Genomic DNA, 492,772 nt, shown 5'->3' on the forward strand with positions numbered 1-492,772 from the left:
CAGAGAACTTATTTTATCATACATATGGTTTCAATCCCAACACACACATGCTGCCAAGGAAAAAAGTCAAATGCGGAGGGGATTGGTGTTGGAAAGTAGGTAGGAGGCTCTGTTTTCTACATCCAGTTTGAAAATATGATTTGTTGTTCATATTGAAAGTGAGTTGGGGGTGTGGAGGAGCTGACAATATTTTCTGGTATTGTCGAGGTGTAGGCTGCGAGATATGTCAGAAAAGTGACAGTGTGTGGACCTGAGCTGCGCTCTAAAGTAGGGATAAAGTGGTGTGATGGACAGAAGATTGGCTGGGAATTAAAAAGACCATGAGCCCTCTCCAAGCACCATGGGACAGCTGACAGGCAGCCAGTAGAACTCTCTTCCAGGTTCACAGGGAAAAGGCTCTGTGTGGAAGACCACTGCTGAATGCTGACAAACACCACACTCATCACTTTTATTCATCGGGGGTCTTTGAATGCCAAAGTTTCTTCACAGAACTTCACTGTTACATTGTTATTTTGCTGTGGCTTTTGTTAGGACCATGGAAAGAAGACATTTCCAGGGATTGTTACACTGTTACAAAGTCTTATGAAGTGTTATTTTTGGTACCTCTGTCCATAATTTATTATAGCAATGGACCCAGGGTTGTTTAATTTGTCAGGGAGTAAATGTGTTCTGATGGTTTTAGGATTTCTATTGGAATCCATTTACAGGTGTTAAAGAGCAGGCTTATGATGAATATTATTTCACAAATTATAGCAAGGTCTGATCTCTGCTGTTAACCTTCTGCTCAAAACCTTTATTGAAGCCCACTCTCCTGTGTGCCAGTATCAAATGCAGGAACTGTGTTACCTCATAAGACTTTGCTGTTACACTATCTCTTACCGTACACTACTAAATCTCCATTTGCACTATTTGCCTATTTTGCACCACTATGCCTTCTTACTTGAATATTGTATATTGTATATTGCATAGCTTTTTTTTGTTATACGTAAAATTGTATTGTATTTATTTAAATTTTTACTTTTTAATTATTTTATTTGCATTTTTCTAATCACTAGGGTTTGAGAGTAACGCAATTTCTATTCTGTGTATGTCCTGTACATGTGGCAGAATTGACAAATAAAGTTGACTTGACTTGACTTCCAAATAAGAAGAGAATATCGGACCGGTGAATTAATCATTTTTAACTACCGCACCCAAAAATGTAATTTAATTTTAATTGGCAGATATGTATTGTAGTCACTGTTTCAATTATTAAGAATAAACACTGTGAAAATGTTGAAGTGTATGCAGGGAAGCTGATGTCCCCAACAGAACTTTGAAGAATATACAGTGGGGCAAAAAAGTATTTAGTCAGCCACCGATTGTGCAAGTCCCCCCACCTAAAATGATGACAGAGGTCAGTAATTTGCACCAGAGGTACACTTCAACTGTGAGAGACAGAATGTGAAAAAAAAATCCATGAATTCACATGGTAGGATTTGTAAAGAATTTATTCGTAAATCAGGGTGGAAAATAAGTATTTGGTCAATAACAAAAATACAACTCAATACTTTGTAACATAACCTTTGTTGGCAATAACAGAGGTCAAACGTTTACTATAGGTCTTTACCAGGTTTGCACACACAGTAGCTGGTATTTTGGCCCATTCCTCCATGCAGATCTTCTCGAGAGCAGTGATGTTTTGGGGCTGTCGCCGAGCAACACGGACTTTCAACTCCCGCCACAGATTTTCTATGGGGTTGAGGTCTGGAGACTGGCTAGGCCACTCCAGGACTTTCAAATGCTTCTTACGGAGCCACTCCTTTGTTGCCCGGGCGGTGTGTTTTGGATCATTGTCATGTTGGAAGACCCAGCCTCGTTTCATCTTCAAAGTTCTCACTGATGGAAGGAGGTTTTGGCTCAAAATCTCACGATACATGGCCCCATTCATTCTGTCCTTAACACGGATCAGTCGTCCTGTCCCCTTGGCAGAAAAACAGCCCCATAGCATGATGTTTCCACCCCCATGCTTCACAGTAGGTATGGTGTTCTTGGGATGCAACTCAGTATTCTTCTTCCTCCAAACACGACGAGTTGAGTTTATACCAAAAAGTTCTACTTTGGTTTCATCTGACCACATGACATTCTCCCAATCCTCTGCTGTATCATCCATGTGCTCTCTGGCAAACTTCAGACGGGCCTGGACATGCACTGGCTTCAGCAGCGGAACACGTCTGGCACTGCGGGATTTGATTCCCTGCCGTTGTAGTGTGTTACTGATGGTGACCTTTGTTACTTTGGTCCCAGCTCTCTGCAGGTCATTCACCAGGTCCCCCCGTGTGGTTCTGGGATCTTTGCTCACCGTTCTCATGATCATTTTGACCCCACGGGATGAGATCTTGCGTGGAGCCCCAGATCGAGGGAGATTATCAGTGGTCTTGTATGTCTTCCATTTTCTGATGATTGCTCCCACAGTTGATTTTTTCACACCAAGCTGCTTGCCTATTGTAGATTCACTCTTCCCAGTCTGGTGCAGGTCTACAATACTTTTCCTGGTGTCCTTCGAAAGCTCTTTGGTCTTGGCCATGGCGGAGTTTGGAGTCTGACTGTTTGAGGCTGTGGACAGGTGTCTTTTATACAGATGATGAGTTCAAACAGATGCCATTCATACAGGTAACGAGTGGGGGACAGAAAAGCTTCTTACAGAAGACGTTACAGGTCTGTGAGAGCCAGAGATTTTCCTTGTTTGAGGTGACCAAATACTTATTTTCCACCCTAATTTACGAATAAATTCTTTACAAATCCTACCATGTGGATTCATGGATTTTTTTTCACATTCTGTCTCTCACAGTTGAAGTGTACCTCTGGTGCAAATTACTGACCTCTGTCATCATTTTAAAGTGGGGGAACTTGCACAATCGGTGGCTGACTAAATACTTTTTTGCCCCACTGTATAATCATTTCTAATTTAACCATTGGTTGCTGTTTTGCCGTCTGAGCAAAATTACCTGAAACTATCTAAGTAGAAGACATAATGAGAGCTGGACCAACTGTAAATGCTAACAAAATGTATCTTGGCCCGTTCTCTTTTTCTTTAAATTTCAACACACTGGACCATTGTTTATGAAATGGAAAGGAGATAATGCTGTCCCAAAATTAAAAGTAACACGCAACCCAGCCATTCATAGCACAGCATTTTCTATATATGCAACTACTGCATAACTTTCAGTAAGAGCTCAAACCCACTGTGGATGTAATGCTGCCATGGCGAATGTTACTTATGAAGTTAATGCCTTGTGTGAAGCACCTTTTACCATGGGTTTAGAAAATAAATGTTAAAGCTGTTAGTTGTGTTATGTTGATAAAAATAATAATTTGATGTTAATGATGCAGTATAACTCAGTTTGCATTATAGTATAGTCACATTAAGCAAAAGAGTGGTTTGAGAGTTTGACCAAAATTGGTTGCAGGAAACAGGACTGCAACCAGTCACAGTCAGTTGCTTTGTTCAAAGTGACATTAAAATGTCAACAAAGCAGCAATAAGATAGAGTCAGCCTGCTATCAGAGATGGGAATGAATTAGTCAAGCTGGCTATTACATATAATCTGTTAGAGATAAAACAAAAACTGACTGTCATAAATAAACCTGCCGTTGCAAATCTGTTGCTGTTCATGCGTCCACCCAGGTTCTTTTGTTTCTCTGCATTTATACACTCAGACTCTCCTCTGCCCAACAACCTCCTTCAGCTTGTCCGAAGGGGACCAAGGCGTTAATCTCTCTAACATCATCTAGGTCTGCCCTGAGGCCTTCCCTCAGTAGGACATAGACTATATTTGCTTGTCTGCCTTCACATGCATATGAGCCTGAGTGACATCCCATTCTTAATCCATAGTTATTAATATGATCCTGGCCCAGCCTTTGCAGCTATAACAGCTTCAAATCTTCCAGAAATTCATCCAAATTCATGCCTTTATGGACCTTGCTCCACTGGTGCACAGTGGTGTTGGAACAGGATGGAGCCATCCCGAAACTGATTCCACAAAGTTGGGAGCATAAAATTGTCCAAAATGCCTTGGTATACTGAAGCATCAAGACTTCCTGGCACTGGAACTAAGCAGCTGAGCCCAACTCCTGACGAAAAAATCCTTATCATTATAGAACTGTTCTCGTGGCAACTGCCAAACCCAGACCTATTCATCGTATTGCCAGGTGGAGAAGTTTGGAGGTCTGCAGCGATTGACTCTGCAGAAAGCTGGCATCCTCTCTGCACTATGTGCCTCAGCATCCGCTGATCCAGCTCTGTGATTTTACGCGATCTACTAATTAGTGGCTGTCACTTTTATAATACCACTATTGAATATTTAGTAGAGATGAAATTTCACAACTGGTCTGTGCACATGCGGCATCCAATCACAGTACCACACAGGAATTCACTGAGCTCCTGAGAGAAACCCATTCTTTCACAAATGGTTGTGAAAGAAGTCTGCATGCCATGCATTAACAAGAGGTCAAAGGTCATATGGGCATAGGTGATGGTAGGAACATAAATTGACCAGTAAACTGGCAGCTTTGCTTTCATGCTCAGCTCCCTCTGCACAACAGGCTAGTTGGAGAGATTCAGACGCCATGCCAACAAGACTGTTGTCTGTCTATCAATCACCTGATCCACATTCCCCTCACTCGTGAACAAGACCATGAGACACTTAAACTCACTTTGGTCAACAACTGGTCCCTAATCTGGAATGTGAACTGCACCTTTTTTGCACATGGTCTCATATTTAGAGGTGCTGATTCTCCTCTCAGCCGCTTCACACTCAGCTGCAAACTGCCCTATTGACTCAGTCAAAAACGTATAAAAACAGCACAGCAACTGGCTGTTGCTGTGCTGCCAGGCTTAATGAGGGTGATTTATTAATCTGACTTTAGTCTTTAGATTCTGGAACCTTAAATAATGAAGGGTTAAACTGAATCATCTCTTCAGGCGCAAGGGAAAATATGATTGGCCTAAAAAGGCAATGAACCATTTTCAGAACAGTTTCTTTTCACTGTTTTTACTCTGACTGTTATGACCTTTTTTCTACCATTCTTAATGACGGGATCATTTTTGTTGAGTCATCCAGGGCCTGCTGAAACAGCACAGTGGGAAAGGATAGTGTCATTTTTTTTTACATGTTTTTTTTTAGATCATTTTTAAAAGATTGTAGTGTCCCCAACAAACCATCTTCTTCTTGGTCTTTTTTAGCAAAACATAAAGAAATCAAATTGAATTGGAACTGACTTTTTTATTACACTTTCATGAACTTTGACACTTTTTTGTAGTTTCTGAGATTTCTGAGATAATTCTTTTGCTACACTGCGCTGTGCAGGTACAGCTTTTGAAATGAATGTGTTAGCTATGACCGTGCTGTCATGACACTTTTTCGTTCAGCTACAGTCCCAGGTAATTTGGTTATAAGATCAGGCATTATTAGCAAATTGGCAACTTTATTCACAGAGAACACAATTTTAAGAGCATTAAAATAACATTTTTGCAGCTTTAGACAATATGTAAAATAGTTGTTGAGATATGTCATAGAATACATTCAAAGCTTGACTGCTTTTAGGGTGAGATGAAAGCTCAAGCTAATCTTTTTGGAGTAAGGGTTTGTGTATAGTATAGGTACATATGGGACTTGTACAATAAACATAATCATAAAGTTTCATTTTTTAATTTACTTCCAAAGAATGACAATATTCAGGTTCATAACACACATAGTTCTCACCATAACAGTTAAACCACTCTGATGATACAAATTAAAAACGTCCAGCATATTCATAACTAAGCCATTAACAGCAGCTAAATCAGTTAAAATCTGCACAAGCTATTTCCCTTTTTATTAGATTTGAGAGAACGGCCGCCTTGTTTTAAAAACCTATTGGACTGATTTGTTGTCAGTGTTGGGGTGATTACTAGTAATATATTACTATTATTTGTTTTTTATGTTACTTAACATGACCTGAAATGCACAACCACAGTCTCACAAGTTAACAAAATTTATTTTATGTTACAGTCCCACACACTGACACAAATCCCTATCCAGCTGAGGAAACTGCATATGATCTTTCTTTAAGTGTTTAAGGTTGAACACAAAGTCAAAAACTCAGAGGAAAGTTGAAAAACAACCCAAAGAGCCTTCAAAGCAGTCTCCCCTGCTATTACACTGTAGAAATGGAGGCTACAGTCCTTATTAACATTATTCTGCATTTTTGGACAGCTTTGTGTTTGCATGCTACCTGTGCAGATATTTCTAAAAACCTAATGTTGTATTAACAGTTGTTTCTTTCCAGGATGCCGCTTGCACTTTACCATTATATATTTCTCCCTTTGTGCAATTAATACAAAAGCACTGCTCATATCTTCACTTCTCAAAAGCTGTAGACTGCACCAGCATGCTCCCCCTCGCTGCACATGAACTGAAATTAGCTGATTGCTTTGTAAGTATATAGAAAGGAAAATACATTTTTTTATGTTTTGCTTTGCTTGCCATCCTCCTATCAAACAGATAATTGGAGAATCTCTGTAACGCAGGTAACAACATAATTGTAACTATGTGAGGGTGGAATTTAGTACTGAAATGTGTTACATTACTGTGTTACAGAAAAACAACATGATTACAATAATATGTACTGCTTGATGCCACAGCCTTGACTAGAGGTTTTTTCATTCCCAGAGCAGCAGTACCTGCAGCTTTGTCTAAGTACCTGGAGTATAAGAAGCATGCACGAGAGAAACCTTTAACATCAGTGTCAGGGCCAAAGGTTATAGCAATAGTAGAACAACTCACTCCCATCTCACCGCTAATGCAGACCTGTTCAGGTCACTTAAAAGCAACTGCTGTGAAGGGGAATATTCAGTGGCTAAAACTAACAAGCCTCCATGGTGGCCAAACCTAACCAAACAGTGAAGCTGAGATTGGCAAAAAAATCCCTGTCTGTCTCTCCTCTCCTCGCTCTCTACTTTGCCTTTCCACTATCCCAGTGTGTGTGCATGTGGGTGTATACTTTTTAGCCAGTTTTTGTGCAATAGGGGGATTCAGGCCAGGTTCCTGCCTTTTGGACTTTGTGCACCTCCTTATGTTTACACACCATTACCTGATACCTCCTTGAAGCAACTACTTAAGGGCGTGGCTGAGCTTCAGTCTTCGCTGCATCGTTAAGCAACAGTCAGAGTAACCCAAGCTCCAACGCTCGTTGTCTTTGTTCTTAACCTATGCGGAAATCTTTCCATGGGAGCAGTGAGCAAAGTGTGCCTGAGAGTGTTTCTGTGGAGAAACTAGCAAGGACGATCGTGAGCACTTTGGGAGCGGGATTGTCACTACTGTAGACTTTGTGTTGGACAATTGTTGGACAATTGTTGCAATTTTCACAAATAAATTTACTCTATTGTTTAAGAAAGTCTGTGTCTGAGTGCAGACTTTTGACTCTTGGTTCCATTACACAGTGTGGCACCCCTGCTTTGATAGCTAACCCAGCTAGCATTCTTTAACTTCGGGCTCACTGCCAAAACGACTTTTGGCACAGGGCATACTGAGCTGAAAAAACGTAATGACGAACAGTCTATCGCAGGGCTAACACATTGAAACAGACAATCATTTTTCACAACGGCCAAAAGCTAAATGGCCTACAGCCAAATTAGAATTGGTAGTTAATCATACCCATGCATGTCTGTAGCATTCCTCACTTCCTGTGTGAGGAAGTGAGTTCGTGAACCCTGAAAGCAAGCATGGTGAGAGCATGCAAACTCCACACAGAAAGGTTCCAGCTGGCTGGTGGGTTCAAACCTGTGAGGCAGCAGATCACCAACAAACCACCTCCCCACTTCATAAAGCGACTGTCATGTCTAGTGCTGCGCGGCAGGCAAGATAAAAGACCCAAAATGCAGCACTCAGAAACAGGGAGTTACCTCAGGGTGCAGCTTTATTGCTGGAGAACTCTTCAAAGCAATGAATTTTACAAAAACGAACCAAAACCTCAAATGCAGAACTACAACCAAAACTGGGAACAGGAACCTAACTAAGACGCTCATGCTAGGAAAAACCAACCGGGACACGACGAGAGACACACAGCAAAATGAGGGTACACCGAGCAGGGGGAGACTAAGACACTAAATACAAGAAGAGGTGAACAGGGCAAGAGGAAACAGCTGGGAGACACAGCTGACACCAGTTACACAGACAAGACCTGGACCATCAAAGTACAACAGGAAATACACCAGGCACAGGGGCAAGAGTGACATGAGGAGTACAGGAACTAGAAATACAAAACAGAAACCAAAACACTAGTAGACATTAGCCAAGATAAAACCACAGAATGATAATAATAATAATAATGATATAAGATCAAAACACTGGGTGGCTGACCCATGACCATGACAGTGACGTTGGAGTCACTTTTATAAGTTATTTTTGGACCTCCACTTTTGGTCCACTGAATTGGTTGTTTTGTAACTCCAGGCAACATCTTTTTCAATGTGGTCATGTGGATGTCTTTTAAAAGTCATACTTAGAGATCTTCTTTATAATGCTTCTACATGTACAGAAACAGTTATGTGTAATGGACTGATTCTTATATAGCGCTTTTCTTCTCTCGTACTCAAAGCGCTCTGTTATGCCCCCAGAAATGTGTTCTTTGTGTTCTCTTTATCTCGCTATCGTAGCTTAGAGCGGTGTGTGTATTTTCGTAACCATGACAACACGAGAGCAGTTTACGCTGAGAGTCAGGAAGTGAATCTACTGTGTGACTCGGGATATTAGCGTCTGGGCTCATTCAACCGCCAGCTCCGCCGTTACAGGATTAATCCTTTTCTCTTCGCTAAGGCATAGTCTGTGAGTATAACTCATTTTGTACAATTAAGCGGTGAAGCGTTTTGAACCGTTGTCTGTTATTCGGTTAGCTTTATTGTGTCTCATATAAGCTATGCGGCTAGGCTGTCAAGCTGTGATAATTAGCCAGATGCTTTGAGCTTATTGCATCTATAATACATTTCATATATTTCATTGTATTGTGTTTACAGTATATTTCATTGTATTGTGTTTACAGTTTCACAAAAAAGTGCCCAGTAAAAACTTCTGGAATCCAATCGTCTGAGTCCTGGAGATTTTCTTGGGAGTGTTTAAGCTGAATGGAAACTTAGCCCATTACAGTGAAAAGACTGCAATGCAGCTAATAGGGATACGAGGATCGCCGCTGTACGGAGCTACTCATTATCGAGAGATAAGCAGCCTCCAATATAGCCTTGGAAAACTTCGCCGCAGCCCACATCTCCCGATACCGGAGACCCAACGGCACGCAATGTCACAACGTAGCAATGCTGACAAAGGAATTGGAGACAGCCAGTCAGAATGTGTGCGCTCAGGGAGCAGTCGCTCATCCGGCACGTCGTCTGTCTCAAAAATTAGCATAGCCATCGCCATGGCAAAAGCAAAGGCTGAAGCCGCGCAAGCTAGAGCGGCACATTCAAAGAGGGAAATCGAGCTTAAAGTGGAGCAAGCACGTATTCAAGCCAGCCTCGACGCATTAATCGATGAAAAAGAAAGGGATGCTGCCGTTGCTGAGGCGAACTCCCTAGTAGCTGGTCTGCAGGATATGGGTCTCGAAGTACGCAGCGAAGTTAACAGCCTGGTCCGCCAGTCTGTCAAAGACCAGCGCGTAGCCGCCTTTGTCTCCGAACAGGCCAGCCTGAGCGCCAAGGGTCTATCGGCTACAGAAAATAACCTTCCCCCTTCTCAGCCAGTCACTCACCCGCATAACGCGGCTCAGACCCAAGCTGCCGCTCCTGCTGCTATTACGCCACACCAAGCTCTTCAGGGCCCTTGGAGAAGCGACGCACCAACACGACAGAGCTCCAAGTCACCCTTCTACCCCCCTCCAACTCCACTCCTACAGCAGAACCCCAAACGAGATTCTACGCTTCCCACGCATCAGCCCGTCCACGGGACACTCTACCGAGGTGATTACGACCATTCTACAACCACTGACCTCATCAAATATCTCGCTCGTAACCACTTGGTGACTTCAGGTCTCACCGCATATGACGACCAGCCAATAAACTATTGGGCCTGGAAAACATCATTCCAGAACGCCATTGCCAATCTAGACCTGTCTGCTGCAGAAGAACTCGACCTCCTGACCAGACACCTGGGAAAGGAGTCAACAGAGCAGGTAAGAAGAATAAAAACGGTCAACATCAGGAATCCAACTATTGGACTGTGCTCAGCATGGGGGCGCCTCGACGAACTATATGGCTCCCCAGAAGCCGTCGAACAAGCTCTGTTCAGCAAACTAGAAAGCTTCCCAAAGCTCACGACAAAAGATCCACGGAGACTCCGGGATCTAGCCGACCTGTTGTCAGAGCTACAAGCCGCTAAAGAAGATGGCTACCTCGCGGGCATGTCGTACTTGGATACCTCCAGAGGAATTAAGCCCATCATCGAGAAACTTCCATACAGCATACAAGAAAAGTGGCTATACCACGGGACGAGATACAAACAAGAACATTTCGTCAGCTTCCCACCTTTCTCCGTGTTGGTGAACTTCATCCGCACCGAGGCGAAAGCACGTACGGACCCAAGTTTCAACCTCTTCACGCCAAGCCCCCCAACCGAGAGAATGAATAAATGGGAGAGGCCCACGAAGACGTCCGTTCACACCCACAAAACAAAGTCTCAGGCACTGCCAAGTTCGAGTCTAAGGAAAGCAGGGAACGTATTGACCCGAATAAACATTGCCCCCTGCACAAAAAACCCCATCCTCTGAGGAAATGCAGAGGTTTCCGCGAGAAGAGCTTAGACGATCGCAAACAGCTTCTGAAAGAACACTACGTCTGCTTTCGCTGTTGCTCGTCAACAGAACACTTTGCAAAGAACTGTACAGCCAAGATAACATGCACCGAGTGTGGTAGCACTGCCCACGTGACAGCCCTCCACCCTCACCCACCTACCTGGAAATCTAAATCGTTCCCCTCCATCTCAGAGGATAGCGGGGAGGAGGACAAAGCTGATAACCAGGAGGTCAACGCAACGTGCACACAGGTATGTGGGGAAGGTCTGAGTGCTAGAGCGTGTGCTAAGATCTGTCTCGTCAGGGTGTTCCCAAACAGACGAAGAGAGGAGGCCAAGAGAATGTACGCTATATTGGATGAGCAGAGTAATCGCTCCCTCGCGCGGTCAGAGTTCTTCGAAGCCTTCAAGATCTCCGGGCGCTCGTACTCATACACACTAAAGACCTGCGCGGGACGTACGGAGACATCAGGAAGGAGAGCCAGCGGCTACACCGTAGAGCCGTTGGACGAGAAACTGAGTATCTCTCTGCCTACACTCCTCGAGTGTAACCAAATTCCCAACGTCCACGCGGAGATTCCCACCCCCGGTGCGGCCTATCATCATACCCACCTAAAACGCATCGCTGACAAGATACCACCTCCGGACCCAGACGCCAGCATTCTTCTCTTACTGGGCAGAGATATCTTACGGGTCCACAAGGTCCGAGAGCAAATAAGCGGCCCAGGAGATGCTCCCTTCGCCCAAAGGCTTGACCTGGGATGGGTCATCGTCGGAGACGTGTGCCTCGGAGGTGCTCACAGACCACCGGAGGTGAGAAGCTACAAAACAGCCGTTCTAGGGAACGGTCGTACAAGCCATCTCCAGCCATGTAACAACCAGATCAAAGTGACAGAGGTGTTTGAACAAGCACGTGACTATCAACAACATCCAGCGCGAACCCCGACGACGCTAATCGGAGACAATTTGGGGCAAACCGTCTTCGCTCGCACTCCCAACGACCACAAACTTGCTCCATCCAGGGAAGATTTGGAGTTTCTAAGGATAATGGAAGCCGAGTGTTGCCAAGACAGCTCCAACAGTTGGGTCGCACCTTTGCCGTTTAGGTCACCGAGGCAGCGACTCCCTAACAACAGGAAACAGGCTCTCGAACGCCTCGTCTCACTTCGGCGCTCACTGGAAAAACGACCACGGATGAAAGCCGACTTCCTAGAGTTTATGGAGAAGACGCTCAAGAAGGCGCACGCAGAAGCTGCCCCTCCCTTGCAACCCGGTCAGGAGCGTTGGTACTTGCCCCTGTTCGGCGTGTACCACCCCCGGAAGCCGGACAAGATCCGCGTGGTCTTCGACAGCAGTGCATCCTATGAGGGAGTATCGCTCAACGATGTCTTACTCATTGGTCCCGATCTTAATAACAGCCTACTAAGTGTTCTTATGAGGTTTAGGAAGGAACAGGCTGCAATCACCGCCGACATCGAGCACATGTTCCACTGCTTCATCGTGAAAGAAGACCACCGGGATTTTCTCCGCTTCCTGTGGTATAGAGACAATGACCCTACCTCTGACGTCGTGGATTACAGGATGTGGGTGCATCTCTTTGGTAACAGCCCCTCGCCTGCCGTCGCAGTGTATTGCCTGCGGCGGGCGGCTAAGGCAGCAGAGGCCGACTACGGCAGCGATGCTAGGAGATTCGTCGACCGCGATTTCTATGTCGACGATGCCTTAAAGTCTTTCAGTACAGAGGAAGAAGGCATCGCAGTTCTCCAGCGAGCGCAGAAGATGCTCGCGGCTTCCAACCTCAGGCTGCACAAGGTTGCATCAAATCGTTCCGCGGTCATCAGAGCATTCCCCTCCCAGGATCGCTCTCAGGATTTCAATGGCCTGGATCTCTCCATCGATGATCTGCCTATCCAGCGTAGCCTGGGACTGTTCTGGAACATGCGCACGGACACTTTCACGTTCCAGATCGAGATCGATCAGAAGCCGTTCACCCGCAGAGGGGTACTCTCGACCGTGAACAGTCTATACGACCCCCCTAGGGTTTCTAGCACCCATCACAGTTGATGGAAGACGGATCCTAAGAGAACTCACCTTGCAAGCGGAAGATTGGGACGCACCCCTTCCCAAAGACATGGAGACCGAGTGGACTAGATGGAAACAGTCTCTTCAAGACCTGGAGGGGCTCCAAATACCACGGCATTATACGTCCCTCTCCACCACAGGCGCCCTAAGGAGAGAACTCTGCGTCTTCGCCGACGCATCGGTCAGAGCAATAGCGGCCGTAGCCTACATCAGGGTAACTGGCAAGCAGGGACAAACTGAGATTGGGTTTGTCTTTGGGAAATCGAAGTTGGCTCCCCAACCTAGCCTAACTGTCCCTAGACTTGAACTTTGTGCTGCTGTGCTCGCCGTCGAGATCGCCGAGATGATAGTCGCAGAGATGGACACAACGTACGACAACATCACCTACTACACAGACAGTAAGGTCGTACTGGGATACATCCATAACCAGTCAAGGAGATTTTATGTCTACGTACACAATAGGGTCCAACGTATCCTTCAGTCACCCTGTCCCGGCCAGTGGAAGTACGTTCCAACGCATCTTAACCCAGCTGACGTTGGGTCAAGAGCTGTAGCATCAGCCCTGCTCAGCAGTACACCATGGCTCAAAGGACCAGCCTTTCTTTGCGACGCATCAGGGCATCCATCCGAGCTTCAAGAGACGTACAATCTTGTCGACCCCGACATCGACGCCGAAGTGCGTCCACAGGTGATGACGAAACTCACCCATGTCGCTAAAGGCGTGGTACGCCCTCAACGCTTTGAACGCTTCTCCAAGTTCAGCACACTCCATGCAGCCATTGCACATTTGATCCACGTAGCTAGCTCCTTCGCTCGCTCGACGCAGGGCGAATGTCGAGGCTGGCACATCTGTCGTCCTACAGAAGAGGAGCTGCTGAAAGCCAAAGTGTGCATCGTAAAGAGTGTCCAGGGTGAGTGCTACGCGGAAGAGCTCAAGTGTATCGGCTCTGGAGTCGACATACCATCTTCCAGCAGCTTGTGGAGATTGCATCCCATTATGGACCAGGATCGACTACTCAGGGTAGGAGGTTGGATCGAGCAGTCAGGCTTAGGCATGAACAAGACTCATCCCATCATCATTCCTGGCCGGCATCACCTCGCAACTCTGCTTGTGTCCCACTATCACAAAGCAGTAAAACACCAGGGGAGACATCTTACTGAGGGTGCCGTTCGGGCCGCAGGTTTTTGGCTCGTGGGAGCCAAACGCTGTATCAGCAGTCTGCTCTACGGATGCATCACTTGTAAGAAGCTGCGAGGGAAGGCCGAACATCAACGGATGGCAGCCCTGCCGGCAGAACGGTTACAAGTAGCACCTCCCTTCACCTACATAGGTGTCGATGTCTTTGGACCGTGGGGCATCGTTTCACGCCGCACAAGAGGAGGAGTTTCGAACTCCAAGCGATGGGCGGTGATGTTCTCGTGTATGTGTTCCAGGGCAGTGCACATTGAGGTGATCGAAGCCATGAGTGCCAGCAGCTTTATTAACGCCTTGAGGAGATTCTTTGCGGTCAGGGGCCCCGCGAAGCAGATACGCTCGGACTGCGGAACTAACTTCGTCGGCGCTTCCCGTGAGCTGGGGATGGACAAGGAAAACTCAGGGTTCGACAGGGTGGAGAAGTACCTCAGTAAACAGAGCTGCACCTGGGTGTTTAACCCACCCCATGCATCCCATATGGGTGGCGCATGGGAGAGGATGATCGGCATTGCCCGCCGTATCTTGGACTGCATGCTGCTTGAACAGAGAAAGTCTCGCCTGACGCACGAGGTTCTGACCACGCTTATGGCCGAGGTAGCAGCAATTATGAACGCAAGGCCGATCATTCCAGTGTCATCCGACCCCGAGTCGCCCTGCATCCTCACACCAGCCATGCTCCTGACTCTCAAAACAGGCTCCGCGCCTCCTTTGCCGTCAGGCAAGTTCGAGGAAGCAGATCTCTTCAGGGAGGAGTGGAAACAAGTTCTTCAGGGCCTGGCAGACATGTTTTGGAACAGATGGAGGCGTGAATACCTCAAAACACTGCAACTTCGACACAAGTGGCAAGGGAAACAGCCGAATCTTCAAGAAGGGGACGTAGTTCTCTTAAAGGATGATCGGGCAGAGAGAAATGAGTGGCCCATGGGCATCATCACGAAAGCCTTTCCAGGTAAGGACGGTCTGGTCCGGAGAGTCGAAGTGGAGGTCGTTAAAGATGGAAATAGAAGAGGATTCTCTCGTCCCATTACAGAAGTAGTTCTGCTTCTTTCTCCAAAGTCTGACTCTGCCAATTGATGTGGGCTTTTAAAGACCCCAAGCGGGGAGTGTTATGCCCCCAGAAATGTGTTCTTTGTGTTCTCTTTATCTCGCTATCGTAGCTTAGAGCGGTGTGTGTATTTTCGTAACCATGACAACACGAGAGCAGTTTACGCTGAGAGTCAGGAAGTGAATCTACTGTGTGACTCGGGATATTAGCGTCTGGGCTCATTCAACCGCCAGCTCCGCCGTTACAGGATTAATCCTTTTCTCTTCGCTAAGGCATAGTCTGTGAGTATAACTCATTTTGTACAATTAAGCGGTGAAGCGTTTTGAACCGTTGTCTGTTATTCGGTTAGCTTTATTGTGTCTCATATAAGCTATGCGGCTAGGCTGTCAAGCTGTGATAATTAGCCAGATGCTTTGAGCTTATTGCATCTATAATACATTTCATATATTTCATTGTATTGTGTTTACAGTATATTTCATTGTATTGTGTTTACAGTTTCACAAAAAAGTGCCCAGTAAAAACTTCTGGAATCCAATCGTCTGAGTCCTGGAGATTTTCTTGGGAGTGTTTAAGCTGAATGGAAACTTAGCCCATTACACGCTCTATACAACACACCGCATTCATCCATATGCACAAGCACTGTTTATCTATACTTTCAGTGCTTTCTAACTATCATTCATACATCGGAGAGCAAGTCGGGGTTAGTATCTTGCTCAAGGATGTTTGGCATTCAAACTGGGGGATCAAACCACCAACCTTCCAATAAGCAGCTGACCTGCTTTACCTCCTGAGCTACAGCCTTCACATTGTGCAAGAAAGCAGAGTGATCAGTGGACATCTCCTGTACTTTCTCAGAGCAGGCTACTGATGACAACACCATTCACTTCCTCTTACAAAGCTTTTCACAATAAAACAGGATACTTGTAAAAATGAACCATATATAATGCAAATGCTTTTTTAAGGAATTTCCCATTTTTTTCTAAACACTTTAACCATTATTGTTTTACATGTTAACATGGATTTCAATGTTTTTAACATTTCAACACAATTTAATAAATGACATGACCATGACCTGGTTACAAACAAATAAGTCAATTAACTAAAATAAATAAGCCAGTTAAAGAAAACAAGAAAATGTAAAATAATGACGTCAAAGTTCGGTCATGGTTGGACGTCCAAATTGTGGAACTAGTTTGGACGTCGTATAGATGTCCAGAGTTGGTCATGGACCAACAGACCCAGTATAGACATGATCTGCATGTCTATACCAATGATTAGTGGTTCCCACCACCAAATAGATACAAATGTTAATATTAACCAGAGCTTTGGACTTTCTTGCCAAACATCTTAACACATGGAATGGTATTTCTCCATATTAACTCCTTAGCTGTTGGATGTCCTTCTTGAACTTAGTGGCGATGGTAAGATTGTGTAATATTTTTTTTGTTGTTTGTTTTATCAAACATTGCAAAATAAAAAGAAATTTAAACTCACCATAAGGGTGCTATTTAGGGTGCCCCACAGAGTTTCACTAGACAGGCAGATCCACAGGTACTAATGAGAACAGGCATGAGAACTGAGAAAGGGTGAGGGTGAGGGGAGGGAATGAAAATGAAAGAAAGGTCTTCCAAACAATGTTGACAATGAACAGCTGAGAAATTATGGCTTTGATCACCAAAAAAAGTAAGTACCAGGAAACAAACAATTTATGCGTTAACGAAGTTTCAGTAAGTTACATAAATATGTTGTTTTTCTTAAATAAATGAAAAAAAAGTTGTGCCAATCAGAGCATGTTAGTGTACATTGTGTGGCTCCAACCATGTAAAAACTACACAAGTTCTCAATCAATTGTCTCTGTATGCAACAAAAAAAAAAAAAGTCATGCATTTGGTTTCCTCTTTGCACAAATGGGATTAATATATATCGAGCTGCATATCTGAATGAACCACTATTGTCAATGAAAACCTTTAACAGCTTTCCACCCAACCAGTTTTAAGACTGGGGAAAATAAAGGCAGTCTTTCAAACATAGTTGCTGGGTGTATCATTTCAATTAAGCTATATTTCATTATTTTTATTTACAGTTTAACAACGGTGATCTCAAAGGGTGATGTGAGCAAGCACTTGGCAAAGGTGGGGGAGAAGTCCCAATTAAAAGGAAGACACCACCACCAGACACAGGCTCAGAGAGGGGCAACCAACTGCTGTGACCAGTTGGGGAGTGGAGAGAACAGCAAGACGGTAAAGAGGAGCACAGGGAGACAGTTAATTACAGGACAACAAAACCAACTAGATGAGAGATTAAACAAAAAGTTAATGACATAGTGTGTCAACATTATCGTAGGGTCGTTACCTTACAAAATAAAGCACCTTGAGGCAGCTGTTGTTGTAATTTGGATTATATGAATAAAATTTAATAAAACTTAATTAAACTGACACAGAATAGTGGTGTTGGCAGCCACTAATGTATGTATGCAGTATGTATGAATCAATACAGTATTATATTGCACAGAATTATATACAATACTGTATAAATGGAGTATTGTGCTTAACAAATTAATGTAAGGTTTATCCCACAGCTGCGTTAAAGTAACAGCATTGGTCTCATAATGGATGATCCCCATTAATTAAAGCTTTTTAACTGAAGTTTTGTTTTGTTTTTTGCTAAAATAAAATTATTATTGTTACCCCTGACATTTCAAATTAAAATTTAAAAAGCGAGTTATCATTATAAATTTTTCATTAGGTTGCAAAATGATAGTTATTTACTCCTGAATTGCATTCGTCAATTTATACAGTGACAGGTGGTCTTATAAATTTGTTCAGCACTGTATGTGTGCAGTGACAATAAAATGTTTTCTGTGTGGAGTCCTGAGAACACTTTCCTTTTCACATGACTGCATTATAAAGTGTCACAAAGTCTTAGACTGAGGCCACTGTTTTAACTCTGTTAATATTTGGTTGTGCAAGGATTTCCTCCGTCCTGAAGGACAGCAACACTGAGGATTAAAGTGGATATATTGACTGATATCTGTGAAGAAACCTCAAATCACATCAGCAGTGGAGGGCAGAGACCAAAACCAGAATGTGTTCAAAACCAGCTGCAGAAATGTGACATCTTTTGTTACTGTCACTCTTCACACAGATCTTTTCAATGTGTCTGTCAGTTCATATTGGTGTCAGATATTGGTTGGAGCCAGAAATAGATATAAAGAGAAATGTAATAGAAAAAGAAAATCAGATATAAGGAGCAATTGAGAGCTAAACACTGAAGAGGCCTACTTTACACCGCAAAAATGATGTTACTAACAACACTGATGCGATTATAATTCTTTACCTCTCAATGTTTGCGTCTACATCTAATCTGCAGTCAAATGCTACAGGATGTGGTCTCTATAGGCTGGTGAGCCTTTCATTATTGATTACCTACTGTAGGCGTCATCCCATAAATCCACCATCAAAACAGCAGGTTGGACTTGTTTTGCACAATGCTACGATTGCTCTGTCATTCACTACAGAACAATGAGATCTCCCTGTCTCTTATACACTACCAAAGACCTGCAGCATTTCAGGGCATTACTGCATGTATGCCATTGATCTTTCAAATACCCTGGGGTGTGTATGCTAGCGTGCTGATCATTCCTTTGTAAATTATTGATCAGTGACACGTGGGTTTGTGTCTCATTATGTGCTGCCTGCACGTCATCTCGCTTGTACAGGACCTCTAAATGCACAGTGGTTCATATTTATCATTGATATTTCTTCCTATTTGGCTGTCCTAAACACAGTAGATGTGTGGATACTCTCTATAGTTATGCAAATTGATTCTAGTCCTGTATGTCTTTGAAATATGTAAATACCTTTTCCTGTCTTCTGTGGTCTCTAGGTGATAAACACAAACATACAGCACATTTGATCTGTGTAAATATGAGACTGATGATATATTTGACGAGATAACACTGCACTGTACTGATGCAGTGTAATGCATGGCATTCGAAACAGGACTCGACAAGCTTTTGAAATATTTTAGTTTTGCTAATGCATGTTTAAAATCTCAATAACAGCATGATTATCAGAAATAATGAGTATAAATGATTTCCAAAAAGTCATTCTCAAAACTTGACACTTGGGTAAATTGGTTTTAATTGACAGTATTCCCGGCAGAGAGAAGGAAGCCACGTCTGAAAATGTCTGCCACTGAAAGCTGCTGGAAACCTTTCAGCTTTACTGCAGCGTTCGCCTCAGCCCCATGCTGCTGCCATCCCCTACTCTCACTGAGAGTCTTACAGATATGGCGATGGGCAGAATTTATCATGAAATGATTTCAAATGGGCCTGTTCTAGAGAAGTTTCATTTTGTGTTCATTTTTCAAACAGATATAGCCTTGAAATGGGTATATTTCTCATCTCGTGACCACTGATTATTATGGTAACTTTGTGCTCCGCATCTATGAATTCAAAACTTTTACTTTGATCATTCAACTGAAAAACCCCCAAAAAGCCACTTCAGAGAGGAATATGCCGATACTATATTTCTGTGTGTCTACCTACCTTTTAATCTAAAAGCTCCTTAATTTTGTCGCAAGTTTACACAGGTTTTGGCAGTATTGTGGGATGACCGTGGTTCAGGGGGTTGGGAAACTCATCTGTAACCGGAAGGTTGCCGGTTTGATCCCCCAGCTCTCTCTGTCCTGGTCGTTGTGTCCTTGGGCAAGACACTTTACCCTACCGCCTACTGGTGTTGGCCAGCCTCGCTTCTGTCAGTCTGCCTCAGGGCAGCTGTGGCTACAGCTGTGGTTTGCCTGCACCAGTGTGTGAATGCGAGAGTGAATGAATAGTGGAATTGTGAAGTGCTTTGGGTGGCTAGAAAAGCGCTATATAAATGCAATCCATTATTATTGTGTTCTCCAAAGGAAACCTGGGAACCCATTTGCTAGTCTGCTGAGTAAACCTCTGTCTGCGTTGGCGTTTTCAGGACCCTAAGTGGATATTCAGAAAGATTTCCATGTATCATCACTGCTTATAAATGTAGATACAGCTTTTAAAAAGCTAATGAGAAGCTAATACACGATAATAGGAAAATGTAAATGTTAAAAATTGAGAGATGTATCCAGTGTTATGCAAATTTTAAAATACTGCGAATAATAATAATAGTAACTGTGCCACCACTGCTTGACCTCCTTCTGGTTAAGGTTTCAGATTTGCTGCATAAATCTTTTTGTAAATCAGACAGTGTCTCTTAAGAGGGGATTTCAACATTTTCTTGGTCAGGGTGGAGTCATTTGATGTCATCTGATTCTCTCTGCTCTGTTCTCTGCACATAATTGGACGTATTTATCTATGCAAAGGATTTTAACTTGTTTTCTTGCGGCTTAAAGAGCACCACAGATCCTCTGAGACAGCCTCCTCTGACACATATGTTTGCTGATTAGAGCTTTTGGTTCTTTATTTAGACAATTTAGTATTTGTGATAAAGCTCTCTCGCTCTCTCCTGCTCCCCCATCCCTCTCTTCTCTCAGTGAACAAATCTTCCGATGTTGTCCTCACTTTCGGTCTGCCTGATTGTGTTTTGGACACAACTGATAAAGCTTAAACAAAGGGTTTTAGAGTGTCATGCACCACCCACTTTGAAAACCTTCAGTCTAGATTCTGTGAAAACCCCTATTTTGCTTAAAATAACAATCTGACTTCTGACACTTCCACTTAGTTCTGATGCCAGGTTTCCTGCTATCACAGTGCTCCTTAGAAAGCAATGTTCTGTTGGAAATCAGAGGCACAGGTGGCCAATGGGTTCAAGTTGATTTACTTGAAACAAGCCTCTGATAAGTAGTAACAATTGGCCTGGCTGTTATCGTAATGCTGCTGCAACTGAAGGGATACTACTCAAGAAAACCAGACTTTGCACGAAGCAGCAAATATGGTCAATGCGCAGATTTGCTTTGGGTTGGTTGCTAAACCAAAAAAACATATCCTGAAATATTTTTTCATATTGGAGGTCATAAGTTCTTTTAAATGATTTAAACTTTTATATTTATGACAAGTTTTATATATATTTATCAGACTTTTTCGAGCACACCAGTCCTGTACACAGTGGACTGAGCCCTGCATGTGACTGAGCCACATGCAGGGCCGTACACTGTTATTCAATTCTGTTCAATTCAATTCATTTTCATTTATATAGCACCAACTCACAACAACAGTTGCCCCAAGACACTTTACATATCTCTGTATTATATATAAGAAACCTCCGACAGACCAGTTAGAGGTGATGGGAGGAAGACAGGACAAAAGAGAGCAAGAGATTACACAGTAAACCTGAGAGTGGAGTACACGCACACGCACACACACACACACACACACACACGCACACACACACACACACACACACACACACGCACGCACACACACACACACACACGCACGCACGCACGCACACACACACACATTTTACTATTGAATTGTATTATTTTATTACATTTTCTTGCTGAATTCTTTACTTTTGTTAAACAACAACAAAAAACCCAAACAGCTGCCTTATAAGATTACAACCTACATGCTGTATGTAGATATTATGGAACAGATGTACTAAACTTAAACTAATGAGCTTCTCGCCTCACTTCAGCAAATCTCTACTGCCACCTGTTTCTTATATTAGTGAGGGAGATTTCAGGAGAACAACCAACTTTTGCACATGAGTCTAGGTCAAAGTCAACGCTATATTCAAAGTATTCATTGTATAAGTGACACTTCTACTGTTCTACTGCTTATGAATTCAACTTTTCATATACAAAGAGGGAAAGCGTTGTTCCTTCTTTCAAAAGTTACATTGTCCTGATAATGATAGCAAAAACAAACAACTTCAGCTTGAGGCAATTTAGGACTGTGTCCCTGTTTTGCCCGTAATTTGTTGCCATTTCACACAGCAACAAATATAAATCAGATACTGGAACACTACTGAGCAGCAGTTGTAATGCTTTCTTTGCAGATCAAAAAAGCAAGCAACCAATTTGTAAAGAAACTGATATACTTCTTCTTTGTTTGCCGTATTTCACAGACAGCTGAAAGAGTTCAAATAACAAGCAAGTGTTGAACACTGAGTTCTTTCAGCACAAGGGTAATTGCATCCTTTTTTTATAATATTTGCTATCCTCTTGAACCTGAAGTTTTTCAGGTTAAAATTTAATTCATTTCTGGTTTCCTTCCAGTCGCTGTGGCCCAGAGTCCGGTACAGCGTCACGAAACAGGTCTATAATGACACCTCTGCAACTAAATTAACCACCTGCGTGAAAAGTAATTTACATAGTACATGGCAGATAGTCATGTTTGTAATTTGGTTCATGAACGTTTCTTAAATTGTGGCTAACATTTAGACCGCTGCTGAATTGGTTAAGAGTCTGTATTATATTAGATGTGTGTGTGTTCAGCTTGTTTTGAATGTGCTGCACAGGGATGGATAAAACATTCTGCCCTGACTGCGACAAGGCTACACTGATACCTCATCTGCACTGCTATCAATACAGCTTTCATTCCTTCATCTGTCAGCGGAGAGGCTATACTGCCTTAATCATCCCGTCCCAGCTTCGACTGCACACTTTTAATTACCAATCTGAGGATTGGCATTTGCGCTTTCTGTGAAGCAGTTGTCTTCAAAGATGCAATTACTGAGACAACCAGCTTCTTCAACATCATTAAGATGCATAGATGCTGCAGAGACAACTAAGCTTGTTAGCTCTATCACCAGACTCCCATTTGTTAACATTATAGACATGAAATGAACTTTGAAATGCTGGTTAGCAAACTTGTCAACAGTTCAAACAAAAGTAGCTGAAACTTTTTCTTTTTTTTCCTAAAGAGGAATTGTGCAGTTATCCTGAAACTTCCCGTCCTCAGTATCTGACTCGTTTCTCCCATTCTTCTTCAGCTCTGATGTGAGCTGGATTGTGGAGGGATTTATTTTCATTGCCAACTTTGTCTCAAGCGATCAGTCTGAAAACTGTGCTGACATCTGGACACTCAGCACTCTCTGTGTTTGCAGGAGACCACAGACAATATGTCTCTTTGCTGCATTTTGCTGGAGACTGAGTGTACATTGCCACAGATTACTGGCATTACATCCATTTTGCAGCATTTTCCAAAAACTGCTGCAAGGCTGTGGAAAATGTAAACAAAGACATTTAAATGTTAAACTTAGTTGAAAATACTAACTGCACGACATTAACATATTGAAGCTTGGAAATATTGTGGAAAAACAGCATCCCTTTTTTTGTAATTCAAATCAGAAGCACATTTCACATGTTTACGACTATGTTGCATCACCTTTTCTTTTAAAAGCGAGGTGTTTTCGAGCTGAGGGCACCACTTTCGGCAGTTTTGCAAGTAAAAATGTTTTCTCATTTATGCCTGATGTTGGATTTCAGAAGCTCAGCAATGTTTTCAATGTCTGGCCAGTCAGCCAGATTAGCAGCCAGACTCTCTTACTGTGGAAACATGTGCCTGTCATATGTCCAGAATAGAACTTGGCATTTTCTTGCTGAAAAGAGCAAGGCTTTCCCTGAAAAAGAAGCTGTCTGCATGGCCACATATATTGCTCCAAAACCTTTATTTACAATATATTCAAAAGTGTATTTGTGAACACCTGTTTCTCTTTGAATTCGTCTGTTTTCAGTCTTATTGACAGAGATGTATGAAATCAAACCAAATAAAACAGAGCCATGCAGTCTGCCTTTATGAATATTTGGTTTTTTTTTTTAAAACGGGTCTTCTAAAGAGTTCACTGAATTCCAGGTTCAGTTACAGGATGTCATTGTTATAACAAGTTATTTTATAAAATTCCTTTTCTCCTAGATAAATCATTGCAAAGTGAAACCATCCAAGTGGCAGAACACCTACAGTTACAGAGTGAGGCTCAGCAAGTGCTCAGGCACATGCTGAGTTCAAGTTGACTCAATAATTGCGGACAAACCTCTTCTGGCATTAACATCAGTAGAAAAACTGTACAGCAGGAGCTTCGTGGCATGGGTTTCCAAGGCCAAGCAGCTGCTGAAGGCATGATGTGCAGGTGACCCAGTACTTTTGGCCTCTCCTCTTTAAGGTAAAGAGAGAGAGAATAAAGGAATTCCAATTCTGAATGGAAAACTGTCCTATGGTTTACCTCAAGCTATCTGAAATGACTCAGACCCCTGAGAAGGTGATGGCATCAGTTTTATTTTAGATCATATTTGATATGATCTCTATACTCTACTGTAAATGAGTTTTACTTGCATGTTATAGTGTCCAAGCTTTTTGAGAAACAATGTTTAAAAGACATACTTCTTTATATCAAAAACAGACCTGCTCACAATGCCCACAAAGTCACCTAAATAAGCCTTATTGAAAGTTTAGACTGGCTATTTGGGAGCTCTGTTGAAGGTAACCTCATTCCCAGGTCCCCACTGAAAAGTTGCACCAACCATATGGTGAATATAAACAAGCGAAATATCTTTTGTAATCATTGGGGAGCATGCAGCTCATCCGAGCTACGTTCATTAGCCCCACACGACCCCTGAAGGTGAATTGGAACAGCGAGGAAGACACAAAGAGAAGGTGCAATTTGTGTGTTGCATTGTTGCATCCGTGATTATTACAGAATTTAATAATTGTTTCTCTAATTATAGACGTTGTGAAACCACAGTTAAGGCCACAGTCTGTTCCTCTCTCCTTGGAGAAAACGGAGTAATTGAGTGTAGCTCACAACAGATTAATGACATGGTGTTTGCAACTTGGCATCCAGTACTTATTATTATTGGCAAAGGAGGGCTGCTACGTATTGTTTGTAAACACAGATATGATTTGATAAAATGATCCCAGTTTTCCCACTTCACCGCTCAGGATCTGGAGAAAAGTTGGCTCGTTTGAAACAGTTTCTTGCTTATCCTGTGGGCTAATCATCCTAAGAAAATTACATTGATAAGGCAGGCTGTCCCACAGAAGTGACCCCAATTAACGTTGTCATCATCTGTGTCTGAAGAGTGCTCGACCTTCGGTGACCACACACGTCCCAAAATCTGCCGCGTCTCCTGTTCTTTCTTCCTTCAAGGGACTGCCTCTGATTTACCTGCTACGGTCTTTCTGTCAGCGCTTCTGTCAGCTTTTCGTTGCATTGATATTTCAACTCATCTAGGACCATCCAGGTGAGCAGCCCAGACACGTTTATATATTTTCTGCTAAATAGACAGCTTAACTCACAGTTCTTTGTTTTTAGATCAGGCTGCCATTGATTAGCCTTGAAAAGCGCTCAGAAAAAATGGTGGTAGAATAAACTGCTGCTCCTCTACCACTCTGAGGAAGCCTGCCATCTTTGAGCTGTCACTCCATCCTACACAAGATGTTTGTTTTTTGCCTTTTAGACTCCCCCACTCTTTTCAGGAGACATACACAAACACACACACACACAGGTGCCTGTATCTAGAATTAATGTTAACACTCTTTGCTCCTCTAGGAGACTTGTTTTCCCACATTGGCTCAGAGCTGTGTTTTTAACAAGGTTCACACAGGAAACACATCTGTAACCGGCATGTGAAAATCTTTATTTGGATAACCGGAATGTCAGAGATAGACGGAAGTAATTGCACAGTAGTGACTAACCGTGAGTGTGCACTGTTTTCCAAGCATGCATGCATGCATGCACCCATCTCCAGTATGCTCTCATGCCTGCACAGGCATCAGGACAAGCCTTAGAGGCAGATTCATGAGTTTCGTTTGGTTGATTGAAGATGGAAACGCAGCCCAGCTTCCACAAGCTCCTGATTGACAGATGTTCCTCTGAGGCATCAGTCTCCCGAGTGCTGCTGCTCAGTGGCCAGGGGAGCCCAGTAGCTCCCCTGGCCACTTGATGATGATAGATGATGCCAGTGGGACACGCCCACCTCATGGATCAAACATAAAGGAATGTGACATTGAAAAATAGCCTGACTGAAAAGTTTCATTTGATTGAATGGTCCTGGATTAGTCTCATCATCTCTCTCACGGGGAGGAGGCCTGAATTTTTCTACATGACCGAGCTCGGCAGCTTCACAGAAAATAGCAAGGCAAAGATCTGGGATGCAAAAAGGCTGGAAATAACTCCTCGTGTCTTATTAACCTGAGGAGAGTGTCCACAGGCTATCATTTTTAGCTTAAAATTTCAGCGTTCTGAGTCCTATCTTGTTCATATTTGCCAGGGCTGGTGAAATAAATATGCTCCTCTCCCCGAGATATTTGTAATACTAACACAACTGAAGCCAGCTCACTGGTTTACAGTTAAAAGCAGCTCAGACTTGACTGTATTCCTCCAGGCTATAGGAGAGCAGCCATCTGCAAGGGTAGTAAATGCTATTGAAGCACCACTGAGCAAATACATCCATGTCGGGGCTATTTTATTCAAGGAAATAGAGTCCGTGCTCCACCGACTATCCACCGATATACATGGTGGATTTGTGAAAGCAAAACCAGATAAAGTAACAATGAAGTGTGCTTTGTTCATGCTGTTCTGTGTGTTTACTCTGAAATTTTAGTCAACTCTTTCAGATCTGTGACATTTCTGTTAGACTTGGTTATAATAATAGTGGTGCCTTTCAAAACATACAAGGTTGCTATATAACACAAAATTAACAACAAGATCAGGATTAATAGTACAACAGGTAGAAAATTTAAAATACAGGATTAAATAGAAAACATGAGGCTTATAAAACCAGTCTGATATAATCAGGTGGGTTTTGAGCTGTGATTTAAACCATGTATTAGAGTCTGGTTGACAGAGGTGAACTGGTAATGAGATCCAGAGATGAGGTAGAGAGCAGCTGAAAGTGTGACACCCGTGGCACCAAGTCTGAAACAAGGAGCTGTCAGGAAAGCGTGCACAGAGCATGAAGATCTGAGAGATATAGGAGGGGGCAAGTCATGATTATGTTATATACTATATATACTAGGTAGCTGTGATCTTCTTGCCCTCGGGCAGCACTGCAATGAAAAACAGGCACTGTTTTTCACTGCGTGGTCTCAGGAGCAGTGTCTCTGAGCACAGCTCACCGTGCCATCCACAAACACAGGATGAAGTTTTATCATGCAAAGAAGCAGCAATAAATGAGCATTAAACACAGAAATACAGTATGGTATGGGAGTGCATCTGTGTCACAACTAGAATGTGCACAACTAGAAAAGGCAGTATCAATGCTGAAAGGTAAATACAGGTTTTAGAGCAACATGTGCTCCCATCCAGATACTGTCATTTTCAGGGAAGGCCTTGCATATTTCAACAAGACAGTGTTAAAACCAGGGGCGATTTTAGCCCATTTTTGGGGGGCTAAAAATGGGCTAAAATCAGCACCCCCAAAAATGAATCAAAGCACCCCCAAAGATTTCTTACTTTTTTTGACAATATTTTCTTTTTGTGTGACACACTGCTAAAAATATAAAAAGCATACAGAACTTGGTTGAGACCAGGGGCGGAGCGTGGGGGTGGCTTACTGGGCTTTGTCAGAAGCCCGGGGTCTTTTGGAGTGTAATTTTTTCATAGTTAGATGCCTGGCTAACAACTGTATAAAACAAAAAGTACACACAATATTCAAAGCACATAGTGCACACTGTGGGAATTTACGACTGTGCGTGAATCCCCCCTGATATTGGTATGATCCGAGCTCAGGCACTAAGCGACTGAGCGAGGGGGCGGGGCAGCTGCTGCCTGTGAGTGCGCTGTTGGAGAAACGGAGCCAGCCATACTAAGGAGAGCTTAAGTTTGACCAGGTACCAAAGCAAATCATTCGTACCCTTTTGGGCTAAGCCCCGGGTGTTTCAAATGTCTGGCTCAGCCTCTGGTTGAGACATAACATTTCAACAACAAAAGTATAGATCCCCCCTCCTTCCCAAAATGGTTTGTTCCAGCTCGCCGTTCCCCTACTCTGGCTAGAGCAGTTGCTGCCAGAGCGATGGTGGCTGAGACGGTGCGGAGCGGAGGTGTTAGTGCCTGGCTTAAAACAGGACATGTTAGCTGCATTTAACCTTCAGTTACTCTTTATATAGTTAGGTAGGAGTCAGACCATGTTTCTTTTTACTGAAAAACATTACACCAGGTAACCTGGGTGTAAAAAAAACTTGTTTTCCGGTGATGTTTGCTACCCTACAATCCGTTCTATATGTTGCCCTGTTGCTCCCATTGAAATGTATACAGCCTATTTAAAACTTAAAACTTAAAATTCTCCGTAGCCTATTGTTGTTACTACTGTCCTGTTTTAAATGGATATTAACTAGCTAACTGACCGAATGCCCAACTCCTGTTGTGTGCGTGTGTGTTTTGTACAGAGAGACAGCCAGGTTCATAATGGATATGAGGAAGTTTTTTTTTTTTTTTTTTTTTTTTTTTAAAAGGAGCCACATTCAGGTAAAATTAGATTTTAAAAGTGTAAAATCAAATGATCCGTCAATCAAGAATAATGTTGGATCAGTGTTTCAATATTTATATATTTTATTAGATGTTCATGTGGTTTGGTTATTTGCCTTTTGGTTGAAAGTACACTGAGAGAGAACTTTTTGTTAGTGATCTTAATTATATTTTTTCATATTAATGTAATTTTTCATCTAATTGAATACAATCTATTTGTGTATGATTGTCAGTCCAAAGAGGGAGAGAAGAAAGAGGGGAACGTGAGGAGAAAGTACAAGGTCAGGAAGAACCAGGTAAGAAAACAGACAGGGAACAGTGACAGGCACAACAGAACTGACAAAGAGAAAAAACCTGGAAGTTGTGTCCTCCCTATATTAAAGCTGCTGTACAGAATCTGCAAAACAAACTGGGTTGAAACATTTGACCCTCTTTAACAAAATTCCAACATAACATTATAATTGATTGGGGAGATTAAAATTAATAATATATTTTTATGTGGTTCAGCCACAACTCTACTAAAACCTCAGCCAGTAATAGGTAGGCCAACTGTCTGTATGACTGCTGCAATACATGCACCACATTTGCACACTATCAGAAAGAGCCAAACAGCCCTGGTGGAGTGAGGAGCTGTAAAGAGAAGCAGATGCTCTGTTTATATTCTAAAAATGTTTTAAGCTTATTTCAAAGATTCTGTACAGCAGCTTTAAATGTTTTCCAAAAGCACACATACACTTATCAGTGTTTCTCAAACTTTTTACAGTACACCTGAAAAGATGTCAAGCTCTCCCAAGTACCACTATGAAAGCATGAAACTCCTAAATCTTACAACACAAAATTAGTATCTGCAGTAAAGATTTTTATTTGTAATAATTTATTCTGTTTTGGGAGTTTTTTTTTAATGTATTTGTATTATATTATACATACACATTAAAAGTGAATCTCTGTCCAAAAAATGCACTCAGTTTACTTTTTACTAAGAGCATCATTCATTATTCTCCCCCAGTAATTAAGGTTAGGATATGTATTTTTTTTATTCCAATCCATTCTTCTTTTGCAGCATTTAAATAACCTTTATCAGATTTGATGGTTTTGTTACAGACTTTTCAAAAAAGTGTTCTGCTTTTCTTTCACAAATGTGGTATTAAATTGTGTTAAAATGTACAAAACAGTGATGTCATGTTTTGAGACGAGGACCAGGCACAGAGAGACTTTATGAATTTAAGAATCATATGATTTATCTTGCCTGGCTGGGCAGCTCTCTGGGTGCTCAGCACCTCCAAAGCTCTAATCCTAGAATCGCCCCTGGTTAAAACACATATTGTATCTACTACAACAGCATTGTGGGGAAAAGTCCAGGTGCTGAACTTCTCCAGTACCAACATTTCACCAGTTAAAACATTTGGAGCATCATGAGATTAAAAAATACAACAAAGCAGACATTGTTGAGCAGCTAGAATCCACTATCAGGTGAGAACAGCGAAACATCCCTCTCCCAAAAGTCCAGCAGCTGCTCTCCTCAGTTCCTTAGATGTTTATGGCCTGTTGTTAAAAATAGAGGAGATGCTCAAGGTGGTAAACAAGAGCCTATCCCAATATTTTTTTTGAGATTTCTTGTTGCTATATTTTTCGTCTCAGTTTAAACAAGTGTTCTCTATGTTCTATGGTGGATATAATATGGGTTTGTCATATTTGCATATTATTGGATTCTGTTTTTTAATTATATACAGTTTCCATCCATCCATCAACAGTTTCCCAACATTTTTTGGTGTTGGGGCTCTACTTTTGCTGATCAGGTGCTTGCTTGCCTTTCAGTGTGACCAGCTTTGGTCATTGGTGAGCATAACAGAGCTGCGCCCTCGATTGTCCAGTTGAGTTTGAACAAACAGGTCAATGGGACAGAAGTGCAGCAACTCATACAACTTAAATTACTCCAACCACCAACTTCTCCTGAAAATGGCAGTTATAATGCTTTACTTATAACATTTGTCTTACTAGTACATAAAATGTCTTACTTCATTGATAATTTAGTGAGCCTGTGGCTAGTTAGAATGATGTTACCAATATTATCCTAAAGAAACATGATGAAGACATTTACGTTGTGTTGTGTGTGACAGCTCCATGATAGCTATGTGCCTGACCTGAAGCTGAAACAACGGTAAATGAAGCTGGTAAAAGCAAAAGTGAGATGATGGACCAAAAGCTTGCAACACAGAACTCACACAAAGCTTGAACTGCTATTCCACCCCAAGTAAGAGGGAGCCCTTTAGCAATAAGTCCATCGTGCTTCAGAGGCTCAATAACTCCACACATGAACTCACTCGTGGTGTAATGTCTCTTTCTAAACAACAACTATTAGTGAATTTACACCGGAATACAGGAACGGTCATAAGAGTTACGTAGCCAAAACTAATGTAAATACACAGTTTAATCATCTTAATTGCCAACACATGTTCCCGAGGCATGATGGGAGATAACTAGCTGCTCCCAACATGCCACAATGTTTTGTATGTATGAGGGTTTTTTTCAATTTAAATTAATTTTTTTCACTTCCATTCTTTCCACATCCAGAAAGTAAAGTCTTTGATTCTTCAGAGAATATAACTATGAAAATTATGAAAATGTGGATTCGTTGTGTAAAGTGTAAATAAAGCTCGAGATTATGATGGTATTAGCAATGATTGTTAAAGACACCTATCAATCCCATTGACTGATTACCTTACAATATAAAGCGTCTTGATGCAACTGTTGTCGTGATTTGGTGCCATATAAATAAAAGTGAATTGAGAAGTTATCATGATTGTAGATTCTTATTGATTTGTCTACTTTGTATGTTTCACTCCTTAACTGAGTTTGGCTCTGAGAGAAATTTGATTTCCTAATCAAATAAAGGCAAAGAAGTAGGAATTTTATCTTTTCCTGTTCAGTATTTCTCTGTGAATAGCATTGTCTTAAAAAAGTAAATGTTGGAAATGCTAAAGCTTTAATGTAAATGCAATCTGAACGTGTCAGTGAATGTCAACCACCTTGTTACACAAAACTTCACATCGCAGTGCCGCTTAATCATAAGACTCTTTCATGTTGTCATCAACATTTTTCAAGGCAGCATATTTACTTTTAAAGCCTTCTCTTCAATTAGCTCTCTGTCCTGTTCAGACTTGGTTAGCACACAACAAATGAAGCTGTAACACTGAGAAACATCTCTTGCCTGCTGATTGAAACCCCCTAGTTTACTCACATCACCCCAAATGTAGCTTTTGAGCATAGACTCTGAAAGAAAAGGTTCTCATTGCAGAATGATGCTCAGTGTTCCTGCACATCCAGCAGCAGAAACTGATGAAGCTCTGATGACATTCGGAACATATCAAACTTTAGAATATTGGACAATAACTACATCAGCTTTACCTTTGTTGGGACACCTGGAGTGTGTTTAATGTCCTACCAAGCTGAGTTAATATCGATTTGCATGATATTTCAATGCATTTATACGCTTGTTTATTTATTCATTTATCCAATTTTGATCGTTAATCATGCACAAAATGCACCAACTTCCCTGTCAAGGTTTATGTTCTTCAAATGACTTGCCATGCTTAACTTCAGTATACAGGGAGTCCAGAATTATTAGGCAAGTTGTATTTTTGAGGAATAATTTTATTATTGAACAACAACCATGTTCTCAATGAACCCAAAACACTCATTAATATCAAAGCTGAATGTTTTTGGAAGTAGTTTTTAGTTTTAGCTATTTTAGGGGGATATCTGTGTGTGCAGGTGACTATTACTGTGCATAATTATTAGGCAACTTAACAAAAAACAAATATATACCCATTTCAATTATTTATTTTTACCAGTGAAACCAATATAACATCTCCACATTCACAAATATACATTTCTGACATTCAAAAACAAATCAGCGACCAATATAGCCACCTTTCTTTGCAAGGACACTCAAAAGCCTGCCATCCATGGATTCTGTCAGTGTTTTGATCTGTTCACCATCAACATTGCGTGCAGCAGCAACCACAGCCTCCCAGACACTGTTCAGAGAGGTGTACTGTTTTCCCTCCTCGTAAATCTCACATTTGATGATGGACCACAGGTTCTCAATGGGGTTCAGATCAGGTGAACAAGGAGGCCATGTCATTAGTTTTTCTTCTTTTATACCCTTTCTTGCCAGCCACGCTGTGGAGTACTTGGACGCGTGTGATGGAGCATTGTCCTGCATGAAAATCATGTTTTTCTTGAAGGATGCAGACTTCTTCCTGTACCACTGCTTGAAGAAGGTGTCTTCCAGAAACTGGCAGTAGGACTGGGAGTTGAGCTTGACTCCATCCTCAACCCGAAAAGGCCCCACAAGCTCATCTTTGATGATACCAGCCCAAACCAGTACTCCACCTCCACCTTGCTGGCGTCTGAGTGGGACTGGAGCTCTCTGCCCTTTACCAATCCAGCCACGGGCCCATCCATCTGGCCCATCAAGACTCACTCTCATTTCATCAGTCCATAAAACCTTAGAAAAACCAGTCTTGAGATATTTCTTGGCCCAGTCTTGACGTTTCAGCTTGTGTGTCTTGTTCAGTGGTGGTCGTCTTTCAGCCTTTCTTACCTTGGCCATGTCTCTGAGTATTGCACACCTTGTGCTTTTGGGCACTCCAGTGATGTTGCAGCTCTGAAATATGGCCAAACTGGTGGCAAGTGGCATCTTGGCAGCTGCACGCTTGACTTTTCTCAGTTCATGGGCAGTTATTTTGCACCTTGGTTTTTCCACACGCTTCTTGCGACCCTGTTGACTATTTTGAATGAAACGCTTGATTGTTCGATGATCACGCTTCAGAAGCTTTGCAATTTTGAGACTGCTGCATCCCTCTGCAAGATATCTCACTATTTTTGACTTTTCTGAGCCTGTCAAGTCCTCCTTTTGACCCATTTTGCCAAAGGAAAGGACGTTGCCTAATAATTATGCACACCTGATATAGGGTGTTGATGTCATTAGACCACACCCCTTCTCATTACAGAGATGCACATCACCTAATATGCTTAATTGGTAGTAGGCTTTAGAGCCTATACAGCTTGGAGTAAGACAACATGCATGAAGAGGATGATGTGGACAAAATACTCATTTGCCTAATAATTCTGCACTCCCTGTATTTTCAGAGACTCAAAAACGTGTCTGGCAGTTGAGGCCAAAACAATTTATAGATGGCCCTTCAGTACAAGAACACTCAAGCTGCAATGGGATCTGCCTATATCATATCCAGATTGTCTATTTTCTCAAAACTGCTTATACAGCAGTTTTATTTTAACAGGCTGGAACACTCAACTGTTGTAAAGTTAAACTTATGTAATATAAGGTTCTCTAAATACAAAATACATACTGTGAATGTGTATAGGTATTAACCTTTTAACTCTGTGAAGCTTAAGCACAGATTGTTTTAAGTCTCTTTCATAGTTGTTTTCATGTTTATGGTTTTTAATTTTTTTGGGGTGTGATGTGTGTGTGTGTGTAATGAAGGATGTAAATAGATTAAAACAACTGCAATAGTCAGTCAAGGTTACAAATATTAAAAGTCCATAAACTGTTAATTTTGAAGTCTCAAAAATAAATTTTATTGACCTGAAACTGACAATAAATAACAATTTCCATCTTTTTTATTCTTCCAGTTTAGGGTCCTGGTTTGGTTGGAACTTATCTCAGCTATCATAGGGTGTGAGCTGGAGTTAACCCAGGATGGGACACCAATGTCACACAGAGTCAGTCAGCCATTTATACTTGCATCCACACCTACAGTCAACTTACAGTCTGCAGCGAACCTAACATCAATGTCTTTGGACTGTGGGAGGAAGCCACACAAACAGGTGCCAGTAGATCTGAACCCTTTTTGGTGTTGGTGTGTGCCAACAGTACTAAGAACTGATTTTTTTTAATATGTAAAAAAAAAAAAAAAGTGTTAACCATGTTTGATATTGTGTTTTGGTTTTTTGCTTATATCATCTAGAGGTGCATTCACGGTTTCTACTTTCTGACAGAGTTTAGAAAATCTATGATAGCTGATATTTAACTGAGTACACTCTTCAATATGACCGTTGTCCATCTGCATGGTGGAAAAGCCAGACGATTCTGACTGATAAAACTTGGCTGTAAAACTATAAAATAGTATGGGACGAATAAAGTTCTATAAATCTGGGCCATGGAGGCTGCACTAATGTGAGTGCTCTACTTGAAAAAAAAAAACCCAATCAGATTAGTGACAAGTGCTTTAATTTCTGTGACCACTCAAACAAGTGCAAAGGCCTCTATAAAATAAATAAACAAATAAAATTAAAAAGTAAGGATTTTTTACCTTTATTTTCCTCACACATACATAACTGTAACATAAAACTTTCTTACAAACATGAATATCAGGATACACTCTTTGGCCAGATAAGACCAAGTCAAATGTGTTCTGTCCAAATGGGGTCCAGCAGAGTTATGTGAGCCTGTCCAGCTTGACCACAGTGAATTCATAGACCCCACACTGAAGCACACAGGTGGGAGTGTGATCATAAAGGGCTGTGTGATTGCAAAAGGAGTTGGGGAGATGACAGTTATAGATGGCACCATATATTCTATGATTACATTCCATAGCACACTGGTGAAGATTATTTAATATTTTCAACAACAAAAAAAAGAAAAGGAAAAAAAGAAAGAAAGAAAAGAAAGAACAATAACTATGTCCTAGAAAAGTGTCACCTGACTTGAATCTAATAAAATAATTTGAGCCTATTTCAAAGAAAAAGGTGCACAAAAATACCTCAAGTAAAGAGCAACTGAAAAAAATGAATTTGGAAATATGAATGGCAGTGTGTCAACCACGCTGTTATTTTACACAAGTATTGAACCAAAGGTAGTTGTTTTACATACAGCAGGGTTTACTGCTGATTCATGGTTGCGCCTGAAGTGTGACCCTGTTGCCCACAGTGTTTTACACCATTTCATGAAAACCTGTTGTTCAACCTGGAACTCATAGCAAAACCTCCTTACAGCAGATTTCTGACTGAACATGCCATACACCTGGTATGACAAAACACATGACTCGCCAACGTTTCCTTTGGAAGTAGATTAGGCTCCTGCATTGTTTTCTTTGAGGAGGTGCAGGGGTGCAACTACATTTGAATCCACTGAACAATCAGGGTCCAAAGGTGCTTTCCACATGAATAACAAACCTGGTACCCCCATGCTTAAAGTTTATTTAAATATTACTATGTTATGCTACTTTCCATTTCTACCCGATAAAATTTATGATGAAGATATTACACTTTGTATTCAGCGTCATTTATTTCAAAGGTTTTGCTTACTTTGCATATTTTTGAATCTAAATCTAATATTAAATGATGTCATTATATGAGGGCAATCCCAAAAGTAAGACCTCCTATATGTTTAGAAATACAAACAACCATTTCTTTTCTATAGTATTTACATCACTTTAAAGGCACGAACTTCACACTTGGCGGTAGCGTTCAACGGGAGCTCAATTTTCATAGGGCTGCCAAGCCAAGATTGAGCATCCCAGTGAAGCTGCACATACTTGTTTGGGAGTGGAGGAAGCACCAGTCACAACAATGTGGCCAACAGCCGTAAGAACAGTTTCCCTACGTCACCATAGATTTGGAGACCTTACTTTTGGGATCGCCCACGTAGATAAAGACAGAAACCCTAATGTATTTCATTAATGTAAAAGCAACCATCCCCACCTGCAACATTGCAGTGATATACACATTAATGAATCAGTAAATATGATCCAGTAATAGGATCCTAATGAGAAACCTTACTTTAGTTACATTGAATAAATGTAAATGTAAGCAAAGGGTCAAAATAGTCAAACAGGCGTTTCGCTGCTTTTGCAAAACAGTTTCTCAGAATAGAAACATGTTCAGATTTATCATGTGACGGCACGTAAGCCCAAAATTTGTGCTTTCTATGCAAATTTTCTACACTGTAGTTAATTCTGATCAAATATTCTGATTTCATAATAATATTCTGAAAAGTTGTTAATTTACATTTTATGTAATCAGTCAAGCCAGAACGGTATCACTCAGCCCAGCTTTAACTGATACTGGACAGGCTTTTAGTCACATTTGTTGGAAACTATATTGCTTAAATTAATTTACCTAAATCCATAACCTTAAACCTTAACTATTAGAACCATATTACTGCATGTGGTACATACACTGTACATAGAGCACTAAATAAAGAAAAAATACACCTCTGATAGTTACTTGGAAATCTGACTGAATTAGTCCAGAAGGGCTCCAACAAGAGAAAGATGTTGTTTGAACTTTGAAAGTGATATGTCTTACATAATTAATATCTTCCCACCAACAATATTGCAGAAATATAGTTTAGAGTCTGGGCTGGTGGGTTATGTAGTGTTTCCCGACACTGACTCAGGAACACTTACGACTAATATGTTTGACATAGTTGAAATTTCACAATCTTGAGCCGAGGAGGGATAAAGTGCAGTAGTTATAATGCCACAAGAGCTTTTTCTTCAATAGCAATACTTAAGCTTGCAATATATCAAAGCGACCATTCTTAAGATGTAAGCCATCTAATCAGCTATTCACTTTTAATGTATTTGTTCAGTGACGTCTTATTTATTGCACAGCATATATCCGATGCAGAAGCAAACAGTGTGAAGGTTAAGCACGAGGAAAGAAAGGGAACTAACTTTGTACTAATTGAACTCACTCTGCTCTACTTTTGTTAGACTTACGGGGGTGACCGTGGTTCAAGTGGTTGGGAAGCTCATGTGTAACCGGAAGGTTGCTGGTTTGATCCCCAAGCTCTCTCTCTTCTGGTCATTGTGTCCTTGGGCAAGACACTTTACCCTACCGCCTACCAGAGATGGGCAGTAACGCGTTACTGTAATCCGATTATGTTTTTTGAAGTAACGAGTAAAGTAAGGGATTACTATTGCAAAAACGGTAATTACATTACCGTTACTTTCCCGTAAGAACGCTGCGTTACTAAAACCGTGATGTTTTTGCGAGAATGTCTCATGACAATGACGTAAGCGAGTGCGACGTTCGTGGCAACAGCTGTGTGCAGATCAACAATGGATCATATATCGAATGCGGGAGAGAGTATGAGCGTGCAGCGTTTAAAGCGTGGAAGTACTGACCTTACTTTGAGTTTGATTCCGTAAAAAGTGACAAAAACATTAGTGTCCGCTGTTCACTGCGTGGGAAGAAAACTTCTTTTTACAGCGAAAAAAACCCCCTAAACTTCCAAGCAAGCACCGAGTGCGCTACCACGTAATGGGAAAGAGAGACTCGCGGATCCTTCAACTGACCGCTGCGGCACACCTGCACCAGGGCAAACCTCTGCCTACCCCCACTCCTGCTATACAGGTGAAAATAGAGCAACAGGATCGCTGAGTCTTTGACTTTATTTATTTTCTGCTGTGTTTTACTTGCATCTATTTGAAAGAGTGAGTGTAAACACAAAAAATATTTTATTTTATGTGCTGGAATGTGCAGAAAATAGGTTTAAATGTTAAACAAATTTCTTCCAGTCAGAGAATGTTGCATATAATTAAATTTTTGCTTGATGCATAAAGTTAAAAGATTAAAACTAATAAAACAAGTTAAAAAAAGAGACTTTTCCATTTGATTACATTTTGTATGATGGATTATGCAGAAAAAGTAAAATTGGGCTGAAGATCTATCACTTTATCACCTATTCAGGTTGTAAATCGTGTTTTTAAAAAGTAACTAACTAACTAAGTAATTAATTAATTTTGAAAATAAGTAATCAGTAAAGTAATGGGGTTACTTTTTTGGGGGAAGTAATCAGTAATTAGTTACTGATTACTTTTTTCAAGTAACTTGAACAACACTGGTGTTGGCCAGAGGGGCCGATGGCGCGATATGGCAGCCTCGCTTCTGTCAGTCTGCCCCTGGGCAGCTGTGGCTACAACTGTGGTTTGCCTGCACCAGTGTGTGAATGTGAGAGTGAATGAATGGTGGAATTGTGAAGCGCTTTGGGTGCCTAGAAAAGCGCTATATAAATGCAATCCATTATTATTATTCTTGTACAGTCGTTCTGGTGACCTAGTTAGGGCAACTGAGGCTCATGCTTGCTTCCACATTAATGTTATGACATGGCAACCAACTTGGATTAGGACAAAACATAATGGATCACGTTACCGTTGGGTGTATTGACGTTAATGTGAGATTAAAATATACTTCATTTATACAATCTACTGTGTACACAGTTACTCCTGATATAGGAATTCAGAGGGTAAGGATGGTGCCTCTGATCAAGGGGGACTGATTAACTGAGCATCCGCAAGCGTGGCTATAAAGGCACAAACGTTTTGATAGTCTGCAGGTCTGGAGTGTTCAGTGATTCAGTTGTGTGTTAACATGATACTATGAGGGGCCGTACAAGCCAAAATTCATTCTTTCACTCTCACACACATACATTCTTCTTTCACATACATATACTTTCACTCACACACATAGATTTATTTTAATTTTTATAGATATTTTTATTCTCATGTTTACACATATTTAACATACACATTGCAATATTGTGCTCTCTTATACATGTATTTTAATGTACATATTTACACATTTGCACTCTAACATACATGCATTTTCATTTATGCATTCCTACATTTTGCTCCCATTTACATGCATTCAATATGCATTTAATCTCACAAATAATATATGCATGTAAGAAGAGAATGCATACATGTCTGAAGAAAATATATGTATGCAAGAGAATAATGTATGTGAATGAAAGAGTATAGTGGAAACGGAAGTTTAATGGAAACGGAAGGCTGGGTGTCTCTACCGCTGTGATTGGCTGAGAAGCACGCGCGGGTCACTTTCAAGGGTCTGATAGCATGGAGGGGGGAGAAGAAACTCGAATTCTTCAGCAAGCTGTCGGGGTGTTAAGAAATATTTTATCATCTCCTGAAACGGTCACATCGTTGTCCTCGTTACTTGATCGAGAAATAAACTCTCCGAAAACGTTAGAGCACTTATGGAAATATGTGATATTTTGATGAATTGAGCAGGTACTAAAAGACGTCAGCATTGGAACAGACAGAAAAGTGCATCACACTAAGTGAAAGCCAAAGTGTATCAGCACAATATTAAGACATATCCGATGGAAGACTGTTCATTTGGGCTTATTTTGCAGCTACATGACTTGGAGATCTTGCAGTGACTGAATAAACCAGGAACTTCTCTGTATACCGAAGTATACTACAGTCAAACATGAGGCCATTTGTCTGAGAGCTAAAGCTGGGCAGAAACTGTGCCATGCAACAGGACAAAGATCTGAAGAAAAACAGCAAAATCGAGGTATTTCAATGAGCCAGTCAAAGGCCTTTCTAGTGTGTTGGCACCTTAAACGAGGTATGCATAAAAAAAATCTCAATAAACTGGAACAACATTGTAAAGCAGTGTGGGGCTAAATTCCTCCAAGACTATGTGAGAGACTGATACAGTCATATAGAAAACTATCGCTTCAGATTATTGCTGCTACAGGTTTTTCTACAAGCTACTGAATCAAAGGGTGCACTTTACTTTTTATAGAACTGCACAGTCCACTATACTCTGCTGCTACTGTTATCATGCATGTTCTTGTTATACTTTAAGATGTAGACCGATTTATCCTAAGTTCTTAAGGCAGCATAAATCTTAAAGGTTTACCAAAAGAGAGAGAGAGATGGGCATCCTCCACCTGTCCATTTTTCATCGAGGCCTGTGGAAACATTATTATTAGACACAGAAAGAAGCAGCAAAACAACTTTGGTTGCAAAGGTATAAAACGGCACCACTGAGAATAGCAGGGTTCATAAAAGTACAATTCATATTAGCCTAACAAGATCCTCTGTGATGACCACCACTGTGCAATACATCTTTACTTCAGTCTCACACACTCGCATGGTTGCTGTTATTCTTCTCGCATAAAGTGAAACAGCAAATTAATAGGAAATGCATGCAACTGCCCTCATTATGTCATTAAAATCCCACACTCTGAGTGTTCCTCTGGCATTCTCCGGGGTATCTATCTGTTTTATGGGGGCTTCTCTCTATCTTGCCTTCCTGCACAGGGAACCATCACCGTGGTTTGTGAGTTACATAGTCTATTGTCTGACGTACAGCCAGGGAGCCATCACGCCCTCCCAGCCTTGCCTCGTGCGGTATGAGAGGCAAATACTGGGCCGAGGGAGCAGGGGGGGTAATCTCTGGAATGTGGATCTGGAAGAATTACACACTTCTAAAATCACAGGATGTAGCGAGACATTTTCATTCACCTTAACACCTCACAGAGCTTCGAAGCTCTATGTTGCTGAGGCATGTGTTTCTTTGCCCAGTGATTGCATTAAGTGCCGTCGTGAGCCGTGTTTACCCTTTGCCTTTGAGAACGCCTCGTAGGTGGTGTCTTCATCTCTCATGCCAATAGACGAGTGGTGGATGGAGGGTGTGGTAGAGCCTCTGCCTGAATGAAAGAACAAGCCAGGGAGGTTTATAAATAAAATTGACAGCAGGCACCTTAGCAAACCATGACTTGAATGTTTAAAAAGTGGCAGCATTTTTGTGAGAGGCTAGGGAAATCTCTCGCTCAAAAGCGCAGCAAAGTACACCTCGCTCTTCACTAGGTATAAATATGAAATAGGCTGCTCCCTTTGAAAGGGAACTCTGTGGAATTACGTGATGTTGCTGTAGTTTGTGCCAAAGGTGCAGTGGGTGCTGAAGGAAAAAGGTTGTGTACATTTGAAGGTAAACAAACTGCAGAAGATATGATGACTTTGAGATTAATTTCATTAGCTTAAATGACAAACAGAGCGTCAGCGGAGAGGCTCTCAGGAGAATAGTGGCTGCTGTGACTGAAAAAAAGGAGGAAACTGCATAAAAAAATCAAAGCTTAATGAATCCTCAGCTGCAGTGTTTTCTCCAGTCTTTTCAGCTTTCATTTTTTCTTCTGTGCCGTGATAGATCGCCTTATTTCAAACAGATAGCACCGATGTCAGAGACTTTTGATGCACAGTATGTAGGATGGCCTCAAATTACTCGTGTAAATCAATACTTATAAAATCCTGTTATCACCTCGAGACCCCGTGTGCAATGTTTGTGCGGACGTGCGCGTGTGTTTTATTAAAAGGCGGCGTGAGTCTGCTGCTGGGGCACATTGGAACACAGGGATTTATTTTGGAGATGACAGACCGGGCCGCTTCTTTTCATCACCAACAACGCCCGAGGTCACCGGGTGAGCGTGGCTGGGGGACCATCTTATAACCACAGATTTTTTAGAATTATGGCGAGAATTTCCAGGGTCGTTTTTATGTCGAACACGTGTGCTTCTGCTAGGCTGTGACACCTGCAAAGCAATAAAATCTCCTGCAGTGGAATGTTCCTCTCCGGAGACGGCTTAGCGTTAGGTGCTTAGATATGATTGCAGTTGGGAAAATTGTAGAGTAGGTGTAAAACATAACAGATACTAGATCCTGGTCTATTAATTCACTTTATTGATTTTAGGAATAAAAGTCACCCCAGCCATAAACTGTTCAGACTGCTTCCATCAGGAAGGAGGTTCTGCAGCATCCGGTCCCGTACCAGCAGACTGAGAGACAGCTTTTTCCATCAGGCCATCAGACTGCTGAACACGTCATAGACACCTCAGCTTCACTACTGGAACTTCAACATTATGCACTCCACACTGTATATAAATGCCACTTGTTTTGCACATATTCAACTCTGTATATTTTATATATTTTATTATTATTATTATTATTTTATTTTATTTTTTTTACTATTTAATTTGTAAAAATGTGTATACACACACACACACACACACACACACACACACACACGTAGGAAAATATTTAGTATACACATCCAGAAATGCATACACTATTATATATTGTACATATATTTATTAGTTTCAGGTTGGCCATTCTTGTATTTTGCTCGTTTGTGTTGTTGTGTTTGCACATCTCTGTTGCTTGTGGGGCTCGCACACAAGAATTTCACTCGCATGTGCTGTGCCAGTGTGCCTGCACATGTGATGTGACAATAAAAAGTGATTTGATTTTGATTTGATTTGATTTTGAATAGTATAATTACATTTCACATCAAGATAAAAATTACTATTGTCAACTTTAAAAGTATTTATTGCAAAGTAATGCTTCTCTTATACCACTCCTAATCAGTGTTGTATATGGTTTTTCCACAGTCTTAATCTACAGTGTCTTGAAATTCTCAAATCCAGGTGTAAGTAGAATCATAAGAATGTAGTACAAGCTTATATATGCATACACAAAAATAGTGCAGTGATTAACACGGCCATGTCACAACAAAAAAGGTCCTTGGTAAAAATCCGCTGGTCAGCTAAGGCCTTTGTTCCCCTTGTGTGGCGTTCTCACCCTGTGCAGAGATAAGCACAGGGTGGTTATTTGGTTATTGGGTGATTCTTAATTGGCCATATGTGTGAATAGTTGTCTCTCACTATCCCACTAGATGTTGCACACCTTACCCACCTTCCCCGTGACCTTAAACAGAAGAAAATGGGAGAATTGATACCGAGTGTATTACACTCTGTATATAGACTGTTCCGCATATATCCCAGTATGAGAGAAAGGTAGACTGGCTCAGGCTAATTTCCATGGAAAATGCCCTTGGGTTTTTACATCTAGAATGATAACATCATATTATGTGAAGTAAAGTGCGTCAGATTTCACTCTTTAAAGAAACAATGTACAGAGCTTGTGTCCGAGCAAAATGTAGAATATTTATCTCTCGAATGCAGTAAAGTAAAAGTACACAGTTCCCAAAGTGAGGAAAATAAAAAAGCCTACGTTTGCATGTTGCAAACTGCCGTCTTATCTTCCAAGAAAGTTCAAGTATAGCTGTGAATAATAGCTGTAAACAAAACAGCAAAGAAACAGAAAGAGGAAGAAGTCAGAAATACATTTTTTTTTGTCTTAATCCTGCGGGGGCTAACTATATCAGCTATATACATTCCTCTGCATATAGCTGATAAGTTAAGTTAGCTTTTGTGCTTTAAGGTAATAACTGAAGAAGTTTCTGATGAGCACAGTTTGAGTCATTCAGATCTTCGTCGTCTGAATGGTGATAGATGGACAGGCAGAGAAGAAAGTTTGCCGAGCAGCTGGAAGGAACATTAATCCCCTTTACTGTGATTGGGATCAAATAAAGAACTGATGAACGGATGATGTTAACACTGCAGGATGTGTACATTGATACCCTGGGGAAAAAAAGTTGACATTATGTACTATTGCTATTAGAGGCAAAGCACCTTGGAATCCAAACCCACAGCAGAAATAAAAGCTTTACATTGAGCGGCATCCCCAAGTTTGTCGACTATCAGGGTTCATACGCCTTTTTCAGGGTCAAATTCAAGCACTTTTTAAGCACTTTCAACGTCCCTTTTCAAGCTTTTCCAGCACATGCGCCCCCCCAAAAGAATGCATGTTTCAATTCGCATCACCTCAGTAAGACCATGTGAAAATTAAAACAAACCATCCTAGGTGAACTTAAACACCTTTGCTCACCTTTTGTCAAGAAATAGAAAAATGAACCACACAAAAATACTGCAAAAGGAAATGGTTGCCTTATATACATAGTGTAAAAACTCAAAATGCACATTTCACTTAACATTTAAGATGTGACAATGTGAACAAATCAACCTGTTAGAGATATTCTTCTCCTGTTGACCCCCCCCCCAAAAAAAGAAAAAGAAATAAATAAGTCTTCTCATCAGATATTGATGCTTCTTTCCTGTGTGACAAAAAATAGGAGACAGATGTTTGTTTGTTTTTTAAGTTAATTCCCAATAAAACTGTTTTATTGCTAACTACATTGCTGCCTGTATTATTGCTGAAGTCCTAAATGATCACTTTTAAAATGTTTGTGCTAATAACATCATGTACAGTCAGACTGCAGAACAGCACTGACTGGGAGGCTTTGAACAGATCACATAGTTCAATTCAACATATAAGACTAAGAATGCACAAGCATCTACTTAAAATCTATTGAATTTATCATCTGTGATATTATTATGTACAAATCCAATGTATTTTGTTCATCTCCCTTAAATAAACAGGCAGCCTTAAAGTGTGAAATATTCATATATAAACACATATAAATGTGTGAACTGTCTCTGTGGCTGATAGTGCTCCACAGGCCTCAGTGTGAGCTTGAAGACATTTATGAGTTTTGTTTTGTTTTTTGGGTTTTTCTTTAGAAGTTTATTTATTTATTTATTTATTTATGCGTTTTAAGTAGTTTAATTTGCAGGTGCTGACGATAAACACATTTTGAATGAAAGCCGGGGAACTTTGGTAGCACAGAAACAAGTGGCTATTCTTTGTGACCATATGGATCGCTCCCTCATATTACCATTATTTCAAATACTCCAAAAAGCTGGTGTCCAGGTTATAATTGGCCGTTTTTGGCTACTTTTGATTTGGCCTCTATATTTCACCTTTAAAAACTGTTTATCTTGCTGTGGCGTGAATAAGGCACGGCGGGACCACGGAGCAACGTTCAGAGTCATCTTTATTTAATTCACGTCACACCACAACACCCCAAACCCCTGAGTCCCCGTGTTTTTAACTAGGCGGGCGTGATTAAGGATGCCGTGTAGGTGCGTCCGCCCTCCCTGCACGGCACCGCAAACCACGCCCCACCACACTTGCCAATCTGTTATTTTCTCATTTTGACAAACTGTATCAGCACAATTTATCTAAATTGAGACAAAATTTAAATCATGAGTAGAAAGTGATATTTTTGACTGTAAAAAGCACAAGCATGTTTAACGAATCATTTTCATAACTTGAAATGCAAATAGAAATTGTACATTTTTAAAAATTCAAATTCAAATTCAAATTTTATTTGTCACACACACACACACCCATAAACAGTATGACATGGGGGTGAAATGCTTGTAGCTGTACAATGCCCGACCATTAAATGACAGAAGAAAAGTTTTACAATATTTACAATTTACAGTTTACTACAAAATTTACAAATTAACTTAGGAATTTACAGTAAAGAATGTGCAAATAGCAGAAGAGATTATAAAGATTATAAAGATTAGAAATTATAGGAATAGGAATATAGGATTATAGGAAATGTGTGGTGGTGCGTGTGGTGATGTGTGTGAGAGTCCAGTCCTACACCTGGTTCAGGGCCCGAATAGCCTGGGGAAGAAGCTCCTCCTCATTCTCTCTGTTTTGGCCTTAAGGGAGCGGAAGCGCTTCCCAGACCTCAACAGTGAGAAGAGTCCATTGTTGAGATGGGAGAGGTCAATCATCATAATCTTCCTAGCTTTGGACTTGCACCGCTTGGTGTAGATGGACAGCAGGTCAGGGCGCTCTGATTGAATGATGCGTTCGGCTGAGCGCACCACTCTTTGCAGATCTCGTCTGTCCTGCTTGGTGCTGTTCCCAAACCAGGTGCAGATGTTTGCCGTCAGGACGCTCTCGATGGTGCAGGAGTAAAAGTTCTTGAGCACCTTCAGCGGCAGATGGAAGTCTCTAAGTCTTCTGAGGAAGAAGAGACGCTGACGGGCTGTCTTAACCAAAAATATGCACAAGTTTCGCAAACAACAAAGTTATATGGTACTATTTACCTAAAAATGCAGCCAAGGCTCAGACGTTTTTCATATAACCGTTTAAAACTATTTACAGAACAATCAGGTGCTCTGCATCAAATAAGAAGGCACAAAAATTTTTTATGCAACTCCAAAAAATAGTTTGTGTCCACTATAACACAGATGAGAACAGCACAGGGATAAACCTGCAGATCTGACAGCATCTGTGTCACTCAGCGTTTACACTGCAATCTGCCTTTGGTGGCTTTTTTGCAGCAACTGTCACATTCACTAGTAGAACTGACACACAACACAAAACAACAACTACACTACACACTAACTACACAAAACAACACACTAACTTGAGACTCCAAACACGGTAAACGTCACAAATTTCTCATGCATCAAAACTGTCTCTCTCTCTCTCTTTCGCTCACTCCTAAAACTTCCCTCTCTTCCCAAACAACCAAATGCCACATGTTGCCATATCATTTTTTTGATTGGTCGACATGGTACATTTTTCCACCAATAGGGAAGGAGTGTTTTTTCTTTTTTTCACCAATGACTGTTGTTTTTCACTCACAAGCATAGCGTGTTTGCTAGCGCTCTCCTTAGAAAACGCCGTTTTTGCCGTTTCTTCCCGGAGGAAACGCCACTGTTTTATTAAAAACAAAAAACACCGGTTTTACGTGGCCTATCAACACAATTTAAACACTGGTATATAGTTTGAAGTCCGCACGTTCGACCCAAGTTGAAATGGAGACTCTGGGTCCGTCGACCCCAGAGGGTTAACCAGAAAGCCTTAAGTTAGCTAGTTATGTATCGGGCTAATGTTTAAAGCTTTCACTTGAGTAAATTAACTCATATCACTGCTAAGTAATGTTAGCTAAGTTCACAGCATATTCCATAATAGCGCTGCCATACTGCATCACACTCAGTGCATTTCAATCATTTCTCCAGCGAGTTTGATAGCAAAATAATAATCATAATTTTTTAAAAATAGCATGTGTAACGTACACATACTGGAAAATTATTTACTAGGACTCACCTATAATGCGACTGGAGAGCGCAAACTCCGCCATTGTTGTTTCCCATCAAACACTCATTAAAACAACAACCTAAAGGTATGTTAGCGCACTCATCCCCGACTGTCCGAGGGAGGGGCGGGGTCACACGTTGAAACAGACAGAGGCGCAAGGAAGCCAGGCGGGGAAATTTTGCCTCTACATTTTGCGACTCATTTTATTTCTCTATCTGATAAGAAAACTGTTCAATCAGATAGTGATTTGTGGTGAATGAAATACAGTTACACTTTCAAGCACTTTTAAGCACCACATCTGAAATTCAAGCACTTTTCAAACCTTGAAAAGACAACATTAAAATCCAAGCATTTTCAAGGATTTCAAGCACACATACGAACCCTGGACTATGATTAAATAAAAAGTTTTGCATCACTGAAAAAAAATCAGGATAATTAAAATGAAAATAACTGAACAAGTGAAATAAATTCTCAGTCGAGCCGCTGCTTATTAGGTTAATACAGGACACTTATAATTACTTCTAAAAATAATTAGTTCAAGAGAAGCAACTTCAAACATGTACATGTTATTCTCTGAAGATATTAAATAATATAACATATATAAATGAAAACTCTTTGTGAGACTCTGTGTCTATACAAATCTGTACTGTGATATTTTATTTAATTATCAGGGATTTGAGAGCAACATCCAAAACTGACCTGACATGCAAAACTCTCACATTTCTCACTTCCAGAATGCAGAGGAGGAAGGAGGCTTAGAAATCCAGCCAGGCAATAGCAATGGTGTTCATTCTCTCTGTTGAAGACACTTCAGTATTACTCTCAGACCTACATCCCACTTGTTCTCCTCGGAAACCAGAGGTCAAAACAGTCTTCCATTTACATTTTTCTTTGCCTTTTGTTACCACCAAATGATTGGTACATAGTGTCTCAGCCCACTTAACATACTTCTAGCCAGAGGGACATGCTCCAATAATTTTTCAGTAGGAAATGGGTGAATCTTGTGCATTCCAGCCACCTCTGCTTTGCTTTTTTAGGGAGCCTTTCTGTGTTAAAAAAAAAAAGGGACACGCTAATTTAGAAATGCGAGCTAAGTGCATCCACTTTGGGATTACACTTAAAGGCAATTGAAAACCTAAAAATGCGTGGGCGACTTTGGGTCATTTATTTGATTGACGCGAAATAGCGACGTATGCCGTGTAGTCTTTCAGGAAAAATGAAATTCCATCCATGTTTGCAAGTTTGAGAATATAGTTTTAGGGGACGTAACAGCGGAAGAAAGCACTTCAGTTAAACAGAGTCAATAACTTGCACAACTGCTATGGCACCTTAGGGTAATATCACACCACCTGAAAAAACATAAGTGGATATTTATTGAGTAGCTGTCGCCAGCTCCTATTTCCATTGAAAGTATAATGGAAAGCGCATTAAAAAAACATCAAAATACCCTGAAGATATTGTCCAAAACTGCCTGCCTGTTACAAATAAAAAGCTTCTACTGAACATTAAAGTCACTTTTTTTGTAATGGATTTGACCTTAATGACTGAAAAAAATAAAAATCTGAATGTCATGCGCACAACAGCGTCATCTCCGCAGAAACCCGATCTCTCCGGGGAGGTGATTAGGTGAGAGTTGAGAGAAGAGTCGCTCACCTGGTTCCCAGTTGGAGGAAAACTTACACTGGCCATAATGAATAGAGCTGGACGGGATATTTGAATGTCATCTCTCCCTCCTGAGACACATCCAATTTGGCACTGCGTAATAATAATGTCAGGAAAGAGCCATGAACTTGGGCTGTGTTATCACAAGGAAAGCAGCACAGGGTTATTACACATCTCTGGAGCAAAAAAAAAAGAACAGAAAAGAAAAGAATGAGTTAAAAGATGAAAGACTTTTTCTAACTGCCCAGAAAGCTGTTTCAAAAGCTTCAGTTTTTCCTCTTGTTTTCAACATTATCTTTAAATAATCACGTGGACGCTGTTTTGAGAGTCCATAAAAATGTGAGAAAACATCATTTCCTTGCAGGGAGGCACTTTGTGCACCTCTGTGGCTTCTTATTTGGCTCAGCTCACTGTCAGGCAGGGGCTCATTGGCAGTCAGGAATTCTGTTGTCAAAGATATCATTATGAATCCGCTTTTGAGTCCTGACAAGTCCTCCATTATGGATTGCAACCCCCTGCTGCTGAGAAGTATCTGGCCCTGTCACCTGAGGCCAATCTCCAATCCAGTTGACTTTCTAGTCTGTGTCGCAGTGCAGCTTTGACCTGTTAGTGGCTTTTCTACACATATACCGCATGTACAGAATGAGGGAAGGCTCTCTAGCAATATGACAACTTGATGGAGGTTTTTTTTTCCCGCTGAATACAAAAACACAATTATATGTGTCTGCTTCTGGATTTTGGACAAGAGGATTATACTGACTTTAAAAATACACTTATGATGTAGCTGTATCATCTGGGAGTAAATGCATTAAAAGCTCTAAAGCATGGACTTGAGATATGAAGCTGCACATGGATGAAGTTATTTCATCTTTTAACAAGCTGCAAAAAAGAGCGAGGGGGCAGCAGTGATTTCCTGAGTCTCTTACTGTACATTTGTTGGGCTTGCTGGCAGGTCAGAGCAGCATGATCTATAGCCTGGCTGCCTCAAAGAGGGTGTTATTGCACTTATCCTGCAAAGGATCCTTTTTTCTAAAGGAAGAACTTAAATAATCAACCCCTCTGTTATGCTGTGAGGGTGATGAAGACCTGCAAATGAATTGTCAGATCATGTTCCTATAGGCAGACACACAGTGTCTTATATAGCTGTCACTCTGGGACTTTAACACAGAGATCCGAGCCGATGCATTCACATTCACACTTGTCTTCCAACTGTGAAAATAATCTTGTTTTTTTACAGATGTGTAGCAGTGTCAGCACCAGGCCAGTGTAAATTAATACGCTGGATACAGTCGAACAAATACAAATCTTTTCAAGTTCAAACTATAAACATTAAATATTATAGACAAAGAGCAATGTCAGAGATTCCTCGTTTTCTCTTTTGTTATGGATTCTTATTCTGGCAACCTACACACCAGTCAAATCAAATCTTTCTTCTATAACAGACTAAATGTGGAGGTTGCTTGCAAACAGTGTTGGGTAAGTTACTTTAAATTAGTAACTTAGTTACATTACTAGTTACTTCTATCAAAAGTAACTCAGTTACTTCAAGTTAATCGTTACTTTCAAAGTAGCAAGTTACTAGGGAAAGTAACTTTGGTTTTACTCAGAATTCTCTTGTTAATGTGTTGCTTCCGTAACTGGATATCCAGCGAGAGTGCCAGTCTTCTAGCTTGCTTACTTGCCACAAGTGCACTGCGCCACCTACCAATAGAAAGGAAAAGATATTTACACAAGAGAAATCCCACGCCTGGACCGTTGTTGACCACCGCCATGATTCTAGCCTACGTCACAGTGTCATGTGCGCTTTTTACATCCAACATGAAAACTGCAGTCGTGGTGCTTTCGATTGTACTCAGAACTCGGAAATTCTGCCTTCCGAATAGGAAAGATGTAGGTAACACCAGACTGCAGATGAGCTGCATACAGGGCTGGACTGGGACAAAAATTCGTCCCGGGCGTTTTGACTAGAGGCCGGCCCACCATTATTGGAAAAATCATAAAGCCTTTGAATGAAAACAAATGCTGTTGTGACAGTGATGTACACCGTTTTCATATGTATCAATCTATCAATCGTTTGTTGTAAGATTCAGATAATTATTTTTTAAAAGCGAGACATTTTAAATGAGAAAGAAAAGTATTTCTTTGTGCCCCCCTCTCCCTGTTAATGCCCTACCTGTCATGGTTGGCTGTGTGGCAGGCAGGCAAGCAGGAGTGGTGGATCCAAAATGCAGGACTCAGACACAGAAGTTCAACTTAAAGCGCAGCTTTATTGCTGGGAAAACCTCTTACTAAACTAAACTCACCAAAGGACAAACAGAAACGCTGGTGGACAAAACACTGAAGCAGAAATACTGAACTGGAGCTAGAGCTGGAAACAAAAAACTGGTAACACAGAGGCAAAACACACACAGCTTGTTGAGGGTACGACGCAACACTGACTCAGAGAAACACAGGGACTAAATACACTGGGAAGTAACGAGGAGAATGAGACACAGGAGGGCACAGCTGGGGGAAATTAGAACTGATGAGACAAGCAAAACAGGACACATTCACATAAGACACGGACCTACAAAGTAAAACAGGAAGGATCACACAGAGACGCGAACTTGACACAGTGGAGACAGCAACTAAGAAACACAGAGACATAAACCATAAGGCAGAGGACTCTAAGAACCGAGAGACACAGAGGGGAACTCAAACATGCAGACACAGACTTACACAGAACAGAGGGGACATAGAGAAACATGAAGGGCAAGGGATCGAAACTAGAAACCATAGAAACTCACACCAAGTACAATAATACAAAAATCACAATGAACTAAAACGCTGGGTCAGGAGACCCAGGACCCTGACAGTACCCTCCCCCCAAGGGCTGGCTCCCGACAGCCCAACACAAGAAAACGAAAAAAAAACCAAAAACCGCCCAAAACAGAAAACAACCCGACCAGGGCGGGCGGCGGGGGCCCAGGAAGGAGGGCACGAAACAAAAACACCGAAGCACAAGAAAAATGGAGTCCAAAACAGAAGAGTTCAGGGGGCCGGCCCGGGGGCCGACAGCACAGGAGTCCAAAACAGAAGAGCTCAGGGGGCCGGCCCGGGGGCCGACAGCACAGGAGTCCAAACAGTTCAGGGGGCCGACCGCGCGGAAGGCAGCGGCGGCGACGAAGGAGACAACGGAGCAGTTCAGGGGGCCGGCCGCGCGGAAGGCAGCGGCGGCGCTCCAGTGCCAAGCGTACTGGCTGAGGCCCGGTGGGCACAGGACCAGACGAGGCAGGACCAGGCGATGACAGGGCCGGACCAGGCGATGACAGGGCCGGACCATGCGATGACGAGGCAGGAACAGACGGACCAGGCGAAGCACAGGCGGAGGCTGGGCCAGGCGAGGCTGAAGACACGGAGGCTGGGCCAGGCGAGGCTGATGATGGAGCTGCAGCAGGCGAGGATGATGATGGAGCTGCAGCAGGCGGCTGGACGGGCTCCTCGGGCCCCCCAGCCGACGAGGCAAGAAGCTGGACGGGCTCCCCGGGCCCTCCAGCTGACGAAGCATGAGGCCGGACGGGCTCCTCGGGCCCTCCAGCTGACGAGGCATGAGGTCGGACGGGCTCCTCGGGCCCTCCAGCAGAAACAGGAGACGAAGGCCGGAGCAGTCCCTCGGACCCTCCAGCAGAAACAGGAGACGAAGGCCGGAGCGGTCCCTCGGGTGGCTGCTTAAACTCCAGGGGTCCAGAATCAGCTGAGGACTGGGACCTAGCCTCTGGGGAAGCCCTGGAGCGGCAAACTGTGCCAAAGGCGGCTGAACTACGAAAAGCACCTTGAGGTAAAATTATACTTTCTCCCTGCGTGTGTGAGTGAGTGTGTGAGACCACTATTACGGTGTGTTCACACCGAACGCGATGGACGCGAATAAAACGCCCAAAACGCCCCTAATTTGACGCGTGTACATTCGCGTCTCAACGCGTGTCCAAGAAAAATCCATCGCGCGTCAAAATATGATATTTTGACGCGCGTAAACCGGAAATGTGGGAGGAATGTGGAAGGGAGTTGTGCCAGACCGGTATCTTTGCAAGATGGCAGCTATCGAGCTAGCGCTTGAAGAGAGAGTCTCCCTTCTCTATGTACTGTGGAGAGCAGAGCAGCGGCGTAAAAGACGTCCTCGCCGTACCTGGGTCCATCAGGTCCTCCAGAGGCATGAGCAGTTTGGTGAGTTTCACCACTTGCTCCAGGAGCTGCGCCTGGATGACGGCCGATTCCAGCGCTATCACCGTCGGCCAGTTTGAGGACCTGCTTTCCCTCGTCGGTCCCAGCATCGCCCGCCTAGACACCAACTACAGACGCTCAATCCCACCTGCAGAGCGCCTGTCCGTCTGCCTGAGGTTAGTAAAACTATTTAATACGGTAGTCCTTTATTGATACCTGTGCTAATATGCTAATCCATCCAGTTATACACTGCTAACATGGATGTGCTATGCTAACAGTGAATGCTGTCGGTGTTTACTGAAAGCAAACTGTGGTACAGAGATGACTCTTTATAATATTTCTAGTGATACTCAGAAGGTCTCATCAAGTCCCGATTTAATTCGATTTATGCTGTTATCAGTGTTTGCATGATAGCATGGCTGTGGTGTCACATCAATGTATGCGCTCGGTGTTTGCTGATATCAAACTGTAGCATTAGGACCACTGAGTTAACCTTTGTAGTGATACTCACTCCTTTTTATTTAGACCTGGTTTAATTCTGGGATAGTTGAATATTTGTATATAATCCCTGCAGCTGTCAGACTCTATAGCAGGGGTCACCAGCCTTTATTAAAACAGAGTTAGATAAAACTGTGAACAGTTTGGTTCATCTTTAGTTACATGGTTCTATCTTGATAAGCTGTCTTATCACAGATTAATTTTTCAAAAATATTAATGATTTAAGCAAGGAAAGGGCTACATGTCCACATACAACTCTTTATTTCTATTAATGTCTTACTTCATTCCTACCTGATTGACATGTTTAGGAATTATGAGTGATTGGCTCACTGTAGTTGTGAAAGTTGCTACCAATCAAATTATGATATGTTAAAGTTAAAACAAAACACAACTGTTTTAGATATTATCTAATATACATTTTGTAATTATCCTTATAATTACAAAATGTTTTATGTAAGATTTAAGTTTTGTGATTTATATCTGACATCACAAAAGTATTTTGGAATTTGAATAATGTATTTTGTAACTGCAGTACACATAATACTGATTTTGAACAATTTTGTCCAGGTTCCTTGTCACCGGGGACTCCTTCAGGACCATCGCGTTCAGTTTCAGAGTCGGTGTGTCCACGGTGAGCCAGATCACCCCCCAGGCAGCGACGTCCATCTGGGACTGTCTAGTGGACGACTTCATGGCTGTGCCTTCACCTGGAGACTGGCGGTCCATCACAGAGGGATTCCAGGAGCGCTGGAACTTTCCTCTGTGCTGTGCAGCTCTGGATGGGAAGCACGTCCAGACAAAGGCACCCCATATATCATATAGGAGACACACACATTGATATACACTAAATATTTATTTCATTTCTTTTTTGTGGTGCCCAAATTGATGCACCTGCTTGATTTTGTTTAAACAATTATTGCACACTTTCTGTAAATCCAGTAAACTTCTTTTCACTTCTCAAATATCACTGTGTGTGTCTCCTGTATGATATTTAACTGAAATTTTTTATTGTAACAACCAACGATTTATACAGGAAAATAATGTCTATTAACAAGGTTGCCCAAACTTCTGCATCCCACTGTATCAGTATATTTTGTCATTAGTATAATATGAAATAAATTCTACATGTGTCAAGTCGTGTGCCAACATTTGCTGTGTAGTAGAACTGAGACATTAGTCATTATAAACATTTATTTGAAATAATATTAAAAGTCTCAAACAGAAAAACATTAAACATAAATATATAAAATATAAGAATTTACAGAGAGACAGGAATAAAAAGGACCAGCTGCTCTCCAGAGCAGGAACAAGGCTGAGGAGGAAATGCTCCATTGGAGACTGGTGTGGCCTCTTCAGGGACTCCAGGATGGCCAGCTCCACCGCCGATGGACCGTCCTGGGACCCGTCCCTCATCTGCCTCGGAGCCGTCCTCCTCTGTGGGCCTGTAAAACAGCACAAAACACAAAGAAATGAGAAGGCTGCTACTAGATTTTAATTTCAACATTGAAAAAAAAAAAAAAAAACAATAACAGGATATAATCAGATTGGTTGTAGATATTTAGTAAAAGGGAATCCCACCGACTAAAAAGGTATCAGTGCTTGCTGTACATATCTGTGGGTGCAGCAGCAGGAGCTCAGGGACTGGGGATGCTCTGCTGCAGAATCAGTTGGTTCTATCAATACAGTATTAAATGTTAACAGGTTGGATATAATAATCGTAGAGTAGACAGTGGTCCCTCATTTATTGCAGGGGTTCTCAGAATAACTAGCCCCTGGTCACAGTTCTCACAATTGATTCTCAAAGTGCAAACCTTTGTAGATTGCAAAACATAAAAGTATTATTATGCCGCGGTTTGTCTTCATCTGCCCGCCACTTTCGTGCGCCTTTTTCCCTCACGGTGCAGGTGTCTATTTCCGAATGAGGCTCATAGTTATGGGTGTTTTTGTGCTGTTTTTTCTATTGGACGCGATGGTTATCAAAACCAAACGTGATAAATTTGGCAAGCGCAGGAGATTTGTCAATCAGGCTGCAGAATGCAATGCTGTACTGTGCAATAAAAAATCTGCGGGGCAGCTAACCGAGCTGAGGGAGGCTGCGGGTCAGGTGACACTGGGAGCTGAGCTGCTGGAGACACAGGTGACGCTGGTGTACTGGGGTGAAGGCAACGAGGATGCAGTCCCTCTCTTAAGGGAGGATGGAATGATTTAGTGATAAGGCTTGATGGGAACAGATGCTGATGCTGAGAATACCAGGCAGCGAGGGCTTCCAGGAGGGTAGCTGACTCTACCGTGCCTGGACCGCCCATGCCAAACAGTTCGAAGCAAATCCTGGCTCTCAGAGCTGTTATTAGTTGTTTTAATCTGTTAATGTCCAAAAAACCAGCTGTGCAGAGGGTGGAAGACAAAAAGTTGTCAAAAAAGACCACCTGAAGGAGTCTCTTGGGGGTGTCCTCAGCGTGGATTACTTCCCGGCAGTAATTCCACAACTGCGCGAGATACTGAGACCGTGAGTCCGCAGGATCCATTTGATGGTTGCGTCGTTCTGTCATGGTTGGCTGTGTGGCAGGCAGGCAAGCAGGAGTAGAGATGGCACGATACCACTTTTTTATGTCCGATACCGATACCGATATCATAAATTTGGATATCTGCCGATACCGATATGAATCCGATATAGTGTTTTTTAATCAACAAAACTGTTTTTAAAATATCTTTCTGCATTTTGTATAAGTTCATACTCAAGTTTAAAACAACAACTACACTAAAGCTATTCTGTTATACCTGTATGCAAAAAAAAAATATTTCATAGTTCAGCAATACTGATCAATCTAATAAACTTAAACCTACACCATCCTCCCTATTCTGGTATTTTAAAGAGTACTTAGCATAAATATTAAGCAACCTAACTAATAGGGTTCCAACTCCCAGCAACAACAAAAATAAATAAATAAAAAATAGGGACCCACCCCTCACGCTCCACCTCATGATGCTTAATCGACGTAATCAACCTTAATTTGATGCAGTGTGAAAAAAAATACACAGAAATCAATTCTTTTTCAAGAAATATTAAATAGATTCAACATCTTTCTTCAACAAAATTGCAGACTGCACAGATGGTACCTTCCCAAAGGAAAAAGTACTGTAGCTTACTAGGGTATATTAGACTTAACAGTTACTATATACAATAATGGACTTCTATACATTTTACATCAGATTAAAACTTTGGGTGTAAGATTCAGATAAATATTAAATAATTAAAAGCTCGACATTTTAAATGAGAATAAGAAAGAAAAGTATGTCTTTGTGCCCCCTTTTCCCTGTTAATGCCCTATCGGCCCCCCTGGCTAAACTTTCCTAGATCCGCCCCTGCACAGTTACCAGCCGTCAGCTACGTAGAAAAAGATCCTGGAGTAGAAAGTAATATTAAATACATTCTAACAACAGCTGATCAAGCTTAAACGTGCTGCTGTTGTTTATCCACTGGTTTCCTCTTTCTGGTGCAAAGTGGGCCAAAAGCAAACCAGAGACACGGACTCGCGACAGAAAAGCCGATCAGCTGATCATTAAGCAGTTTCATGATTGAAGTAGCAGCAGGAGAGGCAGTCGGTTAAGCTTAACGCAGGAATGCTTTACAAACATTCAGAGATGGACTTACACACTTGCTTTACTTCTCTCGGGGATAACTTTGTCGGAGATGAAATGCCGGGTTGCTAGCGAAGCTCCACATGCTATCCAGACCACCGACAGGTCCTGCATGCCACAGCCGCTCTATCACGTGATGCATACTGCTCCGGTGCTAACGTTCTGAGGTGAGTTACGGCGTGTTGCAAGTTTTGTGAGGTGCTTTCGTGATATTTAATGGATCGGATTACATTTTTTATTTTTCTCCGATATCCGATCCAGTAATTTAGGTCAGTATCGGACCGATACCGATACGTAATATCGGATCGGTCCATCTCTAAGCAGGAGTGGTGGATCCAAAATGCAGGACTCAGACACAGAAGTTCAACTTAAAGCGCAGCTTTATTGCTGGGAAAACCTCTTACTAAACTAAACTCACCAAAGGACAAACAGAAACGCTGGTGGACAAAACACTGAAGCAGAAATACTGAACTGGAGCTAGAGCTGGAAACAAAACACTGGTAACACAGAGGCAAAACACACACAGCTTGTTGAGGGTACGACGCAACACTGACTCAGAGAAACACAGGGACTAAATACACTGGGAAGTAACGAGGAGAATGAGACACAGGAGGGCACAGCTGGGGGAAATTAGAACTGATGAGACAAGCAAAGCAGGACACATTCACATAAGACACGGACCTACAAAGTAAAACAGGAAGGATCACACAGAGACGCGAACTTGACACAGTGGAGACAGCAACTAAGAAACACAGAGACATAAACCATAAGGCAGAGGACTCTAAGAACCGAGAGACACAGAGGGGAACTCAAACATGCAGACACAGACTTACACAGAACAGAGGGGACATAGAGAAACATGAAGGGCAAGGGATCGAAACTAGAAACCATAGAAACTCACAGAAGAAGGCGCGGTCAATGTATTTTACAGCGCTTGAGGCCGAAATTCTGATGGCAGCATATGCCGATAACATGCAAATTCCGCGGAAAAAAAGTAACACAGCCTCAGCTGCAAAAGAAAGGGAGCATGCATGGCAAAACATAGCCGACAGAGTCAATGCGTGAGTGTTAATTTAAACATTGATCTAGGGATTTCCACCCATTTAACACGTTATTTTATTATATTTTATTTTTTATTTCATACATTTTATTTTGTGATGTGATTTGAGCGCAGGTGCAACCCAACAGGCCCCAAACGTTCCTGGCAGCAAGTAAAAATGAAATATAAAAATATAGTCCAAACAGGTAAGGTGTAATTGTATTATGAGCCATAGTGCTTGGTCTGTTTGTCCGATGTAAATCAATTGCAGTTAGAGGCTACATTAATTTCCCCTCTGTAAGCACTTATTGAAATTATCTGAGCATTACAAGTACGTATTTGCTTACTCTGTATGCTCATATGCGACCCGTTATAGCCAACAGAAAAAAAAGCAGAGGCCCGAAAAACAGGTGGGGGTCCTCCACCACCACCACTCACAGAGGCTGAGCAGTTGGCTTCCACATTTGTGATAATGTTGGCAGCATCACATATGATCTTCACAGTGCAGAGAACACAAATTAGCATCCATTACTATGATGACATAATTTATTAGTTTGAAATGCTACAGGGAACTATGTACCTGTACATTAATGCTGTGGAAAGACTTCCTGTTCACATAGTCTCCTTCATTTACTGAAGGAGCAATGATTGGAATGTGAGTGCCATCTATACAGCCAATCACGCCTGGGAACCGTGAGAATAAATGTAAAATTTACGTAGTAGTTCAAGTATCACCACATCATGAATTAAGTTTCGTTCATCCTGATACCTGCAATTTTGTGGCATCCCTCTTTGATAAATCTTGTGGGTCTATGACCGGGGAACACCACAAACGAGTACAGGAGACGTTTCAGTGCAACTGTAACATTCCTGACTGCCCGACAGACGGTAGCCTTGGAAACATGCTCAGCGTCACCAATATTATACAGAAAGCTCCCGTTTGCAAAAAACCGAAGTGCAATACAAATAATATGTACAGAACTGAGAGAATGTCCGCGATGTGTCACATGAGCAATATTAGGCCTGAGGATGTTATTCAAATAAATTATAGATTGTGCTGAAAAACGGTAACGTTCACACAGGAAATCATCAGGAAATGATAAAATGTCCGAACGCGCTCTAATCACTCTCTCCCGGCGGAGAGCTCTGCGGAGAATTTGGGCTTCACGATCTACTGGCTCTTCAAGGAAGGGGCAGGCCATGTCTGACACTTCCTACAGTCAGGTTTCCGACAAAGAGGCGGAGAAAGTCAGGGTTAGTTGAAGTAAACCTGCTAGGGGGCAGGTTAGCTTCACGGAGTGTGTCGTCATAGTAACTCACTCAGAATTAATCTAAACTCGCTTTGTGAAACCGAAAACCCAGAGTTTTCATTAACTCAGGGTATACTTACTCAGAGTTTGCACTAAACCGGCTTCCTGAAATAGGGCCCAGGTCATAACTTCTTCCTGAAGTTCAGTTCACCTGACACTCGGACCGGCGGCCACCTCGGGTCTCTGCTCCTCCTGCCTCCCTTTTCCCTCATCCACCTGCTGGCCTCCACCACTTGCTAATGTTACTGGCATAATACCTAGTTACCGTGCTCGTTACCACAATAATAACGTAGTTACTGTAATGCGTTACTAAATAATGCATTATTCCCAACACTGCTTGCAAACAGTAGTGGATTAGTTTTGTTATGACTACCAACTGATCTATTCGTGCTGCAAATACATTTGGCTAATTGGACAAACATGGCCTCCGATTAGGCACTGGCTTTCAGCTTGAGTTTGCATTTCTCCCCCTGACATGTCAGCGCCACCCATATGGGAAAAGAAACAGTAAAAACTTATATGATTTACTCATGAAAGTGGCCACTTTCTCATTACTTTCATATATTGTTTTAGTAAGTATCCAAAACATACAAGTTTCATTATATAATTTTTCAAGGGATCTTATATCTGTTTTCACTCTTGTATGCTTTTCATACAAGTTTAACACAAGACAGATACAAACTTGATAAGATTTATATATATCTTTTCCATATGGGCAATGCTGCCCTGCATCACTTCTTGCTGTTTCAGCCGCTCCATGACAGTGTATCTACCTCTGGATGCTCCATGTGGATGAATTAATTTTTGTGTAGCATATTTGTAGGGAGTGATGATCTTGTAGCCTACACGCCAAACTCTAACAGAATTCTGCTCCTATGATAAATTAATCGTTTCAAACTTGAAACATTTGAATTTCTGTAACCGTGTTTGCTTTTCTCAGTTAGCAAGCTCAGGCGAAAATAAAATTAATGTTTGTAGCTGGAATTTAATAGATAACCATGCTTTTGGAAATGGAGTATTGGTAAAGCTTTAAACGTGACACAAAAACATACAACACTGATCCCATTGTATTTACAAAGGTGGTGATGGAGATGCTAATAAAAGTTTTGCATGTGTTCATGTTATCATTCTGTTTGTGGACATGATAGCTGGAAAAGTTTTGACTGAACCCTTGTAGGGATGTAGAGTGTGGTCATGTTAACGATCCATTACATTTTGGCTTACATTCACCAAGGTCTTGAAGGTCAACTTCATGAATAATCTATGGAAAATTGACAAAAAGCCTTATAACTTAAAAACTTTGAGTCCTGCAAGTGTAGTATGTATTATCATGGTGCAGAAAGTACTGCATTCAAATATCATATCACATTTGACCTCTTACCCCATCTTTATCATCTCATCTGTCTTTCCTTAAAGTTGATCCCAAAATATGTTATATGTTTACATCTGCCTAGTTAGTTAGAGATGCAGTGGTCCCACGTTTATCCCGGGAGTTACGTTCTCAAAAGAACCCCTCATAGGTGAAATCAGCAAAGTAGCCAGCTTTATTTTTTACAATTATTATAGATGTTTTAAGGCTGTAAAACCCCTCACTACACTTTATGCACTTTTCTCAGACAGGCATGAACATTTTCACACTTTTCTCTCTCTTTAAACGCTCTCTAAGTTCAAACCTTTGTAGAAAAATAAATATGGAATGAAACCAAAGATCAAACTCTGCTTTCAGGTCCAGAACATGGAAATAGAGCAGCTGCCAGAGAATTCAATATTAATGATTCAATGGTACGGAAGTAGAGGAAGCAAGAAGAATGAGTTGAGTTATCTGACTGTTTTGTTTTGCTTAATGCGCCTGATAATCCAGAAAATATGGTAACTTCTATTGTCCTTTAGCATGTCCATACAGACATACAGTAGAGCACTTCAGAGTCACACTGCTAGCGTTCAAATGTTTATGTAAATTTGAAAAGCTGGATGCATTCTGTACTGTACAGGAGATTGATTGACAATAGTCTACAGCCGATCAGGACGCAGAACACAATGCGCTGTTAAAAAAAAAAATAAAGAAACAAAAAGACAGCTGTGCTAGGCAGTGAGAAAGGTGAACCGCGTTATAGCGAGGGACCACTGTATATCGGTTATTTGTAAGTCAATACTAATTATTCCTACATAATGTTCATGTAATCAAAGTAAACATCTGTCATGGTACCTTTTCAAACTTCTTTAACTACATTTGAAAAAAAAACAAAGAAAACAAAATGAATATCTAGGAAATACAGTGCTATTCCTTTAAAAGTAAACACTGCCTATGGCCCAAGCTGCCTTGACGAAGTTTTGCACACTTGGAGTGCTTCTTCTTCTTCTTTTGTTTTTTTTTAACAGTCACTTTTTGGGCATTTTTATGTCATGTTATGCCATTGTTAGATAGTTGACTAGTGAAGACCAGAGATGGGCAGTAACTCAAAGTAAGGTCAGTACTTCCACGCTTTAAACGCTGCACGCTCATACTCTCTCCCGCATTCGATATATTATCCATTGTTGATCTGCACACAGCTGTTGTCACGAACGTCGCACTCGCTTACGTCATTGTCATGAGACATTCTCGCAAAAAAATCACGGTTTTAGTAACACAGCGTTCCTATGGGAAAGTAACGGTAATGTAATTACCGTTTTTGCAATAGTAATCCCTTACTTTACTTGTTACAGTAACGCGTTACTGCCCCTCTCTGTTTCCAACTGAATTCAACTCAATTTTGCCTCAGTCAGAAATATTATAATTATGGTCATTTATCTTAGTTATCTACTGTCAAGGAACCCTCGAAACCTTGTAAATATTTAATTCCTAATTATTTGACTATTGACTCTTGGCCTGGTCTATTGAACAGCAGAAATTAGGCTTTCTTGTCGGAGGTTATTTTCTTGTGGGAAACTGGTCTTGAAGTACACTGAGGAAGAGCTGTGCAGGAAATGTGATTTTATCGTGGTGGAAGCAAAACTGCCAAAGTAAGAGGGCACAGTTTTGACCATCTTTTGCTGCAGGTTCAGGTTCAATTATTTTTTAATTAATCGTTAAGATTCTTGTCCACCCTGCAACCCCACCATTGTTGCACCTTCATTTTTCAGCATGACAATGATCTCAAAGTATGGCTGTTTCATGATGATTTTTCCCAGTGAATCCTGAAAGACTTAAACAACACAGATTAATCCAGTAACCCTACATTGTCCATCCATCCGATTATTTTATTTTATTTTATTTTTTGGAACGATATAAACAATGAAAGGTGGCGGATTGGCCAGATGCCGGCCGATGTGTAAAAATAACTCAGTTGTTTGGTCGTGGCTATGGCGGAGCTTCCACAGAGGCAACAGGTGGATGAGGGAAGGGGGGGCAGGAGGAGGAGAGACCCGAGGCGGACGCCGGTCCGAGTGTCAGGTGAACTGAACTTCAGGTGAGAAGTTATGATCTGCAGTCTGAGTCAGATATAAACCAAGTTTAGGTGGAGTTTATTTTCGTTGTGCTACTCATACTGCGTACTAGCTAGCTTGATGGAGTTTCGGTACAGCTGGGTGGGTGCTATGATGTTACTGATAGTGAACTTTATGTTATTCATAAGGTTAGTTAGTAGAGTTGCCAACCGTCCCGTAAAAAAGGGCATCGTCCCGCGTTCAGAGAAAATATTACGTGTTTCGTATTGAGCTGAAAAGAAACACAGTTTGTCCTGTACTTCAGCTAGAATGAAAAAAGACACAAAGCTGGAGTTATTCTGTGTCTTTACGCTGTCAGCTGTCACTTCTCCTCTCATTCTCTCCCCTTCCTCTCCTGTTGCTACTTCAATCATGAAACTGATCAATGATCAGCTGATCGGCTTTTCTCTCTCGTTTGTTTATCGCCCACTTTGCGCCAGAAAGAGGAAACCAGTGGAGGTCACGTTAAACAACAGCAGCACGTTTAAGCTTGATCAGCTGTTGTTAGAATTTATTTAATATTAATTTCTAGTATCAGCTGATGTTTGCTGGAGCCACAGCTGTAAAGCTGCTGGTCATGATGTCAGTTTGGTTATCTGGTGAGAGGGAAACATGAAGATGAAACCAGGAGATGTCCTTACTGAATCATCAGAGCTGAACAGGTGATGGAGAAACAGGTTTAGCTTTTAGGTGACATGAATGAGTTGAAGGGAAGTTATGAACTGTTTCTGAGAGACAAATAACACCAGGATCCTTTTTTACGTAGCTGACAGCTGGTAACTGTGCAGGGGCGGGTCTAGCAAAGTTTTCCCAGGGGGCCAGGTAGGGCATTAACAGGGAAAGGGGGACACAAAGAAATACTTTTGTTTCTTATTCTCATTTAAAATATCTAGTTTTTATTAAATAATTATCTGAATCTTACAATCAAAGTTTTTATCTGACGTAAAATGTATAGAAATCACACATATACCAACAAGACAGTGTACATCACTGTCACCACAGTGTTTGTTTTCATTCAAAGGCTTTATGGCTTTAATACCTGTTGGGCTGGTCTCTAGTTAAAATGCCCGGGCCGATTTTTTGGCCCAGTCCAGCCCTGATGCCATCACATCAAATCCAGGTTACAGACCATACTACTCCCTGTCAACATATTCAATATATGATCAGATCTTTCCCCAACAGATACACAGGTAATTTAGCCTACAAGGAGGAATCTAAGAGGGATTTCTTATTTACTGGCTCATTGAAGTGGAAAAAATGTTGACTGTGTGTTTATTCCTCCTTTCAATTTGGGCATATTCTGCATGTTTTCAAATATCTCCACAATAGTCAAAGCATCTATTAGTGGGACTTATCCAACACAGTCACAGCCTGACCTTAAGATATGCATTTACTCAGCACTGACTCACTGCTTTTAGTATTGCAATACTTTGAGGGAAGTGCAAATGAAAACCACGCAGGGTTCAACTGAACCCATTGTTTGGCTCTGTAAGCTTAAAATCAGTGCAGCCTTTGTCTGATTCTAGCTTGTTTGATATCACACTTTCAGCAATGTGTTATAGGATTTAATGTATTACTGAGTAAATATACAGAATCATCATGCCAAAGCCTGAGTGTGAGGATGTAAACTTGGGCAAAAGTCACAGCAAATCACAAACACTAAATATTATAGAAAGATATTGACAATCATTCTGGTCTGTCATTAATTTGTAGTTGGTATAAGCTTTGACATATTTTCTTTGGGTTACGAGAAATTGTCTACTCTCAAAAGTAAAAACAGTACTTTATTCCAAGGTAAATCTGAGCTCACATCAATTGAAATACCTCACTGTGCAGATATACACATTAACATACATGAACATGAAAACAGTATGATAGGTAGCAGTTAAAGCTGGATGTTAAGTTTGTTTGAATTTCAAGGTGGACAATATTTTTCCCTATTTTCACATTCAGAGAGGATATGATGATTAATTTGGTCAGTGCAATTTTTGTTCCAGAAAGAAATAATGACCAAGAGCACGACTGTTGGGTCTAAACTCAGACCCCGCTGTATCCAGGACTTATTCCCATGAAAGAAAAACAAGGCAACGGTGTTCGATCGATTTCTTGCGCAAGGGAGGCCCTTCCATCTGTGACCAGCACGTCGAAATGACCACACTGGTGGCCCTCCTCTCGCTGCCTTTTATTGACAAACTTCAAACAATAGTTTACAAAACACCTCCCCCTGCAACCCCGTTTGGTTACGTGTGTGTGTGTGTGTGTGTGTGTGTGTGTGTGTGTGTGTGTGTGTGTGTGTGTGTGTGACCTCCTGCTGACCAAAGGGTCGTAAACCCAGGAAGCTTACATCAAAAGAAACAGATCTTTCAGATAGGATGTATCTACAATAAAACCTCCCCCAGCACAGAGTGGCTGGAGAGGTGGTCAGGATCAAAGGGATGGCTTTGATCCTACTGCTTAAACTAAGACTATACAAATTTAAGAAACACAATGGCAACATTCAACAATTAGACTTAACATTTCCCTCCTTTTTGTCATTGTATACTTAAATTTCAACTTATGCACCCTTTGTTTGGACAGTGTCAGTATAGATTTCATTCATACACAGTAAACTACATCCTATACATAAGCAAATCAGTATCAACAGTTCAAAAACAGGAATTAATATTTTCAAAAGAAGATGCCACCAAGGACCAGACGGTAACCAAGCTATCCAGCCTTGTGGCGGATCTACTCCTGTCGTGCAATTCATTATGTATTTCTTCAAGTAAACAACTGAATGTCAAAGGTCAAACAAGAAGAATCATCATTCTCAAAAATCATGTCACTACAATCCAACTGTATACAGACATAGGTATTTAAACGCATCAGTTGACTTTATTGTTTGTCCATGTGGCTCTCAGCTAACTTCAAAGCTGCAGCCTAGTCAACACCCTTCTTTATGACTCCTATCAACCCCCCAAATCTTCTCACTGTAGGCATCCTGTGGGGGTTAGAGTCAACTGGTGAATTATCTGCATTTACGACTCTTCTCCTATCCTGTTGTCACCACAGAAAAAGCTTTGTTAAGGAAATTGGATCAAGGTGTTTTGATCTTCTTGGCTCAAAACCTCAAGCGTTCATGATGTAAATGTAGACAAAAGGCTTCTCTGTTTACATCCTTCTTGCAGAAGACAAAAGAATAGGTGATGTTGCCATGTTCCATGGTTAATCTCCAACTTGGGCTAATCCATTGTCCTTCATACACATAGGCAATTGGCCTGTTTCCAGTTCGTTTAACTGTATAATGTCCTGCAGCAAGTCATATTCTTTGAGTCAGACGAGCAGGTCTGTCTTACCAGAACAGTTCACCTTCCCAGCTACTGGTGAATCAACCTTCCATTCAGGTTCAGAGCAGTTGAAAAGTTGGCAGTGTTCCTGGATGTGTTGCTAAAGCAACCAAACAAACTGTCTCGCTCTCAGTGATGCTATAGGGCCACAGTCCAGAAGAATGTGTAGCCAGTGGCATCACAAGCATAACCATTGGTCTCGTTGTTTATGTGAGCGGTTGTGTTCTTAAACTGCCACCAGTAGTTGTTGAAAACCCATGCGGCACTTGGTGTGGTTTGCTCTGTTCCAGTGCGTTCCCTGTCATCCCACTCAGGGTCCACAGGCACAAGAAGATGCACAGCACATTCCCAGCCATTCTGATGAGTACCTGTGGCTCAGTTGGTTTCTTCACCGGATTGAGACGAGGGGCCCTGGAGGCTTTCCCCCCCCTTTGTTCCCGGTCTTCCTGCCACTTACTCCGAGCTGGCCTGGATGTGTGCCACCTTCTTGCAGTGCGCTTGATATATCCAAGTGTTCCTTTCCAGCAATCTTCACTGCTGTGGTCGTCGTCAGCAGCATCCGATATGGACCTTCCCACCATGGACTGGACCAGCACTTCCTCTCCATGGCCTTATCATCATCCAATCTCCAGACTTCAGGCTCTGCTCCTGCGAAGAAACAGAATCATCTGGCAGATCATTTGTTCTCATAACTACTTTACTTTTAAACATTTCAAGCATCTAATATGCTAATATGCTCTCTCTTCTGCTTTTCTATCATCACTACAGAAGACTAGAACTCTAAATGCTCTAACATATGCAATCTCAAAGAGTCAGACCATTCTCTGCTGGAGTAATCCTCATGTACTTATTCTATACAGTCTAACCATGTCCTGCCTGTCTTCCTAAATCTTAACTTTACTGCCTACAAAAGTTTTTTTTTTTTTTAAGTATTTAATAATCCTAGAGTGAGTATAACGACTGCTCATCTCCCTCCTGTTTGAGACATGGTATAGCCAATGGCTCAAAATAGCAGCAGTCTTATACAAATTATTAGGCAGTACTGGTTTATCACACAGATAAAAACATCATCCTGCAAGCTTGCTCCCTCTGTAAGTCACAACTGTTTTCCTGCTGTAGGTGAGTGGGCCTGCATGTCTGCTGATGTTGTACTGATAAAAGGTTAACACCATGTTTAACTACAGCTGCTTCTCTTGTGATCTTATCTGCAAAAACTTTCCCTAATGCAACTGGATCTTTCCCTCACATGTGTGCTGCACATTTACAAACGGCAATTCCACTGGTTAATAACGCTGCCTCCAGCAGATTTTGCAAGAGTTTGGTGTGTTCTGCAGGTTTCCCTGTAGAGGTTGTCACACCTCGTCTCACTCACTGCACTACAAAGAAATGTACAGTAGCAAATGCATACTGCCTACCAGTGTATATTGTCTCTCTACAGCTTTACACGTTTCCGTTAAGGCTAGCATCTCTGCTGCTCAAGCAAATATGAAACATGCTAGTTGTCCTGCATAGATAACTCTCTCTCACTGTCGGCTACAGTAAAACCCGTTCTAGTCTGTCCCTCTGCTGTTGTAAAACTCAAATCATCAACAAACCAAACCTTTCCCTCAACGAGTGGCACATCTATTAAGTCATTCCTCAGCTTACACTTCTTCTCCTCGCGCTCTCTACACTCATGAGAAGTGCCCTCCTCCGTTGGCAAAAAGGGTTGGACAGATTCAGAATTGTGCACCACTTTATGGTAATATGTGTGGTTGTGAGAGTAACAGTAACATGAAAGACAAGTGTCTTGTAGGTGACAGAAATGTAAGTTTAGTCTGCAGTAGTAAACATCTACCTCGTGTGGAACTAACAATGTCAAAAGGTGAAATAAACTATTTCCTGAAACATTGTACAGCTTAAGCTGCTGCACATACTGATCTCACGCATGGAGGTAAAGCACGAGCAACTAGAGCTAATCTTTTAGGATAGTAAGCTACTGGCTTCACTTGTGGAAAAAGTGCTGTTAGTTATTTTACAGTCACCTTGCATTTGTGCTGTTCACTCCTCCTCCTCTGCACTGTCACTTTTTGGAGCTTGGCACGCTCCCTCAGGTTCCATTTTGTGGGCGATCCTCTCAGCCACTCCTTCTCGTCATGGCACCTCACGACATCTACAAATTGAAAAAATGACACTCCTCTCGCCACACGGCTTTCGCCATGTGTCAACTCCCCAATGAGACATGTACAAGAGTGTCGCACTGTCTCCCTAAAACAATCTCCAGGGTTTGTCCCTTGGAGCAGCTTCACTCCAAGCTGTAACCCTGTGTAAAACATTAATCAGCACTTAAATGTTCAGCTTGTTTAACTCCCAGCTCCTGTATCACAGAAGACAAAGTCTTAAATTTAAAACAACTTCACATTTGCAACCAACTATAGATCATAAGAGTAATAAAGTATTCAGCATCACAGAGACAAGTATCATTGCAGGTTTATTCTAAACTCATTAAACTCCTATTTTTCCCCATAATTTGTTCCAAATTATTTAACATCTCAACGTTATTCCACATTGTAATCAGTGAACTTCACTTATAGGCCATCAAAGCCTCATCTGAACATGGATGCACCACTTGCATAGGTTTAATACTTGTAAATAAACAGCTAATCACACAAATCACTGCAACAATAATAGAAAACATTGTTTAATGTTACTTCTGGACCCCACCTCTTGACGCATGGACACTCTCATGCGTCAACTCACCAAACCTGGATCCCTGCCTTAAAAACTGGCTCCACCAGGAGCCTGCATACTCAAGATCTGGAAATAAAATCAAACTTCACACGTATAAACAAGTATATCACAAGGGTAACAAGCATTCAGCATCAGCAAGACAAGTGTCATGTGCAGGTTTTCTCAAATCATTAAATCACTATTATTACCATAATTCGCCTCAAACATGGAGCATCCCATGTGCTCAGTTAACATTAATGTAATCGGTGACTTCTCTTAAGCAAAGCCACTCCACTCATATATTACTATGGGTCCAAAAGTGGCCAGCAAATGAGCCCATAATAAACTATTCCATAAACACCGTAATCTCTTATTTGTTTTACTCATGTCACTTGTCCGCTTCTGCCGAATCCTCCACAGCATTCGCAGAGAAACAAACATTAGCAATACACATTGACTGTGGTCAGACGGAGGTCAGACACAGGTCAACAGGTTCCAGAGGTGCCATAAAAACACCATAAAGTTAGCCAACCCTAGCCGTGGAAAGAATGTCATTCACATATAAACCCAGAAATCCTGTAGTGGGAAAGAACATCAACCAGTTGTCCTGGTATAAATCGCATCATCAATTCACATGAAGAACTGGCATGCTGTAAAAAAAGAAAATGCAAATATTAGCGCTTGTGCAGGCATATGCATACTTTGTCACAGTTATCTCTGTGAGCAACACAAGCCTATGAATAACACACACATGGTAAATTCACAGACAGAGAATTTAAACTAAAAAGGTTAAATTTTCAGTTCACATAGTCATGTGACCCACAGGAGGAATCCTGTGGTCTCCTTCTGCTCCTGCAACAGAGACACACACAGAGATACATCCACACCTTTGTCAGGTGGGGGTTGACTTCACACAATGGTGTTAAGTCAGTCAGTCTTGTCAGCTTTTGTCAGTCAGTCAGTTCCCCATTTATTTTAAAATTCTCACTCATTCACTCAGTGATTCCTTCTTTTGCTAATTGTGGAAATTATCGTCGCATTCGTTTCCACGCTCAGCAAAACAACGTCATTTCAAAAAGAAAAATAATTTAGACTGGATTTCCTCGTTGAATCCTTTTGGACAGGAACTTGTTTCCTGATTGTCCCAAATAAGAGCCCATTTTAATTTTGGAGAAGCTCACTTTGCAACAGTTTTCTCGACGACGCTTCGATTCTAATCGTGCAGATCTGCTCAACAGAGATCATCAAACAAAACTTTCAGTGCACCATGAAAGTAACAAAATAAAAGAAAGAAAATAAAGGAAATCAAAGAAAAGAAAGGCCTTGTTTAAGTCATGACACGTGTTCTTCATGCCAGGGGGATAAATCGTAACAACCCAATTGGCAGGTTCAACTTTAATAATAAAAGACAAATCAATAGCCAGTTTAATCTCAAACATTCATCCAATCAGCCATATACACAACATACAGCTTAACCCTGTTGTCTTAGCACATAATAAGTTTCTTCTCGTGTAACTAAATGTGTGCCATGGTAAAACTTCTTCACACCCCAGAAACTCACAATCAGCTCACTCATTTAAGACCTCTCATCAGCATTCTGTTTTCTCCTCTATGATGCAACCATCTGTCCTCCTATAATATTCAGTCCACTAGTCTATGTATCACTTTCATCTCACTAGTGACTTGGACAAGATGACAAACAGAATCTCATGCTTAAGATGCTGTCTGGTCTTCATGAGTATCATTTATGTGTATATGCATGTAGGGTTAGTATGGTTAATGCATTTTCAGTATGTTTTTGTGTTCATCTCTCATCACACTTCCATTATTCTCATCACTGCTTAAAACAACACACTTCTCTCTCTGTTTTTTTTCTTTAACTGTACTTTTCTCCAAAACAGAAAATAGCATTACAGCTGTTTCAGACTGAGAAACACCAAACACTCTTCGTGCTATCATTCATCCACACAACTATTTTATTTCTTTTTGTCCACTGGGCAGGTGACCTACAGAATCACGTCTGCCCCAGCTGGATACCTTTCACACACACCATGACGTCAGACACTCTCACACTCGCTGAATTGATCAGGAGAAAAACTTTCTTCATCTTCACACTCTGTTACAGAAACACCATATGTTGTTTTTTTTTTTTTTTGTGTTGTGTTGTGTCAGGGATGGATATGTAGTTGTAACGTTGTAGTTGTAAGATTCTAAAAGTAACTAGAAAAATTTGCATTTCCTGCGAAAATGCAGTGTGGATGCTTTAAAGCTGAAGCTGTATGCAAAAACTAGCTGAAAAGTTGCAGAAATTGTAAAAACTTTGCAGAAGCAAAGGAACTTTGCTAAAATGGAATAACTTAGCAGAACTGCAACATCTTAGAGGAAACATAATACTTGGCAGAAATACAATAGCATAGCAGAACTTAGCAGAAATATTGTAACTTACCAGAAACATGATAACTTCTCAAAAATACAAGAATTTAGGAAAAATAGTATAAGATAACAGAAAGAATATATTTAGCCAAAAATACTTAAACATTACGGAAACACTATGATTTAGAAAAATAGTACAACATAGCAGAAATACTGTGATTTACCAGAGACACTGTGATGAACTATGAATATTGTCATTTTAAATTAATACTATGGTTTAGCACAAATACTATCATTTGACAGAAATACTATCATTTGGCAGAAATACTATCATTTGGCAGAAATACTGTGTTTCAGCACAAATACTCTGGTTTAGCACAAAGGAGATTAAGGAGATATGACAATTCGAAAAATCCTCTCATTACAGAAATCAAGCGGTGATTTTGAACAAACTCTCCATTGACTTTCTATGGAGAGTTTTCCGACTTTCTGTTGGTCTGAGGAGATTTGCCAAAATTCTATAAATTCCACAACAATGATAGTGACATTTTCAGAAAGCCAGCAAAAATACCTACGTTTTGATGTATAATTTGTGGAAGTTGAGTGAAATTTGAGCAAGTAGCAAGAAGTTGTTCGGACATGAAGAGAAGACTGCGAAACCTTCAGTGGCAACAATAACAACGCATGTATTTTGTGAGAAATCACAATTTTGCAACTCAAAACTTTAAGAAGCATAAAAGTAAAACGGTAAAAGATTTGAAAAAGCTGATTTATACCTGAATAGCCCAATAATTTGAGAACATTTTAAAGTTTGAATGGTTGTTCTACGTGAAAATATGAGGAAGTAGTTAAGTTTCAAAAACAAGCTAATTTTAGCAGAATTGCAAAGTTTCCCATTCATTTCAAATTAAAGGAAAAAAGCTTAATATTTTAAAAAGTATAATAGTGAAAAATACCAAAAGACATAGCCGTTATTAGCAGAAATAGCAGAATAGTTTAAAATTTGAACGGTGAAAATCGGCTGAAAATTGTGGAAGTAGATCCACGGCGAAAAGTGTACGGAAACACCAAGAAGGAACTCAATAAATGCTTAAAGCATCCACACAATTAGTTACTTGAAAAGTAACTATTGTGTGAAGTGTTTAACCCTCTGGGGTCCAGGGTATAATTGGCCATTTTTCACTACTTTTGATGTTTCCTCTACATTTAACCTTTAAAATCGATTTACTTTGCCTTGTTTGGTATCATCCTTTTCAGCACAACCTCACGTGCCTGAATTTGCAGTTATGTTTTCATTTTGACATACTGTATTAACACAATTCATCTAAAATCAGACAAAAAACATAAAATCCAAGTAGAAAAAGTTATTTCTGTAACAACCACAAACATGTTTATTGAATCATATTTCATATTTCATAACTTTCATAACTTTAAATGCAGTTAAATGCAATTGTCAATTTTAAAATCCAATGCACAAGTTTTGCAAACAACAAAGTTATTTACAGCCATTTACCTTTTTTAGAAATAACCATTTCAAACTATTTACAGAACAATCAGCTGTTCTGCATTCAGTAAGATGCCACACAAATTATTTGTGCCACTCCAAAAAAATAATTTCTGTCCACTATAAAGGAAACATCACAGCCTGATACCTGCAGGTCTGACAGCAGCAGGTGTATCACTCCTGTTTCTACCTGGAGACAGCAGTAGCCTCATTGTTCTGACACACAACACAAAACTATCCACAACACTACACACTAACAACACAAGACAACACATTAACTACACACTCCAAACACGCTAAACGTCACAAATCTCTCACATCTCAAAACTCGCTCTCTCTCTTTTTCTGCTGTCTTTCTTTCTCTGTCTCTCTCGAGGTCACGCCTAAAACTGCCACCTCTTCCTAAACAACCAAATGTCATGTTGGCTTATCATTTTTGATTGGTCGACATGGTGCATTTTTCCACCAACATGAAAGGGCTGTTTTTTGTTTGGTCATAAGCAGAGAGTGCTTGCTAGCGCTGTCATTAGACAGTAAACGTGACGAAAAACTGGTATATATCACATTGTTGCTTTGTCATCTTAAAGTGGTCATGTGATTGGCTTACCACGCTGTAAGAATGCCATGGGGTGTACTTGTTTTCTTATTCTAAAAAATCAGTCAGACAACTACAGCTCATTCAGAACTCTGCTGCTCGAGTCCTCACTAAGACCAAAAAAGTGGACCACATCAGTCCAGCTCTGAGGTCCTTACACTGGCTGCCTGTCCGTCAGAGGATAGACTTTAAAGTTCTGATGCTGGCCTATAAAGCTCTGAATGGTTTAGGACCAAAATACATCAGTGACCTCCTGACCCAGTATGAACCTGCCAGATCCCTCAGGTCATCTGGATCCGGTCTTTTATCAGTTCCCAGAGTCAGAACCAGACACGGAGAAGCTGCATTCAGCTTTTATGCTCCTTATATCTGGAACAAACTCCCAGAAAGCCTCAGATCAGCTGAAACACTCAGTTTATTTAAATCCAGGTTGAAGACTCACCTGTTCTCAGCTGCATTTGAATAAAGCACCAAATCCACACTTTAAGCTTAAATTTCAAAACTTACATTTAACTACTGATTTTATCTACTGTTCTGATTTTATCTGTTTTGATTTTATATACTGTTTTGTTTGTTTGTTTGTTTGTTTGTTAATTAGTTAGTTAGTTTATTTGCTTGTTTTAATCAATTTTAAATCATGCTTTTTATTTGTTCTTGTTTCTAATGTCTCTGTAAAGCACTTTGAATCACCTTGTTGTTGAATTGTGCTATACAAATAAACTTGCCTTGCCTTGCCTTATTACTAAGCAGTTAACCTTGTGTTGTAACTCTAAGCAATGCTATGCTTCAGCACATGAAAAAATTAAATCATGCAACAGTAATTTGTATTAACCAGCCTATCAGATTTAATTACTCATCAACCAAATGTGCTGGAGCACTATTCCAGATCATTCCAGCCCTCTCTAACCCTTGGCTATGAGGTATGGATTTTATTAACAAAACTAAGTTAAGTTACTCTTTGTTTCTCATTTTTGAAACTTATTTTTGCCATATTTAACCCTTTTTCCAAGCTGAACCTTCTGCACTATAAAATTTTATAGAATAACTGATAGGTTTGTAGCTTGTACCTATCCGCTGGAACGTTGAAGACAATATAATTACACTGCAAAGCAAGACACAAGCAGGCTGGTTTACTCATGCATGAGGGAAATCTGGCTGGAGCCAAGTGTCGTCCCACCACCTAGCCTCCATCAGACTCTCAGCCAGGCTCCCCATAGCACTCCTTTTATTGTGGTTACATGAATATGCATATGGTCATTAACATATGGCATCTTACATAGGTATACATGTGAACAAAGAATACTGTGTGTGTGTGTGTGTGTGTGTGTGTGTGTGTGTGTGTGTGTGTGTGTGTGTGAGGTCCAGATGTGACCCTGTGAAGACTCCCCAAAGCTGGTGCCAGGAGTCTAGCGGTCCATCTGAACAAAAGGCTCTTATACTTAAACAGATATACGTGTGTTTGCTATACCATATATCAGCAAGAGAAGATACGGCCTTTCCTAGGAGGTGTGTAATCTATGCCGGAACACTCTGTAGAGGGAGTGAACGCACTCCCCCTTCATGCTACACAGAGCTGTTACTTTAGGATGAAACATCCTTTCAATCCACCAATGATTATATACACTTCTAAGCATATATGAGTAAATATTTCTAAGCATAAATGACAATCAACAATACAAATCTAACATTTCCCCCCTTTTTGACCTTTATGCTTGAAAAGTTCCCAGTTATGAATACCTCATGTCTGACAGTTTCAATGCAAACATTGTTATACTCAGCATATGTCAAATCACCCTAAATTACTGAAAAAATACACAGTTTAACAAATGTATTAGCAGTTATCTCATTCCTCATTGATCTCATCTCATGGCAAACTGCATCCTACAAGCAAACAAAGAAATTGTTAATTTAATAGTGAAAATAAGAAAGTAACATTTTCAAAAACATCTCAGCTTGGTGATGCTTCCTGCGGGTGTGCAAATCACATGTCTCTCTGCAGGGTGGTTTGAGCTCTGCAGGGCGTCATGAATGTCTCTTCCAGATGTTTCCATCATTGTCCATAGGACCAGAGTCCAAATGTATGTAGAATAAACATTCAAACATACCAGTTGGTTTTGTTGTTTGTCAACATGGGTCTCAGCTATTTCCAGAGCTGCAGACCTCTCAGCACTCTAGTTTTATGGCCTCCCATTACCTCACTTCAGGCCTTCGTCCTGTGAGGGGGATATTTATGACTCCTTCATTGTCCACGCTCTGCAGAGAAACACCTCTGTGAAAACGGTGCAGGGTTCAGTTGTCTTACTGCTGTTATGATCCCAGCAGCCTTCAGAGTGTCATCGTATGTACAGTATAGTGGCACCGCATTAGGTGATGTTCATAGGAAACTGCTGTCATCACCACCATAGCTTCTGGTTCCTGTGCTTTCACAGAATCATGATGTCATCCTCGATCTCCTTCTGCGCTGTCGATGGAGCTTGGCATGCTCCTCATCCCTCGAGTTTTCATGTTCCAACGCTGCTGAAGGTTTAAGGCAGAGCACGTCGTACACCTTAGCTGTCTTCCTCAGCGTCAATATTGAATCTTTCATTTTATTTAAAATCTCCTGGAAGCTCAGTAGCACAGCTCTCTGTGTCATGTCTGCTGTGCTGAAGATGATCTCTGATCCTCCTGAAGCCTCTCTCCTGGCCTCAGCTCCCATCTTGTGGACGATCCTCTCAGGCACTCCTTTTCGTCACGCATAGTCCTGATTTTGGGCCTGCTGGATCTGTCTCAAAACACTCAGCTTCTCCGCCTTCCTCCTGGTTCAGCTGATTCAGCTGTCACGCCTCGCACTTGGTTGCCTTAGAGTTGATCAGAGGCTGGAGGTTGAAGTGCGAGCTTACCCTACGGGGGCTCAATCAGCACTCCCCCCTCACCACTGAAACAACCAAGTGTGAGATTTCTCTATTGTGCTGTCTTGGGGGTGCTGGGGTTTCCTGGGACCTCGACCTCTTTGCAGTGGCTCCAAGGTCTGATCTCATGATGGGCCCCAACCAGCTTGAACTTTGACCTCAACCACTGCCTGGGCTATGCCTGGAATGTTTCTTGCTTCTCACTGCTGCACCTGTATTTCAGAAAAACTTCTATTTGGAGAGCATGTCAACAATCATCAAACCACATTCTTTAGTTCAGTGAACTTCACTTATAGGCCATCAAAGCCTCATCTGAACATGGATGCACCACTTGCATAGGTTTAATACTTGTAAATAAACGGCTAATCACACAAATCACTGCAACAATAATAGTAAACATTGTTTAATGTTAATTCTGGACCCCACCTCTTGACGCATGGACACTCTCATGCGTCAACTCACCAAACCTGGATCCCTGTCTTAAAAACTGGCTCCACCAGGAGCCTGCATACACAAGATCTGGAAATAAAATCAAACTTCACACGTATAAACAATTATATCAAAAGAGTAATAAGCATTCAGCACGGGCAAGACAAGTGTCATGTGCAGGTTTTCTCAAATCATTAAATCACTATTGTTACCATAATTCGCCTCAAACATGGATCATCCCATGTGCTCAGTTAACATTAATGTAATCGGTGACTTCTCTTAAGCAAAGTCACTCCACTCACATATTATTATTATGGGCTCAAAGTGGCCAGCAAAGAGCCCATAATAAACTATTCCATAAATACCGTAATCTCTTATTTGTTTTACTCATGTCACTTGTCCGTTTCAGCTGAATCTTCCACAGCATTCTCAAAGAAACAAACATTAGCAATACACATTGACTGTGGTCAGATGGAGGTCAGACACAGGTCAACAGGTTCCAGAGGTGCCATAAAAACACCATAAAATCAACCATCAAAGTAACGTCACATTTTCCCAAAACACAGTGTAACAGCATCACCACTCATAACCTGTAAACACAGTTTTCCTCACACATAAACCCAAAAATCCTGTAGTAGGAAAAACATCAACCAGGTGTCCTGGTATAAATCATGTGAGCAAACCACATGAAGAACTGTAATGCTCGCTGAATCCTTTTTTTTTAGGCTGGGACATAATTGTCCCAAATAAGTGGCTTTCTCGATCGGTCGTATAGCACTTTCAATTCCCGACGTGCAGATCTGCTTAAAGAAAAGAAATAAACAAACAAAATCAGTGCCTGTTCAAAAGATAAAAAATGAAAAATAACAAATTATCAAACCAAACTTTCAGTGCACTGTGAAAGTATCAAAATAAAAAGGCCTTGTTAAGTCATGACACAAGCTCCTCATCAACTTCACAACAGGAGAAGAATCATCAGCTAGATTCACTCCAAACCAACCATCAGCTGCACAACACACAACAGTCTAATGTCTTATTAACTTATGAGTTTAATCACCAGGTCTGTGCTCTTCACTCATTTAGGCCACAGATCTATTTTATTCAATTTTCCTTTTTCCCTTCATCATAAAACATGTGACATGCTGTCATGCACTTCACAAAAGACGTTTGTTCTGACGTATTCAGAGTTGTATATCTAGATACAGAATTCACTCGCACATCAAAGCAGGGAACTCAGTGTTTTAGAGTTTCCACTCAAACACATCTCATCCACTCGTGCTAGAATTCAGTCACCTTTCATTAATCTAAAACCGATCAACTAATTTGCATATCAGCCATAACCCACTAAGTTGACAGGACAACAGGAAAGCATGTTCAAAATAGTATCACAAAAGACAATTTCCCTCATACAGTAAATTACTTGCTGCATCAATCAAGCAGGAAGCTTCTCCCAATTTACCATTTTAACACTAAATTTATTGCCTGATCACTGATTCATCAAACCAGGATTTTTTTTTTTTTTCCCACAAAGGTTAAATTGTTGTCCTGCAACTTGGAGAGTCAATTTTTTTTAGGATAAATTCAGTATTTGATAACAAGTGTCTGCTAAATTGACACTATTTTAACACTGATGAAAGATAACAAACTAATTTTCATTGCAGGTTTGTGTAATTAGACAGGTCTAATGCATGTCTGTGGAGCTGCATATCCAGCAGAGCATGTTCTTAAAGCTGCCTTTCCTACACACTTCTCTGCTATTATTTGATCATTTCTTAACTAATGTGCTATGAGTCTTCATGAGTCATTTTGTGTTTGGAATTGTTAGTAAAGTTAATTCATGTTCTGCTTGTTTGTGTGATTTTGTATGTTTCTATTTGTTTCAGACTCCTTCACAATTTTCCAACTTAAGCAGTCAGTTTTCTTTTCCCCAGATTTGCTAACCCAAATTTTGATTTCCCACATTTAATAACAGCATTCCTCTGTGTTTCCACTTACTCTCACTCTGTTGTCATCTCACTCTGTTGTCCTCTCCCACTTGCAACAGTCCCCAGCCGGCAGTTCTCCTTCAGCTTTGTCCTGTGTTCCACTGTCTCTTCTTGCCATTTTACTCCACAGGTGGCAAATCTCAAACTCCAACAGTCTCCTCAGTTCTCCTCAAAAGTTTTCTTCACATGCATAGTGAAGTTGCAGCTTGTTGTAAACACAGTGCCATTCATCCGATCAGTCAGGATGATGGGTTTGCTCTTCTCTGATGCTGTTTGTCCACATTGCTGCTGCTTGCTGAGACTTTTTGCTCAGGACTTGATGCTGTCTCTTTATCTGCCATGTTATTGCTTTGGAGCTGCATTCTTCAGGGAGGAGTGAGCTTGCTTGTGAGTTTGTGAGGTTGAGAAACACATTGCGCTGTATATAAGTCAGCCAGAACTTGGCCTGCATGTTTCCAATGATGTTTAACTATAAATTTCTTCCGTCCGACCGCTGCATGTGGAAAATTGATACAGGTCTGCTTTTCACCTGAAAGTGACAAAGTAAGACATGTTCATTATCATCACTGCTTAATCAACACACATCTCTCTCTCTCTCTCTCTCTGTCCGTGTTTGTGTGAACAATCCTTTCTTAAAGCAGAAAATGACATTGTAGTTGTTTTTTGGCTGATCAACACAAAACCTTTTTCCTATGATTATTTTTCTTCGTCTACAATGTAATTTGTCTCTTTTTCACTCTTTTTTTTTTTCCTTTACAATAGCTTGTGATCCGCAAAATCACTGCTCTCACTCACAATCAAAGGCAATTACTTTTGCACAGTGCACAAAAACACTGTGATGTCAGACACATTCACACTCACTTTTTCATCTGCATAAATAAATCATATGGCTGGAGATATGTGCCATGGTGATCCATAGGCATGATCACCAGTTTATTTAATTATTTTTAATCCAACAAAACAAATAAACAAAAACATGATGCTGATGCTACACACACACTAGTCAAGGTGCAGAAAAACTGCTCATGGAAACGCTGCACACTCTCTGTTTCCCCTCTCTTTGAGTAGTTCTCAGACAGCTCTTGATCTGATAATGTGTAGCTTGCTCATCAGCTCAAAAAACAAAAACAAAACTGCAACACTACATCACACAGTAGTTGCAGCATATTAATTGTTTTCACAGATGTGCTCTATATCTCAACAATGGCTCATAATAAGACGACAGTCTTCCACACAGGTCAAGTGCCTCTATGCACTTCATGAGTTTAAATATTTACCTATATCACTTCACCTCACATGTCATTGTACTGAATTTGAGCAACCACAAGCTTAATGTAGGTTACTTTTAACAACTATCCACCTCAATGGTTTGGCACACAGGCTGTTGTCGAACAGGGCAAGCTAAAGAGTTAACATTTTGTGTCAGCAAGGGGTGGGGGGAAAGCCACCCACCAGAGCACAGCTGCTGATGTGGGCTGGCCTTTTCCACACACTCCTGGCTGCTTAGGAAACCATGATAACAACAACAGTCGGTGTCGCAGACCACGTGTTCTACTCCGCACACACTCACACAACAACAACAACAACAAATATCCTCACTCACAACCAACAAAAATTAGGCCTATTGTCTCAACGCAGTCTCACACAGTGACCACGTGCTCTGCCGCACACAGTGGCAAAGACTTACATAGCAGTGATCACGCGCTTTATCGCACACAGTGATAAAGACTTTCAACGCAACCTCACACAGTGGATGCGTGCTTTGCTGCACACAGCGGCAAAGACTTACAACGCAACCTCACACAGTGACCGCGTGCTTTGCTGCACACAGCGGCAAAGACTTAAACTTACTCGGTGTTGCTTAGCGTGTAATGTAGCCTCGAATCCCGCCGATCGTCATTCATCGAGGAGAAAGGACAGACAGCGAATCCACAGGAACTTCCTGGCTGACGTCAGTCTTTCAGCGTGCCTCTCCCCCCCCTCGGTGAATGCAATCCCAGGGCTCCGGCATCGAAGGACCAATTAATGATAGGTTTGTAGCTTGTACCTATCCGCTGGAACGTTGAAGACAATATAATTACACTATAAAGCAAGACACAAGCAGGCTGGTTTACTCATGCATGAGGGAAATCTGGCTGGAGCCAAGTGTCGTCCCACCACCTAGCCTCCATCAGACTCTCAGCCAGGCTCCCCATAGCACTCCTTTTATTGTGGTTACATGAATATGCATAGGGTCATTAACATATGACATCTTACATAGGTATACATTTGAACAAAGAATATTGTGTGTGTGTGTGTGTGTGTGTGTGTGTGTGTGTGTGTGTGTGTGTGTGTGTGTGTGTGTGTGAGGTCCAGATGTGACCCTGTGAAGACTCCCCAAAGCTGGTGCCAGGAGTCTAGCGGTCCATCTGAACAAAAGGCTCTTATACTTAAACAGATATATGTGTGTTTGCTATACCATATATCAGCAAGAGAAGATACGGCCTTTCCTAGGAGGTGTGTAATCTATGCCGGAACACTCTGTAGAGGGAGTGAACGCACTCCCCCTTCATGCTACACAGAGCTGTTACTTTAGGATGAAACATCCTTTCAATCCACCAATGATTATATACACTTCTAAGCATATATGAGTAAATATTTCTAAGCATAAATGACAATCAACAATACAAATCTAACAATAACCTGTTTGGCTAACATCTGGTATCACCAGCAAATATTTTGACATGTAGGTGTCTTTATAATTCTCACATTTTTTTTACTTGTTTTTTTTTTTTAATGGAGCTTTGCTTCAAATCACAAGCATACTTTGTTTCTTCACTGTGATGCTTTTAATATCAGCAGTATATCATACACACTCACCGCACATTTGTTCGGTACACCCTGTTAATACAAGGTTGGACTTGAATTTAGAGCTTCTTTAGCTCTTCATGTCATAGATTCAGTAAGGTGTTGGAAACATTCCTTGCAGATTTTGTTGTCTGCACATGTGAATCTCTCATTTCACCACATCTCAAAGATGCTCTATTGAGCATCTGAGCTTTGTGACATGGCACCTCATCAGTAGATGGGCACATTATCATAATAAAGGGATGGACATAATCAGAAACTTTTCCCTACAGTATTTCATCACCAGCAGCAGCCAGACCCGTGGCTGCAACATAGGCTGGATCCATCCTCTCATGTTGTTTATGGCATGGTCTGGCCCTGTAATCTGAATGACTATCAGCCTTTAGTTGTCCAGTTTTAGCACGCCTGTGTGTCTTTCCTGTTCTTTGCCAGCAGCAGTGGCAGCCAGTGTGGTCTTCTGCTGTAGCCCATCTGCTTCACAGTTGAGTGTGCTGTGCATTAAGAGATACTCTTATGCTTAACGTGCTTGTAACAGGTTTATGGGGATACTGTTTCCATCCAATTAGATCAATGCAGTCTTACCATTCTCCTCTGACCTCTGACATCAGCAGAGCACTTTTGCCCAAAGAACTGCTGTCACTGGATACTCTCTCTTTTTCAGGCCATTCTCTGTAAACCCCAGAGATGGTTGTGCCTGAAAATCCCAGCAGATCAGCAGTTTCTCAGAAACAGTATTTAGTATTTATTTATTTATTGTCATTGTCAAGAACAATGAAATTGCGTTTGGGGCTTCCATACAACCCCAAAAAAAAGAAGAAAATAATAAATACCCCTTAAAACCCAAGTGTACATATTTAACCCAGTGTGACTCCAATGCAATAAGACAATCCTTAGCAATAATGTTCGTAGAAATTCAGACAAAGACCTGAGAAACATGACAAAATACAACAATGCAACCCATTCAATATTATTGTACTGTGAGATATGATATCAGATATGATAGTTATCTATTTAAGAAAGAGGGGGGGGGCAGGAGGGGGAAGAGAATAAAGATATGATGCACCAATGCAGACCAGTTCATTGCTATTAAGAAGTTGGATATGGTTATTGTCCGTGAGAGGGGGGCAGAGAGTTCAGGAGCCTCACAGCCTGTGGATACAGGCTGTTGGCCAGTCTGGATGTTCTGGCCTGTATAGACCTGTACCTTCTCCCTGAGGGCAGCAGATGGAAAAGGTGGCGCGCAGGGTGATGTTGGTCCCGCAGGATACTGTGCACCCTCCTCAGACAGCGAGTGGGGAAGATATTACTGATCTCTGGCAGACTTGTTCCAATAATTCTGCCAGCTTCTTTCACCACCCGCTGGAGTGCTTGCTGATCGGCCTTGGTGCAGCTGGGGAACCACACTAGAAATCCATACGTCAGAACGCTGCTGATGGCACAGTTGTAGAAGTTCAACATCAGAGATCTGGGAATGTGTGCGCTCCGCAGTCTCCTCAGGTAGTAGAGGCGCTGTTGGGCCTTCCGTACAACTGAGGTGATATGGTTGCCCCAGGACAGGTCCTCGGTCACAGTTACCCCCAAGAATTTAAAACTGCTCACCCTCTCCACCGCCTCACTGCCAATGAAGAGAGGCAGATGGTTGTTATGACCCCTCTTCCGGAAATCTACAATGATCTCCTTGGTCTTTTTGGTGTTTAAGACCAAGTTATTGTCGTGGCACCATGACTCTAGTTGTTGCACCTCTGTCCTATAGTTTGTCTCATCATTGTTGGATATAAGTCCGAGCATCTGCAAACTTAACAATGAGATTGGACGCGCAGGAGGAAATACAGTCATGGGTGAAGAGAGTGTATAGCAGAGGGCTCAGAACACACCCCTGAGGGGCACCGGTGTTGACCACAAGGGTGGAAGAGGTGTTCTTACCCACTCTGACACTCTGTCTACGGTTAGTGAGGAAGTCCACAATCCAGTTGCACAGAGAGGAGTTAAGTCCCAGTTGGTGGAGTTTGGGACGGAGTTTGTATGGCCGGATGGTATTAAAAGCCGAGCTGTAGTCTACAAAGAGGAGCCGTGCATAGGTGTTCCTGTGTTCCAAGTGCTTCAGTAATGTGTGCAGCACTGTGGCGATCGCATCCTCGGTTGACCGGTTCTCCCTGTATGCAAACTGGTGCGAGTCCAGGGATGGTGGAAAAGCAGCTCTGATGTGTTTAATGACCAGTCTCTCCAGGCATTTGGCGGGAATGGGGGTGAGTGCCACAGGTCTGAAATCGTTCAGACATGTGACATTTGACTGTTTTGGGATGGGAACGATGGTTGCTGCTTTGAAACAGGATGGTACCAGTGAACAGGACAACGAGGTGTTATATATAGAGGTGAAGACGTCCGCCAGGTCCGCAGCACAGTCTTTTAGCACCCGGCCCAGCACTCCATCCGGCCCGGCCGCCTTCCTGGTGTTAATGCTCCGGAACACACGCCTCAGCTCATGAGTGCTCAGGACCGGAGCAGGGTCGGTTGAGGGGAGAGGGGACAGGACAGGGTCGGTGTTCTCCCTGTCAAAACGGGCATAAAAGAGATTTAGATCCTCAGCCAGAGTAGAACTGTCGGCTGAGGGTGATGGTGTTCTTCTTTTGTAGTCCGTGATAGCCCTGATGCCCTCCCAGACCTGCCTTGGGTTTGTGTTGTTCTCAAACCTGGCCTCGATACGCCTCCTGTGCTGCTGCTTGGCAGTCTTGATGCCTCTTCTCAGGTTGGCCCTGGCAGCACTGTATGCCTCCTGGTCCCCGGATTTGAAAGCGTTGTTCCTTGTTCGAATAAGTTGTTGAACTCCGTGTGTCATCCAGGGTGGATTATTAGGGAACACACGGAATCGTTTCCAAGTTGTTACATTGTCCACACAGAAACAGATGTAGTCCAAGACAGTGGAGGTGTAACTGTCCAATGCGACACGATTGTCAGTGTCCTGCACCTTGAATACATCCCAGTCTGTGCAGTGGAAACAGTCCTGAAGCATCGGAATAGCGTCCTGCGGCCATGTTCTCACGGTTTTGGTTGTAATCCCAGTGCTCTTGATCTTTTGTGTGTATATTGGGTGTAGCAGAAGGGAGAGATGGTCTGACAGACCCAGGTGGGGATAAGCCTGGGCTCTGTACGCATTCGCCATGTTGGTGTACACCTGGTCCAACGTTCTATCTCCTCTGGTAGCACACTTCACATTACGGTGGAAATTGTGAAGTACAGATTTCAGGTCCGCGTGGTTAAAATCCCCAGCCGCAATAAAGACACTGTCCGGGTGTGCTACCAGGCTGTTATTGATGCTGCTGCTCAATTGTGCTAACGCTAGCTTAGCATTAGCATCTGGTGGAATGTAAACAGCGCAGATGTAAACGGCAGAAAATTCCCGAGGGAGATAGAATGGACGGCACTTTAACACCAACAGTTCTACCTCTGTACTGCACAGTTTTTCCGTTACCGTGACATTCGTGCACCAAAGGTTGTTAATATAGATGCACAGCCCCCCGCCAGTCTTCTTACCCGAGTCCGCAGACCTGTCGGCTCGATAGGCGGTGCGGCCTGCTAGATCGATAGCCGCATCGGGAATGGCGCTGTCCAGCCAGGTTTCAGTGAAAATCATGCACGAACAGTTATTAAAAGTCCGTCGAGTGGCGATCTGCAGTCGTATTTCATCCAGTTTGTAACGGATTGAACGGGCGTTGGAGAGGAATATGATCGGGAGTGGTGGTTTAAACGGACTAGTCTTTAGACCAGTCCATCTAGCACAGATGCCATGTTCAGAATAACTTAAATCATCTTTTTATATCAGTAAATATCTGCATTAAGAAGCAGATAAACAGGTTGAAAACGATTTCAGTTGCTTGTTGTTTTCTATATTAAAAAAGAAAGTTAAAACCCACTACATACCACCAGAAGCAAATGGCTGCAGGGAGGTAAGGGTCTTGGTGATCAGCAGGGTGGAGATGTTAAATCATATGAAGGTTAATGTTAATCACAGTGTCATTGCTTTAATTGCAGCAATGTATAGAACAATGCAAGTTACGGCTTCCTTGAGCAACAGTGATTCAGTACTGCAAGGCCTGTAATAAGCTGATGTTTGAGATTCAGCTTCTATAATGTTGTTTCAGTATATATCGGCCTGCTCTAGTTTACCTGCAGAAACTACTGTTTGTGGAGACTTTATCCCTGCAACCAAACTGAAAACTGGGGGGGGGGGGGGGGGGGGTCATTTGCACTGTGCAGCTTCTGTGGTCATTTGCACTGTGTTACCAACTTTCAACAAACATTTCAGTGAAAGATCCAGAAAAACATTTACTTTGCCAGTCTGTGCCTCATCACTTATTTTTATAAAGCTTTCCATTTGCCTTCAAGTTAAGTTCAGAGAGGAAGTTACCATAGTAACCTAGAGTCACCGAGCTTCCACACATTGCAATATTTGTTTCTGAAAGTTAAATTTGGCAGTGAAGTTAAGTTGCACTACAATGTGTGGACTTGTTTATCTGGCTAAAATAATCATAACTTTTATCACCAGATTTCTCCTGCAGAACGTTTAAGGATTAATAGAATCGAGTTGCATTCCCTTTTCTGCCTTAATTTTTTATGGCACAGATTCAAAAAGGCGCTGGAAACACTTTTCCAAAATTTCAGTCCATACTGACATGACAGCATCACACAGCTGCTGCAGATTTGTCAGCTGCACATGCATGATGCAAATCTCCCATTCCACCACATCCCAACGCTGCTCTAAGTGACATGTGCTCTATCCTGCTGGAAGTAGCCATGAGAAGACAAGTACACTGTAATCAAAGGGATAGACGTGATTGTTTTGTTTTCTGAATGTTTCGAGCATGCCACAAATTTTTGCTTAAACTTGTCTGATTAATTATAAAGGCAAGCTGCTTGACCTTCTCAGCCTCAGAACTGAAAATAACAAAAGAAAGGGAGGGTTACCTAAATTCATACATATCTCATGAGCATAATAAATGCTAAAAACAAATAAATCCTTAAGAAAAATGCATCACATTAAGCTATTTTTTGTTTTACCTATGTGGACAAATGGACAGAAAAGGCGATACGTATTACATATTACATACATGTTGGCTTGTGTTATTTTTAGTTTAGCACAATTTGTGTACAGGTGACGTCCCCACAAATCATCAGGCACTCCTACAATTCCTGCTGGACCCTTTTGTTTTGACTTCTTTACTTTCTGCAAAAATAGAAAGGAAACTATAGCTCATATGCAGATTTTAGACCACAACAATCACATAAAATAAAAGAGACATTTTTGTCACAGGGGTACAGGAAGGTGCACATCTGTCCACATGTGTGAGGAAGCGCCATCATTCCTATCTTTTTTCTTTTTTTTTCCCGATCCCCTAAACAGAAACATGATAACTGCTATCACTGTGACATGCACATCACATGCGGCAATGTTAAAATGCCATCCGGGAGAAGGAGCTGAATTATGGCTTTAACAGCTTTCCATAAACAGCAGCTTCTTTAGTGCGTACACAAAGCCAGAAATCTAACAGAAATTGATTTTTATCTCAAATAACGTGCAGCTTATTCAGTGATCGTTGCAATCTTTCACTCATCTCCTCGCAGTGCATATTTGGTTATTTCCACTCCACCATTTGTCAGCAATCTGCAATCTACTTGAGTTTATTAAAACTCAGTCGCTGGTGGTGTCTGTATTTAGACATCAAATGGTTGAGGATGCATCCTTGATGCTTTGTTGTTAAGTTGCTGCTGTTTGGAGTAAATGACAAACATGTTTTATCACATTTTTATTATCTTTTCATCTTCATTTGTGCAGTGCTTTTATTGTATGCAATTGTTCTCTCTGCAAACTGTTTTAAAGCCTGTGCGTATTTCTATTTTAGCATCAGTGAAGTTTAATTTTCTGTTTGTTGATGGCTCTGTCCTTCATGAAATCCAGGAAATTATTATCGTTTGTGCAGAATGGACTTTTTTTTATTGCATCATTCATGTTGAAGTCCGGGGTTTTTTTGTCCTTTTGAATGTTCTTTGATAATTGAGTTACATGGTGCGTGATGATTGTTAAGCTTTTGGCTTTTGCCAAAATTACTGACTGTGTCCCTGATAACTGCATACCACGTGCAAAAAACACAGCTCACATATACTGAACCCTCTACTCCATATGTTTGGTTTTCACTTGAGTTGTCTAATAATTGCAGGCTATCTAATAAAATAACTTTTTGAAAGGTTTTTCATTTTTCCAAATGCTCAGCTCAATCCAAAAGCATAAAGCTCCTCTGGGACGAAGTATTTGAAAATCTGCTTTTGCGCACAACTTTTGAATAAATCAATGCAATTCAATTCAATTCAGTTTTGTTTATATAGCACCAAATAACAACAACAACAGTCGCTTCAAGGCGCTTTATATTGTAAGGGAGACCCCACAATGATACATACAGAGAAAAACCCAATAATCATATGACCCCCTATGAGCAAGCACTTTGGCGACAGTGGGAAGGAAAAACTCCCTTTTAACAGGAAGAAACCTCCAGCAGAACCAGGCTCAGGGAGGGGCGGGGCCATCTGCCAACACTGGCATATAGTTACTCTTTCAGAAAATATTGTTTTTTTTAATACAAATACTAATAGAACTTTGGTTTTTAAAAAATATTTATAAAACACCATATAAACTAAATACAGCCAACCCACAACAAAGACACAGCACACCTGCAGTATGTGCTGCCCTGTTCTGCATACAGGATGACTGGGATAAAGAAAACCTGATAAAAAAAAAATAATGATGATAATAAAACGTGATGGGACTGTGTGTATGTGTGTGAGAGAGAGAGTGTGTGAACCAGAGAAAAGCAGAAGTGAATAAATATTAAAAAGGGATGTAGGTGAACTGGTCCTTTCAGAGATGTGCAAAACTGTGTTGACACAACAGCAGAGTGCAGGTAATAAACAGAGGGTGGTTTAATAACACAAAAATTCTTTCATGACTAAATTCAGTTTTACTATATTTTCCATCTCCGCCTAAGCAAAATCTGTCCCTTTTTTCACATGTTCCAAAGAACACAACATAAATAAATGAGCCGTCTGGTAAGTGACTGAGTGTAGAAAAGCTGCAGGGACTTGAAATTGTATAAATAAGAATGGGAAAGCACTTTGCGACATGTCATGTTGCCTTGACAATGCCAAAGCATGTTTTAGTAGCCCATGATTATGGGATTGGATAAATGCATTTCTGAATCCATCATCACACCCTCAGAAGACACTCAGCTCTGGCAATGATAAGTGATAAGTGACCTACAGATAGAATTACAGGTTCAAGGAAAGAAAACAAAGCGTCTCAGTGGAACATGGATGCGTCTTTAAGTGACAGGATGGCATTCTTGCAAAATATGTTTCCTTGTTTTGTGTTTTGATGATGGCAATGGAGAGTGCACAGGTATATGTTGTTTGAGGATGGTTCACATCATTTTTAGCTTCACCAACCTCAAACACACATTTTAATCTAGAACAAAGAACCACGCACAGGTTTTGGTTCGGGTACCTTAACGACCCGCATGTTGTATATGGCTGTAAGAGTTTGCTAATCTGAGTAGGCATTTGACAATGCAGAGCTCTGTAAGTTATCACCAAGATGTTGAAAAAAGGGAACTCCTGAGCGGTGCTGGGCAAGTTACTTTGAAAAAGTAAATAGTTATAGTTACTAGTTACTTATTCAAAAAGTAACTGTGTAATGTTATGTGCATGTTGAGAATTTTAGCATCTCCTAGTGGTCCTAGTGGTGAGCCTGCGGGCAAGTGATTTTTTTCTGTGGTTTGGCTTGTATTCCTTCCTATTGGATGTTTAGGGTCACATGAGTGGGGTAATACAGGAAGCTGTTTCCTATTGGATGATTAGAGTCACTTCATTGAGCATATTTAGTTTTTGTATTTTTGTAGTTTCACAAGTTCTGGGAAAGCACTGTAAGATGTACATTGATGAAGACAAACAAGTAAACAGCCCTCAACTTTACTTTCACGTCTGACTCATCATTCAACGCTTTCAGTGCCTACGGCATATGTTTAGCTATCTGTCACTTCGTGTACCAGAACCACGCACGCAGTGGACAGAATAGTGAAAAAACAGCATCACACCTGGGATAACACAGCAAGTCTGGATAGCAGAGACTGCTACCACCCATTAATCTACCCGTGTCGTTTAGTTGTACCTTACATGCCAAATAGTCAATATGGACAATAAGCCAGATACAGAAGATCAACAGAAGACTAGATCTAAAGCACGCGCAAGAGCTGAAGCAGTGCGTGCTCGTTCCACCTTTGTCAAAAAAGAAACTGAACTCATGGTGGAAAAAGCCCAGTTTAGAGTAGAAGAGGCACGCATGGAGGCTGCTCTGGCCACACTGAAGCAAGAGAATGAAGTTGCAGCGGCTTTAGCTGAGGCAGAGGTTTTGGAATCAGCTGCAGCAGAACTCGGCTCTAAACAAGATCTCAGGGCAGTGGACATCATAGGAATTGCCCCTGACTCCACAGAAAAAAGAACAAATGATTATGTTGGGTGTCACTCCAGGATGCACTCTAGTCAGCTGTCGTTGCCCGGCCTTGAGTCCCACATCACTTCCAGTCGGCCACGCGATTTCTCTCATGCTCCACCACTCCAGGACAACAAACTGAATCCCATTCATACAGCTATTGATAGACTGAGCTCCACTCCAGCTCGTGTCGAGAGCCATACTACCTCTGAAGAAAATGGTATGAAAAATCCACCTGCCCAGAATTACCCTGGGATTTATCCATGTAGTGTCACCCCCCTGCAGGAACCTCAACCACACACACATCCTCTTAGAATGCAAGCAGCGCAGCCCTCTGCTCTGAACCATACCGGTATTAATGACTTTGCTGTCTACATGGCTCGCCGGGATGACAAAGTTTGATGATCGTCCAGAGAATTATTGGGGCTGGAAGTCTACCTTCATGAACATCATCGAGGGGCTGAAACTCACCTGCAATGAAGAGCTCGACCTTCTCACTAGATGGTTAGGTCCTCAATTATCTGAGCATGTCAGGAGAATCAGAGCTGTTCATGTCAATTACCCCGCTGCAGGGCTCAGGATGGCATGGATGCGACTTGAAGAGAACTATGGGTCTCCTGAAATAATTGAGAAAGCTCTGCTGGACAAACTTGAGAGATTTCCTAAGATCAGCAACAGGGACCCTCTCAACCTGAGAGAGCTTGGTGACTTGTTAAGGGAGTTGGAGTCAGCAAAGTTAGAAGGTTGTTTGCCTGGGCTCACCTATCTGGATACTAGGGGTGCAACGATACACAAAATTCACGGTTCGGTTCGGTTCGATACTTTGGTGTCACGGTTCGATATTTTTTCGATACAAAAAAAATGTTCATGCCTTTTTAATTTGTCATTTATTTAAATTATAAATTTATATTTCAACTCAAAAGTACAGTTTTTAAATTTAATGGTACTGAAACAAAAAAGTAATAAAAAAAATAAATATATCTCAGGGCTCGCAAAATTTCAAAATCCCTGGTAGCCCTTCAGGCAGGGACTCTTCAGTTTTTGGTAGCCCAAAATAAATTTAAGTAGCCCGAATAAAAAAGAGAGCAATTTTTTGATTGATGTTTTGTTTCCTGTTTTGTTTCCTTTACAATATTATACATTAAAGTATAATATTGTAAAGGAAACAAAACATTAATCAAAAAAATGTTGAAAAACAAATTACAACATTGTATAAAAATTACAATCATCATCTCAAATACTTGGTTCTAATTGAACAGAAATTTCTATGAACTTGTAAGAACTGTGTAGAACATGAATCAGTCTGTGCCATATCCTGAATTTGAAATTTCCACTGAAGTCACGGGTAAGAGGCAAGTGGAACCAAGATCTAGGCCATTTGCTTTTTGAAGTTTGCAAAGACTGCTAAATTTTGCCAGTGGTAGTTCACTCTTTGCAACATAGCACGCTGTTCTAAACAGATTTTTCAGGTTTATTTTTAATATGTTATTTGCAATTGGTGTTTGTTCTGGGAAAGATATTGCAGACTGAGCAATAATGCATTTCTTGCATTTCTCATGGGTTCTAATGGGGGCTTTTCTTAAAATGACTGGTCCCAGTAACAAAGGCGCTTCCCTCAGAAATCAAGGGAAAACCAACAACACACCCGGCAGAACATTATGTTATTTACACGGGTGCACATAAGTGGTCCGCATTCGCTGTCAAAATAAAAGACGCGCACCAGATAAGAAGTTGCAACGCGCGTTTGCGTCCATATAAACAGCACTGTTTTTGTCCGCTGGATTGGGATTTTCACGGCACATTCTGCACCACCTATCTGTGCGTTCATCATTTGTTTGAAGCCAGCTCACCTCCTGCAACCACTTTTCTGAGAATACATGCTTCTTTTGTGGTTCGGACTCCTTCTGACATTTCTTTGGAGGTGGAGGAACACCAAAGTAATTGCTTAAAGGAGCTTCTTCGACATCTTTAAGAGTTTTAAACAAATGTCTGTCCTCCTCCAGAAAATCTTATGTACGCAAACACGCGTTGCAACTTCTTATCTTGTGCGCGTTTTTTATTTTGACAGCGAATGCGCACCCGCGGACCACTTATGTGCACCCCTGGTTATATAGCTCGTCATAATGCAGCTGAAGAAATTCTTTTGTCCATGAAACCATAAAACTGCACTTTCTTTTTGCCTTATAGTCTGATTTGTCATAACTTTTCCGTTTTGTGGTAAGCCTTTCTTTGGATGTCACTTCTTCACTCTGACCTGTCTTATTTGGCTCAGCAGAACTAAAATATATATTCTGCTGCTTTTACACACGCACTCACATAACGCTCAGCGATTCTCTGCGCGATCAACCTCTCACATGTTTAAGCTTGCTGCAGGAGATTTCACTTGTCATGTTTGCATAGTAAGCTAACGATTGATAAGACGATGTCAGAGGAATTGGTGCGCAAATTATCATCACTCACCAATCAGTGCTGTCGCTCTCTATACACAGTTCGCGCGATTGCAAAGTGAAAGCAAAAAACAAGCGCAAATTCAAACACGATTTCAATATGTCACATATTGACAGTGGCTCACCGATGCCAATGACATAATTACCCAGCTACATTTCCGAAAGAATGCAAAACCATTGACATATATTTTTCCTTCCTACGATAGCCCGACGGGCAGGGCAGAGAGAGATTTTGGTAGTCCGACTGGAAAAATCGCTAGCCCCAGGACGTCGGGCTAGCGATTTTGCGAGCCCTGTATCTGATTGAGGAATCACTCATCTTTGGAAAAGAGAGTTTATTACAGAGAAATGGCTCTTTCCAAAATAAAAGCTATACTATACGCTTCTTCTGGGCTATATTCTCAGCAGCATATTAAACATATCAGGTCCCCATAAGGAGAATCATGTGCTAACGGCTGTCTAAATGACTCGGGTAAAGTTTGTAGCATGCGTGCTTGTTGTTTTTGTCTGCTTCCACTTGTCTTTGCACTAGGATGATGTCAGCGTAAATGTGCAGTCATATTCGTTGTGTTCCCACTAGTGCTGTCAGGTTAATCTCGTTGAAATGACCTTAACGCCACAACACGGCAAATCTCCGTTAACGAGCCACCGCCGATCGCCCCGTGCATGGGGCTAGACGGCCAACACGTTAACGAGCTAACTGCGCTAACACACTAGTTCCCACCCATGTAATTGAGCATTGTGTGGCACATCCAACATACTGTTTTACTTTAGTCCATGACGCGCTTACCTTCAGGGTCATACTTCACATGAAAACCAAAATAGTTCCAAACGCCACATCTGAATGAGGGTGGGGGAGGTTCAATTTGCCATGTTGCAAGGAGAGCTTAACTTCTGTCTCGCTAGCTTGCCCTGCGCTCAGTGAATCTGCGTTCGACTACTCCGCCTAGGCTGCACTGTCGAGCGCAGATCCACTGAGCGCTCAACACAGACAGCATCGTCAGAAGGAAACTTGATAAAATAAATTAAACATTTTGTATTGTTCGATACATATGCGTACTGAACCGAAAGCACTGTATCGAACGGTTCAATATCGATACGAGTATCGTTGCACCCCTACTGGATACCTCTCGTGGCATTAACCCAATAGTGGAGAAACTGCCGTATGGCCTTCAAGAAAAATAGATGACACAAGGCAGTGCGTTCAAGCTGCAAAACCAAGGCCAGTTTCCACCATTCTCATTCTTCACTGACTTTGTCTGCAAAGAAGCCCGCACTCGTAATGATCCAAGTTTTGCATTTAGCTCATTTGGGATGACAACAGTGAAACCAGAAAACTCACCTAAAAGGTACACACATTCAAGGAGCCAGGTCTCATCCAAAAAAACAGAGATTACATCAACATCTGCCATCAAGCCCACAGAGTCAGCTAGCAGTAAGTTGGATGTGGACAGACAGTGTACAATTCACAAAAACCCCACCCTCTCAAGCGGTGTAGGGGCTTCCGAGCTAAGACACTAGATGAACGCAAAACGTTTCTGCGAGATAGTAGAGTTTGTTTCAGATGCTGCTCCTCAACTGAACACGTTGCTAAAGACTGCAAAACAATCATTCACTGTAAAGAGTGTAACAGTGACAAGCACGTCACAGCGCTTTATCCAGGACCAGCTCCATGGGCTGTCAAAGACCCTAAGGATGAGCATGGCGGGGAGGAAAATGAAGCGGCTTCTCCAGGCATAATCTCCAAATGCACAGAAGTGTGTGGAATTGCCAATAACTCCCGCTCTTGCTCTAAAATCTGCCTCATAAAAGTGCATCCTAGAGGACAACCAGAAAGATCTTTAAAAGTCTATGCCATACTTGATGACCAGAGCAATAGGTCTCTTGCTCGGTCCAAATTCTTTGACCTGTTTGGCCTCAAGGGTACTGGTTCTCCCTACACGCTGCGCACATGTGCTGGAGTCACTGAGTTATCTGGCCGAAGAGGAGTTGGATTTGTGGCTTAGCCATTGGATGGACATCTCAGCATTCCTCTTCCCACACTTACTGAGTGTAGTCATATCCAAGATGATAGGTCGGAGATACCTACTCCTGATGTTGTCAACCACCACCCACACCTAAAGTCTATCACTCATCTCATCCCTGAACTTGATCCAAATGCACAAATTCTCGGTTCATTCGGTTGATGGATAATGAGATGTTCATAGATGATGCTAACAGTTGGGTAGCTCCCCTGCCCTTTCGCATGCCAAGACCACGGCTGCCTAACAACAGAGAAAAAGCTCTGACTCGTTTCACCAGTCTCTGCAAAACTCTAGAAAGGAAGCCTGAGATGAGGAGACATTTTCTGGCTTTCATGCAGAATATCTTTGAGCGAGATCATGCTGAACCAGCTTCAGCACTCAACGATGGAGATAACTGCTGGTACCTTCCCAGTTTTGGCGTCTATCATCCACGCAAGCCTGGCCAGATCCAAGTTGTGTTTGATTTAAGCGCTCCTTATCTTGGCATCTCTTTGAACGATGTGCTGTTGACAGGGCCAGACTTAAATAATAGTCTGCTGGGAGTACTAATGCGGTTTAGGCATGAACAGGTAGCCATCACAGCAGATATTGAGCAGATGTTTCACAGCTTTGTTGTCAGGGAAGACCAAAGAAAGGTGGTTCGCTAACTGACTTTACCGGGGATTAAATTTATTACGACGTTACTGTGTGGAAGTGATCGACAAGTATGCTTATGAAAGTGAGTAGTAGGTGTTAGTGGGACTTTACCCTTGATTAGTTTCCCCACTGGAAGAATGCGACGTGCTTGCCAGAACATTCCCAAATAATTGACCAGGTTTATTAACAAATCTATTTTCTCCACAGTTTTAGGGTGAGCTAGAATAGATATATGGTTTCAGTAATACGAATAAGAGCGCTACAGCATCATCCAGTGTTGGGTCTGCGTCACAGCAGGCCCGCTAGTTCAGACTTAATCCCATGAAGAAAGCAAGACAGAACAGCAATCAATGGGTTTTACTTGCTAGCAAAGGAAGGATCTCAGAGCAGCTCTTCCGCCCTCGATCTCAGACCACTGCGAAGAACCAACACCCCACTTCAGCCTAGTAGTAGCAGCATGTTCTCTATTTGGCCAAATGCCATCTCCAACATACACAAAGCCTAATTACACAATGGTTGCCTGAACCTATTCTTGTTAAATGATGAAAAACTCAAAGGCACGTTTCAGCAGTGGATGAAAATATGGGCTATTGATTCTAAAAACAGAAATCGCAAAAAGGTTCAACATTTACTAAAACCACAATTCAATCATCTGAGAATCTTTACTCATTAAATTATAACAGTTAGATGAATTTATATGCAGTGATTTGCTGATCAATGATCAAAGGGGAGATTTATGCCACAAAGAAGATTGACATGAAAAGTAGGTGGCATTGGATCTCCTATAACCTGTTGAGCTAAGCTGTCTTTCCAGCTCCAAACTTATTTGATTGCAAATGTATTTTGGAAATCTCGCCATACATTTTTCAATGTCAGCAGTGCGAAAACCTGCACTGATCTGACCTAATTTCTTCCTCATCCTGATTCCTGACCTTGGAAGGGAGAGAAAAATATTTTTGTCTTGTTTTTGTTTGTCTTCTTGTTTTATTTAATTCCTTGTAGGATATGGATCCAACAAGTAAAGTATGCATATTATGCACACACACAAACACACATGCAGCTATTACCCATTACTTGTATTCTTGAATAAAGCCATTGATCTGACACATTTAAAATGCAGCCAATTGTTTTTATTGTTATATTATTAAGAAAAAAGAAGGGGGGGGGGGGGTGTTGAAAGGAGTAAAGGGATAGAGGAGAGAAAACCCCAACAATCCCCTCTGAGCAAGCACTAGGCGACAGTGGATAGGAAAAACTCCCTTTAAAGGAAGAAACCTATGACAGAACCAGGCTCTAGAGGGGGCAGTCAACTGTCGGGACTGGTTGGGGGGTGACTGTGAAAAGGGGGGAGGGAGATGGGAGAGGTGTTAGTAGTTAAAGGGAGAGGGGGGAGGATTAAGCTGGAACAGAGGTGGGGGAAGAAGAGGTGACATTGGCAGTAGTGAAAGAAGGAGTGTTCTTCCTCCAGAAGAAGCGGAAGCGTTTTTTCTTTTTTTCCAGCTGCTTTTCCACAAGCACCTTTTTCTCGAGGATGAGGATTTTCAGCTCCTCGATTGTCACTGTGTTTTGCTTCTCCAGCTTATTGCATTTTTTCTCCACTTCTTCTATTTCGGCTTGTTTTTCTTCCAACCTTTCTTTCAGCACTTTAGATGTTGCCTCCTGATTTTGCAGTTTTTCATTTTCTCCTTCCAGCTCAGATGCTTTGAACTTCATTTTGTTGTAAAGTTCTTGCAGATTTTGGTTTTTCTTCTCAAACTCCTGGAGAAGAAGTTTTTCTTCTCTCTGCTTAATGACCAGCTGCTCTTTCTCTTGGAGGATTTCTTTATTTTGTCGCATGGCTTCATCAAGCTTTCCTTGCAAGCTTTCATTTTGTTGCTTGATGCTCTGAAGATTGGAATCCATTTCTTTTTGTTTGATTTCTTGTTCCCTTTTCTCTTGGAGAAGCTTCTCATTTGCTTGCTCTGTGCGATCAAGCCTTTTTTTGTCAACACTGTACATGAGCTCCATGTCTCTGAGATTGCTGTGCAGCCCTCTCTTCTTCATGCCATCTTGTATCTTTTCTTGGACAAGTTTTTTATTTCGTCGCATGGCTTCATCAAGCTTACCTTGCAAGCTTTCATTGTGTTGCTCGATGCTCTGAAGCTTGCGATCCATTTGTTTTTGTTTGAACTTTTGTTCCCTTTTCTCTTGAAGAAGCTTCTCATTTGCTTGCAGTGTGCGATCAAGCCTTTTTTTGTCAACACTGTACATTAGCTCCATGTCTCGGAGATTGCTCTGCAGCCCTCTCTTCTTCATGCCATCTTGTATCTTTTCTTGGACGAGTTTTTTATTTTGTCGCAGGGCTTCATCAAGCTTTCCTTGGAGCTCCTGGTTCTTTTTGTCCATGTCTTGGAGATCTTGTTGTTTCTCCTCAATAATAGCTTCCTTTTTTTGAAGCTGGTATGACAACTTTTTTAGTTGAGCGCTCTTTCTCTCATTTTCCTCCATCAAGAATTTCATCTTCTCTGTGTTTGTGAGCGCTTCATCCTCCATTTCTTCCAAACGTTTTTCCTCTAGTTCTACTTGGTCACACCAAGGAAGAGAGGAAATGGAAGAGTCTAGTGGCTCATCCCAGGGAAGAGCGTAGGGGTCAACTTCTTGTCCCTTTGGATCTTTTGTTTGAGACATGTTGGGTCTGGATACAGTTACTATTGCAAAGGATCCAAATATTTCAAAAGGCTTTTCTGGCGAACGGTTCAATGCTGCACACATCAAGGCTGCGAGAAACGGACTAAAAGTCATTGCTCTTCAACTCTATTTATAGGTTTTAAGGATCAAAGGATCAAAGGAAAGAATGGTGGTAAGATTCTACATGTGTGTGACGTCATAATTCTGTAAGGCAATGAGGTTGTCACATGACATTTGTGAAGGAGGGCATTTTTCAACTTGGACAAATTATCAGTAAAGTTTCAATCTCTTTTATTTTCCCCCAAAAACGTGTTGTCGCAATAATGTTTTCTACAGTCATTGGTGTCAACAGATCAGTTTAAAGTTGGCTGTTACTCTGCCCAGGCTGCTACCATAGAAGAAAAATGTGGACCAATAGTACTTTAATGATTTCCCCGGATCATTTCCGTGTAAATCTTAGCATTGCGCTAGCTATCAAGCGAAAAGTTTAGCACCGTACAGCCATATTAAAAAGGTTTAAACTGACTCAGATCATGGTGAGTATTTGAAAAAAACATTTATTTACTTTGAAACCTATGATGTGGAAAAGTTAGCAAGCGTAATTTTTCCCATTTTGTTATACACGTGTGCTTACATCCGGGAAATGTTAATCTTTTCTAAGATCCATGGGTTTATCCAACAAGCAGCTAAGTCACCATTATATCTCGGATTCTGTGCGCAACATCTTAATGCAAGAAAACCTAAAACAAAGCAAAGGAAACAAAAACAAAACAAAAAACACAGATGCACTTTTAAGCTCTCTCTGCGTTCACTGCCTCTCAAGTGTCAGACTTCCTAACTTTAGCTGATGCTAACCAACATTTGCGCTTACGGTTGGTATATAAACAAAAATTCAAATTCAAATTCAAATTCAAATTTTATTTGTCACGTACACAGTCATACACAGTACGATATGTAGTGAAATGCTTGGACAACTGATCGTGACCTAAAGAAAACAAAAAAGGAAAGGCTATGAATAAGATAGGAAATAAATATGCAAAATTAAAAAGGGTAAATTTAACTAGGAAGGAATAAAATATAAATTGAGGTTAAAAATGAAATAACTGTACAACACAAATTAGAATGAAGGGTAAATTTAACTGGGAGAATAAGATAAAATATATAAATTAAAGTTGAAAATAAAATAACTGTACAACAAAATACACAATATAGAACTATATAAGAATGTATGAAGAAATATAAATAAATATATACACAATAACAGCAGCATATACACAATAACAGCAGCGTGATTTAAGTAATGAAGTGAAAACAATGTCCAGAAAGTCCAGTGTGTGTGTAAGAACTGTATGTGTGGGTCAGTACTGTGTGGTGGTGTGATTGAGAGACCGTATCGCCTGCGGGAAGAAGCTCCTCCTCAGTCTCTCTGTGTTGGTCTTCAGGGAGCGGAATCGCTTTCCTGACCTCAACAGAGAGAACAGTCTGTTGTTGGGATGGCTGAGGTCCTTCACGATCTTCCTGGCCTTGGTCCAGCACCGCCTGCTGTAGATTGAGTGCAGGTCAGGGAGCTCGGAGCGGATGGTGCGCTCAGCTGATCGCACAACCCTCTGTAGAGCTCGTCTGTCCTGCATGGTGCTGTTCCCGAACCAGGTTAAGATGTTTCCCGTCAGGATGCTCTCTATGGTGCAGGAGTAAAAGTTCCTGAGCACCTTGGAGGGCAGTTGGAAGTCTCTCAAGCGTCTGAGGTGGTAGAGACGCTGACGGGCCTTTTTCACCACGGTGTTGATGTGACAGGACCATGACAGGTCCTGCGTGATGTGAACTCCGAGGTATTTGAAGCTGTCCACTCTCTCCACTGGGCACTCGTTGATGACGGGGGTCTGGTAGTTCCTCTCCTGCTTAGTGCTGAAGTCCACTATCAGCTCCTTTGTCTTACTGACGTTTAGAAGGAGGTTGTTCCTCTGGCACCAGTTCTCCAGATTCCTAATCTCCTTCAGGTAGGCCGTCTCGTTGTTATCAGAGATCAGGCCCACCACGACGGTGTCGTCAGCAAACTTGATGATGGTGGTGGAGCTGGTAGTGGCCACACAGTCATATGTGTACAAAGAGTACAGCAGGGGGCTCAGGACACACCCCTGGGGGGCTCCAGTGCTGAGAGTGGTGGAGGCTGAGACATGTCCGCCCATCCTTACTGCCTGTGGTCTGCCAGTTAGGAAGTTGGAGATCCACTGACACATAGATGAGCTGAGTCCCAGATGCTCCAGCTTGGTGGTGAGTGTGGAGGGAATTATGGTGTTAAATGCAGAGCTGTAGTCTATGAAGAGCATTTTAACATAATTCCCCCTTCTAGTGTCCAAGTGAGTGAGTGATGTGTGGAGGAGATGAGAGATGGCATCGTCTGTGGAACGATTTGGACGGTAAGCGAACTGTAGTGGGTCCAGTGTGTCTGGTAGTGAAGAAATGATGAAGTCTCTGACCAGGCGTTCAAAGCACTTCATCACTACTGAGGTGAGGGCTACAGGGCGATAGTCATTGAGAGAAGCAGGGTGGGGTTTCTTCGGGACAGGAACAATGATGGACTCCTTGAAGCATGTGGGGATCACCGACTGAGATAAAGAGATGTTGAATATCTCAGTGAACACAGGAGCTAGCTGGTATGCGCAGTCTCTTAGGATACGACCTGGGATGCCGTCTGGTCCTGCTGCTTTCCTGGTGTTCACTCTCTTGAAGGCTCTCCTTACTTCATGCTCGGAGATGACGAGCACGTTTCCGGTGCTGGCAGTATCTTCTTGTCTGCAGCCGTTAGCGCCGCTAACACTAGCATCGTTGGAGTCCTTAGCTGCAGCCTCGAAGCGAGCATAGAAAGTGTTCAGCTCGTCTGCCAGAGTCACGGCCGCGTTCGTCATACCGGTTGTTGGTGCTTTATAGTCCGTTAACTGTCAGCCCTTCACTTTTGGTGCCGACAACATTTTGAGCATTTTCGACAGTGTGTGAAATGGTTGTCATTGGCATTACATGCCAGTAGTGTTCGCTAACTGACTTTACCGGGGATTATATTTATTACGACGTTACTGTGTGGAAGTGATCGACAAGTATGCTTATGAGTGGTAAAGTGAGTGGTAGGTGTTAGTGGGACTTTACCCTTGATTAGTTTCCCCACTGGAAGAATGCGACGTGCTTGCCAGAACATTCCCAAATAATTGACCAGGTTTATTAACAGATCAATTTACTCCACAGTTTTAGGGTGAGCTAGAATAGATATATGGTTTCAGTAATACGAATAAGAGCGCTACAGCATCACCCAGTGTTGGGTCTGCATCACAGCAGGCCCGCTAGTTCAGACTTAATCCCATGAAGAAAGCAAGACAGAACAGCAATCGATGGGTTTTACTTGCTAGCAAAGGAAGGATCTCAGAGCAGCTCTTCCGCCCTCGATCTCAGACCACTGCGAAGAACCAACACCCCACTTCAGCCTAGTAGTAGCAGCATGTTCTCTATTTGGCCAAATGCCATCTCCAACATACACAAAGCCTAATTACACAATGGTTGCCTGAACCTATTCTTGTTAAATGATGAAAAACTCAAAGGCACGTTTCAGCAGTGGATGAAAATATGGGCTATTGATTCTAAAAACAGAAATCGCAAAAAGGTTCAACATTTACTAAAACCGCAATTCAATCATCTGAGAATCTTTACTCATTAAATTATAACAGTTAGATGAATTTATATGCAGTGATTTGCTGATCAATGATCAAAGGGGAGATTTATGCCACAAAGAAGATTGACATGAAAAGTAGGTGGCATTGGACCTCCTATAACCTGTTGAGCTAAGCTGTCTTTCCAGCTCCAAACTTATTTGATTGCAAATGTATTTTGGAAATCTCGCCATACATTTTTCAATGTCAGCAGTGCGAAAACCTGCACTGATCTGACCTAATTTCTTCCTCATCCTGATTCCTGACCTTGGAAGGGAGAGAAAAATATTTTTGTCTTGTTTTTGTTTGTCTTCTTGTTTTATTTAATTCCTTGTAGGATATGGATCCAACAAGTAAAGTATGCATATTATGCACACACACAAACACACATGCAGCTATTACCCATTACTTGTATTCTTGAATAAAGCCATTGATCTGACACATTTAAAATGCAGCCAATTGTTTTTATTGTTATATTATTAAGAAAAAAGAAGGGGGGGGGGGGGGTGTTGAAAGGAGTAAAGGGATAGAGGAGAGAAAACCCCAACAATCCCCTCTGAGCAAGCACTAGGCGACAGTGGATAGGAAAAACTCCCTTTAAAGGAAGAAACCTATGACAGAACCAGGCTCTAGAGGGGGCAGTCAACTGTCGGGACTGGTTGGGGGGTGACTGTGAAAAGGGGGGAGGGAGATGGGAGAGGTGTTAGTAGTTAAAGGGAGAGGGGGGAGGATTAAGCTGGAACAGAGGTGGGGGAAGAAGAGGTGACATTGGCAGTAGTGAAAGAAGGAGTGTTCTTCCTCCAGAAGAAGCGGAAGCGTTTTTTCTTTTTTTCCAGCTGCTTTTCCACAAGCACCTTTTTCTCGAGGATGAGGATTTTCAGCTCCTCGATTGTCACTGTGTTTTGCTTCTCCAGCTTATTGCATTTTTTCTCCACTTCTTCTATTTCGGCTTGTTTTTCTTCCAACCTTTCTTTCAGCACTTTAGATGTTGCCTCCTGATTTTGCAGTTTTTCATTTTCTCCTTCCAGCTCAGATGCTTTGAACTTCATTTTGTTGTAAAGTTCTTGCAGATTTTGGTTTTTCTTCTCAAACTCCTGGAGAAGAAGTGGCAACACATGGAGAAACAGCTGACACATGAACATAACGACGTCACAGTGGGAGAGTAAAACTGAACATGAACACAGAAACACCAGACCTCTTCACAATAAAACAGGAAACATAATGACTGAATTCTAAAACACGCAAACTTAACAGCAACTGGGGGGACAGAACATAGGAACCTGAAACATGGTACAAAACATCACAGTGGACATAACATGGAACACAGGGAAGCCATAAAACAAAGCCAAAGAGCTAAACCTAAGATAACCATAACTGAGATCTAGGGAAACAAGAAACAGTACATCAAAGGACTCAAAACATAACCTATAATATAAAAGCACAGGATCTCTTCCAAATAAAATAGGAAACATAATGAGACGCAGACATGACAACCAGAACTTGACAACGTAAGACACAGACATGAAACGCATGAAGAGCAGGGGAGATTTAACATAGTAGGAAACACGAGGGGGAAATAATAAGAACTAGAAACACTTAGGCATGATAACAAATGAACTAGAAAACCTGAAGGGCTTAAACATAAACTATAAAACATCAAAATGAACTAAAACTCAAAACACTGGGTCATAAGACCCAGGATCGTGACAATTTTGACATACTGTATTAACACAATTGATCTCAAAACAGACATAAAACATAAAATCTGAGTAGAAAAAAACTTTTATTTTTTACTGTAACAACCACAAACATGTTTAGCAAATCATTTTCTCAAGTTGAAATTTAAACAGAAATTATGCACAGGTTTTGCAAACAACAAGTTATATGCAGCTTTTTACCCGAAAATGCAGCCAAGGTGGGGTTTTTATACTACCCCACCTTAAACTATTTACAGAACGATCAAATAAGATGCCACACAAATTATTTGTGCCACTCCGAAACATAATTTCTGTTCAGTATAAGATAAACGAGAACATCACAATGATACCTGCAGGCGTGACATCAGGAGGTGTATCACTCCTCCTGTTTTCCACCTGGAGACAGTGTTTACACTGCAGTCTGCCTTTTTGGCAGCACCAGTGACATTCAGCAGTCGCCTCATTGTTCTGACAAACAAAACGGCACACGACTACTTTATTCTTCCTCAGCCAATCAGCAGTGCTCGTGCGATTGTCACTAAGTCAGCTTCAGTCGTATGTGTGTTGAAAAATTGTAACATGGCCTTTTCTTGTTAGTAACGGTAACTGCGTTGTAACGATAGTAATAGTAATTAGTTAAAGTACTTGTTACTGAAAAAAGTACCACTGTTATTTTTAACGCTGTTATTCCAATCACCACTCATGACTATTTACAGGACCTAGTAAGCATCCTTGTAGCCACATTTTTGATCATTTATAGGGTCCAAAAATTGCCTCTACAGGACAATGCAATTGTTAATTACACTGTAAATGTTAATTACAGGCAGAAATATTCTGACTTCGAGACTGAACGAGGCAGACTGTATTTCATAGATGGGTCAGATCAGAGACAGTACTCTCTGTTTTAGTTGCCAGTCAACCAGAAAAGCACCTTTCCCAACCAGCTAAGTGGAGGGTATACAAGATGACTAGCCTCTCTATAACAGGACATTATTGTACAGTAACAATACAAGCGTTACTGCTGATGCTGTGAGAGGATAGTTTGATTTATCACAACAAAAAACAGCTAATGTGTAACTTAAAACAGTATTTATTCCTGTAATTAATATCAATGTGTGACACATTGTTTCTATGTGGCCATATCATTTTCTCAAATAGATTTTTGTGTTTGTTTGTGTTACATATCATTTGAGTTTGGCCATGTAGTCAGTGCAATTATATTCTTGAGCTGAAGACAATACCATTGGGAGGAAGATGCGCGTGTACCTTTTTTCAAACTCGGATGTGTGTCGATGAGCCTATGCTGACGATCGACCGCAGACAGTTTTTCAGTCAGGCCAAATCCGGCAATATCGCTCACAGTTTTATACGTTTAATTTGGCCGTAAAGTCGCGCTGCTGACCAGCAAGTGCTCTTGTAGAAAGCTAAGATCTTTGCTGGGATTATAAACGCCTGTCAGACTGTTTATAAACCTCGTGTGGCCACTAAGATCATCACTGTTAGCACTGAGACCCACAGCCTGGCTGTGTAAAGGTTAACTGGGACATAAAGGGCAAAGGCATACACTCACAAAATCTTTATATGAAAATACAAGTTTCAGCTTGTGCTGGAGTTTGACAAAACATTCTGTCCTACACAAAGACAGTCTCAGTCAGTCTTGTGGTATAGCTCTTGGCTAGAGAGACATGAATTTTTGATTTGGAAGTTATTGACCTGGAATTTCTATATTATTGAGTACTTTTGGGCAGACTCACATTTTTTTTTTCCTGCTGCTCTGAAAGTCCTCTTGATATATAGAGACAGCTTGAATCCATGTTGATGTTCGAGCATCTATTAACTATGAATGTTGTTTTGATTGCTTTAAATCATCCTTGTTAATATTATTTTATTTGAATCAAGACTATCAATGAATAAATGCTGACAGAAATGCAAATACAGGTGTTATATTTAGGTATTATTTCTGAGCTGCTTTAAACGTCTGTCCCCACTTCTCCATTATAAAACACATCAAATCAAAAGTGGCTGCTTTCCTGTTTCCATCATTGTGATCAAAGTGAGGGTATAGTAGGAGAACATTCTGTGATATGCAAATGATTAGTAGTACACCTAACCAAATGGGCTAGCTTAATATTGGTTTAGTAAACAAAGGCCTCTGCAAACACTGGCTAATGAGGCAGCGCTGTTTGTCCAAGGCTTGCCAATCCAGCCATATACGGGTCTATTTTATTGTCTCTTCTTCCTCTTTCCTTTTCCTCTATACATTTCCATATTATGCACTTCAATAAATTGATTGGGATGTGGCAAGAGCTCAGGTCAATTCTATTTGCTCTTGGTTTCTGGCTTGTGCTTAATGGACCATGATAACAGTCACTCATCATCCTTAGCAGACACTCGTGTTATATTTAAAATAGGGATCCAATGATCTAGAGAGTTTGTGTCTTATGAAAAAGAATATTCAAGTAAAAACAAAGTGTCACTACTATTTGTTGTACCGTTACTTTCATGAAATGTAAGTGTGGCATGGTTGGATGCTTTGTTCTGCTACATTTCAAAATTTTACATTGCATTTACAAAGCAGGAGAGAAAATATATTCTTGTTAACATACGTGGAGAAAAAGAGATTTCCGAGACAATAAAAGAAATACAACAATAACAAAATAAAATGCATGCTTTGTGTAAAGGGGATGATTTAAAATCAAAAGCCACAGACATCAGTTCAACATTTTGGCGAGTAGGAAAATGTGGTTCAGTGTATTTACGAAAGTAGTGTGATCTAATAATAATTTTCAAGACAAAATTATTGGATAATTTTGGCGTTTGAAATTAATTTAGCATCATCAACTGTATTATTTCAATTAGAATCCACGTTTATTAGAATCCTGATTACATGAAGTCATGCTTTACTTTTTATTTGTAACCTCTATCTAAGATAGTTTAGGATTGTCTGCCTTGCTTTTATCACATATCTGTATCGCAAACTCACTTTATTGCTTAGAATGATGTCTGAGGCAGTTTGGTAAAAGTATCTAAAATATTAAAACCAATGGTCTAAAAGAAAATAAACTGACTTACTTATCATATTAAAGCCAAAAAAACAAACAAACAATTCAAGATTGCCAAAACTGATGATCCTCTGGGTAAACCTTGAGACTCCTCACAAAAGGTAGCCAATCACCACTGAGTACCGTGTTAAAATAAACAACTATACAGAATTAATATACATGTTTACACATTTTTACCTGTGTGGAAAGTTTCCCACTTCATATAACAACAGTGGGGTGAATTCTTTTATAGCTCATCTATCTGGGCACCGGAGTTACGGGCAGTGCCCAAATGCATGGGGCATGGCTGCTTTGATTGGCAAATGTCCTGACACAGGCTGTTAGATCTGATTGGCATGTGCTAGGCCTCACCCTTGCTGCTGGAGCTCTTCACTCTGAGTGTGCTATTGGTGCCTTGTGAGCCACTTCATTGTTTGCTATGAGAAACAGACTAACCAAGAAGTTTGCGGCTAAGTTGTGGTGAATGAAATGCTTGCATTCGATTAGTCTGTTACCTTATCGCTAACTGGCAGATACATCATCCAACTATGGCTACTTCTGAATCCAACAAATAGCATGTTTGCTAACACTGAGGTTTCAAAGTGCAGCATCCAAAACTTATGGGTAACGTGACAGTAATCATAAACTGCTGTGTCCATGTTCTATGCTGGATTTTAAGCTACTGGACAATTTCTTTTAAACAATGAATTTTGCTAACAGAATTCATGTTTCAACTATAAGTAATTTAATTACAATACAATCTGTTCCCCTCAAATATTTGTTTTCTTTTTTAAATACAATAGATACAATAGTACACACACCCAAACACATGCTTAAATAAAATAAAAAAAAAAAAAGAAAAAAGAAAAGAAAGAAACCCAAAAAAAAAAAGCCAAAGCAAAACAACACAAAAACCCCCCAAAAAAGGGTGGGGGGGGGGGGGGGGGGGGGGATAAAGTTAATCAGCTGGTAAAATGTTTAATGACTTGCAATAGTTTACAAAAGAGCCCCAGATATGATAAAACTCCATATTTGGCCGTTCCCGCTAGGCCTATCTTTTGCAATTTAAGAAATGACTTCACATCTCGAAACCAAAAAGAAACTGAAGGTGGTCTTGAAGATTTCCAAAGGAGTAAAATACAACATCTAGCCAAAAGTGATTCAAAGGCTAATATTTTCAAGTGTGTAGGGTTAGTTAGACCAGTATTAACTGGAAGCCCGAAAATAGCTAAAAAAAAAAAAAGGGTCCATGCAGACCTGGGGTCCAAGAGCCAAGAAAAGATTACTCCTAACTCCCGCTCCCAAGCCCTCCCAATTTTAACCACTGAGTGGACATCTAAATCCATAAGTTATTTATATTAAAGATGTAATTGATTTCTTATTGGGTTTAAGGGACGTTTCCTCCCACGGTTGGACATTTGGAGGAAGATGGTAGAAGGGGAAGAGAGCAGAAGTGCAATGCCGTGCCTGAAAATAACGAAATAGATGGGTAGCCAGAAGATTTGCTTCTAAACAGAGGTCTGAAAAACTTAAGACAGTGCCATATTTATAAACAAAAGTTGCATTACAATCCCACCCCTTCCCCATTGGACCATCGACAGGATCTGTGTTGGTGTCATCTTTTTTCTTGGATGGGGGCGTTTGGCTCCTCTAGGTCAACCTTATTATGCTGCATTCTGTAGATGCTCGATTGGATTGGGACCTGGGGAGTTTGGAGGCTGGGTTAACACCTTAGTCTCTTTGTTGTGCTCCTTAGCAGTTTTTTTTGCGGCATGGCAGCGTGTATTGTCTTGCGGTCATTGGGGACCGCCCTTGTGACGGGGCTGTGTGCTGGTCTGCAAGTAACATTCAGAGGAACGCCAGGAACCAAGATTCCCCGGCACAGCAGTGTATTGCAGTGAGATGATCAATTTTCTTCACTTCACCAGTGGTTTTAATGTCAGTCATCGACCATAGCATATAAAGCTAGCTGAGGTGGGGAAGGTGTTTTCTTCAGATTTGATTTAAATCCATAAAACACTTACAAGCACAGATGATAGCATCAGCACAAGTGTAAATGTATTTCCTAAAAAATTTTACACCCCACTGTACAATGGTTGCTCTACGCTAAGCTGCTATATAAAAATGACTTTTTTTCTGCATCTCACATATCCATTTAAAGTCTCTTCCTTTAACTTCAGAGTGTGTAATTCTAAGAGACCTGCACTGTTTTATCAGTGTCAAATTTCATCTCTCTCAGCAAAGCCAACAAAGGGTTTCTCTTTTCCTTGTTATGTATTTCTGCGTCACTCATCTTCTCTTTCTACAGACTTGTGCAAACTCTTCATGGAGTTGAAAGGATAAAGTACTCAACGTAAAACTTTTTCCCTCTAACCCAGTTCCCATTAGACCTAGAGAGATATGGCATGAAATTTCTCATTAACACTTTCTTCCAAAAGGGATTTCTCTTGCCCAGGCCTGTAGGGGTGTGCCTCGAACATACTGAGTGAAGGTGCATAAAAGCCCAGTGATCAACCGTCACATAAGAAATTGATCTAGTTTTAGAGAACCAAATGGTAGAGCACTGAACTAGAAGGGTTGGATGTCGCTTACGGGATGAGATTGTTATTGTCTTCTTTAAATGGTGACTTGCAAGGGGTTATTATGTTCTGCACTTCACTGTGTCAAATCCAATCTTGACTCAAACGGACAAATATGCAAACTTAAGTAAAAATAATCTCTTTATTGCTGATTTGTTGAGTTAGCCTGTTAAGGATGCATAATTGCTAAGAAAATGTTCTATCCTCAGTGCCATGAAAAGTAAAAACATGACTACAGATTTAATACTGTTAGTTGGCAGTGTAAACACATGTCCAGGTCACATGTCCAAGGGTGCATTTCTCAATGCGAATAGGATCTCCGCATTCATCTACACTTCCCTTTGAGAAATTGAGACATTTGAGCTTAAAAAATGAATAGCAATAGCATAATTAATTAAAATTATTCATTATCAAGTAATTGAAAACTCAAACAATGGGCCACCTCCTCAGGCTATAAACCACTTAAAAGACAAGCAACCTGTTTTAAACTACATAACAAACATCATACATGCGCTCATGGAGAAATGCCACGGTGAGAGAAATGCAGGATGTCCTCGACACAATTCCATTTGTTTAGCAATTTTAAATTGAGGTCATCCTTGAAAGCCAGCTGTATATTTTTTTTAGTTCCAAAGAGACATCAGGGGTGTTTCTCAATACCTTATTTGCCTAACAGCTAAAGAATCATCAGGTTAAATGTTCTCCTGAGTCACGTTGGTTACTTTTATTTTGTAAATGCACTAAGCTAACATTAGAGAAATCATTTGCATCATTAGTTTGATTGATACTGCCATGAATTGTTGTTGATGTGATTGTTTAACGCTTTCATTACCAAACTGTATGACTTAACTTTGCTTATTGTTGTAAAACTACAGACATAGTTAGCCTGAAGGAGCACAATGACCACAATGATCAGACAATCAGATGATTCTAGCATTAATTATTTTATGAACATTAAGATATAATAATAACCCATAAACAACTTGGCTGTAGAAAGATGTGATTTAATCAGTCAACGACAAATCACTGCAGACTTTTGACGAACTTTTGCAACTTTTGCCCTTAAAGTATAATTAAATTTTTTTTTTTAAATGAAGCCTTTTTTCACAGTTTGTGCTTCCATTATCCATTTGACACTCTTCAGTCCAACATATGAAGAGTACAAAAATCAATACCCTTGAGGAGTGGTTGGAGGGCCTTTATCTTTTGCGGCGGATGATTTGGCTGTGTGAATTATTCATCAGCAGAAAGCTATGGCTTGTGCTGGTGAGCACAGAGGATAGGAATAACAGCTTTTCCTTATCACTCTTAATCTTAGAAGCTGCAGTAATGCAATTCCTAACATTTAGCACTTAATGGTGTGTCAGAGAGGGAACATGATCTAAGACCATTAGGGATGTTTTGTGCTGAGGTTCAAAACAGGCTTTTTGCCTCTTATCTCTTCCACTGAGCTGACTAACCATGAAAGGTGTGAGGAAAGTCAAGTTTTAGGATACCATCAGTCAATCAAACTGATTAGATTTCTCTGGCTTTTTCCCTTCACACTGCCTGCAATCCTCGCTTTCAACATTTCAATATGTTTTATATTATATAGACTTTTCTTACTCCTCCATAGTGTTTGAAACATGATTGTGTATAAGCTCTGTAAATACTCTTAATGCAGTTGTCAACATATCATTGACAGGTTTGATGGAGTTACTGAGGGACATCAAATTGATTAAATTGATTGGTTCTTTTGTCAAATGAAAATCTTTGACTAAATTCAACTTTGATGGTAAAATTGTTAACACGTGATTGCAGCCCCACACAGTCTGCCCCTCAGTGTGCATTGGAATGATGACAATACTTTTATCAGGATAATGAATGCACATTGAGATATCCACAATATGGATCGAGGTTTCTACAGAATGAGAAAAATGAAAATAACAAAAAGACATTTCTTACCAAACCATTAATGTTTTTTTTTTACTTTCAGAGCCTGCTTGTTTTACAGACTGAATGTCAAGATGAAATCCCCGACTCAGCCTTTCTGACATTATCGGTTCCTCAACAATAGAGGATGGTGCTACAAGTGTGCGACTGGCAAAGAGAAACATTTCATTGTCAGACAAAGAGAACAAAGGACAAAGATAAATCGTCTGAGTGTTCAACACAGTTCCCAACCCATATATACCGCTGTTGGGTCTCTCATTCAATTCGCTTAGCTTAATTGAATGTTTGCACTGCAGTGCATTTGTTGTGTATAGCAATATGTTTATTAGCATGCTAAAGGATGTCTGAAGGTTTCCGTTCCTACAGCCGTTGACAGAAACACACATTAGAGAAGAATGAATAAGGATGCGCTCCAAGAACTGCACATTGTGTGGCTACAAAATATCTTTGTGCTCATATATGATTCATGTTGCTGAATATATCCAAGAACTGTCTTCTCCTGACCCTGTAAAGCCTGACACATCACACAAGGCGCAGGAATTGTATTTTTCCTGAAACTATTGTTAGCTGGACTTTTTCTTGTTGTACATACAACAATTACAACGAAAATAAAATTTCTAATGATTTACAAATACACTTTAGAAACACTTTGAAACCTTTGAACACTTTGAAACCTGTGTTTTGCTATATATATATATATATATATATATATATATATATATATATATATATATATTTATATATATATATATATATAAATATATATATATATATATATATATATATATATATATTTATATATATATATATTTATATATAAATATATATATATATATATATATATATATATATTTATATATATATATATATATATATATATATATATATATAAATATATTTATATATATATATATATAAATATATATATATATATATTTATATATATATATATATATATATATATATATATATACATATATGTGTGTGTGTGTGTGTGTGTGTGTGTGTGTGTGTGTGTGTGTGTGTGTGTTTGGCGGGGGGTGCAGAGCCATTGACATTTTTATGAATAAAAAAAAGAATGGTTGGACACTGCTAGCATAATGAACACGCCAAGCCAAAGACTAGAAAGTATGATATCTTGCCTTTGGCTTCACCTGCACAACGGTGGTGCCAAGGTAGGTATCCTCGACAGAATTTGTTTCCCCTGCATCGGGAGCACGCGCTGGGCTGTCCAAATCACCGAAAAACAGTATCCCACAGTTGTTTTTGTTTTGAAACCCATTTTGCACAGAGAGGCATTTTTTGAAAAATGTCTTGATAGCAGTGTTGAATATTCTTACACAATAAAAACAAACAAACAAACAAAAACAACTACATGTAAAACAATTACAGATGGTTTGTTTTTCTGTTATTTAGAAGAGGTAGTAGTTTATTTTAGCAAAAAAAGTTTGGGAACCACTGACATATACTATCTTTTAATACAGCCAAATTCCCAATTAAGCCATTCTTTGTTCATTTGTTTTGTCAGAAATTGGAACAACTGTGAAATAGAGACACAAACTCAGCACATTAAGACTAATGTAAAGCAGTCATTACTTTTAAACCATTTTTCAACATAATAGTCTACACCCCTAAAGTCCTGAATCAGTAGCAGCAAAGCTGTCTAAGAGAATCACCATACATTTAAAATAGAGACGACAATTTTTAATGACATCCTTCTGGCATGTGATTCTGGTAACCATGTTGTTCTTGTCTTGCTTGACCTAACTGCTGCCTTTGACACAGTAGACCACAATATTTTAATTTCTCGATTACATGATGTAGTGGGTATTGGTGGCACTGCACTCAATTGGTTTAGGTCTTATTTGTCAGATAGAACTTTCTCTGTCAGCCTTCTCGGTTACGAATCGTCTTCTGCTCCTCTGTCATGTGGTGTCCCACAGGGCTCAATTTTAGGGCCACTGCTCTTTTCTCTGTATCTACTGCCTCTGGGTTCTATCCTTAGAAGGCATGGGATCTCATTTCACTGTTATGCCGATGACTGCCAAATTTATTTGACACTAAAACGCAAGGATGCCATCTCCATAAAACCTCTCTTGACATGTCTAGATGACATTAAAGCTTGGTTGGCTCGAAACTTTTTAAATTTTAATAAAAAGAAAACAGAAGTGTTGGTGTTTGGACCCAGTGGTCCCTGTGAGTCCTCCTCTGTTGTTTTAGGATCCCTGGAAGTCTATTTTAAATCTGTTGTTACTGACCTTGGTTTTAAGTTGGACAGTGATTTTAAATTGGACAACCAAATCAGAGCAGTGGTGAAGTCCAGTTTTTATCATTTAAGGCGACTGGCAAGACTAAAATCTTTTCTTTTGAGACAGCACCTTGAAACAGTGATCCATGCTTTTATTTCTTCCCGCCTGGACTACTGTAACTCACTTTATGTGGGGGTCAGTCAGTCATTGCTCTCACGTCTGCAGCTGGTTCAAAATGCGGCTGCACGACTCCTAACAGGAACTCGAAAAAGAGAGCATATAACCCCCGTGCTGGCCTCTCTGCACTGGCTGCCTGTGTCTTTTAGAGTTAATTTTAAAATTCTTATGTTTGTTTTTAAATGTCTACACAGTCTTGCCCCGCCTTACCTCTCTGAGCTTCTTCATCCCCACATACCCTGTCGGTCTCTCAGGTCAGCTGACCAGCTGCTCCTGGAGGTACCGAGATCCAGGAGGAAGCTCAGAGGGGACAGGGCCTTCTCTATTGTGGCTCCAAAATTATGGAATAATTTGCCCATGCATGTTAGAGAGGCCCCTTCACTGTCCACTTTTAAATCACGTCTTAAAACCCACTTTTATTCCTTGGCTTTTAACCTCAGTGAGACTTAGTTTCTTTTTTAATGCAGTAGTTATTTAATTAATGATTTCACTCTTCTTTTATTTGTTTTTTATTTATATCTCATGTAATTTTATTTTACAGTTCCAATGTACAGCACTTTGTGTCAGCTGTGGTTGTTTTAAAGTGCTTTATAAATAAAGTTGATGATGATGATGATGATGATGAATTGTGTTGCAGTTTCAGTGGTATTTACATGAACTGGTCCTTCAGAGAAAGAAAAAAAGTATTACAACAATTCTACATTTGTAGCAATGACAGCAGTAGCTGCAGCCGCTTTAGTGAATGTCTCATACTTAGCAGTGTCTAGAAACACAGGAATGTCAAGGAGATTCAAATAGACTTGTTAAAAGGATATTGGTAGTTTGTGTTAGCCTCGCTAGAATACAAAATAAAACCACAGAAAAGGTTTAGTCACTAAAAATGCTTACAAAAATGTTTTAATTAAAACTTAAGAAAACACTTTTATTTTGGAATTTGCTAATCTACCTTTGCATGTCCTCCTTCTATAAACCTCTGAGGTCCTTCTCTTTCCTTCCCATCATATTCAACATCCTTTGTTTGGTATATCCACTTTGGCCACTACTCAAAGGTCAATTGTGAGCTTCCAGATTTAGTTTACCCAAACAATTAAATTCATTTTACCAGTGAGTTGCAGAAACCATGACAAATACATTACTCCGTGTTTTATATAATATCAGTCTATGCTTTGGGAGGGTAAAACAACACCAAGTATAAATGGCAAACTTGGCATTTACTAATATTATTGCACTCCATAAAGAGCTAAATCCTGATTTTGCGCAAAGAAAGATTGTTAAAAGAAGTTGGGTGTTGGTGGAGGTGTGAGAGTTGTGCGAGATCATCCATTGGTAACTTGCAGTGCCATGCCCTCCCAGGTAGTTTCACACCTCTAACTGATAACACTCACCCTGACATCAATGAAGACCCTATGATTTAAATCCAACTAAAGAGATTTCATTGCATTATTATTTCCCACCTGCCAAGTGAACCGATCACGCCTCCTGAAGGAGCTGCCATGTGTCTCCAGGTCTAAAATGGCAAATCCAGTTGCTGTTGGCTTCACAGATGTCTACAGCTGTGAAAATGGAAGATGGTCTGAAATTGTATATCTCTATAAAACCACATTTTGTTCATCAACCTGTAAAAACCTGCACAGCAAATTCAAAAGTGTTAAATTTTTTGGTGTTAATAGTCTCCTTGCAAAAGTAGAGTTAATTTTACTCTAAGCAGAGTCACATTCTTTTAATGTAACTCTGAGGTGTAAAATGATAGTAGTTAAAATCGAGTGTTAAAAATGAGTGTTTCTATTTCAAATCTGGAGGTGTTACAATGGAAACATTAACTCTTGACCTCTTAACTCTGAACTCCTAGAGGGGCTATGACACCAACAGAGTAAATTCACAGACTCCGCCCCCAGCACGGCTCCAATCGAAGCTGAAGTGAAGCCGTTTCAGAACATTTTGCTCTACATATTTGAGTTGTTTGCCATGCTTGGTAAGTCATTTTTTCAAAGATTGTTTCAATTGTTATTAGCTTTTACTTCTGTGGCTCTTTGGAGTTGAGACAAAGCTGTGTGAAAGGCATTAGCCATGTTGCTCGCTGATAGCATAATATTCTGTTTTAGCTAGCTGAAAGGTATTGTTTGCGGGCAAATACCACAGCCTTGAAAAAAAGCTTGCATGTGAATTTTCAGTCACATTTTTGGTCAAATACACCTAAAACAATGTCTAGAATGTGAAATGTTGGTATAATGGTGCTACTTGAAGCCTGAAAACGATCGCCCATAAAAAAAAAATAAAAAAACGAGCAAACAGCAGTAGCAGACGTCCTGACTGGATTCTACGTTAGCATAGATCCCTCCAGAGTTTTGTGCACACGGTTTAGGTAAAAATGAAAAAGGTTGAGGTTTTACATTTAGTTCAGTATACCTGTTGCCTGTGTCCTTGTCTTTTGGGAAAATACTTTACACAAGTAATGGCTCAAAGAGGATTCCTTTTTTTTTTACTGTGCTGCAATTGTTTACTGGATTATTTGTGCCATTAATTAGTGTCAACTAATTTTTATTCAATCTCCACACAGGATATGCTTGTGAAGATGGAATATGGGGGACAGCAGAAGTGCGTTGAAGTTCCACAAAGGGATGAATGAAGGACATGCATATTGTATTGAAGAAATAAGTGATGAGAATGCTGTTATTTGCATTTACCATGTCAGACCTTTTGATAAACAAAATTCTAATGAAAGTGAGAACATGTACACTGTTACATCTTTCAGAAAATGTTTTGAAATTGTGGTGCACAGTTCAGAATAGCTGTTTTTCAAAAACCATTGCATCTTTTTAGTAAATGTTTATTTCCAAAAGAAATTTCTAGAAGTTCAGAACAGTAAAATTCCCGCTTTTTAGAATGAATTAGAAGATAACTCTTACGTAGTTAAACTAAAATACTCTTTGAGAGTTAATATATAAACTCTTAACACCAAGTGTTAAATTATCAACTCCAGACAGATTTGGTGTTTAACACTAAATCAGAGTTAACGTACCAACTCTCCAAAAAGAGTTAAATTAACACTCTCTGGTGTGGACCCATATAGACACTTTAATAGTGTTGAAATCAAATCCGACAGTGTTAATTTGGACATGCTGGATTTGCTGTGTGTTAATTACTTTCAACTGTATTATTTTTGTTTAACAGTGTGAATTATGTATAACTTTTGTAAATTAGACAGAAATAGGATTTAAAGTACTGATGTGGAAAATACATTTCTTATATTTCAACAATTATCAGCCAGTTGCTTTCATCTTTGTTTTAAAGATCAACACCAGTTTGCTACTGAGCAAACAGATGGTCAGATCGTGACCATAGCAGCTACATCACGATGCTCTTCATGCTCCTCAGCTCAGCATTTGATACCATCATTCTATATAAAATGACGAACAAACTTTATGCACCAGGACTGACCACCTTCAAACATGACTGTATACTGGATACTAGCTTTTCTCACCAACCACCTTCACTCAGGCTGGGCAAGCACATCCTCACTCTGAGCATGATAGTTCCCCAAGGCTGTGTGCTGACTCCCTTCCTGTGTGCTCTGTTCACATTTTACTCTCAATACACAACTCAAATGTCATTTTTAAGTTTGCAAATGACGCAACAGTCATCAGGCACATAACTGATAACAATGAGGATGGATTCGGAGAGGATGTTCACAATCTGACATGGCAAACAGTAACTCGATCCTAAACATCCCAAAGACCAAAGAGATCATTGTAGGCTTCAGGACTACAAAGAGAATCAAACAGTGCTACACACCAATACAGAGACTGCAGAGAGCTTCAGGCTTTCTATCAAGTACACCACCACAGAGCAACTTTCTAGGAGGAGAACAGTAGTTGTGGGTAAGGCATGACGGGGCCTTTCCTAAGGAGATGCACAATAGAAAGTATCCTCACAACCTGCAACACAGCCTGGTGTGGTAGCTGCATCAAAGCTGACAAATAAAGCCCACAATGTGCTGTGAAAACGGCACAAAACATTGCTGGCACCAGAGTTTTCAAAGTTTTCTATTATCTCATTGGTTTTTATTTTTATTTCCATCCATCCATTCGCTTCCGCTTATCCTTTTCAGGGTCGTGGGGGGCGCTGGAGCCTATCCCAGCTGTCATAGGGCGAGAGGCAGGGTACACCCTGGACAGGTCGCCAGTCTGTCGCAGGGCCAACACACAGGGACAGACAACCATTCGCACTCACACATTCACACCTAGTGACAATTTGGATTATCCAATTAACCTATCCCCACAAGCTGCATGTCTTTGGACGGTGGGAGGAAGCCGGAGTACCCGGAGAGAACCCACACAAACACGGGGAGAACATGCAAACTCCACACAGAAAGACCCCGGCCTGATGGTGGAATTGAACTCAGGACCTTCTTGCTGTGCGGCAACAGTGCTAACCACCGTGCCACCGTGCTGCCCTTTTTTTTTTCCTTTTTGGTTAAAAGGAAAAATTCCATTTCTGTTCATTTCCTGAGTGGGTTTGCTCGTTTCAGTTTAATTTTTACTGATTATAAATGTTTGGTTTTAGTGTAGTTTTGATAAGTTTCAGTCTGAGCTTATTCTTTTTAATAATAATAATAATAATAATGGATACTTTATTGATCCCCATGGGGAAATTACTTGTTTTTCTCTGCATTTGACCCATTCACTCAGTGAAGCAGTGGGCAGCCCACTAAGCAGGCGCCCGGGGAGCAGTGTGTAGGGACGGTACCTTGCTCAGGGGTACCTCAGGGTAGCCGTTAAGTGGATTCGAACCGCCGACCTTCCGATCATGGGGCGACCACTTTACCTACTGAGCTATCCCTGCCCCATAATTATTCCATTACTGAAGGAATACGGAGCACAATTTAGGAAAACCAGTCCAGTTATTACAATAAAAACAGAACTATTTTTGGAAGCAGCTTACTCACACTCTTTTTTTTTTTTTCTTTTTTTTTTTTCTTCTGCTTGTCCCGTTTGGCTCTTTTGCCATCAGAATTGTTGTCTAAAGGCAAAGAAAGATGCCCAACGGATTTACTTTACCAAACTGACCATCCCAGCCTTGCCGTAATGGTCCATTTGATTCACCTTTTATTGTTTATTTTATTTTCACTTGCTGAATACGGGACAGACTTGACTGGGGGAAAGAAGGGGAGAAAGAAAGAGGGAAAGAGAAACAGCTGAGAAGAGGGACGGGGGAGAAGGGCAAAAAACAAAAACCAACAGAACGGGCAGGAAAGAAATAAAAAATGCATATATCGATCACCTGGATCACCTGTTGAGAAAGAAAAAAGAAAACAAGCAGAAGAGAACAAGAGTAATAGAATAAACAACATCACAATGATATATGGGAATATGACAGTAAATACTAAATATTAAACATTATTGTGCAGCACATAAGATCAACAGAACACAGTGTGCTTTGAGGTAGGAGCCAAAAAGGGTGTAGTTTGTGGGTGTGATCACCCGTGTGTACACCTGTGAGCATGGACGCGCTTGTTTTTAAAAGGTTCCTTCATGTAATGATCTGCTAGAGGGTGTGGGGGGGCCACAGCCCCGTCCTCCAGGGCATGAAGCAGGTATGGAGGAGATCAAAACTCCAGACATCCAGAGGCCCCCAGAACACAAGAGACCAAGGAAGACCAACAGAGGGGCAGCCGCGCCACTGTCCCAGAAAGAGCTGAGGAGAGTCCCAGATGAGGGGTCACTCAGCAGCCGCGGAGCAAATTCAAATTCAAATTCAAATTTTTATTTGTCACGTACACAGTCATACACAGTACGATATGTAGTGAAATGCTTGGACAACTGCTCGTGACCTAAAGAAAACAAAAAAGGAAAAGGCTATGAATAAGAAAGGAAATAAATATGAAAAATTAAAAAGGGTAAATTTAACTAGGAAGGAATAAAATATAAATTAAGGTTAAAAATGAAATAACTGTACAACACAAATTAGAGCATAAGCCAGGGGGAGTTGCAGTGACGTGCCCGTGAGCTCCGCCGGCAGTCAGCTGTGCCTGAGTGACCGAGCCCCAGGCCGAGAGGCCGGGGGCACCCCACCTCCGAAGTGGCCCGAGCGAGCCCCAGGCTCCAGGCCCCGATAAGCGGCCGCCAAGGAGTGAGCCGGTGTGTACCTGGACGCCCATCCCCAGACACAAAGAACCACCAACGCACCGATGTCTGAGGGAGTCCGCCACTGGCAGGGGAAGTGGTGGTAGGGGGAGATAGGCCTCCAAACCTTGGAGGGCCTGAGATGTCCCCAGAGAGGTGACGCCTGACACCCAACCTGACATATAGACACAGACATACAGGCACACACAGATACAAACATCCATTCCCACCCTCATGCTCTCATATGCACTTACTCCACACTCAACCAACGTGGAGACAGACATAAAGAGACACTGTACACACGATCACACTCCCCAAGCGTACTCTACAAACCGGGTCTAGGTACCCTTGCCCCTGGAGGGGAGAACTGCACCCAGACACAGGTGGTGTTACCCTTTTCCCTGCGGTGGGGGGAGGCAGACCGCCCCGACTCCGCAGACTCCACACTCTTAAAGAAATACAAAAATCTCAATAAACATGTCCATCAAAGTTTAAAAAAAGAAAAAAGAAAAAAAAAGACCAAAGCTAAGGATAGTTAGTATTTCAAGTTCCCAAATTCATGTCAGTTAGTTTTCATGTTTTCTCAAGTCTATTTTTTTTTTACATCTAATTTTATTTTTTACTTTAGTTTTAGTTAAGTATGGTTGGCACCGAGTTGCTGTCTCTGCTTCCTTGTTACACCACTCGCTGTGTGAACAGGCGAATCCACAAAGACTCCACAAACCCTGGACACCATTTGCTCAAGCTTCTGTCATGAGTCAGGTGATTCAGAGCTATGCCCTCATACACAAACAGACTCAAAAAGCTTCTTCCTAAAAGCTGCTGAAGTCAGTTTTCTTCTGTTCAGTTCTACCTGTTTACATATTCAGTTGTCATGTCAATCATTTTCAATCATATTTTGACATTCTTCAAATGCACACATATTTTGTCAACTTCTAAAAGTGCACATCATTTTACACTCTGTCCATTACCATACTACTGCTAACGCTCTCCCTTTTTAGTGATTTTATACTTGTTCTCTTATTCACTCTCATGCACTATGTGAGGTTAGTATAACTGTAATATGATTATGATTGCTTAAGGGAAATAAAGATTGTGACTCCTCAGTCTTGAATCTGTTTTATTTATAGCTCAAAAAAAGTTAATTTGAAAAAGTTACTTTTTCTTAATTTAATTCAAAAATGTAAGCTTTCATATAAAAAACATTTTTAAACCTTTTTTGCTTGTCTTAATTTTGATAATTAAGGCTTATAGTTTTATAGAAATCCAGTATCTCAAATTATTAGAACCTTTCATTTCAATTTTGAGTAAATAACTGCAGCCTAGCAGTCAAATATTCCAGGAGGGTGGTGTTTTACACAACACGGTATAACAAAGCAGATGGTATTATGCGTCCTTTATTGACCTACTAAAGCTTTTTTTCCTCTAATGCAGTATAGTCAAGTAAATATAGTTGTAGAAGGATGTTTCGTGACACCAATATTACAGATTTTCCAATAGCCTCTGGAACTGGTCAGAAAGTGCAAAAGCCCAGCTTGCCAGTCATGGGCCTGAGGTTCCTAATAATCCCTTTATAGGCCAAAACTAAGTTGAATATAAAATCCTTCTTCTCAAATAAATCCCTGAATGATCAGGCCCAATCAGATCTTAAATATCTTACCTTTTGGTATCATTGTAACAATCCTGCTCATAGGAGATCATCTGATTCTTTGTTTTTCTCTCTCTAATGTTGTAGGGTTTTACCTTAATTTAATAAACAATTTAAGCGACTGCTGTTGTGAAGTGGCTTGTGGTTAGACAAGAGGGTGGAGTAAGTTATAAGCTTAAACCAGTATGTTCTAACTCCCAGTCACTGGTGCACTGAAAAGGCTAATTATCTTAACAAGATAATCTGGATGGAATTAGAGAACAGGAAAGTTCACAAAGACCCATCAAAGATCCAAGCTGCTAATCATGTAAATTTTACAGTTTTAATCACTCTGTTCTTCTAATTAGATGCGTAGATCAAATTGCTTTTACTTTAAACATGCTTTCTGGTGTAAAGTTGACTGCTTTAATATAGAAGTGGCCCCACAGTGTAATGGTTTATACATTTGCCTAACACATGATTTAATCCCCCAGTTTCAGACCAGGAAGAGACAAATTCCCATGGGGAATATATGATAAAGGGCATGCGGTTGGAAAATCTCCCACATATCAGATTTAGAGTCATCGATTGTGTGGATCAGGCAGCTGCCAAAAGAAACTTTAGTCAGTGGAAATGACTTTCTTTTAAATGGCTCGGACTTTGCCACTTGGATAAAATGAATAATTGGACAATATAGCTAACACTACATTTCATTCAGGAGTTAGTGGAGCCCAGAACAGAATTGGAGGGACTAATAATGTTGGACTTACCTTCATCACAGAATCAGAAATATAACAAATGTAAGATGTTGTTGTTCAACATCTGCTGAATGTGTCAAGTATATGCCTATATTGAGTTTACAGCTTATTGTGTTATATTATATTACAAATAACATACTTATAGTAGTTATAGTTAACTTTTACCAGAATGGATGCATTAAGTATCGTCGATTTCTAGAGATTTGCTTTACTTTAAGCAGATCAAAAAGTTTGCTAAAATCATTTCAAACATAAAAGATAACAACTTTGTCTTTCTTCTCTGGTGGCTTTTTTTCTCAGAAAATATATAATATTCAATGCTTACTTGAAACAATAAAAAACTGTTTGCAGTACAGCAAGAATAGCAGTCTGTTTATATCTTTTATAGAATACCCATGCACATCGTCAGAAAATCACTGAAACGCTGTGGGTTAGTCAATCTAGAGCAACAGTACGCTATGGGTGACCTGTGCTGTATGTGACTGTGCTTAACTCGATCTTAAATCTAACTAGGACCTACATTATCACATGTCTGCACTGTGTGCTGTGAGAACAGAGTACCCTCCACATATCCTTGTTAGCATGTCCTCTAGGAGCTCAGCAGGCCCAGCTGACACCAGGGAATGGGGAAAAAAAAAAGGCTGCACCTGGAAAGGCATGATGAGATGAGATGTGGTACAGTGAGCAGGGAAATGAAGATCAGCACGTCACTAGTGGGTGACGGGATGGTATCCCTTAAAACACTACCCTTCTCCCACTGCCTTCTTACACTCGGCTTCTGTTTATGATCTTTTTCAGAATGGTAAGGAAAGGAAAGAAATCTCTATAGTCGCTGAGAAACACAGTTGTACCTGGGGTATATGCTGCTGTCATTTTCTTCAGCTCTGCATTCAAAAGTGTTAATCTTAAGATCGTGTTTCTGTTTGCCTCGAAATAGCTAAGGAGAAAATTACGCAGCATGCATTGATTCCTTATGTGTGTACGTTCTTCTTTAACTCCCATTTGCATGTGACAGAAGTAATTAATCAACTGCACTTTGACCTGCGCTACCTCCGAATGAGTGCCTTTCTAATTGTGGGTAATATCTCTGCTCGTTCTCTCACTGTTCATTAACAGTCAATTAACAATGACCTGGGATTTCACAGGTGGTCATGTTCTCTCAATACTTAATACTTTTTTAATTTAAAGATAAAATGCTCTTTCATTTGGAAAAATACATGACACTGCACACAGATCTTGTTCCATCTGTGCCTTTTATTCTCCAAGACGTTAAATGGCTTTTACGTTTTTTTCTTACATGCAGCTCATGTTCAGTTTATGCAGCAAACTACAATAACTTTTACGGCTTGTTTTCCAGCAGTGTTCTGCAGTTCCTGTTTTACCCAGGGGTGTCAGTACTTCTGAAGGTGTCATGTGTTCATTGACTTCATGTTTTCTTATTTTGACAAAACAACTCCCTGTCTGGATCTTAAAGAGATATGCTGGCATTTTGAGTTTTTCAGGTAGCTTTTTTTCCTTGTTGCTGTTGTTGTTTTTTCTTATTGTTTTTCTTGCAGGAACATGCCTTCTGACAACAGGTTATTTTACTAGTGTGATCTAGAAAGTCACAATTTTTAATACTTCAAGAGGCAGAAACTCTAGAAATTAGTTTTATATCAGAAGCTACTTTAAAACACAATATTACAGGAAATAGACTATGAAGAGTAGAATACACATTAGCTTCTGACGTGTGCAGTTTAAAATATTTTTTGTGCCATTATATTCAGCTTGCATATTTATCAATTAATTGCACTTTGAAATCAGTCAGATAATTTCAATTTAAAATATTTTCAGTAAAAGCAACTTTTACATTTTGAATGCAGTCCACCTGAAGTGCTTTATTTCTTAATGCAGCTTTAATTCAAATCTCCTATGATTAGGAGACATCATTTTTAACATAATTTTTCAAGAAGCACACTAACACATTTCATTATCATTAGTACTGTGATATACTGACATTAGTCAGATCTTATCTCACATGTACATATAGGTTAAGCAATGACTCACTCTTCACAAGCATGAGAGAACCAGCTGGAGATTAGCTTCACAGGTTTTATTTTAGCATTGAGTAGAGCATCACTTGGCACACTTCTGTCTGTGCTCATACTGTGATACCTCTCGGCCAGAAACCCACTGCACCCATGGTGTCACTACCTCACTAACAAAAAAATAAATTAATTAAACAACCACCATAGCAACTGCACAGTTAACATAGGGGAACAAAAATTGCTCATTAGGAAATATTTTGTAGTTAACATGTATGGTTCTCTAACCAGGACAAAACAATGTTAATGCATTAACAGACAATGGCACACAAACTGGTGTTGATTGGCATTTATCCTTTTCGTCCCACATTTATTGATCATAAAAAAGCCCCTCACCGGTCTCTTCGTTAGATACACTTGTAAAACTGCATGTTATAAGTCAATCACAAAGCAGCAATTTGTGTAGAACTGCACATAGACACGGTAAAGATGACCGCCTGATGTTCAAACCGAGTATCAGAATGGCGAAGAAAGGTGATTTGTTGCTGGTCTAAGTATTCTACATGACCATCTCTGGTGTTTACAGAGAAAGAGAAAATATCTGGTGAGCAGCCGTTCTGTGGATGAAAGTGATGCTAGAGGAGAATAGACAGCTTTGAGTTGATGGAAAGGTAACAGTAGGTCAAATAGTAGCTAACGTGCTACAATGAACTCACAAGTGTCGTTTACTTAATAAAAAAGGTAGTTTAGTTAACTAGAAAAGGAAGAAAAGATCACAGAAACTAAAACCTTGATATGCTCTTTATGCTATTCCTGTGTATTAGTGACACTGACCTGTTAGCATACTTGGTACTTTGTTAATGGTCCTATAATATTTATAATATTTATGTTTTATTTTCTGTCTTATGTGAAGCACTTTGGTATATTTGGTTTTTAAAGGTGCTCTATAAATAAAGTTGTATTGTATTGTAAAAAGGCTTAATGAATTTTAATTGTGGTGCAGCTAAATTATTTACTTAAATGAATAATTGTGTCCCATAAGTTATCAAAATATAATCTTTTGCTTTTGTTGTTATTATTTTTCATCAATTCTCACTGGGTAGGTTTGTACTAATATACATTATTGTTAATAACAGTATTAATTGCATATTGGAGATCGTTATCTTCTCTTACATATAGTGAACATACTGATGTCAGTATCAGCAGTTTCAATTCTACACGCTATCATTTCTGTAGTCTATAAAATCAATCTTTTCTCTTTTATGTACAATAGCAGCATATTTGTGTTTAACTACATGCTTACAGTAAATAATTTCACAGACCAGTGCCAAGCTAATTTACCATATGTCTGTAAGTATTTTCCACTCACAGCTTTCTCGTGTGTTCAAGTATATGACAAGAAAAACGCTTCTACAATGAAAAATGCACAGTACTGGTCACAAGAGGGCATGTCACCCTATAAAACAAGCAAGTTGCTAATGACTTTTTCAAGAACTAATTTTCTGCTTTGTGGCACAGCCCATAAAACAAGGTTATTCTGCACCATCAAGGGATGAATAGAGATTTAACTGTCTTTTCTGTTTATTGTCTCACAGCAACATTTACACGTTGCTTATGCCACAAATTGAAGAGAGAGTCTCTGGTGACTTTGTCACTTCTGTCTCATGCTTTTTTTTTTCTTTTTTTTTTCACATCCATTAAGAGCAAGGCCAAAAGTGCTGATCCATTTTGCATTTTACCACAAGTACTCATACCACATAACAGGAATCTGTGTGTCCTATTGTTTTGCCTCCTCAGTTTTGCATGTACGCATGTTGTGTATATTAAACAGTCAAAACACAAGGCTGTAGACTCAGAAATCAACTTGACAGTAATGCTGAAATTAGCTTTAAAATGCTGAGCCCTCACTATAATAGAAGCCAACCCGTGCACTCTAATTCTCCCACCTGCTAGCACTCCCATAACTCTGATGCAAACCCCTGGGGTTGGAGACATGATGACTCGGGTCTACCAGATGACAGCTTGATTTTAATATATGTGGAAGTTTTGTCAACATGTATGCCAGGGTTTCACAAATCACACAACCGTGTGTTACTATGCTAATACATATGCCTGCGTGTAGACTAGTCAATTAGCACCAAGTCCACTGACAAAGCATCATAAAAAAGACAAAGAGGCTCCACTGATCTTGTAAATCTGCAAAATGCAATTGAGAAGAGCTTGCCACAAGGGTGTTTACAGCTTTCAGTCAAACTATTCGCTTACTGACGAATGACTGCGGCGCTATGACTTAATTATGACTGCACAGGAAATACTGTCCATCCCTAGTAATGACCCCTATGGCCATCGATAAAAAGGCCTGATAAACGCAGACTTCCTGAGCACGGATGGATAAATATGCCCTGAGTAATGAGACCCAGGCCGCCGAGGATGACAGCTCTGCTCTATATCATGTGCTGCTCTGTGGTTCTTGGGTGCCAGAGGAGGGAGGGGAGACATGGAGGGAGGTGTCTTTGAAACCTCTGTGTCAGTTCTCTCATTCACAGCTAGCTCTCACACACAATAGTTGTGTTCTCTGAGAGAAAATAACCTGAGATATCAGAGAGCCGGTAAAGAGAAATTCCATTTTCAGTCATCTGGTTCCATCTACGTGACTCTAGGCTGTCAAGTGAAAAGCAATTGCATCAATCTTAAGAATACAGCATAGTGGGATGAATCATTAGAGTGCGAGTCACAGTGTTCTTAAACATGCAAAGGAAAAAATAAAATTACAATATTTGTTTCACATGAAGTCAATCATTCAGTACTGAAAAATAAGTGATTAATCCAATATTAGATTTTTGTTCTGAAGCTAACGGGTGTTTGATAACCTGGGCGTTTACATCGTGGGAGGAAAAAGTCCATTCATTATTGAGTAAACAAACGTGGCTTGGTTCAGAGGCTTTGCTGTCCTTTAGAGAGAAGACAGATCTTACAGAAGGGAAAAAAGCCGTCATTAGCAGGCTCGGCTAAGAGCTCAATCCAATACTGCCACAATGCCTCTTTTCTCCCAGCAAGGAAACAGTGTAAGACATTTTCTTAATAGCTCTTCTGCTTCGTGGCGCTCGCCGAAAAGGTGGAATAGGAGATGATGTGAAGCAAATATCCAGGGTAAGGTTCAAATCTGTGATGCTTTCAGGGCACAGTAGGAGGTGAGTTTTTAGTCTGCTGACCAACCAGAGTGTGAGTGGGTTTCATTCACTGCTTATTGACTTCAGCATGCTGGGAGATTTCTCTGGTTAAAACTGCATTTCTTTTCAACCACCAAATCAGCTCACTCTTTTCCTTACAGTACCAATTACCACTGTTCCAGCACATGAATTGATTTTTTTAAAGAAGTATTTTCTTAAATCCCTCTTATTATAATTAAGGATTATAACAGGATATGAGAAATGGTGACTCAACAGCTGAATTAACTGTATCAGGTAATATAGACAGGTCAGAGTCTTCTCTCGGATAGACACAAGCTGCTTAAACGCGTGTATGCATTTTTTAATATCTATACATATATTAAAAAGTCTATGTATTCCATTGTTTGCCACCTAGTGGTGTCACACACGGAGCCCTAAACTAAACATTTACATTTTTTTCTTTTCATTTTCAATACCATGTTGCTCCAATTAACATTGCATAATTTAAGTGTTTTCATATTTACAGACACCAACATAACAAAAGCATAAAAACAGTAATTCTATAATTAAGACAGTCTTTTGCCAGTACAATTAACCCTGGGATACCGCACAGCGTGGCTCAGTCTTAATCAGTTATCTCTCGTAATCTGATTAAAGCAGCTTCGTGCATTCTCAGATGGTATTATTGATGTCAAATATACGGTTATGAGAAAAGTTTTTTCACAGGACTCTATGATTACTGCTTCCAGAGGACTTTAAGAATTAGGGTTCATGAAAGAAGGCAATCAAATGCACTGATCATCAACATGAAGTCATTCAGGTATGTGTTAGCACAATGTGACGATTCCTTTACTTCCTTTACTAAGTTATAAAGGGCCAAAATTCCTCGAAAATGATGTGCGAGACTCATAAAGTTGTACAGAAAACAACAGATTTAGGTTAATCCTGCTAACGGTGGATCTACAAACCACTGAATCATTCTAAAATTCAAATGAGCAAATATTTAAATAGTTCAGTCTAATCATTCGTTCAACACTTAAGTGTTAAAGAATAAGCACAGGAAATACAGTCCTATCGATGCAACTGTACTAACGAAGCATGAAAGGTAAATGGATCCTGGAGTGAAGGTCACGTTGGCCTCCCATGGGAAAACCATCATAGATCTGTGCACTGTTAAACACTTTAAGGATTACAAAATGCTGCACACATAGCGATTGTTAATATTGTATTGATTCATCAATATTTTTCCGTGTTGCAGGCTTCCAGCTTAGTGCAGCAGATAACTGTGAAAATCTGTCAAAAGTGTGTACGAGCAGCAGAATTTGTGTTTGTCCCTCTGGAGCCATTTATGTGAAAAGTTCCATCAGCAATTGGAATTTTCTGTTTCTTTTTTCTATATGTTTTTGACCACGAGGAAGTCAAATTTATATCTTAAAGACTTCTTCAAAGCCTTCATCATTGTGTTTAATGATGTATGATCACCAAAAGGACTCTGGCAACGAGTCAGCTCCTTTAACTCCATTAGTTTTGCCACTGCTCCAATAACTAGCTGTGGTGAAAGCTTCTCCTGGGAAAACACACAGATTAGTTTGGCAGGTTTGGTTATGCCAATAGGAAATAATTGTAATTGTGCAACCTCTGAAGTGATTTACTGGAAGATTTGTGTTCAGATTCAGGTTAATTCAAACGCACGGTTTGATGAGTTTCTTAATGTTCCCTTTCTCATTTCCCAAATTGCTCTCCTTGCACTTTCGTTTTGCCCTCCCACTGGAGGCGAGGGAGAGGCACGAGGAAGAGTCGAGGCAAAAGATATTTAAACATCCTCGCATTTTACAATTATGTCAATTAAATATGACATTTGTCCCAGTCGCATCATAATTTGTTTCGTTTTAAACCAACTACTGCTGTGTTTTTGACACCAGATAATACAGAAATTGTTGTATTGTTGTTTTTTCCATATTTAGAGACACTTAATTCAATTCAGAACACAGTACAGTGCGGCAATATCAGCCTTTTTTTTTTAAATTACACACGCAGTAATAGGGAAGGAGTTTAATCATCTCAAATAAGTGAAACAACATGTAAACAAAAAGTTATTTAATGTGTCATCTCCCCACCATGGTTTATGTATTCCAGCTGTGTCTCTTTTATATATTGCAGGTGATTAAAACTCCAACAAGCTCTCTCCTCTGTCTGCTGACCTTCAGATGCATTTTAGGAACCACACGATTGCTCAGTGCAGCATACCGGGTCACAGGCAGGATGCAGGACTCTAGGAGGCACAATTTAGAAAATTGGGATTATCCCTTGGTCAACACACTGGTTAACACTGTTGCCTCAGAGCACGATGATCCTGAGTTCAACCCCATCATTTGGCCTTTCTTTGTGCCGTTTGCACGGGTTCTCTCTAGGAACTCTGGTTTCTTCCCAAAGCTTCCCTCCCCCCCGATAAGGATAAGAGGATGGACAGAGAAAAGGCCTTGTGTGATTCTTGTTGAAATATTCAGACCAAAATATCCTAGTAACATGTGGCACCCAATCATAATTAAAGATGGAATGAATATCTATTCCTTGTTTACTAAATCAAAGTTAGTTGAGTCACATTGACTCTATGTTTTGTGTTGTGTTTCATTGCTGGTGATCAAACATCTTCTCTGCCAGGAGACTCCCCCTTTAATGCAGCCACCACTGGACCTTCTAACAGAACTTTAAATCCTATTAGGAAACAATTGTAATTCCAGAGATTTAGAATTGTGGGCAGAGAGCCTCACTGGCCTGTAGCCATGTGATTCAATAAATGGTCACACATTTTATCACTTTTGTGGAAACTAAGATATTTCTAGAATATAACAGCTGTTATGAATTGCCCTGAAACATGCGGAGCTACCCACTGTGGTGAGCCTTTGTGAATGAGGGAGCAGCCGAAAGTAGCTTCTTTTATTTATGACATCCAGATCCTGAGTGAAATGTTTCAAAAAGGACTGATTCCAGTGAAAGTGTATTCATATTGCCGATCTCTTGCCCCAATCCTTGTTTGTCCAATAATTTGTTTTAAGACCAACAAAATAAAACACCTTTTTCCAACAGTTTAACTGCACTCAGTGTCTTGTGCTGGCTAGCAAATGTCGGCATGCTTAAACCCATGATGGGTGGATGAAGATGGGTGATTGACCTCTGTAATGAGCTCATTATGCACCAGGGAAGCTGGAGGGCAGAAAATAACCAACTTTTCTGGACGAGTGGTGAGAACCGCAAGTGCAGTGAGCCATTTTTCCCTAGTGGTCGCAAAGAAACAGCAATGAACCTATTCCACACATATACGTTTTGGAAATATATGTGTCTGACAAAGTCTTAAATACAAAAAAGAGGGTGGTAGGCATGAGCAACATCTTTCTGATCATGATACAAAGAGATAATGTTTTTTGTTTTTTAATTTGTTTTTTGTCTTTGTTGCAGTGCCCTGCAGAGTCCTGGGATGTCGTGCATTGCTTTCATTTTTTGTACATTTGCAAATCTTCTCGGATAAATGCACAATCTTTAAAACCCCAAACTGTTAGCAGAATGTGATGTGGCACTATGTGGTGCCTAAAAACCCAGGGAGCCATAAATATATTTATTACGGGCCTAGTAAATGAGGAAGGAGAAATCGTTATAAATGCGCTTTCCTTGGGGAATAAATTATGGCACAGTGAGACAACGTCCCTACAAAGTCACACCTCTGAAATAAGCATGGAGCTGCCAGATGAGGTTTGTGTGGTTTTTTATTGCTTTTTTTTTTTTTTTAGCTCATGTGCATTTGTAATTTTGTGCATGGACTGTGTTGTGATGCATTTTGGGACCAGTTTAAACAACAACTTCTCTTGTATTATTTCTGTGCTGAGGGATGGTCAGAGCTTCACTCTGAACCACATTTAAGGCAGAAATGATGCGGTGTGGGACGACCTGTCAAAGATGCTGGGTATCATCCTTTAAAGCTTTTGACACATCTTAAGCTAAACCTCAGTGAGACTTTCCTTCAGCAACACTTAGATATCCTGCTGATACACTGCACTTCTTTAGCTCTGACAGGCTGTGTGATTATGTAAATGTCTGTGGTTCAGTTGGCACACACTGCACCTTTGTGACACTCTGTGTGTGTATAGAATAGAAATAGTGACTACCACCAGATTTACAGGTGTACATAGAACCAGTTTATTGATTAAGATGGGGAATGCAGAAGGGGTTATGGAACCACTTGACCTCGTACTCCCTGCACTGGTTATCAATATCAGTGGCAAATATTGATCATTTTAAGGCAATTCAGCTTAATTGAAGAAAGCTTTTTTTTTTCCTTTTTCCTGTGAATTGTCAGAGGAAAACATAAATGATGGGGGAGGAATTTCTTGAGGGGGAGTAATAACTGATTGGCAGGGGGAATGTGTGAAAAAACTGCACTTCCTGCATGTTCTTCAATCACTGTAATGGGATCAGTGGGTGGTTTAAAGTTATTACTTTGCAGATTTATTGTACCTGTGGCACCTAAGATTGAGGTTATATCAGCCTCTATATACTTTGTACAGTCATAATATATATATATATATATATATATATATATATATATATATATATATATATATATATATATATATATGTGACAGCAACATCATGAAGAAGAAACACGAGAAGCTGGAGAAGTGCCAAGGACTCAGAGAAGCGCTCAAAAGTATGTGGAAGGTAAAGGTAACAGTGGTCCCAGTGGTAATCCCAAGCTAGCTATATATAGAGATATATAGATATACATATATATGACAGACACTGTGTGTGTGTGTGCGTGTGCGTGTGTGTGTGTGTGTGTGTGTGTGTGTGTGTGTGTGTGTGTGTGTGTGTGTGTGTGTGTGTGTGTGTGTGTGTGTGTGTGTGAAGGGAATGGGTTCCCAGTAGTTAATTTCTCTGGAACTGCTGGTCTGCTTGCCTATTGATCCTGCTTATCAGTTCCACTTGCACTTCAGTCAGCTGACTTCAGTTCATGTGCTGGAGGAGGAAATTAGTGGCACAGTCTGCAGCATGGATATTGATAATTTTTTATTCTTATTCATGTGCAAATTGCATTCATGACAGAAACAACTGCATATGCTGCTAACACAACTGTAGCTCTTTGCAAGCATCTGCACAGACAGCATGCTAACGCCAACCTAAACAAGGATACAGACAGATTTTAATGCTCAGCAAATGCAAACCCAGCCCTGAAGCCACACTCTGATCTTCAACAGGTAACAAACAGCTGAGCAGTCAGGCTGCAGCCTCTGTCTCTACCTGTTAATGTTTTTAAAGTAGCTTTGCTTTGTGTTGTCAGCTTATTTTTTATAAATAAATACAAAGAGAAAAATCATATGTGCGTCCTCATTAGGATAGGGACTTGTGTTTATGTGGAATTGTAGCCTATAGGTAGCTTGGTAGCACAGTGTTTCACATTGATATTTCACAGCAAGAAGGTCCACAAAAGAAGATGGCCACAAATGACCATGTGCTAGGTGAATGCCTCAGGCAGCAAACACCTGAAAACAAAGAGCACTAAGAAGACAGACCCCTGTCCATGTCACCATGTCCACAGGCAGATAGAAGCTATGGCTGATATCTGCCCTACCAATGGCTGGACAAAGCTGGACTGACAGACTGCACATAGGCACTGGTCATGGCTGCACAGGAGCAAGCTCTAAGCACAAGATCAGCAGAGCCATAGCAGGCAAAATGCCCCTCAGAAAGCCCAACACATAAAAACAAGGAGCAAGATGCCAGCAGGCGGTCATACATGGAATGCCATAGCAATGCCCTAAGTGCTCCGATTACCACAGAGACCACTGTTGCCTTCACCTTCCACACCCTCTGGAGCACCTCTTTCATCCCTTCGTAATTCTTGAGCTGCTCGGGTTCCCTCTTCTGTCAAGGTCTGAGTGAACGGCTGAGGTGGAGTCCTGGCCATCTCCACTCACTTGTCCGTCAGCTACCTATGGTGGTGACCAGGCCTCAAGCTCCTTGTGTACTCTCGGACTCGATTGTGTACTTCCCTCATTTCCTTTGCCAACACCTCTGTCACGGTCCCCGTGTCTCTCTGGTTGGCCCACGCTGGCTACAGGTTTTGTTGTTGTTAGTTTTAGTTTTTTGTCTCTCCTCCTCCTCTCTGCCTGGGTGGAGCTCATTACGGGCTCTCACTCTTGGCCCACGCACCCCTGTGGATGGTGTCCACCTGCGGCTGATCTGGCTGATTTCCCCAGCTGCTATTTAAGGCAGTGGCACAGAGCAGCTCACCGCTGGAACGTCGAACCACCTGGATTCTGGACCGAATCACCGGACCTGTCCAAGTGGGGCAGTGTGTGGAGTGTTGGAGCGAGTGCGGCTGAAGAGGAGTGCGTGTGTGCGGAGGAGCGGTGGCGGTGACTGAGTGGAAGAGGAAGCGTGTGTGTGGATTCCCCCCCCCTTCTCTCCCTGGAGCCCTGGACCCCCTCCCAACTCACTGTACATATATTTTGCACTAAGGTGATCCCTATTGTAAATAAATCCCCTTTTGTTTCCTTGAAAGAACTGTCTGCGCGTGGGTCCGTTCAGTAGCCATGACAACCTCTCACCATGTCACCATTCAACTTTGTGAGTCGTGTGTGTTTGTGTCCATATCTAATGTATCATCAAATGCATGAATTTGTGTAGGTCTGCCACTAAAAGCAGTTGTGTTCAAGCATAGTTCTTGAGATCACAGTGAAAACTGTTGGGTCTGTGCATGGTAGTGAAATTCTAACAATTTGATTTAAGTTTAAGAAAATGTGTTTTTAAAGTTTATTAACATAAATAAATGGAACCAAAACAAACAACACTTTCAAACTATCAAACCAATTCAAAACATCAAAATGAAAAAATTAGCTGCTATTAAGACTTTGCACGTCTCATCTCCATCCAAGATCTGATTATTTTCAGGATGCTGTCCAAAGTCAATGTTGTCAGCCCTCACTTTTCTCTGTTCCTTAGCAATTTCACTTTGAACCCCACTGTGCAGGCTGTGAAATTCCTGCCACAGAAGCCACAGTATGTTGAAAAGAACCTGAAGTCAAAAATTGAAGAGTTGAAAGAAGTTTTGTTGTCGCTGGTATTGCGTGGCTCCTTTAGGTTGAAAGTTCCAAGTCATCTCCGAGTTCTCTAAAATCTCATGCCGTACCTTCACTATGCAGCAATAACTGCTGCAATATCAAGGCCAAAAATGAGACGTGCGTTGGTAGCAATAAAGTGCCTATTGTGAATGTTAGTAAATCTGTTTGTGCGCTTGATTTAAATATTCCCCTCCTATATTTCCCTATATTGAGAAAATACATTAATACCCCATTAGTTATTATTATTATTATCTCTTTTCCAGCGGGCAACAAGCTTTCCTCTCACTGAAGCCAGCAGTTATTCAAATGACCACTCAATAGAGTCAAGGTATACAGAAGAGCATCTCTGACTGCACCAGCAAAAACTACACTGATTGCCACTCATGTCAGCTAAGAACAAGAAACTGGAGCTACAATTCACATAAGCTCATCAAAGAATAGTGCGCTGTGTGTTCAGGGATGCTCTTCTGGATACTTTCGTTGGCTTCCTATCAAGTCTAGGCAGTCTGGCCTGACCTCTGGCATCAGCACACTTTCACCCAGATAACTGCTGTTCACTGGATATTTTCTCCTTTTCAGAACAGTCTCTGCAAACCCCAGAGATGTTTGTGCAAGAAATTCCCAGTAGATAAGCAGTTTCTGAAATACTCAGAGTTTGAATTTCAGCAGGTTTTCTTGAACATGTATAAATACCTAAATCGTTGTCCGGCTGTGTTTCAACTAATGAACAGCAAGTGTTCCTAATAAAGTGAACATTTCACAAGAAATTGTCCTAAAACTCTTACTAGTGATAGATGCTGAAGATTTGTGTGTAAAAGATCATGACTATAGTTCAGATTAAAGTCCATAATAGAGCATGATAGTATAATACATAATAATAATAATATGCTACATGGGTTATGAAGTCTTGGCTTCATTTTTGTGATTGATAAGACAGAATCAGGAAGCAAATGAGGTGGAATATGTTATCATTTCTTTCGTCATCAAGTCTGTGTTTCTGCTCTTTCAGACTAAAACACCATCCCGGATAGAATCTAAGCAGGCTCAGTAGTCTGGCCTCCCATAAAAGCAGTCAAATGCACATGTTTCAAGACAAAATTGTTTTAGTGTTGATCAGTGTGTTAGTGTTAGTCTAGCCTGAGTGACTCTAGACTGTGGGAAGATGTAATAATATGTTCTGGGTTTTTATTTTAAATATATAATGCAAAAAGCAATAAATCTCCATTTTCAGGTGTATGTGGGAATGTATTTATTGAATTATTGTATTTATTGAATGTTGCAACATGGATGAGTAATGTCACTGCATGGTCATACACATGAACACTAATGTAACCTTTAACCTGAAAAAACGTCAATAAAGTCTGAAAAGATCACTTCTTTCACGCCATTACACCATTAGCTCTGTGCCATTGTTTTCCCTCAACCCTGCAGACTCAAATGACATCACTTGCAGCAAATGTAGGATTTAATGAGACCACCACACACGAACACACACCAAAAAATAACATTTATGAACATTTAGACAATACTTTAAAGAAAGTTACAAAAACTTCGTGGTTTACTGCTTCTAACAAATATTACACGGGCTGTTTGCCAGAGTATAACAAGCGATTAACAAACATCCCTTTTTGATGTATTTAGCCAGACTCCTTAGACATCCCAGCAGGAGGAAGAGAGCGGGAGAAGGTGAGGAAAAAAGTAGTAGTAGTAAGGGGAGGAGGAGGAAGAGGACGGTCGGTGTCTGTTCCACTTGAATGGCCGAAGCAGCGAGGAGGCTGGTCGGTAGGGGAGACAGACAAGACAGCGCTCTCTCTCTCCCTCTCGGTCTCTCTCTCTTTCCTCTTCCTTCTCTGGCTTTCCACTCCGCCGCGTGTGCGTGCGTCCCGCTCCGCTCCAGCACGGTTCGAGTACAGGCAGGGAGGGAGGGGAGACTTGACGCATCGGAGTGAGCGAGCAGCACACAGAGGCTTTCCACTTTCCAATATGCAACCCGCGAGACGCCACACCGTCAGCTACTCGTGCTACTGACACTCAGAGACACAGGGAGACAGAGAGAGAGGGGCAGGGAGGCAGGGATGGAGACACAGTAGTGCCGCACAGACGAGAAGAGCGCAGTGATAACACAAAAGAAGGGAGCAGCGTCTTTTGCGCACAACTCAGACGGGGAGGCTATCTATTTTTGGCCGGGAGCGTCGCCGAGACTTGACAGTGATGTGTGTACGCACAGTTTTGTTTAGTGACAAAATACGGATTAATCTGCGGCCGTGAATTATTGGAGATATCACTTCTGCGAGGAAAGGTAAGTGTGCGGTTAATAAGAGTGGGAGCAGTTGTAGTAGTAGTACAAGTAGTAGTGTGTTCTTTTTTACTTGGTTACTTCAGCATTTGTCAAGTTAAACCTCCAGCAGCCCAGCTGCTGAGCTCCCGAGCTGTGAGTGGGAGCTCAGAAACAAACAGATCCCGCTCCGCATCCCAACTTTTCCCAGATTACATTAAAGCCCTGACGCTGTGTTACGGGATGCGGCGGGGCGGGATTGCCTTCTCTGAATTTCACCCTCTGCTGATCTCATTTGCCTGTCTACTTTGTTGTGGGACTATCATGGTGGAAGTGAAAGTAATCTGCGCGCGTGTGTGTGTGAGCGTCTCTCTGATCGGTGCAGTTGTTTAGTAATCCTCCAGTGTTGACCCGCCCTTCAATAATCCCTGCGGATTTGGGGCTGATTACGCCGCCGCCTCCGTTGCCGTTGCTGCTGCTGACCACCTACGGAGGCCCCCAGGAATCCGTCTAAGTCCTGTACACAGCGAAATTAAGGAAAAGGAGACGTTTTCTTAGAATCACCTTTGAATACCACAGGTATTTTAGGGGGCGGGAACACCCACTTTAATTTACGCACCTTTTGAGGATTTCCACTGAAGTGACCAGGAACAAAGATGTTTTCATTCTAGTCCCTGTCATGTGGTCACTTTGTTGTCTCATCATGTAGTGAATCAGCCTTTATGTCACTGTATCTCTAATGGTTTCAATCAGTGCATCTGCCAGTCACTACATAAGCTGTATGTGGGCAGCCTGTGCAGGGCCTGGAGTCTACAATGGCCAGTAAATGCCATATAAACCCAGTTTAATATGTTTAATAGATGTGGACATCTGTGCGTTTTCAGCACATCTGACATGCCAAACCAAAACTGCTCTTCCAAATGATAACTGAACTGGATTCTGTTAGTTTTCCATCCTCAGAAAAAGAACCTGAAATTAATGCAGGCACCAGGAGGAGGAAATGTGTCAATATAATGTTAACACCAGGCAGGGCAAGACAATGTGCTGCACACGAGCATCAATCCGCTGGCGTGCCTACCTACATTGTTCATTCAGCATTAGGTTTTTATGTCTGACTGAGCAGCTCCAGTGACTCTCTGTGTGTAATCTGTTGCACAGGCTTGTCATCCACCTTGACAAGCGCTGAACTTATTCTAAAGGTCAGCAGCGAGAAAAAGGAGAAATACTTCTCTTTCAAAAGGGTTGAGGACTGGGGATTATTCCTCAGCTCAGTCTTATTTCTTGAACAGCATTGCACGGTATCGCCTCGGAACCTCAAAACGGAGAACAGAGACCCTCCTGAGAATCCAAGCATAAATATTTAAGAGTGTTAAAAAAGATTGTGCGTGTAATTTAACTACCAAATGGCCTAAAACTTTTCATACAAAGACGCATAATTATACAGAGGCAAACTGAAGCACAATTAGCAGCCCGTTGGCTTCAGCTCATGACACACAAACGTTAATGATAATTGCTGCGCTTGACTGATATTTCCCTGCCTGCCTGATGCGGCCAAGGCGGTCCAGATGCAGGCCCGCACTGAAAAAAGAAAAAACAGCACTTTAATGGTTGGCGGCGGCATGAAAACCAACAAGCCTGTCAGAACTGCCAAGGCGCAGAAGTGACATTAAAAATACCCCGGGATAGGTGCATTTAGAGGCCTGGCATAAAAATTTCATTGCATGGTTTCCTCGAGAAAGTATCGCAGAAATGTGTCATCAAGGTCATTTTTATTTCATGCCTCTTCGGGAAAGCTAGCCGAAGGAACGGAACCGAAGATAAAGAGAATGCGTGAGTCTGAATGTGTGCAGATATGTCACAGGACATCCTGAAAGTCCAAACATTACAGCTGTAGTCTCTGTGAGAGGCAGAAGCTGGGTGGGAGTTGGTGAGGCTGCGCATAATGAGACTTGTTGCTCGCTCCTACAGTTTGCTGTGTAATCTGCAGTGACGTATGGCTGTTAATGACCGTGAAGTTCTGCAGATGTATTTTCCAAGCCACTTCTTCTCCTGGCCACGGGATGCTTGCCTTCCTTTATGTTTCGAGGTGTTTGATGGGCTAAAACACAGAGAAGAGGGAGTTAGTTGTACTGTTATTATAGTTTTTTTAAGTTCTTCTTAGTTTTTGTTTCATTTTGAATTTTTGTTGTTAATTATTTGTCATTTCAGTTAATTTCCAGAGTTGGTTTGCTCGTTTCTGATTAGTTTTTATAGTTTTAGTTTAGTTTGTACAAGTTAAGTAAGTAAGTATTGATTATTATTACTTATTATTTAATTTATGGCAAATGTCAGAGGCAAAAGTTGGAAAATCAGTACAGATATTAAAACATTAACAGAACCTTTTTTAAGCAGTTGATTTACAAGTGCAATAAAAACATCCATCAAACCCTCATCAGGCAGTTTTTGATAACTAATTTAACTCAATTAACAAATACCAAGGCTTCAGATATTTTCTTTATTATTTTATTTTAGCCTGTTTTCCAAGTTAATTTTTTCTCCAAGGTCCAGTTTTTATTTTTTATTTTGGTTCACTAAAATAAATCTAGTTTTACTATTTAGTTTAGCTTTAACTATGACAACTAATGGTAATTATTACCATATATATGTAAAAATGCAGAAAATTCTCAGGTTTCCACGTCTCCAGTGTGGAGAGTATACACTTTCATTTATTGCAAAGTCAGTTTAATTTGTTTGTATGTTTTTGTTTGTATTGCAGGTGTTGAATCATTTTTTTTGAAGTAATATGAAAACAGACAAAAGGAAGGAAAAAAAACCGTCGCATTTTCAGGCTGAATCGGATATTTTTAGTTGTTTTGTTCTCCCAACAATCCAACGTGAAAATATAATCAATTTACTGAATATAAGAAAAGAAATCTAAGAAGTCAGAAATTCTGAATGATACAATTTTTTTTTGCAATGAGAAAAATTTGCTTCTGTTTCACTTCTTTCTTACATTTCATAGAGTAGATTTTAATATATTTCCTAATTGTCAGCTGAAGCTGTAAACCTTACGGGGTCCTGACGTTTCCATATTGAGAATCACGGCTGTTTAGTATCTGCCGTTTGATCTCTCTTGTCCCTTTTTATAAGCTTTCTAATACACGCTGTAATATTTGTCATAGCTATTTGCACCCACCCCGCTGATCACACGTATGCTCAGTAACAAACAGTAAATAAAAACACGCCTGGTGTCAGTTGTTTAGCATGGCTGCTTTTCAGCTTCACTCTGCTGGATTTTCAAAGCAAACAGCACCGTGAGATTTTTTTCCACAGCACCATAATGGATGAGGAAGCTGCAGGCCCCTGATACTACTTTACCAGAGTGTGGTGCGGTTTTATGTATGCCATGCATTACTTGTTTGGAATAATAGAGTTGTTTGACAAAGGTGCTGCGAGTGTTGGGGAAAAATAATAATAAAAAATCTCGCCTGCCAAGCAGCATCCTGGAAAATTACATGTTTATTCCTCAGCCAAACTCTTAAAAAGGTACGATAGTTGTGATTAGGCTGTATTCCAGGAATGTCAGCGCACCATCGGGCAGATACTGAAAAGATGAATTCTGTTTTCAGTGTATGAAAGTGAAAGCGCTTTATGGAGTCAGCACAGAATGAAAGGGAAAGCGATGCAAGGACCTCACAGTGAGGCTAGCATACAGTTTTGTGCATTTTGTTCTCGCTGTTTGGAACAGCTGCTGAAAAATACAATTACTGCCAAAACAAAAAGGCACCTCAAAAGCAGCGTCTCCAAATGAGTTGCCTTCAGTTTGATGTTTTCCTGCACACCACAAGCTGGTTTCATTGAAACAAATCTTTCATCTGCGTGGACTTACATATAAAATCATCCATCTGCTGCTGATAAAAAATTGTTGCATAATTTAGCCAAAGCAAGTTCATGAATAAGTCTGATTTACACAACAAAATACGTCCCCTTTGTACAACTGCGCGCACACTTCTGTGCATTGTCAGGACTAAGTACAATTGACTATATAGCAGAGCTCTTCATTAACGTTAGGCATCCCGTCTCTGTGTTCACTTTCATTTTACAAAATCTTGAAAGAAGGCTAAGTGACACAGCTTATGCTCCAGCTCTATTTATTCGGTCTCATTGGTTCTGTAAAATGCCCTATTTGTAATCCAATCATATTAGAATAATTTCCCTGGTTTGGCTATGCTTTATGATGATCTGTCACTTCAAGGCCTCCGGTTTCAAGGCACCGCACTCCTCTGGGGTGACTCTTCACAGACTGTCTGCGCCAGCAATGTTTCCTAGTTCAAACATTGTTGCGCACTGCCTCTCCTTGGGAATGGCTTTAATTGAGTGCTTAATAAGAGCAACGCCACACAGCAACCAACTTCGGTGGGGGGGTGGGGGAGATCTGAGCGCTGGGAATGTTGCATTATTAAACATACTTATATAAGGCCCGCAAACATTTCCTTTCCAAGTATTCTTGGGATGAGGCCAGATTTGCGATTCTTCTTGATGCTACACCCCGTTTGAACGTGCGTGTGCTTTTCAGTAAAGAGCCGCACAAGCACATTCTCAGAGGTAATATTGTGCTCCTCTGGGTGTGGCTGTTGTGTGAGAGACAGCGGTGCTCGCTGATTTAGTATAAGCGCTTGATAAGAACTGTGCTCCCCACGGGGTGTTGTTATTTTGTTTGAATCGACATTAAAGGATTGAATAGAGCGGCTGGTACGACTCAAAAGAATGCAACAAATATACCCGAAACAATGTGTCCCTTTTTATCGATCGATTGATTTTTTTTCACAGCTTTGTGGACAGAAACACACTGACAGAAAACAAGTGGCATATCTTAAACTGCAGGACTTACATGTAGCGTTTTTGTAAACATTCTCATATATTTTTTTAACATCCCTTTAAAATTTATGCAAGGAAACCTGGTCTCTTAGCTCAATCTCTCCCCTGTGAAAAAGTGCATTTTCATGTGTTATTATACCACGGTTTGAGTTACACAAGATCTTTCAAATAGCAGTTATACACAGTAACATAAATTCATATAATTTACATAAAATGCCATATAAGACAAATAAGCCATTAGAATTGTTTATAATCTCCATTATAAACCATCACACTCTGCAACATCTCAGCATCTCTTGATTAAATCAAAAGAATAACAGCTTTTTGAGATAAAAATGGGATAAAAGTTCTTAATGAGAGAAAAATATCAAGGCTCTGTTATTCACTGTGAGTAAGGTGTCTTAGCTTGGAACTTCTCATTTATTTAAAATGATCTTTTATTTATTTATTTCTTATTTAAAAAAAAAACAGTAGCACAGAACACAGTGAAATTCTGAAATCCACAGCTTGGTTTGGAAATTCTGGCATCAAACTTCGACATTTTCACTAAATAGGTAAACATCTGTTGTGTATATTCAAACAGTCTGAAGGTTTGAGATGAAGCGTACAAATCTGACACAAAGCTGACACAAAGCTGAGTTTTATTATTATGAGCCGTGCTGTTGTTGAGCACCGTTGCAGAATTTGGAGCTCTGGATTAACCTTGAATGGGTCTGAACTTGAGCTCAACACTTAAGATGGTTTAACAGACTCTATAACAAACTTTGGATGGAGTTTGATACCAGATGGAGATGGATACAGCTGGAGTTTATCAGAAAGTCCTTTGTGTGTTTGCTGCGTGTCCATTTTGGAGACTAAACATCAGTCTTATCATTTCTAGTCAGTTTTAACTATCATCTAACCTGCTACTGAATTTAAACTTCAGAAAGTGTAACAGGAAATTGCTTAAAGTATTTCATAATTTTGGTGGATTTTCACTCTTATTCTAGTTCAATGCTGGGAAACTAGTTTGAAACCAGGAGCAAAAGTGTGGAGGGTTATGTCCCCCCATTTGGACAATTCGAACTCACTGAGAATAAGAGAAGAAGTATAAATATATTTAAAATATATTAAGATATAGTGATAACATTGTTACGTTTGATTAAAACCTTCCAAGCACCAGACATCAATGGACACTGTTTTCTAGGCTAAATCTGTTCGGGCCTTTAAAAACACGTCCTGTTATGGCCAAAAAGTTAAAAGTGAAAAAGCTTCTTTTAAGGATGTAACAAAGGCTTGAATTCAGCCTTATTTCAACCATTTACTAATTTCTGTTAATCCATTGAGAAGTTTTCTTTTGATTAGAGCTCTAAAAGATGTCTAAATGATGCCCAACCATCAAGGCTAGAATATGTTTGAATGTGGTTCCAAAGTAAAGCCAAGCCTTTGTGTGACAGTTTTTGGTTATGAATGGTTACCAGACGGCTGAATACTTATGAGATGTTTGGGAAGAACTGTGTCTTTTCTCTTCTTAACCTTAAAATTAGACACAAAGGACGCTTTAGACATCTTCTCAAGCACTCAAGATGATGGCTTTTCACCTTCTACTTATTAACCAAATATCGATGCTGTTTATACGTCTGGTGAAGTCATCCTTTTTTCAATGTCTTTTCAATACCATGTTGCACAGTTGGAACAGCTTAATGATTCTCATACAGGTGCACTTATTAGTTGTGCCTTTCATATATTTCACATTGAGATTTTTTAGTGGTCACATACTGTATACATACTATAACACAGTGGTCCCCAACCCCCGGGCCACGGACCGGTACCGGTCCATGAGTCGTTTAGTACCAGGCCGCAAGAGTTGAGGCTCGGGTGTGAAATTTATGGTTTTCAGGGTTTTTATGGTTATTTTTTATTTTTTGCGTTTTTATCGTTAACTCGGTTTCCCCGGGTCTTTTCCCATGAATAAATCTTTTTTTTTTCTTTGCACCAGTACTGATTTTATTTTGTTGTATTTATCTGCGACACCTTAAAGGCCGGTCCGACATAAACTGGTCCGTGGTGCAAAAAAGGTTGGGGACCACTGCTATAACATACAATACTAACAGAAAATATAAATATGTATTGTGTGTCTGCTAGTAAGATAATACAACTTACTCCAAATACAAACCCAAGGACACCCTGCTTGTGTTATTCAGTTAAATGTTAATTATGTAGCGACAAATTACAACACAGTCATGTCAAGGCTCTTTGTATTGTAAGCTGAAGATCCTGGAAACATAATGGTGCCAAAAAGCTACTGAAGAATGCTTACAAAGAAAAACATTTTGGTGCCAGAATCCATTGTTTGTTTGGTTTGACATGAATATAAATGTTTCTGAATTAACCTAATCAGTCAGGGTTTCACAACAACACTCTTTCACCCGCACGCACAGAGAAGTATTTCAATTTCTTGCAACAAAACAGATACTGAACATAATGTTAATGTGCCAACTATTACATAGATATAAGTTGAAGTTGGTCAGTGGATGTTTTCCAATTGTTAAATAATGAAACTGTGACGTGTCATCTTAATTCATTATCATCACTTTCATTAATTTAAGTTTCTTAAGTAATTTTCCAAACTTGTAAGAGGAAACAGTGTCCTAATGAGCACTCGCACTTCTAAGAAAAACAAAATGTCATTTTCGTTTGGAGCAGCTAAATTTGGAGAGAACTGCAGATGCTGCAAAGTGCAGGTATTCAAAATCTCATCTACCTCTCAAATGAAATAATTAGGCATTCCAGAAAAGCACTGTTTGTTTATCAGACCAGATGTCTGTGATTCAGATAAATTAGATTATTTAGTCACTGTATCAAAGTGCTATCAGCTGCGTCATTTATATATACCAAGGACATTAAGGGGGAAGAAAGACAAAGAAAGAAAGTAAGTAAGAAAAAGAATATTTTGACGTATTCATATTCTCTCTAAATTCTTTGAGACATGATTTTAGATATATCTTTCGCCCTAACCAGTCACATTGTTTTTTAGCTTTTGCTGCACTGTACAGATTAGAGTTGGCACTATATTCAGTGCTACTTTTGATACCACAGGCAGCGTGAGGCTTTTTTGCGCTTTTTTTTACAGGTCTGTTCAAATGTATTCTCTATTTACTCTCCATGCTTCTCGAGGCTTGGCACCCTTTGTAGCTGCTGGCACTTTTTATGTCTAGTTTACTTTTTTAGAAACAAAAAATTATGTTATCCTGAAAAGATGAACACTGCCTATAAACATTACAGATGGGCAGGACTGGTTACCTTTGCTGCCTAGCTTCAGTAATGTTATTGTTTTATTGTTAGCCATAGCTGCTAGCTGCTACGTTTAAGGAGAACGGATGACTAATGAGGGTAAATACTAATAGTGTTTTATATTTTAATGTTATTGAAACAGAAGTGTTACTGACCTCTTAGAATTCTTCATGAAGACGGAGTGTGAGTCTTTAAAATGTTTCACCAAGTTTGTTCGGCTGCTAGTGAGGGGAGGGGCTGTGTGATGGCCTGTCTGCAGAGGTGCTGTGTGAGGATCTGTGTCAGCTGGAGGAGGTGGAGATCGTACTGTTGGTATCAGTACAGCTGCAAATCTAGTATTAATATATATTTTTAGCATCCATTAGTATATGAGTATTAATTCTTTTATAACCCTGCTTAATATCTTGTATGAAATACTATGAAAGCTATGATATATTAAAGCACAAATGTTACTAAGATCCATAATTTCCATGTTTTATTGGAGCTATACATTCAGTGAGATTGGATTTAGATCATATTAGAAAATGTGTTGTAGGCAACGTTGCTGTGTTTAGTAAGGAGTAACAGTGTGATTTTAATGTAAGTGGAAGGTTTTTATGTCGTTCTTTCAGAGAACCTTTCACATATTTTGATGAGGGTTTTTTAGGTTTTTTGTTTTTTCTAATGTTGATGATTTGTCCGATAATATGTCCAGAGGTTATCCTGAGTGATAATGAAAAAATAAAATAAAATAATAGTTTTAGACATTTTATATATTTTATTTCACACTTCTTAAAATAAATGTTTCGTTTTCTCCTAGATGATTTCTCAATAGCAAGCGAGTACTTGGTCAGTTCCAAACTGTCCGAATTTACCACCCACACCAGCAGTGATGTGAATACACAGCAGCGAGCTGCTTTGTAGCGCTGTCACGGTTTAGCTTCATCACCACCAGACCTGCACCCAGACTTCACAGAACCACATCAAGCAAGTACTCTGTAAAAATTAGGACTCATCAAGCCTGTGGCATATGTACATTATTTCCACAACAAAGTTGCTGGTGCCCATTTTATGATTACTCTACAAGAACCTCTATGACCTACTGTTAAGCCATGTCTGTGAGTTGTAAATGTTTTGTTTGTTTATTTATTTATTTTCATTTTTGCCAAAGTTCGTTTACAGGAAAAAAGAAACAGGGAATCACACAGAACTGTTCGTCCTGCTGACGTACAGTACGGTGATCTAACCGAGAGCGTCCTGCTGTGGTCTGTGTGCACAGCTGTTCACTTTATTAATTTACACTTTATATTATCCTGTCATACCATAACATTACCATAAAGACACTCAGACCCAATACTAAAACACTTTTCTTCAATTTTAACTCTACTTCAAATCATTCGAGCTGAGCAAATCTTTCAAAGCAATGACAAAAAACAGCCGGTGTAAAGAAATACCACATCCGATGGTTAAAAGCTCTAAAACAGAAATGAAAAGTAAATGACAATTATCAGCGTAAACCAGCATCCTCTGAGCAAGCACATTACTATTCCTGTTCACTCATATGGCCCTATTTTGGCACTCATTTGTCAAAAACACTCATGTGCCTTTAGTCCTCCTTTAATGAACTGCAAACCTTCTGCTTTTTGATTAAAACAATTTCAGTGAATGCGTCATACATCCTGACATTGTGGCGGCTTTACTCTTCTTCGTTCTTGCTCGTTTACTGGTTTTCATTCAAACACATCCTTGTATGTTTTCCTTCGTGTTTTGTGGCTGAGTGCAGGAAAGAATCTGGGCTGCAATAACTTAAAAATGTCTAAATAAATGTGTCTCCTTTGGTGGTCAAGCACTAATATAGGAAACTGCTTATTTTCAAGAAATATGAAAAACATATGTGAATATATTTTTAAAAAACTGATTTATTAATGTAAATAAATCTGACGTGCTGTCTGTTTTTGTCATTCTGCCTTTGGGCAACCACATTCTCTATGAAAGCTTCAACTCAATAAATTTCCCAGTCTGATATCATTAAGTAAAAATTGAAATATTAGCTGAAAGAGTCACAATGTTTAGTTATTTATTGTTTTCCTGTTAGGTGTTAATGGGTGCTTTAAGCTACCTCTGGTAAAATGCATAAAATGATAACATTTATATTAATATTGTACATGATCCCATTTTAAATAAAATCCATTTAAAATCTAAAATAAAACAAATGAATTGCAGTTGGTCTGTGCATTATTAAGTAAAATTTGGGTGATGCTTCAACTTAAATATTAAATAGCTTCATTAATTTTGTACTATTTTGTTGAATTAATTTGCATTTTAGATATATTGTAACTAAATAAGCTATTTAAGATCTTTAAAGCTACCTCTAAAGATATAAGTAAAATATTAGTCATCTCTAAGAGCTTTACACATTTATGGAATCAACAGCCTTCCTTTCATGATGCTGCACTGTAGTCGGTGACAGTACAGTCTGTGTTTTCAGAAGAGGTCAAAACTCTCAATGCTTTGTGCTATTTGCACAGCATGCAAGCATGAGAAGACTTTTCATAAAAGCTTGTGTATCCTGTTTGACTTCAAATAGCTTATATTTATGCTCTAGCTGTGTCGGGATTGTCACAAAAGCAGCATCCGCCTATTGCGTGCCACAACACATGAGCGCCTAATAAATGTAGCTGCCTTCTCGACTGGTGTTACAAACTGAGTTGTAGATAGACCTGTATTGGAGCAGAGCTGCTCCTTTGATCACCTCTGGTTCTGTTTGGCTCTCCGCCCTGATATCACTGGACGATGGATCTCCTGGGACCTGTGCAGTACATTAACCAAACATGTTATCTCCTCCCAAAGCTAATTTAATCCAAGGTAGGATTCTGCACTGCCTGCACAAAGACATCAGTTGCCTTTTGGAACAAGCATTTGCAGTAGACTGATTTTGGACTGCTCTCTACATCGCCAAACTTTGGAGTGGAAACCAGTGTGGTGAGGGGAAGAAGATTTAAAGATCTGTGCCCCTGCTGCACTCATACAGCCACAATAATAACTGAGTGGTACTCTGAGTGGACAGAGTCCAATCCAAAACAAATGTATCATTCATTTGCTTGCAGATTTCTAGCTGCAGGTTGCTAATGCTGTTTATAATTACTACTGTGTATTTGCGAAAAGGTGCTGGTGCAGGCTTACTATTATAAACAAACACCAGCGTGTCACGTTGTTACAAACACTTTGAATTTTAATACGCTGTTAACTCCATGAGGGGTGAAAATCTTTCAATTTTCTGGTCATTTGTTACTGACTGAATACATTGATTGTCTCCTCCTCTAATTCCCCAAAGCATCATCAGTCATTTCCCTTTATCAAAAGCAGCTGCAGTACATTACATCTATGAAATCTGATGCTTGAGTGGTTATAGAGCCCAACTGCAAATTATGGCAGGGAGTCAGGGAATATCAGCATTACCAAACGATTGATATATGCAAATTATAATTACTTTTTAATTCGTAGCACCCACAGTATTAGTAACAGGAGGAGTGGTAGCAGTAATGGTGACAGGAATCTTAGAGTAGATACTGGTAGCAGTCCTGTATTTGCTAATACAGTTGCCATTTTGGCTCAGGGAAGAAATGGATGGATTAAAAAAAACAATCTGTCAACCTTTTTCCATTTCCTTCCTCCATTATTGCTTTTGCTTGTTAGATGCTTTGAATTTAGAGCAAAAGACAGAGAGTCACATTTGTAATATGACAAGCACTGGTTAATCTCTGCAAGCCTAACCAGAGCCTTTGTTAATCACAGCTCAGTACGCTCTGTGTAGCCAGATCATTTATCAACTTCCTTTTCCTTGGTATCAAGAATAGATTACAGCAACAATAGGCAGGGGCAAGTTTGTGAAGCGCTCAGTAGTGTTATCTTTAGCTGCTGGGGTGCTTTATCAGGTCAAGCTGAAAAGAGTGGAGAGAGCCAAACCTGCATGCTGATACTGTAACAACAGCCTTTAATAAACTGGAGGAAAACTAAGTTACTGAGAGTAACGACAGCTCTGTGAGTACGAGTATGCTCTGTGAACTGCAACAGAACTTTTGAAGCACTCCACAAAGATGCACATCACGATAATCACTATCAAAAAGCAAACAAATTAAAAAAGACCTACAAATGAGTAAGGAGAAATACTCGAATTCCTTTCAAGCATACCGAAAGTGAGAAGTACAGGCTTGTGCAATAGGCTTGCTCCACCACTAACTTCTTTATATCTTGCTAGTAAAATGTGAAATAGGTGCATTCATTTATAGAAAAGTGCATTTATGGAAATACAGAATATAAGGGGGAAAAAAGTTTGTACAATTCTTACAATCTGGAAAGTTAACATTTGGTATGACAACATTTATCCTTCAACGCAGCCTCAACTCTTTCAGGCAAGCTTGTCATTTCTTTAGTTAGTCTTCAGGAATTGTTCATCAGGATTCATGAATGATATTACACAACTTTTTTTGTTTTGTTAATGTTGCGATCAGGCTTCAGAGAATTCCAGTCTGTAGCTCTATTTGTGTTTTTCAGTCAAAGCCTGACGGTACTTTTCTGTGTTTGTGACATGTTCGTCAATTTTGTCGAGATTCCCAGCACCACTGACCGAGTCCTTAACCATGGCTGAATCTCCACCATGTTTTGGTGTTGTTCCCAGATCATCATACTAAATGTTGTTCCAGGATCAACATTGCAAGTGACCAATCAGAACGTCATACTTTTGCAACTTCAGAAAAAACTGCGGTAAAACAAAAAACTGTACTTAAGCTGCGAGAAACCGCCTCTGTCCGCCGCTCAACGGACCCTGACCCTAACCCTAACTCTAACCCTTTAATAAACGGTAAGCAGAATTGATATTGTCCTTGCAACATTGGAATTTCATAAATGCACGAATGGCTTGGCAGCCAAAAGAATAACGTCACAACAATGTGATTGGCCACTTGCAATGTTGAAATGCTCACTGTTGTACCTCTCTCCTGATCCTTGCAAACATATTGATGAGAATTTGGTCCATAAAACCTGCTGTGTAATCTGGTGTACTTCAGCTTTTTTCTTCATGTTTCTCTTACTTAATGGCTTCTTGACAGCCACCCTTCCAATCAGGCTTTAGTGAATAGTAGATCAACTGAAGGACCATATATGTCATCATTATTTTATGTCTTCTACTGTAGATGATTTTTAGGGCAGCTACTTATCTAGTTTCCTCAAACTTTTAAAGGACACACTGGACAACATGCCGAGATATTACAAGGTTGTGGCTGGTAGCTCCTTGGAAATCACTTTGTTGCACAAAGTACTGTTTATACCTGTCAAACATAATGGTATGTGTTTTTGTGACAGGTTGATATTAAAATGCCTAAACATCCAATGTAAATGTTGCTTTTCTACTACATGGATGAAATACTGGTTTATCCATTGAGTTGCGGCCTTCTTTTTTTCTTTTAATCACTTGTGCATGTTTAAAAGACCTTCTGATTTCTACATTTAGAAATCTGACATGTTCATTCTGCCATTCAGTATGTACAGGATGCAGTGTGTGTCCTGGATTTGTCTTTTTCCGTATATTTTACATTCTTTGAGTCTCCTTTTGAGTGATTGGTCTGATATGTCTAAATTGTCGTTGTCTGCTGCCTAAGGCACAGTCTCAGACCAAACTACCAAGTATTAATGGGACAATGGAGGAAATATTGTATTAAATAAACCGGTAATACAGTTCCAAAGCCTTTATCTACTCAGCTAACTCCTAACACGTTATATAACACTGCTTGGTCATACCCCGAAAATGTGACTTGAGAGGGTCCAGGGCAGGTATCAGGTCATAACAAGTTGCAAGCAAAACTGGATTCTTACTGTGATGATAAACCTACAGGACACACTTCTACATCACTGTGTCTGGATTTAATCACACTGGAACACAACAACTGGTCCCATTTACCACTAGAAATAACAACAATGGCCTTTTTTCAGTTTTCATCCATCGTTCTGTAATTCATATCAGAACATTACCACGTGCCTGAATGCTTAACTGAAAAAAAAGAGACTGTGTGCCACAAACAACCACAGTTGTGCATTTAATGACCAACAAATTTTCAACAGAAAATATATTTTCACTGAAGCTATTTTTTTACCTTCACAATAAGCAAATGTTAGTAAATGTACTTTTTAGATCCAAACAATTTTTAGACTTGGGAAAAAACAACTGATCGTAACCAAAGGGCTTCTAATCCACAGAGATGACCCAGCATGTGACTCTTTTGCACAGCCCTACATTTGTACACTGTCTCTCCTGCAGCTGTGGTTCTTCATCCGTTATAGCTGTTTATGATGCAGGAACACAACGCTGCAGTTGTCTGTTGTTCTTTAAAGTGACCTTAACACACACCCTTTACTGTTTGGTTGATTGTTGTGGTGTTCCCACGGTGTTCACCAGTGAAAGCTGCTGTTTGTTTAGTTGTGTTGCTGAACTGCACTTTTATATGTCGTCATGCTAAATGTTTTGCGCTTGCAAATTAAGGCTGGTGTAAAACTTTTTGAGGAAAGCATCACCACAAATAAATGCATTGGCTTAATAGACACATGTCTTGGTGGTTTTATAAGAGAGCATATTAATATGCAAAAAAAAATTTCTCTAGGATGAGGCACAGCCTTATACCACTGATGTACCCAAGACACATCCTGACAACCCTCTATATGATGTATGGAGATAAAAGACCTCTTTTCTGTAGGTGGAGACAGGAGACAGAGCTGGAAGGTAGAAAATCTGAGATTAATGAGAGCGTGGCCTACTCAAACAGTTTCCTGTGCCTGTTTTGGTTTTTTTAGTGGTTTTGTCTCACTTTTTCTGACTATGTTTTAAAACTTTGTGCTGTCTATATTGAATCACAGCAGGGGTGGCAAAACAGAGTTCTTCTGTGCTCCTTTGTAATGGCAAAATTACACAAATAGTTGTAATTTTGGAGAGGTTTGTGCCAAACATGCCTCAGTTCTAAATATATTTTACCCAGGAGACAAAAGATTAATGCCTTTTTTTTTTCCTGGAGGAGCTCTGCAAAAGGTAGATTTCACTTCTTAACCGGCTGTGTTGCTTTAATTCTTACAAAAGTAGAGCTTTTCCACAGGCAGCCTCTGACATTTCTTGCAAAACTTATTCTGTATTCTTTCCTCGGAGTTGCAAGCAAACAGGATAAATCTGTCTCCCTTCGCTGTGCCCTATTTACATTGTGCTTTATTCAACAACCCCTTTAAACCAAATGCCTATCATTTTGGCTGCAAAGTTTAAAAAGCATTTTAATGCGCATCCCAGAAACAGAGAATTGTAGTTTGTAAAGCCGGTGGTCCTGAAAATCAGTGTTTTGAAGAACCTGTATTTTTTTAATTGAAAAAATAAAAACAGTAATACATTTGTGTTTCATGTTCACTAGTGCAACAAGATGTGTCTGCATGCTATGAGCACACAGGTGCAGGATAGACATTGCTTGCAGCTTCAAAGGGTGTTAATGCATATTGGCAGGTTGAGGGTGCAGAAGCCAGGAAATTAGTGTGAACAAAGACTAACAACAAATTCTCCAACACAATCAATATACATTGCTTTGGTGAACAGTACTGTTTCAAGCCACTTTACCTAATGAATCCTGTCCTTTTGGGGTTTTTTAAAATTATTAATTTCCTTTTGACGAGCCCAAATTCATACAGCATTTATTGACTTGGTCCCCACGGGAAGTTATATTGTTACTACCTTCATAACCAACATATTTAGATGAATTTTATTTTTTAAGTACAGATTTCACTGTGAATCACACCAATTACAATGTTTTTTAAGATCCTTAAACGTTACTGTAAGGATGAAGGATGGGCATCACAAAACCCAACGAGGCAATAATACAGAGTAAAATTTATTTTACCTCCGTTCCATGAAGTGAATTCATTTAAAATAAATCAAGTTATTTATTTTAACTTACATTTAAGTTCTTTTGGACCCTAATCAGAAGCAGCATCATAGAGATAGTAACTGGACCCCTTGGAGTCTGTCAGAGTAAGCAGATGGTTGATGGAGATCTTGGCTGAGACACCCTGGATTAGGTGGAGGAGAGGGGGGAGCATGACAGACAGCCTGGAAGCCAGAAAATTAACAGAAAAGAATGATTTTTTTAAAAAGCAGGTGCTACAATAGGTGCAGGTAAGAAGGTAACAGGAACTTTTGAGGCATGTAAATGTTACATGATGGGAAAACAAAGGTGATAAATAAAATTAAGCATTACAAATCACACAAAGATAAGTGGAGATGAGAAAGCAGATATAGCTTATTCCTTACTAAATATACAACTTCATGATGTAAGTAAATGTGACATCGCTTGTCATAGCCATAGTAATGAGCTTACATCAAGAAAAATACTCTTCAGGATTTTGAAAGGAACAGCCATCTATCCACGCAGACCTCCGCACTTTTCAGATTTGTTGCATTCCCCTTTGCTCCCTAATGGCACAGTAACAGAAAACAGTGTTAGTTTAAAAAAAATCTGCCTTTTGTAGTAATTGTACTAAGTGTTAGTGCCCATCAGTGTCTTTTATTATAAGTAACAATGATACGCATGTGTATGCATACAAATGTTTTCTGCACAATGAAACTCTTTGAATATAGAGGCTGTAAACAGCAATCTTTACAATACATTCACATGCTAGAAGATTTTTAGTGTATTCAGTGAGAGACAGCTGCACAGTTATCAAAACAGCTCAGAATAGTTTCAGATTGGGTGTAACTTAGAGAAACAAAGTGATTTGTGCAGCAAAAGTCTTTAGTGACTTAAGCCAGCATAAGTAGTGACAGTGTTTTCATTCATAAATCTCGACCACCACCACCACTCCTTCACCATCACCACCACCACTTTACTGTGGTTTGAATTGCCGAGTGCTGTCTTGCTGACACTCTCCAAACGGTCCAGTTTTAATTCTCACTCCGGAGAGATATTGTCTCTGTTGAGGAAAAAGCACATAACTGTGAAATTCTTCAGCGTTTTCCAGCATTTCAGCATTTTCTGTCTTTCGGCTCGGCACTGGGGTTTTTGAGCATGAAAGCTGTGCGGCTTCAAAGAAGAACAATACTATGAAAAGTTTTAGCGGTGGCTTTGCGTTTAAACTGTCTTGGAAGTAGATGTCACGCTGGAGATACGGAAATACATACACAAGCGCGCGCACACACACACTGAACTGAAAACTAGATGCTTTGTTTTTTTCTGCTGCTCAACTTCCATGAAATTTGAACCAGGAGTTTACTGTGAACTTTAAACACACAGTGAAAGATTTGGGTTTACTTGATAAACTATAACGTAGCTCATAATTAGTGTGTAATATGTTCTTTCAGTTGTACGTTCCTGCATGTAGTTCCAAAACTTGTGAAATGAGTATGCTGAGTGGGGAAAGGCTACTTGCTAACGAAAACTTTACTTTCAACTAATCTCACCTATGCCTTCTTCTACAGATTGGAAAACCAGAAAGGTGCAAATCGGATTCCATACATTTGTGATTGGATGTGAGACTACTTTGACCCTACAAAATTGAAGATGATGTTGCTATGGAAACTGCTGCTGCTGCAGTCACTTATGGGGTGCCTTGCAGGTAAAGTATCTTATTAAGAACTTTTGATGCATGCCAAAGCTGCCTTTGTGAAGTCTGAGTCTTATTCATATGTATTTGGGGCAAGCGCCAGTATGAAAGCTGTAGTTTAGAAAGGCATAGCTTCAAGTAGATTAGCCATAAGCAAACATAATTTCTCTCACAGATCTAAAATAATATCTCTGTAGAATCCATTCAACGAGGACATTATTTTCAAGGTAAGCCCTGGTCCGCTAAAGACCTCCAATCACTGGCAATATTGCGTTTCAGCCTTTTCTCAGTATTGTATCTGGCACTCACAAAAGGTTAGCAATATCACGCTGAATTTGAAAGAGTGGAGTGTACCGCATTAAAGTGGAAATGAAAATGTTCAGTTTAACTTGGCTTCACAGGTCACAAAGAAGGGTGAAATTATCAAAAGTGTAAAACTGCCACAAATCTAAAGTTTTGCTAAACCCCCACCTCGAAACAGCCAATATAAAAAACATGTCAAGGCAAACAAATAAAGAAGCCATGCAGTGAGGAATATGTGATGTCAGCATAAGGCTTTCTAAATCTGTTCGATTATATCAGACCTCAGAATTTAATTATTGAATATTGTCGCTAAATTGCATAATTAATATAACTATATGCAAAAAAAACAGACAGATAAACAAACATAAAGAACATTTAGCTGATAAATTCGAATTTTAAAAAAACTAACAAAGAGGTGGGGGAAACACCCTTCAACCGTGGTTGATGTTGCATAGTTTGTCCACCAGTTTGTCCACCAGTGGACAGAAACACCGATGGACAAACTGGTGTTTCTGTTTGGAACACTACAAACACACAATAACACAACAAGGTTTTGACCACTAGTTGTGGAGCATCTGTTCTATGATATCTGCTGTAGTAAAAGAAACATTTACTAACACATTTCTATTTTATTTCATTATGAAATGAGATGCGAGCAGGATATTGCTTTTCCCAAACGCATAATTGTTCGTTTTCCAGTAGTAAAAAATAAAAGTCAAGTGTGAGATCTGTTTCAGTTAGCTTCTTATGATCTAATTTGCTTTGTCAAGTATTACAGAGTTACCCGGATTAATCTGAGAGCATGAAATTGATCTAACATTTTACAGTAATTCAGCACTCAATCACGAATTCAGTGAACAAGTGAATTAATCACTCAACACATATATATATAAAAAAATCCTTGAAATGTTGTAGCACCAGTAATTATTTTGTAAAAGAAGTGCTGCGAAAGAATATTGAAATTAGGTTAATTTCTCATGTTGACATGTAAAAGAGGCTATGAGGAAATCCTTCCTCGGTACTCTCAGATGTCCATCACTCATTTAGAATGCACTAAAGTTGAGTTATAGCTTCATTACACCGTGGTGCCCATTTCACCCAGAGGCTCTCTGGCATTGATCACATTTTGATGGAGGACTTTAATTTGTCTCCTTTACAAATAGCAGGGGTCACCAGAGAGCACCAGAGGAATCACTCAGAGTGTTTAATCAACAGGTATTACAGGAATAAAGATGAAGAAAAGGCCCCAGTGATGAGGTCTGTGCTCTGTGAAACTCGCCTTCTCATTACTCAACACACATTAAGCCTGTTGTGAACTCCTTACCTTACACATGTGATTATGAACCTTGAGCTACATTGCATTTGCCCTTGCAGGGCTAACACGTGTCACTGCTCATCTTATTGTAGGTCTAACAACCCCGCATGATCTCGCTGCAGACAGCTGGTGATTACTGACAAGTGTGCAGCAGAATCCTCGTGGAGCTCATACCTCAAAGGCGCCCACATAACGTTATTTTGTTATGCACTTACAAGAATCAAATTTCCCCCATGAATCCCATCATAAAGTCCCACATGTGTTCCACAGGTCCTGTTAACCGTACTGTCCTAACAGTTATAGTCTCATATAGCATATAGCAGAAACATACCGGTAAGATAAGCTGTAGCTCTGTCTACCTATGGACAAAGATACTAGACTGACAGAATAACCTTGTGTTCGTTGACATAAGTACCAGCACATAGTCATACTAGACCAAATTCCACTCATCACTGCATCATTTTTCCTTTCTTTGTGTCAAAGCTAAAGTGTGTCACAAAAGTTAGCACGCCCCACAAAATGATATTCTGCTGCTAATCTATGAGCTACTAATGGACTAACCTTCCATATGAACAACTCTGCCATTGTCTTTTTTTCTATTTCTTTTTTTCACAATAATTTGTCTGCATCTGCAGACTTATAATTAGTGTCGCTAACTCAATGAAGCTAGTGGGACTTCACCTTCCATCACTGCAGTTGCACAATGATTAACTGAATTAGCTGATATTAAAGGCTTTCCCAGCATGTTCCAACAAGTTGACGCCACACAGCCGACCTATGAACTCAAGCCTGTTTTTAGCACATTAACTAATGCCAGTAGATGTGAAATTCAACTTACTTCACATCAAACAGGAGTTATTGATGTAAACTGTGTGTTATAGAGCTATTCAACATTTAAATGTATTTCTCTGAGACACTGAGCAGTAATTCTAGGTCTGCATGAAAACTGTAGGGGTGTTACAACAGCTCAATTTTCTAGCTTTTTGAAACAGAAAAAAAACAGTGCACTCTTCTACATCTGATTATTTGTCCTGTATTCAGATAATTTTGTTTGCATATTGTCTCAGTGGTTAGCACTGTTGCCTCGCAGCAGAACATGAGGCAGAACATGCAAACTCCACAGAGAAATGCCCCGGCAGGTAGTTTCAAACTCAAACACACACATTCATGTTAGGTTAACTGACGGCTCTAAATTGGCCATGAATGGGAGGTAAACTAAGTGCTTCAGGTGTAGAGAATAAAGTGTGCTAGGATCAGATGCAGCTTATAGCCTACAGTGCTTCAAGTGGTCAGTAGGACTACAAAAGTGCTATATAGCTACCAGTCCAATTGCATTCTGCAAGATCTCAGTTGAAGCTTTGCGCCATGGGAGAAGCAGTGTTAATGTGGTCCTAGCTTTAAAACTGTAGAGTGGGCTGTGGCGTGTAAGGACAAAACCCCCTCAGAGAATAACTGTGAAAGAAGCACCCGGTGACTAAAACTGGTTTATCTTCTTTCCAAAATTCTCAAAAACTGAGACATTTGCTTTAATCAATCTTTCAGGGATACGCCAAGGAAGACCCCTGAGCAGTTAATATGTTTCCAGCTCTGCTGAAAAGCCTCAGAAAGCATTTTTTTAGAAGCCAAAGCTTGGACACAGCAACTCTCCTGGTTATCATTTTGGAACAAAACTCATGGAGGACAAGAATGATGCACAATATGCCGACCTAAAGACGCTGGCTTTCATGTGCTGCAGAGTGGATTTGTGAATAGAGAGAACCTCGTGGAGACTTGAGGAAAGAAATTATAAAGATGTTTATTGCAGCTTTAGGTACACTCCTCAGCCCGGGGAGTTACAAGTAGATTTGCTTTTCATGCACAAATGGATAAAAAGCTTGATAATAAGACACGCTATGTGCCAGTCGAAACTAAAAATCCAATTACGTTTTAAAATTAGTCACCTGCCTTTACGATGCAGTAGCAGACAGCAGACTGGGTGTTGTTTTTATTCGTGCATAATGCTTCAGTGTTTTCTATCACATTTATCCCATTATCACCATTGGTCATTGTCGCATTTTGCTCTCCACTTCTGTTGTAGGTATTTAGGAAATGCAGCACAGCAGTGAGAAAAATGCAGATCAGGAAGGGTAAAGCAGACTTTCCTGAAATGTAATAACAAAAGAACACATTCCTGGTGAATGAGGCTGAACACATAACATGGACTGGAGAAGGTGTAGATTCACCACACTGGAGCAAATTCTTCTCCTAATAATATTTTCTATGACTGATAAAAATTCTCAGTGGACAGAAGGCATTATGCAAATCTGTTTTTGTGAGTTAGTAATGCCACCAAACACAGTCGTGCAGTAAAGTTATGTTACTGCAGGAGTTTGCGCTCAGCTGCTAATGCAGAAAATTTAGAAATATGCCTTAATGCGCAGTCCTCATTTTCTGCAAAGTCTTTCTCACAATGCTGGATTTTCAGATGGTCTCAGATGTTGAGCACACGTTAGACATTAGTATTGGATTTGTGTTTATTTATCAAAGAGAATATCAAGAGGATTCACTTCTCTTTGATTCTGCCATAAATCAAAGTGATTTAGTTATTTTTCACTTTGAAATTTCTGACTGTCGGTCCCGTCTTCTGCCTTAACTATGGGATGTACATACTCGCTGGACATTTTTTTAGGTATACATGTTCAGCTGCTCATTAAGGTAAATCTTGTCATCAATATTTTGTTGATATCAAAACTCACGGCAGCGTTATCGTCTGGGTGTGCGGCTGGAATTTCCCATCAGGCTCTTGAGTCTACCTGGTATCCGCCCCTGGGCAGGGCCTGCTTATCCTCCGCAGTTCCACATACCTGGAGCTGATTCCAGGCAATCAAGCCAGAGTGATTTAAGCCTCAGCCTTCAGCACCAGTTCATCATCAACTCACTTCCTGGACTCACCTTGACTTAAACCTCAAGCTTAAGCTTCTCTCTTGGACTCCGGATACCTTACCCCCATCTTGGAAATCACTCTGTGCCTCACCTGCCCCCGCACAACATCAGGAACTCAGCCAATCCACATTCAGCTCACTGCTGATTCACGTCAACCCTTCCACACTGCTTACTCTCTCCAGCTGCAAGTTAGAAAAGTTATACAGCATACTCAACATCTACAGAGTTCCTCTCCACTACCTCCCTAACTCAGTTGTCCTCTCTCCTCGGTGTGACTGCTTAACTGCCACAATCCATTCTGCATCACTGGCCCACTTCCCCCTCTCAATCAACATGCACCACATTAACTAGGCCTCACCACTTCACGTTCTATGATTTGTTGCCTTTGTCCTTATCACACTTTGAGTCCAGTGCTTGCACCGACCTTTCGGTCTTGTGACAGGCAGAATGGCTAGATTGTTTGAAGCTGATAGCAAGGCAACTACGCATTACAAAGGTATGCAGAAGAAGATCTGAACACAAAACACATTGAACCTTGAAGCAGATGTGCTACAGCAGTGACCACACTGTGTGCCCGTCCTGTCAGCTAAGAACTGGAAATTGAGGTTAAGTTTGCACAGGCTCATTTTCTTGAAACCTCAATTCCAACTGAGCATCGTTTAAACGCTGCAGCCTATCTGCATATTGTAGCTGACCATGGCTATGCCCTTTCTGACCAGTGCATCCATCTTCTAACGACTGATTTAAACAGGATGAAACCATGTCACAATATTTAAATAATCTTAGACTGGTTCCTTGAACAAGACGGTGACTTCACTGCACTCAAATGGCCTCCATCACCAGATCTCAGTCCAACAGATCTCAAACTGTTAGGGTTTGGTGGAGATTTGCATTCATGAAAGGGCAGCCAACAAATCTGCAGCACATGGTCAGATGTGGCCATCTCCCTGCTGCACTCATGGATCTTTGTTGTTTCATCCTGGATTGTAGTTCTGACACTCACTAGTCCTCAGCCTCTTTCCTTCCAATTAGCATACAGCATCAGGGTGCTGGACCTGGGACAAAGCCCTCGATGCATGGTAAAGAGCTTTGTCTTGAATAGGTGACTATTATTGGGCTTATCTTCAGACTCAAAAACAGAGGTTTATATTGTTAAACATCTTTGTTCCTGTTATTTTACTGAAACATGTTTATGTCCTGTCATGTAAGGCTGTATGAATAATCTAAACATAGTAGTGGTATTATTCTATTAGCAAGTCTGTGCTGCAAACGCCTGATACACTGCATCTTATTAACACACTGGTAAAGCAAACTGTTGCACTGGGTGGCTTTTCGTTTTTTTAAATTATAAACTTGGGCACTGTGTTTTTGTTTATTTATTCTGAGAAACATACAGTGTAGTAAATGTTCACCAGAGAGCCAACTGTGGCTAATCCGTGGATGAAAATAGTCCCCACTAAATGCACTGTTTATTCCTGTTTGATTAATGTTTGCTAAAAGCTGTCGTCCACAGTTGGTTGGGGAAATTTAATATTTGTGACCTAGCTGATTGTACAAATTTACAACTAATGGGACTGAAAAAGTGTGTGTGTGTGTGTATCTGATAGTGGGACTTATTATTCAGAAATTTGGTTAATATTAAAATGGCATGGCCTTTGCAAATAAAAGCATGAAATGGGGGATTTTAAATGTGATTGCAACGCTCTCTTTGTTTGCTTTAGAGTGATTGAAGAAGTGGGTTTGGCAAAGAACTGGATGTTATAAAACCTGAAGTATTTTATCTTTAAACTCCAAGAAGCCAATAACCAAATGCAGCTTTGCTTTTCTGTTGTTGGCCAACTTATTAAATCCACTGTGATAATGTGGAGTTTGTGTAAATGGAACAGGGATTGGGAGGGCTGTTACGATAGGAGGGTGTGTTTGGTGTATGTACACATTGTTGGCTGTTCAGCTTGTTTTTCTCTGTTCGTCCCTGTTAGCGTCTGATTTCTCCCCACCGTAGTCCTGCTGCGCCGTGCATCCAGAATCTTAATTCTCTACTCGTTGCCTGAGCTTATTCTACCATGATGATAGCAGCAAGCGCCCTTTACTTCTGCACATGCACTCTTGCACATTTTTCATCAAGCTGCTTTTTTTGTGCATGTGTGATTTTGGGGTCCTGTTTCAGAAACACTTGATTTCTTCACCCTGAGAGTCGCTGCAGAGCAGATTAAAGGCACTGTCTTTCCAAGCAGGCTCAGTATTTTACACAGAGCGACACACATACCAATACATGCACACCCTTACGCATTTTGGACACAAGCCTATTTTTGCTTTGTGAGTGAAAGAGGCTTGTTTCCAGATACCTTTCTTCTTCTTCTTTTTCTTTTTAAATGGGCACAATGTTGTAAAATGCAAATATGGGCCTAATGCATGAAAAGCAAGAAATGTTTTCCTACAACAAAAAAGTGAAAGCAAATTGACACAGAAATAGCACCAGGAAGCTCCGGCTGATGCTCCGGCGTACCAAACCATAACAAGACGTTTTCGACTTTGAGTACTCAAAGTTTCCGAGTTTCCATAACCTCATCTTAATAGAGCAGTTCAACAGTTTGGAAAATAAAGTAATGTGAAAAACAAAACATATCCTATTATAATTCTAATACACACAAGGTCTGCCAATGGAGACCTTGTGTGTATTTCTAACGTGGCAGCGACTTTGACAAACCAGCAGTATTTGACCTCACGAACTCACCTGTTTCCTAGCAGGTACTAAAATGTTTAAAATTCAGAATTCATAATGCCTTTGATGAACAACAAATGACACATTACACGGTGTCATTCATTTAACAGAAACTAAGCCAACTAATGCAATGCATGTACTCCATGGTTCAACAACTTTTTAAAACACCTGTAACTGTTTTCTGTGCGACTCCGTCTTGTGTGTTCTCACTGTAGTCTGATGGACTTGTTGCTTGGAAATGACCCCAAAACTCTCCCCAGACTAATAGGTAACAACAGAAACTTCTTTAAGATAATCGCTCATTGCCGAAACAGCATGATTGACCATCTTTTATAGAGGTGCTCACACTTGCTGATGATCAGTTAATCAAGTGTGTTTGATTAGCAGCACCAGGCTCCTCCTTGTACTCGTAATTCCAACGGAAGCAGCAACGGTGTGCTTGCTTTTTTACACGCTGCTTCTGCATTTTGTCTTTAGTGCTTCTTTAATAACTAATGATGCAGTGTCATATGTCCTGTATTACTGTTCATCTTAGCTTCCATTTACATTTTAAAACCTGGAAAGGAACAGATGACTTTTGTTATGGTTTTACATGTAAAACCTTAGAAATGTAAGGTGACTCTATGCTTATTAGCTTTGTCGCTGGAAGTCTCACTCAGATTGGGTTCAAATGTACGCTTTTATTTCCTGTTGTAAAAAGTTGTGAGACCCGTTTCAGTATTGCCATCATATGATGGTTGAGGATTGCCAATGGAGACCTTGTGTGTATTTCTAACGTGGCAGCGACTTTGACAAACCAGCAGTATTTGACCTCACGAACTCAAAGAGTTCTGGCATCTTCTAAATGTACTCTGCAATAATAACTTGTGACAGTCAGCGACTGAGACAAGGTAAAATTGCATCACTGAAGGAGCATGAGCTCAGTAAACATTTTCCTGATTAGTTTATGGTCCCAATTCAGTCACTACTTTCAAATAATATTTGTAAACCATGGCCCACATTAGTGTTCAGAGGGACATAAAGCAGGATACGCTTTACTGTGTTTCCTGTGAGCTCGCAGTAGATCTCAGTAAGATCCACCCTCACTGGTGATGTCTGCAGCCAAAATATTCAGTTTGAGGCAGTCGTCTATAATATGACTTAAGTTGCCAGTGCTTGATGTCATAGTGAACAAGTCCATCTTTTATGTACAGTCTGCAATTATAAGACTTTTGTTTGGTCTCAACTATTCATAGACGGTGCACGTCACCCATATCCTATTCAGTCGGTCAGTGTTAACCATAAAAGAAACACAGCACTGTTGTCACCAGTGAGGCTTGCAGACTTTAGATTCATGGTGTCAAAGCAAAACAAGGCAAGACAGAAGTGAGCTGAAGGAAGCAACCCACGCAGCCTGTCACACATCCAGTTCTGCTGACCATCTTCATGGATTAATTGGATTTACTTGTGACAAAGACATGTACAGTAGATGCACTGAACCAAATGCACAGCATCAACTGTGCAATTGCATCGCACACATCCAAAGAAGTGAAGGATTTCTTCATTTCATATTTTAATTTTTTATTAATTTATCTTTTTTTGCAGGCCGATTGCATCTCTTCAATTTCTTTATCGTTTAAAATTATTTTTAAAAAAGTAAAACATTACAAGTAATTACAGTATTTTTTAACCTTCCTGCCTTCTTGGGACCTTTTTGTGCCACTGCTATGTGTTAAATGGCTGCCATTTCCACTGTGTTCAGTGGAATATAACCAAACTTGCCACAGGATAGTTTTTACCTGTCAATGTTAATATTCCAGTGTGAATTCCTTAAATCAGCCTAAAATGGCTGAGCAGCAGAAATCCCCACACCCATCACCCTGGGGACCATTTTCTGCCCATTGACTTCCATTATAAACGCTATTTTTCAACCCCAAATTATCATCATATGATTTTATTTTTTCTTCTTTTCTTGGATGTCAATGAAGACTCAGGGCCTTGAAGTTTTAATTTTTAAATTGCAAAAAAAATGCAAAAAAAATAATGGCAGGTCAAAATGTATGTTGGTGCCAATCTTTGGTCCATCTAAAGGCCTACTTATAATGACAATCACATATTACTTCAACTGGTTTTTTGTGGAAATATTTAGTTTCGTTTTTTGGTTTTTGGGGCTTATAACACAGGGCGCTCATGTAATAACACTGGGATTTGAAGGGTTAAAACAACGAAAATATAATTAAAACTTTACATGAATATTTCAGGGAGAAGTAGTTTTACAAGGTTGGCTAATTTAAAGTGGAATAAAATATGGATATATGGTCTTTTTATGGCGTGGCTGAGAATGGTCCCTAGGGTGATGGGTGTGAGTTTTTTAAAGGATGGCAGGAGGGTTAAATAGTGACTCATGAAAGACAGTATAAATTTATTCATTCATATATATATATGAAGATCTGAAAAGGAGCCAGATGACAGCAGCAGCTGAGCACAGTAAAGGTTTTGTCCCTTTTGAGGTAAATTTCCTTAAAAAGAAAAAGAATGTCGTTTTAATTTGAAGGAGTAAACAATCCTATTTAATGATCACAATTACTGTGTGAATCACAATGTTTAGTCTGTGCATATTTACTAGAAATCCAAGTACACCAGTATCAACTTGCAGACTCCTATATTCTCATAGTAATTAACCACCCTATATGTTACAGTGTAGTGCAATTGTGAAAATGTCCAGCATCTTGGAGAATTTGCCACAGTTTGTTTGTGGATTTGTGCCGTCTAAGTGGCTTCTGTCTCTTCATGTAATCCCAGACTGAATCCATGATGTTGACTTCAGTAGCCTATGGGGTCTTTGCCATCTGCTGCAGGACTCCTTTAGTGCCTGATGACTCCAATGGTGGCTTTGAGTCACAGACTACTGTACTAAGACTGCACACAGGGTGAAATAAAATCCAGTCCACTCAATGAAAGCTGTTTATTTCTATTAGTAAATGACCATCAGGTTAGAGTGAAAATGCAAATCATGCAACTGATTAAAAACCAAAACACTTTATGTGTGATGCCTGTAATTTTTGCTTCCTTTGTATCTGAGGAGCACGATCTACATTACATTATAGGGAAAATATTTTCAACTGAAATGAGGAATGACCTCAGAAGCTGACAAGACATTGCTGTTTCCAACACGTCGGGCTATCTAAAGGACAACCTGTTGTGAATTCTTTCGGGTAGTTGGCCCGCTAATTCACTGTCATGGCTTTTTCTTTTCAGCTAAAAGCATGCCTGGCATCTCTAATCAGCAGCACAGGACTCATGTGTTGGCCTTGATACAGCTCCCCGGTGTATCCTTGTACTTCAGCTGACCCTTTTTAGCCACTGCAGTAGATTTTCTCCTACTTGAAATGATAAAGTGATAAAGTTTCGTTTTCTGCTTTGCCTAATTTTGGCTTAAACACTGAACATTTTGATGAGGTATGCTCTTAGACACTGGCCTGAAAAAAAAATCCCCGCAGCAGATGGCAGACAGAATGCAGTCGTAACCACAAGTGACACATTTGTTTTTTATATTCTTTATTTCATCTATTATTCACCACTGTACTGTCTGCACATTAATGTGTATGGCAAACAATGCTTTTGTCACCCTCTTGTAATCAACAGTATAGTGAGCTACTGTTTTCTTCCTCTATCAGATGTCTTTGTTCGGCCTGTGGGTTTCACAAAATGTAGGAAGCCTGTAAGACAAGAATGTGTCACCTCAATTTATAACTTTTGGCATCACGACCTTTGGAGAAAGCTGCCTGAGGACATTTGGGTGGATGATCGTTCTAATTTAAGCTTCAAAACTCTTGCTTTCTATATAATGTGCTTCACTTCCTGACTCAACTTTTTCATTGATTTTAGGGTGTTTTCACCACTGTTTGTTACTGTTATATCAATTTCAATATAAGCACCAAAAACAGTACGTGAGGAAATCTTATCTAGCATCTTGAAGACAATTTTCTCATGCGGCGATAACAATGGGCTGCTAATCATACTTGCATTGCTACCTTTACTTCTAGAATAAAAAGGTCATCCAAGGGAGGAGCAGACGTATCATCTGTCTTCCAGCCCACAGAGTTTGGAAATCATAAACTAAATTTGTCAGCTAAGTGGAAACAGGTCTGAAGTTTGCTCTTCTCTGGTCTCTTCTATTAAGGTTTCACATTTACAAGTTTTTCATTAAAATTATTCCTTGTGTTTTATTATTGGTTTGATCGGGAAATTACATCATACTGAGGTAAGAAGAATAACTATTTTGTCATCATTCATGTCTATTGTCATGTTATGTCAAGTATAATATAATAGTTTTCTAGTTTGTGTAATTTTGCTCTGCGCTCGTTTGTCCTTCACCCTGTGAAGTGGTCCAAGCTGTCCATCTAGCCTAGTATTAGTGCTAAGCTAGCGTTAGTGCTCTTTCGATGACCTCTGTTTCTCACCTTGAAAATTGGCTTACCCCCCCAAAAATTCTCCCTTCTGTGTTTATTTAATTAGAAGTTAAAATAAGATTGTTTTTGTGTGTGTATTGTTATAGTGAAGGTTGATCAACAAACCTCATCCAGGATCATAATCTATTGTACGCAATCAAACCACATCATAACCTGTGATATACTTTCCTCTTCTGGCAAACCTGTGCCCGCTTGTTTTTTGTCTAGCAGACGCCAGAAATGTAAAGATCACATATACTTCCAGCTTATTTACTCATTTCCATGCTGCATGGATAATACATGGATATCCAACATATAATAAAGCATGTACCCACAGAAATGTGTACATTTTATTCATTTTATAATATTTTGTTACACTCGAGAAAAAATTAGTAGTTGTTCAGCTGTTCAGGCATTAAATGTTAAGAATCAGACATAATTATACAAAGGTGTGAACAAATAGATGAGCTGGGCAGATCATATCTACATTAGTTACAATAAATGATTCACAGAGTCAGCCTCGTTAATATTTCAAATGTAAAGATAACTGCCTCAAGCTAACTGCTGATGTGAATAACAGTGATAATCTAACAAAGCATCCTCTGTGTTATACTTTGGTAAATGTTTATTTGAATGTTATATTTATCTGAATCCACAATGAAGAGGATGATATAATGGTAGGGCCTATGTATCTTTTATTTTTTTCCACCTGAGGATTGATTGCTAAGTACTCTGTGATGTATACCCATACTCACACTCTCTCTAGGGAACAGCCCAGTATGATCAAATTTGTCCGTGCTGTTAGCCATTAAGCTGCTGCTTTGCTCGAGAGTAGCTGCTGAGGTTGGTGTGAATGTGTTTTTGTGGTTGCGTGTGCAGATTGAATCAGTTCAATCGTCTTACTTCCACTGAAGTGAAAGAGTATCTACTGATATACATCTTCTATCTGTGATATTCAGTGCTTCGCGAGCTTTGTTTTACAGCGCCCATGGAGAATATTGTAGCTGGAATCACAACAAAATAAATACTAGGCAGTCTTCCATACATCCAGTCCACCGAAAGAAAAGAAAGACACAAGAGACAGTTTATAAAAAACACTTTGAATAGCAAATCAAATAGTAACAAGCATGTTGCTAAGAAGATTTAAAATCTTACAGATTTGGTTTTATTAAGTTTGAAAAAAATAACAAAAATAACAATAACTCTGTTTATAAAGTGCTTTCAAAAAGTGCTGAACAGCAATTTGAAGATAAAAAAGATTTTAAAAAAATTAAAAGCAAAACAGTTTAAAAACTGCTGAAACAAAAGGGAACAACAATAAAAAACAGTAAAAACTTTAGGCTTAGAATTAAGAGGATTGGGTGAACAAGTGGGTCTTTACCTGAGCTCCACAGAGCATGCCTGCCTAATATCTTGAGGGAGGTTGTTCCACAAAGATGGGGCATGAAAAGAAAAAGCATACTCCCCAATAGCTTTTCTGCTGTCTTTAGAAACTTTTAGAAGGCCAGTATCGTGAGTTTGGTGAGCACACGATGGAACGTAGAGGTGCAAAAGCTCAGAGAGATGTGAACTTTGTAGGTGAGCAACAGGACCTTGAAATCTGCTCAAACCTGACAAGGCAACCAGATAAGAGATTTCAGTTCTGGATCTTTGGTTAAAATGCAAGCAGCTGCATTTTGTACCATCTGTAAACCTCTAAAACCTTTCTTCGGTGACCCGGAAAGGACAGTGTTACAATAATCACTGCGTGAAGACAAGAACCTCTGCAGTGTCAAGTGATTAAACCTGTCTGGTTTTAAGCTTTGAAGCATCTACCTCTAAAACTTCCACCAGGGTCAAATCATTTTTAAGCTTCAGGGTTTGCTTTTTTTTTTTTTTTTTTTTTTTCCACCTGTCCCATTTGGTTCTTTAGCCATCAGAATTGTTGTCTGAAGACCAACAAGGATACCCAATGGATTTACTTTGCCAAATGGATCATCGTGGCATTGCCGTATTGGTCCATTTGGTCGATCTTTGTTTTTATTATTTATTATATTTTATTTTCAGATGTTACAGACGGGACAGACATGAGTGAGAGATAGGAAAGGGAGAAAGAAAGAGGAAGGAAAGGAAAAACAGAAGGGGAGAGGGACAGTGAGAAAGGGGGGGAGAAAAAAAATATCTCCTGGATCACCTGTTGAGAGAAGAATAGAAAACAAGCAAAAAAAGACAAAAAAAAACAAAAAACAAAGCAACATACTAAACACAACACCATCGCATTAATCTAGCTAAGTGTAAACAGCAGTAAATACTAAATATTCAATGTTGTTGTGCAGCACGCAGGACAGATGTGCTTCGAAGTAGCAGCCAAGAAAGGTGTAATTTGGGTCTACGAGCAGTGAACACCCGTGTGCATACCTGTGTGGATCAGCGCGCTTGTATTCCAAAGGTTTCTCCATGTAACGATCTGCTAGGGAGTGTGGGGGGGCCACAGCCCCGTCCTCCAGGGTGTGAAGCAGGTATGGAGGAGATCAAAACTCCAGACATCCAGAGGCCCCAAGAACACAAGAAACCATGGAAGACCAACAGAGGGGCAGCCGCGCCACTGTTCCAGTAAGAGCTGAGGAGAGTTCCAGATGAGTTTGCTTTTTTAATGTGTGGCTCACTTAGTGCTTTATTTGAAATTAAACATAGGTTTTAAAACTGTAGCCCATGTGCATGTTTGTGTGTTTTAATTAGTTTTATTTATATAGCACCAAATCACAACAGCAGTCAAATGATGCTCTATGAGCAAGCATGTAACCAAAGTGGAAAGAAAAAACTCCCTTTTAAGAGGAAGAAACTTCTGAACAGAACCAGGCTTAGGGAGACGCAGGACTCTCCTGAACCATTAACTAATCTCTTTGTAATCAAAAGTTGTTGCCTAAAGGTTGAGAATGTTGCATGCTCAGCTTCTGGGTGATCAACTGGTTGCCTTGCAATCAGTCACCAAATGCAAAAAAATCTGTGCACCCACTAGGAGATTGCCATTACTCTGCTGTGCCTGAGGCATTAGTTAGTTAGCTTAATCCACACACCTCATCTTCAACTACTCACAGACAGGTCTGTGAATAGAAAGAAATGCATTTGTTTAGACTTCTGTTTTCCTCCATAGTATAGTCAGCACCATTAGCATTCGGACAATATCAGTTAATTGTGAGTCTCTAAAGATGGAGATCTGTGTATATAAGCAGTTACAGTTCCTAAACAGTTAATACAATACTTTTGCTTGACACCTTGAATTAAACCTAAAACCTTGCACTCCGATTTCATCGTGAGAAAACTACAGAAATTGTCATCGTTCCAAATTCTTACAGAGCCGACTGTATGCAGCCGCAATCAGACAGAGAGCTCATAACAAACGGCATTTGATTTTTCTCTTTCTTTGCCTTTGTGAGTATCTGTAATCCTCCACCTGCCGCAGTCTCTGGTGGCTGTTTAGAAGAAAACTGTAAACACCAAATGACTCCAATCGATAGAAATTCGAATAATTCCATTATGTATAGCCCTAAGTGATGACATCAGTTTATACCATATGCCCCAGTGTGGCTCTGCAGAACAACAATCTGCTCACAGGTACCTGAAAAACAGAAAGAGCAAAGCAGATGACAATGTGCGTTTAATCAGAAGCCTTTGAGGAGTGCCTGAATAAGAAGGTGCATAAAACTGTTTACAGGAATTTTAATCCATTATAGTGATAAGCCAAAGTAGGTCAGGGAGACTGGCAATTAAAAAAATATTAACCATCACGCTGGAATGGAGATTATATTTATAACACGACATTTGCATATTAGACAGAAATTGTTGTTGGAGTGACAATGTTGACAGAAAGGTGGCAGAAAGAACAGCAATAACAGTACTGCTAATGACAAATATATCATCATCCTGTTAAAGTTTGGATTTCATTCAGTGCTTTACTAGCTCGGCGCGTGTGAAATGGAGTCTTTGCTGTTAAAACATATGCAATACATCAGTGTCCTGACTCTACAAAATGATTTTATCCAGCTCAGTGAGCTACTTATGCACTGTGACAGAGCTATCTATTCTAACAGTCACAGGGATGCATGAAAGATACATGCAGATATTCTTTAGTCTCGTCACTTTGAACCCACTTATGAAGTCTTTTGCATTCTCGCAGCCTTGCCCGGGCATTCAGCTCGGCACGCCCACCAGCAGAGAAAACACGCTTTCTTCAAGGGTGACGTGTCACAGCTGTATCTGTTCCATTTGCAGACCCTTGAGTATTATCTCGAACAATCACAGAGGACGCTATCTTTAATGAACTCGTCACAGAGGCTCTGTAAAAAAACACACACACACATGCGCACACATCTGCACAACATGTTTGATGTGCCTCTTCAGATGATGTGCTATCTTTTGCTCTGCGATTGAAGGCAGATTGTTAGAGTGTTGGTGTGAGCCGATGAGAAGCTTATTTTACAAAGTGGACTCGCTTAGATGCTTCTAAACCCAGTTTTTAAAAATTTATTTATGCCACGCCATGGTCTATAAACTCATATACTGTTACTTGTCAGAATGGAAATTGGTCTTTGACAGAACAAAGCAATTCTACTGTGAATGGCAGTCAGAGATGAATAGGAGGCTGATATCCTCTTATTTGTAACCCCTGCCTGTCAGTTTAGCCGCATTTATTATGACTGCATACGATTATTTTTAGCAGATTTCCTGACAAAACCACAAAAAAACCAGATAACGATAACATAGTAATATATAGCAATCAACCTGATTTAACATCCTACACTGGGAGGTAAACGGTAAGAGTAGGGTTTTTAAACAGTAGGGTTTTTTGGGCTTTTCTTTTTTTCTCCAGACATGAATATAGAGAAGAAACTGCAGCTTAAAGAGTGACAGTTTAATTACTGTCATCTCCCCACATACAAAGCAGACAGATCTAAAATTAAGAGCTAAATTGAGATCAAGTCGCTTATAAACTGTTTATCAGTCGCAGAGTGACCAGTATGTCGAACTTTGGAAAGCTTCGGAAAATGCGCAGCTTCAACAAAGGCACTGACTGAAACTCTGTCCCGAGACAAGAAAACATAAATAGCTTTGCTGCTATCAGCTCTGCGATCATTATGATTATGATCAAGATGAATTTGGTTATTGTTGTCATTAGCAGATCATCATCAACGGAATGATTGAAGTGAAGTAGATGTGATAGCACCAAACAGTCAGAGTGGTTTGATGAAGTTCTGTGAATATATTATCCGGATAGTGTAAAAAGTACAATATAGAAGCATAGCTTCTTAATTGGCTTAATGTTAGTAGTTCTTTAACCCTCCAATTCTGTGCACCCCCACCCCCCTGACTTTAGTGTTCCAGTCAATATTGGCTGGTCAGTTTTAAGACATCACAAACATCAGTTCTGCACCAGCTCAACATGATTCTTCGCATTGTTCTCGTCCCTGTCAGCTCGTCAGCCGTGTTTCAGCATTTCACAGCATTTTGTGTCAGAAGTGCAACCAATGCAAGTCTTCATCAGAAACGCTCAGCGAGCACGGTCACAGACTGGGAGAGTGCTAATGCTGAGACAGACACATAGCTGGGGGAACTGTGCAGCCATTTAGCCATGTGTCACCTCAAGACTAGATTCACAGAGTGAGTCATAGCCCGCCCCGAGCAGGACACTGTATGTTCTTGACCACTGTGAGTCTACTGTCATCACAAACGGGGGAAAATAGGACAAGTTGCTGAAGTCATGACAAAGGGCTGTGAATGCTGATGCTGAAAAACAAGGCTGACACAGTATTTTATTACCCTTGTTATGCTGAAAATAAACAAGAATCCTGCTCGTGCAATTCTGTTACCTGAAGACCGTTAATGCTTTTATCATGAAAATTATTTAGGGAGCCCCATAGGTTTAGATTTATGGATTTAATTCTTTTCAGATAAAATGTATTTGTCCCCGAGAGCCACTTAAGAATTGCATAATGAAGAATCGGTACAATATAACAGAAAACATACTCCACAGAGCAAATGTACTGTGTATATATATATATGATGCAGTTGTACCACTTTATAGACTGTACTGTGATTTTATTTTATTTTTGCACACACATGCAGTTCAGCATAAAATGTACAACTGTTCCACATACTATAACCTATGACTGCCTATATTCATACATGGTGTGGTCTTGCATGCAAACACACATTAATTACAGAGCTATATTTAGTTTGCAGGGCTCCAAGCAGAAACCACAAACTGCTACAAATTCAAATTTAAAATTCAAATTTTATTTGTCACGTACACAGTCATACACAGTACGATATGTAGTGAAATGCTTGGACAACTGCAACACAGCAAGTTGATGTCACGTGTACAAATCTTTGCCCATAAGTCCGTTTAATCAGCCTTGTTTATCAGAGCTGTCATAATAATAAACATTTGCAGTCCGTTACTCTCAGAAACGTGAGTGAACCTCCACAATTAAAGAACTAAATCAGGGCTGTTTCTCTTTTAGTGAAACTGGTGAAAAGGCTGGTCACGAGTATACTTGCGCGTTTTCCCAAACTGACTCCATGCAGTTGCTCCAGAAGATTGCTATTGATGCTAATGGGAAAAATTGATATAGTGAGTTACCAGGACAGACCGATAGATGATTTGTAGGCCTAATTATGACATTTCATTAAAGAGATCCCAGTGGAGGTGTTATGGCAATTTTTGATCAAGCACGCAGTGCGAACGCTGCTTCATTTATCATGGAAGTAAATTATGAAGCATCTGCACATCCAATAAGATAAACTCCAGGGCTGAGTTGTCGCACGGCACTGTGATTCCACGTTTGCCGTGTACCTGCAGAAGCGATAGCGATCTGACGCGATATCAAAAACGTGAAAGTAGAGGATCAGCAACAGGCGGCCGCTTCCTGTTTGTGTTGGCGAAGGGTTATGAGCAAGAGGGGGATCATTACCTGTACTTCAAAAACATACTTTGAAAGTAATGAAGTCAGATGGCACTATCTACTCAGTATATTAAGGTGCTGATGGTAACAGATGGCGCTTTTTAGCATATCAAAGAGTCCCTCCTCCACCAGTTTGCAGAGTTATTATTTGTGTTTGTATTGGCCATGAGATTTTCATTCAGCAGTAATGTCATCTGTGTAGAATTTACATTTCATCAGTGCTTCTTTAATTAATGGAAAGCTCTGCCTTATGTTGATGAAAAAGAAAGCACAGTGGGATGTTTTAATGGGAATCAGAATCAGTAAAACGTAATAATTCAAAAATGTAACGACAGACAATCCGACCTGCCACAGCAGGAGGAGCACGAGTGCAGTCGATACCATTAATAATGACTGCAGTGAGCATGCTGCAGCAATGACATGGTAGCAAGGATATTATAGTTATTATTAGGTGGCCGTCTAAAAAGGGCCAAAGGGGCAGAGATATCTTCTTGTGAAGTAAACTGTGCACAAAAAATATTTAAAATGTATTAACGTAGGAAACCCTGATTGACATTGCGTGCAGTGCCTTGGAACTGAATAGGATTACATTTTTAATTGCATTTGAGCTATTTGACACACACATGCAGTATTTAGGGGACTTGACTGGAGTGCTGCCGCCTCTTCTCAGTTGGCCAATAACGAATCAGCTTCCCTTAACCAAATAGCCATGTGGCACTGTGCCTTGTTTCCTCAGCCAGTGATCTAGCACTATAATCCCCCTTTGATGAAAAAGTTAGTAACAGTGTTCTTGCTACCAGCTCTGGCCCCCAATGAGGATATGCATTTGTTTGTCGTGTTGCAACAGAAAGTCTTGGCAGGAGCAGAAGATTTTGCATCATAGCAAAAATATCATATAGTTGCCAATAAATTTAACTACGGCAAAGCTTGTAAAGTTCAGGTTTGCTTCAAATGTCAAATTATCAGGTATCGTGTGGGGGGGGGGACAACCCAACTATATTCTTATTCTGTGCCCAATAAAGTGGACCCACAGTACAGTAAATGTATTTTATGATTGTGTCTTCTTATCTAAAACATGTACAACATTAAAGCAAATAATAAAGTATATAGAAATGTATCAATTCAATTCAATTTTATTTATATAGCACCAAATTACAACAACAGTCACCTCCATGCGCTCTTTATGTTGTAAAGTAAAGAGCCTACAATACTAGAGAGAAAACCCAACAATCAGCAAGCACTTGCTGACAGTGGCAAGGAAAAACTCCCTTTTAACAGGAAGAAACCTCAAGCAGAACCAGACTCAGGGAGGGGCGGGCATCTGCTGTGATTGGTTGGGAGTGGTGGGAGGAAGACGGGACAAAAGACACAGAGTGGAAGAAAGCCAAAGATTGATAAGAACTAATGATTAAATGCAGAGAGGTGTACAAACACAACGTGAGTGAAGAAGAAGTGCTCAGGGCATCATGGCAAGCCCTCAGCAGCTTAGACTTATTGCAGCGTACAATTGAAGGAGGGTTTAAGGTCACCTAGCTAACTTAATAAAAAACGAAAGTTTTCAGCCTAATCTCAAAAATGGCTAAAACCAATCAGCTGCTAAGTACTCAATTAGGATCAAAGTGAATCCAATGAACTCTTCCTTAAGGTGAGGAAAATGTGGCTTCGTCTTTACGTGAGAACACTGTGGTGTCCCATGAGATTTAGTGCTAGCTGACTAAGTGAAGCTGACTCACCCTTAGCTCAGTGCTGGCAGCCAGAAACAATGTGACATTCATTATATTCTCCAGAGTCTTGGCAAACATTTCACAACAAATGCTACTTGGTTTTTACATTTCCCCATCTTTTTATGCTGCCTATAGTTTCTGTTATTTGATATAAATATGGTAAAACTTTAAAAAGGACTTCAGACAGGTGATCCATCACAGTGACAGTGTCAGCTTTTATCCCCTCCTGATTATTGTAGCGCCTTTAATGCTGTGAAGAATTTCCAAATTATTTGGCATTTACAGCCTCTCTACCACACGGTCATAATGTAACTGTGGCAGCAGCAGAAACTGATAAGATGTCTGCTGTGATGGATGGCATAGTGTATCATAAGAAAGTTTAGATTTCACAAATTCAGTTTAACAAAGTAGTGAAATAAATAAAAAATATTACATGGAAAGTAGGAGTGTTTTTTTTTTAAATCCGCCAAAATTGAACTTAATTGAATTGTCACTTTTCCCATAAATTAAATATTATTTTACCGCAAGCTTTTCATTCTAATAAGGTCTAATATTGTTGACTAATTCAAAGACATGCAGTATCTGTCTAAGCAGCAGTGCTCCTGAATGGTACAATAAGTGCCACCCTGGATGATGCATTTGTGGTATGTCTCCGTAATCATGGTCATTACCCATGAAGGGCATTTCTTAGGTTGACGTGCATGTCAGATGGCCTTTTAAGTCAAGGTCTCTTCTGGTAGTGCTGCCCTGATCTCTTCAGGCCATTTTACAGTGACAGGATGAGCACTGACCTCTGTCATTCCACTGGGTGAGCAGCCTGCGGTGAGCCTGCTGGTGTCAGGCCAGCTGAGCCATGCTGCTAGGCAGACTACTCCATGGCCCTTTGCTCCTGGGTCTACATCCATGCTCACCTCCAAACCAGCCCAGCTGTCCCCACTTCATTATGTGCTGATTAGGAGTAGATTACTCTGTGAGGTGGGTATGATCAGCTAATTTGCAGCACCGCTAAAGAAGGGAAGTGCACCTCATCGAAACTTGTCACGTTTTAAGCAAATTTGTAGCCAGCCTCCTAACATGACCTCAGAACTCCACCATTTAAATGATTTCACTCACTTAGGTTCTCACCGTTTTAAACACTGTTCTCTAACCTATTAAAGCTTTCATTAGGGCTGGGATCTGCTTGATGACAGTATTAGAGAGAGCTCAGCTGTAACCCACAAAACTGAAGCACTTGTCTAACTAACCTGGAGCAGGCGTTTCTAGGTACGCTCACCTGCTCGTCCTCAGGAGGAGCAATTATATTGAGAAGAAGGCAGCCGGGAAGAGGGGGGAGTCCCCAGATGGCCTCTGAGCCAAACCCTTGCTAATTGATGATGTTCGGCATTCAAAGCAGATTCGAGGGGAAGCACTTTCTTCTCCTCTCTCCACTGCCCCAACATCTTTGTTTTGTTTTGTTTTGCTTTGTCAACTCCCGCCGTTTGATATGCATATCAATACATGTTTTATTCATGGCCTTTTGGAGGGAAATCAGTCAAGATCACCTTGCCGTTGTCTGTAGACACAAGAACTACTCGCCCTGTGTACATGTGCTCTGAGTTGCCATTTCAAGGCTAATTTTGCAGCACCACCTCACACTCAGGCAACCCAAAGAAATGAATGATTTATGGGATTGTCACTCAGAGGTTGCAAAACAACCAGAACTGTACATCCTGCATTGTTCTTTCAGTTTTTCGGCTGCTTGTAGGGTTTGTTGTAAAGACACAAGACACCTATGCTGATGGCCTGGCTCAAAATGAGCACTGATATGATGTTCCTGGCAGAGGCAAGACAGGGAGGCTGAGCTGGAAGGCTTTACTGCCCATATCCCACAGGACTCATATGAAGTACCTGCAACTTACTAAAAATATGAACTTTAATTAAAAAAATATTTCATTACAATAATGTCTGCAGTTATTAAATCTCAGGATCCCTCTGGATGCCATATCTGTGAAATGAGTGCATGTGTGTGACTATTACTGTGCATTATGCAAAGCAATTCAAAGTTTGCCTGATAATCTGATTATCAGATAGCACCACAAGCTGCTATCAGACTGAACACATTCGTCTGTTCCAGGCAGTCTAAGCAGAGACTCAAAAGGAAGGGAGCCTCATTAAGAAGTTCCGCCTACATCCGTAAAGCTAGAGTTACAGGGTACCGTCAATACACCAAAGGACACGGTCACTTATTGTATGAACACCACTGATGCCTGGCAGAAACTTGAAATTTTGCTTTAAAGTGCTGGCTAGCAAATATTAACAAAATTTTGCAAAGGAGCAGAAGAGGGAGAACATCTTGGATATTGGATGGATCTACGAAGCCCTGAACTATACCCTTGCTTTATGAGACTGCTGTTTATTTCCAATTTCCTCCTTACAGTCTTTGTTAGTTCATATGTATATTAACCGTGAAGGCAAAGGTCTCCAAACTTTAAGCTAATAACTTGGCAATTAGAAAAACATCCTCTTGACTTATCTCTCTCCTATCACCAATGCACCACGGTTATCTTTACACATCTAATAGTTGGTGGTTGCCGTATTACTTCTTAAAGTTTAATATAGAATCTTTGAAGTGCAATTCACATATACAAGCCTACAAAAAAACAATAGACAAATGTAAGTTGAAACATCTGTATTTTACACAGAAGTACAAATGTCTTGCTGCACTCAATACTGCAGTTCAGCTACCTCAAAAGTTGAACGTTGGAACTTAGGAGTGACAACACGTGTGTTCCAAAAAAGCCAGGAAATATAGGAGTTGTTCTCAAGCTAGGTAGAGTTATTCATCTATCACTAGCAATGCGTGGGATTTTTGCACTTAATAAACACATTCGTGGATAGAGTCTGATCGGGGCACTGCATGTTGCTTATTTTAGTGAGTCACAAATACACAATAGCAGCAGTACAGATTAAAGGTTTGCGATTTTACTACTGTTTACATTTAATCGAACCATCTTGGGTTGTTAACTTAGGGTTGCTGAGACTGCTCCAACTTTCCAAGTGGGAACTCCAACTAGAAGGGGTGGAGGTTTCCTGATTCAAATTCCCACTGGGAACTCTGAAATTCCGACTTGTACAAAGGGATTCTGGTGCATTCTTGAGTGACTGCTAGCTTGGAAGAAAAAATGCTATATTCATTAAACATTTCTACTGCTTCAATCAATAGTAATAGCAAAGATGGCTAATACACTGCCCGTTGCATTCTGTAAAATTCTCTATAATATATCCTGAACGTGTTAATTACCAGGTAATGTTAACAAAAACCTGTATCCTAAAATCAAGATTGTCACTGCAATTCTACTGCTACAATACTTCAAGCCTGACTGTGCGTCATTGCTTTTTCACCTGTTAAAGTTCAGGGTTAGCATACACTCAGCTTTAGCATCACTCTGGGTTCTTTGCTAGCTTTGTGTTAGCATGCTATCTGTGCAGATGTTTGCAAAAACCCAGTTCTGTGTTTTCTGGATTCAGCTTCCACTTTAACAATAAAGTAAAATGAAAAATAATGTTCACATCTCCACTTCTCAAAAGTTGTAGACCGCTCCACGACCTCTTCTTTGCACACAAGCTAACAACCGCTAATTGTAGCACCAGAAGAGCCATGTGATTACTGAATTTAGTACAGTAATGTGTTACACTTCTGCATTATTTAAAAAATGTTATGTAATTACAGTATGTGTTACTTTGGAACATGTTTCCCACAACTGATGAATAGAGACACTATCTGAAGTCCAACTATTTTGTTTACTGCCCATATTACAGGACTCACACTCTGTAGGACACTTGCCCTGGGAATTGGATGTTGAGTATTTCTTTCGTGTTTCTTGTTAGGCTTTTCTGCCCAGATAGGTGTTATATCAGACTAAGGGTTGTGTAATCATTTGTCACTTCACTGGGGAACTGAGTCTACCTGTCCGTATGTCTGTCTAAGACAGAAAAACAAACAAACAAACAAACAAAAAAAAACAGGGTCCACTGTTCAGCTCCATCATAATCGGAGAGTGATAGAATAAAAAATATGATTAATTTTGTTTCACTTACCTCCTCATCTTGATTCTCATGTGTTTGCTCTGCAGAAGGTGCAGTAAGCTTTAAAACGGCCACATTAGAGTGCCATGCTGTTCACTAACCATGCACAATAAATTTACAGCATGCCTAATAGTGTTGGCAGACGCACAGTTATTGTGGGCAGCACAAACAAAAAGTCTTTTTAGAAGCAGTCATTTCATAGTGTACTGTGCTTCAAAGCAGAAACAGTACTTACACGGATTATGTAGGAATCCATGAGTCAGGAGTGTCTTCTGATTATAGTTGTCTATATTCAGCACAAATAACGTAGAGCATTCATCTTTTTTCTGTAATGCTAAATACATGTTTCTGAAGATAAATCGGGCCAATCAAAGTATACAAAGAAATTCACTGTGTTCTCTCTTTTGCCAAAACCTCAAGCTACTCAAAGCTGCTGACCAGATGTTTTGGGAGCGGATGTTTCTGTTGCTGCAAACAGAACAATAGTGAAGAACATAAATGCTGACTATTTCACATTTCACACACGACGAGCTCATTCCTGTAAGGAGTCTGTTGTGGCTAAAATGGTTGCAAAAGCTTTCCGAACAAGGTCAGAATCAGAACATAAAGACAGTTCAGGACAGATGAATCAGAACTGTCGTCAGGCCATTAATCTTCTCCTTTATGGACAGCTTAGGGGAGAGACAGCAGAGTCTGCTCAGAAATATCTCCCTTCCAGCTCTTAGAAGATTGCCATTGATACCACGTGAATAGCTGTTTGATTGTGGCTTTGTTGGATGACATTAAAACCTGCGAGCCCTCAGTGGATTAGTTTCAAAGGACCAGTACAAACAATGCTGTTCAAAAAGCCCCCACTCAATTGCTTGCTGATACAGAGTGGCGATTATTGTGCAGGGCAGTATTTTTCACACAAACTCTTTTGATGGATATACCCACAGAAAAACATCTTCCAATAAAGGTTAAACTTCTTTATTTTATTTCTGTATTGATTGCTTTGCATGTAGAACATGCTCTATGATCAAAATTAGTGCTGTAAAAAAGATCGACGTGTTAACTTGAGGATAGGAAAATATCATCAGTGCTCTTAGTGTGTAATTAATGCTGAATAATATTTTGTATTTGCTGTCGATCTTATGTTTTCTGTTTTTAGTAAATAAGTGTGCTTTTTTCGGATAAGTGAGCATATTATCATGTTCCATTTTTACTAATACAACCAGAAGTAATTCATGCAATATGCAAGTAAGCACATAACATTAAAAGTTTGGTATTTAAAGGCGCATAAAGTGAAGCAAAAGTTACTTGCACGTCAGTCACTTGCTTTATTGAAATAATTGGTATTTTTAAAAAGCCGCACAAAAAAATAGTACAAAAAGTTTTTAGCCACACCTCATTTCTATATACTTTGCTGGGAAAAATGGGAAATGCATTTGTTTATTGAAAAGTGCAAACATAGAGTCTGTACAATTTCATGTAATTGCTTTAACTAGTCTTTAGGAATAGTTCTCCAAGTTTCTTGAAGGACATTCAAAGCTCGTCTTTGGCTGTCATTCTGCAAAGATGATCTCACACCGATAAAGTCGAGGTCCAGGCTCTGTCGGATGGTCACTCCACCTAATAGTTCTCCAATGTGTGTTTTTTCTATTCAGGTATGGAGTAAAATATATACCGTGTTGAAAATTCATGCTGAAAAATGATGATGCCAATCAGACTCCATCACAGGATGGACCAGAATCTGTCAGTATGTCAATCTTTCATCAGTTCTAGCAAGACCCCCAACACTTCACAATGACAGAGCTTCTACCGTGTTCTGCAGATGGCTGTAGACTCTCACTGTTGAACCTCTCTCCTGACCTCCTCCTTACACATTGATGATGATTTGAAGCAAAAACTAAAAATTTAGATTAATCGCTTCTTATGACCTGTTGCCGCTGACAGCCATCCTTCCACCTGAGACCACTTCTAAGATAAGATAAGATAAGATAAGATAGAACTTTATTAATCCCTCGGGTGGGTTCCTCTGGGAAATTCGGTTTCCAAAAGCACAGCACCGACAGAAGTTACAGAGTTACAGAATATTATATACACACACACACACACACACACACACACACACACACACACACACACACACACACACACACACACATAAATAAAATATACGAAGGGGATAAATAGAATAAATAGGAATAAAAATAAAAATACAAGTGAATTGCACATTTCAAGTATTGAGGTCTATTTCCACCATTGACTATTTACAAAAGTATTGCACAAGGTATTGTACAGTGAGGTGAAGAGGCACTACAGCTTAGTTGTTCCCCCCTCCTTTGTCCACCTGTTTCTCCTCCCTCTCCCCTCCAGAGAGGAGTTAAACAGTCTGATGGCGTTTGGGACAAAGGAGTTTTTAAGTCTGTTGGTTCTTGTCTTGGAGAGAAGCAACCTGTCACTGAAAAGACTCTTCTGGTTGTTAATGGCCGTGTGCAGAGGATGCCCAGCATTGTCCATAATGTCCATCAGTTTCTTTAATGTCCTTTTCTCTGCCACTGTCACCAGAGTGTCCAGCTTCATGCCGACCACAGAGCTAGCCTTCCTGATCAGTTTCTCCAGCCTGGATGAGTCCTTCTTTGCTGTGCTGCTCCCCCAGCACACCACAGCATAGAAAAGTACTCCAGCAACCACCGACTGGTAAAACATCCTCAGGAGCTTCCTGCAGATGTTAAAAGACCTCAGCCTCCTGAGGAAGTACAGTCGGCTTTGGGCTTTTTTATACAGGTGCTCTGTGTTGCATGACCAGTCCAGTTTATTGTCCACCCACAGCCCGAGGTACTTGTGCTTGTTGACCACCTCCACCTCCTCCCCCTCTATCTGAACCGGCAGTGGACCTTCTCTGGACCTCCCGAAGTCCACAACCAGTTCCTTAGTCTTTGAGGTGTTGAGTTGCAGGTGGTTTGTGTGACTCCATGCGACAAAGTTCCTCACCAGACTTCTGTACTCCTCTTCCTGATCATCCCAGATACACCCCATGATGGCCGTGTCACCTGCAAACTTCTGAATATGGCATAATTCAGAGTTGTAGCAGAAGTCAGAGGTGTACAGGGTGAAGAGAAGAGGGGACAGCACAGTTCCCTGTGGTGCTCCTGTGCTGCTGACCACAGTGTCAGACGTGATGTCCTTCAGCCTGACGTACTGTGGCCTGTCGGTGAGGTAGTCGGAGATCCAAGCCACCAGGCAGGGGTCCACCTCCATCCTGTTCAGTTTTTCCTGAAGCATACAGGGCCGGATGGTATTAAAGGCACTGGAAAAGTCAAGAAACAGGATCCTGACCGTGCCTTTTCCCCCATCCAGGTGTGAGTGGGCTCTATGCAGGAGGTACAGGATGGCATCCTCCACTCCGACACCCACCTTGTATGCAAACTGTAGTGGGTCCTGGGCATGTTGTACCTGTGGTCGGAGGAGGTTGAGGAAGAGCCGCTCTAGAGTCTTCATAAGATGTGACGTCAGTGCCACCGGTCGGAAGCTTTGGCAAATAGTAGTATCAGGTTCTTGTGTCAGATCTTTGCTCCAGTTTTCTGTAGATTTGTAGGCCTACTACTATTTTATGCCTGTGAAATTATTTTATCTTTGTCATTTTTATAGATTCAACTAAGCTAATAAGAACAAACAATGTGTTTTTGCAATAGACTGCTTATACAGTAACCAAAAGTACCTGAAGATATCATTTAAAATGAGCTCTTTGCTCATTTGTCTGATATGTGTAGACCCAACACTGCTTCAGCCTTTGAGTTTGGTGCCTTTTTAGGTTTGAATGATTCTTAGGTTAGTGCTAAATGGCTTAACAAAAGAACACCCAAAAATATTGCTTGAAAATGGACACGTATGAGTTTCTGTACTAAAAATGAGTGAAAAAACAGTCAAAGAAAAACTCTGAAGACCCTCAGAAAACCAAAGAAAGTGGAGAAGGCCACTTTAAATGACAACTCTGGTTCCTTGGAAGCAAAATATAATGAAATCAGGCTTTTTCACATTACTGTATATCTAAAATGAAGTAGAAATAGTTGTACAGAAATACCAGAATTAACAGTTAACTTCAGAAGAACGCATCTCATTATTATTGCCTGTCAGCTTGCCATTTTCAAAATAGGGTTAAGGTTATCGGTTATTTTTTAGGCAATTAAAACAAAAATAACCCTAACCCTTCATACTGATGGCATGTGCTGTTTCACATTACTGATCTGATCAAGTATTTCCCACCCAAGTTTATTTAATTATAGTTTATTTAGTTTACTTATTCATTTTTTATTCTTCAAATCTTACATGTTTTATGTGTAACATGTTCATAGCTGATAAATGGTGAAGCATGCACATCTAGTGCAATGTAATTTCAATTGTTTTGGATTGTCATTGCCTTTGTTTTTGCAGACAAAGAAGCAATCAGATTGGATTCTTTCTGAGGTCAGAACCAGTCAGCTGAAACACCAGAGAGATTTCAGTTCTTAATTAAAACATTGTAAAGATTCTGTGACTGTTTGTTTGTTTATGTAAAGAATTTATTTGTGATCATAAAAATGCAGGGATGACCTAATGTCACTTCATGGGTAACAACACAGCCAGAAAAAAAAGAGCTTTTTTTCTTCCCAAATGCATCTGCTGCTATTATCCTGCACTGTGGCATTGAACAGCATTTTGGAGCCTTTCAGAGTTTTAATGAGGACATATTTGATTTGAAATTGTTATGGAAACAAACATGTCAGCAGAAGGATAGAGTGTAGACAGTAGTGGATTTTCAAAATATCCTGCGATCTACTAAGCATGAATGACAGCAGTGAAAATACAACTACATAAATACATACAGAAGTTAACTGTAATCCGTGCAAACGGACGAAATAATCTGCAAACTGACAGAGAAAAACGTGGAAACAGCAAAGATCAAAGACTTTTTCTACATCTGTACATATTTTTCGCTCCAGTTAGATGCGAAAATCTTTGAATGTCAGCGTAATGCAGGCAGCAGCCAATTTCCATAGTGCTGTAGGTAGTCCCTGTGGCAGTAACCTGGTGCTTTGGGCTGGAAGTTGCATGAATCATGTTGTAATACCGAGAAGAAGAACAGCCTGTCGCAGGTGTAACAGGGCTACTGGGATACATAGTAAAGTTAGCAGAGTGTTAGAGAAACACAGTTTTAGGACTTTCAGCTTGACCTACTTCTTTTTTTTCAGTGCGGTTTGATACACAGGAAAGCATGCTAAACAGCATCATCTACACCAGATAAGACAGTTTGATTAATGCATGGACAATTCAAGGCACTTCATTTTACAACACCCTCTGTTCATGCAGAGTGAAAAATGTTGGAGTTAGCCTCTACTGTACACACAGTGCTACTCTTTGTATTAGCAATGCAAACAGCAAAACACAAGCACAAGTAAAAGTCACTTACATTGTAGGCAGTTTGACTTCTTTACAACACATTTGTTACTCGGTGTCTGTTCATCTCATCGCCTGTTTAAAGGATTTGTTTTTCCTTTTAGTTTTGTCACCGATGGCATCTTCCGCAAAATTAAGTCATGTTCTAGTAGTCCTCACTGCTCTTTGAATTATCCGCACTAAATATTCACACTAATGAATTACATAGGTTAATTTGTGGAATATGGAGTTATTTTTGTGCCACTATTCTGATCGCACATTAAAAAATAATTGCAGGTGCAAGTGTTGCATTTTGAGGAGAAATTTATTTTGAGCGAAGAAAAGCTAAATTTGAGTGAAAAAAATTCATTGCTGCGTGCAAAAAATGTATTTCAGTGTTTGCTATTACCCATACGGAAAAGAAATAGTAAAAACTTATATGTGATTACTCATGAAAGTGGCCACTTTCATGAGTAAATCATATAAGGCTTACATGATTTACTCATGAAAGTGGTCACTTTCGCATTACTTTCATACATTGTTTTAGTAAGTATCCAAAACATACAAGTTTCATTATATAATTTTTCAAGGGATCTTATATCTTATATGCTTTTCATACAAGTTTCACGCAAGACAGATACAAACTTTATAAGATTTATATCTTTTCCATATGGGTATCCACACACACAACAGCAGCCCCTCTCACTCAGTTTTTGCATTTGCGCTTGCTCGCAACGTGTTGCTCGCGCTCTCAACATTTCTGCCCGTGCGCGCTCAACTCTTTCTGTACACCGTTATATTTGTGCCACAAAACCAGCCAATCACAGACTTGGATGCAAAAAAATCTGGTCATAAAGGTCAGTAAGGTCAGTAAGGACAAAAAGGTAATATATTGTCCTTACTATTTCAATTTTGTATTATCCAGATGTTTTTATGAACTGCACAGGTAACTTGGACAACAGTTTTATGTACAAATATACTTGTGTGCATCACAGCATCAGCATCCAAGCAGTTACGCAGCAGCAGGAACAAAACTGAGCATATTGGCGGAGTGACGGCTGGATTAAGATAAATGCCTCTCATAACAAAAAGTGCAAAAAGAAAAGATTCCATATTTGCTAATGTTTACACGTCATATATTTGATCTGCCAAATAAACAGAAAAAACAGGTGGAAATGTCTGTGCAGATGGTTTCGGTGATATTTTTGCAGCAGTCTTATACGCGACAGTTCCACTAATTTATGAGTAATAGAGATATAAATCTTCTCAGGGAAGAAGAAAGTGATGACAAAAGTGCTGTGTTGGGGGTTTTTTGTAGTTCGTGGATTTACAGAATCTCTGTAGTCACTCGAGGACACTAAATCATTTTCACAGCTGCATTTTTTTTAAGTGTTTATTTATTTATTCATTTTTGTGTTTTAGTGAGCTAGTTTGGATAAAACAGAGCGACATTCTGAGTGTGGCACTTTCATTTTCTATCTTTGCAAAAACTTGAAATTACTATTGTAACTGTTGCTGATAATGGAAACAGCACAAGCTCTGTTAAGTGCGTTCCAATTGGAAAGCCCTTAACTCACTAAAATTGCAGTCAAAAATTGGCTTTCGAATGCAACCATTAAAGCTTTTGTGGTATTGTCTGTATTATCTTTTTCTGCAAATGGTATGCAGCTGCCTATTTTCAAATCAGCACATTGCTATTTCATTTTGTTCAAGAATTTATGAGGTGACAGTGGACAAACTAGGCTGTTTGTAACCAAAATGTAAAACAAATTTGCCAGATGGGAATTGTTATGTCTTTGAATGACCTGAGTAGTTACGAAAGAATGATCAGGAAACAACTAACTCTTGCTAGAAATAATTAGAAGCGAAACATGAGCATGCATGTGGCTGTATTGTTGTTTTAAATCCTGTTTTGGTGAGATGCTGGTTAACAGTTGAGAGGCATTTCTGAGCAGCTCTCTGCTCTCTCTTCACAGAGCAGTCGTAAGTCATGATTACAGTTTTTAAATAGGAATTCAAGGCCTATATATGTCCAAGCCCTGTGACAATGGCTCCGACAGCGTCGGTAGCAGTATCAACGACTGCAGGCTTCATTTCTTGGAGATTTTACTGGAAGCTTTCTCTGTAATGCCTCACTTTCCAGACTCTGACAGGGGGTGACACCTTTAAATGTTGCATTCAGTTTTGCATAAAGAAAGAATAGTCCGGCCCACACTAAAATTAGCATTATGTTTGAATGCTTCTGGGGAATTGGAAGCAGACTTTGATACTGTGAAAAGGTGAGGTATGCAGAGAAACATTGTCATGAATTAGATTGCCTATCAAGCAGTTCTTTGAATTATGCATCGCCTGTGCATGCAGTCCCATACAGCTCTGTCATTATTTCTACAACACAATGCTGAAGATTCCTGTTGCTTAAAAGTTTGCCACAAATTAAATAAGTTGGATCTGCATCGTGACAGTTACACATACAAAATTATTTTTTCTACTCGATTTTAGGTTTTTTGGAGGGTTTCCATCAATATTTGTGGAGATGATAAAGCGAAAAATATGACATTTCTTCTACAGTCAAACTAATTGTCAAACCCTTGTTTGTGATATTTTTTATGTGCAGAGGTGATCGGCATTACAGCATTAAACCAAAAAGCAAGGCAGAAAATGGAGCTGTAAAAGATCGGAGCTATGATAAACAAGTCAACCACTGTACCCGAACCTCCTCACAATGATTCTGCCTTCAGTAAGTGAACAATGAGGAAAAACAGTCTGGACTGTTTGGATCCACGGAGGCACCCCCTGTAACAAATCCTCTGTCATCAAGTTGTAACACCAGTGGCATTATGTGGTCCAAAGGCTTGGCTAAGCTGGTGTTCAGTCATAGTACAAACTAAATCGTTATGGATGACTGATCTACGGGCAATCTGACAGCAGCGCTTTTAGAAAGGTCAAAGGCTGAAAATGATCGTTGGGATCTATCGTTCTGCTAAGTTTTAAAACAAAGTCAGCATAGCGTTAACAGCTGTAAAATTCGACTTTCAAACAATATTTGGACTCATAGGTGGCACGCAGTGTTCTGTGGATGGCAAAAAACATCTGTTAGCCTTGAATAACACATCGTCTCCACTTCACCTGGATCTCTACTGCTGTGCGTGGAAGAGCTGCCTGAGACACACCTGCAGTGACAGAGTTATTTTGGTGTACCGGTACGCTTTTTTCTTCATCCTCCATCAGTCTTTACAGTTGTTGAATGTGGCGATGGAGCCCGTCCTAGCTGTTACCATCTACCTAGCTAACATAGTCTAACCTGATGTTCAGCTGTGAAGTTTTATAAATGTGCAGTTACTGGTGCTGGACATATTTTATATTCCACAAATTATTATGTAAATTGTTATTATTATTCTGCCATGTGCCGCCTGTTGAAGAGAGATAGTTCTGGATTAAAAATTTCATATTAATGCATATGAGTCATATGATTAGAACTATGACTGGAAAGGACACACTACCCCCGCATACACTTGCCAATCCTACTAGTAGCCAATAACATAACATAACAAGCCACTTGAAAAACTCTTCAGCAGTATTTAAAAAATTCTAATGATTTATAAAATTATGAATGCTGTATCTGTATCCCACCCACCACTAATGTCTAGTGCAGCCATTCCCAAAGTCAGTAGTGCTGCGATCCACTTCCCAAGGTGCCCACCCAGTCTTTCCTTTGCCCAAAAAGCAAAAGAAAGTCATGTATTTCCTTAAAAGTTGGTTTCAAATAACATAAACAGCACAGGCTATTGGCTCTAAATTGCTAATTCTACCCAGTCATATGAAAAGTGTTAAGGCCAATGTGTGACCGACCTGCCACTGGGACACAAACTTCAATACAAGAGCAACATAATATCCCAAACTAATCAACTCCTATTACCAGTATTAATTCACTGTTTATATAAATACATTTATATACTGTAAATCGGTAGTTGTACATACTTGTAAGCAAACTGTTATCGTTGCAGCCCACCTGCAGTACCTTCACACCCCACTAGGGGGTCCTGGCCAACACTTTGGGAGACACTGGTTTAGTGTTTGTAATTTTGCTTTAATAATATCTTTTCTTACTCTTTATTCTATCAGTGAGCCTCATGCCTCTGATTCCTGGTAAACTTCACTTCAGCAGTGTTTTGGCTCATTGTCCTGTTGCTGCTGCAGAATGATGTATTAGTCATGCTGGTTACCTGTTGCCTTGAATTGTGAAGAAAATGACAAAAGTGACTTTTGTAAATATTCCCCCACATCATTATAACGTATAACACTTCCAATATCCGTACTCCTTTTCTGCATCTCTTAAAAATGGAACCAAAAAGCTTTCATTCTTGTCACATATCAAACCATCACACCAAAGTCTTTGGACTAATCTAATTTCGATTCCCTCTTCTTCTTGGCCCAATCAGTTATCTTCCTTCCATACGTCTCCCTGAGCAGTCGTTTTGCTGCACCAATTCAACTGTGAATACCTGATTCACGTTTTCTCCTTTGAACAGTTGAAAAGTGGTGATGTGAGCTCTAATCCAAGCTGTTGTTGTGGTTTCTGAGGCTGTAATTCTAATGAACTTCTCCTCTGCAGGAGAGAAACCTCTTGGCCTTTCTTTTCTGGGCTGTACTCAAAAAAGCTTGTTTAAATTACAGCCAGGAGTATCACAATATTCTTTTAAAAATGAAATATTGACATACATTTGAAGATAAGCTAGTGTTGTAAATAACTGTGTAATTGTGCCTAATACATGTATATGTCCAGTTTAAATGAAATGTTAGCAGTGGTCCAGTGTTACCTTAGTTCAATCTCCCACATCTCCCACAGCTTAAGTTCATTAGTGCGATAACTTCCTGGTCGGGGAAGGCTCCAATGATTCAGTATTCTGCTTCACTCGGACAGGCATGGAAACTCAATAAGGAAGTGGGAAGGGAAAAAAAGATGTACTTGACTTCCTGATAATATATTAATGTCATCATCCAGCTCCAAGTCCCATACTTTTAGATGATGATTCAGCTGTATGCTGCAGTGTGTGTGAATGCTGTAGAGCTCATTATCCACAACTTACAGCAGAAGATGAGAAGTGTCTGCTGTCCTCACTGTGCTGAGACCTAATCTCTATCCCATGTCATTAAATAATGCTCGATTTCATGTGATTTCACTGTAACTGCTTAGACATATATTGAGTCTCCTCTTACACAGTAATTCTATGTCACAGGTTGTAAGTCGGAACATCTTTTCTAAATTTGTCATGTAATGGGCTACAGGAGTATCTGTCTGCCAGAGTTAAGGCACGTAACATAATCACTACTTATATTCAGATTTAAGGTCATGTTATAACATTTTTCTTTATGTCAGGGAAACTAAATCTTTGGTTGCCATCAGTATGTGTGCTACTTTAAGCACACAGGAGGCCTAAAATATGGGCGGGTTCTTATAGAACACTGTTGTACTCTACACTCACTTTATACAACATGCCTCATTCACACACCAGCCAGGGATCGAACCAGAGACGCATTTACTTTGTATTTAATGAAGGAGGTCAAGATGTACAGTAGATTCCTGCAGTGCAAGTTTGAAATGTTGTCCCTGACCATTTCTTTGTATTTATATTTGTTGTTGTTTTTTTATATATATATTATTTGAATAAAGTCAGGATTTGGTATGACCACCTTTATTCTTCAACAAAATTGTAAAGTCAAGTTTTCTTGCAAAAAGCTTTCCTGCCTGTCAAATTTCACATTTATCACTGGCTTTATATGCATTCAGCTGAATAGATGGGAACAAATTCAGCTAAAGAAATAGCAAGAAAGTGCCTAGGGATACCAATTATAATTAGTGTAAAAAAAAACTGGTGTAAAATGTGTAGACACACCTCAGGTTCATTCCTTTATTATGATTGAATAAGTTGCAGGTCAGTGTTGGCTTAAGAACCAAACAAAACAACACTCCTCTGGAAACTTTTAGCCTGGAGACGTGTTGCTCAAGACCACAAATTACAGCAAAGTACCTTTGCAGAGTACTAGAAGTAATGTCAGATACTGTTCAACTCTTTGAATCTTCACCCTGCCTGTCTCATAAACTGTCATGGTTTGTGTTGTGGCAAAGGCAAGGACCCAAATGCAGGACTCATACACAGAAAAGTAAACTCAAAGCAGCAGCTTTATTTGCTGGGAAAATCTCTAACACCGAATACAAGAAAACAAAACTAGAAACTGGAAACGTGAAACTCAAACTAGAAAACTAACAGAGAACTAGGAATTAGTCAGGAGCACAGAGGACACATGCAGTACTGACAGGGTAAATGATGGTTAAAGACGCAACAACGGACCGAGGAAAACACAGGGCTTAAATACACAAGGGAGTAACAAGGGAATTAGAAACAGCAGGGAAACACAGCTGGGACTAATCTAACATAATGAGACCGGGGAGGAAGCAAAACTGAATACAAAGGAAAAGGAAGTATCAAAATAAAACAGGAAGACGCACAGACCGAAACCCAGACTCAAGACATGCAAGCTTAACACAGGGACACGGGAACAGAGACTAAACAAAGACTAAGATAAACACTGAGGGAGGGAGAACTGAGATCAAATCAAATCAAATCACTTTTATTGTCACATCACATGTGCAGGCACACTGGCACAGCACATGCGAGTGAAATTCTTGTGTGCGAGCCCCACAAGCAACAGAGATGTGCAAACACAACAACACAACAACACAAACGAGCAAAATACAAGAATGGCCAACCTGAAACTAATAAATATATGTACAATATATAATAGTGTATGCATTTCTGGATGTGTATACTAAATATTTTCCTACGTGTGTGTGTGTGTGTGTGTGTGTGTGTGTGTGTGTGTGTGTGTGTATACACATTTTTACAAATTAAATAGTAAAAAAAAAAAAAATAAATAAAATAATAATAATAATAATAAAATATATAAAATATACAGAGTTGAATATGTGCAAAACAAGTGGCATTTATATACAGTGTGGAGTGCATAATGTTGAAGTTCCAGTAGTGAAGCTGAGGTGTCTATGACGTGTTCAGCAGTCTGATGGCCTGATGGAAAAAGCTGTCTCTCAGTCTGCTGGTACGGGACCGGATGCTGCAGAACCTCCTTCCTGATGGAAGCAGTCTGAACAGTTTATGGCTGGGGTGACTGGAGTCCTTGATGATCCTCCCCGCTTTCCTCAGGCAGCGCTTCCTGTAGATGTCTTGGAGGGAGGGAAGCTCACCTCCAATTATCCGTTCAGAGCACCGCACTACTCGCTGGAGAGCTTTGCAGTTGTAGGCGGTGCTGTTGCCATACCAGGTGGTGATGCATCCAGTGAGGATGCTCTCAATGGCACAGTGATAGAAGGTCCTGAGGATGCGGGGGCTCATGCCGAATCTTTTCAGTCTCCTGAGAAAGAAGAGGCGCTGCTGCGCCTTCTTCACTGTTTTGTTTGTGTGTACTGACCACGTAAGATCCTCAGCCAGATGTACTCCAAGGAACCGGAAGCTGCTCACTCTCTCCACAGCAGCGCCGTTGATGGTGATGGGGGTGTGTACTTCTCTGCACCTCCGGAAGTCCACTATCAACTCCTTTGTCTTTGCGACGTTGAGGGTGAGATGGTTGTCTTGACACCAGTGGGTCAGGGCGCTGACCTCCTCCCTGTAAGCCGTCTCATCACCGTTGGTGATAAGACCCACCACTGTAGTGTCGTCCGCAAACTTCACAATGATGTTGGAGCTGTTAGTGGCTGTGCAGTCGTAGGTGTAGAGTGAGTACAGGAGAGGGCTCAGTACACACCCCTGTGGAGCACCAGTGTTCAGTGTGATGGGGGATGAGGTGATGCTGCCCAGTCTGACCACCTGGCGTCTGTCAGACAGGAAGCTAAGGATCCAGCTGCAGAGGGAGCTGCTCAGTCCTAGATCCTGCAGTTTCCTGTCCAGCTTCGAGGGAACGATGGTATTGAATGCTGAGCTGTAATCTACAAACAGCATCCTCACATACGTGTCTCTCTTCTCCAGGTGTGACAGGGCAGTGTGTAGTGTCAGGGCTATGGCATCATCAGTGGACCTGTTGTGGCGGTATGCAAACTGTAGAGGGTCCAGAGAGTCGGGTAGTGCAGAGCAGATGAAGTCCCTGACCAGCTTCTCGAAGCATTTGCTTACGATGGGGGTCAGGGCTACAGGTCGCCAGTCGTTCAATGAGGAGATGGTGGAGGATTTGGGTACAGGGACGATGGTGGCCATTTTGAAGCAGGCTGGGACTACAGACAGAGAGAGGGAAAGGTTGAAGATGTGCGTGAACACTCCAGCCAGCTGAGCCGCGCATGACCTGAGGACGCGGCCGGGAATCCCGTCCGGACCAGTAGCTTTGCGTGCGTTCACCTTCCTGAAGCACTTCCGCACATCCTCCTCAGACACAGTGTGCGCACTGACGTCATCCGCGGTGCGCACACTGTCCGGTCTCATGGTGTTCGCTGTGTCGAATCTAGCGTAGAATACGTTTAGATCCTCACATAGAGAGGCCGTGGTCTGCGGTGTGCTGGTTTTCCCTCTAAAGTCTGTGATCGTGTTTAGTCCCTGCCACATACTCCGAGGGTTGTCAAACTGTTGCTCCACCCTGTCCCTGTACTCACGTTTGGCTGCTTTGATTGTCTTCCGGAGTTGGTAATGTGCGTGTTTGTAGTCCGATGTGTTCGCGGAGGCAAAGGCGGTGTTCCGTGCCGCGCGAACATCTCCGTTAATCCAGGGTTTTTGATTTGGGAAGGATTTGACTGTTCTGGATGGGACGACATCTTCCACGCATTTCCTGATAAATCCACAGACTGAGTCTGTGTATTCATCAATGTCTCTGGCGGCCACGTGAAACATTTCCCAGTCCGCGTGATCAAAACAGTCCCGCAGCGCAGACTCCGATTGGTCCGTCCAACAGTGCACCGCCCTCCGGGTTGGAGCTTCCTGTTTCAGCTTCTGCCTGTAGGCGGGCAGGAGCAGGATGGAGCAGTGATCTGATTGGCCGAATGGGGCGCGGGGGAGGGCTTTGTACGCATCCCGGAAAGAGGTGTAACAGTGGTCGAGTTGCCGGTTTCCACGTGTGTTGAAAAGGATGTGTTGATGGAGTTTTGGTGAGACTTTCTTCAGGTTTCCCTTATTAAAGTCTCCGGCTGTGATAAACGCTGCCTCTGGGTGTGCGGTTTCCTCGCTGCTGATCGCGCTGTACAGTTCCCTGAGTGCACGGTCAGTGTCGGCTTGTGGGGGAATGTAAACAGCCGTAATAATCACTGCTGTAAATTCCCTCGGTAGCCAGAATGGCCGGCACTTAATCATCAGGTACTCCAGGTCCGGTGAGCAGAAGGATTTGACCGGGTGCACGTTCGCATAATCACACCAGCTGTTGTTGATCATGAAACACACACCACCGCCTCTGCTTTTCCCAGTAAGATCCTGTGACCTGTCCGCGCGGTGCACAGAGAACCCCGGCAGTTGTATTGCGGAGTCCGGTATTTTGTCCGATAGCCAGGTTTCTGTGAGGCAGATCACGCAGCAGTCCCACATCTCTCGCTGGAATGAGATCCGTGCCCGAAGCTCGCACAGCTTGTTCTCCAGAGACTGCATATTAGCCAGTAATAAACTGGGTAACGGTGGTCTGTAAGTGCGCCGTCTCAGTCGAACCAGAACGCCAGATCTTCTCCCTCTGTGTCGGCGTTTGCGGCCTCCAGGGCCAGAGAACAAAGGCGTCTCAGGTGAGATGAATGGGGGGTCTGCAAACGGAGCGTCCGTGTTGCAAAACTTGAACTCCGGAAAGTTATAAGAAAGACCGTCTTTTATGTCCAGTAAGGTTTGTCGGTCGTACACAAGGAGACAAGTGCTGCTCGTGAAAAAATAAAGGAAAAGTAAATTTAAACACAGAAGAAAGCCGTTGCTTGGGGGAGCTCGCGACGAGGCTGCCATACTCGGCGCCATCTTGAACCAAACCATCAGTGAGAACGTAAGAAATAAAGATAACAAAAACCATGAATAACAATAAACAAAGATTATTAATTCAGAACCTGAAACACAAATACTGTGACATAAACTGTTGTTGGTCCCATTCAATCATACGTATAGCACCTGTCACCACCACTTTTACATTCTTCCCCCGCTAAGAGTTGCTGTGGAGATGTAATCGAGTCATCTTCTCTATCAGCAAAACAGATAAAAGAACAATAGAAAAACGTTAGCTGTTGTAGACTGTGAAACTCAAGAGTGTCTGAATCACAGCACACATACACTACACAACAGACAGACTGACTGACAGCTTTAAATCTGCCCCAAAATGCAACATGTTTGCTCTTAGCATGATTCATATTTCTTTGCTGATATCAAGACTTTAGTTAGATTGCCTGGATAATGATAGCTTAAGCATTAAACTTAAACTAAGAACCTTCATGGACATTTAAAGTATTAAAAACATAAGCAGAGTATAAGTAATTTCCACTTTATGTTGACCTGTGCTTAGTTTCTCTTGTGGTTTCTGAAAGTAAAAGAAAAAGAAAGCAAGGTTCAAGGCGGCAGCTAACATGTTTCACTTAATGGTTTGTATTTCCTTCCATTTTTCAAATATTAAGAAAATGCTACGTTATGTAGATATCTGCAGTGAAGTGTGAATCATGCATCAGAAGTAGTAATAAGAAGACTTAAATATAGCCCATTTTTCAACAACACTGAGGACTGAGCTACAAAAGTGCACCCGCTGTGTTCTTCTGTTTTTCTTTCTTTCTTTTTTAAAACTCTGTAATGTAGCTGTTTGTTTCTGTAAACATAACCGCTGTTTGTCTGTCAAACCACTTTTATGCCTGAACTACCAAACTACATGATAAAACCAGGTAAAGAGGCGGAGCTTAGGCCAAGGAAGAACCAATCTGTGTGACAGAACATTGAGCATTAGCTCGTGATCTCAGTTTCTTCATCTGTTTAGGTTTGGTTTCGGGGGTTTTTTTCTACATGCTGAACCCACAGTGACATTTTGTCCTCTGTCCTTCCCCTTAGCCCCAACCAGTTGTGGCAGATGCCCCCCGAGCCTGGTTCTGCTCGATGTTTCTCCCTGTTAACCTGGAGTTTTTCGTTCCCACGTTCACCAAATCGCTTGCTCGTGCCTAATTTTGGGGGTTTTCTCAGTATTATTGGAGGGTCTTAACCTCACAATATAAAGGTTGAGGTGTCAGTTACTGTGATTTGGTGCTATATAAGTAAAACTGAACTGAATTGAAATCTCTTTTGTGAGTTGGAAGGATTAAACACAAGAGCAGATACAGGATACCTGCCATATAAATTATAAAAGTACCAAGCACAGCTTACTCTCCCATGTTATGTTCTGATGCAACATAACATCAGAAACTGTATGTGTATTATAATGAAGCCTCTGGGCTGGACTGAGGGTCTTAGCAGGATGCTGGTCAGGGGGTCGCTTTAAAAACTGCAACCTCAAGACTCGCCTCGCTTCCAGCTCTTCACCAGTGTGAGGTTATGTTCCCTTCTCATTTATGTGCAACACTATATATCTGTTTCTTATTTGTCTTAACCTATTAATCGTGCATGCCTTTAAACACACACACACACACATATACAGTGGGGCAAAAAAGTATTTAGTCAGCCACCGATTGTGCAAGTTCCCCCACCTAAAATGATGACAGAGGTCAGTAATTTGCACCAGAGGTACACTTCAACTGTGAGAGACAGAATGTGAAAAAAAAATCCATGAATCCACATGGTAGGATTTGTAAAGAATTTATTCGTAAATTAGGGTGGAAAATAAGTATTTGGTCACCTCAAACAAGGAAAATCTCTGGCTCTCACAGACCTGTAACGTCTTCTGTAAGAAGCTTTTCTGTCCCCCACTCTTTACCTGTATGAATGGCACCTGTTTGAACTCATCATCTGTATAAAAGACACCTGTCCACAGCCTCAAACAGTCAGACTCCAAACTCCGCCATGGCCAAGACCAAAGAGCTTTCGAAGGACACCAGGAAAAGTATTGTAGACCTGCACCAGACTGGGAAGAGTGAATCTACAATAGGCAAGCAGCTTGGTGTGAAAAAATCAACTGTGGGAGCAATCATCAGAAAATGGAAGACATACAGGACCACTGATAATCTCCCACGATCTGGGGCTCCACGCAAGATCTCATCCCGTGGGGTCAAAATGATCATGAGAACGGTGAGCAAAGATCCCAGAACCACACAGGGGGACCTGGTGAATGACCTGCAGAGAGCTGGGACCAAAGTAACAAAGGTCACCATCAGTAACACACTACAACGGCAGGGAATCAAATCCCGCAGTGCCAGACGTGTTCCGCTGCTGAAGCCAGTGCATGTCCAGGCCCGTCTGAAGTTTGCCAGAGAGCACATGGATGATACAGCAGAGGATTGGGAGAATGTCATGTGGTCAGATGAAACCAAAGTAGAACTTTTTGGTATAAACTCAACTCGTCGTGTTTGGAGGACGAAGAATACTGAGTTGCATCCCAAGAACACCATACCTACTGTGAAGCATGGGGGTGGAAACATCATGCTATGGGGCTGTTTTTCTGCCAAGGGGACAGGACGACTGATCCGTGTTAAGGACAGAATGAATGGGGCCATGTATCGTGAGATTTTGAGCCAAAACCTCCTTCCATCAGTGAGAACTTTGAAGATGAAACGAGGCTGGGTCTTCCAACATGACAATGATCCAAAACACACCGCCCGGGCAACAAAGGAGTGGCTCCGTAAGAAGCATTTGAAAGTCCTGGAGTGGCCTAGCCAGTCTCCAGACCTCAACCCCATAGAAAATCTGTGGCGGGAGTTGAAAGTCCGTGTTGCTCGGCGACAGCCCCAAAACATCACTGCTCTCGAGAAGATCTGCATGGAGGAATGGGCCAAAATACCAGCTACTGTGTGTGCAAACCTGGTAAAGACCTATAGTAAACGTTTGACCTCTGTTATTGCCAACAAAGGTTATGTTACAAAGTATTGAGTTGTATTTTTGTTATTGACCAAATACTTATTTTCCACCCTGATTTACGAATAAATTCTTTACAAATCCTACCATGTGGATTCATGGATTTTTTTTTTTCACATTCTGTCTCTCACAGTTGAAGTGTACCTCTGGTGCAAATTACTGACCTCTGTCATCATTTTAGGTGGGGGGAACTTGCACAATCGGTGGCTGACTAAATACTTTTTGCCCCACTGTATATATATGTACACTCCCAACATCACATCAGATGTGAAATACACCTCCATAATTTATCTCACAATTTTAGCCTTGTGTACCTTCATTGTAAATGTTTGATGTCACAAGCTGTTCTGCAGTCTGTCTTTTGTTTGGTTACAATATACAAAGAAAAGAAAAGAAATTCCTTCAGTCACTCTACCAGCAACAGTGTTCAGGTTAAATGTTTTTAGCGGCTATGAGCCCAGACGTCTAAAAAGAGACAGGCTTATAAATTAAAAATGATTTTCTTTGCTTTTAGAGGGTTTTTTTTGTTTTGTTTTGGGTTTTTTTACTTTTTTACAGAACCATTATTCTTTGCAATTTGGCAAAACATTCAATATAAAATAGCACCTCTCCATAAAAACCTGAGCTCACTGATATCAGATGGAACCGACTGATTCCGACTGACTTTGGTTGCGATTTGCAACAAAGAAATACGAATTGCTTTCCTCAAGCGGCCTTAACGGCTGCTTTAACGAAGTAACTAAGACTTCTTTTGTGCCATTTACAACAAAGAGAAACTGACTGATTGCACCTCTGCAGGGGTAAATGATCCTAACATCACTGGGCAAATAAATAAATTAACAAATAAAAATGAGTTGTCTGAAGCAAATGCAAACATTTTTCTCGATAATAGTCCAACATAAATCTATCCCTATACCCTATTACCACCTAAATAGAAGCTGAAGACACGTCTTACTTCAAATCATTCTTCCCTGTGCTCGGTGTCGTGACAGGCAGTTCAAATTGATATGTTTTGCCTGCTTTGTGGTTTTGCCCTCTCAAAGACTTAAAGCAGCAATAACCTGTTTCTGCCGCTGACTAATTGGCTGCTTGGCAAACAGGCTGGTGGATAAGTTTTGTCTTTCCTTGCTGTCCCACAGAGAGCAGCGTCCTACAGAGCCCCGTCTTTACCAAGCAGCCTGGCAGCATCGTGTATCCTGTGGAGAATGTGGAGAAAAACCGAGAGGTGGTGTTCAGCTGCGAGGCCGAGGGAAGCCCACCTCCCATGTACCGGTGAGTGCGTGACTGCAGTCCTTTATCTCTCTCTTCCTCCTCTCCCTGTTGATGCTGCATGCTTTTATACAAGTGATAGTCTCAATATCTTTCAATTTTTTGACATCATGTCGCGGACAAATGTCTCCATTTTGTCTTCAGCAGTCCCCGTCGCATTTTGGCAGCTGAAAATGCCACTGAGAGAGGACTGTGGCAAAACTCGTGTGCCCACAAATCCTGCAGCACACTTGCATTTCTGTACAGAACAGTCACCTGATTCTTTGCGCTAAAAGGCAGTTTGCTTTTTGTTAACACCTGTTATCTCCATGTCTCCCCTCTTCGTAGAACCGTTATTTAGTCTGTGGACATTTGATCTTTTTCCCTGATAATAATATATTTTTTACAGAAAGTGCAATATATCCTTCTTCTTACTGCTTTGAATCAAAGCTGTTTGTTTCTGGGGTACAAAGATGTGATGTTCAGGGTAGGAACCCATAAATAAAAAGAGAAAAAGGTCTAATCTCATAATATTTTGTCAATTTGGCAGTGATAGTGACGTCTTTTAAAAGTACAAATCAAATATCACACGTGACAAATTCCAAAGGCTCAACTGATGAGTAAATAATTACACGAGACTTATCCTCACACATTATCCTCACACATACATGTCGTCTGTGAACCAGAAAGCAGCAAGTTTCTAATCAGCAAAGCCCGAAGTTGTTCCATTGACAGTGAATTAGATTTGGCCATCGTGGATTCAGAACATGTTTAAACGCCTTACATGTTGAGCATATTCCTGATAGTTAAAAGAGGTGTGCATACCTTGTACAGGTGTACAGATGTGGAACTCCAGCTGCTGTCCACTGTGAATGTAACCGCTCTTAGGATTACTCTCCTGATGCATCAACAACATAGTCTTGGTTCTGGTTCTACTTGTTCATCCATGAAAAATCAAGTCTAAGCTGATCAGGATCATAGGCATATATTACATAAATTCTGTTTTACAGTGGATTTTTCCTTCTACCCCCTGCCGGAAACATGTGTTGCCAATCTGTAGTCTGTGAATGCATGCTAATCTCCACTTGCTCTCCTCTCAGACGTCTTCTCTCTGCTGCAGAGTTCAAAGAGATCCCTGTTTTTATGTCTCTCTTTATTTCCTCCTCACCTCCACCATTAGTCTATTGAAAGGTTGTTTCGTTGTAAGTAAAAGTTGAAATCTATTGTATTTGCTGACTGAAATTACTGTAGAGCCATTTGGAAGCAGTAGTACATTTAATACTTGGGACTTAGCCAGCTTAGAGAATGACCTAATCAGCTGTTTCCTGTCAAGGTCGCTGTGTGGTCCTGTCAGAGCTGCCGCTGCCTCTTAGAGACGTGTTGCAACACACACACAGACAGGAACTAAATCATACTCAAAGTTCATTAATTGCGTGTCACACAGCTGTAAACTCTGACAGCTCGTGCCGCAGTGTTTACATGGAGCAGAGACATGTGCACAGTGTTGTCTGCAGCAAATCCAGATGAAGAGGAGAGGAAGATTGTAGCTAATAAATCGAATTTCAGGCACTCAAGCGTGTGGTTAAACATGCCGATAATAATAATATAGCAACACAGCATTAATAATTAGACACTTCTCGAAAACAGACTTTCTTCCTTGTAAGAGTTAGATGAGAAAATTGACACGTCACTCTGCACTCTGGGTTCTAAAAGTGATATTTAAAGTATGAAAGAATAACTGCAACCCCAGCTGATTGAAATTACTATTACACAGCATACTCGACAAAAAGACCTAAATCTTTATTAGTGATCCAGAAACTTAAACACTACAAATAAATACAGCAGCTCCTTAACTTGGTGCATAAACACCGAAAATACAGCTAACCTGCTCTGTCTGACGCGAATGAAATACACCCATCATCAGCTGAGTCTATTGCACTAACTGCACCTACTCGTGCTGACAGACTGGTGCTTTCGCATGTACCTTATTACATTTGCAAGGTGAGTCTGCCCGTAAAAATAAATAAAAACCACCATTTAGCTAATCTCCCTTCAAGGCTGTAACCTTGTGCACAGCTGGACCCCTTTTCAATCACTCCACTTAGGTCCAGCTCTCCCGTGATTTAAAAAGGGACCTGATCTCATACGTAGAGCAGGCATTAATGTCTGTGCCAAACTGATCTGACTTAGATGTCAAGAATCATCACTGGCGATTACGGCTGGTTACAACCAGGAGCATCGTTTTTAAGTTGAGGAACCAACACTGGCCAAGCCTGAAGCATTTTAAAAAGAGGAAGAGTGCATGAAATGGTGCAGAGCGGCACAAAAACTGACTTGACCAGATCAGCCACTTATAAATCAGTTGTGGCATTTTTTGTGTTTTTCTTTTTTCTTTGAAGAACTTTCTGATTGAATATTGCTCCAAAAGAAAACACTGACTGGTTCAGTTTTTGGTAACAAGAGTAGAAATATCCCGATCCAAAAGGGTTTGTAATGGAAATCCATCCTAGTCAAGGTTAACTTCTTGGCCATCTCACAGCCACAGCAGTAATGATGCCCTAACATCAAATCACGAGTAGTTCAGTAGACAGGAAGCAGCATGTGAGGCTGGGAAAGAATGTCTCGGACTCCCGGACCATCAGCACCGGCTCCCCTCAGGGCTGTGTTCTTTCTCCCCTGCTCTTCTCCCTGTATACCAACTGCTGCACCTCCACCCACCAGTCTGTCAAGCTAATCAAGTTTGCAGATGACACCACCGTTATTGGACTCATCTCGGACGGGGATGAGTCTGCCTACAGGAGGGAGGTTGAACGTCTGGTGTCCTGGTGCAGCCACAACAACCTGGTGCTGAATGCCCAGAAGACAGTGGAGATTATTGTGGACTTCAGGAAGCACACAGCCCCACTCCCCCCCATCATCCTGACTGAGACCCCCATCACCTCTGTGGACTCATTCCGCTTCCTGGGTACCACCATCACCCAGGACCTGAAGTGGGAGCCCACCATCACCTCTGTCATTAAGAAAGCCCAGCAGAGGATGTACTTCCTGAGGCAGCTGAAGAAATTCAACCTGCCAACACGGACGATGATGCAATTCTACACTGCAATCATCGAGTCCATCCTCACCTCCTCCATCACCGTGTGGTACGCTGGAGCCACTATCAGGGACAAACAGAGACTGCAGCGTGTTGTGCGCTCTGCTGAGAAGGTGATTGGCTGCAGACTCCCATCTCTGCAGGACCTATACACCTCCAGGACACTGCGGCGTGCAGCTCGGATCTCAGCTGACCCTTCTCACCCTGGACACAGTCTGTTTGACCTGCTCCCCTCAGGCAGGAGGCTCCGGTCCATTCGCACCAGAACCTCTCGCCATAAGAACAGTTTCTTCCCCTCTGCTGTTGGACACATGAACAATAAACGTACGACTGTTCCCACCCCTAACACATGACCCTACGCTGTGTTCACTGCATCATTCCATGTTTGGCACTGATCACCACCTGCACTCATGTATATATCTATCTACTTAGCACTTTTAATTCTTATTCTTATTTTTATTTATTTATTTATTTTTTCATGTCTATTTATGCGTAATTTATGACAGTATGTTTGCACTGAAGCACCGCAGCAATTTCCTAATGTTGTAAACCTTACCCCGCCTCTCGCCCTATGACAGCTGGGATAGGCTCCAGCGCCCCCCGCGACCCTGAAAAGGATAAGCGGAAGCGAATGGATGGATGGATGTAAACCTGCTCAACATTTGGCAATAAAACCCTTTCTGATTCTGATTCTGATTCTAATTATACTTGTTGTTTCCTTAAATATTATAACTCACAATTTTTACTTCTGATGGAGTTTTTTATATTCTTTCTATATTCATAGACTATGTTGCTAATCTGAACACTTCCCCCATCACTTCAGCACAGTCACATGCTATTTTAAAGGCATGTCTCATGTCTTTCTGGATACTCATCTCCTTTTAGCTCACAGCAGTCACGCCTGTAATCAAGTCAGACAACCACTGACAAAGTTTCAAAGTCTGCTGACGTGTTGGCTTTTCTTGCTCGCGTCTGTGTGAGCTATGAATGAGCTACGAGTGTCATTAAGACGACGTTACTCCAGATTTTTGGCACTTTTATCAGGCCACATGACGGTTTTAAGACTAAAGTGAGGAAAGAAATGTCAGGGTAGCAGTATACATCACAGGTTAAATAAAATAAAACTAGAAAATCAATCAGCTCTTTGTCTTCCTTTTATCGAACACATTGATTGGCCTTAATATGACTGACTAGACTGACTGTGCGTCGATACAGTGCAGGCTATTTTTATAGTCTTACAATAAATCCCCCCTACCCAGACGGAAGTAGACGCCATATGCCTTGGTATACAAGACACTACACCTCTCATTGGAGCCATTTATATGACACAGCTGCCATCCTCCTTCTCACTGCCTGCAGAGACTCTGGGTTGCTGCCTAGCTTCAAAACACTGCTAAGCTATCTAACTAAAATCTTAACTTTTGGTGGAATGGGGCTTTTTTTCTAAATGTTATATTGGTATGGCCTAAATACTCAGAATACCTGTTATCCAGAGACAAAGAGGAGTTGAAAAGGGTGCAGAGAGAGTTGAGGGGACTGATAAGGAATGGGAAGGAGAGCTACAGGCAGAAGATGGAGAACCAGCTTCAACAAAACAACGTTGGTGAAGTCTGGAGAGGCCTCAGAACCATCTCGGGCCACAAACAGCAGAACTCTCTGCCTGGGAGGGATGTGAGATGGGCAAATGAACTGAATCATTTCTTCAACAGATTTGACTCAGCCATGAGGCAGTCTGCAACATCGGCTGCAGACTCACCCACCCCCACTGCTGCTGTTCCACCTCAGACACTTCACACCTCCTCTATTCACCCTGCTCACTCCCCCCCACCCCCAACAACAGCATCCAATACACACTCAACACAAGGCTCCAGCCTGTCTCTCTCAACCACCCAGGTTAGGAGGGAACTGAGGAGGATTAATGGCAAGAAGGCAGCGGGTCCAGATGGCATCAGCTCGAGGGTCGTCAGGTCCTGCGCGGACCAACTGTGTGGGGTGATGGAGCACCTCTTCAACCTGAGCCTGAGGTTGGGAAGAGTTCCACAGCTCTGGAAAACCTCCTGTGTTGTACCAGTGCCAAAGACTTCACGCCCCAAGGACCTCAACAGCTACAGGCCGGTGGCTCTGACATCCCACCTGATGAAGACCCTGGAGCGGTTGGTCCTGGCTCAGCTTCGGCGCCTAATAAGCTCATCACTGGACCCACTTCAGTTTGCCTACCAGCCTGGCATTGGAGCGGATGATGCCGTCATTCACCTCCTACTAGGGCTGGGTATCGTCACTGATTTCTAGAATCGATTCAATTCCGATTCACAAGGCCCCGAATCGATTCGATCCACGATTCGATTTAATTCGATTCGATTTAAATCTGGGAAATTTTGACAGTCAGAAATATTATAATTCAGATCAGTACATTTACATATTTTTGTATCAATAAAAAGGAAGCTGACACACGCAAGACTTTATCACAGGTGTGAGCATCACAGCAGAGGCCTTTGTGTCAAAGTAGCTGAGGATAAAACACAGAAAAACATGAAGGTGGTTTTCCTGGCCTGGGATTTTATAAAAATATTCTGCAGTACATCAAAAACGAAAGAAAGCCATTAATCAACATATGAACATCACCTCTGAAGTTACAGCGGTTTTATTACAGACACAGCGTTTTGCATTTTGAATAATTTTAAAAAGTTTAAATTTGTTCAGTATTGAACAGCAGAAATGAGGTTTTCTTTTCGGAAGAATGTAAAAGGGAAAAAACAGCGGCCGACAGCCTGTAAACAACAGTAGACTTGTGCGTAACAAGCAAGCGAATAATGAAGAAAGGGAAACTGTTCTTGAAGTACAGAGAGAGAGCTGTGCATCGCAGTGGAAGCAAAACAGTAAAAGTCTGAGTGAATTCATGACGATGTTTATGTGAAGCGTTTGGATCTTCTTTTGCTGCTGGTTCGGTCAATATTGTTTGGAGAGAGATCAAACTAACAGCTTTAGAATCGGCGCATAAAGGGCGTGCACACAAAGCGCAGACCCGCCGACAGATCAGAGTCAGCGAGCTGTCGGCTTTCAGCCCCGACTGTGAGAAAAGCAACATCTAACTGATTCTGATCCGCGGGTCCCGCTGTGTGTTTAAGTCTTTGTGCAGAATCCGTGTTCCTGCTCTCATTTACTGTCTTAACTGTTTGGTGGTTCTTGAAATTTTGTGAGATTTCACCTGAGATTCTGGCATTTTGGGCAAAATAAATTTATATTAAAAAATCGATTCAGGATTTTAATGAATCGATTTTACGTTATCCAAGCCAGAATCGATTTTAATCGATGAATCGATTATAAGAACCCACCCCTACCTCCTACATCGTTCCCTCGCTCACCTGGAGACCGCTGGAAGCACTGTGAGAATCATGTTCTTTGATTTCTCCAGTGCCTTCAACACCATTCTTCCCTCGGTTCTAAAGGACAAGCTGGTGAACTCTGGAGTGGACCATCACCTCACTACCTGGATCCTGGACTACCTCACCGACCGACCACAGTATGTGAGGACTCAGGGCTGTGTGTCGGACAGGGTCGTCTGCAGTACGGGGGCCCCACAGGGAACGGTTCTGGCTCCGTTCCTCTTCACCATCTACACTGCAGACTTCTCCCACAATTCCACCCAGTGCTTCCTGCAGAAGTTCTCTGATGACTCTGCAATAGTCGGCCTCATCACTGATGGGGACGACAAGGAGTACAGAGGTCTGACCCAAGACTTTGTGGACTGGTGCCAGCTGAACTACCTCCAGATCAACGCCAGTAAAACCAAGGAACTGGTGGTAGACTTCGCAGGCACAAGCATTCTCCACTGCAACCACTGAACATCCAAGGTATGGACATTGAGGCTGTGGACAGCTACAGGTACCTTGGTGTTCATCTGAACAATAGACTGGACTGGACTCATAACTCAGACGCCCTCTACAGGAAAGGGCAGAGCAGGCTGTACCTGCTGCGGAGACTCAGGTCGTTTGGAGTGGAGGGCCCACTCCTGAAGAAATTCTATGACTCTGTTGTGGCTTCTGCTATCTTTTATGGCGTGGTCTGCTGGGGCGGCAGCATCTCTGCTGGGGACAGGAAGAGACTGAACAGGGTGATCCGAAGGGCCAGCTCTGTTCTAGGATGCCCTCTGGACCCAGTGGAGGTGGTGAGTGACAGGAGAATGGCGGCTAAGCTGTCATCCCTGATGGACAACATCTCCCACCCCATGCAGCAGACTGTGACAGCACTGAGCAGCTCCTTCAGTGGGAGACTGCGGCACCCACGGTGTGACTGGGGTCTTTGATGATCTGGAAAAAAAAAAAAAAAAAAAAAAAAAAAGAAAATCAGCACTGCTCAGTGTTAGTCTTTGTTAATCTTCAAGACTGACTAGGTTACTTTTAAACATATAACACTGTCAAAAGTGTTAATTTAACACTCAACAGTGTTGTATTTAACACTCAGAGGTGTGGACCCATATAGACACTCTCTAGTGTTAATTTAACACTGGAGATTTTGCTGTGTACTTACATATCTATACTATTGCTAATATATATTGTAATATACCTATATCACTAAAGCACTTCTGGATGGATGCAAACTGCATTTCGTTGCCCTGTACCTGTGCATGTGCAATGACAATAAAGTTGAATTCTATTCTATTCTATTCTATTCTATTCTATTCTAGTCTATTCAAGTATATCACTGCTGGGCGCCCACGTAATTGCAGGCCAGCAGATAAGCGAGGTTCGCAGTGTCAATACCAAAGTGGTGTTCAGCTACAAACTCTCCTAGTCGTTCTGTGGTTTGACCTTTGCATAAACAGCCACAGAGGAATCAAATCTGGAGACTGAGTGGGCCGTGTTACAGTTCACCGAACAAAACAGAGAGCACCGTCCGAGAAAGAACAGACTCACAACACCTTTTGAAAAAGCACATAAGCTAGTCAGGAGGTATTTAAAGCTCTGGAGCTCTGAATCACACGCAGGCATGTTTTCCTGTCATTTTTTTAAACACCTGTAAATTATTTATAGTTTACGCCACACCTCAGATGACGAGGAGATATTCTTTCCATTTCTAATCCAAGAGTGTGTAATTTAAAACTTTATAGTGTCCCACGGTGGTGTGATGTTTGCATGGCCGTAACACAAAGTAGTAATTTTTAAGCACTTTTAAGCACCGGGCTTAAGAAAAAGAACAGACCGCCTAACATTAACAGCCTCATAAGCCAGATGGTGTGGTATTATGCCACTGTGTGCACGGCCTGTTGTTACATGATTGGATAAAGCATGTGCCTAACAAATGGAACTGCTGTTGTGGCCTGTTTGCCATCATAAATCACTGTAAATAGAATTATTAATTGAGTTTACATGTGTTTGATGTAATCTGTTGCTCTGCTACCCGTGGAGGATACTCAGTGGCACCATGACGAGTGTCGTCTCTCCCGCCACGCTACCTTCTATTGTGGTCCCCGCGCCGGCTTTATCTGGTGTTATACAGAAATATTTGAATATCTGCCACTTAAAGTTTAAAGTTCTAATTGGCTTAAAGTGACAAGAGCTGTCACAGGCTGTATAATTTGTCACAAAAGAACAACGGCGGCTTTGGGCGGGCAATTATCCTTAACTACTACTATGTTTAACGACCACACAACATGGCGCATTTAGGAATACACAATGTCTGCCTCTGACTGGGTAAATTCTTCATTTTCAACAAGAGACATGATTACTCACTCAGATACATCAAAACATTTTCCAGGCTCAATTAGCTATCCAGGCTAATGTTTTCGAAAGGCCCAGATAAAGCGGCGAATCGACGGCTGGCAGGGAAAATCTTTTGCAGCGTTTGGTTTTTCAAGCTGTCACCGATTAAGCCGTTTGACTGCAAATACAATGCCAAGCCTCTCCGAGCAATTACGACTGTGAAAAGGCTGCTTTCATATTTGATGGGATGCCTTTTCAACCTCACAGGAAGCCGCTATCAGAGGGCGATATTGAGGTTTTTGCCGCGTCGCCTCACACTGCCCATCCGTTCAGCTCCTGTTCCACTCGAAGGTGGGACTTAGCCGGGACATATTTATGTTGATTTTAGTTTGTTCCGCTTCAGCTGCAAATGAATCTCTGCTGTAGTCCTGTGAGACCGCAGCCGCCCCTCCTCAGGCTCTTCTCTATTGTGTGTAGTAACAAGGCTCTTGAGAGTGTGCACTTACTTATGAGTGAACTGGAGGAGTGCCATGAAAGACCATTGTGCTACACATTTGGTCTATTAAAAGAATAAAAGTCTGCAGACGCTCTTTGTGAGTGCAGCAATGCCCCAGCCAACAACTATTCTGCTGTGGCTGTGTGTGTGTGTGTGTGTGTGTGTGTGTGTGTGTGTGTGGGTGGGTAGGCGGCTAAGGAGCACAACCCGACACTGTTTCTCATGTAAACAGCTCCTACTTGTTTCATATGGAAGCTCTGTACCTACAGGTGTCTTTGTCCAGGGGACCACATAAGTTGGATTTCCCTGCCACTGAAGGCAAACGAGTGTATTCTATAAGCCACATTATGCTACAAAAGACATAATACAGCAAGAAAATTCCACAACGCCACTATCAGTGCTTTCTTAGAAAGGTTATTATGCCTCAAAGGCTCCAAATTGGCATAACAGGGAAAGTTAAGACAGTACCCCCAAACAGCTTTGTGCAACTTCTGTCTCTTGTACAAAAGGGGCTTTAGCAAAGCCCCTTTTTTCACATCAAAGCTGCTTTCTTTTTTCAGCGGAAAACAATGCTCTGCTTTTCCAGCTGAATGGGAAATCGTTCAGAGAAACTCCTCAAAGAAATAATCAGCTACAAAACCCCTCAAAGCCCAAATCAGATCCGGGTAGTCCATTATCCAATGCCATATTAAATCTTCTTTTCAGGCTTGTTTATCTGTGCTGTACCTTTTTACAGCTGAGATAGTTATACAACATCAATAACAAATGGCAATGTATGAGCTCGTTTCTCTGTCTGTTTTAGGTTTTCTTGCCTTGGTTGAAGCGAGTTATGGCTTGAAGCCATTTTTCTGAAATGACTGATTTTTCTCCCACCTGTGTTTCTTTAATAAGGTGCATCTGTGTGGAGAGATTGGAGAGTCTGTTGCCATTTTAAGTGAATTATACCCTTCGTTGGTCCCGCCCAGTCACCCACTCCTAACACCAATGATAATCAAGTGGAAGGGTCTAGAATGTACGAGTGTGAAGGCGAGCTTGCAGGCATCGTTTTAATTGTTGTACCATAATGATTAAGCGGGATTTTTATGCGGTCTGACTGGGGTCTGGCAAGATGGATGGCCTGAAATGCTATCTATTCTCAGGGAGTCAAGTCCTTGGCACCATAGTGGTTCACTGCTGCTTAGATTAACACTAAGCTGGAGGGCATGATTTCTGGGTCCTCTCCACCTTTCATTTCTCTCTTGTTGAAAAACAATCAAATATACAAGTCACGTTCTGCTTCTTCTTCTTGTGCTCTGGCGTACTTCCATTGCCCCAGTCTACACTGAACAGTGTTTAATTTGTTAAATTTACATGTTCATTTTTCTCTCTCTCTTTTTTAGATGGAGACTGAATGGCACGGAAATAAATCCCAAAACTGGATCTCACTACAGCCTTTCTGGGGGCAACCTCAGAATCAGCCATCTGAACAAAGACCAAGATGCTGGAACGTATCAGTGCCTCGCCTCCAACTCTTTCGGGACCATCGTTAGCCGAGAGGCCAGTCTAACCTTCGCATGTGAGTTTATTTTTTTCTATTTTCTTTAGGCAAGCATTTGAGCCTTCTTGGCTTCCATTGGAGAAATAAAAAAGTAAAAGTAGAGGGAGAAAGAGAAAAACATGTCAGTCACAAACAAGGATAACATAGTGGGCTGCTCTTCATGACATGTTTAACATGGAGAAAGTTATCTCTGAGGTGCTATTTGTGTGTTGACTGGCGTTTACTCTATAAATGGCTGCACAGTAGGCAAACAGCAAGCGCTAAACTCACTGCAGTGGAGGAAAAAGATCAAGGTTTTCCTCTGAGGTGTCTTGGAGTACAGGCACGGTGATGAAGTGGAAGGTTCGGGTCTTGGTTGTACGTTCTGCAGACTCAACTAAACTTCTTAGCCAAGTTTGAGCATTAACATTGGTTTTATGCTAATGGCTTATTAGCTAAGTGACCATTCAATCTCTTTTAACCCTCTATAGCCCAACAGCATTAGCATAAATGTGCTTATTTATTTGTAATATTGTCAGAGTTAGTAATGTGGATCAGACATTAGACAACAGACCATCTCATACAAACCTAGATAACAGTACATAGTTGTTAGCTAAAAATTATGGCAGCTAATGCTACACTTGCGTGTCCTAGAAGTCACATTTACCCTCTGGTAAACAGTTTGTTAAACTTCATATGAGATTATTTACAAATTTCCTTAATCTGAAAAGGTTAGGTTTCTTCCACATCAAAGCAAAGTAAATTTCCAGTAAACTTCTAGCTAACATGAGCTAAGGAAAACAGTGGCAAAAACAGCTTAGCAACAGAAAAGTTCAGGATATGCTCACTCACTCACCTCAGTATCACTGTCATTGGTTAGATGTGAACTTCATCGAGTGATACTCAACTGTATCACAGGCCTGTCACAAAGTTTTATAGCCTCTTCGGAAACGCAGAGCAGCTGAAAGTAGCCATTAAGGAGCACCAAGGGTTAGCTGATGAAACTTTACTTTCCGTTACTTCAGAGAACAAAAACAGCACACCCACTCATGAAGAAATGCAAAGTCAGCACCATCACTTTTGCAGATTAATGTTTTTTTAATGGCCCTATCATACTGATTTCCGACCAGGAGGACGACAGATTGTTTGATGGATCTTGATGAGTCTAACTGACAAGCCTCTGGACCTCATATTTCTAGCAGGACTGAGTCAATAAGTGCCTACTTTATGTGCCAGTTATTTGACAGGAGTAAATCATGACATTAAAGGCAAAAGAGTGATCACTAGCTCAGATTAGATTTTGAGGTTTGGTGTTTGGGGACAAGGCCACCAATGTGCCTCAGGCCATTTATTTAGTTCCTTGGACCAGCAGGAGGTCAATCCATGATCTGATTCTGCTGGTGAATTTCCACTATGATAGGATGACAGTTCCATCAATTGTCGGACTCTGACCTTACCAACCTGCAGTTGTTGTCACAGAGTCGGCGTGTGCGTGTATGACCGAATGTCATCTATCTTCTTTATTACTCTTGGTATAGCTTAATTAACTCCACTGCATGATTGAATGGTAAAGGTTCAAGCGAATAATTTAAAGGGCAACTGGTATTACTTTAGAGTGTCATGCAATTCTTTATAGAAATTCAAGGGAAGTAAAGGATATGAGTGAGGTCCTCCTGCAGACTCCTAGTCAGATGCACACAGTGCAGGTATAAGTTGTGTTTCAGCACCTAACAGCAATATTTTTTCCTCCAGTAAAGGTCATGACCTTTTGATGGTAATTAGTTTTACGCATAATTTGACTGTGATTTTGACACAAGACAGGGTCTGAACTGACTCGCTCCTCTAATAAGCCCAGTGCTAATTGCACCCGTCAGAGCCAAAATGAGCGTAATCATTTGGAGCCATATAAATGCACATCTGCTACAATCAAAAAGGTCAAAAGTCAAGAGATTTAAAGTTTGCCCCATCTTCAGTGTAATCGTGCACTGTCATGAAAACATGTCCTTACTATAATTGATTTCCTGTGGAAAAAGATGAAGCATAACTAGAGTGTATACCGTAGAAAGAGGATGAAACTGTGAAGGAAACTTCAGCGCTGGGGACATGAAGGTAAAGGGAAGGAGTCCTATTGTTACTTACAGAAACAATAATAAAAACAATGTACTATAACACAAGTTTGTCCAATTTTTAAACCACATCTAAAAGCAATACAATCCAGGAACACTAGGCAGGCACACAAAGACTGAAAGAAACCATGCATGTATCAAGGTACAGGTGAAGTCAATCGTGACAATAACAAGGTTGAACAAAGAAAGGACGTAAAAAAGAAAGAGAAAGCCACAAGAGGAACTAACCTTCAAAATAAAGCAGGAATCAAATGAAATGAAAGACTACACTGAAAGAAAGAACTAGATTTGACACAGAGCAGTGAGAGACAGACCGGGGCAACGCAAGGCACAAAGAAAATGAAACAACTTTCAAAAACAGCATGAGAAAAAAATTAGAATTGGAACAGAAACTACGGATAATTGCGAACAGCTAGTCATCCTGTTCATAACTGGAGGAACTTTCATTACATGCATAACTGTAGACGTAACTCAACAAAATATGTCATTTGAGGATTGGATGATATGCTGCATTTTTCATGTTAACAAACCTCACAAAAAGACCAAACAACTGATCCCACTAAAGGAAATGCTATCTTAAATGCTAGAGACCTTTTGTTTTCGCCACAGAGCATTCATTGTTTTCCACAGACTATTAAAAATACATCACTAAGTCACACAATTGCACATGGTGACACTTCTGTCATTACCACACACATACACGCTGCACAGTCGATACCACAGACACAGTAAATGCTCATTAGCGCACAGAATGCACATCAATTCAAACCTGGAAATATTCCACAACAACCACCCGGTACGTTTGTTTGAGTGAAGTTTAAATCTGCACTGACCAGCCTGTTAGAGAAATCACAGATGATTCACATAATGTGAATCAAAAATGTTTTTCATTGTAACCTAATTTTAGCGAACTACTGCAGAAATGGGAAATCGAAATATAAAAATAATTCAGGTAACGTGTGAGTGTCTGTAGCACGTAGTTTTTTCTGTGACCGAACCCAACCACATGACTGGCACAACTTTTACTTTGAAGGGAAACCATTCTCCAGTCTCCATTTGCAGGTTGCATTGCACCAGCAACCCTGAGGAACCGCTGTCAACCAGTTGGGGAATACACTTGTCACCCTAGCAACAGGTGACTGTGTTACTCCCAGTGTGGGAGACAAATCTCAGGCAATTGTGCGCTTGACGTCATGTGAGAAACATCAATAGTTTACTCATGTGGCTCCATGCTGTAGTGGCTAACACATTTGACTTATGCACAGAAGGCCTCCTGTTTGGGATCAGAAGGAGGCGCAAACTCATTCTTAGCGGTAGTGGACCCCTAATGTGGGTCCCCAAGCCCAGGTGAATGGGAGGGTTGTATGGGGAAAGACCATTCAGCATAGTTTGTCATATTCTAAATACTACACAAACATTTTAGCAAAAGCAAAATCTGCTTCTCAAAAAACAAATTAAGAGAACATTTAATTTATTTTTGGTGTGGGTTTGTATCCAGGCTTCAAAGGGAGTTTGGTTTCTACTGATCGCTGTCCCATCATTTTGATCTAAAAAAGTAAAAATGACAGTGCACGCCAGGAAAGATTTTCAACTTGAATATTTCACCCATCAAGATCTGATGTGTGATGTAAGTATTCCCTTAATGTTTCTGAGCAGTGCTTCTACCCCAAGGTCTACTTGAAGCGTGTGGGGTTTTTTTTTCTTCTTCTTTTTTGTGGAGCATTTATACATCACGGCCTCTCTCAGAGGATAGATGTTGCTTAAAACGCATTTTACATTTCATGACCAACAGCAGGAAGTGAAACACAGGATAGAACAGGGTATTAGGGTTTTGTTCGGTGCTACCGGTAACCATAGCGCTTTCACCGGCAGCAACGTCTTTTGCCTGCCCAGTGCTTTTCAACCACACATCACAAAAGAAGCTCATTTTTGTGTGCTTTTCTGCTTTGCGCTTATGAAAGAAGTATTTTGCTCCCTCCATTTGAACGATTGTATTTACCTCAGCATCTTGTTTTATCAGTCGATGGTAGTTCTCCTTCTGCTGTCTTGTCTTGTAAATGTCGGTCGACCAAACAAATGTAAACCAAAGTCACACTCACAGTTGCAAACACGTCAAACACTTTTTGTGTTATTGATCAATTACTAATCAACTGCTGCATATCTTTGTGGACTACAGTGATTTTTTTTTTTATTCCATGCAAACGGTCATGGAATGGGAACTTTTCCATTTCCATTTTACTTTTCAGACTAGACTAGTTAATTAGGACATTTGTTGAAGACTGACAAAAGCGCGGGTCTGCCGGTACAGATATTTGGTGATGGGAGCCTCAATAAGCTGCTAGTTTCTCACAAAATCAAATAAATCAGTGCCATAGTTAATTGTTTTGACTCAGCGTGAAGGTCAAAAGATATTTAATTTTGAGCCGGGTCTTAGAATTGATAATGAAATCCTGATAGTGAGTCGTTGTGAGCACAGGAAAGCGTTGTTGTTCGGTGAACATGCTCTGCCTTCTAATTCAGTCATTTATCTCCGGGTGTGAGGGATTTTTGCCTTTTCTTTAATTAAATAGGTATTAGTGGTGTCTTAATCTTGTTCCAGGTGAGTAATCTTTCTAAAAATCCATTATTGGTCTTGTTGAATTTAGATTGCATTGACACTTAAGACCTGTTTATAGGTCTGAACTTAAATCATACATTTCCATTTAAATTGTAATTCAAACGTCGGGATTTGTATTTGCTAAAGTGTTATCTCCTTCCAGAGGTTGAGCATAGCATATATTGTGTAGAACAAGAGTAAACTGTACAGTGAGACTTGCTCACTTGAATGGTATTAATCAGTTAACATTTGTTAGTCTGCACGCTCCGTGACGCCTTCAAGGTTGTTCTTTGGAATTGGCGGAGCTCCAGATACTTCAGGATTCGTTTCCGTGTCACAAACTTTTGATGGATGACGGTAACCCTCGCAAGGGTTGTGGCTGTCTACCTCCCGAGGCAAGGATAACTGATGGCTAGTGGGCGCTCCCACTCAATACTTGCTGCCCTTGATTAGTATGTCTATTGATTCTGTATTGCTGATTATGTAAAAGATGTACACACATAATTCACACTGATGATCAGGCCGCATATTCAATAACAGAATGATAGTGTGGGCTTCTTATATGGGTGGCACTCTGAGGGCTGTGCGTTGAATGCAGTGACGAGCTCATTTACTGCTGAAGTTTCCGCGACCAGAGATGTCAAGAAGGTTGAGCTTTCCAGAAGAAAATAAAGTGCTGTATACTGTACTTTCCTTGAAACGCTATATATCCCATTTTGAGTAGGAGTGGATATTCGCTTACTTATAAAGTATCTCATCAGAGTCAGAAAAGCTCATATTTTGCCAAGGACATAGGAGGGGTGGGAAATTCCTGATGTCACCGGAGTAGGCTTTAAATCCTTAAGGGGAAATATGAATACCTAATTTAAATGCAAATAAATCCTTTGGACTCCTCTCAGCTGAGTGATAATGTGGTGTGAGTATATTGACTTAGTTAATGAGGTGTAAATAGCTAATGGGTATGATCTAGCTTTTATGTTTTTTTATCCGCAGTACACTATCAACATATCACACTTGGGAACCTGCTATAAAGTGGAATAACTCACTCAGCATTTAATGTTTACCTCTTTAGCTGTCCAGCCTTTGAAATGGGGAAAACTTTTTTGATGATACGTGCAGGGAATTGGCGGGGGGAGGGTCCTCAGCAAAGTCTAACCCTTTTAGAGCACATTACATTTTTGCTTTTTTACATTCCTAAATAATTGTTAAAGTGAAAGTACACCAGTACATAGATCACAGGTTTCAAAATGTACATATGATATAAAAAATGTACATGTTTAATATCATAATTGTGTACTATCCCATATCCTGTCATGGTCCTGGGTCTTTGACCTAGTGTTTTGAGTTTATTGTTATTATTTTCCAGTTTCTGCTGTTTTGTATTTGTTCTTAGGGTTTTGAGTTGGGTGTTTTCTATCATCGCTACCTGTGTCTTTCCTCTGTGTCCTGTTCGTGTCCCCGAGTTGGTATTGTGAAACAGTCTGTGAGTTTCCTGTTTTACTTTGTAGGTTTGTGTCTCGTTATGCCCATTAGTTCAAGCTGTTTCCCCTCCTGTCTGCCAATTCCTGATTACCTGGTGTGCCTGTGCTCCTCGTCGCGTCGTCTGTGTTTCTCTGTGAATCTTCTGTGTACTCTGCATTATTCCGTGTTTCACCATGTCTCTCTGCTTCCCGCCCCGTGTCCTCCTTTTGTGTTAGTTTTCCCAGTTTAGGTTTATGTTCAGTTCTGCCCTCACCTCTGTTATTGCTCACTGTATATAAATCTCACTTGCACCTCCGCCACTGTCTGCTATTTTGATCCTCCTTCTCACCTCCACACGACTGCTGCCCGAGTCGTGACATATCCCAACAATGTAATGCTGTGTAAGAGGTCTTAATCGCAATAGTATGTATTAAACTAATGTTTAAATTGAGAAAATGTAAGAAAAAAAAATGTGTCCAAAAAGCTGGAACATTTGCCTCTGTGTAGCAGCTTTGCTTCTTTTTGCCACAGTCTGTAAATATTTGGGAGCTGCAGAGAACATTTGTTGGACTTTTTGGAGAGGAATGTTGTCCCATTGTTGTCTGATACAGTCCTCAATCTGCTCTGTTCTTTTTTTTATTTAATGATGCTCCAAATGTTTTCAGTTGGAGAATCGTCTCTATTGCAGGCCATTTAAGCACCTTGGCTCTTTTACTATGGTGCTTGTATAATAGATGAGCATTGTTTTTGCTGAAATATTCAAGGCCCTCCCTCAAAAATACGTCATGTAGACGGGAGCATCTGCTGCTCTAAAACCTTTCAGCATTGATGGTGCCTTTCCAGATATGCAACCTGCACGCTTTTGAACTGAGTGATGATACAAAGCCAGATGCCCCCCTGTCCTCTTTAGTCCAGAGGTTTTTAAAAAGAATTTCAGTTCATTTCAGTTCAACAGACCCCAGAACAGTTTTCCGCTTTGCCCACAGAAATTTTTAAAAAACTTTTTCCGTGAGAAGTCACAACAGTATTGTCATTATGAAGTGTCTGAAAAATAACTGTCAGGTAATATAGTGACAGTCCCAGTACACATCCAAAAATGTGTATTAGTAATAAACAGCACTACTTAGTTACCCTGTGGCTTGAGAAAAACTCCTTGAAAGAACATGATATGAATACATCGATGATACTGATGTACTTGAAGGCATTGTCATTGTGGTTTTGTTGGGATCCAGCATTCATGATGACCTCTGAACGTGTGTTAGTTTGAGTTGAGCTGGCATTTCATTGCCCTAATGTACTAATGTACAGGGAGTCACTGCCTAATAAAAGCTAATATTAACACTAACCAATCAGCAGTCAGTTTAAACTTAAATGCAATAAATGTACAACGAGATGCACAGTGTTGGTTTGTGTTTGGTATCAATTGTTAATGAACTGATGCAGCTAATGTGTAATGTGGGCTGTTTAAGTGCAAGGCTAGCAGGGAATGGAATAATGTGTGAACTTTACCATGTCAAATAAGCAGGGTGAATGTGGAAAAATGGCTTCCAGCTACTTCGCTTAAAAAGTAGGATTCAGTGTTTTTTGAACAGAGGACTGGGTAATCTTACTGTTTGCAACATTACTTTATTTTATCTGCATATGTTAGAATGTTGCAAATTTCATGGAAGTGCAGCATCAAAATATATGCACTTTAATCTCAGTTCTAAAAATACTACTGTCGGCCTCCATGCAACTCTATACTTATCTGAAGGTCTACCCAGAGACTGTATATAAATGAAGGCAGATGTAACAGAGCCTTACAGCAGACTGGCTGTTTTTACTATCACTGCCTTGGTGTTTTGGATAGGGACTCTAACCACTCTATGATCTCAGAAACCAAGGCTAGCGTTGTGTCAGTCACATGGTAAAGGAAAATAAAACCCCAATTTATCCTCCTTCTTGGCTCGAATCTTCTGTAAAACTTGAAACAAGTGTCTGAGCTCATAGAGTCACCCAAAAAGTGGTGTTTTTAACAAAAAAAGAGCTCAATGTCATGTTGCTATCGACTTTGGTACAACTGAACAACTTTTTGCAGTTGTAGAAGTCGCCCCCTGCTGGCATTAGCAAGAAGCAAGTTTAAGACACTGACTTGTGTTCTCATAATGTTCTTTTAACTGCCAACCACAGTGCTTTTAGACTCAAGGTGGAACAGCTGAGGACCAGAGTCGAGGCAGGAGAATTAAAGATGCGTTTAAAGATTTTTTTTTTTTTTTCATTCCATGCATTCATCTCGTCTTGTCTAGTGACAGACAGGCTGATAAAAATCACTGAATACACACCTCTGTGCTGGCTCCCACCTTTGCGCAGGCACAGACAGTACAAACATAGATATGATGTCCTCATACACACACAAACACATTATATCCACCTTCCACTTGAAGACAAAGAGCATCCTCAAGGGGGTAGCAGGTTGTGATGGATCTAATGTTCACGGTTGGACGGGCTTGTTGAAGTATGATAAGTTGTGCTGGCATTTGGAAAGCTCATATGTCTGGGATGTGATCATCAGCTTAATCTGGATCATTGTTTGTAATGCCAGCCCAGGTTTGCAATAATTGATGCTAATGGATCTAGATGGGACATCAGGTTTACTTATTCTGAGGCTATTAATCATTGTTAGCCACTTCCCGTTTTGAACATTACTCTGAAGCTTTTGTGCGGAAAACATTAGCTCAGTTCTATAATATTTTAATGAAATTTCGAAGGGACTTGCGCTCGCCACTGTTCCTTTCAGTGACAAATTTAATGGATATGCTATTTGAGATATCCTTTGCAGGCAAAGTCTGTGCTTTCATGCTTCCTTTTGAACATGTGCACAGCTGCGTACGCTTAAAAAAAAACAAAAAACAGGCTTTTGGTCAAGCCTTCCCACCACAATGCACCCCAAGCCCCCCCCCCACACACACACACCCCGCATCTGAAGGCATCGGCCGTACCATATTCTAAATTATGCTTTTTACGACTTTCCCAAAGTACCTTTCACAACAATGCTTCTTTTGGTCTTTTTTGGCTGCTGAGAGTGGATGACTGAAGGTGGAGGTTGGTTTTTGGGGAGGGTGGGTGGGTGGATTTTGCCACTATTGCTGCATGCTTTCAGCATGGGCGAGGCCATGCCTGTCGCTGTGAACAGGCACAATCAGTACCTTTAGTGAAGTAGACATCACCCCTTCATAAATCCCAACAGCTTTCATCTCAGCCAAAAATAATGCCAAAGACTTTTTTGGGGGGAACAAATTCAGTACCTTAGATGTCTCTGGCTTTTGTTGACTTTGTTCTATAGGATCATATTTTGGGAAGGCTCGGATGCTTTTATCTAACCTTCTATCGTGTTTTTAGATGAAAGTAAATGGGGGGTTAATCCAAAAAAAAGAAGAAAAAAGATTCAGCTTTCGCCGTGAAATTTTGTATTATGCCCAATAATGCAAGCAGTGTTTAGGAGAAAACCGCGCGTCTATTTGCAGCTTTTTATTGTACCACCATTAATAAAAAAGACGTCTGTAGAAGCAAAATAATTAATTTCACAGAAGAGGCAAAGGGGAGAAAAAAAGCAGTGCAGATATTGCAGCTTTCATCAGTGATCTCTGATGAGCCACACCAGTCTGAGATAAAGCCCACTGGGAAGAAGGAAGTCGATTAGCCTTGCTACAACATTAATCACCTTTGAGTGACAGTTAAGAGATAACTAGGCAGTCAGTGTTCCTTTAAAAAACTGAAAAAAAGCAATAAAAATAAATCACCTAATTTAAGCTTTGAGTCCTGATTCAATTCTACACACATCATAAACCTCCAAGAAAGCGTCTTATATGGACATCTGCAGACATATTTGCCCTGCGTGCCTTTTTAAGCGCTTTTGGTCACCAACCAGCCAAAACCGGGTGCCGGCTTTTCACACTGTAGAAAAACTACGGGAATTTAGGAAGGCAGTGATTTGCTGTGTAAAAATGATTGTAGACAGCAACTTTGTCATCCCATTTGTGGATGTTCAGTTATCCATTTGTGTGGCAGATGTGTTTTTCACAGTAAAGAGCAGGACAAACAAGTGCATTAATCAAATAGGTGGATTTCTGTGCAAGTTCTTTAGGATTAAACTAATGTACAGTCACGAGCATAATAAAATATTTTATTATAAGATTTCTAAAATAATTGAGATGCTGGGTGCAGAAACCCAACCTCCAACAATATGAATGGTTTCATACAGTGCAAAGTATAAAGGAGTGGTGGTAGCAGATTATCTCTGAGGCTATATTATAATCACACTTTAAAATATAAAATTCTAATTCTAAATTTAATTATTAAGAATGTGTATGTGTAAAATTCGTGATTTTATGATGTAAAATCACAAATTTTTATTTTTAACTAGTTTAATTTATTGAGATATGTTGCAAGCTTGTGTTTTGTGTAGCATCTACCTTCTTAATATCTGTAGCCAGAACAAAATGAAGCATAATAATAATAACAACAATGTTGCACTCTGAAATGTTGTCAATTTGAGATTCGGTAAGACTATATTGGAGTTAGTAACTCAAAATGATTACTTTCCTGCACTACTCTGTGGTAGTTTAAGCCCTGCCTGCATTATAATAGTGCAGCTGAGTGTGGTGGTTCTAAAACTGTGGGGCTCGCTCTACTCGGGGGGTATAGAGCAATTTCACGGAGGAGCGCATGACCAGGATGAAAAAATGTGGAGTGGATTTGAGAAGTTGAATAAAACTGTTTCATGTGGGAACAATAAACTAACAGGAGTGCTTTGAGACTTGCAGCGCTGTCAAGCTTCAGGGTGCAAAATTACAAAAGACAGTGGAGAGTTTTCTGACAGGTAAGAAAGGGAAATAACAGACGATGCATATAACCACCACATCGATCAAAATAGAAGGCAAGGAAGTATGATGGATATCTCTATCTCAAGTTCAGTAAACAATAAGTCATTCTTTTATGTTTTAAACTTCGTCATAATGTTATTTCATTAAAATAACATTTTCCAATGAGTGGTAAATGTCGCCTTTTTTTCCTGGCGCCATGATGCGTAGCAGCCTGTTGTTGTTGTTTCTTCTTTTGTGACTTTATCGTCTGATAAAGTTTGTTTTTCTTGCTCAGTGTGACTTATGTGTCTGTCTCATGGAGCGTTGCAGAGAGACGTTGCCAAACTCCCGGTGTTCCTCAGTCTGACTGTGCTAGATGGCCGGAATTTTCAGGAGAGTAGAGACGTTAATCTGAGCAAGAAGAAATGTGCATGGGATGCACTAGTCGTCATTAAAAAGTGGTGTAATCCCACACGTTACTGTGAAGGAACATTTGTGTGGCATGAATAAGAAAAAACAAAGCCCGGAGGATCATCTGACACAGAGGATATGGCTAATTAATAGATCCCAACAACCCTGTGAACCACTTACTGCTCTTGCTAACTTTGCTGCTGCAAGGACAAAAGCAGAAAGTCTTCATACCACCTGTCCTGTCAGATTGTTTGTTTTTTGGTTTAACCGAGCTCTTTCTTTAGTTTAAGCTTTTATGATATTATATTTATGTATTGAGCTGTTGTTTTGGGTGTTGTAACAGGAACTAACAACGTTTGAAAAAAAAATACTTCATATTGTTACTGTGATTATTAGAGGTGGAGAAAAATCTGGGTGGATTATAGAAGGAGAGGTATGACAGAGACAAATCATGCACCGCTACCCTTCACAAGTAGCCGGCGTCTCTTACTCCATCAGTGAGTTTGTCTCCTAAAGTTCAGTGTCCTTCACAGTCACACACTTGTGCTCCCCTCTACACAATCACAAACAGTCCCTGATAAAACAAACTGCAGCACCATGACTCAGTTCCTGCTGCAGCCGGTGGGCAGCAAGCGCTACGAGTGAGTCCTGCGGCCACGGCAGAGGCAGCATGAACGTCAGCCTCACTTTGTTATGCTTTCTCAGCAGCCGTCCGAGTCTACTGGACAGCATGTTTTTAAATGTGAAGTAATCCATAGTGTCCTCTGCATGTGTACACCAGGAAGCCCAAGATGCTTTTTCTCAGCTCCTCGACCTCAGGTACAAGTGCCCCAGAAGCACAGACAGGAAAACAAAAAGAAAGTCCTTCTCTGGTTTTTGTTTTTTGCTCTCCACCAACACCACAGTGCAACTTTGCTTTAGCAGTTGTAGCCAAGAACAATGAGAAGACACTATATTAGATGTTGCATGTGTATTATTCAGGCAGAAACTGGTGCTGTTCTTTAAAATTGTAGCACTCTGCCAAATTATTCTGAATGACTTTACCCCATGTATTGATTCAGGTGTTTTCTTTTTCTGTCTCTCTAGTTTTAGGCAAGAATGCTGACTTTGGTTTTACATCCTTGAGGGAGACACATCCAATTTGACACTTAAAGGTCCAATCTGGCATTAATCTTTAGAAAAATATTAGGAATTGCTCTTTTAATAGGGCTTAAGACTCTCAGATCGCTATTAGTTAAAGCGTACTCTTGGGTTAAGAAGAGATTTATGTTTAAAGAAATAATTAAAGCCAGCCTCTTAATTGACTTGTTCTGTGGCCAATATGACATATATTAACTGACCTTATAGTCCACTTCATAAATCACTGAGCCCGATAATTTTACATTTAGATCACTTGGAGCTGAACTAATCAGTAATCTCATTTGAGTGGATTGTTTGCAGTTTTGAGACGAGCAGGTCTGCAAAGACAGCGCTCGTGTCCGCGCCACCGCTCGAACTGACTTGACAATATTCTGCATATTGCAAGGTTAATTAAGGTTAATTAATCCAATTTGGAGAATATGTATGGATAAATCTGAGACAGTATATCAAGCCTCTTAATGTATTAATTCGCTGTCTGTCTTTTATTCGGTTCGGTAGCTAAAATCACATTTATGAATGATCTCTGACCTCAAACTGAATATTAAAAAAAAAAACAAGAAGTGGAATAAAGGAAGCCAGAAGAAGCTGTTTAATTTAATTATGCTGCCAATTAACCTCTAAATATACGAGTAGCTCCATGTTTTCTTTGTACTTATTACAAGTATCTGTATTTAAATAGTTCCCTTAGGAATATATGTAGCACTCTTCAAACTGAGTTACCAGTGCAGACACTTAGTCTCTATGCAACGTGTGAATTACATTTACTGAGCTCTGTACATCATTAATGGAGCCAATTTGAAATGAACTGGTTCTTCTATAGCGCTTTTCTACTCTGTCTGAGTGCTCATTCATGCAAGCACTTCTCTATCTAACAGTCATACTCCAATGGAGCACCTTGGGGTTCGTATCCTGCCCAGACTGGAGGGACTGAACCACCAACCTTCTGATTAGCAGATGATTTGCTCTGCATAAATCATCAGCAAATGTCAGATGTGGTTCTGACCTGCTATTGTTTCCATCAGCTGTCAAAGGAAAATATTTCAGTTTAACAGTACTTGTGGTGTCAAAGCCCTACTAGGAATAGCTTTGTGTGGTTCGGTGGTGGTAGGTTTGATGAATGAAAGGTAACCTGATTACCACCAGAGCTATTAAAATCCCTCATGTGTGACCTGCCACGGCAACCATCTCTGCTTAGCAGCGAGGCTTCAGATTGCTGTCTGGCTCATATTAGTGTGGGTGTGTGTCTTTATTGATTTCAGTGCTTAGTTATAGTTTTTTTTTTTCATCATGTATTCAGCTCAAGCTTAACTTACATTCATTATTCGCAACATACAATTACCAGTGCAGGTTACAGGGAGCAATAATAGGCCTCATTCTTTTCATTTCCACCTTATCTTAAGTGTGTCCCCTCAAGTATGCAAAAGCAATAAATCCAGCAAAAAGAAATTAAGCAACAGACACACACACACACACACACACACACACACACACACGAGTGAGTGCTTCCTTCCATCGACCTATCTTTGTGTGATTAACAGGGGTGTGTCAAAAGAAGTGACATAAGGTGGCCCTCACCCCCCTTACCCACCATCACCCCCATCCACACACACACTCACAAAAGCAGCCAAATAACTGAATGCAGCTCCCTTCCTTTGAACAAAGGCACAATCTCTTCTCTTCTTTAAAGCAAACATATATTTATGTTCATGGGGCGACCGTGGCTCAGGGGGTTGGGAAGCGTATCTGTAACCGGAAGGTCGCCGGTTCGATTCCCGGGCTCTCTGTCCTGGTCGTTGTGTCCTTGGGCAAGACACTTTACCCTACCGCCTACTGGTGATGGCCAGAGGGGCCGATGGTGCGACATGGCAGCCTCGCTTCTGTCAGTCTGCCCCAGGGCAGCTGTGGCTACAACCGTAGCTTGCCTCCACCAGTGTGTGAATGTGAGAGTGAATGAATAGTGGCATTGTAAAGCACTTTGGGTGCCTTGAAAAAACAGTCCTAAGATTTTTGAGTTTGCATCCAAAACGTGTTCATAGTGCTGCAAACTTTGTCCGCTGTACTCACAAGACAATGCTTTTACCCAGTTGAAGGGGAGGCGTTGGAAAGTAATGCTAATGCTCAGTCCCCGAAGGGTTTTTCTTCTAAAATTCATCACAGTTTTTCATCCAGATTCTACTTTTTAATTCTTATTTCTAATTAATCACAGAGGGAGTTTGTCAGGTTTTTAACAATAATAAGTGAGAAATTTAATTCATTTGTCCTTTTAGTCATATCAAAGCATTTACACTTCCTATGACGACATTGTATGATGTATAATAGTCAGGTACAACTTATCTGTCCTGTACTGATTTACACTACCCGTGCGTCTTTTAAATCACTCATTGCTGTCTTCCTCCACCAAAACCCCCGTACTTGTGGCACCATCTCTGTGAATTTGGATATCGGCAGCACAGGCGCACGTGGGGGGGGGATGATTTGGCTTGAGGCAAAGCCAAAGGCTGTTTACTGCCAAAAATGTTCAGTTTGTTGCTGCTGAAGGTTCAGGCAGTCTTTAAAGGTTTTTTCTGACTTACTCAAAATGTTCCGTACGTCATGTTTTTGTATATCATTTGCTTGGCACGGGGCTTCAGGTTTTTTGCAACAGCGTCTGACACGCTGTGAGTTTGAACTCTGGCCCTCAGAGTTTACAAGTACTGTATTTGACAGGATGAAGCATCAGTTCCTTCCCACAGTCTGAAGAAATATAGGCCATGAACTTTCTGGCGCTATGTGAGTGTGTGCTGTGTTTATGTCTGCGAGCTCTGTAATAAACAGGCAACCTGTTGTGAGCGTTTTCCCCACCTGCTGCTTTAGGTTGCGCACAATGTGACCTTGAAAAGAAGTAAGAAAAACAGTAATTTGTTCATGACAGCACCTTCATGTGTATGCTAATAAAATGTAACAGCCTCCAGCTTGTGGAATATTTTACTTACTGCTGTTTTCTTGTTTTGTTTTTTCTATTTTGCAGACTTGGAAAACTTCAAGACTCAGAGAAGAAGCTCTGTTTCAGTGCGTGAAGGTCAAGGAGTGGTTCTGCTCTGCGGCCCTCCTCCTCATTCTGGAGGTAAAAATAATAAGTTCTCTTGCTTTTTCTTTTTCTTTCAGTTGACTAGCGAGCATGTGTCTGTTTCACACTGAAAATTGGAAGTTATCTCACTGTGCAAAGTAACGATGACTGAAGCGCTTTCAGACGGAGCTCTTTGAGATGTACCTGTTTAACAGCGGCTTTCGCTAGGTAATCAACACCTTAAACCTGACGCTGTGGGGATGGAAAAATTTCCAAGCGATTCGTGCCTCGTGTAGGTGTGATCACTCTCGGCTGGGTCATGGGGAGTGGGACAGCCTCTCTGTTAGGAGCCTAAAGCTGAATGCGCTTTGATGAGAGGGTTATTTTTTGACTTCATTTCCATGGCAGTTAAAATAAACTATTGTGCAGCTCTATTTATTCAGCAACGTTTGCTCTCAAGCTCAAGGCAACGATACTCTGAATTTTATACGGTGTGAGAAGGTAGCATACAAATGATTTTGCTTTCTTGCTGAAAGCCAGATGAGAAGACCGTGCCAGACCGTGCAGTAGGTAAGCTTAGGCTGCCTTCTGAATTCAGGTGGGTTCGTTTAGATGTACTGATCTTGCTCAAGCAGTGACAAGATCATTCATATGGTTAGTTCAAACTGAGAGAAGAGTGTCTTGAATTACATGCACTATTCAGACATTTGAAAAGCTGTCCTTTTTCATCACAGAGCAGGCTGTGACCAGAGGAACTGATTACAATCACATTATTGGCCATCAGCCTAGATAACTCGGGAATGTGATACCTTATCCTTGAAGGAATTTCTTAGAATTTGGCTGATGCAAGCAATTCAACTACAAAATGTGGAAATATTTCACAAAAACTAACTTTTTTTAAAAATATATGTCCAAAAGTTAAAGGTCAACTTCACTGTATTTTTATGAGGCCATTCAAAATTGAAACTAAATCTGAGTTTGAGAAATTTCTGACTGCGGCTACAACAACAACAACAACAACAACAATAATAATAATAATAATAATAATAATAATAAGCCTCGGTTATTTATATAATTTGTATTTGGACAATTTTATTAAAACACCAAAAGATAATTGAGGTAAACTCCTCAGTTAAAAATCAAGTTTTAAGCCAAGCTCTTCATTCCATTCGTCTAATTGCAGCAGATGTGTCCTTGTGCAGCTTCTTCAATTCACTTATTGGAAGTGCTAAATGCAACAGCTGCTTGGATTACATTCTCCCAGCTGACAGCTACCTAACAAATATCACTGATTCATACACTGGTCTGCTTAGTAAAAATGCTGCTCGCATTGAATTGATTGTAATTGTTTGCAGCTTGTATCCTTTTGGGGTTTTAACCGGTGAAAGCTTGGCAAGCTGTGGAGTAATTTGGAATTTTAGATTTACTTTCAAATAGCCGAGCTGACATGCCCGCGTTTGATTGTTCTCTATACTGTGAATAGTTGCTTCGCTGATTCTCTTCATATCTGCCGATTTGTGCTGAAGTAATCCAATTAGGTTGTGTTTTTTAAGACCAACAGGCACATGAAAAGCCCCCTCAAGACACTTGTCTCCTCACTAATAAACAGAGCCAATACAAGGTGTCAGTTAGAAGTCCATTTTAGTAAATTACATCTCTCTGTTGTAATAGAAGCTACCGCCGCTCTGTCATTCAGTTGGATAAACAGCCTTAATCATTTGTTGTTGCTGTGGTTCTTCTAACATTAAACATTTACGAGGACAAAACGTCTTCGGTTTATACCCTCTCATCTTGCCCCAGAGCCCTCGCACGTTTGAAACCTGCACGAGCGTGTTGGTTTGCATGACCTTTAATGAGAAATTCACTGCGATTATCTTCACCTGCCAGTCCGTACTGAGTGTTAGCTCACAAAATTATTTTCAAGGCATTTTTCAAATCCCTCACTCAGACAAAAATATCAGACAGCAGACACTAAATCGGGATTCAACAGGCTTCCCCACAAATCCTGGCCAGGCTATTGGCTCCAAACACACACACACGATTACATGTTCTGCCAAGCTGCCCATCAGAGGAACAGCATATTCAAACTGGCAACAATGAAAAGCAATCAATCAGCAGGCAAAGAGCTAAGTGTTTTGCCAGTAGTGCTTTTCTTTGTTGACCCGATACGCTGCTTTGTTGCATCTGAAACGGCACGCTGCACGGCGGGTGACAGGGCGCACCGCTGCTACTCTGGCGCTTCGGCGTCATGCTAGGGTCAGAGTGAACATGCACGATAGGGCATCCTTTGACATAAAGCCTTGCAGTTAGGCAGCAAAATGTATCCTCTGAATGAATTCAAATTTAATTTGCCTGAAAGGAAGTGAGTGGCATAAAACATACTGAATTAAAATTAGTGAGCGCTCACCCTGAGAAATGACTAAATCTGTGCTTTGCTTAATGCTTGTGTGATTGTAATGCTTTGCTTGCTTGTTTGTAATTTGACAATTTTATTATTTATTTGTTTGTTTGTTTCTTGCCCTGTTTCCCTTTCTTTGTTTCACTTTAGTAGTTCCAGTTATTTTTACACCATTATAAAAAGGAGCGTACAAATACGCTTTAGCTCCTGGTGGTGTTCTTTTGTCTCTGCTCTTGTCATCAGAATCTAAAGCTAACAATTTATTCATCCTAAGATCTGTGAACTTTGTTTCTATTGCTTATTCGTTTCTCGCTATCTGTTAGTTTACTGAGTCACAAACCACATACACCAGCCTGATGATTTATTTCCACAGCAGAGCGCATGATGTGTATTAATACACTTCTGAAAATAGGACCCAATAAATACCAGGCACTTTGTTTATTCCTTAAAACTGCAAGTTGCTTTACTTTTCCACAAAGCTTCTGGAACAGTGAAACTATGAATTTAAGACTGGTTTTGAGGCGTTTTTTGTTTTTTCACTAGTAACCAAGCCAGGGGACGGAGAAGACAAATCACAGGGGCCCTATACTTTTCACACACACAGATATGCACACATTTGTGTATTTCACAAATTCTACATGAAATAGTTTTGCCATTTTTTCCACTTTTAGCTGGTTTAAACATACAGTATGCAACTTTATTCACAATAGCGAATGGAGACATGAACTATTTGGACAAATGTCTTTATTTTTTAATTCAGGTGTTTTCACATGCAGTGTCACAGGTGTGTAAAATCAAGGAGCCAGCCATGCAGTCTGACTTTGCAAACATTTGTGAAAGAAGGGGTTGTTCAAAAGCAGCGGTCCCCAACCTTTTTTGCCTTTAAGGTGTCGCTGATAAATACAACAAAACCAGTACTGGTACCAAAAAAACGAAGATTTATTCATAACACACGGGAAAAGACCCAGGGAAACCGAGTTAACGATAAAAATGATTTAAAAAAGTAACGATTAAAAACCCTGAAAACCATAAATTTCAGACCTGAGCCTCAACTCTCGCGGCCCGGTACCAAACAACTCACGGACCGGTACCGGGGTTGGAGGCCGCTGTTCTAAAGAACAGACTGAATCTGAGTGTGGTACTGTAAGACGATGCCACTGTTGTAACAAGTGAGTGTGTGAATTTTCTTCCCTTCTAGAGTATTTTAAGTGTTATTGCAAAATCGAAATCCCAACAACTCAGCCACCAAGTAACAGATCACATAAAGTTAAAGAGTTCCAGACCTCTTCTGGCATTAACATCAGCACAAAATCTGTGTGCTGGGAGCTTCATGGCATGGGTGGTACTCCCATAGGTGAAGGCAGCTTGTTTCCATATCATTTAACTTGAAAAAATGAGACAAACAACAACTAAAAGCCTGTGGCTTGTCATCTTTATGAATAAGAATTGAAATCTGAGTGTCTGTAGTCGGCTCTGAGCTTCAACAGAGAGCTAACGTTAGCTTAAGTTTGCTTCATTTACAAAGGTGTCACTAACAAAAATGGGTTCTCTGAGGGTACACAGAGCATAATAAGTATAATTAAATAAACAATTAATTTCAAAAGATGTGTGAAATGTTGCCAAGCTGTTAAGACATAGCAAGTATTCAGAACTCATTAAACAAACCATGCTACCTAAATACAATCCTCCAGTTCAGGCGAGGGAATGTTTTGATGAATATCACTGCTCGTGTGATTAGAAACACTATGCTGGACAACAGTAAAAAGCTGCAGAGCCTCGGTTGAAAAGCTTTTACATGCTCTACTAGAGACATGAATTCAGGAAGCAGCTCAGTCATCAATCTCAGTTGTGTCCTTGTTTTATTGCAAATCTGTTTGGCGTGTCAAAAGATACGCAATGGTGTGTGTTTTCTCATAAATTCACAGAAACAAGATGACTAATGAGGAAAAGGCCATGCATCCAGGATGTGAAGACATTTTTTTCAATCTGCAGGCAGCCTGAAAGGAGACTCAGAATGATAACAACAGAACACAGGTTTATATTCAGGAAACAGTATTTTTCTCTTTTCTGAGGGTGTAAGAGAGGCCGCTAACCTGGCAGTTTTCAATTGGTCAAAATACATGTTTGAAATCTGTGTTGTGTTTGTTTCTGAATGCGACACCAGGGGCCTGTTCTTTGTACCGCGCTAAGTAAGTTAGCTGGATGAGATTGTTGACGATTTCGCGTGATCCTGGATCGTTCGGTTCCCCGAAGCCCATCCGGGACTTGCTGTCATAGCAACAGAGCCGTAAGCGTAAACCTGCTGGGGAGCAGGTTCACTTTATGTAAACAGGATTAGATCGCGGCCACGCAGGTATGCCCGCGTCATTCATACGAAAGCAACAGCGATATTCCACCACTGTTTCACCATAAATAAATAACATCAATGTAACTAAAGATAATGCAGCACCTGATCCATTTATTGATTTCACACAGGTCATTTCCTAAAAAAGGGAAATGTACTATTAACATTCTATTACATGTATGTGATTATTACAGATTTAATTCATATTTCAGAGTAGCAATTGTAAATTACTTCGTGTAATCAAGATGAGAGACCACGGCTATAAAAGCGAAGGTGGATTTGGGAAGTCTGTCGCAGCCATGTCCTGTCCGTATACGCGAGCAACCCATTGCGGAAGGTGCAAGATTGATAAGGAGAGTCCTCAGAATTCAGCGTATATTGCGGGATAGACAGGATCCTTTAGCTCAGCGCGACAGTGTGCTCATAGAGAGATATCGATTTTCCCGTGAGGGTATTATTTACTTAACCAACTTGTTGACGAGGGGGTGCAGGACCACCACCTGTCTTTTGTTGCTCTGCCCTTTTCTTGGTTGCTGTTATAAACAAACAGATTATTCCAGGGTCTCTTTCCAAGAGACTAAAAGCAATATAAGTGATAAATATTACCATTCTGTAGAATATTCTTATATTTCACTTTTACCTGTTCCCATGTTCTAGTGGGTCCTGTCGTGGCTCTAATGTGAAAGAGGATAAAATATAACATATTATAATATAATGTAATATAATATTGGATAATATAGTGTAATATAATAAATTTACCCTACCGCCTACTGGTGTTGGCCAGAGGGGCCAATGGCGCGATATGGCAGCCTGGCTTCTGTCAGTCTGCCCCAGGGCAGCTGTGGCTACAACCGTAGCTGCCTCCACCAGTGTGTGAATGTGAGAGTGACTGAATAGTGGCATTGTAAAGCGCTTTGGGTGCCTTGAAAAGCGCTATATCAATCCACTCCATTATTATTGTTATTATTAAATTACTTACGAGTTTAATTTGTCAGCAACTTCCTGCCAGCCCTCGCTCCTTGCTTTTGCAGCCTTTGCAGTGTTCCCTTGCGTTCTGATTAAACTCTGAAACTCCTGAAATCCCTCACTCAAGAGTTCTTGCTCTGCTGCCGAAAAATACCGAGCCGAGCGCGCTCCGTCGACATTTTCGCCGACCAATCAGAGGGTTGCCGATCAATGTTTCTACTATCGATGCGTAGCCCCTTTTACGCCCAGTGATCTCACATTACTGCGTCCAGCTGTACTAATCGTCAACAGCAGGTGTGTTCGGGGAACCGGATTAGCGCGCTCACGGTTAGCGCGATGGTTTGGTCTTGGATGTTTCATTTGATCTTGGATGTAGTAAGCGACGTACGAAGCACAGGGCCCAGGCTGACATCTTGTAAGCTTGACAGCATTTCAAGGTTTGTTTGAAAGCAATCCTTCTGAATAGAAAGAATATTAGACAGTTTCATCCAGTTGCTTTCAGCAACGAGCTAACCCTGTCCCAAACCCCGAAGAGTTATATGAAAAGTTGATAATGACACACATTCTCTGCTTGTTGTGGTGCACTGGTAGACTGGGGGGGGGGGGGAATCATTTTCAGTCGTGTGCAGTCAAGTTTTATAATGCTCCTTTGGCACAGAGAGGATGAATCACAATGTGGCATCGGTAGAGTGACAGTCAATAACAGGACAATAATGACTGTCGAGCCACCTAAGCCACCTTCCTTCCCTGACAAGGACCTCATTGCATTTTAATCAAATTCTGCATGTGGGTAGTACTTGCAAGGAAAACCTCTGCACATCCCTATTCAGTGCCATATGTTTGCAGATCTTCCCATGGAGTTAGGACCCTCTGTGTAAGCCCAAGGCTCTGGTGGGTTTCCACCTGCCAGAGGGGGTTCTCAGAGGGCACATTATGTGTGGCAGACAGCTGTCCTGCCCGCTGTAAGCAGCATGGAGTCACCCATGCAGAAAGATGCGTTCGGACACAAGAAGTAGATGGGGATGGTGATAGAGAGAATGATTTCAAAGGAACAGAAAATTAAGGGAATGTGCTGGAAGGGAAGCACATATCTGCTGTATGTAAACCAGGATTAGATCGGATGTGTGCATGTGTATCTTTAGGGGGGGGGGGGGGGGGGTTGGTCAGCACATCTCTTTGTGCTATATCTACAGTAAACAGACACATAACTGTGTGGTGATAACAGCAACATGTGTGTTTGTGATAAGCATGACGTGTAACCTGCATATTATGGAAGCAAATATCATAAGCAGCATGCACAGCAGCTGCCTAGATTGATTACTGGTGACAATACAAACTATGATTAATGACACCGTAATGACAGATAAACAGGGATTGCGTCACTAACTATAATACAGATGACAAGGTAATATTAGGACTTACTAAAATCTATTAGATAAGGGTGTAACTATTCTGCAACCTTGCTCAGGTGATGATACAGTTGTGCATATTATCATGTGGTGATTTTGTCTTCCCTTATTGTGTTATCCTAGTTTATGCTAGTCGTGATGTAGGCGGTGTCCAGATTCATGGGCTGCATCCTCCTGAGGCCGCATTTGTAGACTGATTACGTCACAACGACGCAACGAAGGCTGTCCAAATTCATAGACTCCGACAAATGCAGCCGACAAATGCGTCCTCCTTTTCCCCGAATTTGAAGGATGGGTCGGGTGTGTCCTTCGTGGCCTACCATATCCCAGAATTCATAGCGCGGCACAGCCAATTCCAATTTCCAACAATGGCGGCCGCTACTAAGTTTTAATATTACTTTTATTGTTCTTTCTGGGTCAAAAAATAAACTTTTAAGATATTTTCAGGCGAGAATGTAGCTGTGTAAACGTCAAATATCTGCTCGGTTTATCAAGACATCGCATGTCTGGAAAAGTGCTTCGACGTTTTCGGAGACGTCTGTTACCCACCAGCTCGATAGCTAGCCGGGGCGATGACAGCGAACTCCCCGTACATCTGGCCTTCGGAGGACCCGGCCCACTTAGACCGCAAAGGCCGGGTCCTCAGGAGGATGCAGCCATGCATTTGGACACACCTGTAAGGAGTTATTGTCTGGTCATTCAGGTGAGGAGAGCTGGAAATATATGAAAATACTGAAGTTTATTTTTCATTTATGATCAAATTATGATTGAGTGAGCATTTAGTTTTTTTCTGACCATACTATTCTACTTTCTTTTAACCTATTATACAGAAAATATTATTATTACTGACATTAAAACATCACAGATATTAAACTGCTCAGCCAAGAAAAACATAAAGATTTATAAACTTAAATAAGATTAAAGTACGTCACGTGAAATTAACATAGCATGTCCAATGATAGCTGCCTGAAGTTGTCAACCTGTTTTAGGTTTTCTGTTGGTATATTGATCAGTCGCCTGGCAACAGTATTCAAATAGCAGCTCAACTATCCTTCTGCTTGTCAAAAATAAGATATTTAAATTCCTTCTGAAGGTGCACTTTGATAAAGGCTATATGAAGTTTTAATCTCTTCATGCAGCATGAGGAGCGACATGTTTATTTCGTGGTATTTGTTGACTCATACTTAGTAGTTTCTCTTTTTTTCCCATCAGGGATTATTCTGCTCTTAATCTGATTAGCAGCTGACACATTTCAATCTCCATGAGTAATCTCCTTTCACAATCCCGTATTCAATCATATTTCTCCCGCTTCATCTGTCTGGAAACTTCAGCTCTCTGAAATAATATCGCATGTCACTGTCACACCGTCCATGGCTGAGCCAACAGAGCCTCTTCTGCAAACCCTTCTGGTTTTGATATAATCTAGCAGTTACCTCATGCCGAAGAAGAAACTTTGTAGACAAGCAACCAACAACATGACAGTGGCATGAAATGGGATATTTTTCTGAGAGTGACACTCGGGAGTTGATTGGAGTTTCAAATCACGTATGAAAAGGTCACAGAGGAGTCTGAACAGAGAACGCACACATTTCCCAAAAGACATGTGTGAGTGACATGTTTCCTCAATCTCCTTTAAGCTTCTTAAAGTTTACACTAGTTGTTGTTATGGTTGTGTTTGGAGTGCACGCACGCCTGTGTGTGCGGTATAAAAGCATTAAAAAGAGGGTAATTCACGGCCTCACACAAATATACGTTCATGTCATTCCATGTATAAAGACCATTTCCTTTTTCCTTTTCTTTGTGGGTTTTTTTTAATGGCGTGTAAGCGACTGCGTCCCCTCTGCCAGGCTGCAGTCACATGGCATGTCCTTGGGCTCCACTGTGCTGCCACATAAACACAAATCCCTCAGTGCCTGTGGGGATTTCATCCCAGAAGAAATGCGCTGTCACCTGCTGTGCAAGGGGAAAATAACAATTGTCGAAAACATGACAGCTCCGTCCACACACCTAGCTTGCCTAGCAGAGCATTGGACAGCAGTTGTAAGTTGAATTCAGAGCACCAGAAGCAGTTGTAACTGCTTCTGGTGCTGCATAGAATTCAGCTCACTTAGTGGGATTGTGCACAGATCTGTGCACACTCAGTTAAGTCATACCCTAGAAAATCCTCTCATGTGTTGAAAGAGTTCAAGTTATAGAAGACCTGGTTACCATCTTTAGTTCAAAGATAAGACTAATTCATTATTTTCTTGAATGCATTTCAAAGTGTGATTATCAACTTTTACCAAACCATACATTAATAAAGATTTTTGATTCACAGTGATATAAATCAGAGAAACTTACCCGACGATTCACATTCGAGAAATGAAAAAATATTTTCTCAGTGGTTCACTGGCATGACAAATAGTACAGAAACGGCCCTTTAGTAACAGCATCAAAGTGGAAACAAAACTACAATACAGACTTCAGCTCTGTAAAGTTTGCCTGCTGACCGATGTGGGGGAGTCGTACTGCATTTGCGAAGCATTTTGTGACTCCAGAGGGAGCCTCGCAAAGCCTGAAATAATGCCTCAAATGATGCTGGCCAACCCAGAAGAAGAAGACAAGACTGAAAATGAAAGAACAGCGAGAGCAAACCAGACCTCCGCAGCCCACACTTTGAGGCTTGCTGCTTTGGCAACTTTCAGTATAACAAACCTGCATCTTAAACTGACCTGTCAGGGGTTGAGTTGTATTGCAGGAAATGTAGGCATTATATCTTTGCATAAAAGAAGAATGAATGGAACAAGTATATTTGTTGCATCAATTCTGATTTTTTTGAGACTTTACATCGTGACACAATGCTAAAAGAATGCAAAGCTGCGTCAGTGGTGGACACTCAGGGGGAGGTTTGCTGTGGCTCTTGGGCAAATATTTTTTACACATTATTTTCCTCACGGTAAAGGGCCGGCTTCATCTGTGGCAACAGAGAGTGTCTCACGAGTGCAGGACTACTGGGGATTTATTGTGTCCCGTACGTCCCGCTGTGATCTCTTTTTACCTGTTGAAAGAATGATGCAAGCTGACGCCTGTGCTAACGCAGCATCGGGTAGATGTTGCGTGGATATTGCAATCTTGTTCATCTCCTTCAGGGAACAGAGATTATAGTCAAAACAGATTTCTCAGAGGCACACGTCTCCTTTTGTTTTCGTGCATTTCAAAGTCAGTTACAGGTGGGGCTGGGTATCAAAGGTTAAACTGCTGGTGATGTTGTTCTTAGACTCATCGATGATCTTTGCTCCAGCTTGCCGCTGCTGCACTTTGCGCGGTTTACATGTTCAAGGTGATGTAATTAGAAAAGACATTCAGTTTAGACTGTATCACACTGTGTAGATTTTAATTATATTCATGCAAGATTTCAATGTTTCCTCACATCATTGTGTTTGCTTAATTTATTCCTGTTCTTATATTCATGTTACATCACAAACAGGGCACTGCAGGGATCGTGAAGTGTCTCACAATTTACGAGCAATGTGACATTTCACAGATTAGAGAGAAATATTAATGCCAGGATGACAAACTCCACTGTGAGTGTCTGAGAATAGAAAGTAAAGCAGGTAGGTCACATGTTATGATGCCCAATAAAAATTACATGGAAAAAAGACAGGGGTCACATGTTTTCTGCACATGTGCACATGCTGTTTAATCACTACACTTGTAATCGTCCTTTATTTAGTCAACAGTAGGTGAGAAAAGCAAAACAGAGGGAAAAGGAAATGCATATCCAACACATTAGAGCAACACATACATAGAATCCATCTAATTATCAGTTTGTGTCATGCAATGTATACACAGCCGGCGTTGATGGGAATTTGACCCCTATGTAAAATCCTTCCAAACACTGTGCTACTTGTGCACATCAGAAAGAGCATTTCTCGTTCTTTGTTGGCATTTTCAGATGTTTTAGGAAATTTGGACAAATGACTACAACCGTTTACAATTTGCAAGTTATCACATGCAGAGTAGTCTGCCTTGTTGCAAAACAGCAAGCAGGCAAAAGTCCACAGCTGTAAGTCCTGAGTTTGAGTATTGTAAAACATATTTATAGATCTTGAGCACAGCAGCGTTGCAGCAATTTGCGAGCATGGAGGAACCTGCTCAAATAAACATTTTACGGGTGCGGCAACCCCCCCGTGGAAGAGGAAGGGGAGTGAGAATGTATGGCAGTGAAGCAAAGAGAAGAGAAGAAAGAAACGAAACATGAACATGGAGGATGTGGCGTGCACGCCTGTTCTTCTGTTCTCAGCTTGTAAGAGAGAGCATCAGGTGTGAAGCTAATGAGAGTCTGTGGCAGCAGAATGTCCAGTGATTCCCTGCAACACTTGGTTGCCGTAGTACACATACAGTACTGTGCAGACAGCAGGGCTAAGGTCCAGGTGTAAATGATCAAGCCACCTCTTGTTTCTTTATATTTTGCGAGGATCATGGGATATGGGTGGAGTGAGGAAACCTGAACATGATAGAAGACAAAAACATTCAAATTAGTTTGAAAGTGCATATTTGGTATAGAAGGAAATTCATTTACTTAGTAAACACAAGATGAGCGGAAATTTGGGGCCACACTGTGTTTGTTTACAATTAAGAGGTAAGCTACAGGTATTACAGGTATTATCCCTCCTGCCATCCTTTAAAAAAACTCACACCCATCACCCTAGGGACCATTCTCAGCCACGCCATAAAAAGACCATATATCCATATTTTATTCCACTTTAAATTAGCCAACCTTGTAAAACTACTTCTCCCTGAAATATTCATGTAAAGTTTTAATTATATTTTCGTTGTTTTAACCCTTCAAATCCCAGTGTTATTACATGAGCGCCCTGTGTTATAAGCCCCAAAAACCAAAAAACGAAACTAAATATTTCCACAAAAAACCAGTTGAAGTAATATGTGATTGTCATTATAAGTAGACCTTTAGATGGACCAAAGATTGGCACCAACATACATTTTGACCTGCCATTATTTTTTTTGCATTTTTTTTGCAATTTAAAAATTAAAACTTCAAGGCCCTGAGTCTTCATTGACATCCAAGAAAAGAAGAAAAAATTAAATCATATGATGATAATTTGGGGTTGAAAAATAGCGTTTATAATGGAAGTCAATGGGCAGAAAATGGTCCCCAGGGTGATGGGTGTGGGGATTTCTGCTGCTCAGCCATTTTAGGCTGATTTAAGGAATTCACACTGGAATATTAACATTGACAGGTAAAAACTATCCTGTGGCAAGTTTGGTTATATTCCACTGAACACAGTGGAAATGGCAGCCATTTAACACATAGCAGTGGCACAAAAAGGTCCCAAGAAGGCAGGAAGGTTAATCTTCAACACAGCCTGAGCTCTCTTAGACAAGCTTTGATGTGTGTGTTTTTTTAAGGATCCTTCTTCAAGGACACTCAAAGCTCTTCCTTGGATGTTGGGTGCTTTTTGTTGCGTTCTCTCTCAAGATGATCCCACACAATAATGCTTCAATAATGTTGAGGTCTGGGCTCTCGGGATGCCGATCAATGACTGAAAGTGTTCTGTTGAGTGTTTTCCTATCCAGGTATGCTTTTAGTGCATTAGCAGGCTGTTTGGGATCATTGTCACGCTTTAAAATGAAGCCGTCGCTAAATAGACACTTTCCAGATGGTACGGCATGATGGGTCAAAATCTGTTTACAGTTTTTCTGTGTTCGTAACTAAAGATCACTTTAAAGAATAACCAGAAATTCTGGCTTCTTGGAATCAAAATATAAAGAAATGAGTGCAGAGCTGTAGGATTTCAGTTTCCACAGTTTCTGTCTGTGTAATGTGACCATTGGTTCAAAGTTCAGCTGGTTGTCTTGACTGCTCTGCCAACATGTGATTTGCATTTACCAGCAGTCAAACCTGTGTACCTAACAAAGTGGCCAGTGAGTGAACATTCAAGATACTTTATGTAACCGGAGCATGTTATAGCAGCCGGCCGTCAGCTACAAAGTGATGCAACAACAAGCAAATCTCATTATATGTTAAATGAATAGATGCACATTGAATAAACTATTAAAGGTTTAGTGGATCTTAACTTGAGTCATAGTATTTTTTTCCAACTAAATGAAAAATAATTAAATTTAGGTTGAGGAAAATGTGATGACTGTAGGACTCGTGATATATGAACTATGAGTGTCTTGAATCTGTAATACGAGAAGACCTGGCTTCCAAAACCACATCAAACAACAAGGACCTGAGCAGGAGCCGCGATTGTTTTCCGCTGCGTGTCTTCCAACGTGACCACTGTCATCAAACATGCTACCTGCACTTACAATCAGCCATAGGAAGACAGGGAAATGGGGGCTGAGTGCAGAATCAGGCACGACACACCCCGCCAGACCAGACTGCAGCACAAAGGCAGAGTGAGGTGCTGCCTCCACACTGCATCCACACGTTTGCTCCCCAGCTGACAGGCCAGTGTCAGAGCATGGCAGGAATCTATGGTAATTGCTTTCTGCAGAGTTCAAGGAAGGAGAATGGATTAACACAACCTGGTTACAGCGCCGGCTTCTTTTTAGACCGAGCCGCCGCTGCGATGTTTGTTTCTCCCAAATGTGCAGTCCGGTTCCCCTTCGGTCTGTCAGTGTGGATCAGAGGAAACAAGAAGGGCTGAGAGGCTGTCTGTCTTTTTCAAACCAGACCGCATTAATGGGCTGCCAGTGTGACCCAACCGCGCTCTTTGTACTGCACGACTACTGTGTTTAGTCGTGGACTTAATGCTGCTGACCTCTATTTTCTAATGGGGGGAGACCTTTAAGGGGCACTCAAGACTGAAATCACTTGTGTCTATTCCAAGAGTAGTTGTGTCTGTGTGTGTGTGTGTGTCTTTTGTCCTGTTTTTCCTCCCACCTGAGGCTTCGAGAGCGCTGAGCATGTGCATCCTGTCCGGTCCTGTAAAGGAAACAGTGGATCAGAGGATTCTCGGAGCCTGGAGCAGATATGGGAGTACTGCACTCAGTTACACAACGTGGGATGACAGTAGTCTAACAGTGGAAGGCGTCTCTCGAGTTTCTTTTATTTTTGCTTGTCTGTGTGCTGAAGATGCTCTCCTAAATCACCGAGCGCGTAGATTCTAACAGGAATAAATTGTACGTTTGTTTTCGGGGGCTTTCCTCGTGTGGGTTGTGCAGCCGTGTTGTTTTGCTGCATGCGCCCTCCTCTCATCAGCTCATGAAGTACTTTAGAAAAAAATTAGATCATGTTGTACTAGCTCAGTGTGTGTTTTTTGTTTTTTTTTACCCAGTTTGACACATACCCAGCAACCCCTCCTACTCAGTATGTAATACCGTGTGCGTGACGCTTGTAATCAGAGAATTATTCATCCTGGAAAAGGACAACTGTGTGCTGTTTTGTTGTAAATTTTTGCCTTCTTTTTTTTGCAGTATGCTCACATCCCACAGCTTTGTAATTGGGCAATTAAAAATGCATCTTGTTGTCACAGCGTGCCCTTACATCTATTATTGATATGAAGTGATGAGGCTACTGGTGCTGATCATACATTATGATGCCAAACCATACTGATGTAACAGTAAAACTCCTCAAGTCTTTCTTTATTGACAGATGGGTGCTTTGTTTTCTGGCAAAAAAAAAGAGAGCGAGATCTTTGGTCGTTCGTGCTTGTTGTAAATATTGTCGTCTGTGTTCAAATTAATATGAATTGCTTTTAGCGGATAAGCACACAACACTCCCGCCTCCACCCCCACCCCCAGGGACAGTGTCAGTGCAGGCTTGGGGCAACAGCAGGAGGATGAGAAGCAGGCCGGGGCCTGTGTTGTGGAGAAATTAATCACATTACACGAAACCAAAAACATGGCTACCTTTTTTTTTAGTGACTGGCTGACGTCACTGAATTTAACAGCCGTTGCATTTATTTATTTTTATACATTTATTTATAAATTTATTTATAAATTTATTTACTCCTCTGCAAATTTGTTCAGTTTTCATTTGCTGCATGTCCTTTTTCTACCTCAAATCAGCTGTTAGCACAAGTGCACATGCCTTTCATATCACTGGAGTTTCACTGGACAAAGCCTTAATAGAAAATTGAATGCATTTCTAATGACTTGGTTTGAAGCATAGCTGTGAGTGGCAGAATTCATTATGCATACGTCTTTTGATGGCTGTGTTTTTTTCACTGTATATGGAAACTAAAGGGCTGCTGCAATAAAGACCCAGACGCAGACTCGTTGAATAAGAAGCACTTGAACTCAATCTCTGGGCAGTATTTACTTTTAAAGGAGTAGTATTGCATTTTCTATATTTTATTTTTTTTATCATAAGTTTATTTTGTTTGCCTAAAAGGATATTATACCTTTCTGGGAACATTGTATATGTATCCAAATTATTATGTATTCAAATGCTATAGCCTTTTATATACATAACAATTTTACAATTACTGTAATGTGCATATAGTCAATAAATATTATTAATAATACAATTAATAAGGTGTTATTTAGAATTCTCAAATACTTACAAACAATGGCAGTGACAATCACAGGTTTAAATGGCTCTAGATAGTATTACTGTCACTTTGACCTTCAAATCAAGCTCGTGACCTTGAAGCACAGGTCAAAGGTCAAATGTAACATGATATTTTAAATCCTTATACCATACTTTCTGCATGTTGTATATGACAATGCACACTATATAGGAATCATAGTTTCTAAGTTACAAGGCTTAGAAACCTGACAAATTTTAGTGAAATTTTGTTTGATTACTAACACGACCCCACGCTACATCCCTACACAGTTTTAACAGAATTCATAAACTAGTTTTTGAGCTATCATGTTTCAATGACATGCTCGCGCATACACGCTACCAAAACCTAACCTTGGTAGATATAATTAAAACAACTGGGAAAAAAAACTTTACTCAGGCAAGTAGAAAATTCAAAAACCCAAACCAAACCAGAAGACACGTGAGGGAAGACAGCAGTACAGTGTGACAAACAAATGCAAACATAATGATTAGGAAGATGGCAAATGTGTGTTACATTGTAACCTTGGTTCTCTGATTGAGAGACTATCTCACCACTACATACATATGGAATACATAATGTAGTGGAGAGCTACAATAGAACACCAACTATGAGACACAAGATGACAAGACAGAGGAACAAGAGAAAAGAAACAGGAGCTACCAAAATAAGACAGGACGTAACAAAATGAGGGAACATGGAGGTGTAGGCTTAACAACACAGTGAACAGAGGAGAGCAGGAAAACTGAAACTCGTGAAATTAAGTCTAAGTTTTATTACAAGTTACAAAAGGAGACGCAAAAATGAAGTTGAGAATAAAACATGGAAAACAAAACAGGAGGAAGAAGCTAAGATTTCAAGGTAGCTGCGTATCTTAGAGGGCAAATATGTGTATGTTTCCAAGCAGTGAAAGTACATCTTTGCATAGTTGTTGTACTGCAGATGCTTTGTGTTTCACTCGATACAGAACGACATTATGTAAACTATTAACCATATGCTTTTTAAAGGTTTTTCTTCTTTTTGTTTATTTAGGCCAAATGAAAAAAGTGCTGTCATCATCAAAGTTTTTACCCAGTCAAATGAGTTTATATGACACATGAAGTCATTTCATGTTACAGAAACAGTTGCTGTTGATTTAATGCAAATTAAATTAAATTAAATCTGCAGTATCATTTCTCAAAATAAAGATGCTGAAAAAAGGATTGTAGTGTTCCAAGTGTCATGGACTCCTGGACTATGATTTGTGACAGAAAGATTCTCCTTCAAGATGTTAAGTTAGTGGCGCTGGCTGTTATGTGTGCAATGTGTTTTTATAGCTGAGCAGTAAGTTTAGCTAGCAGCCGGCCACCATGACTGAGGCTGCTGTGGCACGAGAGACATCTGGCCAGTGTTCCTGTTCAGTTACTCTGTCAGTGCTAAATGAAGCAGTGATCCTGAAGCTATATGGTGCTTGACACACAGTTCCTACTAAGAACTGAGCTTGGCTGCTTAATTACACTCAACATCTTTTGACTGACACAGGACCACAGTGACTCCCTAAAATCCCTCAAGTTAATTTATATGGCACCAAATCACAATAACAGTTGCATCAAGGCATCCTGCAGTACATGGGAAAGATAAAGACCTACAGTAATACAGAGAAATCCCCAACAATTCGCGCACCCCCTATGAGCACGTGCTTGGCGATAGTAGGAAGGAAAAACACCTTTTAACAGGAAGAAACCTCCAGCAGAATCAGTCAGTGTAGATGACACAGCTACTACTTTATTAAATCTCTTAATCACAATTGAATAGAAAATGCACTTTTAGTATTGTTGATATATTTATGCTGCATTCTGGTGCAGAATTTTTAGAGCATATGCATTTTATGTGCTTATCTTTATGAAACCACCTTCTCTGAAGCATATCTGCTGATATACTCACACAGCGCAGTCTAACTGTCCATCCATAATGCCACAACTTGATGAAGTAGTTTTCTTTCAGCTCATCATAAAGAATGATAGACCTGCTGGGTGATTACTGCCCACCGTCTTTGTCTTCGTGCTCCGTCTTTCCATAATAGCAAATCTGTGCAAAGAGACGGGCATGTTTGACGTCCTCGTCTTCTTCGCTCTTTGAATATTCAGTGAGGCCTGTCCTTTGAAGCTGCTCCTGGATCTCTTTGTGTGAGCGAAGCAGCTTTATTCATGGTGACTCATGCAAAGTGATCTTTAACCCAGAGGGGAACCACAAAAAACTCTTTTGGGACTTCTGCAATCCCCTCTCCGTGGATCATGTTTTGGAAGTTAAATTTAGTTTCTTTTTTCTTTGACATACCAAACTGAGCTCTTGTAGAAATAATTCTTTTCAACATTAAACTTTCTTAATGATTCAGCTTTGAAATAGTGTTTTCAACATCACTTTTCAAATTGAAATCTAAAACAAGTCAGTTCTTGTGTAAAAGCTGCAGTCTGAATATTTTTAGCATGGCAGTAATAGCAATTCTGCAGAGCAGCTGGATTTCTTCAACAATTTGTCTTGAAGATGTCCTGTTTTTATATCAGTGTTGTGTAACCCATAAAATCAATGCCCTGGATGATTGTGTGAGGACCGTTCGGCCAGCTGTGTGAGACATCTCATTATGTCTGTGCTCTCTGCGGTATTTTCCGGCTCATGTTGTGCCATGTAGTCATATGGGTTTTAAACATAGAGCGAGAGCAGGTGCAGCCATAGTCCAAAAGCACTGGAGAGGAAACAAACACAAACAACATGCCTTATCCTGCCTTGAAGTGTCCCTCGTCCCCACGGATCTCCGCTGTGTCATCGGTCTGTGCTCGGCTCTGCGTGCACACAGTGGCCAGAGCCCAAGCCTCAAATGGCACTGATCGGTACAGTACCTGCTCCTTACAGCCAGCAGGAGTATGCAGACCTGCTGTGATAAATTGCCAAGCAGCTAGAGGAGGTGAAGGGAAGGGTTCCTCTAAGGGTGTTTTGCTTAATTGCCAGTCCGTTAACAAGTGGTGGAGTTTGATTAAGCGCAGCAGGAGAATAGTTCATGGCTGTCAGTAATGCTGACTGCAGAACGCCACAATAGCAGATTATGTCACAACATTCAGATTTGATGAGCTGACATCAATAAAGTGACTAAAGTTGTAAAGTGATCACCTCACCCACTGATACTGCTGTTATTGTGTATATATTTATTTATATTTAGATTTCTTCATACATTCTTATATAGTTCTATATTGTGTATTGTGTATTTTGTTGTACAGTTATTTTATTTTCAACTTTAATTTATATGTTTATCTTATTCTTCCCAGTTAAATTTACCCTTCATTCTAATTTGTGTTGTACAGTTATTTCATTTTTAACCTTAATTTATATTTTATTCCTTCCTAGTTAAATTTACCCTTTTTAATTTTTCATATTTATTTCCTATCTTATTCATAGCCTTTTCCTTTTTTTGTTTTCTTTAGGTCACGAGCAGTTGTCCAAGCATTTCACTACATATCGTACTGTGTATGACTGTGTACGTGACAAATAAAATTTGAATTTGAATTTGAATTTGAAATTTTAGATTCTATATTCATTCAAATCGCTGCTGAAAGATAAATAGAGGCTTTGGGAAACGCTGTTTGTGACAAACTGCTCGCGTATGGGGTACGTTTACTGCTCGGGCTCATCTTAGATGCCATAGCAACACTCCGTGTTCATTTCTAATTGCGTGTCTGGTTTCTCTGTGAAACCAGCAGTAGAGATGATGTCAGTGGATGAATTACGGTCCCAGTAGGAGTGACCACAGTGTATATGCTGGGTTTTGTTCCTAAAATACTTGTTGTTTACATGTTTTCTGCTGAGCATTTGTCTCAATTTAAGCACCGTTTCGCACTAAATTAGATTATTGACCAGGTTGCTGGAGTCTCACAATTACTTAATTTAATCTACTGTGACATCCAGCCATTAATTATTTTTAGGAGTAATTATTATCATTTTTAATAACTCCTCAACACTTGTCTAGACCATTGCTTTTTCTAATATTTCTCTTTCTTTAAAACTTCCCATAATGTCAAATCAGAGGCCTAATGAAGCAGATAAGTGCCTGAAGTAAAGTCCTTTGTCTTGATCTGGCTTTTTAACGGTAAGATAAGTCTCATTACAGTGAGCTTCAGTTTCACCCCTTTCTCAGCGGCTGCTCAAAAGGTTGTGTAGAAACAAGCAGCTTTGATGTCTGTGAATTTAAGGCTGGCTCATATGAATGGACTCAAAGCTAACTACTCAAAGTAATCCTTGGTATTGTTATAAGCAATTATTTGCTGGCAAACTCTTGGATCTCATGACCTGGAAATGTGTGCCTCACTTATCTTCAAAACCTCCAGCATGGCGTTGCAGGGAGCAGCTGACACCTACATGCTTATTTAAAACCTTTTGCATCATAGTTGTGTTTGTAACACAGTGTCTGTGCTGACAAAGTCTTTGTTTGCTTGGAACAAAGAGAAGTGAAATGTTGCTGACTGAATCAATATGGTTTGAGTTGGGGTTTAAGATGATTGCAGTGTTTTGATTCTTGGTTAGCTTTGTGATTTTGTGACCCGGGTGTAAGCTCTTACCATGAGGTACTGCTGCACTTGACTGGCTCCCACATGTATGCAGTGTGTGTGTGTGTGTGCGCACGCGTGTGTGTGTATGTGTGTGTGCGTGTACATGTGTCTGTGTGTGTGTGTACCTGTTTAGGCATCCTTGTGAGGACCAGAAATTGGCATTCTACTGTACTTGTGGGGACGCACATCACGAGTTTGAAGGAATTTTTGAGGCTCAAAATGTGGTTTTAATGTCAGGGTTATAATGGTTAGGGTAAGCAGCTAGAGAAAACGTTATGCCAATTAGATGTCCTCACTAAGATAGCAAAATGAGAATGTGTGTGTATATATAAATAGATAGAGAAGCGTGTTGCTTTAAGGGTTTTTTGAAGGAGACAAAAGCCTATAATCGATTCATTTTGATCTTGAAATGTGTTTAGCAGTTAGCACTGCTGCTAACACTAAATGTGATTAAAGTAGTAGTTTAACTATTTTTAGCTTGCACTTCCTTTACTAAAGGAAAACTTGATCATCACAGTATAACACAAACTGGTCAAAATGGTTTCTCACCGTTCAATCACAGGCATTTGTCATTTATGGATACACTTCCTGGAAGTGATAATAACTGGAATTCCTAAACTTATGTTTAGAGAAATTGTTGAATGCTAAATGCAAAGTTTCCTGGCTTTCAGAGTATTTCTTCTTGGTACAATCCTTCCAGTTGGACTGAAGTTTCTTGAAGGCAGTTGCCTGGTTTATCTGGACTAAAGAGTTTTTTTTTTTACCTTTTTTTGTTTGTTTGGGTTTTTATTTTGTTTTTTGTTTTTTATCATTTCTTTTCATTTTCTGCTTATTATTGTCCCTATCTACTTTTTTGCCATCTTTGTTGGAAACTCCTTTGTGAATTCTAGTAGGGTGCCTAGGGAGCAGTAATTATTCATGACAACACAAACCCCATCTCCCAAATCCCTATTTGCATATTCAGACCTAATCAACATGAAAAATGGTCATTAAAGTGAATCCGGATAATTACATTTGTTTTCAACCTCTCACGGATCCTGTTATCAATTTTCACCTTAGCATGATACAACTTAGTCACCGTTTTCACTCCCCAGAGGTGGTCTCAAGCTTATTTCACACCGCAGCCACATCACCCATAAAAATCTCAGTTCCCTTTACCCTTTTCATGAGCCCTTCCTGCATTTAAATATATTTTTTTATATCCTTATCCACAGATCTGGTATTTTCCTGGATCTTCAATGAGTACCCGACATTTGTGAAGCAGGATACGCGTCGCTTCATCTCCCAGGAGACAGGGAATCTGTACATTGCTAAAGTGGAGCCCTCAGATGTTGGCAACTACACTTGTGTGGTGACCAACACCGTCACCAAGACCCGTGTCCAGGGCCCGCCCACTCCACTTGTGCTCCGCAGTGATGGTGAGCTCACACTTATGCCAGTTAACAGCATATAAGAACACTGGTTAGTGCGACAAAAAGGTTTTACTGTTTTGTGATAGAATTTATAGACTGTTGGGGTACACTCAAAAATGATTCTTCACCCTCAAACATCAGAACAGTCATTTGAGTAAAATGTAACTAAAATATATATAAAATTAAAGGTTTATTTATGCATGGAATGTTTTGGAAAAATTACATATAATTAAATTAGTTAAAGGCAATATTGGGCAGTATGTAGTCACTGATTTACTTCATTTCCTAAAGTATGTGCTGTGTGCTTCATCATTCTGCTGGGTCTCAGTCTATTACTCAACCTTTGGAGCAAAGCAGGGTTTATTTCAATGCTGACAAATTATTGCAGTTTAACACTACATCCCCCAAAACTGTGATTTTGCAGTGTTGCATGCATATGCATACTAAGTGCACATTGTAAATGCAATAGGAAATAATCATGAAACATCTCGTGTTCTACAAAGACAAACCATTAGTGTTTTTCTTGAATGTTTGGTTTGATAACAGATTTCTATTTCTGTGGTCCTTTGTTATAAAAACAAAACAAAACGGCAGTTTCTTTGATACAACAGGAAAGCCAGAATCACTTGGCTGATTTAGTGCAGCGCTCTTTAGAATTTGTACAGGTCATACCCATAGTAGCAAGCCAACATGGCTACTGTTGGTACCTCCCAAAAAACTTTGTTTCAAAGAACACGAATGAAATTCAAAGGTTAATTATCTCCTCCTCTGCTAATTTCAGCCTGTCCTTTTACATGTGGACCTAATGCTTAAGGCTGGCCTTATCAAGCCACTTCAGATGAAAGGTCATTCTCAGCAAGTAATCTAATTGTAGGCTTCTATCCCAGAAGCATGTTCCATATTCTTAAGTAATGCTGAAAAATATGAGAATGTCATAAAGGACATTTAATATAATCTTCCCAATAATGATAGATGATTTGATGTAATAAAAAAAACGACATTTAAGTAGGCAGAATCACTTCTAATCACAACGCACACTTTAAGCTTTTTTTACATGACTTACATGCTATACTAGCTTTAATGTTAATGTTTAACTCAGTTATAATAACCTATGATTAGAAATAAAGGCTTGCTTTGATTTACATTAATGACCACTGGTCATGAATATTAATATGTGTTAATATTAATATTGTTTTAAGTTTATGTTTGAAACTTAGTTTCAGATTGTTTCTAAGGTTGATTTCCAATATTTCGATTTTGTTTTAATCATTTGAAAAAATGCTTAGTTTAAGTGTTCATTTATTTTTAGCATGAGGTGCCAAAAAGAACCAAAATCAAACTCTTGATACAGAACTTCATGAATAAAAACCAAACCTTTATTCAGGCTCTGTATGAAGTCAAAGTATCTTAAACGGTTGCATATTAGGAATAGCAAACAGAGAAAACAGCACAGGTTTAACAGAGAACTTGACAACGACAAAGGAAGACAGCAACTATATATATGACTGTGGCAGAGCGGAGACACCTGGGAAACTAGACACAGCTGAACTAAATTAGATAATAATTAATGAGGAAGTAAAACTGAAATGACCATCAACATTAAACAGGAAGTAACATGAGACAGAGATGAAGCTTCACAAAAAATTACAACGAGACATTTGGGAGGCTAGGCTAAACTAAATGAATGATGCAGCTGGTATGAAATCTACACTGGGGGAAAAAACAGGATAGAATGTAACAACAATGTAACAACAACTAAAAACTAAACACTGAATGAGACGATGAACTGGATATAAAATGAAATAATAAATAGAAGCCAAGACAAAGGAAAACTAAAGCTAAATATGAAACTGACAGTTACAGAAGTAAAGAAACTCTAAACAGCAAACGCTAGAAAACATCATCAAACAGAGAATTTAATAATAACCCTGAATTCAAAGTCTAAAACATAGGGTTCAAAACGACAGGACCATAACTTTTTTATATAACATGAAGTATTTATTGCATTAAGATGTAATATGTTTATAGTAAGTTCACAATGTAGACACAAGGCTTCATGCCGTGCAGACGTCCCAGTCTCCAGGAACAGAAACAGCCTTTCCAAACCGGAACTGACAAGTTCAACCAAACTAACAAAGACTGAAAGCAAAGACACACTCGCTTTATTTTTGTTTCATTGAAGGACATGTATTCCAGTTAGTTTTCATCTTTTTTTAACTAAAATGTTTTCCTCACCTAGTTTGAGTTTTTCAGTTTTTAATTAACTGTTATAACCTTGATGGTTTTAAGTAGAATTTTCTATGAATAAGTCCAGTATATCAGTGTATTGAGTTTGAAAACATTTAAAGGGAATAATGTTTTTATGCATAAACAAACACAAATAAACTCAAAAGATAAACATTTTGAATGATTTAATAAAGACATTTCCCCGAAGATGCAATTTTTACATTCATAAATATAAAATTACTTTTACCTGCAATTTTGCTATTTTATCCAGTGTTTGTGAGTATACACACTAATTTAATAGAAGTCGCAAATAAACACAAAATGTTTTTTTACATATTATCTTATTATCGTCTGTCGGACTAAAAAAAGTTGATGAAACTAAATCTAATATCAAGAAGACGGCTAAGCTAGTTGGTCAGTGGTGAGTCCAGCAGAGATTCCAAAGCACTTTCATTCTCTGCTTCTGCACTTTTTTCATTACAACATTAGTTCAGCACAGCAGCAACACCAACATATCAGGAGTCAGCTCGACCTCATCGTCATGAAGTGGAGCTCAGGTAGGGGATGTGGGTGCGGGTGGGGTGTGGGGGGGGTTCAGGTTGGCACATTAAATATGTGTCCCCTACAAAAGGTTATGGTATGAGACAATTACCCGTCCACTTCCTCCTGTCTGCTTTAATATGGGTGATAGTGCTGTGGTTAAGTTTCAGTGACAGTTGTGATAAGGATCTGAATGAGCTTTCACAGTCACTCAGGGAGCCATCCTGATAACACATGCCTCACCAAATCAACGAGATGAAATTGGCCTGTTTCCTACATCTCTAGAGCTATTTGTGCAACACAGCCCTGAATTGCAGCAAAGGGGGAAAAACCTGTTGTTACATTGGTGGATGACAGTACCTTAGAAACGGCATTTTGTGCACCCGTGCTGAGCGCTGGCAGAGCTGGGAGAAATGACAGCACGCCAAGTAGCAAATTCATTGATGTAATTTACCTCAGTGTCGTTTTAAGGGAAATGAATAAAATTCAGAGGTGCTTTTCTTTCCTATGGATGTAAGACACGAGTCTCAAATACATCTATACCAAAGCTAGAACAGCAGAAAATCCACATTCTGTCTTCTTCTCTGCCTATCCAGAGATTTTTAGCATGCACAGCAGCAATATTATAATCCACCAGAGCTGCTTCACCAACAGGAAGCTTTGTAGACACAGTGGCAGCACCCAGGGGGATTTTATGGGCCCATTTTCTGGTTCATAGCTGTTAGCGCTACAACGAGGTGAAACTCATCTGGATGTAAAAGCTCAAACCGTCTATGAATTCTCAGTCTTTTTGTTGTTGTTGTTTTCTTTTTTGGATTTTGTCAGTTGAACATCAGCGTGTCGCATGTCCACATGGAGAGAATATGTTTTTTGCTTTTTCTTCTCATTACTTTCAACGGGAGGGCATCCTGTGACAATGCTGAGAGCAGTGCTGGTGTCTGCTGCTCAGCATGGAAGTAAAAAAAATAATGCTGCACACAGAAATGTTTTCAGCTTTTGGGTAGCAACAGAAGAAACCACAACGCTGTATTTTTTAACTTCTTTTGCCTGACTTGTTAAACTTGAATAAAAAAAATCTTTCTTTGCACTAACACTCATTTGCATTTCTCTTTCAGGTGTTATGGGTGAATACGAGCCAAAGATTGAAGTTCAGTTTCCAGAGCTTGTTCATGTTGCCAAAGGATCCACTGTAAAACTTGAATGCTTCGCCCTGGGAAAGTAAGCTCACTTTTAGTACAGGCTCAGCATGCTCACGACCATTTAAAAGAAATATGTTGTGAGAAAATGTTACGTTTTCATAACGTGTGCTTTGCCATTTCACTACAATCCTGGTATGTTTCAAGCCTGGCTGCACATCTGACAAATTCGAGAGTGTTGTGGTGTAAGGATCTTCAGCTGAAATATACAGCTTTGTAACACAGTGTACTGAAGCACAAAACACACGGCTAAAGTAAAAAAGTGCTGAACAGTTACACTAAACTCTGTGGTGCTAGGTTATTTTTGCAGCTTCACATCCACAGAGAATGAAATCCCCACATTAAACTTTCATTCAGAATCACCATTAATTGCCATATTTGTTGTTGTTTTTTTGTCTCCAGTTTTGCCTCTTTATCCACCACAGTAGATTTCAGTTCAAACAGTCAAGATGTTGATTAACTTTTTAACTTTAATTCAAATTATTTGCATTCACTGCTTATGAATTACAGCATTTTTTATTCACAGTCCCCCACTTTCAGTTCAGTATTTACACAGTTGACTGATAGTGACTGATGTTGAGGGACGCCATTATTAGGCTGAAAAAAATCAAATCAAATCAAATCAAACCAACCTATCAGACAGGTTTTCAAAATTTTAGAAGTAGCCAAATTAACAAAGTAGAAGCAGTGTTATAGTATTAGCATGTATGGCTGCCAATAGAACTGGGTCTCTAGTTTGGATTGGTGTAACAAACAAAGTAGCTGGATGAATTATGAAGTGTACAAGGCTATACTCTGCTCAGCCAAATAGTGGGCATAGTTTGGGGATGGTCCCTTCCTGTTCCAACACGACTTTGCACCAGTGCACAAAGCAAGGTCCATAAAGAGATGGATTAGTAAACTTGGTGTGGAAGATCTTGACTGGCCTGCTCAGAGTCCTGACCTCAACCCAATAGAACACCTTTGGCATGTATTAGAGTGGAGACTGCAAGCCAGGCCTTCTTGTCCAACATTACCGTCCTACCTCACAAATGTGCTTCTGAATAATGTTCAAATATTCCCATAAACACACTCGTAAACCTCGTGGAAAGCCTTCCCAGAAGGGTTGAAGCGGTTATAGCTGCAGAGGGTGGGTTGATATCGTATTAAACTCTACGGATTAGGAATAGGATGTCACCAAGTTCATATGCATGTGAAGGCAAACGAGCAAGGCTATGAAGACATTTCTGCAAGAAACAGTAGACTAGAGTAGATGCAGTTTCTATATTCAAATTGATATTTTTTGTACCATAGAATATAACAAAGGCATCAAGGTTACATTTTATTTAGTTCATTCACCTAATGCACTTATTTTATCTCAGTGTAGGAGTCTTTGCCATTTATCATCAGCAAAGCTTCCCTGCTCTCGGTTTTATTGTGTGCATCTCCTCACACACATGGAGTGGACCAGAGGAGCTCGTCTGCAATAAAAGTTTCTCAGCAACTGTTAAATCATAAAGCGTGCGAGAAAGGAGAGGGAGAGGACGACGGTGACTCATCATCAAACGTTTTAGTCGTCATCTTTTGCAAACAAACGTAGCTTTGGTGCGGCACCTTCAAACAGCGCAATCAGCGCACTACTGCTGATGCCTGGTGTATTCACAGAACAACACACAATTTAAGTTTGTCAGTATCCAGTATCACATCAATTTACAATCCAAATATCAGATCAGTGTAAACCTAATGCTTCATGTATGCAAGACACCTTTCCACATAACAGATACTAATATATGCAATCTGCTTAGCTAGATGATTTGAACGCCATCATGTTCTTTATGAAAATTATGGTGCAGGACATTTACAGGGTAAGCCATCTGAATTTGATCCATAGTTCGCAGAGTCTCCTCTTGAAGCTTGGATCTTATAGATTTCAATTCAAGGTTTATTCGAGCACAACATCCACCAGTCTTGAAAATTACTGAAAGAGTGAAGTATGACTCAGTGATGGTTTTACTTATAAAAAGAATACTTTTTAAAAATTTTCTTGCAGATAATTGGTATACACGCTTTCTACATTCTGGCAGCTCATACTCTAATTCTGCTTTATCATTTCCAATAAAGGTAAATGCATATAAACATTTTTGTCTCTTGTGTCACCCTACCAGCTTCAAAAACACATTTACCTCTCTTCACAGCCCAGCACCTTCTATAAGCTGGAGGAGAGTCGACAATGTGCCATTCCCTAGGAAAGTGGACATGAGAAAGGCCAGCGGCGTGCTGGAAATCCCATATTTCCAGCAGGAGGATGCCGGCACGTACGAGTGTGTGGCTGAAAACTCCAGGGGAATGAACACAGTGAAAGGAAAGCTCTCTTTCTACGGTAGGTGATCCAGTCGTGCATGAATATTTGACCACCGTGCACCACATCTGTCAGACCTGCTCAGACTGAAAGGCAGCAAAAGCAGACACAACTTTTTCTCGCAAAGCCGGCTGCGGCGATCAGCAGAGGCTCGGCGTGGCATGCGCGAGGAAAGAGGTTTGTTTTAACGGCACATCAAAATGATTAAAGGCCATCAGCCATGATGCCTCTAATATTTTGATCCAGATTAAAGGGTGATGTAGATGAGGCTGAGCCCTTGGATACGACCTTGTTGGTGAGCCTCGTATTGGGTTTCCACCAGATGGCATCGTGATTCACGTCCAACTTGACGGGAGATCAAAGCTGTTAAATGTACTATACATAGACCAGTGGCACATATGTCAGGGCCTTAATCTGCACAGCAGCATCTGGATCAACGGGAGGGGGGGTTAGGAGATTTCAGTCATTGTTGCTGACAGTGTCACAGTTGATGCCACACCCACTGAGTTCAGATAGTAGAAGTAGAGATTACCAAAGACTATTTAATTCCAAAATTAAACACCGACTGTGAGAAACACTATCTGCAAGTAACACACGCATCTCAACATTTTAAAGGTTTTTTGCTGCTTTTTATTTTTGGCAAAATGATAAATGTGGAGATCTTGATTTATTATTTTGGCGCATATTTGTCACTCTTACATGTTTCAGATCACTGAGTAAAAGAACAGATGAGAAACAAAGACTGTTGTTTCAGTCTGGAAAGGTTTCCGAAGCCATTTTTAAGGCTTTGGAACTTCAGTGAACCACAGCGAGAGCCATTATCCACAAATCGAGAAAACCTTCAACAGGATTGGCCGACCAACCAAAATTACCCCAAGAGCTCATTGATTCATCCAGGAGGTGTCAAGGCGAAACCACCGCTGACCCAAAAGAACACAAAGTCTTGCCTCAGATTTGCCAAAAACATCTCGATGATCCTGAAAGGTTTTCGCAAATTACACCTGGTGTAAAACTACCACAGCGTTTCATAGAAAGAACATCATACCAAAAGTCAAATATGGTGGTGGTAGAGTCGTTGGTGCTTCAGGACCTGGAAGACTAGCTGTAATTAATGGAACCATGAATTCTGCTCTCTACCAGAGAATCAATTCATTTCCTGAAGCTCAAAAGCACTTGGGTTATTTAGCAGGACAATGACCTGAAACACACCAGCAAGTTGAATGCAAGTTGAACCTCTGAATGCCTTTAAAAAAAACTAGAGTGGCCTAGTCAAAGTCCAGACTTAAATCTGATTGAGATCTTTTGGGATTAACTTAAACAGTCAATTTCTGCTCAAAAACCTTTCTTCGGTGGCTGAATTAAAGCGGTTTTACAAAGAAGACGGGGCCAAAAGACTTATTGTGAGTCATCACAAAAGTTGCACAGTCAGTTATTGGATTTAGAGGGTAATTAATTTTTCACACAGGACCAGGTAGGTTTGGGCAGCTTTTTTCCCTTAATGAATGAAAACACCATTTAAAAACTTTTATATTTACTCCGGTTATTTTGACTGAAATTAAAGTTTGTTTGCTGATCGGAAACATGTAAGTGTGACAAATATCCCCCCCCCCCCAAAAAAAAAGAAAAGAAAAAAAGTATGGAAAGGGGAAAACTTTTACAGCACATAACCCCGAAGGATTTATATATTTGCAAAGAATATATATCCATCTTTCTGTATGCTTAATCATGCTTTTGTCCTTTTTCCCCTCAAACTTCTCTGAAGTTATCAAAGAGGGACTGAAACTTAGGGAGAGAGGAAAGAAAGAAAGAAAGAAAGAAAGAAAGAAAGAAAGAAAGAAAGAAAGAAAGAAAGAAAGAAAGAAAGAAAGAAAGAATTTAGAGTATTATTTGTGTAGCCACACTGTTAGATAAAAGAATTCTAGTAAAAGTCAATTTATGTTCCTACAGGAAGAATCTGTGTCCAGGTGCCTATGTGTACCTTTTGAGAGGTCAAAAAGGTAAATACATTTTCTGAAAGAGTAAAGGGTACATATTTGCACTGTTTCTCTTAGATTTTATGGTACAGTATCCAAAGACAGTCCGTGTTCTGCCAAATACAAAAAGAAATAAGGTTAAAAATAATTTTACTCTTAGGTTTTAAGGCTATACTGAATATTTAAGTCAGATGAAAAGCATGTAATCCATTCTGACAAGTTTCATTCTGTATCCATCATGTGTATCAGCTGCGTGGTGGTTTTTCTCCTTGTGCGCCGCATTATTCCTGCAGTCTGAAGACGTGTGTTAGAAGTGCATGAATAAGTAAATATAAAAGATCTAAATTTTAAATGAAGGGGGAACCCTGTACCCAATTTCTGACTTTTTTTTAAAGTTCTGGTTTTATACCATTACATAAATTGTTACCAGAGGTTAAACATTGGTCTCTGCAATTCTATGAAAAATAAGTATCCCAGTGCTCCAATAGTTTGTAGCAGCATGACTTTGTCAGGCTCTCACCGTTTAGAGGAATTTTGGTCCACTCTTCTTTACAAAATGACATCAGTTCATTGACCTTTGCAGGTATTTGTTTAAACATAGCTCTCTGAGAGCATTTTCACACCTTTTGTTGGTCTACTTTTCACACAGATGAAAATCCAAGTGAGCAAAAATGCGTCATTACAAGCCACGCGAGAATGTTCAGTCAGCTTACTGGGTAGATGTGTCCTGGGCTGGAGCAACAAAAGCAATTAGGAGAACATGGAGAATTTACATTCATTTCATGGCTAGTTGCTGGCCAAGAGAGACCTCTGGACAGCTATAGTAATTCAATTCAATTCAATTTTATTTATACAGCGCCAAATCACAACGACAGTCGCCTCAAGGCGCTTTATATTGTAAGGTAGACCCTATAATAATACATACAGAGAAAAACCCAACAATCACCCCCTATGAGCAAGCACTTTGGCGACAGTGGGAAGGAAAAAACTCCCTTTGAACAGGAAGAAACCTCTGACAGAACCAGGCTCAGGGAGGGGCGGGGCCATCTGCTGTGACCGGTTGGCGTGAGATATAGTACATTGCCACATCCTAGCATGCAAAGCATACATGGCTATGGGAAGTTTTTTTAGCTCAAACTTGCAATGCACATCTGGTACTTTTTCATTCATTCTGCTTTTTGCTTCTGTCCTTGGGACCATTGCCCTGTTGCATGACCCAGTTTTAACCACACTTGTGTTGAACAGATAGTCTCACTTTTGACTATATCGAGTTTATGGTCAACTCAAAGACTGTAAGATGCCTGAGTGCTGCAGCTGCAAAACAAGCCCAAATCATCACCCCTCCACCACCATCCCTGCTATGCTATCTTTAGCAACATTGGCCAAGAAAAAGAGATTTTCCCCTGGCAACGTTTCCAAACAAGCCATATGTTTTCTAATTGTACTGTCATGAACTTTAACATGCTAACTGAGGCCTGTAGCTCGAAAACGCTCGAGCGTTTTTTCCTGTTTCTCTGAACGTTGCGTGGCCTGGCTTTGTGGTGAATTCCTATGAAAGCATTAGGGGTGTACTTAGTTTTTCGAATGACTTTATCTTCAAATTGTATGTGTAAATTATCTTGGTAACTGTTCGAAACAGCTGCTAATGCAGTTTTGAATAACCAGATCAAACTGTGCTGTTACATTCATGTTTGCAGCAACATTTGAACCAGGATATTTCATTTCCACCAAGGTCTTTGAGACTGTTTACTTGTGCTTTTCACATTCTGTGGCGTTTCCTCCCACCTCGACATCTCTCTGTTTTCTTCCTTCTTATTTTCTCCCCTTCCAGTCCTGCTGTGTCAGCCGTCACAAATAACTCATTTGAGGCATTAAACAATTTGCCGTTATTTATAACAGCCCTGGAAGCACTTAGCCTCGCTCACTCTAACGGGCCAGGAGCACGCTGTGATCCGCCAATGCTTGATTCGTCCCTCTGAGCCACCTTTCCTCTCTCAGTTTTGATGGCTTTTGTCAGTCTCTCCCTCTCTCTCACCCCTGCTGTCTGCAGCCAGGTGATAAAAATCAGTAATCTTATTTTGAACTCCCTTTGAATTAAGCCTTTGAGACATTCGTCAGCAGTGTAAGCCAATGGGGGGAATCGATAAGGGTATCTCTTGTACATCTAAGCAAGCTACAGTGAAAGGCGAGCATGGCTTTTGTGTTAGACAGGAAGGAATGAAGGTGTTACTTTATGGAGGCACATCGGTCACACTTTTAATACCACTCTTGATGTACTAAGAGACAGAAGCACTGCTTTGTTTTTCTCTCTAATACACAGAAAATGTGAAGGAGCTATGTTTGTAATACAACAGCATTTTTACAGGAGGTTTCCATCTCTTCTTTCCTGTCTTCATGTATTTTAATAAATAAACGATTTAGCTTGAGGCCAAAGCAGATTTGCAAAATCAGCTGCACCTTGTGATCATATTGTTTTTTCTCCTTATTAGTCATAATTCTGTACTGGATGAAGTTCCTAACAGCAAATCCAAGCCATAGACAAAAAGGTTTGTTAAATTTCCCCTGTGAAGAAAACGCTTTGAAAAGAAATGGGCTTTTGCTCACTTGCTGATGTCGATATTACTCAGAGGGGAAGTAAATGCAGAACTGTGACAGGTTAGTTTCCCTGTTGTGTTCCCATTTGTGTTTTTGCTGGCTTACCGCTGCATTATCTCGTAGTGATTCCACCGATAAGGCAAATTCCCATCTTTCCTCTGCTTTAGCCTCTTGACGTCGCACCTGATTGTTTGTGTGCTTAGCCCCGGCGCAGGCTGGGACGGGCTGCCGGCTTTCATTTGGCAAGCGTTTTCTGAGGGTCGATGCGCGCGCAGCAGGTGAGGGATAGAGCGAAGGATGCTGACAGCGAGGGGGGGCAAAGAACAACGATGACAATGCGGCTCAGAAAAATGTGGTGGGTGGGAGCAGCCCAGTCAGACTCTGATGGAGAGCTGGTGTAGCATGAATGGATGTTAGGCTAAATAAGTGGTGATGGTAACGTTTATAGAAAGTCTAGTTTCACATCTTTCCCATTTGTTGCAGCAAATGTATACAGGCACATATGGTGCAGCTGACTGAATGCCTGCAAAGCCTGCACTCATGTACAGCATCAATATGAATTTAGTGATTTTGTGTTTACTGCATATAGAAAACACCTCAAGCAAAGAATAAAAAAAAATGGTCAATTTTGTTTTTATATAGTGATAACACTGATAGGAAACCAGGGGCAATGGGTTTAATCTCCAGGCCCTGAAAATCAGGCACAGTTCTGTGGTGGAAATCTCTCCATGGACTCAGGAACAAGTCTTTGTTTGCTCACAAGTTTTCACGTCCCCCCTGTGTGTGAGTGGGTTTGATTCCACTGTCCAGAGACAGGCTTGTTAAATAAACTGGTGATTCTAGATTGGCTGTAGGTGCACATGAGTGTGAATTGTTGTCTGTGTGTCTGTGTGTGTTAGCTCTGCAGCACACCGGTGACCTGTGCGGGGTGTACCCCACCTCTCACCCAATCTCAGCTGGAACAGGTTGTAATGTATGCAGGAGCAACATAATGTAGTCGATGTCTTTTTCCAGGTCTCTGTCATTTCAGCAACAATTCCAAACTATGTTCTGCACACATTCCAGCAGCAGGAGCTAACCTGGCATGCCTTGACTTCAAACCTGTCACCCACTGAAAACGTTTGGAGCATTTTGAAGCGATGAAGATATCCGCCGAGGCCCAAACTGTTGAGCAGAAACATTCATATTTAGCAAGAATATGAAAACATTTTACTTTCAAAATTAAATCACTACGTCTCCTCTTTTCCCAAATGCTTACAGAGGCTGGTTGAAAGCATTTGGTGTTATAGCAGCGGGCATGTAAATGCAACATTAAAACGAAACAAAACAGGAAAAACAGCTAGATCCATCCATCCATCTTCTGTGAGTTGAGTCTTACGGGCTGGAGCCTATCCTAGCTTTAATATGACGAGAGGCAGGAAGAAGCTGGAGTACCTCGATGGAACATGCAAGCTCATACATACATCTGACACGAGCCCAGGACCTTTTTGCTGTGAGGTGACAGTGCAAACCGCTGCACCACCGTGCTGCTGTTGAAAATAATATTCCAATATAATATATGCTCATACTGCATGAATGCATACAACCCAATAGGGTAACATTTTATACAAGGAAAGCCCATTCCATTTAAGCTTTCAGAGTTTGGAAGGTAGATGATACAGTGTATGTCTGTGTTCTCAGTCATCCAGGCCATTGTAGTCTAAGGAGCTTGGAAAGAAAATCGTCTGGACTTCTTTAAGTTGCTTGAAGACGTTCTCTCAACCGAGAAGATTCTTCAGTTCTAGGGTCAAATGGTGGAGAGATCCCTTCCCAGACGCCTTAACGCCAACACACACCCTGGGCCTTTTGACCTCAGGCAATAACATGATAGGGTGGGGATAGGATTCACAGCGGGTTCACCCGAAACCTTGGCTGAGGTTACGTCTACGCTAATTCGTCTACAAATGCTCCGCATCCACACTGTCATTTTCAGTCGTTTTCGAAAAGAAACGACTGAAAACGCTTATGTTCTGCACAGCGAATGCATGAAACGTAAGACGATTCGACCTACGTCATTTCCGTCTTCTGTTTATTTAGTTTCCGGCTCTTTAAAATGTCGCAGCAAACTGTCGAGGAAAAGCACCGGGTTTTTTTAAATGGACTGACAATGAGATGGAGTTGTTGCTGTGAGTAACACAAGAGTACAACGTTGCAAAAGCGAGCAAGAATAAAGACTACAATGCCATCCGCCATCTTAGTTGAATTGGTCACATGACTGCATCATATAAGTAAAATGCGTCATCGTTTTCAAAAGACGTTTTTCATCGCCTTTGGAGAACATTTTCAAAAAAGCTCCGTGTTCCTTGACCAAAAACGCCGTCTCAGTGTGGACAGAAGGCCAAAACGGAGAGAAAAAGATGCGTTTTCAAACAAAAACATATTAGCATGGACATGGCCTGATTGTGACCTACACCCATTTTCAAACCCTGGCTCGTGTGATTAGGTAGAGTAACAACAGGGGGTCCATGTCCTTCTTGCAGGACATGGACCCCCTGGGACCCCTGGGACTCTCCACCATTTGACCTTAGACCTGAAGACGCTTCTCGGATGAGAGGTGAAATGTCTTCAAGCAACTTACAGAAGTCCAGACGCTTTTCTTTGCAAGCTCCTTAGACTATGATACAGTGCACAAAGGAACGTTGGAATCTGTTGAGTTAGCAGAGCTCAGCGGTAAATCTGCCCAGTTTCTTTGAAATGTGTTAGTGGCTTCAAAATAAGAGTGAACATATACATTCAGAAAGCAGTGTTTTTTTTGGAAATTTAATATTGGAATTGTTTTACTGCTTTACAATTAAATATAGAGTTTAAACAACGGACAGCTCAGAGTGTGTATGTTTGTGTGTTCCTTCACATAATTAGCCCTGTTGTCCAAGCTTAAATTTAAAGCAACTACACATTTTTTCTTTAAATCACTGACATGTGGCCTCACTGTTGTGATAATGTATCGCAAGACGAATCAAAACGTTAGCGAATCGATATTTTGCCCCGGACCTATTTGAGAATAACGTGTCTTCTCTGTGGCAGGATAAAAAACTGAAGATTCATCTTCCAGCAGCTTTTAGTTTAAAAGAAATTCATCACTTTTCCCCCCTCAGCTGCACTGACAACAACAACACTGGCTCCATACGAGTCAGATGTTAGTGATCTCAACCAACTTCGTGCATGATTTTAGCGGCACATGATCCACAAACACAAATCGCTCTTTCATACTGGCCGGATTTTGATGTCGTATCAGTGCAAGACTCCAGCATAGCTAAACAAAACTACACAAATACCCCCTCTGGTTGCCTCATCTACCTCTTGTTATCAGACTTTTTTGTCTCTCTCTTTCCCAACACACACACGGGCCCACGCGCGCACACTTTGACTACATGCTGAATGTGTAATTTCTCCGTGTTCTCCTGTGTATCACGCTTTACTTGAAGGCAAAATACTGTATAGCGAAGCCAATTAGAGCAGGATTTGTACTGTAAGTGAAAAGGTCAGTCCTTGACAGTGACATTAGGCAGAGGTGTGGACTCGAGTCACATGACTTGGACTCGAGTCAGACTCGAGTCATTAATTTTATGACTTTAGACTTGACTTGAAAAAATGTTGTAAGACTTGTGACTTGACTTGGACTTTTACACCAATGACCTGGGACTTGAATTGGACTTGAACCGGTTTACTTGAAAAGACTTGATATTTCACCCCAAATATAAAATTTAACATGCATATTATATAGAGATTGAAAATGTGACGTCATTCACGGGTAAAACCGCAAAGGATTCTGGGAACTCGTGGCAAGAGGTACTAGCGCACGCAGGCTTTCAATTGAAATCAGTTATACAGCGATAAAAAGAAACACAAAAATGTCAAGAAGCTGTTGTATTATTAACTGCAATAGCCGGTCGCATGACAGCCACGGGAAGCCGACGGGTAAAGAGATCGGTTGTTATCGGATTACGTCGTTGAAGAGAAATTGTTCGAGCCATGTTTCCGAAGTAACAAAGACGCGACGGATGGCCTGGATTGCAGCCATTCAAAGATCAAATATAACGTCCCAGAACACTCCAGCTCACAGGTTAGTCTGCTCCAAGCATTTACACAAAGGTCAGTCTGCTGTTGTAGTTAATGCGTCATTTTCATAACATAATTGGTGATATAGGTTACAAGCAAGTCTGGCGCTGAACAGAAATTGTCGCGCTATGCTCCTTTATTTATTGTGCATAAATAGTGAATTGTCCTGACACAATATTGCGTTTCGCTTCTGTTATTATGGTACATTGACAAAAACATATACTTTTATTCACAGGATAAAACAGGTTTTTTGTATCACTAATCAGGGCTCTAGACTAACTTTTTGACATGGGCGCACCGGTACGCCTAACTTTAAAAATTTAGGCGTACCGGCACAAAAGTTAGGCGCACTCAAATTTTTCAACCGCATCGCTTAACACCGCAGTTTTACATGTGCACTTTCTTTGGGGGGGGAAGTCCATACAGACAATATTAATTTCTAAATTATTAACTAACAAACTTGTGCTTAAAGTGCTTTGTCAATATTGTAGAAAATGTTAAAAACTTAATCATCATCTTGGCCTCCTCTGATGACCTGTTTGCTGCTGTCTGCTGCTGAAAGGCCGTGGGGAGAGGGGACACTTGGGCAGTGCATTTACTGCAGCATATAATGTGTTTTCTGGATACACTGTGCTTTTTCAGCATTCAAATATTGATGGCACCGTGTCAGAGCACTGGCTATGAATTTCAGACAGATCAGGCCTTAACTTAACAAAAAAGTTATCAATAGTTCTTTTCATCTTTTCTTATTACCCACAGCTACATCCACTTCTCTCAGGCCTAGGCTGCTCACTAGGGCTGAGTATCATCACTGATTTCTATAATCCATTCAATTCCGGTTCTCAAAGTCCTGATTTGATTCAATTTAGCCTCAGACAGTCAGAAATATTATAATTCTGATCATTTATCAGTACTGATACACATGAGACTTCATCAGAATTGTGAAAATCACAGCAGATGCCTTTGTGTGAAAGTAACTGAGAATAAAACACAGGAAAACATGAAGGAGATTTTCCTGGTCTGGCTTTTTATAGCAGATAACCTTAAAAATATTCTGCAATTTTGCATAATTTTAAGAAATTTAAATTTCTTCAGTACTGAACAGCAGAAATTAGGCTTTCTTGTCCGAGGTCATTTAAGTGAAAAAAGAAAAAGCGCTGTAAACAACGCTAGACTGGTGGGTAATAAGCGAATGAATAATGCAGAAAACAGATTTGAGACGGGAAACTGTTCCTGAAGTACAGAGAGAGAGAGAGAGAGAGAGCTGTGCAGGAAGTGTGATTTTTATCGTGGTGGAAGCAAAACAGCAAAAGTCAGAGGGAATTCATGACGACATTGATCAAAAGTGAAGCGCAGTTTGCTGCTTCTTTTGCTGCAGGCTCAGTGAATTTTGGTTGGAGAGAGACAAAACCTGCAGCTCAGAATCAGCGCAAAAAGACGTAAACACAGCGCGGACCCGAAGAATCGCTAAGCTCCGACAGCGTGTCCGTGTTCAGGCCGTCGGGTGAGAAAGCCGAGAAAGACGAGAAAGACGAAGCTGATTCTGATGTGTTGGGTCCGCTCCGTGTTTAGGTCTTTGTGTGGAATCCGTTAATGAATTGATATCGCTTTATTCAAGCTACTCACCTCTCTCTTCCACCTGCACTTTCAACTGGACCACGGCCAATCAGAGAGGTCCCGCCCCTGACTATCTCTGATTGGTTTAGTCCACGATAGGGGCATAATGTGTGTCTGTTGTTGACCACACGGAGAGTTACAGAGATTTTTTTTTTGTTACCGGAACAGTTGGTCGCACCTGTGCGACCAAATATTTATTTTTAGTCGCACCACTGAAAAATTTGGTCGCATTTGCGACCAAATTGGTCGCACTCTAGAGCCCTGCTAATTGCCCAGTACGATTACAGCATACAGTATTATTGTCACTGCTACATTTCTGTGATGCTACCAGAAATTATTTCCACTACTAATTAATTACCGTTGAGCTCAAAGGTCCTATTAATAAACGGTTAATGAATGTGTATTTATGATGACGATTTGTGAGACTGGTAAACTTATGATACGTACGATGGTCTTTACTTTCTACACGGTGCATTTCAAGGTCCTGCACCCATCCGTCGGTAAACTGTACCTGGGCTTGTTGCAGTGACCTGAAGTTACTAAACTTCATGAGTGTATGCACTCACTCCAAGAACCGTATGATTATAAATATGCATATAAATATGCTACAATGAGATAGCTGACTTCATCTAACTAGCAAATGTTTTCCAGGCTACGTTGGTGATGCAGATTTTTTTAATGTGTATGATATTTTTGTCATGCGATTTTAATAAAGCCGGTCCTACAACCGCATCCAAGAATAACATGCAGCTTATCTCAGAACTGTCGGTGAAAATTATTCTTGGAGCTAGGTTTAATTGAGCTGCATTTTAAAGAGGTGCAATTTCACTATTTGTGTATATTTTCTAAGTTCACTATTTTGTCATGTGTTGAGAAAAACAGATTTAAAAATTACATGGTCTAATATTTACATTTAGCATAACTGCAACATGCTTTTTTCGTTTTGTTTTTTTTTAAAGACTGGAAAGGACTTGAAATTCAAAATTTCAGACTTGTGACTTTACTTGGACTTTTACACCAGTGACTTGAGACTCGACTCTGACTTGCCTGACATTACTTGAGACTTGACTTGAGACTTGAGGATAAAGACTTGAGACTTACTTGAGACTTGCAAAACAATGACTTGGTCCCACCTCTGACATTAGGTGAGATCTGTGGAATGGAAAAGTGTGGTCAGCTATTCCTCTTGTCCTGCTACTGGCCTTGTGTGATATAGGATGATAGTGGCTGGACCTACATATCAAGAGGAACGCACAGAACATTACACACAGGGAGAGCTTTAAAGATCTAGTTTTATGTACCTCTTTTCCAGCTTAGTCATTAACCAGCCCTGAGTTACTTGCATGACACAGCAAGAATCAATTCTCCCTCCGTATAATTATACCATTATTTACCGAGACTGTATTGAATGGAGCGTTTTTATGGTGCCGGTGCCCACCCTAATGAATATGGATCTGGTTTTCATCCTTTTTGTTCAGATATAAGAACACTTGGAAAGTAAAAGAAAGCATAAAAGGAGTTCAGTGATCTTTTTACATTTTTTTTAGCTCCAGTCAAAGGCAGTAGATGTGTAATTCAGGGTTTGTTACTGCACTTCAATGAAGACAGATGTTATCATTCACTTGTTGGTTAATTAATGCAGACGTGTGGAGAGAGAGTGTGGACCCAAGTGCAGACACAGACGGTGAGAGACTTAAAGTGAAAGCGAGCCTTTATTACAGCGAGGCAAAGGAGAGAATGACAAAACTGGGAAAAACCTTAAAACAAATATAAGGAAATTAAAGACCGAATACGAAAACCTGAGACAAGGAACAATGAACCTGGAACATGGAGAAATGCAGCAGGTGATACACAGTTGATCCGGCGACAAACAGAGGAAGACAAAAGGCTTAAATACACAGAGGGTTAACGAGGGAATGAGACACAGGAGGAGACACACACAACTGGGAGAAATCACACGCAACGAGACCGGGAGAAGCAAAACTAGAAAAGCCTGACATAGCGCAGGGGACTGTCAAAGTAAAACAGGAAACACGAGACAGTGAAAAGCACAGACATGAAACCATAACTTGACTAGATGTGACACAAGGAACAAAGGGGAAGTACGGAGACAGAGATCAAGAGACTAGAAACTAAATAACAACGACATGAAAGACTATTAATAATTCAAAAACACAAAACGCCGGCTCACAGACCCAGGCCCATGACACTCACGTCACTACGCCTCAAATGTATGCACATATACAAATGTGTGTGTGTGTGTGTGTGTGTGTGTGTGTGTGTGTGTATACACACATATATAATGCACATACTCACTGGCCACTTCATTAGGTACAGCTGTTCAAGTACTCATTGATGAGTCGTTCACGTGGCAGCAGCTCACTGCATTATGGCATGTAGAGATGGAAGAAAGGAGATTTTTTTGAGTGAACATGGTGTGCTTGTTGGTGCCAGGCAGGTTGGTCTGACTATATCTGGTGGTCTACTGGGCAGAAGGTTTTCATAAGACCCTGTGCAGTTCTGTGAAAAGCCTGATTGAAACTTTGCGTTTGGACCTTAAGAGAGCCGTGCATATGTGAATGCCCACAAACCTCGATGAGCTGAAGCAACTTTGTAAAGACGAGCCAAAAGTGCAAATATGTGAGAGACTGATAAAGTAAAGGATTACTTCATGTTAGTGCTGATAAATGTGCTTCTGCACGCCGAATGACGGGGATGTTAGTTTTTCACAGGACTGCTTAGAGTCCTGTGAAATCTTTCTTATTCACAGGATCGTGTGAAATTCAAAATACAAGTGTTGCTACAAGTGGGAAGAAAATTTGTAACTAGAATTGAATAAAAGCACACAACAACCACACTACTAAACCACTCCTTTTACTGGATTTAACAGCTTATTAACAACCTTTGGTTTCTGACATAAATGCATGTTCTATTTGTTTTTATAATAAATGACTGAACTGATTCATTATTCAGTTTTAAAATGATGAGCACTGTCATTCACTGCACTTTGTGATTGATGTTCTGCAGTCTATTACACAGTTCCAGTATAAATAATGCAAATAACAACTGGGTTAAAGGGTCTGCAGTCTTCCTCGAAAGCTGCATTATGCCCCCAAACAGCAGAGAGAGAGTGCAACCTTTTCTTGCCTCCATATATTACAGTTCAATTTTCAGTCGTTAGAATATGACATCCTTCAAGACTTTACTTCTGCACATTAGAAAGATCATTTCTCATTCGTTCTTAGCATTTACAAATGTGTTAGAAAATTAGGGCAAATAACAATGTGCAGCTGTCTGCACTTTGGACAAAGATTGGTCGTATGTGTCTGCGCGATCAAAACAGATAAACCTAAAGAGTTCTGCTCATTATGCTTGCATTATTTCATTGTGTAAATCCCTGCACTTGTAATAGTGCTTCTAATTGTGAAAATCTCCCACGCCCTTATGTGTGGGTCATGGATATAGAAGATGCAGAGGAGAAAAGAGGATGGATGGATGGTATGATGGTTGTCTACTGTAGTTCTTCCCCTGTTGCGTTGGAAGAAGGGTGTGACGTGTGAGGCTGATGAGTGTATTTGACTAAATGTCAGACTAATCAGAAGGTTGGTGGTTCAATCCCTGTCTTCTCGAGTCTGTATGCCAAAGCATCCTTGGACAAGATACTGAACGCTGAGTTGCCCCTGGTTCTTTGGAGCATGAATGTGTGTGAATGTTAGGTGCAATAGCATGCACTTAGATGCAGAAAAATAGGTGCTTGTGTGAATGAGACATGTTGTGTACAGTGCTTTGAGTACTTGAGTAGGAAAGTCCTATAGAAGACCAGTCCAGTGAAAGTGTAGTACTACACATGCATGTTTATTTCAGGTACTGTGTAAATTTCCTCATCAGCAGGCATTCACTGTCAATGACAAGGAAATGACAAGATAAGTGTAACACTTCAGGAATCCACAAAACATCCAAACATGTTGATGGCTTTGGATCACGCTGTCTGAAAGAAACGCTTTATTTCGGTAGCACCAACTTAAGCACTGATATGACATCTTTTGTGCACTGTACTTTTGTGGGTTAACCATAGTGTTTTGCTGCATGTATGAGGTGTTTTGAGAACATCAGATTTGTGAATTGAAAAAAAAGTGTTCACTCTAATTGCCTCGTACTTCCGCTCTTTCCAGCTCCTCCTCATCTCATCGAGACGCCCCAAGATGTCCAGAAGCTCATCGACGACTCGCTGGCGTGGGAGTGCAAAGCCACCGGGAAGCCCAAGCCTTCATACAGGTGGATGAAGAACGGGGAAAACCTGGAGTCTACCGAGGTGAGAGCTCCCGGCGACCCGCGTGTTTTTAGAACTGAAGAAAAGGGCTAGACCTTCTTCGGCAGCTTCGCGACAGATGTTTCTCACACACTCCGCGCTGCCGAATGAAGGATTGGAGCAGCCATGTACTGTACTTTCAGAGCTTTATTGCGCTGCTTGTTCAAGCTTTACTGACTAATTACCTTGCATTATATTCTTCTTCATTACAACACAGTGCCTCCTGTTCAGTTTATGTTACTCACTTCTGCAAAACAGCATTTATTTCAAAGGAATTAAACTGTGTCTGCTGTGCTGAGAGACGAAACTGTAAGCAGGCCAAGTACAGTGATGTAAGAGCCACCCTAATCTTCTGCTAAATCTCTCCACGCCGAGCGCGGTTATTAATCCTGTGCCACCAAAGAAGAAAAATACAAGATTCTCTATACAAACATTGTATATCCTACTTTCATTTTAGCTCGCCGCCTGCCTCCGGGTCCCCATTATGAGTCCGGTGATGAGAGATGAGTCTATTAGGACCAGCCTACTTCCACACCTAACTTTAACTGAACTCTGCTGTTGGCATTTGCAAAAATATGATCCCCTGTATTTGTTATTTATGTTGGATTATGATATCAGATCATTTAGTCAGGTTGTTTGGAAAATAACGATTGGACATTCAGGCACAGCGTGCACCTGATAAATAAACAGGCATTATGTTAATTTGCTTCATTATGCAAGAAAGGCGACAAACACACCAGAGGATATCGATCAGTACTTGAATGTTATACATGTGGTTGAAATGAACTCTGTGTGTTGTTATTACTGGAGGCAGTACTCCACACAGCACAGGCTTTTTCATATAAAAAAACTGATTTGGCTTGCCATCAGGGGAGAGTAATCAACAACCTGTTTAGCCAATGGCAAACGCTTTTATCAGCACCTCTTATGAGGTAAGGCTCTTGTGTTTTCGGTGTGTGAGAGTAATCATGTTATTGTTTTTCTTATTTGGCAGTTTCTTAAAAACAGTAAACAACAAAGCATTTGATTGATCCCGTTTGACTCCCTGTGACCTTACTGCTTCTTTCTCTGTTTACTGGAGGTGCAATGACAAGTCCAACAAATGTAAATAAACCCATATTTTGTTCACAATGAGCGACTAAGGGTTGATAATATTATTGGGCATAGTCAGAGTTTTTTGCTCAAGTAAAAATGAGCAGAGGTTCAGCAATCTGCAAAATTGTAAAACTGTTTGAATATCTTATTATTTACAGTACATAATATCATCAAAAGATTGTGAGAGTCTGGAGAACAAGGTACAAAGCAGAAACTCAATATTCAAGGCCCATAATCTTCTCCCGTGGCGTTGCATCAAAAACATGCACGATCCTGGCATGGAGATCACCGCACAGACTCCGAAACACTTCCAGAAACCGTTGTCTGTGACCACAGTTTACAGTGCCATCCTCGAATGCAGGTTAATCTGCTCCATCAAGCAAAAAAGACGCTACAAAATCAGGAATGTTGCAGTCTTCTCTTTCTCTAAACTTACTGAATCCAGGAATGAAGCTAGGAAACACGGTTTGAACACAAGAAAAGTGGAAAACTGTTCCGTGGTGGGACAAATCAAAGAGAACATTTCTGGAAACGTGGACGCCACATCCTCTGGACTAAAGAAGAGTTCAAAAGCATCTCTGATGGTATGGGTGCATCGGTGTTTTTGGAATTGGCAACTTGCACAACTGAAAAGGCAACATATGCTCAAATCCACATGATGTGTTTTTCAGCAGAGGCCTTGCATAATTCGGCAAGACGATGCTAAACTACATACTCCATCTATTCATAAAGCAAAGTAGAAGGATCTGTGTGCCAAAATGGCCTGCCGTCCAGACCTTTCACTAACTGAAAACATGAAAAAACTAAAGAAACAAAGACGACACGAGGCTGCTAGACTCCTATAAAAGACAAGTGCAGGAAAACATTTCTGCCTCAAAAGTCCAGCAACTAGTCTCCTCAGTTGTTAGATGTGTGCGAACTGTTGCTACAGGAAGAGGGGAAGCTACACAGTGATAAACACGATGTCACTAATATGACCTTTTTTAATTAAAATGCTAAACATTTGATTTATATTTTATATTCTACTGTCAATAAAACAGATTTGTGAGATTTGCACATTTTACACAGTGTGCGTGCTTTTTAAGAATTTGGGTTATAGATTAAATTTCTAAAGATCGCTTCAAAAACGGAGGAAAACTACACGCACAGTTCATCACCCTCTGGATACGGGGCAGTAAGTGCATGATTAAAGGTTAGAGTGATGGCACTGATGTTTGTGCTGCACAATTCTTCTTAACATACACATAATTAATGGATACATTCCAAACGCATGGGTGAATGGATTAATCAGCAAAGGTGTTGCATTGTTTGAAATGCCACCATTAACCGCAGTGGCTTAATGAGTGGAAGAGGGAAAGGTCAGTGATGTAAGAAGCGGTGGGGAGAGGAGCCGCCGTTTGTTGTTATTTATTAACGATGAATCAATTGCGGCTCTTCTGACTGAGCAGTTCACTGAAAGTAACTTCTGATGAACTTTGAGCATAAAAAAAGAGCAACGTAAAAGTCATTTTTTGACTGTCGGTTCCTGGAGGGGTCAAATAGTCAATTATATGTGCGCTACATTTACTTGTTAAATGATGACATATGGACCGTCCACTAAGCTCACATGCTTTCAGTGTACTGCAGTGCTGTGCCCCTGTTTTAATACACATGAACAATCATTCAGCTGCCATTCTAGCCCTCTCCAGCTTTAGCATTAGCACGTTCTTGGATGAAGTAGGAACAGTTTCTGGAGTCTTCCTCATACCTTAGGTGGTTCTTTTCTCAACTCAGCACTTGACTTTTATTTTAAAAAGCAAACTTACCCTCTCCTAAAAACTAAAGACTAGCATAATCATAGTTTTGTAGGCAGCTGTGGAGTGGCAGATAATGATGTCATTAACCTTCCAAAAACAGACTAGTATTGGGGGTTTTTTTACCTTCATTTATCATCAGAGTCATAGCAGGACTGTACTTCATGTGTTTTTGTTTAAAAATTAACTTTATCCAGAACATTCTATATTATTTCTTTGGATTTCAGCTGGTTTATAGTTAAATTGTTACTCTTCTCATGAATCCCTTTTCTCCATGAATGTTGGACACTGGACTTAATTATACCTCCTTGGACAACAGAGCACAGTACTGTGCAAAGGTTCTAGGCAGGTGAGAAAATATGCTGTAAACAAAGAATGCTTTCACAAATGGAAGTGTTAATAATTGATTTTCATCAATCAACAAAATGCTGTGAATGAACAAAAGACAAAAAATAAAAACAGTATTTGGTGTGACCACCCTTTGCCTTCTTCTTGGTACACTTGCACACAGTTTTTGAAGGACCTCGGCTGGTAGGTTGTTCCAAACATCTTGAAGAACTAAGTAGGCTTCCTCACAGCCTTCTGTCTCTTCATGTAATCCCAGACGCACTCGATGATGTTGACATTAGGGCTCCGTGGGGGCCGTACCATCACTTCCAGTACTTCCAGTTCTTCTTTGCGCTTTGGCTGTGTGTTTGGGGTCGTTGTCCTGCTGCAGAATACATTCGGGGCCAATAAACAATCATTTATATTTGTGAAAGCGTTTTTTGCTGACAGCATTTTTCTACACCTGCCTAAAACATTTGCACAGTACTGTAAATTTGCATTATAAAAGTTGAAAGAATTTTTTTAAACTTTTTATTTTGTACTTTTTCCAAATTTATAGTACATGCAAACAAAAATATGAAAAGGAACACAAAAGAAACAAACTAAAAGGAATAAAGGACACTTAATCTGTGGAAGAGAAAAAAAAATATTAAAAAAATTAAAAATAAAATAAACAACGAGGAGAGGTCCCTGCCTTATGGGGATGAGTCTTATAGGCTATCCATTTTGTCCACTGTTTTCGGTGTTTGTCAGATTTCAGTCTCAAAGTGTAGGTCATTTTCTCCATTATATATATGTCCTCGATTACATCAGTCCATTCTTCCAATTTTAAAGGGTCACTTTTCAGCCTGTTTTTTGTTATTACCTTTTTGCTTGACAACAACATAATTTTAAACAAGTAATGGTCCTGGTCCTCCTTTCTTACATTTTCCCATATTCCAAAATATATTACTCGTGCCTCACACGGCACGTCATACCCCAGCACTTTCTTCATTGTTACTGCAATGCTTTCCCAGTAAGGTTTGATATTTTTACACTTCCAAAACACATGAGAATGATTGGCGTCCCAGTCTCCACATAATCTCCAGCATCATTTGTGTATAATTTTCTGAAACATCCGTAGACAAATAAGTGCGAAATTCATTCCTGGAACCAGAGCCGTTGAAAAAGCGGACGTCATTGCTGAGTTCTGTAGCGACGCTTTAATGGGTTTTTACATATTTTTGAGATTTTTTATTATGGACCCACAGCGAACAAGCTTTTGTGTTCAGTTTTTCTCAGGATTGCTTTTATTATCTGTGTCAGAAAAGCTATGTTTCTTTTCTTGTGGCATTTTCATCTGAAGGACCTCACTCTCTGCTGCTTTATTGACAATGGCTGCAGGATTAAGTAGCGCTGCAATTAAAAGGAAACTCCACCGTGAAACAGGATTTAGTCCATTTAAAGGACCACCGTACTCATAGCTTACTGCTCTGCACTTGAATTTAGGTTTCCCTGCTCTCTTAGGACTCTTATCCAAAAGGCTTCAAATAATGTTGCTTTAAGTGTGGTTTAATACTTAAAAAGGATCAGAGAGATGGTTGAAATTCCTTGTTTTCCATGTTCGTTCAAGCTCAAGTGGAGCAAACAGGCTTCGCCTCAAGTTTTGTTCTTGTTATTATAAAGCCACTGTTGAGCTTAGTTCATGTCTGCTACTTCTGTCCTGCTCAGGCACATTAAATGAATCAAACATCTGAGTAGAATGAGCAGATTTCTTTAACATTTCTCCTCCAGTGAGCACTAATCATTTCTTTTTGTTTGAACCCTTTTTCTTAGTCAACAACAGTGTTGGTCAAGTAACTAATTACTGATTACTTCCCAAAAAAGTAATCCCGTTACTTTACTGATTACTTATTTTCAAAATTAATTAGTTACTTAGTTACTTTTTAAAAACACGATTTACAACTTGAATAGGTAATAAAGCGATAGATGTTTCAGCCCAATTCTACTTTTTCTGCATAATCCATCATACAAAATGTAATCAAATGGAAAAGTCTCTTTTTAAAACTTGTTTTATCAGTTTTAATCTCTTTTTTTTTTTATGCATCAAGCAAAAATTTAATTATATGCAACATTCACTGACTGGAAGAAATTTGTTTAACATTTAAACCTATTTTCTGCACATTCCAGCACATAAAATAAAATATTTTTTGTGTTTACACTCGCTCTTTCAAATAAATGCAAGTAAAACACAGCAGAAAATAAATAAAATCAAAGACTCAGCGGTCCTGTTGCTCTATTTTCACCTGTAAAGCAGGAGTGGCGTAGGTGGAGGTTTACCCTGGTGCAGGTGTGCCGCAGCGGTCAGTTGAACAAGTAACGCGTTACTGCTCATCTCTGGTCAACAAAGATCAAACTTGAAAGATTAGAGTATAAGAGAATGAAAGACCCCCCACCCTTTTGTTCTGGAATGCAAATGAGTAGATTGAAGTTGTGATAATATCATATGAAATGTAGCCTGTGCAAGTGTTACAGGCATTTTGCATCATTCTTACAAAGACTAGTAATAGTAATCCTAACCCCCCCCCCCCCCCCCAGAAAAGCTCACTTTTTCAATTTATTCATATTTTTTGAGTTTTTGTTTTGTCTTGTTTGTTTGTTTTATCACGTAAATCACACCAGAGTTGTTGGCAAATGACATTGCCAATCATTTTCATTCAGCATAAGGCGTACAGATGGTCCCCCCCAGGTCCCTGCATGAAAAACTGCTGATTTGAGAGGAATGTCATGGTTAATTAATAGCTGCCATAAATGGGAATGCTTTCCATGCACAGACTGATACACGCCAGCATTCGCCTCCTTCGCCAGCAGGGATGTTCGCCCCTGCACATCCGGAGGTGCCTGAGCGGTATGGAAATTCAGGCGCAACCTGCTCAAACACAGGATTAGTTTGTGATCTTTCGACGAGGACGGTCTCTCTTTTCATGTCACAGTACCTTAATCCCCGGCAACTGGAGCACAGGCCGCTCCAAAAAAAAAAAAAAAAACCCTATGGAAATAGGCTCTGATGACATTATGGGTGAAGCCGGAGGAGAACGCAGCAGACGTAGGGACACGGGGGAGGCGAAAAACCTGACACAGCTGCATAGAGATGTATGAAAACTGCTCAAGGATTTAATACTGTAGTGAAGGAGCGGTGCGAAAACTCGAGTTCAGGGAGATAAATGTATACTGGGGATTAAATGTCCGACTGATTCACTGATCCAGCCGAGTTTTTAGTTCATTGGGCCTAGCCGTCCTTAAATAGATTTTAATTTGATGGCTCAGTGACGAGCAAGATTTTCCCCCCGTAGGCGGGCAAATAGTCCAAACAGATGAAGCGGTGGTACAGCGTGACCATGTACACAGCACTTAGTATGTACAGGGCATACCTATCTGGAAAGCAATTTTCACAGCGCTGTATACCTCAGATGTCTCGATACTCCTTCCCCTCTTATCCCCTCTTTCTGCTGAAGGGGAAACGGGCCCTGTGGTGCAGTCAGAGATATAAATAGAGCATGGTTTTATTTCACTCTCATAAACATGTAGATTGATTAGGGTCATTTTCCGCTAGCCTGCCTCCATCCACCCAAGCCTTTGCCTCCATTAGTGATGAAAACCTAGATTTATTGCCACGTCTGTCACTTCCAGACCATAATTCACTGGGCCGCTGGCTGCCTGTTTTTATGTAGATGAGCCATGGGAGTAAAGCATATTAAAGGCACATGTCTGTTTGTCCGTAGGAACGCATACAGGTCGCCAGCGGGGTGTTGTCAATCAGTCGCCTGACCCTGACTGACACCGGCATGTATCAGTGTGTGGCCGGCAATAAGCACGGGGAGGTCTACTCCAATGCAGAGCTGCGAGTTATAGGTAAGACCCCGCCCCGGTTTACAGAGTGTGCAGGGATGCGCACACCCACTCTGGCATGTGCGCATCCCTGCTTGAGATGTGTGCGCAAGAGTGTTTGTTTTCAAGTTTGCTCCCTCTTCAGATGACCTCTGGCCTCCCTCTTATTGGCCACTAATTGAAAAGCATTAATTATAAGATGAATGCGTCCTGCTGACAGTGATGTATGCTCGGAGCTGCTTTGTTCACCAGCCTCGCCCATCTGCGCTGTCAAGCCCGTCACTCTTCGCTCTTTGTCAGCAGCCGCCCTCATTCACCATTCAACCTCCGGCGCGTCTCATCCTGATCGTGTAGCCGATTGGGCTCGGGCTCAATACACCTGATTTTACTGGTCAATGGGGAGAAAAAAAGAGGATGTCGGGGAGGTTATCGGACAGCACACGATTTTTTTAAAGCAAGTTTTAGCGCAGGCGAGTTGTTATGAGAGTGATCAGACAGCACATGCAAGCCTGTTATCAATCTCTTCAACCCATCAGCTGTGGGCATTACTATTCAGCGTTCTGATTACTAATTATTCGCATTATAAAGATCTTTAATCCACTGTCATTGATTTACCCGCAGCAATAATTCAATGTATTTGTAATGTAATGGTGAAAAACTGTTGAGCCCCACATTTAAAATGAAATAAACGATCAGAGATGAATTGTAGGAAGGAGAAGAAAGTGTGAGGCTTTTACAAATACTGGCTTTAACATGCTGCTCTTGTCTCAGCTGTTGCCCCAGATTTTTCTCACAATCAACTGAGGAGCCAGACGCTGGTGAAGGTAGGAGGAGACGCGCTCGTCGAGTGCAAGCCCAAGATGTCTCCTTGGGGTGTGATCTCTTGGCGGAAGGGCAGCGAACCACTGCGAGAGACCGACAGGTAGCACAATATTTGCTTTTACCACGACATGAGAACTGCTGTGCTTTTTGCATGTGCTCTTATTGCTCTGAGACACAAAGACAGACACGTCTAAACAACACTCGCCCCCTTCCACACCTCTCATCTGGTTCTCATTTAAGCATATCGCTGTAAAAGCCTCCAACAGCAGTGTGTTGTGCAGCTGGTTGCCGTGAATGACGAGATGCACACATTTTAATAACAGAAAATGTAAATCACTGGCGCATTAGCACATTTTAAATGCCTGTTTGACTTGGCAAAGGCAACTTCCTGTGTACTATTTAACCAATAACCATAAAGTTCGATTCAATTCAATTTTATTCATACACCGCCTAATCACAACAGTCACCTCGGGCACTTTATATTTATATATTTGTAAGGTAAACACGCAGCATCACCTGATTCAGACAGAACTCTAAACTTCAAATCTAATTAACTCAACAGTAAGATTACTTTAACAGTACCTGCCCACTATGTGTCAATAACATAGTTTTTCCCGTCTTTGTGATTAGCCACAGAAATCTGTTGATATTCCATGATTTCTGATTGTCTCGTCACTGATAGCCACTTCCTATATGTGCACTTGTAAACTGTTTGGCCACCATCACTGATGACTGCCAAGACTTGGAGAACACCTTAAAAGAAAACCGAAAATTACTTATTCTGGTAGCAAAGGGTTCGAGCTAGGGATAAAGGTAAGATCATCACTGATGACCTAGTTCTCGTGCTTGCATTTATATATAAAACATCAAAGATATGTTGACAAATCAATCACAGCACTGACCAACTAAAGATGCAGGCAACCTTAAAGTGACCACTATACTGTGCTTTATCAGACCTGTCATGAGGATGAATGAGTATACCGTTTGGCTTGCAAACTGTAACGTAGTGTTAAATTAGCGCATGTTTTGTATGTCTGTCGAGGCCTGAAATCACAAAAGAAACTGATTTATTTGTCTTTTTAGGAATTCAAAAGGACAGTGTCAGTGTGCACCACAACGCTTCAATCTCTGAGGCTTATTTTGTGGTCGTACTTCCATGGAGAGATTTTGATGCACTCCTTAGATGTGGCTAAGAATAAAAACAGCTTGAAGCTGAGCTGAGTAATGGTTAATGGGGTTTGCCGTGTTTTATCTCCAGCTTTTTAGTGGCGGCCGAATAGACCGGCTGCTGAGTAAATTTCAACGTGCTAATCAGGTACTTTTCACCTCAGCGGGACGAGAACGGCTCCAGAAATCAAATCATTCGAGTTCTGTCGGGTTTTTGAGCAATGAGGAACGATCTCAGCGTCCAGCCACGTTTGACCTCTGAAATGTCACGCGTGCCACACGTGGTAACTCTGTCGGTCTTGTGCGCGTCTGTCAGAGTCCAGCGTGAAGTCTGGCCCAGTAACCTCGCTCGGAGACAGGGGTCGCCCATTGGGTGTCACCGTTCTAGCATGACCCGGCTCTGACAGCAGGGCTGTGTGCAGAGTGTCTTGCCAGGCTTTGCATATATACAAAGCAGTGTTGTTGCTTGTCAAACAAAGTGGCGGGGAATTTGCATAGTGGTTTCGCTGCTGGTGCCCTTCACTTGCCCTGTGCCACTTCCATAACAAACTTCAACCTCACAGCACACTTTGATCCTGTTGTTTGGAAATCATACTTTGGATTGTTTGACATGAATCGACGTTGCTGCGAATGAAGCGACGAATAAAGCGGCAGAGCTCAAAGTTAAATAGATGCTTTGCGATTCTTTGTTTCCCTGAAGTTCCATCACTGCACGCACTTGCCCTTCACTCTTCTCACTTACTGCTGACTGTACTCACTCGGTGACCAACTGCTGAGATAAATAACAAATGACTCGAGATTTGAATCATTCAAATATAATCACACAACAACTCCTGAATAATTGAAATTAGAAGTTTGTTGTGGGCGAAGCTGCAGCAGAAAGATAGATTTACTTTAGTTCTTCAGTGCAGCAGTGAGTATTAGACTAATGGACATTTAGTAGATGGATTTCTTTAACGCTGTCTTTGTTCTGGTAGTTTGAAAGTCTGTTTGATGCTCGCTAATGTGTTTTAATGCTTTTATTCGCACTAAATAAATGATATTTGGCTGAGACCACCTGTGCCGCTGTTCCAGAATGAAACGGAAAAGAAGCACAGATTTGAAATTAAAATTGAGACAGTCCCAGCTGTATTACATTAAAAGGAATCTTTTTAGATTTTAATTTTTTTGCCACGATAGCAGACTTTAAAGACAACTAGGAAGTAGAGTAACTGTTTGTGGAGCATGACAACACACACCAGACTCTCATCTGTGACTGCAACACACGCGCACGTAACCACACACTTCTGCGTTACAGGGCGCACAGTATAAAATGTTAAGCATCTGCTGTGGCAGTCGTCGGAGAAGTTGCCTTTTTAAGCGGCTGCGCGCTTATAGCCTCTCTGCCTGTAGGTCGACTACAGTATTTATTCTTATCGTGCTGCTTGTTGTGAAAATGATGCGACTTTGATGAAAGCCGATCGCATCCTGATATCACACATCAGTTGTGTGATAAGCACGACTGCTATGCTGCTTCCTTTTACACCCCCCCTTTATGTTACGCACCTATACAGAAACATGCAAAATCACGAGAGGTAGCCGTGAACCCCTTTTGTTGAAGATTAATTGCTTTAATTGCGTTAGTGCTCCACAGTGGCTTCAGCAGAAAGGGAACTAGTGTCACCAGCTGGGCAATCCATCTTCATAGCAGCAGCCCCGTTTTTTTTGTATGTGTGTGTGTGGTTTTTTTTGTGTGGGAGACCAGTGGAGAGGGAGGGAATGTCTTATCTACCCCAGACAACCCTGCAGGGACAAGGTTTAGATGACATCAGCTGGAACAAAGCAGCTGAGAGCGCAGAGTGGGGCAGGTCTTGCTGATGAGTGTGTAAGTGGGCCGTGTCAGGCGCGGAGAGCAGCCTGCAAAACACGCCATTTCAATATGTCACCAGCAGGAAGAAATCAAGTTTGTTAGGCCACTCGCAGCAGATGCGCTCAATCAAGTGTCCTCTCACGAGGCGTCGCAAGATGTGCTGACGTCCCGACGCTGCTCCCTCTTGCATTAAGCGCCATCTTTTAAAGACTTTGAGTATTTATCTCTATCGGCTTTAGAAGCCATGCAAATGTTTGAGGAGGTGTTTAAATCCCGAGGGAGGCATTAAAGAGCTTTGGGTGTGGCGGGTTTGATGCTGTCGCTTCTGCGTCTTTGCTTTGTTGCAAAAAAAGAACAGACAATGCTGGACTTCACATGCATGTAAAATCAATATGCATTTTTTACTCTTTAACAATCATTATAGCCACCTTCTGTAACACAGTGATGGACAGTCAGTATTTCAGCTTCTTTTTTTACTGAGCACAGTCCAAAAGGTTACATGCCTTTAAAAGGCCTAAGATGAGGCAATGTTATGCAAATGCTTTATGCTAAAATTAGATTTCCCTTTATTGTAATATATGTTTTTTCCCCCCACAAAAGATATCCAGAGAGGGGGAAACAATACAGAACCTGCTGGTGGCTGGATTCCTGGGGAAGCAGTATTCAGTCCTTTGTGTGTATTATAATCAGTGAGGGGAGATGGCACTCCATGAACAAAATGCACCCGGCAAACTGCTGCCAAGTCAAAATGCCAGCTGGGCTCCTGTTGTGTCTGTATGTGCAGAACACAGATAATATACAATATGTATAAAAATATGTATTGGTTTGTTGATTAGAAAGCCTGAATATTGCAACCAAACTAAAATAACTGTTAAATACTGATTTGTTGACATTGATTTGGGGATTTTAAATAGATTAAATTATGAAACCAAATTTAAATCATTTAGATTTTATTATATTAAAACAAATAATATCTATACAGTAGTTTAATTTTATTTATTGACAGATTTACTTTTTTGTGAATTTTAGTTATTATAGTTAGCCAAGTTATTTTGTATGTTTTGGCTCCTGCAACATAGGAATGAATAAAATAATGTATATCTTAGATTAGCTTAGCTTAGCTTAGTGTAGCTTAGCATAGCTTAGCTTATCTTTGAGAATTGCTACTTGAATTCAAATTGTTTTTGATTTCTGAAGTCATCCACATAGACTAAAAAAATGCCAACAATTATTTTTAAATAACTGTTCAAAAAACACCAGCTCAGTCACGTTTACCTGACAAAGCAAGTTAACTGAACTGGTGAGTTAACGGAAAGTCAGGGAGACGATTAGGACTGATGCTCCCAACCCAAAGAAAAAAGAAAAAAGAAAAAGCAAATTGGCGACAGCAGGGCTGCACAATTATGGCCAAAATGATTCTCATTTATTTTAATCAATAACATCACAATTATTTACAATAGTTATTCATTGATTTTAGTGACAAAATGTAAATAATAACCCTGCCTTTACATCCATATACCTAATAATATACACATCTTTGAAGCAAAACAAAGTTGGCCCTTTTTATTTATCTAATTCACTGCAGCTCTTTTATAAAAAATCTGAATGAAAAATTGTCAAATTTGAACACAAAATTAAATCAACATTTAAAGCCTTTATGCTAAATTCCGGGCAAATAAAACATCTTTGCAGGCAAATATGAATTTATCTGCTGGAAGTGCATCTCTTAAAGCAAGATATAAGCTCTTTCACTCCATTTATTGTACGTGCGTGATGGATGTGAATAAAGCTCGAAGCAAGTGAGATCCATCTCTTTTCCTCGTGTGACATTTTGCAGAACCCAGAACCCACTTTTGTCCAATAAATTGACAATTTTCTTGAAGTCTTCATTACTCACTGTGTTTAGTGGACAGATGTCTTTGGTCGAATTGAATGCACTTTGTGAGTTAGATAGATGCACTGCTGTGCTGCTGTGCTTTTATGGCTGTCTGCGTTTCACACTAGTAACCACTGCATCGTTTCAGGGTTTTCAGGTGGTTAAATAAGTCAGTTGTCTTAGTTTGCAGTACAGACGCACAGCTGTCTTTGCCTTCTTCTTCGTTAACATCAGTTGTGCTGGATCCACAGTATTTGTAAACAGTGGTTTATGATCAGCTTCAAAGAAATAAGCTGTTTGCCTTCTGCTGTGACAGATATTTTAATTTTGTTGTATATCTGGCTTTTAACGAATCCTGGAAACCACACGCTGCACAGTTCAAGGAACAGCTGTGATTAGCACATTCAGAAATGTGGTCAGTTGCTGATTTAGGGAGCGCTTAATTTGCTTTTGCCATGTATTCTGCTGGTGGAGCATGCGTTTTTCAATATCATTTGATCAGCTTAATTCAATTGTGGGAAGCCAAAATCGTGATCAACATTAATATTGGATTATATGTGACAGTCGGTGTCCTCCAGTCCAGGTTTAACAATCTAAACATAATACCTACTCTGCCCTGTCTTAAAGGATAAAAATCCTCATTCTGACAAACAAACATTTTTCTGTGAAAAACAGACTTTGGGTTTGTGTCTTGGTTTCTCATCAATGACGCCTTAGAGCTAACAGAGCTTGTGATTTCACAAACCAAGTGGGACCTGATAGTGGGTATGTCTAACGTTTATGTGCAATTAATGGTTAACTGTAGCAAGCAACCATTCGAGTGACATCTTTAAACAAAGACAGAAGGCTTGTTTCCAAGGGAACATCTGCTTACAGTTTTGCTAAAAGTTAACTCCCTTTTTCTCACATTAGTAGGTTTAAGCTGTTCAAGTGTTAAGTCGCATGACATGCAGGAGAAAACATAAAGAATGCGACTGCGGACTAAGTTGGAGATGTTGTAAAATGTCATGTTTTAGACTTTGACCTTATCTGTGTCAGTGTGTTTTTATAGAACTGTAGCTTAACAGTTACTTAGATACCTTGTCTGTGGAACCAGGTTGATTAGGAAAAGTCAGAACTAAATTTTCTTAGTGCTGATAAACGATGGATGTAGCCACAATGATTTCACCTACGAGTTGATCACGTTCTGTGAAGCCTCAAGCTGTCTGTTTTTGCTGTGGTCACCTTGGTCTCTTGAATCGGGACATGACAAGCGAGGGGTGGAGAACAGATCTGAGACACACTGAGGGACACTGCACACTTACAGAGAAGCAGCTCGCTTATCAATCAGCATACCCGCCCAAAAGCATAACCTGCTTAATTGTCCTTATTTACTCTAATGAGGACTATAATTTGCAACGTGAACATCATGTTGTAATTAATAAATGTTGATCGTGACTAGCAATTCAGACCATAAACTCATCTGACAAGCGTTTACTGGGGTCAAAGAGCAAGCAGGAACACCGCCATTTTCCCATAGACTTTTACACACTTTAAACACAGGAGTCACCCCCTGAGTGGAACAATTCATCACTCCAAAGAACACATCTCCACTGCTCTAAAATCCAGTGGTAGCATACTTTACAACACTGCACCTGACACTTTGCATTGTGCTTAGTGATGCAAGGCTTGGATTCATCTGCTCGGCTATGAAAACCCATTCTGTGAAACTCCCTGCACACCGTTCTTGAGCTAATGCGAAGGCCACGCAAAGTTTGCAGGTCTGTAGCGATCTGCAGAATGTTGTGGACTTCTGCGGAGTACGCACCTCGGCTCCTTACCATGCATGGAGGGTTTCACCCCAAGTCCAGCACCCTGAGGCTGTACGCTAAGCGGAGGGGACTGGTGAGTGTCAGCACCACAGTCCAGGATGAGACAACGAACATCCAAGAATACATTGGGAAGATGGCCCCAACTGACCGAGTGCTCAGTGAATACCTCAGGCAGCAGAAACCCAAGAAAGAGGAGGGAGACGAGGAACCATCATGGAAGGACAGGCCCCTGCACGGTATGTACCACCGGCAGATGGAGGAGGTGGCTGATATCCAGAAATCCTACCAGTGGCTGGACAAAGCTGGACTGAAAGACAGCACAGAGGCACTAATCATGGCAGCACAAGAACAAGCTCTGAGTACAAGATCCATAGAGGCTGGGGTCTATCACACCAGGCAAGACCCCAGGTGCAGGCTGTGTAAAGATGCCCCAGAGACAATCCAGCACATAACAGCAGGGTGCAAGATGCTAGCAGGCAAGGCATACATGGAACGCCATAACCAAGTGGCCGGCATAGTGTACAGGAACATCTGTGCCGAGTATAACCTGGAAGTCCCGAGGTCAAAATGGGAGATGCCCCCAAGGGTGGTGGAGAATGACCGAGCTAAGATCCTGTGGGACTTCCAGATACAGACGGACAAAATGGTGGTGGCTAACCAACCGGACATAGTGGTGGTAGACAAACAGAAGAAGACGGCCGTAGTGATCGATGTAGCGGTTCCGAATTGATTTGATTTTGATTTGATTTGATTTTGATTTTATTGATTAGCATTCAAATTCAAATCTCAGTGAAAACAGTGAAAAAAAAAAAAACAGTGAAAACAGAACAAAAATCTACCATAAAGAAAGAAAGCATGAGACAAGGCTAATCAAAAGGTATTGGCTGAAGCATTTGCTTATTACGCCAACCCTTTTCACAAAATATCTTTTTGTATGCAGCTCCTGTACACAGGGCTTGAAGAAAATAATAAAACAAAGCAAAAACCAAACAAACAAACAAACCAACAAAAAACAAAGAAAAAAAACTTTCCACCTTAGATAAGTAACTACATCAAAGCAAAATAATCAAGAGGTTTTTTTCTTCTCCTTTGTGCTCTTTTCATTCTTGATTTATATATGTTTCTAATACTCTATTTTTAAACATGTTTTTAAACAAGGAAAATGAACTACACCTTTTTAAATCACTGTCATAACTATTCCACAGGTTAACTCCTCTAATAGAAACACATCTCTGCTTTATATTTGTCCTTATCTTGTTTTTTTTAAAGAAATCTGTTCCCCTTAAGTCATATTGACTCTCTCTGACTTTGAACAGCTTCTGAGTACTGGGGCAAAGCAAGTTATTTTGTGCTTTATACATTATCTGTGCCATTTTATATTCAACTAAATCATAAAATTTCAGGGTATTCAGATTAATAAACAAAATGTTAGTTGGTTCTATATAGTTTGATTGGTTTATAATTCTTATAGCTCTTTTTTGTAACTTGAAAATAGGAAGAGTGTTCGTTTTATATGCATTACCCCATATCTCTATGGAACGCCAGGACTGCCATAATGAATTAATTAAATACACCATTAAATAATTAATTAAATGTGGCAATAATTAATTAAAATTGGAATTAATTAATTAAATAAATAGTTATGACACATGTAATTAATTAATTATTGACACATTTAATTATTTATGTATTTCACATTTTAATTAATTATTGACACATTTAATTAATGAATTAATTATTGACACATTTAATTAATTATTTATGTATTTCACATTTTAATTAATTATTGACACATTTAATTAATTATTGACACATTTAATTAATTATTGACACATTTAATTAATTATTTAATGATATATTTATTTATTTCATTTTGGCAGTCCTGACGCCTGGCTCTCATCATGAAATAATTTTATCTGTCAGCCTCACCCATCAAACTCAGGGGGCGGGGTTAACGCTGATCGAGTCAAAACCATTGCTTTGGCCTGGTGGCCATTGTTTCTAGCACACAACAACCGGCATGTGGAAGCTAACAGAACTGAGCTTTGAAAAACCCTGTTTGTGTGTTACCAAATACCGTTTTAATATTTTTTTAGCCGAGAATGTAGTGGTTTAATCTTCATGTGTCTGGTCGGTTTGTCAAGATACAGCCTCTTTGCAAAAGTGTTTCGATGATTTCGGAGATGTCTGCCCAGTCTCACGGCAAAGCGTGGGATAGACCCGCTCGCCTCGCAAGCAATCCCACCGACAAAGCGCAGGCCCCGGTACACAGCTGTAGTAACCCCCGCTGAGTTCTTTTACTGAGGTTATATTTATCGGTGTTTTATTTCCTGATGTTCTTATGTGTCCTACGTGTTTCAGTCGCCAATTCTGAATTATAACTAACATTAAAAACATGTTTAAGGAGGAGAGAGAGCAAATAAATCTGTTTAACATCTGATCTTTGGGTTTTTGTTCAGTAATCAGCATGACCTGTGTATAAACACATAAAAGAGATAAAGTTGGTGTTTCCGTCATGTAGTAACTGCTGGCTTTAACTGTACAAAGGTTGTTCGACACTATGAAACACATACAGACTTCATGATGTTCGGCTAATATTTTTATTGTGAATATTAATCATGCTGACCTCGCTCTGTACACCACGCAGCGAGGTCAGCATATCCACGATATCCTCAGCTCCATGAGTTAACACAAAGTTTCCCAGCTGACTATCTAACTGCCAACTATTCCAGAGACGTGAAAATATACAGCATAAAGAAAAGTGTAAGAGACTCAGCAGCAGATTAGAATAACAGTTATAGATTTAATAAATCACCAAATGAATCCAAGAAACGAGCAAACCTGTTCCGACAATTTGAGTTTGTATTCCCTCAGCTGCAGACTCGCTGCTGTTTAAATGTTTGAAAAGGAAGATTAGATATAAACAAACGTCAAAGATAGACTCAGTCTGCCTTCACATTTGATATGAGGCCAGCACGTATAGTGGCCTCAGCAGGCTATTACTGAAATACACGTGCTATATCATAAACTATGATATAAACAGGGAGGTCCTATTAACATGTTTTAAAGGACACCTTCCTGCCTTTAGTCTCATTCATGAGCAGTATTAGTTTTCTTCTAACATCCAGAAGTCTGCACGATGTGTTTCATAGTTTGTAACAAGCCTTTGACAGGTAAACATAACATGACCGAAAAAGCAAAAAAAAAAAAAAAAAGAGAGAGAGAGAGAGAGAGAGTGTTGACATAAGAAGAGAAAATGCTCTCAATTATGGAGACAGGCAAATGGTTCATTTATGTTTGATGTGTGTTTATTCCTCCCTAAATATCGTCGCTGAAGTTCGCCATGCACGTCAGATTTTCCTGCGCATTTTTATACCTCTGCCAACAGAGAGAAAAAAATCACATTCTAACAGACAGCTGGTGCTTAGAATACAGTTGAATAACTATTAAAAAACAGATGATATTTAGATGATAGTTCAGTCTAACACATGTGCCAGTAAACCATTAAACGTCTGTGAAACTATGCAGTTATGAAACGTAACTTTAACCTCAGCCAAACCGATTTGCTCAGTTGTAAATAAAACAGCGAAGTAAACGTGACCCGACAGACAGAACCTGAGTGAATGAAGTCCAGCGTTTAACCACTGAGAGCTAAAACTCAGCTGAGGTTTCAAAGCCGTGTGCCGGTGATTGGACATCAGCCGCTGATGAAGCTGTTCGCCTATAAAGTGCTCTGTAAGGAAACAAGCTCCAGCAGCTCTGCGCTCGGGAAAAATACTATATTTACTTATCTTGTGCAGAAAAATGCGCTGACATTGCTTTATATCGAGCTGCCCAGTTAAACTGTGACTATCACCAGGTAACGTAGGCGTGTTTCTTGAATTAGCAGCAGGTGTTAAACAGCTGACAGATGAGGAGGAGGATGCATGCAGGTAAACTGAGGGTCTGTTGAGCTGATCGCTGGTTTCGTGAGAAAAATGTCAGCTCGTTCTTTATGTTACAGAAGCACAGAGACACAAGACCAGGCGGAAAGATACGATCGTTCGGTGAAAATGAGAATCTGCGAATGCAACATGTGGAACACGGAGAGTGGAATATGTAAACAAACCGGTTAACGTAACCCCCTCGGTGCACTCTGCATGCTAATTGTTAGCAGAGCTAGTGAAATCTCTGAAAACATCTGAGCACTTTTGCAAACATGTTCTATGTTGACAACCTGACCAGACATACGGCGCGACATTCGCGGCTAAATCACTGTTAAAAGTGTAGCTGGTGACAGAAAAACGGGGTATTTTAAAACTACACCACCACCATTGCTGCCTGTGATTTGATCTGCATTCTGGGATACCTGGCTGCCCCAAGTCTACACAAGCAATCGATTATCTAGGATCGACCTGTTTTGACTTACTTTGCACGGCAACCAATCAAATGTTAGAGAAGCTGCATGGGCAGCGTTAACCCCGCCTCCTGAGTTTGATGGGTGGGGCATCACCCATCATCAGAGTACAATAAAGTGTGTATAATGATATATTTGTTCAGGACATGCTTTGTTTTATAGAGAATAGCAATGGTTTTTGACATTTTTGTTTTCACGTGGTTTATATGAGACTTCCAACTCAGCTTATCATCAATTATCACTCCAAGAAATTTATTTTCGTACACTCTTTCAATTTCAATTCCATTAACCCTGATTTTAGATACATTTTTCATTTGTCTAGTGCCAAAAATAATCAATTTTGTTTTCTTTATATTTAATGATAACTTATTTACATCAAACCAGTTTTTTAATATATTTAACTCCTTTTCCGCTGTAGTCAGAAGCTGTTCTAAGTTTTTACCTGAGCAGTACAGAGTGGTATCATCAGCAAACAATACACATTTTAACAGTTTGGAAACACTACATATGTCATTTATATATAATATAAATAATTTAGGGCCCAGCACAGAGCCCTGAGGAACACCACAAGTTACCTTCAACTGCTTAGATTTTACATTATTGAATTCGACATATTGATATCTTTCATCCAGGTAACTTTTCATCCACTTGTATGCTATCCCTCTTATGCCATATCTCTCTAGTTTATTCATTAATACAGAATGATCAATTGTATCAAACGCCTTTTTTAAGTCTATAAAAACACCAACAGTATATTCCTTATTATCTATAGCATTAGATATCCCTTCAACAAGTTCCATCACTGCCATTGAAGTTGACCTTTTCACTCTAAAGCCATATCGGTTATCACTTAGGAGATTATGCTTCTCAATATATTTATCAAGTCTATTAACAAATAACTTCTCTAAGATTTTTGAGAACTGTGGGAGTAGTGATATTGGCCTATAATTGGTAAACTGACATCTCTCTCCGTTTTTATGGATTGGAATAACTTTTGCTATTTTCATTTGTGAGGGAAACACACCAGTTTGAAAGGACAGATTACAAATGTATGCAAAAGGTTGCAGTATATATTCTATAATACTTTTGACTAATATCATGTCAATACCAAAACAGTCAGTGGACTTTTTATTTTTAAATGTCTTCACAATGTTAATTATTTCTCTATGAGTTACAGCACCAATAAACATGGAGGACACATTCTGAGTAATATGTTTATTTAGGTCGTTATTATTTCTTGACTCTGGAATTTCTTTTGCTAAATTAAAGCCAACATTTACAAAGAAATCATTAAATTCATTTGCAATGTCTTTAGTTTTATCAAGCACAATATCTTTATCTTTTTTAAAATAATCTGGATAATTCTTATTTTTTGAGCCCTTTTTGATTATACTATTTAATATCCTCCATGTTTCTTGTGTGTTACTTCTACTTTGCTCCAATAATTTGTGGTAATATTCTTTCTTACTTGTTCTTATAGTATTTACTAATCTATTTTTATATAACTTGTACTTTATTTCAGCATCTTTTGTCCTCTGTTTTATGAATCTCTTATATAGATTATTTTTCTTTTTACATGCATCTTCTACCCCCTTTGTGATCCATGGCTTATTTGATCTGTGATGCTTTCTAGTGATTTTCATTAAAGGACAATGTTTTTCATATAGTGAAATTACAGTTGATAAGAATGCATCATACGCACTATTTGAATCTTCATTTGCAAAAACCTCATTCCAATTGTGTTCCTTTAAGTCCACCTGGAGGGCAGCAATGGCTCTTGTTGTTCTATGTCGTATCATATCAAATATTTGATTCTTTTGTGTAGTTTTAATCCCAAAATAATTTTGAAAAATTGCAAAAACAGGAAGATGATCGCTTATATCAGTTATAAGAAGTCCACCTACTATTTCATGGTCAATTTTATTTGTGAATATATTATCTATCAATGTAGCTGTATCAATTGTTATTCTACTTGGTTTTATAATTACAGGGAAAAGGGAGTTACTATACATTGTATTTATGAAATCTGTTGTTTTCTGATGTCCATTTGGGTTTAACAAATTTATATTAAAATCACCACAAATTATTTGCACTTTTTTATCATTTAGGTTGCTAAACATAGCAGCAAGTTTTTCATTGAATATCTCAAGGCATGAACCTGGTGTCCTATAGATGCAACTTATAATTATATTGTTAGCTTTTTCAACATGAATTTCCATAGTGACACATTCCAATATGTTATCTATGGTGCTTGACATACATTCAATCAGACTACATTTCAAAACTTTATCTACATATAAAGCAACACCGCCTCCTTTTTTATTCGCCCTGTTCATTGTAAATAATTCGTATCCTTCCAGTCCCATTTCACTAACTTTCTCATTATCGAGCCATGTTTCTGATATTGCAATTATATTAAACTTTTTTAACTTACTTAAACATTCTGTAATTTTAGAAAAAAATTTATACAGGCTTCTACTATTGAAATGTATGACCGACAATGCATTTGCCATTTTAATATTCACATTGAATTGGTCATCTGTATAGTACTCACAAGTATTATTGGTGTTATTGTAGAAGTGGGTATCTGGGTCAATGTTACTTTCAGGGTCATGCATGTTGTGCTCTGCATAGTTAAACGTTTTGAAGTTCGTTTTCTCAGCGTGTGTGGCAAAATAACCACCTTGACAGTCCTTTTCATAATCAAAGTCTTCCTCTTCAATATCTCCGAATGGAAACCTATAATCTGTGTCCAAACTTGTCATTTATGTGTTTTTGTTGTTGTTGTTTCCATTGTTTTTGAGCCATAAGGCCAGAAACACTTTCCATACCCATTGTTCATTATCCAATCGTCACTTTTCCATTAGATTCCATAGCAGATTCCTGATTATTTATATTGCTCTAAGTCTTTGAGTTCTCTTATCATCACAACTTTCGCTTCTTCGGGATTGCCATTTAGTCTTATCATTACTTAGCAGTTCCTCGTCCATGTCGCTTGTATCTTATTTTGTTTTCTCAGGCTGCGTGCCTGTCTTGCAATTTCAGCAGTCTTTTTCGTTAAATGTTCATTTAAATACACACCAGTCCCTTTTAGCTTCTTACCCTGTTTCAGTAACTCAATCGTTGTTTTGCGACTCACAAACCGAAGAATGATTGCTGGCTTTGTTTTACTGTCTTTTCTGGGGAGCGTGTGGCATGCTGCAATATGATGGCGCTGAATACTTACGTTCTTCGTTTGAAGGAATTTTATCACTTGCTGTTCAAGCATTTGCAGCTCCTCTACCGGGGCATCTTCACCGTCTTTACCTCCGCCAGCTGTTACTCTGGCGTAGGTTCGGTGTTGCGTCTCCAGACCACTTATGACTAAATCATCCATTCTTGTGTATTGTTCAAGGTCCTCGATTCGCCGTTCCAAGTCGTCTATTTTCTTGTCCTTGTCCTTTATGAGGTTTTTTAGTTGTTTTATTTCATCCATTAGGTCATGTAGCATACCTTGTTGTTTAGCCACTTTGCTCAGTTCATCAGACATGAAATTAAGCGATTTCCTAATCTCCTCCAACTCCTCTTCAACTCCTGGGTTTGCTTTTTTAGGTGGCATTTTGAAAATGATGAGATTGGTATTTCCTTGTGATGGCCCGTTGAAGTCACTGTTGATTTACTTGTTGGTGCCTTGCTAGAGGAGCCTGGGCCCAGTGGCTGCTGGAGGATCCTGGGCCTGGTGGAGCAGGAGGATCCTGGGCCTAGTGACTGCTGGAAGAGCCTGGGCCTGGTGGCTGCTGGAAGAGCCTGGGCCTGGTGGCTGCTGCAGGATCCTGGGCCTGGTGGCTGCTGGAAGAGCCTGGGCCTGGTGGCTGCTGGAAGAGCCTGGGCCTGGTGGCTGCTGCAGGATCCTGAGCCTGGTGGCTGCTGGAGGATCCTGGGCCTGGTGGCTGCTGGAAGAGCCTGGGCCTGGTGGCTGCTGCAGGATCCTGGGCCTGGTGGCTGCTGGAAGAGCCTGGGCCTGGTGGCTGCTGGAAGAGCCTGGGCCTGGTGGCTGCTGGAAGAGCCTGGGCCTGGTGGCTGCTGGAAGAGCCTGGGCCTGGTGGCTGCTGGAGGATCCTGGGCCTGTGGCTGCTGGAAGAGCCTGGGCCTGGTGGCTGAGAAGGAACACGAGAAGCTGGAGAAATACCAAGGGCTCAGAGAAGAGCTCGAGAGGATGTGGAGGGTGAAGGTAACGGTGGTCCCCGTGGTAATCGGAGCACTAGGCGAGTGCACAAGCTAGGTGAGTGGCTCCAGCAGATCCCGGGAACAACATCGGAGATCTCTGTCCAGAAGAGCGCAGTCCTGGGAACAGCTAAGATACTGCGCAGGACCCTCAAGCTCCCAGGCCTCTGGTAGAGGACCCGAGCTTGAAGGATAAACCGCCCGCAGGGGCGTGCTGGGTGTTTTATATAAGCAGAGTAAATAAATGCAGATTACTAAAAATACTGTAGCATCTTTAGTGTAGAGGTGATGATATATAGATGTACTGTGTGTGCAGTGATTGTGAAAAATAAACTGTCTAATATTTCAGCAGTTCAGCAGCCTGATGGCTTGTGGGTACAGACTGTGCCTGGATCTGCTAGTGCGGGAGTGGATGCTCCTGTACCTCCTGACTGATGGCAGGAGGTACAGGTCATCAAAAACTTTTAATATTAGACAGTAATAACCCAAGTAAATGAAAAATTTAGTTTTGGATCTTTGGATTTCATTTATTAAGGGTAACTAGTTATCTAAACCTAACTGGTCCTATGTGGAAAAAATGGTTGCCCCTAAAACATAATAACTGGTTGTGTCATCCTTGGCAGCAGGAAGTGCAATATAGAGCTGGGCGATATATCGAGTTTTTTAAAAAATATCGATATATTTTTATACGAGATATAAGATGTGACAATATCTTTTATATCGATATAGTCTATGTTACGTTATAATTATAGTTGTGGAGCCACAAGTTTGCCTCTCTTTTGTCTGCTTTTGTCTTTACGCAACGTTACTTGGGCTCGCCTCTCCTTCACTGAACACAACTCCCCCTTCTCCCCCATCGCTTCACCTGCAGGCAGCGACAAGATGGACACGGCAAATCTCCGTTAACGAGTTACTGCGCATCGCCCCGTGCGTGGGGCTGGACGGCGTCAACGTGTTAACGAGCTAACCACGGTAACACCATGCACGGCCTGAAATCCTTTCATTCTCTCAAAAGTTGACAGCGCGCCTTATGTATGAATTCTGGTTGTGCTTGATGACCGTGAACCGATTTTATGTGGTACACGGCGCTCAGCAATCTGTCAAAATGTTTTAGTTCGACTTTGGTAAGCTACGGAGCTGCACCAGCTTGATGGATTGTCGGAGCATTACGGCTACCGAGGAGCCTCGCGGAGTGATACGTACTGTGCTTCAACGTAATATTACCGTATTGTGTGTGTATAAGGACCATAAATGGCACCTGTTAAGAGACACGGTTATGAAGCGGATTTCAAACTCCAGGCTGTCAGTCACAAACTTGGAAAGAGAGCAGCTGTGAAATCTGTCTTTGTTATTATGCTCAGCGTCTTTTAGTTTACATTTTGACTGCGCAATTGTGAGCTTTTTGTTTTGCACAAAAACAACATAGTTTTCTTTTATTTATGGAGCATTACTATTTAATAAATGCTCATAATTTACTTTTGAGTAGTTTTTTTCATGTACATCTCTGCTGTATGTTAATAAAAGTGCCTGTGTGACATCTGGGACACAGCTTTGACTAAGAACTCTCTTTTTGTTCTTACTTTATGGCTTTAAAAAAAAAATCGAGATATATATCTTATATCGCCATCCAGCTAAAAAATATCGAGATATAAATTTTGGGTCATATCGCCCAGCCCTAGTGCAATAACTAGGAAGTGTTTCACATCACTCCGGTGGCCTTTCTTTCTTTCTATTTTTTTTTTCAAGCATCATCAATGAACATTGCAAACAGATTTAAATCTGGACTTTGACTAGGCCACTGCAAAATCCTTTAAACGTCAGGACACAAACTGATTTCCAGACGTTCTCCTTCAGGCTTTCGGGTAGAGATCGTGGTTCTATAAATTACACCTGAAGCACCTGAGCAATCCCAGACTCCCACGCTACCACCATGTTTGACTGTTACTGTTAAGTAGTTTTACAGAACTGAAACCTTCCAAAAACCTTCCACCTTTTCCTAAAAGTTTTGGGAATTATCAAGAGGTTTTTGTCCAAATGTGACATAAGCCTCCATCGATTTTCTCCAGCATATCCAGTTCAACAGAAATCAGAGTTGTGGGGGAGCAGGCCATCAGTCTGCACACCTACAGTCAATTTAGAATCACCAGTTAACCTAACCACATTCATTTTATTGTATTTAATTTTGTCTAATAGTAAAATTAGTTTGATCTGAAACATTTAAGCGTCACAATTGTGGGGAAAAAGTCAGAAATGTGTCTTTACATTGTATAAATGTGTAATTTGTCCAAAACAAAATGACGTAACAACAACAGTCAGTGAAAAAATCAATGTTTTGAGGGTGGGATTCAAAATCACACCAGAAATTTGCATTAAAATTATATAGACTATATACATATATTCTTCATTTAAAACAGCAGTCCCCAACCCCCGGGCCGGTCCGTAAGTGGTTTGATTGAGAGTTGAGGCTCGGGTGTGAAATTTATGGTTTTCAGGGTTTTTACTGGTTTTTATTATATTTTTTAAATTATTTTTATCGTTAACTCGGTTTCCCTGGGTCTTTTCCCGTGTGTTATGAATAAATCTTCTTTTTTTTTTTGTACCAGTACTGGTTTTATTTTGTTGTATTTATCCGCGACACATTTGGGGACAAATAATACGATGAAAGCTGTCAAAACAGAATGTTTACTTGTTTTTAAATGCGTACTGTATGAGAACCAAATGTGGGAGACGTGGGCATCACCGGGCTTGAAAGACACCTCTTCTGTCCACGTTCGGTGAAGAGTCCGAATAAAAACAGCCATTATTCTTTGAGTTGTGTGTCTCATGGCGCAGTAATTTGTGTTTAACATGTCCAAATTACACTCACCCTTGTCATAAAGGAAATACTTATCAAATCTCAAAGTGGCCACATCCGAGCAGCTTGACACACTAATGCACCAGCGGTTTCAAAGTCAGGCCAATTTACTTTGAGAAATCAAATGCTGTTGGGAAATTGGCTCAAATGTCAGCTGCTGCTTCCTCTCACATTTCTTTTTTTATAACAGGTTGCAAACCGAGCTCAGATGTACACTTCAGACGCTCTTTAATTCCGCTTTCTACTTTTGCCAAAGTATTGACACACGCATCGAAGAGCAAGCGTGAAACATGAATCAGTGAGAGTGAGAAATTACTATTGCAGGATGTTCTGTGATTCATTTCATGCCTGGAGCAGAATTGAAATCATCTGCTAGGTATGTTTAGAGAGCTTTAAGTGGCATCTGTGAGTGTCTGAGCTTGTAGGTGAGGGGCCTAGCGCGACACGTTGGAGAGTTAAAAGTGAGACGACGTCGAAGACTTTCCATATGGCCTGGATGTTGATTGGTCCATTAGTCTGCAGGAAGAGAATCACTTGCTTTAGCTTGATTGGCCAGATTTTATCTGTAGTCATGACCCGCTGCCACTCTGTCCGTCCTGCATATTATATATATCCCTCCTACGCTGGCACAGCAAATAAGCATGGCTGTCACGTAAATGAAGAGATGTCTCGCAGAGTGATCTCCATTTATAGACCCATCTGTTCAGCCAGACGCACTCCAGAAAGGATCAGTGTCAGGAGAACACCAAAACTGCGGAAGAGGCATAGAAGTGAACTTTGCATTAATTTGCTTATCACACATCTTTCCATAATGCGTTTTTTCCACCCCATCTTTTCAAGGATGTTTTAATAAGACACTCATAAAATGTCTCAGGGCTTACGTTTATGAAGACTTGGAATTAATAAGCGCCGCGTGGAAAACAGGTGTATTAATAAAAGTGCTGATTAAATGATCTGTGTGAACGGACAGCCCTCTACTTCTATTTCCGTCTCCTCTTTCTCACGCTGTATGCTGTTATACTTATTAAAAACATTGTTTATCATGTTTAAATGTCACTTCACATTTTTACTCATTAGATCTGTAATTTCCTCATTTGGCTCTAATGGAACATCTGCTTGTAAAGTGGAGTTCTGACTCTCCGTGGTGGTTAGCGGCGTGAGCGAGACCTGAATGCTGAGAGTTTATGCACCCAGAAGGACTCGTTTCATTACTCTGGCTTCAGGAAAGGTTTACTACCTGACACACCTGCAGCGGACAGCTGACTGGTGCTTTTCATTTTGCCTTTGCCTACACCTCTCCACCTTGTCTCCAGCTTATAAAAGTCACGCAAAAGAGTGTGGTCCCACTCACATGAGAATGGGAGCAATCCAAGGATTAGTGCTGTGCTGATCCTGGCAGCTGCAGACAACACCCAACACTGTTCAGAGGTGTGTGTGTGTGCCGTGTGACACACACACACATCCGCATAGCAGATTAAATGTTTTATTTATCCAAACATGTCTCAGAGTTGGAGCTGCTCAGGAGGTGGAAATAATCTCATTGGTTGCTTTAAACCTCAGTGGGCAGAATCCTACATTTCCTTTAGAGGCAGTGTCAGGTAAATGTTGAATCAGTAGTTAGAGACATTTACTAACTCAACTGTTTTAATGGTGAATATCATCTTTTTCTTATTATGAAAAAATACATAAAGAGGCTACTATAATATAAAGCCCACACATATGCCATGGACATGCTGTGATCACATGCTGAATTTGAACTAGATGAGCATGATTGGCGCATTGGTCATTGTGCTCTTAGCAGGTGTGGATTATAGGCTGTTGTTATGTTGCTATGTTAGAAGCAAATGTTCCTATATGTTGTGCACTATGAGGTTGCATTTTTATAATATAATGTAATTGTTTAGACACTTTACATTAATTTGATTGAAAGTGTAATGGTCTTTAGGTCAAAAAATCTAAAACAATTATCCAATAAAACCATAGTGCAGCGAGTGTAAGTAGGGGCAGGGGGCTTGTTGAGCTATGTTGTGTATGGGACTTTAGTGATAGTATCACACCCCCAGGAGCAGCGCTTGGCTGTGTGGCCAAGTGTAATATATTCATTAGAGATGGCACAATACCACTTTTTTATGTCCGATACCGATACCGATATCATAAATTTGGATATCTGCCGATACCAATATGAATCCGATATAGTGTGTTTCAACAAAACAGTTTTTTTTTTAAATATCTTGCTGCATTTTGTATAAGTTCATACTCAAGTTTAAAACAACAACTACACTAAAGCTATTCTGTTATACCTGTATGCAAAAAAAATATTTCATAGTTCAGCAACACTGATCAATCTAATAAACTTAAACCTACACCATCCTCCCTATTCTGGTATTTTAAAGAGTACTTAGCATAAATATTAAGCAACCTAACTAATAGGGTTCCAACTCCCAGCAACAACAAAAATAAATAAATAAAAAATAGGGAACCACCCCTCACGCTCCACCTCATGATGCTTAATCGACGTAATCAACCTTAATTTGATGCAGTGTGAAAAAAAATGCACAGAAATCAATTATTTTTCAATATATTAAAATATTAAATAGATTCAACATCTTTCTTCAACAAAATTGCAGACTGCACAGATGGTACCTTCCCAAAGGAAAAAGTACTATAGCTTACTAGGGTATATATATTAGACTTAATAGTCACTATATACAGTAATGGACTTCTATTCATTTTGCATCAAATTAAAACTTTGGGTGTCAGATAATTATTTATTAAAAGCTAGACATTTTAAATGAGAATAAGAAAGAAAAGTATGTCTTTCTGCTCCCCTTTTCCCTGTTAATGCCCTATCGGCCCCCCTGGCTAAACTTTGCTAGATCCGCCCCTGCACAGTTACCAGCGTCAGCTACGTAGAAAAAGATCCTGGAGTAGAAAGTAATATTAAATACATTCTAACAACAGCTGATCAAGCTTAAACGTGCTGCTGTTGTTTAGCCGCTGGTTTCCTCTTTCTGGTGCAAAGTGGGCCAAAAACAAACCAGAGACACGGACTCCCGACAGAAAAGCCGATCAGCTGATCGTTAAGCAGTTTCATGATTGAAGTAGCAGCAGGAGAGGCAGTCGCTCCATATATCGTTTGTTAAGCTTAACGCAGGAATGCTTTACAAACATTCAGAGATGGACTTACACACTTGCTTTACTTCTCTCGGGGATAACTTTGTCGGAGATGAAATGCCGGGTTGCTAGCGAAGCTCCAAATGCTATCCAGACCACGACAGGTCCCGCATGCGGCAGCCGCTCTATCACGTGATGCATACTGCTAACGTTCTGAGGCGAGTTACGGCGCGTTGCAAGTTTTGTGAGGTGCTTTCGTGATATTTAATGGATCGGATTACATTTTTTATTTTTCTCCGATATCCGATCCAGTAATTTAGGTCAGTATCGGACCGATACCGATACGTAATATCGGATCGGTCCATCTCTAATATTCATTATGCAACAACTCACAAAAAACATTTCTTGTTGTGACAAACGGTATGACGAGAAATGAAGCCAACACAAAAGTGCCATAAATAAATGAATAAATAAATAAATAAGACTTCCCACTTGAACCTAGCTCAAAAAACTACTATAGAGTCTTGTGTTAAAATGAGAAGAAATCAACAAGTTTACAGGGTGTTTAAAACCAGCAGTTTGCTCGTCCCTGAATCGATACTCTCAACCATCTCTATGTGGTTGCTTTTAGCCTTTGTGACTAGTGTATAGCTTGTGTGCGGCCTAAAGTCAGCCGAGTTTAGCATAAGTTATGCAGATGGTTGTCATTTACATGTTCAGCATTTAACTAAACTCCAAGGAAGAAGGAAGGATGTTTTTCTTATAAAAAATTTGCTCACTAGCCAAAATTAGCCAAAACCCATTGCGCTAACCAAGTTAGCTAGTTAGCACTAGTGTTAGCTAACATGTGCCCAAGACTATCTTCCAAAAAAGTCATTTATGATTCAAGGAAGTAATATATGAGTCAACCTGAATACACAGCAAAGAATATAAGCATAGTGACACACTGCACACTGCATGGTTAAATTCTTCTTTTTACTATTTAAAAAATTGTTCATTTTTAGAGTCACTGTGTCTCTTTAAACACTGAAATAAAATATCCCACTCTGCCGTTACTGCAATTTACTGCAACTTCAGCATGTGTGTACGTTTCACGCTTTAGAAAGACAAAGAGTAAAATGGACACGGTGGACAAGTGTGTCTATTATACACTCAACAAAAATATAAACGCAACACCTTTGTTACTGCTCCCATTCCCCATGGGATGGACGTAGAGACCTAAAATTCATTCCAGATACACAATATAACCATCCCTCCCAAACAGTGGTCACAAATCAGTCCAAATGTGTGGTAGTGGGCACATCTGCTATATTGAGATAATCCATCCCACCTCACAGGTGTGCCACATCAGGATGCTGATCGGACATCATGAGTAGTGCACAGGTGTACCTCAGACTGCCCACAACAAAAGGCCACCCTGGAATGTGCAGTTTTGTCTCACAGCAAAATGCCACAGATGCCACAAGCAATGAGGGAGCGTGCAATTGGCATGCTGACAGCAGGAATGTCAACCAGATCTGTCGCCCGTGCATTGAATGTTCATTTCTCAACCATAAGCCGTCTCCACAGGCGTTTCAGAGAATATGGCAGCACATCCAACCGGCCTCACAACCGCAGACCTCGTGTAACCACACCAGCCCAGGACCTCCACATCCAGCAGGTTCACCTCCAAGATCGTCTGAGACCAGCCACCCAGACAGCTGCTGGAACAATTGGTTTGCACAACCAAACAATTTCTGCACAAACTGTCAGAAACCGTCTCAGGGACGCTCAACTGCATGCCCGTCGTCCTCATCGGGGTCTTGACCTGACTCCAGCTCGTCGCCGTAACAGACTTGTGTGGGCAAGTGCTCACATTCGATGGCGTCTGGCACGTTGGAGAGGTGTGCGCTTCACGGATGAATCATGGTTCACATTGTTCAGGGTAGATGGCAGCTGAGAATGTCCCAGTTCTTGCATGGCCAGCATACTCACCGGACATGTCACCCATTGAGCATGTTCGGGATGTGCTTGACCGGCGTATACGACAGCGTGTACCAGTTCCCACGAATATCCAACAACCTCGCACAGCCATTGAAGTGGAGTGGACCAACATTCCACAGGCCACAATTGACAATCTGATAGACTCCATGCAACGATGTGTTGCACTGCATGAGGCAAATGGTGGTCACACCAGATACTGACCGGTTCTGGGTCCCCAGACCCCCAATAGCGCAAAAAACTGCACATTCCAGGGTGGCCTTTTGTTGTGGGCAGTCTGAGGTACACCTGTGCACTACTCATGATGTCAGATCAGCATCCTGATGTGGCACACCTGTGAGGTGGGATGGATTATCTCAATAAAGCAGATGTGCCCACTACCACACATTTGGACTGATTTGTGACCACTGTTTGGGAGGGATGGTTATATTGTGTATCTGGAATGAATTTTAGGTCTCTACGTCCATCCCATGGGAAATGGGAGCAGTAACAAAGGTGTTGCGTTTATATTTTTGTTGAGTGTACGTTTTCTATGATACTGGGTTGCATCAGCAGCCCAAACACAGTGACTCTACAAATAAACATTTGTTTTAAATAATAAAAGAAGAATTTAACCGTGCAGCGTGTCACTTTTTGCATATTATATGAGCCTCAAATTGTGGCAATTATGTAACAATAATAACAATAATGTACCCGCTTTTATATAGATTTTTTCTAGTCTCATTAAATATTTGCTTTAGACAACAAGTCGCATTTTAACCATACATTCATACAGTGCTTTATTCTGTTTATATAAACACTTTATTTACTTTATATCTACAGCCAATTTAAAATTGTTAACCTAACATGCATGTCTTTGGACTGGTGGAGGAAGCTGAAGCACTAAAAACGAAACCTGCGCAGATTCAAGGAGAACATGTACTCTGCATAAAAAGACCTCAGGTAACCAGAGAACCAGAAATCTTGTTAATGATGTCTGATGGTCGCGTACTAACCACTCTACCACCATGCTGCCTAAGATTACAGCATTAGCTGCTCTACTACGCATAAGAACTCGACCGAGAATCAGGTCATTTACAGGTTCTCCACGAACATACGTGTGAGACTGACAAAGGCCGACAGTTTTTCATCTGTCCCCCAGTACAGTCACAAACTGTACTCTTTCACCAGTCACACCAGACCGACCAAATATCCACAGCGCTACAGTATCACTGCGTCTGGATTCTGACTTGAAGGCGTTCGGTCACAGCTTTGCATCACTGGCTCCTCAGCCAGGCACATACACCAAATGCCTGTAGTACAATAAAGATTTTCCGGTAACCATGCGCGTTCTCCACTGTTGTTTGCCAAACACTTCAAACAGTATTAACCCTAACTCTAATTCTAAAAGACCTTTTTTTATCTTTAACAGCAAAAAAGCACAAAGGGATCCTCTGCCTTTCTTTTATCAAAGTAAAGTTGTTTTATAATCAAATAAAACCAGTCAGTTTTCTTGTACGTTCCCTATATTTTATATAACACTGGCACCGTCGGCCTACGCTCAAATATAAGAACAAGTCTCTGCATTTCATGGATCATGGATTTGTGATAACGCTTCTTTCTCCCTGGGGACATGTTGGCTTTAGTCGCACAATCTTTTGTATGCAACCATCAAACATCAACAAACGGAGGATGTGAAAACCATGTCTATGCCACTGTCATTGTTAACTGCACAATGGCAGGGGACAGGGGTGAGTGTGTGGTATCTGTATATATTTTTGTTATTCTTGTATCAAAGATGCACAAAAAGCAGTCTGTGCTTCGTGTCCTAAAATAATTCACTGACACATTTCTTTAAAATGATATGTCTTCATCTTTTCTTTTCTTTTAGCATCAATAGCAATCTTAAGAGTTGCTAAGTGTAGCGGCAAGTCATTACGCTTGCTGGTGTGTCTAAATTTCCAGGAATGATGCTTCGGAAGGATTTTGCCAACTTAACTTTTACTGAACTACTGAGCATTACGATATAATGTACGACTGCATTACCATATGTCCGTCATTGTGTGCAGAGAACAAGAACGGAGTTTGGGAGGAAGAAGAGCGATAAAAAGCCAGAGGAGAGGAATTTAACATGCCTCTGATGCCTCTTTGACTCCCTGTAAAGGTGATCGGTGTTGAAGGGCGCTGACTTAATGTTCTTCAGCCCTCGCTTGTCAGTCATGATCACAGGCATTAATTGATTTTGCTGTTGTATTTGGAGACCATCAAAATGATTTGTAGATCAATTTGCCTTGCCGCTATTGTGGAGCTACCTCTCGCGGCCCACAGCATCACTCACAGGCAGAATATATCCTTTAAGCTGTCACTATTTCCCATCACGCAGTGCCATACATTGTCAGTCATCTATCAGTCTGACTCAACATTTGCTTAATTAGCACTTTTTGCTCTTCAGAGCAGGAGGGGGAGGGTTATAAAAGCCGTGCCTGACAAGAATCCCGCTTTTCACTAAACTCAAATAACACTCTGAAGTGCGATAAAGTGAATTCCGAGATGTTTGCCGAGATTAGGTCAGAGCCCTTTTTACCCGTCTGCATCCCATGTACTGCTCGCCGGGATTATTTTTATCTGGAAGACAGTGGCTGATATCATTTTTCAAAGTGAGAATCCGCCAGCGCAGCATGAGTAATCCATCTTGGTTCCTCTGACAATTTCCTGTGGAACATGTGTGTGCTCTTTATTCCTGAAAAGATCCCTCAGCACACGAGTGGAGATTAATATCTCTGGAAGGGGAATAAACCATCGGAGCACTTTGCGATTAAAGGAATCCTCTGGAAGCGCGTACACAACGCCCACCGTGCGGCCCATGCAGATAAACTCCCTCGCCTTGCAGTGCAATTACCAGCACAATCACATCATGTTCCACTGGCGGGAATTAAGATGTTCTCAATCAGGTTGCTTCATTAAGACACCTTCCTATAAAAAATGCACACTTATACACAACATTTATTCTGAGAGGATTCATTTGCACCAATGTCCTCAGACACTACAGTGGTGTGTGTGTGTGTGTGTGTGTGTGTGTGTGTGTGTGTGTGTGTGTGTGTGTGTGTGTGTGTGTGTGTGTGTGTGTGTGCGCGCGCATAAAGTATGTTTAAGCTAGGAGGTTTTAGTTAGTTTTTAAGGTTTTTTTTAGCACTGATAGTTTAACAGCATTTTCGTGGCTGGGGATGCTTGGGATTATACGTACCTTTTCTCTTTACTGCTGAACTGCATCCATATTTGATTTTTACTCGTTACTTGGGAAATAGACCCAACAAGCACTTCCCAGGGACAAAACATCCAGTATTCAAATGGCTCAACAAACTTTAGCTAGAACTACTTTATAATGTTGAAAACAGAAGTATAATTCCTGTGCCTGTCAAAAAAAAAGCCACACACACAGAAATAAAAAGGAAATAAAAGAAGGATCCATCCTTGCTGTTGAAGCTATGTGGAAAAAAACTTGGCATTTCCCTGCTTACATTATGGTAATTCACATTGGAGCTGTAGCAGTAGTGTGCATTTCATAGAGTAAGAGATTAATACTTGCACTGCAGCTCAGCACCCCTTTGTCCCCTGGCCACGTTTTTATAAAGCTACAATATTGCCAAAGAAGCTTTAATTCTAACCGGTGCCCTGGAGACAAGTGTCAATACACAGTGAACCAAAAGGAAAGTCTTTCAAGTACTGTCTGCAACTTACTCCACTGGTAATGGAGCTAAATAGGAAAAAAATATATACGATCAGCACATAACTCTGCCTCGGGTTGCGTAGAGTGTCTTTGTTGAGACTTGGAGAGCGAGTGCTTATTTTGTGTCCATCATTCTTAATCATTTGCTCTGTCTTAAAGCAAGAGCTCCCTGCAAAGAGCGGTCACAAAGGCGCTTGTTATATTGTTGCTGAGCTTTGAGTGACACCTTCAAAAGATCTCCTGTCAGGCGGGTGTTTTCTACACGATTGATGGTAATTTTGTGGAAGGTACCGTTTTTGGTGGTTTTTTTGTTTGTTTATATAGTTTAAAGACTTGTAGGGTAAACTGGTTGGGTAATTGAGCTGCTTAATAACGTCTAACACACACAGAGAGTGATTTGTGCTTTTTGGCAACCTAGCGTTTTATTACGATGAGGCTCAGCACTGACTCAGCAGCACATGTAAGGCACAGCTAACAGGTATATTTCTCTGCTTTCACTCTAGTTTTGTGTGTGTCATCTTTAATGGTGAACAGCATGAAAAGCATGTTACATTTAACACATCGGTTCCTCATTATGCAGCACTGTAGTAAGAAGTCATGTTTGTGGTACGGCAGTTAATCGTTTAGTACTCTATGTTAGGCCTTTGGTCACTGGATTATTGAGCTGAATCTAAACTTAAATAATCACGATACATTCATTTTTCCTGCTTTTTTAGAGGAATTGGACCTTTCTCTCTAACTGTGCACAAATGTGTTCATTTTTCATTCATTTCTGGAAGATGTTGCATGCATATATATTTGGCAGCTGTCTTAGGTTTTGGATATTTTTCTTTTTCACTGCTCCAATAACTTTTGTGTTTTATTGTAGCTGACAGGCCCATTGCTTCCACCTTCTGACAACAGTCACATGTTACATTCAAAGCACAACCTCTGGGACTGAAAAATGAAGCCACATGTAATTGCCAAAAAGTACCCTTCTTCTAATGACCTCTGGTTTCAAACATGAGTCAGTCCTGATTGCCTCCCATGTCAAAATGCTTAACTTTATATGCATTGAAAAGCATGTTTACAGCCTCAATTTCCCAATTTTACAACTTTATGATGTGTTAAAATTCATCTTTCTGGATACTGAACAAAAACCTCAACAGTGAAGGTGTCATATGACCTGGAGCCAGGTCGTCACGGAAACTCTGAGAAGTCAGCCGTGAGACGAGTGTACAGGAAGTGCAACTACAAAAATATTTTGCTTAAACAGTCTCATCAAATGTCTCCTTCCTAGTGGTTCATGTCCCGCTCGATGCACGGTCCGCTGTTTTGCAGTCCTTCCTCCACTTCATCTTCCAGAGCATCTTCCAGTGTGACGTTTGCAGCCTTCATGTCATTTTTGATTCATCCAGTGCTGTTTTGGTCTTCGCCGTGTCCTGTTGCCACCCAGGTCGTGTCGTGTGAGACCCAGCGGCCACCTTAGCATCTTCATCTCCATTGTGTGAAGAACTTGCTTATGCTTGGTGGTCGCTAGCTAGGACGCTGACCTGTAGAATGCCACTGGGAGCACAATCGACTTGTAGACTTTCGCCTTGAGGTAGATTGGCATCCTCTTGTCGCACAGGACTCCAGTGACCTGACGCCACTTCATCCACGCTGCTTTCACACAGGCTCTGGCGTCTGGTAGGGTTTTGCAGTCTGAGGTGACAAGGGACCCGAGATATTTGAATTGGGTGACTTTGATCAGTGGCTCGCCATCAATGGTGATGGCACCGTCGGTCTGGGGGACGCTTTCGAGACTGTCTCATCAAATATATTGCACCAAAATGTATTCACCCATCACCAGTCCCCAAAATTGTGTTTGAAGTCCTGTGGTTGGAAATTATAGCACAGCCATTATTTTGTTGTTACCTTTAAAGGGATTGCTTCAATGATAAAACACCATTAAAACGTTAATAAGGCAGCTTGGACTGCTATCAGTCTGTTTCCATTTTGCAAACGAATAGGATCAAGCTGGAAATTACATGGAGTCTGTTTGTGATAATATAGCAGTTAATTGTGGTAAGTCTGCAGAAATTGCATGTACATACACAGATATTCATATTAACAACTTCCTTTCAAGTTCAGAGAGATGTCTAGAACCACACAGATCGGGAACAGAATTTAAATAATTCCTCCAGGAACAATGAGGCAGTTTAACAGCAGAGTGAAATGGGTCCTCAGCAACCTGCTTTTATATGCCAATGTAACTGGAATACAACCAGCTGACAGACAGTTACGTCTGGCCCCCTACTGCAAAGGCATGCATTGCAAATGAGCTTCACTCATCAGTGCAGACTTCACTCACACTGATTCGAACATGTTGGTAATTTTTCTGCATTTAGAAATTTGACTGCAGTTATTTTCAGACCTTCACCAATCTGTCTGTAAGTGGTTGTAGTCGGTCTGAGTCACACAGAAACTGCTTGGAGACAAGTTGCATCCCACCAGGTGACCTGAGCAATCATCTTGATTGATCGACAGTTGTCGCTGCATTGAAACTAAAGCAGTGATTTATTTTTGGTTCTTCTACACCAGCCTGTTTTGGATATAGACTTTTTTAACCTAAACATCAACTGGTACTGGTGTGGTGTATTTACTGGATATCACTATTTCACTGATATTCATCCAACAGCTTCTAATGGGCTCTTACTCAGTCAGTTGCCACGGGCCTATGGCTTATGTAGCTAAAGAAAAGATAGAAAAACAAATGTCGAGGTTGAGTAGTCATAGACAAACTGCTGCTATTTCATCAAAGTTTGTCTGACACCGTGTTTGGCACTTTTGTTGATGCTATTTATGTGGGCACAGCTTCACATTTTAAAGCTGTGCCCACCACAAAGTTAATCATCTTCTGTCCATCTGCTAATGCTTTGATCATTTGCTGCAGCTAATGATCCATGCGACAAGGTGAGAGTCAGTGGTACAGGTCTGACTAGGGGAAAAAATCAATATCAATTACACCTATATCGGAGAATTGTCAAAACTAAATGCCCAGGTGTCCCTGTCTCACCAGTGTCTGCCAATAGCTTTGACTGGAAATTTTTTTTTTTTTTTAAAGCGCATACCTGCTTTATCTCTAATTGACCGTTAACCTTGATGCATGCAGCGTCACGAGAAAATAGAAGGCAAGTTTGTTTAGTCACGATGCTGCATGAAGCATCTGAGAAGGGTTTTTTTCTGCAGTCGCACCGCATTCGGTGAGTTTTAGCATCCAGGGTCTGCGCTCCACAGCTGGGCTTGATTTATGCCACTGACAAGGCCGTTTCTCTCCAGCACAGCACACTGTGGGGAAGCTCAAGAGAGACAGCCTTTCAATTTATCTCAGACGGCCCCTCCCCCGGCCCGCACTTCAGGGTTTTTAAAGCAGTAGAGAGCATAGATCAACACCTGAAGTTAGGTCCCACCCCCTTATCCCAGCTCAGAGGATACGGTGACCTCGCCTCCTTCTTGGCACCCTCACCACATTACAGCTTCTGGCCTCCAGCACTGTTAGTGATGCTGACGCTTTGATATAATTATGATTAGAAACGCTTCCTGCAGGTAGGTCGACGATGGCCGGCGCAGGTCGGAAATAGTAACACGAGAACACCTCACCTTATCTGTGAGTTTACCACGGAAGGCAAACACAATATCAAACACATCCCCCGCAGTACTGTTTTTTTACCCCTCCACACTTTCCACATTGAGTTAACTGGTATTTGGAAGTGAATGGCTGGCGAGGTAGTGAGTTGAGCACGCTGTTTGTGCTCTCAGGCAGTAATCTTTGTGTACAAAAGGCTTTAGCTGAGACTAATTATTTGGTGAAATCACCCTAAGCTCGCGAAGATCTCTCTCTTCCTGTGGTCTCATGGCTGAGTAATTCTACTGATAGAATCTTAACCCCTATTTTCACAAGCCGGCTTTATTTACCCTGTTAATTAAGCAGAGAGGCACGCCTCCGTCCTGCAGCCGCACCGCCAATCAGCCGCAGCATCTCGGAATCACCGAGCATTCAAGAACGCTCCTCTTCTTCGACGGCGACTTAGCATGTTTATGTAGAGGGCAACTTAATATGATTCCTCTGTTTGAGGCGCCCACCGTTACAAACTCGTTCCAGGCTTGGTTCAAAACTGTTCCACTCAACACGCAATTTCCTTCCCTTTTTTTTTTATTACAGATTCATTATTTGGATTGTGACAGTTTCCTCTCGACATCCAGAATTTATCAAACAGATCAAAGACAAAATATGTCTGAATGAAAGATCAAAACAAGGCTTTCAAGTGTTTGTTTTTTTATGGTAAGGAAGCTTGCAAAAAGGCAAAGTGTGCATCTGTTAACATCGTCTCAGAGAGAACGTAAGGAAATCACAAATACAAAAAACACAAAACATAAGGCTTTCAATTTGGACCGGGCTCTTCTCCTGCGATTTCCACTTCACAGCGCCTCGTGATAGCTGCTCTGTGACTGATGTTATTTGTCTCTTTCATCTTGGTGGAGAGCAGGGAGGATCAACGCTGTGCAGCCCCTGTCCTCTGAGGCTTGATCTCCCCCCCAAAAAATACACACCTGTGTTTTTTGGGATTACACGAGTGCATTCGGACATCTCGCCGTGTTCAAAATAATCGCCTCCTTTTGGAGAGAATTACAGCCGTGTCCATTAAACCGTGTGAGGCAGGGATGAAAGGAGTGGCACTTGTGTTCATCTCACCTGTGAATTATTGATACCTCCCATCCTCTGGATTCTCCCGGGACCAGGGTGGAAAATGTCTCCTTGCATAATGGGCTCATCGCGCAGACATGTTGTCTGGGCTGCAGCGGAGGAGAGAGAAGACAGGGAGCAAAACAGAAATGTGTTAATAGTGTGTCTCCATCTCTTATTCAGCACTCCTGCGCCTCGGCTGACTTCTACTGTATTTGACCTCATCTTTTCTTCCATTAGCTTCAGACTGAAATGACGAACACTTATGCAGACATCCAGTCTGCTCCTTTTCTCTGTGATGTCAGTGAAAGGAAAGTTCCTCCCCGGTCTTTACATGAATCTACAGAGAAAAGTACACGATACGGTGAATGGCTGAGAATAGTCTTGGCTCTCTCTCCTTTGGGCTTGCACCACTTGTTCACGCTCTTACAAGACGCGCCAACACATGATGGCTTTTTCGTCCCTGAGGGTAATGGGATGGGGGATATACAGAGCACCGCGCACAAACGTGGGTATTTAGTTATGTTGAGGAATTACTGTGAGCATCGTGCTGCAGGTAGACTTGATCTGGGTCAGAGCTTGTTCTAGTTAAAGCAGCATGCCTTTGCGTGTGTTTACGCTCGTGCTTAGTTGATGCGCACCCTTAAATTTCCTTTAAATACCACGAGTCATCACAGCAGCTCGGCTATAAACACGGGAGTGGCAATGCAATGCAATTCAATTAATGTACAGCAGTTGTTTTAATTGTGCTTACTCGGCTCCGTGTTACGGCCACTTGTAGGGCCGCAGTGCCATTTAATGGGCTGCTTTCCTCATAAATATCAGCCTGCAGGTTTGACGCCATTAACTGTGCGCCAGCCCACACTGCGATATGCCCCCGTGTAACTGATGGTCATTGTTGGCTACTCTGCATTCAGCACTTTTCTCTCAGCCTGATATAAACCCAGAAGTATCCACTCAGCAGCACCATGTGGTTTTAGAAGTAGATTCACTTACACTAACTACCTCTGCACTTTCTTATCGCATCCACCACTTGAAAAGAAAAACCCAACAAAGAGGTGGGGTGGAGGGGGAAAGACAGTGTGCCACACTGTATCAGCCACATTTCAGCTAAATGCTCCCAGTTAAACGCAAACAACCATTCTCACGTAACGGTGATGAAAGCTGATGAACTCGGACTGCGTCAGCAAATATTTGTAACAGTCAAATAGCTGTTTCAAATAGGTTTTTAAACCTGGTTGGACTGTTAATTACTGCAGTAGTAGGTATTTGGATACAGTGCTGACAGATAGTTTTAATTGGTGCTTTATAGAGCAGCAGCTATTAAGGGTCAGAGGAACAGCCCGGCTGATTCAGATATTACATTTCAATAACTTTTACTTTCTAGCGTGATTACAAAAACAGAAAACTAATTTTAAACAGGATTTTCTGGAAATCTTAAAATCGCCATACTTTTAATTGGACTCTCTTTCAGCTCAGTATGGTTTTTTTCTGGCCCAGAGCCTCACTTTTCAGATTGTCTCTCATCATATCAGTGCATTTTTCAGCCAACAGGCGTCTGTTTTCAAGAAAATATGTCCATGCTTTTGTACAGTACACTACCTGCCAAGCTCTAACAGCAGCAAGATAAAGCAAAAAATGAGCTGGTGAACACGGAGGCACATTATCCAGAGATATTACAGAGAGAGAGATAGCACTCAAAGACTCCTGAGTTGAATTCTCTCTGTGGGGGATAAAAGGGAAAAAAGCTTTTTAAAACCTTATGTTGGGTCAGAGTCAGTCGCATTTGACTGGAGACGCTATACATGTAGCGTTTTTATCCTGGTGACCATTAAAATTAAAGTTCATTTAAATAATTGTGCACAGTAAGTGCCCAGAGCCTTTGATTTAACAGCTGTAGACACACGTGTTTCTAAGAGTCAGATAGAGAAACACAGATAAAGGAAGATTTTGTGCACACTCATTACTTTTGGTTCCCACAAGTCAGATTTCAGTGTTATTGGGAAATAGTTCTCCAGGCTTTCTGACATTGGCTGCTTTTTCACTTATTTTCAGTTCAGTCTTTGTACCTGATCATTTTCAGAGGAATGATATGTCAGCATGTTGTGTGCCGTTAAAATCTGAGGAAACTAGACAAGTAGTGGAGAAAATAAGAAGTGGCAGACCACCTAAAAATATCCAATGTCCTTAATAAATAGAAGAAAATCCAGCAAAGACCTGACACAGGACCTAAGTGAGGCACCTTTATTTAATCCATTTACTATCTACTCATGACTCATCAGGATTACAGTGGAACTCATTGGAACACTATTGAGCTCAACATTAGTAACAGCGTGGGATTATCCTGACAGAGAAGGGACGAAAAGGCAGCGAGCATCCAAAGAAGAGTTTTGGATGTCCATCAAGAAGACTGGAGAACTATTCCTGAAGAGTCTGCTTAAACCTATTACATGAAAGCTTGTTTGAGTTCCATACAAAACAATGACTTTTAACCTCATTAGAATTGTACAAACTCTGTTTTTGCTCGTTACACCGTATTTCTATTTTTGTTTGCATGTTTCAATAAAGTTTTCCCAGCAAAATACAAAGAAATGACATGTGGCTCAAGACTTTTACACATATTCACCAGGTGACCAAAAATATAACTCCAGATGTTGTTTATTTGAAAGAACGTTTTAAAAACAACCTTTGAAAGCAGCGCTCTTACTGTAATTCTGATATTGTGACGATGGTTCATAAGGACAAACTGAAAGCTTTGAAGTTTACTAATCTGACATCCACTCCTCAGTTTTGCATTTCATGACCCTGAAAGATGACTCTGATTAAATGCCATGTAAATCTTCAGGGAACAATATGCTAATGTTGCATTCACAGCTTTATGAGCCTCCCCTGAAGTGGCTCGCTCACACTTCTTCATTTCTGTTTTTATATGTTACTTCCTGTTTGGAAGTTAATGACTAACTGATATTTACCTGCCTTTTATCTCTGTTATACTCTTCGTCCTGATAAAACCTGCTTTTTAGCGCCTAATTGCTACACACTCTTCACCAGCTAATTGCTGCCTGATGACTTGCCTTTGAGAAGGTGGCGTCCTGTGGGTCTATCAGATTCTGTTGCCACTGAAAAGGACACCGGTTATAGCAGCTAGCATTTGTTTTGTTTCTTTAATGTAGAGTAAGTGGTTATTGCAGATTTAGGTGTTCGTATGGACTAGCAGAGGGTCTTCACCCTCACTGGAGGCCTCTATTCGCTTTGACTCCTTTGACTGTTTTCACAGGTGAACGGGGCAGTTTAGCTGCCACACATCATGTTCCCCTCTCACAATCAGGCTGACGCCATTATACAGTTTGCCGAATCAGCAGAGCGTTTCAGATAATTAAAATTCAGTGCGCTTTGATGAGGTGGTCCACCCTTGATTTCCCCCAACACTTTGCTTTCAAGGGCACAATTTCCATTTTTCCTCGTTATTTACAAAATGTCAACTTTTGTTAAGGCCTTTTGACCTTTTTTGAAGCACTTGTGGCTGTTGTGTAAAGGGCACGGAGCCACTATTGTCCTAGATATCTCCAAGTCATGTGTTGAATTAATCAGCCCTGAAAATACACTCCTATTTCTCATTGTTGTCATCTGCAAAGAAGCAGAACCTAATTAGAGACAGTGAGAAATTTTCTTTTCTGCGTATTCGTCACTTATCTTTTGTGCTATGTCAGCCATGCCACGTAGTTAAAATTTCACGATGCACGCACAGCAACATTTGTTCTTCTTACAAAAATCTGTTGCTTTGACAGTCACATAAATTATTTCCTTTTTTTTTGTAACCACAGAATCTCCATTCTGGACAACGGTAGTCTGCGGATATGGAATGTGACCAAATCTGATGCAGGCCTCTACACGTGTGTGGCAAGAAACCAGTTTGGTGTGGCAAGCAGCACGGGAAGCATCATAGTTAAAGGTATTTCCTGTTCAGCCTTTACGATTCACCACTTTTGCTTTTGCAGGTTTTTCCATCCCATATTGGTCACCTCTGTAGTTATAGAGAGAAAGGCATTGTTCTCCAACAACACGATGCCAATAATGAGATATGTAGATAGCTGGCTGACTGCTTGAATAGTAAAAGGAAACATGAGTAGTCTTCCTGTACTCATCTTTTGTCAGCCTGGAACCTTTGTATTTTGTGCAGTGTTTTCAGTTCCTTTATTGTTTTGATTGATCATGTCTAAACCTCTAAATCACTCAAAACTACCTGGTTAGACTGAGGCCCGAGTCACACAGGCCTAGAGATGGTGGACAACCATTTGGTCATGAGAGGAAAATGATTGCTGGACTTTGCTGGGGCTTGATTTGAAATCAGTCATTAAAACCCCAGTTATGCACACGTAGAGAATGGTCAGTGACTCACCGGTGGCTAGTGAAAAGCGTGGTTATTGGAGGTCGCTTGCTCCTAGTAGAGTTGGTTGCAAAGTCCAACTTTTCCGCAAACACCAACTATTTCCTAAGCTGCAGGGAAACTGTGAAAATTTTGACATAAACTGGAAATGCAGATTGTTTGCCTTCAAAAGTTGCAGCTTGTAAAATGTAAAGGTAGCAGAAGTAAGTCACAACTTTTACTTTGAAGGATGACAAGTGACAAGTGCTGGCAGACAAGTCTGCCTCGTTCATGCAAACTACAGGTGACGGTGGCGTCTCAAGGAGGACTCAAAGCATTTAACTTTATCTGAGGAATCTAAGTCTACCTTGTTTACACTGAGTATTGCTCAAATCTTACTGAAGCTGAATGCTGCTCTTTCACCCGCCTCCAGTGGCTCCCTGCAGCTATCAATATGGGAATGAAAATTTTATGTATCATTGCTGTAAGTTAGAGCCACCAAATCTAAAAACGTGTAGCTTACACTGAATCAAAGAAAAAGGCTTTAATATGTGCATCGAGCTCCACATCCTGAATCTTGCTGAACCTCAGTAGTGGAGGTGGTTAGCATGGATGCAGACACATAAATGGCTCGTTTTTGTAAAGCTTTCAAATACAAAAAAAGAAAAATGTATTAGTGCATGATCAGATTTGATTGCTTTCACCAAAAGCATTACTGTTTTCATAGTATGCCTGATCTGTCGCTCTACTGCTTTGTTTTTTACTTCTGCTAATTTTAAAACTGTTCATCTGCTTCATGTTTTATTTATGATCAAAGTAAGCAACATTTAAGCTGATAATTTTCACAAATACCAGCAATGTTCAAAGTGGTATGCAGAGCTTTAGAACTACTCAGTTTAAAAGTAAGCTTGTTCAAGCTAATAGGCATTTTTTGCTCCCACTTCAGTGCTGTGTTAGTGACTGAATTAAGTAAACAATAGAAAAACAATAAATTTTAGTTTTATAGCTTCATCAATTAAATAAAAACACAGTATTATTGCAGAGTAGTCACAAAGATTTTAATTATATACTGAATGGAAATGTTGATAAGCTAATTAATACTTAATAGGCTTAATTTTAAGGTACAAATATGTTTTGCTCCTCTGTACAGAAATGTTTGCCTATAAAAGCTTGCTGATGCTTTTTTGCCAGTCCCTTGTTACAGTAGGTTTCGCCACTAAAAGCCACTTGAATAGATGAAATTACGGAAAATTTATTTGATGCTTAAATTTATTTAAGCATCATTTTTCAGATTTTTGCATCCAGATCATCCAGGAATTTGACAGGTGATGTGTTGACTGGATATATTAAAGTTGTGACAATAATAGTTACTTAACATTTTCTTGCTCTTTTAATATACTTCTTATATATCCTGGTGTTTTAAGAAATTTGCAATATCCTAAATCTTACTGAATAAGAGTCCTCCGACCCATTCTGTGGACAAACATCAATCTGTCTGCCTCACACATTCTTCAACTGCCCAAATATTATAAACTTTTTGTGTAAGATGTTTCAGACTTTCTGTAGAACAGATTCAGTTTCTGGATTCAGTTCTGGAATAGCTCTATTTGGGGTGAAAGCAGCCACCCTGGAATCATCGAATAACCAACAATCAATCACACATTGGTTTGTTTTGTGTTATTGCTCACACAAAGACTCATTTTGCTGACTGGAAACAAAAGAAACCACCTTGTTGATGAAATATTAATATTAGAAAAAGATCAAATGCACACTGAGAGAAAATGGGAATTAATTTTATACAATATGACAGCCTGTAATTTAATTTCAACTCACCAGAGACTATTTGCAGTAATGCTGATGACATCCCCTTTTTTTCATTTCATTACTGTACCTAAAAATCCCAATAAAGACAGTTGGAGGGAAAAATTTGTAACAGGTCCTCTAAACATTGACCAGTGACGACTTGGGAGTGATGGATCAATTTCTATAAGTAGCGCTTTTCACAGACTTAAAAGTCACAAACCGCTGTGCAACAATTAAAACACAATTAATATCAGTCTGTAAAGTAAGACATGACAGCGGCTTTGGTTAAACAGCATGTATCAGTGCCCCAGGAATGAAACCAGGCTGCTTCATCATGGAGACAAAGCTCTGGAATGAGAAACACATACAGCAGCTGCAGTGGACAGGAGCCCACACTGTTCCACTTACCTTTAACATTACTCCTGAGTGACAGTGCAACGCCTTTACCTATAGTAGCACCTACAGAATACCAACCTACTGCTGCTGGATACCTGTTTTATTTTCCTTAAAATAAAATAGCCACAAGTGTTTAATTTTCATTCATAAAAAATGGCCGACACATCTTATCTTCTGATAAGTCCCACAAAAAGCAGGTTTTTCCCCCCTCTCTCTCTGTGCTGTCATTACTAGACAGAGACACCTCAGCTGCTATGTCTGTTTGCAGAGATGTTGAAATCATTCGGCTCACTGCCTCGCTGTGCCCCCCAGTACCAGCAGAAGGATATACTGCGAGAAAAAAATAGTCTTCGTGTTGTTGGATCATCTGGGTTGGGGATTGCATTTCTGCTCCGGTGCTGTGACTTATTATACTTCATTAAAAATAAATGTGAGCTGGGTATAAAGTGCGGTGCATTCTGCGGCGGCTTTATGCTGTGCACACCGCAGCTTTTCTGTCCCATTTCCACAGGGGATAGTGTTCTCACCTCGTCAGGCTCCCGGAGGATTTGCTGACATATTCAGTGAACTATACCCTCACTGTGACCTCCTTTTCACAGGGGTTCCTGGGCTCATTTGTGCTATTGTTACATGTTCTGTTTTGACCTTCCTCGTTGAGCAGCTTCTTTTACATTTATAGAGTTATTGATTTTCAGTATATTGCCCTGAGGGAGAAAAGTTCACGCCTCATATTTCAAAAGGTTTTTCATATAAAGGTTTTCTATCTAGATTTGCATGTACTCTGTAGTTCAGGAATTTTCACACGACGCATACAAGTGCAGTTCTCGCAGCTACGACTGCATTTCTTCGGCTTCACCAGAAGCAGAATATTCCGAGACGCCGAGGTAAACCCCGTGGGTCAGAGCATGCTGGAAATTCGCTCACACCTTCTACTCACCGCCTAAGAGAGAGTACGATTCACTGTAACCTCATATGAACATGCAGAATACATTGATCATTCGTCTGCGCTGTTATTAAATACCCGTGGGGGGGAAAGAACTACACAGGTCAAAAAAAAAAAGAAAATCTAATAAAATCGTGCCCAAATCCTTCCAATACCCTGTGTGAGAAATACTGCAGCTAAAATCATTTTTCATAAAGTCTCGAAGACAGAGCTTCTTCTTCTTTGTGTGTAGTTTATAGTTTTTGCTCAGAGGTTCAATCCATTAAATTGTCCTTCTTCTACAAGTTAGCAGTCTGTAAAATCCTTTGAAATGCAGTGTCAACAGAACAGTCTGCTACCATATCAGGGTTTTTTTCTCCAATTATTCAAGTAGTTGCCATAGAAACATGGATTAATTGACTTGCTCAGCCCCTGCAGGCTAGTGTTTGATTGAATACTTTAAAAAAAACATTGATTTATGTCAATGAGAATAACAGCGAGAAGAAAATCCTGTTATTGTATCTATATGTTCATTCTCCTTTTTAGCCAAAAACACGTCACATAATGGAATTTTAAATAACTCTGTTGCAGCTCTGTCTTCTGTAAATCACTATCAAGGCGTGTTTCCTTTTTCTGTTGAATTATAAAAGACAGATTTCATATATTATGAATGCCTGAAAGTCAGCAACAGTCAAGGATGTGGGGAGAGCTTAGAGTGCACCTTGCCGCTGATTTATGCTGATGCCTCGCTCTGGCTCCCATTGACGACTCTGCCGCTCTACCAAATGCAGTACGCCTTGCATAATAGAAGTGAGAGAAATTAAAGGATCACGTAACCTCAGAAATTCATTGGTGACACCTGCAGCCGTTACGTGAATTGCAGTTATTATTCTGTTTCTCTGGGTTTGCAATGGCTTTTGCACGACTTATCCTACTCAGGTCTTTATTTGGCTGTATGAGATATCTTGCGTCTGCGCTAGCAGGCACCCTAGCACTAGGTACAATTTAAAAAGACCAACTGAGATCAATCAAAATTGATCCTAAAATAACCAAACAATGCCTCGATTAAGCAAATACTCCACCCACGTTGACTGCAGTTTTTCACTCATGGTTAAATTTCAATATGGCCAAACAGACTTCCAGACTTATAGCTGAGCAACCAGAGAGCATTAAGGGGCAGAGAGGAGGATGCTACTCTCAATGTTGTTGCCTCTTTTCAGGAGGACGCAGCTGAAGTTACACAATTACACAGTGAATTTGCAATTATTATTATATTTACAGAATACCACAGTTTTTGTCTTGGTCGTATCATTTAATTTTGTTGTATTTATCCGCAACACCTTAAACGCTGGTCCGTGAAAATATTGTCTGACGTTAAACCGGTCCGTGGCGCAAAAACGGTTGGGGACCGCTGGTCTACGGAACAACAGCTTTCCGACTGTATCTGTACAAATACTGTCCTGCTGAGTTTTTAGGGCATATTAAATGAATGTTTTAAAAGATTTAGTCATGCCAGATCTGGCTTCAAAGCGGGATTTCAGAAACCAAACGATAATGTGTCGCTAAATCCATCTTTTACACTATGTATCTATCATAGCATTTAGCTCACTAACTTAATCTTGCTTAACTTGTTTGCTAATGCTAAAGCACAGTACTGTTGATATAGCAAACAGAAAACAGGCCTCTCTTATGGCAATGCCCTCGGGAGCAAGCATAACCATCGCATCCTTTGGATTTTTGCAGAAAATATGTCCTCACAGAGAAATTATGCTTTAGGCTGTGAGAGCCAATGAGAGAGTTGTGGCATGTTATTTTATTTATTTCATTAAAATTTATTCAGACATTTCCATAAAGTGTTTTTTGGGGGGTTGTTTTTCAAACATTTAATGATGATTAATGTATTTGTCTCTTGCAAATGTTAATTTCTGGGATATTTTAAGTGCAACTTTAAAACCTGATTAAAAAGTACAGCATTGCTGTACCATCGTGCACCAGTTCCACTCTCTCTTTCCCATTTATCAGACACTGTGAAATGAAAATGGTAGAGAACACCCCCACCCGCCCCCAGCCAATCAGTGGGAGTAAGAAGGGGGGCAGTGGAACCTGCTGCTCTCCCTGTAGGTTCAGGTTGATGGCCTATATGTGGTTTTCCAATCAGGCTGCAAAGAAACACAACCATGTCTGTCCTCTCAGCATAAACAGACACCGCTGTTATCCACTCATTATTCTTGTGAAAAGGAATATGGGTTTTATTTGACACCCTCACACACTCGCTTCCTTCCCATCATAATATGTTAAAGCTGTTTTCTGTGGCTGATGTACAAATGTTCCTGTATATGAACGTGTGCCTTTCTGTCACAAGTGATATTGTTTGCAAAATGGGATGGGGTAATTTACATGCACTACTTCATTGAGGATTGGAAACCTGTTTAGCGGGGAGAAATTTGTGTTGCGGGATCAGCCCTTATGGGAGATGACAGTAGTTTATTCAAATTGACTTTGGTGATATGAATACTGAAAAATACCTGTCAAACAGCATTCTGTATCTCCCGCTGTGAATAAGCCACCTCGCACACAGCAGAGGAGCAGTCACAACAGATGAGCCCTGTTAATGTCCCCATTATTCCAACACTGGGGGGATATTAGCAGATTAATTGCACTTGATTATAGACGTGCTCTCGGAATTTTGATTACACTGGAGATGAGCCGTTGCAATTAGGGTTGCCGCCGATCATTACGGATGGTCAGTGAACTTAAAACTTCAGAGATCCTACAGTGTTCACGTCAGTTTGGCTCTCTCAAGCAATTCATCTTTTCGGCGCTGTGACCCACTGTAGCAGCCATTTGTTTTGGAGACATTTCAAAAGTAGACGAGGAATATTCTGTCATTGTGGGCGACATCTAGAGAGATCTTTTTCGTAGATAGGTAGTTTCCCTCTGTCTGCACCACAAGGTGCACATGCGTGGATCTTAAAGACTGAAAGAAAGATGAAACTAAAGATGTTCACCGTGGGATGAATTATCAATTTGGTGATCCCATAACACACGGGTGGGCAACTCCAGGCTTTGAGGGCCGGTGTCCTGCAGGTTTTAGAGCTTACCCTGGGTCAACACCCCTGAATCAAATGATTAGTTCATTACCAGTGTTCGGGAGAACTTCAAGATATGTTGCGGAGGTAATTTAGCCATTTGAATCAGCTGTGTTGGATCAAGGACACATCTAAAACCAGCAGGACACCGGCACTCGAGGCCTGGAGTTGCCTACCCCTGCTGTAACATTTTGTCAGCTCCTTAACCAGGACAAAAATCTCACTGTATTCACTCATGAAGAGTCAACTAGAAAAATCACAACATGATTGAAAATAAGCATACTATACTACGAGTATGTTACGTCGTCTATCCATTTTGCACCACTTATCTGGTTCACAGCAGCAGTCTGAGCAAAGAAGTCCAGACTTCCCTTACCCTGGCCCGGGGGACACCAAGTTGTTCCCAAGCCAGCTGAGTCCTGGGTCTGGCCTCAGGACCTCCTCCCAGTAGAACATGCCTGAAATATCTCACCAAGCAGATATCTGAACCACCTCAATTTGGTTCTGTGGATGAATGATGTGGATGAGCGATCCAAGTAGCTCTCAAATGACCATTCTCCTCACCCTGCCTCTAAGGGAGAACTCAGTCACACTTCATAGCTCTTTAACCTTGCTTGTAAAATTGCATGTTTGCACAATTTCCAACTAGTGCTAGATTGGTACAGTAAATGAATTGGTACAAGCACTTTCATGCAAAAACTTTGATTTGTTTTTCAATCACCCACCTTAATCTGGCTCTCAGTGCACTTGCACTACCAGCACAGTCATCATGTTAACATTGTCTGGATGAACATCTAAGCATACTTTGTTAGCTGCTGATGACTCCACGACAGAAGACAAATAATCTGTTTCATTTTACACCCTAGACTTAAATGTGGTTACCAGTTCTCTGCTGAATTCCTACAGTTGCTTTTCCAAGCGAGCCATGTCATCCAAGTTGGATGGCAGCAACGATATGAAATAAATGCGATTCCTGACAGCCATATAGAAAAATAATGAGCTGCCATCTGTCAGTAATCACCAGCAGGTTGCTACAGATGTGCCACCACACAGAATACAGTACCGAGAGGATCTTGTATCTATCTGTTGAGCAATGGAGACAAGGTTTTCCTTGCCATTCAAGTTTGTCCTTGAGGAACCTTTGATAGGTCCTTCAGAAAATAAGTGGAGCACAAAAAAACTGCATCGGAGGATTTTCTGGCGTGCTGATGAATCTGTTGATTTGAAAAGGAAGAGGAGGTAAAATTGCGAGTGAAATGATTGCTTTTTAAAACGGTAACCACATTTTTTTGTTCTTAAACGACCTGCTAGGAAACTCTGAGGATTCGCCAAGGTGATGCACGATGCTACGCTGATTCACTTTGAAAAACCTTAGCCTGACATGCTTCGTCACAGTTTAGATCCTTTGTGAAGACGTCTTTTCTTACCTGCCAGTGAAAGAAAACATTTCCTTTTCAGGTTTGTGTTTGTCTTGAACCCTGACGAGTCCGGATCTTCTGCGTGGGTCTCAGTTTAAAGATGATTATAAATTTGTTTTCCAAATACTCTAAATCATGCGGCCTGTGTCTCGTCCCTGTGCTCCACTATTCAAGCTCGCATTGCTCACCTTTAGAGGAAACTTACTGAGTATATATATATATATATATATATATATATATATATATATATATGTGTGTGTGCACTGAGGGAGACTGCACACTTCGCATTACGGCTTTAGATCATTAAAGACAGAGGATTCTCCACAGCAGGAAGGGAAATGTGTGGGCATTATTCATAATGTTGGAAGGAAGACTGGTGAAACTGGCCTTGTGAGGCATGTCAGTGTGCCTCAGAGAGGAGCTCAGGGTCATTTGGTAACTGTAAGCTAGCTCTGTTTTCTGGTCAACCATATGTTATTGTTATACAGCTTCTCTGAGTGTTCCCACTGTGTGCCGGTGGTCTGTATATCATTTGTTTGGCTTCATTAGCTGTCTGTGCATCCTAGGCTTCCTTCAGCTGCTTTGCCTTAGAATAGAATGCCATGCTGATTGCTGTTGGTGTTTTTATTTTGCAAATCAACTCCAAAATTGCATCTGATATTTTCTTCTCTGTTTCTTTCATCATTACCATCTGTTGTGAATCTTGTGCCCTTTATATACACAGAAATTCACATTAACTACTTATATTCAGATTCCAGCCAGAAACTCATAGACATTTAGAAATAAAGACGTAGTTGCTGCTGGTGGCGATTTATCAAAAAAATGATGTAGGTGGTTGGCAACCTTGCTTTCATAGAGGAAGAAAACCAGAATACAAGCAGTTGGCAACCAGCTGACTCGAGTCTCCTACTCAGAGAGATATGTCGCAGAGTAGTTTGACTCATTGACACAGACGAACTCAGACGGGTTAACAATCTGTCTGCGTTTATAAATTAGACAGTAGTTATTTGCAGACCTCTCTGAGAGTGCAGTCTATCCCCAATCACCTTGCAATGTTAATATATTTTTTCTTATCAATCACTTTTCTACTCTGTCAGAGCACTGAAAGCGCTTTACACAACCTGCGTCATTGCCCTTGCTTCATGCCACAAGCACTTTCTATGTAAGTGCTTTCTATCTAACGTTCACACTCCGATGAATGCATCAGAGAGCAACTTGGGGTTAGTATCACGCCCGAGGATGTTTACCACGAACCACCAGCCTTTCACCTGAGCTACAGCCAGGTGAAAGAGCAGAGGTTTAGAGTGTTGCATAACCAACTGGTCACCACAACTACTTGCAATTAGTTTCTGACAACAAGAATATTGAATACAACCACTAATTAGTTTTTCTTAAAGGTCTGGTGTAAGTGAGCCATTAAAAAAGCACACAGTTAGATCATGTTTTACTCGTTAATTAGTTCCGTTCTATGACCAAAACATTGAATTTCTCATGTGGTATCATTCCAGATCAAGTCATGAATGCAAACAATGGAGGATGTTCTTTTAGAAAAACATGGTATCAGATTTGACACCCAAGTCATTTCAAGTTGATTCAATATACTATACTAAGTAACAATATAGTGTTAAATACACAAATTTGTCTGGGAAGAATTACCAAAGCAGCTATTTTTTTGGACATGGATATTCAAGGCTCTTCACCTCCTGCACAGGTAATTCAGCAGTGAGCAAGAGATGTGTTTAATTTTTAAAACAGATTTTTGGAGGAAAGCATGAATCGCAGTGTTGACTTGGAGGTTTCAGAAGCCCGTGGTGCTAGTTTTAATAGTTTAAACAAGGTGCAAAAACAGCAAAAAAGAACTTACATAGTAGTACAAGTTAAAGAAGTATGATTTTGTCAAACCTGATTGCATTTAGTAAAGTCGGGGTTGCTCATGTCTAAATGCTTTGAATTATTTGAATTATTAACTGTGCAACAGCTCATATTACATGTATCACATGTAAAATATGTTCAGATGCTTGAATGTAAGTTTTACGTTGGTATGACATGTTTATTATATAAGACATGGTTTGCATGGTAATATGTAGTTAAACAATGATGTAGATAACCGAATGAGCCAAAGTGGCACTTTGCACTTCTGTCAGAGCGATAAGCGAGCAGCATGGTGGGGAGAGAGCGCAGTGGTTTTAATAGGCTTGGTTAAGTGGTGAGATGACGTTGACAGACAGATGTTTGAGCTGTGCTAGAAAACCTGTGATCATACGTCAGTATCTTAGCTGCTCCTTGGATGAGCTAGGTCAGCTGAGCACTGATCAGGTGTTGTAGTACATCTGCTCATTTGACCCTGTTTGATTACACTGGTTAACAATGTTTCAGACATCCTCAGCTCCATCACATAATATGTGCTATTTCTGTTTGATTTTGAAATCCAGATGTGACAATTAAAATAGCTGAGTAACATTTCCAAGATGGTTCATTTCTTTATATTTTGCTGCTATTGTACATTGATTTGAAGAGTTTGAATCATAAATTGTAAGTTTACTTTATGGTCACTTCACACTATAATATTTCACCTTTAATATTATGTAAGAATTAAAAACATCAGAAAAAAGGTCTATATAGCCCAGACTTGAGTGAAACAAAATTTTACAACTAATAGCAGATTTATTTCACCTCAAACACCAAAAAACTGTCTAACAGCTTATTGTGAAAGAAGAAGAAGAATTACAGATTTCCTGCTACTACAAAGGTCATGTCGAGCGTCTGAGTACAATGGATGCGGGACACGACCATGGAGATAAGATTTGGAATTTGACATTTCATACTTGGCACATTTCTATGAATCTGACCTGATGAAAAGCAGATTAATAGTTTAGATAGTGACCATCTAATAATTACTATAGTTTCCCCCCATTCTGCCCATTTTCGCCAAATCTTAAAGGTTAAAATGTATTTAAGTGATTTCTGGCTTCAATTAAAATTTTGGGTCTTAGATCTGAGCAAGTAGATTATCATGAAAACTAGAATCAATCAGCAATTTTAAGCAACAAGTTCCGTTTCAGTGACTAAAATTTAATTAGTTGATGGAACCTTTACAGTTGTGCACTGCTACCAGGGCACTTGGACATCTGAGACGTTCAAAAACAGAGACAAGAAACCTTTTCAGAGACAACCTGCCTTTTCACATAACAGCTTTCCAGTCTCAGTCATTTAAAAACACTGTTAAAAATCAACTCTTCTCACTGACTTTCAGGTCTACCTCAGCAAGTTGTCCTGGCTTTTTATCATGCGAGCAGTCTTATTCAGTCTATTACTGTTTTATGTGATTACATTTTTACTGAATTTGTTATTTTACTGGTTGTTAAGTATGAGTTCTGTTTGCATTGCCTGTACAACAGATTCTTTTTAATCATAACTTGACTTGGGATCTACAGTAGCATTGCTGTAAGCAAGTCCTATCAGACTCTGCTTGATTATTTATACAGAGTATACAAAACAAGTGAAGGGGGGCCTTCACCTGTCGGATTTTTCTCCCACAATCACTGTTAGAAAACCGTCATAGCATCAGTATTTAATGGCTTGCTTTCATAAGCTCACTTTAATTTACATTTTTGATTAAACTGAGGCCGTGGGTTTCTTCAGCCGAGGATGGGCGACAGAGTTAGACTCTTGTCTACAGAGCCCGAGGTTTTTCTTCTTACTGATGCTGACTGTTCCTTAAGGTGGATATTTCAAATGATGGCCTGGGGCCTGAAAAAGTTCCCAGGTCCCACCCAGCCTGTCTCAGCACACGGGCTCGCTCTCTGTCTTGTCTCGGACTGACCCTGCTAAGTGAGCGTTACTGTCCTCCCCGTTTACAGTAGCAGTAGGTAACAAGGCATTATACAAGATAGAAATCAATCAAATTATGCTCAAGAGTCCAGTGTGTGGTTGTGTAACCAACCTTGGTTGTCCGTATAATCTGTCACAAATCATGACAGAGGAGGGTAATAAGGCAGCATACCCCCCCATCATTGTCACTGTGAAACCCCCGGAGGCAGTAAGACACCAGGCAGCACACAACCACACGACACAAGGAGAGGAGATGACGACAGAACACACCAGTCCTGCTGTAGAAATAAGGAAGAGAAAAATTGTTTATTCCGTGTTATACAGGTAACACGAACAGAGTGAGTTCTCTTGACTGTGGATCTCTGTGGGTATTTCCTCTGTAGATCCTTCCCAAGCCTTTTTTCCCCCCACCACACATTTCCTTCTTTGTCCTCACATGATTTGGAGTAACCATCTCTCCAAGAACACCACTGCAGAGCACACCTGACACTTTTTTTTTCAGAGAAATGTGTTTCTTAAGCTTTATATTTTTTAGCTTTTCTGTTCCTTCCTGCACTTGTTCTACAAGGTGTAGCCAGCCTGCAGAAGCAGACCGAGCACACACAGAGACTTGAATACCTCCTGTGTGTTATTATGGGTTTTTTTTTCTTTACTGCACCGCCATCGTTCACCATTTAGCCCCTGCAATAGAGGACTGGGCTTCTCAGACACACTTTCATTGTGTATATGACAAGACCCAGCAGCTGATAGCATTCTGGCCTGAAATCAGAAAACGACTAGATAAATCACATTGGGAGCGTGCGGTAGCATCTGTGTGTGTGTGTGTGTGTGTGTGTGTGTGTGTGTGTGTGTGTGTGTGAGACAGAGAGGGGGAGCCAATACAATGAAGGTATCGAATTCACTGTGGATGAAGACTGCACTGCCGGCACTTTCTACATGAATCTATGCCTGTCCAGGGATCATTTGCCATGGTTAATTTAGTCCATGTGCTCAGAGTGGCTATTTCAACCAAGTAATCACAGCACCCCCAAGAGGGAGACAGGTGCTGCACACTCTGAGTATAAAGCCTCTCCCTCCCTCACGTCCTTCCACCTTCCCCCTCCATCGCTAACATACGAGTGCAGATAAGGGACGCTCGTCTTATTCCCATGTGCAGCCACTGTAATGCACTGCAGGAGAGAAAAGAGAGCACTGACGACTGGAAGAAGTCCTGTTTGCTGTTTTCCTAGCAGTTCGATTTGGGAATTGCAGCCGGTTCGAGGGGAGTTCCAGTCTGCAGGCTGAGATGACAGTGACACATGGAGGCTTCGCGGGCTGCAGGAGAGACACGTCTCCTCCGAGTCCCCACAGAGACAAGCTCAGGCCGAAACTAATACCAGTTATTGTAGCTGTGCACCCTAGTTTGCTATGTGCTCCGTCCCGTATATCCTTCTATTAACTCAGTCTGACATATCCATAAGGATGATGGAAGGGCTCTGCTTTTTGCAAAGCCATTTCCTGTGCTGAATTATAATGCCTGGAAAGAGTAGAGGCGTGCAGCGTGCTTGATCAGACGTGCGTGAATATGAATGTGTGTTTTTTCAGAGCCTACCGTCATCACCACGCTGGCCTCCACGCTGGACGTCACCGTCGGGGAGAGCGTGGTCCTGCCCTGCCAAGTGAGCCACGACCCGTCTCTGGAACTCAAGTTCACCTGGTTCTTCAACGAGCAGCTCATCCACTTCGGGAGCCACGGTGGATTCTTTGAAAAAGTGGGAGGCGTAAGTCAATATTTCATCATTCATGGTTTCTGACAGGCCGCGAGACTAACAGGCCTCTGGTTTTAAAACAAGCTGTCATGTTGTGAGAGGTGTGCAGACAGGATGCCTTCATGCATCAGTCCGGGAAGCCTTTTTGCTATGAGCGCTTATATAGTATTTGGACATTTTATCCCCAAGAAAACAAAATATGCCTAAAAACAACAAAACTTGAAATGGGGGTACATTAAATGTGCATTTCTATCCCAGTAGCTATTATCGAAAAACATTTACCCCCTAGAATTAAATAAGGCAGTAACTATGTGTATGTGTTTGAGGATTTTAGCCACACTTTATTTTCTTTTTAAAGTATATTTTTCAGCCAAATGAAAAGAGAAATCAGGTAAAATCTTAGTTTTACTCTCTAATTCTATCTAATTTCTTATCTGCTTGAGCAGTAAGGACAAATCACCAGGCTAACACATAAAGACAGACAATCAAACACTCTCACATCCATACCTACGCCCAATTTAGATTCACAGATTAACCTAAAATATATGTCTTTGGACAGACACAGAGAGAACATGAAAAGAAGGCTTCCCGGCTCTGTGGTTTGAACCTTCCCTTGGTTTCGTTCTCCCTGTGCTGATGACTTTCTTTGGTTTTCTGCTTCATCTGTTACAGATGGGAGACAGATAAAGCTTTGAGTGGCCAGTGAGGCTAGAAAAGTGCTATTCTATGCCACTGACAAGTGTATGATTTAATAATAACGTTATATCAGATTCCCTCATTATGGTACCAAATTATCGGTAGTCGAGTTGAACAAAGTTTTGTGTTCCCAGCAGTTATTTCACTCACTGTAGCTTTAAGACTCTGTATGCCATTGACTTTCTGTTATATCTGGTCACCAAGTAGCTTCCTGTGTGGACAGTTGCTAAAAAATTGCTCTTTTGGTGAGACAACAAACTAACCTAACAACAAGTGAGAACAGAAATAGAACTTGTCCACAAATAGTGACATCCAAACTGGAGTGTTCAGCTGTGTTTGTGCCCACCTCGCCAAAACACTGTTGTGTGTAATTTCAGGAATGCTAATATTTGCTAATGTGCTAGCATGCTAACGGCCAATGGCATAGCTTAGCTGTAGGGTTTCTCCCACGAGAGAGCATCATTTCAAATTCTGTTTATTGTCACACTCCAGCTTTGATAACATATATTCCACATAAGCTGAGGCGCATAATGTATAATTAAAACTCAAACCTTGTTGAGCTTCATGGAGGAATCCTCATTTTATTAGCACCACTGCTACATAAAAGACATTGATTTATTGCCCAACCCCCTTCAGAGATTTCATTGTATAAAAGGTCCAGATGTGACTCTGAAGATTAATTGGTACATCAATATTATACTTCTTCTCTTAGCGGGGTCATAATAAATTCAGCCGCAGTGCAGAGGGAATGTTTGTATCAAGTGTATAATTTATGGGCAGAAAAAATTTGCTGCCTGTGGTTTATTTTAAAAAGAAATTTACATACATGCAACCAGTCTCAGTGAGCTCCTGTATACTTTATAAAGTCCGCAGCTTATACCTCAGCATGCCATGCACTGTTTTGAGTTGGAGGGGTTTTTTCTCTTTTAGCTAAAAAATGCAAGGCTCCTTTAAAAACTGCAGGCAATACAGAGGGGAAAAAATCCAATGCAGAGGCGTTTTTTTTCTTTCTGTTTTCTTTATGATTTAGGTGTTTCTAGGATCGTGATTTACAGTCTCCCCTCCTTAATAAATTGCTGTTCGTCTACACTTATATTGATTAAGCTACCAGCCACTCCATAGAATTCTTACTGCCACTGTGCCACATATTTCCGCCATGTCCAATTTATCACAGAACCTGCTCAGCTCTGCCTGGGTGAAATGATAATGTAGGAGAGGGAATTGCAATTAGAGATGGAATGAAAGGCTCTCTTAAAGAACTAACTATTAGACTAGCCATTAGGCTGCGCCGTATAACTGAAGCGGCTCCATACCGCAATTCAAATCAAGCCATTAGAGCAAGTTCATTTCTGTAATCACAGGGATAAAACAAATGCACGGTGCGCACATGGTATAGAGAGGCATTTCTTTGTGCTTCTTTAGAATATAGATGGAAAGTGGGAGTGTGGAAATATGAATTCCTTTTTGAAGATATGAGAATAAGCTTTCTGTTTGGTTTCGTTTGTTCACGCTTGGCTACAGAAAAAGTGAGCGTTGAATTGGAATCACAATAGCAGGTTGCTTACGAAACTCCTTTGCTTGTTTGTGTGTTTGCGGGTGATTGTGCATGCGTTGAATGACAGCAGCATTCGGCGGGAGACATTATGATTCGGAATGTCCAGCTGAGGCATGCCGGGAAGTACACGTGCGCCGTGCAAACCAAGGTGGACAGCATTTCCGTGGCTGTTGACTTGGTCATCAGAGGTGAGTCACCATAATAACTGTGATTTAAATAATTCACGATCTACCTGAAGAAGACTGGCTTTGTCAGTGATGCATGTTTACTGTGGCTGGTTGCACTTCACTGACGAAGGAATAAAGGGAGAGAAAATTGAGGCGAGTGGAAATTTCTCTCTGGAAGGTTTAAAGGAAATTTACTGTCTAATTAGACCCAATAGCTCCCAAAGGTTTCACACTGAACTGACGTCGCTGCAGTAGCCTCAGGTGCTAAAACCACCGCCACACTCTCTACCATCTTTCCATCTTTTCCTGATTTACATTCCCTCCCTCCCCTACCTTCTTCCTCCATCTGTCTCTCTATCTTTCTGTTCTCTTTCCTGCCTTGGCTATGCCATCTATCAGGTCCCCCAGGGCCCCCCACCAGCATCCATGTAGAAGGAATCACTGATACCACAGCCTCTCTGTCCTGGAGGCCCGGTCCTGATAATCACAGTCCAATTACGGCATACACCATCCAAGCCAGGACACCATTTTCCCTCGGGTGGCAAGCTGTCACCACAGGTAAGCTCTCTCCAACCAGCTGTGGCCTCCTCCAGTCACCTGGAGGGGGCCACTCTTCATCATGCCTCGGCTGTGAAAATATTGAAGATGTAATTTTTACCCCAGCATCAATTGTAGTGGGACCATTGACTCCCATTTTATCGCTCTCTTCGGAATCCTGAAACATGGATCTCGTCCCGATGATGAAGCTTGTTTGCCACAGCCGTAATTTGATAGTGCAGTTAAGTAATGGGATCGGTGTAATCTTTGCCCACATCCTTTATGGCACCCTTAACATTTACACATGATTGGCGTAATATGCTTTTATCTCGTTCTATTGATATTTTTGTGAATTAGGACACTTTTATCAAAGATGGTTTTACTGGCTGCATTGATTTGCCAAGCAAGGGTCATAGATTTGTAACAGAAATACAATGTGACCTTATAGGGGCACAGAACCCAGAGGAAGAAAATTAGTTTTTGCCTTTTTTTTTTTTTTTTTTTTTTTCTTAAATGACATCAGAAACAGCAGTATGCGACATTACGTGATGGCAGAGCTTCAGTTCATCCTTTGTCGTTTTTTTTTTGTTTTTTTTTTTTTTTTTGCCTTTTTAACTGGAATCATTTTTATTATTTTTGTTTTCAATATTCAGTCCCTTACAGCGATTCTGGTGTTTTGCTTGTTTCAGCTGACTTAACAACTACACAGTGCCATGCATGCATTATTAAAGATTTCAACAAAGATCACCAAATTGGCAATGTAATGGTTAATGTATGTGTTTATGTGCATTTTTTAAAAATCCTTATGCGTCCTTGTGTGGTATTGGAAATGTGCTGTGTAACTACCATGTCTGTTAGCCTGGAGGATAGCATGCTACTGATGCTTAGCTGAGACACTCCAAGAACACACAGCCACACACATTCATGTGTTGAAACTGAAGAGGGCACTGTGTGTTTTCTGCCAGTTCCTGAGGTGGTACGGGGCACCCGGCTGACAGCTACAGTAATAGACCTGAGCCCTTGGGTAGAGTATGAGTTTCGAGTCCTTGCGAGCAACTCCATCGGGACTGGCGAGCCCAGCAAGCCATCCAAACAAGCAAGGACAAAAGGAACATGTACGTACTGAATCTGTTTTCAAAACTGACCAGTATACATATCATTTACCCAACTTTCTGAATACTTTTTTTGGAAATACTGTTCCCAAAATGTTTATTAATGCTGGAGGAAGGGAAACCGTTAGCCTTGCTCTGTCAATACATAAGTGAAGTTATCAGCTAACACTAGCAAGCTTGGTTGCATGAGAAACTCAAGGGGAGAATCACTCCACGTCACGCGGCATTCCTGAGGAACGCAAAAGGTGACCTTCCGTGTTCTTATGGTAGCGCCGGGTTATGGATAAAATCTAGTAGAATGATGCTCCCGTGGTAATACACGTTCCAGCCATGTATTCCAGCCCTAACCTGAACCAGCACTTTAATGGTAAATGGCCTGCATTTGTATAGCGCTTTACTCAGTCCCTAAGGACCCCAAAGCGCTTTACACTACATTCAGTCATTCACCCATACACACACACATTCACACACTGGCAATGGCAAGCTATGTTGTAGCCACAGCTGCCCTGGGGCGCACTGACAGAGGCGAGGCTGCCAGACACTGGCGCCACCGGGCCCTCTGACCACCACCAGCAGGCAAACATGGGGTTAGTATCTTGCCCAAGGATATTTGGCATGCAGCCAGGATGCAGCCTGGGATCGAACCACTGATCTTCTGATTAGTGGCTGACCTGCTCTGCCACCTGAGCTACAGCCACCCCACTTTAATGACATTAAATAGTGTTTTCCAAAGCGATTTTAATAAAATGAACGAACATGTGTAGATTGATTCCAAACCGTTCTCATATTTCCTCATTTTTCCGATCTCGTCATTTAGGGATGTGTTGGGTGCCCGGAAGCGTAATATGTTGATGATTTGTCACCTAGCGTAAAATATTACGCCTCGAGAGTGAGAATGTGTTGGTGTCACAGCATCTGTCAAAGTGGCCACACCCCAACTCCAGTTTCCAGATGGGTGATCAGCCGCCATAAATTTGTTATGAAACTATCCATAGATGCCAGAATCTTTTTTGTGGTTGGCTGTAAAGATGCTTTTTAACACTGTTAAGTTGGGCATTTCAACATGGGAGTCAATGGGGATGAGCACGCTTTTGGAGCCAGGCTCAAGTGGCCATGAGAGGAACTGCAGTTCTTGCTACTTGTAGTATGTTGGCTTCAATGTTCAGCCTTGGTTCCTGCTTATTTCCACCACGTAATTCCCACCCGAGATGGACTTTTTGTTTTCAGTCAAGCATATGTTCATTAGTCAACTTGACTGGTTCTGTTAGATCTTCTTACATCTGCACAGAGTTTTTTCACAACTTCTGTCTTTAGTTCAGTTTTTTTTCCGTTTTTGGGATTAATTTTTTCAAGTAACCTTTGACAAGTAAAGGGTATAAGCATATTTTGTAAAATGTCAACCAATAGGCTGTCCTGATAGGTGGAGCGCATACCAAAAAATGCTCCCAGGAGCTCCCGGTTTGAGTCCCAATAGGCAAGACATTTGCTCCGTGTCGTTCCCTCTACACACTTCTCTCTACACACGTGTCCAATAAATTTAGAAATGCTGATAAATATCTTAGGAAAATAAAATACAAACACCTTGAATATACAGTCAGTGTGCTGGATATCATTACTGCCTCAAAAGAAAATGAAAGTCTCATTCAAATTGCAAAACATCTCTAAAAGCTTCTTTTAGCAGTTTAACAAGTTTAGATTCTTTACGTGTTCCCTTTTCGTCTCAGAGATGGGAAGTTTGCTGATGTATCTGAATGCTGAAGTTCAGGCTTGTCACACACTTACCTCTCTTAGCAATTTAGGATTTGCTGGAAGGAGCATTATTACATGTGCCTTTGCAGTGTCATGTGAAGTCAACCCAGCTAAGCTGATCTGTCTTCTTCCTTTAGCTCCGAAGGTCACACCAGCTAATGTGAGCGGAGGCGGTGGCAGTCGCTCCGAATTAGTCATCACATGGGAGGTAAGCAAGCTTGCTCAAGACCCCCTCACCCTTGGAGGAGGCAGCCAGACGTCATTATTCTCTGTGGATGTAGGCCTCTGTTTCATTAATAACAGCTGAACTGCTTAATGTATGGCATTTCATTTTTAAGAACAGAAAGGTAATAACTGCTGCTGTCACCCTGGGGGAGAGAAAAATGCTTTTGAGGTTTCAATAAGATAATTAAACTCAGTTGTTCCTTCGAAGTTCCGGCTTTTTTCTGTGATTATTTTCTCACTTTTCTCCTCTTTTCTTTATTTTTCCTTTTTCGTTCTCTTTCTTTTCTTATTTCTACAAGGCCCCCCGCATATCAGCCCGACTCCAAAAACGTATATTTGTTCAAGCTGCTGCTCAGAATCATCAGCTCCTGCTGTGAACCATTTCACTGTTGATGTTTCAGTATGCACAAGTGTGGTTAAAAGGTAACTTCTGCCAAACGAAGCCCCTGTTTTGCCTCAGCCCCTGAAGTTCTTTATGCCGTTGTGTTTTCACACAAAAGCAGGGGCAGCAGGTTGTTCATAACTATTCCTTTAAGAAATTAAGAAAAGGCGTCTCTCCCCCAGGGTAACAGCAGACATTTCTATTCGCATGGCTGCAACCCGGGGCCTAGAATACAGCTCAAGATATGAATGAAGGTCTGCGTCAATGACACACACAACTCTATATTGGTCAGCAAACATAGCCAGCCAAGAGTTTAGTTTACTTTAGTATGAAACAGAAGACTTTGAATGATTTCTTTGGACTGTTGTTTTTTCCAGGGTGGAACGCAGCATGTATTACTAATGATTTTTACAAAATAAGAATTGGATGCTCACGTTTGAATTTCTCTTGGATTTTCTCTAAACTATGCAGAGTCAAAAGTATACATACGGCTTCAGATATATACATAGACCCCACATATATTTGCTTAAATGTTTCAGTTGGACCTTGACCAGATGTTTTTGGTAGCCAATTTAGTTCATTTCAGATAGAGCTCGACTTATTTCTTAGTGAGCAACCTCTCAGTCCATAGCGATGTAAAACTTAGTTCACAATGGACAGTGACACTTTCAGCAGGTTCTAGCTCATGGCAGCTTGAGCTTTGGTTGTTTCTGGCTTGTTTCTGAACATCTTAACTAACTTCCTCTCATCTCAGGGTCACAGTTGGGTCTTCATCCAAACCTTGGCAAACTGGTGAAATAATTATATAAATAAATAGGTTTTTTTTTCAACTCTCATCTATTTATTTTGAATGAAAAGACAAAACATTACCCTAGGACTGATACTTTTCACCTCATAAATGTACAAATGCTTAGGCAATATCAGTAGCAAACGCTGTGTACAGAATAGGCTTTAAAGTTTCATTTTTTTCATATCTGCTACAGCTGACCCCGAACCCACCATTAGTTACAATGCCAAACTCACTAAACCCGAATTAAATTCTAAAAGGTTTTTCACACTTTTTTAGAAGTAAGAAAAACTGCATAATATAAAAACCATTTGTTGTATTTAGAGGTTACCTCTAATAACTGCAGAGAAAAATCAGCAAACATGAGAGAAGATGCAGTTTTGCTATGATAATAGTAAAATAATAACAAAAAGTTGAAAACAAAGAGTGCTCAAGAATAAATCCCTGAGGGACACCACAGCGTATTCAAGTGTGTTTGTTTCTGTCCGATTAGTACTGTTTTTTTGTTTTTTCAAGAACCTTTAAAAGCTTTGGGTGGTCATTCTGAATGTCTGGAGACCATAAACACTTATTCTAGCAGTTTTAACAAGTTTTATCAAAACAGTAGACCCCACTTCTCTCCAGACAAAAAAAAAAGATGTGCTCTATGTATCTTTTAGTAGACCAGAGTGAAGAGGTTTGGTTTATTCACTAGAATAATGGAGCTATAAATATCTGAAGCATGACCACGGCTACGGCTATGTTATCATGCTGAGTGCTTTGTACTGTGTAATGGATGTGTCTACTTATAGTTTTTGTGTGTTCAGCATGTTTTATTTGAAGACAAGCATTGCCTAAAAAACTGAAAGCCTCGTGTCTGACCATATTTCGTCGCATCCTCACATGGCAACTGTAGTTAAAAAATAAAATATAAAGACAGAGTTGCAGTGTGTTTATTTCCCTTTCTTTTGCAAGTGCTCACACAGTGTTGTTTTCCTGCAGCCTGTTCCGGAAGAGCTGCAGAACGGACCGGGCTTTGGCTATGTGGTGGCTTTTCGACCCCACGGCGCCACAGGCTGGATGCAGGCAGCCGTACCCTCCGCTGAAGCATCCAGATACGTCTTTAAAAATGAGAGCATTCAGCCCTTCTCCCCTTTCCAAGTCAAGGTTGGGGTTTACAACAACCTGGGAGAAGGGCCATTTGGACCTGTTACCACTATCTACTCTGCTGAGGAAGGTGTGTATGATTTGGAGTAGATCTGCATGTCTAGCTAGCAGTGATTCATCACTAAAAGACTGAGTCAGTCCTCCTTTCTTTAAATGGCAGCAGCAATCTCGCAGGCAGCCTTCTTCTATCAGCACTCGCAGGCGTCTTCAGCATACTTTCCTCCCTCTGTTGTTCTAATAAAAAGAAGCCGCTTTGAAACTTTTTTGATGTTCTCTCTTTGAGGGGTCATCAAAGCGCAGTGCAACTTCTAAAACCAGTCTTTACACATTAACTCCAGAGCCTGGCCGAGCGCCCACCAGGGTCCGCGCCAAGAGCCTCTCTGCATCTGAGATTGAAGTTTCGTGGAAAGCTCTGCCCTGGAACGCCAACAAGAAGAGAGTGCTGGGCTACGAGGTGAGCTCTGATGAAATACCTTGTTTGTGTGAGTTTTCCCCTGGATGCATTTCCTGTTTGTATGCGTGTGTGCGCACACATGCCAGCTAATGCTGTACAATCTTGTTGTCTTCTATTATTGATGAGTGTTCGAGACTTATGCACCTTGGGCGTACGAGATAATAGCTCGCTGCCTGCATAATGGTCCAGCCGAGTCCCAGGCCTGTGGGTTTGGTTGTGTTTCTCTTGTTGCTTACCTAAGTACTGTAACCACCCTGATTAGCGTGCTGATGCAATACTCCAAGGGATAGAATGCTTAGCTTCTAATCCACACAACATAGCAAGCAGTGGCTCTGCAGACTTTCTCCGTCAGTTCTTGTCATTTTAATTCTGCTCACTGTTGAAATCCAAGATGTGGACGAAGACGTTTTCGTCGTCGGACTGCGTAAAATGCCAGAATTATAAATTGTTGACCACTCAAAAGCAACAGAGGAGCAGGCCCTCAGCAAACCATTCCTTTGAGGAAAGGCAAATTATATTTGTGCTGTCAAGCATGCCCGCTGTTTCAGCCCTGACAAGCAGGGTGACAAAGAAAATCTGTCATCAGTGGACATTGATGGCAGGGGATTTTTATGGATTCTTTCACTTTTTTTTATTTATTTATTTTTTTGTTTCCCCACTTTTGCACATTTGACCTCAATCTGTACAAACAAAACTTAAACAGAACACACATCTGCCCGGCACAACGGAGGAACACAGTTCACAAGGCGCACAAGGTGGCATGCTGCTAAAGCTTGTTTTCAGACCGCTCACAGCTTCCATCCAGTTGAGTTCACATCTCCCTGTTTCCAGTTTGCACCTCACTGACAGGGTGTAACAGAAAGCTTTTAAGGTGTCCATCGTGTTTTCTGCATTCACGTCTGCGGTTCTACCTTGTTGCTTTTCAGCTGAGGTACTGGAGTAGAAGTGAAAGGGAAGACACAGCCAGCGTGCAAAGGACTGTAGGAAATCAAACATCTACTATTATCCGCGGGGTGAAAGGCAGCACCGCATATTACGTCTCAGTGAGGGCGTATAACACTGCAGGAACAGGTCCTCCCAGCACCACCGTCAACGTTACCACCAAAAAGCCACGTAAGTATGGGATCAAATTAGAGCCTGCAAGAGATTAATGGCTGGCTGAGTTATATTGGAACTAAACTCAGATAAAAGGTGGCCTATTTTAACCTGAATAGATCTCTATAGTAACTTTCACTGATCATATAGGCCAGTCCAGAGTAGATTATCTTCAGAGTTTCAGTTAAATATCAGCTAGAATCAGCACATTAGGCTCTTTTAGGGATATACAGATTATTTCAACTGGTTACCACTGAGCAATTTTCTGCTGATTAGAGGTCTAAATATGCATCAAAATGATACACAGCCATAAAATTGGGATCATGTTAGCTCAGACGTGAAAGTCTGGTAGATGTCTATATCACCCTCGACATTATTTCAACAAACAAACACATTTGTTTGTGTTTTTTTTTTCCATGTCACATTTGATTGTTTTGCAAAATGATCGTGAAGAGACCCCAGGTACACAAAGGACACTGATTTTCTTCTTTATTGAAAAAATTGTTCATTCCATGCATGCATCAGTTATGCAACTGCTTACTGCAGTTCATGGTTGCCAGGGGGTTTGAGCTTGTTCCAGCTGTCATAGAGTGTATGCATATGTACAAAAGACGGCAGAGTTATTAGTTAGTTTCATCTCATCTGAGAAAAAGATGTGCTTCCAGTATGCATCATCGTTTTTCATGTTTTCCTCATCATATTGTCTGGTTTAAAGTTGCAGAAGAGTTTTTCTCAATCTCCAACCTCGAGTGCATTCCTGTGCAGAGCTCTAGTGATTGTCATCTTCTTACTTGGCAAAGTCATTCACTGCTGTTTTGGCAGTTATTCTATGGTCTTTAGACACATCGCTCACTAATTTCCTTTCTAGAATCTTTTAAATCTTTTAGAATTTCTTGATGATACTTCTCCCTCTGGCTTTACGAGCGTCAACAAGTCTAAATGGATTTCTTTTGTTTTTGCCATGATGCTTTCTCAAGTGACAGCTCAGACTCTTGAAGAAGTTTTATACTCTGTGTAAATTGGAAGATAACCCTCAGTTTGAACTTAATTTTACAAGCTTTGAGAATTACAAAGTTAAAGCACATCTTTGTACACATTGCACAGCAGTGGTTTGTGCTATGGATAGAAACAATATGGAAATAGTTTATCCCTTCTAAAGAACCTGTGGCTCCGACATGCCAAATTGACTTTTTTTGAATGTGAACAGTTTCCGATGAGTGTGAAATAGAATGGTTATTTTCTTTGTTCTCTTATTTCCAAAGCTTGAGAGGACAATTTTATTAAAACAAAACAAAAAAAAAAACCCAATATGACTTTTCTTACTGCCTAGGATTAGACATAGACTTAGTTGATTGGGGTCATCAACAATGGTTACCTCAGTGAGTTAACCAAATCTTCATTTTGTTTTGAAGTCATCTTCAACACCTTTTTAAAGACTATTTGCTGGGTCACCTTTTGTATAAGCACAGAGCATGATGCAGACAGCGTGGGTTCTAATCCCATTCTGTCTGTCTGGTTTGAAGTTGCAGAAGAGTTTTTCTCAATCTCCAACCTCGCAGTACATTCCTGTGCAGAGTGAGAATCCCATTAACTCTTTACTGGGATTTTAGGTTTTATAGAACCAGCTAGCACAAACAAAGGCTGGCTATGTTACAGTTGCTTCACAGTACACCCATCTGATCAGTGTGCCACTGCTCAGCTATCATTTTAAGGTAAATGATGTGTTTTTGCTCTTCCAGCACCCAGTCAGCCACCGGGTAAAGTGGTGTGGAACACGTCGAACTCCAAGATTATACTGAACTGGGAGCAGGTCAAAGCCCTGGAGAACGAGTCAGAGGTCACTGGTTACAAAGTAAGCACCCAGACGCCTTGTTTTGTTAGAAAATTCTGTCCCGTGCCACGCTGCCATAATTCGATCTCGTCTTCTTCAGGTGCTGTACAAGAAGAATCGACACAGTCGCCCCAGCATCATGGAAACAAACACCACCTCTGTAGAGCTGGCGCTTCCTACTGACGAGGATTATATTATCCAGATAAAGCCATTTGGTGAGGGAGGGGAAGGCAGCAGTAGCAGGCAGATCACCATCCCAAGGATACCAGGTCAGTGGAGAGCTAGTTAGTGTCTCCCTCGTGGCTGAGCTGAATAATCCCCTCCCCTGCTGCTGTCTTGGCAGAACAGATTAGCTGCTCCAAAGCGACAGAGACTGGGGAAATAATGTTCTGCATTTGACATTTGTGTAATTACAGCTTCTACGTGACACCAAAAAGTATGTAAAGTAAAGTACTCTATTTAGAGTCCTTTCTGTGCCTCACTCTGCTGCTCAAGGAGTAAGATGAGAACATGTTTTTGATATTTTTATCAGCTCTTAATTGCTAAAGCAGGTTGAAGAGATGTCTCTTTAATAAGAAAAAGGTGGGAAAAAAAACTTATTTCTCTCATAGACTAACAGCCTTTTTCTTTTCAACACCTTTTTCAGGCCCCAACGCAGTCGGCTCAGCATCCAAGGTCTCCACTCTATCAGCACTCAGCACAATAGCACTGTCTTTCACAGCGCGGACATCTTTATGACAAACGTCTCGCAGCAGGCGTTGCATCTGATGTGAAGACGGCGCTCCGGCAGAACGCAAACAAAGCCCACTCCGGTGTAACTAGATCCATTCATTTAGATTTTAGAAGCAAAAGGAAGACGCCGAAGGAAAAAACAACAAAAAAAGACAAAAAAAACCGCCATTGAGATAACAGGGAAGGGGTCCCCTTCAGCGCCCAGGCTAAGTAAGGGAGATTGACCGATGTCGTGACTATGTTGTTACCAAAGCAGCTTTCATAAGAAAAAAATAATCAGAAAAAAATGTCTTATATGCATTTTTTTGTATGACACGTTGAGCTTTTATAGATTTTCTTTTCTTAAATAAATTTAAAGTCTGTCTGGGCGTATTGGGTCAGAACATCTGCATGACAAGCAACATCATCAAATTTTCCAGTCTGGAGGTGAAGAATGTGATTTGACAGATCACCCTTTGTCTTCTAAAATAAGATACTACTTGTGACTTTGGTTCCAGCAGACCAAAGTGAGGTTTTTTTCTTCATTTCTGTTTCTGAACTATTTAAAAAAAAAAAAAAAAAGCTTGTCTCAAAGGACTGCATCGACAGCTTTGGCATATGCTGCTATTAATCCCAGTTTGTAAAGAGACAACTAGCATTAGACTTTACATGTTAATGCTTTATCATTCTAGGAAAGTGGCTGTGGGTCATCTTGATATATCAGATAATCCTAATAGGCACTAAGCTTGGAAAGTTTTGTCAAAGCAGTCACATGAAATGTGAACACTGAAAGCGTTATGAGTTGCAATCATTCCTCCTGTCCAAAGATGGCATAGCTCCACTGCAGCCTCATGTTAGCTTAATCTACACTTGTGCTAAAGTCCAACATGAGGTTCTGGTCTTGGTTGTGCCGTGCTCAGACCACACAATTATTTTAATAAACATGCTCAGTGTGTCACGTTAAAAGATTCCAACGTCAGATGTTCATATATGTTGTTTTTTTCTGAGTCAGAACATATTTGGAGGGCTAAATTATCAGCAAAAGCTAGCTTGATTAGCAAGCAAACCTAAAGTGTGCAAGTATAACGCCCCTAAAACTGACCAAAATTAAACTATAACTTCTTGGACAAGCTGTACCTCACAGCAAGTAAGTTATAGCTTGTATCCCAACTGTATCCTTTTTTTTTTTTATGATAATCCTACTCAGAATTCTCTCAAAACCCACCAACACCTCAAACATGGTTGAGGAATCCAGTTCAGTGACTGAATTAGCGAAGGTGAAGGCTAACTGGCTGCTTGGCCAGGCCACATCCCTAACTTTAATCCAGAAACAAACTCCAGACATGTAAGCTATGAAAATAGTTTGCCCCAAATACAATTTTTATAAACTGTATATACCAAGCTTTTTAAATAGCAGCTGTAAAGAAGTTAATTGAATCACTCTAGTTGAGCATTTTAACACAAAAGTCTATTAGAACGTACTGTCTTTTGGAATCAGCCTCAAATGACCATTGAAGGATTTGCATGTTGGTTGTAAGCTATCCAATATGCAGCAATAGTTTTTTGTCAGCTCTCATTCACTCAACTGGCTAAAACATGCCTCATAACCTTGCTACATCTTTCTGGCCATGGTACTTTCACGCTAATATCCTATAGTCTTAACCTAGCACTGACTAAATGTTTTTTTGATGTGCCAGTTCCCCTGTTTGTGTCGCCTTGCTGTGCTCCAGCAGTTTTACTGCTATGAAGACAGAACAAACCTCCACGCTAATAGCTGGACTTTGCTAACTGTAGAATGCTAAAATGTTTCTGCTGAACTCTAGAATTCAGTCTCGGACCACAGATCATACTGCAATTGCACTTGGAAGAGATTTTAAACAGCCGGTACGGACAGAAGGAATGATCACAGGGAGCAATAACTGGTTTATTTGTATAGCGTGAGTCTAAATCCCATCATCCTCGATGCTAAAGCATTAGCATATTAGCATGCCACGTTTTTGGTGCCAGTCCCTTGAGGGGTCGGGTTACCCAACAGCTCCCAAAATGTCGATGAAGTACTTAAAGCCATCCACGTGATAATTACCGACTTTGTAACCAGATGTAACATCGAGCTGTCGTTGAGAGCTTCTCCCCTGGGTTCCTCTATCATGGCCGTTTAACAGCAATGGGAACCGGGCCCTTGTGGCTGTCTCATGCTCCTCATTCTTTAAGTTAGTCCTGTGTCTAGAGCTATTCTTTGCCTTCTGTGTGCCTCATCATATGTTCAAAATCCTCAGGTCCTTAAAGAGCCTTAACTTATCATATGTATATCAAAAACATTAGAAACATAGGACTATGAAGCAGCCGTGGTGATGTTTACATGCAGCTTTGTGGATAGAAAACTGTATGTAGTGAGGGGGGCCAGCATCCTTTTCCTGATGTTACAGAGGTGAATTGAATGGCATTCTGCTGTTTCGCATGGGATATTGGCAATATATGAGGCCTGGTGCATTTTTATAGGTGTGTATTCTTAATAAAAAAGACAATGCTGCTGATCTTTTCCTTTTTCCCATCGTCTCCTGATGCCATGTGGGGCTGCTGTGCTACGCAGAGTACAGTGCAGTCTGTATGTAGCTTGTAATCCAGTTAAGTAGTTTGTAGTACGTTGAAGGGAAGTGTACTGTAGGCTACTGGGTCTTGCTCAGAATCATGCATTGAGAAATGTGTAATATACTGTTTTGTACACTTCAGATCGTTTATATAAAAGAACCTTTCTAAAGAGATGATTTACTTGGTTTTTATGTATCAACTCTGTTTCATACTGTAGCTAACTGTTGCTCAGCATGACTGTAATTTGTCCTCTCTTACGTCCATTTGCAAAACCGAATGAATGGCTTAAGGACCGTACAAGGTTCGTGCATCTGATAAGTTTGTGTATACTGTGCGTGTACCATGAAAACTGAACCACGATCAGCCTAATGTCTATGCTTCTGTCTCAGTCAGCCCCTCTGAGATGTGCTGGGTCTTCTGCTCATATACGCGCCACAGGAGAGTTTCTTCTGTTGCTGTTTGTTGTTTATACTGTGTTAATAAAGATTACCGATTTATAGAACAATGCTGAGTGCTTCTGGTGCATCAATATGATATCGGCCTGCATGACATATTGCAAGAAAGTGCCCCCCTTGAACTCTTTTCTGTGATACACCTGCACCATTTCATAGGTTTTATTACAACGTGCCCTGAAGGCAGGTAAAATACTAGGAGGACTTCATTCAGTGTAGTGCAGTCAGACTTGGGAAATCTTCACACTACAACTATGACAGAATGTGCCAATAGCACTCATCATTAATACTAATAATCTGGAGAAGAAGCACAGGAAATTTTAGATCTCCATATTTAGCAATCAGTCTCTCTTTCCAGATATTCCTTAGCTCAGAATGTGTTTTTATCTCTGTCGATTTTCTCTTGAGAAGTGGCTTCTTCCATGCAAATAGCTGCATTTTTTTTTTTTTATTGGTTTTTTTGTTTTTGTTTGCCTGAATATTCTCGGATCTCTATCTGCCTCTTCATCCCTGCCGAGACTAATTTCTAAAACTCTGGACTGTAACAGAAATATTAACGATTGACTTTGTCTTTCCATTAATGTGAACAGGGTAACTTCACCCCCCCCCCCCCCCTTCTCTAAATGATCCACAGCCTTGCCTACCCAAGTTGCAATTTCTCCTCCAGGACGTCTTTCTTTTATTCTCTTTATTAATCTATTATTCTTAATTTATTTATTTATTTTAGCTGATTTGCAAGTCTTGGGCCTGAGTTTGCATGTTCTACTTTTTTTTCGCTCTGGTTTCCTCCCACAAGCTAAAGACGTAGATGTCAGGTGATGGCTCAATCACATTAGAGTAAGAATAGGACTGCAACCTCCTCACAACTATGTAAAATCAGTGGCTGTCCAGTGATTGCACTGAATTCTTTTCCAGTCGGAAACCGATTGCGAGTACCTGCAGAAACCGACTGGTTGACCAGAGGTTGACCGTGCAACACCCTCAACCTATGGGTGACCACTTTGAAGCAACTGCACAGGTCACCTGGTGGGAGGCAACCTGTCTCCAAACAGTTGTAGTCTATGTATTAACAGACCTCTCTGCATTGAATCATATCTGTTATTAACCTCTGTCTCTCTTCCACAGCATGTCTTTTATCCTGTCTTCCTTCTCTCACCCCAACCGGTCGCAGCAGATGGCCCCGCCCCTCCCTGAGCCTGGTTCTGCCGGAGGTTTCTTCCTGTTAAAAGGGAGTTTTTCCTTCCCACTGTTGCCAAAGTGCTTGCTCATAGGGGGTCATTTGATTGTTGGGTTTTTCTCTGTATCTATGAAGCGCCTTGAGGCGACTTATGTTGTGATTTGGCGCTATATAAATAAAATTGAATTGAATTGACTCAGACCGACTCCAACTGCTACATGTCTCTTTGCAATGGAGCTTAATTCAACTGGTTGTGTTTTATATGAAAGCAAGGTTGCAGTTAAGCCTTTGTCCTGCAGCAATCACATCGCCATTTGTGAATGAATTTCTGTTATAAATCCATGAGGTTCTGGATGAACTTTTTCTCTTTTTGGGGGCGGGGTAATAATTTAGAATTAATTTTTTACAAGACAGTAGAAGAGACAGGAAAGGAGGGAGGAGATGTGTGCACATTCAAATCTGCAGTAATCTTTTGGCAAATGGGTCAATCGCTCAACCCATTGAGATATATGGGCACCGAGACCTGCAATTTTTGATGATTTAAACACAGTTAATCATCATATTATCACAAATCGATCTAAATACACGTTATTGACAACTTGACACCAGTCAGTCATCCTATTGTCATCACTGTCTTTACGTAGCAAAGTTGCTTTGAAGACAGCAGCTGACTGAAAGTGTCCATGGCACAGCAGTAATTTTAGTCATGCCATGGTCTCCAACCACTGTTTTCCCTAGTGTGACTGTAGCTTAACTGGTGACTGTGATAAGGCTGAATGTGTAGCCATGAATGAATGTGTAACTGTGATAGCCCTGTAATGTTAACCAGTCTAGGTAGGAGGGGAAGAAGAAAGAAATGTAGGTTTTTGATAAATAACAAAAACAATTACACAAATGACAAATCTGCAGCACTTGTGTGATGCTGTCAGGATGGAGCAAAATTTCTGAGGAATGTTTCGAGCAACTTGTTGTTCAAAGAATTAAGACAGTTCTAAAGGCAAAAGGGGGTCTAACTCAATACTAGCAAGTGTAACTAATAAAGTGTCCAGAGATCATGCAATGCGTGTTTATATATCCTCGGACAAACAGTCTAAAAACAAGAATGATGAAGGAATTCTGCCATCCAAACCCTCTTCTCTTTATATCTCCTCATATCTCATGTGGAGAAATAACCAGAAACACAAACTGTAGACTGTATGTGTGAATTGGGCCCTGGCCCTTTAAATAGTATAATATACAAAATTGTTCAACTGAACGATTGCAGCACATTAAATCTGGGTGTTTTAGATGTCAGCCTATCCAAACAGGATTTTGCTGGTCTTCCTGAGAAGGTGAGTGCACGCAAACCTAAATTAGCAACATTTTTCCAGATATTGTCCCATATGTCACATGAATTTTTGAGATTTATAAATAAGTACTCCAGTATTCATATTCATCAACTATCTGGTTTGTGCATAGTGAAGGATTTCAAACATGTCCGATATCTAGCTTTGGTGCATTAATACACAGTATCTCAAAACTGGAGACATCAAAGACAAAGTTAATATGCAAAGAGATCGGGAAAAAAACTTTCAGTGAATTAAATATTAGAATATTGTGTAAATGTTTCATGGATGGAAATCCAAAGTTGGGATTTTTCAGCGTCCAGTCTTGTTCGTTTACAGAGATGTGTCAACAACAGATCCATCAAAGGTCCAGTGTGCATTCTTCCGTATATTGTCTGTATCTGTGATGAATACAAAGGTATCACTGCCTTAGATCATACCAGATTTTAGGGCTTTTATTCCAGTAATGGAGGGTGAGTAAGACCCCCATTCTGTCTTATGTTAGTTTCAGGCCGCCCTGGAAGGACCAGCAGCTGTGAAAATAGCTGGATAGATGAATGTACTGAATCATGCTGGAAATATTTTATTTTTTCCTCCTAGTTCAAATATTTTTATATCAGTGTTGCACAGTTGCCAAGGCTGTGCCTTCTGCTGTTTTGTGTTACCCACTTTATAAGACATATCACTAATAGGAATAGCAATTACTTTATTTGTGAAATTCTTTCAGGCATTATCAAACACTATCAATCCATTACCTCTAACTGCTTATCCAATATTAAGGATGCCAGCTCAGAAACATCACAAACAACATCAGTGCATTGCAGGGCTAACAGAGAGAGACAGCCAACCACACAATCACACACTCTTATATCCACACATATGGACAGAATCATCACTTAACCTGACTTTGGACTGTAGGAGGAAGCCAGAGTCCCCAAAGGCAACAGGTGACCTTGACTGTTGAGCCTTCCTGCTAACCACTGCACCAATCAAATACCAGTGACAAATAAATATGTATTTTGTAGAGGACTCCATAATAGTTATTCTTGACATACTTTACATGGATAAATTGATTTCACCTTCTAGCAGCGCTGACATAGCTCTAAGTGTTCTGTCCTCACTAAGCGTTGTCCTCGTGAACGTAGACTCAGCTATACAGACAGCTAAACACTCTCCTAATCAAAATCCAGGGAACAGGCCAATGTGTTGAGTTGGATGATTTAATAAGGAAAAAGTGTGAAACTGTTGACAAAACCAGAAATAAACCATTAAAAATGTTGCCTCAATATACAGTATAACAAACACATATTCAAAAATATGAACACAATATTTATCTGCTTAGTGAGTGCCCGAATAAAACATCAAATGAAATCACACTCATGATCAAAACGTTAAAGAAACCACATGACATATGAGCTAGCTTAACCTCACTAGCTTAGGTTATACATGCATTCAAATTAAATTCTAACTACAAACTATATCACGCCTTCACAACAAATAATAATGCACACAAGTTGTTTCAGTGATAACAAACAATATTACTCACAGATGATGCCGTTTATCAGCTTGTGAAGGCATGGATGGCAACAGATTAACGGAGGTGAAACTGCCTCTGGCTCGATCTTACAGAGTAAAAAAAAAATACACAAAAACAACCACTAGAGGGCAAACTGCTGCAGAACAGAAAATACCTAATGCCAGCATACTAAGCGGTATCCATTATTCATTCGTTATTTATTTTGAGTAAACTGTGCAGACCTAGATCCTTCAATTCCCATCATCCAACATGTTATTGTCGCTTCAATTCCAATTCTAATTATATTAGCCCTTAATAACAAAAAAAGTCTCCTCAAATTGCTTTATATTAAATATTGAAGGTAAATACCCTCCAATAATACATTGAAAACCCCAACGATCAAACAGCGGTAATGCGCGAGCACTTGATGAAAGTGGGAAAGAAAAATTCCCTTTTAACAGGAAACCTCCAGCAGAGGGGCGGCCATCTGTTGTGACCAGCTGGGCGTTAGGGGAGGAAGACAGGATAAAGACACGCTGTAGAAAAGAGCCAGAGACTAATAATAACTAATAATTAAATGCAGAGTCGTGTATAAAAACCACTGAAAGATGGAGGGTCCACCTCCCATCCTACTTTTAAATACCATAGGAGCCACCGATAATCTGACAGCAACGTGCTCTATTGGGGTGATACGGTACTGATTAATCAAGACCTGCAATGGAAACTTATTATAAATGTGCAAATGCCAGCTGGTGATATAAATCTAACTTAAAGCTGGTAAAAAGAAATCAAGGGGGTGAATTAAGACATAAGTGGATTTCTGTAGCAGCAGTGACAGACTCTGGTATGGGAAAAGCCAGAGCAAAATAAATAAATAAATGATAAAACTGGGACACAGCCATAGTTATCTACCCATCATGGGCAATTAGAAAAAAACAATCTGTGCAATGAGACTGTATGTGGGGAAAAGAAAAAAGAAGAATTTTGACATAATTGGCTTTCCGTACCAGCAAAGGTGAAACTATTGTGACTTGTAAACAATGTGAAGACATCCTGCAGGTGTTTCGCAGACTAATATAAGGTGATTGTATTCTGTGTGAAGTACCAAGTGATTTTTGAAGTTCAGTGAAAATGTTGAGCATGCTTCTTTGGTTTCAGAAATCCACTAGGTGGCACTAAGAGCACCCAGAAACCCACTGCAGCCCACTTTTACTGCATGTACCGAACGTGGTCACAAGATGGCAATACAGACCAAGGCTGTTTCCATCATATTCACTCCAGCAAGAATCCTTCACTACTCTGGTGTTACAAAAGAAGCCCTTTATTTCACAAGCTGAATTGTAAATGTATGGAAATATTCAAGTAACAGAAGGGGAAAAACAAAACAAACATTTCCTCAAGTTCAAAAAGAAATCCCTCTCCCTTCATTACAGAATCAGAGACAGTGTTTGAATCATACTGAGACATTTATTTATGCATGTATGTTTTTTTCCATTTAGACTGAATGCAAATACAGCAAATACACACCACCAAGCACTAAGGGGATGTAGAGCAAAAGGCAGTGGAGACTTGGAGGTGGAGGCTTTACAGCAGAGCAGTTTGATGGTCTTCACAGAGGGAAAAAAACTCACATCCGTGATCCATACTGTGCTGGTTTTCTAAAGTTAATGGGGCCAAAAACGTTCGTCATCTCGTTGAGGACCAACATTTCATATTCAGAGAGACTCCTTTTCTCGCTGCCTTCAAAGTCATATTCTTTACAAGACAGTAATTCGCTTTCGAGACAGCTCCTCTTCACCTTGGGTGGAGAGGAGAGGTCGTTCCTCCATCTGCCTCGTGGTGATTAAGAGCACTTTCAGGCGTGCACTGATAATTGCTCCCGCGGCTCTTAACATAAGGCACCCATTCGTGTGACATTTCTATTGCACCGCTGTCCTTCGGGTTCTACTTACTGCCTCGTCCCTCACATAAAAACACATCTCTGCTCCTGTCAGTTTCTACAAAGTGTACAGGCTAATACACAGAAGTACAGATATTTATATATAAATACAGGTCCTCCATCCTCCAACTCGCCACCTCATTACACAGCTTCTCTCCCGATGCCTACAGTTGTTCTTTTCCATCAGTAGTGTGTCCAGACCTACAGCAAAGACAGGCTTCCCCCCCCAGCAGGTTACAGTACATGTGCTGCAAATCATTGCAAGCAAGTGCCTTCTCAACAGTCCAGTGTCATATGACCAGGTAAAATAAAACAGAGCAAAACGGAATATACAAATCATCAGTTTTCTCCTGTTTTCCACAGACACCACCAACAGCAGGTCAACAGGTTCAAATCAGGGCAAAGGGAGGATTAGATGAAGAGGGCAACAAAGCCATGGTCACAAGTGTTGGAAAGATTCCTTCGAATGTCATTTTACAACTCCGTGTTGTTGGTTTTGGTTACGCTTTGATACACACGACAGTTCACAGTTTTCTCCCTTTAGAGGACACAGAATAAGAAGAATGTCTGCTTATTGCAAATCTCACAAGCAGTGCGCGTCACTGCTTCAGGTAACAGTAGCACGAAAAGTTAACAGTGACAGCGGGGACACAGGCTAACACGGGTCGGGCTCCGTTAGAGGGATTTGTATGTTTGATAGCTGATGCATAGTATAGTATTAAAGGTCACCCAGAATCGACGGATATACAATATGAGACAACCAGCACGCTGTGTGGGTGGAGGCCACTTAACGCATGACATACTATACGCTTTGTCTGTGATGTGAAAAAGGGAGGAGCCGACCACTCCTATAAATACAAACTCATAAACCACAACTTCAAAAGGTTAACCTGAAAACAAAACAAAAAAATGAGAGAGAAAAAGTACCCTTGTTAATCTTGTGTCTTGAACTCTTCAGGCTGTGTCTGCAAACATGCGCACAATCCAAGAACCAGTCGCTATTTAAAGAGCTGCTATGATCAGTGGTTTTACATAACAAGCTAATCAAAAGAAAAAAACTGACTCTGTAGTTTCCTTAGCATTTTAGCCCCTTTCAGCTCACTGTTTTGGTTCACTCTTACACCTTTTTACAGCATGGTTTACGCTGCTTTTAATAAAATCTCGCGCTGCTACCGTCTAAACATGAGCCTGCAGGTAGGTTAGCAAAGTTAGCATAGTGAAGAATTTTACAGCAAAACAAAATCCCTGAAGAAAAAAAAAAAAAGAAACAAATCATACCAGCACTATAAGAGTGCCGACAGCGATTAAGGAATGGATTTGAATTATTAGCTTGGTAGAAAAAGAGCTACAAATAAATGCTAATTCGTGCTAATCTGGCTGTTTGCTTAAATGCTAACAAGTTCATTATCACAGATGTCTAAACGTGAAACTGGACAGATAAGACTGTCGTCATGTCGCCATATCATAATTATCTTGATAGCAATATTATGTCAATAAGTAAAAAAAGTTTTTGACAATTTAATGATGATAGCAATAATGCTAGTGTTTAAATTTTACCATAGCTGTTAAGTCAGAGTAGTGGTTTTTTTGCAAAAAAGAAAGTCAAAGTACAAAGTACAGAGATGACAAAAGTCTAACTATAACTGTACAAATACACAAAAAAGAGCAATTACATGAATATTTATGCTGTTATAATATGTGCATCGCTAACGCTATTAATATTTTTTAAATATCCCAGCTACCGCTTATGCACAGTTATTACGATACTGCTAACGTCGATTTTGTAGTTTGGGCTTGTTAAGCTCTTTAAACGTGGCCAACATTAGTAAATCACAGCTGGTGGCTTTGATGTCAACATTGGCTTTTTGCAGCCCAACTTTACAATCTGGAAAACCAGCTCTAAGTTTGGAGCCAGTTGGTTACAGCTCTGTCAGGGAGAATTTACAGCATGTTCACACATAAAGGCTGAAATGTCCAAAAACACAAGAGTGTCAAACAAACTCTGTTTCCCAATGGAAGTCAGTAAAGCAAGTAAGGGAAAAAGAAGTAAATATATATCACAAATAGAATATTATTTATATTTAAAATTTCCTCTGAAAACCCTAAAACTGTGACCAGCATCTCTTTGTGTTGGTGGTGAGCTGACAGCAAAACAATAACAGTGAAGCTGGACGAGGACAGTGATGCTTGTGTGTTGAAGACTGGGACCAGTTTCAGCTGTCCTCTGAATAGTTAGTACAGTCTGTCCACCATTCATTGGCCTCATGTATTTTACACTTTCTCAACGGTCCTCATTCCCACTTCTCCGGGCTTCCAAAGGCGGACATATTCATGTGTGTATTTTTGTTTTGTTTTCATTCCCCCTGCTATTTTTAATTGAATCATGCAGATTATAATCTTCTGATATTATACATATTTCATAAACAAGCAAACACTGAACATAAATTAGATCCTCTATAGATAAAAATGTAAAAAGCTAATAAGACAGCAGTTGATTATACTGAAGGTGGCATGGCTAGGAGATGGCCAACAAGCAAAAAAGGCTGGCTCTTGCCACTTGGCACCTCCCCATCCCTACCCATGCTACCAGCATTGTCCCCATACTTTCTCCCACCCCTCCTTTTCTCTAATAATAACAGCAGCACGGGGTAGACGTGTGACCCTTAAACACAAACTGTGAGAGGTGACACCTCACTGGTTCAAACGAGCCAAAACATGTTACATTAAATAATATGGAAGAAATGTGAGAAATCTTCCAATCGAAGATTTTTCCTCTTTCCACTAGAGGGTGGAGGGCTGGGATCGGCCGGTACGGGATGGGAAGCCGGGTCAGATCAGAGGCCAGTCACAGTTGGTACGTCTAAAGGGAAAGGAGTGGAGGTCTACTGCTTCGTGGAACGCAGTCTGTTGTCGTGTTGGTGTGTACACAGTGGGGTAGAAAGTCCTCTTATCGGGTTGGTGGCATACTGCAGGGCGGGGCCGGAGACACACAGCTGGAGGATCCTCTCCTGTCCCCCGTCTCAGGAGCCACCATGTTCAATCAGGACTGCAACCACATGACAACACATACATAAAAAGATGTTTCGTGCTCGTGAGCATGTATAAATCTGTTTTTCTTCTCTTTCTTCTCATTTTTTTGTGCCATGTGTAGTCACTCTACATTAATACACTAATTTTGCATCTTTGTAGGATTCGTCTCTCCTTTTTGTTCATTTAAGATGTCTTTATAATGGTTTTGTATCTTACTACATCCCACAGAGAGCTGAGCCCTTTTTCCACGGAGAACGTTTTACAAACTGACTTTTTTGGTTCCAGAACAGCCGATCAGTGTTACTTCAATCAGCTCTGAGTTCAATCACCCTCAGTCCATGTGAGTAGAGAAAGAACACCATTATCAATGGCGCTACAATACCAAGATTCACCATAGCATTTATTAAGTATTTTTATCCAGTCATGGCAGAAATAATCTATGAGTTTGACAGAAAATAATCTACTTTAGTGTTCCCCAGTATAACCATTTACAACTTCATCTAATATCAGCCTTCACTGATAGATGATGCCTCCTATCTGTATAGCACAGCCATAAATACCAAGAGTTAAATAATAGTATCAAATTTAACAACAAAAAATAAAATAAAAAACAGGACAGGCAATATTTTAGTATAGTTTTCGGAGGATGGGCCATTTTCCATAAGGAATACAGATCATGTTGGGACCGAATAACCCACTATGAAGAGATCCAAACAGACCCAGACAGGATGAACTGGCAAATAACAGTCCAACTGGATGTGGAGCTGATCTGGTTTGAATCTCTAATCCTTATCTGTTTTAGGACTCAGTACTCTGACCTGTTTGCTGAGCCAGAAAAGCTGAGATTCCATCATCTGAGGGTTAACATACTCAGAGGTGATAACAGTGATTCCTGGAAGAGGCTGGAGGTACATTTTCATCTCATTTTAGCTATTTTGCTTTCTTTTTGTATCTATTCTAGTTCCATTTGTTTGATAATGTTCTGCATCTTTTGTAGGCATCGGGTTTATTACTCTTTTCTTCTCAATTAATATTTATTGTATAGTTAGATGTTTTGTATCTGTATGTAATATCTTTCTTTCTGTTGGTTGACATTTTGCATCCCTATGTTACTCATGGTTATTATGCACGTCATTTAGCAGTCAATTTATGTCTTTGTATATCTTTTTGTGCATATTTTTCATTCTCTATAGTAATTTGGAACAGTTTTGCATCATTTTGTTTTCATTTCTCCTTTGTAATGTGTGTGCATCTCTGGCAAGTCTAAACCACTTTGTATCTTCTTGGTCATTTGGTCTGAATCTGTAGTTGCATTATTATGTAGGTACTTGGCATTTCTTTAAGGTCATTTTTCATCCTTCTATAGTCCAGTTACATCTTTACAATAATTTTTTAATATATAGTTATTGTCATTTGGCATCCCTCTGTAATCATCTGTTATCTCCTTTGTAGTTATTTTGTATCTCATTTTGATGTCTAGTTGCTTTATTTCTCTCGGCAGTCATTTCCCAACTGTTTATAATTGTTTTGCATTTCTTTGGATTAGCTTTGCACCTAGGTGGCCCTCTGTACTTGTTCTGTGTTTTGTAATCATTTGGTTAACTTTCCAACAAAAAACCTTGAGTCTAAGCATAGGCTCTGTGCCTGTCAAGTGCTTGAAGTAATCCTTAAAAAGTACAGAGTTCTTGTAACAAGAGATATTTACCTCTGCTTTCTGTTGTAGCTCCTCAGTGGGCGACTCTGTTTCCCTGATAACTACTGCTTTTGTCACCAGCATGTCAGGATGCTGCTGCTTTGCCTCTTGGATTGCCATGGCAAGTGCCTGGGGACATAAAAACCATCAACGCGTGTATCGTAACCCTCTCATCCGAACATTGCTTTGCGAGGGTTTCTGTGAACAGTGTCTCTCACCTGATGTTGGTCCACATCATCATCTCCTGTGATTATAATCCTCTTCTCGATCCTGGTCTCTGAGTAGCCTCCTTTCACAGTCTGTTGAATAAAGAAAGAATGAAATTTAATGAATCATATAAAATGACACACAAGAAAAAGCAGCAGTGTGTTGTTATTGTAGTCTATTTTATCCATGTCCTCCTTCCAATTTACACAGATCCATTCAGTTTATTTAGTGTGAGACTTTTTTAACTGTTAAGTGATATGAAACTGGTGTCCTGTAAAACTAAATGTGTCTTTATGCACTAAAAGTCTTGATAACGTAGAAACACACTGAATCATGTTGTCTAACAGTAATTCAGTCCTAATAGAGCTGCAGGGAATAATGATTTGTATTATTAGTATTCATGTAAAGCCTATCAGAGTCGATCACCTTATCAAAATATATTGTTAACATATTAATTACAGTTTCCTGTTATTAATTAAGAAGTTAAGAAGTTAGGAAAATAAAATCTATTTGATCTTCCACTCCAATGCATCTATAAGGACGGGTAACGCAGACAAAGATGTGATGGCGCTGACCTAATGCTTCGGCCATCAAACTGTAACCATAGGAACTCATGAAGTGTTACCTTGGTAACTTGTGTCGTGGTTGCTGAGGTAACGTTCTCAGCAGTGATGGTCAGCGGGGACACAACAGACTCTCTCCCCTGGGTGCTGGCTTTTACCTGCAGCACAGTCATTAGAGAGCAGTTATACACAAATAGACGAAGCTAACAGCAAAAACATGCTCGGACACAACGTGGGATCTAAATCAAAGATCTGAAATCTGTTAACTGTTATCAGAGTTTCTGTGCACCACATGCCCTGGTCAACAAAACTCTCTTTATCAGCTCTGCCAGCCTTGGGGGATCTCGGCCTCCTGGGATCTAAATCAAAGATCTGAAATCTGTTAACTGTTATCAGAGTTTCTGTGCACCACATGCCCTGGTCAACAAAACTCTCTTTATCAGCTGTTGGTAATAATACAAGCCACTGACAATGCTGATGTGTGCAGCAACAATTTGCTTTCTCTGCGTTATAAAAAAAAAACTTCACTAACAGCTGATCTTGTAATGATTTCCCATAGAAGTACATTCTTTGTAACTTTGCGCCTAATAAACCAGTGAGTCTCATCATAGTGGACTGTGCATAACAACAAAAATCAGCTCCACTGTCTTGAATGACAGTTGGCAACAGCAGTCCTTGTTCTGCTCTGCAACGCCGCTGCACCTGCTGCAGGTACTCCAGCAATTAGATTTTCAGAGCAGAACTTAAAGTTGCTAGCTGTAGCCACACCGGTAAGAAAGCGGGAGATGGGATGTGTCAGTGGTAACCGATTAGCAACAACTGAACTTTCAAAATAAGAGCCAGAAAATTCGTCACTAGTACACTGATCACATTTTTCACACCAATGAACAAAAAGATTGCACAATATGCTTGCAGGGCTTGTAAAGACAAGGGGACGATGAACACAACTGTTAGTTCTATTAATGTACTCTGTTTCGTTTCATCACATCAAGTGAGACATGCTGATTGGTCATACAGCCTTGAGCAGTTGTTTTAGTACTTGGCCACATATTTAAAACATCAAGCAAAACTCTAAGTTTAGCATTTTCAGGACTTTGACTTGGACAGAAATATAATGAGCATCAAGAAAAAACAGCTATCACTGCTGGTAGAATGTAAATGTTGGAATCAACAGACTATATTACAAAGAAACACGTGAAGATATCTGAATGTGGTCCTGCAAACAGCTGCCTCGTGTAACATTATTCATTTCTACAGTCATTCAACAGGATATGAAAGTTCAACGCAAGAAGAGAGGAAATCAGTGGACAAATCGCTAGGGTTTCTCACTGTGGACACACACACACACACACGTACTGTCCCTTTGCTCCTCATCAAAGATACTTACAGGAGAGCCATTTTCTTTGACGGCAGCAGGAGCCTCCTGTGGACTGACGACTCCATAGTTCTGAAAAAGAGGAAATGGCCCTTATTAACAGTCTTTAATGAGCTTTTTAAATACAATCTGTGATTAGTGCAAAGAAGCATTAGTGCATATTTAAAATAGAATAGTGTGGTTTTGTTCTCTGCTAATTGTAGTGGATTTAACATTGCACTTTGAGGAGTTTGATTTTACTTCCTTTTTCATAGAGTTTACATTTCAATTTTTCACATTTACATTTTGAACCACCCCTGTTATAGAGACAACATATATATGATGAAATGAGGCCGTTCATTCTGACACACTACAGCAGGAACATAATGGTCATATTCAAAAACCTGAATTAAGGCTGCTCCTCAGTTAATGACAATGCCAGGGCTGGACCTCCACAACAGACATTTTGGCATGTCAAACAGGACAAGCGGCTATAAACAACATAATGAGCACCGTCGCTGAGCTGCTTCATGGTGTCACTGCTGTTTGGACAATTTATTCTAATTTGTTTCATCTGTTTTTCCTGTCGAGTCAAAAAGACCTGCTGTTAATGCTGCCTTACTGTCTTTATTTATTTATGTCATTAGATACAGTGAAAGCGATCTAAAGCACATCACACATGTCTGCTGGTGAAGTTCTGCTGTTTATCTCTGTTTATCTCTACACTGACTCGTTAAAAAGTCTCACTTTAAAGAAAGTGATGAGGACTGATTTACTGCTCCATCAAATCCAAGTCAACAGTGTTTGTGCTGACAGCATCCATTTCATCATGGATATATACAAGGTAATATATAGAAATAAGAACACCAACCTCTGTACACCCCTGTACTCAAACAGTACATATGGATACAGTAAAGGTAATATAAGTACAGCAGTGTGCTCAGAAACAAGTATTGCTTTGGCATTTTAGCAAGAATAACTATTTTGTGCAGGACTTTTGTATAAAAGGTGAAGTTTTTCACTCTTCTATGCAAAATCAGATATTTGAGGGATTTTATTAAATGTATTAAATGTACAACGGTTCAATGGGACTTCAAAGTGAGCTTTTCACGAGCCTTCATTCTTCCTTCGAGGGCATCTCTTGGTAGAATTGCTAGTGCGTTCAAGATTATTGTCTCACTGAAAGGTCTCGTTCCTTTTTAAGGTCAGCTCAGGTAAATTACAATGTCTTCCAGCAGACATGAATCAGCTAGCAGCTAAATGCTAGCTGCCCAGTCCTTGATGTCACCAAAGTGACGATATTTTCTATCACCATATTTGGATGGCATGAGAAGCAAGTGGTTAAATAAAAACTGAAATTTGATTCATTTATCCAGCAGATTGTTCAAAAAGAACAGCAAACACATTTTTCCCGGGAACCTCCCAGTCGCGTCGAATAATTCTTTGTGCCGCAGAAAGTGCTAGAAACATTCCTCAGAGATTTACATGCCAGCATCATCCAGTAGCTGCATGTCCTTGACTTCCTGTTCCACCACATCGCGAAGGTGTTCCATGGGATTGAGATCATGTGACTGTGGAGGGCATTTGAGTACAACAGACTCATGATGAAGTCATGTTGGTGTGCATGGTGCACTATCCTGCTGAAATGCAGCCATTGTAAATGACCCAGATTATTTGTTTATTTGATATTTTTCAAACAGTTAAATCCCTGAACGAATTATACCTTATAATATAGATTAGACTCTTATTTTGAAATTCGGAACGGGCAACTTCCGGGAAGGAAGATCGTACCGCAACTGCTTGCCGCAGAAAGGATTAATGAGAAGGTTATCGTTTTCCATCCATCTTAAAATTAGCATCTAGCTGGAAGGCGAACAGGTATGTTTGTGTGTTGTACTTGTTGTTTACATTTCGGACAATTTGTAAATGTATTACTTGATTGTTAATAAGTTTATGAGCGATCTAGCAGGCTGATGCTAGCAGCTCCTGTGCCTTTTCTGTGAATTGATTAGCATAACAGAAACGTGGTTATATCAAGTGAATGTTTATTTGTTTTATGTTATGATTACAGCTCTTACGATGTGTCTATGGCAATTTGTGAATAAATGGGTTGGAATACCCCACCATGGTCCATCCGTAATGATCATTGAGTGCATCGTCTGAATAAAGTCCGGCTGGAATGCTACAGTAAGAGCTGATCCCCCGCATCATCCTGCTGCCATCCTGCACCACGGAACCACGAGGACGAGTCACGGAGCTGTGTTGCTATTCGTCTGGGATTGACAAGACATTTCACGGAGCAACTCAGTGCCATTCTATGGGTCTTCTAGACAGAGACTTTATAATCATCATGCAGCTGGCTTAATGGTTTGATGTGACGGTCAGAAAAGGTATGGAACATTTCATTCTAATCGACAAGGAAAGGACATTCATTCTCATCAGTGGTGGTTAAAGGGAGAGAGAAGGTCGTCAACTACTGTGGACATCTGCTGCATTAAGACACGACGGACATGAAGTAATAACAAGTGAAGTAATTTTGTTTATTGGTATTTACCACCACTACTGTATATTTATCATTCTTTCTACTGACTCAAAAGGGGGTGAAAGAGGGGCATTTAGTTCAATTTGTAACTGTACAATAGTAATGGTGTATTGATCTGTGTTTAGCATAAGAGGTTTACTTTACCACATCAGTTTGCAACAGCTAGCAGGTTGCATTCATTATTTTATACATTTCTTCTCAATGTTGTGTTGGTTATCCGCTTCTATTTCAACTTGGTTTAAAGTGCAAAGATTCTCCTCCCTTCTGTTAATGCAGCCTGTAAGTTATAGTAACCACAAGCAGCTCATTAACTAAAGCCTGCAAATTAGATAAGTAAATAACATAAACACGAAGGAAATGGAGACTCCCTCCTCACAAACAGAACTAGAGCATCAGATAGTCGACCTGCAGAATAAAATCAAAGGGCTTAAAGCGTCTCTTGAAGACACATCAGAAACTACGGAAATAGAACTTTTGGAGAAGGAAATTCAACGCAGAGAAGAAACGTTGAACAACTTACAAGGTGAGCTTAAGGAAGGCCTCCGACGTTCCACTCGAACAAAATTCCCAACTCCAAAGGCGCTCGAAATGCAACAGGAGGAAGCAAGAAAAAGGGAAAGAAAGTTCATCTCAACGTACAAAAGATGGAAGATTCGAGCCCGAGAGTCAAGAGAGCAGCTCAAGTCAGACATTAGTAAAGGCGAGCTGGCATCTTTGATGGATTCTTTGGAGAAAGAGAAAGAAACTGTGTTAAACACTTACCTTGAAATACGAAGTCACATTACACCTTCTCCAGAATTAAGACGTCACGTTGACAGTTGTGAGGCAGTTACAGCCGAAATTATGAAAGTTACCTACGAGAGAATGTCAGATCTCGATGGTGATTATGATGCAGAACAAGTACATTGCCGTCTCAGGGAGCTGCTTAAGAACAGCTACGCACGCTCCATCTATGGATCCACTGCATCTAGAGTGACAAAGTCAATCCGTAGTCACAAAGGCACTACTCTAACACTCAAACAGGCGGATGCAGCAGCAGAGCTAGCTGCTAAGGAAGTCGAATTTGAAGGGTTGCTGGAAGAAGAGAGACAAATGGAGAAGATAGAGGAACAGCACAGAAAAATGGAAGTAGAAAAGCGCAGACTTGAACGCCTCCAAGCAGAAAAGAATTTGAGGGCCGCTCGGGCCAAACTGCAAGTCTACAGCCAGGTAGCCTCGCAGGAAGGCAGTCTCCATTCCTCTAATAGTTCAGTGGGAAACCATCATGTTCCCCCTGCTATCAACCCTCCAACTCCCACCGTCACAGCATCGCCACCCGACCTAAACGTGTCATCCCTTGCCCAAGCCCTACAAGACAGTATGGCTCTAAATAGACTTCCAGTTCCAGAGCCGTCTGTATTTAGTGGGGACCCCATTCAGTTCATTGAGTGGAAAACTTCATTCATGTCACTTATTGACAAAAAGGCCATCTCCCCAGCAGACAAACTTTATTACTTGAGGAAGTATGTAGGCGGCCCAGCTCGTAAAACATTAGAAGGAACTTTCTATAGGAATGACAGCGACGCTTATAAGGATGCGTGGAACAAACTGGATAACAGATATGGCCAAACCTTTATTATACAGAAAGCCTTCAGAGATAAGCTCACAGATTGGCCAAAGATCCAACCAAGAGATGCAGAAGGATTAAGAGACTTCTCAGATTTCTTAAACGCTTGCCAAGATGCAATGACACATGTGAAGAGCCTCGAAATACTGAACGACTGTGAAGAGAATAAGAAGCTAATCCTTAAACTACCAGAGTGGATAGCATCTCACTGGAACAGGAAGGTTACTGAAGCCTTAAAGGGCAATAAGGAATTCCCCAGTTTTAAGGACTTCGCCGCATTTATGGCGACAGAGGCAGAGATTGCTTGTAATCCAATCACCTCAGCTTATGCCCTCCGCAGCTCTGAGTCGAGCACTGCAAAACAAGGCAGCAGAGACCCTAAGAGGAACAAGGCAAGCGTTCTAAACACACAGACTGAGGCTGACACCGAGAGGCTCAAGCCAGTTAAAGGAAAGGAAAGGTCTCCTTGTGCCTTCTGTCAAAATAATCAACACAGACTACATGGATGTCCCAAGTTTATTGCTAAAACTCTGGAGGAGCGTCGAGATTTTGTCAGAGAACATAAGCTCTGCTATGGCTGCACCAAACCTGGACATAGTGCAAAAGACTGTCGACATCGACACTCATGCAAAACGTGCAAGGGTAAACATCCCACTTGTTTACACGATGACAACTATTTAAAGAAGGAAAGAGTTCTGCCACAGGAAACCACTATCCTGAGCAATGCCGGCCAAACGGAGGCTGCTGCAACTTCAATGTCAGTGATTACTGGACAGCCAACTAACACATCAATGATTGTGCCTGTGTGGGTGTCAAAAAAGGATACAGGAACTGAGAAACTGGTTTACGCCTTGCTGGACACGCAAAGCGACACGACGTTTGTTGACCAGGAACTGAGTGATGTATTAAAGGCAGATTCCTGTCCAGTTAAGCTGAAGTTAACTACGATGATTGGACGCGACGTGATCGTAAAGAGCCAAAGAGTCTCAGGGCTTTGTGTTCGGGGTTATCGCTCTTCCCTCCTCATCGACCTTCCTCCTGCTTATACCAAGGATTGCATACCAGTAAACAGAGCCCATATCCCAACATGCGAGACAGCTAAAAGGTGGAATCATCTCTCCAAGGTCATAGAAGAGATTCCACCTCTACAGGACTGTGAGGTTGGTTTATTGATAGGCTATAACTGCGCACGAGCAATGGCACCAAGAGACGTCATAACGGGAGGAGACGATGAGCCTTATGCAATTCGTACCGACTTAGGATGGAGCATAGTTGGTGGTACGTCGACATGCCCCGACACCTCAAGTACGGCGGGACAGTGCTTCCGAGTTGCAGTCAGGGAGCTCCCACCAGTCACTCCGGCAGATGCCATTCGCATTCTAGAGTCTGACTTTAAGGATGCTAAGGAAGACGGCAAACCAGTGTCTCAGGAGGACATCCTGTTCCTGGACAAACTCAAGAACCACATCGAAAAGAACAGTCTAGGTCACTACGAGATGCCGTTGCCCTTTAAGGAGAGACCTACCTTACCTGACAACAAACAGCTTGCAGTCATACGTCTGAGCCATCTAAAGAGGAAGCTGTTAAAGGATGAAGGGTACAAAGAACAGTATATCAAGTTCATGGAGGAGGTCATAGAAAGGGGTGATGCAGAGGAAGTCCACGATGATGGGAAAGAGGGCGAAAAATGGTACATACCTCATCACGGTGTATTCCACGACAAGAAGCCAGGCAAACTGCGCGTGGTGTTCGACTGCTCTGCCAAGTACCAGGGAACCAGTTTGAATGATCATCTGCTCACTGGTCCTGACCTGATGAACAATCTCAACGGTGTACTTCTTCGCTTCCGGTTGCACTCTACTGCATTGATGTGCGACATAGAGAAAATGTTTCACCAATTTCATGTGAAGAAGTCAGACCAGGATTACCTGCGCTTCCTTTGGTGGAAGAAAGGAGATCTCGGTGCACAGCCCCAAGAATACCGTATGAGGGTGCATATCTTTGGTGCAGCCTCATCGCCTGGCTGTGCGAACTACGGATTGAAGCATTTGGCTACAGAAAATAAGGACCGATACCCATTAGGCTCTCAGTTCATTCTGAGAAATTTCTATGTCGACGATGGAGTCACAAGTACAGACAGCTCAGAGAAGGCTATCAAGTTAGCAGAAGAAGCCAGAAAACTTTGTGCCCTGGGTGGTCTTAGGCTCCACAAGTTTGTGTCCAATGACAAAGCTGTCCTGGTAAGCATACCAGCAACTGAACGTGCATCAGACATTAAAGACCTCAACCTTGCCTTTGATAACTTACCTTCAGAGAGAGCGTTGGGTATCCAATGGCACGTCGAATCAGACTGCCTGAAGATCAGCACCAACCTTAAGGAACAGCCTGCAACACGTCGAGGCATATTGTCCATTGTTGCATCCCTGTACGATCCCTTGGGTCTCATAGCCCCCTTTTTGCTCATTGGAAAGGAAGTGCTGCAGCAGATGTGCTGCCATGGAACAGGTTGGGACGACCCTCTAACCAACGAACTTCGTCCACGGTGGGAGAAATGGAAAAACGACCTCAACAACTTGGAGAGGATAAATATACCCCGAAGTTATGCCCCGGCAGATTTCGGAAGGGTTATTAAACGTGAGTTACATCACTTCTCCGACGCAAGCACTACTGGCTATGGACAGTGTTCATATCTAAGGCTTAGCAATGAAGAAGGAGACATCCACTGTGCTTTAGTCATGGCCAAATCTCGCGTCGCCCCAACAAAGGTCACCACGATCCCAAGATTAGAGTTGACGGCTGCAGTCATCTCTGTGAAAACCAGCAATGTTTTGAAGGAAGAACTTGGATATGCGGACATTGAAGAGCATTTTTGGACCGATTCCAAGGTTGTACTAGGGTACATCAATAATGAGGCTCGACGTTTTCATACATTCGTAGCCAACCGTATCCAGAAGATACATCTCTACACGAATCAAAGGCAATGGAGATACGTCCCTACTGACCAGAATCCTGCGGATCGTGCTTCTAGAGGTTGTTTTGTCCATGAGCTAATATCATCGGACTGGTTTACCGGCCCTGCATTTCTATGGGAAAAGGGAGTTGACCTCTCAGAAGAGGTGGCTCCGGAACTGTCAGTCGGAGATCCAGAAGTTAAGGAAAAACGGACTCTAAACACGGAAACTGTAGAACAAGATTCTCTTACTTATCGGCTGGCAAAGTTCTCATCCTGGACTCGCGCCATCTGTGCAGTGGCTCGCATTCTTCGAAGGATCAACAAGGATAAGTCAATCGGCCTCTCTACAGTGCAGGAAAGAGATGGCGCCATGTACAATATTTGGCCGAGCAGTTCTGGAGCCGTTGGCAGAAAGAGTACTTAGCCAACATTGCCTTTAGACAACGCTGGCACACCCCAAAGAGAAACCTGCAGATTGGGGATATAGTCATAATGAAGGATGAAGACTTGCCCAGAAATGAATGGAGGTTGGGAAGAGTCGTAGAGACTACAATGGACAGAGATGGACTGGTTAGGAGAGTGAAGCTCTGTCTAGGTGACAGGAAACTTGGCAAAAATGGTGAACGTCTTACTAAGCGGTCAGTGCTCGAACGGCCAGTTCAAAAACTAGTCTTATTGTTGGAAGGTGACTAGTCCATTCCTTGCATACTATGCTTCTGTTGTTTGGTCATTATTTGTATTATGAAATCATTGTGTTCTTTCTTCCTATGTTTATGGAGTTATGTTTTTGAACACTAATGATTTGGTGGGAGTGTAAATGACCCAGATTATTTGTTTATTTGATATTTTTCAAACAGTTAAATCCCTGAACGAATTATACCTTATAATATAGATTAGACTCTTATTTTGAAATTCGGAACGGGCAACTTCCGGGAAGGAAGATCGTACCGCAACTGCTTGCCGCAGAAAGGATTAATGAGAAGGTTATCGTTTTCCATCCATCTTAAAATTAGCATCTAGCTGGAAGGCGAACAGGTATGTTTGTGTGTTGTACTTGTTGTTTACATTTCGGACAATTTGTAAATGTATTACTTGATTGTTAATAAGTTTGAGCGATCTAGCAGGCTGATGCTAGCACCTCCTGTGCCTTTTCTGTGAATTGATTAGCATAACAGAAACGTGGTTATATCAAGTGAATGTTTATTTGTTTTATGTTATGATTACAGCTCTTACGATGTGTCTATGGCAATTTGTGAATAAATGGGTTGGAATACCCCACCATGGTCCATCCGTAATGATCATTGAGTGCATCGTCTGAATAAAGTCCGGCTGGAATGCTACAGCCATGCATGGCCAGCAAAAATACTCCGGTAGCCATCACACCACCAGCAGCAACTATACATACAAGGCAGGCTGTATCCATGCTTTCGTGTGGTTTACACTCAATTATGACCCTGCCATGCAAATGTTGCAGACCTGCAGACCAGCAACACTCTTCCAGTTTTTCCAGTGTCCAGTTTTAGTGAGCCTTTAGAAAATGTAGTTTCCTGAGACGCACTTCTGCACACCTTGCTTTGAAGGACTTTGTGTAGAGAACTGCCGTTTATTGGATAGTTACTCTCTTTTGGACCTTTCCCGGTAAACCCAAAGGATGGTGGTGCAGGAAAATCTAAGCAGATCAATAGTTTCTGAAATACTCAACAACCATGCCACATTCAGAGTCACTTAAATTACTAGACAGTCAAGATGCTAACCTTGTCAAATTTGTAGTTGCTGCTACGTAATTGGCTGATTATTTTTATTATTATGCATCAGCAAGCAGTGGAAGAGGTGTACCTATTAAAGTGTGAGTGTATATACACCCTGTTTGTAACAGCAGACTCATAAAAAGAGTTTACTCAGAAAACAGTCTCCTCTTTGGTGTAATTTACTGGAATGGAAGTATAACCCACCAGCAGGAATTTTTTTTACGCTTAAATAATTCATTTATATATATTTTAAATCTTTTTATATCCCTAATGAGACTCATGGGCACCCACAATTAACCAATTTCTCTAGATTTTGTCATTATGGCACTTCAGTAGCAGAGAGAACGTCAGATTAGATAAGCTTAGTCACATCAAGGTTTAGTAATTGGTACTAAACTGGAATGTGAGATTTACTTTTTGATGGTGTCCTAACTATAGCTTTATATCCAAAGTTTTGCATTTGACTGATTTGTTTTTATTCCTTTAAAATTGTTTTTGTGTGTCATTCATTTCCATTATTGTTCTGCTTTAAAGAGGCTGCTGGTGTATTTTCATAACTATACGTGATGAATTGTTTGTGAAAGCAAAATAAATTGTCCTACAGTGTGGGTGCTTTGCAGACAGCTGGAACGGAGCAGCTGCTGAGCCTTTGTGCTTTTGTTTAGAACCCAAGCTCAACAGACAAAGCATGTCTCCCTCTGCTGGCTGTGCAGTGTCACTGCTGAGGATCTGTGTCTGCCCACGAATGACGTCAGTTTGCCTGAGAAGCATACATGCACACTCTGTACTGTGGCTTTCTCTGACATCTTTGAAAATGTAACTCAACGCTGATGTGGCACTTCAAAGGCACCCTCTCTACATCATCGCCTGAGTTCATCCACACTATTAGCTGAATGGCTAAAGAGCCCAGCGATGATTACATTTTAATAAGGCTCCTGTGGGACAGCCAGCCGGCACTCAAATCTCTGCCTCTGGAGATGAATGGGATTCGCACCTGCTTTCATCATCCTCATTAATACACTGTCAATACTTTAATCACTTCATAATGATGCTATTATTCCATCCGTGTCTGGGGAATATGGCCATCATGTCACTGCAGCTCAAAGAAGACGCTTTTTCCTCTAATCAAGCTCTGTACAAATAAGAAATTCTTAATCGCGAGTCACTTTGATGGCGACTGTTGGAACTGATCCTCATTTCCTCTTTCTGCCAGTCCCGTAGCCCTAATTCTTTAGCACTCACCAGTGGCGTCGTTAGGCCTATTTTAGGGGTGCTGAAGCCTCCCTAAAATATTCTTAAGCCCCCCTAAATAATTTGGTGGGTTTTTTTTTTTTTTTTTTTTTAACTTATTCGATTTTTTTTTTTACAGAACTTGCAGACAAATTCAATATAAAGATGCAGGAATATGAGTTTAAAGAAATAATAATATAAACCTGTCGCTATTCACACAAATATGATCATAACTCGGTTGGTCCCTTTCGCTTTACATTGTTAAGGTAGCGTCAGTGCTTCGTTATCCAATCCCTTCCAGTTGTTCACAGGGGACATCCACATGACTGAAACTCCAGTCCTCGTTTTCACTGCTACTTTACACTCCGCTCGTATACACCTGCAGAAACACTAGCGTGCATGTGGCAAACGGCAAGAAATCATGGATATACGCAAGTTTTTCAAGAAAGTAAGTCTTCATCACTGGCTGGTAGTAACAATTAGTTAGCTCCAGCTAACAGCAGAGAGTCCCATGTAAATAATGAACCAGGTGCTCCCCATTTTGTAAATAAAAACCTGGCTAGCGCACTAAGTTAAATTGTTAGCATAATGTTAATTTCTGTCACTCGTTTTAGCTCTGAAAAATCCAGCTGAGCTCATTCAGGTATGGTTATCATCAGTGGAAATAATAATAATCACTCCATCCCCATTAACCTGTAGGAGTCAGGGCAGAGGAGCACAGAGAGGCAGAGGGGAGAGACGTCTGCTGGAGAGGTGAGTCAAAGGATGGAGTCATTTGTGATGGAGACAGTCTGATTAGAATTTTATGGGACTCAATATGGATATGAAATATGAAACATTTCAGTCACGGTACAACATATAAGACCTGTTTAACTTGAGCTTTTATTTAGGAGAGTCAAGGTTAGAAAGTGGAGAGAGCAAAGAGAGAGATATGTATATAAGTCAAATTAGCCTGACTCACATATTTTTGAGGGTTCTATTTTAATATTACTTCAATTCAAGTAATTTAGTAATATTTTTCAGGGCTTTAAATTGCAACCATTTTAATCACATGCGTGCTCAAAATATAATGTTTGTAACTTCAAAATATTTGGGAGCAACAAATTACTGTGGAGCGGGAGCAGAAGTCATGATATTAGCAATTTACATTACAATTCAGTATGTTTTAATGTATCTTGAAGGGTGAGGCAGAAGGAGTGGCTGAGGGAGAAAAAGGTCAACAGGCAAGTTCAAGTCAGAGAGAGCAAGGAGAGATAGAGGAGCTGCAGCAAATAGATCGAGAGGCAGAGGAAGATCAAGTTATTACAGAGAGAGGAGAGCAAACAGGCCAAGAGAGGGAAAATGGTGAAGCAGCTGCAGCAACTCATTCTACTACAGGGTTTGATTTAGGTGACAAAGACACAGGGCCCAGACAGATGAAGCTGAAGAGCTATCCACATGATACTTTTGGTACACAGAAGCGAGCATTTAACCACAGCTGGTTTGAAAAGCACAACTGGTTAGAATATTCAGTCAACCAGAATGCAGCTTTCTGCTTCCCATGTAGAGTGTTTGGCAAAAACATCAAACATGATAGTTTGGTCAGTAACGGTTGCAAGAACTGGAAGAAAGCTTTAGTCATCTTTGGCAAGCATGAGATGGCACAAACACATAAGGACAGTGTTGTTACATGGAAAAGCTACCAGGGAACTAGCAAACAGGGAAACGTTGCACAGATGATAGCAACTGCAAATGTGAGTGAGATAGTCGAAAGAAGAGAGTATCTCAGACGAATTGTTGCAGTCACCTCTATGTTAGGGAGACAGGGACTCCCTTTTCGTGGTCATGATGAAGGTGAAGACAGCCCAAACAGAGGGAATTTTCTTGCGTGCATGGAGCTTTTGAAGGAGTTTGATCCTTTTCTTCAAAAACATAATCCCCCATCAAATGCACAGTATATCTCACCAACATCCCAGAATGACATGATTGACTGTTGTGCCCAGGAAGTTACTAGTGTCATTGTATCTGAAATGACAAAGTCTAAAGTCTATTCCATCATGGTGGATGAGGCAAGGGATAAAAAGGCAGAGCAGTTAGCTGTTTGTGTCAGGTACGTGTCAGAGGGGGCAGTGAAGGAGCGTTTCCTTGCACTTGCAGAGATAAAATCATTTGATGCCCAGTCCATTGCAAATGAGATTCAGCAGCAGATCCAAAACTATGGTCTTGCAGAGCTTAAGTGTGTAGCACAAACATATGATGGTGCAGCCGTTATGAGTGGCTCCACTGGAGGTGTACAAGCACATTTTAGAAGGCTCCATCCTGAGGCTATCTATGTGCATTGTTATGCTCATCAACTCAACCTGGTTTTGTGCAATACTTGCAAGGCTGTCCCAGAGGCTGTGGAGCTTTTCAGCTTGTTGGAGTGTGTGTATTCTTTCTTCAGCACCTCCCTAGTCAATCATCATAAGTTCATGGAGACTCAGGCAAAGCTTGGATTGACAAAAACTGAGCTTGTGCAACTTTCAAACACTCGCTGGGCATGTCAGTTGCGATCAATCAGTGCAGTTCTTGAGACATTGCCTGCCATTTTGGAGTGCCTATCTGCAATTGGATCCCCCATAGCTGTTGGTCTCAGAGCAAAGCTCTACAAGTTCTCAGCAGTCTATGCACTACTGATGTTTCAGTCGATTCTGTCTGTAACCGAAGGACTCCACAAATTCCTGCAGAAAGAGACTTTAGACCTGGCAGAAGCTTTTATCTGCAAACAAGCTGTGTGTGACACACTTAAGGGCAAACACTCAGATGCATTTGCTACAGAGCTGTATGAGAAAACCAAGGCCCTGTGTAACACCCACAGTATCCCTGAACCAGGTGCCAAGACAAGGCACAAACAGAGGAAAATGGAGGATTTTGTCCTGGAGGCAACTGTGGGTTCACGCACTGAATTGAACAACTCAGACACATTGAAAAGAGAGTTACTTTTCCCTTGTGTGGATCGGATGGTTGGCGAGCTTGATCAAAGATTTTGCAGTGTAGATGCAGGGCTGCTAAAAGGCGTCCAGGCATGCAGTCCTAAATCTGAGAACTTCTTGAGTGAACCACACTTGAATGAACTACAGACTTGACCTGAAAAAAGAGGAGGTTCTGGTGGCCAGAAACTTTCTTACCCGGAAAACAGAGGCTGGATGTCCACCCAAAAATATGTTGTCTGTGTACAACCTCCTTGATTCAGACATGTTTCCCTCTCTGAAGGCAACCATCCAAGTTGCCCTAACAGTGCCTGTCAGCAGCTGCTCGTGCGAACGGTCCTTTAGTGCACTGCGTCGGCTGCACTCCTGGCTGCGTCAAACAATGGGTCAGAAAAGACTTCACAGTCTTGCAGTCATGTCTATTGAAAAAGACACGCTTCAGCATCTGAGTCACAACAGAGTGATTGACCGATTTGCCACTCTTAAAAACAGACGTCATTCTTTGATGCTTCCACCCACCAAGTAACTGGTGATTGCAGCCAGAAAAATGTACTTTTTTATTTTCAGTTTTTTTCTTGTTATTGATGCAGCAAACACATTTCCTCTGTTTTTTTGTTGTACTGTATTATAAAGCAGACTGAAATAAAACAATAGATCTATTGGTGGCCTAGGATGTTTAATCTGTCCAAAAAAGTAGGAAAACAATTTCTCAGTCTTTGTTTTCTGTTTGTGAAATTTTGTGCTCATTCACTACGTTCGTTCATGTCGTGTGCATCTCTTGGGGGCTAAGCCCCCCCTGTCCTTAAAACCTAGTGACACCCCTGGCACTCACCTATAAGTATTTAAAGTACTCATCATATTCAACCCAACATTTCCTAAAGAAGTTAAAAAAAAGTAAATACTTTGTCAATTTGGGAAAACAGATCTTCATCTTGTTGATGAGTTAGAGGAATAGATAGCAAGCCAAGCTCAGTCTAGAGCTTTCAGGCACATCCAAAGCCCAGTATCTAACATGTTGTAAGTTAAAGCTGTGCAAATAAATACGTGTAAAGCCAACAGCACCTTCCATGCTGAGTGGCATGGAGGTTCTTGTAAAAAAAACAAACAAACCTAAAATTGTACATTTTAAAGCAAAGATTAATTTTTACACTTTAGAGGTACAGGTCGGTGGATTATGCTGCTTTGTACACAGTCAGGACTAGGGATGGGTATCGAACACCGGTTCTTGTTGAGAACCGGTTCCCACTGTTTCAATTCCTTGGAATTGTTTGTCATTTTTGCAAACGATTCCCTTATCGATTCCAGTCGCCCCGAATGACGTCACCACGTTGCGGAGCGTCATTTACCTGGCAGGAAACATGGCGGCTCAAACGCTCACACGCACACACCTCACACAGACTATAGTGCTGTTGTTTCTACTGCTTTTGCGTTCGGTTTACCTGTGAAGAGACATTAACGACACTGGCGTGGGCTTCCGATCCATTTGTGTGCGTCTCCGTCTTGCTGTCAGCTCTTTTCAGCTTGTGGGCCACGCTCACCGTGTTGGGGTCTTTCTTTGCCACGGGAGGCTGCATCAAACACAAACAGTACAATACAGTCAAAGAGCAGCAAGCGATTTGCTCACAGCAAGTCGCCTGAAGACTTCAGACCCATTCTTGTAAGCAGCATATTAAACAAAAGAAAGCAACCGAGCGATGTTAACTTATAGGAACAAACTGTGAAATGCATTTTTATTAGTCTGGATGACAACGTGCAAGAGGTGCAATAAATTCAAAGAAACACCAACAAAAATAAAATGGGTGAATTACAATTAATACATAAGAATGAGTAGAACAAAAACTGAACACAATAAGGAATCAACAAAATTTAAGGAACACATCATGGTCCAAAAATAAATAAAAAATACAGCAGGGGGCTACTGAAGTCCAGCCAGGCAGGGTGAAGCCAGTGGGTGATGATGGCGATGAATACGTATAAATGCGTTCATCTGTCTACCTCATGATGCATTCCCTCCTCAGGAAGCCTCTCCTCTATGGGAGACTTGTCCCGGGAGCCCATTAGACGGGCAGAGTAGAACCTGGAGGTCTCCTCAAAGTCCTCCCGGCCCACCTCTGGCTGTCGCTCCCTCTCTCCCAGTTCGGGCACACCCTTAGAAAAGTCCTCGAGGCCCGAGTGGAGGTCAGTGATGACAGTGAAGTCGACCTCGGCCTCCAGGCTGGACGTGGAGCTGACCGTCATGCTGGAACACTTGCGTTCGATGCCCAGGTGGGTTTCCTTCATGCATGCCACGGTGTCTCGTTCCTGCTCCTCCTCCGAGGCTATGCTCGGCTGAGGCCTCCTCTCCCCAAACTCCTTCTGGTGCAGGTACAGACACAGGATCAAAACTCTGGCATCGCACAGCTACAGTGTTTTGAATGGAGATGGCAAGAAATGGGAATCATCGATGTTATAGAAGCAACTTGCTACTCAAGCTAGCCATTATCCATTAGTTTGCAAAGTCCTGTTGAAGACCCTGAGAGGAAAGTTTTTTGCCACTGCATCCTTGACGTTTTGAGAGTGAATGTGATGAGGGCTGGACCTAACTCCAAAAAAAACCAACCCGGCTTCAGACATAGTGGTGTGCATATTCCATCTAGCTCCAACTACCTAGCTACCTAATAAACTAGCTACAATATGTTTCCTTAAACAGCTAGCTTACTAACATTAGCAATGCAACAGCTAGTCTTCTGCTAATATAAACACATGACTTTTCTTGTATCCAAAGCTCTGACAATCCACTTACAGACTCACTCTTGTTTTGGTAAAAGTAGCAACTTGAACGTCACATACATTGATAACAGGTAGTAAAAGCTGCAGTCAGCTACGAGACATGCATCGAGGGAGGAAAAGAGAAAAATGGACAGAGGATATGAAGGGTGGGTTCAAATACAAATGAATAACCTTGAAGTCAGCAAATGGCTCTTCATATATAGCAGGAGTAGAGACAGGCTCCTGCAGAGGGAAGCAGAGGAAAGAGCAGAGAGAGGATCTCAGGGTTAGCACAAGCTGGAATGGAGTGTGGACTGACTGACACAGCAGTGATTGACTGGGGTCTGAAGATATGAGCCCAGTGGGGTTCTGTGCACAAAATATTGCAGCGTAAACCTAAACTGGGATCCTGAAGGGTCCAAATGTAAATACAAAACACAAACACACTAGTAAGTTTGTGCTATTAACTCAAACCCAAGTTTAGGTGAGAAATTCAGCCAGACCCAATTCAAGCCCGCTGGTTCTGACCAGTCAGATCCAGTCAGGTTCAGAATGGATACCAGCACAAATTTCAAGGACTGCTCTACAGTGACAAAAGCAAACAGCAGTAGAAGTTTAGAGGACAGAAAAGCAACCACGATATCTACAGCCATTTGTTGTAGTTAGCAGAGGCAGGGCAAGAAAATCATGCACTTTGTATAACGAGCAGGTTTCTGGTAGTAAGAGCAGCCACTCATCCACTAACTGAGAAAGTGTTGCAATGGTTCACCGTGAATTTAAACACAAATACAGTCAAATGATGTTGTTACATTTCTGATTAAATTTTTTTTTTTTAAAAAGGTGCCGTGATGCATTTCAAAACCTGTCAAAATGACTGGGAGAGTGGGTCCACGTGTTTGGAGGAGCACCTTAATATTTTCCCAGCCCCCCCCCCCCCCCCCCCCCTCTCCCACTTCAATCAGATCTTAATGTGATTGTCACTCGCCAGTGAGGTCTGTTCGCACACTGAGAGCTACGCAACACCTCTCTCCTCATGCCTGTTTAATCCAATATATGCAAGAGCTTGACTCAGATGAAAAGGTGGGGAATGATGAAAGCTGTCATGTCTATTCACTCCAAATTCCTTTCATTCCGGTGCCAAACACGTGCAAGCTCCCAATGATACCAACAGTGAAATGAAAGCAGCAAATCTGACTGTGTCAGGCACTGAGCTGTGGTGTCTGTTTGCTTGCTGCCTGCTGGGCTTTCACAGTTGGAGGAACTGGTGTGTTTAGAACACCGCTGGGCTTTCAATCCAGGTGAGGGTAAATGGAAATAATGCAACGCATGATTTCTGATTTATTACCACCCATGTGACGGATCCAGCGACAGTTTGTAAATTCTGAGTAGTTTTTTTTAAGGGTTATCAGTTTGATGTGGTTCCTCAATCTTTTGCGCACAAACCAATTCTATACTCCATTTATCTCTAATTTTGGAAGATATTAGCTCTCTAACAAAGTAATGGATGACAGTACACCCCCACCCTCTCCTTTCACAAATGAGTGATTTAATTTCTAACGTTCATATGCAATAAATCGCTTATTTTGTATTTCCAGCTTGGAAATGACATGGAGATGAGGATAAATCATCGGAGCGGCGGTAATATGTGAGTCTGCCGCCCTCTGACAGAGAACAATGTGAGCTGGGAGGAAATTTCAGGTTCAGCAGCTGAAAAAGATGAACCAAAACACCGAAACATGACTTTTTTTTTTTGCGTGTGTGTGTGTGTTTAAACTTTCACAGCCAGTGTTGAGCTGTACAGATTTGCCAGACAGTGTGGTGCATGTCAAAAGGCAATGGGAGGGGGGGATAAACTGGACTGCCTTATGGGAAAATGTCCACACTTTTTGACTGCCACAAGACAGAGCAGAGGTACGGCTCCGCCTGCTCTTCATGCAGGCACGAACAAGGCAAGATGGATGAGTGTTTCAAGTCATTGAAAACGTAGAAAAAAGAATAATGGCGTGCTCATGCTGAAGTCTGTCTGAAGCTCATGCTTTGTTTCCAATGACTGAATAGCAGATGCCAAGAGGAGTTACCGAGTGTCTCTTTTTGGCCGCGTCCAGGCTCGGCTCCCTGCTGGCGTTTCTGCTGTTCCGGAGTATTAGCACGGACTCTCTCGCCTTCTGTGTTTTCACCGGCGGCGCTGGAGGGGCCATTTTGGGAAGCCCCGAAACCTTTGAGCTGAACGACTGGCTCTCCGCGAACACTCTACCACACTGAAAGCTATCGTCTGGATGCTCGATTTTAGCAACGCCCTCCAGATCTGACGCGAACGCTGGATGAAAGTTGGAACCGTCGGTCCAGCTGAGGTCTGAGGATCCCTCCGGAGAGCCAACCGACCACCGGTATTCTCTTCTGATCCCCCGTCTTGGATCGTCCTGTCCCGTATGGTCCCTTTCGTCCTTGGACGTGACGCTCTTCGAACGCTCCGGCTTGAGAGGAACAATCCTGGTTATTTCCGACTGGTAGCTGCTGCCTGACAGTCGGTGGAGAGACGTCCTCTGACCTCTGTCGCCCAAGAAACCCTCAACATCCTCTCCTCCAGAGCTACTGACCTTCCGTTCATGTGTCCTGACCTGTCGTAGTTTAACCTCTGCTAACTCTTTGTTGTCAATGAAGCCTTTCCCTCGCATCTTCAGCACACACTCTCCTTTAGACCCTGAGAATGAGCTATCATGCTCTATTTTTCCAGGTCCATTCACTGAGCCTAAATCGACATCTGCTGTCCCAACAAGGCTCACTTTTTTCTTTACCTGCTCTGCTCCTTGGGTGGAGACCTCCCTGCTTTCTCCAACTAATTTACCCTCTTGTTTGCCGTCTTTATAGACCCTGACCAGCTGATCCTTTTCTAAACCCTGATCATCTTTCATCGTTGCGACTGGGGGCGATTCGCAATGATTTCCTCTCTTCGGTGCTGTTTCTGAGTTGTTGTCTGAGTCCGAGCCCTCGTTTTCGTCTTCGGTGGAATCGCTTCCTCCTTTCCTGTAGACGAGCTCTGTGGGCATTCCCAGGTTTAAGCTCTGGGGTCTCCTCTTTTTCCTCGGTTTAGAAGCCGTGCGCTCCTTCATGTGCCGCAAGCCCGGGGCTGCATCGCTGTTCGCCTCAGGGTCTGAGGCTCGAGCTGGTTTGCTTTGAGATTTGTCTTGAAACGAGTCGGCATTCTCGGATAATTGGATCACAAAACGTCGAGGCTCAGAGCATACATCTGCCTCTCTGGACGATTTTGTTGATGGAAACTCATCAATATGGCTTTTCATTTCTTTTCTGTCATACCCTGCTACCTCCTTATGCATCATCTTGCTAACGTCTATCTCTTTTTCCAGACCCTTTTTCTCCCATGAGGAATCAGGTGTGAGAGATTTGTTCTTTTCTTCAGCCTTCCAGTCATGGTCTTGTTGATAAGGTTCTTGTTTTTCAATCAATACCCACTCCTCAGAGCCCTACATGTTGGTATAGATTAAACACAGTTAGACAAGCACAGCTACTGCAAACAATCAAATCTAGACAAGGACTTCAATCCAAGAAAAGGGCCCAAAATGTACATATTGGAGTTATAGTGAACATTGGTATTACCTATTCAATATGCATTTCTTTAAAACGGTAAACAAATCACCACCCGAGTACCATGGGCAGACCTTTGTGCTGAATCGGGTCAGCCGGTCTTGACATTTATTTAACCCAAAAACAGTCATTGAAATTGCGCTGAGTTTAATTTGATTTAGTCTAAATTTAGTCCAAAATGGATCTCCCATTGGGATCACATGTAACCCTGATAGACTCACATCAGACACTGCAGAAACCTGTTGAAAAGATGTAAAGTAATAACAATAATATTCATTTAAAAAGACAAACTTATCAGATGTTGCTACAAATTGTCTTTCAGACTGTTGAAAAGCCTCATCTTTTGATATACTCCCACTAAATCTACAAAACATCACATTTATTAGCTGAATAAACGAGTTTAGTCGTTTTTTTTTATGTTTAACAACTAATTCTGGGCCAATTTAGACTTTTTTCAAAGGAGTAAAAAAATGGCTGACTGAGGGACTTTGGAGGAATTTAACATAAACAAGGCCGTTTTTAGAAGTGTGGCAATAATTAAAAATAAAACTTTATGAAACACAAAACTCTAGTGAGTGTAGCATAAAACACCCACACCATAGCTTGGATACAATAACTTCTAAAGGCTCAGTGCCTTTGCTAAGTCTAAGTCAGACTAGGATAGTTGAATAGGGCAAACAAAGTATCCTCACTGCTTTATATTGCCAGTGAGTCATTACAGACTCTAACAACTCACCATGATAGCATTAGTACAAAATATAAGCCCTTCTTTCCTTTTTGAGTGCCACTAGTCAGAGCAGGTGTTGCTGATTGTTACCAGGGCAACATCAGTAAGAGGCTCGAGTCCGACAGGGGGTCGTTTTTTGTGGCTGTAAATGACTCGGTATTTATTTTTCTGAAACAGTCAAACTTACAATAGACTAACTGTGAGTAAAATGAAGACACATCTAACTCTACAGACTAGTCTAATGTTTCTTTGTGGACTGCTCCTCAGTCCTGCTCTGTGTTTTAGGGCACAATGTTTAGGCGCTATTACAGTCCAGACAGTATAAAGGATAGATGTAGCAACCGTGATGTTGGTTGGCAAAGTCCAGTTAGGAAGACTCAAGATGAGCTTTTCCACCATTGCCATCTTGACAAAAATGGGGCAGAGCTGACTGAGAAACCGCACGCTCGTTGCCTGTTGACTTGAGATTGACAGCTCGTTATGCAATGAGCATGCGGTCTCATACTACAGGTACTTTTTTTATTTCTAAAGGACCGCAAGTCTTTCTGCAGCTACAACTATCATAATCCAGCAGCCTTCAGATAGAATCCAGCTTTAAGGTGCTCCTGCTTTGGCTTTATGCATATCAATTGTAACAGACATTATTATTGAAACAAATTTTTTTGTCATACGTCATAGCAAAGTCATCTTTTCAGCAAGTTTTTGCTGGGTGGGGAAAGACAGCAGTACATAATAGGAATTGCACTGCACCATGCCAATGCTACAAACAGTAAACTGCTTAGTGAAAGAGAAAGAGTGAGAGATGTGCAACCTCGGGTGAAGTCACCAGAGTCTTCTGGACGAAACCCTCAACAGACAGGCTGTTAACAGGTTCCTTTCCCATTGCCCGGCCCACCGACTGACCGAGACGAGGCAGAAAAGAGGGTTTAAAAGAGAGAAGGAAGAACAGCCATTAGAGCAATTCTGTGAGACACAACTTCAAGCAAAAGGCAGAAAGAATCAGTGTTAACAGGATACAAGCGAGTTGTTCTAGCAGAAACTTTTTAATGAACTTCAAACTAAAATCATGCAGCTCCATGTACCTGACAGCCACCAAATCCACATAAGCAAATCTGGAGGCATTTGCAATGCAAAAAGATTTTTTTTTTTATTCTGCAACAACATCAAAGAGCTGAGTTTCACTAAATCTCTTGGAAACAGTAAAGAGCAGCAAGACTTTCCCAGCTTTCGAATGTCACTCAAACAGAAACAACCCCGACCTCTGGAATGAAGCACACAGCAGATTACATTTTCTGCCACAGACAACATTTGACATTCTGTGGTTATAATCTGATTGTGGCAGACAGCAGATGAGAGATTGTCTGAAGGCAACTTAGGCACCAGCAAACACTATCCTATCTGAAGAGGCCAATCTCATCTTTAAAAGCCCTATTACCACAATACCATGAAAGCTTGAGAGATTTTGTGATCTAGCATAAAGAAAACGATCTAACTGTTAGGCAATCAGGGGAGAAAAAAACGACTGATGATTAGTTCTCGAGTGCCTCGCATTGAGAAAATCTCAAAAACATCTCGGATCTAATCTCTTCAAGATGTTTCCTTGTGTGCTACTTGTCAGTCATCTTCAAGCACCTCGGAGATATTTAGAGAATTATCCTGGTATTCCAGAGAAAAGGTAGAAAGCAATTCATTACACGGCTGTCCTAAAATAAACAGGGGATTCGTATGTTTGTTTCCGACTGCCATGATATTGGAGACACCTGTTTGAAATGCCTGCAGGGAAAACAGAATCTATCTTCAACAATCACGCTCAATCACTATGTTTCTTTAAATCATATGACCGTGCAGTATCTCTTTAGGCTAATGAAGCAGTTAAAAACCTGCATAACGAGCACGAGAGCGAGAAGTGGAAAGAGGACACTGGCACACGGGAATATCGATGGCCTTTAATGGAATGTCAAGTTTTAGAGGTCGCTAGATTTGAGATATTGGCCATAATGGACCTGAAAGCCCTCCACAGCTCCCCTACCCTCATCCCCCACTCACAGCCTTCTTCTCTGGTGTGCTGGTTGGGGAGGTCGCTGACAGACGCTTCTCGCGGTTCATCAGCTTGCTGTTGGGCTCCCTCAAGGCTCTCTTTAGCTCATTGATGCTGGCCTGGTGCTTCAGCAAGACGTCCTGCGACTTATCCAGAAACTAGAGAAGAGCAGAAGATAACAGTCCATCAGTCTGTCATGAACACCTGAGACTTGTATGGCATGTATGGGAACGTTGTGAGGTAATACTTCATGTACACAGGGAGAGGAGGCCACTTAAACTGCTCGCATTTATGCCAGTTAGAGATTCCGCTAACATTTTGGTCCTTTGTGCTGGTGTTCACTGACATTTAAGATGCTTATTGAAGCTACAGCATGGCTTCAATAAGTTACGACAGAATTAGCTTTCAAAACACGAATGAGCACAACAATCAAGGCACGCACTGCAAAGAGGATGCAAGACAAAATGAATATGAATAATCAATTAATGCCGTTCGCTAATCAAAACTCAGAAAGCTCTCTTTTTGGAAGATTGGACAACAGCTACAGGAAACAAAACAAAACCCATATTCCTTCACCTGCATAAACAGTATTCTGCAGTTCACCTGAAGAAACGGCTGTTCAGAACAGGAACTTATACTGTTTCTAGTGCAACATCCCCTCTTTGAGCTTTTCAGTTCCACTAACAGTATAACAGGTAAATATTTATCTGATAAATGCCCCCTACAGATATAACTGCACCAATCATAACATTATAAACTGTGACAGGTGAAGTGGATAACACTTATTATCTTTTAATCCTGTCACCTGTTAATGGGTGGGATATTTTAGGGAGCAAATTAGCATTTTATCCTCAAAGTTGGTGCTTTAGAAGCAAGAAAAACAGGCAAGGGTCAGGATCTGAGCAAGTTTGATGACGTTTAAACTGTGATGGATACACCACTGCGTGAGAGGATGTCTAAACGCAGCTATAGTAGGGTGTTCCTGGCCTACAGAGCTCAGTATCTATCAAAAGTGATGGTGAAACAACAAAGGCGATGGGCGGCTAAGGCTCATCGATGCACGTGGGGTCAAAGGCTGTCAACAGACGAGCTACTATAGCTCATACTGCTGAAAAAGTTCATGCTGGTTCTGATAGGTGTCAGAATACAGCAGCATTTTACAATATGAAGTGTTGTTGATGTTTTCAGTGGATGTTACTGTGCTTAAAGTAGAGCTTTGAATGAAGGACTTGTAATACAACCTAAAAATGGAGAACTTGTACCAGCACATTCACTTAAGTCGAGCATCTGAGTGCTTTTCCCAGAGAAGAATGCACCGATGCTGCATTACAGGCACTTAAGGACGGGGAGAAGCTCACGTCTATCTCTGAAAGCAGTGCTAGAGATTTGTTGCTGGATGTTTCAAATACCTTTTAAAATATATAAATAAATCAAATATAAACTGACTGAAAAGATGCGGGCAAACCTCAGTCTATTAAAGGCACACACGACAAGAAGCACAAGAGCCAAAATCCAAGAACCTGTACCTCCTGTTTGTGCCGAGGAGTAGTCTCCTGGTCCAACTGAGAGAGCTGAGTTGGTTGCAGGACAATGGGCGAGCAAGAGAGGGGGTCAAAGGTGAAGAGTGCGGGGCAAGAGAGTGCAGGAACAAGGTCAGATGCAGACACAAGGCGGTAAGCCGGTGAGAGGACAAGCAGGCAGACAGAAAGCAAAGATTTAGCTATCAGATACACGTATCATGCTGAGACAGATTCTGAAATGAGAAAATAAAGCCATCCCAGTAAATTTTGAACATTTAATAAAACTATAAGCATTACAGCCATATCTAAATCTTAAGTGAACCTTTACACCTAATTCTGACCATCAGTGTCTTTCAAATGTTTGCTGGGATGCCAAAGGCCACTACAGCCTTTGGATCACTTGTTAATGTGGTGCAATGCAGTATAGCTTTTTTTTGTTTGTCAGTGATGACAGCCACAGGTACAGAGACAAAACCCAGTGGGAGATATGCAGAGAGGGCGAGGAACAATTAACAGACACAGTATTTATAATAAAGACAGCATACAGACAGACAGACAGAGACCAAATCACCAGACACCAAATACCTCCTGTTTACTGTCAATTGGTGACCCGGCCTCCTCCTTCTCGCCAGCAGGAGTTTAAAAATAGAAAAAGCATGTTAGTAAACAGAGGCACGGCTCGGGTCTGCATTTGTCAGCATAATGAGAAAGGGTTAAAAACTGTAAAGCCGTTAGCAGGATTTATGAGCAGTGCAGAGTAAGCATGTAAGCCTGAGTGAAAGGAGAAGAGTTAGTGAATGCTAAATCCAGCAAAGCTGCCACAGCGTTATGCCCCTGCTGGATAAACCTCAGCTGGACTGAGACGCTTGCACTGCACCTCTTTACATCATCGCCTCCCTGCACTTAAGCCAGAGTTGTGGGCAAGGTGACTAAAAGTGTGCGTTTAGCCCTTCTGTCATTGGAAACGCATTAAAGCTCCATCGGGAGGTCTTTATTACCATGATCTCTTTTTTTCTGCTTGGAGTCACGTTGCCGTCATGGTCTTTGTCCTGCTCCGCCTCCCGGCCCTGCTCGTGCTCCTTCTCCTCTTCGTCCTGTTCCAAACTTGGCTCCAGCTCTGTTTCCTGCTCGTCCCCGGAGGGGCTGTGCAGCCGTCGGTGTTCACTGATGCTGCGGTGAGAAAGGCCGTCGTGGTTCTCGCACATGGCTGATACCGGCCGTGAGAACTCTGTTGGTCAGACAGATGAGAAGCGTTGGATATTCTGGGAAGGACACTTAATTTACTTTCTTCCACAGATGATGAGAAAAGGTTGTCTTTGGCTTAACTTAGTTTAGCTTCACATGCTGTTCAAAGGTAAAAACAGTGTGATTTACAACACTACTCTTTGAGCAAAGTGAAGCTAGCTTTTCCTCCCTGAGAAGCCTTCATGCTGCACTGCTCACCTCCATCCAAGCTCCGGGAAAGCAGATACCTCTTACTGGTCGACCGCTCGAAGTGAGGAGCAGGCCGGTCTATGAGAGCACTGGCCTGCCTGGTTTGAGCCTGCGTCCTTCCGCTGTATCGAAACTTTGAACCCATCACCAAGAATCCCTTAGGAGGAGGCTCAGGAGATACCAGCCTGTGAAACAGACTGTGATAAGCAAGCAATCTAGATCTCTCAAAGGCAAAATACAGAGATATGTGGATTACTAATAGCTGAATAAATTATTTCAAGTCCAACTTAAATAAATGTGCATCATGTTTTCAGCTTCAAATTCACAGATTCAAGCTTCCCATGGATTGAAATGGTTCCATTTATTTGTTCACAGAAAGATTTATTCACACCTTTCATAAACTCTGGTCCATTGTTGATCCATATTTGTTGATCTATATTTGCCTGTTCTAATGAAACCATTACAATACAACAATTGCTGACCAGGAAGAGTTCTACTATTTTCTTTCCTCTCTCCACCCAACTGGCCACAGCAGATGGCTGCCAGAGATGTTTTCCTGTTAAAAAGCAGTTCTTTCTTCCCACAGACACCAAGTGTTTGCTTAACTGTTGAATCTTGGAGGTTTTCCCTTTAATATCTCAGGGCCTTACCTTACAATATAAAGTGCCTTGTGGTGACTGTTACTGTAAACTAGCTTGACCTTTAGGGTAAAGCTAGACTTCTCCTTTATCACTCTATAATACGTACATGCAATTGTAACTGCGTGCTATCACATAGAGAGCTGTAACATGCAGTTCATACATGTGTGACCTCTGTAATGCTAAATCAGTATATAAGTTAAGTTTACTAGCAAAGCCACGGTGACCATGGCAGTAGCCCGAGCGACTGTGCCTAATGAAGCTGTACACAGGGAAGTGTTCGGTTTGCTTTGATGGCCATCGAACGAAAAACCCTCCAACCATGAGAGCGGATCGATTCTTACCGGAAGAAGGTGTGATGCTCGATGCAGACCTTCCACAGCCTCTTGGCAGCTCTGTGGTTGGGGAGCTTAAAACCAATTGTACTTTCAAACTGTTCATACTAGAGGGGAGAGAAAATATGGAGAGACAGGGAAGGTGAGAGCTGAAAACACCACCAGGTATGTTTACTCTGTTTTGCTGAAGGGCGCATCAATTTGTTGGACGAACTTTTGGAGAGAGTCCTAAAAATCTATAAATATACAGCATCTCATATCTGAATGATCACTGGAGCCAATCAATAAAAACAGTCCTTGTTTTGTGCTTGCAAAAAACTGCTGGCACCAAACTTATGTCAATATATAAGCTACCTTATTATTTACATATATTCTGCAGACTGGACAGAAGGCAGCAGGTCAGAGGCAGGAAGGATAACATGCAGTGTTCAGAGGCTGGGAGCAAATGAGTGGAAAACAACTTCATGGCTCTATATTTACACTCTTTATCCCTCTGTTCTGACTGTGGCTGCAGCTGCAGCAGCTCTGTTAAAAGACTTCTTTCTTTGGCTCTATCACAGGCTCACTGTGCAGCTCTGTCACTTGACTGGGTCTCGCCCAGACAGCCTGACACAATGACGAGGGCCAAAATAGAGACCCTTATAATAGAGGTATAAGGCTGTGTTTAGTGTGTGTGTGTTCAGGCTGGTTATTGTTTCCTTTATGACTCCTTTATATATATATATATATATATATATATATATATATATATATATATATATATATATACGTAAAGGAAACAATAACCAGCCTGATTTCAAATATCTTACATGCTGTATATAAAATATGGGCATAACTCAGCTCATACAAGGTCATAGTCCATAAACTTGGTCATAACTAAGTTTATGGGCTTGATCTGTAGTTGTCAGCATGTAGATTTGAATAATTCTGGTCATCATTAAAGCTGTATGGTAGTACTAGGGTAGCAGCTGCTACCCTCTGAGCATGCCGTGTCAGCCAGATCACCTCCTCGCTCATTAAAACACCAAGATAGTGACACCCAATGGGATTTTACTGACAAATGGGTGCTGCCATTGTGGCCAGGCACGTCCATCTACTAACACCTCAAAAGCTCTCGAATTTAAGTTCTTTATTTCATAAGCTACAGGTGCACAAACGCCCTGTAGTGGCCTTATGGGGCGGGTCAGGCAACCGGTAGAGACTATGGAAATGTACAAAACTATACTTCCAGTCCTTGTGTTACTTAAAGCTAGCACAATGGTGGCTGTAGCAAGGAAATTCTTAAAATTGAGGCTCACATCTCCCTTTGGTTATGCACACATTTGTATGAAGATTTATTGTTCTAAGAGTGCACCAAGATCCTAAAAACCAAGAGCCCCATTTCCTTTGATTGTTGCATAAACAGACTAGTTCAGGCATGTCATACTCATACTCATTTTAGATTGTGGGCCAGATACAGCCTACTTTGATCTTAAGTGGGCCAAAGGAGTGAAATTTCTCTTTCTGTTAGTTTAAAGACATTTTTCATTTGAAAAAGCTGCAAAACTTTGGAAAAAGTTTTTCCAAAAGCCCTGGAAAGGGCCGGATTGGAGTCTTTCGCCGGGCCAATTCTGGCCCCTGGGCTTTATGTTTGACCCGCCTGGTCCTTAACCATAATGCGTACTTCTCCAGGTCTTATCTTGATGTAGAAGTTGCTCCTCTTGTATGAAATCTTAAGGATCTTTGGCCAGGCAAAGCGGTTGATCCTCAGCCTGTCACGGTAAATCAGCAGGCCATTGGCACAGACACCAAGCATTATTTCAATCCCCTCAGAATCCTGCAGCAAACACAGACAGAAATTATTCAGGAGTGCATTCATGACACCTGAAAATCAAAAAACGCCAGAATAGCCAACCTTAGCATGATGGAGGTCGACTCCGTACATGGACAATTTCTTTGCGTTCTCCAAGAAGTTCATTTCAGCCTCTGCTGGAGTCATCCCCCTAGAATAAGAGCAGAATAATAACAATACTGTAGCAGACTTTCTTAAATAAAAGATCCAGAATGGTGAACAGCGGGAGCAGTATTCGAACATGCTTGATATATTCTCTTCTAAGTTCCTCCCATCAAGTACTTCATTTGGGAGAATGCCAAAAAGCAGTGCCACAGCATCACCATGTGAATTGAGAAGTATTGTCACACTGGCAAGATTCACACTGTGTACATTTCAGTGACAGACGGCATCTATCAGCAATGTGCATGATGAAGTGTTTTTGATGCAACTGAAAACTCATCAGATGATCACCCTAAGACACTTGTGGATACACAAAGGTCTGATTTAAACAACAGCGTGTCATGTACTTGTAGTTTCGATGGAGCTCCATCACCCTCTCCTCCAGCTCGCGCGTCTGATTGGGAGCAAAGCGGAAATCGCTGACGTAGTCGGTGCCGTGGTCATCCTGGTCGTAGTCTCCCAGCTCGGCCTGAACGGTGTAGGAGCCCAGGAGGGCGTGAGTGACGAACGAGCACGGCAGGCGACCTGACAGCATGTCATCCCTCAGCTGCAGACACAGGTAGTATCTGTCAGATGAGACGAAAAAGGGGAGGAGAGGAAGGAGTGTTGGCAGTCAAACAAGCCCGAGCCAATGCAAGCTCCAACAAGTATTCAGCCTAGTTAATCCATGGCAGTTAGTAGCATTCCAGGGCTAATCCTTCAAAAGAAGAGAGGGATTTGGGCTGCTCTGACACTGGGGCAAATATGCCATGAGAATTGTTACAATGTGTTTATGTAAACATCCATCAGTGGGAATATATAAAAAAGGAAATTATCTGTACTGCTGACACGTGTTAGCGATTTATCCTTTGAATAATTCTGAGGAGCACCTGACAGCACAGCCAGAGGAATTATGACTGGAGATGTAGTAGAAGTGTGTGTCAGCACTCTACCTGGTAATATCTTCCATGAGCTGGGAGGGGTCAGGAGGGTAGAACTTGACAGCGAAGGCAAAGTGCCACGGAGAGTCTGGTGAGAGATTGTATTGAGAGCAGGAAGCTTAAACACATCCAGTATAACGGAAAAAAAGTGTTCATTAGAAGGCAGTTTTGGAGCTCCTCTTAGCAATTTAGCTGACAACTCCAAGTACAATGAGCAACAAAGCTAGTTTTATGTCTCTGCTAATTGAATTTTAAAATATTAATCCACTACAGCTACTTGGAAAAGACACTCACTGCGCATTTGCTTCTTGATCTCCTTGGAGGGGTCCAACCAATTCTGAAAGACAGAAGGCAGAAATCACACAGAGTAGACTGGAAACATGGCTAATGCACACCCCGGTGTCACATTTTACTCTAATTGCCGCATGTGTTCCTTATGAAAGCCTCTCCATATGGTAAACAAAGAGACTGAGCCCTCCCCTGCTGAGGCATTCAAACCCGCACAGAGCAGTCGTGTTTTATCACTGCGCCACAAACTCACTGTCAGCCAGTTACCTATGTGATCTCATAACATCGGATTGTTCAGTGAACCAGTTCACCAACAGGGGCACCATTTCAGATTTGGTTGCTGGAGCATTTCATTAGCCGAAGAGTTTGTGTGAATTCACTTGTTACAGCAGCTGTAAATCATGCTGTTTAGACAGATGTCAGCGGGAAGACAGTAACAATATCTCCCACAAGAACTCTTAGGGAAAAAACGATGTATACTGCTGTGAAAAAGTATTTGCTCCTTAGTTCTTTTTTTGGCATATTTGTCACAACGAAATATTTCAGAACATGAAACAAATTTGAACATTAGACAATAATAATACCAAAATTGCTCCAAGAGTTCATTGGCGACTCATCTTGGAGGTCATAAATGAACAAAAAACAACATCTAAACAAATGCAGGTCACACTCGCCTTGAGGTCAGAGTTCATGATTCAACACTGTGCAAAAATGGGACTGCTGAGTAAACAGAACACAACTGGACAACATCTCACTGATCCCAGAGACTGTTGGGAAAGTGTTCTGTGAACTGCCGAGTAAAAAGGTAAACTTTTGGAAGGTTTGAGTCCCATTACATCTGGCATAACACCAAGAACACCATGCCAGCAGGCAAGCATGGTGATGGTCATGATCTGGGGCTGATTTGCTTCAGGACCTTGTTGTCTCTACTAGACAATCAGGGAGACAATTATCTGGCCATCGGTTCATGCCCTGAAGCTCAAGAGCAGGACAATGATCCAAAACAGACTCGCAAGACCACCTCTGAATGAGTAAAAAAGACTAAATTCTTCAATCTGATTGTGATGCTTTGATAAGATTTCAAAAGTGTGGGCATAAAGTCTTCAAAAGTGGTGTGAAAGACTCACTATCAGTTATTCCAAACACTTGGTTGCATTTGCGTGATGAAGATTTTGGTTCCATTTGGGGGTTTGCAATGTTTTCTGTGTTCAATGTCATGTTTTCTTATTTTTTTTACCTTTCTCAAGGCTTCTGATGACGTCTTTTTCTGACCTTATATCCAGTTACTACTGTTATTTATGCATTGTTTCCATTATTTAATTCAACCAAAACAACCTCATAGTTGTAATTTTAATACATGATACATACTCTAATCAGAAAAGTCTGAAAAATGTATATTTTTTACATTTAAAATAAGCAGCTTCTCTCTTTAAACCAGCTTATCTTCTGACTGGCTGCCCCTGACTTCAGCAGGATTTGTGCTTCTGTGCGGAGGATCACAGAGGCACAAACCATTTGTCACCTTGTGGTGCACAGGCCTCGGAGTCAAGCGAAAATTTGACTTTAGAGTAATAGTAGTAATGCTGCTAGCCAGTAAAATTGCTTGTGCAGTTTGTTTGGCCTTGACATGAAGAAGTTTATCCCTGCGGTGAGAAACCACTTCGTCATTTATAAATAAAGTTTGTAAAAGGTGCCCGGCTTGGCTCAACTTCTAAACTAAGCTCCCCTGACTTGCCTTATTTGGGTACATTACTTGTTTGTACCAGTCTTGTCCCCAAATGTTTGGCACGCCCACCATTAATCAGTGAAGTGATGTGTATGAGTAAATCCTGGCTTAGAGCAGTATGAAGCCTGAGTTTAGTCTCCAAGACAGTCCCACTTAAACATACACTGACCTCCTTAATTGGAACCCTGTCTATGTGCACCCACTGTTGTATAAATGACGTAAAATAAGCTAACACATAGTATATCCTTTGTAAACATGAATTTATTGGTTCCTGGTTTATATACTACGATGTCAACAGATCAAAATTGCAGCAACACTTTTATTATAAAGAACAACTGCATTGTTCTTAGGCTAATTTAAGGTTTTTATGCCATAACATACTGAATTTCATATCAACAGCAGATTATTTAACAGCACAAACAGTTAATGGAATGCAAAATAATCTGAAACGGCTATTTCTGCCAAACATGCAAAAGTGAACCACACTGAGTCTATAGGCATGTTTGCTGGTCGGTAACTTCGTCACAGCATGCTAGCACACTCCCACTGTCAATGCTCATAAATGCCGCGTCCAAATTCATAGGCTGCATCCTCCTGAGGTCCTCCGAAGGCCGGGTAGACTGGAAGTAAACGGCTGTGAAATTGGACGGTCTAGCCTTCAGTTTTGCGTCACCGCTGTCTCAGTGGCGTTTAATAAACTCGGCCGTCTGTTCCTTTCTATCTAAAATATAACAGGACAGTGGCGTAAATTCTCGATCATCTCACACTTCTGTTTAATCAGTTTTCCGTTTGACATTTATTCAGCTGTAATCTCAAATAATGAAAACGATGTGCCGGGGGTTCGCTGTTCTCACCGGCTCTGGAGAGCCTTGAACCTCCGGCTAGCTATCAAGCTGATGGGTGCCTCCGAAAACATCGGAGTACTTTTGCAAATATGTGATGTCTTGATAAACTGAGCAGATGTTTGACGTTTACACAGCTACATTCTCACCTGAAAATATCTTAAAAAGTTAATTTTGTGACCCAGAAAGATTAGTAAGAGTAATATTAAAACTAAGTAGCTGCTGCTATTGTTGGAAACTGGAATTGGCTGGGCCACGCTATGAATTCTGGGATATGGCCACGAAGGATACACCCGACCCATTCCTCAAATCTTGGGAAAAGGAGGACGCATTTGTCGGCCACATTCGGAGGAGTCTACGAATTTGGACAGCCTTCGTCGTGTCGCTGTGACGTAATCGGCCTACAAATGCGGCCTCAGGAGGATGCAGCCCCCAAAGCCCCCAAAGTTTATATTCAGCACATATAACAAGTCTGTCTACAGTGGATGTTGTGGAAGCAAAGTTAAGATGCTGCTCAAGTCATTCATAAGAATCATCTAAACTTAAACCAATCAGCAGTTACCAAGAAGTTTCAGGAGAAATCAAAACTGTGATGCTGACAGCGGAGCTAGAGGAAAGGTCAGTGGACTAGCAAAAACCTAATTAAAGAAAATGAGTTGCAATGGGTGTCTATTGTTATGTAAATTCCACCCTCATGCTTACAGACATAAAAACGGGTGTTTGAGCAATCCACGATGCAGAGAGCTGACAGTGATCTGCACTAACCTGAAAACCACACAGCAGCTGTTTCCTAATGCTGACCGTCGTCTTGACAGCTGGTACTACACGAATCAGAGTGAAACCATGAAGGGTTGTTACACTACACTGCAACTCCGTGGCCTCAACGGGGACAAACTGCAAACTGTATCTCTCACAGTTTGCCTCCTGCGTTACTCCTCTGGTGTTTAATCGAACTGCTAAAGACTAAAGAGCCGCAGCCATTCGATTGTCACCATGAATCCACCTTCGATCAGCTAAGGGTAAAGAGAACTAGTCAGGTGCTGAAAAGCAGGAAAAACTTTTCATCACTGATTCATTATTTTACACTTTGTTTTTCAACTTTACTTTCTAAAGAAATCACATAGAATAAATGTTCTCTTGGAGAGCGGAGATTGAGTTCTTGTTCCCCCAACTGAGACAGGGAAAGGGCATCTGAAATGACATTTAAATTCTCAAGCTTGTTTGGTCTACCAATCAGCACTGACCCCTGACACTAAGCTCACGCTGTGCCCTGATAAGGCCGTCTTTGATGAGACTGTCATATTGTGAGGTCCAAGATTATCCTGTGCACCTCGAGTCACAGCATGTGAGCTGACAAACTGTGTACAAGCCAATGACTGGGGCAGAGGATACGCACCAGATGTTAAAAGGGGCTTGGTCTTGTCCTATCTTTAAAAGACTGGAGGTTCCTCTGTAGCCTGTTGTGCAATCCCATACCTACCCTCTGGGAAGACATCAATGAAAACCCCAGACCCACATCAAACACAGCACTCTCATGTGAGTTGACAGCCAGGACCCATCAGGTCCGTATTAATTATACGATTATATGATAAGTCTGGTCCGCACACCTTATAACAAAGCAACAACAATCCGTGACTAACATATTCAGACCTTCGTTTCAAAATGTCAAAAAGGTTGGTGTGCTGACTGGAGATTAATGTTAGAGCCCATTTATCAGGAAATAATTAAACTTCAGATGATGGAAAAAAGAGGCAAACGAAAGTCAAGTGACACAAAAACAAGCAAGATAATGCCACGAATCTTAAGGGTCAGTTCACCCGAGAGATTACTTCCACTGAGATATTGTTCAGAACTGTAAACACACAGATTCACTCTATGTGAGGCTGTTTCAGCTGTAATTATCAATATTTTTCTAATAACTTGTGAGTTCTTTTAACTTATTATGAGTACATGAGAACAAAGATGTGCTGCTCATCATGAATAATTTGTCCCCTAAGGTACCAATTGATGGACAAGTTAGTAACTATCTAGTGAACATGTAATCAAACTAAATGCTAATTTTGTGTCTGATCTATGCATGTCTTGCTATCTTAAAAGAAAAGCACTGCCTTATTTAGCCAGTGCTCTTTGTTATGGCTACACCACTACAATACATCCAGTCAACATTATTAATGCATGTGGTTTCTGATTACTCTTTCCTTTGGGCAATAGAGTCACTCTATGCTAACCATCAGTGAAACTTGCTTGCTAGGTGATATAGGTTGCAAAGATGTGGTGCTCTATCTCATACCCTCCATGTGATTGTGTTTGTTACTAGCAGCGTTCATCTGTAGTTTGTAGGGAAGGGCCTGTCTCGTCTGCAAACACTCACTGCAGCGACCAGAGCAATCACAAGGAGCTTTGTTGTTTAGCACTCACCTATTTCACCCAGTGACACCCAGCAAAAACTAGCCAACTGGTCTGGAATATACCTTCTTTCCTTACTGGAGTTACTGATGTTACCATGAAGTAGCTGATCAGTCTCTAGGCCTGTGTAAATGAATCCTTATATTCATGGTCTTAGTTCGCACTGAACTAATGTACATATTTACTGCTCTAACTCACATTTTCGTTTATGTTACATGATCACTAAACGCAGCAATCAGCTACTTGTATCTTTAGCAGCACCAAGTGGCAACATCAAGGCTTGAAATTCAGCACATCTAGAAATGATTTAATGCTGTTAAGACTCCTATGTTAATTGCTAACTATATTTTATAACCCATCCATCTGGATAAAAGGCAACGGCTGCTGTGATTGACAGGTGTTAAGACACCTGCAGCTGTAGCCGATAGCTGTCTGCCATACTTTACCTCTGCTAATTAAACTGGCTGAACTGGACCTCTAGACCCTCTTTGTGATGTTCGTGTCTTTTGTTGCATTTTTAACAGAAATATCTCACAGAAAAATGGTCCCGTGTGGTACAGCCTGTCAAGAAGGTTGTGCTTCAGTTCAGCATTTATTAATCTGCTGCTTAGCATTATTTAGCAGATATGTGTGCAGTTTATGAGTGCAGTCTGCTAATCGATCTTTTTAACTGATTACTGCGTACCTAATACATTTCTAAAAAACCTAGTCAAACAAATCCATGCATGGTTAGACGACCAACACTGAGAACCTTTCTCCTTTATCTAATTTCAAATAAAAAAATACTCAATAAGGTAATTTTATTAGCTAATTAGCCGGTGCGACCTAAAAGTTAAAACTTGCCTTTAGCTATTGCCTGAGAAAAAGCAGAAAGTCATCCTGCTTACTCTTCACCTTGCCATAGTCATAAATGAAAGAAACAGCAAAGTCACTGAAGTCATTTTGATCTAACTTTTCTTTTTAGCTCTTCAATTTTTTCTCAACTGTGCTCTTAGCTGGGGCCCGTGGAGATTTAACTCAACCCATGAAATTATTCTACCTCCGGAGCAGCTCTGCCTCTGAGAAATATTTCTATCACTAAATTTCATATATGCATCTTGCAAAGAGTAGATGAGGCACTTTCATTTCTTCTTCAACTGTACAACTTATTCAAATGCCTTTTGTCCAGGCCCAGACTAGCACGGACATTTCCATTTTCCATTCTTCTCTGAATGATGGATAGCGCACCCCAGAGAGTGCCAGCAAAAAACTGGGAGGAATACAGATTGTTTAGCGAGCATTGTTTATGCACTGAGAGGTTACTGTGGTACACAACTCACTGACCTTCTGGCTGTCTGTGTCGGCAAAGGTCAGACCAAAGTAGTCTTTCTCCAGCAAGTTAAGGTGTTCACACACCATGTCCATCAGGGTCTGTCCTTTGGAGTGTTTCTGCAAAGACAAACATACATGACATAAAAGTGTGGAAAAAGGTCAAGAGAGAGAGAAACAGTGCCTGCTACATTTTTGACTATCGTACGTGCATACTCTAAGTGCCTTTTACTGTAATAGTTAGCTTTTAATAAGGAAAGAACTGGGTTACTAATACACTATCAGACTTTATTAGGCAGCAGGGCTTTTTAAGGTTCTCTGGACCTAAACACAATTTAATAACTCATTTGGTGCGGTTATACAGTCACTGCGACATGCTGCAGAATACTAGACTTTGCACTACAGGCAGAGATTTGATACTTACTATTGACAGAACTCAAGGTGAATTTTAGTAATATTTCCTGTCACATTAAATAAACAGGCTTCTGTGTGTGTGTGTCCACAAACACACACAAAAGAAAATATTTTCTGTCACACTACTGAAGGCACAGTCAGCCATATTTGGTAGAGATCTATTTATTCTGGTGTATGCAAACTGCAAGCATGGAGTTCAATAAAAATAAATCTGCAGGAGAAATGTAGAAGATTCTGGATCAAAAGCTGCAAAACTGATTAGGCACCAATTTGGGTTAAAGGTCTAGAAGAGCACTCAAAGGAGGAAACACACTGGCTGCAAAGTTCAGTTTTTTGGTTTGTTTGTTTTTTAATTCAACTATTAAAAAGAATCTTTTATTTTATGTTACATTTATGTTAGTTTATCCCATTAATTTGAACCTCTGAAAATGAAGCACTATGTATAAAAATTGCATTTTACACAAACATTCTGTAAATCCTTTGAATTATAGTTGAAAGTCTGGACTTCAATCACATGTCTGACTTACAGCTCACTGTGGTGATGCACGGAGGCAAAACTACAAAACATCAAAGACTGTAGGGTGCTGTATACTCTTGCCGAATTCTGTCCATCATAACGATTTTGACATTTTCCTTTGAAATCCATACCACTGCATTCCTAAAATAGTGGAACATCTGACTCAAATCCAAAAATGAAAACTTCAAAACCTCATAAATAAAAAAAATCAGGAGGTCAGTTAGCAGGATGCAAAGGAATGATGTTGAATGACTGCCAAAAAAATGCAGACAGTGATGGATGTGACCATATTAATTAGCATATAACTGTGTACGAATATCTTTAAACAAGCAGCGCATATTTCACTGGGCTGGGCTGCATATACGTATTATAAAGGGAATATAATATTAGGAGTACAATTTGTGCATGGGCTTATACTCCATAGTAAATATAGAACAAGAAAAACACTTTATAAGTATGCATACACAGTTTTATCCTTTCACAAGGCCTACTTTAAGAGGTGACAAGATTGAGCGAGGAGTTGCCAGGGAAACTGAAGCAGTTTTTTCCTTGTGCTGTCTGTTTCCTTAATATCTCAAGGGTAGAGTTTGAAAAAGTATTTTTCCTTTTCGTCACAATGAGTGAAGGGAGGTTGGTGGAGGAACACTTGGGAAGTGCTTCTAAGCTCTCATCTTGTCAGTCAGCGAGTCCCCGACAGCAGCGCTGTTTATGTACAACGAGAGCACGCTGCCATCGGAGGCGGCACAAAGAATGAAATAAACAAATCACTGGAGTCTTGGAGTCTTAATAAGCCGTGACTGAAGTGATCCCATCTATTTGCTCTCTGCTCCGGCGCAATTAAACAGCGAAATAAAAATAAAAAATAAAAAAAACACCTCAATAGACGGGGAAATCTTGGATGTCAACTAACCAGCCATTCCACCCAAAATGGCCTCATTCAACACATCAGCATGACCAAGCATGAAGGAAGGGGCTGGGTGAGAGAAGTGGGTAAGGGTGTGGTGTGTCCTTCCCTGTTTGAGGGCCGCAGGGAGGCTCAGAGAATTAATTAACTCGTGAGTACCACCTCCTCCAGTGAGAGCGCTCCCAAGGTGTATCCTGCCTCCTCACAGGTTCCTCATGATTACTCCTGGAAGTATGAGGAAGGTTCAAAAACTTCTATCCTAGCAGGAACAAGCCTGTAGTCCGAGACCGTCGGCAAACTAGACTTTTACAAAACGTGTGTAGGTAGACAAATATCCAGATGTGCACTTACAATACCAAAGCTTTCATAAGCATAATGCTGTTGTCTGTTGAGGTGTGGATAAAACCCAGATGTTTTCACAGTGCTCGGAGAGGTTGGCACCAGAACACCAATGCCGATGGTCTTACTTCACACACTGTTGTAAATGAACAGCCCCCCTCCTCCGTCATCACACCACATACACAAGGTTTCACGCACTTGTGCGTTAGTGTCCTGAGGGTTGCTTCATAATAATATTGTTCTTCTATTTTCTCCTTGACTGCACCGGGTCTCCAATCATGTAATAGGTATATAGATTTCTTTACACCCAGTTAGTAGCCTGTGCTGGGGGCTTTTTATTAAAAAATGCAATGAAATCAGAATTTATTGACACCTTTGGGAATTACTCAGTATAACTGGGCAGCCTCACACTATAATTTTGGTCAATATTGTAACCAAATTATTTAATATGATCATGTAACCATGTGATTCTTGAACTTAAAGACGCTTTTACAGGAGAGTTCAATATATCAGTGCCAGGTGGCTATAAAGAGAGTTTCAGGCTTTATAATAGTTAATATACATGAAAGTTATTTAAACTCAGTAAACAACAAAATGCGGCTGCCTGTTCTGCAGTTTACTATTTTCATTTGCCTTCAGCATACTACTGAACTGTGTCACTGGAGCTTAAAGGGGCATACTAACCACTGGCAACCTGAAAATGATTTGTAAACTAAAAACAGCCATAAAAAAATTCCGTTTCTGTTCAAAAACACTGCCTGTAAGCATCACTGCCAAGTAACCATAAGGTGAACATAAAGAGAACAAATAGTAGGATCTGCTGTATCGAGGAATTACTAATGTAAACGAAGAACACGTTCACAGAAACGCCTTTCCACCGTCCTCTTTGCAAAATAAGGAGCGTAAGAATACAGAATTGTAACAAAGGACAGTTTTCTTTGAAATGTGGTGTCTAGATACTTTCTTTGGATCACATTACAGTAACACTGTGAGGAATCCTGGAGTTATTTCTGAGCAGGGAATGTCCTTAAATATGAAACAAATACATGGGGCTGTTTTCTTAAATTTCCACAATATTTCTAGTTCGAAACATCCTGTCTAAGAGTGATGGTGAAAAACTAGCTGAGTCTAAAATCTCCCCGAAAAGCCTTCAGTTGATCCAGATAAAACTGAATTGAACTGAACTGAATTAGACTCTTGGTCGCGAGCGCAGTTATTCCTTCTGTGTCCATGTGCTGTGTTGCCGGTGGTTGCTAGGGTTCGGGGGAAGCAGAAAAGTGATGCGATGTGGTGCAACACTTGTGTCTTTGCAGCAATATCTGCTGTAATGCTATTTAGAATCGCTAAAGGGGCAAAAACTGATCTAATGTCAGTTTCCAAAGCATGTTTACAAGATGTTACAAAAATCTGTTTTACTCCACCCTAGAATATTCTTCACAGTTCAGATTTAAAGTTTTTCCATTAGAAAACAATGGCTGTACAATGGATGGTTATTTTTATTACAGAGATTTTTTGAATTTCTAGGATTTCATTAGTTTGTTGCTAATGAACAGTTTCTGGATGGAGTTTGCTAATCGAGTGTGTCATCCAAATATAGTCAGTCTTAGCTCCAAAATACATCAAATGAAACTCCAGAAACCAATGGCTACATCCATCTGTTGTAACACTGTGCCCGCTAAGCTTTTGTACACACACGATGGCTCCAGACAGGCTATTCACTTCCTGATTTTTGATGTACATCCACACAGATTTCTTTTGAGTGGGATAAAAAGTTAAAACGTCACATAGCTTGAAATATTGCTGCCCAGTCATCTCCACAGTCAAGTAACTGAATATAACGACATCCTTCACATCCTGAAAAGATATTTTAGCCAAAAAAAAGATAGGCCTCCTTTGCCTGAGGTGCATGCTGCTGCTAGTCATAAAACTCCAAGTTCACGTCGACGCCTTGTATTTATCTAAGGAAATAGACTTACATCTATCGCTTCTGTCCTCACTTATGCATGCATTCAGTTTCCCTTCTCAGCAAGCGGCAAATGCCCTGTTTCACTCTGCAGTGTAATGACGACACATCTCTTGTGTGGAATGAAGACTTTTTTTTGTCTCTGTGTGTATTACAGAAATGTGTAACATTTCTTTGAATTCACCCTCTGGTGAGTTCTCAGCATGGCACCCTCGCTTTTATTCTTTTTGCCCCTTTTATCCGCTTTGTGCAACACTATACAACACACACAACTGCCCACAGAGGGAACCAACAACAAAGGGAAAAACATAATGTTCCCTTTTTCCAACTGTTTGCTCAAAGCACGATAAGCCTAATTCCAGAAAACGTTTAAATGCAAATTGTTTTCCGTCTGGCGTACCTCAGTTTCTCCTTCGAACTCGGAGGAATCCAGTAGGGTCACTTTAAAGGGGGCTGTTTTAAGCCGTTTGGAGCCTTTCTGGGGAGATTTGAGGTTCTTGTTGGGAGATGTCTTTTCAGACATGTCATCGGTTTCTCTGTGTCCATCCATGTGCTTGTTCTGGTCCTTTACATAAAAGAATATACAGAAAATGAAACGACAGATTTAAAAGTCTCAAAAACAGAACAGACACTTGAATCTGTTTAAATGTTTTCACACTTTAAAATGGCAGTTTCACGCATACTAAGTCCAATAATGGCAAATACATTATAATATATATCTGCTGTAAATGGGCCTGAGTTTCAGTCATTAAAGTAATCGCTAAACAACAATCTGAAATGAAATACAACCACTCTGCTCTACAAGAAAGAAAGTTATGGCAACATGAAAGAATCTTGTGCTGAAATATGACAAAATAAGTGGATGAAAGCTCTGTCCTGAGAAGACAGCCTGGACAAAAACTATTTTTTAAGTGTGAGAGTTGTATTTTGCAAAAATCTGTGTGAGTTATGAGCTTCGGTGCCAAACTGTCAGAAGACACAAATATATTCAATAAAACAACAAAAACAAAAAATCCATAAACACAAATCATTTTTGCAGACACATAAACATAAAACAGCTGAGTTATATTTAGATACATTTCAACATCAGTAGTCAGACCTGCATTATACAGTGGTGGCTATAAAAAGGCCTGTGAGCTGGTGACAGTTTCTCACCACACCCACTAAATAGCAACTGCTGCTAGCTAACAAAACCGATAGCCAAAACTTTTCTTCTTCTTTCTTACACTTCTAAGTAGTATATGGCTCGACACGTCACAATGTCTAGTAATGATGTTCACTGGAAAGACTTTAAATCTCGTATACCCCAAATTGCAATATGTCATGTTATGAACATTAGTAACATTTGTTAAGTTAGCATGACTGCCTGAATAGTTTAATTCATATAAATACATTTATCTCTTGTCCACCATTTTGGACATGTGACAATCTTGGTGACAATCTAGGATTAAGCGAATAAGCCCGACCACACAGGCCTAGAGACGGGTATGAAGTGGCTGGAGGAGGTTGATGGCAGTTCCCGGGAAAATGATTACTGCAGCTCCAGTTACACAGGCCTACAGACTTTCAGTCATCTATTGCAACCGTACAGCAGTCGCTTTGCTCACTAGCACATTGCAACAGTTTGCTTTTTTTTTTTTTTTTACAGCACATTGTGTTTTGCATCCTGATTGGCTGTAGACCTCCTGTACAGTACAGAATGCGTTCAGTTTGTCAAATTTACATAAATCTTCGTTCGCTAGCAGTGTGACTCTATAGTGCTGTACTGTGTGTCTGTCAGTTTTCTCCCCAACAAACACAACAATGTCAATGAAACATAATACTGGACTTATTTTTCTACAAAGGTGGTTAAACAAGAGAGAAAAATGTGAAAATTTTCATGCCTGTCTGAGAAAAGTGTATAAAGTTTAGTGAGGGGTTTTACAGCCTTAAAACATCTATAACAATTGTAAAAAAATAAAGTTGGCTACTTGGCGGATTTCACCTATCGCAGGTTATTTTTAGAATGTAAGTCCCGCGATAAACGAGGGACCACTGTACTTCCATTCAAACACAGAAATGAGCTAGCAAGCAAAACAATCACGCTGAGATTTTTGGTGCTTCACTTTCTTTATAGTTTCACGCAGCAAGACCCAGCAGCCTCCAGGAACCACTTTCAACCAGTGGAGGAACACACATTTTTCCAAAGCAACTGGTGATTATACACTATCCAGTATGTGTGTATGGCATTACAAGATACAGGAATAGTCTGGCACAGATTAGTCAAGAAGATTAGATAATGGAGTAGACGTAAACAGGTTAATGAAGAACAAAGACTTTGGTTGTGTAGACAACAATTATTTTTCAGATTAACTTTTACTTAGAACAGTTCCAAACTTACTATATAAAAGTTATTATATCATGTTTTTACTGTGTTTCCACCAACTAGATTTCTGTAGCATTAACAGTAGCCTCGTAGCACTATGAGATCCATGCTCACCTGTTTCGCTATTTTACTGTCAGAGGCTGAGTCCTGCATGTCTGCTGCTTCCCCCTGCTGTCCGGGAGGACTCCTTGTTTGCGTTCTTCACCTCTGACTCGAGGCCTTCGTCTGTCACTTCAGCAAAGTAACACCAACCTGAGAAGAGACAAGAGCATTGCAAATATATAATATCAAGTTTATAATGAAAAATAACTGTGTGCAGGGCTACAATGCTATATCGCCGTCATTAATCGTTCCCCTCTTTAAAAAAGAAAAAGAAAAATTTTAGAAAGTGAAACATTCTAAACACAATTGCATGTATTCCCAAACCATAATGGCGCCTTCATTATAAATTCTAAAAGCTATGCTTTCTTTGTAAAACACCACTTGCAAAGACATAATTCATGCTGCCGTCAAGGGCATTTACTTTAATTATAAAATCCCTCACTGAGCCAGATAGTGATCATCTATTTAAGCAAGGCAAGTTCTGACACTCAGGCGACGAATACCAGAAAAAAGTAAATCAGGTTGTGAGCGCTATAGTCAGTATTTGCTTCAAATACCAGCTGTTAAAGAGAAAAAAAGGGTAACAGTAGGAGATTACTTATCCATCAGCAGCTACGCCTGTAATTCTTCAGTCTGTCTGATTTGAGTGCATATGTGCACAGAAGTTATTAAACCTAATAGTCCGTTGTTCGTCGCATAAAGAAAACATTCTGCCTAATAAATCTAAAAATGCATAGAGAGCAGCAGACGCTTTGTTTCAGTTATGTAGGTTTATTGAAGTCAAGTGTTAATTTTCCTGGATATTTGTTGGAGCTTGCTGTCTTTAGTTGCAGGGTATAGGTGTGGGTGGATAGAACAATAACCGCAACTGCAGACACACAGCAGAGCAGCCAGTTATATCGGTTTGCAGAGGTGTGTACTGTTAGCACGTCTAAACAGAGGCCCAGAAGATAAACACTTAAGACACTTAAGACACTCTCACAGACACCTCTGCACTAGTTAGAAACCACAGCGTAGAAATGTTGCAGCAGATGCATTGTTGAATTACTATTCTACCAACTTAATGCAACAAGTAAAGGTTCAGTTTATTTAATTGGTTCAGGAATCAGAGCAGTAAGCATCCATTGCAAAACTGGTAGGTTAGCATTTGCATGGATGCATATTTTTGTGTCAGTTTTATCTAACTAGTGACTAAACAAGGTTTTTTTTAAGTAAAAATCACAATATTTCCTTCCAAACTGTAGTGGAGTAAAGAAATAAAAGTGAAACTAAATAAAAATACAACTACATAAAAACTGTAGTCTTATATATCTTATCTTAGATTAGTTTAGCCTGTTTTAGCTTATTGTAGATTAGCTTAGGATGTGTTCGTTTATCTACATCAGTGGAGAAGTCTGCGTTAAAGGCTTACTTTACACCTACTTTACAACACACAATACTCGCAAATTAAATTTATACAAAAACAGAAGTAGGTGCAAATTTAGGCTGCGAGTTTTCCAGGGTTTATGTGGCATTTCACCTTGCTTTAGCAACATTTCTGAGTCTGGAGTGGTAATTAGTGAGCTTTAGCCTGTTTCTCTCTTTTTCTGGGCTTTGTGCTCAGTTCAGGAAGAAGTTTTCCAGGCTGATATGAAAGAGGTTTTCCCTTAAAATGCCTGCGTGTTCAGGTTATTGTGTAACAGTCACAATATGTGCAGTAAATAGCCAGTGTTATATATGGTATGGAGCAAACATGCATCAACAAAACAGGCTGTCTCGTATAAAATGACTAATGGAGAGGATACATCAAGGACTTCTGTTTGCAATATCCCCCCCCATCTCCTGGCACCATATTACTTTTTTTTTTTTTCAGTTTTAAACAAGGAAGCTTTTTGTGACTCAGATTTTGTTTGTAGTACTTAGAAACGCCATCACAGGAGAGGTATTCAGTTCACATTGTAGATTTTCTGTGTAATAATTTATGTTCTTTTCTGAGAAGTCTTGTTTCAGCGCTGAGGCTTCATGTTTAATGTCTCGGAAGCCCACGTGGGTTAGATACATTTACGTGCGAGATGCAAAAATAAAAATGACACTGTGTGCACTGCCTAGTCGTCTGTTAAAAGGGAACAGGCAGCTCTGCCTGCCAACAATGGATTTCTCACTGTATGATTGCTGAACATTAGCGGAGAGCAGCGATTTAAGCATGAAGCTTCTGAAGCCGTGAAACATTTTAGTGCGAATGGCCCAGATACACACTAGTTAAAACTTCCTGCTCCTGCTTTTATTTTTGCAATTTACTGAACAATGAAGAAGCTGCTCATTATTTTTTCAGTCTAGGGGCGAATTAAAACAAAAAAAGATGACCCAGGAACACGTTCTTCCTTAACCTTTGATCAAAAGAAGGCAGTGTAGATAATGTGCATAGCAGGAAAAATGCTTGCGTTATACAGAAGTCCCCTGAAGGCCTGTGCTGTATATAATCCATACTGTATATGACCCTGGAGGTCTCTATGCCCCACAAGCAGCAAATCACATCAAAATAATGCACCTGAGGATTGTAGGCAATCACAGCCAGCATGGGCAGCACAACCGGTTCACACTGGTTCAGAGGAAAAGACAGTCCCCTCCCGACTCCCAACCAGAGGTCTTGACATACACGCACGTGTTTAAAGGAGTGTGAACCCCTCCTCTCACTCCTCCTCCTCCTCCTGGTCTGCAGCTCTATCACAACTGCACCATTACTTACAATCACAGCAAATTGACAGAAATGAATTCTCCTCCTTGGGGACAAAAGTGAAGCGTGGACTGGTATGTCTGCTCAGGGCCTCATTTCCTCCTCGCTGTCTGATCCAGCTGAGTACTGAGCTATGAGGTGCCAAATCAATTTTCTGTCACTGGCTGGATCGTGGGTATGACTGCCAAGTAAACTTCCCCGAGTGAAGAGGTAAAGCTCAGGTATCGCATTCTGACGGAGGAGGAAGCACAACACCGGCGTCCTCCCCTGGTCCAATTCAGTCAAGCCGAAAACACCGAGCCTCTCCCCTGCGTGCTTTACAGCTGCGCGCTTTCTCATTCTGTCCAAGAGAAACAGAAGCTGACGTGCCTCCCCCACCACCATCACCGTTTAAGATCCATCTGGGCTACATGACACGGTGCATTCATCTACAGCCGTTTCTGTGAATATATCTGTCTCAGTTGTGCTGTGTTCACAGCAACAAATTACCTGAGAGCAGCTCCGCTCTAACAGTGTCTGTTCACGGCTGTGGACATTTTTCACTCTCACTTCAAACACGTTAGCAAGCCCACAGCCAAGCGTGACACATTTTATAACCATACTCAGATCGATAGCTACTGTTGCTTTTGAAGGGATATCTTCGATTCACGCCAGCCGATAATGAGAAAGCCTGTCGAGGACGCGCGTTCAAGCAGGTAACACGTAAGAGAGAATACAAATCACACGATCCGGAGCGGGCTCGGCGCTCGATGGGGTCTCTTATTGAGACATCTCTTGAAATCAGATTAATTACCAAATTAACGCAGATTGATGTCACAGAGCGAGGCAGTCAAGCTCTGCAAAGGCATTAATTTCCTGCAACAGACTATTACCCACAACGGCCTCGATCACCGCTCTCAGCGAGACCTCTGCGGAGGAGAAGAAAGAATCTGAGAGGGCAGAATGTGCTACATGCTTCCTTTGTTGTACGCTGGGTGCAGTTTACTGACAAGGTCTGCCTTTGATATCTGCCATCAGTAATAATAATTCATTACAGGGAGCGGTGTATTGTTTCCTCAGAGGGTTATGACACGCTACTTTTCCCTAACAAGTGCAGCCTTTCCCTCGTGTTTCTTCTGCCTCTTTCTCTTCACTCTCATCAGAGCTGAGCTTTCATCTAAGCTAGCCAAGTGGAGGGAAAACGAGGGAGGGAGCACGCACGTCTGTGGAAGACTACTGGCTCGGCTCTGAGATGCAGTTGCCATGGTAACGGCATAGAGCGCCTCTCTTTTTTTTTTTCTTTCTTTCTTTCATGCCCGCTCTCCTCTGTTTCTCCAAAGAGGAGTGACAGAGAAACAGCAAGACCGAGCGAACGAGGAGGGAAAGATGAGGCGGCTAGAAAGACGGGCGGATGGGGGTGGAGAGGTTGGGAACGAGGATAAACGGAAAAGAAAAGAAATTACAAGAGGCAGGAAATAAGCTGATGTGGCACCGCAACTCAGAGGAAATGTCAAGCAGCCTTTCCTCTGATTTTGCGTCGGACGAGCTGCGCACAGGGACTGACATTGAGGCTGCAGGCCACCTCCTGCTAACCTCCTTCTACTACATGCTGAGCAATGAGAACCCTGTGCTCACCACTCTTTGCTAATCCCATTGTACAATCCACCACTCTGGATTGTACAATAGGTGATCTTAATCTCATTTACCATTAGCAATGCTTCAGAGTAATCAAAGAGCACCGGAGAGTAAAAGAAGTGAACAGAATAGCTGCTGCAAAGGGCTGTATGCTAGATGTAGGATAAATGCAGCCAAGTGAAAGAGTCCAAAGAGTCCTACTGTTTGATGATGAAGCAACAGCAGTGATATGTGGTATAAAATGTAGATAAAAGAGATATCTTGGGTTCCTGGTACACGGCGCCTTCGCTCAGCCCTGCTTCAGGGCTGATGTTCAAGTACAGTAAAAACAAGTCGAAGAAGCGACTGTGAAACATTCCAGCAGCAACAGTTCTCTGAATATTTTGCATATCAAAGTTATGTGACTCATATTCATATTCACAATGGGCATTTTGACTTCGGCAACACTGCATTTTGGGATTGTTTGCAGTAGCAATGCACACACCATACACAAGGCATTTAAGTGTGAGTGTTAGAATACAATATGTTGCCAGTGATAATAGCGGGAGTCACTATGAAGCAATTTCTGTGATGTTATACACATTGGAAACAATCATCTACAATACAGCACAATATCTGTGCACCTGAAGATGAAAAAAATATCAATAAGAGGGCTACAGAGCATGAATTATATATTTATTCCCCACACTGTGCTGTCAGTGTCTGTGTACTATCACAACTGTTTTACCTGAACGCTGTTTCAAATCAGTTATTTAGCTCTCTGATTTGACTTTTACTTGCAGGTTCATTCATTTCTATTTTCATTTATGAAGTAGCCACTCTAAGTGCAATTAGATGGGAGAGTTGTTTAGAGGCGATGCACGTTTTCATGAAAATATCAAAATTTGCAGCTAATGTGTTGATAAATTTATACAAATTGAGCCCGGTTCTTCCAGTGTGTAACTCACCCATTTGGATTTTGGTAACTGACAGATGTGGCGACACAGGCAGTTGCTCATAATTGTCTGCTAGGCCACACCTCAGCCAATACAAATGTGAACTGTAAAACATCATTATGGTAAAGTCAAGAGACCAAAACTGAAAAATGCTGTAAAATCCTGCATCTTTCCCCTAGCACGAAACTTTTTAATACTGGCCACACGTTAAACTTTTTTTGCAGAGTTGAAAGATAAAATGTGGTCCATGCATTTTCTATCCTCACTCTAAGGTCACTGGGCATCTGCTACTGTGCCGGGCAATAGGCTACCTCATCAAGTTGTCAGCAACTCTGGCTCTTCCTCCCAAAAAGCAGCAGTGCTGCTGCTAGCATGTCTCGGCCCCACTGATCTGAGGCGCACAGCTACGTGTCAGAGGCAGTTCATAAAGTCGATCCGACCGAGAAGGAAGAGAGACTCAAGGACGCTGCCCTCACTCGCTCTAATGATATTCTCTTCCTAAACAGCAATGTCGTCGGGGCACCTCTTGTAGCTGGAGTGCCCTCTCATTACTCATGAAGTAATCATGGGTGATCATCAACCAAAGTACAATAACAAGATGAGGCTTCGCCAGACAGCCAGCACAACAACAACAACAACAGCAGCATGAAGCTCCACATTCCTACAGTGTGTCTGGAATCACCACAGAGGAAGACAGGCTGTGTTTTCCTTAGTGCAGGCCTAGCAGGAGTGTCGCTCTCCAGACTAAATATGTGAATCAAGATACGAGCTCACCAAGAGATAAGTATCAGCACACAAAGTTGCAGATAGAGAGCAGAGTTATGGAGAGGGCCAGAAGTTGAGGTTAGTATAAATTGCTGCAGAGACATCCTTCTGTCACAGCGTATCTAATGTGAGATGACCTTTCTGATGCTGGGCCGGAGACTACTGGAGTATGCACGAGGACCTTACCTCTGATGGATCAGTCTCTGTGGGTGCCCAGAAGATGCTCGCAGCGGGGGCTACAAATGCAGCGTTTTTTCCTCCTCCCTTGCACTTCTTCCCTCGTTCCCCACGCTCACAGCTGATATTGTGATAAACAAGCGAACGCAATGCAACTAAAGTGAAACCTAGCAGGCTGAGAGCATGCTAATGAGAGTTTAAAACAGGGAAATGAGGACATGGGCGTGGGAACACATGGGCGGTCGAAGAGGCATCATCACGAACCTCGAGGGCAGGGAGACACATGATAGCAAGACGAAGCTTGTCGGCTCGTCGGTGCGCTGTCAAAGCTGTGCAAAAACCTAACTCACTGATCGGTGCTTCTTGAAGGGCAGAGGCCTTTAATGCTGCGTCTTTTTTACATATTTCCTTGGGTCTCCTGAGAGTGTCAGACAATAATAGCCAAAGTCGCTTCCAAAAGAAGTCCTCCAGCAATGTTTGTTTCTTCACACTGCCCACTTTGTGTGTGAATATCTGTTATTTCCCAGCTAAAGTTCATAAATGTAACTAACTTAATTTTATCAGGTAATAGCAAAAGAGAAAAAGTGCAGTTTGTTCCACTTTTGTCCCAACAGATGCATAAAACATGTACAAGCGGCAATTAAATGCAGCCATTTTAGATGTGAGGCTATGTGCTTCTGTTGTTGTGTGAAAAAGAAAAAGAAAAGGCGCTGTCACATTGTCAAAGGCCATATGTGTAATTGTCTCCACAGGAAGCCTCCAATGTGCTACAGTTAATGAGAGACTGTCACAATGGTTGCACTTCCCAAACCAGATTCTCAACCACTGTAATCTCTGAACAGGAAAATTATTTCCTATTGCTTAGAATCACAATTGCAGCTGTTGGGTTTGTTTGGCTCTTGGAGAAGTGCTGATGACAGCAAACAGCAAACAAGTCCGTGCAGTTCAGAGAGTCACTTTGAAGGAATCTATGCTCACTAGCATTTGTACTGTTTAATGTTGCAGGGTTAAAGGAAACTAGGGCACAAACGAGGGTAAACATTGTTAAGATGCTGACAGCATTAACACATCAGTTGTTAGCTTTGTAGTTTACACTGGCATGCGTCAGTTTTTAAGTTCAAGCCTGTAACACAAGGTACATGTGCAACCTTCTCACTCGAATCTCAAACAAGCTGCTGTTTGTGCTCCGCGGTTTTGCGATCACGCTGTCAACAAATCCACATCTCCGCTAACAATTTCAAACTGCTCTCGTCTGATGACCCAAACGGCTTCAAGTTTTGCCTCCACACAGCACACAAACTCGGTCAATCATTTTGCTTTTCCCTTTGAAGAAATGCACAAACACACTTACCCCCACACGCCGGCGTTCTCTCACTTTCTCTTTGATTTGCCCTTTCTGCGTTAAATCTGCTAAATTACTTTTCTACGTATGTATTCAACTCATGTTTATATGGCTTTTCATTCATTTTTACATGCTTACAGTTATTCTTGCCTTCAGTAAAATTTCAATAGCAGTTGTGGCAATGCACAAATAATGCTGATTCACTGAGTGACCAAACTCTCCATGTGTCTGGTGCTGCTGTAGCTTTATAGAAATTGTTTTTTTTTTTAGCCAATTAGGGCAGCAAACGAGCTCTCAACAAGATACTAAAGGTGCTCTAAAGGTGATGTGGGTAGCTGCTTCCATGTCAAGGTGACATGCGGTTCAGTATGTCATCCCGTATGTTGGTTCAGTTGATGTTAAAGGTGTGCCTAGGTTCAGTATGTCATCCTTTAACCTCTGTTTTGTTCTACCACTTCGGTGGCTAACTTCTCCATTTTGCTAACTAGCAAGCAATTTGTTAACTTGTAAAATTACAGCATTACTGAGTTTATTTAACAATTTCCTACAGAGAAAAGTAACAACTTTCAACTTTTCAATACTGAAATACTTTAAAATTCTTCATTCATTCAACATGACTGCACACCAGTGAACAAAGCAAGGTCCATAAAGACATGGATTGAGTAGTTTGGTGTAGAAGAACTTGACTGGCCTGCACAGACTCCTGACCAACAGAACGCATTTTGGATGAATTAGAGCAGAGACTGTGAGCCAGGCCTTCTCGTCCAACATAAGTGCTTGGCCTCACAAATGCACCTCTGGAATAATGGTCAAAAATTCCCATAAATGCATTCCTAAACCTTGTGGAAAACCTTGCCAGAAGAGTTGAAGCTGTTATAGCTGGAAAACCTATGGATTAAGAATAGGATGTGAGCCATATTTATATGTGTGCGAAGGCAATTCAGTTCAATTCAATCTTATTTATACAGCGCCAAATCACAACAATAGTTGTCTCAAGGCGCTTTATATTGTAAGGTAGACCCTACAGCGATACATAACGAGAAAACCCGACAATCATATGACCCCCTATGAGCAAGCACTTGGCGACAGTGGGAAGGAAAAACTCCCTTCGAACCGGTGAAAACCTCCGGCAGAACCAGGCTCAGGGAGGGGCGGGGCCATCTGCTGTGACTGGTTGGGGAGAGAGAAGGAAGACAGGATAAAAGACATGCTGTGGAAGGCATGGTAGAGAAAATAGTGTATATACAAAGTAAAAATTTTAGTGCAAAGAAAATCTGTGTTTTATCTAGGAAAACACCAGGTCAAGGCATGAAGGTTTTATTGTTTGTGGTGTGTAAAATGTTACAGATAAATTACCAAATGTTTCAACTAAGACGTACTGGTGTCAAGTTGAAGATACTGGCATTGGTTCTCTACCATTGTCTGTTTTGGTAAGATAAGTGGTATTTGTTGACTTTAACGATGCTTTTTCTCATAGAAAACAGACATTTGTGGAGGCTGGAAATGAATGAGGACTGGTTAGTTAACCAGCGAAGTAGAGCATTACAAGGTCAAACCAGAATAGTGAAAAATGAATATTCCAGCAGGGTTTGCCACTATACTTTAAAATTAGTGTCATTTGGGAAATGGTTGCCAAAGTGCAGCTTAATTTAATGCCACAGCATTCAGTTCAGACTTGGTATCATTATTTCCTGAAACATGTTTTTCAGTTTATCTCAAACTCATGCCATTTCTCTGAGAGTAATGTTTTAATAAAGCCATTTATTTAATGGACAAGAACTGAGCGTCTGAAAGATAACGGCAGAAAAATGAAACCAGTAATTCTACATATTCTTTATCTGAAAAGGGCTAAAGGAAAATGTTTCAGTTCTATCTGTCCTCGATAAAGAGAATTCACATAACAATGATGATTTTTTAATTTAAAGTATTAGTGAGACGTTACAAAAAGCTCTCCTTAGATATTTCAGCCTATAACAGTGAGATAAATAAGTCTGTTGTGAAATCCATCCCTTCCAACCAGGAAGTTGTGAGTCGTGCCTCATGATCCCGGTATAAGCACCGATACAATACCCGCCTTTGTTTCCTGCAGTGTTAGCCCGACTGGCACAAGGCTCAGATTAGTTTTCTTTTTTAATGGAAAACTGATCTGCAGACAGGGTTTCTTTAAAACCGAGCACCCAGTGAAGAGGAGTGTGTCTCAGCACAGTCCATTTTTAATGTAAAAAAAGGGCGCGCTTTCATCTTTTGTGGCCCTTTCTTCATGAACTTTTGATGTATCCAAAGTCAATCCGAGTCCCACTTATTCTCAATCAAAAATACGACTTACACGTTCAGGAGGATTTCAGCGCTATGCCACACAAACGTGACAACGAAGCCTTGTGTCAGCTGGCATATATTATGCTAATGGTCACGCTCAAGTGCATATTGCAAATGCATGTCCTTGTAAGAGAGTTCATCGGAAAGAGCAGCACTCTGTTGGAATAACTCCAGAGAACACAACACAGCCAAGACTCGGTTATCTGGATACTAAGGACACAACTAGCTGCCTCCTAACACTGAGCTGCCGTTTGCACACAGCAGTGCCCTCCAAGATGATTTTTCCAATTTCCTTTCACCCTTACAAGTCATAGCAAATGCCATAAATCAACAGGAAACGCCGGGTGTCAGGAACCCCTTACAGCATGACTCATCTCTTCACAGGTCGCCTTGAGTTATAGTCCCAATCTTTTTTTTTACTGTATCTGAACTGTACTCAGGGGATCAACATGGATCAGCCAGCAGCACACAGGAGGAATTGTTGGGATTCCCCTTTGGGAGGATGCCTGGAGCTAATTTGTTTTGCAATCCCATTACATTTGTGATCAGAATTCCTGGAATTTGCAGGGACTACTCCACATGCAAGGACACTGAACAGTTGAATTTGCTTCATGCCGACCTTTCTAAAATGAATGAAATACTGCAAGACGCAGTGATTCACAGCATCGAGGAAACTATTTCACCTTTGTTGCATTAAACAGAAAGATAAAAGCTGCTATTTTCATCTCCAGAACACTTCTACGTAGAACTTCCATGAATGTTAATGGAAACATAAAAACCTCATCAGAACAACACTGCAGTGTGGTCCACCGGGAACAATTCAGAAGACTTAAGAGATTTGCTGGCCTCTGTGCTATTTTGGCACAAATGGACCCTCCGCCTAGCCCCCAGTGGCACCGCTCTCTGCCAGCTGAATGCATCCTCCTGCTGCAGCTGCTGCTGCCCGGCTAGCTCCGGCAGCCCTCAGTTGCTGCTGGCTAATGGACTGCTTACAGTGTGAGGGGGAGAGGGGGCAGAGCGGCTGTGGGGCATTGGATCAACATGGTGCAGGTGCAGACCATCACCACACAAAGAAGGCTGGAGTGCACGACTCAGTTTGTGAGTGTTTGTTTGCTTGCCTTCATCGCCAGTCCTTCTATGCACACACACACACACACACACGCTGGGCATGAGCTTTTCCATCATTCGAGATGAGTGGCACACACTCCAAAATGTTTTGGATACAGGCCAATTCACATTTTCCATGCCAGGGAAAATGTGAATTGGCAGAGGTCATAGCTGTCTCAAGCTCCTCCACATGGATGCAAAATGCCGCAGGAGAGGACACACGGGGAAAGAGGGGGAGCAAGACAACCTGTGCAGCACACATGTAGCCAATCGCTTAAGCCAGTGGTGTAAAGGTGACCGTGCTTGTGCCTGCTTTTGCAATGAAGGCCCCTCAGGTTTGTTACGACCTCCTCGAGACGCTGAGAAACAAAGAACTGTTTTTTTTAATGTTCTCGCTTATTTTTCCATCATTTCTTTCTTCTTTTTGTTCTTTCATTCATTCAGTATTTTTTAATTATACTCACAATGTGTGCGCTTTTTGTCTGTTTTCTCCCGGTCTTTCTATTCGTGGTCTAACGCTCTGCTAATGCTCTGCTGTCATTAAAGAGGCTAAATAAATCAGTTATTATTATCCCTAACAGTTTCACAAAACACTATGGCAATAGAGACTGCAGCATCACCCACCGTCCCCATCATGGCCCATTTCAAGCTTGGTCCCTAGCGCCCGACGGAGAAGGTGGCACCATGCCACACCATATGGTATTCTATGTGGCGGAGTGCAGCACTCTGCGGGAGAGCTGAGCTGTTAAAGCACGAATCCTGTCCACTGGACTAATTAACGTCTCTGTAATCTGGGAGGTTTAACACAAGACACCCTTCACCCAGCATTACCTTTGCCAGGGCCTTTCAGCCGAGCAATATGCAACTATCTTTACACGTAGAACAGATGGCAGCTCATGATCTTGACTGTAGATGAAGGAGGCATGTTAGAGTAACATTTTATCTCTCTGTCTCTCGTTCTGCCTCTCCCCAGTGCCCTTTGTGATCTGATAGGCCTGGAATAATAAGCAGTTAGCGCGTTATCCACTAGCAGCTCCGTTGCAGTGCGGAGATAAAGCCGCACAGATCTCAGCAGGTGTGACCCCGCAGCAGAGCCTGGTAATAACAGCGGAAGCTTTCACAGTGACACGTAATTATCATAAGAAAGGAGCTTTTAAAAAACAGAATCATCAAAAGATCGACTTCAGAAATTAGCTTCAGCATGTTTAATGTTAACATTAAGGTGGTGCTGATAAAGCGCTCACTGTGTTGCCAAAACACACATAGATACAGTAAAGGATATGAATTTTAGTTCACATGGCTTCTATTATGAATTAAGCCAAGACAAAAAATCTGTTCGGCAGAAAGCAGAGCGCACAATCTTTTTCTGTTCCTATTTTTTGTCGTTATTACAGGTAAAAATTAAATGAATCAATCTGTTAGACTTGATTATTAATCTGAATTTAAACGGCAACATTTGGACAGAAAATTCTGCAGATGGATCAGATGTACATAAGAGCCTTTTGCACGTCTTCCAGGTACAGATGTGACACATTTGATGAGGTGATTTTTCACAGAAATCAAAATGTCAGCACACAAAAGATACGACCGGAGAGTCACGCTCAATCAGTCGAGTAAAAATACGGATTAAGAAACAATGTACCAAAAACAATATCAAAACAGTTTATAAAAGCAAGCAAACAGGAGACGGGGAGTTGCGGCAGGTGTTGATTAAAATGAAGCTTGAGCACGATGCTCAGCGAACTGTGAGATCACTACAGGCTATGACTGCGCTCTGAAGATAAGAACTTTGCAGCATGCACTGAGCTACATTTAGTCAAGCATCAGTCGGATCAACAGCATCTCCACCCTCCACCTGCTCGGCTGGGTTCCCAGCTGTGGTGGTTCTTATGCTGATATCCTCTCGTCTGAAAATATTTTTACATTATTTATTACCAGCATTTTTCTCCAATAGCCATTGATTGTATCTGCAAGTAGCAATTTCCTCTTTAGAAATGTATTATTGTTGGGCATGGATGGAAAATGAGTCAACAAACCCGATTTGATGGTAATAGTAAAAATAAAAAAATAACAATAATAAACTTTATATTTTAAGCCATACAGAGTAGCTAGCTCCACTAGAACGACAGCATGAATCAACCTTTAACAGGACTACATAAACTACATAAAGATACATGCTAGTAATCAAATCTATCAAATTTATGAGAGAACATTCAGTTTTACTTACTAAACCTAAAAATCAGAATGTGAATGAAGAAGGACTTTTGTGTTTCAAGTAAACAAAACCACGTCATGGTTTTGTTGGAAAGAGGGATCAAATGCCAGACTCAGAGATAAGCAAAGTAAACAATAAAAAGTGAGACTTTATCCAAGAGCAAACAAAAAAACAACAACCACAAAGTCCAATGGTTGAAAGCAAGGCAAAAAAGGAGCATGAGGAGGACAAGGGAGACGAACAGACTGTCTGATAGGGAAAGGTACCAACCACCACACAGGTGGAAACAGAAGCAAAACGTAAAACAATAAGAAGACAGATGAGAACACTAACCTCTGAAATAAAACAGAAAGTAAACTGCTGTCTGAACTGTCTGTGCTATTCTTACTGATGTTTTCACACCCACAGTTTTATCTGTGTGGACCTTATGCTGACCACCCAAGCTAGCTAGCTTAACAGTGGCGCAGCTAGCTCAACAGCTGCAAGCTAATTTATGTTAAACGCTTAATTCCTACATATTAACATTAAGTTATTAAACAAATTAGTTTTACAGACTAACTGTAACAAAAAAACAGACAATTGTTAAGCCTTAACTTCTTCACACTTCCAGGTCACCAGTTTGCCATACTGACTTAAGGTCACAGTCTGTTTGTGTCTGTTTAGCCACATGCTAAACAGACACATTTTCTGAAATTAGAAGGTGTTACATTTCAGTCTCTTACATTTTGGCGTTAATTTTGCTCTCTGGCTCTCTTCATGCTTTAAGTGGGAGATGAACTCCCCCATCTCTCTGTATCACCCACTGTGTCTACACAGAAGTAGCAAGAGCTACACCTACACACTCCGCATGTGCCTTCCGTTTGCCTTATAGTCTGCAGCGCTGCATTAATTGAATGCAAATGCAAGAGCACTAAACTGCCCCCCAGCAGGCTGGATGTAACCCTCTGCAACATACTGCTGCTTCTTGATATTAAAAGTGCTCATGCAGTTGAAACAAGGGTGTGAAGTAGCCACAGGAAATGTAAGGCCATCCACCCTTGCTCATGCAAAGTGGGGGGTGTGGTGATTTGGAGCCACAAGGACCAGTCCAACACAGAAAGACTGCCTACCATACAAGCTCACACCCACTCCTATGGCCAATTCCCAACATTTAGAATAATGGGGGTTGTTTTTGGCCCGTGGGAGGAAACTGCCTGTGAGACGACAGTACCTTCATCTGGATCACTTGTAAGTTGCAATGACTATTAGCTGACGTTGTCATTTTAAAACCATGCGGAGGTTGGTTGCAATGTATGCAGACACACCAGTTTCTCCTCTGCCCTATTTATGACGCAGTGGTGGCTTAAGGAGTGCCTGATGTGGCATGTTACCGTGGTAACCTGGGGGCAATGCAAAATCAACCTGACCTCACATATGTCTGTAAGACCTTTGTGTTTACTCCTGTATGAACAGCTATAAAATACAAAACTGGCCAGCAGAGAGAGAACTGTATTATAACATAATGGGGAATTTCTCCCTACATCTGTCTGCGTGTTAGAGGTACATTTTTGATCTGTGCCTCTTGAAAAAAAGATATACTATTACACAAGGGAAACTATTTTGGAAGCATATGGAATTAAAAGGGAAGTTTAACCAGTGTTCTATGCAAATTATGCATGCATTTGAGTAAAAGGATATAGCATAGTGAGCTTAAAACCGATGCAAAGTAAAGCATAAGTTATTATGCACTGCCTGCAAACTGCAAATCCCAGTGAAACGTGAAGCAGCTGCCCACCCAATCATCTGCAGAGCCACCCATATCGGTAAAGAGAAGAGGAATATGAATTCTTCAGTGGCATATGGTTTTTCACTAATGATGCATACAACGGAATTTGTCCCAGTAAGAACCAGCAGTTGCGGCGACATCCCTGCGCGCGCGGGTGTCGCTCTTGTGTTTGTTTGCTCTCTGTGGTATGAGATTTGCCACCACACACGCTTCGCCACCATCGATCTGTCCTCCTCAAAGTGTCCTCTGCTGCTTGGCCTTAGAAAGTGACAAACAGAGCAGGTTTTGGGCTGCCTGCAGCCCTGTTCAACATCTGTGGCACAATCTGCCAGCAGGCAGGGAGCGCGGGTGGAGGGGAGACTTTATACCACAAGGTTAACATAAACAGTGAAGTCAGAGGACAGGAGACACAAGCCAGGGGCAGTTTGATGCAGCAGTATCACTTTTTTATATGACAAGTGTTAAATGTTTTATGTTAAATTACATTTTAAGGTGCATTTTCACACCAAACGATGAAATACTATACTCATTTCCAGCTGCATCGTTTTATTCTAGGACTAGAGCATGAGCCACAGTTTGATATGGTCCATATTTATCTTATACTGTGCTCCTCAAATCAACTTGCTGTTTTACTTCTTCACCCCCCCTTAAGCCAGCTTTCTTTCAATTGGCTACATGTCATAAACTGACTGTTTGAAAAAAAAAGTGGGAGGGGCTTCAGTTCTCACAAAATGTCTTTAATGGTATCCGGTCTTTAAGTCTGACGTCATTAGCCGTGTCTGGCCCCAAACTCCGCTGCAGGTCCCAAAGTCAAACGATCACTGTGGCATCACTCAGAGTTAAAAACTGTCTAAATTCTTTCATGTGTCATAAAATGATCTGTGTGGCTGCTCTACCAGGTGTAACAATTAAGTTTAACATCCAGGGATCCATGAGAAACAGGATTTATGAAATTTAACAGAGTTAGAAGTTAGCAGGAAGTTAGCTCGCTAGTTTCCATCTAAATATAATATACCATGTTCAGACTGAGGAATTTCTAAAACAAATTAAAACATTCAGCTCTGCTATCACTTCCAACATAAATGAAGACAGGAAAGTAAACAGCAGTGACATCTGTAGGGTTACTGAAGTTGGGCTAGCTGGTATATAACAATGCGCTACGTGGTGGCTAGCGATACAGCTATGTTAGCATAACATAAACACAGTAAAGCTAGAGGATGAACGCCAACTTTATTTCACTCGATAAAAGTTGACGTGAGGCTTCCTGAGGGTTAGGGATAAATGTAATCGCATGGCAGGATGCTGTAAACGGATCAAACTTCAGTCAGGAGAACAACTGAGATAATCCATCCAAAATACGAGGTTAGTCATTACTGCATGGGCTGGGCTGTAGTTACATAGTAAGGTTTTAAAAACTGAGCTTTAAAATTAATAGTGGTAATAAAAACTGAGAGAGGCCAAAAGTGACTTTTATAGGGACTTGTTGAGATTAAATAGAACAAGTTACAAAGCAATAAAACATGTTAAAAACACAACAGCCTTAATAAACACAGAGTTGCTTAGAGCAGGGTTCATAAGTCACTTAAAGACCGGATATAAAAGCAGTAAGGGATGAAAAAAAACCTGCTATATGAAGCCAGAGGTTTCAGCTGAACTGAAAATTTCAAACTTTAAACATGTTTATTATGAGCATCCATCATTGGAACAATAAGAAGGTAAAACCAGAATAGATCTTGGAAACCATGTCCAAGTGATCTAAGTGATCATCGATAACCGTAACCCTAGCCTGTTCTCCTTGTTTCTATACCATAGGGTCAGGGGTTAAGGTTGAGGTCACGAATGATGATGATTTGGATCTCTGGGGGTTAAATGAAGGTAATCAATGTGAACAACTGTCAAAAGTGTGGCAAAATTTGGTCGACGTGTGTTATTTTGAGATAGGTTAGAATAACTGTATCATTTCCAAGAAAACAACAGTGTGTGTTCAGTCATGTGGCGCTTGGCTGCTGAGCTTGCATTAAGTGACACTGACAAAACTGACAAAAAACATGATAAATGGAATATCCTAATTTATGGAGAAGCAGCAAAGAAGCTTGGCGTCTTTGCTTGATTTCACTCTTGGCTAATGGACTGTTGGCTTGATGAACGAGTGAATGAATTAATCAATTGTCATTCAGCTGATCCTCTGCTGCTGCTGCAGGAAAACAGCGGATATGGTTCTGTTTTTGTTTCATGGCTGACTGACCAGTGCATTTTGGAATTTTCTCAGCACCGACTCTGAGGTGCAAAACAATGGGCATTGTATAGAAGGGCAGCCAGGGGACTGTTCCACATCTCATTAAGATGCTTCCTCGCATCTCTTTTTACTCGAAAACCTAAATTAAAGGTGAGATTGACTAAAAAAAGCAAGAAAACAAAACCCATTTTCTCCTGCGAATATGCAGCATGGTTGTCAAAGAAAGAAGGCTGAGGCTGTTTTGTTCTCAGCCTTTTTCGATTTCTTCGTAAACCCACTATCACCACACCAAGGCTTCTACTGACTTGATCTATTTAATCAAGATGAGAAAGCTGGAGTCCTATTTAGCTGTGAGTGCCCAAATCAGGACTCAAATAAAGTCTAAAATACTTGAGGAGACCTCATTAGAAGCAGCTTATTTAAATCAAGACAAACAGAAATTAAGGCTTTGTTTTGTCACCTTTTAAAGAGGGATTTCTGTATGAGAGGGTCTTATGTATCGAGCCTGCTGGCACACAAATCACTCCCTTAACAGTTTTCCGCCTGCATGTTAAAATGGTATTCATCACAACGGTGCAAAATGTTTTCAGTAGGAGAGACGTGTGGCTCAAAGAGGGCATCAGGGATGGGAGGAGGCACAACGGTGCAGTCGCTGGGACAGTGAAGAAGTGTTCCACCCCTTCCTATTAAAACACAAGCTTCTTCTTTTTTAGATTTAAAATTTTTGCTTGTCTGCAAAAGGTTTACCGTCGCTGTGACCTCGCAATACGATCAACTGCACTCAAGCACCGCAGCACACACGGAAAAAAGCTTATATGGAATATAATATACCAGTGAAGAATATCAAAACACGATAGCGACTCTTGCCTTAAACAAGCTGGATCAAAACACGGCATTTGCCAATGCCAACAAATATTTTTTTCCATGTTTATTGAGTTTTAAATCTAACCTTTAATACTGAAATCAAAAAGAGTTCTCGAAACATATTCAAAATAGTTCACACACCAATTTCACCCCTCCAAACGCGCACCACCATGCCCAAATTCAATTGAGGAATCAATGAAACTTAACAGTTCGGATGGCATTTGAATCTCATTTGGTTCTGCTTCAAGCCAGACGTATCCATGAATTCCATGAATTAAATTGTCACTGCTGCAGCAAATGTGAGCGAGAGAGGCATCCCCGAACAAGCTGGAGACATTTAGCAAGAGGAGCGAGCCTTCTTTTATTGACTCCTATGATGTACACGGTTAGACGTCCCCACAGATAACGCTCCAGCCTGACAAGTTAAGACGGAATGGGCAGAGTTTCCCCTAATTCACATACCAATCCCTTTATGAATGAATTCAGTCGCCTTAAGGCTCGTTCCTGCATTTGCCACAGTGACAGGCCCGGCTCATACTTTTGCCACAGTGCCAGCCAGCCTCTTTCCAAATAATCGTGTCCTGTTTAGAACCATATTTCACTCCGCTTGTTATTACACATACGCTTTAGTACTCTATTGTTGTGCGCTCTACAGTCTCGGGAGAGAGATCAACAACATTCCAAGTGTAAAGCCACAGGGAGAAAAAGCCCCCTGACGCATTAATGCTATGTGAGGTTACTCCTGAATACGGCTGGAGTTCAAAATGGGACGCCCGGCAGACTCCTCCATGCCTGCATGGGCGCGCATTCCTACCAGGAAATTACACGGGGGAATCACAAACAGACGCACACACACACCGTGGAATACACACACAGCTCGTGCTCTGAGGCTAAAGCAACTTAAATGCGACTTTGTTCACTTGAGGGGAAAATACACACACAAACATAAGCGTCCGCCCACACACTTTGACTGACACGACCTTGTTACTGCAGATTACACATTAAGGCAAAGACACGAATGCTCAGCTAATCTTTGCTATCCTCCCACTGAGGGCATGGCAGGAACCACTGCAGCACAGGAAGGAGGCTGCATCAGTCCGCATGCGCTAGAAGGGGCAGAGAGGTGCATTTCTTGTCAAGCAGCAAGCAACCATGCTTTACCTCGTGTACTGCAATGGCAATAATAAACATGGCGTATAAAAAAGACTCACTTTAAAGCACATTACAAAAATAACATGCTGGAATTTTAACCTGCAATTATTTCATAAACTGAACATTAACCTGCATGAGCATAATCTCTGACTTCGGTATGAAATGAACCACCTAAAACATAATTTCTTTTATCACAGCAGCACTCAAAGCAAAGTCAACCCTAAGTGGATAGTAGCTCTAACTTGTTTTCACTGGAAAAATATTGCTGATAGCTCACATCATGTAATATAATGCACAGCCTTTATTGTATTAGTGTTCACTTTGCACAAGCTGTTTGAAATGTATACTCAACTGCTACAAGCTAGCTGTGTGAAACGATATGCAATAAGCTAACGGATGAGCTGGTCTTTTAAAACACCAGAGTCTCTCTTGTCTTTTCTAACAACACAGGCAATTAGACAATAACTAAAGCAGGAGTTTGATGGATAGTTACTCAGATAGTCACAATAATTTGCTACAGCTAACTAGCTTCAGATGTTTTAAGCTAATGCTAAAAAAGAGCAATCATTCAGCGGGGCTCATTAAACAGTTATTTTGACCAATACCGAGATAAGGATTATTTATCAGGATTACTCAATGAATTTTTGACTTTTTTAAAATTAATTTATCTTTGTAGAGAAAAATGTTTATTCATCTCCAAGAAGCAAAATAGAAACGTATTCATTACACCTGTATGTACTAGACAGGCATGTGAGCTCCCTCTCTATTTCCCCTGTGACAGCGTAGGCTTTTCACTTTGGAAAAATAATTGCACAAGGTGATAAGATATCAATTGTCCAGCACGTCGACTATTTTCCTGAAGTCTTAGTCACTCACTGTGTTTAACCAAATGTTTGGTCCAATGGAATAAGATTGTGTTGGGGATTTCAGTGAGTCTTTGTGAGCTGGATGGATGTGCTGTACAGGCTTGCTGAGTTGACAGTGGATCAGCAACACTGTTTTTCTTAGCCTTTGTTCATTAATTTCACTGCAATCTAATTAACTGTAATTAAACTGTAGTGTAATTGCAGTCATGAACTTATTCAACCGCAGAATAAGTCAGCTGTGTTGCATTCATTGCAAGTGATTTCTTCTTGCTTAACATCATTTGGACTAAATCTAAAGTATGTCCAGCCAACATATCATGATCCACTTCAAGGGACGAGCACTTTGCCTGCTGCTGTATCCACATATATGACATTTGACTCGTGTCTGTTGTCTGTTGTATGTCACTGCAGTCGTGAATAATTACATATCTGAAAACATGACTTTACATAATACTGCTGTGCTTGACTTTTATGCATGAAAATGTTACCTTACAAATTGTGAATGTCTACATAAATGCAGTACCCAAAAAATCAGATCAAGGGTTGCAAGCAAGCAAATGCTATAACATACAACAGCAACACGAACAGAACGACAAATCAGGAATTCGAGAAAGTGAATCAAAAGCGAGGTTTATATAGAACAAAGGTAATCAGGAGATAATGAGGTAATTGCACCACATTAGAGACCTGACACACACTCCCAAAGCACACACACACACACACACACACACAGACATATCTCTGCTGCAGCTCTGTAGAACATCTAAGACACACAAATCTGTACTGAACTCACATTCGGTTCAATTAGGGTGACCTGAAGGTCGATCCTAGATCGGCTCTCGGCCTCTAATTCAGCACAAACTGCTCCCTCAGCCTAAATCTGGGCTTGACAGCACTGCGTATGTGTGCAACAGTTTGTGTGTTTCACCAAGATCTTCTCCTGCACTGTTTGTCACCTCAGAGACCCTCACAGATCGATAGCAGAAGGCATTGCACATAATCTCCTGTTTAATATGCCTGTCCTGAGCCTGGAGTATAATTGGAACCTTTAGTAAAAACCTGCCAGTTATAAAATCTATCAGTCTGTGCTAAACAAGGCCTGACCTGGAACCAGAGCGGATGAATAATTGAAGAAGAGGCACGCTACCCATGATTCTCCTCCATCGTCAAAAGCTCTGAGTTAACTACGGGAAAACTTGGCGGCACAAAGTTGTCATGTCACACAAACTCGCGATGTTTAAATCCCTTTTCTAAAATGCTCCACATTCATACTGATGCTTGGCTCTGTTTATGAGGAGCTATCAGAGGAAACTCAGATCAGGAGCTTCTTTTCTGGTTATGATTCCCCCCTTACTTTTCCCATGTGCAACCGGATGAATAATGCATGCTTCTACTTAAAGCCAACTTCTATGTCGTCCTTAAGACATGAAGAGCCGCCCCGTGACACCTCCAAAGAGCGTTAGACGCAGAAAGTCAGCTAATGCTAGAAGAAGGCTCTTTTTGCACTCTTTTGACTCAGCCTTCATCAAAAGATAAAGAGTGCGTTCAGATAAAGCTACAGTCTACTGAAATTCTGATTAATTACTCTAAAAACACTCATACTACAGCATCGTGCTCGGAGAAGGAGAAAGTCAAGCGCAAAGGTGCTACTTTGGCCTGAGGGTAATCCAGCATATAATCCATAGTAAACATAATTGGCTGATAATAAGATAAGATAAGAAACCAGCTGCACCTCAAGCATGAGTGCAGAGGTATTAATAATGGGATTTTTTTCATCATACATAATATTCAGTACATACAAGGTATTTATCTAAGTATATCCCCCAATTTCACAACTTGGCAACATCTACAGTACAAATTATTCTAATAAATTTGATGCATTTTTCCAACTGATTGGATTTTATTATGCCACCTAAAGTGAAAATATGAAAACCACCCATGTAAGCACTAATAAAATTACTATTACTAAGGCTACATCTACACTAATCTGGATAAATCTGAAGAAGGGGTTTTTGTCTAAAAACGCTCCACGTCCACACTATTGTTTTCCATCGTTTTCATCCACACTGAAAACGCTACGTTGCTGTATTGCTTATACGTGAAACGTAAGACGATTTGACCTGCGTCATTTCCGTCTGCCGTTTATTTACTTTGCGGCTCTTTGAAACGTTGCGGCAAAATGTTGGGGAAAAGTGCCGAGTTTTATCTGAAGCATGTGCAATCTTTCAATAGGGCTTTCAAAATTGAGAGCAAACAAAACAACTGCTACACAATGCCGACCGCCATCTTAGCTGAATTGGTCACATGACTGCATTATATGACTAAAATGCATCGTCGTTTTCAAAAGACTTTCGCTGTCCACGCTGCGATGCGAAAACTGTGTTTTCAAATGTATCTACTTTGGAGAGTGTTTTCAAAAAGCTCAATTTTCCTTGATGAAAAATGCCGTCTCAGTGTGGACCGAAGGCCATAACGGAGAGAAAAAGATGTGTTTTCAAACGAAAACTTATTCGTGTGGACATGGCCTAAGATATTCCACAGTACTTTTTCAGGTGGTCACATAATCAGCTGTGAAGGGGGAAATCACACAAAGATGATGATGACACCTACAAGCAATGCATGCAAAAAAATAAAAATGATTCTATGATAAACATGCATGATATTCTGAGTGAAATGCACCTAAAGTATATTAAGTCAAAGATTTACTTATTCAAAGAAGTAATCATTAATAATTAGGAAAATAGACTCAATATATCCCAATAAAATTCCATTTAAGTTAAAATTTTACACTGTACCTATGTAACTAAACTTCATGGGAATTTTACATGTAATCAAATTACTTTAAGTCAGCATTTTGGGCAAAAATATTTTTTTGAGTGTGGAGCTGAAAGTACATTTTCATTGGTCATCACACAAACACTGCTATCAGTAGTTTTGGAATTGTGCTGGCGCAAAGAAAGTAATCCTTATAACTGACGCATATTAAAAGCTGTTTGCATTTTTTTCCAAAACAAACGTTTTGCCTTCGTCTAAATATCAGGTTAGGGTTCATCACTGATGCTGACTTAGACCTCAGAGGGTCCAAAGAAGTGTACATGCAGAGCCTAATCTGAAATAATTGTGCTTTTTAAAGCATGGTAGGCAATAGGCTTTTTAATCCCCATCATCATCTCTCACCCTCAGGTTAATGCTGAATGCTTTTCCACAAAAATGAACCCAAAACCAACTTTAACTTGTACCCTTCTGAATTTAGAGTTAAGTGGAGGGTTCTCATTAATATTGGATGACTCGGTGTAAAGTAGTATACTAAAGTTTGCGTTTTGCCCATACAGTACTTTTCTGACAGCGTGATTAAAAATGTTTCAAAAAAAGCACAATCGGAGTAAAAGGTGCTTCCTGTATAAGCGCATGAATGCTGGTTTAGTCTGTGACCTTGCAGAGGATTCACTGCTTAGTACTCATCACTATCTGCCAACTGAATACAGCATCGGCAGCATCGAGGACAAAAGCGGACTGTATGTCACCTGAACATACAGCAGTAGAAGTCATACAGTGAGAAGAGGCAGCAGCGGGCCACAACAAAAACACCTTTCAGTTCTCTCCTCCTTCCTTTCATGGGGTGGCTGGCAGGCCTTGAAATAAGAGAGGCCGAATGTGCTGACCCAGCACTCTGTAAGTAAATGGCTATCTGTCCTATCAGCCTTGTTCGTGGAGGGACCAAATGTAGTGGACACTCTCACTCACAGTCACATACTTCTGTGCACAACAATGTTCAGTGGTGGGTCCTTGAGTTGTGAACCGTTGAGTCCAGCTGAGAGAAAAAAAGAATACAATAACTTAAGTGGACATTTTTTCTGCCTCACCACGCTTAATCTAGAGACCTTTCTCGAGGCAGCGTCTGCCAATGTGACTAAAAAATATGATTCAAAGCTGTGTGACTGGGATATAAATTAGGGGTGGAGTAATAATGTTGGCTACTGTTATTATTTCAAAACATAGACCTATCAAATTAGTTAATAATACTCCTTAATGTATTAATGTTATGTATAATATACTCAAATATGTATGTGCAAAAGCCTGCCTGACATTAGCTGTTGGATTTGCCAAAATACCTGTACCAGCATTCTTAATGGTCGATAAATGAAAATTTAAAAAGTAAAGAAAGCGAGAGAAACACCCTTCAGCCGTGTTATGACTGTTGAGGGTGAATAGTCTGTCCAACAGAGGTTAACTATGCAACTCTGCAGCACTTGGGTTTGGAATGACACATAAACAGAAACCAGCTGCTGGGCAGAAGGTAAAGAAGTAAATAAATAACGAACAAATAAAAAAGTACATAGAACTTGTGTTAAGGATATCTGTTTATGTTCTGTGTGTCTGAAAGAGAATCAACCTTAAAAATCCCATATCAGCCAATCTCTAATATGTGCTGTTCCTTTACTAACAAATTTCAAAAGCAGTTTACATTGTTACAGTTCTACTGGTCTAGAAAATTTTCTATTATATCTATACGAGAACGTGAGTAAATACAGAATTCTAGTTAAGTAATAACCAGAATTTAAATGCTCTTTTGTTAACTGAATGCCCAATGCAAGATTGGCTTCAGGCTTCATCTTTAATCAGAAATGAGTGCACTGCAAAGCAAAGCTTTAATTCAAAGTCACATCGCAATACATCACGATAAATATGTGTAGACATGTATGGTTAAAGAAGATGTCAGTCGGGCTCTAGGTTGAGCAGTGCAATGTCAAGTGTAAAAGAGACAAGGGGCTGAAAACATGAAATCAATAACTGTCCACCACATGTTGGACTAAATTCCAGTTCACAAGTAATTTAACTGGCAAGACAGAAAACCATAGGAAAGGTTGAATGATAGGGCCATCTATCATCCACTCACATATTCAATTATTCATTCCCTCGTTAGCGCAAATGTTAACAACCCTGAATGAATTCTGAAGCAAAAACACAGAAGTACCAGTAATTTACTCTTTAGAACGACAGCAAACACGTTTGTCAAACGACGGTTTTTGATATTTTAATAATAATTTAATGTTACGTTACTTTTTTAACCCTTAAAAGTTTTATGTTGTTTATATTTTATAAATATAATATAATATATATATATATATATATATATATATATATATTAGGGGTGCAACGATATTCGTATCGATATTGAACCATTCGATACAGTGCTTTCGGTTCGGTACGCATATGTATCGAACAATACAACATTTGTAATTTATTTTATCAACTTTCCTTCTGACGATGCTGTCTGTGTTGAGCGCTCAGTGAATCTGCGTTCGACTACTCCGCCTAGGCTGCACTGTCGAGCGCAGATCCACTGAGCGCTCAACACAGACAGCATCATCAGAAGGAAGAGCGCAGGGCAAGCTAGCAAGACAGAAGTTAAGCTCTCCTTGTAACATGGACCTCCCCCACCCTCATTCAGATCTGGCGTTTGGAATTATTTTGGTTTTCATGTGACGTATGACCCTGAAGGTAAGCGAGTCATGGACTAAAGTAAAACAGTATGTTGGATGTGGCGATCGGCAGTAGCTCGTTAACGGAGATTTGCCGTGTTGTGGCGTTAAGGTCATTTCAACGAGATTAACCTGAAAGCACTAGTGGGAACACAACGAATATGACTGCACATTTACGCCGACATCATCCTAGTGCAAAGACAAAAACAACAAGCATGCTACTAACTTTAGCCGAGTCATTTAGACAGCTGTTAGCACATGATTCTCCTTATGCTGCTGAGAATATAGCCCAGAAGAAGCGGATAGTATAGCTTTTATTTTGGAAAGAGCCATTTCTCTGTAATAAACTCTCTTTTCTAAAGATGAGTGATTCCTCAATCAGATACAGGGCTTGCGATATCGCTAGCCCGACGTCCCGGGGCTAGCGATTTTTTTCAGTCGGGCTACCAAAATCTATCTCTTCCCTGCCTGTCGGGCAGGAAGGAAAAATATATGTCAATGCTTTTGCATTCTTTCAGAAATGTAGCTGGGTAATTATGTCATTGGCATCGGTGAGCCACTGTCAATATGTGACATATTGAAATCGCGTTTGAATTTGTGCTTGTTTTTTTGCTTTCACTGTGTATAGAGAGCGACAGCACTGATCTGTGAGTGATGATAATTTTTGCACCAATTCCTCTGACATAGTCTTATTAATCGTTAGCTTACTATGCAAACATGGCAAGTGAAATCTCCCGCAGCTTAAACATGTGAGAGGTTGATCGCGCAGAGAATCGCTGAGCTTACGTGAGTCCGTGTGTAAAACCAGCAGCATATATATTTTAGTTCTGCTGAGCCAAATAAGACAGGTCAGGGTGAAGAAGTGACAGCCAAAGAAAAGCTTACCACAAAACGGAGAAGTTATGACAAATCAGACTATCAGGCAAAAAGAAAGTGCAGCTTTATGGTTTCATGGACAAAAGAATTTCTGTGGCTGCAATATGACGAGCTAAATAACCAGGGCTGCACATAAGTGGTCCGCAGGTGCGCATTCGCTGTCAAAATAAAAAACACGCACAAGGGTTAGGGTTAAATTTAAAAACTGTACTTTTGAGTTAAAATATATATTTATAATTTTAATAAATGACAAATTAAAAAGGCATGAACATTTTTTTTGTATCGAAAAAATATCGAACCGTGACACCAAAGTATCGAACCGAACTGTGAATTTTGTGTATCGTTGCACCCCTAATATATATATATATATTATCTTATTATATTTATGTATATGGCTCTCAGGTACTGCGTGAAGTAGTACAGTACTGTAGCATTTATCTTTTGTTTGTTAGCTAACAAGATCACCTATTTACACATTATTCAAAAACATCATTCCTCCTCTTTTTTTCCATATTTGTGGCGAGCTCACAAATGATGATTATCTGAAAAGTCCAATATTCTTACTGCTTTCTGCAGCCACTTCAGATATTTGTTTGTGTGTTGGCTGCTAAAAGCTTTATTGTGCCTAGCAGCTAGCCACTAACATTGCTAACTACACAAACCTGCTAAGCACTTGCTGAGAGTGAACACAAATAAGGTTTTTGCAGACTGTGAAACCAAAACACACTGTGGAGACCCGGGCAGTGCTTTTTGATAGGCTTGCCAATGTAAGCCACTTTATCCACTTTTAAAAATGCACCAATTTTTCCAAGTGCGTATGTTTGCCCTTCTATAGCGCTAAAGCTAATGCCTGTGCCTGTGTTTCCTTATTCTTTTGTGGCATCACAGAAAACTGTCTTGTCGATCTAACAGTCATTGCTGTTAGTGGAGTCAGAATGATGTTATTACATCTCCTTGCATCATTCTTATTATCTATCTGCTGTAATAATTGTCAGATTTAGAAACACTAAGATTAAATGCATTAGCCTGGCAGCACCTCGGTAAAGCAGTAAATTATTAGAGCTCCCTGGGTTAACATTTCAGACATGCTCCTGTGTGGAATTGGCATGAAATTGATGTTTATTTGTGGGTGTCCTCTGGCTGGCCTGGTTTCCTCCCACACAAAAAGTCATACATGTCCTATATTAAAAATATCTTGCCATCGCTGTTGGCTTGGGCACTAAATTAGAGTCAATCCCCTGCCAGTAAAGAACGCCTGTATTTGCTCCTAAGAATTGAGAATGGGTCAAATCCAGAGGACAGATTCATCCTTGGGGTCAAAACTTTTTTCTAGCTGACAGATAAAATCAGTCACACACCCTCAGTGCACTCACTGCGATAAACAGCTCTGACACATGAAGGATGGCACCGTGGACAATCTGATGCAGTTTTAGATGTTGACAACAATTTTGCACACCCGCTGAAGAGGTATTGTAATAACCTTGAGAAGACGGCTAAATTGAGATTCTATCAAATAAGTATGATGGATGAGTCAGTGGCACAAGCCTGCGATTGATGCGGCGTGATAAAAAGCCTTTTCAAATCTAACATTAATCTGTGCTCTGCTTCCTACGTTCGACTTTGGCTGAAGACTGCTCTGATGAGTAAACAAAAGAGATGGCTAATAACCTGTCACCCTCTTTAATCAATGCTCCCTGCAAGTCTGGTCAAGATACTCACATAAGACCAATACAAGAGTCGTGGAAGTTTGGAGCTTTGACTAAAGAGGCATGATGGCCAGAGAGGGTATGGATGAAGTGGGGGGGAAAAAGGAGAGGGTGGATGAATGCTGAGAGAAAAAGCTGGATGGAATATTCTCAAAACAAATCAAGTGCAACTTGATCCCTTTTAAATCACAGTCATTTGGGTAGTAACTTTAATTTAAGGACTAAATTGACTTTTCAGGAGTCTTTTTTTTATTAAGAAGTCTGTCATATTTAGGGCTGGATATTGACACCAAATTTGTTAAAAGTTGATTCTTGATGATTCAGTTCACCGCTCGTGCTGCATAAACAGCTTCAGCTGAGGGACCAGAACATATTTCCTCTTCCACAAGTGAGCTGGCCCGCTCTCCTGCTTTCATTTGAATATCAAAAAAATTTGTAAATTATAGGCTAAATTGCAAAAGCCCTTACCGCAAACAAAATTGGGAACCGAAATGGGTGTCCAAGGGAAAACTGTCAAGGACCGAGTATTATGATATTGTATGCACTGCCACATCAAAGACGAAACTCATTTACTTCTACAAAAACTCTGAGACGGCACAGAACCTGAGAGTCTGCTCACTAGTTCATCAACCCAACATCTGCATTAGGACAGACTGACAAATATGGTCTTTGCAGTTTTTATATAATGGGAAAATGCCAGTTCTGGGGGTATTTTCCTACTTTCATACTGACGTTTGTGAGTTTATTTTGCAACAAGCCGCAGGTTTCAAAAGATGCAACTTTTACTTGGAAGGCAAACTATGTTTTCTTTGCCTGCTTGGTGCTCATTTCAGTTTCAGGATGAATTATACTGAACGCCTTTGCCTAAACATACAATGACACAGGCAATGTTTTCACACTGTTTAGACAGCATGGGCTGTTAAAGAAGCTACTGACATACAGAGTGTATGTATACTTAGCATAAATGTGACAAAAACTGGCTTTTCTCATTGTACAGTTGACAATTACAATAAGCTATATTTCACTACACACACACAATAGAAACTGAATTATTAGACAACACTATAATAATAAAAAGGAATTAATTAGAGAAGGTAGGGAATTGCTGCGATGTATACTGTCCTCACCTTTGCCCTTAATTTGTTTTCCTTTAATTTTTTTTGATCCACATCAAATCTTTTGCGTCGTAGCTGGTTGGCTCGGTTCAAGGTTTAAAACTCGAAGAGTCGAAGTTCTTAAAAAACTGGGCAATCGCTGTCGAGCTCTTTCTGCATATCAACTTGAAATAATACTTCCATGAACACGACTGACTAAGCCCTCCATAGCAACCATAGCAAGTTTTAAATAACTTGGCAGCAAACTTAAGGTTATTCTGATGCCTCTGTCTAAATAAACAAATGAAAGATCTGCATTACTTGATTTTCAGTGGTCATTGATCCCTTGCAGGTGTGACAGCCAGTGGGCCGGCGTTCTTGTTGCCTGTGTCTTTCAGGTATGTGGTAGGTGGAGCTGACCCAATTATAGACAGAGCACACCCGAGAAGGCCAGTCCCAGTATATAAAACCACCTTGACTGAACCTCTCTTCATCTGGGGCTCATTGTGCTCCTTTGGTTTTGTTCAGTTATGGCTGTTGTATCATTTAACCTGTGTTTGAGTTTCTTTACTTTATATTTCATTAAAATATCTTTCAGCCTTAATAAACCTGTGTGGTCTCCGACTTACTTGTCACATCCTTTGACACAGGTTATACTAACACATGTGTATTGTTTCACAGCGTTACAGCTTTACTGATGCTCATTTCAGAGAGACATGAACAGCACATCTGCACATTCCAGTGCAGAAGATTGACACGGCAGATCACCCCTTGTTTTACTCTGCTATGTGGAAACCCTGATCTTGCAAAGAAAAGCGTCTGGACTTCTTTAAGTTGCTTGAAGACGTTTCACCTCTCATCCGAGAAGCTTCTTCAGTTCTAAGGTCAAATGGTGGAGAGTCCCAGATATAAACCTAGTGGGAGTGACCCCCCACAGAGGGACAAAAGGACCCCCTGATGATCCTCCACCATTTGACCTTAGAACTGAAGAAGCTTCTCGGATGAGAGGTGAAACGTCTTCAAGCAACTTAAAGAAGTCCAGACGCTTTTCTTTGCAAGCTCCTTTGACTACGATGACCTGGATGACTGAGAACCTTCACAGACAAACCCTGATCTTGTTACCTGACTGGACTCTTGCGCTACTGAGCTTTTGCTACTGTCATCTGTGTCACTGATCCTTCTACCCCATGTTCTCAATATGTGGCACACCCAAAATGTGTGGTTTCACCTTTGTTATTGTGGCACGATTCCTGGGGCCCGTAACATATGTATAAATGGCACTCATTTCTCCGTTCCTTGTAGTCTCCTGTACAAAAAGTAAACTTCTAGATGGCCTTGGGTCAGCATACCTTCTCAGACCCACTCTTTGAGCAGGTAAGCCAACCATATAATGCAATACTATCATAACAAACATACAATACAATTTCACTGTAAGCCAAGAAAAGTTGAAAACTATGCTTGCCTACATCCCTATTATAACAAGCACACAGATCCACCTACCACATATATTATACACAGCTGTCAGGCATTGAGCCACCTTCTTATATAATAACTCCTTTATTTGCTCCTTTTCTCTTTAGGAAGACTAACTGTTTGTTTATTGAGACAGCAGTGCCTTAATGTCAGTATCTCCATATGCTTTACACTCCTAGTAGGTGTGATGCTTTAAAGTGGATGTGGCAAGATAATATGAGCTACATATTGAATGAAGTGTTGGGGGCACTCACAGTCAGTCAAGGTCTGTCAAGTCCAGTTTCAGTCAACTTTCATTTATTTTACAAACCTGCCAGAGACGGCATATTGCCAAAGAGAAGTGCGGGTATGAGGAGGATTCTTGGTCCAAAGAATCAAAGCTGATTTAGGAGATATGAATAACATGCTAATCTTGTCCTCCTGACATCGTAGCTCAGTTGTTAAATAATGTGAACCTCTAGCAACTCAAATATTTTCTATTTTACATTCAAGTTATTTCCAGAACTGAAAAGCTTTCACAGCCCATTACTCGCTTTTGGGTTTCAGAAAATGAATTTTAAATCAATTATATATTCTTTCAATTTGCATCATTATCAATCTGAAAGAGAGGCAGTTCAAGTTCTCCAAAAACTGGGAAAGAAAAACAATTTTGGGGAGCAATAATCTTTGCCGGCACATTCTTGCAGCCACACACACACGGAGAGAGACTTTCTGCAGAACTTCTGAAGCAAGAAATTTGAAGATATAATTATTTGAATTAGATGAATGGCTCATCCTTAATTTTGCACTGAACACCGCTCAAAGGCAGGAGCAGAGCAGATCAGCACTAATCGAATGCTGCAATTTCCTTCTATCACCAATCATCTGATGACAACATTTAATGTGCTGCAGCCATGTACTCTCCATCTCCAGACATTAAATATTCATACAAACACAACAAAGCTGCGGTGGACAGGGGTTGTTGAAAAATGGATAATCACCCTCAGCCGTGAAATATGAAAAATCTGAAAGTATAATAAGTGTAAATTATGAATGTGGGCATGACGAGCAATGATAAGGGAATAAATGATGTACGTGGGCCAACACGCAAAGAGGTGGATGCCCCGCTGAGCTCATTCATCTTCCGCGTTCCATCTGAAAACAGTCCATGGCGCTGTGACCAGAGGAAAGCTGCTTTGATCCAAGTGAAATGCCACATCGCCCATCCAGATCAGACTGGAGCCATTTAATTTATTGTTCAAATTCTCAATGACATAATGTTGCCATTTTGAACGGGGCCACGACTGGCCAAAGGCCACACAGATGCATCGGCACAAAGCCCGTTGGATCTTTCAACAGCAAAGAGATTCCATTTGTTTTCAAATGACCACACAGAGCCAAAACTCACAGGAATCAAACCTGGATCAGCATTAGACGGGGTGGTGTGGCTGAGTGGAACGTTTAATATTTCACAGCTCGTTTCTGACACTTTGTGTGTGGCTTCTTGCATGTTAATTGTGGAAAAGGCGCACTGGCCTAAAGGTTAGACTGGCTGATGGGTGAGGCACAATCGGCATGCATAGCCAATATTAAGGTGGGGTTAGAGTGGGCTATATCTGCGCCGAGAATTATCAGGATTACAACAGCTCAAACGTAGCCACACCTAGAAATGAACAAATCTTTAAGAAAATCCTATCTGACTTCCTGCATTAGGCAATTTCCAGTTAATGCAGTCCAATAGCACTGCCAACTTTAAATCTCAATATCAATTGTATTTCTGTAAACACAGTTATCTCATCGTGTGTGTTTGAACTTGTTTTTCTTTTCTGAGAGACAAAGATCGGTTAACCTGTAAAGCCTAAACCATGAAAGAGTTGACGGAAAATTCTGATTTCTTTTTAAATTGGAGTTTTTATTGAAACTTCTGGCAAAATAATATAAAATAAGTTTGTTCTTCAGCAGAAAAAAAATGATGTAGAGGTCTCTAAAACTCACAAAAACTCATGAATCAAATATGATACATTTGGCGTTACAGGATTAAGAAAAGCCTTTATGTTGATAGTTGGAACATATCTTTAAAAGGATAAGAGGTTTGAATCCAGAAGTGAGGTAGCTATCGGCACGGGTGGTCTCAGCTCATCCAAATGTCACTGTTGCACCCAATCAAAATAAAAAGTACAGCAAATGGAAACATGGGGATATTCTCCTAACTCCTGCTTCTGATCCGGTGGGCAGCCTACAGCCAGCCTTTCAAGTCAGCTGCTGCTCTCGTCTTCTTTTCGCTGTGTTCATGAGTCTTTGACGGTACACTATAAACTCTGATGGCTCAGACTGCACACACATCGTCTTCCTGCTTCTGAAGCATAATATACCAAAAAAAAAAAAGAAGAAGAAGAAGAAGAAGTAAGCTTAGAGAGAAGCTATGCCAGCATCTAGCCTCAATTTGGTAAAGTGTACTTTCCTTACCCCAAGGCTACAGCTATGCCTACATCCCGTTTGCCCACCTATTATTTATACAACACTGCTCATGGAACTTGTTAGACTCAGTTTAGCAAAGAAAGTTCCTTGTGAACTCAAAAAAGTGTGCAAAAACTGCACCTTTCATAACATCAGCTGAACAGGAGAGAAAATGTTCGACTCCACCTTCCACCGTCCCTGCTTTGCTGTGAGCAGCGTCCTCGGCTGGACCACCAGCGGTTTCTCCTCAGTCTCAGGACTTCAGCATGAACGTGTTAAGCTTAGACAAATCATATCAGCCGGCCCAACCTTCGAGCATGGTCCCAGGCACTGACTGTGTAATACTGTGCCGTTGTTCAAATAAAACTTGCATTGAGTGCAATGACGTGTAGATCAAATTTGCTTGTGACTTTAATAGAAGTTCTTCAAAACACAAGAAATAGGTAATCTTATCAGTGTAACTATCTCGGCTGGGGGAAAATGAAAAGGTTGGTCAACAACAGGCAGAGACATGAACAGTTTACTAGCGGTAAAGGAGCTGGTATGATAGAACACAGTAGAAGGGCAGGCTCTATTAACCTCTGACACCAGGGCATGAAAAATGAAAAAAGAGCAGCCAACAGGGTTAGAGAACATGGCATGGGCGAGTTGGTGTGAGTTGAAAAAAAGTAAAAGTATACGATTACTGTAATCGGACTGAATGTCCCGGTTGAGTCAACTTGCTGCTCATTCTCTGAATTAGCGCATCTATTCCCGCTGCAGCATGATGACTGGACGTGAATATGAATTAGAGTTACACAAACACAGATCCTTGTCAGACTTCCTGATAAAAATCCGTCGCCGTTTCATCCGGCCTCTCCGATGGTACATTTTTCCTGATGCTTCAAGAGTCAAATTAAATATGAACACTTCGAGCCAAGAAAGATTTCTTCAATGAAAGAAAAAAATGGCACTTGAGACATGAAATATTCAAAATGTTGATGTAATAAATATGAATTATGAATCGAGTTTTCAGGCAGAGCGCTGAGGGATTAAGTGATGACACAAAGCAACACAGAAGAGTGAATGATGATGGCCCTGCCCTGCTATAACCACCCATGTACATTTGTTATTGTGCATGTGGCTGCAACCACAGTGAGGGTGTATCGATCGCTCTGAAATGTCATCCAGACAGCACTCTGCCTTTTTTCCCCTTGTTTTGGAAACTTGTTTATCTTTTTAAACATTCTAATAGCAACACAGAAAATCTGAGCTAAAACTATATGGAGGCGGATGGAACAGCAACAACACCGTCTGGAGATTAGACCAGGGGTGGGCAATCTCAGTCCACGAGGGCCAGTGTCCCTGCAGGTTTTAGATCTCACCTTGGGTCAACACACCTGAATCACATGATTAGTTCGTTACCAGGCCTCTGGAGAACTTCAGGGCATGTTGAGGAGCTAATTTAGCCATTTAAATCAGCTGTGTTGGTTCGAGGACACATCTAAAACCTGCAGGGACACCGGCCCTCCTGGACTGAGATTGCGCACACCTGGATTAGACCCTTATTTTACAAGAAAAAACACTTAACTATATACAGCCCCATATATGTGATAAAGACATATGTCTCATTAATCACATATTGTAAAACGTTAACCAAAAATGAAAATACAACTGGCCTGCTGTGCTGTACACCCAGACTGATATATGAGTTTAGCAATATGAGCACTAGGTGATGAAACTGGCATCTGCATGAAGAATCTAGTGCAAGAATTTAGCTTCGTAACACCCAAATATATAGGTGTGTGTGAGTGTGTATTGTGTATGTTTGTGTGTATTCACACAAGACCAAGTGCTAGCTGTAGAAAAAGCCTGACAGTAGTTCTTGCTGCCAAGGGTGGCACAAGAACTGCGCAAACAAGTATTGCATTTAGGGGACAACAATTTTTTTCACAACTAGGTTTAGATCATCTCTTTTCCGTTAAGAAATTAAATTATTATTTTAAAACTCCATCGTATTTACTTGGGTTATCTTTGATAATCAATTCGCCCTGCTAGCGCAGAGCATTATCATTCCCAACACGTAACATAGCGACGATTTGTCACGCCCCTAGCCATCTCATAGTAATGCAAAAAGTACCCTTCCACATCCCTAAGAAACGCTCTGCGTTATATTGAATCCCATATAATGCTGCTCATGTCAGTAACACACACTTGGAGCAGAGGCTCCAGCCATAACCTTAATCTTAACCATAACCAAAGTGTTTTCCAAAGTGATTCAGGGTCAGAATGTGAGACACATTTATAGATTCATTTCAACCAGATCTCGCGCCTCCAAACGCGTCACATTCGTCGGTATGTTACGCGTTGGGATGAGAACATGTTTTCTAGCGGCTATCTGTGAAGCTCAGGTCCTCTATCAGAGACCTGGGAGCTTGAGGGTCCTGCCCTGTATCTTCTGGACAGAGATCTTGGATGTTGTTCCTGGGATCTGCTGGAGCCACTTGCCCAGTTTCGGGGTCAGTCCCCCCAGTCCACCACTGTTTCCTTTACCCTCCACATCTTCTCGAGCTCCTCTCTCAGCCGTTGGTATTTCTCCAGCTTCATGTTTTCCTTCTTCCTGATGCTGCTATTGCTTTGTATAGCTACATGTATTACTACAGCCATCTTCCTCTCCTTGTCCACCAATATTATGTCCGGTTGGTTAGCCATCACCAGTTAGTCTGCCTGTATGTAGAGATCCCACAGGATCTCAGTTCAGTCATTCTCAACCATGCCAGTGTCTGTGTCCCATTTTGACATCCGGACTTCCAAGCCAAACTCGGCATAGATGTTCCTGTATACTATGCCAGCCACTTGGTTATGGCGTTCCATATATAGGTGCAAGCTGTTCAAGAAAATATTGAAGGCCCTCCTTTCACACTGCAGAGACAAATACGGTCTAATTCTGTGGGAAACGACACAATATGATCCTTTTTTTACACCGTGGTGTGATATTTAAATTGCTTAATAGTTCGTTAAGCACATTGCTGAAAAGTTAATGAGCAGTAACCTCATCTCATTTTTTTGACTTCCAAATTGTAATTCATTGTAACTGTAATTTTATTTATTGGTAATTAATCATAAGCAATCATAATTAATGGCAATTAATCAAAATGCTGCAGCTGGACAGAGCATGATGAACTATTTCCTCATTTATGCTAATATAATCCAACTTGCTCTTAGTTATGCATTCATGTTTGAGAGGATACTAAACGAGGACACAACGGGATTAGCCCCATACTTTTATAGGTGGAAGAAACTACGGCTCTTCGGTGGAAAAGGTTTTGCACATGTGTGTAGTTTGTGTATTAATAAGCTGAGGAAGATTGCTGTGCTTTCCACATTTATGATGTTTCTGCCATACCTCCCCCATTAGGGGTGAAGAAACTTGATATACAAGTGTAAAAATACATTTTGTAGATAAATTGATCATATTTTTCTGTATTTCTTCAGAGGTGTGAGTGATAGTCCAAGCTTGTTGTCACACTAATTCCACGGTTTGGGAAACTAAACTACTTCTGCTGGTGAATGATGACTGGCTTCTTGGGAAAAGCTCCTGAAACTACAGGCTACAGGCTTGAAAACCAATCAGTGACACTGACAGACAGCTAGTGGCTCAAATCAGGATGCTGTCAACTCGCTGTTAACAAGCAAAGTAGAATTAACTTGACTAATGGTTAGCAGTAGTTCTCCAGACACAGAATAAGCCTTATCAAGCAGCTCCCAAAATGAACAGTAAGTGACCAGAAGCACTGACTTATCAGCCTTAAATGCTGTCCAAATCGCTAAACAAACATTAGCCTGGGCTACTCTGTCAAAGCTGAAAGAAGCTGTTAATAAGAGGTGTCAGATTAAATTAAACCCTCGATTTACGTCGTTTGCTGCTGTTTCCCGATCAGCTCCAAGGAGTTTCATTCTGAGTAAAGCCTGCCCTGTGGGGGAGAGTAATTTTATATTTTGGAGAAAAAAAAGTCACGCCTGATTTGTTCTCATTGTAAACAAGTAAGGGACTAAATATGTGGATATGCTGGTAAAAAGCAACACCGCCTGCTACCAAGGAACAAAAAAACACATAATTCTAGCAATGTTGTGACGGTGCACTGCTTCACTCCCACATCTGTTATGCAACATGCAAACCACAGTGAGCACTCATGTGTGGAGTGAGCACTCAGTTCAGAGCAATAAATTGGAGCAAAGACAATAACCTGGCGTTTCTCTGGTTTTTATTGTTTTCAAATTTCATATTCCTCTACACTAACAATTTCCACCGCTTCCTCTTTTTCTTCTTCTCTTCTTATCTTTTTCCACATTTGCAAGCAAGTGGAAGTTCGAATAAAACACCTGCCAGCTTTAACAAAAACGTAGAAGAAACATACCTTATCTGAAAAACACTGATGCTCCTTTCCTGTGTCAAACTTAGTCTGGAGGATTAAGGAACCATTTAGTCTTAGAATGAAGCACTGAAATGTTTCTCTCTCTGCAGCTGAAATGTGGCTTCAATTCCAAAATAATCAACAAATATTAACAAAAATAAAATTCCCCACTCGCCCCTGCAGGCGGTCTATCCTTCAAGCTCGGGGCTTCTACCAGCGGCCTGGGAGCTTGAGGGTCCTGCGCAGTATCTTAGCTGTTCCTAGGACTGCGCTCTTCTGGACAGAGATCTCCGATGTTGATCTGCTCAAGCCACTCGCCTAGCTTGGGAGTCACTCCACGTAGTGCTCCGATTACCACGGGGACCACCGTTACCTTCACCCTCCACATCCTCTCGAGCTCTTCTCTGAGCCCTTGGTATTTCTCCAGCTTCTCATGTTCCTTCTTCCTGATGTTGGTGTCATTTGGAACCGCTACATCGATCACTACGGCCGTCCACCATTATCTGTATCTTGTGTACCCACAGGATCTTAGCTCGGTCATTCTCCACCACCTTTGGAGGTGTCCCCCATTTTGACCTCAGACTTCCAGGTTATACTCGGCACAGATGTTTCTGTACACTATGCCGGTTACTTGGTTATGGCGTTCCATGTATGCCCTGCCAGCTAGCATCTTGCACCCTGCTGTTATGTGCTGGATTGTCTCAGGGGCATCTTTACACATCCTATATATATATTTTTTTTTTTTCCTTCTCTATTTTCCTTCACACATAATATTCATTCGTACTAACAGCATTTCAGTCAGTGCCAATCCCCTGCTGCTACACTGACAATCTGTAACAAAATCCACTAGGACTATATTGTGTTCCTGTCCATTACGAGAACTACGTACTTTGTGGTTGTCAAGTCGATAAATGTGTTTATATAGCAAAATTCAACACAACAGTTATTGACCGAAGTGCTGCACATCATCATCATCATCATCATTTAACAAATAATGCACTACCAATAAAAGTAATAATGTAAAAAATATTTTAAAAGTGAAACAAAAAATACACTGGGGAAAATGACACAGAGAGTGAAATAGAAACTGAAAAGGCCAGAGAGGGCTCTGAATACTGATAGCAAAGGTAGATAACCTAATGTGAAGAGTGAAGGAATTCCAGAGGTTTGGAACTGCAACTGAGGATGCCTGGAATTTTTTTTCATAGGACTGAAAATAGGAATGCAATGATGGATAGAGCAAGCCCATACATGTGATCAACAACATTTTCAAATCGATCCTATACTTCATAAAGAGTCAGTGTAATGATTTAAGTACAGGCAAACTATGATCATGCTTCCATGCACCATTCAGCATTTTGAATCAACTGTAAGCGTAATATTAGTGCTTTGCTCAGTCCAACATTTAACAAATTGCAGTAAGTTAATAAAAACATGAATGACGTTTCCAAGATTGTTAACAGACAAAAACCTGAAAGGCTGTAGTAACTGATTTGATCTTTAAGTCAAATTTTTAAAAAGGAATAAAAAAAACACTGATACTCTTTACATGAGGTGTAAAATGTTAAAAAATAAGATTTGAGTTTTGGTACAATTAACTGTCTGAACTGAATCACTAAAGCTTCATTTTTGTTTTGATACATGTAAAGGATATATTGTGAGAGCCAAGTTTTAACCTCAGCTGAACAACAGTTTAACAACCTGCCTGAGAAGCTGGTGTCTGGTTTAAGTGGCAGGTAGCATAAAAGTAGTAAGCAACACAACGTTTTTTGAATATAGTGATAGTTTATACAGTGAAAACAAAACAAAAACAAAACTGGCCCAGAATTAAACCTTGAGGTACACCGCAGGTTAAGGAGAAGTTGCTGTTAGGAGAGTAGATGTGAATGCTGACAAAAAGGAGCCATGAGTAAGGTAAGACTTGAATCAAGTAATGGCAGAAATACAATTACATCACTCAAGGCTGATTTGTGCTCCACTGTACTAAATACACCAGTGACATCCAGAAGTATGAGGACAACAGAGTCAATGACTCACGCAAGGTCTTTGAAAATTCTTAAAAGAGTTGATCCTGTGCTGTGATGAAATTTAAAACCAGACTGAAAAATCTCAAAAATATTGTTTTTATATAAGAAAGACTGCAGCTGCAGGTAAACATTTTGTCCAGTACTTTAGAAAGAAAGAGCTGGGTAAAATATGATGGCTCTATAAGGTCAAAATGTGTCGTCCTTATGAGAGGACTGTTGCATGTTGAGAGAGTAGGCTGGCACTGTCCCTGTCACTAAACAATTGTTTAGTGACAGGGACAATTGTTCAAATTGATGGCCCTCTTATGTAGAAACCTGTTAAAACAGATGAGAGGAAAACTTATCTGATTTATACGTAATAGTTGTTGACTTATAAAGATATTACTTAGGACTGAAGGTGAGACAGGCGCAGAGTGGTCCAGTACAAGATGGATCATTATTGTAAAAAGTGGCCTTAATTCTAAGAGGGGAGATCTTATCAAAAAAACAATTTTAGGGAAGGTGTCATACAGTGCAGGATAGATAAAGCAGGGGGCAGAGGGTTAAGCACAGAACTAACTGAACTGTGGAGGAGTGCTTAAGATTACTTAAGACTGTAAAACTATTTAAAAACAGCATTTTTACTCTCTTATCTCACATTTCTAAATAGAGTTAGTTATCAGTACTGATATCAGCTGGCAAAACAAACCTTTCAAAGGAGTGGGAGGTATGGTTTAATTGATTAATTTTACCCTTTTTAATTTTAAGCCATGAAATCAAATCCCTGTGCAGTGTTAGTCCGTTAGGAAATGACATGATACATATTCCCCGTGGAACTGTGCAACATTAGGTAATCTAAAGAGAGAGTCATTAGAACTTGAAAAATATATTTTCTAACGTAAACAAACACAATGTGGTTTGTGCTTTTCAGCAAAACTGGCAACTCTCTGTGCCATGAGCCTAGCATTCATCTTAACTTTATTAAATCTTGCGCTATCCAGAAAGACAGTTCATTGATTTGTATACTCCCACCCATGTAATTGAGCATTGCGTGGCACATCCGATATACTGTTTTACTTTTGTCCTTACCATCAGGGTCATACGTCACATGAAGACCAAAATAGTTCCAAACGACAGATCAGAATGAGGGTGGGGGAGGTTCAATTTGCCATGTTGCAACGAGCTTAGCTTCTGTCTTGCTAGCTTGCACTGTGCTCAGTGGATCTGCGCTTGACAGTGCAGCCTAGGCGGAGTAGTCGAACGCAGATCCACTGAGCGCTCAACACAGACAGCATCGTCAGAAGAAAAGTTGATAAAATAAATTTTAAAAAATGTATTGTTCGATACAAATGCGTACCGAACCGAAAGCACTGTATCGAACGGTTCAATATCGATACGAGTATCGTTGCACCCCTAATATATATATATATACAATATATATGTATATATATTGTGTATATTCCCCATCACTTTTAGAAAATGATTTAAGAATATTGTTGGAAAGTGGGTTCTTTTTTCTTTTATACATAATTTTTGTGGTACAAAAATGAACCACATTAGTGAATTTGAATATTTTTGATTTTAACAATAGTGAATTTGTATGATCAATAAACAGCATTATAGATGATCATTATGGCCCATTTTTTACACTGTGGACAATGATGACTTCTAAGTACTGCCACAAATACTAATACTATATTTAACAAACTTAACAAGTCCTGAAAATGATTGTTCAATCAATCCCATCAGTCTATCTGCAAGAAACACCTGCAGGGATGATACTGTGCCATGGTCACCGGTTTGAGCACTGCCCCTCTGTTCTTACAACTCCCTCATGTGCACTGTTCGGGTTGTTAACCTTGTCCAGCCCAGGTGCTACGGGAGCTTTCCCCTCTGTTCACACTTACACTGAGCAGTGACCATTTCAGTGGAGGGCCACAAGATCAGCAGGGACTGAAAAAGGAATTTCACCCAGAAAAAGCGAGAACCAGTGGGCATACATCCAGTCCCCAGCTCAACTCTACTGTTTGTATAGAGCCATTCATCTCCTTATTAGGATCAGTCTTAAGGCTGAAAGGAAACTACAGGACTCCTCTGTGTTATTGGTGTCAGTGTCAGAAGGTTTGTAAAGATGCTGAACAAGGCGCTCAGTGCTATTTGTTTAGGTATAGACAGGGACAGGCACAGAGATACAGGCACACATTTTAGACTTGTCTTTAAAACTTTTTTAGCCAGAATCATCCTTTTGCTAAAGACTGCTACTTTGCAGACAATAGAGTGTGGTTTGCTAAATGGCAGCTGAAAGCCAACACCAATCGTCTTAATCTGTACACCGGAGTTTTTGGCAGGGCTGTGCGTGTTGTTGGCATAGAAGTGCCTGGTGAGATTGCAGCATGAAAACTGCTACCAAAGGGACATTGAACATAGCATCAATTATAAACGAGCCTCTCATTACCGCTGCCAACATAAAAACAACAAAGGGAAAATAAATCGATGGATGACAAAGAATCCATGAATGATCAGTACGTGCAGAGTCAAACGCATTATGCCAGCAAAAAAAACAACAACAAAAAGCTCTGAAACTGTGGAAGAATGAAAGAAAAGCCTCCAGTTATATAAAAAACACTTTCTGACTATCACAGAGGGAGCTGCTGATGCCAAAACAGTGAGAGGTTTCCATTACTGAGGAACAGCCTTACAACTTTATGAGTGCAGGTGGGGGAGAGAAGTGAGAGTGCTGTGCGGGGAGAGATAACGATACAAATGCATGAGTGATCAAAAGCCAACGCACAGCAGTTTCAAGCAGGAGTGGACCACCCTAAAATACAACAACATTTCATTTCCTTTACAAAACGCTGCTGCTTGTTGAACAGAATGACAAGGAGTAGTTGCTGTACTCTGAGTTTGGCACCGACGGACACGGATAACTGCTGCAGAGATGGGCCCGCTACAGACTGGAGCGCCTGCTGATTATAAATCAACAACAATATTAAAGAAGTGCGAGCCATACTAGCACACCAAGGAACAAGACAGGAAACTACATTAAAGAACATGCACTCAAGTCAGCAATGTTGGACAGGCAGAAGTAATAGAAGAAGTTTACAGTTACCTCACTAAGAGCTAAAACTTCAAAGCTAGAAATTAGCTTAACTAGGTAGTTAATTAAGCTAACCCTGAGCTTAAAGAATCTTTAAGTAAAAATTGACTTGTTCCTGTTCCTGTACGACACCAGTGTTAATAAGTTATACTGTAATGATGAGACTGAATGGAGACATCAGTTTCGTGTTTCTTTACTCAAACCAAAAGTAAAAAATGTAGCATGTAAGTATACGCAGGAATATAATTTTAGTGAATTTTTCACAAAAAATGACGACAGGCTCAAGATAAAGAAAAAGTATATTCATGTCATTCAACAAACTTATTAGAACTTTTATCATTTTAGCTTAGTGTGACAGTCATTAGTGCACATTGCTGATATTTACAGTCACGCTACCTCCTCGTTTCTTGTAACCAAAAATGTAGGTTTCCTGACAAGTATAAGATTGAACACAATGAGAGAAAGCATGTCAGCCCTCAATTTCAATTCAATTTTTATTTATATATTGCCAAATGACAACAATAGTTACCATAAAGCATTTATACTGTAAGGTAAAGATTCTAAAATAATCAGATGACCCCATGTGAGCAAAACACTTGGCGAAAGTGGGAAGGAAAAACTCCCTTTCAACACAATGACACCTCGCTAGGCTCAGTGAGGGGCGGCTATGTGCCGCAACCAGATAAACGGCAGTTTGTGATGAAGTAAAAAATCAGATGTGACAAAGAAGAACTCCCGGTGCAGCACAGGTGAAATATCTTTGCTGTTAGCATTTTTCCATGCTATGCTAACTCTCCTCCTCCATTACTGCTGCCCGTTAGACAACAATACCCCACCAGCTTTTTTTATTTTGTTTCATTCATATCAGTGCATGTAATTTTATTCATGTTCAACTATACTATTACCTTGTTATGAATAAAATATTAAAGGCATTACAGAATATTATTATATAGGTATTGTCTAGGTTCTCTGTTGGTTACATAACAATCTAGAATAAAGTTCAGACTAAACATCTGGACTGAATTAATCAACAACTGCGTTACAAAGTAATGTCAGAATACAAAGAGAAGGTAAAGCAGTCATAAAATGAACACTGTGACTCATAAATCCTCACAGTATGTGCAGAAACGTGTTTCACCTGTATGAAAAAAGGTGGGTGGGAGATAAAGCAAAAGCTCAAAGTAAGCACTGCCAACACTTAAGGTGAATGTATCCACTTTTTCAGCACAGCTGTGCAAGTAGACACTTGATCCTCTTTGAAACAATACCTACCTGTAAAGGTGTGCTTGAAAACAGTCAGAAGGAAAACGTCCCTTTCTGTACATCATTCAACAGCAAATTAATATCATATCTTATTCTTTTGTGGAAAAAGTAGCTAAAGCCCCCCTTTAAGAAAAAAAGCTACAATTTTTCATAACCTCTAACTTTTTTCCATGTATAATTCTATCAGTTCACAGATGTTTAAGGGTTTTACTGTATGTCTCCACCCAATGATCAGTTCTAATCAGGGCTTTGAGCCTTTCCATTAGCTTCCATTTCTTCTTTTAGAGCCACTCCTCGACGGGTTAGTGCGGTCTGGATCATCTTCCTGTTGAAAGGTCTAAGCACTTTCTGATCTGATGCATAGCTCATCGCATCTCGCTCCCAGTGTTTGACTGGGCCGCTCCCACCTCTATGTTTCAGTTATCATGAGTTCCTTCTCCTGGAAAGCTGTATTTCCTCTGGGCAAACACGGTCTATTATTACTGTGGTCAAACAACTCTATATTTTGAGATTTCTTTCATTTGAACAGCTATGACTGCTGGCTCGCCACACAGATCAAATCTGAGCAGTCGTTTACACTTTGATACCAACTGCTGCAAGAGTTACATGTAGATCCTGGCATGTTTTAGAGCTTTTGGAGATTTCTTTTTGTGTCTTTTGCTGTAGCTACTGGTCTTTTTTGCCTTTTTATGTATTTAAGTGACTAAAAAATGTGTGTCAACTTTTTTGTGCAATTTTTTTCAAAGAGATCAAAATCCTTGCCTGTTTAAATGTGTCAGGAAAGCAGTAGACAGACCATATGAAGTGCCTGCATGTCTCAGTGTAGGATGGTGTTTACTCTTGCTTTAAAAAAAAAATCAAAACTCTTAATGAATTTGCTCTGAAGATCTGCACAACTTCTGTACCTACTAGGAGTCTGCTACAGCCGTCAGCTGTACAGTACAGCCAATACAAACTGCATTTATCTATTCATTTATTCCCACTGCATGCCACAAGGCAGTCATACTTAAGCTCACAGTCACAAAACTCACTGTGATGGATTCTCCATCATAACTACATTTTAAGTCTAAAAGCGGATCATTTTATTATGTGCATAAGTTACTGCTACTGATGGCTGCGTGGAAGATGTGACTCATGCACTGAGTAATTTAAAATATGGTACGCTTTGCAACGTAAATACAAAGTTTACACATTTTGTAGCAAACTGACAAAAATAATGTAAAATATAGTATGACTGATGGCAAAACAATTTAATCATACGGTCCATTTAGAGTTGTTTTATAGCTTTCCATTTTATCACAAAGTCTTCCTTTGCAGATGAAAGTATAGATGTTCAAATTTCAAGTAGTCTGAGTCCTTCGGTGCCTTTAGTTTTATGTTTAATAGCTCAAAGTTCTGATTGAAAGTTCAAGAAGAAATAATAAAAAGGAAAACCTCAATATCACAGGAAGTTAACTAACTTGATGATAGGCTCTGATTAACATGAAATGAAATCCTTTCATTTCATTTAAGCAGTGCATTTGGCCAATAGCCAATTCAGATACTAATATTTTTGTTACATATTTATCATTCATGCCAAAAAACAGTTTTAGCTTGTCATGATACCGTTTCTAAACATTTAGCCAGTTTACAATTAACGTGAGAGGTTAAACGGGACTAACATGAGCCAATACCAATAATTTGGCATGATTAATCACACGACACGGTCCAAACAGCTACCGAATGGACTCTACAAAAAGCCCATTAGCTAAAAAAGGATTTGTGACAGAAGAAAATATGTGAAGCTGAAGAGGTTTCTCGGTTGTGATATAAAAAAAGATGACGTCATGAATAGGATTTGATGTAAGAATAAGTACACAGCTCGCATGCTTTGCCACAGATTTTCTCTGTGTGTACAGCGCAGTACAGTTGATCCTTCGCGAAGCTCCAAAAGCAGCAACACAAACAAGTCGGTGCAACAAACGTATGAACAACTCAGAAAAACACACACAAGTGTGTCACGTGTTTCCGCAGCATAAACTGAGAAGTGTAAACACACACTCTGTAACCAAGCATGACTGTACACAGTGCAGAGTAATGACTGTGCCTGGATCTGCCTTCCGACCTGTCCGACCAGTTTAAAAGCCACACAATGGGCCCGAAGGCAGTGGGAGTCGTATGTGCGCCTACTGTACTCCTCCACAGACCACTGCAACAAACAGCAGCAGCAAGACCCTCAATAAACATATTTTCCAGCATGGAGGACCACTGGGTGATACCCAGCAAGAAGACAGCCAAACACAGCCTGCCTGCAGACTACGCCCACCTGCTTCACTGGGCATTTGGTGCACAATCCTCTTCAGTTTAATTATCAGTGAAATATAATGTAGACATCAGAGTGTACCTACTGTCCTTAGCTGAGCTGTATATCTCGTTAACCACGCACCAGCAGCAGCAACATTTTAATCACTGAGCACTTGGGCCAAATGCAGCCTTACTTTACCTGCAACGTGCAACTTAATCATGCTCGAAAATTATTTTATGCAAATCACCTCATCTGTATTTTGCTAAGCAGCAGTAAGCAGGCTATTGTTGTGATTCTTATTTTACTTTTTGCAACCCTAATCTCACCTAATCCTCTTTTTAGGTCTTGATTTATGAATTTATTAACAGTTTGCACAGAGATCGACCTTGGCACCGACTATTTTTTCCTCGTTTTACCGGATTTTTACACGGAAAACTCAGACGATCCCGCTCAGCAATCACAGGGAGAAATGAACAAAGATCAACAGCGGAATTAGCCTTCCTCCACAACTGTTGAATGCAACGGCTCTAATTAGGTGAAGCGGCCAAAAGGAAACAATAGCTGCTGGCCTGGTTTTTTGGAAGAGGCCAAAATAGCTGGATAAAAGTATTTCCACAGCAGACCTCAGCGAAGGCGGAATAATCAACCTGAAAAGAAGCGGCTGCTGTTCACCGCCCCACATGAACCAACTTTGCCTGTAAAATATATTTTTCCTTTACTGTGGGGAGGCAAGAAAAAGCAGCATTATGGGATATCGTGAGCCATATCAAAGCCAGACAACAACATGATGAGTCTCATCCTTCAGAGGCAGGGGATTTGTTCAAGGGAGGCGGCAGCGAAGAGGGATCAAGGGAGACGAGCGCGGGTATGCAAAGAAGAGGAGGAAAAGGAGCAAAAAGAAGGACAACCTGCTGAGTCACTGCAATCATGAGGCTGAGGCGAGCTGAGCCACAGCTGCTCAGGGTGAAGCTAAGAATCCCCCCCACCTCACCCCCTTTAGAAGGACAAAGTGATGCTTCTCATCGCCGGGGAGGGAGGACACATGTGACCGAAGGTGGGAAACAGAAGAGCGACATAAAACTGTCTTACAGCATGAAATAGCTCCTCCTTCTTTATTCTCACATCTGAGGGCAACAGAATGATGCAACTGGAAGAAGGAAATAAATCGCTAGAAGCTGTAGAAAGCTAAAAAACGCGGCCTTGATCAGACAGACAGCAGCAGGATATAACTGGCTTAAAATGAGACCTGTGACATAAAGACGGGGGACGACCAAATAAGTGTCGACATTGCTGCTGGCAACCCCAAGACAGACTGTGAAACAATGATGTTCCAGTCTGAACCCTAATAATATTCTGACAGGACTGCAGTGGATGCTACAATCTGATGAGGCTTAATTCGATCCCCATTAAAAAAACAAATCACGCAACCACTGCAATTATGTTGTCAGACTCAGTGGCAGTAATGTTGTGTTATCTATCCTCTTTTGTTTTTTTTCCCCAAATCAAGCTGACAAAAGAGTGTGTAAAACAGGAGAAGATTCCCTCTCTGTGCATATTGGCTAAACAAACACACATCTGCAGAGTGCTGCAGGTACTGCTGTACCTCTAAAATTACAGCTGTATCAGCCCACAATCAGTAACACAGTACTACTCATCTCTTATCAGGTATCAGGCATTAGACACACGGTGTGTAGGCTATGCTCGATTTGCATGTGAAAGTAGTCAGCATTCTAGTCAGCATAGGCTTGAGATTGGACAAAAATGACATCTTCCCAGTAGCAAAGCCAAAGTATCTTGATTGTGCCCCTTGTGGCTGGTTGTATTATAGGTCATAAATACCTCTCTCTATTGAGCCGATGAGACATGAGAAAATAAATCCCCAAACATGATCTCTTACATATCAGATTCACGTTATTATAGAGCTCTCCTTGGATTTTTTAGCAGCCTTTAGGCTTTTTTTCTTTCATCTGTCTGAAAGAACAACACTATAGAGTCACTAGTAGACAGTTGTGTGCTCTTATTTTGAAAGTTCAGTCACTACTAACCATTTACCTATTCACGTGGTCCTTGATATCCTTCTCCTGTCTGATAACCCGTGGACGTGAGAATGCTAGACGTCGCTCTGACCTGGAGATCAGCTGTGAGCTGCATGGCCACTCACTCAATCTAGCAGGTGGGGAATGGCTTAATGTGCCACTATGGTGCACTCGCTGAGAGGCAGCTGCAGTCCACGACCTTGGAGTTGGAGTACAGAGACTCACTGAAGAGGAAGATGGCATTACTGATTCAATATTTGTCACATACTATTTCCCATTTAACATTGTTGCTCAAAAGCACATTTCAACCAATAATTTGTAGCTTGCACGTGAGCTCCTGCCAGACTACTTTCTCCACAATAGAATCCAAATCAAAAACACTGCAAATTAAGGGCTTCTTATTATATACTTCATGTCAAATTTTACTTTGCATCATTTATTTGATATTATAAAGCATCTGATGTTGTCACGACTGACAGCAGTGATTGACAGCTGCTCTGAACTAAGTAGTTACAAAGTAACTGTCAGACCAACGTTCAGAAATTGTGCTGAACATCAAACTGCACTTAATAAAACTCTGAGGGATATGTGGCATTTTCACCATTCTTAATCTTCATAAGAACTATCGCCCAAATGATTTATGGGGTGTTGATATTATCATCTGATTAAAGCTATTTGCTGATCTGGGTGACTGATAAATGAAAATGTAAAACGCAAAGAAGAAACTGAAGAAACACCCTTCAACCATGTTCTGAGTGTTGACATTGCATATTTTGTCCACCAGTGGGCACTCCCTGTTCCCTACAAACAACAACGAGCTGATCCGAGCACAGTAAATGCGCGTAAATTAGTAAATAAATAACTACACAAAATAAATGCTAGGAAAATGCACTTTGATGTTTGTGTGTAAAAGCAAAATAACATCGCTAACTATCGATATCGCTCTTGAAACACTGTAATCATGGTTCTATATAGAACATCTTACACATCCTCTGATGATGGAATTTGCATCACTTGAACCCTTGCAGACTCACTGATAGGAAGCACCACTAGCATGAAGCTATCTGACGTACTCCATGTCTGAAAACGTAGGAGAGTTAGCACCGCTTTCCATTTGCTGCTTCTGGTTTGAATATTTTGTTTTCATTAACTTTATTATTTTGTAATAATGAATCACAACAGCAATGCTTTTACATTTCAATCTCAGCTTATTTGCTTTTACTTGTGGGTGCAGCAAATCTTTTCATAATGAGAAAGGCACAAATGTCTCCAAATGAGGATTGAGACGACTCTTTGTGCAGTTTTTTTTTTTAATAATGACAGTCATGCTTGTGGTAAAGCATGGCTCAAAGAGTTGGCAGTTCGTCCTGTAACCGGAAGGTTGCCGGTTCGAGCCCCGGCTCGGACAGTCTCGGTCGTTGTGTCCTTGGGCAAGACACTTCACCTACCGCTTACTGGTGATGGCCAGAGGGGCCAATGGCGCGATATGGCAGCCTTGCTGCAGCCTTGCTGCCATATCAGTCAGCGAGGCTGACTGATCGCCCCTGTCAGTCTGTCCCAGGGCAGCTGTGGCTACAACTGTAGCCTCCACCAGTGTGTGAATGTGAGAGTGAATGAATAGTGGAATTGTAAAGCGCTTTGAGGGTCTCGAAAAGCGCTATATAAATGCAATCCATTATTATTATTATTATTATTATTATCATTATTAAATGATAACTAATGATCAGATCCGTAATCTATGAATACACAAACTTTTGTCTTCCACATCACGTCTTGCGCATGCATACATTGTGCGCCCTTGTGGAGGAGAAATGCAATTTGAATGCAGCCCCACTATTGGTGAAAACAACTACACAGAGAAGCATCTACAGAATGCAAACACTGAACAGCTCAAAGAATCACAGCCAGAAATATCGATGCTGTTACACTGAAGGTTGATGCATCCATGCTTTTGAAGATTATAACACTGAAGGTTAGAGAAGGAGGCATTTAGATGAGACGGGTAGGGTCGGGGTCAGGGTAGTCTACACAAACACAGAAGTGCAAATACATTTCTGTGTGCGTGTGTGTGTCTGGGATCGGTCCCTGGAGTTCAGCAGGCAGGAAGAGACGTGACCACACTGGCCAAGCTACAAAAACACGACGGGTCAAAAAACATTTAGCTAGGCCAACAGCAATGACAGCCAGAGTGCAGGACACGCACGCACACACACAGACCCACACAGCCTTGGTGCCTTGTTTATTAATGTTTGTAACATCAGGGTGACCCTGCATAATTATGCAGCATTCCATGTTCCTGTACCAAATGCTAAAGAACATGCAAACTAAAACACGGCTGAAGGAAGATTTGTACTTTATTCCTCCTCTGTGGCTCTGAGAAGCAAGTAACTGCCCTCTTTTTCCAACAGAGACGTAACACTGAAATAAGAAATGGCTGAGTTCATCCGCAAGTGCCTCCAAAGAGACACAGAGGAGAGGAGGGCTGCTTCAGATGCCTCATACAAACTCATTTGAATTGCAAATGTTGTTAGGCAGCATGCTGGGCTGTGAAATCCCAGCAGTACCCTCAGGCATCACGCACAAACACCGACGTGTGCACATCAGTAGCGAAACTTTGTGTGTACACTACAGTAAAAAAGACAAGACACAGAGAATCGTTGAGTTTGGAGCACTTTCCCATGTCTGAACGTCGTATGATCGCAATTTGATGCAAAAATAATGATGAGCTAGCAGTGCAGAAACTGGTGCTGAGATGAGGTAATGGCTCCCCTGCAGGTAGGAGGCGTGGGGGTGGGGGTGTTTGGTGAAGGAAAAGAAGAAGAAGAAGGAGGAGGAGAAGAAGCATCAGGTGATGCTCGGAGGGAGGCTGGCTGGCAGGCTGATTAGGCAAGGCTGACACAGCAGGAGCAGGAGTGTGTCCGATGTTAACGACATAGATGCGGTGTGACAGCAGGCCTGCCAGCTGAGGCTGACGGTGCATGTGCGGCCTGAAGAAATGTGTTGACAAAGTGCCATAAGCACACCTGTATGGGGGCAGGGAGCAGGCCAGGAACCCTGCAGAGGGGACTGTCTGACTTGCACAAATTTAAGGATGACAAAATCAATAGGAAGAGGTTATAAACATTTGGAAATATCCCTTTGCATCAGCTGTTAACAACTCAATCGGCATGAAACATCAAAGCTATCAAATGTCATTGGGAAAGCCATGCAAATGCTGAAAGATTCCTACTAAAGCATCCTGAAGGCAAGTCCTTCCAACCAAGTCCACATAACTAGTGAAAGCCAGAGGGCAGGGGGGCGAAGGTGAGGTCACTTCCATAACGTGACCTGCCTCAGTGTTCACCTCTGCGGCCAAACTGCCTTCACAGTTTTCACTAAAGTCACTGTTTCAGGCCACAGCACTGACAGAATCACTCACTGTGGGTTTTACAGCATTAAATGCACTGTACATCCCCTCCACTTTGTTTTGGAAGCTAAATATAACTGCTTTGTGTGGGCAAGCCAGAGGTGTTGATGGGAGGCAACATTGTGCAAGTAACTCCTCTGTGTGTGTGTGTGTGTGTGTGTGTGTGTGTGTGTGTGTGTGTGTGTGTGTGTGTGTGTGTGTGTGTGTATTTGTCAGGGTGGCTGTTGCATAAGTGCTGATGGGTGCATTTGAGAACGAACAGACTTAAACAAGAGAAGATCCAGTTTGCCCTGACAGGCTGAGACACAAACACAGAAGGCGATTTTGTTCTTAAAGCAGCAACTTTTAACTTCAGGATGAAAACATCACGTATATATAAGAGAGAGAGGGAGGGAGGGGCTGCCTGGCTGCAGGCTTGCAGCTCTGATACCAGCGGGCGCAAACAACTCGCTCCTGCCCCTGCTCCATTCCCATAATGTTATTCATCCCTCGGCAGAGGACGGCGCAGGCAAGCGGGCATAGTCCGTGCGCCTTCTACAATGATCGCTTCTACGTGAAGTAGCTGCAGCTTGGATAAAAGCCCCCGTCCCCTCCCGCCCCACTGCAGCACAAAAAGACCGTAACAAGAAGCCGTGATCATACAATTACGTGTGGAAAAGGAAGGAAGCACCAAAGCGCGACATTCAAATAAAAACCAACAGTGTGCTAATTTTTTAAAAAAAAGATGAAGATAGTCAACATACCCTCCTGTCAGACAGACATCCAGGGGAGGACCATGGATGGTGCGGGCCGGGGGAGTTCGGTCCTGCTCCTGCCGTCGCTTCGTGTTTATTTCCCGGTTTAAGGGGAAGGTGGCGCGTGTGTCTGTGTGTTTATGTGTGTGTATGTGTGTGTTGGAGTTTTGCCGGTGAAAGGCGTAATGAGAGAGGGAGGTGGAGGAGAGAGAAAGAGGGAGGGACGCTGTCAGATGCAGGGAGGCAGGCAGGAGGAGGGAGGAAGACACGCTCGGGCACATAGCCTGTACTGTCCGCGTGCTGCTGAGGGGGAAGTGCGCAAAAGAAAGGAAAAAAGGGGAAAAAACCCCGCTGGTGTCAATCCAGCAGGAACATTTTTAAGCCCTCTCTGTCAACAAGTGATCACATCTGAATAAAAAAGCAGGGGAAATGGGGCAGCGAGGTGACACCATCTCTTATTGTTTCCACTGCTGTTACGTTCACGTACCCCTGTGTGCCATGACAATGTGACACATAAACACTTTTAAATGTGTTTCCTTTTGTTTTTCTTTTTTTTTAGACAGCTTCTCGTGCAATCAAATATATAATATGTCTTATAATAAGCCAATATAATAAACCCTAACTGCGCGAGGAGCTGCTCTTATTTCTTGTAGTGTCGTCAGGATGAGGATGGCACAATCCCCTCTCTGATTTCATCACCAAGTCAACAGCTAACAGCACACAGCCTATTGACTCCCTCACTTTTTGCATACAGAAATGATGGGATTTATTGGCCCAAAGGGCAGGGCATCCTTATTCTGCCCCCTCTTGTAAATAAAAATAATGGGAGCGTGTCCATGAAAAGCAATAATACGGAGGTATCAGTTCCCTATTGTGCTTGCTAAATTAACAAGGTAGGCTATTATTTTGAGAGCCCGAGTTAGATATAATTAATCACTGATGAGATATTGCTGAGGCTGTTTTGATTAATCCTTTCCTGTTCTCAGAAACCAGTGCTGCAGTGCTGCAATATGCTGGGAAAGCTAGTGGACAGTATGTGTGTAAGATTGCCATGAGACTCTATACACTATATTTGCTTTCAGGGTTACTAGCAAGGCACACTCCTAAAAACTCTTAGAGTCAGATAATCTAGTACCAAGGTTGCAGTTTGTTTGCCAGGAGGTCGCTGTTCCTATCCCAGTAGGACATTTGTGTTTTTCTGTTAGGATGCCTGGGTCGTCGACCCAGGGTTTTTGAGTTTATGTTATTATTTATAATTTCTAGTTTTTGGTTTCTTTGAGTTCCGTCTTATGGCTTATGTCTCTGTCTTCTTTAGTTGCTCTGTCTCCCCTATCACCTGCATCCCCTTGTCTAGTTCGCGTCTCTATGTATCCTTAGTTCCTATATCCCCGTGTTCAGTCAGTGTTTGTGTCTGCCCTGGTCCCACGTCTCTGTTCCCTCTGTAGTGCCTGCATGTGAGTCTATGTTATGTGTTTCCTGTTTTACTTTGAAGGTCTCTGTCTTAGTGTGTTCAGGTTACGCTTCCTTTTGTCTCTCAGTTCTGATTTGCCCCAGCTGTATTTCCCTCCTGTTATTCATTCCCTGATTACTCCCTCTGTGTATTTAAGCCCTGTGTTTCTCTGTGTCCGGGTCGCGATCTACCGTTTTCTTAGCTGTGTGTTCTGTCATTCCTCTGGTTTAAGTTTGTTTTGAGTTTTTTCAGTTATGTTATATTTTTGAGTACCAAATTAAAGCCTTTTTGAGTTCACGACTGTCTCCGGAGTCTGCACCTTGGGTCCTATTCCTGTCTGCACACAGCGACACCTAACATTTTCACCTTTTGAGTTTTCCCACTCGCTGCTTGGGTTTAGGCTCCAAAAACAAAATGGTTAGACTGTTGATCTGAAAACTGCCAAGTTTGCTCTTGGTGCTAATTGGTTATATTTTTGCACTTAAAACGGTCATGGCTTGGGTTAAAACATGCACGTTCAAACAATAAACATGCTCACTGACACATCAAGAGCAGGAGTAACAGTTCCCTCAGAGCATCAGGGCACAGACGTGAAGGGAAACCTCATGCTTTGACAAAACAGCTCTAAACAATGCACTGGAGAAGAGTCCAGCTTGGACATGACAGTCTCATTAAAGAGCTGGTCAGTATCAAAGAACATGTAGCCTAAATCATTTACCATAAATGTGTTTTTTTCTGTAAAAACCTCATGCCTGCATTACTCTCAACACAACTTAACCACCAACGGCTCCATCCGGGGTATTCTGTGTGTTATGGAGCTAATGAAGCCTTGAGCTGCTAGCCTCAAGCAGAGCAGAGGAACAGATTAAGCTCACTCAAACTCCAAAACCCAGATTTTTTTTTTTATTATTTCATTAGCACAAACTGAGTCGAGACATCTCTTGCATCTATATGTCAGTCTGTGTAGTCTGTGTGTACCACTTCACTACACCTGTAAAGACTTTGATGTGTAATTTTGGTTTGGGCTGCATATTAAAATGAATCCGCTGCCTTACTTTGGAATATGTTTTGGACCTGTGAGCTAAATCTAAATTTAAGACCTTTGTTTTTTCTTTGCACATGACTTTATTCACCTGTTTAATGCAGTGTTTTACCATTTCTGGGCTTTGTTTACAGCAGCAGCAGTGCATTTCAGAGGTTTAAAGTCATTCCACATGCTACAATTAATTTGTGCTCCCAGTACGGTTCTACTTCACTTAGTGGGAATGGTTTGTCACCAGCCTTATTGCATATGCAGTCAAATTCTAATGTTTGAAAGTATCGAGCGTGGCTATATAGTAACAGGTTACTGTGATTATACACTTATTATCTTTAGAACTTGACTGCAGGTGCCCTTATGAGTATCCACTCACTGGCCGCTTAATTAAGTACCCTTTTTTAACCCACTAATGCAAATATCTAATCAGCCAATTACATGGCAGCAATTCAAGACATCCAGGCATGCTGGATTTCAACCTGAGCAACAAAACTGGGGGAAGAAAGGTGAACGCAGCATGGTTGTTAGTGATAGATGGACTGGGCAGAGTATTTCAGAAGCTGCTGATCTAGTGGAATTTTTCTGCACAACCATCTCTGGGGTTGTGTCTGAAACACAAAAAAAGATCCAGTGAGCAGCAGTTCTCTGGGAGAAAATGCCTCGACGATGCCAGTTGTCAGAGGAGAATGGCCAGACTGCTTCGAGCTGATAGGAAGGCAACCGTAGCTCAAAAATAACAACTCAATACAACCGAGCTATGAAGAAGATGACGTCTGAATGCGCAACACTCCCAACTTTGAAGCATGGGAGCACACCGGGGGCCAGTCCTGTCAGCTAAGAACAGGAAACTGAAGCTATAATTTGCATGGCCTCATCAGAAAAACAGAAAACTGGAAAAATGTTCCCTGGTCCGATGGGTCCTAAATATGGGGCAGTATTTGAACGGTTGGGTAGAAATTTGGCGCATACACCATGAAAGCATTGATCCATCTGATAGAGCACCTTTGGGATTTTGTGGAATGAATGATTCACATCATGGATGTGCAGCCAACAAATCTGCAGCAACCGTGCGATGCTATCATGTCAATATGGACCAAAGCCTCTGAGGAATGTTTCCAACACTGTGATCTATCTATGAATGCACTTCTAAATGGAAACAGGGGCGTCCAGCCTGGTAGTAGCAAGGTGTACCTAAAGTAACAGGTGGGTGCCAATCGCTATTTGCTAAAATTTGTGTTGATCTTGACAGTTTTTTAACAATAGCACCACAACTGCTCCATAACATAAAACAAAGCCAGAAGCACTTCAATATTTTATTGAAATAAAGTTAGACATAATTGGTAAATGTTACCTAATCCCTGCTGTAGTACAGTTAAAATCACTGCAATGTTTTGGTATCTTCACAACTAGAAAGTGATGTAATAGGTAATGTAAGATGCTAGGTTTACCATTCTGTAATAATTTTTTGAAATGTTTTCTAAGATACTGATCGATAGATTGAACTTCATGTACAAAAATGTGTACATGTAGTGCTGTGTAGTATCAAAGGGGTTTAGAAGCTTGTTTTTGTTCTGATGCACGCAACCGGGGGGGCAACGCTCGGTCCTTGTTCGTACTTATCCAGTGTTATGTTTCTCCATTTTTTATTCAGCTTTCTCCTCTTCATTTGTAACCCGTCTGTAAATTTATCGTCTTTTCCCAAAGTTGCATCATTAAGACATTTCCACTGAGAGAACTGAATAGTAGATGAGACAGCCTAAAAGTCAGTGAGAGATAAAAGTGTTGTTGCACTTTGAAAACAAGCATGTGTTCTGTGTGAAAGTATTCTGAGGCTGAGAGTGGTTTAAGTGGCTGTGTTCCTCCGTTACTCCAGTTCAAGCCGGCCAGATCTGCATGCACGATGCGCCGAGCTATAAGTCAAAAATGAAATTACTATAAGTGTTTAGCTATTGATCCTTGCCGCTCGCCTCCCCTTAACACACGCAGGATTGTTTAAATTGCGGGTGGACAGATCAATCCGAACTACTTCAAAGGCTGCCTGTTTAATAATGAAGCATCTATCTCCTCTGCAGTGGGAAACATAATGGCTCTTCAGAAGAGAGTGAAGTGAGACGATGGCCTCGGAGGAAAGTGGAACAGACACGGGGATGGACATAGCACACCAGTAATGCATATTCATAGACAATCAGGATGTTAATAAGTTGATCCCGGGCTCCAGTCCCTTGCTTAGAATTTAATTATCCAAACTGGCTGAGTAAGCACAGAAACATGAGTCAGAGCTGCCGGTTGAGGTTCAACCATCACCTTAATGTTCCCTTTGAAACATGAGGTAGCAATTATTCTTTGTAATGATGATCATAATGATCTGCTTTTCATTAACATCTTTATGAGAAACTCTGAAATTGTGGAAAAAGCTGCCAGAATATTTTTTTCTAAAATATTATTTTTAGGGCTATATTAGCAGTCGTGTATTTTAATTCCACATTTCTTCCAAGACTAATTTAAAGTCATTAGAACCAGAAGATTGTCTCAGTTCACCTTGTGCATATTTGTTTTTTAAATGTACTTTTTATAAATCGGTGGCGGTGCTGGAAATTGTTTGCCTGCTTAAATCGCCCTCCTGGGATGAAAAGGGTTTTAAGCTCAGTTCAATTATACTAACATGCTGTGAGGAAACAAAACGGCAATTCTGGTGAGAACTGGTGCAAATTATTTGTTCCTCTGGCTCATCCATCTCACATTACCTAGATCAGTATTATTGCTGCCTACTGCAATCACCTTTTTGGATTCTACCAGTGGGTTCCCCAAAATTGGGAAACCAAACTTGTGAGAGGCCAACAGCATATTTAAGTCTTAGAGCTGAAACTGGATTTCTGCTCTGTCCTGGCTGCATGTCTAATAGCATCCTGAACCCCCTGCCCCCGCACACCTTTTGGCCTCATATAGGAGGTGTCTGTGTCACCTATTATCAGTAAATTTCCGAAACCGAAGATGCAGCACTCCCTTTACTTCACGCTGTGCTGAGGTGAGAGAGATCTGTTTCCCCCGCTCGCTTGGAAATTATGAAACCACTGAAACCGGCAGAAATTGAGTTCCATCGTGCAGGCGCAGACCTATTGCTGCATCCAAATGATGCTTTAGTTTAAACTAGCTCGGTTTACGACTCCATGGAAGCAGGATCTGTTTGGCTCCAAGCAAACATCTACTTGGCAGGATAGCACATGCACTGCGGACAAGAAAAACAGCTGAAACGACACAAACGCCGGTTACACGTCCACCGTGTTATTCCACCTTTAAACCAGCTCATCATAGTAGGCCAGAATTTCCCAAAATCTGAGCTGATAGATAATCTATGAGAGGTCCAACAGACAAGCTTTTAGGATTCTTATTGGAATCTGCTGTTAGCTGCAGGCAAGGATGCTGCGTGGTTTCTGGCATCTGCTGCTTCCAGTGATGTTTTTAACAGCAAAGAACATCATATTTATTTCATTAAGGGCTTCTCCTTCCCCACTGGCAAAGTTTCTTATCAAAGCACGCACTGCATGGAAGGCAGGGAGACACAGGTCCACTGAAGCGATTAACACAAAGAGACAGATGCTCGAGCCCATACTGAGCCAGAGCACTGTAGAGTCTCCAACCAAACTTAAAAGAGTCCCTGAAATACACTGTCTTCAAATTAACTTCAAAGGGCTGTCAGACCAAAAGAGCATAAATAATAGGAAGAGTGTTCACTGGCCAAATGGATAACTTTAATTAAATATTCATTGTTACTCATGTCACAGACGTGGTAATAGGTAGTGATCTCTGAGCCCTCTGAGGTAGAAGTCATAGGTGTTAACCCCTTACCCTCATCCTGTATTTTGAAAGACGTTTAGTTTAAGAAGGACAACCAACATGCATGATGTCATATAAAACAGACATTTTTTAAAATATATTTACAGATTATTTACAGATATAATTACCCTTTTGACCCTTTTGTTAAAATCATTCTGTTAACCCTCTGAGGTCTAAATCATTATACATGCTAACCCTAACCTGCAGCACCAAGCATTGCATTGAAAAGCTTTGCAATATCAAACTTAAACAAATACCTGAATCCCAATCCCAATCTGTTGGGTTATTTTAAAATATGACACTGAATGTTATTCATGCCATTTCTGTATATATTATTTTAAATAGTTTAACAGTGTCATTATCACATCGTAGAACAACTAAAAGGCTCCTGTGTAGTAAGATGTGTCCACAAGTAAAACAAAAGTATTGGATTAGGCTTAATGATGTCTAGCATGTCTCCCCCCCTTTCTTTCTTTTTTGGTTTTTATTTATAGCATCAGCTAAGTAGCCTATTTCTTATCAGTCAGTCGACTGTGACTATTGCTAAGAAACACTAACTGACAACATTTAGTAACATTTTAAGCCATTAACTGATGTCCATTGGTTAGATGTCTAAAACACGTGTTTAGAATGAAAGCCAGTACAAAGGGGTATTAGCATGTACCATGGTTAGCTATCATGGATAAAACTGAATGAATAGCTGACCTTGGCTAAAACTGAGTTAGCCAAGTAGATGTCAACTCATACCTAGCAGTAGTTTCAACTGTGGTTATATGTACTAATATAAACACATAACTAAAACAATAAGACAATGTGGAGTAGAACATTGCTGGCTAAGAGCTAGTTAGCAATTTTCTAAAACTAGCTAACACATCAGTTCCTGCATATGATCACCGGACAGATTCGGGTTTTACTTATTCTCATGTAGCACAAAATCTGTCAGGCTAACTATAGGTCACTTTAGATTAAACAATAAATGATTTTCTTCAATATTAAATTATCGGGAAAAATCTATAAATTATTTGATAATTCCATTATGCATCTTTGGAGCGTTTTAGATGTTCTGGGCTATATCGTGCCTTCATCTACCTCATCCATCAACAAATGTCATTCTAAATTATTTTAGCGCAGCGTATGGACTTCATTTTCATGTTGAACATTTATAGTTGAAATAATTTCAAAAAGATGTTTTATTTATCCAATTTAGTGAAGTGAAGCCATCTTAAATCTTCTAAATAATTATTTAAAACTTATATTTTATAAAATACTCTCTCCTCAGTCTGTCTGCTGCCTGTCTGCTGATAACGCTCAACAAAAGAGTAATAAATAACTAGAAAGTGCATTTTCTGAAGAAACTGCAGTGTGAATGCTTGAATCTGAATGTATGCATTGAAATGAATTAATTGCTGAATTTTAAGTTAACAATGTTGAACGAGATGAAAGATACAGAAATTTGCACATGAAAACAAAAAAGCTGAACTGCTAAAAGCTGACAATCACACAGAGAAGAAGTTGGAAAAAAGCTGAAAATGTTTAAAATGTAAATTAGAAAAAGATGAGTAATGAGAAAAGAAAATTTAGAGTCAGAAAACATCTGAATGAATATTAAAAGGTCATATTCTTTGAATCACTGAATGACTCAAATGTGATCCCTCCACTTTGATCCACACAGTTTAAAAAGTTTAAATGCCTGAGCTTTGAAAGACACGGTGTTGGAAAGAGAACAATAATGGCGACAATTTGAGGGTAAAATGATGGCTTTAACACTGTGGACACAGCAGCAGTTGAAAGAGAAGTGTTTAAGATGAATCTTGGGACAGTGGCAGGCAGAGCTCGTTAAGCAGGCAGGTGTGAGCCTGGTTGCTATAGTGACCGCACCCAATGGCTCCATACACACGTACACAGACATGCACCTCACTTTTGCTGCTTAAAATGAACAGAAAAGTCAGGCCGAAACAAATCGTTCCCAAATGAAAAGTAAAAGTCGTATTGACAAAATTCTTTCACTGTGAGCGACAGCAATGTCTAGTCTACCAAATTCTCAGTTTTCATGTCTGTGGAGTTTATTATATGGACGTGGTGACAGTGGAAAGACACCATGCTCTTCTGATTTTCAAACGAACCTTCTGAGCCATTTTAACATTAGAGTCTATGGAAGAGTTGGAGGGAGGAGGCTGTGCATTGGTGACATTTATGAAAGAACCATAACACCTAGTACAATAGTAAACACATTGGATGAAAGAGGACAGCCATGGCTACGTTTTGAGGGTAAAATCATACCTGTAGAGCAAACGCTGCGGACACAGCAGCAGTTTTAAAAAAGATTTTAAGATTATTTTTTTTGCTCCTCTCACTCTAGCAGTTGAGCTGCCTCACTCTAGCCCCAACATTCCGTCCCATACACACCCATTATAAACTCTGAAACGGGTGAAAAAACATCATGAAACTTAAACTGGAACTGAAGAAAAAGTATAATAGATATTGAAAAGATAAATACAAGTTGAATAGTTGAATGTCTTGTCTTCGTTTTAAAGTTTGAATGGTGGCTCTATGTCAATGTATGTGGAAGTAGATACAGTTTAAAGAGGAGGAAGTTGAATGAGAATTTGAAGGGTCTCCCCATTGAAATACATTATAAATTTTTGTTGAAAAAAGTTGAATAAAATTAAAAATATAAATGTTAAAAATGAGAAAAATAGAAGCAATGTTGTCCAAAAGAATAGGAATCTAACGGTGTTTGAATGGTTTTTCTAAGTTGAACGGTTTTGAAGGAGATAGATTACAAAAAACGTACGGAATACAGAATAATAATAAAATAGAACTAGAAAAAATTGCATTTCCTGCGAAAATGCTGTGTGGATGCCTTACGCTGAAGATTTCTGCTGAAAAAAGCAGAAAAAGTTGAAAAAACAAAAAACATTGCCCTGAGCGAGATTCGAACCTGGCCTTTCTGATCTATAGGCGGCGTCTCACCTTACTGGACCAAACTGATTCTTACAAAGAAGAGGTGGAGAGACTGACAATTCTGGTGAAATTAGCAGAAGCTGCTTAGTATTGTGCTAATAAGAGGTGAAAAGGCTAAACATTTAGCAGAAAAGAGGTGAATCAGAAGAAGTTCTGCTGAAAAGAGGTAAAGAAGCAAAAAGATGAGTTGAAAAGAGGTGTAGAAGTGCTTGCTGAAGATGGCTGTATGTGTAATGACACACTGGAGAGTGTCAAGAAAGCAGAGCGCATGCAAGCAGGGAACATGTGTAGCAACTGTCACAGGTAGGATTCGAAACTCTGCCCCCGGGTCTCACGGCAGCTGCCCTACCCTCTGAGCCAAATGAGTTCTGGTCTCAAGCAAATATATGATGAGAGAGAAAATGTGCACTGTGGAGCAGAAGCTCAAATTAGCAGAAAAGAGGTGAAGAGGAAGAACTTTGTTGTGAAATGAGGTAAAGAAACTGAAATTTGTGCTTAAAACAAGTGAAAAAGCTGAACTCTGAAATCCTGCTAAAACAGTAGTAGAGGCTGATATTTTTCAGCTACTCACTGAGCCAAACTGGTTCTCACGTAACTGAAAAAAGGTGGAAAAGCTTAAAATTCTAATGAAAACAGCAGAAGAGGCTAAGTGCACTGTGGAGCAGGAGCTCTAATTAGCAGAAAAGAGGTGAAGAGGAATAATTTCTGCTGAAAAGAGGTAAAGAAGCAAAAAGCCGAGTTGAAAAGAAGTGTAGAAGCAGAAGTGCTTGCTGAAGATGGCTGTATGTGTAATGACACACTGGAGAGTGTCAAGAAAGCAGAGCGCATGCAAGCAGTGAACATGTGTAGCAGCTGTCACAGGTAGGATTCGAACCTCTGCCACCGGGTCTCACGACAGATGCCCTACCCTCTGAGCCAAATGAGTTCTGGTCACAAGCAAAGATATGATGAGAGGGAAAATGTGCACTGTGGAGCAGCAGCTCAAATTAGCAGAAAAGAGGTGAAGAGGAAGAACTTTGTTGTGAAATGAGGTAAAGAAACTGAAATTTGTGCTTAAAACAAGTGAAAAAGCTGAACTCTGAAATCCTGCTAAAACAGCAGAAGAGGCTGATATTTTTCAGCTACTCATTGAGCCAAACTGGTTCTCACGTAACTGAAAAAAGGTGGAAAAGCTTAAAATTCTAATGAAAACAGCAGAAGAGGCTGAGTGCACTGTGGAACAGAAGCTCAAATTAGCAGAAAAGAGGTGAAAACAGCAGAAGAGGGTGAGATTTGTGCTGATAAGAGGTGAAACTGCGGAACCAATCAGAGGTACTGCTTCTGTCTGCTTCATCAGGCTGTGTACTTGTATGTATTTCTGCCATAGACTGTTAACCAGAATCTGAGGTCCATATTAGAAAAGCTGCTAAAATCATTAAACTTTGCAGAATTGTAATAAATTATCAATATGAATTACCGGTCTGTGATAGTGTATAAATTTGTAGTTAAAAAAAAAACATGTGGGCCAAGGTGGAATCGAACCCACGACCTCTGGTCTGAAGAGCGGTGTCATTACCAATCGCGCCACCTCTAAGGGGGCGGGCGCTTTGAAAAAAAGGGTGATGAGGAGTCAGAATTAGATCGCGGTGAGACGCGAAAAACGCCGTTTTTTGGAGTTACAAAACGTCGTGTAACTCAAAAACTAGGTGGGATAGAAGCATAATTCTTGCACTGGGTGAATCAGCGGACTTTGGTGTACTTTGACTGCGATTTACATAGCTCTTTGTATCTCCGTCGCGGAGATATGACGAGAGAAGAAACGGCTTCATTTTCGGAATTTGAAAAATGAGAGGAGGACAGATTTCCACCCCTCAAACAAGTCTAACTCATCTCAGAACGGTAATAGGTGAGAAAATAATTCTTGAATTGTGAGTGTCAGGAGTGTCTGAAGATATACAGGGACAAGCCTCATGTCTTAACTTTGCTTCGTTAAGGAGATATGACGATTTGAAAATGCCTTCAGTTTCAGTATTTCAGCTCTGAGTTTCACAACCTCCCCATAGACTTTGAATGGGGAGTTTTTAGACCATGTGTCACTTCGAGGCAAATTGTGAAAAAAACGTAACTCTCACAATAATTATAGTGACACTGTCTTAAAGCCAGCAAAAATACCTACGTTTTGATGTATAATTTGTGGAAGTTGAGTGGAAATTGAGCGAGTAGCAAGGAGTTGTTCAGACATGAAGAGAAAATTCAGAACGGACGAGTGTGCAGTGGGAGTTAATTGCATAGCAACCATAGCAACACATGTATTTTCTGAAAAATCACAAAGTTGTAACTGAAAACTTAAAGAGTCATTACATGAAAACGGTAACAGATATGAAAAAGCTGAATCACACAGGAATAGCCCAATCATCTGAGAACGTTTTAAAGTTTGAATGGAGTTTCTAGGTGAAAGTATGAGGAAGTAGTTAAGTTTCAAAGACAAGCAAGTTTTAGCAGAATTGTAGAAGTTTCCCATTCATTTCAATGGGACAAATTAAAGGAAAAAAGTGTAATATTTTAAAAAGTATAATAGTAATAAGTACCAAAAGATATAGCAGTCGAAAGCAGAAATAGCAGAACAGTTTAGAGTTTGAATGGTAAAAATCGGCTGAAAACTGAGGGAGTAGTTAAGCGGCAAAGAAACGGAGCAACTAGAATAATAAAGGATAAAGAATAAAGAGAAACAGGATCTCAATAGTGTGGATGCCTACGGCATCCACCCAATAAAGATTACAACAACAATACTGTGAATGCTTTTCAAGCATTCACACTAATTCTAAAATTATTTACACGTTTCCATTTTTTTTCTTTGAGCAATTCATCACCAGCTCCCTTCAGGAAAATTGTAATAGCTGTTTTAGCAGACGTCCACATAGGCCAGGAATGAAATCTGGGTCCTTCATGCTCTGTTCTTCCCACTGAGCTTCTACCATACATTAACTTTGCCTGAACTATAGTTGTGCAACAATGCCCATAAACATGCTGTGTTTTGCACAGCGCCTGGGAAAATATCCCACTTTATCTATTATGCTCACTGTTACCAGTTAAGCCCATCTGTTTATGTAAACCAGTCACATCCCGAACAATTTTCCTCCCTGTGTGACAAAGTCTGGCATGAAATGATAAAGTGGCCCCGTCCAAGTGATTTACAGTGTTTTTGAAGAGACTCAGAGGAGACCTGCAGCATCCTGTCTCTTCTCGGTCTGATCCTTTTTCCTCACCGTCCTCCCCTGCTATCTGTTGGCTATTTCCTTCTTTTCATTTGTTCCACCACCACATGACCTTTTTCTCTGTGCAGTCGTGTGTTGTCTCTAAAACAGAAAAATTTAAAAGGTTCAATTTCAAGTGCAATTTGTCAGACAAAAATAGATCAAATACAAACAAGGAATTAATGTAATTGTGTGTGAATAAATTGTTTTTGTCTGGAGGTGCTCGTACAGCTTTGCAGTTTTTGAATATCTGCTCGTATTTTAGTGTATGTAAATTAATGTCTAATTAACATGGTTTGTCTAAACTACTCACTGCGGCACTGAAGGTCTCCATCTTAATTCAGTTCAACAACACTGAGGCGATCTGGTGCTGATCTGCAGTTTTATGGGTGAAACTGTCTCTTTGTTTTTTTCTACTACTATCTGTGCTGCATCAAGGGTCAGACGGGAACCTGCCTGTCATGCTCCACCATGCATGTGCATCTGGACAGCCCTGATGATTGCAGATGGCAGCACAGCTCCTTTGCAGCTGCACAGGAAACCTACCATGACATCCTGTATCTTCCTTCACCTCTGTTCATCAAAACAACAACAACTGACATACAATGCAGATCATTGTGCATCTATGCCACTACTGACTGAAGGTTTAACAGATTCAGGTTCAGGCTGCTGGTGCTGTAATGGTGTGGGGGTATTTTCTTGGCACATCACAGCCTACCTGAGTATTACTGCTGTCCCTCTATGACCACATTGTGCACATCTTCTGAAATAGTTTCTTGAACACGACAATACTCAAATGATTTCCACAGTCCCCAGATTCCAACAGAGCGCTTTTAGGACTTGGTGGAACAGGAATGATGCGTCATGGATGTGGAGCCAACAAATGTACAGCAACTCAGTGATGCTGTCATGTATGGAGCAAAATCTCTGAGGAATATTTCAAGAACTTTGTTGAATCTGTGCTATGAAGAATTAAGGCAGTCTAGAAGGGTCTATGTCAGTATTAAGGTGGAGCGCCTAATAAAATGGCTGGTGTATAATGACAGAGTAGTGCCTTATCCCAGTGGGAGTTGGAAAAACCAACTCCCACTGGAACAAGAAGATAATGCGGCACATTAGGCTTCATACACAACTTGCTGCATTTACTGATCCATAGTCATATTGGAATTGTAAGAAGAAAAGAAGAGGAAAAAAACATTCATAGAAATGAGTTCCCTGAATTTTGTCCTTTATTTTAAAAGCAACTCATCTATAATTAACATGATTAGCCATTCTGGCTATTTCTATTCAGAATCTGATGTTCACTCACTATGTTCTGACATTTCTTCAGCAGACAGATGTGAAACCTATTAATGCATAATTATTATCATTACACAATTTCATATTAGCTAACTACTACGTGGGGTAAGTAATGATGCAAGTTAGCCTCCACTTTGCATAAATTCAAGGCTATTAAGATTACAAAATATTAATATTTAATATTAAAAAATATCATTTAGCTCCTGTTTTACATTTGAAATTAAAGTGGTATGTCTAAAATAATATAAATATGAATATGAGTTTTAGAATTGCTTATTTCACACTGTTGAATATAGTGTGTCACTGTAGTTTGTAGGTTTGTAGGCAAGAACAAATGTAATGTTTAATGTTAATGACAATAAAATGTGTACTCGCAGTATAGTCCAGAGCCAGTCCAGAGAGATGAGGATAATATATACTGTGTGGCTAATGGATAAAAAATAAGTGGTCTGATAATTTGGTTATTGGTAAAAACCTAAAATGCAAATCCATATCCAGTAAGTCCACACACACACACACACACGCGCACGCACGCACGCACGCACGCACGCACGCACGCACGCACGCACGCACGCACGCACGCACACACACAAGAGAGAATTATGGTTGAATTAGTGTTGTGCAAAGCTTAAACGAGCTGCACAGCCTTCTAAGTGCTTCTTCTCTCTCTATTTGCTCCCACAGAGACTGACTCAGTGCTAATGTTGTATGTAATATATGTCATAATTATCCTCAGATTTAAAGTTTATTCATAACTTTCTCATTTGACTCACAGTATGAAGGAAGCGAAGGCATTTCATTATGTAAAAGATAATTTTATTCCCTTCACTGTTTTTACTCTTATAAATCTGTTCTGCTGACAATATGATGAGCCTGGCATTAAGCATTTCTTATCTGTTTTCAAACATTCTGTCAGATTAAAATCTTACTATGGTGAACCTATTAGGAAATATTTATAAAATTCAGTGGCTTCTGGCGAGAGCTGTTTGTTTGAATCAGCTTGAAAAAACAATTTTAATGTTGTAATGCTGGTCATTTTAATGGATTCATGGGGACTGCGTCTCTTTTAGATCAGCCTCAAGTGGCACAAAGACGAACTGTGGGTTTTCTCACTTCCTCGTTGGCTTCATTGTTCAGCTCTGGAAAACGCCCGTTGGGTCAAAGCAGTTCTATTTTAGAAAAGAAAAAGGGTTCAGCCTAGTTAGCCAGTGCAACAGCCACCGTTTCAAAGATGCAACTTTAAGTTTCAGGATTTTCAGTCAACAAAAGACGTTCACGTATACTAGACTACCTTTGTCATGCACCACAAATGTTGAAGCCATCAAAAGATGCAAAAAAGCCACAAAACCCAATGATAGTGATAGCGACTATAGCAAGGAAACAACTGTAAAGCTCTTTTTTGTAAGCGTTGTTTAAAGGGAAACATTACCAAAGTGCTCGTAAGTAAATCATTCATTGTCAGTTTCAGCTTGTTGATACAAGAGTAATCCGTTTCACTCATTATGGGAAAGAAGCTTGTAAGATTACCGCCAATGTTAACATAAAGGTGAACAAAGGAGCCAGCAATGTTGGCGCTTGACCTCTTATGATAAAAACCATAACTAATCTGTCTTTATGGAAATCATTATTTTTGTTTTGTTTTGTTTATCTGTTGCTTGTGAGAACCTAAAACAGCTGGCTAGTTTATAAGTTATACCTTAGCCCTGCTCTTGAAGGCGGCTTCTCCTAGTAACCATCAAAAGATGGGTACACTGTGGTCATAAAGTGATGGGCATGGTCAGCAACACTTTGTGTGGAAGTTTGGCATTTCAGTTTCCACAGTTTTCAATTGGTACTAAGGCGTGTTGTGTGTTCAGAGACGCTCTTCTGCATACCTTAGTTGTAACAAGTGGTTTGTTGACTCTTACTGTTGTCTTCCCATCACCTTGAAGCAGTCTGCCCGTCTCCCCTGACGTCATATTTGGCCCAGATAACTGTCACCTACTTATTGTAGGTAAATCCTAAATGGCTGTTTCTGTTCATCTGGATGTAGCGTTTTCAGTGGGAGAAATGTGCTGTTTGTAAGTTTGGGGAAACCTGCAGTCAGCCAAGACTGAAGAAACGTTTCTCCCACTGAAAACGTTACGCTACGTCCAGATGAACAATCAACCTTTTGGGAGTCAAACCAGCCAAATTCTAATTCACTTAAATGATCTTTCATCCTAAAACTAATGCTCAGTTCGAACTTCAGCAGGTCTTCATGCACAATTGCTTTGAGTTGCGATGTGACTGGATGATTAGATATTTGCAATAATGAGCATTTGATCAGGCATACCTAATAAAGTGGCCAGTGAACATACAATAGTGCAGTTTATGGGTTTGGGGCTGGTTTAAAGTTTGTCTCATCAAACATGTGATCAAGTCCATTTGGATTCTTTGTTTTTTCAGTGGAATAGACATAAAAAGCCAGTGTTGCCGTGGAGAAGTTGGATGTGGTCTCCCCGTAACCATGTTTGTGTTTGTTTTGTCACCAGCTAGGAAAAATGAAGTTGGTGTGTTTCTTTTTTAAGAAAAATAATTCCGCCCCATTGCACAACAACAGGAGATAAATAGGGTGTAGCAGAGAGTCTAATATCTAAAATCACACATGCCTTACAGGGAAATAAAGAGGCCTTAATGTGTGTGCTATTGAGCATGAAGCCCTGTGGTCACAAGAAAGCCCCTGCTCTGCCTCACATTCTGTGAAAGCTCAAAACAGATTTTAGAGATCAGTGAACTTTCAAATATGTGCTAAACGGAGGAAACAACTGTAAAAACCCCAGATTTTAAATTATGTCTCCCACCCACCTCCTCCTGCTTCGCTGGGCCTTTGCAAGTCAGTCAAACACAAGTTAAATGCCATTGTCATTCGCGGTCACGGATAATTTTTGAAAGGAGTGGGCACGGTTTGCAAGGTTACGAGTGCAACATTAAGCTTATGAGTCAGTAACTTTCTAACTTGTGTTTTACGGACATCTTTCGAAGATATGCGACGTTGCATTGCAGAAGCAGATGTAATTAAAGTGCGGTTCTTTTCTGAAAAATTTACAGTGCTCAGTGTTTTGGCCATAGACGGAGGTCTAACAGCGTATGGAGCAGAGTGCATGGATGGGTGCCCGGGTCCCGCAGCTGCATGGCGCTGGGGCACAGACAGCCCTTCTCTCTGGGACACATTGCTCTTTTTATGCCCAACACACTGAACCATTGATTTGAGGATCCCTCGTCTCCGCTGCATCAGCACAACTCAGGTCATCATAGAGTGCAGCGGAGCTCACAGAACACAATATCTGATATCTGACAAACATTCATTTGCTTACAAGCCCCTGCCAAGGCACGAGCAATTGGGGAAGTGAAAGTTTATCATGATATTCCTGTAACCTCCAAGATGTTATCAACACTGTGGAATGTATTTTTTTAGCAACCGTAGAAATTCCAACAATATGACTAAACTTGAGGTACACATGACATGTTATCACACAGAATGTGAAATATTTCATGAATTGTGCTAAATGCAACTATTTTGACTGTGTTACTACCAAATATATTATTTTATATATATATATATTAATAAGATTAAGCTGACAACACCTACAGTGTGCTCAGACAACAACAAAAAGTTAATTCAAATGATTCAAGACTGTCATACCATCACAAGACAGCACCTGTTACACATGGCATCATCTTCTGGTGGTCGCAGAAATTATAACAAGAGCAAAAGATTATGGCAAAAATATAAATTCAATGTAGAGAGGAGCTCGGGGTGGCTAAATGGGTCAATGCAACACTGTTTTTTCTGGGGGGCTATTTATTTCAGGCCTCTCACCTTAAAATACAAGAGTAGAAGAAGATGACTGGGGAGAGGCAGGTCTGGGCTTAGGCTGCTACCCCTGCGTTAGTGTATTGTTGCCTTTTTTCAATAAGTTCTTTTGAATTTACAGCAAACAACTTTTTAAATCCATCTCACAGATGTTCAAAAGGTATTTAAGGGTTTGAAGGACACCTTGAGGCACCACTTTTCCAACATATGGCTTTGGGTGAGCTGGAGCCTATCCCAGCAGCATCTGGAGAGAGTGAGGCCGGTCACCAGTCCCTCACACAAAGAAACAAACATCCATGCACTCCTACTGCACCTTCTAAATCACCAGTTAACCTAACATACATGTCTCTGGACTGCAGAGAAACTCAGGCAGGAACATCGATGCCCCAGATGAGCTCAAACCTACAGCAACTGTCTTAAGCACTGTACCTTCACATTGTACATAATGGAACAACCTCACCTAATTTAAAGGTTTACAAAGTAGAGAAATTGTAGAAGATACCTGAAAAGCTTTAGCCTTACGATAAAGCTGTTCTTTATGCGTGGGTGGTAAAAAATCATTTATGGTTGCTTTGATTTATCTCATGAAGCGGGAGTAGTCCAGGTTCTTTCTATTAGTTTCCTGAAGTTTCTCTCATTTTTCTTTGTGTCTTTGTATATTTATGAATTGGAGCAGCACGGCATTGGAATGAGCATTTTTTTGCAAAACAAAAAACAAGAAAACAAAAACATTTCCAGCTCATGCTGTTGTGTCTTCACTTTCATTCATGCTCCAGGGCTAAGATGAGTCTGTGTATCAACTACTTGCATTCATTTTGCATGTAATCACTCAATCTGAGAGATTCAGATTATACTTCGGTTTAATACTCCCGGAGGTAGCATTATACCAAATCCTGCATAAGAGCCTCCAGATGAATGATGTCGCAACTTCAACCTCAATTGTCTCATTTTAATACAGAAAAACTAATAGCTTCTGAAAGCTGTGATAGATATTACAATTTCATTGAGAATAGTGGCTTAAGCAACACTGATTACATGAAAAAAAACATGAGTTTACTTGGATCATGCATACTTGTTACTGCTTTGCTGATGTAAATAATTATTTATAAACTGGCTGTGTTGGATGTGTGAGCTGTAGCAGACTGGGTGTATAATGCAAAATAAAACTATAAAACTTCTCAAATCTTTTTGTTTTTTGACATTTCTTCTGTAAGTGTTGCTTTAAGTATCAGAAGCAGCAGTCAGCGTACTGTACAAAGTACACTCTAGTGCATATATTTTCAAATATCTCATAATATCACACACAGATAATTGAGCTCTTTCGGTTAAATGACAACATAATCGGATTGCAAATGAAAGCTGAGAATGATTTATAACAGCTTTCCACATTAATAGATCTTTGCAAGTGTTTGTAGGAGTTTAGCTGTATAAGCAAAAAACTGTAAAACTTTTACAGTGCATGGCAAACTATCAAATGTGAAAGTTTGTGAGTTCTCCACAGTTCTCTGAGTTCTCTATTGTAAACTGTTTCCGATTTAAAAAAAATCAATCCACCCCCCATCAGTCTCGCTTTCTTTATGTCTCTCTGTGTGTGTGTTCAGCTATCATTCTGCTGGCCCAGGGAATACTGATTGATATTCACTGCACTTTTCCGCTGGCTGATACGCTGACCAGTTTACAACCTCGGTGGGAGGAAGCCTGTCAATACGAGGCTGAACCTCTTTTATGATTCTGCATAGCAACTTTTCTAATTCTGTGACTGCAGTGCCCTTCAATGATATCTGTGCGTTTTAGAATTAGCAAGCCTCGGGTTTAGACTATAAACCATTGAGACATCAGTTTGGACTCAAACTGAGATTTACTCACATCCAGTTTATTCTGAAGAGCACCCATTGACACAGACAGAAACCGTATCGATATGTCATGCTAATGTGCCAGGATTACAGTAAGTGTTAAAATATTAAGTGACCTACATGGTGTGATGGCAGATACTAGAGAACTGCATGCTTTTTAAATATAGAAACCGTGTGTGTGTGTGTGTGTGTGTGTGTGTGTGTGCGTGCATTCAAGGATTCTCCACCAAATAATGTAAAAGCATTGGCTTTGTGTTTGCAGCCAGTCATGTACAGAAACATGTATTCGTGGACTGGCTGACATGACAATGTGCAAGACAGCATAAAGTGCCTTGTTTGACCTCTACTGTGTGGAAGTTTTTTTTTGTTGTCCTTTAGAGAAAGGTTACTGGTGTTTGCTGATTAGCTAACACTAGTATGCTAGTCTTAGCTAGTCTTAGCATTCACTTGCAGCTCTAAGAAACAACATGGCGGAGGCCAAAAGGCTGATGTTAAAAGGTCCTACATCCTGTAAAGAGTTCATTCTTTGATTTATTATCAAAAATAATGCCACCCATCAAGGATCAATCATGAAAATTTACTTATAAACACAGATCTGAAAAGTGAAGCCAATAAGGGTGTGCCTAAAACTTGCAGTATTTCCAGCAGGGGGTGAATCCTGTTACTGTAAAAATAAGTCTGTTTGCGTAGAAGTCTACACAAAAATGTCCCAACTGCCCACTTCACCCATGACCTCAGTTAACCCTGATGGGTTTACGGTCTCAGTTGCTACCTTAAAGCCTTACAGATGCTCATTTTGTGAGTGAAATAAATTTACATGTTGCTAACATAGTAGCCTTAGCAGTAGTAGTATTAACCTTGTTTACATCGTCAGATCCATGTGTCTTGCTTTATACAACATGCCTCAGTCAACCATGTTCATGTGCTGCATTGAGAGGAATCTGGGGTTAAGTATCTTGCCCAGGGATACTTTGCCATGCAGATTGGACCAGGCTGGGATCATGTAAATGACCTGCTCTACTTCCTGAGCTACAGCCACCCTTACAACAGAGATTGTGAGAGTCAAAATAATCAATTTGTGCCTTGGAAAACCAATAGGTGATTACAATGGTTGCATCAATCTTCTCATACAGCCTGTGGATGCTATGCTGTACATGGCTTATCATAAATTACAAAGGTGGACACACATCACTCAATATTATACCTGCTTAACATTAATTTGCTGTCATTTACTGTCAGCGTGTTACCATATCAGTGTTAGTGTTGTTTGACTTGAAAGCACGGCTGCTTGGCATCATTTTGACAGGGTACATTGGTATCATCAGGGCAAAATCACAGGGAAATGTTCTGGTATCTGTAAAGTCAGTGACAGGAAATCTTTGCTATAAACAGGAAATTAACATTAGAAAGATGAAATACCAATCCAGTATGTCTCATCCACAGCACAGCAGTGTGCAGACGTTCTGCTCAGAGAGACAGATTCACTCCCGTTAAAGCTGTCCCTTTATGATTTTCTTTTTTTGGTTTGAAGCCATCAAAGACCTGGGTGGTAATCACAAGCATGCTGTGTGCATTTTACTGACGCCCCACTGCATAATTCCAGAATACAGTTCAAATTAATTTAAAGTCCCATTTGGAGTCATTAACATAAAAGGCTACCAAAGGAGACATGCCACAGCAAAACTGTTTCATTTACCCATTTCCCATTGTTTAGCTCCAACCAGCCACCCGTGACTCATTAAACACTGGAATTAAATGAAACCATACACTATATCGAAATGCGTCTTGCGCTGATGTAGTATCAGCCTCCCTAAGTTACTAAATGTTGTTATTCTGTGTGATTTCATGTTAACGTGTGGTTATTGTCTCCTTTTTGCAAATGAGCAGCAGAGCGTCCTTGAAGCTTTTGCGTCCTCAAGGAAAGAGTAGTGAGTTTGCCCAGAGTTCAACCATGGGGCACTTGGGCCATCTGCCAGAGCATTTCCAGTGTTTAATGCCCTAGATTTATTTTTTTTAAGATGCATGACTTCAAGAGAACATTTAAAAGTGGAAAAGAGAAAGAAGAGTAAAATACAGGCATGGTGAAAAGAATCACAGCCTTGTTAAATTCCAAGGTTTTATGCATCAGGACATAATAAAAGCTAATCTGGTCCTTAGTGATTCTTAGAATTAGGTAAATATAACCCCGGGTTAACAACAATACATTACATATTACCCCGTTTGATTATTTATTTAACAAAAGCTAATCCAAAATGCAGAACTGTGTGAGAAACTAAGAACACCCTTCCTGCCTTCGTAAATATTAAGAGGATAAGTAGCAGCCAGATGCTGATTATCAAATGCATTTGATTCATCAGAAAGTGTGAGCGCTGTTTAAAAGCAGATGTTTGTACTGAGTGTTGGCCTGGAGCATTCAGGTGTGTTAACACAATGCAAAGAGAGAAATACATCAGCGGTGATCTTAAAGGGGCAACTGCTATTGCCCATCAGTCTGAGAGGGGTTATAAGTCCATTTCCAAACAATATGAAATCTGCTACTCTGAGAAATATTATTTACATGAAAAACAGCGCCTTAGCTTTTTGCTGTGTGATATGTCATGTGTTCTTGTTGTTGTATGTCTGAGGTTGTTTTTAGCTCATTTTAGGGGCTAAATCATTTTTGAGTTTAGCTTCTAGAGGGTGGCTTTTGTTTTACCATGACTCTAATTTTTAAGGGAATGTTTCCTCTTCTAGAATCTTCCTAAAACATTCACAGATGATTTGGCAGCTCACTGCAACAGAAACTTCAAAGGTCCACATATTCTGTCTCTGCATCACATTGCTGTACACTGGCTTATTTATTTGAATATATTGATTTCTGGGACGCAAGAAAAAAAAATGTTTAAATCATATTTCAAGGTTGGCAATTTTAAGTCTCCTGTTTGTATACATCAATATTGTAGCTGAGGAAGCAAGCAAACAAATTAGTAAGTAGATTTGCATCCAGTTTCTGCCTAAACATAGAACTGTACACAAGATTCATCACTAATAATAACATTTTTCTGAGTTCAGCAGAAAACATGTTGAAGATTTGATGAGTTTTTATCACATCTCCAACATTACCTGCACTTTGGAAACAGTGATTCATATTTTATGATAAATAAATCAATCTTGGGTTTGGTTTATCCAGTGTAGAAAAGAATCATCATGATCTTTAAGCTGAAAAAAGACATGCAGACTTTATGAAGCCACTGTGATCAAAACAGAGTAAAACTGATAAGGCATTATGAACTAAAAGTGCATAGTTCATTGCCATAAACTGATGACATAATAATTCATTTGGATGAGTGTTTTTCCTATTTCTGTCACGATTACAAGTGCAGGACTCACTCTGAAGGAAAAGTCTTATTCACAAAGGTGTCACCAGGTGGGATACATACTGTGGTATCGCAAGAAATTAGTTGGTTATATAAATATATGAGTATGCATAATAGTTATTATTCATAGATACCTACATCCTAAGTTCCTGTTATTCATCTGAAAGAAACAGGATGAGTGTGTCGTTACAATGGTAATGCCAGGACAGGCAGTATTGGTTCTGTGTTACATTAATGTTGTAAGGAAGTGGAAGAAGAGTGTGTCCTGTAGGAGGCAGTAGAAAATGGATGCTGATATTCTGTACATGCACTGAAAAGAAGGTTCAGTAAACCAGTTGCAACGATACTTCATTGTGGGTCTCAGTTATTTCATTTTTATTTTTTGAAGATGCAACACATACATACAGTATATACAGTGCTGGGGGGAGGAAACGGGGTCCAAGGCTGCTAGGAGAAGGTCCAAAGGAGGGGAGGTCGAAACTGCTCTTCACACACTCAGTGACTCCACACAGTAATCCAGTCCAAATTCCCTCTCACTCACGCTTATCCACACAGTGTCCACACAGTGTCCACAGGGAAGGAAAACAGGCCAAGTTCCAGGGAATCTATACACAAAGAGAGGTTCATGTTAGCAAGGAGCAAAAATACTGGTGTGTGCAAATTTATTCAGCTACAGCCCTTTCCCCCCTGTACTCCTAGCAACATGGCAACATATTTTCATTGTTTAACAAATGAGCTTGGAAAGGTAGCCTGCCACTGTTTCTAGTTGCTGGACGACTTTTGTCAGCTTAAATCTGGGACTTTAAGACTAACTTAACAATTTAATAATTAATAATCTCTATTTGCATTAGAAATGGCCAGGACTGGTCACATGTCCTGACTAGCTCTCACGTTAATGTTGTCATTTTATTATTAGCTATTACTTGCTAGCCACTGCATTAACGATTATGCATCAAACAGCCAGGTTCGAGTTTATTTGAACTATTTAATACTTTAATGCTGTTGAAACAGGAGCTTTAGTGGGGTGTTCGTCTTTATGATGACTTGCTAAGTTTGGTGCGTTTATGTGTTCATCTGCTAGCGAGAGAGCTGTATGATGCGTGTCTGTGTGATGAAAAAGGTAATGAAGCAAAAGTATCTGATTCTATAATAATATCTGCTATCAACCCATATCCAACTATCAGCCCTACACAGTAAAAACGCTGTTTACAATACCTACAGTTCTTTAATTAAAAAACAATCAGCGTCACATTTTCAGAATTTTTGTAACAAAAGACACAGTTGCATCATTTCTGGACCGCTTGTCCAGCTTAGTGATGGGCACAACAGTGTGTGAGCTGTTTTTGTCTTTTAGAGCATTATTAACAAAAAATATTAGAATAATATTATAGCTCGATGTAAGCAGTACAGCCAAATTTGTTTTGCAACCACTGGTGGTCATTTAAAAGGATGTAAGGAACTTGCACATTGGCTTCACTTTTCAGACCTGAAAGCTCTGTCCTTTATTTTTATACAGTCTATGTTCCCAAGCCTCTAAGCGGATGTGCTGGGAGGAAAGGTTTGCTTGCTGTGAGTCTGTCAGTTAATCTGCACTCACATAGAGTCAGGTTTTTGCAACACATTTCTTCTGTAATTATCTTGTGTCATAGTGATCAAAGCGTCATGGCTGAAAAAACCTCCGAATAGCTCCCAGCTGCTCTTTCCGTGATGTTTAACCATCACAGCTACGTTCCAAACCTTTAGCCTAAACTAACCCTAATTCTAACTGACCTCACAGCCCGTTGTTCATTCGGTGGGCTGGTTTCAGTCACTGTGCAAAGGTACTGTTTATAGGGCTGGGGAAACCTGCAGTCAGCTGAGACTGAAGAAGTCACTTGGATGAGTGACAAAACGTTTCTCCCTGAAAACGCTACGTCCAGATGAACAGAATCAACCTTTTGGGAATTCTAACTTACCCTTTAAGCTTTCTGGTGGTCTAAAACACAAAACTGTCTTTGCTTTCCTGTGACACATGACCTCAGTCACTCACTCATTTAATTTGGTCATTTGAGAAAGCTGCAACCCACAATCCACCCATTCTGCACAGCCACATTTTAAACAGGCCCAGTCCCACACATACACTCATCAAGTCTGTCCTTGTTGCTGCCCTCTTTCCGAAACAGTAACACTATGATTGCCTGCATGTGATTTGTTTTTCAGGAGTCATCTGTAGCTCTGGCTACAAACACATGGCTAGAGCTACAGATGGTTACACTTTTTTTAGATGGACAATGCACAACTCTAATAAAGTCTATTTCATCAGGATGGCCTATATTCCAAACTTATTTTCCCCCCAATCAACATTTGTATCCGTCAATCTAGACAAACAGGCCCAAGCCAATTATGATAAGCTGAGCAAGGACAAAATATCCTATTAATTCTAAATGCTGTTGCTTTCCATACAAATTAGCTGAGAACCATCCACCCACAACATTCAGATTTTATTTTCATCTCCACTCTGACTGAGCTATAATCCCGCTTTGAGTTTTCTTTGATTCACCTCAGGCAACTTTGCTGTTATTTTTTATACATACAGCTCTGAAAAGTGTATCATCAATCCTAAGATATTAGTTGTTCTGAGTTGGACTGCAAATGTCAGTGTGGGGAAAAAAAGTATCTCTGAAGCTTGAGAGAAAAAGATCTTTGTTTTCAGAAGAGTCAGGAGGCTCCGAGGACCATAACAGTGAAATATTAGAGGGGGATTTCTCATCAGATACTAGAAAAGCCTGAAGCAGTTGTGACTTTAACAGTATGGTGACAAAGGTGGTACGTTCAGCCGAGCCAAGCAGTGCAGAAGAATGTCTAAACTGGTGCTGCCATTCAAGCGGATTTGCCCTGGATGTATATCTCATGTGCCGTGCTGCCTTTACCCTGAAGGGGGCAGAAGTGCTGCTCCAAGTTCAGAGCAAAAAGCCAGCTGACCAAGATGATTCACATCTAGCATTAAAAAGGAAATGTTAAATGTGATTAAGAAGATGTTTTTACAAGAAAATAATGCATTTATTACAAATAATGCCATAAAACTGTTATAAAATACAGTTTTAAAACAGTCAGGTCAGGTGAAAATCCCGTCAGTGAAAATCAGTGACTGGACGAGTCAACTGTGACTCGACACTTCGCAGTCACTCCACGGTTCTTCATAGCTGTGCAGGCTGACAGGCCAAGTTAAACTCACTGCTGAAGACAAAAAGGAACAGGCTCTCTGTTGCAGGTCTGAGTGTGGACAGCCTGCAGGCAGGAGCAAAGCAAGCTGAACCCTGCGTGAACTCCTCCATGAACCACTCTTTTACCTCCTCTGTACTGAGCTGCAGAGCATTTTTCACCGTGTGTTTCATCTTCCCCCAACGTGAGTGCTTTAGCTGCTCGTTTAGTGCCCGCAGACATTAGGCTGTGAAAAGCTATGTGTCCAAATGGCCCCAACAACTAAGAGGGCTTTCAGACCCAATGTCTGACTGAATAAACCGACCTGCTGTCTGCTCTCGTCCTGGACTAAAAACCATCAGCGTGGAGTCTTTTGAGCCAGACACACAGACTCACACAGCTCATCTTGTTCCATAGTCGGATAACATGAGAGTGGATGAATAATAAACACACGCCTCGTCTATTTGCATCACCTCAGCTGTTGTTTTACATATCAGACCAACAAATTCAAATTCACTTTAATAAAAGCATGCTTCTTTCCAATATTATCTTCATATAAGGCATGTGTTTAACATCTTATTGTTTACATGCAGTGTTTTAATGTGTTTATTGGTGCAAATTGATGATTAGTAAATCCACATCTTCTTTTTTTTTTTTTGGCCTGTCCCGTTTGGCTCTTTTGCCATCAGAATTGTTGTCTAAAGGCGAAGAAAGATGCCCAACGGATTTACTTTACCAAACTGACCATCCCAGCCTTGCCGTAATGGTCCATTTGATTCACCTTTTATTGTTTATTTTATTTTCACTTACTGAATACGGGACAGACTTGACTGGGGGAAAGAAGGGGAGAAAGAAAGAGGGAAAGAGAAACAGCTGAGAAGAGGGACGGGGGAGAAGGGCAAAAACCAAAAACCAACAGAACGGGCAGAGAAAAAAAAATGCATATATCGATCACCTGGATCACCTGCTGAGAAAGAAAAAAGAAAGCAAGCAGAAGAGAACAAGAGTAATAGAATAAACAACATCACAATGATATATGGGAATATGACAGTAAATACTAAATGTTAAACATTATTGTGCAGCACATAAGATCAACAGAACACAGTGTGCTTTGAGGTAGGAGCCAAAAAGGGTGTAGTTTGTGGGTGTGATCACCCGTGTGTACACCTGTGAGCATGGACGCGCTTGTTTTTTGTTTTTTTAAAAGGTTCCTTCATGTAATAATCTGCTAGAGGGTGTGGGGGGGCCATAGCCCCGTCCTCCAGGGCGTAAATCCACATCTTCAATACAGGATGCAATGAAGCAAGGGGATGCTTTCTAAAACAGCCCTGGAGTCAACAGACAGCTATCCTAGCTTTGTTTCCTCGCAAGAAGGTAACAGGACCTACCTTCTACCTGTGTCTCAGGAAACCAGGGATCCCTCACCCTGGAAAGCAGTAGCATTTGAAGGTGTTTACAGGAAATGTTGGCCATTTCTGCACAAATGTGAGGTTAAAAAAAAAAGTATTGCAAACCTATTCAGGAACAGCTGAAACATACCAAAAAGAAAAGTTTTCCACTCTCAGATTATGTAATATGGAATCCTTTTCCCCATTACATACCAAACCATGTCTATTTTTGTTTAAATGACTGCTCTTTTCCTACTTTTAGGACTTCTATGACAATCAAATAAGGTCAAGTTCATGCAGAAATACAGAAATTCTAAAAGGCTCACAAATCTAAGTGAATAACAGCCATGTTTACACTTTGGTGTTCTGGACAGATGAAACATACTGGCAATAAGATGTTAACTATTTCAGAAGTGCTTATAAAGTTGCAGTTGTTGACACTGGATGTAGCTAAGATCATTTAACCTCTCGCTAAGCTAATCTGAAGTAACCATCTCCTTGTTTTATTGTCTCTTGTAGCACATGAGAATTAGGAATAGTGCTGAAATTTGGACTGGTTTTATTAGATGAAAAACAAAAATCAAAATCTTAAACAGATAGGCAGAAGATGAGATACAGCAAAAATGCCCAGAAAACCGTCCAACAAGTTAGGCTGTCTACTAAAAACAAAGTTTTGATGATGTTCTGAAAGTGAAAAATGTGTGTATTCCACTTTCAGTCCATATTCAGCTGTACCAGAAGTACAACATCCAGGTATCTGTAGAGGACTTTGTACAGCAGCATATGATACTATATAAATACACTTTTGGACTCAAAGTAGGTTCTCAGACTCCTCAATTTGAGAAACCAGTGTTTGGTTATTTAGTACGTTTTTCTAACGTACCGTTGTCATCACGTTAGAAAAACGTTTTTGTGTTATCAGAGACACAACTGCATTCAGCCGTAGCAAATTTTCAGCATTTTCGGTAGTTTACAACTTCATTTTGAAAAAACACAACACTGTCAAAATTCACTACGCAAGTATGTATCCAGTGGATGTGGTGAACTAATTGAAAGTGTACTTAAAGTATCCAAATCGAGACACGCTGTGAGGAGAAGCTCTGAGTGATGGGAAAGGGGTGGGATTAAAGGCTTTGCACACACCTGCAGGTGTTCCAGTCACACCCTAACAGGTTTAACTAAGATGGGGAACTGAGGCGAACGCCAGTCAGGCGCAGTCTCTGCGTGCCTACACAGAGATGTCAAATCAGCAACGGCAAGGAGAAGCATTTATGTGGGCTTACCTCTGGGTGCTGTGCAGGCATCACTCACTCGGTTTGAGTCACAGAGCAGGTTTAAATAATAAGAGCCTCAGCAACAGTTGCTACAGGCATTCAGCCAGCATTCAATCAACTTACCCATTAATCTTTCATCCAGTAATTAGGCTAATTCATGTCACAAAAACTAAAGAGAATTACTGAGTTTGACAGAAACATTTTGTCTACTTTTCATCCTCCATGAAACAAAAGACCTTATTGTCCATGTGCCAGTGTTGATTCGTCACACACTGCAACACTGAAAGGGCTTTTTTCTCTCTTTTTTTTGGACAAGGACAACAGAGCATGAAGTGTGTGATCTCTTAAATCCCCAAGCAAGACCTCGAGGCACCCCTGCTGGCTGCAAATTAACCTACTTCATACCAGGCTCCGAATGCAGCGTGCGTGATAGTGTGAAACTAAAAGCTCGTCGGAGCTTGTTTTTCATGTGTTTGCTTTCATTGAGCTGCAGACTGGACCTGGAGTGTTGCAATTACATTAGATGTTGTGTAATTAGCTTGATTAATAGAGGCAGCAACATGGGTAATCACGGAAGCAGTTCTCCAAACGTGAAGACTGGGTTTATCCATAAACAGCATGTAAACATTGTAAATGTTAATGTTATTAAATCACAATCCCGAGGTTGTCTGAGGGATCCCCCTTTGAGAACCACATATAAAGTAATGTGTATGTTATATATACTTGTGACCACAAGATGTCACTCCAGTTCAGGAAGTCTCAGCGACAGCAGTGTCAGCCTCTCCTTGAAAACATGCATGACTGTGCTTTTGATTGCAATGTTTATGGGCTTTTCTATTAGCTGCTGCCTTTGAGGGTCACCACAGCAGATAATCTGCCTCCATTTCACTCTATACCTAACATCCTCCATCACACCAACCCATCTACATGTCACACTCATCAATCCCTACTCTGGCCTTCCAATTTCCTCCTGCCTGGCAGCTCTATAGTCACCATCATTGGCTCAGTACATCCACTGTCCCTCTGCACATGTCCAGGCCACTCAGCCTGAGCTGTCCCTCTAATATAATAATTTTTGGTCACTCCCAGTGAAACCTTCAGGTCTGCCACCTCCAGATCCACCTCCTGTCTCTTTGTCAGTGCTGCCGTCTCCAAACCACACATCAGAGCAGCTCTCACTACCATCTTGTAAACCTTCACCTTCACTCTTCTCGCTACCCTTCTGTAACAAATCACCCTTGACACTCCTCTCCCACCCACTTCACCCTGCCTGCACTCTCTTCTGTCTGTTGCTTTGGACGGTCGATCCCAGGTATTTAAATTCACCTGTCTTCACTGCCACTGCTCCTTGTATCTTCAGGTAATATGTTTTCAATCATCTTGCTATTTCAGGAGAGTACTTGGCACAGTGGTTAGCACTGTCGCCTCACAGCGAGAAGGTCCTGAGTGCAAGTTAAGTGCTAACTTTAACTGTCCGTAGGTGTGACTGGTTGTCTGTCTTTAAGCCCTTTCACAAACTGGCAACCTGTCTCCCACCATATGGCAGCAGGGATAGGTTCCAGCTTCCTGTGACCCTGAGTTAAAGAAGATGGATGGATTTGATTAGCTCCATATTTCTTGAGTGCATCAGTCTTCTGTTACCTTACACCTGTTTTGAGAACTTAAAGCACTCTAAATTACACCACACCTGTATGAAGGGATGTTCTACACTGACTGTCCAATGGCCTCTCAGAAAAGGAGAAACATTGTATCAGGGTCAGTTTAGGAATTAGGAAAAAAATCAAGATGAAGCAAAGTTTTGAATCCATTTCAAAGACATCATGCCACTAATGAAAATGTGTTATTTGTTTTTATCTCAGAGATTATCTAGTAGCTCATGTTGAACATAGCGGAACAACTCTACATTCCTTTTCTGTTTTTACAGTGAGGTTTCACTTTAGCTTCAGTCTATCCTGATGTTTTTAGTCTAAAAAGTCTTAAAAGCCACTGAATGGTACTTACACTAAACATCAAACAGTAGAAAGAAACGGTTGTGTGTCTAGCTTGTGAACGTAGTGCATTTAGCAGATAAATATTTCCTCAGGAAGTTGGTAGGGAGCAAAAATAGGTGGCATAGGTGGCAGGTGGCAAACGCTCCCAAAGGCAACAACTTAAAGGTGTGTAAAACAAGTTTCTGCTACCACCAAGTGGACAAAAGCAGTTACTAGAAGTTTGATTTTTTTTGTCACCTCACCTTTGAGTTCAGGAATAACAGTGAAATTCTGCACACAAACCAGTGACAGGAGCAATTTCTGCAGAGCAGCTGTGACTGTGCCAAAAGCATTTAGAGCAGTTAAACTGTCTCCTGTAGTAATAACGAGTTGTTTCACTACAGTTATAAAAACTGATGCTTTTTTATGCTAGCAGTGCGTACTAATCTAAGCTGCTTGCTTGAACCCTTCTAAGGCGTCATATACACAGTTTCATTGAGGGTTTGTGGTTTTAACTATAGTCTGTTGCATATTGAGCAACCGTGTGAAACATCCCGTCTAGCGGCCGATGTTATGCAAAAAAGTGATTTCCAATGTTTTGTGTAATAATTATGTGTAACGTCTTTGATAAATTGGTAAATATATTACATTAAGGGGTTCTATATAAATTTATGATAGGAATGCTGTTTATGGATAAAAATGACTTGATATGATTTGTTGAGCTATGTCTGATGCATATTTTACAGATTATAGGCCCGCCCTTTATAAAGGAGGAAACAGGGGAAATCACATTTTAGCACAACGACAAGACATGGCATGAAAACAAAAGCTTCCACTTCCCCGACAAGCCACAGAGAAGAGGGAAAAAAAGTGTCGTATTTATTATTCAGCAGATTCACAAATTCAGAAGTAGAGAATCCTCAGGGTGAGCCAAAGTCAGAACAACCAACAAACAGAGCTGTGCATCAATACCAGATCAGATGACCTGCCTGAAAATAACAAACCAAAAAACATGGGCTTGCCTCCCTGGTCCGTGAAAACAGTTACAGAAAACAAAAGGCAGAACAGTGCTGCTTACTTGTTCTCTCTTGCTAGACACAGAACAACAAGTCTCAATTATCTCTGCTGTGGCTGATTGAATCAAAGAGAAGCAAATGAGCCATGTTGGTTCCATATATAGGGGTGGTCCTCAGGTTGGAGCTGGTCCTCTGCAAGCTGTAGTGTTGCCACACTAATTATAGCCACTCCATTTAAATGCAGATGTCTTCACAAAACAATACACGAGAAACACAATACGGGTCTAACACAGAGTTTGCCCAGCAATTTAGATCTGAATTAAATTCATATTCATTATCTAATCATCCAAGTATTTGCTGATGACATAAAGTTTCAGGTTGGAATAAAGGAAATGTTTTTGTCTACAAGCAGCGGTTTAAAATCAATTCAATTCAGTTTAATTTATACAGGGCCAAATCACAAATCACAGTCACTTCTAGGCGCTTTATATTGTAAGCTAGAACTTACATTAGTGCATACAGAGAAAAACCTCAAAATCATATGAGCAAGCGCTTTGGTGACAGTGGGAAGGAAAAATTCCCTTTTAACAGGAAGAAACCTCCTGCAGAACCAGGCTCGGGGAGGGGAGGCCGTCTGCTATCCAGCTGTAGGTGGTGAACTTTAAGAAAAATGACAACAATTCCTTCAGAATGTGTGTCACAAGCTCTTCATGTGACTGTATTTCCTTCTACGTCTTTACTTCGTGTGTTGCAGTTGTAGGCACTTTAGGAGGAATGCTGTAAACTAATAATCCACCCAACATGCTTTTTCTCCTGTCAGCACAATAATTCGATTCTCTCAGACTTTAACCCCATGGCCCGCTGCTATTTTTTACCTCTTCATGCTGCCTCAGATTTCTCACTGTGTAAAAGTTCAGTACTGTTCAGATTGTAAGCGATGTCCACGTTGCTTTGATGCTCCATAAAACAGCAGTAAACACTGAATAGCGTACGAATCATTGTGTATAATACTAGCCGCTGGTTTGTGTGGACCAAAACAGGTCTGACTGGATGCCACCTTGCTTTTTTGTACCTCCACCAATCAGCAGCAAGCAGAGTGTTTTCTTCCCACTGTAAAGGTTTTACACAATTGTGTCAGTTTTCAGTGAAAGGCTTCCTGTTTTCAGACAATAACCGCAGTTACTGACCAGCTGCTGTGTGATGACTTTGTATTTTAAACATAAACAGCAATTCAAAAAGCAGGAAGCAATTTCAGTGGTTTTTAAATGACAAAGAAAATATTGATGCACGTCATGACCAAACAATATGATATAGTAAACTTTTTGGTTGTGTGGTTATCACACTGGATTTTCACTGAGGAACCATTTCCTGGTTTCTTCTTCTGTTTTTTTTTTTTTTTTTTAGAAAGTCGAAATGTGCATTTACAGTAAAAGTACAGTAAAAACACATGTGGTTATCTACTCAGAGCAGCAATTTGAAGAGTATTTTTTGATAGCATGGAGAGTTAAAAGGTTATGGCAGTCACAATAAGCACATTAATACTTTAGTTATAGCCAAAATTGTGTTGTGTGAGATCCCACTGACTTTAATAAAGAGTCCAAAATCCACCAAGTTCATCTTTGAGTCCATTTGAATGCTTGAAATTCACTCAAGGGACTGATAACTGATACTGAGTCCACAAGGATGGAGTGGAAAGCAGCCTTTGTCTCTTTAAAAAGCCGGCCTGGCAGCTGAACACATTCAATAATTCTTTGAAAAACATGAGATGAGGAAGTGGGAAGTTGAGTTGTGCCTGGTTCTTGTGTGGTACTTACTGTAAATTCATGCAAGGAACTAAAACACAGACATACCTGCAAAACAAGAGGACAAACTTTCAAGGACATAAAGTTCTTCAAACAATACCAAGCTTTACAGTAGTTGACTTAGTCTGTCTTTAAAATCTCTGATAATCTTTAACTTCTACACTGTTAGTCTTTTGTGAAGAAATGATAAGGGAGTGGAATGAAATTCAATAAAGGGACATTGTAAACGGCATGTTTGCTTATTGTTGCTGGGTGAGTTTCTTTGAGAAGCTCAGTTCCTGATTAAGTAAGTGAATTAGAGCGCATGTGATTCTCTTCCTCTTTCAGTCTGACTCTTTGGCTACGCTGGCACATCGTCTGAGAAAGGGCAAGCTACGTCTTCCGGACGAACTGTTGCTTCAGGTAAGAGTGAGTGTGGGTTAAATGTATATGGCAGCAATGTTTTCTGAGTTGTAATGCTTAATCTCAACACAGATGGTGCAGGCAGTTAACACAGATCTCTCAAAGGGTAAAATCTGAAAGGGTACGTGGCTACTCTACTGCAAAATAAGTTATATTTAGTCTCTCAGTGTGCTTTGGTTGTTGTTATAAGGTTTGACTTGTAAAGACTTGTTATCAGTTGAGCAAACTAGTGTTGCAACTCAGGTTAAGACAGATGTGGTTTGTATTGAGTGCACCATCTCTGAGTGTTGAAAACACTGAGATCTGCATTCAGATGAAACATGAAACATTCTTGAGCCAAACTGACAACATTGAGGATGCTTTTTTTTTCACTGGGTATAAAGAAAGGTTTTGGTTTCTAGTGTGGGCTGTAAAAACCGAATGATCTTCAATAAAACAACAAAAACAACCCACATTCTTCAGACAGTCACACTTTACATCACATTATCATATTTTAGACTTGCACAGAGTCCAGATCTGCCATCCACACATGCAGTGTACTAAAGTTCAAGCAAAGTCAGCAGCAAAAGTGAAGTATGAGTTAGAAATGGTTAGCTTTATTTTGGTTTAGTGGGGAGAATGACACGCTGTAGACAAAAAGCATGTAACTGCTCTGGTTTAAAGCTGTATGCACATCTAGCTTGAAACACGCAGTGCTGGTAAAGATGGTGGACCATCTTTATGCCCTGACAATCAGCCTAGGTTGATATAGCTCAAGCTCACCCTGCTGACCTCTCAGGGGACATGTGGTTTCATGTGAAGCAATGACTGTTAGCTCTTTCAATGAAGCATGAAATAAACTGCTTTATACTTCTCCTCCACTGCATAGTATTTCAGTAATGTTGTATTTGTACATCTTCTTTAATTTCTTTCTTTCCAATCTTTCTTCACAGTACTGCTCTGTCTTCTGTTGCTCTTGCATAAACAGGAATTTTGCTGATGTTCTTGTCCTTCCTTTCCAGCTGCTGAGATGTTCCTGTGCTGTTGGTTGGGTCTGGTGGCTCTCATCCCCACAACCTTAAGCACGAATCCTGGAGTAAAGGTCAGGCTGACAGAAAAGGGCATTGAATATGGTAAGGTTTGTGTAAAAATGCTTCATTTTTAGAAAAGCACTGATTTCTCCAGGATTTGTTCATCAGATTCTTTTTTCTTTGGTTTTTCTTAGGCAGGCAACTGGGCATGGCTGTCATCCAGCAGAAACTCGGATCAATCAAAATTCCAGACTTTTCTGGGACAGAGAAGGTGTCTCCGATTGGAAAGGTTCAGTATAGTTTGTCAAAGTAAGCCACCAGATTTTTTTTCTTTTGCATGTGTTTAGATTCTGTAGCAAACTGTTATTTTGTCCTTTTCCTTCTTTAACAAAAAAACATTAATTCCTCCAGTATGCACATAGTTAATGTGGGCTTACCAAAGTCTTCAGTGGATCTGGTGCCAGGGACTGGAGTCAGAATGTCTATAGGTGATGCCTTCATCAGTCTGAATGGAAACTGGAGGGTCAAGTACCTGCGAATAATGTGAGTGAGGTAACATCTCTTCTATAGGGAAAATAATTTGGTTGCTTAAAAATATAATATCTGATATCCTTTTTATTTTACTAGAAAGGACAGCGGGTCTTTTGATTTGGATGTGAATGGTCTCAGTATCGCTACGACCATCTCCATCAAGAGTGACGAGACAGGCCGACCAGCGGTCAGCAGTGACAGCTGCTCAGCCACTGTTGGAAGTGCAAAGGTCAAGTTTCATGGTGGAGCGAGGTGAGAAACCCAGCTGTGAGGGAGAAGGGTTTTACTATTTTACTTCATTTTCTTGACAAATGGCAGAATTTCTCTAAATCCTGCTGTTATTGTTTTTGTTTGTCTTTTGTTAGCTGGCTGTACAATCTCTTCACAACATTTATTGATAAGGCTCTGCGCAATGCACTCCAGAAACAGGTGAGAGCAAATCAGCTACTTGCAGCAGAAATCCAGCTCATGCAACTGACCAGAAGTGTCTGCTAGTGCACAGTGTCTCACATTATCTTTTACTCTGAAGTAGAATGAATATATAATATAAAAGGTGCATCTACAGATGTGCCAAGCTTCACTGTTGGTCATGTACATTGATTAATTAATTTTTTCCACAACTGCTCTTTTGTTTGAAACATTCACCAAAGGTTTAATTTTGAAATGCCACTGTGAGCCTTTAATGATGACTTTCTTCGATACAAATCACTGTCTCGAGATTTCTTCCTGAAAATAAGGTTCTTCTTTTCACTACTTGCTGTTGCAGATCTGCCCCCTGGTGGCTGATGCAGTATCTGATTTAAACCCTCAGCTGAAAACTCTCAATGGTAAAGTATCCTGTTTAGTTAGTCAATCAGCTGTTTCACTGGTGATGAACACATGAGTGAGCTTCTGTCTCTATGCAGTCTTAGCCAAGGTGGACAAGTATGCAGAGATTGAATATTCCATGGTATCGTCCCCGACTGTTTTAAAGTCCTCGATAGATCTGAGCTTGAAGGTAGAGAATTATGCAACACTACATTTTTACAGGAATCCAAAGATATCATTTTATTGTTTTTAAAAAATCTGGAGCATTGTTTTCTGGGTCTTCTTTCTCAGGGGGAATTTTACAACATCGGGAAACATCAGGAGCCTCCGTTCTCACCAGCGGCCTTTTACCTGCCACCCCAGAACAACAACATGTTGTACATCGGCATGTCTGCCTTTACTGTCAACTCTGCAGCCTTCGTCTACAACAATGCTGGAGTCCTCAGCCTGTCCATCACTGACGACATGGTAAACTGCTGCCTCCTGAGTCTCATACCTTCTTTTCAGGGCATCAAACTGATCTCTAACCTTTCTCACTTTGTCGTGCCAGATACCAAAAAGCTCTCCAATCCGACTCAACACCAAAACGTTTGGAGCCTTTATCCCACAGGTGACAACACAATTTGGTATATTTAAAGTATAAATGTTTGGTAGCTTGTCATCTGAATTTCTTCTTTCTTTGACAGATTGCTAAGCAGTTCCCAGGTCTGATGATGAAGCTGCTGGTGAAGATGGAGAAAACCCCCACACTGACCTTTGAGCCCAACAACGCAACAGTCCAGGCCACCACCACAGTGACGGCCTTTGCCATCCAGCCCAACTCTACTCTGTCGCCTCTTTTTGTCCTGAACTTGGTAAGTTACCCAGCTGATATGATTTTAAATTGTCTTTGTGGTTTTAGAAAACCATCTGAAATGAACCACCATTGCCTTGACAGGAGGTCAGCGTGAGTGCCCGTATGTTTGTCAGTGAAATGAAATTGGCTGCAGCTGTCACCCTCAACAAGTGAGTTAACTGGCAAAGAAAAATAGGGCCGAGAGGTCTTTGTTAAGATGAACATCACATTCTAATTTAGTCTAATTTGCACAGAATGGATCTGACCCTGGACAAAAGTTATGTGGGAGACTTTCAGGTAAGAAGTGCGTTTCTATACAATAACAGTCTGAACCATCAGCAACTCGAACTAACCCTACATCTAACCTACAGGTGGGACCACTGGAAAATGTCTTTCAAGGGGTCCTCAAATTGGTGGTGATACCTGCTGTCAATGGTGAGTTCATCCTCACTTTGAACTCTAAAGAGGATTTTTCACCAAAAGTTCCAAAAAGGATTTCCATTTGTATTTTCTCAACGCTTCCAAAGTCCTGGGGAATATTATACAAACAACTTGAAGGACCTACACAGAGCATACAATGAGTTTTGCAGACGAATGTTTAAATACTCGAGTTTAATACTGACACTGGGCAATGACTGTAACGTGGAATAACCACTCCTGACTTCACAGTTAATGATGTCTCCTGCAAATCGTTGTCATTACTTTTTACTTGAAAAATCTCTTGGGCCTATCCAACTAGCATAATCCACATCTTCATGTCGAGCCAGTTTGGGACAGCAGTAGAACAGACCATAAAAAGCTGCGGTGCAGACCCAAAAGCTCTGCCAGGGTATGTAGTTGAAAACATTGGATCGTTATTATCAGTGCATTGAGTAAAACAGCCCTCCAGAAATGTACTGCTGATGTATATCCACTGTGTGGGTACTGGTAGGCACAACGTAGCAGAGATGTGTTTGTTTTTTAAGAAGAGGTCCTTCTTACGTGGTTTAGTGCTGCTGTAAATGATGTTCATCAGCAAGATGCTGTGGCCACGTTGCTTATCTGTGCTTCTCGTATTCTTCTATTCTTTCTCTGTCTCTGTGCGACAGAGAGACGGGAGGCGCTGGGTAGCTTGGAGATTGTTTGGGATAAGTAAGCAGGGAAGTTGGATAGTGCAGTCTTCCCAATGAGCCAACATGTCGCTGCCATTTAGGGACTACCACACTCATTTCACAATGAATGAAATTCACCAGTGAACTTACTTTAGCATATTCCACAGTTCGCCCACTCTCACCTCATCAAACAGCCACAAAGGTTTTTGTGCTCGAATCACAAACTTTCCTCAGCAATCACCTTACTCTGGATTCCTGCAACTGATTCTTCTTCCTCAAAGTGAAACTGTAGAGTCACCGTCCCTGTTCTGATGCAGTGAAAGAGACATGCAACTCTGCCCTATGAGAAAACCTTGAAAGAAAGATTAAGCCTAATTAAAATCTGGTCAAGTTTTTACTTCTAGGTGGAGTTGCAGAAATGTGTGATTGTAACTTGAACATCTCCATGACTGGATTGGATTTGTAAACTCACTGATTTTCCTCCTAACGTGTATTTTAATGTTGTATTTCAGTAGATGGCAGTAGATCCATAGATTCCAAAACATGAGCCGTCTAATACAAGTACTTCCTATTAACAATAGGCCACTTATAAAACTGTGAAAGTTGATCTAAAATTATGAATCTTACTTTACAGCCCAACTTGCTAAGGGATACCCACTGCCCACAATTGGAAAGATGAAGCTTATGAACACCCAGCTTGATGTGCTGAAGGTCAGAGATACTGATAATGTGTTTGATAAGTTTGTTTAAGCATGTTTGTGAGCTTAGTGCTTTTGTTTATGACATGAGATCTAATTAGAAATCTTGACATTTCTAAGAGAGATTTTTTAACTCAAAGCTGTGAACTGTTCCTTCTAGGACTACATCCTGATTGGGACAGATGTTCAGTTCAGCTGAAGTGCACTCCTGAAAACTCCCAGGAGTCTTTTCTGCATTCTGGCGTCCTTCCATGAAGACACAATTACAGTCAGAGTACGATAATCTGGCAGAAATTCCACTAAAACCCCCCAAAACAAAAAACAAACAAACAAAAAAAACAAATGAGAATGAGTATTACTTCTGTCTGATGACTGTTTGGACATCATTTGATTTTTAAAACATATATTATATATTTTCTATGTATTGATTTTGTGAACTTTTGTGATAGGTATATAAACAGTTGATGCCGACCTAATCTTTTCTTCATTATGACCTGAAACCAGTGGCTCAGCCCATAAACTCATCAGGAAGGTTTGTACTGATGTCAAGGGTATGATTCAGTGGTCCATTTTGTTTAGGAAGATCCTGAGTGAGTGAAGCAACCTGGAAGTCTCTACATGATGGCCATAGCTTCAGAAGGGTTACGAACATTGTAACAGTTACAAAATAATCTAACACACTCACACAGTCCTGTTAAAGCAACATTTGGACAGGCATTTCACTTTTATTGTTACAGATTCAATAAAATCTGTGATAAAAAAGAAAAAGTAACTTCCTGTATGCAGATTACTGAGATCACTTTATTTCTGCTCTGTTTCATTAAAATAAGAGTGTTATTGAGGTGTGTGTGGTTCATCTCTAAATACTGATCATAGAAAGTTAGTGTTTTAAAAAAAAGAGTCAAGTTTGGGGGGTTTAGGTTTGAGCTAAAGCACACATCCATTCTAATAACATCTCCACCTCTCACGCCAAATAAATCAACTCATATGAATAACTTTCACAGCCACAATACACATGGCATAAGGCCAGCCCCCCACTTCTATCCACAACTTTAAAAACTGTCACAATGGTAAACTCAGATGTGTGAATATGGACAGAAAGACAGAGACAAACCTCAGTTTTTCACTAATTAGCAGTTAATAAATTCACTGATCTACAATAGTTTTTATACCACTGTGTTAGCAAGCCTTACCTCCCTTTCTGACATATTTAATCTAAGTAATCGGTAATGAGTCAGAGTCACAAAATGAATCAAATATATTTACATATTCAGCACCAAACAGTTTATAATAATTGTAATAATTATATTTAAAAAATATAAAAATGTTTATTATGTAGTTCACAGAGGCAGGAAGCTTTCTGTCCTTCTCTTGGAGGAATTTGCTATTACACTAGAGCGCATTAGCAGGTTTCAAACTGCATTAACACACATATTACTGTGCATCGTGTTTTACCAGACATGTTTCAACAGGCTTTCTACACTGTAAACAAAATCTGTAATTTACCAGAATTTTTTAAAATATATTTTTTCAGAAATTTCCTGTTATTTTTAAATAAATGAAATATCATTGAATTACAAAAAAGACGTGAATTAACATGTCGAATGTACAATAACGTGAAAAATTGCACCTGTAAATACAGATGATTTATTTGCAGATGTTTTTGTAATTTTACATAGATTTGCTTGTTAATCAACTTCTATGTTATGTAATTTTGTGTTGTTATGGCTATGTAACATCAGAAAGTATTAATAGACTGTCAGTTGGTAGGTATATTTACAGTAATTTCAGTCTGTTTTATAATAGTCATGTATCTTTTGTCATTATTTCCCCTAAATTGGTAAAATTATAGAAAAGTAATAATAACAGAAATACATATTTTATATTATTCTTAAAATAGTCACAAAATAAAGTGAAGTGAGATTAAAGGCTTGCATCATTAAAATACAATCAATAGCATTTTAACCCTTTCACTCATTGTGGTCACTACAGTGGACAGCTATTCAAAGGCTGTTTTTTTGTATTTGTATCTGTCATGGTCCTGGGTCGGTGACCCAGCGCTTTTAGTTTGTTATCATTTTCTAGATGATGATTGTTTAAGTTCTGTGTTATTTTCGATCTGCCTCTGAGTCTGCGTCTGTATCTGTCTGTCTATGGTGTCTCCCCATCTGTTTGTGAATCTGTCTGTTTAGTTCAATGTCTTGTCTGGTTCCATGTATCTGAGTTTCCTGTTTTATTGTGAAGGTCCGTGTCATATGTGAGTGTGATCAGTTTACGTTTCCCCTGTCCCGTCAGCCCAGATTTCTCCCAGCTGTGTTGCCCTCCTGTCTCGCATCCCCTGATTACTGGTGTGTGTATTTAAGCCCTGTGTGTTCTCCTGCCTGTTGCTGGTTCGTCTGTGTTCCTCCGTGTCAGTCTGTTACCCTGTGTTCCACGGTGTCCTGTTCCTCGTCTGCGTCTCTCTGCTATTCATCATCCGTTGTCATATGCTCCCAGGTCTGTTATTTTAGTTCTCCCAGTTTAGGTGTCTTTAGTTGTTTGTTATGCCCCACTGTTTGTTTGCCACTACACCTCTGTAAATAAAACCACCGGTATCTCATCCACTGCCTGCATCTTGGGTCCTCCTTCTATATCCACACGGCTCGCCTCGGCAGCCGTGACAGTACGAACCGGCCACTATGGACCCAGCAGCATTCAACCCGCCCAAGGAGCTCCGGGAGGACATTGTTTACTCCGTGGACAAATTAATCAACGCGTGGCTGGAGCACGAGGGGAGAGAATTTCGCCAAGCCGTGGCTAATCGGCTACAGCGCTTGGTTTCTGGTCTCCCCTGGCTGCTCAGCTCACTTCACCCGCTCGCACAGAATTTCATTCTGAATGGACTCCGTCTTCACCCCCCGGCTGCTACCACCCACCCTGCAGCTCATGCTTCACTGCCCAGTCCGACAGAGGATGTTCTGCCCGGCCCGTCAACCCAGCCTTCGAGGGGGGAAACGGCGCTCACGCTGCCGACGCTCCTCGCCACAGTCGGACCTGGGGATTTCCGAGCAGCCAGCTGTGGTGAGTGGACAGGACAGTATTGTTGGTCTGAACTGTGGGACCGTTTACTCGGGGGTGGTGTTCTGTACAGCACTGGACAAAAAACTGGTTATCGCCAGAAGCTCAGTTAGCCGCCCGGCCAGAAGCTCAGTTAGCCGCCCGGCCAGAAGCTCAGTTAGCCGCCCGGCCAGAAGCTCAGTTAGCCGCCCGGCCAGAAGCTCAGTTAGCCGCCCGGCCAGAAGCTCAGTTAGCCGCCCGGCCAGAAGCTCAGTTAGCCGCCCGGCCAGAAGCTCAGTTAGCCGCCTCCGCCACATTCAGCCTCACAATCCATAGCTCAATTACAGTCACAGCCAGACTTATTACAAACCCTGTTACAATCCATGGCCCAGTCAGTAGCCCGGTTAGCAGAAGAATCATTAGCTTTATCCTCAGTTCAGCAGTCACCAGCCCTGCATCCTGTGTCAGTTGCTCCACTACCTGTTCAGCCATCACCTTCACCTACTCCTCCTGTACAGCAAGCCATGTCAGTCCAACCCATAACGGACAGTTCAACAACTCCGTACTCTAAGCAGAGAGACAAACCCAAGAACAATGTCAACATTCCTCAAAGGCTGGCCAGTTCTGAGACTGAGATGCACTCCAGGGCCTCCCCAGAGGCTGGGTTTCAGCCCCCATTAGACTCTGGACCCCTGGAGTTTAAGAAGCCAGCTGAGGACTGCACAGAGCTGTCGCTGCCTGAGCAGGGTCAATGCTCTGCGCAGCTGCAGGCCGCTATGTGTTTGCCAGAGGCCCGTGTGCCTGCTGGTCCTGTTCTGTCCCTGCCAGAGGCCCGTGTGCCTGCTGGTCCTGTTGCGTCCCTGCCAGAGGTCTCCGCACCTGCTGGTTCTGTTCTGTGTGTGCCAGGGGCTCCAGTGCCCACTGGTTCTGAGACTGTTTTTGCTGGGGGGCCCGAGGAGCCCGTCCAGCCTCCTTCCTCGTCAGCTGGGGGGCCCGAGGAGCCCGTCCAGCCACCAGCTGCTCCACCAGCAGCCTCATCCACGCTTGCAGCAGCAGTTTCATCCATGCTGCCACCTGCTGCAGCGCCTCCGTCTGCATCCTCCACGCCGTTGCCTGGCCCGGCCTCTGCTGCATCCTCCACGCCGTCGCCTGGTCCGGATTCAGCATCCTCAGCGTCGCCTGGTCCAGCGCATGCTTCGGCTTCATCCGCTTCACCTGGTCCAGCCACTGCTTCATCCGCTTCACCTGGTCCAGCCACTGCTTCATCCGCTTCACCTGGTCCAGCCTCCACTGCTTCATCCGCTTCACCTGGTCCAGCCTCCACTGCTTCATCCGCTTCACCTGGTCCAGCCTCCACTGCTTCATCCGCTTCGCCTGGTCCAGCCTCCGCGTCTTCATCCGCTTCGCCTGGTCCAGCCTCCGCGTCTTCATCCGCTTCGCCTGGTCCAGCCTCCGCGTCTTCATCCGCTTCGCCTGGTCCAGCCTCCGCGTCTTCATCCGCTTCGCCTGGTCCAGCCTCCGCGTCTTCATCCTCGCCTGGTCTGGTCCGGCCTCTGCATCCTCATCAGCTGCTTTGCCTGGTCCGGCCTCTGCATCAGCCTCGTCTGGTCCGGCCTCTGCATCAGCCTCGTCTGGTCCACGCAGCCTTCAGGTCCCCTACTACCACCTCCACATCGTCGGTCATCTGCCTGGCCGCCTGTTGGGCATCTCCGCCACCGTGGACGCCCTCCTGAACGCCGCCACTGCCTTCCACGTGGCCGGCCTCCGGACTTGTTTCCACGCCGCTGTTGCCGTCCGCACGGTCAGCCCCCAGAACTGTTTCCACGCCACTGCCTACTGCGTGGCCGGCATCCGGACCTGCCCCGTTGCCATTCGCATGGTCGGCTTCCTGAACTTGACCATCTGGGCCTTTTTGGACTCTGTCCCTCCGTCCTGGGCCCCCTCCGCCCGCCCTGGTCGGGTTGTTTTCTGTTTTGTTTTGGTCCATTTTTTTTCGTTTCTGCTGGGCTGTCTGGTGCCAGCCCTTGAGGGGGGGGTACTGTCATGGTCCTGGGTCGGTGACCCAGCGCTTTTAGTTTGTTATCATTTTCTAGATGATGATTGTTTAAGTTCTGTGTTATTTTCGATCTGCCTCTGAGTCTGCGTCTGTATCTGTCTGTCTATGGTGTCTCCCCATCTGTTTGTGAATCTGTCTGTTTAGTTCAATGTCTTGTCTGGTTCCATGTATCTGAGTTTCCTGTTTTATTGTGAAGGTCCGTGTCATATGTGAGTGATCAGTTTACGTTTCCCCTGTCCCGTCAGCCCAGATTTCTCCCAGCTGTGTTGCCCTCCTGTCTCGCATCCCCTGATTACTGGTGTGTGTATTTAAGCCCTGTGTGTTCTCCTGCCTGTTGCCGGTTCGTCTGTGTTCCTCCGTGTCAGTCTGTTACCCTGTGTTCCACGGTGTCCTGTTCCTCGTCTGCGTCTCTCTGCTATTCATCATCCGTTGTCATATGCTCCCAGGTCTGTTATTTTAGTTCTCCCAGTTTAGGTGTCTTTAGTTGTTTGTTATGCCCCGCTGTTTGTTTGCCACTACACCTCTGTAAATAAAACCACCGGTATCTCATCCACTGCCTGCATCTTGGGTCCTCCTTCTATATCCACACGGCTCGCCTCGGCAGCCGTGACAGTATCAGTGTTGATGGTATACTTGCACATAAACCACTACATTAGACACTGATGTGCACTCGTTTGTCAATTTCATAAATTAAAACACATGTTGTCCACCTAAGTGGACATGTAAAAAAAACTCTTTGAAAAGTACATTTTAAAAAATGTAGTCTTTTTTTCATGCCTAAAGATGAATAAAAATACTTGATTGAGGTTGTCATAATTCATGCATGACAGGTTTAAATATAACAAAAATTTAAATACATTTTCTGACACTAAAAATATCAAAATATATTTGAGTTTTTTCAAATATAAAAATATCAGAAAGAAGTAAAGGTCGAAGTCGGGAACCATTCTGCAAACACATTTGGATTCTGCTTTTGAACAGGATCAAAGAGTGTAGGGCAATCACTCTGCACTGCAACGTGAAGACCAGTTAACTTTTAAATCCGCAAAGATGCAGGGGGGAAATGGTCTTTACATGGAGAGGTCATTCTGGAACAATCACAGAGGCACAGTGTGGAACATTTCAACTTATTCAACATTTTTTTTTATCTTTTTTCAAATAACAAACAACAGGGATCCCAGGGGCTGTGTTGTCCGGGGTGCTTTGGTACCCCGGCAGGGTCTCCCATGGCCAATTTGTCCTAGGTGAGGAACCACACAAAGGTTCAGAAGACCCCTATGAATACAATATCAAGGAAACAGTTCACCCTGCCCAGGATAGTGTTACTGGGGCTCTGCCCTGGAGCCAGGCCCAGGGAGGGTGGGCGAGGGCGAGTGTCTGGTGCCCGGGCCTTAGTCCTTGGGACCCGGCCGGGCACAGCCTGAAAATGGGATATGGGCCTATCCTCCTGCAGGAGGCGCCATAGGGGTCAGGTGCAATGTGTACCGGGCGGCGGCATTCTCTACTTTGTACATTTGTCAATGAATGACACCATTGTGTGAGCGAGAGAAAAGTGAACTAGCAATACAACAAAACTCATCAATAAACCAGGGCAGATAATGGTTTGAGCATGAGCTTTCTTTCATTAGTGGCAGTTTGCAGATTGATAAAGAAGTGAAACCATATTCTCAAAATCCAAACAATGAATTACTTTAATGCAAACAATGTTAAGGCTTTACTGAATCTTTTAGCAAATTTTTAT

The 492,772-nt window shown here is 40.9% G+C and overlaps 5 protein-coding genes and 5 long non-coding RNA genes across 22 annotated transcripts; 6 read left to right on the plus strand and 4 right to left on the minus strand.

Annotated features, from left to right (window-relative positions):
- Positions 1 to 28,056: 28,056 nt before the first annotated feature.
- LOC309706287 lies at positions 28,057 to 36,135 on the plus strand. Its single transcript, XR_014276706.1, has 4 exons — positions 28,057 to 28,157; positions 28,433 to 28,511; positions 28,745 to 28,807; positions 34,173 to 36,135. It is a non-coding gene; the product is annotated as an uncharacterized lncRNA (long non-coding RNA).
- A 16,732-nt stretch (positions 36,136 to 52,867) lies between these two features.
- Positions 52,868 to 54,655, plus strand: LOC309706080 (uncharacterized protein). The gene is made up of 2 exons (XM_082532323.1): positions 52,868 to 53,199; positions 54,089 to 54,655. Exons 1-2 carry the CDS (start codon positions 52,940 to 52,942, stop codon positions 54,357 to 54,359), a joined length of 531 nt encoding a protein of 176 aa, XP_082388449.1. The 5' UTR covers positions 52,868 to 52,939; the 3' UTR covers positions 54,360 to 54,655.
- Positions 54,656 to 54,698: 43 nt separating this feature from the next.
- LOC309706081 lies at positions 54,699 to 55,578 on the minus strand. The gene is made up of 2 exons (XR_014276667.1): positions 55,100 to 55,578; positions 54,699 to 54,963 (listed from the first exon to the last, which is right to left on the minus strand). It is a non-coding gene; the product is annotated as an uncharacterized lncRNA (long non-coding RNA).
- Positions 55,579 to 74,482: 18,904 nt separating this feature from the next.
- On the plus strand, positions 74,483 to 75,555 carry LOC309707102. The gene is made up of 2 exons (XR_014276912.1): positions 74,483 to 74,788; positions 74,985 to 75,555. It is a non-coding gene; the product is annotated as an uncharacterized lncRNA (long non-coding RNA).
- Positions 75,556 to 135,453: 59,898 nt separating this feature from the next.
- On the plus strand, positions 135,454 to 339,812 carry cntn4 (contactin 4). Of its 3 annotated transcripts, none has more exons than XM_082532729.1 (23): positions 135,454 to 136,422; positions 154,004 to 154,140; positions 198,082 to 198,214; positions 208,859 to 209,034; positions 224,578 to 224,673; positions 246,044 to 246,247; positions 250,123 to 250,225; positions 252,378 to 252,562; positions 266,997 to 267,136; positions 274,110 to 274,239; positions 274,987 to 275,137; positions 310,523 to 310,650; positions 324,108 to 324,283; positions 326,590 to 326,710; positions 327,089 to 327,247; positions 328,192 to 328,341; positions 330,225 to 330,295; positions 332,463 to 332,697; positions 332,966 to 333,081; positions 334,008 to 334,194; positions 335,916 to 336,028; positions 336,108 to 336,276; positions 336,654 to 339,812. In XM_082532729.1, the coding sequence occupies exons 2-23, from the start codon at positions 154,086 to 154,088 to the stop codon at positions 336,743 to 336,745; spliced, it is 3,090 nt and encodes a 1,029-aa protein (XP_082388855.1). In that variant the 5' UTR covers positions 135,454 to 136,422; positions 154,004 to 154,085; the 3' UTR covers positions 336,746 to 339,812. The 3 variants fall into 3 exon arrangements, with proteins under 3 accessions (XP_082388855.1, XP_082388857.1, XP_082388856.1); XM_082532731.1 differs by having other exon boundaries at positions 326,593 to 326,710; XM_082532730.1 differs by lacking the exon at positions 135,454 to 136,422 and adding an exon at positions 136,894 to 136,977.
- LOC309706324 lies at positions 136,837 to 144,866 on the minus strand. Its single transcript, XR_014276724.1, has 3 exons — positions 144,684 to 144,866; positions 137,018 to 138,496; positions 136,837 to 136,915 (listed from the first exon to the last, which is right to left on the minus strand). It is a non-coding gene; the product is annotated as an uncharacterized lncRNA (long non-coding RNA).
- On the minus strand, positions 306,280 to 324,183 carry LOC309706326. Its single transcript, XR_014276726.1, has 4 exons — positions 324,115 to 324,183; positions 322,636 to 322,801; positions 306,708 to 306,808; positions 306,280 to 306,628 (listed from the first exon to the last, which is right to left on the minus strand). It is a non-coding gene; the product is annotated as an uncharacterized lncRNA (long non-coding RNA).
- Positions 339,813 to 345,224: 5,412 nt separating the features above from the next.
- On the minus strand, positions 345,225 to 447,358 carry LOC309706314 (band 4.1-like protein 1). Of its 9 annotated transcripts, none has more exons than XM_082532696.1 (25): positions 447,085 to 447,358; positions 394,733 to 394,870; positions 392,654 to 392,818; positions 388,132 to 388,236; positions 381,841 to 381,883; positions 381,559 to 381,634; positions 380,974 to 381,192; positions 380,528 to 380,615; positions 380,297 to 380,449; positions 378,643 to 378,740; positions 377,670 to 377,845; positions 377,225 to 377,454; positions 376,812 to 376,847; positions 376,233 to 376,277; positions 374,715 to 374,864; positions 373,480 to 373,566; positions 370,417 to 371,820; positions 368,531 to 368,581; positions 367,586 to 367,942; positions 367,030 to 367,158; positions 352,597 to 352,656; positions 351,272 to 351,367; positions 350,658 to 350,738; positions 350,452 to 350,568; positions 345,225 to 348,762 (listed from the first exon to the last, which is right to left on the minus strand). In XM_082532696.1, the coding sequence occupies exons 2-25, from the start codon at positions 394,769 to 394,771 to the stop codon at positions 348,757 to 348,759; spliced, it is 4,011 nt and encodes a 1,336-aa protein (XP_082388822.1). In that variant the 5' UTR covers positions 394,772 to 394,870; positions 447,085 to 447,358; the 3' UTR covers positions 345,225 to 348,756. The 9 variants fall into 9 exon arrangements, with proteins under 9 accessions (XP_082388822.1, XP_082388821.1, XP_082388823.1 ...); XM_082532695.1 differs by having other exon boundaries at positions 367,586 to 367,945; XM_082532697.1 differs by lacking the exon at positions 376,233 to 376,277 and having other exon boundaries at positions 367,586 to 367,945.
- On the plus strand, positions 352,666 to 360,947 carry LOC309706313 (uncharacterized protein). Of its 2 annotated transcripts, XR_014276719.1 has the most exons (3): positions 352,666 to 354,441; positions 354,635 to 360,699; positions 360,891 to 360,947. XR_014276719.1 is itself a non-coding variant. In XM_082532694.1 (2 exons), the coding sequence occupies exon 2, from the start codon at positions 355,463 to 355,465 to the stop codon at positions 360,086 to 360,088; it is 4,626 nt and encodes a 1,541-aa protein (XP_082388820.1). In that variant the 5' UTR covers positions 352,666 to 354,441; positions 354,635 to 355,462; the 3' UTR covers positions 360,089 to 360,947. The 2 variants fall into 2 exon arrangements, 1 of the variants encoding a protein (XP_082388820.1); XM_082532694.1 differs by having other exon boundaries at positions 354,635 to 360,947.
- A 33,440-nt stretch (positions 447,359 to 480,798) lies between the features above and the next one.
- Positions 480,799 to 486,780, plus strand: LOC309706882 (bactericidal permeability-increasing protein-like). 2 transcript variants are annotated; one of them, XM_082533859.1, is made up of 17 exons: positions 480,799 to 480,817; positions 480,893 to 480,967; positions 481,969 to 482,079; positions 482,172 to 482,286; positions 482,389 to 482,520; positions 482,605 to 482,760; positions 482,874 to 482,937; positions 483,275 to 483,335; positions 483,414 to 483,505; positions 483,607 to 483,783; positions 483,866 to 483,925; positions 484,002 to 484,169; positions 484,253 to 484,320; positions 484,405 to 484,447; positions 484,522 to 484,585; positions 485,876 to 485,952; positions 486,100 to 486,780. In XM_082533859.1, exons 3-17 carry the CDS (start codon positions 481,977 to 481,979, stop codon positions 486,136 to 486,138), a joined length of 1,419 nt encoding a protein of 472 aa, XP_082389985.1. In that variant the 5' UTR covers positions 480,799 to 480,817; positions 480,893 to 480,967; positions 481,969 to 481,976; the 3' UTR covers positions 486,139 to 486,780. The 2 variants fall into 2 exon arrangements, with proteins under 2 accessions (XP_082389985.1, XP_082389984.1); XM_082533858.1 differs by lacking the exon at positions 480,799 to 480,817 and having other exon boundaries at positions 480,829 to 480,967.
- The last annotated feature ends 5,992 nt before the right edge of the window (positions 486,781 to 492,772 follow it).

The sequence above is a fragment of the Aulonocara stuartgranti genome (assembly GCF_965226115.1).
Source record: "Aulonocara stuartgranti genome assembly, chromosome: 5".
NCBI lineage: Eukaryota > Metazoa > Chordata > Actinopteri > Cichliformes > Cichlidae > Aulonocara > Aulonocara stuartgranti.

Excerpts from the sequence above, each read along its gene's own strand:
- LOC309706080 (XM_082532323.1), top strand. The coding sequence starts at position 52,940 with ATGTACTGTGGAGAGCAGAGCAGCGGCGTAAAAGACGTCCTCGCCGTA. Across the intron at positions 53,200-54,088 it reads CGCCTGTCCGTCTGCCTGAG|GTTCCTTGTCACCGGGGACT; the intron begins GTTAGTAAAACT and ends AATTTTGTCCAG.
- cntn4 (XM_082532729.1), top strand. The coding sequence starts at position 154,086 with ATGATGTTGCTATGGAAACTGCTGCTGCTGCAGTCACTTATGGGGTGC. Across the intron at positions 246,248-250,122 it reads ACTTGTGCTCCGCAGTGATG|GTGTTATGGGTGAATACGAG; the intron begins GTGAGCTCACAC and ends TTTCTCTTTCAG. Across the intron at positions 330,296-332,462 it reads AATTAGTCATCACATGGGAG|CCTGTTCCGGAAGAGCTGCA; the intron begins GTAAGCAAGCTT and ends GTTTTCCTGCAG.
- LOC309706313 (XM_082532694.1), top strand. The coding sequence starts at position 355,463 with ATGGAGACTCCCTCCTCACAAACAGAACTAGAGCATCAGATAGTCGAC.
- LOC309706314 (XM_082532695.1), bottom strand. The coding sequence starts at position 394,771 with ATGCAGGACTCAGCCTCTGACAGTAAAATAGCGAAACAG. Across the intron at positions 381,193-381,558 it reads CTCATGGAAGATATTACCAG|ATACTACCTGTGTCTGCAGC; the intron begins GTAGAGTGCTGA and ends CTCATCTGACAG. Across the intron at positions 351,368-352,596 it reads TCAAAGAAAATGGCTCTCCT|GTAAAAGCCAGCACCCAGGG; the intron begins GTAAGTATCTTT and ends ACTGTGCTGCAG.
- LOC309706882 (XM_082533859.1), top strand. The coding sequence starts at position 481,977 with ATGTTCCTGTGCTGTTGGTTGGGTCTGGTGGCTCTCATCCCCACAACC. Across the intron at positions 484,321-484,404 it reads GCAGCTGTCACCCTCAACAA|AATGGATCTGACCCTGGACA; the intron begins GTGAGTTAACTG and ends TAATTTGCACAG. Across the intron at positions 484,448-484,521 it reads GTTATGTGGGAGACTTTCAG|GTGGGACCACTGGAAAATGT; the intron begins GTAAGAAGTGCG and ends TCTAACCTACAG.